Source organism: Python bivittatus, unplaced genomic scaffold (genome assembly GCF_059951505.1).
Source record: "Python bivittatus isolate LINGU-HERP-01145 unplaced genomic scaffold, Pbiv_v1 ctg000020_np1212, whole genome shotgun sequence".
Taxonomy (NCBI): Eukaryota; Metazoa; Chordata; class Lepidosauria; order Squamata; family Pythonidae; genus Python; species Python bivittatus.
In genome coordinates, this window is record NW_028277030.1 from 122,255,231 (window position 1) to 122,739,064 (window position 483,834).

General features: G+C 38.6%; 1 protein-coding gene and 2 long non-coding RNA genes across 7 annotated transcripts; 1 reads left to right on the forward strand and 2 right to left on the reverse strand.

Annotated features, from left to right (window-relative positions):
* Nucleotides 1-784: 784 nt before the first annotated feature.
* On the reverse strand, nucleotides 785-25,576 carry LOC148217171 (uncharacterized). 2 transcript variants are annotated; one of them, XR_015798039.1, is made up of 5 exons: nucleotides 25,436-25,576; nucleotides 21,419-21,541; nucleotides 5,670-5,792; nucleotides 2,753-2,842; nucleotides 785-2,170 (listed from the first exon to the last, which is right to left on the reverse strand). It is a non-coding gene; the product is annotated as an uncharacterized LOC148217171 (long non-coding RNA). The 2 variants fall into 2 exon arrangements; XR_015798038.1 differs by lacking the exons at nucleotides 21,419-21,541; nucleotides 25,436-25,576 and adding an exon at nucleotides 7,147-7,211.
* An 89,078-nt stretch (nucleotides 25,577-114,654) lies between these two features.
* Nucleotides 114,655-147,951, reverse strand: LOC148217172 (uncharacterized). 2 transcript variants are annotated; one of them, XR_015798041.1, is made up of 4 exons: nucleotides 147,867-147,951; nucleotides 144,579-144,673; nucleotides 134,380-134,493; nucleotides 114,655-114,803 (listed from the first exon to the last, which is right to left on the reverse strand). It is a non-coding gene; the product is annotated as an uncharacterized LOC148217172 (long non-coding RNA). The 2 variants fall into 2 exon arrangements; XR_015798042.1 differs by lacking the exon at nucleotides 114,655-114,803 and adding an exon at nucleotides 129,558-129,721.
* An 8,947-nt stretch (nucleotides 147,952-156,898) lies between these two features.
* On the forward strand, nucleotides 156,899-441,676 carry SLC8A1 (solute carrier family 8 member A1). 3 transcript variants are annotated; one of them, XM_088148621.1, is made up of 11 exons: nucleotides 156,899-157,038; nucleotides 218,231-220,061; nucleotides 399,788-399,894; nucleotides 404,408-404,428; nucleotides 406,649-406,666; nucleotides 408,199-408,213; nucleotides 410,303-410,371; nucleotides 415,147-415,277; nucleotides 417,849-417,948; nucleotides 430,315-430,590; nucleotides 437,567-441,676. In XM_088148621.1, the coding sequence occupies exons 2-11, from the start codon at nucleotides 218,269-218,271 to the stop codon at nucleotides 437,941-437,943; spliced, it is 2,907 nt and encodes a 968-aa protein (XP_088004747.1). In that variant the 5' UTR covers nucleotides 156,899-157,038; nucleotides 218,231-218,268; the 3' UTR covers nucleotides 437,944-441,676. The 3 variants fall into 3 exon arrangements, with proteins under 3 accessions (XP_088004747.1, XP_088004765.1, XP_088004758.1); XM_088148632.1 differs by lacking the exon at nucleotides 156,899-157,038 and adding an exon at nucleotides 164,565-164,587; XM_088148639.1 differs by lacking the exon at nucleotides 408,199-408,213.
* Nucleotides 441,677-483,834: the final 42,158 nt, after the last annotated feature.

Sequence of the window (483,834 nt, forward strand, 5' to 3'; positions counted from 1 at the left end):
AAGGGGAAATACAAATGATAAACCAAGAGAATGACCTGGAAAATGTTTTCTTATTGGATCTACAAAAGAGGCTTGTTAAACCCTTGAAGAAGTCTGTGCAATGGGATAAAGAAGAATTGAAGAGAAATCAAATCCTACTACAATATTTGAATGAAGTAAAGATTAAGACTGTTAGAAGTAAAAGGAAGGAATATAAAGTTGGTTTATTTGATCAAGATTAAAATAAGACATTTATTTGCAAAGTTCTCGCAACCCTTTATTGACTTTTTGCTGACACTAGGTTTGAAAAGTGAACGTTTTAGGGATTAGTTTATAGATAAGGGATGAGATATGGGATGAAGAGATATCTGTCTGTAACTTTACAGGGGGTGAAGAGTTACTAAATTTGTCTATACTTGTAATGAAGGTCAGAAGTCACTTCTTTATATATTTCTTTTCTTTTTCTTTATCATATTCTTTATTTTCTCTTTTTTCTTTTTTTCTTTTTTCTTGCACTTTTTATTCTTTCTTACTATTCTTTTTTCTTTAAGTTTAGTTTGTATTAGTTTTTATTATTGTAATTAAAATAAAAAATTATATATAAAAAAAAAAAGGAGATCTGCTGTAGATAGCACTGGGTGAAATGAACTGACAGTCTGGCCTAATGTAAGCAGCTCCCGATATTCCTTTCCCACCAATTTTATCATTTTTTTCTAGAGTGAATGCCATAACAGTGTGTGAGGGTTCTATGCTTTCCAAGGACTGGACATACCACAATGTAGCAAATCAGTACACAATGCTTTATTGCAGCTCACACCTTCCCCAACAATAGACTATTGCTCTCTACCCTCCTAGGTCTTGCAAGGAGATGTTGCCATGTAAATATGTTTTTAATACTCAGTCCTTGAATACTTAGTTCAAGCAAAAGTCTGTAAGTGGTATACAACCTTCATGTCCTTCCAAAAGTTCTTACACTGTTGGGTTGAGGTGCCGTCTCAGTGTGGTTGTTCCTCTTCTACAGTACTTGCTACTGAGCTCCAGGCAAAGCTCCAAGCAGGACTCCCACCAGGATATGCTGCTCACCATAGCTTGTGGTCCTGGCAGTTGACTGATAGTCCTCTTGCCTGCTTGTAATAGCTGCCAATCTCCAGATGTTGCCTCTGCTTCCCTGTCTGCATGCCATTTGCTTATCTCCTTTTCTCCTACACACTTACCCACTCTGTCTTATAATTTGTTTTTTTAAACTAAGGGCCTGGGTGGGGTGAGGCTGCCTCTGGATGTCAGCACATCCTTGAAAACCCTGGGCTGTGGCTCAATTATTACAGGCAGCTGGAACGCTGGCTTGACTGCTTGTGAGTAAAGTTGTGAATGAATGAATGAATGAATGAATGAATGAATGAATGAATGAATGAGGGAAATGGGGTGGGAAGTGTTTCTGCTTGGCTCCACCTACTTTTCCCAAGCGTGGACAGCAATCCCAAGTTCGATCCCTCACACAATGAGACCTTTTTTTCATTTCTCTGATCAGTGGACCAACTTAGCTATCAAACAATGTCACTGGGAACTCAACATTTGGTCCATATAATGATCTATAGCATTTCAAGTATTCTGTTGCCATATTGTACTTCTTTAATGTCCTTTGTTGCAAAGAAAGTGCAGTTGTGCAAACTGCCACTTAGCCCTGTGGAAATGTTTACAAATTAGGAGTAAGAATAAACTAGAAAGAACATGTGAGAAAAAAGAATCCTATCGAATTCCAAGGAACTACTAGGTGAGGAGGAGGCTTCTCAGCATAAGAGCTACAATGTGTGTAGAAAGAAGGGGGGGAACTTGCCTGTTTGGGGGCAATATTGGCAGCCCTGGGAGAATGCATTTTTCTGTGTGTGGAAGAAGCTTGGCTACATATTCCAGAGCACATTGAACTTGGATAGCCTGTATGTGGGCTGCTCTTTTCCTTTTCCTTCTAAATTGTTAACACAACTACTCCCTTGAGGGAGGTAACTGTGACACGATGCATGTTCTGATTCCTCATCAAGCCTCTTCAGAAATGGGCAGTAATAGAACAGCTGCCAACGGCATCATACTTGTAGCTAAACACACGGCGTTCTCTGCATTCAGTGCAAAATCTCACTGCACAGTGAACAGGCTCACCTCAGGCTTCAGCAGCCAATAAGCATGATCTGGCCGGCATCTGTAAAAGAAGGACCGCAAGTAGATTGGCACAGTGTTAACACAACTAGGATCTATGCCCAAGCCTGATTATTTTCCAGGTAACCCAGCCAAAAACAGGGAGCATCTTAATAAAAATGTAGGGTCCCCGAATATAGAATTAGAATTTTGAAGGGGTCGTAATCAAGGAAAGAGGCTTATCTCGGTGGAATTAGGCAGTGGCAAGGCAGCTAAATGTGAAAAGGTTTTAAGCTGAGTGCTTATGTTGGGCAGGCTTGGTTATAATTTGGAAAAGTGCACCTAGAGCCAGTAATGTAATTACAAATAAAGGAAAAGCTTGATTGTTTTTCCACACATGAAACATTAAGCAAATTAAGGCATTTCTCTCCAGTCGAAATATTGACTGTAATTATAGATAGCACGCAGCCTGAGCTGCTATAAAATATCGAAAGTGCCTTTTCGATTGCCACCAAGTAGAGTTTATTATTTAGGCCTTACACAAACCCCACAATTTAATGACGTACAGGTTTTACCAAACAATGGGGAAGTGGCCATTACTGCATTGTATTGTCACCTTTTCCATTAGTAGCATGAAACCACTCACCAGAACAATAGGAACAGGTTTAAATGTACTATATTATACTTTCCAAATGTTACATTGCCCCGAGCAGCTGCACGTCCATGTAATCACCCGCTGGAAAAGAAGGTGGGGGGCGGGGGGGGGGCGGGGAAGAAAGGTGTTAGAACTGCTGGATGAGAATTTTACTTTTCTGGCAAATGCCAACCTTTTGTCAGCTGGCAGCAGACTTTACTGGGCCTACAAATTAACTTTGGAGAGAAAATGTGCAGACTCTCCTGCAACAGTTTCCAAAGCATTTTTACTACTGGATTTTTCACAGAAGAAAACAAAACAATACCAGACCTGCTGTCTCACCAGATGATATTTTGAGCAATAGGGTAAAATCTCATCAAAATGTCCTACATAGCCACATTGAGCAGAAGCAAATTAGTTCCTTTATTTTATGAGAAAGGAGAAAACAACGTGGTTTGTGCTTGCTGCTTGAGAGAATAAAAATATAAATGGAGCGGTTGACGCTTAGTGAATTTGTCCTTGGTGATCACCTGCCAAGCATACAAGTTGATTGGCACAAGGCCATTTGCTTAAGAATTGTGCTCCCTTTCACCTACTACTTTTGTGAGCTCTTTTCTATAGTCCTTGTTTTTTTAAAAAATTGTATTAGTATTTTTAAAGTGGCTTTTTATGGCTATGTCCTCACAATGCTATACAATACAGACAAAAGCATGATCAGATTAATAGGCCATTGCTATAATAGGAAGGATTCAGATTACTTCTCATTGCACACAAGCCAATTACAAATTCACTGGAAGGCAGTTTTAAACAGAAAGGTCTATTGTTTGCTTAAATTCCTGGACCAAAGAAGCTAAGTAACACTTCATTGTAAGAGAATTCCACAGTGCCAGGATCTATTTTCTCAGTCATTATGAATGCCTTGTTCTAGGATGTTTTTGCAGGTCCTGCCTTTGTAGGACAAACAGAAGCTCAATCAGTAAATAGTTTAACTCCAGCACTTTAGTAGTGCACTACAGTTTAGATATTGCAACCAATCTGGAGCAAGTCCCATAAAGTGGCTTGTTGTTCCTATATTTCATTGTGATTTACAGTATTGAATTTTTCAGATGCATCCATCTGAAGGTTGCAATTGCCATGTGTTGACATCTGAATAGTCATGTATTATCTTTTTAAAGAGAAGTTTTAGTAAATAATTACAAATAACTGTAATAGTTCATTAGCTAATTTTCTAGATTTTTCTTTTAGAAATAATAGCAACAACAAAGCAGCAAATACAGCATGAAACTTCATGTACATACCTTAGATGTACCAACTATGTAAACATGACATTAACCCAGGATAGCATCCTTTTTTAAACAGGTTCATGCCTTCCTATAATGCAAAGAGAGAACTCTTTGGAGAGGACTCTTTGGAAAAGACCCTGATGTTGGGAAAGATTGAAGGCAAAAGGAGAAGAGGATGGCAGAGGATGAGATGGTTAGATAGCATCACTGAAGCAATGAGCATGACACTGAGCAAACTCAGGGAGGCAGTGAAGGACAGGAAGGCCTGGCGCGGAATGGTTCATGGGGTCACGAAGGGTCGGACACGACTTAACGACTGAACGACAAAATGCCTTCCTATGTAGATACAAAACTCCAGTTTGAAGAAGGGGGAAAAAGCAGAAATTGGTGGTATATTGGACTGGCATTTTGAGATTTTTAAATGGTCCTTTAGGGCTTAAGGATATCAGTTATGCCTGTCACAGGGAAAATTAAGAATAAACTGATGAGAAACTGGACCCAGCTATAAGATAATATAAAAGTGAACCCCAGGGGACAAGATACCTGAAACGTATCTTCATAGAGAAGTATTGCAGAAAATTTACACTTCCATACATCAGTAACTTTCCTTTAGATATTTTAGGAGGCAAAAATACCCTAATATGAAAAGTTTTTGCTCATGTGGGTGTGGGTATGGAAAGGGACAAATTAGACTGACAAAGTACATATTGTAAAAATTATTTTTTCTTTTTAGGTTGTAGTTGTCAGTCTAGAAAAGGCGTGTAAAAATAAAATGCATTAATACAATACACCAGCATTATATTGTTTAAATGTAACTACTATAAATAATGACTTCATTTTATTTCTTTTCAGTTCTTAGTTTTAAGTTCTTACTCTTTTTGGCAGAATATTTAGCAAGATGTATTTTAAGATGTGTGTTTATGTCCAGGTTTATATGTATGTGCATTTATTATAGAACATTTACAGTACATACATATATAGCAGATATGTAACATGAGATTATATAAAAATGAAAAGCAAAATGATCGATTGGTAATGGAGCCACATGTTTAGCTTGTAAAGCTACAAGTGATAGAAATGGAAATAGAAAATTTGTTAGATTTAGAAGGAAGAAGTGCAGAGTCAGGAAGTAGAGCAGATGAGAGGGACTAGCAGGTGAATTTTTTTCCCCATGAAATATTGGGAAAATAGATGAGTATTTCCTAATATTTTCTTTTAAAATGATACACAAAACAGTTGTGTGAAATTCATGTTGAAAGTGAGAAAATCAGGAGAGCCTTCAGTCAGCTTTAGTGGTCTGCCAGTTGTGCTTTTCCTGGACCATGAGCTGCTGAAGACTGTGACTTATGGCCTTGTCATTTGAAAATAAATAAATAAAATAAAATAATTTGCTTTATGTGGGGCTGCCCTTGAGGATGGTTTGGCGGCTGCACCTGGTAGAGAAGGCACCTGGCCTTAGTCAATTCAGCAGAAGAACACCTGCTATGTGGGGGCTGCAGTGGTTGCCAATAGGCTTCCAGGCTAAAGGAGCTGAAGAAAATCAGCAGCAGAGAAGAATGTATTCTTTTAAACACATTGAGAATCATCTAATCAAATAAATTTGATGATAAGCAGAGAAGCACCAGGTCTCTGCAGTATATGCTTACTTTTGCTGATACTGCTGAATAATTGGGATTTCTTCATACTGCAGATGGTCAAATCCAGTTTTCTTTAAAGTGGTGCTTCTATGATTTCCACTGGCTTATCTAACATCAAATCCCATACTGTGCCTGAAATGTAAAATGTAGTATAGGTAAGATGTTGCCCTAGATACCTTATGCTACATGCTATGTTTTATCTGTAATCTCCTCAGTTTTGTATTTAGTTTTGCAGATGCAGACACTTGGAGTTGCAGTGATGTTGTGGGCCCTGCATCTTCTTTAGAATGTCATCAAGGAGCTGTGAGAAACAGATCTGGGTTAATGGCAGCTGCAGGATTCACATACTTGTGTAGTTTGGGCTTTGGTGCCTGCCATAATCTGTAAGGAAATTAGTAAAACTATTGTTCCACTGATGAAGACAGTTTAATTCCTTTTAGAGAGGACAGGTTGTATGTGCCAACAGGATTCTGTACAAAACAGGATCACTCCAGAACAAGAATTTCAATATTTGTAGAAACATAATACAGAGAAAAAACAGTGCAATAAAACACAATACAACACATGCACACATACATATTTAAAAACTAACAAGGGGAAGAAAATAAAAGGTTCACTGAGAACTGCTCACTAGACATGAATGGAATGGAAGAAGGAAAAAATATAGAAAAGGGGAGAAGGCCTCTAGATGAGGGCCTGGCTGGCTCATGTATTTTATACAGACATTCCTATTACGATAAATTTCATACAGGTCCATGTGTATTAATGTAAGTGAAGGTAGCAATTTGCAGGCCAGTTGATTTACTCTAAGAAGTATTACTAATAGTGAAATCTGAAGATATTGTCAAATCTCCCTAACAAAAGGTTTTGTAGATGCATAGTTGAAAGTAACAATCATCAGCATTTGCTCAGCAATTACGCCTTGGAAGAGCTCCAGCCTCTTGTGCAACAAACTACTAAGGAGAAAACTCTCAGCCTCTTACCCCCTCCCTTTCCTGAACCTTTCTTTTCAAGCACATTTCCTTAGAAGGCTGCCCTTGCCTCTCATTACAGTGGAAATCAGCTTGTCCGATCTTGTTTGGCAGCTCGCATGCCACCCTCTGAGGTCACTGGACAAGGATGAATTACCTTAAAATGTTCCACATTTAGTTTGTTATCTATAGTTGCAGACTTATTGTATAATAAGCCAGGGGAAAGAACAACTAATAGGCTATTTGCATGAGACACTGTTTATTATGCAGTGAAATTCCTTGATGCCATTTTACTCCTATCCTTCAACCATAAACTCAAAATCTACCTTTTGCCCCGAAGGCAGTGGCTTGAGCTACCACCTCTGCTCTTGCTTGGATTCTGCCATGTCCATCCTTGCCCCATGCCTGTCCTCCTGCCTTGTCCTTTCTTCCACACCCCATCAAACTGCTCTTACGGTTAAGTGGCTTTTCCTAAGATTCATCTGAAACTTAAGGCCATTATTCTATTGCTTCACCTGTTGTTCTTCCTACATCTCTCAGTCAATGCTGGAAGGTTTTCCTCTTCATACTTGCCACAAAGGGAAACACATTTCTTAATGTGGATGCAGAGGTTGGTCACATGCTAGAGTAAACATGGGCTTCTGATAGATAAGATAGATGCCTGCGGTCTATTTATGGCATAGTTACAAGAAGAGGCACACTGACAATCCCCAGGATTCAGGATATGATTATTCTTCAGTATACTTGTTATATTTGCCAGCTCACTAGTTCTACACACTGACTACTGTAAACGACATGGGCTCACAGGAGCAGGCCAATAGCACAAATCCCTTTCTTTTAAAAAGCATGTTTGATCTGTTCCCAGGATAATAGGTATATTTATCAGCTGCAGAAAAAATAACAAACAGCCTGTATCATCTTATATATATAGTAGTAGAATTGGATTTATATCGTCCGGATGGTAGAGGGAGGGAGGGAGGGATGGAGGAAGGAAATTCCTATGAGATTTGGGGATCTCTCTCTCACCAGTGAAAGAGGAAGGAAAGAACAGGGCATCAAGTGACAAGGTCAACCTTTTTACTTTTGCAGAAAGCAGCTGCCAGTCAGAGCAGGTGATGTTAGTCTCAATGGTCTGACATATCAATCAAGAGCTGTGAGGTGCATCTCTGACATAGAGGCACAGTGGATCTGTAGATGTTGGAGGGACAGCGAACGTATGTGCTGGCCCTGGTAATTCATTCTGAAGGGAATCTACAGCCACCTGGCTGAAACCTAAACTCAGTGAATTGAAATTAGAACAATCTGCATGCTGGAAAAAGATGCACTGGGGTAGTTGTTGTGTGTGTTTGCTTATGTGTATGTGTTCTCTGGTGATTTTAAACTTGGTACATCAGTAGTCCGTGGAGGCCTAGGGGTAGTTTTCTGGAGCTTCTTTGAATTCATCAGGCAGAATCTGTTTGCTTTAGCCCTTTGCCACCTCCCCACCCCCACCCCACCGTCTGCCTGCCCCAACTTCCCATATTTGCTGCCAGTCAGCTGACCAGACAAGAGCCAAGGACTGTCCTTACTAGCACTCCAGAATGGACCAGTAGTTAAAAACATGTTCATTGAAGCCTACAAGCAGTAATGCAAGTAGCAACATTAGTTTTTAAATTCAGAAAACTGACAATAGTAAATAAGATATGACTGCAGTTACTGACTATGCATTCATATGTGATAAATGGAACTGGGATCTCCTGTGACCAGCAAATTTATGGTAACAGTTGTTGTTATGATATGGTATGGAATACATGAAATAATTCATATGGTAAATACATAAATAATTTTGCATCAATTTTTTGGTCCAAAGTTTAGTTTAAAAAGGCCTCTAAAAATAGAGGCAATGGGATGGCATACCCAAATGCAATTATAATTAGTGTCTTATTCACCCAAAAAATGTGAACTCACATGCTTTTAAAGATGATTGCAGTAAGTATGAGAAACATTGGTCTACTCTGGTGTTACAATGCCTTTGTAGCCATAAAGCTGTTTGCTTTGTTATTCAGGTTTATGCCCCCTCCCCAAAAGACAGTCTATTTGAGGTAGAAATATCTCTCTCCTTAACATGTAGAGAGGGCAGATGTATTAAGCCTGAGGGCCTCAGAATAAGTCAAGATAAAAATAACAGTAAGGAATAAAAGTAAGGTAAAAGTAAAGAATGCCCTCAAGGAGGGGGCCAGTCTGATCTCTTCTGGGAGACTGATCCAGAGGATTAGTGCTGCCACTGAAAAGCGGTACTTCCTGGCTTCAGTCCCCTTCACTTTCCAGAACTGGGGAATGAAGAACAATTTCTCCCTGGTCAACCTAACAGGCAACAACATGGAAATTATTGCCACAGTCTTCTTCCAGGATGTTTATTCACCTCCCAATCTGGTCTACCACTAGTCTCCTATGGAGATAGAAACCAAAATAGAACAGCAGTCCTATTTTCTGGTCATTTTGTTTCAATGATGAGCAATTTAATTCTGGAACTAACCAGGAATAAGCCAGGATCTCTTTTTCAAGAACATTGCCAAATGGTGAAATAAGCATGCCAAGTTTATTTTAAAGTATGATTTATGACTAATTAATAAATCATGTTTGCAATCAGGGATGTTTGGATATTCAACAGACCACAATGATGAAAGGCCAGTAACAGTGTAGTGCATACAGCAAATATCTTCCTCAGAGCTAACAATGAAGCTTTGATGGGGGTGAGGGTTCCTTTGCAACATCAGGATGCCACTATCTGTACTAGAAGGTTAACAAGCCCTCTTTCTGAATACAAACACAGGGCAACATCTGGAAAATGTTTTTCCCAGAGGGAGAAGACATTTATTTTGGAATTATCCATACTTAGTATGAACAAAGAGTTTGTCTTGAAGCTACAGTTTTAAGAGAAAAAACAGAAAACAGCCTCTTTTTATTCTGAAAAAAGGGTCTGTGATACACCATTGATTTCCTTTCTCTAGACTTCAGTTTTTGAAAGCATTTTAGCAGTTGGAAATGAAAGCTATAAAACCCCCTCAAGGGCATTAACTATTCTTAAATCAATCAATTCCCAGCAGAAAAGAAAAGATACATAATAATCCTTCCTCAAAAATAAGCTGAAAAATGTCTGAAGAACTAGCGCACAGAAATTTTTCGGAGCTCTATAATTCTCCTGTGAATAGCACTGATTCATTTTGAAATTGAAAAGGACAGCAGGCAACCCATTTTCATATTGGGCAAGATAATTATATTCCTACCAGACCTTAGAAACTAGATTATCAAGTAATGGTCATACTAGTAGTCCAGGGAAATTGCGGGGTGGGGGGGGTGGGGTGGGGGGGGGGACAAGAGCAGATCCAGGAAGCTTACAGCAGAGGTGAAGAAGGGCTGATATTGGAGCCACTGCTGTGATGTTCTCTCTCCAGTTCCCCCTTTCTGTGAAAGGCGCATCCAATCAAGGTAGATGCCATCTTTCACCTGCAGTGGTAGGGTTCAAATAGGGCATTCATTCCCCAAACATCAGCCCATGGTTTTTTGTAATGGCTACATTTCCAATTTCATGATTAATTGATTCAGGAAAAAGAAAAAGAAAAGTTTATTTCATGCTGTTAATGGACTTGTTCCTGGACTGTGATTGGGTCAGTCCATGACTGTGAATGTACTCATTTGAAAGAAACAAAAACTTAACAATGGATTACATAGGAGACATAACATGGGTGCTCACCCTTAGCACAACCTACAGAAGTTTTTATTATTTGTAATTAATCAAACTGAACTGTTATAATTAAAGATCCCCTTCCCTGCTCAGTTTTATATCTGTGCAAGTAGTTGGTTAAATGGATTGTGAGGTTCCTTAGTGCTTCCAGAGCTGGGCAAAAACACCCCGAAGTGAGACTGTGGATTCTTTCTCTACATGCATAGCATCTCTTTATACTCTTCCCTCATGTTCATGTTCCTGGAACTTTTCATCTTTGAAACTACTTTCTTGTGCATTCAGACTCCACAATTCACACGCAGACCAGGAGTGAAAACATTCCACATCTCTTAAAGCAGCCCCCATTAACTCAGGCCATTTTCTGCTCTTCCCTTTGAAATTCATTGAGCGACAGAGAGAACTTAGTGAATAACACTTGATAGCGGATGTTCAGTAATTATGTGGATACAGAAAAGTAAAAATAGTGCAGAAATGTGATTAGTCCACACTTGAAATAGAATTTATTTAGTTGCTCATTTTCAGCTTATACATAATCAGCTAAGGATGGGATAGGATCAGGATAACTCAGCTATCCTTCAGTATTATTATTTACATACCTTTACCAAAAGCACAATTGCTACAAAAATCACAACTTAATATCAGCTCAGGTAAATATTAAAACCAGAACAAATCAAACACATCAACCATGCATACTTAAAACAATGCCCTTGTAAAACTGCAGAGCACACATAAAATAAATAGCTGAAACATGCCTATGGTTGGAGAAATATGCACAGGATATATAAGAAATTGTCAATGAGTATAGGGATAGGACAAATCAAACCTGCAAATAGAAAAGAAAAAGAAACTGAAATTTGCAAAACTAAGAAATGGAGAGAAAACAAATTCAGAGTTGCTCATCAATACTTATGAGCTTCATCTACAACCTCCCACTACAATGGAGAGATTGAGGCCATCTGGATAGAGCAGCAGAGGGACCAGAAATTGTGACCGAATTGCTGGCGGAAAGAGGAGAGGACTCAAAAAACATATTCCTCTCCCAGGAACTCTCTTTCAGGGCTGATCTAAGACAGTTGTCTTCCTGAGGCATAGACATGGCTGGCAGTTGAATCGTTCATCAACACCAAATTTTTGATCATACTTGGGAAACAAGTTAGCCTGCGGTCTACACGGCATTGCTTGTTACATGTAGCTCTGTTTTCCAACAGAACAACAACTGTAGGGTTCATAAGAATCATCAGGAAGGGCTGCTGCTATGAACACCCCTCCAGCAGCTGTCACTTATTGCAACCACCTTACTCATGACTAGACTGACCCTGCTCCCTTTGCTGCCATTGCTAGGAGCACTGCCAGTAGCTGAGCATCAGCCGGCGTTTGTTTGACATCAGCAACAGCAGCTGGTGTTCTGGGCAAATTATTTTAAGAAGATGCACATCTGTTCAGGAATGTTTTCTAGGCAGCAAAATATCAATATTTAGAAAGTGTCATTATACCAAGAGACAGATTTGGTGGATTAAGAGGATAATATTAATAATATTAACAACAAAAACAACAATACCAGATAGCTTACTAAGCTCCAGCCTCCTGCCTTGATCCCTGATGCAAATGCCAGAATCCTTGATAGTTGATAATCCAAAAACCACAGGGAAATGTCCACTAGAAAAGGCACTGACCGTATGTTTTGATTGAGAGGATCTCTTTCAGCTACCCAGGCATCAAGCAGTGGCAAAAAAAATCAGTGACAGGGAAAAGGATGTAGTTCTGTGTACACACATTTCATTGACAGAGATGGAGGAAGATCTTCCATTCATTTTTTAAATATGTATCCAAAAAAGAAGAAAGCTATGTGGTAGGAAAATAAGGGCTTGGCAATAGGAATGAAGCTGGAAAATATCTGATTGAATTCTGCAAAACCAACCATCTGTTCATTTCAAACACCTTCTTCCAGCAACAAAAGCAGGGACTATATACATGGACTTTGCCCAATAAACTATAAAAATTAAATTGAACAAAAATTAAAAAATACATCTATGGAAGCCAATAATGGAAAAGCTCAATAACATCAATGGACAAAACCTGGAGCAGACTATGGTAGAGACGCCCAACTGCTAGAGTGCAAAATCAAGCTCAAGTTGAAAAAAGAGCAAGTCAGTCATAAATGTAGTAAAGTATGACCTTAAATATGCCAGCAGAATTTAAAGGCCACCTGCAAAATCAGTTCACTGCATCGGCCACTAACAGCAGGATACCAGAAGGGTTATGGGAAGATATCAAATTGTGCTAAATGAAAAGTGCTTGCACAGTGTGAAAAAGCAAAAACAGCCAAAATGGATAACAGAAGAAACTAAAAATTGCTCAGAAACATACAAAAGCAAAAACGAGAGGGGCAAAACAGCCTCCCCTGCAGAACTGTGCCCAAATTTCCAAGACAAGACAAAGAGAACTATCACAAGGATGCATGTGAGGAAGTAAAATTAGAAAATATTGAAGAAGAACAAGACCAGCATGAGAGTTAAAGAGAAAATTCCAGCCTCAAATTGGAATGCTAAAACCCACTCAAGAATCCACGCTGAATGATGCTGAGAAGATCAAGAAAAGATGGAAAGAATACACTGAATCATTATACTATAAAGATCAAGTGCGTCAACAGCCCTTTCAACCTGTACTTTATGATCAAGAACCACTGGTGAAGAAAGAAGTCAAAGAGCACTGAAAGCTTTATCAAAGAACAAAGCACAGGCATTGATAGCATTCCCTTTGAAATACTACAGCAATCAGATGCAGTTGTTGCAATTCTTAAAAGACTTTCCCAGGAAATTTGGAAGATAACATCATAGCCACCTGATGGGAGAAGATCAGCACGCATACCAATACCGAAGAAAGGTGATCGAACTGACTATGGAAAGTATTTGCCAGCCTTTGAGGTAGGCCAAGTCAGGAAACAGACTCCAGAAGTACCACTGGAACTCTGTTGCTGCAGGGTGTAATAGCAGACTCCTGAAAGCCTGACAGAACCAGCTCCATACTCTTCTACACTACTGCACAGTTGCCCTGATCCCACATGAACGCAATATTCTACTAAAGATCCTTCAGTGAAGACTAAAACCATACCTGGAGCAAGAACTGCTTGAAGTGCAAGCAGGATTCAGGAAAGGACAAGGTACAAGAGACATCACTGCAGGTGTGAGATGGATCCTTGAAAAGAGAAAAGAATACCAAAAAGATACATACATGTGTTTCATTGACTACAGTAAGGCTTTGGATTGCATAAAGTGCAGGCCACATTAAGAAGAATGGATATACTGGAATACCTGATAGGTCTCATGCACAATCTTTATGTCCATCAAGAAGCAACAGTCCAAACAAAACAAGAAGAAGCAGAATGATTTAAAATTGCCAGTGGGTATGACAAGGCTGCACATTTTCTCCTCACCTATTCAACTTATATGCAGAACAAACAATCAAAGAAGCAGGACTATATGAAGAAAACTGAGATGTGAAAATTGGAGGGAATTCATGAACAACCTTTGCTGTGCTGATGGTACCATATTACTGACTGAAAGTGAAAATGATCTCTGATTATCAAGATCAAGGAACACAGTCTCAGAATGGGCCTGCACCTTAATGTGAGGAAGACAAAGATTCTAACAGTTGAAAACATCAATAATTTCATATTTGACTCAAATGACAAGACTAAGACTTTTGGATGCATCATGCAAAGAGAAAGATCATTAGAGAAAGATACCATGCTTGGCAAGATTGAGGAAAACTCAAAAGAGGAAAAGCAGTAATGCAATAGACTGAACAGCCATGGATGTCATTCTATCAACGATTAGCTACCTGGATGAAGAGTAAACACAGTTGAGGACAACTAACCTCAGGGTCGCCATGAGTTGACAACAGTTTGATGGCAACTAACAACAGCAACATCAAAATTCACACAATTCTTTATTAAAAATATGGAAAAATTCAGATTTAAAAAAACTGGAAGAAAATAAATTCAGCAAATTTATGCACCACTCTTCCTGACCTCTCAACAGCTTTGAATACCATCCACCATGGTATCCTTTTGAGTTGACTTAGGGAGTTGGGAGTGGGTGGCACAGTTTTATGCTGGTTCTCTTCCTTCTTCCAAGTCAATCCCAATCAGTGTTGATTGGGAGCAAGAGGTCCAGCCTGTGGCCCCTCCTCTGTGGGATGCCGCAGGGTTCGTTACTCTTTCTTCTCCTTTTTAACATCTACATGAAGCCACTGGGTGAGATCATCTGCCACCATGGGATGAAGTATCATCAATATGCAGGTGATACCCAGTAATATATCTCCATCCCAGGTGAGGTGAGTGATGCCGTGACCACCCTTTCACAGTGCCTGGAGGCTGTGGGGGTCTGGATAGGGTGCAACAGGCTTCAGCTGAACCCTGGTAAGACAGAGTAGCTCTGGATTGGAGACCCCTCTGTATCTGAGGATTTACCATCTTTGGTTTTGGATGGGGTCACACTGCCCTCGACAGACTCAGTGCATAATCTGGGGGTCCTCCTGGACTCATGACTCCTGCTCAAGGAGCAGGTGGCAGTCGTGGCCAGGAGGGCCTTTGCCCAACTTTGTGTGGTACACCAGTTACACCCTTTCCTGGATCAGGAGGCTCTCCAGTCAGTCACCCACGCCCTGGTCATCTCTTGATTAGACTATTACAATGTGCTCTATACTCCTTGAAGAGTATCTGGAAGCTACAGCTGGTTCAAAATGCAGCCACATGGACAATCTTGGGTGCCCTAAGAATGGCACATATAACGCCTTTATTGTGGGAGCTGCACTGGGTCCCAGTTTGCTTCCAGGTCCAATTCAAAGTGTTGGTTATTACCTTTAAAGCCCTACATGGTATGGGTCCAGGTTACCTGAGGGACCATCTCACCCCCATCACATCAACCCATCCCACTAGGTCAGGCAGAGAGGGCATGTTATGCACCCTGTCAGTGAGAGAATGTTGGCTGGTGGGGCCCAGGAGAAGAGCTTCTCTACCATTGCCCCTGCCCTTTCGAATATTCTCCCCCCAGAGGTATGGCAGGCCCCTACCCTCCTGGCTTTCTGGAAAGAATTAAAGACCTGGCTCTGCCAGCATGCATGGGGTGACAAGAATCTTACCCAACCCTGGGGGTGGCTGGCGTCTTGATGATGCTCCCCAAGTTACTGCCGATTTAACATCTATCCTTGGATTATATTTATTTTCTATTTATTTAGGATTATTTTATATTATAATTTTAATTGATTTTAACTGCTTTGTAAACTGCCCAGAGTTGTTTTTTAACAAGATGGGTGGTGACAAATTTGATATATAAACTAAAATAAAATATAAATAAGAAGACTTTAAGAACTTGAACCCTTAATAGTGTAGTTTGAATCCTATCTAACCAAGAAGCACAAGGATGGATGTACCACATCCATCACGGCTCTGCCACAGGTCCTACAGGTGCAACTCAGGCTCTCTTTATACTGAATCTCAGCCTGAAAACTGACTGACATGGGTCTAGATAATCTGCTTCCTCCAGGGCTCTCATCAACTCTATTTGGCAGCATCAACTCTGTTTGGCACCAGTTCTCCAGACACAGAAGATCTTTCCTATTGCCTGATTCAAATTCTCATACATCACAGGTTGTCAACAGAGTGCTTGTGGGGACCAGGAAATCTATGATCACACTGAAATAGTACCTATGGCCCTCAAAATTAAATTAAAATTAAAGCAATTTTAAATAACATCCAAAATTTCACACGAACCTTTAAATTGCATAAGATAAATGCCAGTATACCAAAGTGTCCTGAGAGACCTAATACGATTTTATCTTGGCACCTGAAAAAGTTGCCTAGTGCTGTTGTGGTTGGTGAAGCCAGTGCACTGAATCTGTGAACATCTTGTGAATATCTTGTGCCTATAGAGTTAAGTTTCTTTGAGTTGCGTTGGCCAAAGATCTTCCTGTGCACATGGATATGATCTCTGAAACTAATCTTTTGTTTTATTGGTTCGTGGACAGCTCCAGGCATTTTGAATCCACATGCTTGTAAATGAGTTCACTCACATCATGAGTCAGTGCAGCCCAACTAAACAGATGTTTCCACGAAAAGCACTGGGATCCTTTGCAAGCCTACAGGCAATTGGAGTAGTCTTACAAAGATTTATTTAACAAGTGCTTAACTACCTTGGAAATGTTTGCTAAATGAACCTCCACATGGCTCATTAGATCTTGGAATACACAGGTCATATTCTAGATATGCTCAAATTTTAAAGCCATATGTGGCCATCTTGACACATAACACATAGAAGATGAAATTAACAAGTTTGTTGAAAAGATCAGGTTGCAGTGAAAGTTAAAGGCTGAGTTTTGAACTTCCATTTCATCTTTCCAACATATTATCAAAGTGCTGTGTGAATAGAGGTGGATTTTTCACAAGATTAATCCATAGGTTGGTACTGTCTTTATGGTATTGGAAGGAATGTTATCCCTAGACTGACAGTGGCAAAATGTGTATGCATTGGTGAAGAAATTAAGGTAATGAGTATGCTATTTACATTTGGGAAGAAATTAAAGTAATGAGAATACTATTTTCATTTGGGAAGAAATTTGGGGAAGAAATTAAGATAATGAGAATGCTGTTGTGCAGCCATGCAATATACTGCTAGACCAACTTCGTTTTAGCCACTATGTTTAATTTGTGGACATGATTAGTTAGAACCTGCTTGCTCCAGACTTTGACATCTGGTAGCTACTATTTGATGTCTGGTGGCTTTTGCCGTCTGGTGGCCTTTGATGTCTGGTGGCTATTATTTACAGTGCATCCTTCTATCTTGAATATATTATTGCCTTTATATCTGCGCAAGAGTATATCTCCAATAGAAGAGAATATCTGTAGCTCAGGGTTGAACTCTGGAGTTCTTGCCATGCACTGATGATGTTATCCTATTGGGTAATGAAATGTCTGCAAGCAAACGACCAAGCTCAGGGAGCACCAAGGATTCCCAGAGGATATCTCTTCTTTCCTCCTCCTTTTATCCTGACAACCCTGAGAGAGAGAACAGCTGGCCTAAGCTTATTCAGCAACATGGGCCAAGCTTGGGGAACAAGAATGCCATCAGAGAAATGGGTCCGCTTTGTTCTGCTGCTCCCCATGTAGACATACAAGGTTTGAAAGGGCCTTTTGGGTCATGAAGTCTAACCTCTTGCTCAGTGCAGAAGTCCAAACTGTAGCACCATCAGCATGCAGGTTGGCTTTGCCGCTGGAGCCCAAACCTCACGGCTGCTCAGTGGGAAAGAAAAGGTAAGCAAAGGCTGCTCATCTCATTGCTCGTTCTGCTTCTTTGCTCATCAGTGCAGACACAACAGGGTTAATGGCAACGAGGCTGGTTTTTTAATTAATCTCTTCAATTTATATAGCCACCTATCTCACAAAAGCAACTCTGGGTGGCAATACAACAATATAAAATAAAACATAAACAATAGCCAAGGATCCAAACCAATCATGGCAGATAATAACCATATCACAGCCTGTAACTAACACTCCAACTCCCATGCCGGGGAACATACCCTCATCTGAAGACCCTTCCAAAAAGCTGGAAGCGTAAGGGCTAATCTAATGGCAGGGGGCTGGGGAGGCAGGAAATGGTGTCCCAAAAGACAAGCACAGCAACAGAAAAGGCTCCTTCCTGTCTTTTGTCTGACAGGACCCACAGCAGTAATCCATTTGGGAGGTGACTAAGGCATGACTGACCACAAACAGAGTGTAGAGAGTAAGGAAGATGACCTTGTGGAAATACATGAGCTCCATTACCAAAGCAATGAGGGGAAAACCATAATTTAACTCCACCACAGTCAGATAGTGTTTGTGAGCATCTCAGACCGACACCTCCCTAATTCACAAGAGTATAAGAAGGGGAAGGAAGTACTGCACAATCCATCTTGCAAAACTGATGCTAGCCCGACTAAGTAAACCAGATAAAGAAATCAGCTCCACAGGAAATCTAAAACTATTTTTATTGAGATTGGTGATAATGACAGAATCTTGAAGAGAAACTGATTGGTTTTATTGGTTTCTTTGTTATTTTTACTCAATGTTTTATTTTGATATTTTAATTTTATGTTGACTACATTATAAAGTGCTGTTTTTTTTCTTATTTTAAATTTTGTTGTTATATATTATTACATTTGTAGCCTTACGTTTGTATTTTGCTTGCAGCCTCACTCTGGTAATTAATGATGTAGCTAAAATTCAGAACCAGAGCTCTGTCGTTCTCTTTCACCTCTTTTGAAAATATACATACGTCAGGAACTTCATCTCGGCCCAACTTCTATATAAATGCTGTGTGTGTGTTTTCTTTAAATTAAATTTTCTCTCTTCAATTTCAGAACATTTAGATGGTTAAAATTCAATTAAACCTATTGTACTTAATTTAACATGATATTCACTAATCATATATAAGACAACAGGAGCATTCTTGCCTTGGCTATTTATAGTTCCCACCCTCTGAATGACAAATTAAAGATAAGCAGTAATCTCATACTGTGTATCTGAGAGGGAAAATCAACAAAAAACAGAAGCTGCAAGTCAAGCGTTTTTTAAAAAAAGAAGAAAATTGAGAATTTGATGTTAATATCTATATTACAATGAAAAATAAGGTAAGAAGGATCATTGATTGGCTAGAACAAGAATAGATATCTTCTGCTTCCTATCTTGACAAGAAAGATCTAAACTGAAGATATAGCTATGTTTTGATCAAATGTAGTTAGTCCCTCATTAAAGGCTTTTCCCATCAACAGAAAAGGGAGGGGGAGGAAGAAAAGGTAAGACAGAGAGTCTTCATTCTTTTCATGATGCCTGAAGAGAGCTACACCAATGCCTGCCATGTGATAAAGACATTAAATGAAGTCAAAACTGACGGCCTGAACCAAAGGACAATGGTGACAATGGTAAGGAGTGGGGCCTCCCAGGGAGGAAAACCTAGGAAAGGACATCTTGCCTAATGAACTTTCCCCTCAAATAAACTAGAGCCATCACTGTAATAAATCATCCATGACCCAGAATTTCACTGCATGACAAGATGTGTCCATAGTAATCTGCTATCAGATAGATAGATAGATATTATCCAATCATTTGATACAGATTCATTCCATTTCTTGAACTTTCTATAGAGACATATTGGATCCAATCAGTGTTCCAGGCCACAGGTGATATTTATGGTTGGTTGATTCTGTATTTACCACCAGACTAAAAAATTACTCCTAGCAGTTTACAAAAAAAGGGATTTATAAAAAGAGCTAGACCTATTTCCAAATGTAATACATTATAGCAATTCCTGTGACTGCACTTGTCCATTTCATCTTCCCCATAAGAACACTTATGCTATCCCTCATTCTTTAGCAGGGCCACAAAAGAGTATTGGCTCACTATTGGTTTCTGCCATGGATTGAAGAACATAAGAAGAGCCATGATGAATCAGACTAGAGGCCTATCTGCTCCCAAAGTGGTGAACCAGATGCCCCTGAGAAGCCAAGACAGGATAAGAACCTGATATTCTCTTGTCCTTGAGTCTAATGCCTTTGGGCTTCTTAGAAGCATCCATAGCAAGAAGCTTGGAATATTTGGTTGAACATTCTGGAGTTATCTGGGTCACTTTTCTGAAAAAAAGCTAGTGCATACTGTTATGCAGTTCATGGTGCCTTAAATTGTGAAGGTTAATCTCTAAGATTATGGAGAAAATCTATGTGGTTGCTAAGAGTCAACAATAACTTGATGGCACATAATCAAATAAATCAATCTCTAAGAAAGGTAAACCTCTTGAGTGAAATGTGGGGAGGCTGTTAGAGACAATACTTACCTGCCCAACAATCTAATTAGTCTGGAAAAAAAAATAGATCAAGCAGGTGAGGCAAAACACTTCTGACAGTTCTCTTTAACTTGGAAGAATTAGGGCATGCAAATGAAGAACTTTCTTGAATCTACTATGGAAATGAAAATGATCCTGCTGTGGGATTTCTCCCCAAGACTCAGAGCCTTGGAACAACAACAACAATAACAACAAGAAAAATTGCCAACCTTGGATTCAAGCCCTAAAGAGGTGCACAATGGCTGAATAGGGGTTGGATACCAGAGCTGTACATCACTGCTAGTCCAGCTTTCCCTAGCCAGATGCCCTTCTGCAATTTGCAGAATTCTCAGCAACGTACTAATGGAATCACATGAATTGTAGTTCTAATATAGCTAGGACTCATCAAGTTGGGGGAGATTGCTCTATTAAACAGGCAGTCCAGATTTATACAAATCCAACTTTATGAAAAGGGCACAAGAATGGTGGCCACTGTTTTGCACATGTACAAATGTGCAATCTGAGGTCCACAAAAATCAGCTAACATGAAGTTTTCCCAAATGGAACCCTTAGAACCACCTGTAGATAGATCTATCAATACCTTCATTCTGCCTAGTTTTCTCTTGGAAAAGAGACACAATGAACCCAAATGACAAGCAGGAAAAATAAGCCTATAATTTTCAGAGCAAGGATTTATTGGGACATAGAAAGCTGTTTTTATTCATTTTTGTCTTGCATTTCTAACCCTCATCGCTCTACCACTCCAAGCAAGGTTAAACTTCTACTTGGTGTCCTCTCTGTCCCCTCCCTGCATACTTCTGTTTGAATAGTCTGACATCACAGCATCATGCAAATACTGTATGTGCATTATCAGAGTACATGGTAACCCATAGGGGCTCTTACTGGAGCTCATTTGCCACTTGTTCTCCAAGTAAGCGTCCAGGTGCCTGACATTTCAAAGAATTTCTCTACCTGAAAGAAGTTTCCCAACTTTTGCAGCCTACAAATGGAGCCACAAAACTTTGGGAGCAGCTTCGTGCTCATTATAATTCTTTGGCCTTTTGGTAGCAACCAATTAATTTGCATTTGCAACTTATTTGCATTGTATTACAAAGCACAGTAGCTCCTCATTAGAATATTATGCATTGCTCCCTGTGTCAGCCATTCCAAATGTCAGTTTTGAAAAAGGTCCATGCTAAGGTGTTTACTTACCTGCAGCCTTTGTTTTGCTTTGCTAGGCCTGAAATATTTGCATATGCAAAAATGTGTTGGAAGATATAGTCACATGCAACCTCCAATTATTCAGATATATTTCTTGATGAATAAGGTGACAATCTAAATTAAAGGGAAAATATATTAGGGGGGAGGGTATGTTATAAGATATAGACACATGCAACCTCCAATTATTCAGATATGCTACTTGATGAATAAGGTGTCAATCTAAACCAGTGTTTCTCAACCTTGGCAGCTTTAAGCTGTGTGGACTTCAACTCCTAGAATTCCCCAGCTAGCAAACTTGCTGAGGAAGTCTGGGAATTGAAGTCCATACAGCTTAAAGCTGCCAAGGTTGAGAAACACTGATCTAAACTGAAGGGAAAATACATACTCATTCTAATTATCAGCTGTCAGCTAGCTTTAGCCAAAGTAAAGTTTCTAGCAGAACAGTCTGTCCACCTCTTTGCAGTATGTGTTACTAGGTATCATTCATTAATAATCTGGATGCCAAATTCAAATTGAAAAACATTCTCAGGCTGCTTCTTCAACCCTCTCCACACCTATGGAACTCCATCCTTGTCAAAATTCCACAGTTCAAGTCTGGATTGGCTTGCACAAGCCAGGATTCAGTCAGTGCTTCTCAAACACATAACAATTATGATATATATATAACTATGTATAGCCAAAATAAGGTAACTGAGAAATACAAGGATATCTGCATGCTCTGGGAAACCCCAAGGTATGAATAAGTAGGAAAAAACTAAGAGGAGACACGCCCCTCAAATAATCCAATGCCCACCACTCAGAACTGTCTACCCTGTGTGGGGCTGGACAAAATAATGGGTAGAAAGGAATTTGGAGTAGGTGAAGAAGGGCATGACTTCCTAGGATATCAACTCCACACACTGCAATGTTTTCTTGCAAATTTCACTTATCAGACTAAATGTTATTCCCCTTCAATTCAATGTTTTACTAAATAAATCGAACCTGTTCCAATAATCAATGTTACATTTTTAGTTATTTGATGTCTAGGAATGACAGGAGTCCACTATGTTGGGGGAAAAAATGGTAGGTGTCAGCATCTAGCTGAACTTGGCTGATCTCAGATTCCAAGTCTAAGTAGGATTAGACTTGATTAATTCTTGGATGGGAGATCACCAGGAAATCCAAGGATTGTAGATGTAATGGTATGTGGGAATGACCTTCGGAGACAGAGCAAAAAGATGCAGCTAAGGGAATGGTCAGATAAACAGCAACATAGCCTGCAGCAGGGATGTGGGAAGAGCAAGAGGCTCAGAAGAGCCTATAAAGGGAATGGGAGGAGAGATATACTTTCAGAGTTGCATGATTCTGTTAATGTGACCTTACAATAAAGTAGAATTAGCTCATCTGACCAGGCTTCTTGCCTGGTCTATCTTGCAAGGCTGACAGTAGATGAGACTTGGAAGTTGAACAAACATTCGAGAAGATGGCTATGCTAAATACTTTCATTCTGTTGTGAGGAAAAACAACCATGGATATACCCATGCAATCACTAGGAATTTAATCTTTTACTTATGTTGGAGAAGACTACTCTAACACAAGTCAGTTAGGAAATAAGATTATAGTGGAGTCCTTGGGGTTCTCTGAGCTTGGTTCTTTTCTTGCAAACATTTGACTGCCCGGCTAGGTAACATCTTCAGTGCTAAAATGGGATGGGGTTTGCTCTCTATTTATATGCTGTGGCCTGCCTTGCCAGTGCTGGTGGGGGTTTGTTTTGCTCCTCTGGTAGTTCCTTGATTAGCATCTGTTTACTGCTTGATTGTGTGCCTGGTGGTGACCTTTGCTTATCTGGGTGATGATTGCTGGTGAGGTGATCTTCTGGTCTTTTCTCTTTTGAATAGTGTGTAGATGCTGTTTATCTCTATGTGTCTGTTAATTGCTGCCTTGTCTGAATACCAGGCTTTCAAGAATTCTCTTGCATATTTGGATTTAGCTTGGTCTAAAATGCTGACAGTTTATTATAAGATTATAACCTCCTGCACAGATACAACTAAGGCAAACGTATTTACTGTCTCCTTCCATTTATTTGATTAACCAACAGAAATTTCTACCATTTACTTCGTGCTTGTTGTTTCTCTTATAGGTTGCCCTCAATAGTTGCCCATCAGGCTCCCTGGCCTGAAATCAGCAGAGGCTACCCAAGCACACAACACTGCAGTTAGGTAGGAAGCTTTATTTGACAGCAGACTGAAGCCACTTAAAAGACTTGATTGTCCTCTATCAGCATGAAGGAGAAGTCCTTTTTTCCCACCTTCTGTAGTACAAATCTGACACTTTTCCCCCTGCCCCCTCATGGCTTAACAGATGCCTTACCTTGGGTTGCTTGCTCAGGCTTGGTGCTAGGTGTGGCAGCTAACACCAGCATTCCTGACTACAAAACTCAGGCTCCCAAAAGATCTCCTGCACTGCCCATTCATTCAATTTTAGAATTATGAAGTTGAGAAATAATATAGTTTAATCCCCTGCTCATTATAAAATCATCAGTGCAAACTTTGTGTTAGCCTTTGCTTAACTTTGTCCAATGAAGGAGAGATTCCCCCCCCCCACACACACACACACATACACACTTTTTTCCTGATGTTTAGCCCCAACCTGCTCCCCTGTAATATTGGGGCATTTTGCAGAGAAGCTAACAAGTCTAAAACATTTGAATTATAGAGGTGCTTTTAAGTCATAATTCAACTCAGTTGTGAACTTGGAATGTCCTACACAAAATCTAACTGGTGAAATTGGAAAATGTGACAGGATTTGTAATGTGAAAATGCTCCTATAATGTTAGCCTGTCAGGCCCACCTGAGATAAATAACAGAACATGAATGATCGTAGCAAAATTGCTGATATCAGGGTCATGGGGCACAACATTAACACACTGTACAAGATGTCAGGTTTTAGAAAACGAATGCACAAGTGAATTATTTTTTATACTGGAAAAAGATATTCAGCATAAGTCACTGAGGATTCATCCTTTCAGAAATACACTTGGAAGGAAAAATATTCCTTAACATACACAATAGCTTCTTGTACAATAGAGCTTCAGGTGTTTTAATTCTTATGAAAGACTGAAAGGTCATTGGTGCATAAGGACCAAGGAATCTCAAAATCCATTTCTGTTCCTGCAAAATCGAAATACACGTTGCAATCTTCTCCCTGAAATTGCTCCTTTGTGTACTGTGAGTGCATATATCTGAATGTGCATTCAAAATAATGCAGCTAACACTGGATGCAGGGAGTGGGGAAAATGAGGTATTGTTAATCATCAGCATAACTGAGATATTATGAATATGTGATTTGCTGGACATTTTCTTAAGCGACTCTCCCCTTTAATTGATCCTCATCATAAGGCTATAGAGTGAGAATGGCTCTCAGGGCATGTTTATGCCATAGATAAGTGCAAATGGGAAAAAGCTTTATAGATGTTTGTGTATTCTCCCCTTCTTCCTGACTACAGATCATACCTTCAGTGATCTTGGGCTCTTTTGTAGGAAGAGTTCAGAAAGAAACATGGGAATTCAGGCAAATAACCATGCTGATTGTCTTTTCTGTTTAAACTATAAATGCTGTTATTATCAGCATCTAAAATCAGTCGGGTCAGTATAACCTTAAAATTAGGAGTTCCTTCTCTGCAAGTTCATCAGTTAAAAAGATGTGAGACCAAAGAAGATGCAAGTCCAGGGAAAAAGGAAAAACTGCAATATCATGGAGGCACTTAGGTTGCCATTCCCAGGGCTCCTGCTTTGGAAGAGATGGCAATTAAACATGATCTATACATTGTGTGATGAATGATTGTGTGATGGGCTTTTGATGAGAAATGTACTTTTCTACAATTTTGCACATGGTCAAAGCCAAAAAATTCCATACCTTAGCAAAACATGGCTGGAAAGTAAAACTGCCTATACATGCCCAAATACACATACAGTAATGAATTGAAGTATAATTCTCAAGTGATGGAACCATGATTTACCATATACTTACCTAATCCCAGTTTGGCAAAGTACAGTAATCTGTTTCCCTTCAACAGTGCAAGTGTGATTACTGGTTTAATTCAAATTCTTTTGCATTTCTGATATCACCATCAAGTATGCAGTGGGGCAGAATACCTCTACAAAGTCCTTCAGTTCTCCATATTTAGGGCCAGCCTGTAAAGGGAAGAGGGAATTGCCTTGAGGGACAGGAGGAAGGGCTGCTACCAAGACAACAGTCAAATAAAAGAGGCTCGAGTCCAAGGCAGGAATGTAACATAAGCCAATGTCTCAGGCAAGACCCTCCCTAGTTCTCACAAAGATAAAAGGAGTGAGGGAGGAAGTACATTCAGATTTGCAAGATTCTGTTACTAGAGCTTTACAATAAAAGTGGTACTGACCTACAGTACATGACATTGGATTCCTAATCTGATCTACATTAAAGGGCTGACACAGCCCTGTGATCCTCTTGTCTTGCTTGGCCTGGTGAAAGTGTTGAGAGAAATGACAAATGGCAGGCACAGAGTTGCAGTTACGGACCTACATGAATAACCATCCAGGATGAAGAAGGCTGATAATATTAAATCTCAGGCACTGCTAATAGTCAAAAACTCATTTCCATTGCGTATTACTTCTGAAAGGCTGTGGGATAAAATTATCATTGCATGTAACTTAACAAACCCTGTCAATTTTTAATGCAATTTTATGGCAATTATTAAATACAATATATCAGTGGCTTTAAATCTAATTCTGGGAAGTGCTGACTGCTTTGGAAACTCACCCGAGAGTCATCTATGAGAAAGTCAGAAATAGGAGGCAAGTCTCCATGAAAGCCAATTTGGTATAACTGCTGAAGTTGCTCTGCCAAATGCAGCCACAGGAGAATATTGCTGTTAATAGGGTGTTTAGTCATAACTTTCGTTCATAAACAGTACTATTGAAAGCCACCCATACCGAATATGCTCCAGAGTCCTATGCAATGAGAAAAAATGTGAGGATGGACAGACAAGTCAATAAAATGCTTCCTGATGCAAGAAACCTGTCGGGCTACTGAAAAATATCCCATTGCATATTAACTATCAAGTTTGTCAAAGACTAAATGCCATTGCATGTAAAATCTGTCAGATAACTACTGTGCCTGAAACCAAACACTGAAATCCAAAATCACTGACTGTTAAATGCAACCAATTAAATACTCAGTGAATATTTTAAGTACCAAGAGAATGCTTGAGAATCTCAACATCTTGCAAGGAGACTATTAAGAATAAATCTGGAAAACAAATTCCATGGAAACCAATGTGCAGAAGCATGTGAAGCTGATTCCATGCAGTCTACCATTTTGAAATAAGATCTCCCAGTTTTGTTCTTGCCTGTTTTGTTTCTTCTGACATTTCCTAAGCAACACTGTTGGCACCGAAGCCCTTAGCTAGATCAAAGCTAAACACTTTGCAAGAATGCTGATCAGCTCCTTTGCGAGCAAAGACTTCCAGGGCCTGAATGATTAGGTGAAGCCTTCACATGCCTTATAAATTATAGCTAAACAGTTGCTGGATGGCTCTGAGCAAAATCTGGCATGCAAACATGTGTGCCTTTGCCAACAAACTATGCAGAACATACCCATATTGGAAATTCAATTGACAGCAATGAGTAATAAACTCTTTAATATACTGCTCAGCCTTAAAGTTCTGCAAAATGAAGCACCATGCATACTATCACACTTTTGTTTTAATTAGGATAGCTTTAGGAAAAAATCAGTCAATTAAAGGAAAATCTCAATAATAACTCTCCGATTCGTTTTGTTTCATTTTTACTTCAATTTATTTCTGAGACAAATTGCAGATGCTGTTGTGGAGATGGAGATTTTTAGCAAATGGGATGAAGCATAAGGCTGCAATTTGAAATACTCAAAGCATTGCAGAAAGCATTACTGGAATTGTATGGCACATACTGTACAACCACACACATGATACATGGAGAACTGAAGGTTAATATGGCATTATATCTCCCTTTCCTCACAATACCTAGGTCAGCCTTTCGCATCGTCAGAGTTTCCAAATGTTTTGGACTACAATTCCCATCATTCTCAGACATAATACAGCACATCTGGAGGGCACAGGAAAGACTGATCCCGGTAAATTCTCGTAACTCCTCTTAGCCTTGAGGCTACAATGGTGCACAGTAATTTCTTTTCCTACAGTTCAGTAGGTCAATCATTATTAACATATCTTTTTAAACTCATGGATATTTACAGCTTCTTGACCCTTCTTACTCATTTTCAGATGTCTGTTGATGTTGCTATAATTTTAATTAAGCTAAGTTTTTTCCTAGTCATGCCCAGATTCCCTATATTTAAATGCAAGGGAATTCTTGGAAGCTTGGTATTCAGACAAGGCAGCAATCAACAGACACATAACGATAAACAGCATCTACACACTATTCAAAAGAAACAATAGAAAAGAAAACAAAAGACCAGAACATCTCCTCACCAGCAATCATCACCAGATAAACAGAGGTTACCACCAGGCACACAATCAAGCAGTGAACAATACCCTAATCAAGGAACTACCAGACGAACAAAGCAAAACCCCCACCCCCACCAACACTGGCAGGGCATGCCACAGCACATAAATAGAGAGCAAACCCCAGCCCATTCTAGCACTGAAGATGTTACCTAACTGAGTAACGAAACATTTGGAAGAAAAGAACCAAGCTCAGAGAACCCCAAGGACTCCACAGTTCAACCCTGAGCTACACATATTCCCCTCTTTCTTATCCAATCTCCTATTTCTATCTTGGTTCATCATCTTTTTTTGAATTTTGCAAATTTAATCAGTTGTGTTATTGATTTACTTTGCCCTACCAACTGTATCCCCAATTTGGCTCAATGTTTGTGCAACCTTAATACTATAGCCAAGCCAACCGACCCAAAAATGCTGATTTCAGGGGACAGTTTCCTTCTATTATAAAATCAATACTCTTGCCATCTTCCCTACTGTTCTGCTCCCTTCTTTCTTTATTTGTTAATATATTTATTTATTGCAAGAGTGTCAATGGACCTCACATTATGACTAATACAACAAAAAATAATATTTAGAATTTATTGGACTCCAATAGAAAAGGATGGTCAAAAACAGCATTTTGTGGAGATGTAATAAGGACAGGGCTTCTTTAACTTATGTTTTTACAATGTCCTATACTTACCAAGTTTTGGGAGAAAGTAATGGGCTATATAAATATGATTGTGCAACAAAAGCTAAAATTTTCAGAGGATAATATTGTTTTGAACTATATACCTAGTTCATGGAGCTTGACAACTGGACAACATAAATGGATTCTCCGTGCACTTCCTGTGGCCAAAAGACTGATATTGCAGCATTGGAAAGATAACTATATGGCCCCATTTAGTCAATGGACTGAAGACCTGATCACACTTGCTACTTACAAGTGGATTGCCTATAGACGTAGACTTTGTATGGACAATATAATGAAATATGGGACTTATTTATACACAATACAGTAGGTTAAAAAATATAAATCATATAAATTATTAGAAATATATATGTACTTGAATAATGTTTGCATTAGATAAGTATGTATAGAATTGTAACTGTTTACTGTTATAATGACATATTAACATGTTTTTTTTGTCTTAGCTGTATTTCTTTCACTTTTTGTTAAGGTACTTTGTGTGTGTGTGTGTGTGTGTTTCCCTTCTTCTTCTCAATATTAAAAAAGAAATAAATAAAAATGTACATCTTGCCTTTTTTTCCTGAGAGTTTAAGATGGCATATACAGGGAGCGAGAAATGGCAAACATGATCTGGTGCTTCAAATATAATGTGAGATGAGTCATCAAGCTATATCGAACATGTAGTTTTTGAAGAGAAGTAAACCTTTCTATAATTCTGCATGTGGTGAAAGCCAAAAAATTCCATAGCTTAGCAAAGCATGGCTGGAAAGTAAAACTGCCTATATTTGTCCAAGGATACACAAAATAATGGATTAAAGTAAAAATTCCAGGTGGTGAAACCATTATGACTCTGTTAGAAAACATGACTGTGGATAAAATCCTAGCTGGGCGGTGAGGGGCATCACATTCAGATGACATAGAGGGCAATCCCATCTTTTTTTCAGAAAAAAAAATCTATTAATAGAAAAAGATTCTGATTACTGAATGGCATTAAAAACAACATTGTTCTTTAAAAGGCCTTCCCAGGATGAAAATCAATGGGCAGAACTGCAGAGAAGCAACTTGGGGAGAACTTCCTAACAGTGAGAGCTTTTTTAACAATAAAGGAAGTGTTGTGAATAATTTGGGATTCTCCTTTGTGAAAGCTATTTAAGCAGAGGCTGGATAGGTCTATCTCAGGTATGTTTTATTGCTCTGAAATATTGCAATGCAGATCTTGCTGGTTGACATCTAAACTCCCTTCCAACTTTAACATTTTAAAAGCTATGTATTTCATAGTTTAAAATATTTGGGAAGCATCAGCTTGAGCGATGGGTCTTTGGACAAAGAAATTGACTCCAGGATCAACAAGGCCAGCCAGGCACTGGGCAGCTGTGCACTAGAGTGCTCAATCAACACAACATCCATGTCTCCACAAAGCTGAAGGTCTACAGAGCCCTTCGCTGCTATACTGATGTGAGTCTTGGGCTCTGTACTGAAGGCACATCAAACAACTGGGGAAATTTCACATGCGCACTCTCCGCTCTGTTCTTGGCAGTTGTTGGTAAGACCATGTCACCAACCTGGAGGTCTTAGATCGCATAGAGTCCACCAGCATTGAGTCCCTGATTATCAGAGTGCAGATGTGGTGGGTGGGAAATATCGTCAAAATGGATGACCACTGTATGCCTCGCCGGTTGCTCTATAGTGTACTGGAGTCTGGGAAGAGACCTCAAGGTCGATCACACAAGCACTACAAAATCACTATGAAAGAAACCTTACATCACTGTGACATCTAGCTAAGGGAACTAGAAGCTGTGGCTGCTGACGGAACCCCCTGGCGAGCCCTGTGCTATGAAGCCTCCATCAGCTTTAAAGACAGGTGCCACCAAAAACTGAGGGAAAACTGTGAGTGGCATCACAGAATAACACCCACAGTTACCACAACAATGGACTTCCAGTGCCCGCATTGTGCTAGACTCCGCACTTCCAGACTGGGACTGCAGAACCACCTCCCTGTCCACAAATGAACTGCACAACAGTGTGTCTTTGAGCCTGAAGGACTACCATATTTCATAGTGGAAAATCTAAGTAGCAGCCGTAAAGAGGCCAGATTAGGGTTGGGATTATAACATATATATATACCTTTCCCCCCATTCTGAGTTCCTAATAAAAATCCACCCCTTTGAAACAGTTACTCATTTCAAAGAGTATCATTCCAAGGAACCTTCCAGGACCTTGCAGGGCAAACTGGAAATAAAAAATGGGAGGGCCTTGGGCACCAGTTAAGTTTAAAAACATACACGTTAAATAAAACAATTCTTTTACTTTCTGTTCTTATGGATTTTGAATATACCCCAAACAAAACCTTTGAGCCCCCATCCCCAGCTAAAATCTTCCCAGCCCCTTCAGAGCCCTTGTTATAAGTGAGGTTTTCCTATTTATAGCTAACTTTCGTCAGTGTTGTTTGAGGAGAAATCTTCATTCCCTGGAATACACCAATTTACTTTTCTGTCACGTCCCAATTTAGTCACACATTGATGGGCTGCAGTGTGTAGTTCTGTTCACCTTGAGCTTGTACATCAATTCCTTTTATACTGGCAGGTCTGGGAACTCTGTTCATCATGAAATTAAAAACATTTGTCACCAATGCAAGGCTACTGCATTTTTCTTTTTTTACTGTCCTGCATTTTTCCTAGATGGCAAGATCCTTTACTCACCATAACAAAAAAAGGAAGCATGGAAGAAAGGAAAACCTTTTTTCATAACTTTCTGGTGTTGCTCCTAGTTCATAGTTGTTCTCATGGCGATCCATATTGTGAATTGCAACAACAGACAGGGCAAACTCCAAGAAGGGAAACTCTTCCTCTTATGAAGGCTGGCTCTTCTGTGATTGACTTTTAGACAGATGATACACGCACATACACACACCCTCACATACTCGTGGGTAATACCACTCTGCTTTTAGAGGGCTCCCCTACTTTTTAGAACGTCTTTTCCTTTAGTTTTATTTTCAGTACTGTATGTCATTATATCTGGAGAAAATCTATGTGGTTGTAAAGAGAACACTGACTTGATGGTGCTTAATCAAACAAAGAAAGTAACTGTTTCTATTGTTTTCTTTTTAATCACCTCCAGCCTGACTGCTAAAACTATTCTGGGGCAATCATATGAATATTTGAATCATCTCTGTCTTCTCTCTCTTTCTGTCTGTCTTTGTTCTCTGTCATTTGGGTTCTACCCTGCTCCAGAAATTCGAAGTAATTAACATTCAGGTATTAAAAATGTAACAATAACAATAACATTAATGGAATTATAAGAAGAAGAAGGTAAAAATAGTAGAACTAAAATAAGGGTTAAAATCAGCCCCAAGGATTGTCTTTCATCTCCAAATGGTCTCTTGAAGAGCCAGGTCTTTGTTGCTCTACAGAAAGTTGGACCAAATGGAATGGGTATATTCTCCTTGGAGCAGACCAGGGTTTCTCAACCTTTGCAACTTGAAGATATGTGGACTTCAACTCCCAGAATTCCATACATCTTCAAGTTGCCAAGGTTGAGAAACACTGGAGTAGACAGTAGTACTTAGTTCAGTAGGACAAACTGAAAACGGTGGCTGCCCATCATTCATACAGGCTACATAGCCATAAAGGAGCTGCCGCATACAATTAAGAAACCACCTGGGACAGGTATAAGGAGGCAAGCAAGTACGTTTTCACTTTTGAGCTTTAGCATGCTGTACTGACATGTCAGTAGTTCTTCTCTTGAAATGTGGGAGGTCGTTTTAGTGAACAATTATTGCATAAAGCATGACTTTTGGCCCAGAGAGGGAGAGAGGGAGGGAGAGAGAGAGATTATGTGCTATCAAGCCAGTATTGACTCTTTGCAGCCACGTAGATACAGTACATATTCTACAGGATGATCTGTCCCTAGTTTGGCCTTTCAGGTTTCCCAATGGTGCATCTATCACTGCTGTAATCAACTCCATCCCCTTGTTATTGGTTATCCCCTTCTTTCCTTCCACCTTTCCCAGCATTATGGACTTCTTAAGCTGGGTCCTTGCATAATGTATTCAAAATATGATTATTTGAATCTGGTCATTTGTGCCTTAAGGGAGAACTCTAGATTGATTTGCTCTGTGATCCATTTCTTTGTTTTCTTGGATATCCATAGAATTCTCTAGAGTCTTCTCTGACTAAAGTTCAAAGAGCCAATACTCCTTTTGTCCTGCTTCTTCAAAATCCAACTTTTGCTTCCACAGAGTGTCACAGGGAAATCCATTGCCTGCACAATTGTGATCTTTGTAAGTACAGACACATTTGGCATCTGAAAACCTTTTCCGAGGCCTTCACTGCTACCTTACCAAATGCTAGGTGTATTTCTTGACTGCTAGTTCCTTCACTTTGGATAGTAAATTCCATAAGGCAGAAACTATCCATGAAGTCACTGTCATTTTCAACCCTAAGACTGGTTGCTGTAATCTGTTGTCATTAGGTTGGTTTTCTTTACATTTAATCTTAATCCCATTTTTTTCACTGTGCTCTTTGAGTTTCATTATCAGAGCTTCCAGATCATTGATATGTTCAGCTATCATGGTACTGTGACCAGAGTAGCACAGGTTATTGACATTACTTCCTCCAGCCTTAAAACAAGCTCATATGCTTTCAGTCCAGTTTCCCTCAATATGTACTCTACTCAGCATAGAGTTTGAATAAGCAAGAAACAGTGTATAGCCGTGTCTGACTAGTTTGCCAACCTGGAGGCGGTCTGTTTCACCATCCACCATCTGGACCATGGCTTCCTGTCCTGCATTTAGATGTTGCACTATATATATTCTCACATTTGTTATTAAGGAGCCCCAAATAAGTGAATTACTTATAGTACTAAAATGGGATTCATAAATAGCTTTATTCAGCACAGTGGAGTTTGGCATGCTGGTCTGAGGCTTGAATGAGACAAAATTCAGAATGCTGCTTTTTTGTGTGCTTGTAAATTCCCGTGCTAAGTCTAATTAAATGATTTCATTTTGCATAAGCCACTGATTGGCTCTTGGATCCCCAGCAAGCAGTGGCCTCCCCAAATATCTATGAAATGTCATGGATGGCCTCTTGCACTGAGACATACCATGAATAAAAGTATCTGGTTGATAGAATACTAGCTTTATTCCTTGTGTATTACATGTACTAACTTTTCTTCCTAATGCATGTTTAGTTCTGAAAAATATTTAGGGATACCTGACATTAAGATGGCATTTCCCCCCTGCTGAACTGGACTCACAGCTCTGTAGATGGAGGAAAAACATTTGGCATTGCTACTCTCATTTGAAGGAAATTATATCTTGGGTGAACTTGCCATTATTCTAATATGAGTCCAAGCAGCAAGACAAGTTCCTTCTGCAAAAACAAGGCCAAATGTTGTAGAAATCTGAATACTTTTTATGGTGCTCTAGGCTGGCAGGCTCCCCACCCCAGCCCCCATTTGCTCTGCTGCCAGCAGCACACATAGTTATTATGCATGAGTGCCTGCTTGCAAGTATGACATAAATGAAAAATGCTTGGTTTTATGGGTGGAAGTAAAATACTCCAGATGTGCCAAGAGCCGCTCAGCAAAGCAGTAGGATTAGGTGCCAGTCAGAAACCCTCCTTTTCCTTCATAGATAGACAGAGATATGACAATACAGGATAGGGAGAAAGGAATAAATTAAAAAGTATCAATCTTCGTTCTCTTTTTTAGCTTTCCCAGGAAGATAGATGAAAGGAGAGGCTGGAGAAAAAAGGAAGGAATTAAAGAGATTGAAGCTCTCTATGACTGGCAATTTCTTATAAAAGAATGGTTGTGACATCATGTGAGCATAAACTTCCAAGTGTGCCCAAAGGGGCATGGGTACTGTGGCATCCTTGTGCAAATAATGTAATTGTGTCATCTGCGGGATGATGTCCAATGTTGTCATTATGGCTTGCACTGGACACCTAGGAATGTGAGCCACCGTGGTCTGAATGTTTTTTTTTACTGTTCAGGGCATATCCATGATTTAATCTTATGCATTATTTTTCAAAAGCTTTTTTGCTGCCCTGGCTGGTTGCTTGTCCATCCTTCCTCAAAACACAGCTAGGGGTAAATAGATGTTCAGTCCCCCCCCCCCCCCCGCCCCATCCAGTATTCCTCTTGTGCAGGACCAGCTATAGGTCTGGATTCTGAAATACTTCCTCACATAACATTGCCTGAGTATGAACTATTGTCCATGTGTTGAAAAGTATAGGAAAGGTCACCAATCTGGAATACTTTCCCTAATGAGAAAAAGCAACATCATCTCTTGCCTAAAGAATGGCAACCCACCAAATGGAGTATGGACAAAGGGGATATCCTGATCTCTTCCTTCAAGGAATTGGACAAGGAAGGTTTTATTGTTTCAGTACAAAGAAACCCAAGCTGCTTTAAATGCAGGATCAAGCACAATAATACTTCAGATCTGTCCATGTTCAAGACTGGAAATGAGTTAAAAGACCCAAATATACACAGTAGTGCTGAGGTCTGCAGCTTCTATGTTCTTAATTCTGAGTTTTGATTTCGATTTCTCCCACAGCTTGGAGCTCTGTGCCCCATTCTCACATGATGCTGAACAATTTGCCAGTTTGGAAAGCCCTGGCCTCATAAAAAGGGTATGATCTACCACATTTAACGAGTTGCCTTTTAACTGTGGACTGTGTGCTTGAAGCTGTAACCTTTCCCTGTGGAGTTGTTTTAGTTTATACACATTCATTTCATGCCAGCAAGCTACCATTCACCACATTTTCCAGATATAGGATAGGTTTCTTGAATGACAATAGAACATGTATGTCTAGAAAAGCACCCTGCACATCAGGCATGAGAATATATTTTCTGATTTAGAAATATATACATTTTCAGTGTTGCTTCTTTTATGAAATATTGATCCCTAGACGTCAGTAGTAATACATTTGTTAAGTTGTTTGAAAGCCTGAAAATTCTTCCATTCCTTTCAGAAATTAACTACTCATTCCTGTTCTGTATGACTAAAGATTGTAAATCTTTATTGGGCCAGCTTATTTTGCTAAATGCTAGCTCTTGTTTTACTGCTGGTTTCATCCGTGACCATCACTTTTGTTCTATCTTTCTTGGACTGTGTTCTAAATTGATGTCATTAAATGATTTTGATGTGACAGACTTTTGGCCCAGGCTTGGTAAAAATGTGTTGACCCAGAAAAAATGCCAACTTCAAAAATTACTTCCATGCACACATGCAAATACCTTACATAGCCAGGAAAAGTGTCCAAATAGATCTTGGATATTTCTAGATCTGTGTCAATACATCAATCCATCAGTGGGTATTTTCATGTTGGTTGAATACAAGAAGAATTGTATTAATTCTTTATTTATATTAGTTGATATATTAATTGATCAATTGTGTGCCATCAAGTTGTTTTCAACTCCTAGCAACCACATAGATTTTCTCCATGACAATCTGTCCCTAACCTGCTCTTTCAGGTCTCCCAGTGGTGCACTCATTGCCTCTATAACTGTGATGGAATGGAATTATGAAGGCCAAGCTCAGGGAGATAAACATTTTTTTAGCTCACCAGAACCGCATGGGAGGAACAAGAGGATGAGACTGGCACCTCCCTGAGGAATTCACACTGTTGTGGCTGGAGGACTTTGGGAACTGGGGTTTTAGTCTGGGAAGATTCTTGCTAGAGGTTGTAGCTAATAAACATAGCTGGACTGAATTGGCATTGTCTCTTGGAGTTCCTTGGGCTAGGCCTGGCATCAATCTTCCCAGACTGAAACTCCAGCTCCCAAGTCAGCCGGCCACAACAGTGTGAATTCCTCAGGGAGGTGCCAGTCTTATCCTCTTGTTCCTCCCACGCGGTTCTGGCGAGCTAAGAAAATGTTTATCTCCCTGAGCTTGGCCTTCATAATTCCATTCCATCACAATAACTGAATCTATCCACCTTGCTGCTGGTTGTCTTCTTCTTCTCTTTCCTTTCACCTTTCCCATCATTAGAGCCTTTTCCAGAGAGCAAGGTCTTCGCATAATTGTCTGAAATAGGATAATTTAAGCCTGGTCATTTGTGCCTTGAGTTGATTTGTTTGATGGTCCATTTGTTTGATTTCTTGGCTGCCCATGGTATTCTCAGGAGTCTTCTCCAACACAAAAGTTCAAAGGTGTCAATACTCTTCTTACCTTGTTTCTTCAAAGTCCAACTTTTGTTTCCATGGAGTGTCACAGGGAATACCATAGCTTGTACATTTCTGATCTTTGTAGGTATAGACACATCACAACATTTGAATATCTTTTCCAAGGCCTTCATAGCTGTTATACCAAGCGCTAGTCTGTAGCCTATTTCTTGACTGCTTGTTCCTTTACTGTTGATGGTTGACCCTAAAAGGCAGAAGCTATCTACCATTTCAAAACATTCATTGCTAATTCTAAGACTGATTGTTCTACTTGTGTCATTAGTTTGATCTTCTTTATATTTAATTTTAGTCCCATTTTTTCACTGTGCTCTTTGACTTTTAGTACTGGGGCTTGCAGACCTTTTGTATTTTTGGCTATCAGGATAGAGGTGATATATACATGTCATTACTAAATGGGTGGGCAACCTTTTTTTTTTTTTTTTAGTTTTTGTCCTTTATTTGTCTGAACAAGATTTATAGAAATAAATAGGGAAAATGCAGAATGAATATAGACAGCGGTAGTGATAGATGTAGCAGTGCCAAGTGACAGCAACATCAGGAAGAAGGAGCATGAGAAGCTGGAGAAGTACCAGGGCCTGAAGGAGGAAATAGAGAGGATGTGGAAAGGAAAGGCCAAAGTGGTCCCAGTGGTGGTAGGAGCACTCAGAGCTGTGTCTCCTAAGCTGGGAGAATGGCTCCAAGAGATCCCAGGAGCAACATCCGAGCTCTCTGTCCAGAAGAGTGCAGTGCTAGGAACAGCTAAGATACTGTGCAGAACCCTCAAACTCCCAGGCCTCTGGTAGAGGACCTGAGATTGAGGAAGACACGTACCACCCATAAGGGTGAGAGGGGATTTTTGTGTGTGTGTATGTGTGTGAAAAGAAAGTATGAAAACTTACAAAAAATAAAACTACCCATCTTTTAGAAAAAGATTTAGGTCTCTGAGGACTCCAAAAGGAGAGCTGAAGAGCTGAATACAGCCTACAGTCGTTTTCTCAGTAATGCTTTTTCATAGGACATGGTTTGTGGAACCTGCTGGTACAACAGATATCACATTTTAAAGTTCTGCCTACCTATCAGTGCAGTTCCAAGCACAAAGCATTTGCACAGCAATACAGCATGCTAAACATGTATGAATCAGCACATGAGCCTTTGAAACACTAGGCTGCAGCACTTAGCAAGTGATTTGGTGATTGCTTCTTCATAATCATCACTACATTTAAATCAGCTCACTGGGTGACTTTGAACCAGTGACTCTCTTGCCACTTTCATCAGGACAAGAGCAACACTGCAGTGTCACACCACAAGATCTGCCCCTTTGGGTTGTGTGTGACAACGTCATCTATGTTGAAAAGAGGCAAAGCTTGTATTATAATTCTATGATGTTGCTTTCAATCAGTCTATTGATGCTGTTGCTCACAAATTTATTTTTGTGGGAATAAAATGTTCTAATTTTACTCCGTTTGTAGCTATACTGTTAAATAAGTAAGTTTCTATGCACTTCTGTCATAGAAACTCTTTATGTCATCTGAAATTGCTATTTTATAAGAAATATTAGTTGCTATATTGATAGAATGGAGAATCATTACAGGGAGGGGCCTGTATGAGACAGGATGTATGAGAAGAAGAAGGTGCCCACAAATACGTTATTCTAGTTTCCTTTCAAATCAGATTACTGCTTTTTTTCATCCATCTTCATTTTCCTAATCTTTCACTTCAGCTCTCATAACAGCCAGTCACTGTTGCCAGTGGACTGTGGATGAGCTTTTAAAAATCTTCTGGTAATTAACTGCATTGCAGTATGGAAGATCCCATTAAGATGCTTTTTCAACCAGTCCCCCAGCCTGGACTAATTTTGTTCATTTTCCATAGGATAAGCTAATGCTATGCTTAAAATAGAACTACCATGTGTTGATCAGATAAGAAAAGGAAAAGAAATGGCTCCACAAATATACAAATCATCCATTCAAAAAATCATTTGTTATCTTTGCCATTATCATTATATTAAAAATAGACTTTCAAGTGGAAATGTACAGGACACAGACCTATTCAGAATTCTAGACATTCAGCAGCAATCCTGAATGCAGAACAACATAAGAATATATTGTTGCCTTGGGCAAGGATCTGTGCACAAGTATCTACCGACCAATTGGTTGCTTCTTGGTCAGGTAGGTTGCTGTCCTGAACTGGTAGAATATATAAACAAAAAACTTCATGGCAATTTGAAAGAAGGAATAAAAATTATATGGCAAAGAAAAGTTCCCAATATTAACTATATCAACAAGGTCCAGTTACATAGTGACTTTTTTTATTCCACATGAATTAAAAATAGGACAAAAAAGAAAAAGTGGGGTAGGATTACAATAAATTATGTGCATTCCTGTTTTTAGCACCCTGTTGAATGCCACCTTAAGGTTAGCACTCTATGTGGTACTTCTAAATCAGCAACACAGCCTAAGTAACACTGAACTCTGCTGGTAAACATATTTAACCTCAATGCTGGATCCAACATGGCTGTTAGCACATCACAGGATACTTAGCTCTGAACTGAGTACTGCCCTTTGAAAAACAGCCACTCAAACCACAATTTACTCATTTCCTCCTTTTTTTATCAAATCGTGATGAATAAAACAATAGAAAAATCTGGTTTTTATTTTTTTAAAAAACCCTCAACAACTCAACGTTCAGTGTTTCTGGAGGCCTGCGTACATGCAGCAGATAGTTACACACATGCTCAAAAGCTAGTAAAGCATCTTCCAATAAAATACATACAATAGCTGGCCCTTTATTAGGTTTCTCTGGTGAAAATGCCATTCCAGATCTACCTGGAAATAGTGTGAAGATGAAGCTTGTTTACTTTTACCTGAATGTGGATGAGATGATTATGAATGTTTATATCATAAGAAGTTCTTTTGCAACCAATAGTCCCCAAAGACCAGCAGTGCCAATTTCCTAAACTAGCATCTTTTCACCAGGGCTGAGTCTTTGTGCAGAATGGTCATGTACCCTTTCTGATGCTTCTCTGCACTATGAATCAAGAAAAGGTATAAGTAAATCTAGCTAGCTACAGGGTTGCTTTTTAGGAACAGTTTTGCGGGACTAGTTTCAGATACTGTTTGTAGGATATTCATATAATTGAATAGGAACTTGCTCAATTTTTGCCCAGCTGCTGCCTCAACAACAGAATGCCAACCATAGGATATTCCATTGACGTCATACCATTTCTGGACAGGTCCATCCAACATTCTGCCCAATGTTGGATGGGGGGTGGGAAACAGGTTTTTAGGGTCACATGAAAGCCAACAGGGTCAGAGCCATCCAAGTCTTGGGAGGGAATGCTTTTCCACAGGGCGGGTGCAATGACAGAAAAGGCATAGTTCCTAAATCCCTCTAGGTGACACGGTTTCATAGAAGGGACCTTTATTTTCTATAGGATGGAGGCTATGTCAATCAATATGATACACTACTGATTCTTGAAGAAACTGACACTTAAATAATTTCACTTCCACCCCATAAGTTTCAGTCTAGTTAGCATAATGTCTAGCAGTGCTCACTAAAAGAAGCATAAATCAAAATATCATTCAGGAACCAGACAACACAATCTAAGCTTTGCAATATTTGATCTATTTCATGTTGAAAAATTGTAGAATCTGTTGAACCCCTCCCCCCTCAAAGGAAGTCTTCAGTATTGATACAGACTTTTCTGAGACTTGATAGTGAGGTGCTGCCCTGAGGCTGAGTCTAACTCCAAGTGTTAAGAGGCACATAATAAGTCAATCAAGTAGTTTTCTTGAATCAGTGCAGCAAACAGATCCTCTGTGTCTGGTAATGGGTATGATTCTGGTTCATGGTCATTTTATAATCTCCACACAGTGTGGTAGATTGATCCTTTTTTTGGAACAACTACAATCAAAACTTCTCAGTTGCTTGGCTTGACACATGACATTATGCCATGCTGGTCTATTCCTTCCAGTTCCTTTTCTATAGATTCCCTGAGGGAGTAAGGCAGTGTTTCTCAACCTCAACAACTTTAAGAAGTGTGGACTTCAACTCCCAGAATTCCCCAGCCAGCATGAAGTCCACACATCTTAAAATTGCTGAGGTCGAGAAACACTGGAGTAAGGCAAAGGGTGTAGTTTGTGAAAAATGGCCCTGGCATCAAGATGTACTTTAACAATAGTTTTGAGTCCTTTTATGGTCATATAACATTGTTTAAAAAGAACCCAATGTTTATCAAGAAGATGTTCCAATATCTGAGAGAAAAAACAATGGCAACTTGCTTGACTGTAAATAACGTAGGCCTTTTTAATTTGCTCCAATGAATCCAATTTCTTCCTAAAAGGGTGGACTTGTCATCCTGCATAACCTGGCTCTAATGTTGCTATTCTGGGAAGACGCTGTTACTTTACGCACATCGGCCTGTGTGTTATTTTTAGGTTTCTTTAATTGCTGAGAATCCTGTCCGGTCAGTTCCATAGCTAAAGCAATGTAGGCTGAAAAGTCACAGATTTTTTAAAAATTCAATAACTTATGCAGATAATACTCCCAATGAAGGCCACAAATAAATTTACTTTGCAAAATATGATCTGAGAAATGCCCAAATGCACAAAAGACAGATAATCTTTTAAAATCAGTACAAGAGTTTGCAAGCTTTTCCCACTTTGTGATTTCTGCCACAAAAGCTAATGCATTTATCAATAGTAACAGACTGGGGTTTGTAGTGTTGTGACAGGCCTACTGTAAGTCTCTGATATGTGATCTCTATGGGCTTCACAGGAGCAATGAGTTCTCAGGAGACTATGTGACTCTACAAGTAAAGTCACTACAAATGTGTTTCCTCTCTATTCCAGAGGTATGGCATTTTCAGCAAACTTTCAAAATAACCTTTCAAAATAAGAATCAGATTCCTCAGCTATGTTAGAAGATTCTGTCCAGCAGTAGCCATTGTGTTCATTATTGGGCAGCAAAAATGCTTCAGAGAAAGCGTCCTACAAGTTTCTACTGAAACTCCGAATTACAGCAAGCCGATGAGATGACCAGAAATTGCCAGTGAATAACTTGAGTGCAGTCCTGTTTTTCGGATGCTGTGATTTGTTGCCCTAAGGTTAGTATTTCAGTAAGCAGACCTCTTGATGGGAATAACCTAAATAACAGTGAATGCTGGCTCTGAAATGGTTGTCAGGAAAACCTGAATGGGATGCTGCCCTTTACAAAAATGGCTGCCCAAGTTATAATTTACTATGGGGAAGGGAAGGGAAGGGAAGGGAAGGGAAGGGAAGGGAAGGGAAGGGAAGGGAAGGGAAGGGAAGGGAAGGGAAGGGAAGGGAAGGGAATGTTATTTCATGTGCTTTCTAGTAATCTTCCTTTAAAAAAAAAAAGACGGAAAAAAATCTGGTTCACATTGCAACTATGCACCAGAGCCTCCCTTCCATCTTCTATTATTACTTTCTTCTGAAATAGTCAAGTATGATGCAACCATCCCTGTCCATGGAACATTGCATTTTTATAATCTCATGTGACAATTTCAGAAGATTCTGGAAGAAGATGATGAACAGGAAAGGGATCATTTGGCCCAACCCTACTAATAATCCACTTAATCTAGGAGTTAACGGTGTTGCAGGTGGATTATTTTGAAGAGATATGGTTTCAGAATTTTTAAGTACTTCGACAAATATGCATCTAGTTGAAGGGCATTATTTTGATACACAATTTTATATTCTATATATACACAATTTTATATTTTATATATATACAGTATATATATATGCTTCACATAATGTTTAACCATACCTGTAACAGTGCACTCTATTTTATTTCTAAAGGGTTAACTTGCTTTTGCTTTGTAAAGAGCACTGGCTTCTTCTTCTCTCCCCCCCCCCCTTTATCTCTTTGCTGAATGCCCAATTGTCTTCGAATAAGCAATTAGCGAGTACAAGCTCAATGTTGTATCAAACTTTCGCAACAGTTGTGAGGCCCTGCATTCCAGAGAAAAGATAAGAAAAATCTTTTATGCCATTCTCTTGGTAACCAGAAGAAAAAGTTACATTTATGTTTACCTTCCTAAGAACCACCTTTCACTTGCTCAGACCGTCCCAAAAATCCCTTGTATGGGTGTGAGGGGATGTACTATCTGATTACAGATTTACATGTCTATAAAGTCTCTGATGTTTGTGTTGTGAGGTGTGATTTCATCAACATCTCTTCTGAATGTGTTGATTGGGGTCACCCAGCTGTGTCTTGATCAAAATACATCTGTTATCTTAAAGAAGCCTCGTCTCAAGTCTTTTTATTTGGCTTTATTGAGACTTGGGAAATAAAAGGTGCCATACATTTTTGGCGAGCCAGCCAGGAGTCCCGAAGGCAGGGATTCCTTGGGGAGGCTGTTTTAAGCCCCCCTCATTGCCTTCACAACAGCGGACGGGGAAAATTGACGGAGACCATCCATCAATGTCAAGCGCGCGCCTGGGAAGTTTTCCAGTGACCTTGTGCTGATCGCCGTCGGCAGACTCCGCTCCTGCTGGGCCTGAATGCTCCAAAATTGAGGCTTCTCCCTTCCGTTGTATAAAGACGGATTGGGAAGGGTGAGTATGCTTTTATTAGGTGGGGAGTGGTGCCTTGTGAGTGCGTGAATGAGACATGGGAAACTTCTGTTAGAGATCTGCCCATGAAGTGAGTGTGTGAGGATCTTAGTGCGTTTCCTCTGATTACCCATGTGAGGCGATAGAGGCCACGACGATCCGCGTGGTTGATTTGTGTGTGTGTTGGAATATATTGTCCTAGAGGAGGATTCCAAGGTAGGAGGGTGCACTATTACATGGAAAAGGATTTCACATTAGGGAGGGTACTCTGGCCAGACCCCGAGCTGATTGAAGGAAAAATCAGCCCGAGAAATTCCTAGAAATCCCGAGCTGAGGCCCTGCGTCGAGGGAAAGACGAACAGGGAGCAGGCAGCCCGAGAAATTTTCCTGTGCCTCTCAAAGAATCCCGAGTTGACAGAAAGACCCGAGAAATCCTCTAGGCAGCACGCACCATAACTCACAGCAATAGAAGGCTTAAAAAGAAAAAAGAAAAAGAAAAAGAAAAAAGAAAAAAAAAGAGGAAAAAGGAAAAAGAAAAGAAAAAGAAGAAAATCCACTAGGTGGCACTATGGGGAACAGCAACAGCCGCCTGAGTGAAACAGCAAGGAAGGAAACCGCGGCAGAAAGCTTTATGCCGGCAAAAAGCCCTACGCCGCTGCAGTGTGTTATTAAGCACTGGGACATTTTAAAACCCAGAGTTGCAATGAAATTGAGTTTTAAAAAGAATAAACTAAAAACTTTTTGTGAACTCGTTTGGCCACATTATTATATTGGCCCAAATGTAGGATTTTGGCCACCAGAAGGTACTGTTGATGGAGAGTTCGTAAATATTTTTGCCAGCTTTTTGGCTTCAAGTGGCAGAATTGAGGAAGAGATATATGCTAAATTTTTCTTTAACCTCTTCCTTCGCCCAGACATTCAAGTTCTATGTGGGCTGAAAACCAACCCTGTAAAACTTTTTTCCCTGCAGCCGAGAGCTGAGCAGGACACAGAAACAAAGCTAAAGCACAAAACGGAGGAGGAGGAGGAGGAATTTCCCCCCCCCCCCTTATTGTACTCCAACGGCCCCTCCTCCGCCTCCTGCATCAGCTCCTCAGGCATCTCCATTGCCAGCCCCCACGGGCTCTGCTGTTGCAGCAACCCCCGCAGCTGGGATTGCCCCCCCACTGCCTTTAACCTCTGTAGCTGCTTTTCAGCCAGCTTCTCAAGAATTTTTAGTGGCAGCTTCACAGTCACCAGTGGCTGTGAGTAGCCCTTCACATACCAGGACAGGACTTGTTTACAACACGGACTCTCCTGATATTTTTGTTGCTCCACTACGGGGGCAGGACCCTAATCTCCTTGCCCCTCTTAGACAAGTACCAATGGGCAACCAATTGGCTTTTATTCACACTCCTTTCACTACCAGTGATTTATTTAACTGGAGAGAAGGATTGCTTCCTTATTGTGAGTCTCCACAGCAATATGTGGATCTTGTTCAACGCATCATTTGTACTCACAAACCTACCATCCCAGATCTTTTTACTTTGATGTCAGCCTTTTTATCACCAGAAGAGAAGCGTCAAGTACTTAAAGCAGCCACTGAAGCATACACAGCTGCAAGAAATCTGGATGTGCAGGCTGGCCGCCCGCTTGGAGCTTGGCCAGCTGCTGAAGATGTTCTGGTGCCAAGTTATGAGGCTAATCCCAATACTCCAGATGGGGCACTAGTTTTGGAAAGGGTTAGAACTGCTTTCCTTCAGGGACTGCGACTGGGTGTGCCAAAGACAGTGAATTTTCACCGTGTCCACCAAATTGTTCAGGAACCCAAAGAATCCCCTATGGAATTCCTGACACGCCTTAAAGATGGCTACCGCCGCTTCACTGATCTTGACCCAGAAGCCCCTGCCAATGAAGTTATGATTAAAGCTGCTTTCGTTGGCCAAAGTGCTCCAGATATTAGGAAAAAACTCCAAAAGTTACCTGCCCCATCCACCCAAAATTTTGAAACCCTTATCCAGATGGCTTTCACTGTTTATTCTCAGAGAGAGTTAGAGGATGAAAAGAAAGAAGACAAGAAGATGCGTAAGCAAGCATCTCTTCTTGCACTGGCCATTCGCCCCCAAAGCAAAGGGAGGCAAGACTCTTTTTCCAGGCCAGATTCTTTCCTTCCCTCCCAGAGACGCATAGAGAGAGATCAATGTGCAAAATGTGGACAAATTGGCCACTGGAAAAATGAATTCATGGAATGCCAAGCCTGATGCCCAACCTTCAAGGGCTTACAGAGGCCAAAGAGGACCAACACAGAGAGGCCAACCGCTCTTTAAAGACTCAGCTTGCAAAGCTCTGTCAAGAAACCCAGCTCCCCTGGCCAAAGATGCTGCCCCTTGCTTTAACACGTATTAGGGCCATGCCCAGAGGGCCACTGATGCTGTCACCTTTTGAAATGCTTTATGGGAGACCGTTTGTATCTCATGAAGTGCTAACTGCATGGACAGGTGAAAAGAACATTTCTCAATATCTACAGAAACTGGCGCAGGTTTTATGTTCTATTTCACTACAGGTCCGAGACGCCTTGCCAGTTGCTCCTGATGTACCACCCATCGCCCAGCCAGGCCAGTGGGTCAGAGTGAAGGAGCTGTTCCCATCTTGCACTGATCCAAAGTGGTCCGAGCCGAAGCAAGTACTCCTGAGCACGCCCACTGCTGTAAAAGTTGAAGGCATCAAAGCTTGGGTGCACGGATCCAGGATCAAGCAGGTGAAGGAACCCCCAGATACCTGGCAAGTTTCCTCAGTTGATGGACTTAAACTAAAATTGCAGCGCTCTCTAGCTTCACTAGCAGATCTTTTCAAGGACTAATTAGGTCCACCGGTAGAGGCCTAATTCAGGAACAGAAGATTTGAAACCATAGACTTTACCAGCCACACAAACCCCTAGATGTGCTGGCTTGGTCACAACCCAAGTTGTGAAACTGACTACATAAGAAGCATCTTATGTTCAAAAGCAAAGGGAGGAAATGAAGGGCATTATTTTGATACACAATTTTATATTCTATATATACACAATTTTATATTTTATATATATACAGTATATATATATGCTTCACATAATGTTTAACCATACCTGTAACAGCGCACTCTATTTTATTTCTAAAGGGTTAACTTGCTTTTGCTTTGTAAAGAGCACTGGCTTCTTCTTCTCCCCCCCCCCTTTATCTCTTTGCTGAATGCCCAATTGTCTTCGAATAAGCAATTAGCGAGTACAAGCTCAATGTTGTATCAAACTTTCGCAACAGTTGTGAGGCCCTGCATTCCAGAGAAAAGATAAGAAAAATCTTTTATGCCATTCTCTTGGTAACCAGAAGAAAAAGTTACATTTATGTTTACCTTCCTAAGAACCACCTTTCACTTGCTCAGACCGTCCCAAAAATCCCTTGTATGGGTGTGAGGGGATGTACTATCTGATTACAGATTTACATGTCTATAAAGTCTCTGATGTTTGTGTTGTGAGGTGTGATTTCATCAACATCTCTTCTGAATGTGTTGATTGGGGTCACCCAGCTGTGTCTTGATCAAAATACATCTGTTATCTTAAAGAAGCCTCGTCTCAAGTCTTTTTATTTGGCTTTATTGAGACTTGGGAAATAAAAGGTGCCATACATAGTAAAAAAAAAAAAAAACACTTTTGGGAGAGAAATCATGTTCGTAAAAAGAGAGAATACAATGAGCTGCCCTGGCTATACATACAATGCAATCAGTTCCCACTCTAGGTTATAGTCATGAAACATGAAAAATTGCAGAGTGATCCAAGAGAATTAGCAGAATCAAATTTAACATCTAAATGAAGCTGCTAGGTGAGGTGATCTGGCAGTTTGGGGTGAGGTGATGATACTCAGCTTTATATCTCCACCCCAGGCCATCTGAGTGATGCCATGGAAGATCTGTCTCAGTGCCTGGAGGGTACCGGGGCCTGGAAGCAGCTCAGCCCAAGCACGACTGAATGTCTTTGGGTTTTTGTACCTCCTAGCTCCAGGACCTTCCATTTTTGGTTCTGAATAGGATGGCACTGCCTCAGGCCACTGGTGCACAATCTGAGGTTCCTCCTGGACTCATGGTTCCTGCTTGAAGAGAACCGTGGCTAGGAGAGCCTTTGCACAACTTCATGTCGTTGCACCCATTCCTGGACCGGGAGGCCCTGCTCACAGTCACTGATGCCCTTGTGACCTCCCAATTTGACTACTGCAACACACTCTACATAGGGCTGCCCTTGAAAAGTCTTCAGAAGTGTCAGCTGGTACAAAATGAGGTAGCGCGGGCAGTTAAAGGCACCAGTTACATGGTGCCCGTGAAACCACTGCCATGTATGATCCCTGCAGAGATTAGGTTGGCCTCAACCCTGCTGGCCTTCCGCAGGGCCTCGAAGACCTGTTTCTGTGCCCAAGCCTGGGGCCCTGAGTGTTTTATGGAGCCTGTTTCCAGGCTATGCTGAGGGCTTTTGATGATTCTTCGGCTGTGCGTGTTTTATTTCTTGCTTTATTTTTATATCTGTATGTATTTTTGGTTTTGTTTTGTTTTAATGTTGTGAGCCACTCAGATTCATGGACTGAGATGGGTGGCTACATAAATTCATTAAATCAAGAAAGAAATTCTTCCATCCTTATCACAGTCCAGATTATCCAGCGACATAGTCAAGATTGCTTTTATACTAAATGAAAGCTAAAATTCAAATTGAAAGGAATACTACTATTACTACTACTACTACTACTACTAATAATAATAATTGGTGCTACCAATATCTCAAGATACATGATAACTATCTGTTATTTTTGTTATCTGTTTGTCTTATAAGTAAATGATATAACATTGAAAGGGTCTCCAAAGTATCAAGAGATCTTCTTTCAGATGTTATCCTTGCTGTCTCCTTCCAAAATAGCAGGGACCAATTCTCTGGAGACAAGACATTAGTCACCTTCTTGACCCATCTGGTTATCCTCCTCCTGCAAGATGTTATAAATTAGAGTTACGTTTATACTGAAATTGCCATCACTGATGAAGCAAACATGGAACGAATATGCTGGAATAAGGTAGGTGTCACTTTTATTTTTGCCAAAGATTTGTCACAATTAATTTGCTTCTTGGAACATGGGATAAAGCACAGCTTTATTCTGTCACTTCTTGAATAGTACGAGAGTAATGGTGGGAGCTGGTGTTTGGTGTGTTTTCAGAAGCTGGTATTGAAAATGTTACGGGAGGTGGATGGCTAATTATGTTGTCAGCAGGTAAATAGGTGCCATATGGTGGCGGCAGCAGACTGAATTTGATAAAGACTGTTTGAGGCATTTCATTAATACAACATTTTGAACAAACTGAGAGGAAAAACAGGTGAAAGGAACACTCAATTGGTGTCTAGAAACTGGAAGCTGATTGCAGTGTCTGCAAAGGCAGTTTTTGAACCCAAACTTCCAATAGCCCACAATAATGGTTGGAGGCTGCAAAGCATAGCATTACAAACTCAGTGGAAGTCCAGTGTGTGCAGCCGTTTGCATCAAGAAGAAAAAGACAAGGCTGGTGAGAGCTACAGAAAATGGCCTTCAAGTATGCAAAGTGCTTTTGCAAATGGAATGAGCCCCAGCAAAGAATGCTTTGTTTGCTTTGGGTCCATTATAAAAATCTCTGCACTTAATGACACAGCCAGGTTGCTGGGAGTAGTTGGGAGGCTGGCTCCTGATGCTTTTTTATCAGCCATTCTTAGCTGTTTGGCACCAGTTGTCAAACCTTGGTCCTACTTAGCAGCAAACTGCCAGAGTATAAATTCTGCAATGCAACCCGATGGTTGGGATGGAGTTGGAAAGCAATTAATGAGGTTAAAATCTGGTTGCAAAGGGTCTGCATCTGTAACAAGAAGTTAAAAGTTTGTGGTTGTTATGGAGATTGAGGGAAGACATAAGATGCCATTTTAGACATACTGGAGTCAGTGAAGAGACCAGAGCACAAAACTCCAAAGAGTGAAGAGACTGAAGCAAAGCTCAGGAGCCAGGGAAATGCAGATGAGCTGTGTGGGCACAAAAAGAGGCATGGGGTGGGAAGAGAAGTCTAATCATTTTTGCTATGGCAAAAAGGAAGGAAGCAAGCAAGCTAGCTTGCTAGCTTAAGAAGCAGGCTAAAGAGAAAAGGAGAGGATGGAAGGAAAGATTAGTTCAGAGTAAGCAAAGAGATAGGAGGGAGAAGGGGAAAACTTTTCTCCCTGCAGTGTTCTATTTAGCACAGAGTTATCAAATATCTGGACAGGCAAAGGAGGCCAGTGACAATTGGAATGGAGGACAAATAGGGCAAAAGGAGGACACACTAACTGTTTAATTTTCTTGGCATCCACCACAAAAATTACAGTGAAAAACTGCAAAACAAAATGTACTTAGGCCTACATGTATATGAAATTACTTTTTCCAGCATCAGAAAGACTGTTTTTTCAATCCCAGGAAAGTGCTAGAGCTGGTTAGGAGGTAAAAGCCTTCAGCATGTAACTGTTTAAGGTCTTGTCAATTTCAGGCAGCAGCAGCTGGAGGGTAGTAATCCACTAATTAAGGTAACAGAGGGAGCTTGTTAACTTGTGGTTAGCACTTTTCAGCCCTCCCTCACAGCACTTATTAGGGAAGCACTGCCCTGGGAGAAAAGCTGCTCAGGAAGAGATACTCAAAAAGCTGGACAATATTTGGTTTTAAGGCCATGCCTGCTGATGGAGGACATGAGGACAAAAAGAAGGACATGTCCTCCTTTTGCCAGTACTCTGGTAACCCTAGTTTAGCAAAGACTGTTCTGTGCAGTGAAGAGGAAGGAGAGGAGACTGGATGTGCAGAGAAACAAAAGATTTGGTTGGCAACATAGGAACTGGAAGCAGCTGGCAGAGGAAAAGGGCCCAGTCCACTGGGGCCGGAGAGAGTCAGTGACTGGAGGTGGTGTGGAGAGATGCAAAGAGTTTGGAGTGGCTCAGAGGCCAGCTGCTTTTAAGGTACTGGCTCCAGCCTGGTTCTTCAGGTCTTCCAACAGTGCAACCCTTGTCACCATAATCATGTGATACATGGTTAAACAGTATCATGAGGCATAAGAGTAATTTCAAACAGCACTACTGATTACAACAGGGATGAATTTCCCCTTTGTCCTATAGAGGAGTTCATGCTGAGAACTTACAGGGTGCCCTCTCATACTCACTCACAGACACACACGTTTCATGTTGCTCCCTTCCTGGAATTGCCTTCATGGCTCTCATATGATTACTGCGACAATGGGTGCCCTGTTGGAAGACCTAAAGGACCAGGTTGGTGACAGATCCTCCTGGAAAAGATGGTTCCATGTGGTTGCTAAGAGTTGACACTGACCTGATAGCATATAATCAATCACACCTGTATGACTGTTATTATTGTGGAAGTAAAGCTGTTTACTGCTCACAACTGGGGCTTTTATTTTTTATTTTTACAGTGTTATCCTGAAATGGGCCAGAAGATACACTCATCTAATCTAGAAAATGCTTTACAGGACCTAGCGCTGATGTTAGCTGTAAGAAATTAATCCTACATCCTCAGACCTGCAGCACCGCAACCTAGAGGAGGTGTTTGCCCTGTGGAACAGAGACATGCAAGCTTTTTGCCTCCGTGAACATAGCTGGAAGTTTCAGACCATGCTATGAGACCATTCACAAAATGGCAGCCATTGTGCACAAAAAAACTATTTGCCAGAAGAAGTGAGATTGGTGTCCTCCCCTCCACCCCCCCAAAGCTGGCTCTCTCCAGTACTACCACAGCTTACCTTTGGTTTTATTTTTATGTACAAGTGGGCACACTTCCAAAGAAAGCCCTAGTCTCCTGCTGCTAATTATTTTTATTTTCTAAAACTGCCTATGAGGCGCAGAATTGCCCACAGGCATTCAGGGAAATAAAGATCATGCTAGAGCCTCGTGCTTCACTTTGCAGCTTGCCAGCTTCCCATGTATCTGTAGCTTTTTACGAAATTGAAGGAATCCAAAAATTAAATAACAGTAAGGCAGGGAGCCTAATTGGCAACAAGGGCCTACTGGCATCCACTGGCAGCAGGATACCTATCCCTGCTGTAGAGCCTGCCTGAAATTTCAAAACATGGTTGATGCAGGGGAAAAGGTGTGAAACAGTTGGCCAGCTTGAACTCGGATATCCTCCCTCACAGCATATCACTAGCATCACCACTACTGAGGGGGAGGGAGAGGGCACAGATTTTGCTTATTATGAACAAAAATGAGACAGAGAAAGAGAAACCCAAATTTCATCAGTTTAGTCTCTGAAAGTGAATCCCCTGCTTCTTCAGTTGGCACTTCATGTTTTTTTCTCCCCACTCCATTTTCTCCTTTCAACATTGGTGACTTTTTTCCAAGCCTTTCTTATTCAGGCTTCAGGGCTGTGGAAGAAGCCTTCAGACTGTGCCCTTTAGCACTTTGGGCCAACCTTCCTATAAAGAAGAAGTTTCCATCTCTTTTTTCAGCAGGACTATCCAGCTGCTCCAACTTCAGTCACCAATTCTAGAACACCTGAAGCTCTCTTTGATTATGCTGATGAATTCCAGTGGCCAGGAAGGGAACACAACTAGATCCAGAATGTAGCCACATCCACTAGGCACCACGACCTACCCACTATATCCTTCAATACCCTCAGTAATACTAAGTGCAGTTCCAGGCCATCAAAATGTTATTTTGTCCACTCTTCTTCAGATGATACTCAAAATTCCTTCTTTCTGTGGCAGTGGCAATAAGGTAGGTATGCACCATGACACATATGATTCCCTTAGGTGTCATCTGTTGGATCCTTAATTTAGTAACAAATTGCATTGTAAGAATTGAAGGATGTTTATATTTTAATTTATTTAATTAAATTTTGGTGCCTAAATCAGCTTGAAATGTGAAGCTAGATGAATTCATTTTCAAATGCCAACTAGGTACATTTTAAAGCCCACCTCTAGCTGATATGGCTAAGGGCCTCATAGATGGAGGCAGACAGAAGTCCTACCAGACTTGTAGAATTTCAGTAGAAATGAAATTTGCTCTAAGATTCTATCAGTGTTCATAGGTGTCTGTAAAGGACATGGGGTACAACATGCAACATGGGGTACACCCCATATGTACTTGTGGACAATGTGCAAGGCAGATACAAAAAAGCAAAGTCTGTCTCATGATATCATAACATGCATTTTACCATGTTGGCATCACTCTGTTTAGGAAGGGACATGTTTATATGAACTGCATTTAGACTCTCTCTTGAAAGATAATCCAGCCTCCATCCCTTCTCTTTCTCTCTCTTCTCCCCTACTCCTTCTCTCCCTCTCTGTTATTATGCCTCCTTGAATTCCTCATCAGAAGAACAGGAAGAATGGCAGGATCAAATCCAGAAAGCATGTGTAGGCTTGCAAATTTCAGGAAGATGAACCAAATAGCGGAGTGGAAAAACAGTGCAGCATCTGAATGGGAACTTGAAGAGCCTCCCCCGATCCTGAGGAGACAAGGTATTTAAAAGTGAAATGCAGCTTCAGCAGAGATTCTGAAGAATTAGAGGCTTTCCTGCAGTCTTGTAATTAACAGTTAGTTGTTTCTGCCTGGCAGCATGTCTCAAGAATGAATATTTATTTATTTTGAATGCTACAGCACTGCAAACAGCTGGCGTCTACATCCCCATTGCCCAGCTCATGCTTCATCATGACTCAGAAATTGGTGCTCTTAGACCTTCCTAGCCCTTGATTCGCCAGACTGTCTTCTGATGCTCTGTGCTTCATTACGGTTTGGCTTGGCAAATTGGACTATATTGTTTCCTTAGTTTCAGCAATTCTGAATTTCCTACCACCTTGCAATTTTGCCAGCTTAGGCCATAATCACAACAGCGGTGGAAGTCTGTCTAGCGGTTTCCAAATTAGTTTCTTCCTCAACCATTTTATCAACACACCCAGCTTACTCAGCTGTCTGTTCTTCCATTAATGAACTTCCATTACTTATTTTGTTTCCAAAGAAATGGATTGTCTGCCAGTTTAATTCATGGCAATGACTCTGAATTTAGGACAGCTCATGCATTTTAGACTGAACGATTGTGCTTTGGAAAAGTTATACAGAGGTAAATGATTTGCAATTCGACATTTATTACCCCTTTTCCTATACCAACACTTTCCCACTGCCCTATCCAGAATTGCATTTGTTGGGGGGGGGGGAGGACAGATGGAAGTGGGGAGAACATAAGAGAAGAACCCTATTTGATCAGACTGAAGGCCACTCCACCAAAGCATCCTACTTCATTTAGTACTCCAAGTGCAATCATTCTATGACTTTGTAAAAAAAGACCCTACAGTATTGGCAGTTTGAGCTTGCATTCTGTTCCTAATTACTGTTAACATAAGATATGCCTTTTTCTTAGTCTTGTACCCTGGGTCAAGTTTTTCAGTGAGCAATCCAGCATGACCCCAACTGATATTTCTGATCAGTTATCATTAACTCAGGTTGTCTTAGCACGTATATGAGGTTAGGAAGGATTTTTTACCTGAGGTACATCATTTTAGGCTTATTGATACTGAACTGTGCCTGAATTATCATGGCCATTCACTTGCTCTGGAGGGATCTTTTGGGTGCTGCTTTCTATTCCCCCCCCCCACACACACACTGGTTTTAGCACACTGAATAATATGGTACCATAAAAATCTTAGCCAGCTCTCTGCTTACCCCTAATTCAGGATAATGTATGACTGCGAACAAATTGCATTTGTGCTTGTGGCAATTTCTCTCTTTTGAAATAGCATTTTCAGTCTTATGTTTCAATCTTCTGCCCCCCACCCTCCAGCTGCTCCCATTCACAGTTTTTAAAGATTACAAACAAAGAACACACATAAAGTATTTTATGTTTTGTGTAGTTTTGGCTTTGAAATACTGAATCACTCAGGCTTGGGAGAATTTCTAAGCATGGCAAAGCATCATGATTATAATATTGCCATTCCTAAAGACGATGGCCAAATCAGCCACATGGCATTGCTGCCAATCCATGCTGCTGCACTGCTGAGTTGGCTCTACCATTTGACAGGTAGCAGCAAAGTGCTGGGTGAAAGATTGGCGTGACATGGAGAATGGTCTCCCATCACTAGATCTGACTGCTGATCCAGTCATCTTTAGGGAATGGAAGGGGGCACCTCTTTGTCTCTTGCTCCAGGCAGCAAAATATTTTGAATTAGTCTTGCTGTATCACTGGGCATTGCATTATTATGAGGCACGCAGGAATCATTATATCATCTCCCACATACTGATTTGCTAGCATGACGCCTCACACAATCAGCCTATGCAGTTAAAACTAATGGCCCAATCTATCTCAAATGGCTACAAAGTGCTGCAACTAAAAGCAAGTTCAACTCATGAGTGTGCTCTTAATAAATAGACCATTTGAACACTATTGTTAACCCTGAGTGATTTCTCTCAAGGGTGCTCAGAATTACACATGGGAGGGAATGAGGCCTTGGGATGAAAACATTACCTACCTTGCCTATTAGATAATACACATTTGACCATACCACTGCCATCGCCATCATCTTCTCATATCCATACACATGGCACTCTGCAGAGTATACTACATAAAGCATACAATCTAGGAATAGCCACAAGAGAAGCAATAGAATTTGGGAGAGAAATGGATACAGTATACTGCCAGTTATTGCAGTATGAGCCAGAAAGATTGTCTTTGGACCTGGTAACAGGACCTGTTATTAAGGGAGAGAGGGAAGGGACCTCAGACATTGTTTAAGGAAAAGCTACCCCAATTCTGAAAATCCACACAATTTTCCCATTCCTGCAAAGCATCAAAATCTCCCTTTTATAGGAGAAAAATAATTCTGTTAAACTATGGTAGTTAGTTTATCTTAGGAAATTTCTATGAGTAAAACTGAAAGGACGAAAGGGTGCAATTCTTTGAGGGGCAAAAGACAACAGTTTTGCATACTCAGAATCCCATACTTTAAAGTAATAGATGCTGGAGAATCTTGATGGGATAATCAAGATGGATCTATAGGTGTCCACAGCTAACCATGATAATGCCAAAATGATGAAATATATTGTGATACCACAACACAAGCATTGACCCTTTGTACTTGTGTGGTGATGCTTCTCACAAATACATAAGAGATAGTGTTTGTGTCACAATGTTGTAATGCATGTTTTGTTACTTGCCCCCCTTTGCCCCTTGTGGGCACCCAGGGATGGGTCATAAAGGAGAGAGAGGAATCCAAAAGCACCAGAGAATGAACTTCTTGTACTAAGTCTGTTGTATCTTTTCTACTGATCAAACAAAAGACACTAGAATCAGGAGTATGTTTTTCTGGCTTCTGGGTGAGGATCTACAGCAGATTAGATGAGGGGCAAGGACGGCACTGCAACAGAGATCAGTGGCCAGACATTGAATTCTGTCTGGCGCAGTATTTCTGGATAAAGAAGAGATCATGAGATTGCCCACTTACTCTCCAGACATCTGCTCCTCATGAGCAGATACAGGAACAGAGCTTTTTGTGGCTGACTCATGAGTTGAGTGGCTGGGAGTCAAGGGATTTCAATCAAGCTTACAGCCGTAATGTAGCCTATATGGACACAAGGTTCGCACAAGCCTCACTTTCATAAACACTTTCAGACGTAATTAATTTAAAGCTAGATTTTCTGACTGGCAGGATAAGAGGATTCCACTTGGTGAGTCAACATTCTTTCTGGATTAAAAAGGAACAAAAAAGGGGGGAGGGGTTCAAGGATTTTAAAACTTTTGGCAAAAAGCTCAACAAGAAGTGGATGTAAGAAAGTTTAAAAAGCATAAAGGGGATAGTTATTTTGAAAGATTATTTTTTGGTGAAAGTGCTTTTGAATAAATTGGAATTAAAATAGCCTGGCGCAATATGGTTCATGGGGTCACAAAGAGTCGGACACGACTTAACGACTAAACAACAACAAAATAGACAAACGAACTGGACCCTCATGGGAATGTTTTTTGTTTACTATTAAAGAGTGCAGACAATTGGTGGATTTTACAAAACAAAAGATAAAGGTAATATGAGGCAGACTGTGATGCTGAGTGTAACTACAGAGTGCCATTTGAAATGAAAGTATTAAGGGCACAGGAAGACAAAATAGAAAAAAAGGGGGGAAAGCTTGCCTTATACTCTTTCCCTTGCAACTGAGATACTTTCACTTTTGGACAAGTAGTCCCTGAGCTAAGACCGCCTGGGTTATAGATGACCCATAGTTAAGAAAGAACCTAGTGTAGCAAAATTTGCGTTAAAATATACAATGATTCAAGTTAAATACACAGTGGTTTGAGTTAATTCCACAATGCTTCTTATATGTATTATACAATAATACTGTTCTGGCTTACATACAAATTCAACTTAAGAATGGACTTTGGGAATGGAACTCGTTCTTAAACTGGGGACTACCTGTACAATATTACAATGGCAACCATCAGAAAAGTGGCAAAAATAGCAGAGAGGAGGAGAGGATTGCTAGAGCAACCTGCAGAGAGAGAAACAACACAAGATTTACTTCAGAAAATGTTTGAGTAATTGGATAATATGTTAGCTGAGTTGCTGGATACTAAACTGACAGCTTTTGAAAAAAGAATGGATGAAAGATTTGTAAAGATGAAAGAGGAGATGAAAGAAGAAGTTAACAATATGGAAAGCTCTGTAAAAGCTTGTCTGGAGATGTAAAACAAATTAATGACAAAGTGGAAATTCTGGAGAGCAAGACAGAAGTTATAGAGAAAGAGCTGGAAAGAGAGTTAGATAATTTGGCACTACTGGAACTGAGAGAGAAGGAATTTTGTTTGAGATTTAGAGCAATTTCAGGGGATTCTGGTGAAGATATTAGAAAAAAGGTTATTAAAGTTTTAACAATATTTTTGGATTGGGATGAGGAGGCTAGATGCAGAAATTGATAACGTGTATAGAATAAATACAAGATTTGCAGGAATTAGAAATATTCCAAGGGATGTCTTGGTGTACTTTGTCAGGAAGAAGACAAGTTTTGCAGCAGTATTTTAATACAAGACTGAAGATTGATAATACAGATGTAATTGTTCTTAAAGAAATTCATATTAGAATCTTATGTAAGAGAAAAGAGTATTCTTTTTTGATTGATAGAGTAAAACAGAAAAAGATTCCATTTCAATGGGACAAATTGGAAGGTGTGATTTTACTTTTAAACAGCAACGTTTTCAACTGAATTCTGTCCAGAAGGCAAGGGAATTTCTAGAAAAAATGAAAGAGGAATTGGAGGAGATTCAAACAGAAGTGTCAGATGAGACTACACAAAGACTTCAATAGGTGCAACAGGAAACTGAAAGGGATGATACTGAGCTAGGCACTACAGGTATTAACTTTTCTAAATTTTTGGCTTGATTGTGGATTACAAATGCATAATGTGGAATATAAATTGAGCAAATGCTCCTCAAAAGAGAAAAAAATTCATTATTTGAAAAAATTAAAACAAGATATAATTTGCCTACAAGAGACACATATAAGAAAAAAGAACATAAAATATTTGATTTATAAAAATGTGGGTGAAGAATTTCTTTCAGTAGGGGGCTGAAAAAAGAAATGGAACTGTTCTGTATATAAACCCCCAACTAAAACCAGAACTTGTATTGACTGATGAGCATGGTAGATTTGCTGGGATGGAAGTTAATTTGCATGGGACTAAGACTCTGATATTGGGAATGAATGCCCCAAATAAGGATAAAGTACTATTCTATAAAGGACTTATGGAGAGACTAATAGGTTTCTCTTACAAAACTTAGTGTTTGATGAGGGATTGGAATGGAGTGATCTCCCCTCAACTGGATAGAACGTCTGAGAAAAATATTAAAATCAAGCAAATTACCAAAAGTTTTCTTTGATTTGATGGACAATTTAGGGCTTGTGGATATATGGAGACAGCAAAATGGCAATTCAAGAGAGTACACCTACTTTTCTGAAAGACATAGATCCTTTTCAAGAATAGATATGATTTGGATTTCAAAGAATTTGGCTACTAAGGTTTCTAAAGTAGAGATACTACCAAGGACTTTTTAAGATCATAATCCTGTGAGTTTGGTTTATAAAAGGAAATCCAGTTCTTTCAGATGGAGATTAAATGAAATGTTGCTACAGAAAGAAGCAAAAGTGGAGAATTGTAAAAAGAAATTAAAAGTATTTTTTGAAAATAATTTAGATAAAGGTACTGATTCAAGAATGCTTTGGGACACAAGTAAAGCTTTTATCGGAGCTTATTTTATACAACATAATAGTGAACTCAAAAAGAAGAGGCAAGAGAAAACATAAGCTATTTTGGATGAGTTAAAAAGAAAAGAAGAATTACATAAATTTTCAGAGAAGATAAGTATTTCTCAACAAATTAAGCTTTTACAACAATTATCTATGTTAACTGTTAGAGAAATAGAAATAAAATGAACTATGTAAAGAAAAAAAAATGCTGAGTTTGCAAACAAACCAGGGAAATGGTTGGCATATAAATTATGAAAAGAAAAAGAAAAGAAAATGTTATTGAAATTACAAGAGGGAGATACTGTATTAATGGATAGCGTGGCCATGCAAAAAGCATTCATCAACATTATTCCAGCTTGTATAAAGCAGGTGACATCTCTCTGGAGAAAATAGATTAATACCTAAAGAAATAAAATTTACTGAGGATTACAGAGGAACAGAAACAGATTATGAATGAGCCTATAACAATAAGGGAAGTCTGTGAAGCTATAAAAAAAGATTAAACCAGGAAAGTTGCATGGACCAGATAGATTATGAAGTTCTTATTATAAATGTTTTGAGGATGAACTTTTACAACCTTTACAAAATACAATGAACTCTATCTTACAGGGAGGAAAGATGCCAGATAGTTGGAAAGAGGCCAATATATCTAAAGAAGGACAAGATTTGACTTTAACAAGAAACTGTAGGCCAATATCATTACTGAATAATGACTACAAGTTGTTTATAATAGTTTGTCAAGGGGAATACAAAATAAAATCAAGAGAAGAACAGGTGGCAAAGGGATATAGTTGTCAGTGGTTCTCTTATTTACAATTATTAAAAAAGATTTAAAATAGATAAAAGAATTTATGGTTTTGAACATTGGAAGACAGTTTGAAATAGAATTGTGTACAAATGATGAACATGTAATTGCTAAAATGTATAAACTTTTACTGAAATTTGAAACAGAATAAGAACAAGTGTAAAGTATAAAGTGGGCTAAAATTTTGGTTACAATATACTGATGGAACAATGGGAAAATATATGGTTGAAAGGATTGAAATTTACACTATGTTATAATCTTAAAGAGAATGTTTATAAAATGATGTATTGTTGGTATATGTCACCAGAGAAATTGTCTAGAATGCATAAAGGCACTTCAAATTTATGTTGGAAATGTGAACAACAAGAAAGGACACTTTATCAAGCTTGGTGGACGTGTAAAAAGGCTAGAAAATTCTGGATTCAAATACATACATTGATTCAGAGGGTTTTAAAGATTAATATGCAATTGAGACCAGAGGTTTTTGTTTTGGAATTGATGGACAAACAGTTGGAAAAAAGTCATGGAACTTTGTCTTTGTACATGATAACTGCAGTGAGATTATTGCATGCATAAAGATGGCAAAATTGACTTACTTGATTAGAGAAAAGGCAATATCTACGTTTATTGCTGACTGGATATCTCTTATGGACTTTTCGCATGACACAGAAAAAAATGAACTTACGATTTATGGTTTTGATGATTAGACAGGATAGATTATAGAAAGAGTCGTGTTGTAACTTTAGAGAAAGAGGTAAATTAATAATTGTACTTATAACTGCTGTAAAGAAGATTGGAAGCCTCTTCTTTGTATCTTTTCTCTTTCTTCTCTCTTTTTCTTTTATTTATTTTTCCTTGCACCTTTAGCTTTCTCTTTGATTTCTTTCTTTTTCATTTTTCTTCCTTACTTTATATTAGTTTGTATTAGTTTTTGTCCTCCTTTTAAAAACTTTTAATAAAATTATTAAAAAGGTGTATTTTTTTTGCTGCTTGCTTTGCTGAAACTTCCAGAAGAACTAACTCCAGTGAGTCTGCAAGAATTACAGCAGCTATAGGTGGATCAGGGTAGTAAGTAATAGAGCACGCTTAAACAGTAATGACAATAATCCAGTATACTAAACTCCCTCCCTGCCAAGATACAGACCCTGTTACATTTATAAATCTAGGCAGTATGGTGACTTCTATATGCAAATAGAATCTGTCTCTACAAACAGGGGGATAATCTATTTCTCTGTGAGTTCTGACAACTGAAGAACAACGACTGCTTCTGAATCTACGTTGGTGGTAGATGTTACTGGGGGTAACACAGGAATTACACTTGAGTCTTCAACTACATCAGGCACAATTTTTTCTTTCTGTACCTTTCCTCTCTTCAGCTGGTCAATGTGTTGTCTCCAAATGACATCAGGAGCAAACTGTACAGTATAATAAGGGGTCACGTTCCCATTGTCCACTTACATTCTCCTGTATAGCTTCTCCTACATAGTGTTATGTTTCAGGATGAGAAAATTGCTCAACCTGTTTCACCTATTTGTCCTGGATGCTTCTTCTCAAATTAGACTGAGTGTGAACCTAACAACAATATCACTGGTATTTGATTTGTTTTGTGTGCTGCATGTAAAATACTTGCAAATTTAAAAATTGCCAGCTTTTTGTTCAGTAGGATGTTTTCTCCAGACATGGCCCACAAAGTGTTATTGAAAATTTGAACAGATGCTATCAGCCAAACCCTTTGTAACTGGGTGATATGGCATTGGTATATGTATGAGTCCATTCTTTTCCAACTGAATTTGTTCAGCTACAAATTGTGGTCCCTTGTTACTCAATAGCTGTTCTTGCCAAGAATTCTCACAATACGTTTTGGGTATAAGTGGCTGTTATTGAAGCCACTGGAAACACCCCTGCCATTTTCAGCACGCATCCACCACAACTAAACAAAATTGTGCTCATAAATGTTCCTACTAAGTCTGTATGAATTCTTTGCTATGGCAAGGCAGACAATTTCCAGGGGTGAAGTGGGACTGTTTTTGCCATCTTTGGATCATGTTGGCAACCTAGATAACTCAATAAAAGGTGTTCTGTTTCACCAAACAAAACTACAAGCTAGTGCCTTCATTTTTACTACTCCAAGAGTCCAACACGTAGCTTCTCCAACACTCAAGCTCTCAGCTTTACTGCTATGGTGGCTGTCACTGCCCTCCTAATACAACCATTGTCATGTGTAAGTTCATTATAGGACTGATAAAACTCCATAACATCCCTTCGCCATTATTTTCCTTTTCTGTTTTAGTTCTGTTTTTAAAGTTTTAATGTTTTTAATAACTACTATATAGTGGCTTTATATAATGATCATTTACATATTTATTGTTTTATTGGGATTGTTGTATGCTGCCCAGTCACTTTTTGTGAGATAGGCAGCCATATAAATTTGATAAATAAATACACAAACAAACATTAGCATATCTGAAATGCTGCTCACATTCATGCTGTGATAGAAATAATACAACAGAACCAGCATCCCATTGCATTAATCAGATTTTGCCATTCACTTCTGGTGTGGGCCATGTTGCTGATCTCATTCCACCTTTTATGCCATATTTATCTATCTATAAACAGCTTAGCTTTCTCTGTTTCTATCAAATTCTTCATCTATGATGTTTATAATTGATTTAACTAATGGCATGGGTGTTTACATTTAGTGCATAAATTACTTTTTCCTGATTGACAGTCTGTATATGTCCCACTTTATTGCATTTTCAGCAGGTTTCTCCTTTAAATCTGCATTGCACTGGTGTATGTGAACCTCTGCCACAACAGTAGTACAATTCATTTTGACCCGGGACCCTCTGCTCTTGCAAGCTTATTCACATTTGCTTTTTCTCATGACTTCAGCTCTCTAACATCTCTAGCAGCAGTTTCCATGGAAATAGCAATTTCAAATGCTCTCTTAAATGTTAAATCTGCCTTTATTATGGGTCTTTCTTTAATGCCTTTTTCAGAATTCCACAGAGCAGCCAATCTTTCAATGCATTGTTTAGGCCTTCACCAAATTTGCAGGGTCCAGACAGCTTTTTAAGGTCATCTCTGTGTACTGCAATGGACTCTCCCTGTTTTGGTTTTGTGCTTATGAAATCTGAAATCAGTAATGGTTTTTGGCACCAAATGTTCCTGCATTGTTTTTACCAGTGCTGTAAGAATGAATTGTGATGGTTTTTGTGGAGCAAAAAAACTTTTCAATAAGTTGTATGCTTCCCCTCCCCCTTAACACAAGGTAAAAAGATTCCTTTTTTTCAGCAACTATCTCATTTGTCTCAAAAAATTGTTCCAGGTCTCTCTGTATTTAATGCCCATGGCCCCGTCAAACACATTAACCTTCCCAATAATGTTAGCCATCCTACCGTGCTCTTTTTCCCTTTCTCTTTACTATCTGTAACCAATTCAGTGTTATTTTTTCTCTTGCTTTGCTTTTTGCTCTTTTTTCCCCACCCTTCCGTTCTGAAGAGAAGGTGAAGTTTAACAGGTGTTTTTTGTTCTGTTTTTTAAATGATCTGCTGGATTTACTGAAACTTGCAAAACTAACTCACATGTACCTGGAAGAATTACAGCATACATAGGGGGGCCAAGGTAATCCATTACTAGATCACCAACTGCTTAATCAATCTATAATAACAATAACCCAGTACAATATAGAATCTGTATGAACTACAGGATAGATATGGGCGTGAGAAACATGTAGTTTGTGCTAGTATCATGGTCTTGTATCTCTCTTTTGCCACGTGGATGGATACTACATCCAAAATCTATTTCACCAACAGTGAGTGAAACAAGAGCAATGTATATGCATGCCATAGAAATAATGCTTCTCTCAGTTAACTTTCTAGCATCTTAAAAGTTACTCCATTACAATCATAAAATATTATCTTCTAATTGCAGGTTTATGTACAACGCATTCAATTATGTAATCCTACTGGGTCTTTGCAAGAGAGGACAAATGTGTACCTGTGCAGTATTAGATAGATAATAGATAGATAGATAGATAGATAGATAGATAGATAGATAGATAGATAGATAGATAGATAGATATGCATGCACACAAACATGGACATTGAAAAGGTTAAAGATAAATGTTTTATTATACCTGTAGCTCTATTATTCTACCCTCAAGTCTGCCTTCTGTAATTTCCCAGTGGCCCACATGGTTTCACACACATCCCTACAAAGCTTTATATGAACACCTCACAGTCTACATCAGCACTGAGCAAACTTTAAGGTTCTGGGATCTATCTTGTAAACTGTATGATATCTTTTATATGCCTTTAATATAAATAATATCAGCCCATGATAAGTGGTTATGCCTGAATATCATACACAGTAAGTAGCTCCTTTCTTCATACGCAGCAGTGCCAATATTGTACACAGGGAGTTAGAGAATGCTTAGCCTGAAATGTTTTGAACGGACCATATATCCATCCACCAAAAAGGAAAAACCAATCACCCCTGGATAGCTTATCCACCTTTGTTGCTGCTTTTATTAAATAATTGAGGGTCAGAAATCTTTGTTGCTTTTGGTTGATCCTTGTTGAAAGGATCCCCCAGAGATCCACCTGTGGAGAGGGATCATGGATTACACTGTGAATATGCACAGGCCTTTTTCCTTCTTCTGCCAAGGGAAAGCTGTATGGTTGCACCCATCCAAAAGACAAAACTCCTCTCATGTAGGCCTTTGGAAGCAGAGCTAGTGGCTCCACGTGAGTCAGCTCTGAAGATTGAACTCCCTGACTCAAGAGGGTAGGTCATCTTTTATCTGTGATTTTGTTGCTGTTTATTTGTCTTTAGCTCTGTCGTTTGTGGCCCCTAGTTTTCTTAAATGCTGTTTTTAGTTACGGATTATTTGGGATAATTATTTTAATGATTGCATTATTGATTTTTTCCCCTTCCTTCTCATTTGTTTTCCTGTTCATCTGCAGCTTCTAGAGTTTTCTTTGGTTGGAAAACAGGATATAGTTTTGTATTAATAAAACAAATATTGATGGCACGATCACTATTGCAACCTTATTCCTGTTTTCTCCGAAGGAAGGCCTGCTGAGCTCAGTGGGCTTTCTTTGGGGAAAGTGCATAGGACTGCAGCTGTAATGAGATTCATGGGGCTGCAGTTTGTTATGGGTACAGCCTCACTCAAGCTGAACTGAACTGAAAGGAGTTCTGTTTGATTGAGGACTGCAAGAAGACAGCAAACAAATTAGTAACATTATTGTGATGTGAATCAATTCTTTAACAGAACAGTTTGGAGACGAGCAACTTCTGTTGTCTTCTGTTTCTAGACTGATGAAAAGTGGCAGATCTGCAGAGAAGAGGCATCTGGACTGTCTACGGTAAATGCATAAAAATTCCTTTTTATGTGTGCTATGCTGAAAGAAATCCAGAGCTCATTTGGGTTAAATTAAACATGAAACATACCAAAAGTATCAAAGGGGAGTGGGGGGAGAGGCAGGATGCACACTACATATTGAGATACAAAGATATGTCTGGTGTTTACTTCGGTAAGTAACAGATTGGAAAGGTGAAAATAAACTCTTGCTTATTTAAATTATTTAAAACTGTTGAATTTAAGAAGGCAGAAGTGTTTCCCTGTCCCAGTTTTTGCTTCCTATTCATGCAAAGTGTCTCAGTTTCTTCCTGGATGAAGTACTGGTTAGAAAACAGAATTTAGGGCTAGAATGCATTTGTGAGGATATTTGGTAGAGATGATCAGGACAAGGTGAAAGCCACTTTTCTTCTTATAACATGCACAGTTATAATGAAAACATAAAAACAGACCAGCTGAAAGTATCAATAAAACAGAATTCATAATGCATTATCTATTATGGCTTAGTTGCAGATACCTCCTCCAAGTAGAATCTACCTGGACCATGAAGGCATGTATGGTGGGAAGGCTTAGAGCAGTGTTTCTCAACCTTGGCAACTTGAAGATGTATGGACTTCAACTCCCAGAATTCCCCAGCCAGTCTGGGAATTGAAGCCCACATATCTTCAAGTTGCCAAGGTTGAGAAACACTGGTCTACTCCAAGGAGAACATACCCATTTCTTCTGGTCCGTCTTTCTGTGTGGACCTCACCTCCCAGAATTCCCCAGCCAGCATGATCTCAGAACAGGGGGACCTGGGTCCAAAGACAGTCTGCCTCCAGAGTGTTCCATGTACTTTAGAATCCCCTGCCTCCATGGTGATATTTCACAAGACAGTGAAGACCATATTGGGTAAGCAGGTGTTTGTGGATGTCTTTTATGGTTTTTCCTGACTTATCATGGATGAGTTGTCATGCCTCTGTTATTATATGACATAATGAATTAAAATGAAATTAAATTAAAAATGGGGGGGAAATGGAGGAGGAAGAGGAGGAGATCCCAATTTGTCAAGGGTTTCAATTTAAAATACTGTCATTAACCTGAAAAGCCTCTTGGGTTGACAGTATCTGATGAATACTATTTATCCCTCTAAAGTCACTTTTTGTTCTGAGGACTGTCTATTCTGAATGATTATCCAGGAGTGATTAGCATGTACATTTTTTAAATGAAGAAATAATATTTCAGATGGAAGAGGAAATGCCAAAGGAAGGATGGCAGCTTGCCTAAGGCTATCAAATGGATACTTGGCTGAGCAGAGCTCAGCTGTGAGCCATTGTATCAGTTATAAGATGTGAATTCTCCCCCTCTCCTTTAAAAAAGAAATATTGAACAATAGATTAGAAAGTAGTGCCTAAACAGACCTCCATAAGCAGCTTAATAATTATTGGTGAATCACAGTGGAAGGGGGTGATCTGTTCTTTGATAGACGAAGCTATTGGAAACAAAAGAATAGCATGAAGAGAACATGGCATAATTGTCTTAAGCTGCAGGAAGGGAGATCCTAAATGAACATTAGAAAAACTGCCTAAAAGAAGAGGAGCTTGGCAGTAGACCTTGTGACCCAGCTGGTTCCTTTCATTGGATATATTCAAGCACAGGCTAGCCCAGTGTTCCTCAACCTTGGCAACTTTAAGATATGTGGACTTCAACTCCCAGAATTCCCCAGCCAGCATCTGGGAGTTGAAGTCCACATATCTTAAAGTTGCCAAGGTTGAGGAACACTGGGCTGGACAATCATCTGTTAGGAAGACTCCTTACTTCGGATTCCTGCCTAGAGCAGGGAGTTGGATTTGATGGTCTAATGACCCTTTCTTATTCTTTGATTCCCAATGCATGTGGCTGTAGACATTGCTGCAAACAGTGGAAGCCTTTGAAAATAAGCCTGAAGATTAGCTGCTGCTTGAGAGAGGCTGTTCACCTCGTAAATTTAAACCTCTTTGTAATGCTCAGCCAGTGTTTCTCTCTTTTCTTTCTTGTCTTCTCACCCTCATCTTCTCATCATCCTATTCCTTCCCCTTCTGTTTCTTTTCTTCGCAGTGCAAATATCCCTTCCCCTCACTGTATCTCCATCTGTCATTTTTTTTTTTTTTTACCATTTCTGCTGGAAGGAGGAAGAAGTGTGTGTGTGTGGTTGTAAGCTCCTGAGTGCAAGTGTGATTTATGAGAAAGAAAGGTAGTGGTTGGTATAAGCAGTTAGCTAAATGGGTAGATTACAAGAAACAGGCCATTCTGCCCTGTAGCTTAAGCTCCTTGTCTCTTATGTCATTCTTGTCTGTTTCTTAAGTCAATGTCAGAAATTCCAGTCCAGATTGCAGTGGGTTAGCAATTGGGCCAGGGTTTCTGATTTGCCCATTTTTTGGAGCTGATTCCTGGTTGGTCCTGTTTTGGGGCAGGATCATGGTGTGACACAGGGGAGGTAACTAGGCTTTGTTAATCTTCAGACTTCCTTCTGTCTTGAATCAGAAACTTGCCTGGACAAGGACCCAATTAGGACTCAGCTGCTCAGACTAACCAAGCAGAACCCAGCACAAATAAAGAACCAATCAGGAATCAGCACTCCAAAAATGACCAATCAGAAACAGGCATGAACAAAGGACCAGTCAGGAACCAAAACCACCAAAATGACCAATCAGGATTGGGCACAAACAAAGACCCAATCAGAGATCAGCCCTTACCAACCTGCACCAATTGGAAACCAACTTGGCTAAAGGCCAATCAGAAGTCAGGACATCTGGCTATAAAGACAGGAGCCCAGTCAGTGTCTGCTCAGTTGTCTGTGGTCTGTGTAGCAAGCTACTTTGCCTCTGAAGATGCTAGCCATAGTTGCTGATAGAATGTCAGGAAATCTGTTCTCTAGACCATGGTCACTAAATTCTGAAGCCCAACAGGTGCCTGCTGTGAATGTCTATAACAGAAGACAAAGCTTCACAAAAACAAAGTAGAAATGTTCCTTTACTGCAATTTAAAGATATTTTAAAAAAAATAAAATGAAAGGAAGCTTTGTAAAATTTTGAGCAGAGGGTGGGAAAGGAAGGGGAGTAAGGTTCATCCAGCCTGGATAGAAACTGAAAGGATACCCAGTGGGAGATGTATGGTTTAAATGGGGCATGAGCTTCTAGGGTTGATGATAGTTCATTGATTTAATAGATGTCATTAGATCTATTGCAAGATTATTTAAAAAGCAGCAACTGCCAACCAGCAGAAAACAGATATCTGGCAACCCAGGCCAAAATGGTTGCACAGGGCAATGATTGGTTGGTGGTGGAGAGGAGGTGTGCCATTTATTGCAACTAATCAGAACTGGGGCTGCTACTACAATGGAATGAAGTACTGGAGACTATCTTCTCTTAAGTACTTAAGATGGCTTGGGTCAAACAGTGGTTTTGAATTAAAACTGGAAAACACAGGTTCTGTACTCAGAAAGTGGTGAATGGCCCATACTGGCCACGAGCCAAGCAAAAAGTATGAGTCTGCCCTGAGTTGGATAGATAGGTAAACCAAGATATGGATTTGGGGAAAAGATAGGAAGATTTTTTTGTGAGATGCTGATAGTTTAACTAGTCCCAGCACTAAAGATCAGGCAATGGAAGGGGGATAGAATGATCTAATATCTAGTTTGGAAGTCGGCAAAGAGAGCGGTACCCCAGAAATATATATACTACTGCAACTTTGGATAGAGAAAAAAAAAAGGAAAGATGGGTGCAATGGGAGGAAAGGAGAGAGAAAAAGAAGAATGGAAGAGTATTTGGAAGTAGCATCCCCTCTGTTGGAAGAAAGACTACACAGGAGCAAGAGGTGAAGGAGGGAAGGCATGAGGCATTGTGCAAGGAATGCAAACTGACAAGTGAGGCAATGTGATGTGAAGAACTGGAAGTTCATCTGTAAGAAAGAGCAGTTTGAAGATCTGACCCAGGTGGAGAAAAGTGAACTGAGGATATACAACCAATGGGAGACATTGGCAGAGACAGGTAGCATGAGCCTCTTGTGGAAGGGTGAGAGAGGAGAATTGTTTAGTTACTGGATTGCTCATTGAATAGTTTAGTATAAATGTCCTATTGTATTGATGTATATGCTGTTCACATACATGTAATATTGTTTTTTAATCATAGAAGTAAAAGCTGGAAAAAGTTCACAATTAGAGATGGGATATTTTTTTCTCTGATTGGATGGGCCAGGAGTCAGTCATTGACCCTGTTGGTGAATGGGGTTGGCGTCGGCGTCAGGCTTGATGAAAATAAATTCTACAGAGCTGGAAGAGATTCTGCTGGGCAAACCTTTGTGGGGGATTCAGCTTGCAAACCCAGGGTTAGCACCAGTGTTAGTTATGGCTACACACGCACACTAATTAGAGAAAGAAAATCTCCAGGACTGATTTCAGTCAGATGGAGTTGACAGTTTTAGGTAGACAAGCTGGAGAAGCTGAGTGTTGCCCAAGAATGTTTGTCTTCTTATAATTACTTTTTCTGTCCATTCTTCTGGAGAGGGGAAGATGTCTGAAATTCAAGGTGGATTTCCTTTGGGGTTTGTAGGGTATGCTAGTTTATGGATTTTTGTCCCATTTTTGCCGACGAGAATAATTCTGAAATCTCTGACTTAAGCAGTTTAGAGCCTGGTCTTACAGTTGTTTGCTAATCTGTTCCAGAAAATGATGCTGCTCTCTCCAAGAATATAATAGTTCAGAAATGCTGAAAGTCTTAAAGAGATGGTGTGTCTGAAAAATAATTGATCCTTATGAAGTATCTAGGTTCAGGTAATGAGAATTTTGTCAATTGTTAGCAGACAGAGCTCAGAAAAATAGCCACGCTACACTTCAAAAAAAAAAAGGGGGGGGGGACAAAGAATTTAATGCCTCTTAAAAAATAGATTTCACAGAAGTACCCCCTTCATCAAGTACTTGGTCTACGGCAGTGTTTTTCAAACTTGGCAATTTTAATATGTGTAGACTTCAATTCCCATGCTGGCTGGGGAATTCTGGGGGTTGAAGTCCACACATCTTAAAGTTGTCAAGTTTGGAAAATACTGGTCTAGGCCTGGTATTATTATTATGGTTGGTCGCACAGTCAGCCTGATGTTTAGACTGGATTTGGCATTTTTATTCACCTGTTGAGTCCTTCCTGAGGACCTGGGATAGGTAGATGTTGTTGTTTGATATTATTATTACTATTATTATTTAGATTTGTATGGCTACCATCTTATCTAAGTGACTCTGGTGGCTCACAACAAGTAAAAAACAATCTAATGAAAACAAGTTAAAAACCAATATACAAACATACAGAAAACAGCCATAATCAATTTAAAACAAAAAATCATGCAGAATCTATCCCTACATCAGCCCAACACAGCCATTGTAAAAGCTCCTCACCATTGCTAGACCCCCAGGCATGGAGGTGGAGCCAGGTCTTCAGGGCCTTCCTAAAGGCTGGGAGGATCAGGGCCAATCTAAGGTCTGGGGGGAATGATGTTCCACAGGGCCCACCAGGTGACAGTCTTTTGTAGACAGGATCCTTAATGTGCTGGTCCTGGTGGGACAGGGAGATGTAACTGGAGAGAGAGGTGGTCCCTGAAATAACCCAGTCCCATGTCATATAAGGCTTGATAGATCATAACCAGCACCTTGAATTGAACCCAGAATCTTATCTGGGCTACAGAAATACATTTAAAAAGCCCCTTTTACTTGTCTGGAAATTGGCAGCCAAGATATGATAACCTAGTAGAGAAAGACGAAATGGTCAACTGGACATACAGGTAGGTGGATATTTAGTGGAGGAATAGTCAGGTCTATGGGGATGGCCAGTAATTATCTCCACTGCACCCATTTAACTGACAGTGTTCTCCCACACAGATTGCAGGATATGATCAAAACTGCCATGTAAAGAAACTAAGACATTTGTTTTAACTAAAATCACTTTGTTCCTCAAATTTCTCAGTATTCTTCTTTGTGAGTACATCTTCCTTTGGTTCACAGATATTTAACACTGAGAGAAAAAGTTTTAATAGAAAAAAAAAAGAACACAATAGCAAAAGCTTTGAAGAACTCTCTGAAAATGATTTTATTTACATTTGGTATCCATTTTTTAAGTTATATTGACAAAGTAACTCCTAACAGATTCCCTACTTTTATACACCTATGCATATAAAAGACTCCGAAGGTGTAATGTCTCAATTTCACTCTCATAGCTCATGACGGTCAGCAGTCTTTCAAGAAGGTGTTTTTTTCAGTATCGCTAATCATGGCTAAATGCAAGTGTCAGCGGTATCTACAGCATGTGTGTGATAACATCATCACGGACATGAAGTCATTTGCTCCCCATTGCCCACCTCCTCCCCTTACAGATGCCTGGGGTAATTTTATGGGCTGGTGTGGAGGAGAGGGGACGGTAAGTTCTAAACAGAAGCCAGCTCCACAAATTCAACCTTCAAATGCAGGCAGTTTTAACTGTTTGCAGATCCTTGCAATGCTTCCTGCCTGCCCAGCAGCTCAGGCCAAGTGAGCTGGAGTAAAACTGACACATGTCAGGCTGATTGGCTTTTGTTTTTACATAGCTAGCTGGAACAGAATGGCTGGCTTAAAGCTGGGAGCCAGGAAATGGGGAGAGGCAAAAATATGTGCACAGCAGGCAAGACAAAAAGATATAGCCACTGCTGACCATGTGGAGAAGGGGTGGAGCATGGATCACAGTGCAACTTCTGCCATGTTGTCTGAGGACAATTTTGACCCCTCCCCATTGATGTCACAGCAGCAGTGAACTTCTCCAAAACATTTGCCTTAGTGATGTTACCTAGCAGAGTAATGAATGTCTGCTACTCAAGACCCAAGCTTGGAGAACTCCAACACCCCAACTAGTCCAGTATTAGAATTTGTTCCATTTCATGAAGTGAATTATTTTGCCACATTAGGTAAGTGAGCCAGTTTTGAGCATTGCAAATTGTAAATGAACTAGATGCACATTTAGAATCAAGAATAGCAGTTACTACTAAGTCTGAACTTGTCTCTGCAACCCATCAATTCAAAAAGCCCCACATAATCTTTGATTCAAGCTAAACTGACCTCAGTGGCAATAGCAGCCTCATATGTCCAAGAAGGACCTTGTTGTCAGAATTTAAGCAGAGAGAGGGCTTCTGGTGAGGACATGGTGAGCTAGGCATCCCTGAAGGAGCAGGGACCACATTACAGTGGAAATCAGTGGCTATAGTGTGGATCCAGACTGGCAAAATCTCTCCGGAGAAAGGAGAGATCATGAGATCACTCACATGTACTCTGGAGAGCTGCTCCTCATGAGTAAACTGCAGGAACTGAGGTTTTTGCTGTCAACTGGGGAATGAGCAGCTGGAAGTTGAGGGTTTCCAACCAAGCTCACAGTCGTAATGTAGCCTTTATGGACAAAAAGCTCAGCTGAGCCTCATTTCTTAATCACTTTTGGAATTACTTTTTTGCTGCTTTTCAAATATTAAGAACCTTCAGAATGGTGAGTTTTATGACATTCACTGCGTGAGTTTTCTTCAATCCTTAGTGAAAGAAGTTTTAAGTACAAGTTTAAGGACTTAGAAAAAATCTTTTTTTGAGGGGAATAAATAGCAAAACAGTTATTAGAGTGTTATTTTTAGAAAGTTATAAATGGCCTGAGGGTCCAGATGGATTTGAAATAAGATTTTGAAATTAATTATAAGATTCCTTCCCATGGGAAATGGCTGTTGTTTTGAATTCTGGAAAGAAAATGATAGGATGGGACTTTGAAAGTTGGAGACTAGAGAGAACCAGAAGGAATTAAAGACTACAATTAAAGGAGAAGTACACTTAAATTCAACCTGCTAACACAGGATGGAGCAAGATATTTTAACACTGGATGTTTTGAAGGATATTTGCAAACAATGGACTCAGAAGTTAATTTTAAGAATGTCTGTCATTATAGATAGACTGTATATAAATGATGTTCTGGAAGATGAATAAGTCCTACCAGACAAGACTGAAATTGATTTGAACATGGATTTAAAAATTACAGGCTTCAAGAATGATCTAGAAAAATATAATACTGGATATACAAATGAAACTGGCTGATGTGTTAGTAATTAAAAGGGACATACAGGTAGACCTCAACTTACGACCATTCGTTCAGTGACTATTTGAAGTTGCAACAGCACTTAATTAATGGTGGTTATGACCCCCACAGTCACGTGATCGCAGTCTGGGCACTTGGCAATGGATAATATGTATATATATCTTTACTGTGTTCTTATTTTTTCTTTCTTTTCTATTTTTCTTTCTATTCTTCTTTTCTTTCCTGCACTTTCTAATTTTTCCTTTTACTCTTTTATTTTTTTTAGTTTGTATTAGCTTTTATCTTTTTAATTGTAATGTTTAATAAAATTATTGTTAAAAAAAAAGAATTTGAGCAGGGAAAATTACACAGGTAGAAAGTACAATATAGATTTAGAAGATAAAAACTCAACCAAAAAAGAAATCTTAAATACTTGCCTATTGATATAATCTCATTATACATTCATGGCTTTGTTGATAGAGTTTTTCATATTTTAAGAGAAAAGTTCACCTCAAGAACTATTGATCAGAAAGGGAACTTGTTTGGTGGCAAAAGAGCATTATTCCTCCAGCCAAATTCATGGCAAATGAATATATTACAACTTGAGGCAATTTCTTGAACAACCACATATGAAATAGAAATTGTGTTTCCAATTTTATTTTTGCTCAGTATTACAGATGATCAAATCTATCCCATGAAAATGTATGCAAAACCTGATCATCTCAGGATGTTTTAATGACTTCAACAGGATTTGTTGCAATTAATTCTGTCCATTTTACTCTACCACCATGCAATTGTAGCATTGTTCTTGCTCAGTATTATTTTCTTAGCATGTACAGAATAGTGATCAAATTTGATAGACATTTGTTTCTTAGCTATGACCTGACCTGATAATATGAACTTTCTGGAATTTGGCTGAGCTGGACAGAGGGTGCATTTCACATGCATATTCAGTAATAGTGAAATGTAAGAAATAGCATGAATTATAACTTATAGCAGAAGAAGAAATCTGATGATCTCCAGATGTCTGCACTACCTTTTTTGCAATCCATGGCTAGCTGCAGCTAAAGGGAATTGAAGTCCAAAAATATGGAGGAACTAAATTACTTATCCAGCTTTGGACTGAGGACAGTTGGTGGTTCAACTGGCCACCTCCAAGGGACATTCTCCTCATTCACAAATGCCTTCTTTATGCTAAGTGACATCAAAGTAGATAGTGTCATTATATTATCTTACTGACAGTATTAGTCCTGTTGGCTGACAGTCCTACAGGCAGAGAGGACAAGTGAGAAAGTCAGGAATAGTGTGAGTTGAGAGGGGCTCGATATGTTTTAGCTAGATTTGCTGATCCATGTTACTGACAATAACAAAGCACAGTTGCAATTGTGGTACATGTATGGGATCAAATTAGACCTATGTAATTAAGTGAATCAAGCTAAATTATTAAACTGCTCTTTTCAGAGCCCCCAATAAAGCTTTTAGCTTATCACCAAATCTCACTGTTGCTTTCTAAATCCTCTGAAAACACAGGGCCCTCATTCTGTTTAAATAAACTGAATGTTTTTCCACGCAGCATCAGTTTCATTCTCTAACCCCTCCAAAGCAGCTTGAAATGGATCTGACAATCATCTCCCTACCTGCTAACCTTGAAACGCTGTCAACATGCTGAGAACACTATGAGCCAATCAGTGTACTCACTCCAGATGACAAATAGGAGCCTTCCAAAACCAAACAAATTAATCATCCCTTTGACTCTCAACCGAAGCTAAAAGGTCTCCTCACCTCCTCTTTATGCAAAAGGAGAAAGAAATAAATTGCTGGTATGTTTGGTCATTTGTAAAAAATAAAAGAAAGAAAAATGTGTTTTTAGTACCTCTTTGCTGTCATCTTGTGGTTGCCTGGATTTTTACAGCCCAGACAATTCGGTCAGTCTGAGTTTTGCATGTCTGTTGGTCCCCAGCAAGGGAAAAGGGGAAAGCTGATAGAACACTTGCCAATTGAATCCCTGCTGGGTGAAGCCAGCATTTCCCTTAAAAAATCTGCTAAGGCAGCTGTAGCACAAGCACCGGAAGGCAACAGCGATGCGGATGGGTCAGGAGCTCTGCGGAACTTTCCTGCTGCATTAAAAATGTTTGCTTCTTTTGAAATTTGGATGTTATCACAGCTGAGTCAGAAATAATGGATCTGCTGCCAACCTCAACTGACATGGTGGGATCCCAAAGCATTTGGAGCAGAAGTGGTGTGGAGTCTTCTGTGGATTCTTCCCTTAGGCAAACACTGCAGAAGTCCCTTCTTCTACTCCTTTTGGGGGGAACTCAAAACCGTTCTTATGGGAGAAAGATTAATTTTGTCTTGTTTATTCTGCTTTGTAAGAGCAATTGCTCCTAGAGAAACAGTTATTAAGTTGTTTTGGAGTGGGGAAGAAAAAATATTTTTGAATTCACCCCAGCAGTTCCTTGCTCACCATTAAAAACACTGCCCATGTTTGCATTGAAAGAAAAGAAACCTTGTGTATAACTACGGACTGGCAGATTGCATTTTAGATGATGGACAGTGCCCACCTGCTATTAAAAAAAATTGACAACCATGTATTAATTTTGTCACTATTTTGCCCCTCTACAATAGCTAAGTGATGTCTGTGTAGAATAAAGGCAAAGAAAGAATGAAAATGCCTTACTCTCATAGAGAATCTCGCCCACAGCTTTTCCTCCCCCAGATCCCCCCATTCACCACAAGCTTTCGTGTTATTTATAACAGCAGAAGAGATAAGACACATTTAGTCACGTGCGTCATATCGCCATTCTTTTTCATCTACATTTCATACTACCTAGCTAAAAGATGCTGTTGCCCTCTTATTGGTACTAATATAAATATTAGTAAAAGTGTGCATAGTATACTTTTCATTTGGTAGACATTTTCTCTCTCTTGCCAATTGTAAATTTGCTGTTGTTATTATCATCATCATTATTATTATTATGCCTAAGCATTTGAAGTTGGAGGGAAGCTGTTCTCCCCTTGGCCTTCTTGGATGTCCTCAGAGTCAAAACTTCTTGAATGAGCACAGAGTAAATCTGCAATGTGCAGAGGACCTTTCCACTCAATCTTAAAATGCCATAACCCATCTTGGCACCATCTGAAATGGAGTGGGGGAAGATATTAAAGAGTACAAACATCCAATAGAAGAAAATATATGTAGCTCAGGATTGAATTGTGGCAGAACACATCCATGAACACCAACTAGCAGTCAGAAGACATGATGAAAACTCCTTAATCTCACAACACATGGACAGATTCAACCATCATTTCAACTGGGAAACTCTGAGCATCCTACACCAAGCTAAATCCAAAAATGCTAGGGAATTCCTGGAAACTTGGCATTCAGACAAATCAGCCATCAACAGACACAAAGAGATAAACCACATTTACGCACCATTCAAAAGAAACAATGAAAAAGTTAAGGAGGAAACAAAAAGACCAGAACATATCCAGCAGCCTACACCCAGATTAGCACCAGACAAATAATCAAGCAGAAAACAATACCCTGATCAAGAAACTACCAAAGAGAAAATTACACCCCCACTAACACTGGCAGGGCAAACTATTGTATATAAACAGGGAGCAAACCCCACACTCACTAGCACTGATGATGTTACCTAGTCGGGTAATGAAATGTCTGCAAGCAAACAACCAAGCTCAGAGAGTACCAAGGACTCCAGAGTACAAACATGTCAGCACTTATTTCTTATATTGGCACTTAATGTACAAAACATACAGAATTTCTTTGTGCCAGAGAGATGCAGGTGCCCACTCCTGAGCAATGTTCTTTTGGTGGGAGCTTTCTAGATTCTTGACGTGGTTACTTTAGGCCAGAAGGTTCAAGTCAGATATGGGCATGCTTCAAGGATCTCACTGAAGCTATCTGAGACCAGGTTTGAGGAAGAGTATCCAAAAGGAAACATCTATCTCTTAGCTAGCATGAGAATGAGAGTCTGAATAAAATCTCATTCTGGAAAATGAAAAAAGAGTATGCAGTGTCTGGCTCTCATCTGGAGGGTGAAAGTTGACTTCAAACTCTGCCCCAGTTAAATTCCAGCAAAGAATGGGAAAAGTATAGTTAGAGGTTACCCAGTGATCATTAGACATACATTTCTAAGCCAGCGTTCCCTAGTATCTTTCCTTCCAGCTCCAAATGTGTTAGTGTGATGGAATGGCTTGATGAAGGCCGTGCTCGGGGAGATAAGCATTTCCTTAGCCCCCAACAGGAGCGTGGGAAGGTTAAGAAGATGAAACTGGCACCACCCTAAGGAATTCACGGTGATTTGGCTTGCTGGCTTGGGAAGTTTAGATTCAGTCTGGAGAGATTCTGTCTTTGAGGTGGAAGCTAATAAACGCAACAGAACTGTATCTGTACTGTCTTGTGGAGTTCTTTGGGCTGAACCTGACAGTTAGACTTAATCCACTTCCAACTATGAAGTGGAGTTTGGAACTTGAGCAGGCTTGTGATCCTTTTTATAGGTCTATCATCTTAGGCTGCAAAACTCTGGCCATTAGGTGGCAGCAAAGAGACAGAGACACCACTAACCCACTGTTGCCATCTATTGGCTATCCAGAGATTTACAGTTCAGAACTGGTAGCCCTAGTTGTTTAGGAATTCAAATATACCGCCATTGGTGTATCACTATCTGTCTTCCATGGGAATATCAGGTTTGAAAGAGATAAAAGAAGCTGCTCTACAGTATACGGGCACTTCAGATTTATGCTGGGAATGTGAACAACAAGAAGGGACATTTTAACATGTTTGGTGGACGTGTAAAAAAAGCTAGAAAATTCTGGATTCAAGTACATACACTGATTTAGAGGATCTTAAAGTTAATATACAATTGAAACCAGAGATTACTCTTTGGGGACTGATGGACAAACAGTTGGAAAAAAAGTCATGAAACATTGTTTTTGTACATTATAACTGTAGCACAATTATTGTATGCATGAAGATGGAAAGATTCGGCACTACCCACAATGGAGGAATGGTTGGTGAAAGTAGTAGAACTTCCTGAGATGGCTAAATTGACTTCTTTGATCAGATAAAAGACAATACAGTATCTACATTTATTGCTGACTGGAAACCCCTTATAGATTTTTTGCATGAAACAAACAAACAAAAAAAATGAACATATGATTTATGGTTTTGATGATGAAACAGAATAAATTACTGTATACAAAGAAGAGAGGTATGTTGTAACCACAGAATAAGAGGTAAACTCATAATTGTACTTATAACTGCTGTAAAGAAAATCAGAAGCTACTTCTTATATCTTTTTTCTTTTCTATTTTTTTCTTTACCCCCCTCGCCTCCCTTTCTTGCACTTTTCCTTGGTTTCTTTTTCTTTCTTTTCTTTTTCTTACTTTATATTAGTTTGTGTTGGTTTTTATATTCTTTTAAAAAATCTTCAATAAAATTTTATATGTAGGGATTTAGATGATACAGGCTACAAGTCTATTTTATTGAGTATCATCAACATGAATACTTCAAAAAAATTACCTTAGGCAGTTGGTTGCCTCTGTCAACACCAGAGTGCAATCTCCTCTTGTACTGATCACTGTTTAAATCTGAGACTGCTTTTTTTTTTTTTTCACTTTCCCCATGGCTTAATGGATATCTGGCTTTGTGCTTCTCTGATGTGGTGCTTGGTACAAGTGGATTGTTGACATAATCCACATTCCTTCTTTGGGAAACACCAGCTTTCGGTATAACCCCCACATAAGATATTTTGTGCTGTTGAGTTTAATCCTAATTTAAATCATCTCCCCAGGAGATTAGACTCTGACATGATATATTTTGATTAAAGAAGGGGGGAAATGGAAATGGCCTTTTTCAGGTGAGTGTTTCATAACTATCACCTCATTTGAAAAAGAGATTTGCTACCTGTTCTAGCAATCGTACAAAGAGGAGAGTCATGTGTGGTCTTAGGAAAACAAAATTGACTGATGTACTGTTCAAACGTCTTTCTTAAGAACCCATTTAATATTCTTTGAAGCTCCTGTCATTTCTGCATCTTTCTCTAGAAAAAGTCCTTGATCACTGATTGTCAAAATGTTCTCTTTAGCATCAGGGGGAGGAAAATGCATTCAGTCTGTCTGCACAAGTTATGGTTCAACATATAAAGCAGTGCCTCTTTGAATTGTATGCCATTATGCATTTTGAACCCCCTTTTTTCCTTCTCTGTTTTACAGAAGTCATCCAGTATAACTACATAATGGGAGACAACCAATCTGAATGCCTTCAAAAGGATTAAGTATACATTTGAAAGGTAGTGCTATCCATGACAGTTTAAAAGTTCTGATGGCTCTTGTGTGTTATATCATAATTATTTAGGGCCAGTTTTTGAGGAACAGGAATAGGAAGAAACTGTGCCTTCATGTCCTACCTCTGAACTTCCCATAGGCATCTCCTTGACCACTATGGGAACAAAGTGGTAGCCTAAATAAGATTTTGGGTCTGATAAGATCATAAGAAAAGATGATCCAGCCCAGCATTCTGATCAGTCAGTAGCCAGCTGGATGTAGCCATGAAACATAAAGTAGGATATGCACATGGTTGCTTTCTACTGATGTTGCTCCCTAGTTACTGACATTTAAGGCAAGTTACTGATGATTCAGGATGTGGTATGTAGATACTGAGCCTAAAATTCATTGATAGTTATTTCTTCTATAAATGTTGTCCCCTTTTAAGTTCATCTAAATTGCTGGCCATCACCATATCTGATGACTGCAAGTTCCATAATTAAAGTATATGAATATATACTTTATTTATTTATATTCTTTGTAAAGTAGGACATATGGCTACCCTACTGGGCTTTCTGTTCTTTTTGTTTCATTGTCCTTTTTTTAAATTTTATTTTATCAGGTTTGTTTTACAAAGGATACTTCTCCACTGGAGTAGCTGCCTAGATCAAGGTCAGTTGAAATATAAAAGTTCTACAAAGGAAAATCAGGAATTTTGAACCTACCAATGAAGAACTAGAATTTGAACAGCAGACCAAGCATGCACATAGATCTCCATCCAAATCTTCACCCTTCTGTTCTTCCTCCTATCCCATAGCAGAGAAGCTGTTTTTCCTTCTTTTTCCAAGAAACAGACCCATTCTTCACAGACAAATCAGTGTGATACATTCTGCCTCCCTACCTGCAGGCACCATTACAATGTTTGAAAAACTGGTAACATAAGGAGCTTTACCTGCTACTTCTGCACTCTTCCTGGCCTATGACCATATTTTTCATTATTATTATTATTATTATTATTATTATTATTATTATTATTATTATTATTTGCCTTTGAGTCAGTCTTGACTCCTGGCAATTGCCTGGACAAGTCCCTGCAGTTTTCTTGGTAAGGTTTTTTGGAAGTGGTTTGCCATTGCCTGCATCCTAGGGCAGAGAGATAGGGACTGGCCCAAGGTCACCAACTGGCCTCATGCCTAAGGCAGGACTAAAACTCATGGTCTCCCGGTTTCTACCCCAGTGCCTTAACCACAATGCCAAACTGGCTCTCAATGTTATTAATAGTGACTCTGAAATAAATTGTCTTGTTAATATATGAAAAACTGTTCTTTAAATAACAATCAAACAGTGCACACTAGCCTGAAATCACTTTCTGAATGGACACACACATGCACAGATTTCACAACTTATTGTTGAATGTCACACAGCCTTGAAGTTTAATTTTGTTACTATGAATACTGGAATGGCATTCGGGAATTGTAACAAGTGTTGCTTTTCGTTATAATTATACAAAAGGAGACATACTGATGTTTTTGTAGAACAGGGTCCATAAATCACAATTTCTTGGGATTTCAGTTCATTGTATAAAGATAGTCTTGAGCTGTGAATATTCATGCGCTGAGCCCTGTCACTGCTGTGCATTATAATAAGGGAAGGAAAAAGAACAGCGTTGCTAGCGGCGGTACTGGATAGAAACATTCTCTTGATTTTTTTCCTACCAATTCTCATTTTATTGAATGAAAGAGAATTTGCTTTAGAAATTCCTTCCAAGAAAAAGATGGAGTGTGGTATTCTTGCATTAACTTGCTTTCTTGGTAGCCAAGAGATCTCTGTGAATATTCAGTCTTCCATTGTAAAATCATCCCCCCAGTGTCCTGAGGTCTCCCTGACTTCCCAAACATCGACTCAATCTCAAGGGAAGATGCTATGAAGGAAGTGCTCCCACAGGGCTTTTCCAATGGAACTTCTACTCTCATGTTTGAGGAACTGTCCTGTCCTTGAAAAACGGTTAGAGAATTTCTTGGGGTTTCAATCACACATTATGGAAGCTTATCACTAACAAGTGCAATAACACTCTTTGTTGTTTTCATTTCAGTATACTGTAATTCATTCTATTTGGGGTTTTCAAAAGTATGCCTTTTTTTCAGTTATAAAGCTGCTGAAAACTTGAGCTAACCAGTCAGCTGCCCTGCTAGGCTGGGTTTATGGAATGTTCCCCATTGCTGAGTTGAGATGCTGTACGTCCCTTCTAAGGTCGGCAGAAAACTATACCAGGTAAAATATACTGTCCTCATTGGCAGCCCATATCCTGCCTCTATTGCCTCTGTTCCCTGTCACTACCAGTCATCTGATTTCCCCCCAGAGTAATGGGAAACAGAGCCTACCAGAATTTATTCACCTTGAAGCTGATCTTCAATGACATCAGAATAAGGAGAAATATTTGTCACTAAGGAGATCTTCCGGTTGTCTCACTGATAGGCTGGGGGTGAAACAAAGGCCACATCATGGGGGGACATGGCAAAAAATTAAGGTTGCCATGCCAAGTTAGTGTCATGATTTAGGTGCTCGTGCAGATGCTATGTCTGCTTTGAATCAACAAGAGTTCCGTAAAACATCCAGCAAGTATCACTGAATCAGGTCCGTTGAGTGCATGAAACGATGAATAAGTAACAGGGAAAGAGAACAAAAGAGAAAAATAGAGAGGCAAGTTTCTCTGGAATTTCCAGTTAGCTGTTTTTTTTATTTGTTTTTTCTTGATTGGACTGGCTGATAACATGCAAAGGAGCTAGAATTTTAAGACCCTCTATCTGCTTTTCAGTAAACCCAAAGGCTTCGACAGGGAGTCAAAAAAGTTAAGATGGCAGGCACAACTATTCAGTTGAAGCCCCATCTTTATCCCAACAGATACTTGCCATATACATTAAAAAGGGACAGAGTTTAGAGTAACTTATTCCTTGCTGGGGAAAGATAGCTGCCTGCAGGGCCATTGTGAGGAATATTCTAGACATCTTGCAGCTAAACTTGCTTGGATTCATTGGGCAAGTTGGACTTCTACTGGGCAAGTCCTTTTGAAGGGCCAGAAGGACTTGCAGTTAGCTGGGACAAGTTTGAACCTATAACTCTTGGAGAAGGGGGGGGGCAGAATCCTCAAGTCATCTAACCCAACCACTTGTTTATTAGATCAGCACCCCTCCTGGTTGTGAAGATCACCTGGGAGGTGACATGTAATTGGGCCCATGCAAAAGTATTGTGTTGCTGAGGGGAGGGGGGGATGCTCCCCCTCTATAACTTCAGGTAGGGCTGCAATTTCAAAGGGCCCTGGAGGAAACAGATTATCTTCCAGTCAGGTTTCAGGGCAGGACATAGTACTGAGATAGCATTTATCACATTTGTTGATGGCATCCAATGGAAGCAAGACCAGGGTAGTGCAACCATTCTGGTCCTCCTTGATCTCTCAGTGGCTTTTGATATCATTGATCTTGATATCCTTCTGGATTGGGGTTGGCAGTGGGGGAGAGATTGAGCCTAAATTCCCTGATGTATGGCGTGCCCCAGGGCTTAATTCTCTGACTCTTTCTGTTTAGCATCTATATGAAGTCATTGGGCGAAGTCATCCATTGGTTTGCTATCAGACACCATCAGTATGCTGATGATACTCAGCTGTGCATTTCAACCCTCAGGCCAACTAGTGATTGTTGTGAGAAATCTACCCACTTAAAATAGTGTGATGGAATGTGAGGGTAGCCTTGGAAGATGGGGGAAAGAGATGCTGCCTAGGGAACGATCAGATAAAAGAGAAAGGAGTCCGCAACAGGGTAATAGTCAGAGAAAGAAACTTAGGAAAGACCCACCCTACCTACTCAGGCAGGAAATAGGGAAGATGGGAGATTTATGCTTTCAAACTTGCAAAATTCTGTTAGTGTAGCCTTACAATAAAGAAGAATGCGTTCCTTCCAGTCTTGTTTCCTGTCTGGTTTACCTGGGAGGGCTGACAAATAGAGGCCAAAGGGATTGGAGATATATGGAACAAAGTACAGTTTCATTGGAATTCGCTACACTGATCACTGGGCTCCTCACCAACAGACAGCAGGAGAGAGAGAGAGAGCCCCGAGTGAAGCATCTCCACCGATTATATACATTTGGTTAGTTTCATTAGAACAGAAAGATTGAAGTAGCAATACAGTTACAATATGACCCTTAAGCTGGAATGCTTTGATAAGCTATTGGAATGACCTCCCTGCTATATTTCACACTAGTAGAATCCTTCCTGATATTATCAAAAAGTGCACTACTGCGTTTATATTGCAGTATCCTTTTACACCATTCCATTCACACTCTGAAGGAAGGACAGTTGTCTGGTTTCTGATAGCTGTCTCCATTCCAGAGCCTTACTACGCAAGGTATACTAATAACCATACGGATTAAACCTCCACACTGTCAAGATTTTGTCCCAATGTCTAGGGGCTGTGAGGGCTTGGACGAAGAGGAAGAGACTCAAGCTGAACTTTGACAAGACCATGTGGGTGGGGATATTTGGATCCCTTGGGATCGGAGCGGTACTATCTTTACTCCTGAATGGGGCTGCACTTTCCCCTTCAGAACGGGTGCACAATTTGGGGGTCTTGGACTCACAGCTCTGTTCAAGGAGCAGGTAATAGCTGTGACCAGGAAGGACTACACAAAAACATTTTGTGCACCAATTGCAACTTTATCTGGACTGGGGGGGGGGCTTCAGACAGTCATTAATGTTTTAATTACCTCTGGAGCAAATTAGTTTATTAATAATAAGCTATTTTCACCTTGTCCTGTTTGATCAGGCAGAGTTAGGCATGTTCCAGATCCCATCTTTAAATAGCATAACTTGATGGGACCTAGGAAGAGAGCCTTCTCTGTCATAGCGTTGGCCCTTCCTGCCTGCCTGCCTGCCTGCCTGCCTGCCTGCCTCTGAATTTACAAGGCTTTTCGTTATGATTTTATTTCCATGTTGAATTGTGACAACAGATTATGGGAAGTAAAATCTGTATCTTGGGGACGCTGGTGAAAAACTCTGCTGTGTTACGATGCAGATAATAGTGTATGCTTGGCTCCACAATGGCTAGTAATTTGCTGCTTTCTGGATTTTATTATCATAAGGACTTTTCCATCTCATCACACAGAATGGTTTGCAAGGTACCAAAGTAAAGAGGACTGGCTGGATTTTGATCCTATGAAAAAATGCTTCCTTGCCTGCATTAAACCTTACATGCCCTGTTATAACATTTTTCAGAATTATGGGTCTTGTGTTTCTATAATATTTCTCTTTTGCTCTCTTGTGCAGTCCAAATATTTAAAAAACAGGTATACAAATTTAGGGAAAACAGCAGTCTTGTCATTCCTTAAAGACTAACACAACCTTTATAATGGGATATAGAGTAATAATTAGAGGGTTGGACTGGGACGAGAGAGATTCAGGTTCAACTTCCTGCTGGATGAATCTGAGCCAGTCACTTTATCTCAGCCCAGCCTACCCACAAGATATAGCATTTATTTATTAGTAAAATTGATACCACACCTTTCTTCAGGAGCTTGTTGGTGTACATAGCACTTGAACCTCCATTTTTTTCCCACAACAACAGGCCTGCGAGGAAGGTTTGGCTGCAGGAAGTCACCCACAAAGCTTCCATGGCTGAAGTGCAAGTTCAGATCTCCTTGGTCCTAGTTCAATGATCCATATACCACACTGGCTTGTCACTGGGAGGCTTAAGCAAGGGGAAGTCCCATGTACATATTATTTAGTCATGCTTCTTTGCCCCCATCTGGGGAGGAGGACTGAGTCAGTTTCTTACTGTGGTGCCCATTTTATCAAGCTTGGTGCCTTGGTTTAATAATGCTTTTGCCAGCCATCCAGTGTCAGGTCAGATAAGGAGAATATTATCTTTCTATTAGCAGATTTGTCCAGAGACTTTCTGCTCAATTGCTGTTGTGTTTTAGCAGATCAGAGCTAAACCACAGCTGCTATTGTGGTTTAGTTCTGATCTGTTAATTTGGAAGATATACTTGGCAATGGGTCCTTATAGCGAAGCACATAGGTTGATCGGCTTGTTATGTAAAGTGTATTTTAGGCAACTGATCTCTGAACTTAAAGCAGTTGCTGCTGCTGCTGCTGCTGCTGCTGCTGCTGCTGCTGCTGCTGCTGCTGCTGCTGCTGTTCTCTTGAGATAAATATAGTCAAGACCTATTTGTAAGTCTCCCAGGCAGGTCTTGCTATGTTATGCTGGTTTATGATCAAAAATAAAGAATTTCTTTATTATGCAGCCTTGCCTTAGCATCAGGCAAATGAGAGAGATCCCAGAGACCATTGTTACTGATGTAAGTTTTATTTGGTGCCTTCTTTCCAGTCATTCCTCTGAAGAGAACACCCCTATCGTAACTTTCCCAGAATGTTTCCATGCTCTTTCACAGGACTGATAGGCACCGGGTGAAAATTAAGATTGCAGTTGCTGGATCCACAGGATGGCACCTGCCAGGATGTTCCCACGATGTGACCCAAACTACCAAATGAATAAACTTTAAGATATTTCTTTCTTGACTCCTCTTCATGGAATTTTTGATTAACATAAGTTTAATTGTACTGATCCTGATCATCTTTATCTCACTGCATCAATCAGGGTAAGAGAGGTTTTGAAATCATTGAACAGTATTTAGAGACACATAGGACCTTTGATATACCTCTTTTTCTAAAAATTACATACTCACCTTGATTCAGTTAAGCAACCTTTTGTTTACAAATTTGCAACCCCCTTGCTATCCCTGACCTTGACAAGTTAGAGATAGTTGAGCCTCTGTTCAATGATATACAGATCTGTTCTCCAGAAATCAATGAATCCCACTTGAAAAATCATCAGTAACAATCCCTTTAAATTGTTCTGCCAATGAGAGATGGAGAGAGAGAGGAGGAGAGAGAAAGAGACAAGCTCTGGTTTGACAATTGAAATAGATTTGTCAGACGAAGTTCCATTTGTCATTTGACTCCTACTAGGGGAAGACATGAAAGACCAGCTATCATTTCTATAGATGAAAGAGAGTACATTCAGAAAAATACTCCTCCGCTACCAATGAAAAATAGCCATAGTTGTCAGTGTGTGGGAAGAAGTCCCTAGGCTTTAAGTTTTTCTGTGTCTGTCAAAGCACAGCTATTGCCTTCTCATAGATTCTTTGATTTATTCTTTCATCTGTTATAAAGAGACTGTCTCTAGACTCCATAGTCATGTTAAATACCTCACCCAAATATGACCACTAAGCAACAGCCAGAGATCTTCAGCCATAGCCCAATAATACCAGAAAGTTTTTACTCAGAGAAAGTCTCAGACTCATACAAATATTTGACAAATCTGAAATGGAGCCTAGCACAGATCAATATATTGCTCTCCCTGTCTATTCCTGCCCTTTTCAAAATTTTGAGCACAGAGATTGCAGAAAGAGATTGCAGCAAGGGGATCCCATTGTGTCCATCCTTACTTTGCAGTGGGTAGGCACTACTGTGCATGTTCTTGGCCATACAGGAATGTATAAGGTTTTCAGCAAAAGGCTGTATTTTACCTTTGACTTGACAAGCAAGCAACATACTCTAAAAAGCAAACAGAACAAGGACAAGGAAGCGGATGAGGCCAAGAGGAAAAACAATGTTATATTTAATTTAAAAACAATTATAATTATGAACAATTCATTTATACATTATTTCATTAAATAGAGTTGATATAATTAGTTCTTGTGGGTATAATAATGCTTCTTCTTCTTCATTAAAATTTACAAAGAAATGCTTCTCTTCTACTTAAATGATTGTGTATAGTGGTCCTGAGAACTCTGCCCCAAACTTAAGGTTCCTGTTTGCTGATTATAGCCCATAGCAGCTTAATTATACAGTGCTTTATATTATAAACACAAATTCTTTCATTTATACAATCACATCTTCAAGGACAAAACTGCATCTCCTTAGGCAGAATAAGCAATTTGTCAATTTTGTTTTGCTGAATTTCTCATCTTATTGACCCCTAGTTCAGTTTGACCTAGTGTGTAAGAATTCAGCAGAGAAGTTGTAGAAGTTGATTTCTCTATGAATAAAGTCATGTATGTCTAGGATTTTTATTTTAGGAAAATGTAACACTAGAGCTATATTTCTTGATAGAGATGCCTCCAGAGTAAAGGCAGCACTTGGCTATATGTTCCCTAATAAAATACTGGTCTAGACGTAGAGCTACTGAGCTGAAAAATCAGTTTTATAGACCTTCAATAAAACTGGAAAAGAAAATCATAGAAAAAGTTATTTGGATAAGAGGGAGAAAAAGAAATAAACCACAAGTTCTAATCAATTAACAAGACTCATGACATTTTTACCTGTTGCTGAATCAGAGCAATTGCATACATGCCTGAAGACGGGAAAAAGCCTGGGGTTCTTCAGCTTGGTTTTGATATTAATATTGATATTGATAAGACTACGTACTTTTATCCCTTACTGTTGGCCATGCCAATTGGGACTAAGGGAGGTTGAAGTTATAGTCTAGCAATATCTGGAAGGCCACAGGTTTTCCATTCCTGGAATATTTTGTTCACCAGTTGTTGTCTCTTCAATAGTTTATTAAACCTAAAGGTTTAGATATTGAGTTGACTTTGAGGGCATGGGGGGAATGGCCATCATCTCAGGGATGCACAGAGATGACAACAATTTCAACAGTTTCACCATTTACATATTCTAGAATTCAAATACGTTGTCAAAAGAACCAACAGTGATAGTAAGTGGAACTCTCCAGACTGTCGAGAAACTATTGCCTAACTCCAACCAAGCAAAGATTTATCCATAACCAAAGGCATTAAATTATACTGTACCTCCCCAATACAAAATATTAAAACCCAATTTAAATACATGGAAACAGAGATGGCTGTTTTAGAACAAAGGTCCTGAAATCCATCTGCAAAAGGATGCAGCTTGAATGTTAAACTCCCCCAGTAATTATTAGCATCAGCCCCAAGGCAGTTAGGTAGCAACATGAGTAATAATTCAGTAGAACCTTGATTCTGTCTGGGGACTCTTTGCTCAGGTACATACATTTCAAATGAGAGCACTGCTGGAGATTTTATCTGAAAGTGTACCAAGAAGTTCCACTGCCAGCCTAACTTCCCATCCAGTGAATTAGATAACAGAATAATGAAGAGAATTCCATTCTTTGCTAACCCTTCCCATTTTTCTCCTTATTTAGATTGTACAACTAATACTTTATACAGATAGGGATTTATAGAGATTCCTGTTGATTTAGTTAGTCTCACATTCTCCTACTTTGAAGCAATTAACAACACTGTGTAGGCTAATGCATATGTTTACAGCATGACCTAGTGTCATACCCAATAGATCAGCTGTGATGCCCAAAGTCAAATCCTCACTGTGTGCTATTAAAATGCAGAGATTTATGTCCAATAGTTATTTTTCCTGTTTTCCTTCCTTTCTCCCTTAGTTACATCACAGTGCACAGAATAAAGTTGACATAGCTGAAACATGACATGGATTTATGGACTTAATAGAATCAGTATGTTTTCATAAAAAATACTGTATCTGTGTGTCATACTGGCGTGTTTTCTCTATTGCCTGTTTTTTGACCACAGTGACTGATTTTTAGTTGTTCATTTTGATATACTATATATAGCCACCCATCTCAGATACAGTATGTACTTGACTCTGGGCAGCTTACAGTAAAATAGATAAAAACAAATTAAATGCATAATATGAAATAAAAATTTTAGCAACTGAATATCATAAAATAATCATCAATAAAGCCAAGATATGGGCTCTATCACACTTCCAGGGCCCCAGGCCCAGTCACAAAATCAGATTTTTAGGGCCTTGCTAAAGGCCAGCAGGGTTGGGGCTAACCTAATCTCAGGTGGAATGATGTTCCACAGGGCAGGCACCACAACAGAAAAGGCCCTCCTCCTGGGCCCTCCCAACCAAGACTCTTTAGCCGATGGCATCCAGAGCATGCCCCTCCAACTAGGCCAGGTGGAATGGGTAGAAATAATTGAGACAGCCCCATAAGTAGCCCAGGCCCAAGCCATGAGGCTTTAAAGGTAACTACCAGCACCTTGAATTGCACCCAGAAGCACAATGGAAGCCAGTGCAACTCATTGGTGTCACATGCACTACAAAACCAACACCATTAACTGCCCACACCGCCACATTCTGCACCAGCTGGAGCTTCCAAATGCTCTTTAAGAGCCCCCCAGTTCAGGAATGAGCCCCATTGATGTACAACCCAAAGCTGTGCAAAGGTCCTCCTCAAGCAGGAATTATGAGTTCAGGAGGACCCTCAAATTGTGCACTGGATCTGTTTGAGGCAGTGCCATCCCATTTAGAATGAAAGATGGAAGGTCTCCCAAACTAAGTGTCAGGATCTACGCAAACCAGAATCTTCAATTGTTTTAATGTGCTTTTATTACTAACCATACTTTTGCTTTTATTGCTAACCATAGATCAATAGTGAAATGTTGGGAATGTTATTCTAACCGTTTGCTTGACCTGCCATAAAAAGGGGGGGAAAGAGGAGGCCAGGTGCCATTATCTCTATCTTGAACCAGACATCCAAGGCCAGGAGGTGTGAGAACTGGAGCAAGGCACGAAGAGCTGCAAGCGGGAATAGAAACCTAGAAGGGGGGGAAGTTGGGCTTAAAAAGACAAGGCTTTGCTATGTTGAGTCAGACTCAACAAACTGTGATGCTGTGTGCTTCTCCTAAATAAAGAAATCTCTGATGGAACTTTTTGTCTCCAGAGGATTTACTGAACTTTGGGATTGAGTGTGCAGACTCTGACACTAAGAGGTTCAAAAACCCAGAGCACCTGGTCTTGCTTGTGTTTTGCTGAAGCCTGTTGCACCCCATCCAGGCCCCCACAGCCTCTAGTCACTGAGGCAGAACCTCCATAGCATCATTCAGGCAGCCTGGGGTACAGCTGTAAAGCTGAGTATCATCAGCATACTAATGATATTTCACCTCAAACTGCTGGATGACCTCATCCAGCAGCTTCATGTAATGTTAAACAGGAGGGGAGAAAGTACACCACCATGTGGCACCCCACAAAGGTGGGGGCATGGGCTGGATCTCTTCCCATCTATCAACATTGACTGCAACCAACCCCAGAGGAAGGAGAAGAGCCAGCACAACACTATGCCACCCACCCCCAACTCCTGGAGCCAGTCAAGATGGATAACATGATTGATGGTATCAAAAGCTGTTTAGAGGTCAAGAATGAATACACCACCCCCATTTCACTCCCACCAAAGGTCAATGCCTCCTCAGTTCCATACCCAGGCCTGAACTCTGACTGGAAGGAATCCAGATAATCCACTTCTTCCAGGGTCCTCTGAAGCTTCAGCGTAACCATCTTCTCTACAATCTTCCCTAAAAAGGGAAGGTTGGAAACTGGACAGAAATTGTCTAGGATGGTGGGGTCTAGCGATGGCCTTTTGAGGAAGGGGTGAACCACACCTCCTTAAGAGATGGCGGGACCACCCCCTCTCTCAAAGAAGAATTTAGTGAGTGAGTTATCCTGATCAATTGCCCCACAAGTCATTACACTGGTTAGTATTTACAGTGAAATGGTTGAATAAGTTCAGTCAGAACAGCCCCTGCAAGAAAAAGTTAAGTTTCCTGGAAAGAGATGGAGCTACACTGAATCTCTGTTCCACATAGGCTTGGCTCACACAGTGGACCATCTGTCAACTCAGGGTCAGTTTGCTATAGTGGTTAAATTGGGAGACTCTGAGTTCTATTCTCCCTTAGGCACAGAAGCTGGCTGGGTGACTTTGGACCTATCACGCTTTCTCAGCCCAACCCATCTCACAGGGCTGTTGTGGAGAAAATATGAGGAAGAAGCACTAGCTATGCCACCTGGAGTTGTATAAAAAAAAAAAAAAGGTGGGATATCAATCAATCAGTCAAATAAATAAATACATGTAATTATTCAAGAGTAGGCCTTTGGCTAAATGCAAATTCAGCTTACAGATGGCCACACAGCAAAAGGCCATTTGTAAGCTGAATTTGCATTTGGCACATTTGACAGCAGAGGCTGATGTAGTTGGACCCTGCAGAGGCCATCCTGCAGTGGGGGTGGTGGGAATTGCCAATCACTGTTGCTTCTGATTCATTTGCACACCCTTGAGAGTGTAAAAAAACTGCAGAACCTAAGGCCCAGAAAATGCTGGAATGGTCCTCAGAAGTTTTCCAAATGTTGCTGCCAAATTTTAATGCTTAATATTTGGGGAAATGAAATACTTGAAAACTAAATAAGGTAAAGGTAATATCTCCTTTGGGTCAAACTCAGCTTCTGGTGAGCTCCTATTTGCAGCCATTGTACTTTTCTTAGCAACAGTACAGAAGTGGTTTGCTCTTGCCTTTGTCTGGGGTATACTTTCTATTTCTAAGCCTACCCTACACTTCCAATTTTTCCTGGTGGTCTACCATCCAAATACTTACCAGTTCCAACCCCTTAGCTTTTTTGAGATCACTCAAAAATCTAGGTTGGCTAGATGCTTATTTATTATTATTAAATTATTATATGCCTATGGAATAATCACAAGTATTTAATTTAAGTCAACTTTCTTTATCATTCAGGCCCTATCCTTTAAGTTGTCTTACTCCCAACTATTTCTGAGAGTTCAACCCTAACATAGCATCCAAAGTGTAGCCCTCAGTGAAAAGGAGCTATAAAAAAAGTGAAAATACAATTTTTAATTTTTTCTGTAGCCATACAAAGATAAATTGGCAAATTTTGGCAAGCACCCAAACATCTTGGTTAGCATACATGGGCATTTTTGAAATGTTAAAGACATCTCTAAAAAGTTGCCATGGGGGGTTGAAGGTTGCATAGTGATAAATGGCTGCCATGATAGGAGTGGCAATTACATCACTCAATAACCAAATGGTAAGCTTGTAAGATTACTCCCACCATTCTTGCTAGGACCCAATTCTCTTCCTATCACCTTAGCTTAACATTGTTTTTTGGAAAGGCAGATAGAAATATTTTGGAACAATGAACTACAATCAACCATTATTTATTGATTAAAAATGCTGGAATCTACTTTGGTTAGGAAGGGCAGGGAATCTGATATTGATATCCATGGGTACCATGTGGGTGCAGATCAGTGATTCACCATTTTGATACACTAATAGATAGCATCCATCCATATTGTATTCAACAGAATAGGTGTATACAAAATAGTATTATCACTGTAACAGACTTATACTGCAAATTTGTACATATTTACTCATTTGATTAGAATAGTGGGCTAGATCAGAATCTCATTTAAGAGTAGTTTATATATACTATTATATCTTTTATTCCAGCAATCCTTAAACTTGTTTTTCAAGGATCACAGAAAAAATATTTAATAATCTTGGCAGATTAATTAAAATTGTTTGTTTATTTAAGTATCATTAAATAAACCAGGGGGGACGGGGTGGCGCAGCGGCTTAATGACGCTGAAAGTTGCCGGCCAGAAATGGCTGACGCTTCGGCGGTTCGAGTCCAGCCTTCGCGCTAAACAGAGTGAGCTCCTGTTTCCTCCCCAGTTCCTGTCAACCCAACAGGTCGAAAACTCATGTGAGTAGATAAATGGGTACTCTCACTCCGGTGGGAGGAAAAATGCTGGTGGCACCTTGCACGGGAGTCGGGAGCAGTTGCCAGTAAGTGTGAAAACGCGCTCGCCCGAAAAGGGCGCAAAGCAACGGAAACCCCACCTCCTGCGCTCACCAGCTGGGCTCTGCTCTAGGAAGGAGGCTCTGGCAAACCACTTACGAAATAATTGCCTTGAAAACTGCAAGGACTCGTCCAAGCAGTCACTGCAGGGTCAGTAATGACTGAGTGCAGACAAAAAATAAAAATAAAAAAAATAAACCAGCCCAATTTATATGGTTCTGGGCAGTATATTTGAGCAAACCAATACAAAATGAATCCCTCCGTTCCTTAAAAGCAATCAAAATTATACTTAAAAAAAGGACAACTTGGAAAAATAAAAAAAAATTAAAAAGCCAAAATAAGTGGGCACCAGTAACTCTCCACACTCAAAGGCTTCCTGAAATCAAATCATTTAAGAGTCTTTGTGAACACAAGAAAGGGAGCAACCAAGGGGCAGAGTATTCTGTAAAGGAGAGGCCGCCACCACCACAAAGACCAGCCTCTTGGTCCAAGCCCCCTTAACTTCCTGTGAGAGAGGAGTGTGGAGCAGGTTCTCTTTCATGGCTTGAAGTAGAGGGGCAGAATCATGTGTGACAAGGCATTGCCTAATGTATCCAGATGCCCCACCTTATAGGTCTTTATAGGTGATAACAGCACTTTCGATTGGTCCCTTTGGTCCCATGGCAACCCCCATAGCAACTGCAATTGGTGTTCTCCCACAGTAGCATCGAGGCCATTCTCTTTTGCGGTGTTGCAGCTTCTGGGTCATCTTTAAAGGCAGCCCCATGCAGAACACTTTGTAGCAGACCAGCAGGATGTGAGCCACTATTGCCAGGACATCTTGGTTTGTTTCCTATTTCAAAGCTGATAAAGAACGCATATTTAACATTCCTCATCTTGCCATTCTAAAATGTTGGAATTGCGTTTTTATCAGTCAAGTTTGCTAAAGCTGAGTATAATATTTTTCAACTTTATGTACATACATATGGAAAAATACATTAATATCACCTTTGCCAAATTGCCTATACACACACACACACACACACACACACACGTATAGTTATTCTTGATTGCTCACCAACCTTTCTACAAACCATCTGAATAAAGCTTTAGAACCATAAATATTGGGTTCTAAATAAACCATGGGAATATTTGCTTTACAGAAATGTGTAAGAGCCACACTGATAATTTCATAAGAGGGAACTATGCAATTGCTTCCAAAAGAAGAGAAACAGCTGCCAGCAACAACCCAACCAAAATAAAAAAGAGGCTAAGATATCAATTAAAATGACAGCCAAAATTAGGCAGATTATTTTGATTTAAAATACAGCTGTCATAATACCTATGCCATTATTGTTAATGTGAAAGAGAGAGAATGAACTGATCTTCACTGTTTACCCTCAGGTCAGGTGACCTTTGAACCTTTGCAACAATACATGTGACCTTATGGGATCCAGGGAGGAAATGTAAAGGCAAACAAGCAATTACTGGGTATCCATCAAAAGAACAAACAAAAGTAGATTTTGTTTAAAAAAATAACCCCCTGATGTTGCAAATACAAAGCCAGATTTGATTAGGTTTTGTTATTATCAAATGACCTTTGAATATACAACAGCGTGACTTTTCCAAGCCATTTATTGTTCCAATAAAATGAAAGGAGCCAAAATGAATGATCAGCAATGCAGAGATTGATTTTTGCTGTAAATAAACCTAAGTGGTTGAACAAAGCAGCAAAATGAAAAGGAAAATGGATTTTTGGGAACTCTGACAGGAACAAGACCATGCCAAAAAAATGAATGAAATGTAATGAGATCTTTTTCTTCAGATGCCACACCAAGCATGTTTTATCAGGCTTGGCACAAGCCTAGGAGATAAAGGGGAGCAGGCAGTTGTCCATTTTAAATTAGACTTTTATGAGTTCCTTCAAGAGATACATGGCAGGGAAGTCATTATTCTCCCACTTGTAAATATCATGTTTTGAATTAAACCTCAGAGAACATGGAGGGAGGCATTCTCATGAAATGGGCATTTTCCTAGGTTAAGCATACTTTTCCTGTGTTATAATTTGTACAGTACTGTCTACCACTTTCATGTCATCTTCTGGCCTGGTATAAATTAGGCCATCTTCATCCCACAATGCAATCATCCAATGGAGGATGGTGCATAGATAAAACTCTTGTGTTACGTACAGAAGACCTCAGATTTGGTCCCCAGCCTCTCCAGTTTCAAAGGATGAAGGTGACTGAGTTTAGAAAAACATCATGTCTGAGTTCTTGGAGAGTCGCTGTCAGTCAGGGCAGGCAATATTTGGTTTTATGAATTAGAACAGCCTGGTGTAAGTAGATTTTTATGAGCTTCATACAGCTGCACATTGCTATGTATTCCTGAATGAAGAAGAGGGATATTAGCCATGTTTGAAAACTGTGCGATGAAAGCATTGAAAAAAAGTGGGATGGCCAATTCACAGGGTCCTCCTGCATTCAACACCTACTGATTTTTTAATTGCTCTTTGCTCAATTTATAATTAAATACTGAGAATGGATTTTTCCACTCTCCTGCTGTAGAGTGTAAAAAATTCTCAATCTTCAAGGCCACTGCCTACATAGGATCCCTGCTCATTCAATGAATATTCTTTCTTAATTCTATACATGGTGCAGGATGGTGCCCATTTTTGGAGGAAATATTTAATATGATCTATAGGATTCTACTTCCCTACAATGGTACCCTCCTGCTAACATTAAACAAATGAAATACTTCTGATCTCAATCTCAGAAATGTCCTATGCAGTACCTATGCAGGAGGAAGTTATTGAAAATTATGGAATGTGCAGAGATGAGTTAAATTGATATTTGAAATTAGAGTAAGAAGATAAGCAATTTTATATGACACGGGATTTGTTTTATTAATGATTGGATGAGAAAATATAGTAATGTAATGGATTAGGAAATTTTATAATAGAAATTTGATATTAATCATTATATATATACACATATAATCGATGGATAAAAATGTATTACTAATCCTATTGAAAGCTAAAATTTCTTGTAATAAATGATTCTGTAGACTAGCTATGAATGATTAATAATTGATAATTGATAAGTATACAAGTATATTTTGAATAGATGATATGAGAATTTAAGATTATGAAAGGGGCACCAACGAGTTGGTAAATGGTTGACACACGGGATAAAATGGAAGATGTTTTTTTTATGCCTTTGTATGTTTTTGTTTGTTTATGTATGTTTTGTGTTTGTTGTAAAGAATAAAAAATTTTATTAAAAAAAAAAAAAGAAATGTCAAGCAAATGATTACATTTCCTGGGAGGTGGAGGAATCACTTAATTCCAACAAGAGCAAAGATGAGAAAGGGGAGCTTATCTTGGCGGCCACAGCAACTACAGAAGCCAATGGAGGAAGCACTTCCTCATGATACCATTACAGAAGACAAAATCCAAGATCTTCAATTGTGAACTACCTCTTAGAGATCCTGAACCACCACTGGCAAGCTCACAGCAAGATCCCAGCAGAATTTCAACTGGGTAGGGCTTAAGAAGTTCACACCTAAGACTCCCAGACACATGAAACTAGAATATCTAATTAAGAATCTTTATTGAATACAGCAGGAACCCACCATTTATTTATTTATTTATTTGTATTTATAAATCATATTGATAGACCACCCAACTCAGAACAACTCTGGCTGGAAAACAATTAAAAACAAATCCAGCACAATATAAAAACAAAAAGAAGCCCATAACCAGGGACTAAAATAATCCATACCACATAAAACTTCCATGGAGGCACTTACTCCTAACCAAGTGCCTGCAGAAAGAGCCATGTCCTTAAGCTCCATTTGAAAGATGACAGGGGCAAGGCAGCTTGATCCTCAGGGGGGGAATACTGTTGCAGATGGTCAGTGTCACAAGAGAGCAGACTCCAGACAGGCAGAAACAGGGGAAGGGAGGCAGCCCCTCAGATAGCCTGGCCCTATGCCTTGAAGGGTGCATCTTGAATTGCACCCGGGAACGTACTGGTAGCCAGTGTGGCTCACATAGCAAAGAAGTTGCATGGGCATACCGAGGTGCACACATAACTGCCCACACTGCTTTTACTTAATTCTCTTCCATAAATATGTTCAACCCATTACACATTTCAGATCCTGAACCCAAAGGACAACTAGGGTTTCGGCCAAGTCCCAAAGAATGGGGCTAGAATTAGTGGCTCAGGCCTCGTAGGGTAATACGGGAAAGAGACTCCACTTACCCAACGCACTGAATCACAAACTATCCATGGAGAATTGCATAAACCCAGACTATGTGGCTAACTGGTGGCACATTGTGTCATGCTAATTAAGCATCCTGAATTAATTTACTAAAACATGATTCAGTTAACTGTACATGATGCACATATAGCCAGTGAACCCAAAACAAGCCAGTGGATGCGTCATAAAGCCAGCTGAAATACTGAACAAGGGAAACAGTAGCGTAATCATGGATGACCCCTGCAGTTGTGCCATGAAATGTCTAGTTTGTCCCCTTAACATTTGCCCCACCTTAAAATCTTCCTGTTTATAATTTAACATAAGGCACAAAGGGGACCTTGTCTCATTCAGCAGAATAAAAATCTGAGAGGCATTTTTTTTTCATTTCATTTCTGGCCTTCATGTTCTGTTGCTAACAGAAAATAGGTAGGCCAAATCCAGAAAATGATAGAAGGCAGGACAGAAGTATTTGAAACAGATTAACTACAAAAACAAACAACTTCCCAAACAGATGAAAGTGTATCTACAGCTGCAGTAAATTGGGGGAGAGGATTTGTTAGCATTAAAAAAAAACAAAAAAAACACACCTGTGAATAAGGAATCAAAACCTGGGCAGAAAAACGGAATGAAAACAAACCCTTGTTCTAAAAACTATTTTCCATTGGAGACTATGAACTGGCCTTTTGCATACATTCATTGCCTGCTAATATACTAAATAACCTAATGTAACCACAAAATATATTGAGTAAAATTGTAATCCATTGTAAAGATAAAGATCTGCTCCATAGCTGGATTCCAGCTTGGTCTCCCCTTTTGTTGGCCCTGGATCATGCTCTGCTTCCTTCCCTTTGCAGAACCCAGAGACATCTAGTGGTCCACATTTGCAGTGCAAAAAAACCTCAGTCTATACAGTAATACCAAAAAAAAAAAAAGCCTCAGATACACATATTTATGTCAGGACGCATTCTGCTTCATATTCTACCCACATACAAAAACATACATGCAATCAGAGCAAGCTCAGTGAATAGAATTGAGGGTTATGGGACAGACCTTGCAGAAACCAATTTTTTTTGGCAGATTCTTGGCAGACGTTCTTCCAAACTGATGAAGGGATCCACTACAGCCTTTTCATGGGATAACCATTAACTGCATTCTACATGGACTCATTCACATGGCAGGGGAAAGATGTAGAGCCACTCCTAATGCAGGTGAACATTCTGTGTGATACATATTTGCATTCCAAGACAAACTGAAGCAGGAACAATGTTTGTCTGTAATTTCAGCCTTTATGCAGAAAAACAACTTTAAGCCACTGCCAGACAAATGTAAATATTATGATTTCCAGAAGAGTAGCCATGCAACAAAGAATAACAAAAATCCTTGTGATGCCTTTAAGACATCTTTCATGGAGTAGTATCCATATCATCAGCTGCAGGAAGTATTGTCCTGAGTTATTTGCACATATATACACTTCTTCCTGAATGAGTTTTTAATCAATGAAGTTCTAAGGAAATGAAATGCAAAAAGTAAATGATAATTGACTTACTGATAATGGTAATTTACAAAACAACAGTTGGGTGAAAATATAAAAAACTTGCACGTTACAAAGTATCGCTGAATTTTAAGGTGACCACTGCAATCAACCTAAGATAGATTTAAATTAACATACTGAAATATAATGTCCATTTCTTTTGAATATGCTATCATTTGTTGCTGAAACACTTAACAATCTTGGTCTTTCTATTGTCCATTACCGAGAATCCTCTGAGAGTGGATTCCCCAATAGCCTTGAACATTATGGACTGTGGGATAGAGGAGAAACATATTCATCCCAATGAACACAATCTAGAACATGCTCATACATCAAAAGCCAAACTAAACTTTTGGAGATTTTACCATCTGGTTAGCAGCTAAATAAAACAGCTCAAAATGCACATTATATATTCATGTTGTGTTATGTTATGTTGTTATGTCATATCATATCATATCATGTCATGTCATAATGTGTTATGTTTCACTGTGTTATGTTACGTTACATGACATTACAGAACATTGCTCATAAGAAAGTATCAAAACTGATGAGTGCTCCAAAGCAAACTGATGGTCAGAAAAGTAAGACATCAGATTGTCCTAGTATTGACAGGGTTGTCAGTTCTTAGCACTCAGGCAATATACAGTCCTGAATTTCGTTGTTCATACACTATTGTAAAAATAGGAACATTTGTACAGGAACATTTGTATTTGATTAGACTAAATTTCACCTAATACAGTATTCTTAACCAAAGCTGTAAGCTTAACAAAAGCTGTAAGCTAAATCCTTGAAACTCCTTTTTGAACATACTATAGTTGCACTAGGACCAATCCACTAGGTCCAGGAAGGACCTGACTGCCCAGACAGGCCAGATAAAAAGAAAGCATTTTGCTGCCCAGTTGGTTGACCCTATAAATACATACATATTCCATGTTCATTTTCAAGTATATACATTTCAGCAGCCTTGCAGAAACCAGAATCAGTCAAGCACTATTTGGGATATGTATATCCAATGAGAGCACTGGAGCAATGAGGAGGCAGACTGCTTACCAGACCAGTGCCCTCACTGGCTAAATACCCTCAGAGTATCAGCGGATTGGTTCAGTTTATTGCTATGCTTGAGAAATATTGTCTAGTAGTTTAAAATAGCATGTACTGCATATGAATCTGGTTTCCACCAGCTGTCCAGCATCGTGCATTTTATGTGCTGGTTGATAAAACAGGCAGGTGACAAAGAAGAGGAAGAGGGAAGGCAAGAGATTTTATGAAGTGGGTAGGAAGTGAGAAGGAAGGCAGAAGAGAAGGAAAGCAGTGGAATGGTAGAATGGCAGGCTGCCAAGCACACAGTCAGGAGAGAAGCAGCCATTGCTCGCTACACATGAATTATTATTTTTACATTTCTTTGTTTGACTAATAATACTACCAAGAGGAAATACTGAAAAAAACAGAAAAACAAAAAGAACATAGAAAAGAGATTTACAAGCTGTATAAAATTAAACTGAAATTTCAAGGTAACATAGATCAGTGCTGCACATTAAAGTTTCTTGTATTAATTTGAGATTTCAGAACAATTATTAAAATCAAGTCAATATTCAATAATTAACTAAGGTGGCCAGTAAAATATGAATCATACATTCAGAATGAACTATTAACAAAAGTTTTTCTAAGTCAAAAAATTCTATCCATATTTAATGTACCAAGTAGAAGCTAATATATTAAATCCTCATGTTAAGAGAGACATGGTGATCAATACATTCCAGATGTTCCCTTGCCTAGAACCCTTGAGTCTAAGGAACATCTTGGAATGCATGAAGATGATAGCTAAGGATCCTACTGGTTTCCAGAAAAAAAGATGAATAAATATAGATTTTAAGGGGGAAAAAAACCAATTTCAGTCACAAAAACATACAGGAGAACCAAAAACACAGATGCATGCTGAAATTTGCAATTTTCATAATTGTACAGCTCAGGTCATCCCTCAAGAAGTTCACTCAACAGTACGTCTCCTAGGTAAGCATAAGCACAAAAATATTTATTTTAGAGAAAATTATACAGAAAAAAAAACATTTTTCCCATGGAAAAAATACATTAGAAATATATAGGAATGTTCAATATCAAAAGAAGTCGATCAGAAAATGTGTACAAATATTTGTGTGACTTTTTTTCCTGAATTTATAAACAGTGGGGTTGATGGGAACTTCCAGTGAACAATATTAAAAAAAAAAAAAGACTTGCAAAAATAAAGTTGACAGAATTGCCCATTGCTACAACAGACCTCTATTCATTATAAATATATCAGCTTATGCTCACCTGAGTTGGGCCAAATCCAGGGCAAGATCCAGCATACAGGAGCCTACTAAAAAGTTATGCTCCTCAGCCATTTGGTTAGGAAGCCTGTATTCCCCACATTCTTCCCTAGGGAGTTCAAAACAACGGTGTACACTGTGCAGTCATTATCTTATTCAGTCTACCAGCATGTCCCCAGCAAGCCAAAAATAATCCATTACAGATGGAGCCACTGAGTTCTAGATAGATTCTGTGACCTCGAAGTCATTTGGGAAATGGACAGGAGGGATAGAAATAGAACCAAGGTCATGGAATGAAAGATCTGTGTTTCAGATAAATGTGTTAATTACAAGTTTTTCTTGGGGAAGTAACATGACCTTGGAAGGTATAGAATGACATTTTTCTGGTGTTTCCATTTGTCATAAGTACCAGAAAGTGGAAAGTACTCAACTAGTGTACTAGTGGAAAGTACTATGGAAACATCAACTTTAGGTTGTTAGATCATAACAAACTGATTTTTTTTCCAACACATTTTTGGATAAACAAAAACCTTGGAGAAGTGACATTATTCTTTTATTTGTTTCTGCAGCATTTCATTTTCTTAAGTTAGCATTTATTGTCCACTGGAAGACAAGTCCAATTAAGTATATAATTGTGTGGACAACTTAATCAGATAGCTGTTGGTATCTTTTTGTAAAGCTTTGTCTCGGAGGGAGAGATCAAATTCTTTCAGTGACTCAGGCAATTTTTTCTCCAATAGTAATTCCAGTACTGAAATTAATACATATTTATTGTCACTGAGGCCCCCAAACATTCTTTTGCACTCTTATTAACCAGTTTTCATTGAATCTGATAAATTAGAGCTTATTTTCTCCTCTTCTCAAAGGAGATCAGAAGTTTGGAGAAATCCTCCTGAGTAGGAAGGGGCATTCTTTGACATTTCACTATGAGTGATCAATGGCTGTGTGTGAATGTCCTGTCCTCAGTTACATAATCTCTCTAGAGACTGGCGACCCCCTGGCTTCCTATGTCTGTGTCTCCCATGGGAAGACACCGTATAGGAATTCTTTCAACTCGGACTTTTCAGACTAGGAGACATGAGTAATCAAAGGTCTTCAGAGTAGCATGTGTAACAGCAAACAGTTACAGCAGCAATAGCACTTTCTACTATCTCCAATAATAAAGCAAGCTTAAAAAAAAAAAAAAAAGAGGATCAAGAAAGAAATGCTCTAGCACCCATAGACTATGCAAACCTTTTTCCCAGGGGAATAAAACTTTTGCAAAATTGCAAGGCAGATTTCAGCATAGTATTATTAATTATTACGAGCAGCAGCATACGTCAAGAATCTGTGCCTTCTGGAAACTTTTCATAAGGTATAATTAAGTTATATAACAGGCATGCACCATGATTTTCATGCCAAGGATCACATGGCTTTTGAGTAGTGTACTGGGACTAAACTCCAAGACAAAAACTGCATTTGGTTTAATTAAATTTATACTTCATCAGCATACAGTTAAACATATTAAATATGTTTAATATTTTCTTCTGTCACATAAAAAATACAGTTTGGGTAGCTACATCTTTCATGGACTGCATTCAGCCTTGGGTATGTGCCCTCTTGCTGTCCAAGATGCTTGTTGGTTGCTCCTACAACCTATGACAGACCACCCCATTGTCACCTACAAACAAACACTCCAGTAATGTCCAGGAACTGAATTACTTTGGAAAAGGACATGGGAACAAGATAGAGGCATCAGGCCGCCCCAACACTGAGGCACTGAGGATGAGAATGGGTTAGTTTTCTGCTGAAGATTCTAAGAGCTGTACTTGTAGTCCTAACAAGTCTGGGGAGTCTGCCCTTTTGAGCACGGTACTCTGCCTTGTCCCAAGATTACTGACATTACATTATTGACCTGGGAGTTGGGAAATGGGGACACAGTTTGAAGAACTGGGATATAAACAATCTGAGAAGGACTCTTGTTTTGGCAAATATCCCTGTTTGAGATGCTGTACCATCTCAAACCCTCCCTTCCTTTTCAGTTCTTATATTTGGGCAATCAATATTTGCTTGTTCTCTTTGCCTCTGGAAGGCTTTGCTCAAAGAGACCTCCCTGGGAAGCCAGATGAAAGCAGCGACAAGTACCTTTTTACCTGCCTGAAATGGTGACCTTGTAGGAGCCTGCAGGGCGAATAGAAAAACTCCTTCGGTAACGAAAGAAGCCACCTGCTAGCATCTGATTCCTCTTGGACAATGGAGAGCGATCACTCCCACAAGCCAACCTGATGCTACCTTCATTGGGACCACCCACCTGAGCGATGGCTCTCAGTGGGGAGAAACAAACTCATTGTCTCAACCTGAGATGGGAGTTACCCTTTCTACTCCCTGTAACACCTGCATCTACCCCAGGCTGTTACAGTAAAATATTCTTTTACCTGAAAAAGAGAAGGATCGCATCTTGTAGCAAAATATAAAGCTCCCCCTTCCCCCAGTCTCTCAAGGGATAGATGCAGCTAGCATGGGCGGGTGGCCTCTTTTACTGATGTGCCTCTATGAGATCCATAAGGCCACCTTTCCTTCATAAAGAGAAGTCAACGAAGCACCAGTTTGTATTTTATCTTTCCTACAAGAATGTGCTTCAAGTTCCAAATTGTGTTTGGGGGCAAAACACAAAGAAAAAATGAATTTCTCTGGGAAAGACTTTGGTAAGTGGGGAGAAAAACATGAACTGGGAGGTGGGGCACTCAGTCTCTCTAATGAGAAAATGAACAAACTGGAATAGGAGTTTCTTTTACCACTGAAGGTGTTACCCCCCCCCCCACCTTGAGTGGTGAGGAACTAGAGTTTATAGGAATCTGCAGTGTTCCAGCATTGGTATGTACAGTAGCAAAGGTAGGAAAAGTCCCTGTGGAGTAGGGTTCATTACACCTGTGCATAACTTGAATGCTGGCACTAAGCTTTGCTCACATTGCATGATATATCCATGGGTGTAGGTACTCCCTCAAAGGAGCTGTGACCAGGTCCTGTACTGTTATGGACAAAGGACATATGGCTGCTTACCTTGTCACCAACAGCAGCCCACAGTAGAAAGATTTAATTAGCTCCTTAAGAATGAAAGGCAGTAATAACTTCAGAGAAAATTACACGGAATTTGCCATTCCTTTAAAATATAAATCAAGACATTTTTTCCCTTTGAAAATTCAGTATCTGTAAGGAAGAGGCAGAACTGACCATCCCTTGACTATGCTTCAGATTACAGCCCATTTATTTTCTCTTGCAGAACTTAGTTGAGGAGTCCATCCTGCTTCTATCTGTGCATTCCCATCCTAGAACTTGTTAGATATAGTAGAGAATTTCTCCATCTTGATGGTCTTGAGTTGTGTTGGGACTGAAGCTCCCAACCAACTGGTAATCAGTATGGTCTGCTCAGTGCCATGCTGGGGGAAACTATGCTAAGCAAGGGTGGGCAACATATAGTCCAGAGCCAGACATAGTCTTCACTATTTTGCTTGTGGCTGTTAGTATTCTGTTGGTGCTCATCTGACAAATTCTGATGGTATGATTACTAAAAATTGGTCTTGAGATTTATAAAACAATTTTCAGCCTTCAGGCTGTGCCTGCGCGCGCGCACACACACACACACACAAACCAGAAATAAAATGCCCAAGTGCACCTTCAAAAAAAGGAAACTTCTAGCCCCACATATCTGTGACCCACACAACACAATCACGTCACTGACTGAAGCTCTTGCATCAAACCAATTTGCTGCATGAGATAGAGCAGCAAATTTTACTTTCTCCCAAGTGAAATAATTCTGGCAACTGAAGCAGAAAATGCCCTAAGCATCTTCTTCATTGCTCCCCATGACTACAAATATAATAATAATACATAAAGTAACTAACAATTCCCTGCTCTTCCATGCTATCTAACAACTCCCTTAGGCAGCAGCCTCATGCTACTTAATGGTAGGGCTGACTGATAAAAGCAAAAATTGCCTCCATACATGGGGTTGAAGCCAAATGTGATTGTAGCCTTAGTTGACCTGTGTTTGGTGAATCTGTAGCTAAAATGAGAATTTAACTTGAGTTTTTCTGATTAAAATTTCACATTCATGTCTCAATCTTGGTAACTTTAAGATGTGTGGACTTCAACATGGCTGGCTGGGGAATTCTGGGAGTTGAAGTCCACACATCTTAAAGTTGCCAAGGCTGAGAAACACTGCCCTAGATCCTGTGCTGAGGATATATGACTAGCAACAATTACCTATAGCATACTAATGGAGTGAGGAAGATCCAGAAATCAACCCATATGAGACACTGATGTCCCACACTGAATTCTGGATTCGCAGCACCTGTAAGGGTGACTATCGGCCTGTCAAATCTGCTTCAAAGTAGAATTACTAGACCTGTGGTGCAAACATCCAGATGGCCACTAGATGGCAGCAGATAGTTTCCTGCCCCTCTGGTGGTTTTCTGTATTTTTGCAGCACAGATCTGGAAGCCAAACAAAGAAATTGTGCATTTGGAAATTGTACATCTAGGTAATGACTTAAAACCAGGTTCAAATCACACTTCAATGGCTCAGGAAAACAAGAGCAACAATAAGTCTACAATTTAGGAGCAGCCTAATCTATGTTTTTAGTTTTCAACATGTTATAATATAATTGAAAGAATAAAATAAAATCCAACAACGTGCATGGTTAGAAACAGAAAGAGCTGCCTTAAAATAAGTAGGACCGTTTGATCGCTAGTCAACCCTGAGCAAGGGTGTGAGCCCTGCCTGGAAGTGACCCAGGGACTGATATTGGAAATTTTTTCCCCAGCCCTGCCATAGAGATGCTTGAACCTTTTGCGTGCCAGGCATGTTCAGTATACCACTGAGATAAAAGCTCTCCCCATGGTTTAGTGGCTTGGGTGATTTTTGGGCATAATATACTTGTTGGCCAATGGCCTTGGAATTCCAAAACAAAAGCTTCCGTGTTTGGGTAGAACCACAAGGGAAAGGCAAAAAAATAAAAAGCAGAAAGGTGAGGCTGGGAAAGGCAAGAATATCCCAGGTTTTTAGAAAATTCAGCCAGATTTATCTTGGCTGGAGAACAAGGATAAAAGGATGCAACCTTGTTTATTGATCATGTGATTGCCTAGGAAAGTGCCTTTCCTTTTTTTGTTAAAAACCAAAAACATGATAGTCATATAAATGTATTAGAAATATATATGTACTAGAATATGTCCATTAGATAAGTATATATAGAATTGTAATTGTTTACTGTTATAATGACGTATTAACATGGTTTTTTTGTTGTATTTTTTCACTTTTTTGTTCAAGCACTTTCTGTGTGTTTTTTCCCCCTTTCTCAATAAAATAAATAAATAAATAGCCAAGATATAAAACAATATAATTAATGGGATCTGTCCAGGTTACATTTGTTGTAGGAGGAAGGAATAATTAATTACTAATTACTTAGCATGCATACTTAATATTCATTCCTTATTAATTATTCACTTATTTACTCCCCCACTTATTGGATTACTTTTGCTCATTGTTTTTTCTTCTACCTAAGTAGACTGTTCCCAACAGGTTTTGTAATAGCAGATATACACACCGATGGTGACTGTCTCCTCCTGGGTCTCCTACTGCTGGCACCTTAGAAACCAGAGAATGGTTGTGCCCATACAATATAGAAAAACCACAAATTACCCAACCACATTTTAGCCTGGCTTGGTTATGCACATGAGGATTGTGCAAGGCAGCCACCAAATCAAGGCCCTTCATTACCTTGTGCCCCCCATCAGCACTCAAATAGCCAGAGTAGACTTCTGTCCATGTGTTGCACATGTACAGAAATCTCTTCCAGCTATTGGAGCACCAATCAAGACTGCAGAGGAGGCCTCAGAAGTCAGAGGCACTGAAGCAACATAGCTGCTTTGCTGAGTTTTTAGAAGCCAGCGAGATGCATTGATTTGTGAAATATTGCCTGAAAATGAATCACACCAATACAGCTTTGCGCAGGCCTAAAAAGTAGTCATAAAATCTGTGTAAAGTAATATGAAAGCTCCAAGGATGACAATGCTTTTCCTCTGTAATAAACTCAACTTAACCTCTGAGATAGATAAGGGAATTTACTTGACCATTGAAGCAACGTCATATATAAAAGTTAATTATCTCCTCAGGTCAAGCTTGGTGGCAAGTGACTAGATGGAGATGTCCGCGTAGTTTTCCTAGTAGCAATCTGTTTGCAATTACCTTCTTCTATACCGTTTTTCAACTTCCCAGTCTTAATAGTCCTTGAAGGAATCCCATAAAAGTTTAACCACACTAATCCTACTTAGCTCATAAGCCCAAGCAAAAGTTACACAATATATCTTTGCAGTAACCTGGATCCAAAGAATAAAATATGATTTGGGCAATCTGCATGGTTTGAAAAATAGCATATGTTTTTTCCTGTATTCTCCATAGGTGCAACTGGCCTATCCATTACACTCCAAATCACACTTGTGCTTTGAATCCAGATTACTGCACACCCATAATATACAATAGCAAAGATTAGTAGAGACAGTAGTGAGATTTTTGTTGTTGTTGTTACTGTTGTTAGTATCATTGCCATGACTATAACATACATTTATTTTTAGTTGATATACCTTCTATTCTTCAGCTATGGGGGAAGGGAACGAGAAAGGGGAGAGAAGGACAAAAAGCATATTTGCTGACATACTTGGGCAAGATACAGTTCGTATGGTGACTGGTTGTAGTAAATGCCTAATTCCTTTTATTATTTTCAATTCACCTTAGGGGTTGAGTTAGCCTAGCAATGTTAATTCACATCAGGTTGACCTTGTAATAAACTTCCCAACAGTACAAATCTAGCCTGCAGAAGTAGTCTATGGTTCTGTGAGTTCTGTGAAAAAGAGTTTCCCCTAAAATAATTTCCAGTGGATTGGAGGAAAACATCTCCCATGCTTATACTGAGAAGAATAGAAGACTCTGTTGAAAGCAAACAAAGGGAGGCAAGAGGCAACGGATGGTGAACCTGCTGTTAGAAAAGTGTGGATGCCTTTGAAGATTAGCTGCATGCCTGCTGGAGTTTAATCTTTCTTGTAATACCTCAACAAGAGTTCTCTCTCCTTTCTTCCTGTCCACTTCCCTCTCTCCATTTTTCTTCTCATTCTTTTTCTTTTCCTTCCCAGTGCTCCTGCCCTGTTTCCTTATTATTTTTTTTGCTCTTTCTGCTTCAAGGAAGGATGGGGAAACATGGCTGTTTCCATGAGACAGTGGTTTGCATATGAGAGAGAAAATAGTTGGCATATGCAGATGAGTACCCATTATTTTCATAAATGGAATACTTTGTTTTACAAATAATTAATTTTAACCAGCATTGATTAATTCATTTTTTTGGCCCCTGTCTTGCCCATTTTTGGAGTGTTACTTCTGATGGGTGAACACACACCCACATACACACTTATGTATGCACACACAAGTGTGTTACATGTCCACATTTCTTGGGGAGGAAGACATCTCTAGAGATGGATTGGCTTCAGCTAGAGCTGGCAAATCTAGGTTGACAAAACAGAATAGCTGGAATTTTCTCTCCTCTCTGTATATGTGTATGTATGTATGTATGTATGTATGTATGTACTGTATGTATCCTACAAATATAACAGAATTTATATCTATTCTTCTATGGGCACAGGAAACATCTTAAACTTTATTTATCATTTTGGATAAATAAGATAACAGAGATAATTTTGGAATCTGGGCAAAATCCAACATATTTTCTATTGCACTACACACGAGCACTCTAATATTTCTGCAATTTTACAAAGGGTCTGTACACATGATACTAATAGCCCAACTACCCCATCTGCCAATCACCTCTTTTCTGAAAAATGTCATACACCACACATATCTCTGTCCCTTTTTTCTTTATCTCTTTGTCTAGGGGTGGGGATGAAAACAAACACAGAGCCAGAGTGCCTAGACAACTCCCAAAGTTGTGGAGCCTCTCTAGGATTTTATTTTGATCATGAATGCCAGAATGTATGGTTATTCCTCTAGTAAATAGGAATAACTGCTTATTATACAACTTAGGGGTAGTTAGTTGACCAAGGAGCAGTTAATTTAGCACTAAGTAAAACCAGATATATCTGGGGCTAGATCTATCTCAACCAAGGTTAATTGGCAGGGACAATTGTGGAATTTGCATATAAACACTTAGCCACCTCCATGACCTAATTAACTCCTCCATGGTCCAATTAAGCATGTCATGTGAATAGGTCCAAAGAGACTGAAGGGTAAGAACAAGAAGAAGGAGTTGAGAGCTTGTTTTCTTTTAGCTGTACCCCATAATGTGAGGAAGGCAGGAGAAAGAGAAGAGTTGGATGCAAAAGAGCAAGACCTTTTGCATATGACATATGGGACATGCTAAAGGAGTTGGTGTTTCATCTGCCCTTTATTTCTCTGTTCTTTGATGCACATAAATTAAAGTTTCATATCATCCCCAATCAAGGAAGAAAGAACTGGTTTCTTTCCTTTTTATTTTTCATCCAGTTCTTGCCAAGGAGACAGCTGGTCTACTATCCTATGCCTTCCAAAAGAAGTGGGAAGAGATGACTTCATCTTCTTCCAAAGCAAAATGAGTATAATGTGTTTTTTTCCTGTTGTTGCTATCATTCCCATGCCAAGGAAGAAATCTGGCTGCTTATCCTCAGGAACTTGTTTATGGATTAACTAAATTTGAGCCTGAGCTACAGCACAATCACACAAGCAAGCCAGTTAAACAGGGAAGCAAAAGGCCTCTTCATGCATTCCTTCAAGCATACAAGGGTGAATATGTGTAGGAGATCTGGGCTGCACGTGCGGCACCCACTTCCTATCCATATATCTATTTCTCTCTCATTCTCAGCTGATCTCACGCTGAGCAAGGATGTCTCAAGGAGAACTGAACAGGAATTCACAGCTGCTCTTCAAACCTCCTTTGCTGAATGAAAGTAAAGAATTAAGGAGTAACTGCATGTGGGACCAGCAAGCATAACTATAGTACTCTGTGTTTTTTCTGCTCAGTTGCTAAAAAAAAAAAAGTGTGAATTGTCAGAATTTGTCAGGGTGGGATCATCTACAAGCTCAATATCAAATGCCGTCGGATAGTTCAGGTGCCAACATCTCATGCAGATTTTGGATTCTGGCAGGACACAGCAAACGTTTCAGCGTCTATAATGATGTGCTGAAGATTAGAGTCTGCCAATTCTTACAAAATAAAAATGGAAGATGCCTGCAGTTCAGTTCTTTGCTTGGTAGCATACCACCTGTCCAAGATAAGTCAAAGGTCAATTTGGGATTGGTAGGGATTGTCTGGAGTGAAAGTTAGAGTGGACAGCTGGAACACTGCCCCCCGTTGGCCTTCTGGAAAATGGGTATTGGCAAGCACTGAGTGACTGAATAGACCTCCCCCCATAGCAGCCATTTTATGAGGTGCCCACAACATAGAGGACAAAAGGAAAATCCAGGAAGCATTAAGTCCACTGGCTGGAGAAGATGGCAAGAGACAAGAGGAAAAAGGCTGACCTACTTAATTCTTATTTTGCATCTGTCTTTTTGCAAAAGGAAAAAGTGGTCCAACCTGTCAAAAAGTGCCCCATGTGGGGCACAGGAGAAATGCAGGTCAAAATAGGCAAGGCAGTGGTGAGAGAATACCTAGCTGCTTTGAATGAATTCAAGTTACCAGAGCCAGATGAAATATATCCCAGGGTGGCAGATGTGACCTCACAACCACTAACTGTAATTTTTGTGAACTCCTGAAGTACAGGGGAAGTGCCAGAAGGTTGGAGAAGAGCCAACATTGTTCCAAAAGCGGACCCAGGAAATTACAGATCAATCAGCTTGCCATCAATACCTAGGAAAATCCTAGAAAAGATAATCAAGGAGTGGGTTTGTAAGCATTTAGAAAGGAACAAGGTGATTTGTAGAAGCCAGCATGGCTTTGTTAAAAATAGGTCGTGTCAGACTAATCTTGTTGCTTTTTTGACAAAATGAGTAGATAAGTGGGTATAGAGAGCAAGGAAGATGACCTTGATGGAAATACACAGGAACCATTACGTAGGCAAAGGGAGCTGAAACACTTTTTAAGCTCCAGGAAACAAGATTATATTCGGAAGCAGCAGATGTCTCTCTGATTCCCATGGGTATAAGAAGAGGGGAGAATACTGCACAATCAGATTTGCAAGATTTGGTTATTATAGCCAATCTCAATAAAGGTAGTTTTAATCTTTCTGTGGAGTTGATTTCCTGGTCTGGTCTTCCAAGTGGGGCTGACAGTGACCAAGGGAATGCTGTGGAGGTAGTGGACCAAGCCTTCAGTAAGGCATTTGATAACCAACTGCAGTTGGTTGAACAACCATACCCAGCATGAGGTCCTTCATGGATCTATGTCTACATGGAGACAGATATGCAGAGAGGTACCTCAGGGTTCTGTCCTGGGCCTAGTGCTCTTCATTTTTGTAAATGACTCAGATGACAGGATAAAAGGGATGCTCAGCAAAATTGCAGATGACATAAAGCTGGGTGGATTGCTGTGGAAATGACCTTGGGACACAGGAGGAAGAACCACAGCCTAGACAATGGTCTGATAAACAAAATCTGAGCCTGAACGAGGGGAGAGGTACTTTCAGACTTGCAAAATTCTGTTACTGTAACCTTATAATAAAGATGGTGTTAGTACTCATGGTTAGTGCTTCTTGTGTAGACTACCTCAAAGGGCTGACAATTGCTAACACCTCAGAAGACAGGCTCAAGGTTCAAAAGGATTTTGATAGACTTGAACATTTCAACAAAATGCAGTTTAGTGACAAGAAATGTAGAGTTCTACATTTAGATTGGAAAAATCAGTACAAGATAGATGGTGCCTGGCTTAGGAGTAGTACTTGTGACAAGGATTTCAATGTCCTGGTAGGCCACATATTAAGCATGAGCCAGCAGGGTGCTGCAGCTGCCAAAAGAGCCCATGCAATCTTGGGCTGCATCAACAAAGGTATAATGTCAAAATCACCAGAAGTGATAGTTCCATTCTACCCTGCACTGGTCAGACTGTGACTAAAATACCATGTACAAGTTTTGTCGCCACAATACAAGTAGGATGTTGAGGAACTGAAAAGAGTGCAAAGAGCAACAAAAATGGTGATAGGTTTGGAGGCTAAATCCCATGAAGGGGAGTTAAAAGATTTATTCTCTGTAGTGCCTGAGGGTAGGACAAGAACCCGTGGGCAGAAGCTTTATGTCAGCCCTTCAAGGAAGGCCAGGTCAGGAAACAGATACCAAAAGTAATACTAGAACTCTCTACTGATATAGCTTGACATATTGATATAGCCTACAGTATAATAACAGAATCTCGAAAGCTTGACAGTTTCTCTTTTCCTCCCTCTTATACCTAAGACACTCAAGGCAGGCCAGTCTTGAGTTTCTTCCTCACCCCTTCCTGTCTTCCTGGGCTTATCTGACTTTTTGTAATGGCTGCCACATATTTTCTTCAAGAATACAGAGAGAGAAATCCAGATTCAAAATAAGGGACAATTTCCTGACTGCTCTTAAGCAGTGGAATAGTCACCTGGAATCCTGGGTGTACCATTACTGGAGGCTTTCAAAGAAAGTATGGACAACCTTTTGCTGAGATGGTCTGAGGATTCATGTGATGGGCAGGGAACTTCTAAAGTCCCTCCCAACCCTAAGATTCTCTGGTCCTATATTGTTAAAATTGCCTGGGAATGCTTATACTAGTATTTCTCAGCCTCAAGGACTTTAAGATGTGTGGGCTTCAACTCCCAGGATTCCCCAGCCAGCATTCTGGGAGTTGAAGTCCATACATCTTAAAGTCCCTGAGGTTGAGAAACACTGGTTTAGACTGATTACTTGCGGAAAGTGCTTAAGATCAACTTGTGGCCTATTGTGGTCCAAGAAGCGCAGGTTGCTGTCCACTGGGTTAAACTTTTTAGATGATTTAGATCTACTCAGATATTGCAAAAATCAGGTAAGATAGGCCTAAGCACTTGTTTTTTTGTTTTTTTTTTTGCACATTCTTAACTAAGGCTATTGGGAGGGAAACTAACTGTAACAAGGTACAGTCCTGTGGCTTTAGGGTTGGAAACAATTTTCCTCTAACCATTGCCTTATCTAGGCAATTTTCCAGCACAAACATGATGGGGTATTATATTCTCAAGGAATGAGGAAAGACCTCTTTTTATCAGATCAAGGCACAAAAAGAACACTTGTACTTTTAAAACGGACATTAATTTCAAGCATGTTCAGAAAAAAATGTTTCTGTCATTTGTGTCCTTCATGTGGGAAAAAAAGGCTACAAACCATGGCATTTCTTTAATTACCCAGCAGGGTTTCTGCTTGGCTGCAGCCTATTTTAAGAAAACTAACTGCTCCCTAGCAGAAGAACATAATTAAATAATGTTTTGGTTTGAACATTAGGACCCCACAACCTTCTATGGTTCATTGTTCATGTAAAGTGCTATTCAGTATTCCTGACTATAAAAAGTGAGGATTGATTGATTGATTCAATTTATATCACTCCCCAACTCACAAATGCAACTCTGGGTGGCAAACATTAGATTAAAACAGTAAACAGGTTATCAAACAAACAAAAAAACCTAATGTACATCACACCAGAGGACTAATCATGCTCTGGCCCAGTGCCTAGTGCCCCAGGGAATCACTGGGCTGGAAAAACCATGAGTCAGAACCATGGAGATTACAAGATTAACCAAATAATTGGGCATGGAGGGAGATCTGTGCATATATATTTTTCATTCTGAAATGCTTAGGGCACAGGACAGGATCTCAGAGTTGAAAGAACAAAGATGGAAGAAGAGGAAGAGATGCAAACGAACATTAATACTGTTCAACATATCAGTCTGGTGAATAGAGAATTGGATTTGAACAAAATGGCTGGGTCCATACAGCACATTAAATCCTAAACCCAGTTAACAAAATATAATTGTTATGTTCATATAACATGCCTTATTTGGCTAAACACAATAGCCTTGTTCATATAACAAGGCTGAGTTCATGCAAAATGCATTACACATTATCCAATACCATCATATACCTGAAGTAGCTTGTTGTACAAAACCAGCCACTCTATGCCAGGAATAGGCATTGTTGAGCATCTACTGAGGCTCACATTCCTGTAATATACTCACTGCCACTGCCCCAAACCTACTTGGCTGGCTGCTGCTTGTTCACATGCCCTTCTTGCTATCACCATCCTTAATCTGCCTTTTATGAGTTGCAAAGTAAGGAGATAGAGCAGTTGCCTTTAACTGCCTTGCTTTCTTCTGAATGGGCCTTGAGACTTAGAGAGAAAGGAGAGATACCAGGGGAAATGGTGGGGAGGAAGTAAAGGCCCACTGGACATTGGCCCCAAAGTTTTGCTTTAGTCTAGAAGAAATCCAAATTCCAATCTCAACCTACAAAATTTATAGGACATACCTTAAGCAAACTTCACTGTTCTGAGAAAATTAGACAACTCCATATTGTTTCACAGGACAGAGCTTCTTTTAAAAGTAAAGAGCCAAGTAAAAAGAAATTTTACTTACTTGCATTAAACATTACCTATTGTTGACCATCAGATTGTGGTGGTGATACTTTCTCTTATTTGAATCATGAATCAAAACATCCTAAAACCAAGAACAGAAAGTTTTCTTTTCTGATCTTTTTATTATTATTTTGAGCTTCTAAATAATGCCAGTAGTGTTTTGATATAGAAGTTAAAAATGGTGACAGCAAAATAGTAAACTTTACATGCATAATCCAGGGAGGACTCTTAAATTCACTTCCATGTTGCATGTGCTGGTGTGATCAAGAGTCTGTCTTCATTGTCAACATTCTCTGGCAGCCCCTGCATGAAAGACAAATGTCTCAAAGAGGAAAACACTCAGTTTCTGTTCAGAAAGTCACTGTGAGAGGAAAATTCATGGTGCCCATTAGTTCTGTTTGATACAGCATAAATTCAAACAATTTTCCTGTGAAACCAAGGATATAAGAGCATGCTTGCCAAGGATAACTAAAGAACATTCTTGGAAAGAAAGAAAAGAAGTTTGGATGTTGTAACTGGGGTAGTCCTGATGCTAGAGTAGTTAGATCATATTTTATAGACCTAACCCAAAAAGGTAGCTTTTCAAAAAGAGTGTCAAATAAATGGCACCTTTTATTGGATCACATTCTAGAGATTTTCAGTATAAGTACATAAAAAATAAAGTTATTCACTGTATTATAATTGTGTTAGTCAAACAGAGAAATTCAGCTTTTTTTTTTTTTTTTAAGTGAATGGTTGGGTAAGATATTGGAAATTGCTACTATTGGGCTAGCCAAGATGGTATAAAATAGGAATAATATCTTGTAGAGATGTATGGATTATTGAAAATCCAGTGGGTTTTTTTTCCTTTCTAATTTCTCAGCAAGTCATTAATCCTTTTAAACCTAATTCACACTTTTTTGTGCAACTACCATTTACGTACATTATCTTCTGTATAATTTTCCTAAATATACACTAAACTTACAAAAATTTGCTGCCTTTCCTAGTTGAGGATGAAAGACAATAGCAGATACTGTCCATGTTACCATACATGAGACTTTGGTGGATTACAGTATTTCATCTTCAAAGACAAACAGGGTTAAAAGCATCTTGATCTAAGCCCAAACCAAGAAAAACATCCACATAATGAGTAAGAACTAATTGCTCTTCTAAGTACCAGACATTTTTCAGTAACATTTGCAATATTTTCAATATCGGCATGGTTTACAGGGGAAATATCTAAAAAGTGACCTCAAATAGAACCGTTAACATCTTCAAAGATTAAAAGTCCTGGGAAGAGCTTGTTATCTGTGCCTCATGTTTTTGGATTTAGTTTGGTCTAAGATGCTGACAGTTTCCCAGCTGAAACTATGGTTCAGTCTGTCCATGTGTTGTGACCAAATCCAAAAACACAAGGGAATTCCTGGAAGGTTGGTATTCAGACAAGTCAGCCATCAACAGGCACACAGAGATAAACAACATCTACACACCATTCAAAAGAGACAATAAAAAGCTAAAAAGGAAACAAAAAGACCAGAACACATTCTCTCCAGCAGCCTACATCCAGATAAACAGGGATTAACACCAGGATTAACACCAGACAAATAATTAAGCAGTAAACAATATTCTAATCAAGGAACTCCCAACTCAGACAAACAATCAAGCAGTAAACAACAGCTTAATCAAGGAACTACCAAGGAGAAAACAATGCCCCCACCAACACCGACAGGGCAAGCTACTATATAAAACAAAAAGCAAACCCCACTCCCTTCTAGCACTGAAGATGTTACCTAGCTGGGTAACGAGACGTCTGCAAGAAAACAACCAAGCTCAGAGAACACCAAGAACTCCACTCTATAAATTCTTTAGAAAATCCACATTTAGCTAAGGTTATATAACTATATTGTATGTAAATGTTATCAAAGTCTTTCTCCGCATCTAGCAATAGAATTGCAGCTTTATCCTTTTATTCAGTCAAAATCTACTATCTGCTGAATATTATTTGATCCATGTCTAGTTCTGATAAACTTGATCATTCCTAATCACTAAAGAGATTGCTTGTTGAAATCTATTCACATTTGAGAGCAGTTACATTTTTAATACCTACATTAATCAATGCAATAGGTCGATAATTAGTACATAGCACATGATCTTTACCAGGTTTACCATTAAATGAAATGAAGAAGATAAAATTTCATTCTCAAAATCCTGTCATATGTAGGCTATAAAAGAGAGCCAGCATGGTGTAATGGTTAAAGTGCTAAGGAGTGGGAAGAGCCAGGTTTGTATCCTCCTTAGGCACAGAAGCTAGTTGGGGGACTTTGGGTGGTCACTTCTCAGCCCTATTCAGCATCAGAGGTTGTGACAAGCCAGCTGAAAAACAAAGCCCTTGTTTCATCATGCATTGATGAACTTTGCTTTGAGAACTAGACAAGTACAGGCATACTCTGCAACTAAGTTGGAGAAATGCTAAGAACCACAACTTATACACTGCAAACAATTGGATGATCAGGAGATAGAAGAGAAGAGTTAGAGATCTCAGGGTCTTCTGGATTTTGCAGCCTAGACACAGCAGTGATTTTATGATCACTAATGCTTTCAGGATTTTTCTTTTTTGTGGGGTGGGTTAGTTTATTGGTTTGTTTTTTGGTAGGGTTGTTGGGTGCTTTTTGTCCTTTAAAATCTGAAAGAGAGAGAAATACCCCTATTTCAGAGGTTTTAAAGGATTGAGATGGGCCTACAAGATCTCCATATGCAAAAAAACCAAATTGGACTGGAATATGCAGTTCTGCAATGTGAATTGCCTATCCCTGCTTTAAACCTCCAGAGCTTCTTCACCCAAAGGAAACTACTGCTACTTTTCAAAGGAAACTACTAGAACTTTCTAACGTGGGAAAATAGAGAGAGAGTTCCAGTGGTGACGAATTAAATGGCAAGGCACTGTTAATAAATTTTGGAATATGACAATTAGTTTTACATTTAAAAAGTCTTGGCATTCTTCTCATCAGGCAGCCCATTGCCAGAAGTTCAAAATCATTAATACTCATTGTAATTGCATCCTGGAGGAGGTAACTGACAAGGTGTTGACATCACACTGCCAAGAAATAAAGTCTTTGATTTTCTGAGAATTTTTTTTAAAAATCTCCAGTTACTGCTCAAAGGTTAGTAAGGCTGTCAATGGCCCATATGCTTTTATACATACATATGTGCATATGAAAACGTAGTTAATGTTGTTTGAAGAGCTGGATTTTCATGTATTAATAAAATGGGGATGCAAGAGACTGAAAGAGAAACACAGACTTTATCAGTGAACAAGTAAATGAATTGGGGGACCACACTGGTGGCAATTCATGTCTATTTCAAGTACATAAATACGAGCTGTTTCACATAAAATGTGCTTTAAAAGCCATTGGAACTGTAAAAGAAGGTGTTTAGGAAAATTGACTGAATATCAATTAAAATCTTTTTTTAAAAAACAGATGTATGAACAAATGACAAGTAAAACACCTTAAGAAATAGGATATACTTTAAAGGAAAATTAAGTTATTTATTCTGACAGAATCTATTAATCATCCATTTATGATTTTAAACTCAATTATATCAGCTAAGGAATCCTGTAATGAAACAGCAATGGATTGGTGGATTGATCATATACCATCAAGCCAGTGTCAACTCTAAAGTGACCACATAGATGCAGTAGACCTTCTCCAGGATGATCTATCCCCAACCTGGGCTTTCAGGTCTGCCAGTGGTGCACCCATTGCCACTGTAATTCAGTCCATCCACCTTGCTGCTGGTCATCCTCTTCTTCTCTTTCCTTCCATATTGCCCAGCATTAGAGCCTTCTCCAGAAAGCTAGATATTTGCATAATGTGTCTAGACTATAATAATTTGACCCTGGTCATATGTACCTTCAATGAGAACTCTATGGTCATTTGTTTGTTTTCTTAGCTATCCATGGCATTCTCAAAAGACTTCTTCAACACCAAATATCACAGTAATATTAAAGTCTGTGAAAGATTCCACAAGATGTGCACGTTATAGATAGACCAATATCTTTGTTTAATGTGGATACTAAAATATTAACTGCAACACTAGCCAGGAGACTACAGAAAGTAATACCATCTATAATTCATCCATCTCAAGCTGGATTTATAAAAAATACACAAGCATCTGACAATATTTGCCTGGTGATTGATACTATGGCTATCACAGCAAATAAATTGGAATCAGCTGTTTTAATTTTGCTGGATCCTGAAAAGGCCTTTGATATGGTTCAGACTGAATTGATGAAGATGATATGGGTTTCCATCATCTTTTTTCATTACTTCTTAAAACTAAGGTCTGCTAATTGTGAAGATGGTATTCTATTTTCAATTCAGAGGCTACCTGCCTCTAAGTATCAGATGCTGGGGAACCTGAATGGGCTGCCGCTTGAAACACTGGGTTGTCATGGGGGAGGATGATGTAGATAGGCCCTGTGGTATAATCTAGCAGGGCTCTCCTACATTGTTATGCAGGACTCATTTAGGTGGGTCACTTCAGACTACAGATCAGTGAAAAATCTACCATACAAGGCAGAATATCAGCAAATCAATGAAGGTGCATTAGAGACCTCATCCCTAACATCTAGTTTTAGTGGTAAGACAGCTTATCTGGGAGGGAAAATCTTAATGGTAAAGAGCTGTTCAACATTGGAACAGACTGCCTTGAAAGGTGGTGGAGTTTCCTTTGCTGAAGGTGTTTAAACAGGCAGGCTGGCCATCTGTCAAGGAGACTGTAGTAGTGGACTCCTGCACTGGACAAGGGACTGGACTAGATTACTTCCAAGGTGCCTTCCAACACTTATATTTGATGGTTCTGTGTATCAAGCTTCATTCAGTTACATATGGTAGAGGCTGGCTGCAGGAAGAAAAAGCTGTCCATTTTCAGTGAGAATCAGGTGAAAAGGAAAGCCTCAAGCCTAGGAGTGGAGTGTGGAAGCTGCTCTGATGGGAGGGACAACTCATCTGAGCCTTTACAGAGCAGGTCATCTGCTAACAGGGCAGACTTGATCCTGCAGCCTGGGCTTAAAGCTTTTGATTTGTCCTCTCTTCCACCTTAACCTCAGGCGACTATCAAGATATCCCCGGGGACTTTGGCTGATGGCAGTGCTGAGGGAAAGAATGTGCCTGCTGTTACAGAATCATTCTTTTCTTTCTAAACTGCATTAACAGCATTTACAAATCTTCTAGAGTACAAAATATTGATGGCTTCACTTGTAGAACTTCCTTTCTTTGCTGGCACAGTGTCTGTACTTTGAAAACCACAAACTAGCAATTAATGGAATGTTTTCATTAGCAAAAAATGGAATGGAATAGCCTATTGTAAATATGACTTCAGTTTGCCCAAGGAAGGAAATATATTTCTTCTCACAAGGCTGGTCTCTTAAGTTGTGATATAAGCAGGGAACAGTGATTATGGCAGTGTTTCTCAACCTTGGCAAGTTTAAGATGTGAGGACTTTTTTTTTTTATAAAAACTTTATTAAGTTATAAAAAGCGTAAAGATAAAAGCAAGCAAGAACTAACAGTCAAAGAGAGAAGTGGAGAACAAGAGAGTAAGAAAGAAAGAAAGAACACAAAAGTGATGGAAAGTAAAAAAAAAGGAAAAATTACAAATTACAAATTATCTTTTTGTAAAGATGTGTGGACTTCAACTCCCAGAATTCCCCAGCCATGGCAGTTCTGGGAGTTGAAGTCCACACATCTTAAAATTGCCAAGGTTGAGAAACGCTAGATTATAATGTCACCATTTCGAGTGTGAGTATTCCTGATTATTTGTGATGTCTATAATTAATACCAGATAGAACCAAGATTTGGAGATCTAGTATAACACTAAGGGCTCTAGAACCAGGAAGAACTGAATTTGCAAAAAAGACACATGAATCATTATCTTTTACTTTGTTTTTTCTCTATTTATTACAGAGAACAAAATTGTTATACACAACAGGCATATAACCCCAGATTTCAAAGTGTCCCACTAGACAATAAACCTCTCATCTGACTCTTCTTTCCTGTCTTGTTTGTTTTTTTACCTACAAGACAGTTTTGACTCCTGGAGACTGCCTGAATTCATTCTTGACGTTTTCTTGGCAAGATTTCAGAAGTGGTTTACCATTGCCTACTTCCTAAAGCTGAGAGAGAGTGACTGGCCCAGGGTCACCCAACTGGCTTTGTACCTGGGGTGGGACTAGAACTCATAGTATTCTTTCCTGACAGTAACAAAAATCTTCTCTTCTTTGATGAACCACATAGGATTCTTTGCTGTTCCACTGGTAGATCATTTCTGTCAAGGAGCTTCCATTTCAGCAGCACCTTTCAGCAGCAAGTTGTTAAGGACTTACAAAATAATGGTTCTTCCACATCTATAATATAAGACCTTCTCCCATTAAACAAAAATCTCTGTTCTTCTCCCTTGGCCAAGATTGCTCTATTGAGCCACAACCACAGATTAAGCCATCCAACTATAATTTGAGAAGGTTACACTAGTGACACCAAAATACCTATATATGGATCAGTTAACATCCAGTCCATGTCCATTCTGCCATATCCACCAATTTTTAAAAGGAAAATGCAAAAACATTTATTTTTAAATGGATCTTTCCTTTACCTGTGTACCTATATATGCATATTTCTCTTAGAAATTCACTTTTGTATACAATTTTTGAGTCAATGATTTTGTATTGCAAAACAGATTGCCCCCATGTACTCCAGACAGCTGCTTCTCATGAGTAGACTGAAGGAACCTAAGCTTTTGCAGTTGGCTTATGAGTCAAGTGGCTGGCAGTCAAGGGGTTCCATCTAAACTCACAGTTGTAATGTAGCCTTTATGGACATAAAGCTCGACTGAGCCTCATTTCTTAATCACTTTGGAATTATTATTTTTTTTTACTGCTTTTCAAATATTAAGAACCTTCAGAATGGCAAGTTTTTATCACATTCACTGGGTGAGTCTCCTTCTAGTTAGGAAAAGAAATTTTAAGCATGAGTTTAAGGACTTGGAAAAAAATTACTTTTTGGAATAAACAGCAAATGGTATTTAGAGTGTTGATTTTGGAAAGTTAAAAATGGACTAAGGGTCTAGATGTACTTGAAATAAGACTTTGAAATGAAATGTAAGAATCCTTCCTGTGGGAAACTGCTGTTGTTTGGATTCCTTCAGGGGGAAAAAACACAGGACTTTGAAGGTTGGACACTAGAGGGAACTAGAAGAAACTAAAGATTACAATTAAAGGAGTAAACTTAAAGTAAACTAGTTAACCCAGAATGGAGCAAAATACTTTAACATTGGATGTTTTGAAGGATATTTATGAACAATGGACTCAGAAGTTAATTTTAAGAATGTCTCTCATCATAGATAGATGGTGTGTAAATGATGTTACAGAAGAAGAATAAGCTCTACAGGACAAGACTGAAATTGATTTGAATGTGGATTTAAAAATGATAAGCTACAAGAATGATATGGAAAAAGATGATATACTGGATATACAAATGAAACTGGTTGATATTTTAATAATTAAAAGGGATATACAAATAACAAACCAGAAGAGTAATTTGGATAGCCTTCTACACTGGATTTACAAAAGAGACCTGTTAAAGTGTTGAAGGATTTCCTGAGAAGGGACAATGAAAAGAAATAAAATTCTAGGACATTATTTGAAGGCATTAAAAACCAGGATTGTTAAAAGTACAGGAAAAGGATATAAAGTTGGTTTATTTGATCAAGGTTAAAATAGATATGTAATTATCTCTGGTAATCCTTAGTGGACTTTTGCTGACCAGCAATGAATGACAGGGTTTTAATATTTTGTTTATGGTTAAGAGATGAGATATGGGAAGAAGTCAGAATTTGTTGTATTTTAAGAGAAGGTGATAAGTTACTAAAAGTGTTTATACTTGTTGTGATGAAGGGGGAAGTTACTTCTTTATATATTTCTTTTTTGTTTAATTTTTCTTTCTTTTCTATTTTTCTCTCTATTCTTTTTTATTTTATTTTCTTTTTTGCACTTTATAATTTTTCTTTTTACTCTTACATATTTTTTAGTTTGTATTAGTTTTTATCTTTTCAATTGTAGTATTTAATAACATTATAAAAGAAAAGAAATGCAAAGGATAACAATTCTATAATGCACTATGGTTTCAAGGCTTAAAGTCACATTATAAGATCTGAAAAGCATGTGTCATCTATTGAGAAGACACGCATACATAAATATTATATATTTGATCAAATGCATACCATACCAGTCCTGCAGCTGAGTCAGCAATCATCATTATGTACTGTCTGAACAAATAGTTGCTATCCAGGATTTACTGCCAATCAGTTTCATCTGGTGACCCCAATTTCTAACTTTAAAGGATTTGACTTTTCCACATCATACATCTTAACAGCTGACAGCTCTACATTGGCAATAAATAAAATTCTGGCATGCCTAAATCTCGCTGAGATCAAAGGGTTTAAAAGCTTAATCATATATGCTTGAATTCTGGCTTTAGTGTATCTGACTTATTTTGTACAATTGAGCTAACTGACTTTGGTAAATAGCTTTGGATTATTCATTTTCAGCTTCAGCATAAAGTTAATTTGAAAAGATCCCGTCAGGAATTACAAACTGCCATTGCATTCTGTTGATTATAATTCATTGCAAGGGTTCCTTTTCAAGTTTAATGTAAAATATAAAACTCACAAACATTTCTAATTAATTCTCCAACTCACATGGTAGGTCTATCACATAAATCAAACCAAAACGCTATTTCTAAAGAAATTTATTTTGGATGCATTTGCTACCTGATGGACCATAGCAAAAATAAGAGACACAGCTGAATATATAGAGAGAACAACAGATTAGATTGTACATGACTGGATTTATTATTCCATTTATTTAAAAATATTTATTAGCTGGGCTATAGTTTACTCCCTTGCTATGATGTATTGTGATGACATGTCTTGCATTCATCTTAGATTTTTATTCACCCTCAGGGATTTGCAGGCATAAATATTACCAGCCTTACCAAAGTAGAGAACACCTTTCCCTGCTCTTTACTAGAGGATGTTAAACAGGACTTCCTAAAAGTAAAAGAGCAGGTTCCATAGAAAGCAAAAGAGCACATCAGTTTGGTCATCCATTTACTTGGATTGACTTTAGTGTAACGGATAGGTTATATTGATGTGTAAAACCATACAAAATGTATAAAAGTCACCCACCCATCTCAGTTTTATCTGGTGGTAAACATTTGCAAGCTAACTACCCTCCTAATTTTTTCATAATATGGCATCACTTAGTATTCTGCAAGAAGACTAAAATAGCAGACCAGCTGCTTCCTGGGCACTTGCTGCAGAAGGCCATAGGAATTGCTACCAGTACTGCCCATTGCTTGTAAGCCCTCCAAGGCGGAGAGGAAATGGGTGCTTGTCAGACTTACTGCAAACCACAGCCAGGATTGGTTATTAAAGATTAAAGCTGAGCCTCCTGTACCTGTGGGCCGCAAGGCAGCTGCCATCACTGCCCTTGCTGTATTTATGCCACTGGTTCTATTTTCAAGAGAAGGGAAAAGGGCACACCTCTAGCAGATAAAGAAGGGTCTGGTGGATCCAGAGGTGTCTGTGTCCATGAAATTTCTGGGTCAAGTCTGTCAGCAAAAGTCATCTCAAGGGTAAGAGACCTGACTTGATTTTTGTTGCTGCTGCTGTTGTTGGTAGTGGATCCTGAAGCAGTGGACTAGTTTTTTCTTCAAGATCAGATAAGGATAAAAGTGAACCAAAGAAATCAAGTGGAAATCACCCTTCTTTGAGAACACATAGATCAGTGCTGTCCAAACTTGGCCACTTTAAGATGAGTGGACTTCAAGTCCCAGAATTCCCCAGCCAGCATGGCTGGCTGGGGAATTCTGGGAATTGAAGTCCACTCATCTTAAAGTGGCCAAGTTTGGACAACACTGACATAGATATTTGTGCTCAGAAAGAGCAGCCGATCAAGCTAATCCCTTGTAAGCAATATTCTAAGGCTTTCCAGAAGATTATTTGGAAACTACTGGCACTCAGCAACAAGAAAATGCTTGTTCAGTGAGAATTTGCATGAGCTTCAGGTAAAAATTCAAGTCAGTGAATTCAGTAACTCATTCTCTTTCCTCCAATACTGTGTGAAGAGTGTTAAAAGAGTGGAAATATTCTCATTCTGGGGAAGGACATACCCATCAGTGTCATTTTCTATTTAAAAAAATATTGAGTTCTGTCTATACCATTTATTAAGATACGTTTTATTAATTGTTACCTCACCCCCCCCCCTCAAATTATTCCCATCAATAACCAAATGTGGAAAGTATACTTATCCCCATGGAAAAAGCCTACCATGTAACTAAGTAGAGTGGAGAGAGGTTGCAACCTTGCTGGAAAATGGTAGCAGGGAAATCATACCAAAGAACCTTAAACTGCAGGGTGCACAACTAATTAGATTGCCCAGCCTCTGGAAAAATCAAAGTAAGATTCACCTGTCATGATCCAATTTGCTCTATGGTTTTACCAAGGAGCTTTGAAGAGTTACTTCCATTGCCTTGACTCTGTTCAACTTGCTCAACTTCTGAACCAATGTATCTGAACAACCTGGATTCAATTCAGGCACAGCTAACAGATCATCAAAATGGGGATTCCAATTTAGGCTAACAGCAATTTCACTGGGAAGGACAAAGGTCAAGCAGTTTGGCTTTTTTTCACATTTCAAACATTTTAGTCTTCAATTCCTTCACCTGTTTCTAACTACATTTGTGATAGTTGTACTTATTTAAAAAAAAGCATGGATGAAATTTTCACCCAACCATGTTCCACAGTTTGAACAGAAAGCATGACTAACAGAAAGGACAATGACTAACCAAATATAGCCTATAATAGTCTTTAGTTTTTACAATTTTTTCCTTTAAAAAAAACAGATAAATTGTTTTAAAATTATAGGAACATAATTGAACTGAAACGCTAAATTCCAGCTAATCTTTTACAGAAGGATGTCAAAACAAAGAGAGTTTCATTTTTCTAGAGCAAGGTTCATATGTTAAGCCACCGCCCCCCCCTTTTTTTTTAGAAGAAAGGATGGATTTTCACAAGCGGCCATAATTATGAATGACTGGAATAAGAACTTTCAGAAGCTACAATATCATTTTGAAGAATGTTAATGGGCTATAAAATCTTCCAGAAGAGAACTAGTCATTAAACACTGATAAAAATTAAACTTAATTGACTTGCACCAAAATGTATTTTTCATCATCAGACATTCTTAGATATTAAAGTCTGAATGCATCTAAAACTTCACAAGTATTAGGAAGCTATTTTCAGTTCCATTTACTAAAGTTTAAGCCACAGATCTGACTTAGTCAAACTTCAGCTTCTTCTATGCATACTGGCTTTTTTGCAATCTTATAGACTCCAGGTGTGTTCTGTAGATTACAGTTAGAATCATATGGCAACATCAGTTATGTCATGTTCAGTATCCGTAAAGCAAGTTAAATAAAAGAAGCTGAAGCTTTGTTGTGAGTCCCTGCAGTTTTCTTGGCAAGATTTCAGAAGTGGTTTGCCATTGCCTGCTTCCTAGAGCTGAGAGACAGTGACTTGCCCAAGGTCACCCAGCTGGCTTCATGCCTTTGGCAGGACTAGAATTCACAATCTCCTGGTTTCTACCTTTGTGCCTTAACCACTACACCAAACTGGCTCTTTAATTATCAGGACCATTCTATCAAACACATGTTGAACACCATTGTCCATCCATTGCTAACCAGCTTCAAGCGTCCACGGTTGCATCTCCATTCTATCTGGACCAAGTTTCAGTTGACTGGTTTTCATCCAGCCCATCATATATATATATATATATATATAATCAAATCTATATACACTTTATTAAATCTATCATATTAAAAATATTTTTTCTCAACAACCAAATATTATTTAATGGTGGGACACATAACAGGAAAAAAAAAAAGAGGGCAGATACTGAAAACTAAAAAAAAAAAACCCAGGGTAATAATATCTCAAATGCCAATAAAAAATATTTTATTGTAGGAAGCAGAATGCATTTCAGAAATCAGGACATTCAATATTTACCATTGACTTGATCCTTAGAGATTATATTTTTCCTACTCTACCCCTTGTTTTTCCAAAACATTTACCAAGGATATTTCCTCTTTGACAATTAAAAAAAAAATACATTCATCCCCTTTCCCCAATCTTATTATTTTGTCCAGTTATACATAGCAAGTCCACAAAAGAATATTTTTATAGACTAAGAAAACTCATTAATGTTAGAACAGCCGCTCTTTCTCCAAGTACATTTGCTGATGTCATATAATCAAAAGTTTTAGCTAGCGAACACAGCTAAAGACCAATATATTCTTTAAAACTCTTTCCTTTTGTAGTTTGATCCTTTCTTCTCATGTATTGAAAACATTTTTAAGAGCAGCACTGTTAATAATCAGAAACATTTGTATTTATAGAGACCTCTTAGAGATGTTGCAGGTCTATTGTGTCTTATATAAGAACATAAAACAAATTAAAAATAACTAAAGGTGAGCCAACAATATAATTTTAAACATGAGTTTAAATCAGTGAAGTCTCCTTGAAAAGTGCAGGCCTTTCATTCTCTTAAATGGTTCCTCTTTTGATAACTCCAGGGCATTTTATATAGAGAGTTTTCTTAGCTTTTCCTACTGGTTTGATTTCAGTATTAAAGAAAAATAAATAGTTTAAAATGTGTTTCTTCTGTTTTAAGTTCCAAAAAATATATAGTATGTTTAATGTTGACCTTTATCTTACATATTAATGTTTTTAAAACTGATAACATTGTAGTTGTTTATGTTTTTTGGTTTGTTGTGCCCTTGACAAAGGAACACATACCAGGGCTTAAAAGAGAATGAGTGAGCAAACACAATAGTTTAGACATTAGATTAAAACCAGGGAGACCCAGGTTCAAGTCCACACTCCCATGGAGGCTCTCTGAGGGACCTGGAGCCAGTTTGTCTCACTCTGACTCTTAGCCCCACCTTGCTGTTGTGGGGGAAAATGGAAAGACAGATTGCTATGTAAACTACCATGACTTCTCGAAGGAAAGGTGGGATATAAGTCTGGTGAATGAATGATGAAGATGCAGTTATTCAACTATCCTGGTCCTGAGCTGACCACATCCATTTCAGAAAAAGGCAAGCATAATTACTGGGCAGATTCCAGGAAAGAAGGATCACACAAACCTGATACAAAATGTAACAGTATAACCATACAGTGTCACTGAGCATCTGCCAATGGCCGTGCATCAAAAGACGTCCCATGTTATCTTCAGAGCTTCTTGGCCCTATTCCTTTATTTCCTTGCTACTGAAGGTGTCTATTCACCTTCACTTTTTAAGAGTGCAATCAGTGACAAGAGCAAAACATGTCAACAGAAAATGAAGTCAGAGTTACAGATCAGGCTGATTCCTTTTTTTATCTGAGTAGGATTTTCAAGAGAAAAGGCATTGCTATCTAATCTGAGAGCAACTGAAGAGCATTCCAGCTGACTAGAGGAGATGGGAGCTGAAACAACTCTTACCCCAAGAGCAGAGGTGCACATTGATCTCCAGAGACCAAGTCTCCAAATCTAATTCAGAGGGAAAAGGAAGAAATGAGTTGAATAATGTGAAATTATTCAAATTAGGACAAGCAGAAAATGAGAAGAGGTATCACTAAATAGAAATATAACTCATTTAGACTCAGTCAGATGTTGGAATCAACCATTATAGTTCTGTTCTTACTATTATGTACTCGTTGTTTCCCTTGATCCTGGATTTCCAGACTGATCTTCAGCTAGAACTGTTTGTGAGAACCTCTGCCTATTTACACACTACTCACATGTATCTGCAGGCAGCAAAGGGGGCAAATAGTGCCATGCGTGTCATTTATTTATTTATTTATTTATTTATTTATTTATTTATTAAATTTCTCACCCGCCCATCTCCCCCCGATGCCATGGTGCAAATGATACAACAAACATATTTGCATCAGAAATAGACAGGTACCATGCTGCATCCTTTGTATGATGACGGTCCTGAAGCACATCCGGTTGTTTTGTTGTTTATGTTTTATTTTATTTAATATCTCAATTTATATGGCTGCCAATCTCAAGTTCATGACTCTGCATGGCTAACAATAATTAAAGCAGCATAAAAGACATAAACAATAAATGAGCAGCAACACACACACAATCCACACCTGAGGTAAAAACAACCTCACTAATAGAAACCAACACAACCATTGCCCAGGTGTCATCAAGGCTTGTTAATGCCCCTGTGACTACTGTATGCCAGTTCTACTTCTGACTGACTGCACATTTCAGCAAAGACACCCAGTCTTTGGTAGAACCACCCATGAAAGGAAATCAGTCCACTTTCTGGATGATGGAGTCTGCCAAGGGTATTTTGCCCTACCAACTCTCAAAGCCTGGAGCTGATGATTAATGTAGTCATGAAAATGCACTTCATTGATTATAATGTGAAATCTATTTTCTGGCACAAAACAAGATGTAATTTTCTTATCTAAAAAGTCCTAATCAGTTTGGGGCCAGGATATATAAAGCATTACTTCTCAAGCTTGAGCCATCTACAGTTTAAAACTGCTATGAAAGCTCTTTTCATGTCTTTCCACAAGAAAGGCTAGGTCAACAGGGGCCCAGAGCAGGGCTTTCTCTGTTGGGGGAGTCAAATGGAGGCACGTTTTGTCTAAATGGATTAGACTGGCAACATTTTGTTTAGTTTTAGGTGCATTCATAAAACTCTTCATTCTGCATGACTTTTATTTTAAATGTATTCTCTGTGCTTTTTCCCCCAATCCTCTATTTTGCATTTAAATTTTAAAAAAAATTTTTTTAAGTTTGTAGTGGTCACTTTGGGGGGCATTTTTAGGCCAGAAAGACTCAGAAATAGTTCTATAAAGAAAACAATGGGATATTAAAAACCAAATATCAACATTTCCTTATTTTTCTAAAAGGGATTCTTGACCTTCAGTTTTGCTTTGTACTTTAAAGGGTACTGGTTTATTGGTTCAGCAATTGCTGTATCCGGCCAATGCCTTTCCCTTTAGCAGTAGTTTGCACAGGTTGTATATTCAAATCAATACACAGCAAAGTTACTATGTCAAATGGATTTAGATGTCATAATAACTTTTTAACAGCCTCATTTCAGTGTGGAATCCTGATGGCCTGGAAAAAAAAAATAAAAGAGCACATAAACAAATATTTGTCATACACCTTTCCCAAGAGGAAAAAGAGCAATAAGGGGTATTATAACAATACCATTTAAGAAGCAGAAAGATCTGGCAATTAAAGGGGAAATGCATATAACATGGCTTGGCCAGAAAATCAAACACTGCAGTCTCCCTTTTTTATTGATTGTTCCATCTGTAATTGTACTAACAAGAGATGGGGGTTGGGTTGTGAAAACAAATAGATTACTCCTTAGCCAAGTTACAGCTGCCTTTACTTCTGGAAGTACTTAAAATGTTTTCTATAAACTGCCATGGCTTACCCAAGACCATAACTAGGAATAAATCTAGTGAAAATCATATTTAGCTTTGAGCCTCAACAGGTAAGTTTGAATTAAAGCTGAAATAATAGTAATTGATGAGTCAGTGCACTAGCAAACTGACATTTAGGAAGGAAGTATTATGACTGCTTCATCACCAGTACTGATCTTCAGTTACTCACTGTTGTCCACAAATATTTCTGCAGCATTGCTAAGCAGTAAATTGCTCTTTCAAAGGAGGTAATATGACTACCAGATACTGCTGACCCAACATATGGGGCTCTTCTGAAGGGCAGCACTAAAGTGCTGTTATACAGTGCAGAAGCCAGCTTAAAATAAACCAGCTTTAAAATGTGCTGTCTATACAGTACTTCCAGCCTCCATTCTGTCTTGGAAATGAAGTAGAATAGAGGTTCTGCCACACAAGAAGCGGAAGGAGGAGAGATCAGGGTAGAGACCATCTCCTTTTATGCCAGTGAGTGCCAGCATGGGTCTTCTTCTATCAGTTCTGCATCCCATGGAATGACCACTCCATGGGATCAAAAAACTGGCATCAAATGAGCTATTTTCCTCCTTTCGCCCCTCCTTTTGCCATTGCAAGAGAGGCAGGGGCAGAGAAGATAACTAATTCCCTCTGCTCTCTCCCTTTCTCCCACTACCCATGGCAAGATTCCCCAGGTTTCACAGAATCATAGAATCATAGGTTTGGAAGGGACCTTGGAGGTCTTCTAGTCCAACCCCCTGCTCAAGGCAGGAGTCCTCATACCATCTCAGACAAATGGTTGTCCAATCTTTTCTTGAAAACCTCTAGTGATGGAGCACCTACAACTCCGGGAAACAAGCTGTTCCACTGCTTAATAGTTCTCACTGTCAAACCTAAGTGTAAGGAAGAGCTGTAAAGCTGTCTACCAGTCTTTTGTTTAAAAAAAAAAAAACCCATCCCAAAATAGCCTAGCTAACAGGTTGGTGGGATGGAGGAGGGCTGTGAAGTGAAGCCCCCAGCCATCCTCCAGCCCACTGACCACTCTTACAGAAGACTTGTAAACAGTTTTATCAGAAGTCCCATCAATTTCATCCCAACTCCCAAAAATTCCAGATCAGTTACAAGAGAATGCTGGCAGCAAATAGCTACAGTACCTAAAAGTATCCCATGGAGAACACAAAATGGCGTTAGAGTAGGCAAAATGGCACTACCTTACTGCATTTATGTGGAATACTCCCCTTTATGACAACAGAGACAAGCAGATGAAAGCAACCAGCACATTACCAGCTCATATGAACTGAAATTCTTCAGCAGTACATTAGTTTCTCACCTGTGCCCAAAACCAGTGTTTTCAGATATATAAGGAGCCCTCATAAGGCCCAAGATATGCTTTACAATGTGAAGTATGATCAGACTTTATGTGAGAAAGTTCCTCCTGAAGGGGCTGACAGCCCTGAAGCCCAAGACAAAATGGCCATCGAGAGCAGCTACCAATCACCAGAGGGAGAGGGTCATGGCTGTCAATTGAACATATTGCACTGCATACAGTGAAATGAAGTTCTACAGACAGACTGCACATCCTTGCTTGTGCTGTCAGAAGTCAGAAAATACTGCTCTTGACATGGAATCCAAAGGACAGGTGGAGGCTGCCATTGCAGTGGGCCAGGGAGCTAGTTGAATTTGTGTTGTGCATTCATGACCTCAACAAACAGTTAATGGGGCCTCTTAGCTCCAGGGAAGGAAGGAAGGAAGGAAGGAAGGAAGGAAGGAAGGAAGGAAGGAAGGAAGGAAGGAAGGAAGGAAGGAAGGGAGGGAGGGAGGGAGGGAGGGAGGAAGGAAGGAAGGAAGGAAGGAAGGAAGGAAGGAAGGAAGGAAGGAAGGAAGGAAGGAAGGAAGGAAGGAAGGAAGGAAGGGGAGCCCATAGTCACAAACAGAAAAGGGGAATGATAGTCCATTCCTCCAAATTTCACCCTTGGTATACCTCCTCATTTTAAAAAAAAATCTTCCTTCCTTCCTTCCTTCCTTCCTTCCTTCCTTCCTTCCTTCCATCCATCCATCCAACATACTTATACATATCATTCTCATTCCAGGTCTATAAAATAGGTTCTTGTTAAGGAAGTATCTGAACCTATTCATCTCAATATAATTTATCATGTTTAGTAGCTTCCCATTACTGCTATAGCTCACAAGCTTAGTTGCATTTTAAGTAATTAAAAAAAAAGGATGACACAATCACAAACAGAAGCTGTCCTTAATCATTAAAATAGCAGCTGTAACAAAATTGCGGAAGTAAGCACAATTAAGCTCAGATCTATGCAAAAAGACATCTGCAAAAACATTGAGACCAGTCACCTGAAATCAAACATTTAGCAGGTTTCTTTTGCATGTGCGAACAAATCTAAGAGCACCAGTTTGGTGTAGTGGTTAAAGATGCTGAACTGGAAACCAAGAGATTTTTAGGTCTAGTCCTGCCTTAGGCATGAAGCCAGCTGGGTGACTTTGGGCCAGTCACTCTCCCTCAGCCCTAAGAAGAAGGAAACTGCATGGACTTGTCCATTCAGTCACCAGAAGTCAAGATTGACTGGAATCTGCAAACACACCCCTCCCCCAAACAGAATCAAGAAGTTCTCTGCAGGCAAGAGAAGACTCTACAAAAAAACCCCAATTTCACTCCATATTGGAGAAATTGAAGTAAGGATGAAATAAATAGCTGGAGTCAGCAAAATGGAGCCAATCCAGCTGGAACAGCCAATGTTTTGAGGAGTAGCAACCTGTTACGAGGCATATATAAAGTACAGTTAGTGCTTGGTTAACAACGGTAATTGGAACCAGACTTTCCATCACTAAGCAATGCGATTGTAAAGTGTGATGTCACCACATCACTTAGTGATGGCAATCCCAGCAATCCACATTGCTGTCATTAACTGAATCCCACCAGGTCATTAGGTGACGACCCTCCCAGCCCCAAGCCTCAATAAGGTAAGGGACTGCCTCCTCTTCAACTGCCCCCACCTGCCTATCTCCCCCCCGCCATCTCTGCCCTTTTGACCACCCTGCACTCCACTTCCTCTGCCAGCCCTGGCCTCCACTGGCCCTCCTGCCCTGCCTCTTTGAGCTTTGCTCGCCCTGCTGCCTGGGTTTTGCTTGCCTGCCACCTGGGGCCCTGCTCACCTGCTGCCCTGGGTTCCACTGGCCCTGCTGCCCTCCTTTAAACCCTTCCAAAGCCTCACAAGAAAGCCACATGCAGTTTGGACAAGGCCATACATGGCCTTGAGAAGAAGGCCTGGCACAGCCAGCAGCTGCCTCGTGAAGGGCCAGGCTCAGTGCACCTTGTCAGCAGCAGGAGGAAGAAGAAGATGGTGAAAGTCAGCTGGGAGTGGCAGGGTCGGCAGGGCAAGCGAAGCCCAGGGCGGCAGGGCCAGTGGAGCCCAGGGCAGCAGGGCCACCAGAGGTGGCTGAATGCAGGGCAGCCAAAAAGACAGAGATGTGGGGGGAGATAGATAGGTGGAGGGAGTTGAAGCACCCCTGTGTTCATAAGTGGGGGCAGGCTGCCAAGCACCCAAATTTTGATCACATGACCACAGGGGCACTGCAACACCCTTAAGTTCAGGGACCAAGTGTAACTATCATTCATTCAGCACTGCCATAACTTTAAACGGCCACTGAACGAATGATTGTTAAATGCGGACTACCTGTATAGTATCAGTCTGATATTCCCAATCTTGTGAAGAGAAGATGTCTCCCTTAATTTGGCAATTGATTAATGAGATGAAATACAAATCCCATTATCCTCAGCCAGCATGGCAAATGAAGTGCAACAGGTTACATATAAGAAGATCACAAACTAGAGTATGTTGTGATGTTGGTGTGCACCAGCACTATTTTCTGAGGGACTCTGTGATTTTATTTACTTCTATCTTGCCTTGAGATGACTTGCAACCTTATAAAAATGCAGCATAGGTATCAAAACATAAATCCATACATTAAAAAGAAACAAGCAAAGCCAACTGTACACCTATAAATCCATCGTGGCTACCCTAGCTTTTGTCAGTTTGGTCTTTGAACTATATTTGGTCTTAATTTCCTTTCAAAGAATTCAAAGGGATAGAGAAACGTACTGCATCTTTTTAGCAAAATAATCCTACAGCATTAAGTGTGGAAAAAAATAGCAATTCCGACTTACATCAGAAATGTTCTAATTATTCTCAAGGTGGGACTTCTCAGGTTAAGACTGACCAGGTTAATCAGTGTGTGGGTCGCATATGAGGAAAAAAAGTTAATTGAAATATTCAGGATGGTTTTAAAGGGTTTTAAAGACTAAAAACTTTGCTTTAATTTAGTTAAAAGCCTCACCTCAAGATGTTCTGATGCTGAATATGCTCCTGGTCTCCATACACATGCACAGGGAAGGTCTGTTGTGTTTTGCTGCATCTCAGAAAAAGTTTCCTCCCCACCCATGAGGTGTAACTGCATGGAGAAAGAAAGATGGGGGAATGAGAAAAAGGAATAGAGAAAAAGCATGAGAGAGAAAGAGAGGTGAACGTCTGTACTGTCCTCCTAAAATAACGCCTCAGCAGGTCACAGCATCTGTCTAGGCTCAGAAGCTAAGCAGAGTCAGGCAAAATTAGTACCTGGGAAATCTTCAGGGAATACCAGAGCTGTAGGCTAGACTAGGAAGTCAAAAGAAAATCCTGGAAGATGGCAATGGCAACCAACTGTCATACTGTGCCCAAAAGCACTACATTCATGAAGACATCAGAGATTAAATATGGTCTTATGTGTATGTTGAGTCGCTTCTCAGCCTTGTATGCAGAATTCCCTCCTCCTCCTCCTCATTTTAATGTATTATGCATTGCTTTACCTTGTGGCGCATGGAAAGACAGTGGTATAATGTAAAAGACAATTATTATTAATGAATGGAAGTAATTAACAAAAGGGAAAATAATTAATTTTAGAATACAATCTGAGTAGGGATTGGGACATTAATTTGAGATGACCCCTTGATTCCCCTTTAAGCTACTGCAGAATTAATTATCTTTCAAGTGTTTCATATTCAGTTTATGCAAAATTTCCTATTTCTTACTGGGTGGAGTAGAAGGACTGGAAAAATATAATAGCTAGTCTTTCTGTGTGTGCACATGGACAGTTTTTCCACATTGATTCATAGCCATTGTAAATTAATTATCGTTGAAAAGGTACTACTTATTTGGGATGATCTAAGATTAGAGGGAAAATAAATTGAATTATGTGCTTTATTTAGTTTGGTCTGAAGGAAAATTGTCTGGATTTTTCTTCTGTGGCATTTAACTAAATTCTAGAAATTACTTTTACATTTCAATATAGAATAGATTTTCATGTGCATATTTTATTCAGATTTATGTGCTCTTCAGGTCTGTGCCCAAAACATGTTTCATGTTGAGCAAAGCTTGCTCAGCCAAACTAGCTTCACATTCCCTATCCATAGAATGAGCACAGTCATCTGAAGAATCCCCCGCACCTATGGCTGCTGACAGCTATAGCCTTCACAAGTTCCAGATGCATATGAACTTGAGGGCCCCATCACATGGAATCTCTCTGGGTTACATTTAGAGGCTTCTTTACAATGCATAGACTTTCAGGGAGCAAGGTACACCTGCACAGATTATAAAATATCAATCCATACTCAGTAGTGGCTTGAACAAGACTACAGAAGGTGAGGCAACAAGCTGGAGCAGAATCAGAGCACAGCTGATTCAGTACCATGGCCAGGACTGCTGATACCAGCCTAAGAGTTTGGGGTGGATTTCAGGACCATGGAGAGCACCCCGCATGCCAGCACTGCTATAAAGATGTTTTGAACCGATCCATTGAAATATTTTTGGAAATTCCACCCAACTCAAGTTCGATAGTATTTTTGCATCTACTGGGTTTTTTCCTGAGAATTGGAGTATTGTATTGGAGAAGTAAGGAGTTGGTCAGAGAATGCTCCTCAGCATCTCCATGCTCAGTAAGGGAGTCTAGAGACCGCTCCTCAAAATCAGGGGGTGTTGGACAGGATGCAAAATCCAAGATGGAGGACCCCAATTCAGAAGAATCCAGCATTGGTTCTGAAGTTGTTTTCATTGTTTTGTTTTGTTTTGTTTTTCATTTTGTTTGGGTTTGGTTGTAAAACCAAAACCAAACAAAATGAAACAAAAACAATGCAACCCCTCCGATTGAATAATCACAATTTTAGAAATATATAAACTATCAACCATTCTTCCAAATCTTTACAGCCACATTGATTGAGGATGATAGACGTCATACAACTGAATTGTATACATCATACACCATGGGTATTTGGTTAGAGAATGCATCAGGGAATGCAATCATTGTTGAATAAATAAGCGAATAGACTCATTTTTAAAAAAACAAAGAACAAAAATAGTCTCGTTGTCCTTCACAAGTGGGACTAGCATTATATGTGAGCCCTAAATAGTGGATGGAAAAATGTGCCCCACATGGTTTCTGAGTTGGATATAACTGGAGTTACTTATCTTATTATGCCCTTGTTACATCAACTACACTGGATCCCCACCTGTTTCTAGCACCGTTTCAGCTAAGAGCCAGTTTGGTATAGTGGTTATGATGCTGGCCTAGAAACTGGGAGACTGTGAGCTCCAGGCCTTCTTTAGGCATGAAAGCCACCTGGGGGACTTTGGGCCAGTCACACTCTCTCAGCCCAACCCACCTCACCTCACAAGGTTGTTGTTGTAGGGAAAATAGGAGGTAGGAGTATTAGGTATGTTCACTGTCTTATATATATATAAAAAGGCAGGATAAAATAATAATAATAATAATAATAACAACAACAACAACAACAACAACAACCACCATTTGCCTGCAAGCAAGACCACAAAACAAAGTAATAGAAAACGAAGAAGCTAAAGTGCTCTGGAACTTTAGAATTCAAACAGACAAGCACCTGCCACACAACACCCCAGATGTAACAATTGTTGATAAAAAAGACAAAAAAGTCTGGACAATGGACATTACAATACCTGGAAACAGCAGAATAGAAGAGAAAAAACTGGAGAAAATTACAAAATACAAATACCTGCAGATAGAAATAGAACGATTATGGCAAAAGAAAGCAAATAGTAACAGACACCTTGGGTGTAATCCTATTACATCTGGAGCACCACTTGAACACCACTGGCATTGACAAAATCACCATCAGTCAATTGCAAAAGGCAGCTTTACTTGGAATAGCTTACATCCTACGATGATACTTGTAACACCATAAACAACATCTGCCTATCCCAGGTCCTTGGGAAGGACTCAATTGTTGTTGTTCAGTCGTTAAGTCGTATCTGACTCTTTGTGACCCCATGAACCATATGGCGCCAGGCCTTCCTGTCCTTCACTGCCTCCCTGAGTTTGCTCAGTTTCATGCTCATTGCTTCATCCTTTGCCATCCTCTTCTCCTTTTGCCTTCAATCTTTCCCAGCATCAGGGTCTTTTCCAAGGAGTCCACTCTTCACATTAGGTGACCAAAGTATCTGAGCTTGAGCTTCATTATCGATCCTTCCAATGAGCAATCAGGGTTGATTTCCTTTAAGATTGACTGGTTTGACCTCCTAGCAGTCCAGGGGACTCTCAAGAGTCTTTTCCAGCACCACAGTTCAAAGGCGTCAATTCTTTGGCGCTCAGCCTTCTTTATGGTCCAGCTCTCACAGCCATACATTACTACTGGAAAAACCATAGCTTTGACTATGCAGATCTTTGTCAGCAAGGTGACGTCTCTGCTTTTTAATATGCTATCTAGGTTTGCCATAGCTTTCCTCCCACGGAGCAAGCGTCTTTTAATTTCATGGCTGCAGTCTCCATCTGCGGTGATCTTGGAGCCCAAATAAATGAAGTCTGTCACTGCTTCCATTTCTACCCCTTCTATTTGCCATTGATGGGTCTAGATGCCATGATCTTAGTTTTTTTAATGTTGAGTTTCAAGCCAGCTTTTGTACCCTCCTCTTTCACCCTCATCAAGAAGCTCTTTAGTTCTTCTTCACTTTCTGCCATTAGGGTGGTATCATCTGCATATCTGAGGTTGTTGATGTTTCTCCCTGCAATCTTAATTCTGGCTTGTGATTCTTCCAGCCTGGCATTTCTCATGATGTACTCTGCATATAGGTTAAATAAGCAGGGTGACAGTATACAGCCTTGTTGTACACCTTTCCCTATTTTGAACCAATCGGTTGTTCCGTGACCGGTTCTAACTGTTGCTTCTTGGCCCGCATGCAGATTTCTCAGGAGACAGGTAAGATGGTCTGGTACCCCCATCTCTTTAAGAATTTGCCACAGTTTGTTGTGATCCACACAATCAAAGGCTTTTGCATAGTCAATGAAGCAGAAGTAGATGTTTTTCTGGAACTCTCGTGTTTTCTCCATGATCCAGCGAATGTTGGCAATTTGATCTCTAGTTCCTCTGCCTCTTCAAAACCCAGCTTGTACATCCGGTAGTTCTCAGTTCACGTACTGCTGAAGCCGAGCTTGTAGGATTTTCAGCATAACCTTGCTAGCATGTGAAATGAGTGCAATTGTGCAATAGTTTGAGCATTCTTTGGCATTGCCCTTCTTTGGAATTGGAACGTAAATTGATCTTTTCCAATCCTGTGGCCACTGTTGTGTTTTCCAAACTTGCTGGCATATTGAGTGCAGCACTTTAACAGCATCATCTTTTAGTATTTTAAATAACTCAGCTGGAATACTGTCATCTCCACTAGCTTTGTTGTTAGTAATGCTTCCTAAGGGCCACTTGACTTCACTCTCTAGGATGTCTGGCTCAAGGTCAGTGACCACACCAGCATGGACATCAGGTACATTAAGATCTTTCTTGTATAGTTCTTCTATGTATTCTTGCCACCTCTTCTTAATCTCTTCTGCTTCTGTTAGGTCCCTGCCTTTTTTGTCCTTTATCATGCCCATCTTTGCACTAAACGTTCCTTTCATATCTCCAATTTTCTTGAAGAGATCTCTAGTCTTCCCCATTCTATTGTTTTCCTTGATTTCTTTGCATTGTTCATTTAAGAAGGCCTTCTTATCTCTCCTTGCTATTCTCTGAAAATCTGCATTCAGTTGCTTATATCTTTCCCTTTCACCCTTGCTTTCTGCATTCCTTCTTTCCACAGCTATTTGTAATGCCTCATCAGACAGCCATTTTGCTTTCTTGCATTTCTTTTTCTTTGGGATGGCTTTAGTTGCTGCCTCCTGTACAATGTTACGGACCTCCATCCATAGTTCTTCAGGCACTCTGTCTACCAAATCTAACCCCTAAATCTATTCATCACCTTCACTGTGTACTCACAAGGAATATGATCTAAGTCATACCTGAGTGGTCTAGTGGTTTTCCCTACGTTCTTCAATTTAAGCCTAATTTTGCAGTAAGAAGCTCATGATCTGAGCCACAGTCAGCTCCTGGTCTTGTTTTTGCTGTCTGTATAGAGCTTCTCCATCTTTGGCTGGAAAGTATATAATCAATCTGATTTCGGTATTGACCATCTGGTGATGTCCATGTGTAGAGTTGTCTCTTGTGTTGTTGGAAAAGAGTGTTTGGTATGACTAGCTTGTTCTCTTGACAGAACTCTATTAGCCTTTGCCCTGCTTCATTTTGTACTCCAAGGCCAAACTTGCCTGTTATTCCAATTACTCCTTGACTTCCTACTTTAGCATTCCAATCTCCTATGATGAAAAGGACATCATTTTTTGGTGCTAGTTCTAGAAGGTGTTGTAGGTCTTCATAGAACTGGTCAGCTTCAGCTTCTTTGGCATCAGTGGTTGGGGCATAGACTTGGATTACTGTGATGTTGAATGGTTTGCCTTGGATCCGCACTGAGATCATTCTGTCATTTTTGAGGTTGTACCCCATTACTGCCTTTCCCACTCTCTTATTGACTATGAGTGCTACTCCATTTCTTCTAAGGGTTTCTTGCCCACAGTAGTAGATATAATGGTCACCTGAATTAAATTCACCCATTCCCGTCCATTTCAATTCGCTGATTCCCAAGATGTCGATGTTCAATCTTGTCATCTCATGTTTGACCACATCCAGCTTGCCTTGGTTCATAGATCTTACCTATACAATATTGTCCTTTACAGCATCGGACCTTCTTTTCGCTTCCAGGTACATCCACAGCTGAACATCCTTTTGGCTTTGGCCCAGCCGCTTCACTCTTTCTGGAGCTACTTGGAAATGCCCTCCGCTCTTCCCCAGTAGCATGTTGGACACCTTCCGAGCTGAGGGGCTCATCTTCCGGCGTCATATCTTTTAGCCTTTTAACATTATCCATGGGGTTTTCTTGGCAAGGATACTGGAGTGGGTTGCCATTTCCTTCTCCAGTGGACCACATTTTGTCAGAACTCTCTGTCATGACCTGTCCGTCTTGGGTGGCCCTGCACGGTATAGCTCATGGCTTCACTGAGTTACACAAGCCCCTTTGCCACAACAAGGCAGTGATCCATGAAGGGGAAGAACTCAATAGATGGATAAAAATGCCAAATCCAGTCTAAACATCTGGCTGACTGTGCAACCAACAAAGATATACTGGCTTTAAAACTCATTAAGCTTTGGGACAACTGGTGAATCACAGGCCACTGGTGTACTCCTGGTTCCATTTTTGTCACAACAGGAGTCTGCCAAGTTCACATTGCTGGATTATGGTGGTACACTTTTTCTACTTTCTGTTGATAAAATAAGCAATAAAGTACTTCAATTGAACTTTCTGTAAAACCCTTACCCCACACAATATGATAAAAGCCGGCTTAACATTTCAATTATATCATCTCCAATGGTATCACCAGGTTTTCATAAAACCTCTGAAGCACTTTGCGCAGGAGTGCTCAACTTTTCCTTGGCTGAGATGCTGCTTAGCTCTTGAGTGTCATGTCAAGGGGCACTCTCTAAAAAACAGAAGATGTGGCCAATCCATATCTAAACTTCATTAAAATTAAATATATTTAATAGAACTACTCTCAGTCATGTATTTAAGCATTTTTCTCCTGTCACCTTACCAAATTACAACCTTTTGGAGGTTATTCTTGAAATTTTTGTGGGATGCATGCTGTCCTGGGGCCTCAGGCAATATATCTCTGATTTACAGCTGAAACAGTTTTTAAAAAATTACACCCTTCAGCCACTGAAATATTATCCATTCTAGTTTAGGATCAGTACATTTAAAGGACATCTTATATTCATTTGCATCTACCTGTACATTCTGTTCTTCAGTGGAAATATTTATTTTGCTTCTTTTATTTGTTCCTGCCATTAGAATTTAGGCGGGCACCTGCAGAGAAAGCATTTTTTCCTCCCCCCCGCCTTTTTTTATTATATTGGTATAAATCTTGATACATTGTATTGTTTCAATACAGTGGTGTTTATATGATATGATTAGAGATTATTAACATTCTATTATTTAGATAGCTTAGAATACTAAAAATAGCGAAAGGAGGAAAAAAATTGTATCAATATTAATTACCACTTAGGATGTCAATGTTACAAGCATAAAATTATTTGGCTTTTTCATCCAAAGAACCACTGCAACTCACATCAAAGTATTGGTTATATGATAATGGGTTTGATCTTAAGCTAATTACTTATTAAAATCTCCATTGTATTGTCTGTCTGTCTGTCTGTCTCTCTCTCTCTATATATATATAGATAAATAAAAGTGGGGGGAAAAGATAGATGAAGCCAAGAAAGCATCTTTTTCCTATGGATACCCCATTTGTACAAAACTTTCCCAGAGAACCATCCTTTTGTTCTCCCAAGAAATATTAATGTTGATTATGCCTTCACACTGTTTTTATTATTCGGTGGCTTTTACCTTATTTTATGTATACTTATCTTTTGCTTGTCATATTGTTTATAGAAATTTCCATGGCAATATGATTGAAAAGCACCATGCCAATGCTTATTATAAATAATATATTGATCCATACACTTCACTGCCAGTTGGATGGGGTAGTTCTGTGTCTCTTCCATATTGCAGAGGGGATGGCAATGCTACAAAGTTCAACAATATTGCAAATTAATTCATCTTAGAACAGAACAAATTTTGAAAGTCTTTTTTCCATTTCAACCTGAGATATTTTAATTAAAATTCTCTAAACCATACATTTCTTCAAAATACACTGGACTGAATTGGCATTGCGTATGTTAACAGCTGCAAGGATGTGATACATTTTTATTGGAAAAAATCTCTGATCCCCTCTATGGAAGAATGGTTAACCAAACTGTGGGAATCTGCTTCAATGTCTAGAATACCTTCATTTTAAAAAAGTAAATCTGATGTACAAATCAATCTTATTTGGAAGCCATTTCTGGACTACAATCCTATGCATGAAATTCTATGATATCCCAATGTGGGTTATTGAATTTTTATTTTTATTCTGCATATAGTTTACACATTGTTTATTATTTATAGCTTTGCTTCTTCCTCTTATTGATTTCACTAGTGTTAATGAAATATTTTTACAGTTCAGTAGAGATGTTTTGACTAGAGATTGGGTATGTAATATCTTATAGTACTCTACGTGTTTAATGTATTAGAAAATATTAGCCGTATGATATTTTATGTTGGTAATCTGAGACTTTTTTTTTTACTATATTTCTATATTCTTTTAAATGTGTATTTGCATCAGCATTGTTTCTTTTCTCTTTTTCTCTGAAAATAATAGCAACAGTAACATAAATACATGGAAAAACATAATGCAGAATGCATCCTGAAACTTGCAGAATGATTTCTTTTCAAAAGCATCTTGATATTTGATCAGCACATACCGAATTTGTTGATGCAGAAAAATCAGCTGGTCTCTTCTTACATTCAGTATTAGCAGCTGACATTTTTATACCATTTTATGCAGTCTTCATGAGGATTATTTTAATTCATATATTAGCAAGACAGGAAAGCATTTTCTCACAAAGACTTAAATTTGATTTAAGTATTATTATTAAGAACTTGTTAATAAATAATAATATGTTATCTGTTCTGTCCCATGAGAATCAAGGCATTATATATGCTGAAGAGGTTCATGAGCAAAAACATCTGCTTTTGTTTTCTCATTTGTGTGGAAAGGCTATTCTTTATAATACCCAGCACTGTGGTTTGAAATCACTATACTTCAGAGAACAAAATACAGAAGATGGGCACTTATTTTTTAAAACTATGAATCTTACATAATATTAATAGCTGCATTTATCTATCTCAATCTCTCAATCATCTATCCATCTATCTTAGATGTGAATCAACTAAGTCAGTTGTTTGATCCCTCCAGACACATATACCCATATGAAGTTTTGCTTCTCTTGCCGGCTTTGAAGACCCAAAGCTTCCAGATTAGATCCAGATTTCACATGAGCAGAATTTAGGGATATTTTCATTAGAGCGAGGAGGAAATTAAATGTTCACAGATTCTTCCTTCCCCTTGCAGTTCTGGAGGGTCTTTGTTTTCTTGCTTGTTTTTTTAAACATTATATACTACTAACTAACTATTGAGATTAGAGGAATCTCATCCAGAATTGGTTGGTTTCCAATTAACCCCTCCTGTTCTGGAACAGTTTTAATCAGCAGAACAGTAACATGGCAGTTAGAGGGAAGTCTCTCTGAAAACATTCTCAGGAGAAAAATATTCTCAGAAATTGTCTTCTGAAAAATATTGGCCCTAATAAATACTGAAAGAAGCTATAGTACTAGTTTAAACAGATTTTTAAAAGACATGATTTGCGAGTGAAAATTATAGCAGGGACATTTTGCTGACTATCATCCAGGCTGAAATTCTGCAACAGTACAGGAGGAGCCTCCAAAAACTAAAATCCTCAAGAAAATATCTAGAAAATTACTTACTGAGAAATGTCATTCTAATGCTACATCAGAATGAAAGCAGCATGTCACTGGGAGCAAGCAGAATACCTTTAATGTCTCAAGCTGGCTGCTCTCAAATTCATTCTTGGCCTACTTCATTATATATTTAATATTTAATGTGTCAAAAATATAGGCTACCTCTGTTTTTCTCATCTCGATTATGTTTTGCAGGTTTTAAATATTCATTTTTCCACCTTCTTTAACATTGCTATATAGCTCTTTTTTCAGTGTTTTCTTTCGTTGTTAAAAATATATTATATTAAACTAATCAAGAAAAGAAAACACAACAGCATTAAAGAAACGATACAAGATACTTTGTTGGATGTCTTTTTCCTGACCCTTCCCTCCCATCATTTAAGAAAATTGGTTTTGGTTTATTTACACACCATGTGTTTTCTTTTTCAGTCTCAGAGATAGATGGCAAAAATGTACTATGATTTCCTTTACATGTATCCTTAATTAAAAATAAATGATTGTTAAAATTTAAAAATGAAACAGGTATTATTCCCGCTAGTGATGTATAATTTCCCTTTTATGAGATATAATTTGTCAGTTTTGAAGGTTTCTCGGAGCTGCTACCAAGGATGTCAGAAATGCACACAGTTCTGAGGATTCGGGCTGTGCATATTTGTTCCAAGACACAAACAATGCTTCAGTCCAGAGGACAGAATTCCCCACCTGATGGGTTGGGCTTCAATGTATGTGCTGGTTGCAAACTTATGGGAGATGAAGACCAACATATTTGAAGGGCATTCAGTTGGAGAAGGCTTAACCTAGAAAAAAACGATAGAAACATTAAGACAATTGGATTTTAATTCCAAATTCACTCTCCATCCATATTTTGCTGAATTTTAGCCTCTCTGAAGAACAGTACTGGTATCCCATTCTAAAATTCATGTGGATGAAAGAAACAACATAGTCCAATAGTACATATAAATCCTTGGGAAAGGAATTGTTGTATCTGTGCTTTGTTAAATACCCTGAATGTAGAGACAGACGCAATTATTATATGGAGCAGTTTTAATCTTATCACTACATGGTTATGTGACGTTTATCCTCATTCATTCAAAAGATGATTGATGTAACCTCTTATTCTTGTGTTTCTTTGCTTAGATGAAACTTTTTAATTTCCATTAGCATTTGGTACTGACTTTTAGTACCAATAGCACAAGTTCTATTATCTGCAGTAATATAGCTTTAACCTAATTATTTCATAGCATCAAATAAATAAATACATCATCTCACTTAGAACCATTTTAGTAATACCATAAGGCTAGTCAGTATTATTAAGCTATTATTTATATTTCCTGTTGTAAATCAGTAGGGAATAGGGATGAAAGGAAGAAAACATTTCATTTATCCAATCTATCATAAGATTTATTTCATGGTAGGGTTTTTTTGTTTGTTTTGCATTTTAATGCTACTCTATCATGTTAGTATAATTTATACCAAGTAGCATACTGTCCCTTTGGTGATAACCATTCCACAATTTATTTTAATATGGTGGTGTTGGTCAGGATGATACATTTCAATATTGCCAACTAAATTATTTTATTAAAAAATGAAAACATGGGATGTACATTTTATGAGTAAATAAAGTAACAATAAATAAATGGTCATCCATACATTTAAAAACATGTCATTGATGTGTTTCATTTTTAGGAGAATTAAAATTCTCTGTAGCAGTTGTTACCTTTACTATATTGATTACAAATGTGTGGGTTTTCCTATTTCCACACACTATTATTCCTTCATAGTTTTGTGCTTTGAATAGTACTAGGATGTCGTAGTAGGGAGCAGGGAAGAGGATTACATACAACCCAGATCCTACCAAGTTTTCTACAAGTAGACTATCCAAGAGATTCTGAGAAACATACAATAATTACAAAGACCAGATTGGGTGAAGTCAGGTCATACTTTCTTGTGTTCTGGGAACTTTATTTCTTGATCATAGAACTACCAACATCAAATGCTATCAATATTCTTGGCAAAGTTCAATATACCTCTTTAAGAAGGGAGGAAGGACATGTTAAGGTTTTCCAGAAGGTAACAAAAACCACATCCTATCAAGCATCATTTTGAGAAAGCTTATTTTATTTTTATAACTATGTATTTATTTGCTTTTAAAAATTGTATGCCACCTCTCAAAACCAGATTGTGAGACAGTGAGCCTTGCATCTCAGCTGACACAGATGTCAAGGACTAGTTTAAAATATTTGTATATGTAGCATGACAGATTTTTTGATGACATTAATAATGACTTCAACAATGAGCTGTTACATAGCAATCTGGCTAAGTACATTTTGGCAGGTGGCCAGATACCCTTCACTACTAGCTACTCCACAAAATAATTCTAGTTCCCTTTCTTTCCCCAGGATTATGGCATGGCAATCTTTAGGAATGATTCAAAATGAGAAATCTGTCAGAGTTTTTTTAAAGCTTTAAAGAAAATTGATTTAGTGCTCTCAAATCCTACAAAAGGTGACATCTTTCAGGTGGCAGTAACAAACACGTTACTTCGCTTCATTGATCTTACAGTTGCTAACAGTGACTCAAGGAGAAAACCAATTGACTCTGGGTAATGATGAGCCTCTTTGGATGAAGTAGTTCCAGTGTAGTAACCTGCATAGATGTTCCTATACTCAGTAAAAGAGCACATACTTTGCATGTAAAAGGTCCCATACCAAGTACTGTATCTTTAGAAGCTAAGCCTTAGTTGTAGGGTTTGCCCTTTCAGCAGCCCCACCCAACAGGCCCAGTAGTGAGAATGCTGGGAGTTGTAGTTCAGCAACTTATTAACTGTGGATGTTCAGATGTCTCCATATACTTCCATTGTAAAATAGAATTTAGAACCTTGGGGCCATAAACCCAGTTTCTGTCTGGCTTCCCTCTTCCTGAGCATTTCACATGAAATTTGATATTCTTCTCAGAGTGCATATGAGGAAAGTAGCCATGCTTTCCATCTCTTTTTCCATGTAATGCAGACCAGAAGGGGAAAAACTGAAGCCAAGAAGAGAGAAAACTACCTTTTACAGATCATTGCTCCATTTGTCTCAGGATTGTCCACAGACAAAAGCAGTGGCTTTCCAGCATTTCAGAGCTCTTTCCCAGATCCACTGGAGATATCAGAATTGGGTTCAAAACATTTTGCATGGAAACCTGGAGGTGTATCATGAGCTATGTCTCTTTCCCCTACTTGTTAAACCATCCCATTCAATGTCATTCCCCTTCTTAATTATAATGGCTCTTTCCAAGATTCCAGATCTCTTATTTTTGCAATCACTGATCTTGAAGCCCAGCTACAAAACTGTGACACAATGATGAACAGCCTTAGATTCACTTTCCACTTTTTATTATCAATTGTCTAGTCCTGATGGTGTTTTATAACAGACAAGCAGCAGGAGTGATCTTTCAGTGCACATTGTAGGTGGGTTGGTGAATTCTGCCTTTATTTTCTGGTGGATACTGCCTGTCAACTTTAACACTTCTAATTTGTCTATAGCAGAATTTAGGGTACTAGTAGCTAGGTATGAATATTTTTAAGAACTCTTAATTGAAGATAATTCTCATTCAGGAAGCATACTTTGCCATACTTTCTATTTCTTAATTATATAGCATCCTCCTCGTGACTGATGTAAGGAGGGGATGTAAAAGCAGCTGGAAGACATTTGGTAAATTAAGTATGAAATTTTTATCCTAACTTTCATATATCATTGTATGATTAAGTCAAGAGATTCTAGTGATTGTTTGATCCATTCAGTGATGAACAAACTTCAACAAAATTTCTAAACAGGCACCTTAGAAAGCTTCCATATGACCTATTTAATATGTGAGCAGGATGTTTCATATACTCACATGAGGCAGAAGCCATCCCAGAGCTAACCCAATGTCTCCCTTCCTTCACATATTCCATATTAAAGAAAACACCCTTTCAATCCGAAATGATATTGGCATCACAAACCTTACCAACACTGCTGCATTCCAGGATGGCTCTTCAATTTCTTGTCATGCTACCACTCTTGGTCCTGTGTGCAACTTCTGCTTTTAATGCATGTCTGAAATCAGTGCAGAAATAGCAACTGCAATCATTCTCTCTCCCCACTCCCCCTGATTAGAGGGTTCGCATCCTGTTTGTGAACTGCCAAATCTTGGTCTTTATATATGCATTTTTTAAAACAGCTTCTGTGTGCAGGCTGAACCATCATGCTACCACAGCCAAAGCCACTCAGAAAGGCTTTTGAATGCAGGTTTACTTTTCTATCACTGTGGAGTTGCTAACTGAACTGTCCACACCTCTGCATTGAACCTCTGTCCACACCAGAGCATTGAACCTCTGTGTTTGCAACCACCAGCCAAATACATTAAGACAAACGCTTAGATTACTGGGGGCCCTCACAAGTTGTAATTATTATGATAATTATTTGATGGAAAACAGAGAAACATTTGATTTATGCAACAGGGGACATGACCTACAGATGCACAAAAGACACTCAGGTATTGACTAGCTTGAGGTAGCAAGGACAAACACTGGTTGATATTCTCAGCAAACTTTAAACATGCAAATCTAGAAATGCCCATCATTATAGAGCAAAAACCTGAAATAAGGAAAAAGAATCTAGAATGATTCTTATTATTTTTAATACATATTGTAAAGGCCTGAGAAGCCAATGTGTTGGTGATCTGGAAAGTGTCTTTAAAAATATTTCTTATTTTTGAAGAAGTTCTCCAGGAAGTCTACTTTATAGTCTGTTTAGAGAGAATGCTTTACCCCCATCAATAGTTTTAGTTTATACACACAGATTAAACTTGCAGAAGATATGATGTAGCCCAAATGAAACCCAGTAGTTTCATGGTTCGTTTTTAAATTATTAAGGAGGGTGGCACATTTGAGAACCTGGGACAAGGTTCGGGGCAAAAATGGACCAAAATTCTAGGTTCATTTTACACTTACTAAAACTCTAGGCCCATGGAAAATCACAAGCAAAGAGGCATCAGTTCTATAATGTTTTTGAATCAAAGTTACATCCCTGCCCTCTTTCCAGTCACAGGATTATTCACACTGAGTGAATTTTGCTACATTACAAATTGTTTACAAAAAACAAAAAAAAATTAAACAGTGACAGAGTTTCTTAAATTAGAGTTCCACATTGTTTAAATATTGAGCAGCATCAAATATTCATGCAGACCAGTCCCAGCAAATTCTTGGCTTGAATTGCCACAATGTTCCAAGCAGCTTCTAAATGCTATGACAAGCCCAGGAAACAAAGGATGTGGAAAATTGCCTATTGGAGAAGGATAGGTATGAGTGACTGAGGCATGAGGGTTACAGAACATTATAGCTTATATCAGTGTTTCTCAATCTTGGCAACTTTTAAGATGGCTGGACTTCAACTCCCAGAATTCCCCAGCCAGTAAGCTGGGAGTTGAAGTCCATGCATCTTAAAGTTGTTAAAATTGAGAAACACTGGCTTATATTAAGATACTACTGATTTCAGCTGAACCACTTGCTAACTAGTTGTGATTTCAACTACAGTGTGACTTTCCTGACTAGCCTGTTGTGTTGGTACAACTGCTAAACTCACTAGCTAACATGGTTGAAGGCTAAATATATCTTGGGAGGATGGGTACAAATTGGGGAAAGCTATTGTAGACCACAACTTGTTTCTTTTTTATTTAATAAAACATTTCTTCTGGAATAGACTTTACCACAGTAGATAACTTGATGCCACCAGCAGAATGTACTGTAGTCCCAGCAATTGCATTCCCCTCTGAAATTGTGGAAAATGCATTTACCGATCACAATAAACTACCATTTCTGAACTCTTCTTCCATAGTTTATCTAATCTAAAATCTACTGGCCATTATCAGTCTTGAGGGAATGAGTTCCATAAATAATTTTCCTGCTATGTGAAGAAGTACCTCATTTTTTCTCATTCTTGAATTTCCTGCCAACCAATTTCATTCAATTATTACAATTTTTAATATTATAAATGCTCAAATTCTCCAGGTTGTGTTGATTTTCAACATTATAATTCTCAATCATGTTTTCCTCATCTCTTAAATTAGCAGTCTCTCTAATGTTCAGGAAAAAACTATCTTCCATGATACTAGGGTATCAGTGGCAGTCACCTGGTTTTGTTTAAATATAAGAAAAACCTTTTGGTTTGTTAGAGGTGCATAAGAGTAGAACAGTATCTCTCTGCTGGTTTTTAAGAAGAATCTGGACAGCCAGCTCTCAAGGATGGTTTAATTGGTTTTCCTATACATTGCAGAGCATAGGGCTTTGATGATCCTTGTGGTCCCTTCCAGCCCTATAATTCAAAAAAAAAATTTTTTTTAACGGGGGAATAGAAAAGTATTGGGATAATGCAAACAAAGCCGGAGTATCTGTATGGCCTCTATCACAATACTGGCTGTTTTCTCTGTGATTCCTTCATTAATAACCTCTGGCATGGAATTAGCCTTTTTCATAGTGGCTGCAGTTAAGCTGACCTCACCCTCAGACCTGGGCCTCACTGCCCATTCAGACTTGATTGTTGTATTAGCAGCGATAACAGTGTGGGATTAGTGGTAGTAACAACAGTATCAGTAGTAAAAGCAGCAGCAGCAGCAGCAGCAAAAATTTAGTAAGAAAGAAGGGAACTAGAAAAGGAAAATCACATTACAGTAGCCACTTGTTTTTCCTGACTGATGAATGATCCAGGTTGGTCTCCCCTTTGAGGTGAATGTTTCCTGGGTAGAGGAGGGTGCTGCCTCCCAGTGGTTCATGGTGAACCTTAGGCTGTAACCTACAGCTGCGCTAATTTTTTATATTTTTAAAGATTAATTAAATTAAAAATACATATGTTGTTCACATGTATACACTCTACATAACGTCCTTGGAATACATGGGATAAAGCTATATCATCTGTCTGCATTCAAATTGGTTCACATCCTGAATTATCCTCAGATTATAGGAAAGTGATCCAACAGAGGTCACTCAGTGTCACACATGCACCTAGATGGGTTTTTAATGACAAATGTTTACAAAAAGAAAAGGGATTTGGAGTTTCTTCAATCACATCTAGGCAATGTGTAGTGCCAAAAACAGATTAAGCCTCTTAAAAAAAAAAAAAAAGCAAAAGCATTTAGGACATAGCTTTTGAGTCTCTCTGCAGGGAGAAATCTGTTTGACAAAGTTTTATGTTTCAATGAAAATCAGAGGAATTAACATTCCAACCCTTTGGTGTGTCTCTTTTTTATTATGTTCAAGTCCAACCCAAACCAACGTTTGTGGTCAGCATAATTGGATACTTGCTGAGATGAAAAGGGAGTAATGTGTTAAGCCAACATTGCCATTATTCTGAGAGTACCCAGGAAATTTGAACATAAAGCTGATAGAACTATATTTCTCTAAATTCTTTATGTACACTGACATAAACATAATGAATAATTATGTTTGTTTTTTCCCACTTGCCTACCTTGTCTGCCTTTTCTGATTCAGGAGGCCACCAGTGAATCCACCAACCTATGAGCTTTTGAAACCCAAAAAAACCAAATTCCCTGATTTTGCTTCAAGAATGCCTTACCTTGTTTGTCTGCTTCAGATCCCTCTCTATGAATCCTGATCTAAAAAAAAAAAAGTACCTTGGCTGAGTTCAAAGTGAAAAGATCAACAAGCATTAGTATTAATTTAATGAAAGGCCAGTTGGGTGCTTTACTGCATTTCATCTGATGAAAACGCGAAATCCAACTGTTTTTCTTTTCATGTATTAGCCTGGAAAAGGAAAATATTTTTGTACCTTCTTTGGAGTGGAAATAAAATTGAGGGGCCTCCTAAGAAGTAGAGTTTAATTTGAATTTTGCAGATGTCCCAACAACACAATCCTTAGTATATATAATATGGATTTATAATGCCATTTATTCATATTTTTGACAGCAGGAAATTCACATAGAACCTATTAACATGATGCTGTTCCTGTCACCTATTACTAATCTAACTCTGTTTGAATTATGGACGACGATACATTGGGAAGTGTATAAGTTTATGAAATAAATCAACAACTTTTAACAATTTCCCAGTCCCTGTCAAGTATTTGGAATCAATATGAATCATAGTTCTTCCCTCTTCACATTGCCAATCCAAAAAGATTCAAACATGAAGATCACCAGCTCTGAAAACATGAGGTCCTTTTGTTTTAAATTAATTCTGTTTACTGTTCAGGAGTAGTTCCTCTGTCCTTTGTATCTGCTTGGTCGCAGCACAGTCCCAAATTTATCCTGATTATTGTGACCCTTTTAAATACGAAGTAGTAATATTCTTTTCTCACTGATGAGGATGTTCACATGGATCACTTTAAATGTATTATTTTTTTCATAACACCCAGTATGACTTATAGTAATATAGCTACAGGTTTTCCATTTTTCCATTGCATGTTTATGAGTGATGGAGAAATTTTAACTCTGTTAATTATTGTAAGGATGGGACTAGGATGACACTTATTCCACCTTATACAAGAATATGATCTAGAGAATTTTCATATTTGTTAAATCCTGGCTTGAATCACTCACATTCATCTAGTTTATTACAGTGTGGCATTCAGCCATCATTGTATCTCTCTAAATAAACATATTCAGTCCTCAACATAAATTATCGCTGATTTTTAAGATTTGCCTTAGGTAAATGTTTGACAAGCTACTCTGAATGACAGTTTTAATATTATGTCTTATAGTTTGACTCTTCTGAATTAATATTTTCTTCTTGTCACAATGACTTAGGGTTACCACCTAAAATATGATTTTAAAAAAAGAGAAGACAGTTTTGCTTATGTGAATATTTTTGCACCTAAATATCTATATGAATATGTAGAAACGATACTTGAAATAAACATGCAACACAGCCCACCAAAGTGGGGAAAACTATGTTCAGCATACTGTCAATATGCTAAGGGTTGATAGAAAAATCTGCGGCCCTGTCCTTCCTGATATTTAAGGTTCTTTCAATCAGATTTGGATTGGACATTTCTTTAAATGGAGGACTGTCCTGTATGATACAAGCCTCATGTCCACCCTATTCACCCTTCTTGGCACAAACACTGCATTTCTCTCTACCTCTATGCATATCTTGGAAGGCAAGATTGCTGTGGAGTCCTTGGGGTTCTCTGAGCTTGGTTCTTTTCTTGAAAATGTTTCATTACCCGGCTAGGTAACATCTTCAAGATGTTACCTAGCCGGGTAATGAAACATTGGCAAGAAAAGAACCAAGCTCAGAGAACCCCAAGGACTCCACAGTTCAACCCTGAGCTACACATATTCACCTCTATTGGCAGGATTGCTGTCAGGAAAAATATCATAATTTAGGGTACTGCCCAAAAACCAGACTTCCTATTCCCCGAACTATCTGATTTCACAGTGAAAATAAAGTAGGGCTTCAGTGAGCTTTTCTGATTAGTTATGGTTACCATAGTGCTTCTGGAATGGGCACCTTTACTTCTTTGTGAGTCTGCAGCCCTCACAAAGAACCAACAACCAATCAGCTATGGGCTCATGGAAGTGACAGCTCACCCCCTTGGTTCTGCCCTAAAACAGAAATTCCTTTCCTCTCTGTGAAAAAATAAAAAGTAAAAAGACAGGCTTTGCAGTACTCATCAGAGTGGCAAACTGACAAACTCTATCAGGAAGAGCTCTTAATTAGGCAACTCTTTTTTTCCCCTGGGTAACTAAGGATACAAAGAGAGAAAATATCAGAAGCTGAGAGAAAAATGTAGTTGGGTGCCCAGTGCTCCATAATCACACCCACCCCATAAAATGAAATGCAAGTCTGTTTTTCCATTCGTACGTCACTCTGTAAAGATACACCTTTGCTGAGAGAGTAATAAATGTAAGACTGATAACAGCTTGTAAAAATTACGGTCCAGAAGGTTAAACTACAGGCACAGGGGTGAGAAAGGCTGAATCTATCCCACAGTGACTTCATGCTTCCCATAAGCTCTTCCATCTCTTCTCTCTACCCGAATGTTTTTTTGTTTTTTGTTTTTTTTCCCCAATGAAACACATGAAGCTCAGGTTGGCTTGGGTTGGGATAACAATGAGAAAGAGAATGCAGGGAGCTAATCTATAGATGGAGGAGGAATTACATTTGCTATAGATCATTTACCTCTTTACTCTAAAAGCAGCGAACGTATTTCCTTCACGAATGAGTAGAGAGAACCAAGTTTGAAAAAGAACCAATTTGCCATACATCTGGGTATCAAAGATTTTTTTAAAAAAGTCCCCCACACCATTTCTCTAACATGAAGCAAGAGACGGCAAGGAATTGTGGGATTGCTTAAAGTGTGCTTGTTTTCCTGCAGAAAACAATCACGGGGCAGATACTGTAATAAATGATTGGCACTTGGTTACTTCTCACTGAGTCAGCAGTGTGAACATGAAGAAAGTAAGGAACTTAGCTGCAGAAATTATTGCTGAAGTCAACTGCTGTTGTTTTGAGAAGACAGGTGGGAAGAGCCTTAGGTAACAAAGGGTACCAGGCAGAACTGCAGTTTTAGGACTCCAGGAAATGAATAACATCTGGGCTGAGGAAACCATAAGCAGCTGTAAGAGTGTATAACAATATCTGTTCATAAAGCTGTCGTATACTGAGTCAAATCCTTGGGCTACTTAGCCTCTGCATCCTGAGTTCATTGTTCGTCAACATCGTATGTCCTCACACACCTCCCATGTCATATGTGCTCTCAGTCTCTCCTCATTTTTTTTTTTCATTTTAAAGCTTAATTAAGTTCTTCTAAACTAGCCAGCTGTATGCAGGATAGTGAAGCATCAATATTCGAAGCCATCTTCATTTCAAGAAAACCTCTGGGCTCCAGATGGGCCTCAATACATTCTGTGAAGAGAAAAATGGTAGATATTTACACTCCTGAATTTGTTCCAAATTTTGTCACTCAGAAAAATTGTTCCATTGGGGGGGAAAAAGGATATATTGGTAATGCTATGAAGTATCATGCAAGCCAACAGCAGGTAATAAAGGAGTATCTAGGGGAAGGGGGAGTCTATCTTTTCTCTTTCTGTATTTTATCAGTGTATTGGGGGAAATGCATTTCTGTTTTTGTTTGCTACCATTTTTAAAATTTTCAAGCATGTTTTGCCTGAACTTTGTGAGCAAGTATTTCTCTGCCTATCATCAATTTCCTTTCTTTTGAAACTGATATACTGTTGAACCATATTATAGTGTGTCTTACAACTTGGGGCTCAGTCATGCTTTTCCTTTTCTGTGATCCTCATCAATTTCTTTTTCATGAAGTATGGCCAGAGCAGAAAATGGTGTGACAAAAAGCAAAACTTTTGTGATTTGGAGTCAGACCCTATTCTGCTTTGTACTTTTTCTTTTAATCTCCCCAGTTTGTCTGCAGGAAAATAAATGTTTTTGATGGTATGATCCCTAACATGGCTACCATTTGGTGAACGGGCAAAGAATTATTTTCCCTTAGCAGCTATTTTGTGAAAGCCCCCACCACTGCTTTCTCAAATTTCAGATGGTCCCATTATTAAAAACAAGAGGCAATCCTGCTCTGCTCTAGCATCTAAAAACAGACAGTATCTGGAGGCTCAGAAAGATTCCCCCCCCCCATTATTATGTCTGATCCTGGAGATTGGGATTAGTCAAGAGACTTAATCTAGCATTAATGAGCTAGGGTCTTTCCCATAGAGACAGTGCTTAAACTCGGAAAGAAGTATAGGCAGGTAGAGGGCTGGACTCTCAGACATTGTAGCACTTCTTAGATTCACAGGCGAACCAGGCATTCAGAGCCTAAAACCTAGACTTGTCTGGAAAAAAATGGATGTATCAATAATTTAGATTTATCAATTAACAAGTACAATACTGTAGGAAGAAAGCCATGTTAGTCTATGCTAGCAAAAAATCAGGAGGTTGGTAGTACCTTTCCTCACTAACCAATTTTTTTTTAAAAGGCACAAGCTTTCTTGGTCAAGGAAAAAAAAGAAATTAGTCAGAATAGATACTACCAAAATCCTTCTGATGTTCATGTACAACACGTATGCAGATTCCTGTCTTTGTCTTCATGAGTGCGTAGCTACTATATCAGAGTTGGCTCCAAAATATCTACCTCAGAATTCCACTCTCTTTTTTCATGTTGTCTTTTGACATTTCCTTTGCCTTACTGTATTATACTTTACTGCATTACACTTTTTGGTATTTGCATCATGACATAACTGTGATGTCAGGGTTTTAGGGAACCCCAAAGGGAGGACTTGGAACACATATTTTGTCCATGATAATACCAGCCCTGTAGCAAAAATAATAGCAGCAGCATTTAATAAGCCATTTTGTTACTAATTTGGGAGATGTCTTCTTAGAGAAATGTGGGAGCTGCCACACTTCTGTTGTGCTTCTTCCCCTCTCCACAAAAATGTGACTCTTAACCTTTCATCATTTACAGACCAGATGAATATTGTCTTGAAACCCTTCCAAATCACTTCACAAACAAACCCTTGACCTCTAAAGAAAGTAGAAAGGTATTCTTAGAAATAAACTGCTGGGAACCTTGTGGAGGGGTGGTAGTGGTTGCAAATCTGTCTTTTCCACATATATTTAGTGGGTCTTGATGATTACTGTGCAAATATTTTGAAAAGAATCAGCCAAACAACTAAGAGATACACAAGAGGCTGAAGCCATTTTAAGTTCCCTGTAAGACCAAGCATCAATTTTTCATGGTTGCATATACTAGTCTCAAAGGATTTGTTTCAGCAAGCCATGAAAAGAAATATATTGCTTTCCAGCTGATCTGAAAAAAAAGAAAAGAAAAAGAAGAGGCTTTGTGACATAGACCAAAGGGTGTAAAAGCAGCCAGAGAGAAAGTGTAGAGCCTTTTCTCTTTTTTTAAATCATTTACGTGTCGGATGAAGCTGAAAGCTGCCAGATAGCTTCTTTTCAACAGCTTAGAGTTACTGTTGGGAACAGATCCATGTATGGAAGCAAAAGCAGAAAAGCAGAGATAAGCTGCTATCCAGCTATGCAAACCATGTTTCGAGACACTTAAAGGACAAGCATGCAAACTCCTTTCTTCCTGGTAAATTTAGAGAAGTGATCATATGAGGCTTTTGTTCTATTGAACCTACGCAGAACTGCTGAGTCTTGACAGTGGTAAGTGAGGAGAGAAAAACTCATTTACGTTACTTTCTGTGAATGTGTAGGTTTTAGTAATACAGTATCCCCAGAAGCAGCATTTACATTTGAGGCTTTCTGATGTTTCATAAGAGAGAGCTTTTGGCTGAGACCCTAAAGGAATGACAGGAGAGGGGCAGAGAAAGTTTCTTGGGGTTAGTCTCTGTTGAAATTTCTGAATTAGCTATTTCTAATCCCATTGTATGGGAAATAAGGCAGAAATCTACTGTTGTGTTATCTTTTTATGTGTCAGCACAAATGTAAGAATCTCAGAAGTGCAGAGCATCTTTGCTTTCATTTTAAATCTCTATCTAGTTGAACACTGAGTATGTTGAACAAAAGAGTTGTAGAATGAGCTTTTCATTTTCATCAGCAACCATGTATCTTCTGGCAGTCAAGGCCCCCTTTCTGATGCCAATCAGAGCATTACATCCTGTTTAGAAACACTGTCAGACTGCTCTCATCAGCATTGTGGTGTTGTGAACAAGCGAACTGCTGCACGCATCTTGCCATGCTCCTCTCTATGGGAAGATCTCAGGAGTGCCAGTACTTCTGCAGGGATATTTCTCCATAACATGCTATATTTTATATTCTATATAAGCATATAATAATTTTTTTAAGTTTCTATATCACAATGCTAAGACAGACTATCAGTTCTAGTATCATGTGATCATTATTCCACAAAAAACCTTTTAAAACTGTATGTAAGGAGCTTCTCTTTGTGTGTGTGTGTGTGTGTGTGTGAGAGAGAGAGAGAGAGAGAGAGAGAGAGAGAACTTGAAAGTCGTCTTTTAATTTTCAAAAATCTTAAGTTAGGCAGTTCTGGTTCTTTATGATTTTAGATGTGGGTGCATGAAACACTGATGGAGATTAGAAAAGCTGTTCTCATTTGTTTTTTTTTTTATATTATAAGAAGGTGAGGAGGCGGTCAGAGCTGTGGAAAAGAGGGAGTTTCCTCTTTATCCTTTTTACAAAAATAAGGTATTATCCAGATATGCTCACCAAGTTTCTGTTTCCATTTTGAATTCTTTGTTGTACAAATTTTAGTGCATTGAATTCAGACTTAATCATACTTTGAGCTGCCCTATATAACAATTAGCCTTACATTAATCATGATTAAGTAACTTCACTGATTTCAGCAGATGTTCTCAAATTATGACTGTCTAGATCCAATCCTATAGCTCAAATGTTTACATTTTCTGTGTCCTAAATTTCTTACTTTATTCTGCCAATATTTAAAATATATTTATGCAAGGGAAAAATGTATTTTATAAAGCTTTACAATCTTCTGTCTTAATAAGGCACACACATTTCTAGAGCCAAATGTTACTGGTCACATTGGCTGGATTTACTGAACAAAATATAGGATTACACAGCCCATTAAGCCATAAATCATGGTTTGCAAAACTTAATGGTTGACTTCAGATAACATGCTAAGCCAAACACAAATAAATCTCATTATGGCTTTATGTCTATGAAATTCATGGACGAAGAGAAAAATGTAAGTTAATGTAAGGTATTGTCTCACAGATGAATCTTAACCACATTTATTCAGCAAAATGTATTTATTTAATTGACTTCCAGGAAACTCTCTTTAAGATTATGATTTCAGACCTGAGAAAGTAATATTTTAAATGTCTGTATCCTAAACTTGCTAGACAGTCCCCTTAATGCATTTTTAGTCCCTCTCATTCAACTTTCCAGCTTCCCTGAGAGATAGATCGTTTGTAATCTGTAGATCTGGATTAACTAAGATTTAAAAGTATAAGATTATGACTTCTGCAAATGAAAGCTGAAAAGTCCTTGGGGTTCTCTCAGCTTCATTGTTTTCTTGCAAACGTTTCATTACCCGGCTAGGTAACATCTTCAGTGCTAGAATGGAATGGGGTTTGCTCTCTGTTTATATTCAGTGGCTTGCCAGTGTTGGTGGAGGTGGGTTTTTTGTTTTTTTTTCCTGGTAATTCTTTGATTAAGGTATTGTTTACTGCTTGATTGTATGTCTGATGATAATCTTGGTGTTAATCTCTGCTTATCTAGGTGATGACTGCTGGTGAGATGTTCTGGTCTTTTGTTTCCTTTTTATTGTCTCTTGAATAGTGTGTAGATGCTGTTTATCTCTATGTGTCTGTTGATGGCTTCCTGGTCTGAATACCAGGCTTTCAGGAATTCCCTCACATTTTTGGATTTAGCTTGGTCTAAGATGCTGAGAGTTTCCCAGTTGAACCTATGGTTAAGTCTGTCCATGTGTTGTGAGATTAAAGAGTTTTCATCATGTCTTCTGACTGCTAGTTGGTGTTCATGGATGCGCTCTGCTAGCCTTCTGCCTGCCTGTCCTACAAAGTGGCTGTTACACTGTATGTTGTATCTGATTCCTGTTTTTTCTTCTTGGGCTCCTGGGTCTTTTGGTTTACTTAAGATGTTTTGGAGGGATTTAGTTGGTTTGTGTGGTTACACTGCATAAGAGCAGCACTCATGGTGCACTCTAAAGTGTAGAGTCAGGAAGCCCAGATCCACATACTGTAAGCCCACCAAAGCTTTCCAGAGTCCTTCCAAAAGTTGCCATACAATTGTCCTGTTTAAGGTGACAGAAAGGGAACGTTCTCTAATTTATAGACATTTTTCATATTGACTGAAATGTGGGGTTTGTCTTCTTCCTACCCATGTTTGGGGAGGTTTTCAGCATTTCACTCAGAGGCCAAATGTGTTCTTCCCAAAGATCATGTATCCATGTGTCCTAGAGAAAATTATCTCATATTTTGAATGTATCTCATAGTGTGTTTGTAAAAAGTGCTAATATTGTACTCACACATATGAGGAAGCAGTATAATCCTGAAAGAGAATTACATTGCTTCTTAATTCAACACATTGGAATTAACTCATGGACCCATGTACCTGTTGCTTTTTAAAGATGTATTACTTGCATATTCTAAAATGTATTTTCTTTGAATTGCTTACACGAGTTTTGTGTAACATATTTTCCTTAATGTTTAATATAGTCAGATTACAGCTGAGAAGTATTTCTGAAGCTCTGGTAGATAATTTTGCAATATGTCTTCTAAATGACAAAATAATCTTGAAAGAATCTGGTGGAATAGATGATTTCAAGTTTCCATCTAGATTTAGGAAAGTTCACAAAAGTAACTTTAAGCAAAAAAAATAATTTTAATTCCTCTATCTATTTTGAATTGATATAATTTATTTCATAAATAAAAAGAAAACCTGGATATAAACTAAAAATTCCCTAAGAGCAACTACTGCTTCGTATGGGAACGGTATGAATATATGATTTTCAATTATCCACATTAGCAACTTATAGTCATCATTGTGGTGATATTTCATAATGCAAATAAACTTTGTATTGGCTCAGCAGTGATTAGACAATGCTATAAAAAAGTAGTGTGGACAGCCCCTCTTGTTAACTTTTTCTGAATGAGTCCATATCCAATTATTGTATGCATTTATTGGTCCCAATCTGACACCATCCAGATTTTTTTTTTTTTTTTTACTTCAGCCCCTGGAATTCCACACTCAGGATAGCAATTAGCCACAGTAGTTGAACATTCTGGAAAATTTGGCCCCAACACAATGGAGAGCAACAGGCAGAGGAACATCTGGTTTGTTTTAAGTGGCATCTGCAGGCTCTCGAAGGGTTTTGTTTGCTATCTCCCTTTACTTAATTAGAATAATCTACCCACCTATCTCAAAGTTTCCCTAAATGCCTCCCTACCATTCCAAATTTGCAGCAGAAACGGTGATTAAAGTCTGGCAATAGATATATAATAAAATGGCTTTCTTTACAAAATCATTCTTGAAAGCACAATATGTTGACAGAAGGAACTATGGAGATTTTGCAACTTTTTTAAATTGAAAAGGTAGCACTTTCCGAAAGAAAAAGTAAGGGAAAACATGTAGAAATTCAGGCTTGATTGACTTCTACTAATGACTAGAATTCTTTCATACAATAGTTGATTTATTTATGAGGCTAATACATTAAACTCTAATGAGGATGTCCAAAAGGTGGCAATATTTCTAAACATTGCAAGCAATGAAATTCTCTCATTAACAGTTTTGTCAGATCAGGGGGAAAAAAGAAAGATTGATTACACACCATCAAGTTGTTGTCAACTCTTAGCGACCACGTAGATAGATTTCCTCTATGATGATCCATTCCCAACCTGGTCCTTTAGCAATTTCAATGGTACACTCACAGCTACTGTAACTGAGTCTGTTCACCCTGCTGCTGGTCATCCTCTTCTTCTCTTTCCTTCCACCTTTCTCAGCATTACAGCCTTCTCCAGAGAGTAGGTCTTTGCATAATGTGTTCAAAGTAGGATCATTTGAGCCTGGTCATTTCTGCCTCAAGTGAGAACTCTGGGTTGATTTGTTCAATGATCCATTTGTTTATTTTCTTGGCTGACCAGGGTATTCTCTTCTCCAACAACAAAGTTCAAAAGCATCAATACTCTTCCTATCTTGCTTCTTCAAAGTCCAACTTTCACTTCTATAGAGTGTCACAGGGAATACCATGGCTTGCACCATGGCTTGCATACCATGGCTTGCACAACTGTAGGTATAGTCACATCACAACATTTGAATATCTTTTCCAAGGCCTTCATGGCTGTTCTACCGAGTGCTAGTCTGCAGCATATTTCTTGACTGCTTGTTCCTTTATCGCTGATGGTTGATTCTAAAGGGCAATAGCTATCCACCACTTTGATATCTTCATTGTCAATTCTAAGGCTGGTTGTTCTACCTGTTATTAGTTTAGTAATCTTTATATTTAATTTTAGTCCCATTTTTTCACTGTGCTACTTGACTTTTATTACTAGGGCTTGCAGATCCTTTGCATTTTCAGCTATCAGGGCAATGTCATTAGCATAGTCCAGGTTACTGATGTTTCTTCCTCCAGTTTTAAAACCATGCTTGTCTTTTTCCAGTCCAGATTCCCTTAACATATATTCATCATATAGTTGAATAAATAAGGGGAGAGTATCCAGCCTTGTCACAATCCTTTGCCAACCCAGAGCCAATCTGTTTTGCCATGTTCTATCTATACAGTGGCTTTCTAATCTGTATATAAGTTTCTCATATGGATGATGAGCTGTTCTGGGATTCCCATTTTCTGAGCACTTTCCACAGCTTGACATGATCAACACAATCAAAGGCCTTTCTATAATGAATGAAGCAAAAATATATATATAACCAAATAGTGGAAAGGTTTCACAACTACTATGTTTATCAAAGAAAAGAGCTTTCTGAAAGGTATGGTATTCATACAGGATTTTAAAAACTAGGTGAAACATTTTCTATGTATTTAACAGCCTTTGAAGTGATGTTAGGTCAAATATCTCTTTCATTTTCACACATCAATTTTTTCTCTACATAGCTGGGAAGAATATTCTAGCTTTCAGGAGGAGGTGACTTCATAAAGTGATTATTTATCTTAAATATATAAGCTGTCTGGGATCTGCCTGCCTGCCTACCTGAAAACACTCTGTTGACACTTCAAATGGCATGCAAGTTCTTCAACAACTTTCCTGCAGTAGGACCAAATGCACTTTGGAACGACAGTATATATCTTGATGTTGTGCAGGATGAGGAGCCTGTAGATTCTATATGTTTTTAGATTACAGTAATCTTCTCCCCATAGTCTACTTTGCCTATAATGGGACATTTCAAGTTCCACAGGAAGCCTCCAAGTATAGACTCTGGCCCAGTTGATAGAGTTTGCTTGTCCCATTGCAAAATATACATATATTTTCCTGTTTTTTAATAAAGGGAAAGTACTTTAAGTACTTAGGATATTTAATATTGCTTCTCCATGCAGCCATTACATGCCTGATGTAGTTTACAATTTATCTTGAATATGCTCAAAAGCCCTGCTTGATTCCTTCCAGCAACTCTGATATGGCTTATCAACAGCTGCCGCTATTTATTGAAAGACCTTTCTGTGTAGCTTGCTTAAGTCTTATCGTGTCATTGGCCTGTGACTTCCCCTTCCTAATAAGAAGACGAACCAACCTCATGACATGCTGATAGATAACATACAACATTTTAAACAAGTCAGTGCCAGATGTTTGCAAAATTTGCAGGGCTGTTGAGAGGAGCCAGTGAATTTGGAGCACGTTCATGACAAGTGTTAAATCAAGGTGGGCATACAGTGTGAACATGACAATGAGTTCATGATTCCTCTATGATGTAGCTATACACCAGAATCCAGCATCATCTCTTAGTGAAGCATTGAGCCAGTTGCATTCCTCTGTGGGGTCATGCCAGAGTGATGCAACCTGCTGCTTTGGTCTGCTTTTTAAAAAGATATGTATATGTTTGGGCCAAGGGCAGCCTGCCACAGATCACAAGAGGACACTGCTGTTTATGAATGTGCTTTGCTGTAGGACCTCTTAAAGATAATTTTTGCCAGCTGATATGTAGGTCTAAGAAGTTCCGCTGTACTTTTTCTCCCCTTAAATGAATCAAATCTGTATGTTCTAAATTCAAAAAAGAAAATTTAAAATGATTTCCTTCCTTTAAAGAATGTATAGCTTTGGAAGGATTGTATAATACATTGAAGAATGATATTTTCCCATTCCTAAATAATATAGTATTTGGAGGAAGAAATTCGGTGTGCGTGAGTGCTTGTTAATAATATTATTTCATTTTCTTCTAATGCTATTATTTTTGCAAAAGAAAGAACAGAAACTAAAAGTTAATAACAAGAGTTCAAAAAAGTAATCTGAAATAAAGAATAAAGAATTCCAAAGGAACTATAAATGTGTGATCTTCAGCAGAAATAAAAACATTTTTAAACATCCAAATTCAATATTTATATCTGAAACAACATTTGCACAAATAAGAGTAATCTACTAGGAAAAACATTATCATTAATCCTTTTGTCAATTTGTTAACCATGCTGACAACTGTGTGGGGGTTATGCTGGGCTGGGAGAATGACTGCCCCAAAGTCACCCAGTGAGTTTCCACAATGAGGGATATATTTCAATGTGTCCAAGTCCAACACCTTCACCATTATCTCACACTGGCTTTTCATTATCTTCATTATCCATTATTGAGGACTTGCTGAAATAAATTTTAAAACATTTTTTTTTAAGTTTACAAAGAATTTTATTGAGAATGAGATTTCTCAAATTCAGAACTCCAGTTGTCTTCCCAAAGAGTTTTGAGACTTTCAAGAGAAATTGTCATGGTTGATATAGAAGATTGATATAGTGTTGATGAAATGATCTTGCCATTAAATAAAGTAGATATACACTATTCAGATATACACCATTCTTCAAATGTTATTAACAATTTTGACTGATGCTTGATAAGAGCACTAATAGAAATCAGAAATTGTACTGTAACTCTTTCTCCTTCCTCACCCTCTGCTACCTCCCTACATTTGACAAGTTGTCTGCTTCGGCTAAAGTGGAGCAGAGCTGTAAAACAGAGGGCTGAAACTCCTTAATTAAAGCCTGCTTGCCAGCTAACATTCCAAAAAGGACAACATGTGAACAAGGCTAAGATCTGCAGTGAGTAAATGCATATTTAAAGGATATACTTGGTGGTCCAGAATAAATACATTGTATATAGCACTGTGTCTGATGTTTTGTTTTCTGTTTTGCATCCCACTGAGCAATATTTTCAGACAGGTTCTTGGCAGAACAAACTCTTCATTTTGTTAGCTTTCCTAAGATATAGTGAAAGCTTGGGAAGTAAGGTTAGTTATCTGATTCTTAATGTATTTATCTATTGCAGTGTATAATCTACAGTATCTTATGTTGAAGTGGACAGAAATCTTTATGATTTCTGTGTATGTGCCCGTGAGCAGGCATATATGTGTGCATGCATGCCAAAGAACATGAGATGGAAATTATATTTTCAATATTAATTATGCTTTGGAGTAAAATTATGCTATGGCTACTAGTCAGTCATGATTATAATTATCTATTACCTCCAAACTAACAGGCAATGGGTTTCTGAATCACAGCTGCTGAGAAACATGGATTGTACAGCTAAGTTTGTGGGATTCCTTAAGTCAGGGTTCCTCAACCTCAGCAACTTTAAGATGGGTGGATTTCAACTCCCAGAATTCCCCAGCCAGCATGGCTGGCTGGGGAATTCTAGGAGTAGAAATCCACCCATCTTAAAGTTGCTGAGGTTGAGGAACCCTGCCTTAGATCATGTTTGTTGATTTCCAGAAGCATCTGATGGGCCACTGTAGGTACAGAGTGATAAACTCTTACGAGTTTTCAGTCTGATCCAACAGGGCTATTAAACTGTTAGAGGTTGATGCAAAACTTTAATTTTTACAAAAAATGTTAATCTCTGTTGTACCAGATTATATCTGCAGCTTTTTACTTCCTTTCTTTCTAGAATATAACAGTGAATTTGTCGTGACTTTCACTCCCAAAGCACTTCCCAATCAGCTCAGCTCCCAGCTAGAAAGAGCAGTGAGATCTTGTCAGAAGAGTGTACTAAAGGGAGGAAATCTTTGATTTAAAGAGAGAAAACTGTGAACGTGTGTTTGCTTAACTGTACCTAAATATGCAATCTGGAAAGAACAAGATTCAAAATTGGGGTCTCACAGCCCCCTTTTCCTGAGAAACACAGTGTGCCACACCCCTGAAACTTCCTCAGTCTTCAAAGGGAGAAAATGAGTCACATCCTCTGCTGTGAAGAAAACTCAGCCCCAGACAGAGCAAAGGACTGAAGCAGACAGTGCAGAAGCCGAGGCTGCTATTCCTGTTTTGTTCATAGGCACCGGACAGTGACAGGGGCAGAACAGGAGAAAGAAAGTTGATACAAATTGCTACCAGACTTTATAGCTGAGGCATCACTAGGGGAGCTTGGTCAGTCCTGTGTCTCCCAAAGGGTGTCAGTGAGATCCCACACGACTGCTGCAGCTTTTCCTCCAACCAGAGGCTATAAGGTACATGTCTGTCTTGTGAAGAAAAAAGACGTGGAGGAAGTTTCTCTCTGGGCGGTAACCTCTTGCTCTTCCATAACCTGGCACTCAGAAGCAGCCTTGACTACTCCTATATCTACCTGACTTTGTCCTCGTTCTATGTAAAAAATATCCTGGGATTTTCTGAAACAGGGTTTTCTGATGGGATGATTCCTCCAAAGCTGTAATTGTCCTGGACAGTCTGCATATATGATTAAATTCCTACACGCATTCATCTACAAGCCTTACTTAACCTCAGGATGAGTATTCAGTTCTGTGGTTACTTCACACCTAATAGGCTTAACATGTTTAAATCTCAGCTGTTGACAACTTCTTACAGACTTTGTTGGAGAGAAGGGCTTGGAAGCTAAGCAGGGAGAGAATATGAATTGGAAACTAAGAGCAAGTTTGGTGTAGGGGTTAAGGCACCAGGCTAGAAACCTGGAGACCATGAGTTCTAGTCCCACCTTAGGCACGAGGCCAGCTGGGTAACCTTGGGGCAGTCCCTCTCTCTTGGCCCTAGGAAGGAGGCAATGACAAACCACTTCAGAAATCTTGCCAAAAAACCTGCAGAGACTAGTCCAGGCAGTTGCCAGGATTCAACACTGACTCAAAGGCGCACACACCCATAAGCTAGACTGGAAAATCAAAATGTACCCTCAAAAAAGCAATGGCAAGCCACTTCTGTATCACTTTCAAGAAAATCCTGTGACTAGAAGATTTTATCTTTACCACCACCACTCAAAAAAAACACACAACTGATTGCAGCAAATGCAGCTGTGAGAATGACAAGGAGAGATAAGCCTTAGATTCCTCTGACCTCAAGTGAGCAAAATCGCCCCAACTCTGTGCCTTTTGTTCTTCCTGTGCTTGAGGCTCTTAAATTCGCACCACTGGTGTGCTATCCACACTTACTTTAAAACACATAAGCCTTTATTTTATCATTGTGTCTACAGAATCACACGAATGAATCAAATGGACTCCAGCTCCCACAGCTACCCTAGAACTTTTAAAAAGTTTTGCTTAAATCAAATGCATGATTAATTTGATTTAAAAATGGCTGTCTCTAATCTTCTAGTTGATATTAATAAGACATCCCCAAGGCTCTGAAAAACAGAGAGAGAAACTCAGAGTTGCTTTTTAATGTGAAGTGTGAGAATGCTTTTTACTGTAAACCTCGGGCTGCTTTCATCTCATTCCACAGCTAAAGCACATCACATTGCATGTATTTCTCACTAAGGCAAATAGTACGTAGCTAAGAGAATAACAAGTATCAGCTGGTGCCTGATGAAACTAGTATCAGAGAGCAGTTATCGCAAATCATTTTCTCTTATCACAGCAAGCATTTGCACAACACTGCTTGTTGTGAGTGGGTGGGTGGTAAGGCAATAAGCCTTATAATGTTATTTAAGCTGTTCTGAAAAACTAAGCTTAATTCCTTCCCAACTCAGTACACATCCTCACTGTTTTTATGAATTATAAGATAGCAGCTGTTGCAAAGATAAGGGTTTGGGGGTTCATCACTGTGGAAAGTGGTCTGGTGAGCACATGTGGCATTTCCTGTATGCATATATTATTACATGTTTTGCACATTCTTGAGTGGTGAGATTGTCTAAGGACAATGTTACCAGGATTTTGCTTCCTTTGAAAAAGAGCGCATAGGAGATTTGCAGCACTTCTATAATATTTGGCTTATTTACAAATATTGAGAGAATGTAGGTGGGAACAAGCAGCATAGAGACAACAGGCCGAGCTAGAACAGAGGTTCTAGGAGGGCTGGCCCTGAATTATAGAAGTTTATCACCACATTCTCAACTTCTATAATTCTCAGTCCCCAACTACTAATTTCCTTATAACCCTATATCAATCTGCTTTTCTTTGTTTATAGTGCTGGAAATTTATTTATTTGTTTTACAAATTTACATAACCACTCATCTTATGTACCATAATCCTAGGTGACTCACAGAACAATGAACCCATGAAAAACATAACAGAAACTCCTGGCACCCCAAAGGCAACACTTCCCTATACATCCACATTTAACTGTACTAGGCTCCAGCCTCACTCTACCTCAACACTAGGAGGGCAGGGGCCTGTTATATCTCAGGGAAGGGTGTTCCACAGGGCAGGGCTGTCATGGGGAAGGTGCACTTCCTAAGTCCCCTAAGATGAAAGCATTGAAGGGATCCGGAGAATGCTCACCCTATCAAACCCAGTGGAATGGGCAGATACCCTCAGGGAGAGATGGTCCTGGAAATAATTTGGTCTAATGCCATTCAGGGCTTTAAAGGTGATAACCAGCACCTTGAATTGCACCAGGAAAGCAACTGAAAGCTAGTGCAACTTGCACAGCAGTGGTGTAATTTAGGAGAACCACGAAACACTCAGAACTGCACGTACTGTTGCATTCTGAACCAGTTGTAATTCACTGGGGATATTTAGGCAGAGGCTGACAGTCATCTACTGTGAATGTTTATTCCATTTGCATTAAATACTCATAGGATGCTCATAGATCTCCTTCTAGTTAAATGGACATTTCATTTACACCTAGTTCATACCTTGCATACATTTAAGATTCCTTCCATGTGATGTTACTTTGCCTTATTGAGAACTCTCCCTGTCCTTATGAAATAAGTAATCTCTGGAAGTTAGACAATTGATCAACAGTGACATCACTTTACACCATTCTGGCTCTTTGAGGAAATCATGGTTTCTTGCTTGGGAAATACGTGTTAAAATGTGGATGTGCTGATTCCCCCCCCCCCCCGCCCCCAGTAATGTACACCAAACTCTGATTTGGATAAAAGCCCTAAAGCCATTATAAAAGAGCAGTGTTCTCCATATGGGAAAAAAATCTGGGAAATCTGTTAATTTTTCTCAACCTTCTCTTCAGATGCTCCCACTGAATTATTTTCAGGAAGGAGGGACTGCCTGCACAGCTCCTTTTTCTTATAGTATAGCCACATCTTCAGACCTGATATCCAAGTTGGCTAGATAAAACAAATACAGTTGAACTGGGGCTGGTTGCCTCTATCACACTTTTAATAGGGTGATGAATTTTAGCTGACTATCTGCCTGTCTTTTAACTGATTAATGGATATTAATTTACAATAAACACTCCATCATCCCCACCCCGAATATTTTAGGGAACATTAGACATGGAAAACATGGAAACTCAGAACAAAAGATGCTATTCATTGCTAAAAGGAAAGGGATCTGATATTTCTTTTGCACTCTGTGTTATAGTGGTATGCTAGAAACAAAATAATTTCCATAAATAAATATCTCATTGACTGTAAAAACTAAATGGATTTGTCCATTACCTGGATAGAAGACCACTTGGAAATGTTACGTATTATATTTTGAGATCCATCATGGAAAAAAAGTGAGCTGTCTTTGCCAACTATCAGGCTCATTAATTTATGATTTAGCCCCTCAATAATCAATCAAAGTTTCAGTTGACTAAATTGTGTATAATTCTGAAATTCAAGATGGCCCCTATGCTATATAGTCACCTGGACAGAGCCAACATTTCTCCTTGAAAATGTTTACTAACAAGATACATAATAGTACACTTCAAGGGCAGAAATACAAAACTGTAGCCAATCATATTCAAAGGCACCCAATGAGATTTCCTTTCCTTTGATTTCCAGAACAATCCCATTTGCCACTTCTGCCGATGCCATCTCTAATCTTTTTCAGATGAAACCCACATGCTATACTCAAATCCTCTTGCAAGACAAAATCTAAGTAAACTTAGATTTTATTTCTAGCATTTACCTTCCCAGTGTATATTTTCCCATGCCAATGTAAAGCCAGAGAATGCCTTATCAAAATCCCCAGTGGATCTTTGAACATGCACCTGGAGACTGAAGTAGAGATCTGCCTGGCAGTACATTAATTTATTGAACAATCCAAGTAATACAGTGGGCCAAGGAGTGGAATGTAGGGGCCACATATTGTCCATAGTGCAATTTTTGGCACTATGGCAATTTTAGTCCCCCAGGTGCAATTTTTGGCAATTCCAGTTCAGGCTGCAAATGGCATCATGTCTGAAACCATGGAGAATTGCTGCTCATTCATGTATAGAGTACTAAATTAGATTGAACAGTTGTGTAAAACAGCTTTCTATGTTCTAAAGAGTATAAAGGAGGAATATTAGGACTAGTTTAGAAGAGGGATATGAAGATAAGTAGAAATGCAATCCCTATTATTGTCTCTGTTAGTAAGACTGTATTGTGATATGGTGGGTTTTTAAGAAATTAAAGAAAACTAGAAAATTTCATAAACATTTCTAACATACTAAACCTTTGTACCCATTTTATCCTAACATATATTTGTCTGAAAACTAGGTTTTTTAACACAATTTTTTGTTCTTTGTTACATAGATTTCACAATAAATGTTGATATATTTTTCTGATATAAACTCTTTTTTATGGAACTATTACTGTCACCAACACTCAGTAGCATACCTCCTTTTTAGGGAAAGGCAAATCATAGCTTGACTTCATGTGACAGTAATAGTGGGAAGTCTTGATGGGAAACCATAGCTAAATTCTTTTATACGTCTACTTCACACAATTAAACTTAGAGAGGGAACCTGCATGTTTTAATACAGGGTTTTTTCTATTCTATATTACCTGTTTTGGGTTTCATGTCCTAAAGAACTGGGGCTACAAATTGCTCTACACTGGGCTCAATCGGACAGGTTGCCATTCTTATTTTTTCCTATTTGGTGCACACATGTCATAATGCACCAAGCCATGAATGAAGCAAAGATATTCTACAACTTTGATAATCCCATCATATCCACTGTATGTTACTTAACCTTGACAATGGAGAAAGAATATTGCCTTAATATAGAAAAAGAAGAATGTAAGTTGGGATCTACAAGTCAGCCAGTTGTGTCCTTTAGGGCATGCTGGTGGAGAGCTAGGGAGGAAGACAGATAAGCCACTTTGGCTACTGACACTTTTCTGGTGCTACTACAGAGAAGAGGCAGAAGGACATTGTGTAGTTCTGTCACTTTATTTTTCAGGCAGGGCTGGATTTGACTTTTCTACTTTGCTGCAAAGGGTAGGATGTCAAGAGCTGTGGCTGCAACTTTTTAATCTTTGGTGATTTATGGTATGCCAGTGAAGGTTACTGACTCTGGATACCAGAATGCTAACAAATATAATTAAACATTTTTTTAAAGTGTGTCTACCGTGACTGGCCTTATGCTAATTGCCTAGACTCAATGTTCTTCATTTATAAAATATTAATATTACTAGCGTGCCTTTGATAGTTTTTTGTCCACTGTGAGAGAGTTTTGAAGGTGGTAACCACTGTGCTGACCATTAATTTGCACCAGCCCTTATTAGTGGACCTCAGGGTTCAAACCAGGAGCCCACAGCTTGTCTGTTCCTATGATTGATTCCTTTGCTGATCTCTCTATGTGCCAATGGTGGCATATCTTAATAATGTTGGTACTAAAATTTGTCTAGGTGTTGTTATTTTTAGATATATTCTGTTTCCTAATGAAAATAAATTATTAATTATAACTAGAATTCTCTGAATTTGCTGAAAACAATGTTAGCTTCTGACAAATGTACAGACTGAGCAATATTTTTTAAAATGTAAAAATAGCAAAATCCTACAAAGATCCTTTGGAATTAAAACTCATATACAGTTGGATATAATAAATGCGTGAGTGAAGAGCAGTTTCCACATGTCTTCTTCCCATTCCCATTCCCCTCCCTCTTAATGCATCCTTATATCCTCCTTCGATCCCAAAAATAAGTTCCAGAGATTAAAGAGGCCCTCTTGGAACACCATGATTGAATTGTTCTAAATTCCTGTGGGAGGAATAATCACCCAAAATTGGGCAGAAGAATCTTGAATCACTATAAAAGGTCTTTGGCATGATTTTAGGTTGCTCCAGTTCCATGCAGTAACATTCAAACTGCTCGAGCTCCACTGAGGAATGTGGTCTGTGGGGTGAGTGGGCAGAGGATGAGGTATCAAGGACCGCAGGAAGGGAAAAGCAAAGGAAATGAAGAGAAATATTAGTTGTATAAATTATCTTCCATTATCAAATGTCTTGGGTTGCATCCCAAGGTAGACTAGTTTTTCCTAGAGGGAGTCCCTTCTAAAGGGATGTAAGAGCCATTTTATTGATTTTTCTGTCCTTTGCAGTTCCCTACATCCCCTGAAAATCAGGTCTAGAATGTTGTAAGATACTTTGGAATGGGGTGCTACCAAGAACAGAAGTAATGAGTGAAAAATTCCCTTTTCCCAACAACTTTTTTATTTTTATTTGGTCACTTCACTCATTCTGTTTACAAGCTTATCAGTTACTCCAACTGAAAATGACTCCTCTGTTACTTACAGTTCCTAGTTCCCTCTACCTGATTTACAGGGAGTACAAAGTATGAAGGTAGAAATCATGAAGGATGATTTTCATAATCTCATAACATTGCTTGACCTGCATCTTGCATTCTCCTTAGGAAAGGGATAATGGGATGTCAGCAAAGCCAGCAGAAACTAATTCTATTAATGCTCCTCAGAAGTGCTGGAAGGACTGTCTGATTTACCTGCAACCTACCTTTTCCTCTCAAAAGGGAAGAAGGGATATGAGTGAAGCAAACCAAGACTTCAGTGCAAAAGGTGAAACAGGCAGAAGCCAGTGCTGCTAGACTTCCTGATCCTGGGAGAGGTTTCCATGTTTCTTATAATAGTGATACCAGAATGAAAATGATGACTGTATCACAGTGCATCTCTACTGGCATCCCTTTCAAACAGCCAGTCTCTTGAAATTGTTTTCTCTGCTCTACTCTTGTTTTCTCTGCTCTAAAAACTAAGCTCCCTCATGTGAGGCAGGGAGTACAGTTGTAGGATATGAGGCATTGGTCCATTGATTCACATCTATATAATGCAAATAACAAAATTTAATTAGGTGGAATTCTTGAAGACTTGCTAATGTTTTATAATACTCTACCTTAACAATGTAAGATGGACTCTTAACCAAGAGTGAGGATAGCTCTACCTCCATCCTTACATAGATGGAGATGCCTAGATATTTGCAGAAGGAACATTGCTTTATTTGTTGGACGTTAACTGACCACCTATGTTTGATGTTACTTCTACCTGCTTTGTTTTGTCATGGTTTATCCTCAGGTTTCCCTTTCACAATAATCAACCAATCTGATCAGCATTCTTCTAAGGCTAATCTTAGTATAGGAGATAAAAGCCATCTCAGTATACATTAGACCTGAGGGCAAGAAAAAGCTTTGTGATTCCACGGCCACTACAATATCTTCCATGAAAAAAAAAATTGAAAGGGAGTGAATAAACAGCTGTGTTTATTACCTCTCTCCAATGTTATAAGATCTGTTAAAAACCCTTGTTGGCCCACTCTCACCCTAACCATGATATCAGTGTGCAATCCAATTATTAGTCTGAGTAAACAACCTATCTATATCCATACTTTTGAATTTCTCCCACAGTCAGGACTTGTTAATCAAAAGTATCAATAAGTGTGACATAAAGTTGTTTTTTTAATGGCCATTAGTATATTTTTAAATTAGGACTTTCAGGGTGACACAGAGACACAGGTCTCTGTACTATACTGTGTCCTTTATGAAATCTTGTCTGTTCTGGATGAAATAGTTTTGTTGCTTCCTCCCAATCCTCCAACTTATTCAAAAGCTTAGAGGAAATGTCTAAAAGACTGACTAGTAGCTGACGGCTCCTGTCTTTGGCCCTTTTTGAAGATTGGGTATATAATACTTTTTTCCAGTTATAAGGTTTAGCATGTTTTGTCTAAAGCTATGTTCTACTCTAGTTTCAAGACAGCTGACCACTCTGGTAATGTGTTCTTCTGTATGAGTTATTGTCAATTCATTATGAGGGCCACTGTACGTAGCACCAAAAAAATAAAAATAAAAATTGAATTCAGATTCTGTATTGAGGTGTATGCCTCCAGCATTGTACTACACATATAAGTGTCCTTAATCATCAGTTTCCAGGTTCCTGACGTTAATCATTATAATACAAGAGCTTCTTAGATTTTAATAGTTGCTTATACAGAGATCAAATCTGGATCAATAGATGAAAAAAGGAGTCCAAGCTATCCTTTCTGGCACTAGGCTAGAAACTGGGAGACCATGAGTTCCAGTCCTGTCTTAAGCACAAAGTCAGCTACATAACCTTGGGCCAATCACTCTCTCTTGGCTTTAGGAAGAAGGCAATGGCAAGCCACTTCCAAAACTGTTGCCAATAAAACTCAGGGGCTAGTCCAGGCAGTCACCAGGACTTGTCAACACTGACTTGAAGGCACAATAGGTAGGTAGGTAGGTAGGTAGGTAGGTAGGTAGGTAGATAGATAGATAGATAGATAGATAGATAGATAGATAGATAGATAGATAGATAGATAGGATCCTTACTTGTAAAAATGTTGATACTATTGACCATGGTATCTTATTGGACTACATACAGGTTTTGGGAATTAGAGGCATTGTTTTGCAATGATTCCATTCCTTCCTCAATGGGTGATTTCAATCTGTGACAGTGGGGAAGAAGAGATTGGCCTGGTAGCCACAGGAATTGGTTCTCTCCCCCTGCTCTGTAACACCTATATGAAGCTACTGGGTGAGGTCATCTCACAGTTTGGAGTACAGTATCACCAGTGTGCTAATGATACGCAAATGTACATCTCTATGCCAGACAGTAAAAGAGATGCTGTCAACATTCTTTCCTTCTTTACAGCCTGTAGGCTGGAAGAGTCTAGAATGGAGGAAAAGGCTGAAGATGAGCACTAGTAAGTTGTTGTTTAATATCAGGGTTCTCTGTTGCCATCAGTGTCATTTCTTGATAGGTAGGCAGTACCCATAAGGAGCAAGTCTGTGATTTAGAGCTCCTTCTGGACTCACAACTCCTGCTTGAACAGTAGGTGAAAGTGGTAGCCAGGAGGCCTAAGCCCAGTTTCAGCTGGTATGTCCATTGCAGCCTTAGCTGGGGCAAGAGGACCTAGGTATAATATTTCCTGCCCTCATTATCACCTGTCTAGACTATTGGAGTGTGATTTACATGGGGCTGCCCTTAAAAGCTACTCAAAAACTGCAACTGGTTCAGAATGCAGCAGCCTACGTGCTTACTGATTCTCACTACTGGGAACATATAAAACTGATAATTGGCTACCAATTGGTTTCCAGGTACAATTTAAGATGCTGGCTTTATGGCTCAGCATCTGGGTATCTACAGGACTATGTGCTCCAACTAGTGTTGGCCCAACTTCTCACAACATCCAGGGAGAAACTACTTAGTCCCACATTTTTGACAGGTTTAGGATTGTGAAGCTAGAAGGCACTACTTTTGTATGCTTTGAAACAAACTCCTGACAGAGATCAGACTGCCTACCCCCACCTTTTTGCTGGCTTTTCGGAAAATATTAAAAACTTAATTATTTCAGAAGGCCTTTTCTTAAGTTTATACTTAATGCCATCCTGATTTTTGTGGGGTTTTTTTCTTCCTTTATGTTTATATCTTGTTTTTTATGGTTTTTCTGTTGCAGCTTTTACGTTGTGCTGTTAATGTGAACATTTTAGCCCGACAGTGAATGTTGTAATTCTTGGTTATATATACTGTACTCTGCTTAGAGTTAATTCGAACACAGTAGAATAGAAATTTGTTCAATAAATAAATAGCCTTTACATTTCATACTATAACAATCTATAACTCCATGATGCATGCATGATCTATGGGATAATGTGAATTAGATAACCTGAAATTAATGATGCATTAATTTACATATTTATGGTCTAGTGAAAGAATAAAAGAAGCCTAGAACAAGCCAAATATATATCCCATAAGTATATATATATATATCACCACTACCATTACAAATCTACATATCCCATTCTATGATGTCCTTCTAACCCCAAGAACAACAGAATAGTTACTGATTTCAACAACAAATCTACTGATGGCGAGACCTAATCTAAACTGGAAATCCTGCTACCCTAACAAAGGAAATTACCAAAACAGAGCCAATATAATTTAAATTAAAGATAACTTTGCAAAGACATAATCAGTGATAAGTGAGGATATCTTCTTCAACAGAGCACCCATCTTATAATGGAAAATTGTTCATGAAAGTGATGAGTTGGGCAATAAAAAAACAAGCATCCTACTGGTAGGATTTCCATCTAGCAATTTCTATTACTGCTGGGCATTCAGAGAAAGCTACTCGTTGTTAGTAATACTTGGGCATCTGGCCAAAGCTAACAGGAAGCAGCCCATTTGGCTAGCCTCATAATTTAAGGAAATTATTCAAATCACTCATCATCAAGTTGGGTGGTCACGTAGCCATTAAGGACAAAGATGCTGGTCCACAAAAAGCCCAACACTGCTGTAACTTAAAGATAGAAGACACTTTCCAGTCACTTTGTATATATTAGAAAATAAATATATTTTCTGTCCCCCCTTGCCCACCCCCCAGAAGGGGAAATACAAGCCTGGCTTTAGTCCTATTACCATTCATCCTACCATGGATCCATTGATTCCTGAATTCACTCCAGCAGGATCTGTCACAGAACTCTTTTAATCCCTATTCTTAGGTGAGCATATAAAACTGTAGTCCAGAAAACCTGTTGTTCATGTGATAGTGCAACAATTTTGCTAAGTCACAGGATTTCTAATACTTAAAAAATTCTACTCTCCAATATATGCATATACATCTACAAGAATTCTTCTGCTGAAGGAAAAAGATCTACAAGTGTACTTGTTTGTGCACATGTAAATATGCTGTCTCCACTGGAAAAAATAGTGTTATGAGACAATAGCTTGGTGGATACATTTGAGTACAGGTAGTCCTTGCTTACTGACCACTCATTCAGTGACCATTTGAAGTTATGTTAGCTCTGAAATAGATTTATGATCGGTCCTCAAAGTTGTGGCCATCACAATGTCCCCGTGGTCATGTGATTGCGATTTGGGAACTTGGCAACTGGTGCACATTTACAATGGTTTCAGTGTCCCACAATCACATGATCACCATTTGCGACCTTCACAGCCAGCTTCTGGCAAGCAAAGTCAACGAGGAAGCTGGCAGGAATTCTCAAGTCACAGTCATGTGACATCACCCTTAACAACTGCAGGTGATTCACTTAACAACTTCCGTCTGAACTAGTGATGTTTCACTTCACAACTGCATCACTTAGTGATGGAGTTGCCAGTCCCAATTGTGGTTGGTAAATGAGGACTATCTGTATATTATTCTTTTTAATCAATTACATTCTAGAGTGGAGGAAAGGAGCGTATTGTCTTGATTTGTAAAACTTTCAAGTAAAGAAAAGCACCTGAGATTTCAGTATCATGAGACACACATACGGCTTAAAAATCTAATACCATATTGTTTTTGTTGTTGTTGTTTTGTTGTTACAGATCATTCTGACTGGATTTGGTACTTTTGATTATCAAATCCTTCCCAAGGATCTAAGATAGTTAAAGATATCCTTGTAATATATGTGCTATTCCAAGTAATGCAATTTTTTGTAATTAACAAGCTGAGATGCTGTCCATTCCTATTGTGTCCAATGCTTTACCAGATCTTTTGGTGTGGCACCACTGCTACTTTTTTTTCCATATTTGCTCAATCTCTGTTTGAAGGTCTTTGTATTTCCCATTTTTTCTAGCTTTTTATCCTTGACCCTTCTATCTCCAGCTATTGCAATGTCAACTATTAATAAGTTTTTTAACACCATCATCATCATCATCATCATCATCATCATCATCATCATCATCATCATCCCTGAAATAAAATGCTGCAACATAGAGTCTGTCCTGTTTCGGGTACTAGCCATACCTTCCTCTATGATATTTATTTTCCCCTGTCCCCATATTTCCACCCCCCCACACACAAACACATGATGCCATGCAATATGCTCAACACTCCTCACTGGAATCTTTTGGGATATTCTTCCACTTAATGACTTATTTTTTACAAACTTTTCAATTTGTTCCCAGACTTCACTGCTTTTTGTGCTTAAGTGGTAATGCTTTGGCTTCTGAAGGATTGATACTGTTTCTTCCGCTTGGATGTTCAGTATTACGGCAACATAAAGATCCCAAATATTAGTTCATAATAATAGTAAGTTTTATTTTAAGATCTTTATAAATTACTTTTCTATATAGTATATGTATTCAGATTATTCTAAAGTCAGTGGATTTCAATAGTTAACTTTGTGCTTGACTGGGTTCCTTATTTTCCTTTTCATGTCAAATTCTTTGACTGCCAAAAGTATAGCATTTGTGATACATATTGTATGAATTTCCTTTTTAAAGGGTGAAGATACTTACTCAGTCCTGGATAACCAATTTTATGTCCTCTGCTGAAGACATAATATTTGCAATTAAGTTCCATGAACACATGATGAACCAACGAAAGGTTTATCACATGCTCACAGAACTTAAGGAAAGAAACTTAAGGAAAGGAAAATAGGATGTATCCAAAGTGGCTGGCTGTGGGAAAGAAAATATTCTTTCAAGGTGAGTTGATAAAACCAAGAAGGAAAGACAGATCAATCTACTTCGAATTCATGTCAAGTTTCACCCATACTGTATTGTTCCTTAATTATATTCCATACCATTTCTTCATTAATGTCCCATTTAAAAAAAAAATGGAGATTAAAAAAAGTAGGAGAAACTTATATTTGAATATCATGTAAGTATACATTTGAACACACAAAAACACATTTCACATATTTCTTTCCAATTATGTATTATATTAACACTACAGTGGTTTCAATCCTAACTATATTACTACCAGAGAGTGCCGCGGGAAGATTCTTTTTGATTTCATAGTCTTCTATTACAGGATCAATATAAGTTCTCTTCTTTCCCTCTGCTATTCAGTATCTATATGAAGTCTCTTGGGTAATATCCAGAGATGCGGAATGCAGTGAGATCAGCGTTCCCCACCTGAATCAGGAGAAGTTGTGCAGGTGCCTGACAATTGCCTGAAGGCAGTGATAAATTTGATAAAAGCCCCAAAACTGAAGCTGAATCCTGATAAAATGAGGTGCTGTGGATAGATGAGTCTCAGGTCTGGGGATTAGGAAGGTGGACTATTCTATCTGAGGTAGCATTCCTCATCCATTGCTCATACATACTTCCGGGCTCTCCTCAGTCCCATGCCATCATAAATCCAGCTTGACTAAGTCTACCCTCAGTGATCCATATCCTAATAACCTCAGGATTAGATTACTGCAATGTGTTCTATATGAGGCTATTCTTGAAACAAATTGGAAGATGCAGCTAGTACCCCATGCAGCTGCTAAATTGCAAACTCAGGGGATTATATATAAATAGGTCTTGTTATCTGCTTTGCCTGCTAGTTTGTGTGTGTGTGTGTGTGTGTACTGTGTACATGTAATACTTTGCCTTGCCATGTCTCTTTTTTATTCTTCCGATGCCCTTTTTCCTTCTTTAACTTGATTGGGCATCTTGATTCTTTCAGTTTTCACAATTTTTCCCCTGTTAATGGTAAGGGTAGCACATAGCCCCCACTCTATGGAATACTCTCCCCCCAGAGGTGAGGCAGGCCCCAACTCTGTTATCCTTCTGGAAAGCAGTCAAGACCTGGCTCTGCCAACTGACATGGGGAGAACAAAGGGGCAACCAACCCTGGGGGTGGCTAGCACCTTGAAGATGCTCCCAGATGTTAACCTCTTACTGATCATCAACATCCTGGAAGATATTTGCGTATGTGTTTGGTTTTTATTCTATTCTATTTTATTGTATTTTATATTATTTTTATTGTATTTTAATTAATATTTATTGCTGTTTTATTGTGAACCACCCAGAGTCACTTTTTTGTGAGATGGGCAGTATCTAAATTTGAAATATAAATAAATAAATAAATAAATAAATAAATAAATAAAATTTGTCCAGTCCGAACTCCATTGCAATACCTTGGCTGTATATTCAGACAGTGTTGAGCAGCAATTCCATTTCAGATGGTAAAATAGGGAAAACTGAGGGAATCAAGATGCCCAGTGGAAATAACATCAAGAGTCTGGATGAAGAAGATCACTACAAATATCTGGGCATCCTTCAGGCTGACCATATCAAGCACACTGAAGTCAAGAAGAAGGTTAGGAGTGAATACATCAGAAGAGTGAAGAAGATCTTAAAATCCAAACTAAATGGCAGAAATACCATCAAGGCAATTAACACCTGGGCAGTTCCAGTCATTAGATATACAGCTGGAATAGTGGACTGGACTCAAGCTGAACTAAAATCCCTGGATAGGAAGACCAGAAGAATAATGACAATGGATCAGGCCCTTCATCCACGCAAAAGATGGTAAAGATTTTGATCTTTGCAGGTAGGGACTCATCACAGTATCTGAATATCTTTTCCAAGGCCTTCATGGCTGATCTACCAAGTACTAGTCTGTGGCATATTTCTTGACTGCTTGTTCATTAATTCTTGATGGTTGAAAGTTATCTACCACTTCAATATCTTCATTGTCAGTTCTAAGTCTTGCTATTGTACCCAATGTCATTCTTCTTTATATTTAATTTTAGTTCCATTTTTTTCATAAAAAACTCCTTTTCTTTTATGTCTTTTATTACTAAAGCTTGTAGATCTTTTGCATTATCAGAGCAAAACTATAGAATACAAAATTTCAATTAAAACATAAAACAAACTTGAAAAGTACATCAAGAAAAATTAAATAAAGAGCACTCCTCAATTAAAGGTTATTTCAGCCAGCAGCTTTTAAAAGTCAAATGCCTACATTCCTTCACAGTGTTCAAATATTTTGTTTGGTGCATATTTCAGGGTGTAGAAACCCAGTACACTAGTAGTGTGTGAATCATTTAAGATTGGTGCAATCATTGATTCCTTATTCAACCAGTCAAATTGGTTCAATCTGAATCACTGAGCCAATTTTTTAAAAGGTGAATATTAAAAAAAAAAACCATTGTATTGTCAAATCAATTTGGAAGCACTTGGCTCAGTTAGATACATTAAATCAATTTGGCATTTTTGCAATTTTATTTGAAAGTCAAGTCACTTTCACTTGGCTTTTTCAATCAAATATTTGCATAGCCCTCTGATCTGTACTCACTGAGTAGAGAAATATACAAAACAGAGTTTCCTTTATACTTCCTTACATTCAGAGATGCAATCTTCAGCTCAAAAACATCAAAATGTATCTTAAAACACATTTAGAAATGTGTATTTTATAAGAAACAGCATTATTAAAATAGCATTTAAATGTGCATCTTTGGAAACACAGATTAATACAGAATAAAGGCAGAATATATTTACAATGAACACATGGAAAATTGATATGGCCTGAAAATTGATCATTTCAAGAGTCATTAATCCTGCCTTTATTTCCGGATGACGGAGTTGAAATGGCAACTTCTCTATGATCTGGTGACATTTATTCTGAAAAAGTCCTTTAGTATTTTATTATCATGGTTTATTTTATCCCTTTAAAATCAATATTAGGTACAAAGTAACAAAACCTTGGTTTCCAAATAAATTCCTATCTCAGCATAGCTTTACCCACCACGATTTATTGTGGACTTGTTGAGCTAAAGTCCAGCCTGATTTTGTATCAGTTTATTGATCAGGCCCCAAGCCATGCATAGCTTTTAATTCCTCATCATAGAAATAGCCTTACACTAAAATCACAATAAAAATCCTATTGTACTTATTTCTTAAAGTTAGTAGTTTTGTACTTAGGCAGAAAACCATTCGCTTGCTGGATTACATTAGCTTGGTATGCAGCAGTTTCTCCAGCCATCTTCAGAAAAGAAAAGAAAATATTTAGTAACTATATTAATGGCTGGAAAAAAATTAGTCGAAATAGAAGGCTTTACCATAGGTCTGAAAGTATTAAGATTTCACTGTTTCCCAAGGCTTCATCGTGATACCTAATTCATATTACTTTGCCTAATTTTGCCATATATCTCTATTTCTGCCCTATTTTTCATGGCACAGTGTCTCCATGAAATGGTTTAGTAGTTTAGAAGTTACAAATATGAGAAAGCAAAATACATATAGCAAATCATAATTAAAATAATTAATTAAAATAATCTACAGTTAAAACTCTCGGCACAGCACGTCTGAGCTGAGATTAAAAGTTTTTAAAAGCCAGAAATGATAAGAACAACCCAACCTGTCTGAAGAATGACAAATGTCTGCATCCGTCACTGGAATTTCCCTATTAATTCATTTTGGCAGACATTTGGAAGGAAAAACAAAATGTTTTCAGATCCCAAGAGAATCTTGCAGGGGACTTGCCTGGGAATTTAAAACCAGGTCTAAGAGTCTGGCTCCAGAATCCCTTTGCTATGCTGAAGAGAGGAAATGAACACTTGGATTTAACCTTCCATCTTTAAATTAAATTCCAGAAAAGTATATTTGAGGAATCTCTGTGATGGATATTTATTCTGTGCCCTTCATAATAAGCAGAACAGCTTGATATTCTTCCTTTCCATTTTTAAACAAAGGGCTTTGTGTCACTATAGTAGCACGAATACTTAGACAGAGTCCTCCCCAAATAGGCTCTGAGTTCTCAGGACCTCTAGCCCTAAAGCTTACTCCCCACCCAAACAGACAGATATATTTTAACATTTTCACTGTAATACAAGGGTAAGGTGGGAGGTTTATAGCTTATAGCTTTGCTGCCAGATAAACTCATGGCTGAGATCCATTGGCATAGGAGAGGACCCCTGGGAGGACACTTGGCTAAAACATCTTTGAAAGTTAGGCCTGTCTGGAATATTAGTCCATATAGATTTTTTTTCTTCAATAGCTTTCAATAAGAAGAATCCTGTATCACATGGGCCTTTCTCCTGAAGACACTTGGTCTTACCGTGCAGTACCAGCAACAATCAGGACTGCAGAAATAATATTGGAGGATAGAAGTGGTCTGTCTGGAATGCTCACTGGTTGAGCGTCCTCATATAATAGGACCTTAACAGGGCTAGCTGCTTAGAGCAATTTATAAATCCAGTCAGTGTGAACAAAGAGATTTTGAAATTAGGTTGCCTGGCCAGCTGATCACAAGTCACCTTTCCCCTTGGAGAAAGCAAGAGGTAGTTCCAGCTTTTTGGGCTGGGATGAAGAGAACATAAGTGTGTTTTAAAAACAACAACATGGCAGTAGTAATTAAACACAATAATTATAAATCTCCCAAATAATTCCTGAGGGGTGTACATAGGTGTGTGTGTGTGTGTGTATCAAATCAGGATATTGGTTGTGACCACCCAATCCTGTGATTGAATCTTTGATCCTTTTTACATGCATTGTAGAGTGAAGTTCTGACTGCACAGTTGGGGATGTCTTCTTGACTTTTTTACTTTCCCTGCGGACACCCCGTCCCCCTTAATTGTGGATATACATCAGTTTTATTTACTAGTTTGTATGCTTTCATTGATACTCTTTATGATTTCTGGCCATTTCCCCATTAGTCACTTACGTTGTCTTCTAGCATCACCTGTAGAGGAGTAGAGAGACAGCTCTGGAAAAATTATGCAGCAGCTGTTTGGAAAACACACACTTATCCCAGAAAGACAGGAAGGGGTAAGGAAGAAACTCAAGACTGCCCCATCTTGACTGTTTGACATTAGAAGGAGGTAAAAAGGCTTTCAATATTCTGTTATTTTACCCTATAACAATAAAGTAGAGTTCCAGTAATTTATGGAGTGTCTATTTCCAAACCTGGCCTATCTCCAAAGGTTTCTGCCTGCCCAGTACATTCCAGCAGAGTGGGTGCGCTCCAGGTCCCCTCCATTAAACATTGCCATCTTGTGGGACCTCGGAAGTGTGCCTTCTCTGTTGCGGCCCCCACCCCCTGGAACAGCATCACCCCAGACATAAGGATGGTGCCGTGTCTCCTGGGGTCTAAAAGGCTTTGAAAATCTGGCTTTGGTCCCATGCCTGGAGTTGATGTTTATGATTTGTTCAATGGCCCCTGCTTTGTGTTATTGTTTATGCTGTCTACTAAAATATTTTAGTCTGGGCTGTCTGTTTGATTCAATGTTTTTACTGTTTTTATGTTTTCCCTAGTTTTGTACACCGCTCAGAGTCCACTAGAGTTGGGTGGCTGATAAATTTAAATATAATAATAACAACAACAACAACAACAACATTACCATCAGTCAATTGCAAAAGGCAGCTTTACTTGGAACAGCTTCTATCCTGCGACAATACCTCTAACACCATGAGACAACATCATCTGCCTATCCCAGATCTTTGGGAAGGACTCAATAGGTGGATAAAAATGCCAAATCCAGTCTAAACATCTGGTTGACTGTGCAACCAACCATAATACTGTAATCTCAAAGGGCTGATATCATCCAACCATCAGCAAGGCAATAAAAAGTTCAACACAAGGATTGGATAACTCTGGAAGATGTTATAAGTAATTTGAGAGGGAATGGACTCTTGCAGCTTGAAGAGGCATATGCTGGGGTGGGGGTGGGGGGTCCTTCTCATTTTATGCTCAGAAGAACAGCCCTGTGAATAAATTGGGCAGAATGATACTGACCAACCATTTCACCAGTGAGAAAAGTGCTTAAACCTGAGTCTCCCTAGACTAATGCTTTAACAGCTATAGCAGTGATCGCCACCCAGAAATAATACTCAATTGCCAACCTTCAGTATCTTCACTCTAGCTGTCAAGCCTATAGCCAGCAAATTATGCAGAAAGGAGACAGGAGATCCATGCAAAATAGCAAGAAAGTTCTGTTTAAATCTATACCTTGAAATTATGAAGTTGGGTTACTTCTTTGAGAATAACTGAGCAGGAGTGGTACTTGCAGTCATAGGCATGGTGGGGGTGGGGGGGGTGGGACAAAAGGGAGGCAAGTGATGAAATGTTCATTGCAATCTTGTGGTACAAATTCTAGCCCTTATGTCAAAATGGCACAAGCACCCAGTTACACAGTGCATATTTTGGCATTATTGTGGCTAGCTTCAGATTCCTGTGCTTGCAGTAATACATAGAAATGTGTCTCCATGCTGTAAGAAGAGCACACCTAGGCCCCAGCTTGTGCAGTGTGGGGCAGTTTAGGCTTAGGGGTAGTGGGAAAGGGGGATAAATTTAGGACTAGAAAAGGGATAAAGGGCCATACCTTTCTTTTTCTCTCTTACCTCTCCTCTTGCCATCTGTCACCAAACGGTGCTGAATTTCTCTTTATGGTCCTACCAAAAGATGGACCCTCCTTTCTGTCCTTGCTCTATTTACCTGCCTTCTCTTTGATCTTCTACTTATCTGACAAAAAATAAAACAAGCAAGCAAATAAACAAATAAATTCAAAGAAAATAATAAAAATAGGAATGTTATTTTTAAAAAAATTATACCCATACATTTGTAGGATAACAATTTTTTTTTTTCTAAATGGCCATTTCAGACAAGACAGTATAAGGGCCAGTACTTAATTCCCCATGTCTGGCAGAGTAGCCATTTAGCTACACTATTTATCAATCAAGCAGCTGGGTTCTGAACCAGTTCCAGCTTTTGTACCATCTCCAAAGATAGTCCTATGTATAGCACATGACTGTAATCAATCATGAATTTACCAGCACATGAATCATACATATATGTCAGTGGGAGCTTCTCTCCCATGCCAACTAGCAGCTTCATGCAAGGTGGTTTTTCTGTGCACAGTAACACAGGAAGAAAGGAATAAATTAAATTAAAGCCACTCCAAGCTCCATGCTTACTGTTGTGTTAAGTTTCACTCTAAACTGGATGTAGACAACCTTTTTCAGCCTGGGCCCATGCTTTGCTATTGTTCTGTTCTTGGTGCCATAGGGAGCATATTTGATGACCTGGGCAGTTATGAGAATGGGTGCCCAAAAATGGCCACTTAGCCCTTGAAGTTTGATGGCAACTTCAGTGACTTAGGATGTGGAGGGTGGCGTGTTGTTTTATGCAGCTGTTCATATACATGTATTTATATACTACCATAACCAATTTACTGGCCCAGAAAGTAGGAATATATTTTTGAAGGAGAGAAAACAACCTCATAGACCTTTCTTTTGCATTAATTTGCTATAAAACCAGGATAGCCACCATTAGAAAATTTAAATACTAACCTCTCACTTTTGTGTTGGGTCATCTTGGTTGTTTTCCTGGAACAGAAAGGGGTGCCCTTGTTTGAGCAGGTTTCCTTCTTGTGGGCATGGCAACCTGGTAATAACTTACAGCTAGGAAACTATGAGGCAGCTGCCAAATTTCCCATCTAGCATTGTTCTATAACCCACTTTGTTTGACCCACCCACACTATAAACAAAGCAGAAGAGCTATTTCCCCCCCACACACACACAATCGGGATGAAGCCTGATTAGACCAGCTGATGGGCTATTAAATCTTACTGAGTTAGATTACTACTGCTGAGGCTTGTGGAAAATCATTTGCTGTGAACAGGGGAGTGGAACTAGAGGGTTTACTTGAAGAAAATGGTTTAAGGGGAAAAAACAAGCACAAATTAGAGAATGACACGGCTGGAAATAAAGCAGAAATCCAGTGTGGTAAGCAATGCTTCAATCATTGGATGACCTTTAATCAGTCACTCTCTCACTTCTCTTTCTCTCTCAGTGTAACAACATTCTTCATGGGTTTATTGTGAAAAGAAATATGTAGATATTCTGGAATAGTATCCTTAGGGAAAAAAAAATACAGGGTCAAGAAAACTGGATGAAATGCATTTCGCAGAGGTACTGTGAATTGTGGGCTCCTCTCTCCCATCTTTATTTTTACTAAGAATGAGAATAATTTCAATATAGGTCATGTAGCATAGAATTTCCTTTTCAGTGTCATTATTTCTTTCATCAACATTATTTTTACTTCTAAAATAATACGTTGCATGGTGAAATGTGAAACGATTTCACGCTAGGTATACCTCATAGACATAGTTTATAAATTTTGACTTCCTAAAGAAGTTCACTGATAACTATACACAGATATTCATCACAACACTCTGCATACTCTAGATTATATCTGCCCTATGTTCTTCATGTTCATGCCTTCCAGAGCTATTAGTATCTGGTAGCAATATTATTTTTTAGGAATTTGAGAAATTGTTCCAATATATCTAAAGGGCATCAGTTGGAAAGACTGAATATATGGCAGATATAATCTAGCATGAGACCCTGTTTCATAGGAAATAGTACAAAATTTGGAGGATACTGCAGAAGAGGGTGATGATACACTTGGGATACATGTCTTATTGACAGATATATTAGTAAAATAATATAGGTATGCCAGAAAAGCAGTTCTAAAAGAAGGAAAAAGTGTATCACTTGGAAATCCTTCCCAAACGTGGTAACTATTAATTTCTACACACAATTATAGCAGTTGAGAAACTACGGGGATAACAGCTGTCTCATTCTGAGGATATGGGTGACTAAAAGTAAGAGAGATAATGATATTCCAAAAATATGGCACATGAATTCCTGATGTTGCCATAAGAGGGAAACACTGAACCAAAGAGTCAGGGCTATAATCAAGCAAATAAGAGAAGGCCAGAGCTGGACAGATGCCAAAAACATTGTTAGCCAGTTACAGGGAGGGCAACTTGCATTTTTTTATAGGTGCATAAATCCATCCCCAGAACCTTTTAAATTCACAATCCAAACATATTTCCTTGGAAATTGTGCCTCGCTCACTGCACAGCAACTTTCTTTCAGGTAAGTCCACTTGGTTTTGCAGCCTACAGCTGCTGTTCTTGTTTTCTGTTGGATTCCATGCTTGTGCCCTACCCAAGCACAATGAACTCTAACTTATGCTGCAACCTTTCAGTGTAATAACAATAATAATGATGATCTGTGTTTCTTCTCTCATCTGCCCTGCTTGAGACTGGTCCTCCCTTGCTGGGAGCAACTTGCACCCATGTTGGGAAGTGAGTGAAATTTGAACTGCCTCATCCTGTCTTCTCTGTGGTTTCTGGTGTTTAAAAATCAGCAAAAGCAAATACTGGCACGTCTTTGAACCTTCACACCCTCTGGAACTGGCCAGACTGGAGCCCCCAGGTGTTTGCAGAAAGGGCAGAAAAATAATGGGCTGTTCATTGTAAAAACATAGCAGCCCATTTAATTTTGGTCAATAATAGGTTTTTTTTTATTATTATTCTTTTTTGGGCACAGTGAATTTTGTTTTGCTGTGATTTTATCCTTTTCTTTTGCCTTCTGTACTTTCTCCCCAACATCTCAGCATTCTTTGCTGTTCTCCTTTCACTCTCCATGTTCTCTACCAAATTCATATTTAACCCCTTCACTTCTCCATTGCCCTCTAACTATATGATAGACTTTACAGCTTTGCTAAGTAGAGCAGATGCATTAGAATTCATTTGTTAATTAGACGCCACTGAGACAGGTTTGACTTGAAGTGACTGCATGGACAAAGCCTTTTTCTTTTCTTTTGTGGAAGCTAAAGTTTTAATATGATGCAGAAATAAAAAGGATATGTGATTCTCTTATAGAAACTGTTTATCCATTTGGGGTTGCTGTTCTTATTTAATATGCAAGGTTGGATATGCAAGCAAACATTGTCTCTGTTTGAACTAAGAATTACATTCCTTTTTACACTCCATCCCAGCTAGCCTGCACTGCCTATCCCTGTTAATTATGTGCTCAGCCCAGCCTTCTTCTGGTAGAAGAAGGTTTTACCCTACAAAAGTCTCCTCACAGATGCAAACACATTTAAGTTGTCCAAGACAACTTAAAGTAACCACATCCCCTCCCCTCAAATGCTGCTAAGTTATTGTTTCAATTTTAGTTGTGCACTTAGAGAAAAGCATCATACAGTAAGCTTTTTAAAAAATGATCTAAAAAATAGCAATCCTCAGTGTATCAAAAAGAGCTCTGCTGGGTCAAGCCAACAGCCAACAAGTCATCTAATCCAGCATTCTGTGCCACACACAGCTTGATTCTCACTGCTTAGGACTGTTGCTGTCACAGAGACAGGAAGTTCTTGGTGAACAAGCAGGTTTTTCAATTCCCCAAGGCAGGAGGAGAAACTAGGTAGAGTCATGTAATTGCACTTGTTTTTGTATAAGAATTACCTGATGTTCCTGCTAAGTTATCAGGTTGGCCCATGCCTCCTGATCTATTTTCTTCTGTAAATACAGTAAGTACCATCTTACAAGGATTCAATTTCTTCATTGGAGGTTAATGTTAGAAAGTAATGTTGAGGGACATGTTCAGCCCCCAAACATTGGCATATGGTGTTTCTCAGGGTTCAGTCTTGTCTCCACATTATTTAACATCTATGTGAAAACCTGGAGAAAAATTAACAGGAGACTTGGAAGTCACTCCCAACAATATGTGGGTGACATGTATCTTCTATTTTTTCACCTACTACCTGCTATTATTTAGAATGCTGTTGATGCTCTGGATCAAAGTCTAATGGCAGTAATGGCTGAATGAGACTGACAATCTGACACTTACTTTAGATAAGATAGAGCTGCTCCAGGTGAGGATTTGGACATGGGATTTCATCCAATTCTGCTGGAAGTAGTACTCATTCTGTAGAACTTCCCTTCTGGGGATGCTTCTGGATTCAGGTTTGCTCTTAGAGGCCTAGCTAGTAGCTGCAACTAGGAGTCTTCACCCAGCTTAAACCTATTTGCCAATAGCATCTGTCTGTAATGAGTCAGGCATAAACTATGGTAGTACATGCCTTAGCTACAACTAGAGTGGATTATTGCAATTACGGCACACTTTACTTGGGGGCTACCTTTGTGGAATCTCAGGAAAGTGCCGTTTGTCCAAAATAAAACAATGAGGATGTTGCATTTGTTTCCAGGCAGAATTCAAAGTGCTGATGGTGACTTTTAAAGCCATAAAGGATCCAGAGTCTCTTAGGGACCACCACTTCCCTATCTTTTAAATGAAATGTTGAACTTGTTTTATTCATTGTAAGCTGCCCTGAGTGGTGGCTGGGGAATTCTCGAAGTTGAAGTCCACACATCTTGAAGTTGCCAGGTTTGAAAAACACTGCTGCAGAAGGACAGAACATAAAGATATATCAAATAAGACCAAGGACAAATGTCTAACTTTTCCTGTAATAAGATAATATTTAAAAAAGAAAAACAACCAATAGCAATTCAATGCAAAGAACATTTAAACATTTGGGGTCCTTCCAAAATGAGATACCTTTTTGTCCACCTGTGGTATATTGCCTGTATCCTCTGAAAGAGTCTAAGTTGGTGCCCTCTAGATGAGTTTGATCACAGTTCCCATCAGCCCTTGACAATACAGTTGGCTGCTAGACAAATGGCTGGCTCTGTCATAGGCAGGGTGAATTAGGAATGTAGCTCAAGTGAACATGTTCTGCCACTGGTATTCTACTGGAGTACACCAAGGTAATCCACACAGATGGATTTCTTATTACTTAGAATATAACTGGCAGGACAAAGGATTTCAGTAACATGTATATATGCAGTGCTCATCTATTTTCAGAAAATGCTGCGTAGAGGACTCCCACACAAGGAAACAAAGTTTTGCAAGCTATCTTAGTGTTTCTTAAACTTAAGGCCACGGAACACAAACCATTTTTAATGACTATTTCTTAAAAAATTAAAGGGAATATAATACCCTTTATTTTCCCATATATTATGTGAAATGTGATGGAATATTTCATCAATGTCTAGAGTGGGATTTGTCAAAGGAAGTCTTAGATTTGCTGTGACATTCAGCCTATTGATATTAGGTCTAGGTTGTAGTAAGTGCTGAAAACCCATATTCAAAAAAATAGGTTGAAAGAAAGGCTATAGGACCTTCAGTGTCTTTTCATTTAAAAGCTCATATTTCCTGGGAACTTTTATCCAAACATCTTCTAGTGCTATTTTTTTGTTGTTGTTCAATTGTTTCATTGAAATGTCTGAGAATGAAAATTTACCAATTCCTATTCCCTCATTTCTTTTTTATTTTTTAAAGCTTCTTAGGGCTGCAGGGGAGTGGCCAAGAAGCAGTGACATCATCAGAGATGGTGTCATTTTTTTTTTCCAGGTTAGGGTTTAAAAGTAGAAAATAAGACTAAAAATTATGCTACTGGAATTAGGGTCAGTCTAGAAGCTGCAAAATGGAGTCCGAAGACCACATATGGTTCTCAGATTGCTTATCCCTGCTTTAGGTAATTTTTTCCACTGGGAAACTCTTATTATTGAATTCTCTTAATGTTTAACCAAAATCTGTTGCCTGTACTTACATCACTACAATCCTGTCCCCAAAGGACAGCAGTGAAAGTCTTTGACCTTTTATTAGTGACAAATCTTCATGTTCCCCTCCCCTTCTATTTTTCCTCCAGTCAGCATACTCAGTTCCTACAACCTTTGCACATGAGACTTTTTCCATACTGCTGACCATCTTCAGGCAATGGTTATGCAACATGTGTCTGTGTGGTGTATGAAATGCTGACTTGTGTAATCCAAATACATCGAGTCTATGGCCATTTTGGTGCACAAAGATCAATAAGGTACTGCAGGTAAAAGTCACCTCGATCCAGGTGACACTACACTACACAGGAACGAAGACTGCCCCCGCCACTTTACAAAGCCATGAGCGACTCAGAAAAAAATATGCTTAGTCTGAAACTGCATTCATTCATTCACATGGTCCAACTAAACAGCTCTTTGGGGGTCACTTGTGAAAACTCGGCTGCAGTAAGGAGGACGCGTGCAACAATTCTGAGGAGCGGGTGGGAGGGCCTCGCATGCTAACGGCGGAGGGGGGTGGCTTTCCGTCGCCTTGTATTTCAAAGCTTCCAGCGAACAAGCCGCTGCTCCTTGCGCTATAATAGTGGCAGGAAATATTCTCTGCAGCGCCGACAGGAGACCCGCCCACCCAGCCACCCACCCACTCCCCGCAAAAAAAAAAAAAAAAAAAAACCCGGGCAGGGAAAGCCGAGAGAGAAAGTAGCCGAGCCGCAGAGCCGGAACCGCCACGGTTATACGCGCGAAAAACTCGCTGTAGACTTCAGCTCAATTTGTAGACACGTGGAAAGGGCGGGCGACGGTCCTCCGCCCGCTGCCTGTCCCGTCCACGGGCCAGGGCAACACGAGGGAGCAGGGACGCCGTGGCTAAAGCCCGCTTCGGGAAGGAGGGAAGGGACGCACCGCCTCCGGAGGCGCGGGGAAGGAGGAAGGAGCTCGCGAGTCTGCGGCGCTCTGAGGGGAACGCCGCGGCCGCCGCGCCTCCTTTAAGCGCGTGTCTGCGCCCGCCTGCGACTCCTTCCTTCCAAGGGGGGCGCTTCTTGCTCTTGTCGCCGCGCTTGCATGGGGCGCCAGCGCCTGGCGCTTTCCAGATATGGTCTCGGTGGCGGCGGACGGCTCTCTCTGATCACCGGCATCCGCGGGAGGAGGAAGAAACAATCGAGGTAGAAGAAAGCGACGCGGGGAGCGCTCGAGGAGAATCAGCCAGCCGGGTTGCTGCGGGCGACTCGGTCTGCAGGTAGGTAGGGGGGACGGGAGGATGAGAGCGGGGAGAGCCTTTTGTGTCCGGGCCACAGCGCTGCCTGATAGCTGGGAGGAACCTGGCGGGTGCATCCGTCGGCCCCTGGGATGGATGGCCCTCCTTCGCCCGGTCCTTCTGCCTCTGGGAGTAGCCGGCGCGTTGCAATACAGCCTGGAGCGAAAAATGCGGACGCTTCGCGTCGAATGAATGGAAACGCTCGCTGGGGGGCTAACGGTGGCTAGCCCGGTTGACTGGGCAGCCATCACACAGCAGCCCTCTCCCCCTTCCGTGCTGCCGAGAGCCCACCCATTGCAGCTGTGTGTGTGCTTCTGTGCGTGTGCAAGAGGAGCTTCCGCGTGGCCTTCTCTTGCTCCTCCAGAAGTGCTGAACTGCGAAGCCCATCGCCCTCAGCCAGCAGGCTTTGTGCTCGCTCGCTGCGGATGATGGGGATTGTAGTCAAGATCATTGACCCCCGAGGGAAAAGAAGCACTTCACCTAAAGACCCAAGGATGTAATAATATGTAATAATATTTAGAGGATGGGATGATAGCACCGTTTATGGGATTGAACGGTGTTATGATAAGATGCTCCGTGGAGGTACTGGTTGTGAGAGACCCCCTTTCTTGGAAGTTCTCAGTTAAGCAAGACAGAACCGGGATAGAAAATCGGAGCTAGGCAAGCATCGGGCATGGATGCTAAGTGCCAGACTGGTCCTGTTTAGAAGGTCCACTGGTTCCTTTTCAAGTCTGCCCACTTTTTTTTCCCTTTGCACACATCTCTTTGTAAACACACCCACTTCCCCTCCCATCTTCCCTCCCCTTTCCTCCTCTCCCTTTACTACCTGTGTAGCTGTCCAGGGTAGGAACTTTCAGGGGATTTGTGCTGCTTCTGGGATTCTCCCTTGCATCCTAGGGACCTGTTGCTGCAGAGAAGGTAAAATAAATCCAGCTGGCTGTGGGAATTCCATGTGTGTCTTTTGGAAGAGGGGACCATGTTCAGTCTAGGATTCCTCTGGCAGCCTCTTTGGGCATGTTTTCTCTGTGACAGTGCTGCAGCAAGGCTGATGAATGGTTTGGAGCAGAGATTTGTATTTCCCTCTGCCGTGGCAGGGAGGGAAAGGAGCAAGTGTGTGTGTGTCTCTGTGTGTTTTAAAGGATAGCGGTGGCGGCATAATGATAATAAGAAACTCCTTAGAGAAAATGCGTGGACGCGCGCACACACACTGCAACAAATTAGAGAGGGTAGTGCAGACTTTGCCATGATTGGAGGGTCTTCCTATGCAGATAACATTGCAAAGAGGGTTTTTTAAGTGCAGTTTTTAAGCAAACTCTCTAGAGAATCATCATTTTCCTACTCTTACCAGCTGATTTGATTTGATCGTCTGCGGAAGGGGGAGGAAAAGCATGGGATCTGCAAAGGGAGGCTGTGGGTGTGCTTCCTATTCTGGGGAAGAAGGGGAACAGCAAAGAAGAAATGGTAATCTTAGCATATTACAGTACAGCATCTCGCTGATAAAGACAAAGGGAAGGATAGGTTGATTTCTACCCAAAAAAGCACTGCTGTGAAAAAACAGTGAGCAAGCATGGATCCAGGTAGCCCTTTCCAGGGTGTCTGCAGAACACACCCACCGAAAGGAATCCCCCTTCCTGTGCTCCTCCCTCCTCATCCTACAGTCTCTAAATGGAAGAGTGGTTGAATAGCGCTGCTGCATTGTGGAACTGCTAAGGGGCTGGGGAGGGGGCATGGCTGGGCTCCCTTCGGCTGGGCGATGTGAATGCAGTGCTTCTCCCAGACCTAGGAGGAGGACTGTAGGAGAAGGGCCAGGATACAAAGGGAAAGTGTTTCACATTCTTCCAATCTGTCAGGAAAAAAATCCCCATAGCTGCCTTTTCTCAATTGTGGTCCGACTTCAGTGTGATAAAGCATTAAATTAGCACTGAGTCCACAAAGGTAGATTTGCATAGATGTAAACCTGCAACCAAGCCAAGTGCTGTAACATCACCATGCTTTCACCAAATTGTAGTATCCATGACTGACACTTGAGGGTGGTTTTCAGCCCTGCCCCAACCATGCTGAAGCTCACGGATGACAATGTGCACAATATTCCTCTCATATAAAAGTATATGTTAAATATGTCTGTTTCTAGTGCAATGCTTGAAGTGACATCATCCAAAGTGTCTGCAGGTACTTCTTTAAGCAAATAACCAGCAATTGCCATGTCAGTTGTATGCTTGCATGCATGAATACAGTAAAGAAAACGAATCTGTACCCAAACATGCAGTTTTAGTAAAGTCCGCTTCTGAGATAATGTTTGCTATACAATTAGGTACAGAATGCAGGAGAGAAAAAGAAACAAGAAGATACAGTACAAAAATCCAAAGAAAATGCAGAACTTAAAGAGAATGTCAGTTTTTTACTATAGTATGAGATCAAGTTGAGGATTAACTAAGAAATGTTATCATGTTGCCATGGCTTACTCCAGTTTTCTTCATTTTTCCACAACAGTTACTCAGCCTTACAAGCAAAAGCAAACTGCTGTCTAAATCTTGTTAATTTTGCTTGAATTAGCACATTGGACATTTTTTTCCCTGTGCAGTAAACTCACTAGCTTTCTCTCCATATCCCTTTTTCCCTTTAAGGTATTTGTTTAAAATTTTTCTTAAAGTAAATAATTAGAATCACCTGCAGCCTTGAGTTTGTGAAATTGGTGTTATTTGGATTCTATTATTATATATTATTGTCAAGGAAAACATTGCATAGGTGGCAGCATCTTATTAATAATTTTAGTTTTATTCTGTAATAGCCTGGTTAATTTTTTTATCTTGGCTCTATGAGACACTTGGACCATCTGAGGTGGCTGTAGGTGGTGACAGAAGACTGACAAACTTCTGTAAATTGATAAGAAACAAGCTATTAAAAAGGAGTGATAACTCCATGGATATGTTTAATGTTGCTGTTTTCTTCATTCTAACTTTATAGATAGTCTGCTCAAATACATTCATGTATACACAATCAATCTCTTTATGTTTGTCTTCTCTCCTTTAATCAGCTAGGTAGATGGCTGATCTTTTCCTCCCACTTTCCATCTGTTTGATCTATCTGTAATCTATGCCAATTTCACATTTGTCCAATGTATTCTGAAAATAAGAGTCTCTTATAATATACCAAAAACTAATACCCAGCAATGGATGGTGCCAGACCTCCCACACTTTTCTGTGTGATTGTATAGTTCTCATTCCTACCTTGGGGAAAAATGTAGAGTGCCATGTTGGCATCCTGTAAAGAAGTTCCCAGGCTATCATTACTTTACTGTGCATTTATGTGGTCATGAAATACCAGGATTTTGTTCTATGGTTTACCTAACACAATTCTGATAATGGCCAGTCAGCTGCCTCAAGGACAAATGCTGGAAAGATTCAGAGGTATGGATTTTTAAAAAAAAATTAGCTGTTGTAGCTCCTGAAAGATGAAACATTAATATTTGAAATATCCTGGGCATCTAAACATTTGATTTCAGTTTGTAAGAATACTTTTGCTTATTCTATTTAGGGAAGATCATAAACAGGGAACATAATCCACCCACTGCCATTTTTGCCCAATAGCTGGTACTTAGATATATGCTGCCTTGAAAAAGGGACATTACGACTTTTGCTTTTATGTGGCCTTTGACAGCTGTTTGGAACTCTGATGTGCTCCAAAATAGCTTGAGAAGGCAACTTTGGTAGTGGTGATAATTCCTTTCTTGAGCTTGAATGGTGCTGCTGCTTATTATAACAATGAGCAATTATATACTATAGTACAAGTATCTGTAATGTTTCACATGTCCTATTTCAAAAATATTTAGGGATGAAAGGAGCACAATGGGAGTGGAGTATAAAACTTATAGGCAGTAACCAATGCTCTAGGCAGCAGCTGGCTTTTTTAAGCCTGGGGAACTGCCTAAAACAGTGTTTCTCAACCCCAGCAAGATGTGTGGACTTCAATTCCCAGAATTCTTAAATCATCTTAAGGTGGCTGAGGCTGAGAAACACTGGCCTAAAATATGCTTTCCCTAATGTGGTAACTTCAGTATTTTGGGGCTGGAACTCCAGAATTCCAATTCTTAAAGTTGGAAAGCTGCGTTATGTGGTGACATAACACTTCTTTGGCACGGTATTAACCTCAGTCACAAAACATTGGCCTTGATGGCTTCTGTGTAAAGAAAATGGCAGGTGCTTACTAGAAGTTACTGACAGGAACACCACAAGTTTTATTTTATTCTTCTCTTCTTCTGACAAACCTTGGGCCAAAATTGGCAGTTTATTTTATATATGGCTTTTCCTCCTAAAGTTACTTGGAGACATGTATAAAATTGTATGGAATAAAAACAGTATAACAAGAAAATGTATTTAGTTGTATGATGACAGTTAAAAACATTAACAAAAATACAAATATATAGAAAATGTTTTTTGCGTAGAATATGCTTTTCTTCAGTCCATTTCTTCAGCAAAGGGACTGAATTAGCTTTGTCCAAATTAGCTGGTTCATTTGACACAGATGGATCATGGCATGCTTCAGCTGAATGTTCATGTGTTCTTCAGTACCTCCAGATCTGTGCTTTCTTGGTTCAGGTTGAGATTACATTTGAAAGATTTCTTCATGAAAGTAGTACCTTTACTAATATGGTACAGTCTTAGACACAGGTTGCCTTATTCTGATTACAACTATTGGCATGCTCTTGAAAATGCAGCTATTATTTGCTCGGTTTGTGTGTTGTGCCAAACCATGGTTTATTTAACCATGTTAAGTTAATAAACCATAACCATGTGGATTCATATCACATACTAGGCCATAAGCCATGGGATAGAATCCAGAATAACAGGGTTCATACAGCACACAAGCCAAAAACCAAGCAATCCACATTATGGCTTAATGCAGTGTGCAAATCTGGCCATGCAGTTACTGGAACAGATAGATGCTGTGGAGTGGAGAGGTGATGGTAGTATCATTTTTTTTTCCTGGCAGTAAACAATTAGAGAGTAACTAGCCTCATCTTATAACTGACGTAGTTCTCTAGAAGTAGAACAGGTATATTAAACGATACTTATGTTGCTCTGCCATATGGATGAGGAAAAATGAGAAAAAGGGCCAGCAGAAGTTCCAAGTCCAGTGGAATTACATCAGTTGTGCTGAAAAAGTATAGAATAGCACCAACCTGTCCTTATATATTTGAGGTTCTTAGATCATGCTTCTTGGAATGGAGAGATGGACCCTCTAATTTTTGCTTCTAAAATTTTTAGCCATTACAAACTCCTTTCTGGCTTGTAATATAGTCAGAACAGTTGTGTATTTTGCGAACAGTTCAGCATCTGTTCAGAAAAACATGGCATTTGGTGCAAAATTCAACTTCCTTTCAGCCATGATTTAAAACCATAAGCAAGCTTCTAGCCATAAAACTGGAAAAGATTATTCAAGAACCAGGCTGGTGACTGAATAAAACTTCGGTGCTCAAAGATTATTGCTGGTTCTTTGTGCTGCTTTTTTTCTACTTCTGCTGCTAGCCAAATAAATTATGCTGAATAAGGTAATAGGAATTTAAATACTGATACATGTGATTTATACATGGATTTTCATTCCTTGGCACAGAGTTTGATTTGTCAAAACATATACTGTCTTGGACATAGTCTTCTGCAAAATAGCATCGTGTTAATAATCAGTATTCTGTGAATATAAAATGCATCTCTTCTAATTTAGTTTTATTATGATACAGTTTCATAGTAGACAGAAATGTAACAAATATTAACATTACCAGAATTACAGCACTTTTTTTTCATAACAGTTGAAAGCAATTTTTAAAATGAATTCTTAGCAAGAAAAAGTCTGCAAATATATGGAAATGGATAAATTTACTTAACTGCATTCTGGAAGCACACGTGACCTTATTTGGATTTGCTTTCTTGCATAATGTGCTGCAGGGGTGATGGGATGTTAGTTTAAATACACAACAGTAACAGTAACAACAATAGAAATTAATTATCAATATCAGGTCCACAGCCTAGTCAGTTTGACTGTGGTTCCAGTAAAGACGATGGTCTAAATTTTTAATTTTGCATGCTATATCCATAGTGGGGCATATTTAGGCAACTAAATATACCTAACTATATCCATAGTGGGGCATATTTAGGTAACTAAGGAAGAAAGAGAGAGAGAGAGAGAGAGAGAGAGAGATGTAAGAAATAAAGAAAGTAAGAAAGAAAGAAAGAAAGAAAGAAAGAAAGAAAGAAAGAAAGACAGGCAGACCTGTAATGGTTTGATAATTGCTCTAACATAAAATATCCAATACAGGAAAAAAAAAGATTGTCCAGAGATGTTTTGCACTTAAATTATCTTCATTGAACTCTGAACCTTTGTCCATTTTTGGAAAAAGCTTGGGTGGTTATTTTTATATAAGTCTTTGCTTAATTTTGGTATCATCGAACTCATACAGAAGATAAGATTACAAATGTTAACTGTACCATTTCTGCGAGACCTAAGACTGCTGTCTTACCAGTTGAGGAATAAAGGTTATTGGCAGTGGGGTGAGTGGGTGAATAATGCTTTTTCCGTGGAAAGTTGAAAGTTAGAATGTTCCAGTCATGGTATATATTCAGCAGAAATCATCAAATTGCATTATTACAGTATTATTTCAGGCATATCCTCTAATAAATTATTTTTCCCAATCATTTTTCTTGGGTGAAGTCTCTAATCGGCATCTATTACAAACGGGGTTCAAGCTCATTTTGCAGCAGAAACAGCCTTGCCTTGACTGCCTTTATAGATGACCATCAAGACATACATAGGAGATTGCCTCTCTGTTAGTTCTTCAGCAGCATTTAACATAATCAACTATGATTGCCTCCTGAGACATTTGGCTGATTTTTATTTATTTAATTGCTGGATGTATTTCTATATAATACTGCTTTTCATCTTGAAGTTGTTTACATCAGTTTTAAAAAAAAAAAAACAGTAAAAAGTTAAAACAGTTAAAACAGTGTAAAAACATAGCACCTAAAACGGTCTGAGAGAAAGGAAGAACTAAGTAACCATTCATTCAACATTCATACAGGGAAGCATGTACGTAGATATCTTTATAACCAGAAGGAGAGCTTTCCAGAGCATGTAACTGGAAAGAGGTCTTACACACAAACAGTCACAGGATGACCTTCTGCTGTTCTTAGTACACACATGAAAAGTACATATCACTGAAGGTGGTTACAGCTAATTCAGTTCAGCCGAATGTGCATAGCCAGATGCCCTACTCAGTAATGTGGTGGTCACCAACTGCACCAGTCGTTACTGCCAGATTAAAGGGAAGGGTAACACCATATATAGCAAATTATAATAGTCCAATCTGAATTTACCAGTGTGTAACCAACTATAGTTAGATTATCCCATTCCAAGGAAGTCTATATAGTTGGATAACAAGTGAAGCTGGCAGTAGTTGCTCTTGGCCATAGAAGTCACTTGAGTCTCCAGTAACAGTGAATATAAGAGAACCCCCAAATTACATGTCTGTTTTTTTCTGAGGGATGCAAACCTGTTTGGAACAGGTAATTTCCATTCCTTTTTTAATAGTAATTGTATTAAAAATTACAATTAAAAAGATAAAAAACTAATACAAACTAAAAAAGAATTAAAAAGTGCAGAAAAGAAAAAAGAAAAGAAAAATAGAAAAGAAAGAAAAAAATAAGAATATAGTAAAGAAAAAGAATATAAAGAAATGACTTTCCCTTTCATCACAACAATTATAAACAATTTAGTAAAAAATTTATCACCTTCTCTTGAAATACAACAAACGATCTCTTCTTCCTATATCCCATCCCTTATCTATAAACAAATCCTTAAAACCTCATTGTTCAGTCCTGATCAGCAAAAGTTCATTAAGGGTTATCAGAGATAACAACATATCTATTTTAACCTTCATCAAGTAAACCAATTTTATATTCCTTCCTTTTACTTCTAACAATCTTGATCTTTAGTTCCTTCAAATAATGTCTTAGAACTTGATTTCTTTTCTTTTCTTTTCTTTTGGTCCCTTCTCACAAAATTCTTCAAAGCTTTGACTCTTTTGTAAATCCAATATAGGAAAGTTATCCAGGTCACTCTTTTGGTTTGTTATTTGTATACCCCTTTTAATTATTAAGACATCAGTCAGTTTCATTTGTATGTCCAGTGTAGAATCTTTTTCCATATTCTTGTAGCCTGTCATTTTTAAATCCACTTTCAGATCAGTCTCAGTCTTGTCTGGTAAAACTTATTCCTCTTCCATAACATCTTTTAAACACAGTCTATCTATAGAGGCAGACACTTTTAAAATTAACTTCTGGGTCCATTGTTCAAGAATACCCTTCAACATGTCCAACTTTAAAATATTTTGCTTCATTCTGTATTAGTAAGTCAAATTCAAGTATTCTCCTCCTTTAACTGTAATCTTTAGGTCCTTCTGGTTCCCTCTGGTGTCCCACCTTCAAACTCTCATCCTATATATATATATTTTTTTGAGAATTCAAAACAAAAGTATTTTCCAACAGGAAGGATTCTTATAATTAATTCCAAAATCTTATTTCAAATCCATCTGGCCACTTAGTTTGTTTGTAACTTTCCAAAATCAAAGCTATTTTCATTTTGCTGTTTATTTTTACCCTTTTGCTGTTTATTCCAGAAGAAAAAAAAGTTTAAGTCCTTAAACTTGTATTTAAAACTTCTTTTGCTAAGGATTGAAGGAAACTCACCCAGTGCTGTAAAAGTTGTTGATCCAAATGTTTGTAATAGCTGAAAAGTAGTTAACAAGCAATTTCTGAAAGTGATTAGGAAAGGAAGTATGTCAACCCAGTGTCCTTTTGAAGGTGCCAACTGTGGCTTGAGCAAAAAGGTGGCTATTTTGTCTCCCAGAGCTCTAAACCTGCTGGAGACTGCTGTCTTGTGGTCTCCTCACAAGGAGCAACTGTCTGGAGCACTTGTGGGCAATCTCAAGTCCTCTCCTTGTCCAGAGAGGAATTACGAAGAGCCGGTCTACTCACCGGCTCTTCATTCCACCACAATTATTGGCTCTGCTTTTAGCGGAGCTGTCTTCAGTTCACCATTTCTTCTCCAGAAGTCTCTAGAACAGGTAATTTTTATTCCTGAAACTATCACCCCACAAGGTCTCTCTCTCTTGTCAAGATTCAGTCTCCTGTTATTGGCCCTCACTCACCTCATCATTGTGTCTGAGTATTGCTCCCAAACATGTGCAACTTCTTCTGATTTAGTTGTATTAAGAAGTAGAACTGAATATCATCTGCATGATGATGATATCTACTCAAGAAACTCCTGAAGACTGCCTCCCACAATTGCATTGGGGATAAAATAGCTGCCGGAATGCAGAGAAAACTCACATGCTACATCTCTCTGAGGCTATTTTTATAAGTAGAGGTGGAACTATTATAATCCAGCACCTTCAGGTCCAGAGACAGCCCAGGAGAATTCTGTAGTTAATGATATCAAAAGCTGCTAAAAATGAAGCAGGATCAATAGAATCCCTCTCCCTTTGTCTCTCTCCCACATGAGATCACCTTTTAGGCAACTAGGTATGGGCTACTGTATTCTTTAAAGTCTAATGGCACTATTAATTATGTAAAGGTATATTTAGTAATCTTGGATCCACTCAGTCAGTCCAGTTTACTAACTCAAATATGGCAAGATGGGCAGAGGTGAAGACAAGATGTGGTAAACTGGACAGGTACAAGCATCTTTGTTCACATTCTCAGACCTCAAAATCTGAAAATATTCCCATAGAATTAGATCTGATGGTGCACTAGATACCTCAATGTGTTCTGTAACAGAAGCAGCATTCAGGTCAGCATGAAAAGTGATTCTGTCCTCACACTGCCTTGCAAATCTGTCACAACAAATACTTAAGGCCTCCAATAATGTTTTCACTATAAACTCTGTCTCCCCTCTGTGCAAAAGCCCTGCTGTACAGCTCCTTGAAGATGCAACGGAGGCCACAAAATAAGCCTTCCTTGTGGCCTTCCCTGCCACACAGTAGACAGGACTGTGCGCACTCACAGTTTTCTGGTATTTTCCACAATCAATCTTTTACCATTTGTACTTTAGCATCTCTTTGCATGTTTTATTGCCCAGAGCAACAAAGAATGTCAAAGGCTACCAGGCTTCATGGTGCCAAATAATGTGCAGGTATGTCAGTGACCCATTTTGTTTCCTAGTTCCATAGTAAAGATCACAATGAGATCATCAGCTCTGGTTTCTGGAAATTCCCCCAGAGTATTCAACAATCCATCAGATTCCATAAATTCCCAGGGGCAGACCATCTTACTAGGTTACTGAATCCTTCAGGACAGAAATAATGCAGTGAGACTAAACTTCACCAAATGGCATTGTGGCCATGATAACATGGTAACTAACTTCCCCTATGCACAGGCTATCTCCAGTACTCTGTCATGGTAAAAACTAAATTGAGGATATGCCCAGCCTTATCTCTTGGTTCAGTGACAGTTAAAAACAAAGTCATGGTTGCCATCCCAGGTTGACCAGTGTAAGGCACCTTAAACTAACTAACTAACTAACTAACTAACTTACTTACTTACTTACTTACTTAGTGAGGTGGATAGCAATTTATATGGCTATCCACCTCACTACTGTGACTCCAGTACATTTGGGGGGTACTTAAAATAGAAGGAAATGCTTCTATTTAACCATTTTTTAAATTGAGTGCATGAAATATGTGATTTCTCTACAATTAAAATGCCACCTTGAAGAAATCTGTGTAGAAGGAATATAACAGAGGTGTAAAAATAAATATGATTGTGTGGTCTGGTCCTGTGATAATGCTGCTAGAGAAACTGTGACATCATTAGAATTAGCAGAAGCATTTTACTGGGGAAACCCCATGCAGCTAATTTCTCAGTAGAACCAGAAACACGAGTGAACAGGTAGTCTGACCATGTTCTGAATACAGCCCTTTTAAGCAGTTCCATATTTCCTATACATATGTGAATTGAACTCCTGACTTTACACAGGAGCCAACACAGTGTGCCTAGTTCATGCATGTTTTAAGTAGACACTTTTGAAAAGTGTATATTATGATTTCCATTTATTTCTATATGTGAATCAATGTAAAGGATCTCTAAGTAAATATTCTTTTTCCAGATCTTGCAATGCAGCTGAAGTACACCTGTGAACTGTCCCCTGGGAAATGGCTTCCCAAGGGAAACTTGCCTGGCACCTGCCTTGTTATTCTTCTGGAGCCAGACACATGCTTAAAAAACAACTCAGACTTTTAAACCCTTTTAAGTTTGATTTGATTTCATTGATTAGGCTTGTGTTTTTTTTATTATTTAATGTGCTATTGTACTGTTGTTAGATTGATTTTTCTCTTTTGAATATTATATTTTGTTCTGAGATTGGCATTCCCAAAGTGACTTACAATGTTACACTGAAGAGTGTGGCATACCTAAGTTGAAGATGAATAAAAATATGCTGGACATTAATATCTATAATTTTTACAGTAGAAAGCTACTGTAATGTTTGTTAAAAAGAAGGGAATGCTTGAAGGTATTGATGTTTATGAGCTACATAATAGAAGTGTTTCTGTATGTTTGTTGTGAATCTGTGTTGCCTTGGATTTTACTTTTCTCTAAATGCAGACACTGTGACATTTAAATAAGTTTTAGATATCAGCTTCCCATCTATGAAGTTTATTTATCTTGCAGATTCACCAAACACAGCTTGAACATAACCATATGATATATTCTCATATTTCTGCACTCAGTTTCTGACCAAGAAATGCTACTGGCTTGGTGAACAAATGCAGACAGCCCAGTGATTTACTATTTTGTTCCAAAAGTGCTTTTACTAAAGTTACAATTTAGCCATGCAATATTCCCTATTTCCCCAAACTTTGCCAACCCAATGAGAAAATGATTATGCCTTCTGCTGCTTTATGAAGACACCAATTTGCTGGTAGTTGAGTACTCCTGACTAAGTGGAGGGAATATTGATTTATAATTCGCATACTTTATATGAACGCTTATGTTTAGTTTTAAGCTGGGTTCATCATTTTTTTTGTTGTTGTTTATTCATTTATTCAATTTATATGGCTGCCCATTTGCCAGGTGACCCTGGGCAGCTAATAAGGGTTAAAAACATGAAATAAAAGGAACATAGAAGAAAACAATAAAATATAAAAAACATACTGCTCTGGGGACCAGACAAAGAACGTAGATAGTTATAACAGGCTCATCTTGGCCCAAGCCTGGGAGAAGAACCCAGGTCTTCAAGGGTTTTGTAAAGGCTGACAGGGTCAGGGCCAACCAAATTTCAGGGGTGGACTGTTCCATAGGGCAGGTGCTGCAACAGAGAAGGCATGTCTCCTGGGTCCCATAAGGTGGTACTGTTTAATTGACAGGATCTGGAGCATGCCAAATCTGTTGGATGTTAAAGCATAGAGATAAGTGGAGACAGTCCCACAAATATCCAGGGCCCTGTGCCATGAAGTCATACTATGTCATAGCATATTTAAGCATAGTGTGTTAAATAAACCACAGTTGTATGGGTTCATACAACATCCTAGACCAAACACAAACAATCACATTGTAATTTACCATGATGCATATACCTAGTCACAATAATCTTAAAAATAAGGAACTATCTGTAAATTCATGCTTGGCAGTTCAAGACAGGTTAAACAATTGTTTTATTATTTTATTGCATTTTGGCTTTGTAGCATACTGCTGTGGGAGAAATTTAACTTATAAAGAGTCATTTATAAAATGAACCAATGTATTAAAGAATATTAGCATCTCATTTTTAGTTTCAGCCTTATTTGAGTCCTATCAGATTCTGCCAGACAGTAATAAAAGTAAAAGCAGTGTCTTCATCGTGACTGCCTCAGTCTGTTGTATCATATAGATTTTGTATAGGTGGCATGCACACATGATACAATGCATACAAAAGCCAGAGTTTCCTTGGATTATCAAGATTAATCCATATACTTAAGGACAGAGCTGAAAAACAAATAAATAGCAGTGAGCATCAGCCCTGCAGAGGAATGGGAAGTAGGTCAAAATTCTTAGGTACCCAAGCCAAATTTGTAGGCAGCTGTTGACCAGCTGCTTAGAATTTTTGTAGCATTGCCTAAGAGATTGATTCCCTCTCTGTTTGCTATTATATTGTTTCCTATTTAGTGCGACCAATTCCAACTTACAATAATAAATCACAGTAACAAGACAGTGGCTACCCCAAATAGTGAAACTTCTGCTCGTGAAGTCTTCAGGTAGCACCAGTCTCTTGACTGTCTTTCAGAAGTCTGTAAAGAATTTGTGCTCTAGGACTATAATATTTTGGCTATTTTTAAGTTGTGCATACATTGTTTAAGATACATATTTTAGTTTAGCATTGTCCATCTTCAGTTTGCAGAATTAGTTTGGTTTTCAACATTTAGATGTGTTTTAAAAAAGGAAGTTTTGTGAACTATAGCTTGTTTTGTTTTTGAATCTGACAAATTGTGGTTAGTCTTGAGTGTAGATTACTTTAAATAAGTCAATTTCAAATGATGGGCCATGAAGATGAATTGTTTCAAGAAAACATAATTCAGTTTAATCATGATTTAGGGATCAGATATAATGGTTAACTGTGGTTAACTTCAAGAGCCAGTTTGGTGTAGTGGTTAATGCACCAGTCTAGAAACCAAGAGAATGTGAGTTTTAGTCCTGCCTTAGGCACAAAGCCAGTTTGGTGACCTTGGTCCAGTCACTCTCAGCCCTAGGAAGCAGGCAAGGGCAAACCACTTCTGAAAACTTGCCAAGAAAACTGCAGGGACTTGTCCAGGCAGTCGCCAGGAGTCAAAGCTGACCTCAAAGGCACAAAAGAAGAAGAAGTTAATTTAAATTGGAAGAGATAGCTACTGATCTCTTTGCAGCCATGCCAGAGGACAAGAGGGGTGCACGTGAGCCAGAGAATTGCATTGGCTCATTCTTGTCATGATAAATCTTAGATTATTACACTGTCTGAATGCAGCTGTAGTGTGAATTGCAGTTATATGGTTTTCCAGGCATTCCACACCAGTAAGAAACTGGAGGTTGGATGTAGAAATCAGCAAGCTGGAAAATTCACTTATTTAGCTTTTCATTTCATATTTGGTTTTACATAAAATGCTAGTATGTAAAAATTGTAACTGCAAAGACAGCTTTGATTCGGAAGCAGTCTGAGGTTACTGTTTCATCTGGTATATGAATCAGGAACCATCTGCATGCAAAGCATGTGCTGAGTCATTGAGCTATGGCTCTTTCCACAGCATACGATTTCACAGGAAACCATTAGTATAATGCATACCGCCCTGACTATTCCTCCTGCCCCCCCCATCCCAGTTAGAAAGAGAATTGCAAATTTAACCAATTTGCTAGATTGATCAGATGTATCCAAGATGCAAAATTCTGCATTATTTGGAGCATAAATATCTGGGCCGAGCACGCTGAGACCCAGAGTTCACACACTACTTTTTTCCTCATTTACTTTAACATCTTTCCTTCTCTTCCTCCTCCTCCAACCTGTCAAATGGGATAACAAAAAGACAGCTAAGAAGATACAATCTCTTTTATAACTTCTGTCAGTTAAAATTTGATTCAGAAAGTTCTGGCATTAAAGTGACTCATATAAATGAAGCTCCAAACAAAAGTTGGGGTGATTTATTCATCAACTCTGGCACAGCAATTTTGGCCAAATCTTTTAAAGGTTATGGAGTTGGTCTAAATTGTGTTATGATTCTACTCATTTTATATCACCTTACATACTGACCCTAAGTGCAATAATTCATTTTGGAACTTCTTTCCATTCTTGCCACAGGTATTTCACATTAACACCACCTTTGCTTCTTCAGAGTTTTGCATAATTTTAGGATATACAAAGAGGATCTGAGCAAACGTATCAGATGAATCATTTTAAAGAAAACTTACGGTGTTATAGTCAAAGATAATTGTACATGATGGTCAAATGTATTATTATTACTGAAGATAAATTATTTAAATAATTTCCTGTATTAAATTGTTCTCTCTTTCCTTTCTCTTTCTCTTTTTCTGCCACTCACTCACAATCACTCACAGACACACAGAGTTACCAGTTAGAGCTGATTCATTATTTATGATGCAACTGAACACCCAAGCTTGTAAAAATAACTTGAGATCTGTTATTATATTGCTGCTATCATGTTAGTTCAGCTACTGAAATGAAACGTAACCAAAAGTATCTATACCTGCATATAAAATAGCCTCCTAGGATAGATAGTGGGACAAAATATTCTATTCATTATTTCTTTTCAACTACAAAATTAAAGCATGGAGTTATTCTCTTACTCTAGATGAGAAAATGATTGCTACTCCAAACATCATTTTGATAGCTTTCAAGGTAGCAGTCACCTTCCATTTTCTTTTCCCAATACAGTATCTGAATTTGGATACCATGAATTTTAGAAGGATCAGCTTGGAGAAATGACCTCACATGAGGGGAATGAGTTTCCCCTGTATAGAATTGGACTGTTAGACATCATAACTCTGAATGCTTATTCACATCATAAGAGGTTTCCTTATACTCAGTCTAGTTATGTTCTGCCTATCTGTGAGCCTTAACACTGTGTGGTAATTCCTCAGTGTACTTCAAAAGCCCTCTGTTAAGCTATAATTTCAGAGTCTGACCAAAAGAAGTATTTCTTGCTTGCAAAGAGAAAAAAGGAAATAGAAGGAAGTAGCAAAAAAGAGAAAAGCGTATTCTGTCTACTTTTATCTTTGGCTAAGGTCACTGCTTGCTTTAGGCCTTCCTGCTATTGGCATATGGCCTCCAGCAGATTTACCCCGAGGCTGGACCTCCACAGAAAATAAATATTCCCCAGTTCTGGTAGAAGGGACTTGTAAGAGTTTTTGGTGGTTTCTGACTGGTGACTTTATCTACTGGGGTAACTCTGGGGTGAAGCCTGGAACCTTCTCCTTGGGCAGTGTCTATCCTATCACTGAGCATCATAATCCCGAGGTTGAATTCCACATCTCTCCCTGTTTCTGAATCCCATCAGTGTATATGTTGTTTCTTCCTATCTTTTTTCAGATGTTACTTGAAGATTGTTTTATTTTGGAGATATTTGGGATCTATAGGGTTATAGGTATTAATACTTGCTGCTTCTGTTGAATATCTTTGCTTTTACTACTTTTTAAAAATTGTGTTACTGATTGATACTGACATTATTTTGCTTTATTCTTTTAAAAAGTTCTTTTGGGCTCATTTGAATGGAAAAAAGTGGAAAAAGTCTTACATAAATGAACACCTTTTTTGCTGCTTAATATCATTGCCATAGCAGAGAAAACGGCAGCAAAAATAGTTTGCTAGCAAAACTCAGACTATTACTGAAGGATCTCAGGTGATAAAGGGCAAGATAGTAGAGCCAGAATGGAGATGGAGCATCTGGCCTTAGAAGTTATTGGGTAGAAGCCAAGGAGAAAGATGGTTATAGAAATTTGTCCTGCTTATCACTGGAACCTTTATCAAAAATTCCTATTTTCCAAGTCTTTGGCAAGCTCTGTGTGCATATTTTCAGGGGTGTCAACGATACAGCTATAGCTGGTGTGCCAGTTATAATCCTACCTGGACTAGGAAGCTCTCATGGCAATAATTTGCCCTGCTCACACACAAGTGGATTACATGAATGCATGTTATGCAGGGGTGCCCTTGAAGGCATCCTGGAAGCTTCAGCTCTTGCAGAATGCTGTGGGCAGGCTGTTAGCTGGGGAAACCCACAACAGTATAATTATACCCATCCTGAGCTTGCTACAGTGGCTGCCAGTAAGCTTTCAAGCCAGTTCAAGGCACTAGTTGTTACCTATAAAGTTCTATATGTCATAGCACTGTGATACATTGGGGAATGCCTTGTCAATATCTAGGGACTGCTTCTGGAGAGCCCCGTTCCCACATGAGGTACTAAGCATTAGGCCTTGTTGGTGATAGTCCCCTACTCTGGAAGGCTCTTCTCAAGAGATGTGTCTAACACTGGTTCCCCTTGCATTCCTAAGCCCTGAAGATGATTTTATTTCAACAGGCCAGTGGCCCTTAACATGATCATACATGATCTTGGAGTCAGTTTCTGTGTTTTTTTATATTTATTGTTTTTTCTGCCGCGCACTGCTCACAATCTTGTAAGAGTGAAGGATTTTACAAAATGATTCATGATGTAAATAAGTGAATGGATAAAGAAACATGCAAACTTGCTTTTTATTTTAAAAACAAGCCAAGACCTTAGATAAGTTAGCTCCATATCAATTCCATGATGGGATGAACATGTTAATGCATCTGATACCAATATGCAGTATACGGGGTCCCGTAGACAATTTATTACATGAATTATGTTAAATGTTCAAATGGGTTGCCATTTGCTTCTAAACACTTCCTTTCTCATTTGGCATACGACCTTTGAACATTCCTAAGTATAGTAACATTTTCTTTGAAAAATATTTATAAATTAATACAATATATTGTGATTAGCCTATAGGGCCTGACTTTTGGAACACCCCGTATATTATAAAGCCATAATGCTGTTAATTTCAACATTATTTAATATATCTATTCAAAAGTAACTGCAGCTGATCAACAGTGCAGCACTGTAAACTATTATTTATATATGTATGCAGTTAGAGTATTATTATCAGAAAATGAGAATTCTATAATTTGTCTAAGGCTTCAAGCCTACCTGTAGAGGTAGCCATGTAACTATAAATAACATCAATCTTCTTACCAAACTACAGAGTCAAGCTGTGTGCACCAACTTTTTTTTTTTTTTTTTTTGGTGCCTTCAAGTCATCTTGACTTCTGGCAACTTTCTGGACTAGTCCCTGCAGTTTTCTTGGCAAGACTTTGGAAGTGGTTTGCCATTGCCTGCTTCCTAGGGCAGAGAGAGAGGGACTGGCCCAAGGACACCCAGCTGGCCTCATGTCTAAGGTGGAACTAGAACTCATGGTCTCCAGGTTTCTAGCCTGGTGCCTTAACCCCTACTCTCATGCACCAACATTACTAAATTGGAAAAAAAATAGTAGCTATTCACCTTAAACTGCTTCCACTGTTGAGTATATATAGTGAAAGCAAAAGAGATTATGCAGTACTCTAGAATTTTCCTGGAAAAAGCTATATAGTGACAGACTTTGAATGCAGTATCTGTCATAATTCTTAAATACATACTACAGGAAATAGACTTTTTCAGTCTATGGACACAGAGCCAGCTTTAGGCTAAGTCCAAGTACTTAGCCCAGGCACTGGGCTAGGATGCCAAAGTTTAGGTGGCGCCAATACTGCTCCTCCTTCTGAAAACAGAGGCCACAAGAAGAATTGTTTACATTTCATCTACCTTTAAAGATCAGGTTTTCATGTTGTTAATATAGGATTTTAAGTATTTTTGCATTGAGGCTTAGCAATTTTCAATTGACAATAGTTGGCAACTCTGCTCTGGTGCACTGGGAGACCAAGCTGTAGTTGCCAAGGTCACATCACGCAGAGCAGATGTTAAATTAATCATTCTAAAAATGCAAGTCTTTTCATCAGTGGGAGGTGGCACCATCAGTCAATGTGGCCTAGGGGTGCCATATACCCTTGAGCTGGTACTGAATGGACATGAATTTGATTAAGTGCTAGACTGACCATGCTTTACACATCATTCTCTTACAATACTGAAAGGACAGTGTGAATTGAAGTATTATCTCTGTACTCTATGAGACAGAGATCTCAAATCAGTATTTCAGTTATTATATTTGGATTCTGGCTTTCTTCTATTTAAAACAAGGTGATATTTCCTTGTATTTTATAATGGCAGAGACCATTATAAAACTTAACTGCCATCCAACAGACTCCATAAGTTTTGTTTTCCTCTCTTCTGAAGTATTAGGGGTAGTGTACATGAAGCAACTGGCATTCATATTGACATAGTGGTAGTAGAAATCTATTATGGCTGTGGTTCTGCAAAGCAACAGATAGATAAAGGTTGAAATAAGGAGAAATTTCCTGATTGTGAGAGCTATTAAGCGATGGAACAGCCTGCCTCCTGAAGTCATGGGTGCCCCATCATTGGAGGTTTTCAAGAAAAGATTGGACAGCCATTTGTCCAGGATGGTATGAGGATTCCTGCAAAGGGCAGTGGGTTGGACTAGAAAATCTGGAAGGTCCTTTCCAACTCTATGAGTCTGTGATTCTATGACTGCACACAAGTCTTCTGCAAGTTATTTTCACTAGACCGCAGCTGCTATGCTTTCCTGTGGCCCAGAAAATTTGAGAATTCAGCAGTAAAGGATTATGTAATATTTGATGTGTTGTATGAAAGTCATGATATAAGAATGATAGCATACTATAATTAAGTATGCTGCTATTGTTATATTATGACAATATTCATCAAGCCTTATAGTAACAGAGAATCCCAACTTGTGTTTTCCTAATTTAATGTAAACTACAGTAGAATGTTGGAGATTTTATTTTATTTATTTATTTATTTATTTATTTATTTATTTATTTATTTATTATTAAATTTATATGGAGGGTGACTTTGGGCAGCTTACAATATATCATCAGCAAATAAAAGAAGAGTCCTTACGTTTTCCCAGGTTTTTTCCCAGTAGATATAGGATTTAGTTTTGATTTCAGAGCCCCATCTAGGTAGAAATTGCTGAGGGAGAAGTTTTAGGATGGAAAGAACAGGCTTAGGAAAAGAAGGCATAAAGTCAATGCCGCAGTTTAACATTCCTCCCCCCACATACAAACACATATTGATATTTTATATTAAACTCTGGCTTTAATGGACTGGCCTATTGCCATCTGTTGTACATTTGTTTTCCTAGCTATGCCAGTCACAATCTATCGCAGGTTAAGTTTGCAGACCATACTAATTACCACTTTTCAGTTCTTTTCCATTTGCAACCACTTTCCAGGTTTATTTTCTGCCATGTATGTTTGTATTTAACTTCATAAATGGTGTTGGGAACTCTTTAGCATGTAGTACTACTATAAAGGATTAACAAAGGTCTGTACAAAAAACACATCTTATTAAAAAAAATAATTTTGAATGAAATTGAATAAGGAATAGAATTGACATATTTCTTATAGGGTACATAAGTGATTCCCAACTTGAGTTACAAAAGGTAATTGGAATAGAAGTCCTTAGTTGGAAAGGATGTATAGCTCTGTGAAATGAAAAAAGCAGAATGTTTAAAGAGGCTTCATAGGCATCGATTAAATTAATAATGGATAATTAAAACAAATTGTCAGTAAAGTAAGATACCCTATTTACATAATAAATTAATCTCCATATGCTACCAGCCATTCTTTTTTCACACAGAGACCACTGTCACATACAAACATACAAATACACACACTTACATACAAACTGACCTCTCTTCCTCCAACAGAAGGGAGAGGGGGTAAAAGAAGGAATATGCCCTGGAAAGGGAAGGCAAGCAAAAGGAAGGATGGAATAAGACTGGAGAGAAGTGAGGTGAGGGAGGGGAAGAGGGAAACTGGAAAAGGAAGGAAAGAAAGAGAAATAAGCTCTGTTTAGTCCTTTCAAAACAGATTAAGTTCACCAGACAAACAGCCCCTCTCCTCCTCATTATTCAATTTTATTTAAAGTTGTTTTTTTTAATAAGCTGTGTTTTGTGTACACCAAGCAAGTAGTAGATCATCTTCCAGCTAATGGTCAAAGGCATCCACCAATTTGCAACACCATGTGTGCAACTATTTACACTTCTTGCACATTCCTTACTTTCAACAGCTTCTTCTATTTGTATCATTGAATGTAAGAAGAACCCTCTTCCTAGATTCACAAGTAATTGCTGGGGGGAGGAAAAAAAATCTTCCTTTTACTATTCAGTGATAAGCTGGATTTTTGCCCTCCTTGGCCAAGATCCATCCCAGCAATATGCACAATTAACTCTGGGTCTCCAATATGCTTTGGCCCAAGCATTTTGAACAATATCGTGCGCAAGACAGTAGCAAACAATTTTCAAAACTGGGAGAACTTTCAAAATCAAATTAGATGGGGTGTGTATGTGTGTGTGTGCTGGAGTTTTCTTCCCCCCGCCCCATTTATTTACAAAATCCATTAGGATTGACTGAATCTGTAGTCCCACTCAGAGTAACTCCTTGGGTCAGAGCCTTCGCCACAACTTTACCTTTGTATATTTCTCTTGTTGTGCTGCCTCATGAGCCTATGTTAACTAAGTGCTGTAGGTTAGAATGACCTCTTTGTAAGCAGAAAGCAAATGCTCTGCTCATCTGTGACTTCAGGTCTCTCAGCAGCCTGCTTTTTATAAGCCAGATTTTCTACTACAATTTGTGTAACTAATGGAGTGCCAAAGATAGCATCTATTAACACCTCCTGCTTCACCCCTTCTATAGTTCTCTTATGTGACTCTCTGCATTGTCCCCTGAGCCTAAGTTAACATTGTTCTTCAGATGGGAAGAGCCTTTTTGTCAGCAAAAATCAGCTTCTCTGGTCATCTGTGTATTTCGAGCCTGTCAGGAAAGCTCCTTTCCCAAGCCACCTTTAATGCCACAATTTGCATAAATAATAGATGGCATCTATTAATGCCTCCTGCTCACACCAAGAGAAGGAAGTAAGCAACTTCTTTTTGGTCAGCAAATTTTCCTAATGCTACCTGCAATATGAACAAGAGGAGCTATCAAACACATTAAAAATAAGCACAGAAATAGGTAGATACTTGCTTTCACAGAATTGACAGGAAGGTAAAACCAACTGCTTTATTACTTAAGAGACAAGTGTTGTTTATACAGTGGTGCTTAAAAGTTTGTGAAACCTTTTGAATTTTCAATATTTCTGAATAAATATGATCTAAAACGTGATCTCTTCTCCACCCAAGTCCTAAAACTAGATAAAGAGAATTCAGTTAAACAAATGAGTCAAAAATGTTATACTTGTTCATTTATTTATTGAGGAAGATGATCCAAAGCTACATATGTGTGGCAAAAGTATGTGAATCTTTGCTTTCAGTAACTGGTGTGCCCCCTTGGGAGCAAAAACTGCAACTAACATTTTCAGTAGTTGTTGGACAGTCCTGCACATTGTTTGGAGGAATTTTAGCCCATTCCTCCTTACAGAACATCTTGAACTCTGGTATGTTGGTGGGCTTCCTCACATGAACTGCCCGCTTTAAGTCCTTCTACCACATTTCTCTAGGATTAAGGTCAGGACCTTGACTTGGCCATTCCAAAACATTAACTTTCTTTTGCTTTAACCATTCTTTGGTCGTATGTACTGGTATGTGGGAATGATCTTGGGAGACAAGAGGAAGAACTGCAGCCTAGAAAACTGTCATGCAAAAGGTATCTCAGCCCACAGAAGGAAAAGGAGTGTGGGAAATGTTTCAGAAGGGACCATCCCTTGTTTTCTGAAAAGTAAATGTAAAGGAGGGGAGAAGTGCTTTCAGACTTGTAAGAATCTGTTATTGTAACCTTACAATAAAGGTAGTGTTAATACTCATGGTTTGTGCTTCTTGTCTGCACTACCTCGAAGGGCTGACATCGTACAACTTGTATGTTTTGGGTCATTGTCTTGCCGCATGACTGACTTTCTCTGGAGCTTCAGTTCATGGACAGATACCCTGACATTTTCCTGTAGAATTTGCTGGTACAGTTCAGAATTCATAGTTCCATCAATCACGGCAAGCCATCCTAGTCCAGAGGCAGCAAAGCAGGCCCAATCCATGATACTGCCACCACTACGTTTCACAGATGGCATAAGGTTCTAATGCTGGAATGCAGCATTTGCCTTTCACCAAACATAACACTTTTTATTCAAGCTAAAAAGTTCTGTTTGGTCTCATTGGTTCCACAGAACATTTTCCCGATAGCTTTCTGGCTTATCCATGTTCTTTCTCAAACTGTAGATGGGCAGCAATGTTCTTTTTGGAGAGTAGTGGCTTTCTCCTTGCATCCCTACCATGGACACCATTGTTGTTCAGTGTTCTTTTGATGATGGTCTCATGAACACTGTCATTCACCAGTGCAAGAGAGATCTCTAGTTCCTTATATATTACCCTGGGGTTCTTTGAAACCTCCCAGAGTATTATATGCCTTGCTTTTGGTGTGATCTTGGTTGTTCAGACATTCTAGGGAGGATAACAATGGTGCTGAATTTGTACACGATCTGCCTGACTGGTGGAGTCCAAACTCTTTGGAAATACTTTTGTAAACCTTTCCAGCCCAGTGAGCATCAACAACTGTTTTTCGGAGTTCCTCAGAAATTTCCTTTGTTCAAACCATGACACACTTCCACACACCTGCATTATGAAGATCAGACTTAGATAGTGAATGCCTAGAATTCTGTTCTTTAAATATGGCAGGACCACCCATATTCACACCTGATTATCATCCCATTGAGTGAAACACCTGACTCTAATTTCCCCTTCAAATGAATTGATAATCCTAGAAGTTTACATACTTTTGTTGCACACAAATATGTAACTTTCAATTATTTTCCTCAATAAATAAATGAACAAGTATAATGTTTTTGACTCATTTGTTTAATTGGGTTCTCTTTATCTAATTTCAGGACTTGTGTGGAGAAGAGATCACGTTTTAGGTCATATTTATGCAGAAATATTGAAAATTCAAAAGGTTTCACAAACTTTTAAGCAGCGCTGTATTTTCCATGGTTTTTACTAGATGATCATTAATTTTTATTTTTGTTGCTAAGAAACTGTGTGCAGCTCAGTGGAGAGTAACTTAAAATGGTATATTAAGACTAAGGTAGCCTCCAGAGTGCTTGGTTTGTGAGTCCCAGAGTTCCTATCCAGAATGAGCAAGATCTTTGAGCAATTGCTTGCTGATCAGCAACGGGCACACTTCAATGAAACTGAAGTAGTAGATCCTGTGTACTTGGGTTTCAGGCCTAATCTGTAGTAGAAACTGCCTTGGTTGCCCTGTTAGATGACCTATTCTGGGAGAGGGACAGGAGGAGTACAACCTATTTCAGTGTCTTAGACATCTCTTCAATAGCATTGACCATAGTATCTTTTGGGACAGAAGAACCATTTGGGACAGAACTGTTCTAGTTCTGCTTTTGCTTGAATGGCCAGTTTTAGAAGATGGTGCTGAAGGATTACTGCTTTGCACTGTGACTATGATTGGGACTGTGATTATGCTTAGGACTGTATTTTTAACATCTACATGAAACCTGTGTAGGAGGTTATCAGGGATGGGGTGGAGTGTCACTAAGTATGCAGGTGACAGCCAGCTTTAGTTTTCCTTTTCATCTAATATAGATGAGACAATAGATGTTCTGAATCAGTGCCTGGGCAGGATAATGAGGGCTTATCAACTGAGATTCAATCCAAAGAAGATGGAAATAATCCTTTTTGTGAGTGGCTTGCCCGCCCAAGTAAGTGATGTTTATCCTGTTCCAGAAGTAGTTGTGCACCACTTAAAGGAACGGATGTTGCCTCAGTAGCTCAGAGTGCCCTTTATCAGCTTAAGCCAATATACCAACTGTGCCCCTAACTAGGCTAATACAGTTTTATAATAGTTGTTCTGATATAAAGGACTACCATGCTAGAGCAGGGACTAGAGGTATTTGTGATAGGAAAATGTGGCAATTTCTCCAGTCTTGTTTTCCTTTTTTTTAAATCAGGCCCAGTGAGTCCTTCAGGGGCCTAGATTTGCTCAACAATGCTGAGAATTGATGCAGTCCCTATTGTTCTCCGAGAAGCTTACCTGAAGGTTTCAGTGAGGTCTTTCTGACATAAGAACTCTTAAAAATATGTTTTTAATCTTTGCCTTGAGATGTGTCTTTACATTTTCATGGAATTTTATTTTTATCTAGGATTTTGTACTTTCTATTTTTATCTTTTGTATTTCTTTGCTACTTATCCTGAGAAAGCTCAAGGCAGGATATAAATATCCTAAATAAATAAGTCAGTTAATTTCCCTTCATGTCTGAATTGTATAAAGGCATATCATACCTACAAAGGGGCTGTGGCACTGTGCTGCTGGCTTGAACCCCAAGTATGCCTAGCTGTTTGATCCTGTCTTCAATGTCACCATGGATGTTTATGCATGTGTAGGTTTTACATAAGATTAACAGTTTTCAAAAATTTTTAATTAACTTTTTCCCCAAATATTCCTAAGCAAACATTAGTGGTCATGATATAAAAGAAGAATGCTTGTTATGGATCAGTTAGTAGATAAAAGACATAATGCACACAATAGAAATAAATAGTTCTGGGAATGATTGTAGAAGGGGGTTTTGCACTCATGCTCTGCTTTGGGGATTTCCATACATAACTGGACACTGTAGAAAACAGTTAAAGCTTTGTCTCATCTAGCTGGACTGTTCTATATGATATGTGTTACTGACTGTTGCATTGTATTTTATTTATTTGTTTATTTATTTATTTATAAAATAGAGAAAATGCAATTTCAGCAAAGACATACTTATGCCTTCAACACATGTCTGAATTGTATAAAGGCATATCTGTGGTTAACACCATTCTTTCAATGATTTTAATTTGAATACAAGTTGAATAGAAAACTATTATTTGAGAGCAAATAATTGAGAGCACTTAACCAATTGAAAATGGCTTTGTGGACCTCAGTTGTATAAATTCAGCTTATTTATAGAAGGTAAAAGATTCTGTAAATCAGTGAGCCTTACAGAAAAATAAAAGCTGTAACTTTTTTCAGTTGAATGTTGATAATGTTTTTACACTTTTGTATTCTGCAGGTTAGAAAAGATTTGGAAATTGGTCTGACAGAACAATCATGATGGGATTAAAGAATCCAACTGCCTTGCCTGGTGGTCTTCTTCTTTTAAGTGTTGTTGTACTTTTGCTATGCCATGTGGACAAAGTACACACAGAACATCAACCTGAAGAAACCAATCATTCTGAAGAGTGTACTGGTTCCTATATCTGTAAGAAAGGTGTGATATTGCCAATCTGGGAACCTCAAGACCCTTCCTTTGGTGATAAAATAGCAAGAGCTACTGTATACTTTGTGGCCATGGTCTATATGTTTCTAGGAGTGTCTATTATAGCGGACCGCTTCATGTCATCCATAGAAGTTATTACATCCCAAGAGAGAGAGATAACGATCAAGAAACCCAACGGTGAGACCAGCAAGACAACAGTAAGAGTTTGGAATGAGACTGTTTCCAACTTAACATTGATGGCTTTGGGCTCTTCTGCACCTGAGATCCTCCTATCTGTCATTGAAGTGTGTGGCCATGGCTTCAAGGCAGGGGACCTTGGGCCAAGCACTATTGTAGGAAGTGCTGCCTTTAATATGTTTGTCATTATAGCCATTTGTGTTTATGTTGTCCCTGATGGGGAAATCAGGAAGATTAAGCATCTTCGTGTGTTTTTTGTCACTGCAGCTTGGAGCATTTTTGCCTATACTTGGCTTTATCTAATTTTGTCAGTTCTGTCACCTGGGATAGTAGAAGTCTGGGAAGGTTTACTCACTTTCTTCTTTTTTCCTATCTGTGTGGTGTTTGCATGGGTTGCTGATCGAAGGCTTTTATTCTACAAGTATGTCTACAAGAAGTACAGAGCTGGCAAGCAGAGGGGCATGATAATTGAACATGAGGGTGAAGGGCCACCATCCAAAGCTGACATTGAAATGGATGGAAAGATAGTTAATTCCCATGTTGAAAGTTTCTTGGATGGCACTCTGGTTTTAGAGGTGGATGAGAAGGATCAAGATGATGAGGAAGCAAGGAGAGAAATGGCTAGAATCCTTAAGGAATTGAAACAGAAGCATCCAGACAAAGAGATTGAACAGCTGATAGAACTAGCTAACTACCAGGTTCTGAGTCAGCAACAAAAGAGTCGCGCCTTCTATCGTATTCAGGCTACTCGGCTAATGACTGGAGCTGGCAACATATTGAAGCGACATGCAGCTGACCAAGCACGAAAAGCAGTCAGCATGCATGAAGTCAACTGTGAAGTGGCAGACAATGACCCTGTCAGTAAGGTCTATTTTGAGCAGAGCACCTACCAGTGCCTTGAGAACTGTGGCACAGTAGCTCTAACAATTGCCCGTCGAGGTGGAGATTTAACCAAAACAGTCTTGGTTGACTTTAGAACGGAAGATGGTACAGCCAATGCAGGGTCTGATTATGAGTTCACTGAAGGGACAGTGGTATTTAAGCCAGGTGAGACACAAAAAGAAATAAGAGTTGGCATAATTGATGATGATATATTTGAGGAAGATGAGAATTTCCTTGTTCACCTCAGTAATGTGAAAGTGTCAGAACAATCTGAAGAAGGTATTCTAGAGGGCAACCATGTTGCAGCTGTGGCTTGCCTGGGATCACCTGCTACAGCTACAGTTACAATCTTTGACGATGACCACGCTGGCATATTTACTTTTGAGGAACCAGTCACTCATGTAAGTGAGAGTGTGGGGACTATGGAAGTGAAAGTGCTACGGACATCGGGAGCTCGAGGAAATGTTATTGTGCCATACAAAACAATTGAAGGCACAGCCAGAGGAGGCGGAGAGGACTTCGAGGACACTTGTGGAGAGCTTGAATTTCAGAATGATGAGATTGTGTAAGTATTACCTAAACTTTTGTAGCTTATCAGTAGTGTGAATTTGTTTGCTCACGTATCTGGTAAAGTTCAAAGCCTTTTATAATTAATGCTGAATCAAAAGCTGAAGACTCTAATGAGTGACATTACCTTAAAATGTAGCTCAAAAATGCTATGTTTGACTGTGTCCTGAAGATTTCATGTGTCATGAAGTGGTATGTATGTGAAAGAGTGCTATCAAAAGGAGTGCATTCCAGAAGTGTAAATATGAACAAAAGCACATGTTGCATTGAAACTACACATCATCCTTTCACCCTTTCAGATATTCCAGTCATTATTAATTGAGATTAATATAAAGTAGTGCAGAAACTGGTGATATCCTTTTGTAAGCACAGATACATCTTGGACTCATCTTGTAATCGGGAAGGCCTGTATTTAGAACTAGTTTAGGATGGGTCTGCTATTTACTTTACAAAAAAACAGCCTATGACTGATAAATGCAATTAGGTTACAAGTTCAGAGAGGATTGTCATTAGCCTTTGTGACATCATGAAATATTTATGGTCTGCACTTTGGAGTGAATGTTACCACGTGGGGGAAAGTCCAATTAGGCAAGGCAGCCAGGTTTGACAGTTTACAGATGAGAAAGCAGTTAGAAAGGAAGCATTGCTGATAAGCATTTCCTGGCTGCTAAGACTAATTTTTCCCCTCTTGCTATATATATATAGCAAGAGGGGAACATACATACATACATACATACATACATACATACATATGGAATCCATACACACGAACATACACATACATCTTTTTATTATTATTATTATTATTATTATTTTGCTTCTACTTTTGCCTGTGTTCTCATAATGAAGAAAAATATGCTAATGTGTAGTCATTTAGATATTGGCTCAGGCTATGAAGGCCGCAGTTCAAGCCTCCATTTGACTATGAAGCTGACTGGGTAACTTTGGGCCAGCCCAAACTAACTTACAGTATGACTGATAACAGATAATGTTGTTAGAATAAAGAAGGCCAAAACCCTATAGCCATTTCTTTATTATGAGCAGTAGGGAAGAATATATATCTCATCCCAAGGCTCATTTAATTTCAACAAAATAGCCAGACCATTTAAATGGATTCTACTTGCTTGAAGTCTAACATGTGTGGCTCATAATCTTAACACATAGTCTTAACACATAATATGAAACATATGCGCTGTGCTGACTTCAAGAAAGTTCTGTATAATCCTGTGCAACAAGTGAGCCATATTAAGCTGTGAGTGCATGGGACCTGAGTGTACATATAAAGGCCACACAGCAAACAAACTGAGCCTCTGATTTTCTTCCTGAATGCGTAATAGGTCAGTGAAATCAAGATGAATAAGGACAGTTGCAGTAGGAAATTATGCAATATTTTAAAACATTACCTTTCCTGTATTCTTAAACTTGAATTGTGTGGAAAGAAATAAAAAGAAAAACAATGCTTTGTATTCAAGAAAATACAAAAGAAAAACAATACCAGGATATAAAACTATTAAATTATAAACAAATTAAGATACATGATTCTGCTGATGTATTAAGTAGAGTGCATATCAAATGCAATCCGAGTATTATCACTGCGGAGTATTAGAAAGGCAGAACATCTTTGTGAGCACCAAACTTTGATCTCAGGACTTGTCAGCTGACTCAGTGAATCTGTGCTTCATTTTGTATTAAAGATGCATGATCTTTTATCAGATGTAAGTTTAAAAAACCTCCAGTCCTTTTGAAAAGAAAAAGAAACAAAGGAAATAATGAAACTAATAGTAATACCTTCCATAATTTTATGGAAGATTTGCTGCTGGCTATAAAAGAATGCAGATTACATCCATTATAGCTATCACTGTGCTTGTAGCAGGGAAAGTAGGAAAGAAAATGACATCCAACAGAGTGAGGCATTGTAAGAGATCTTTGCTAGCCAACAAACTTTATTTTTCAGAATAAACAAAAATTGTCAGTCTGTAATCTTTCACTGGGCCATTCCCTTTGCTATGATTTCACACTGTCATGGATAATTTTAGCACTATAAAGAACAGCTCTCTGCAATTTTCTAGTTGGGAATTCTGGGAACTTAAGTCTGAATACACATTGTGAACACCAGATTGGAAAGACTGAAATAGAATGTGATCACTACAACGTAGTTTCTAGAGATCTAATTGCAACTTTTCCCAATTCAAAATATATACCTACATGTGGATATAAGAAATAGAGGTTTCTGATGATGCTGTAGCTGTGATACTCTTTTATTGATTGCCGTAAGATTTTACTTGTGATAAGAAACCAATTCTAAATGATAAGCATCTGTGCAACAAGATCTCTCTCAGACAGGTCAGTGAATAGAACTCTTTTAAAAAGGGAGGCGAATAAAAAGGACAGCATTCTAACATTACAGCTTGTGCTGAGTAAGCTATAAGTCAAGAACTCTTGGTTAAAAATCGATAGAATGTATGGGGCCCAGCTCTGATGAATATTATTTCCCTTAGTCGCTAACATTCATTTCACTGGGGCCCAATTACATAAAGCAAAGTTGCCTCATCCTGTCTATGGATCCTTCCCATCCATCACAATATATTTTGTGTTCATTTCTTCCTCACAGTGTATCATACAGCATCAGAGTAAATTTAAAGTTATTGCTTATGGTGGAGAAAAATCTGTAAGAGGGAACTTCTGAATTTATTTTCAGTCCAATTTTGACTTAACACTTTCTTCTCCCTTCACTGTCTCCAAGTCAGTGGTGAGGTTTGTTGGTCTACAACAATGACACACAGCGCTTCAGTCTCCAAACTGTATTACGGATTTGCAAAACCAGGTCAAGCACCCATGGATGTGTTCAGTAACGTTCTACGGGCAAGACCCCAATACACAGGAAACAGAGTGTATTTATTATCAAACAACAAGGAACTACAAATGTGTAAAAACATGATGGGATGCAAAGAAGTCCAACGACAAAAATACACACCTTGCTGTACCTGTCAAATGCAAAACCACAACCTTCAGCTAGCTCTGTTTGACCAATTTCTTCTTGAAGCACAACCACTAATACAGAGTTGAAACTATGCTGTGTGCTTGCTAATTAATGGCTGTTATACTTAAAACTCTCGCTATGCTCAGGAACCCTATCCTAAAACATGAATGAATATTAATATTCCAATTGCTTAAAACCTTCCACAGGTGCACCACACATTTTGAGTGGAACAGGCTTCTAATATCTGTTGTCTTGCCAACTCCAACTTCCTTTAAATGGCTGAGTTCTACCCATAATAGGGAGGGTACCGTAGGGGCTGCTGTGGATGGGAAAAGCTACTGTAATGCATTCTTCCTGATGTGTGTTTTGCAGGTTTTGTTTCTCTCCAAATCTGTATTATGCTTATTTTGTATCATACACCTCTTCTGTGGGTATACGTGTGTGTATCCAACTTCAAAATAGTGGGAAACTATTCATCAGTGTTCAGTAATCATGGTAGCCTGTTGCCTTCTTTCATTTTTAAAAATTCCACCTGAATGTGAGAAGTTTCTTGGCGATGTAGTAGGTTCCAGTAAATCACCTCTGTGCTGAGGATGCTTCTCTGAAATTGTTCGTCAAGAATTTGACATGAGGAAGGATAATAGGTTTGAATCTTAAATGTTAATACTGCTCCAAAAGTATGAAGGAAATCTAATTTCTTGAACGACCACTAATGAAAGGTGAGAAACAGATTTCACCAATTTCCCCTCCTATCTTAATGAAGATTCTCAGTCCTCCAGGTGGAATCATCTGGAGGTTGAGTCATGGCAACTGGACTTCTTTTCTTTTGGTTAGATACATTTCGCTGCTTGTCCGAGACAAACATCAAACCAAAGGAAAGGAAGTCCAGTTGCCATGATTCAACCTCCAGATGATTCCCCTTCTGTCCACTCTTGGCTTCCGTAAGCTGGAGAGTCTTTCAAAACAGCATGGGACGTGGCGTCAAAGAATATTTGACAACAATTCTGTCCTTCTCTTTTAAGTAGAAACCTTCTTTGTATTTTCAGTCCCTCTGTGGTTTGATGGAGCCCTTCTGCTTATAGGAAAGCTACCCTGGATCCAAAGCACTACCTCCGTATCACTTCTGAGTGATGGTGGTAACAATAATGATACACAGATATTTGTGTACCACTTTTAAAGAATGCTCTAAAGGCATAATGTGTGTTGGTTTGTATTGCAGGCCACTATTACTGCTTCAAAATTGTAGCTATAATGGTCCTTAACTGTTTTTAAGAGTAAGCTGTTGACGAAAACTACTGATTACATTTCCATTTATATGGTAGAAATAGTGATCAACCAAGCAACTAGATTATGGTGTTATCAGATGGGATAAGATTCCTTTAGACTTCCTCTGATACCATATAATTTAGTTTATGCATATAGCCATAGCACTTTCTCTTACTTCCGTGACAGTGTGTCACCTCAGACTTTTATTTCCCTGGTTTTAAAAAAGGATTAATTTCAGTTTTCTGAAGTAATTTTTAACTGATATTTCTCAAAATTCCTTTATCTGGCCTTTTCTATGTCCCAGTCCTCAACCGTCATTTTCATTGTGGGCACTGTTTCATTACTGCTAGCTTAACTCATGTCTGAAAGCATGGAGAAGCTTCCAGGAGATACTCGGGGGAGAATTATTTCTCAGAATTTTGCCATTTCTCCTGCCAGGCTCCACAATTGCATTGTGTATATGTGTGTAAGATCCAGAATTTAGGTACAGTTCTTGATATAACACAGACAAGTATACAGTGTGTCATGCTTAACAGCTTCTTATGTTATCATAGTGTCAGCTTCATAACTTCATTCAGAACAATGAAAAATAACATTTCTCATTTGGATATATTAAATTATTATTACAATGTTCAGTGAAAAGATTTCAATTATTCAACCTGTCTTTTCTCTTTTGTCCTTATATGGCTGAGAACTGTACTTGGTTTTTCCGCGGCCTGTCAGGCATGGTAACAGAAATGGGCTAGAAAAATAAGTGGGTGAGGCCAAGGAGAAAACTAAATTTGATTAGGTTTAGATTTAAATTATGTTGGGTTAAATTAATTTGATACAGGGAATAAGATTACCACCCTCTGTATCAGAATTTTTATTTTCTAGTGTATTAAAAATTGTAGCAGCTTTGGAGGGGCTCTGGGCCCACCTCTGGGGCTGTTGGGGGATGCCTGCAGAATCTTCAGTTGGGGATCTCTCTCTTGGTTAACTTGACCATTGCAACCAAGTCCCTATTCTGTCAAGCCAAGCTTTCTGAGAATGTAGATTTGAATTAAAGCGATTCCTCAGCATAGTTTAAGAGAAAGAATATTGAGTCAGGTGGCCACTTATATATTGCCAAAACAAGAAAAGAAAAAGAAAGAAAATGCATTGCTGGAGAACAAAAGTATATATATTTGCAATAGAAAAAAAATATGCTAGTTCCTATAGTGCAGATTTCAAAAGACTTACAAAGAGTTAATGATGTCATATATTTTTACTCCTTAGCAGGGAAGATCTGTGCTATGTCAGTTTGTGGCTTGTGTCCATCCATTTTCTACCTTCCATTAAAAAAAGAGTTCACTCTCTCTTCAACCCCCCGCCCCCCCGGTACTAGAACTAGCAAGTGTTTCTAACTTTACTCTTTTTTTCTTTGTGGAGAGATTTGGCGGGGAGGGGAGGGGAATATGAACAGTTGAAGAACTGGAGCAAATTTTCTTTTGACTGAGTAAAGAATTCCTGAAATCCTTCACATGTTTATATTTTGAATAGTATAATTGCGTGCATTCATTCTAATTCCAAATTAGTAATATGTAAATCAAATTCCTAGCTATTAATTCAAGCTATAGTGATTCATCCAACTACTATACCGAATGACTAACTTTATTTTTTGACAGGTTAGGGGAATATATCCATACAAACCTAAGGCCTCGTAGATCTAGCTCAGCCTTTTGGCTTAATATATGTTTTTTGTCTTTGCCCTTTTTTTGACCACATTATATAGCTAAATAATGGGCACTGTTTTTTGGATTATGAAGATAAAAAAAATAGGGACCCTTTGCTGCTGCATTTTCCCACAACACCCGTAATTTGTACACCTCTCCCCCCAAAACCTGTGCCAAACATGGCTTTAATCAAATACTGTAGGAGACTATGGCATGCAGGGACAGGAGGAGTTGAGATGGCATCAGCACCTATACAGTCAAAGCCTAACCCTAACCCTAACCCTAACCCTAACCCGTTCCTTTGATTGTGTGGTTGTGGCTGCCATTTCAACTTCTTTGCCCCCCCTCCATGGACACCCCTAATGGGATGGCTTGCTTTATTTAATAATACTGTTTTATTGGTAGCATTTATCATAGGGTTTGTCTGTGTTACAATTAACTAAGAAAAAGGTCTGTTTTTTTTTCTTTTTTTTTCTTAAATTCTATGTTTTTCCAAATGCTTCTTCTCCCCCCCGCCCATCCCTGATGTTCATTCCCTAATGATTCAGAAACAGCTGTGCAGTGTAACCCTGTGCAAGATTATCCAAAACATCAAAGAACTAAGTCCTAATGTGTTCAGGAAGACTTACTTTTAGGGAGGTACGTATAGACATTTAGTCTTAACATTTCAACATATTCTTGACTAATGGTTTTCCACTATAGCAGTTCACTTTAATGTAATAGTTGAAATTAAGGTAGTGCTTCTAAAATGCTAAGCGGATATTTTATTTCATTGTCATTTGTTTCTCACTTTTTAAATCAGAGGGCAGAATTTTAATTTTAAAATATTTATATGGTGGCTTTACTCCAGGCAATTCAAGTTGGGTAACAACCGAAATCATATATTTTACAGTTAAAAACATCCTTGCAGGCATTAAACAAAAAGCAGCAGATGATAAAGACTACAACTGCAGCCAATTATTTAGAATATTCAAATGTGAGACACCAGTTAGATAACATGTTAAAAATTGCACATTAAAAGGGAAGGTCTTCACTGGTTTCCAGAAGATCACCTGCTTTTCACATTTGTGAAAATGTAAATAGATTTATATATCATTAAAATATTACTTTATTTTTGAGACATTGAAGACAATACAAGAAAACTCTCTGTCACTCTCTTTTTGACTCTCTCTCTCTCTCTGGATGTGTGTATATATATACACACAAAAATATATATACCATCCAGATTGCTTCAATTAGGAATGATCTTCATGAATAGTTTTCTTTTTTTCCTTTTTATCAGGTTAACTCATTAAACCTAAAATACCTTAGAAATAGTTTTCAGACTTGCTAATTGAAATTTGCCCTCATCCATTACTCATTTCATTATTCTTCTGACTAAAGCCATTAAATCTTCCAAATCTAATACATACCATTAAAAAAAAAACAGTAGTGCAAGGTGTATTGCAAAGCACTTTTCAAGATTTCTACTTTCCTTGCACAATTTTTGTTTGTAAGCATTTTAAAAGAAAGATTAGTTTTATATCACAAGGAAGGGAAAGTGCCACCCACAGCTAAAATAAGATGGCTCCAGATAAACTTACTTGTGACTTCTACTTAGAGGATCCCAGGCTGTCCTCCAATGAATTAAGATACAAATTTTTAAAATACTGCTTTTGACAGCTGCAACTCTACTTTATTCAATCTGGAACTGATAAGAGAATCATTACAGAAAACCTGGAGGACTGTGAATCAAATGGAATTTATCTCCATTTTTAGTTTTATATACAGGAAGTGATTCTGTAGGAAGGGTTAAATTGAAACTATATGTGGAGCTCTGATGGAAGCTGCAGGGCTTGGCTGTAAGAAATTAATTTTGTGGATGAACCAAAATCCAGAGGCAGAGGGGCGGATGGTAGCCTAAACTCCTGCCATGCACCTAAAACTGAAGTACCAAATGTGTGCTCTCTCTCTTATTTTACTGCTCCTCTAAACTCCTTCTGTTTCAACTGGCAGTTTATCACCAAATGCATAACACTGCTATAGGGGCTAATCATATACATACCTTCTGCATAGTTGGAACCCTGCTCCAGGTGCTGATTAGGTGGCAATGGCCACCTGATGGCCACCTGACCATATTAATCACACTTGCGTTCTCAACAATGTTGACATAGCATGTAGAAGTGACTTATTCTGTATCATTGGTTTAGTATCTGAAACGAGTTATTGTTTCTCTTTAGCATTATATCTGCCAAGTAAGTAGGAACGTTGGCATAGTCCTGAGATGGTATTGATCGCACTTGTGATTGACCAAGTGATGCTGCCAAAGTTCTTTCTCAGTTTCCAGAGGCTGTTAGGGTCTGGATGGGAAGGAATAAGCTCAGGCTCAGCTCTAGTAACACTGAGTGACTGTGGGTTTTAGGGTCTCCCAGTACCAAGGATCCTCCATCTTTAATTCCGGCATTCCCCCAGGCAGACCTGATGTGCAATTTGAGAGTTGTTCTGGACTCTCAGCTCCTGCTTGAGGAGCAGGTGACAGACAGGGTCAGTTGAGGTTGAGGTCCATCTATTCCTTGGATCAGGAGGTTCTGCTCATGGTCACTCATTCATTAGTCTCCTCCCATTTGGATTACTGCAATGCATTCTACGTGGAGCTGTCTTTGATGACGACTTGGAAGCTGCAACACGTCCAGAATGTGGTAGCACAAGTAGTTATGATTGTGCCATGATACACCACTACTCCACAAGCTGCACTGGCTTCCGGCAGGCTTCCAGGTACAATTCAAGGTGCTGGTTGTCATCTAGAAAGCCCTTCAAAACACAGGACTGGATTATTTGTGAGACTGTCTGTCACTTTTTAATTCTGTAGACCCCACCAGATCCAACAGAGTTGGTATGCTCCAGGTCTCTTTTATCAATAAATGCCAACTGATGAAAAGCATGCCTTCTCTGTTGTGGCCCCTGCCCTGAGGAACAGCTTATCCCCCCAAATTTGTACACCCCTGACCCTTTTGAAAGGCACTGAAGACCTAGCTTTTCTCACAGGCAGTGGGCTAAAGCACTGAATCAGTCCAACTCTGAGAAATATTTTTAAGGGCTTTTATGTACTTAAGAGATTGTGCTTGGTTCCTAGCTTTTTTGTTTTTAAGGTTTTTATCTGGTTTAAAATTTGTTGTAAGCCCTCCCAAAGTCATTTTGAATTGGATAGCTACATACATTGAAGAATACATAGATAGATACAGGTAGTCCTCACTTAATGATCACAGTTAGGCCTGGCAACTCTGTTGCTAAGTGACATGGTTGTTAAGCAAGACATCACATGACTGCAGCTTGCGATTTTACTGCCAGCTTCTCCACTGACTCTGCATGTCAGAAACCAGCTGTGAAGCATACAAATACAGAGCACATAACCACTGGATGCTGTGATGGTCATAAACACCTACCAGTTGCAAGGCACCTGGCTGTTGATCGCATGACTGTGGTGACGCTGCGATGGTCGCAAATGTGAGGACTGATCATAAAGTTACTTTTTCAGTGCCATCATAACTTCAAATGGTTGCTAAACAGGGCAGTGATTAAGTGGGGTCTACCTGTACATGAAGCTGTTGCATAGCAGCAGACATGTATGCCATGTTGTTTCAGGATGTACAGAAGTAGTGGGCTAATTGGAAAACAGCTGTAACCTCTTGTTGCTGTGATCACTGTAATAAAGGAAGATGTTAATGAAGTGTGTTAATAGCAAAGATGTGCAAGTGATGAAAGCAAAACAGAATAAAAAGGGGGAGAAAGAAGTTCGTTATTCCAGCCTACAATGGGAGGATGACAAGAGGATATCCAGGTAGCTGACTGAATAGGACCAGTTTAATATGCCTAAACATACTTAACCTGCTGAGTATAAGAGCCACTGTCTTCAGTGGGGCTTACTACAGAGTAAGTAAAAATGTTTGCTGAGCCAGATTTCTGCAGCCTTTCTCTGTATGAGTATGTATGTATTTCTATAAATATGTCCATAAGAGGGTAGCTTAATTTTAATCAATAGTGAAGTGCAAGTGGATGGTAGATGGATAGAAGATTGACAGACATTCACATTCATTTTGCTCTCATTCATTCTTGGCCATATTTCTTCTTGTTTTATCACACGCATTTTAAATACTCCATCCTGACTGCATTCAACTTACTTTTATGTTTCTCCCGGCATACATAACTCTCCCTTTGTATAATAAAGTAGGCAGAAGCATGCTCTTATACAGCACCATTTTTACTTCTTTCAAAAGCTTTCATTCCTAGCAGCAAACCACATTCTATGTTTTCCTTTCAGGGAAATATAGTAAGTTAAGGGGAGGGAAACTGACAGATGTTATGCAATGTAGCAACTTTGGCAGTCTCATTCAGGCCTAGGTTTCATCATTTATGATGCTCTGTGGGATACATACATACATACATACCCTAAGGATAGCTTCTTAAATCCACTGTAGAACTACATTCTCTGTTCATAGCACTACAGATCTGAAGAACTGTGGCAGGCACAACTTTTCTTGTCCAGAGTGTTCATCTTATAGGGTAGGGTTAGGCAGCTGTTGAAGCCCTGTGGGACAAGACTCTAACTCCCAAATTTCTGAAGGATTGAGGAAGCCACTTGGTAATGTGACAACATTGCAAAAAAGATCATTACTGAATATTTTTTGGCCTGTTTCTTGCTTTTTTTTTAAGTTTTTTTTTTTTTTTAGGGTGGAAGTAAGTATGGGAGGCTTCCAAGAGGATATGACTATGCTTCCCATACCCAACCTTAGCATCCCACCTTCAAATAAAATTTGAAATTGACCCCCATAGCAGCAATTTTTCCTAATTTTTAAAAATATTTTATATGGATTTAAGATAGGACTGGGATTGGAAGACTCTAGGAGACAACTGCTTCCATGTTGAGCCTTAATTCCATCATGCCCTGCCCAAATTACTCCAAATTGCCATTTTTTACAGGCTGATCGTAGACTGTTTTTTGAGAAGTTGGGAGCGTTAACCTTGGAAACATTCTGGCTCCCATTCCCATTCTTAATTTTGAACAAAAGCAACAAAAATGTGATATCAAAACTTGGCCATTTTGTTCAGCCATGCAATCTTGGACCCTGGGAGTAGTCTGCTAGCTACAGATTGCCTGTCCCTCTTATAGAAGAAGAAAGTTGTCCAACAAAGAAGTATGATGAAGATCTGAAAGACATAATATTTGTGTAAAGGAGATGCATGTTTTCAAGAAAGGAAGACTCATTATAAAGGGGAGAGCATGAACAAATTCCAAGACCTGTATATTTTTATGCATTTGATTATACTGGCTTACTTTACAATGCCCCATTCTCCTGATTCTGAGGGATCCTTCTTAAAAATATGCAGAACAAAATTTCCAGAGGTTCTTTCCTTAAAAAAATATATATATAAAACAAGGAATTTCCAAGTGTAACCTTATCAATTTTCATTTGGCCTATTATCTAAGATTTCCCAAATCTTATTCTTGTGTATTTGTGTATTCAAGATAAATGAAACTATACTGTATTACCACAGCGGAAAAAATATTATAATCATCATGTTACACAAACCTTGTAAAATATATATTCTACTTTAAAATAGCCTGTATCTGTTGCCATAGAAGTATAAAAGAATCAGAATTTCTATACTTTGTGTTTTCTCAAAATAACCCTTCCCCCCTTATCCTACCAGACTATTGCCTCATACAGTCTGGTTTCACATTTCCATTAGGGTTTGACCTGACATTTGCCCTTGAGAAACCAATGTTTTCTTATGTGTAAATGACGTTGGCAGTTTCATACTTGATTAAGAAAGCTTGAATGGTGGTTGTCTAACAATTGGGAGAACCAAGTAAAAGCCATGTATTAACTTCATTGTGGCTATGTACACATCTGTGATGATCCTTTATGGGATATAAAGGCCAGAGATGTAAACATAATGTAGAACACTACAAGATAAAGAATCTGAATGAGAAAAAAAAATGAGCAATTCAAAATTTCATAATCTTACTCTGTTTTAGCTAAACTATTAGTTTACTACCTCTCTGGCATTTGTACTGAAGTGCCAAAACTTCCTTAGGAAACATATCTCCAGCCAACTTAGATGCACAATATTTATTGATTAAGAGTGCATTTCTCACTTTTTACTAAAAAAAAAAAGTCTACTGCAGACAACAAAGGCTAAAATAGTATTAAAAGTTTACAAAGGTAGATCAGCAGCACTTCAAATAGCATTCATATAATCAAAACAATAGTATATTACTGCATCCAGACATGTGAAAATATGTACAGTCTATCAAGACACAAGCAAAAGTTTAGTTGAACAGATGGCAATATCTAACAAACCTTGGATGCTTGGCTACTTTCTGAAAAGCTAAGCAAGATCTGAAATTATTATTATTATGTTGGGAGCAAATCCCAGAATTGTAGACTAGCTTGGGAGATTGGAAAAACATCTGAGGAAAATAATGGCCAACTACTTCCATACTTCTGTGAAGAAAATAATGTGCATGTGTCCATGTAGTCACCAAGAATGTAGTCATCAAGATCAACTCAAGGTAAATTTTACCTTTTACTTTTAGATAGTGTAAGTGGCTTCTGCTTAAATTCCCTTTTACATTTTACTAATATAATTATTTAATAATTAGTGTCTCATGTTTCATAAACAAGGACAAATAACTTATGATAACTTAATCATCTTTCCCTAGTCAAATATTCTTGAGATATATAGTATATGTCTGTGTATATATGTGTATATGTGTATATGTGTATATGTGTGTGTGTGTGTGTGTGTGTATATATATATATATATATATATATATATGTAAAATTGTACTCCAAAAATCTGAGATCAACTGTGCATTGCTTCCTATCTAAATTTTTACTACCTTCTGTCATTTTTTCTAGTGTTCTATTTAAGAAACATACAATAAATGAGCAACTTTGATACCCTCCATTTTTGGTACTTCTGGTTTCACTGACAGTGTACCATTATATTCCAGACAAAATCATGTAGGATGCTTTTGTTTATGTTCATTGTCATTATCTGTACATTATCTTTCCTGCATTCCTTGTGGCCGACATTCCACTTGGAAGACCTATAGTACTCACTCCACTGCCTATCATGGCTTTGGTAAAAAGAGGCTTCCACTAACACTTTTTAGGAAGACTGAGATGGTATAGGGTAGATTACCGTATTGTACCCATGATTTCAACTTGGAATGTAAATGGTGAAAAACAAGAATTAACAAATTAACAAAGAAAGAAAAATAGATATGTAGAGTGTCTGTGAATTCAAGAGAAAGGAGAAGGACATAATAGACCTGAATGAAAATAGTCTAATCTTGTGGAGTAGAGTTGATGAATACATGTAATTAAGTTAAGGTGTAAGTTAAAATGTATCTCAAAAAATATGAATGTTGTCATCTAGGTTGTGTATGCATATGAAAGTAGAATCCATAAATTGGAGATAGCAGGATGGAAGAAGAAGAGATGAGTTTGGGGAAAATTGTGCAACATTCTAAATGAATGTGATCCAGGGGAAAAATTGTTCTGTTAGGTAACGTAACTGGATGACTGGGAATGAATTTAAAAGTGACTTCATATGTCTAAATGATAATAAAATTGTATATATTTCACCTAAATGTCAGGTTTCTTCACTGCTTCGAATTTTCCAGAAATTTAAGTGTTTAGTCAGTAGTGCTTACTTCTATCTTTCCTTCTTCCTGAACTCTTATTGTTGAAGAGAGAAATTAATATAGAAGAAAACAGTAACAAACTGCAATCAATGGAGTTCTCTTAATGCTGAAATCTGCTTTTTGATAGGAAAAGATTAGCGTAAGAGTACAACACATGCTTGGAAAGGATGAATAGGAATGATTTGGAGTGCTTCAAAGGACATTACAAGGAACAGCTGAAATGTTACAGTGTTAGGGAATGTTTATTGGCAATGAAGTCTCTCAGAGAGAAATAACTTCCCTAGGGAAGCAGTGGAAACTCTGTTGTTGAAGGCATTAAAAAAAATTAGAAAGGCATGAAGAATTTGTAAAAGGCGGGCTATCATGAACTGTTGATTAGTGTGTATCTTTGTGAGGAAGACAGGAGGGCAACATGATCCGGATCTAGATCCAGGAATTCTTTCTTCATTCTGCATGAGAACTGTTGTGAGTTTATGTGCCGTGATCTCATTTTACTCTCAGGTGACAGCTATGAACACTGTCTTACTGTGTATACAGCTATTATTAGATAATTCTGTCCAGTGATTTTAATTTGTTCTTCCAGTCTCCTTACGGAATCAGCAGCAAGTTCTTAACCCAGAAAATGAAGTTAAGAAAATGTCTTGATAACAATGAACTTCAGGTTGTTTCCTCAAAGTTCAGAGCAAGTAATAAGGTTGTTATGTGGAAACAAACACAGGACTCCCATTGGCACTTACATATATATACTGGAAACCTCCTTTTTATTCTTTTGAGTCCAATAGAATGTTGGAAAGAAATTATGCAAATAGAGTCAGAATTCTTTCTGTCATCAGGATCATTTTCAGAAAGCAGAGCAAGACCAAATTTGGTCTTGGGGGAGGAGGCAACAAAAGAAAGATCAAGCATAAAATGGGCTATATTTGGCCAGAGCTGTGGAGAAAAAAGTCAAGAAAAATTTCCCCAGGGCATACCTATGGGAGAAGCAGTTGGGTAACTGCTCCGAATGGCGGCAAATGTTCTGTTCTAAGCCCCCTTTCCTCCCGATCATTTGACCTCTTTGTCTTCCATCAGTAGGATAGCTCTTCAAAAAAACAGCAGATTACAACCAAATAATATGGCAGGAGAAGCTGCTATAAGAAAGATCAAGAACAAAAATGGGCTGGATCTGTTGGGGGCTCTGGAGAAAAAAAAAATCCAAAACAAAATCCCCATTGCACCCTTTTGGGAGAGGCAGTTAGACAGTTGTGTTTTGAAAATTGATGACTATTCCATACTAAGCCTTTTTGCTTCCCAGTGCACATACACAAACAAAAACACACAGATGCAACATGAGGGGAGAGGAGAAACACATAAGCACAGATAGATGCAATGCATTGCTTTGTTAGAAGAAAATATTAAACAGCTGTTGAAACAACTGGAAAGAATTCTAGAATTCTGTCCTTCATGCTTTCCCTGTCTTACAGCCTATGTTAGGTAACATGCATAGCCCATTCAGGTCCTGCAATCCTCCCTTTCATTAATTTCTTGACTCTTTTTTTAGTCTTGAAGGCAAACTACTTTTCTCCTTTATCTATAATTAGATAACTATCCTATTTTCTTTTTAATGATATATGGGACAGGAGCAACAACTATCCCTGCCAGTTCAGCCCTTTATAAAATGTACAATATAAGAAGGAAGAAAGGAATCCTTTAGGGAATGTATAATTTAGGAACATCTTACAGATGACATCAGCTAGTTTTCCAGTTGGTTGTTGGACTCATGTATTTTTATTCCAATTATATAAGAGGGATGCAGTATAAATCTATGCAAACGAAATAGGTCAAAGGGTGCACTCACCTTGCTCTCCACTATAGGGCAGAATTTGGAATGCTCTTCAGCAGTCAGAGATCCTGAAAAAATAATCCTAGGCCAGATGTTTCAACTTTTGCTATTATTTGCTGCCCTCCACAATTGACCAGGACATTACTGTACTGTGTGGGGGGAAAAATATCTGTCTTTCTGGACCCATCCTATTCACTTTCTGGATGTGCATATTTCAGCAGGTATCATTTGGATGGGCCCTTGGAATTCATTAATTCATTTCAATGCTTCAACACCTTAGTTTTGCATAATAGGTCCCTGTGTCTTTTCTGTTAACTTACATTTGGTACAAAGCAAATGGGCGAGCTAGCACAGCCCCTTCTTCAGCAATAATTAGATATGGTCCAATTTTCCCTCCAGGAAGTCATGATCCCTATGGCGAAAACAGGTCTGCAGAAAGACTTAGGACAGCTAATTAAAGGGGGTGGGGGGAGCCTGGAGCTAGAAACATGACAAAGAGGTTTTAGTCTACATAAGGCAAACTGTATTTAATTATATACAATTAAAACATTATATTTCAAACCCCTGAGGAACTGCAAGCTTCAGGAGACCACTTACTGTGATTGAAAAGGTGCTAATGAACTCTGGAGATTCGAAAGACATCAAAACTACATAGAGAACTTATTACAGTTGAACAGGAAGACAAATCTAATTACTTCAGTAAGTGGAAGGAGGGGAAAAAAAAAAAACTTCAGATAAGGAAATTCCCTAAGTTTTTATTAGAGCAGTTTGAAATATCATGTAGGTAGGAGGAAAAAAGTCTTTGAAAATGCTTAAAAAAAAGAAAAACTTTTCCAGAAGGTATGTTGCAACATCTGTTGCTAAATGTGAAAAAAGTGTGGAAAGCAACACTAGGTAATAATTATACTTATGTTTATAATAACATAATTTAGCTTGCAGACACAAACATTCACCAGTCGATGGTTACACATGAAAATAATACTGTTTTCTTAAACTTAATTGAGAATGTCATTTAAACTCCTTGAAAATGAGGTTGACATTTTAGCTTTCATTTCATGTGACTGATATTGAAGAAGACAATATTTTTGCAATCGAAAGAACTTGATCTTTCGTAGCAAAGGTAAATGTAACAAAGCTAATATTCCCATTCCTTTTATCACTAACTCCCACCTTACCTCCACCCCCCAGATTGTTCTTTCTTCTTTTTTGTTTTGTAAAGCTGAAGTGTTAATTGCTTCATGGGAGAAGAACATCAAACATAATTTGGTTTGATACTGTTTTAGAGACAAGTTAGCTTAAAAGGACTGAACGTGTATTGCTGTGAGCCAGTATATATACAAAAATAAGCTTCATAGCATCCTAATATCCCAAATATTCTAAATTTCTAGCGGTAGTTCAGGATTTTTGGCATCAAAATAAAAGTTAGAAGACAGACAGACAGACAGACAGACAGACAGACAGACAGACAGACAGACATATAAAATAGCCAGCATGAGCCCTATTTGTATATGGGAGGATATCAGAGAATAAATATGGCAACATCATGGATACGTTTCATCTTTAGGAGAAGTGAAATACATGACATTTTTAATGTGGATCATTTTTTTAAAAAATGCAATAACTAATCACCATCTAGTTATTATCTTTTCCAGAGAAGAAGGCCAGTAGGACCATTATTGTTGCTCATGTAATTGCCAATAATCCACTCAGCTGCATTTGCAGGACCTTTCCCTGGATTAGGGAATATTCTGTTTTATCCTGTTTACTTCCTTTATTCATTTCCTGCCTGTTATTTTATCTTTTTTTGTCATGTTTATGGGACCATAAGTGCTTACCCTCCATTGCTGAATGTTATATTTAAACTGCCTTGGCGGTTAGATTTATTTTGATTTTTATTATTTTTCAGCTTTATTATTTTTATTATTTTTCAGCTTGGGAAGCTGAAAAACCACCCCATAACTGCCATATTGTTGGAAAGAAAATTGCATGGATATATCCATGAAGTCACCAGGAGCTGAGCTCAACTGGGAAATATTATTATTGTTGTTTTGTTAGATCTGTAGAAGCTCTATACATGACTTAAAGTCTCTTAATTTAGTTTAAAGCACTATTATGAGCTGCCCAGTTCTTTGGGAAATGGTGGAAGAGAATTTGAAATACATCTTTAATGGTTATACATACTGAAAAGTCTTGTTTTTGGATTGTGACTGCAGTTTTGCCCAACTCCGATTGGGCAAATCCTATTATAGAGTTCCCATCTAGAAATTCGGGTATTATAATCCCAACATATCTAGAAATTAAAAGAATTTTTTGAAAATAATTTAAATAAAGGTACTGATTTGAGAATGGTTTGGGATGCAAGTAAAGTCTTTATTAGAGGTTACTTAATACAACATAATTCTGAACATAAGAGGAAGAAGCAAGAGAAAACACAAAGTATTTTGGATGAGATAAAAAGAAAGAAAAAGAATTAAAGAATATCCTGGGAAATTTTGTATTTCTCTACAAATTAAGATTTTACAGCAATAGCTATCCATGCTAATGATAAGAGAAATGGAAATAAAATTCAATTATATGAAACAAAGAAATTTTGAATTTGCTAATAAACCGGGGAAATGGTTGGCTTATAAATTACGAAGAAAAAGAAAAAAGAAAATGATATTGAATCTACGAGAGGGAGATATGTATTAATGGATAATGTGGCTATACAAAACCCATTTTATCAATATTATTCTAATTTGAATAGAGGATATGATATTTCAGTGGAGAAAATAGATGAATATCTCAGAAAATAAAATCTATTGAGGATTACAGAAGAACAAAGACAAATTATGAATGGACCTATTACAATAAGAGAAGTTTCAGAAGCTATTAAAAAGAGTAAATTAGGAAAGGTGCCTGGACCAGATGGGTTATTGAGTTTGTGTTATAAATGTTTTGGGGATGAACTTTTCCAACCTCTACAAAGCATGATGCACTCTATTTTACAGGTAGAAAAGATGTCAGAGACTTGGAAAGACACTAATATAACATTAATGCTTAAAGAGGGACAATATTTAACTTTAGCAAGAAACTACAGGCCAATTTTAGCTGAAAGACAAAATAAATCTGCAAGAATTTGTTCATGATGATCAATGTGGTTTTTACCTAAAAGACAGCTAAAGGACAATGTTAGAATTGTGCTGGATATTTTGGAATATTTGGAACACATAATGAAAAATAAGCTGCATTGATCCTTTTAGGTGCAGACAAGGCTTTTGACAATTTGAACTGGACTTTCTTGTTTAAAGTTCTGGAAGATATGAATTTTGGAGAGAATTTTACAAAATGGGTGAAATCAATTTATACTTCACAGACAGCACAAATAATTGTTAATGGAGATTTAACCAAACCATGTGAGATATAAAAAGGAACAAGATAAGTTTGCCCACTGTCCCCCCTTTTGTTTATTTTAGTTCTTGAAATTGAATAGAGACATTAGACAAGATGAGAGGATTGTGGGCGTAAAGATTAAAGAAGAGCCATATAAGTTAAGAGCTTTTGCGGATGACTTGGTTTTGGCTTTGGCAGACCTTTAAAGGGAATTGGACTTTTAATGAATAAATTAAAAGAATTTGGGGCATTAGCAAGTTTCAGAATTAACAAACAGAAGGCAAAGATGTTAACAAAAAACATGAAGATACAAGATCAAACAACTGATGAATGAAACCAATTTTAAAATTGAGAAGGTAAAATACTTAGGTATTACTATGACAAATATGAATTGTATGTTATTTCAAAACAATTATGTTAAGACATGGAATGAAGTTAAAAAAATACGTTAAGAAAAATACGTTAAGATGGGATAAAGTACCATTGTCACTGTTGGGGGAATTTATGTGATTAAGATGAGTTCTTCACATAGAAGGATATCTTTGTTTCAGATAATACTGTTTTGATAACTGATGTACCATTTAAACAATGGCAGAAGGATATATCTAAATTTGTATGGCGGGGAAAAGTCCCTGAGTTAAATATAAGGTATTACAAGTTGCAAAGAAAAGAGGAGGATTGGGTCTATCAGATTTGAAATTATACTTTGCTGCCTGCTGTTTAATTTGGATGAAAGAATGGGTGTTGCTAAGAAATAGAAGGTTATTGGAACTAGAAGGACATGATTTGAGATTTGGGTGGCATGGATATCTGTGGTATGACAAAGTTGAGGTTAATGTAGATTTCAAAAATCATTATATCAGGCGGGCCATTCTTAGAGTACAGAATAAATATAAATCTAGGTTGTGCCCGAAAGCAGCTTTGTGGCTCTCAGCACAAGAAACATTCTATAGACAAGAAATGATAAATAAACATAAATGGTTAACTTATCGTGATGTACTAGAATTTTCTCAAGGGGATTGTGAAATAAAATTAAGAGAAGATTTAATAACAGAACAATATACTTGTCAATGGTTTTTTAATGTACAATTATCAGAAACTTATTAAAGTGGATAAAAGTTTTTATGGTTTTGAACAATGCAAGATTGAGTTTGAAATAGAATTATGTACAAATGATGAACTAAATGTCATTGCTAAAATGTATAAACTTTTGTTGAAATACGAGACAGAAGAATAACAAGTGAAAGAATGTATGATAAAATGGGCTAAAATTTTTGACTACAGTTTACAAATGGATCAGTGGGAAAATATGTGGTTGAAAGGATTGAAATTTACATTATGTTCTAGCCTTAAAGAAAATTTTTATAAAATGATGTATCATTGGTATTTGTCACCAGAGAAATTGTCTAGAATGTATAAAGGTACTTTGAATCTTTGCTGGAAATGTGAAGAACATGAAGGGACATTTTATCATATATGCTGGATGTGTAAAAAAGCCAAAAAATTTGGATACAAAAAAATACATTAATTAAGAAGATTTTGAAGACTAATGTACAATTAAAACCAGAGACTTTTCTTTTGGGATTAATGGGCAGACAGCTAGAAAAAAGCCATGGAAACTGCAGCGAGATTACTATACGCTCAAAAGTGGAAAAGTTCAACACTACCCACAATAGAGGAATGGTTGGTGAAGATGATAGCACTTGCAGAGATGGCTAAATTGACTTCCTTGATTAGAGATAAAACAATATCTACATTTATGGCTGACTGGAAACCCCTTACAGACTTTTTGCATGAAACATTAAAAAATGCACTTATGACTTGCGGTTTTGATGATTACAAAAAAAATTAGATACAGGTTGTCCGCGACTTACGACCATTTGTTCAGTGACCGTTCAAAGTTATGATGGCACTGAATGAAGGGACTTTCAACCAGTGCCCAAAGTTACAGCCATTGCAGTGCTCCCACGGTCATGTGATCAAAATTTGGCACTTGGCAGCCCACCCACACTTATGACCGCTGGGGCACTTCAGCTCCCCTCCCCCACCTATCTCCCTCCATCTATGCTCTTTTGGCCCCCTGCACTCCATGGCCCCTGCCGCCCTAGCTGGCCTTTGCCGTCTTCTTGCTCCCACTGCTGACCAAGCATGCCTGGCCTGGCCCTTCCTGAGGCAACTGCTGGCTGCACAAGGCTTTTTTCCCAAGATCGTGCATGGCAGATTCTCTGTGAGACCTGGGGAAGATGGCTGCCTCACAAAGGGCCAGGGCAGGCATGCCTGACAGCGAAGGTCAACTGGGGTGGTGGAGTGCAGGGCGGCAGGAGGCTCAGAGTGCAGGGTGGCTGGGACCGGCCGGAGCGGCTGGGGCTTCCCAAAGGGCTTCCAGGATGTGCAAAAAACTGCAGAGCCACAGGGTTCCAGGAAGCCCTTCTGTGCTGCACGAAGCCCAGCCTCAGCCCAGCTCATAGCTCTGGGGCTGCAAAAAGCCCCAGAGCTGTGGTGCACCAGGAGGCCCCTGAGCTGCAGCACATTCTTTCCCTGGCCTTCCTAAGCTCACCCTACACTGCAGTAACCCCTCCCCCAACTCGTGCGTGGCCTGCGCCAGCCCTCTCAGCCCTCCCCAACCCCCCTGCAGCACTCTGTGGTCCTTACCTCCCACCTCTTCCCACTTAACGATCCACATGTCTTGGGGTTACAATGGCAACTGGGAGTGCCCAGATTGCTATCGCTAAGTGATGCGATCATGTGATGTTGCACTTTATGCATCACTTAGTGACAGAAATTCCAATCGCAATTGTCGTAAGTCAAGGACTACCTGTAATAGAAAAAAGTGAGCTTTTGTTGGTAATCGTAGAGTAAGAAATAACTTTGTAATCATACTTATCTTTGCTGGAAAGGAAATCAGAAGGTTTTCTTTCTATTTCTTTTTGTCTTTCTGCACTTTTGTCTTTTTTCCCCCTTTTTCTCTCTTTGCTTTATTCTGTATTAGTTTGTGTTAGTTTTTATGTTCCTTTTAAAACTTTAAATAAACAAACAAACAAACAAACAAACATACATTATATAAATAAAAATAATGTCAACATATCTGGAGGCATAAAGTTAGGGAAGCCTGCGGTGGAATGTAGAGGCACATGGCATTACAGTGAATCCTTGTTTTTAATGCAAGATCCCCATGACTTGCAAATGACTTTGGTTTTGACACTTATAGAGAGTAGCAAAAAAGATCCTCATAAACAACGTATCTCTTAGAGGAAAAATCTATGAAAAGCAATTCTGGACATTGCTCAGCATTAAGGGTCCTGTTTATGCCACAAAATCCAATAGATGGCAGATGGGGGAAAGGTTTAATCAAAAGATGATGAATGCCCACTTTTCTATCAGATTGCAATATTGCAGTCATATTTTTATGCACTGACAAGGGGTAGAGCAGATAAGAGATTTGTGAAAGTACTGTATGCTGCACACAATCCATCAAGTACAGCTGAGGGGATTGCAGAAATTGTGTTGATTATGCACTGTTTGCAACACCTACTGAACTCTGTGTCACTTTAGCTGTTCCAGTAGTACTTAAGCTGTTAACTGAGGACTATTATTTTAGAAGGTTGAGTCTTAAAGGTGATTTTTACAAACATTTTTGTCATCACCAAAAGATGCCTCTTTTCACTATTTTTCTGTGGTAGTGTGAAAAATAAACAGGGATGTTTGACCTCCATGAATGTGTTGTAGTTGATCTCCCAAGGAATTAATGGGAGGACACATGAAAATGACTATTTGGGGGTGAAGGATTTCTTTACTACTTAGATGAGGTGGTGAAGTCTTCATTTTTAAATTCTTTTTTACACTTTAACACAAGCAGCTTTGGTTTGGGAAAGCATTCAACAGCAGGGCTGGCTGATGGTATGACAGGGAAGATATATAATGAGGTGGATCTTCCCTGATGGATGGATGGGGAAAAGGATGTCTGTTCCAATAGGCTTCTGGTTCCTGGAATTATCTTAGAATACATTGTCATCTGCTTTCTGTACGATCCATAATTGATTAGTATCTTTCTTGTGATTCCTCCTTCAAGTATTGCGTTCTTCACATTTGGTTTTGCCCATTGTAATAACAGAACGTAGCCCAAGTCCATTTGCATTGCATTATCAGAACAGAATTACATTCCCAATATGGTACCTGATTGGATGGGAGTGCTGTAAAAAAAAGAAGAAAGGGGAGAAATGATGCCACAATAGATAAGGAAAATAAATGGCAGCAAAGAGGATTTTAAAACCATGAAGATTTGCAGTGTATTCTGACCAGTCATTGTGCAGTGGAAGAAGGCAATAACACCCTTTGGTGCATCTGTGAAGAATGGGAGATGATGGCAAATGGCACATTGGGAATATTTATTTATTTATTTATATTTCAAATTTGTCACCACCCATCTCACTGCAGAGTGACTCTGGGTGGTTTACAGTATGTAAATAAATCAATGTAAAAAATATAATTGGTACAAGGAGGAAAATTCCAGAAAAGGGTTTCCACTAATGCAGTGTTTCTCATCCTTGGGAATTTTAAGGTGTGTGGACTTCAACTCCCAGAACTCCCCAGCCAGCAGGCTGGCTGGGGAATTCTGGGAGTTGACGTGCACACACCTTAAAGTTCCCAAGATTGAGAAACACTGCACTAATGAGAAACAGCTGCCCTACAGCTCCAGAGGGAAGACTGCAAAACTGTCTTCTCAGCATTTCTTCGGGAGCAAATGTCAAGCCTCATAGAAACTCCACAGAATCATAGGGACACAGGGCAGCACTGGTTTAGATTAGTTCAGATCCTTCATATGTAAAGGGCCCACTGTCCAGTGTAGGCATATTTGGGGAGAACTATACATACAGGGCCAGGGATTTCTTTGAGCTCTACGTAAGGCTGTGTTGTTCTGTAAGGGTCTTGGAAATATTCAGTATTAAATTACAATAAAAACAGAATACATATTATATAGAAATATAGTCTCTTGGATTTTATTCTTCATAACTTTCAGAAACTGCCAACACAGTCAAAGTCTAGTTTTATGCTGTTGTTCAGCAAAGGAATTGGTGTGTTTAGCATGCATGCTTAGTGCATAGACTTAGTGCATGTAGTTTCTTAAAAATATAGTTAGTATATATGTAAAAATTCATTAAGTATATTATACAATGGGATGTGACAGAGTGCCTTTACAAAGGTGTCTCTTCTCTAGAGGTAGCTTAATATATCAAGGATAGGTAACTTTGAATTATAACTGTTGGTAAATTACAACTTCCAGCATACCTCATCACTGCCTATACTTCTTAGGGTTGACGGGGAATTGTACTTCAACAACATCTGGAGCACTACTGGTTGCCTTTCTATATCAGCAAGTTTTGATTCAGTTAATAATTAGAATATTTAGATTGTCAGTACATTCTTTTTTATTTTTTCTTCAATTTAGAAACACTGTAATGGACTGTCTTCCCTAACTTTAAGAGACTCCTGTTATTAAAATGTGTAACATTGGCATGCTTCTTTCTATTGCTTTAGAAATGAAGAAGCAATTAGACCTAAGACATAACTGATATGTTTATTTTGCCTGTTTTAAATTACTTCTCTGTTTCTGTGTGTGCATGCTTGCATACACGCGTGGATAAGTGTGATGAAGCAATTCTACAGACTTCTTATTCTGCTTGTTTCAGTGCCTAGCCAATAAAATTTTTCCTAAAGTGAATGCTAAGTGAATTGGGGATTTCTTTTTAGGCAAAGCATATGGGGAAAGTTCTGGGAAAATAACAATAGTTTGAAAAGCTTTCTTACTGAGTTTTGAAAAAACAAGAACTTGGCAGGTTTGCTGATTTTTACTTCATCTCAGATAGTTTATTTGTTAAAACTTTAAAGCTTTAAAAGTAATAAAAACGTTGCCATTCCAATGAGCTTTTTATTAGTAGTACTACATAATCGTTATCTTAACACAGGGCATATTGAACATCCTTTGTCTTTATTCTGACGATGATTATTAGACACTTCACGTGCATTGTCTAGTTATAATCCTTATCCCTAATCCTTTAACATAATCAACATTATTATTCCTTATATTACAAACTGGGGGAGACTGAAACTGAGAGAATGTGAATTGCTTAAAGCATGATTTGCTATTTGCTGATACAAGATACAGCAAAAGCATCTGTTTGCTGAAGTATATAGCACAGCAATTAAGCTCATAGATAGACCCATTATTTCAGATTTATACACCCATAAATGTAGGTCTAAAAGACTTTGGTGATGATGAAATCAGATCATATCATGTTCAAAACAATCTTCTCTGCAAAAGAAAAAAATGGGAGTTTCCATGAACTTAACTTTTGCCCTTCCTAATGATAAAATGTCTCCAACCCAGATCAGTTAGAACTGGACAAATCTGATTTCTGTCAGGCAAAAAGCATTGTTATTAATATTGCATAAGAATAATAATAATGCATGGAAATTATTCTGATTTCCCCAATTATTCAAGTGGAGAAAGCATTGTAAGTCAGAGTAGGCATATTTCTTGTATGAGGTAAAAGCATGACAATGTACATATATATAAAACATAAGAGTTGCTTCAGGTTTTGTTTTGAAATGTCAAACCAAAATAGCACTCCACTTATATGCTATATTAATCTGATACAGGAAGAGTTCTTTGGCCCTTTAAAGGCAAAGGCAAAGACTGTTACCATTATGAAAATTCAGTCTTTGCTATATTATTCAAAAGTATACTCACATCTTTAAACTGTGCTGATCTTTTTAACTGGGTATTACTTATGAAACCAAAATAGGACACTAGATGACAAGCCCATATTACTATGAGCTAGTGTCCCCCATTTTATTCTTCCAAAACAATGAGGTTGAGAACATCCTCTGTCCAAATGCGGTAGTAGAGAAGAAAGCTTTTGTAGCCCCCATTTTCATCTATACCCTGTATTACATATGGGTTGCACATCAGATGCTTCATGTTCAGATACATCTTACAGTGCAGATGCTCACAGAGTAACCACATCTGGGAGTTGCTTTCCAGATGTTAATTTTCCATCCCAGATTGGACTAACTATAAAAGTGGCTACATAAGTATGTGCTGAACAAAATAAAACATTAAAATTAAAGTGCAAAGACAGGTCAAACAGGATTGCATTAAAAAAAAAAAGATGCAGATGTGTCTCTTTTGTCTCATAATCTCCCATTCTGAGAATCTGCAGCTGCCCAGACTCAGCAACCAATCTCTGGGTGATCTGAAAGAAAGGGACTGGTGGAAGAGTGCTGCCAACTGATGAGCAGAGTTGCAGAAAATTTGAGGCAGCGCCTGTAGGTTCAACATTTCCCCCTTTCCTTCTGCATGTAAATATATTTAGGCTGGGGGGGGGGGAGTCTGTGAATCTGCAGTTACTGACACATGCAACACAAGAAAGTCAGACTTGTGTCAGTCCACTCTGTATGGCAGATCTTGTTGAGGTTTTTGTGCAATTTGCATGAATCCCTCTGATGCGGTGACATCAACTATTCTGAACAGATATCTTTCTTCCCATTCTATAATGAGCAGAAGTGTGTTTAAATAGCTGACTGAGCTGAATAGAGCCAAAGGAACTGCCTGATTAAATTGTGCTCAAAAATGAGGTTTGTAATCTCAGAATGGCCCTCAGACAGAATTTCTCCCTAATCCTCCACAGTTTTACTTACAGCAGGATCAGAGTTTGGATGGCTGGATATTATAGGTCAGCAGGAGACTGTACTGGTACTCTAACTAGAGAAGGGAGAATTTAAATTAACTACTGGATTGGCTCTTTGCTCCCCCTCCCATTTGAATTTCCATTAGCACAAATGTGTTAGAACAGGGAGCACATGAGAGCCAGGAAATGGTAACAGCAAAAGTTGCACATATTACAGAAACATAGATATCCTGCTTGGACTGTCAACCTGGACTTTTCAGGTTTGAAAAAAAGCCGAGAAAGATGAGCAAGAACTCTTACTGTAACAATCCATCACTAATGTTCAAAGGTGTGAATGTATTTTTTGCCTAATTTTTTCTGTTTCTCTCAGTTGTATATAAAATGTCTATTTTTATTGTTTACATGGAATTCACATTTCAGTAGGCATGGGCAAAAGTTTCTTCTGATGCTTTTAGGCAACCACTAGAAGCCTTTTCTGGCTACCAGAAGTGCCAAGGCAAAGTTTCAAGGAGACACAAAGCACTTCTTCAAAGCAAATTGTGTCACCTTGTCTCCTTGGGGTGAATTACATCAAATCCATGGTGTGAAACATTTCATCAAGGCAAATCCAGGCCACATCACACAGACCTATTATACACTGTCAGTTTTATCTTTTCTCATCCTTATGATATCTTTGAAAAGTAGCTTGTGGGGCACATATGATCTGTGTCCATCTCATATAAACAAGTAATAGGCCACTATATGCATAGTATGTCACCATAATTGATAATACAAATCCAATATGCTTAAATTCTTTTGACACATCGCTTAATGCTGCAGAGATAACATGCCTCCAGTGGCTGCCATTGGCTTCATTACTCTGGTATCATCAACCTACATGCTCTGGGGGCTATGCATCTTAGTGAAGAAGTAGAATGTTAAGTAGGATTAAGAAAGCTTAATCTTTAAAAAAATCATTAAATTTGGGCTATAATTTATTTATAATTGTATGGGAATAAGCCCTATTCAAGTTAATGTGTTTTCTGTTTAGGTTAGTCTACACATTTCATAAGCCTTCAGCAACCAAGTGTAGATGGGTTTGTTGGGAATTACGGAAGCTCAGCTTATTTGGAGGATGTGGGGTTGTGAAGGATATATAAACACATTCAAAAGACATTAAATGGTGGGTATTTCTGACTCCATCAATTAATATTTACATAAATAAGGAGCTGACAATCTAATTACTGCCTATGAATATGGAAATAGCAGGTGAGCAAATATTCTGTATTAATTAAACAGATTAAAGACTGTTTTCTGTGTGTGCTGTCAGAGTTTGTATAATCCTATGAATCCAGAAGAAAATTACTTGTTAATTAATAAAGATTGGAAAAATGCTACCCCAAGCACTATTGAAAGAGTGGGGATAGGGAGTGGTGGAGAATTCTACTCACGTTTGCATACAAGGTTAAAATAGGCTATTCATTTATTTATGGTACAAAATCCACAGAAGGCTCAACAGTTCTCAGAGATTTCATTTTCCCAGCCCCTGAATATCAACAATTTAGATTGTGGTTCTGCAACAGTGAAGAGAATACAAATGTTAACATTCTTAGACCTTAACTTCTCATTTTCAGAGTGTTAGCTAACTAAGCCTTGACGTTTTACCAATGTTTGCCTCTGCTTTTCACTCCTAGCATTAAAAACAAAAGGGCAGCAAAAATGTTGCTGATCTTGAAAGAAACTCTGGAAAATTGAATATTCCCAATCCTTATAAAAATGCAACTGCCATTGAAGAAATAGAAAACAAACCAAGATTGATTCAGAAAGAGTATCCCTCCCCATTTCTTAATTCTAGAACATGGGGAAAAATAAATCTGCATACATCCATATAAAATATATTAAGTACATGAGGATGGTTGGATATGCCCCGTATTCCTTCTGTTCAGGACATATGGCTAGGCTAAACTGACTTTTAAGCCTTAAAGAGAAGAACTGCACTACAGTAATCAAATGTGTGGACTTCCTTTGGAGTTACAAGCACCTGAATTATCCATTCATCATGTGCTCCAGAGAAATGAAGCAGCTAAAGGGTGACATACTGCAGAACACACGCTCTGCTTATAATCTAGACTCCTCTATTTATGAATTCATATCTGCCCTTCTTTCATGGTTTACCTCAAGTGCTCTGGTTGTACTTTTTCCATAACAAAACAGAGGTATTGCTATTTAGAGGTGATCTCAGGGTACATGTGAACTAACATTAGTGTACTGGTGGGCCATGTCAAGCTGTCACAAAAAATTGAATTAAACAGAACTTTTTATTAACTTATTTTTTGTTGTCAGCTACTTTGTCTCTGCTCTATTAATAACAGATGAGGTATTTAATGAAGCCATTACTTTTTGCTAGCTCCTTGCCTTTTCAATTTCTGCATAGCTGCTTTTTATTTCCTGATTGTTGTTATTATCTTGTCATTTTACTTTGTAGGAAAGTAACTTGGTGTGAAATAAGGATACAAAATATTTTATTTCAAACCATTGAAATTTTCAGCATGTATCTTTGAGAAACTTTGCAAAACCCATTTTCTATTGGGAAACTGCTGGCTTGAGTGTGAAACAGGTGGTTTTGAGCATTTTAGAAATGTTTTGAGCTGAGAAAAGGCTTATTCCAACCTCAAACCGTTTCCAGCAAACTTGAAACAGCCCATTTCACACTTGAAAGTGGATGTGTGTTGCAAGATTTCTCACTAGAATGGTTTTAAATGAAGCATTTTGCACTTCCTATTGGTTTGTGTGAATATGCAAAGATCTACATATTGCTTAATTATTACTGTGGCGATAGAGGTTCCCCATTTTTTGTCATAATAGTTTTACAGGCTGCTGCAAAGTGGGGTATTCATTTAAGAAGCCAATATCCAACCTGCTTTCAAACTGAAGGGTAAATTATTGCAGCCTTATTCTTGGCCCTGAATTTGCCAGGGTTCCTTACAAAATGTTAGTTTAAAATCATAAAGATCATCATATTCTATGTACAAAAATTGTGTACATTTCTTTTAAAAACTGTGATCATGGAAACTGGCTGTAAAATTGACAGAAAAAATATTTTAATAAAAAAAAAAAAGCCCTGCTGCTTTTATTTTTATTAGTTCACTTAAATGTTAGAAGTGCACCTTGTCTTTTCCTAATTAATTTCAAATGAGGATATTTCTTATATCAGTTACCAGTGTAACTACATGTGTGAAAATGTATCTAGGGTATATCAAAAGTCAGGCCCCATAGACAATCCAGGCCTCATAGACAATTGATTATATAAATTACATTAATTGGTTCTAAACACTTCTTACTCATTTGATGCATGACCGTTGAACATTCCTAAGTACAGTAACATTTTCTCTGGAAAAAAAATGATAAAACCTATTGTTATTGGTCTGTGGGGCCTGACTTTTGGTCAAGTATTCTTCAGCTTGCTATGCCCTTGAAGAAGGTCAGAGAGGAAAAGACAGGAGACTGAACATTCAGCAGCTCAATCTGGTTGCTCCCTGTCACTAGATTTGCCTACACAACTCTTATGTCTTTCCTGCAGGCCTGCAGATGTGACTTCTTCCAACCAATTCCCCTATAATACTCCTCTATTTCAGCTTTCCCTCTGTGGATGGCAGGTGCCATCTTAGAAGAGGAATTCCTCCTTCTGTCTCACACAGGATGCCGCTTCCAAGATGGTGTCTGCTGTGACACACATTTACATCACCTAAGCCCCCAAGAAAGCAGCCTTCATCCTTAGGAGATATCACTGCTACTTACATATTTATTTATGTAAATATATACTAAAACCCCTATGTTTAATTGGATGACAGCCTTGCTGGAAAGAAAACAGATTAGATGGCTACAGTTTAGATGTACAGTTGTGTGGAAAAGAAAGTACACCCTCTGTGAGTTCTATGGTTTTACATATCAGGCCATAATAAAAATCATCTGGTCCTTAGCAGTTCTCAAAAGTAGGTAAATACAACCTCAGATGAACAACAACACATGACATATTGCACCATGTCATCATTTATTTTACAAAAAGAAAGCCAAAATGGAGAAGCCATGTGTGAAAAACTAAGTACACCCTTACTGCTTCCATAGGTATGAAGAGGCTAAGTAGCAGCCAGGTGCTGCTAATCAAATGCTCTTGATCAATTTATCATCAGCAAGTGTGACTACCTCTATAAAAGCCAAAGTTTTAGGAGTTTGCTGGTCTTGAGCATTGAGGTGTGTGTTAACACAATGCTAAAGAGTAAAGATATCAGCAATGATCTTAGAGAAGCAATTGTTGCTGCCCATCAATCTGGGAAGAGTTATAAGGCCATTTCCAAACAATTTAGAGTCCATCATTCTACAGTGAGGAAGATTATTCACAAGTGGAAAACATTCCAGACAGTTGCCAATCTTCCCAGGAGTGGATGTCCCAGCAAATTCACCCCAAGGTCAGACCGTGCAATGCTCAGAGAAATTGCAAAAAATCCAAGAGTTACATCCCAGATTCTACAGGCCTCAGCATGTTAAATGTTAAAGTTTATGACAGTACAATTAGAAAAAGACTGAACAAGTATGGTTTATTTGTAAGGGTTGCCAGGAGAAAGCCTCTTCTCTCTTAAAAGAACATGGCAGCATGGCTTAGATTTGCAAAGTTACATCTGAACAAATCACAAGACTTCTGGAACACTATCCTTTGGACAGACGAGACCAAAGTGGACATGTTTGGCCATGATGCACAGCACCACGTTTGGTGAAAATCAAACACAGCATATCAGCACAAACATCTCATACCAACTGTTAAGCACGGTGGTGGAGGGGTGATGATTTGGGCTTGTTTTGCAGCCACAGGACCTGGGCACCTTGCAGTCATTGAGTCAACCATGAACTCCTCTATACCAAAGTATTCTAGAGTCAAAGGTGAGGCCATCTGTCTGACAGCTAAAGTTTAGCCGGCATTGTGTCATGCAACAGGACAATGATCCCAAGCACACCAGCAAATCTACAACAGAATGGCTGAAAAAGAAAAGAACCAAGGTGTTGCAATGGCCCAGTCAAAGTCCAGACCTCAACCCGATTGAAATGCTGTGGCGGGACCTCAAGAGAGCTGTGCGTAAACAAATGCCGGGAAACCTCAATGAACTGAAGCAATGTTGTAAAGAAGAGTGGGCCAAAATTCCTCCACAACGATGTGAGAGACTGATAAAGTTGTACAGAAAACGATTACTTCAAGTTATTACTGCTAAAAGTGGTTCTACAAGCTATTGAATCATAAGGTGTACTTAGTTTTTCACACATGGCTTCTCCATTTTGGCTTTCTTTTTGTAAAATAAATGATGACATGGTGTAATATGTCATGTGTTGTTGTTCATCTGAGGTTGTATTTTGAGAACTGCTAAGGACCAGATGATTTTTATTATGTCCTGATATGTAAAACCATAGAACTCAAAGAGGGTGTACTTCCTTTTTCACATGACTGTATACTACAGAATCATAATTCAGACCTTTGATAGTCTTTTTTCCCAGAAGCATCAATGATTCTTCCATAATGACTTCCCTGATTTACATGCATATGAGCGTCATTTAAGTTCTGTTCTTTACGTGTGATAGATAAATGATACCTGGCTTGCATGAGCCAATACTTGATAGGGCTCATAACAAATCATGAACATTCCTATAGTAGCCTATCCTGAAAGATCCAATTTGGGAAGTGTTACTGGAAAGCAAGTAAAGCTGCAAATGTTAGGCGTTCATATAGGACAGACCATCTCTTATGGAGTTTGGAGAAAGGAATTATATCTTAGTAGTAAAACTACTACTCAGTTTTGATCCCTGACATTTCCAGTTAAAAATAGGGTTGTAGGAAAGATCTGTTTCTGAGATACCAGCAAGACTAAGCAAGATAAGTCAATAGCTTATTTGGTATCAGGTTACGTTCTGTTTTTTTATTAGAGATCTCTAGTCTGAGATGAATTTTTTTTCTAAAAGTTCCCTGTCTGGTTGCTTGGAGGAGATTTTTACTCACCACAGGTGGCCAAATTTGGAATTTGTGCATAGGAAACAAATATTTCTGCAACCAAATCTATTGGCTCTGGTCTGGCCTAAATATGCAGCAGGACAGGAAATTAAGATGTATCAGGCTATTTTATGCTACAGAGAGGGAGATAACATTGTAAATATTTTTTTATTTTAAAAAAATCTCTGAAAATAAATAAATGAAGATTTCGGGATAAAGGTAATAGCTTAGCCTGTGTTTGCTTAGACTAATTTTCTTTTTTCTTTTTTTTTTCTTTTATTTTTGACATAATGTTAAAATGTAAAATCTTCCCCACCAACTGCAATCTGGACTGTTAACATTAATTCTATTGCTTCAGGATTCTGTTTCCACCTCTTTTCTTCCTCTGCTTGGAATCTAAAATAGCACAATCCACTTAAAAATTTAAAGATCTTATCTTCCTGCCTGAATGTGAACCAGTATGTTTTATAAATATGTGACTAGCAGCTACCTCCCTTTTCTGTTTCATTTAAGAATTAGTTTGGAGTGGTACCTAATATGGAAGGATAGGAAGGGAGCTCAGATCGCATCCCAGCCCCCTGCTGTTTCAACGCAGTGTGCAGCTGTATGTTGGCTAATGGCTGCAGCTATCAAGAATTATTTACCAGGGCTGATTTCCAGTTGTTCACTAAGTGATGAGGAAAAAATATTTATGTCTAAATTGTAGAATCTTGGGTTACTGTTGAAGAATTGTATTGAATGGACTACTATCAAAAAATTGATGATGAGGAGAGATGTGTTGCTGTAACTGTTCACGTGTACTTTAGAAATTCTTCCCCTGTCTGACATTTTGTATAGCAGAGCAACAATCACAGCAATCCCTGTAAGGGAATGGTTGGTGTTTGATTTTTAGCATATATTTTTGCCAAGGAAAAAATGGCAAGAGAAACATTTGAAACTAGACTGGAAGAAGTAAAGAAATAAAATCATGCTGTAGAGTGACCAGTGTCACTTTCGTTTTTAACTTACGAAGAAATGAATTTGCAGCATAAACAGTCCGGCATTGTAGAAACTTGATCTTTTCTGAAATGGAATCATCCAGAAATATTTAAATTTCCTTGTATGTCACAAGAACCTCCAGCATTCTTCCTAGCTATTGTTATCATTTTAAATTTTCAAATGAACTGTCTTCCTACAGTAGTGTGGTTTCATAGATTTTACAGATCTGGGTTAGATGGTAAATTATCATAGGCTGTATTTATAAACACCATGGATGTTAATGAGATTCTGGGATAGCCATTCAAGGATTTTCAGTACAGCAGACATTCTAAATTGCAGAAAAGTAATCTTTATTTATTTTATTTATTTTTAATAATATTTATATATGTACCTTCAAGATGGTTTCACACCTTATGCTAAGCCATAATGTATTTTAGATTTGGCTTAGTGTACTGTGTGAAAAATGTGGTTTGTAAACCGTGGTTTCTGGCTTAGAATGATTTGTAAATCCAAACCATTGTAGCCTTCAGGAAGCCTTGATGAAGTAAACCCAGACTTTGTGTGATGTGTGAATCATTTTTATTTATTTATTAATGTTATTAATCAAATTTATATGCTGCCCATCTCACTTTATAAGTGACTCTAGCAGCTTACATCATAGATTTCCCTCTGTAGTCTATAATATAATGAACCTGTCCTAAGATTCATGATAATGAATCTTATAGATGAACCTGTCCTATAATGAATCTTATAGATGAACCCTTCATAGGAACCTGCGTTATGAACCTGTCCTAAGATTCATGATAATTAATCTTAGGACAGGTTCTCAGCATCAGTGTACAGATTTAATCAGATTCATATTTAATCATAATCATATTGATTATTCATTGCTAACATTATATTCTACTTTTCTTAGGTAAGACACGGCCTAACTTATTTAGACTACAAAGAATCTGGATGATCACTGTATGGGAGCAAAGACTAGGATTTCCTACATTTCTTTGCTATGATTGTCCAGATTTTTTATAGCTGAGATATGGTAGGCTTAAAGGTATTCAAAGCTGCTTAAACCACAGAATTATAACATACGAAAACTGATAAATGCAACAGAATCAATAATGTTTCAATAATACCTAAAAGGCATCAGGCCATGTGGGTCCTGCTGGGATGTATAGGGTTTTGTGGGTGGGTTGGAATAACAGTAATTCTAGTTTAACTAGATATATTTACTTTTCTTTTTCTTATGCTTCTAACTTCTTTGGGATATCATTTCTTACTCTATTTTAGTGCTTTGAATATCACTGCTTACCTTGAAAGGGAATACCATGATAAGTGTATAAATATGTACATATCACATGAAGGTGTGATATTATGAATGTGCCTATTACTTATGGACACATTGTCTTTATTGAAGGAGTTGACTGCAAAGCTGAAATAATATGAATGGGATTTTTTCTGGCATCTCTCTAGAAAGTAAAATATTTGTCAGTACTTAGCTCTCTGGGGGTTCAAGAATCTCTAACTCAAAATAGAACACCCTGATGTGAGAGTATTTGAAATATTTCTCATCATCGGTGAACTTGCTTATTCTCTTGTAAAAGTCATTCTGCATCCTTGTAAAGAAGGGGTGCCTTACCTAAGACTCCAGAATTGTCTGTGGCCCCCAAAAGTCTTTGGTAGGGTCAAAAGAGATCTTTGAACATTATCATCAAACATTCAAATTTCATTGAGGAGGGAGTTATTAAATACATAGTTGAAAAGCAATCACATTAATTATATTTAATTTTAATTAAATGTAAATAAAATTAGATGAAATTTGGTTTTTTGGAGAGCAGCATTGGTATTCTACTCAAAGCCTAAGTGTGGAAAAACTTTGCTTCCTTCCTGTAAAGGTTCAAAGAATAGATACCAGAAAAGGAAACATGAATGACCCTTTAGTTTTGTTTTCAAAGACCTGACTTTTTCCTCTCTTCCAGTATCTTCAGTTGGCATTAAAGAAATGTGCAGTTATTTTGGAGTGCTAGAACAATTCCCACAGGCTGAGTTGCAGTCATAGAGCATGGAGCATGAAGCATCACTCCTGTATCATGTGAAAGAATATTATTATCTCTGCTATAACATGACAGCTGTTTTGTTTAACCTGATTTGTTGGGAGTGATGTAGAAGAGTCAGATCTTGGAATTCTGAGATGATGCCCAGATTAAATCAGTGCCTCTGCTGCATTAAAGCAGTTCAGACTGACTGCATCTTGCAGGTCTGTGTCAACCAAATGTAGTTATATGCAGCTCACAGATTGCATTGGTTGTTGCATATATTTTTATTTCCAGATTCTGGAAAGTTGATTTTTCAGTTCTAAAATTCAGATCATTCATCTCTTTGAAAACTTGACTGCACAGTTGTAGGAAGTTGGAAATGAGAATGTGATTTAAAAATAAAGCCTATGTTAAAATAACTTTTTAAGCTTCACATTTTCTAAAGATGCTTCAAATGAGGTCTATTATTCCTTTGGAGGATTTTAGGATGGGAGCAGGTATTCCTTTGTATGTCTTCATTGTGTCCTCCTTTTGTCAGCTTGTCATATTCTTCACTACTTCTTCAGTCTTTTTGCTTACCAGAGAAAACCTTTAAAGGAGGAAGGATGGAACAGTTGCATGGTATTTTGTCCATCTTAAAGACACACACACACACACACATTAAATTGCAATAATTTTGACAGTGTGCTTCCTCTGGTGTCTCAGCAGCACTGTACCAACCACTATAGGGTATGGGAAAAGAGGAATCCTTACTTCTCAGATTATCCATGTGAATTATGAGGTGTTTCCTTTGGGCATTGCCATTGGGCATGTGGAGTGACAGTAGGAAATAACAGAAAAGTTTGTAATTTTGCTTTTGGAGGGCATTTTTGGAAGGGACTGACCTCAGGACTGAGCTCTAGGCAATTATCAGAGGTGAACTAGGAAACAGCAAATAGGAAGGCTACTAGTTACAGAGGTAATCACCTGAGAGTCAAGAAGCTAATTGTTGATGAGGCAAAGCTCCAAACCAGACAGAAATCTCTTTTTAGTTCTTCATATTTCAGGTGGCCAGTGATTAACCCTGGGTAGGCAGGACCAGGTTGGAGTTGAGAACTCTTCATTTCCCACCTGTGAAGATGTTCCAAACCATAGTGCTAGGATTCACCACTGTTATACCACTGGTAACCACAAAGATATGCTAGAAATCACAGAGATGTTCACATTGGGGGCAAAGCAGCCAAAATGGTAGGCATAACTACAGTTCAAAGCCCTGCCCTTTTCTAAGTGTGTCAACATTGTACATGCACACACAGTTGTGCCCAGCATTTTGCCTCCCTGCTGTTGCAGACACCTCTGAGTCAGCTGTAGCAAGTCCTGACACACCTAGGCTCAGCTGCTTAAATATGCTTTCTGCTATGGTCAACCGAATAGTAATATGGCAGGATCTCACTAAAACCATGAAATATTGATACACACATTTATGCATGCATCATTAATAGTAAAAACCCTTAGACCAGTTCTGAAGCCCTTAGTCAGTCACTTTGTCTAAATACTGTGGTACTGAATTTAAGTTTGCATTTCAACAGGCCTGAAAGGCAGCATATTGGAGAGAGTCTTATAGTTTTTCACAAGTTCTCAGTGTTTGCTTTTGTTTTGAAACAAGCCATGTGAGATCGAGAATTGTTTGCACTGTTATTAACATTTTAAAATCAAAGCCTCATCACATTATGACAATATTGTAAAAATGAAATTAATTGAATTACTGACATTAATACAAAGAGAACATTATTTAAAATATGTTAATAGTATTAAATGTGTGTAAGAAGATTATTGCCAAGAGCTTGAAAGTTATTAATTGCATTTTAAAAGTGTGTTTTTTGATTTGTAAATTGTAGCTTTTTAAACAACCCTGAATAGAGCTACACCATCTTTCCAGAACTCTAGGATGGAGAGTTGATGGATTATTCAAAAACCTTGGTATAAGGCATAGAAGGATATTTGGGATCACTTTTCTGTAACCTCCATAGCATGTACAGTCCAGACTCCAGACCGTATCTGGCCAAATAAGTTTTAACTTTAAATTGAAATATTGAGCCTATTATTACTAAGTCAGGAATGAGCAATTTGTTTGGTGCTGTGAACAACCTCAGAAGTATGCATCAAAGAGCTATTTGTGTCTTCATATTGTATGCCAAAACCATTTGAGATTCAAATACATGACAGCTAACAGACTTGGAGCTCTTTCTAAATTATTCTTATTTTTAAATTCTGAAATATAGAAATGTTAGAATTCTCAGTTTCAGTGTTTAATTAGGCTATTCTTACCTCATAGCAAAACAAAATGGGAAAATGTGTATACAGACATCAGTGTTGAAACACAATGAATGAATTAGGCATTATTGTGTAGCCCTATATTGTATTTTTTCATTATTTCTTTTGTGGAACTTTGCCATCAGGTTTTAAAGTTAAATTTGCTTTAGAATAGCCTCACCCAACTTAGTGCTTTCTAGATGTGTTGGAACACTAACTTTCATTATTCCCAGACAGCTTAGCCAATGACAACCTTGGCTGGGAATTTATGGAATTATACTCCAAACCATCTGGAAGACACCATATTGGGAAAGAATGCCTTACGATCCTATTCAAGCAAAATATTACTTACCATTGCACTGCATTATTTGTCTTCAGAGAAACAAGATACAATATCATTTCAGCTAACTTACTACACATAAACAGGATTTAATCTGGTGACTGAAATTGTCTGGAGTAGATATAGAATGTAGTGTGCATTGCAGTCTCAGATTTTATACCTAAATTAGAGAATATTTGGATATAAAATCCTCTGCATGTTTAGTTTTATTGAGTAGTGCGGTATGAATAATAATAATAATAATAATAATAATAATAATAATAATAATAGCCAGAAACACAGAAAAATTATTTAAAAACTTACGATTTATCCTGTGAGTCTTTGCACACTGTTAGTTTGCCTAGTCCTGCATCAAAATTTGGCATATTCTAATGTATCTGGATTTATGTTATTTTACATTTTATTCAAATTACAGTGATTTGTATATTTGTATATTTTTGAATGATTCATGTTATTGGTTCTGTTAATGAGAAGGATAAGATTCTTTGAAATTACTGAAACATCACTGATAGAAATTGTAGATGGACTCTTGGGATCACAAGGTTTAGAAAGTTGATCTATTTTTAAATTAAGACTAATTTGGTGCTTAATTTTGCCCTGTTGAAATTATGTGTTGTATCGATCCTGAAGCCTCATAGAGAGTTACTAGAGTTTTCTGTAGCTTTTTGTTAAAATCTTATGGAAGCTGGATTCTAGCATAGGTTTTCAGAATGTTTTCCATGATCTCTTAGATGTGAATTCTTATGCACCAAGGCTTTAAAATTGACAGTTTCCAGCTGTTAATTCTGTCTCCTTGAGTCTGTTTCTAGACTGTTGTTTATGTGTGATATATTTCACTTTTTGTAGCTTGTCATATATAACACTGAGGGGAAAAGCCATTATCTCTAGTGCTGCTGTTGCTGTTTGAAGGAGAGTTAAACTGACCCCTCTAGGTAAAACAGAAATGGCTGATGTGTGTTTGGAAAAGTCTCGACAAACAAAGAAAAATTAAAAATATATTTGAGGGAGGTGGAATTCACCCATGATGCAAAACATCCTCCAGCTAGCTTAGCTGGAAACATTTGCTCCCAAAATAAACTTGGCATGGAAACTAAGGCATCCTTATTTTGTTCAGTTTAACTTTACAGAGGATTGCAGTATAAATGCCTTGTAGTTATGGATGTTTTTGTAATCCTTTATTATAACACACAGCCTGGACTATAGGAGAACACTTGCTCATTTTGCTTTCTGTTTTACACAATGTTGGTATATTCCAGCACTTTTGAGCTTAGTCACATAACTTTTCACTTTGTGATTGCCGATCAGGATGAGCTTCACTTACTAACTTAGAAAGATATGCCAAATACATTTGTGTGAGTGCCACTGGAGTATTACTAAAGTTAAAAGAGTTTCTTACTGCTACTTTGGAATAGCTCACTTATTTCTGGGCGTGACAGTAGTCACACTTTCCCTTTCAAGGAAAGGGCTATAGTTCGGTGGCAGTTCACATCTTCTGCATAAAAAAAATGTCCCAGGTTCAATCACTGCATCTGTAGTCAAGGCTGATAAAGACTTCTTGGAAGACTGTTGTTTGATATTCATTGCTGAGCTACACAAACCAACTGTCTAATTTACCATATTTATCTGAAAGAAGAAGAATCCTCAGTTTAAGATGATGTCCTATAAAAGGAAGAGTAGAGAGAAGAAGAATCAGCAACACAAACAAAAATCCTGTGTAATGCCCAGCTTGACCATCTTCCCAAACTAGGGAAGTCAGTTCCACTTGAAAACAATCCTGGAGATTTCCCCCTCTCCACAAGTAAATGAAAATAGAGAAGGAGGAAGGGGTAGCCACACTGGGAAGGGAGGAGAAAGGGGAGAACAAATCTGTGTGGAGTTGAGGAAATAGGAAGACCCAGCTTGACAAGGATGGTTTTAAAAAGAGAGAGAAGTAGTATTTGCACCTTGCACAAAGAATTAAGTTTGGCAGGCAAACAGCTCCTTCTTCCAGGCTAATCTTCAGGCTCGTTTGCAGCGGGAACCATTCTTTGCAGCCACATCTCATGACAATTCCTTGTATTTTCAACAGTTTCTTCATATTAGAGGGTATAAGAGGATACCTCCACCCACTGACATAAAATTCACAGGCTTTTATGCTGGGAAGAAATGTCATCTTCCAGTAAATACGGAATACAGGAAATCTCCCAATACTTTCCCAATGTGTGTTACTGCTGTGGATGACCTCTCCCAAAAATTGTTGTTGTTTAGTCGTTAAGTCGTGTCCGACTCTTCGTGACCCCATGAACCATATTGCGCCAGGCCTTCCTGTCCTTCACTGTCTCCCTGAGTTTGCTCAGTTTCATGCTCATTGCTTCAGTGATGCTATCTAACCATCTCATCCTCTGCCGTCCTCTTCTCCTTTTGCCTTCACATATACACTATTTCCATCAAATATTCTTTGTAGACATCTCAGTGTTCCCATTGTTCTTTCTTGATAAAAATACATAGATCTCTTAACAAAATCAGAAAGTAGTGATGGGTGCAGGTGCAACCTAGTTTAGGAAATAAGTTCAACATGGATATAATTAAGCACTAATTATATGTCAGTGATTTAAATAATTGTTTTGAGTGATGAAATAGCTCTAGAAGCTGGTTCAGCAGGGCTCTGTAATTCTAATCAATTTTTCTTTCTGTACATGAATAGAGACCAGTGTCTTTGATATAAATAACTCACATTTTTATGAAAGGTCTTTACTAGTGCTCCTGGCAAGCATGAGCTGCTGGTAATCCTCTTCTGCAATGCAAATAAGTTATGTATGAGCTTGCACTCTCTTTTCTAATTAAGATATGCTTTAATTACACTGAAGGTTCTTGAATCATTTAGCAATCAGTTAATATTGCTGTGTAACTGTAGCCATAGATTTGCAGTTGGAGTTGGTTTTGGAAAGCAGCATATCCTCTCAGTGAAATCCTAACATAAAATGTAATTCAAAGGACCATGATGTATCTTCCTTTTAAGGAGCTGCAGACAAGTGCTATATTTTCACCTCCGCACACTCCAAAGGACCTTGTTGCTTTAAGATCTAAAATGCTACACAGCCATACTACTGAGCATTATGACTTTGCAAAGATTTCAATTTGGATCTCTCACAAAGGTGCCAAACTCTCAATGCCTGTGAATTTTGAAGTGTGAGCTGAAGATGACTGGCTGGTTATGGACACACACCACCTCAATAATATGCTCTTTGAAGAATCACCATTACAGGAATAGACCAGTGATTATAGATCTCTGGGATTTGTGGGGGGGAAAATCAGACTTATCAGTGAGAAGGCCAATAACAGCAAAAAGCTTTATCTGAAAGGCAACTTTTTAACTTTATAACCTCTAGAAGTTATAGCTGAAGAGGAGTTGTGGGGGCAGGCCAGGACATAGTCCATTTCACTATGAGTATTGGTGTGGTTTAACAAGCAAAGCAGCATTCCAGAAGTCCATGTGAGCTCTATGGAACATACCCTGGGGTTCATTCATTCATTTCCTTTGAAACATGTAGAGGGTTTATGTGGTAAATGACTTAATTGGGAAAGAGTTTCCAATATGTAAAAATCATGAAAAACACTGCCAACAAATATGCTAATAAACAAGTAGACGTTTCCATCAGCAGAAGCAAGTTGTAGATAGCAAAGTGTAGTGAATTTAATACAGAGTTCAGCAACTTCCTTAAGGTACAGCTAAATGTTATCTCACCAAATACACTTCCTAAACCTGTTTTTTCCAAAATGATCCTGGATAGGAGGTTAAAGGGGAGAACACCCTGGAGGGAGGGCCATTTGAACCTACCATACCTGCATGTTATTCCCCCAGAGGTACTCTGGCTATTTCTCTCTCTCTCAAGATTTCTGAGAGCTAGCGTGATATTAAAAGAAGCAGAGGGAAGCCTTTTCATGAGAGAAATAAGGAAAGTGTAAATCTTTATTTTTTCCCCAGTGGTTCTTTCTTATGAATAGTGTCACCACATAAATTTTATAAATGCAACATGGGCTTGAAAAAAAAACTGATATTTTTAAATGCACACACATACACTCTTCACACCTATTCTTCAACTGTATTTAGCCAATATAGCTATTTACAGATCTAAATATGATTTTCATTGTTGTTTATAGGAGGTTCTGCCGAAGGAACAATTCATATTAATATTTCTTCTGTCTAATAACAAAATTACTTCAATCCTTTTGAAAGTATTTGCTCAGATTTTACCCTGAGGTAAATGAATGTATGGACAGAGGCTGCTAAATTAACTGCCTCAGAAATGAGGGCTGAGATAGGAAAAGGCACAAATTGCATGTATAAAATTTGAAAATAAGATCATATCTGTAAACAAAGATGAATCTAAAATCACACTCTCTATCTTCATTGAAATATAATGGTGCCTGAACTGTTGCAAACAGTCCATCTTGTACTCTTCTGTTGCTTTGCTGTGGGGCTGCTGCTAAGGCAACAGATAAACATACAATGTCAGAGTTGAAGAACCTTAACAATCCAAGAGAAGCATCTTCAAGTAGCATCAGAAATGCATCGTAAAAGCACAAAAGATCACATATTTACCCTGTCCTCTCAGAATAACTATAAATCTGTAAAGTCAGAGGCAGATTTGTATGCAGAGATGTTAGAATAAGGCTCTTACTGAAATAACAAACAAATTAATAGAGTAATGAAATTAAACAATAATAATCCCCCAAATGATGTAAAATAAAATAAAAATGGGAGTAAATGTAGACCATAATTAATAGAGTCTATAATTTGAAGCCTTTGTGAACTATAAGAACTCTAGATTCATTATATTGAACTCCTCTAGCCATTCATTTGATTGATAATAAATTTATAGAATGATCCATTAAAAAAAAAATAAGCAAGGTAAGTACTAGCAAGCAATTCAAGTGGTATATGTAATGGAAATAAATGGGAGTGGTTACCCAGAGGGTATTACAAATGGATATATCATGCCCAAATTTTGAAGGATCTTTGTAGAATGAAATAGTCTGATTGAGAAACAAGATAAAATCATAATTCACAATGGTAAGTGGTAGTGGATTTCAAAAAGTCAAAAACAAGGCCAGTGAGACAAGGAAGAGAAAGAGAAGAAAGTAACACAATTCCAAGATGTAGGAACTGCAAAGTTTACATAAAGTCATTGACCATCAAATTGGAGAGAAGAAAGCAAAGGTACTTGAATCATATGAACTGTTTAAGGATTGGGATCCCTGTCGATTTCCTGGCAGGCCAGCAAGCCTTTTAGCATGGTTTGAGTTTTCTCAGAGTTGATCACTTTGAAAAATGCTGATAAGTTGAAGGGACCATGTTCCATTTATTTCCCAACAGTTCTTAAAATTTCAACAACGCTAAAAGAATTTACATAACTACCAAGAAATGAGGCTTAGTAGTTATGCAAACAGGAAATCATTGATTACATTGATATCATTTTCTTTTTTAAATCCTCCATTTTGCATCATTTTTGCACTAAACTCCAACTGTTTTTGAACTTTGGGATGTAGTATGAGCAATGTTGAAGTCTGGAACAAATGCAGTGTACTCGAGACACTTTGAATTTCATCCCACTTGTTATTTCAAAACTCTTTGGGAAAGTAGAGGTTGTTTTACCATAGATCACTTTCTTCCCTTAATATTTTTTTCCCATTTTAAAAACTGCCCTCCACTTGCTTCAGGCATCCACAGCTGTTTACACTGACAAAATAAAATCTTTTGAAGCCTAGATCACTTGGAATTCTCCTACAGGTCATTTTTTTTACTGATGGACAATCTGGGCAGCCACAAACATTTCCATACACAGAGTTCCTTTATAGAAAGAGTAAAATCTTTTTTAGACCAAAAAACCCAAATATTTACATGTTTTAGTATTCATTAACATCAAGCTTTTCTGATAAAGACAACATTAGTATATATTATAAATGAAGGTGACCAGCATGACATGCCTGTACTTGGATTCCTAGCAATAATAACTTAATCTTATTGTTGCTATTAAAAACAAGCTAGCGAAAACAGAAGCTACTCTAAAATATTATTATATTGTTTATATTATATTCTTTTGTCAAACATATTATACCCATAAAGGCCCATAAAGGTTTGTGAGCTGAACTAGCCAAACAAAACTAGCAAACAAAAAAGGAAGATATGGGTAGTCCTCGACTTTTGACCACCATTGGGACTGGAATTTCCATTGCTAAGTGATGCGGTTGTAAAGCAAGATGTCACATGACCACATCGCTTAGCAACAGCAATCCTGGCACTCCCTGTTGCCTTCATTAAGTGAGTTCACCAGTCGTTAGCCAAGGACCCACCCCAATCCAAGACACTCCAGGCTTGGTTCCTCCCAGCACCAAGCCTTAGTAAGATAAGGGACTGCCTCCAACTCCCCCTACCTGCCTATCTTCCTCTCCCTCTCCCTCTGCCCTTTTGGTCACCCTGCATCCTGCCTTGCACAGCAGCAAGTAGCCCCAGAACCATGCAGCTCTGGGGGTGCTTGTTTTGCTGTGGTTCAGGGGCTTCTTGGCATGCTGCAGCTCTAGGGCTGCAAAAAGCCCCTGAGCCACAGTGTAGCACGAAGCTGCAGCCATCCCTGGAAGCTTCAGCTGCCCCAGCAAGTGCCAGCAAGCATTCATTTGCCCGGCTGCCTTCTCTCCCAGTTTCCCGCACTGACCTTTCACCTTTTGTGCCCAGCCACTGTGACAAAAGCAGAAGCGCCTCGCTGCCTTTGCTGTCTTGTTTTTGGACCTGCAGCGGCCATGCTGTCCTGGGTGAACACATCGTACACATCGTTCCCCAGTCCAGCCCAGCAGGGCAGCCCAAATAATGCCAGCCAATGGGGAAGGCCAAAAGCTGTTTCGCCCAATGGGAAAGCACTGGGGTTTCCCCAGTGGGAAAGTGCTGAAGCTGAGCCAACCCCTGGCGCTTTTTGCAGCCCCAGAGCTGTGGTGTGCCAAGAAGCCCCTGAGCTGCAGCATGGCAAGCAGCCCCAGGGCTGCACGGTTCTGGAACTGTGTGCCGCAGGATGGCGAAAAGGGCAAAAATGGGGGGGGGGAGATAAGTGGGGGGGAGTTGAAGCACCCCTGCAGTCGTAAGTGCAGGCAGGCTGCCAGTTGCCCAAATTTTGATCACGTGACCACAGGGGCACTGCAATGGCTGTAACTTCAGAGACCAGTCATAAATCCATTTTTTCAGCACTGTAGTAACTTCAAACAGTCGCTGAATGAGTGGTCGTAAGTTGAGGACTACTGTAACAATAAAGACTGTATGCTGGTTATTTCGTCTTCCTAGTTATGCTTTCTTTTCTCAGCAATTTCATTGTATTTTGTTTTGGTTTGTTTTTTAATAGCAAGGTTGGTAACCTAACCTGTATCTTTTCTATATTATTCAAAAGCATTATGTGAATGCCTCAATTGACCAAAGCCACAATGGGCAGAGATGTCAACATCTTTGGGCACAATCTGATGATGACCATAACATATAGAAGATTGAGACTTGGAATATAATAGGAGTAAATGGTAAAAAGCATGAATCAGCAAATGAAATGAAAGAAAGAAAATAGATATACTTTTTCTGTGAAACTAAGAGAAAGAGTAAGAATGTAATATATCTGAATGAAGGTGGTATGATTTCATACAGTAGAGTTAATGAATACATGCAGGGTAGTGAAAATGTAGGTTTCATCATGAATGCAAGGCTGAAATCTATGTCAGAAAAGAGAATGTTGTTATGGCAGTATATGAAAAGAACAACGCATAGATCGGTGATAGTTACATCTTATGCTCCAGTGAGTGGTTCTAATTGAAAAACCAGAGATGAGTTTGGGGAAAAACTCTACATGGTTCTGAATCTTTGCTTGATAGGAATCAACTTCCCTTTCATTCAGCTGTTCAGGGAATAACATATAGGAAGCTTTACTAGGAAAGTATTTTAAAAAGAGGTGACATTTTGTTACTGAGTTGGGTTTAATTTTCAACCCCAAACAACTTCAAGGAAATTAACTCTCAACCTTTTCTTCTGAACACTGCAGTTGGCAAAATCATGAATCTGGCTCTTGATAACTCAGAGATCTGCTTTTCTTTCTTTAAACATTACATTTAGGCTGCAGAGATGTGCATTACCCCACTGAGCATAACAAAACTAATTCCTAAACTTGAATACAGTCAACAGGCTTTTTAGTGCCTAATACTATTTGTGAATATATTAATGTTAAAATGGGACAGGGTGTGGAAAAGAATAATTTTAAAATCAAAGGTACATTGTTTACTAAGGTAGAAATTTTAAGTATTGAAGCACAAAATGCATATAACCTGATCCCATTCAGAAGTATTGAACTACAATTTCTGTAATCTAGCCAATATGTTATATAATGCTACATTGCAGTTTGGCATGTTTCCATTTAAATTTACTGAATTCCTTTTGCTTCTGAATTCCTCTGTTTCCTGATTTACTATATGGTTTAATATTTTAGTCTGCATTCCATCTGAACAAATACAGTAAAAGGTAGAGGGTGCAATTTCTTAATTTGATTAATAAATGATCACGATTCTTGGACTTCACACATTCATCTTTTTTATATTACTTAACAATTTCTGCAACTTCATAGTTCTATCATATTTTCTTATTTTTCGATTGTAATGTTTTTGTGATATAAAGATTTTAATGTTTCAGTGTAGCCTACTTACTAGCTTTATATTTTAGAGAGATTTTTAGGGGGTGGAGTGGAAGGTAGCAGTGTGGTGGAGAAAGGGATATATCCTTTCTCCATTCTTTTTTTTTTCTAGAAATTATGCCATATTCCAATCTGCTTTATTAAAGCAAGTTTGTATATATTTTCTTCAAGATGTATTTCAGTAGAAATTCTGGAATTGGATTATATTAGTACCAAATTGGCATTTTCAGTGAGAACATGGACATATGTTCCATCAAAAACATATGTTCAGTACAGTTTTATAAGTCTGGCAATATCCTGTATTTTTCCTTTGTGAAGCCAGAAAACTTAAATTAATTTTATAACTAGATGTTTTCTTCAACCACAGTTGCATCATTAACTTTCCTGATTTTGTCAATATATTCCTAGAAAGTAAAACTTTCTCCATGTGCCCCTTCTTCTCAATCTATTCACTCTTCTGTCATGTATTAGTTTTATGATTTAATTCTCATTCATTCTCTTTATATAACTAAAACATTCACTTTTTTATTCAATCCATATTCCTTCAGCACCCATTCGTTCTTCACCCTATCTTTCCTTGATTTAGCACAGAGACTTCTTCCGTAACCCATTCCTGCGGCATTCAACTGATTTTCATGTTTCTCCTGACATACACAACTCTCACTTCCATCAAATAAAGTAGGTAGAAGTATGGTCTCATACATAGCTATTTTCACTTATTTTACTAAACATTTATTCCTCACAACAGGCCATATATTGCCCACTACCTTTCTATCAGCATTTGTAAATCTTAAAATTTCTTCATCCTTTTCCATATCTTCTGTAAACAATGTGCTAAGATACACTAATTTATCTACTTGCCTTATCATGCTCTAGTATTTATATATAACTTGCAATCATTCACTTCATTTTCCCATCAAACAAACAACTTTTCTCTTTGATACATTGATTTTCAGATGCATGTTGGACCATATGGTCTAGCATTCACTTCAAATCTTTCAGATTCTCAGCTAATGACATATCATCTGCATACAAAAGTACATACATGTTTATATCACTGCCTAATACATCTCAAACATCATCATATACATTCTTTTGTCAGAGCATCCTGGCATGGCTTGACTCACAATTCTTCAAAGACTTCTCCCCCTCCCCACCCCCAACCCCCAGTAACTAGCTGACAGTAGAATCTTCAAGGACTCATTTTCATCAAACTAAGGCTGTGCTGGAGACCAAAATTAGTCATTATATACTAAAAAGATCACCAAGAGAATATAGGAATTCATTCTCTCTCTCTCTCTCCCTCCCCCCCCTTTTTCAGACTGGAATATGGTCTGAAATGAAATATCCTAGTACATGTTATTGTAGATTTTTTTGAATTCATTTTTTTTTAAAGGTAATTGTCATGATGCCTTTCATATACAAAGAGTCTTCATACAGGAGAAAAATTATTTTGAAGAAGGATTATTTTATCTCAGAATAATTTTTAAAAATATGTGAAAAAGGAGACAGAATTAACTGAAAATAGAACTACGTAAGTGCATCATTCAGAGGAGCCTTCCTCCAAGTGCTACCTCCCAAATAAGAATATAAACACAAGTAAATAAGAAAAGCCCATCTATTCCAATATAGTATATCATAGTGTTATTCAACAAGACCACAAACTGGGACAGGCAGGCAGTAGCCTTCTTCCACCGTTCCTCCTTAGCAGCTGGTATTTAAAATATTCTGCCGGTGATTCCGCTGGTAGTAAACAGCCATTGTTAGCTCAATCTTCCATGCATTATTTCCAGATTTAGGAAGAGCTACTGTCACTTCAGTTCTCAGATAATGACATTTCATAGGATTACTTGGCTTTTTGAAGGAAACGTAAACATGCTTTTAGTTAATTAAGATGGAGAATAAGAGAAAGGGGTGAAATGAAATTGTGATTCCATTTTTCAAAACCTCTAAAACTATGGTTGCAGAAACACCAGTGGAAGGGCTAATTAATAAAATGAATGGAAATTAAGAAAAGGTCTACAGAGTAAATAATTTTTATTTTTCTCTCATTCCTAATGAATTAGTATTTCAGGAAGGATTTGGTCCAGTCCCAAATAAGTAACAGGAATCTCACTTGTATGACAGCGAGTTATCATTATTATTATAAAGGAGCGAAGAGCTTCTTTCCCTTATTCTAGTCCTGTTACTTGTCTGGGGAAGAGTGAGTGATTAAAGCAGCACCTGTTCTGCATTACGGATAGCTTTCATGCTGGCAGTGCAGTACATGGCACATCCTCTCTTCTTGCCTGCTTCCATATGTCACATGCACCTTCAGAAAAGAACCTCAGACGGTTCTTTCCTTCTCAGCAGATGGCACTGGCATGGCAAACAGAGCCGTGCATGATGGATTCTTTCCTAACCGTTACCTCCAGACGTACAGGCTAGAGTACCAAATCATCTGGTGTCAATAATACACTTCAAAAGTTGGTTACGTTATCACTTGAGATTTTTGGGATTTTGGAATGGGAAAAAATGCTACCTTTAGCTCTCTGTCTTCTTCAGTTTCCTCCATTGCTGCCACAGTCAGTGCCACATCTGAGCCTTTTCAAAGTAGCACAATTATAATAATTTCTGGGTTTTTGTTCTTAAATGCAGAAGTAGCTTAATCTTAACGTTGGTGATCTTTCATCAAAAGTGAAAGAATGGCTGAGTCTGTCAGTTTCAGACCGGGTCCTTCACCAGTGCATTAACCATTCATCCATGCTACAGTGGAAGAAGAGAGAGTCTGGCACTGATATTGTATCATATTACATCTTTGGTGTCCAAAGAATTTAGCTGAGTTGGTTTGTTAGCTTTCCATCATGAGAAAAGATAACACCATAGTTATAAAACATAAACTCACAGTTACATATTATATAATAAAAACATCTACAAGGCCATTAGGAACTTTTCCAGACAATTAAAATGTAGATTTTCCACTTAGCTCACCACTTGCATTTATTCCATTCCAGCATTAGCAATGTATTGCTCTGTTTCCATGAAATTACTGAGGAGTGCTAATAAGATAGTCGCACTTGTACTCAGTTCAAAGTTCTTTTTTAATTAGGGAAGGTATGCGTTAAAGCATTGTTGAGGAAAAATCAAAGAACTAGACTTGCTTAATCAGAAGCCAGAAAAAAAAGTCAGGCTGCTTTAATGAACAGAAAAGAAGTGCTCTGCTCTGCTCTGCTCTGCTCTGCTCTGCTCTGCTCTGCTCTGCTCTGCTCTGCTCTGCTCTGCTTGCAGTTGGGCAAGATTCAAAGCAGTTCTTAAATACTCAAAATATGTACAGCCCTAGTATTATGTGCTGTTATAAATAGAACACCTTTATACAATTTGAAAACCAGGGTAGGATCACTTTTATATAATTTGGAGTGTGGGTAGGGAAGTGTCATAGAAAAAAAGGAAGTAAATCAGGAGTTTAGACCTGGAAGAACTTCCAAGTAGCTACTTTATGTTAAAAAAAAAATGCTATACCAGGTGATACAATTATTTACAGCCTGCCAAGATTTGCATTAAAATACTATATTTTTAAGAAAATGAATTAACAAATGAAAATCTTGACTCTGTGGAATTGTATAGGGCAGTACCATTATTTTCAGGTGTGTCTTCCTAGAATCACAGAGTTGAAAGGAACCATTCAGACTATGGCTGTGTAACCTCTGCTTGAACATGCCTACCAGATGGGAGTCTACCATCTCTCTAGGAAATTGGTTCCACTCTTGAACTACTCTTACAATTAGGAGGCATTTTGCTAACAGTCAGCAATCTGCCTTCCTGTAACTTAAATCTGCACCATGGAATGAGAGAAAACAGGTTCTGATCTTCTGTCTGACATTCTTTCAGGTATTGCCCCCCCCATCTTTTCTCAAGGTTAAGCATAGATGCTGCCCACTGTATTGCCTTCAATAAGAGCTAATGACATTTATGCAGTCTTTTATACACAGAATATTAATACAGTTGACACCACAAAGTATTGTTGTTTCATTACTGGAAAAATGCAGTTCTTCAATTGGATCTAGATTTTGAGCAGTTACCTGGAAGTCTTGGATAGCAGTTCTTACATGCACCAAATAGCATTACTGAGAATACTTAGAATGCAATTGCCATTAGATAGCCAAGTTCCCATGAGACACTAAATAGGGTAAAGGCTTCCTGACTTTTTCATTTAATATTAATATCATTAATAAGGAGGGGAAATGTAGCATCCATTTCTCTGCCAAATCTCAATGTAGCAATTAAAATTTCAAAGCCAAGAATAACAGTGCATTTAATTCTGCCAAAATTAGATGCATACATGTGGTATCTAAATAAGTATACCTAGGGCACAATTCACCAATTTATTTAAATGACTGAGAGCTATATAAACACTTTGTTCTGGACTGGGGCCAAGTATAATTAGGAATAGGCAAACCAGTCTGCTCTGTTCTCTCATATGTTAACCAATAGTGGAAATAAAAAGCACAAAATATGATCTCCTTGAAAACTAAAGATTCTCCATCAGTGGTTCAACTTCAGGTTTATTCACAGATAGGAATGTGTATTGACATTATTTTCTTCTAAAACTGAGCAACAGAGGTGTCATTTTTTAAAAATTTAACTCCAAATATTTATGCATAAAATGTTCATCCAACATTTTTAATTTATATTTCACTGTTTGGTATTTTCTTAAAAAAAAAAAAGGAATTAACTATATATTCTCAAAGAATTGTCAGAGACTGTAAGAAAAGTTGTGAAGTGAGTCACTTCACATATATTGTTAATGAATACTTGGGGTTTATTATCAATAACATTAACAACAAAAAACAAAGTGCTTTGCTTCTTGAAATCTAACAAAGATCTTCTATTTTCTCTTCTGGAATGTAACCAAGAAACTAGTATTGCGCCCACATCTGTACTCTGGTTCCCTGAAAGTGTTCTCTTACGAAAAAGACTTCTTTTTTTGCCCTCATTTCTTAGAGTGTTTTAGAATGTATTTAATATTTCTTGGCAGTATTTCTGAGTTTACTTACAAAGGGCAATGTGGATTTTTTTGGCACACGAATGTTACACATTTCTCCATCACTCTGTTCCCTGTCTGTCAATTTCTCTTAAATTGTTGGGGGGGGGGAGTGGGGAGTTTCATGATGGGTCCTCTTGGGACTTAATGAAAATGAAAGAAACCAAGGCAGCCAACTGGAGAGATAACTTTTAATAAAAGATAACTTGCATACTTTTAAGCTATGAACATGAAATTTCTATCTCATTTCATTCAAAATTTCTTCTCCTTACAAAAAAGAAAAAAAAAACTTTTTCCAGGAGAAAATTTAGATCTGTCTTTGACCTAGTCTAAATTGGCTCACAAGTTACAGTGCATCATGGGCTTTGTACCTTATAATTGCACAAATGTCAGACCAGTTTTATGAACATAACTAAGGCTTAGTTTGAGGTACAGCACACAGGGTTTTGTTTCCAAACATAACTGTAGGATGTGCCTAAACAATAAGTAAATGAACATTAAAGAGGAATGAACAGAAAGCAAATGATAACATACAAAGTGCCATCTAATCACAGTCAGTTATATAATTAAATTAATCCTTGGGGACAAGGATTTCCAGGTCACATTGAGTCTTTTTTTCTTTTTAGATCTTTTATCCCGCCTTTCTTATTTTTAGAGATAACTCAAGGTGGTGAACTCCTTCCTCCTCCTACTTTCCCAACAACAACCCTGTGGGCAGAGAGAGAGTGACTGGCCCAAAGTCACCCAGCCAACTTTCATGCCCAAGGTGGGACTGGAACTCACAGTCTCCTGCTTTCTAGCCTGGTGCCGTGGGCTTTTCTTTACTGCTGCATCAAGTGCTTTTCTCTGGTCCTTGTGTCTGGAAGGAAGTATATTGTCACAAATTGTGCTGCCCCCACAGCCTAGTTTTACCATCCCTGGCTACAAGGCCATGCAGTGTTGCTGTCTTCAAGCAATCTAAAGCAGGGTAGTTTCAGGGCAGGGACTGGTGGATTCCCTGCTATCCTTTCTTCTTCCATCCAGCATCACCTATCAGCAGGAAAACCAGGCACCTGTCACTGTCCTGCATGTGTGGCAGGAGAGGGTTGGGGATTTAACCGTTAATTTATATTATTTATTGCATGCATCTTCAGAGAATATCAATATACTTAGGTCAAACACCCCACAAACAAATTCAGTTACTCATACAACAGTCTGCCTGAATGATCAGAAGAGCTGATTTGAATAAAGCAGAGAAGCCTGAACCAAAGAGCTCTCAGTGTGATTGTGTCTCTGGATCTTTCTTTCCATTCTTCCTTCTGTAACTAGTTTGCCCCACAAATAGATTTTCATCAGGCAGACTGCCTCTTCTCTCTTCTACCCCCCTTCCATAATTATGCATATGCCTGTGTTTCTCATGTGTTTCCCCTGTTTTATGATCTCACCAACACCCATATTCCCTCACCCATCATATCCGTAAACACCAAACAACAGGATTTCTGATTGATAGATCTCTCGATCTCCAGAGAGTTTGCTATTCCAGTCAGGGGGCATTTCTGCAGTGGGCTTGCTGGGCCAATTGGAGCTGAGCAGATTACTGCTATCTCTGGCTATGTCATCCCCAGGCTCATTCTCAGGGTTCCTTGATTGTCTGCAAAAGATGTTTCATGACAAAAGAAGAAGGAAAACACCACTTCCAAAGTAGGACAACTAAACAGCAGGTTGGAGATGAGACGGAGGCAACATTATGAGCACACGTCTCTTAAAGAACAGTAAAGCACTGTTGTGCCACAGCAAGCAGGATGTAAGGATGAATCCTGGATGAAGTTGTGGCATCTCTGTTCTGAATATTCACTTTGAGCATGCTTAATGCAATCAAACATGGTATAGCTAATCTATGATACTGTTATTCTGGAACTGCTGGTTACAAATGGTAAATAAACTTTCTAAAAATAATGATCATTTGGTGATATTGTGAATTTAGGGTAGAAACTAGTTTGTTTATGCCTTCCATGTATTTCTTATCTAGTAGTTCCAGTCTTCTTCTGGAGGAATTATTAGAACTCTGAAACTTGTGTGATAATTAGAATATCCATCTATAGATTCTTGAAGATGAAATAAAAACAGTTGTGACATTCTCTAACTTCCAGACATGTTCTTCCAACCAGTCCCTTATCTCCTAGTTTCAATGGAGGCAGAACTATAATGAGCTATAGCGAAACTGAAATCACCACTGCCATTATAGAGATAGCCAAGTATGAACCAAAATATATCAGCTCAGTGGTTCCCAAAATGTGGTCTGTGGCCCACTACCGGTCCTTGTAAAATAAAAATAATGGTTCTTAGAAAATGTGCAAATAATTGCTCTCGTTCTCCTCCAGCTAGAATGCTGCAGTTGCCACCTTGTAACCTCTCTTGTTGGAGGGGAAAAGGGGAGATCTTTCACCTGAAGCGTTTAGCCACTGTGCTGGCAATCAGGCAACCAAAGCATTTAAAGGCTTACGTTGGGCACACACGAAGTAACAGAGAGAGATACATACACAAAAAAGCCAACAAAAAAAAAATATGGACAAAAATAGTCCCTAGCCATATAAAGTTTGGGAAACCTTGAAGTAGGCCAGTGCTTTTATTTGTGTGTAGTCTGGAAAAATGGTCTATTTTGGTTATCAGTCTGGAATAATCATTTTTATCTAGCTGTCTCAGAGACAAAGAAATGAGTGGACAAATCGAGAATTTGTTTCTTGTTAAAATGTGAATCTTATAGTTAAAATGTGAACTTCAACTATGTCAAATAAACAGTGAGAAATATTTCCATTTTAATGCTAATCAAAGATGAATCATGCATTTTATTTTTTATTTTTTTACTTAGGAGTAAACCCCCAGAATGGTTACCACTGCTGAGTAAGCGGTTTGGAGTTTATTTTCCCACTGCAGTCTACTTTAGGGACTAAAAAAAGGCATGTGAGAAATAGCACTGGTTGATTTTTCCATTCCTTAAACTTGCTCCACATCAGCTGATTACTCTAGGGATTCCAAGGCAGATTTAAACAATGTTGGTTTTGTATGTATGAATTTGTGAAGTGTTACTGCATTTTGCATTTGATTACGAAGCTGGAAGGTTGAAAGTTTGGAATTTGAAAGATTCCTCTGATTTGTTCAGTATGTTCTGGTTTGTTCAGTATGTTCAGTTCTTAAGTTGTTAAACCACAGAATGCATTTGATTTATGCATTTGAAATTCTCAATGCACTTTAGACAGGTGAATTATCTTACATATATGCTTTGACATGTACTGTGCAACTAGAAAAATCTCTCTTCGGTATAATATTGTATTAGGACTATCCAGTTCAGAGTGTAATCTGCCTCTTAAGCTTGGTATGAAGTGAAATGCAGGAAACAGCAAAGGAAGAAAACTGACACCTTCCATTAGTGAGAGGTTCATACCTCTTCATTTATCAGATATCTTGGGTAACATCCAGAAATATTTGCATAATCAGGAGCTGACATAAACTGGACTGGTATACATAGTGTTACACCGAAACAAGACAAGGTGATAGAAAAGTGAAACAGAATTCAAATAAGTACTGCCATCTGACTGAGGATGTGTGACTGACATTCTGGAGTGGAAAGGAATTTGATTAGAGGCGTCACATTTGAAGAAGTGATAGGGAAAATGCTGTTCTGGCTCCTGAGACATTTGGAAAGACATTATTTTGGACTCTGTTATTGTATCTTAACCAGTCAGGGCTGGTACTGTCTTGTTTGGGCTGGTGGCTTCAACTCATAGTCAGCTAGTATTGCAGCTGTTTTTCCAGACCTGAATTTTGTAGCCTTACCACCCCAAAGCAGACCGAGTTATCTTCTGGAGAATAAAGATATTAATGGCTGTTAGTCTTGAAGACTACATGTTATAAACAGTAATGGAGGCAGTAGTATTCTAGTTATGTGCTGCTGGAAAACATGAGCAGGAGGATGTTATTGTACTTGTGCACAAAGGGAGTGTTTAGCTGCCACTGAGAACAGAATGGTGGACTATGTATTATTTTTTATTTAAATTATTTGTAGACTGAATTTAAAGGCCAGAGGCCACCCTCTCTATAATAAACTAAATAAATAATAATAATAAAGTCCCTGATCCATACAAATTGTAACACAGGAATAGTAAGTCGCAGAGAGAAGCCAAATAACGTGTCTTCAGGGATTTCTAGAAAGCTTGTAATAATGGAATTTGATGAACCCTAGGTAACAACCCATTCCAAAGGCTTAGGCCACAGCAAAAAAGGCTCTTCTTCTTATATACAACAAAAGGTGGGTTTAAGATAACAATTTCTGTTATTTATCATAAATTGTGAGCAAGTTGATACTAGGGAAAAAAGTAGAAACCTTGGGGAAAACCTATGCCTCTTGCCCTAGCTGAAGATCAGTGCAACATTTTTCACATTGAAAGCTGTACCTGTCCTTTAGATGGCATACTCTGGGGAAGAGCAAGGAAAAAAGTGGCTAGGCCAGGGTGAAAAGAGCTACAAATAAATTAACACAATTAATATGTATTCCTAATTAATTCCATAACTTGGCCCATTAAAAGCTGATACATTATTGGATAACAGCTTTCAAAAGGAGCCTAGGAGCCACATTTGAGGTTTTCAGGTGGATGTTAGGTTATGTATTTAATATATATCATTAATTTTAATCAGTATATTTAACTTTTTATCAATTTAACCAGCTCGAGTGCTGAGTAGCAGCACTACTAGCAGAACAACCTGCTCCTTCACACCTTCTTGCTCTGCCAAACTCCAAAACTGTGCATACTTTGTTGGGATTGTCCCATAGTGAATAAAGTGAAAGGTTTAACCAGATTGGAAAATAAGTAATGTGAATATTGAATACTGTTCCTCTTTTGGAATACTTCTGCAATTTTGTGTGTGTTCTCTTTTTGCTCATTTGGAAGAGGACTTGAAGATATTGAAAAATTCCAGGAAACTGATTGCATAATTTTTCTGAAACAAAGCACATGTGGGGGATTTAACCAGTTTTTATGAAATTGGCCATCTGCACTTCTTTGCTAATCAACAGGGAAGTGAGATAAGAGACCATTTGATTACTGATGAAGCACTTAACGGTGAGTGGTGGCATCTTGAGACTAAGCCAGGGTATGTGGCAGTGGCAGCCTGCCATTCCTAAGAGATGTTAACAGTCTCCATCCATAAAGGCAGGAGGATTTCCAAGCTGGCTTTCTTCAGCAGCTTTCAAAAAAGTATATATGACTCATAGGAGGACATTTCTTGAGAGAACTCAATTGCTGGAACATTGAAAACATTTTGTGAACATTCATATGATGCTAAAAGAAAGCTGCTCTTCAGCCTGGCTTCCAGTCTATGCCCATTTTCATTTCCCAAATATAAAATGTTTAGATTTTTAACAGGTGAACAATTTCCAGAGCCAGTTATCTGCTGTTGGGCCCCCAGGGTTGGCATGAATTTTAGGCACTCTTGAGATGCTTGACCTCTGTAGCTGCCATAAATGCTTGTGGTACCTTCTCTTCTCTTCTCATCTGTTCTTTGTTTTTATATGAATAAGCCTTTAAAAAAATCTGTTCCATTCCTCTGTTAATCAGACGATAACAATCAGAGTGAAAGCAACCATTTCGGTTTGTTTGTTTAATACTCTGGGCTATTTTATTCATTGTGCACTGATAGCAAGGACATTATCATCCCAACAGGGAGGAATTCCCTGGAATTAGAATGATTATTTTCTCCTTTGATACAGCATCCTCTCAGAATGAGCTCAAATACATTTATCTCCCTATGGTCTGTGAAGTTCAGCAAGCACAATCTTTGAGGAAGAGTACCAGTTTGGCCCAGCAGATTTTGACTAAGAGCCATCCCAGGTACAGCTCCTCCAAGCCATGGAGTGAGGTATGCTGATGATACCCCATTGTATATCTCTGCCCCTGGTTAGCTAAGTGATGCTGTTGATGTCCCTTCTTGGTGCCTGAAGGCTCTGGGGGTTTGGATGGGGAACAACAGGCTTCAGCTGAACCCTGGCAAGACTGAGTGGATGGGGCTGCACTGCCCCAAACATACCCAGTGCACTGGGGGTTCTTCTGGACTCTGGACTCCTGCTCAAAGAGCAGGTGGCTATCATGGCCAGGAGGCCTTTGCGCAGCTTCATGTTGTGTGCCTGTTGCACCCATTCCTAGATTGGGATGCTCTACTCTCAGTCACTCATGCCCTAATCACCTCTCAATGGATTACTGTAATGTTATTTTACATGGGGCTGCCCTTGAAGAGTATCCAGAAGTTTCAGCTGGTGCAAAATGCAGCAGTATTTGCAGTTATGTGTGCTCCAAGATCTGCACATGCTGCACCTCTGCTGCACATGCTGCATTGGTTGCCAGTTTGCTTCCAGGTCCAATTCAGGGTGCTGGTTATAACCTTTAAAGCCCTACATGGCATGGGGGGATATTTGAGGGACCGTCTCTCCCCGGTTACATCTCCCCGTCCCATCAGGTCTGGCAGGAGAGGCATATTGAAGGTCCTGTCAGCCAGGGAGTTTCATCGGGCGGGACCTAGGAGGAAAGCCTTTTGCGCTGTGGCCCCCATCCTGTGGAACATCATTCCCCCAAGGTGAGGCTGGCCCCAACCTTGTTGGCCTTCTGGAAGGCCCTTAAAACGTGGTTCTGTCAACTAGCTTGGGGATCCCATGACAGAGTGGAGGCTGCAAGATGGTTGTATGGAATGTACTCTTTGCATGTTGTGCTGCCATTCTGTTTTTTTACTTGTTTTTATCTTGTTTTTATTTTTTAATTTCAACTGGTTGTTTTAATGGTTTTTATGTATTTTGTTTTATTACGTATGCCACCCAGAGTCACTATGTGAGATGGGCAGCTATACAAATGTGATTAAATAAATAAATAAATAAATGTTCAAGCTCTGCCCCAGTAAATTTGTTTAGTATGTCTCAATTCCTGAAAAGCTTTCTAGTTCAACTTTGAAATTGTACAGAAAGATTTCTACCCAAAAGATTACTCTTCCCTGCATATAGCAAAAGCCTGTTTCAGAGAACGGAAGGACCCAGTAGAACAATTTCCAGGTTACAGAGAAAGATGTGAAGCGGAACTCTGTTTAAGCATATGGCCATATGTACATTCAAATACATGGAAAAAACAATTTTGTCCAAGATATGCTTTCAACATTCCCAATGTGCCCATCAGTCTAGAAAGATTGCCTATCTCAGTCCTTGAAGTTTGAGATTTCCCCTAAGCCAACCATCCAATTTCCTGCCACTGCTGTATTTGCAGCTAGTTTTCCTGCTTTACTCCTGAATTTACTTTTCCACCTCTTAATATCATATATTCATTTAAACATACAAAGAAGAAGAATAATCTATATCCAAAATATTTTTAATAAAGGGAAAATCAAAATGACTTAAAGTGCCTGCATCTTTTTCCAAATTCCTGTGGCTGCTTTGGGGAGGCTTATTAAAGCATGAAAAGTCTTTAAAAAAAAACAAACAAATAAATGTAGCAACATAAAAAAGCAGCAACTTCACCCTCCCATCTAATTAAAAGTATTACAATTGCTTCCCTTTCTATACATAGGAAGAGAAAGCTCTTGTTAGATTTTCGTGGGCAGCGGTTTCCAAAGCTATTAAGAAGACTTTGTTGTTGGCTTTTGCTAGTTTATTATCTGCTAATGGAGCAGAGATAAGAACTCATGCCTAAGAGTTTAGGCTCAAAAATTCAACCCTAAACAGGTTCATACAGCTGAAGGCCAGAATAATCTGGTTGTAGGTGATATGGGATTTTAAGAACATTTGTACCAGATATTGACCCTCAAAATGTAATCAGCACATTACTTCCTTGACACTGTTCTCTAGCAGTTAAGTTGTGTATATGCAACTGCCTTTTATTTATCCTGAGTCTCCACCAGTCAATGGTGATTGGTTTTATTGAATGATCCTGTTGTGAGATCTGAAGAATGTAACTTTTCTATTAACCTCTCCACAGTTTTTATAATTCTATAGATCTCTGTCATGAGATCTTCAGAAAGCTCTGAAATCTAACAAGAGCTTTCTCTTCCTATGTATAGAAAGGGAAGCAATTGTAATTCTTTTAATTAGATGGGAATAAATGTGGGTAATTTGATGTGAGATAAAAGTAAGGTGAAGACCTTACTTCTATCTCACATCAAATTACCCACTTTTATTCCTTGGTGAACTTTGTATGTGAACAATACAGACGTATTTTTATGAGTAAAAGGGCAAGCGGTGTATGATTAACATTTACTATTTCATGGCTTGGGAAAGTTGAGACAAGATTATCTCTCAAGGGCAAGTATGTGTGGTCTCACAACTTTGTTTTCTTTTGGTTATCTCAGTTTAATGTAGATTATCATCAAAGTTCCAAGAAATTATGTAGATGGAAAGTTCCAGTGCCCTGAAGTGTTTGTGGAGACTGGCATAATTGCACAGTTGATCTTGTCATTCTTTTCCATGTTTTCAGTTCTGGGAGCTCTGAATAACACACAAGGCAATTCCTGTTCTTTTGACCAGATACTTTCTAGCTGTAACAGTTAAGCAGCTAGAATGCTTGAAAATTGTTTTGTGCTTTAGGAACTGAGACGCATCTGTCTGATTTTAAGTATGGCAACTGAATAGATTTATAATTTAAAACTTGATGGCTTCTAAGTTATACAGTAATGTAGAGGTAATTTTTTTCTCCTTAGCTGCTGTTCTCATTCAAGAATTACGTAGAGTTAATCATTCTTTTCTAACTTAAGTTTCACATGTTCTTTTTTCTTTCAAATATTATTGTAGTTTTCAATGTGTTGAGCTTTTTCCTTCAGTAAGTCATAAATTTCTGTCAGGGAAAACCAGGTTCATGAGAGCCAAAGACAGGGAAAGCAAATGTTTAGATCTTACCTTTTCAAGAGTCTGTGTAGATAAAAAAGTCACTTGGTAACCTTTCTCCCTACCCACCCATTTTCTTACAGATCTTCTGGGATCAACTCTGTGCTTACCTTATATTTTCTTTGGTTATACAGAAGTTTTTCAGGTGGTTCAAAATTTAGAAGGTTTTTTTTTTCAGTGACTTACTAATATATCTATTGTTGTGTAATTTTAAATATTCATTCAAGTGACTGGCAGAATAGCTTCTTCTTTTTCTTCTCTTTTCATACTATACATAACAGGGATAGGAATTTGATGAAAGCAGTACAATGCATATGTCTCCTAGTTGGCAGAATGTGAGCAACAGTATGTTGGATTGCAAGGTAGTTTTTAATGTGAGCATGCATGTGGTAAAGCTAGGTTTGGTTGTGCTTGTCACATACTAACCGAAATGTGCCAAAATTTTACCATACAAAATGTTACCATTTTTACGAGTAGCAGAGAATACAGTTTCTGGCATGGGTGTAATTAAGGCTGGTAATCTAGTGTAATCTTTCTTTATCTTAATGAAAAATGTTTTGTGAAAGTTTTGGCTGACCAAAGCCATGAAAGGCAATAAAAGTCAGTATTCATGGGCCCATTTGTGGACAACCATAATGCATGAAAAATTGAAATTGAAATTAGAAAAAATATGCGGTAAAAAAGATGAATTAATAAATGAAATGAAGCTAGATAGATAGATACACAGACAGACATTTTGTGAAATGGATTTAATGAATACATGCAGGGAAGACAAACTATAGGGTTAATTATAAATGAAGGGGCTAAACTGTATTTCAGAATGGTTGAATTGGAGTCATTGAGATTGCTGTGGGTACATATAAAAATAGCAATTCATAGGTTGGTGATAATTGCATGCCATGCTCCAGTGAATGATACTAATGAAAGAACCAGGAAATAATTTTGAGAAAAATTGTGCAACATTCTGAATGAATGCAAATTAGGGAAAAATTAGTCTGTTATGTGACATGAATGGACGGGTGAATGGGAATGAATCAAGAGAATACAGAAAAGTGATAGGGCCATTTGGAGACCCAAGAATAAAAGAATGGTGAGTGTTTGATTAAACTCTACTTAGAAAAATATCTGTTTGTTTTGAATATATTGTTTAAGTATATTATAAGTATTTTCATCCATACACATGGCAAAGGAATAAATCTGAAAGCATTTGATTGTGATTAAAGATTGAGAGTTAATGAAAGATGCATGAGTCATGAGAACTTCTGAATGTGGGAGAGACCATTATTTGGTATTTTAATATTGAATCATAGAGGAAAAAATGTACATGGAAAAAAGGAAAGAAGTGAAAGTAATTTGAGGGAAAGTGCAACTAAGAAAAGAGAGTATAAATCCTGTATGAAAAAAATATAATCACCCAACAGAATGTACAGAAAGTAGATGTAAAGAAGATACAGTATGGACAGAGCAAAAATATTTATTATCTATCAGCATTTATATACTATCCCAATTAATACAGACTCTGAGTGGTGTGCAACACCAACAAAATTTTAACCTCCATAAGGCACAATAAAATAAGAACAATAACCAGACAGTTATCTGCAACTTCTCTCTTACCAGGGCAAAGACCTGTGGAAAAAGAATGGTTTTGAGGCCCTTCCAATATGAGAAAAGGGTAGGGGGCAAGTATATCTTCAGAAGAAGCATATTTCACAGTTTGGGGGGCTATGATGGAAAAGACCTGCCTTCTGCCCCAACCCCACTTTTCATGGGGATGAGACCTTCAGCAGATCTTCTCTAGATGTTCAGGCAGGATAGACAGAATTATGCTTGGTAAGGTAGTCCCTAATTACGTTACAAAAAGCTATAGAAGTGTGTGAAATTATTCTGATGGGAAGTCTGGAAAAGGATGTTTGATGGTATGATGGAGTAAAAGAGGTTCTGGATGTAAAAAAAATGTACAAGAGAATTATTACTGAAACAACGTCAGTAAAAAATACTGTGTTGTGTGTATGTGTGTGTGTGTGTGTGTGTGTGTGTAAAAAGGTAGTTACAAAAATGATGCCAAAGAGAGTAAGGAATAGTTAAGGCTGAAAGAGGCATAGAAGATGCAAAGCAAGTTTGATGGAAATAAAGAACTTTGGAAGTGGATGAAAAGGCTAAATAAGAAGCATCCACTAAAGTGAACAGATTTAAGAGTAAAAGTATTGATATGATTTGGAATAAAATTGAAGAGAGGAAAGGAGCATTTTAAAGATTAATTTTGGAATGACACTTCTGTACTGAAGAATGGAACTGAAAAGTGTAATGTACATTTATGTGGATATAAGTCTTATTGAAGTTAATGTGATGCACACTTGAATACATGTATCAAGCGTGCTTATTTATTTATAAGCACTACTGTCATGGATAAATAATTTACCAAGAAATGCCAAAAACTGGCGAGAATTCACAAGATTGTTTTATTAATCCAAAGCTAGCAAGTTACACAGAGTCATTGGTCTCTTACATTCAGGCAAGATAAATGCAAGAACCACAAGTTTACACAGATCTTATATAGGATGTTGAACAGACAGATTGAGCAGGTATATACACTAGCAGAAGATCCCAAATACAGAAATAATTGCTTTAAGGAATTGTTTTAAGAAAACAAGTTAACCATAAAGGGAGACACATCTCCATGGTATGAAAATATTGGAGACACGTTCCTAAAAAGGAAAGGTGGCAGTTTCAATATATAAAGTAGGTCAAGGCTCTCACTGTTACTCTAAAAGCAGTCCCTGTACTTTACTGCGGAAGGAAGAGAAATAAGGAAATGCCTTCTGTCTACTGCCTTCTTCCAAGCTGTGAACTCTGTAATTAGTAGGCATAGATTTGGCACAAAAATAAAATTCCACTCTTAGGGATATACAGCCAAGAACATATAAAGAAACATATGCACATATATGTAAGTGTGTGCATATAAATAAAAACTACATAATATAAATAACATAAGCATGACGATACAGTTGATGAATGAGTTCTTATTTCAGCTTACCACTCTATATATTGCAATATTTCCATTAATAAATTAAAATATGCAACTCGGAGTATAAAAAAACCAAAATTAAAATCACCAAAGTAAGGGCTTCAGAACCCCCATGTTTAAGAAGATATTCAGAAGGACATGATTTTAATTGCTTAGATTCCTGTCATATTTAAAAGGATTTTGAAAAAAGGAAAGGGAAAGGAAACGAGCATCAGGGAAGCCTCTCCAGAAAGGATACTGCACTGTCAGGAGGCCACAGCTGAAAGAGTCCTCTCTTCAGGCGTCATTCACTCCAGCCTCATTAGGGTGGTATCATTATGCATTTGTTTCAACAAAAGTAAAGTGTTCCAGTAGTGATATCAGATTTCGTTTCAGATTATACATTTCAAAGAAAACAGATTCAAATCAGGGTTATTGTTCAATCTTCATGAGAATTTTCTTTAGTCTCAGTCACATTCCTTCCTAGAGTCTTCTGGTTTCATTTTTTTATTCACTGATTTGGTCTGGTTAATTCCTGGGTCAGCATAAATCGCCATAAAAAAGCTTTCAGTTTATCTGAACCTGGCAGTCTGACCTGACTTGTCTCCCAGGAAGTTCCAGTGGAAAATGGTTTTATTTGCAAAATTCCATGTTACCTTATTGCAACGTAAAGGCTTAAGATATTTATTGTGGCATGAGATTTTGTGGCCAAGGACCAGCCAATCAAATAGGTGAAGTGATAGATATTATTATCATAATGAGCATTGTATTTATTTACCCAGATGCTCTTCCTGTGTCTATTCATTATTTTCAGCAGCTAATGAGGGCAAGGTCTTGGCCATAACAACTGGACTTTTCATTAATTTAATCAGAATATGTATTCATTTGTTCTCTGCAAAGGATTACGATGCACCCTTGCATTTCTTGAACTTGGGCTTCATTTTCTATATTTTCCCCCTCCTACTTCTCTCTGCTTACCAGGCTTTGGTGACCATGCCCCAGGAAGCTTTCCTTACACCATTACACCCTGCAATATTGTTACTGCACTGACAACTATCCTGAATATGACATTACTCACATACTTAACTAAAATTTTAGAGGGGGAAAAAAACAGCTGAAAGAGACCTCAGCCCTAAATATGTTTGCTGTCTGTACTGGGGCTGCACTGATTTTTTTCTGAAAGGCACCTCTGTATTACTTTTTGTGCCCCCACCTTATCCCACATCCTCTTGACAAGCCTGACCTCCTCAATTACTCTTAGTGTATGGATTGGATGATACTGAAGAAAGCAAACTTTCAAGTACTTGGGACCTGAACCACATATAGTTTTACAGATTAACATAATGCCTTAAATTAGCAGCTCAAAAGCAAACAGTGCAGTGCTTTCGGGGTCAATGTTATGTGGTCCCATTTTGCTGCTAAAGTTAAAAAATTAGGCAGGTCTGTTCTTTACCAGTTTTAGTTTCCGAAACATCTTCAAGGATAATCATACATAGATTGCATTGGTGTAATTCAATTAAAAGGTCATTAGGCACAGTTCACTGAGGCTAAGCTGGGTCAGGTAGAGTAGTAGCTGGCACATCAACCAAATTTGCTCTCCTGGACACTGATGTACTTCTAGTGACAGACTAGTGACCCGTTGGGTGATGTCAGAGAGATTTCCTTACTTAAACAGAGAAACAGAATCACCAAGGGCAAAAAATCAGTGGGGGAGCAACTTATGACTTGCTCCCGGCTTCCCCATTGACTTTGCTTGTGGGAAGCTGGCAGGAAGCATTAGAAATCAATCTTCCTTCCTTCCTTCCTTCCTTCCTTCCTTCCTTCCTTCCTTCCTTCCTTCCTTCCTTCCTTCCTTCCTTCCTTCCTTCCCACATATAATATTGTGCCATTTGCCCTCCCTTCACAACCCTCAGGAGAGCCCTGGTGAAGCTGCCGCCGCCGCCTCCTCCTCCTCCTCCTCCTCTTCCTCCTCCTTAGCTGACCCACCATTCTGTGGTAGCAGTTTTGTTAGAAATCAAATCACCATAACATAGTGCCTCCAATTTCTAACCCATTGAACCATTCCAGCAATATGCCATTATCAATTCTATCTAAAGCCACTGAGAGATCCAGGAGAATCCCCATGACTTTCTCCCAGTAGAAATCACTAAGCAGGGCAACTACGATTGTTTCAGTGTTGTATCCTAGACTGAAGCCAGAATAAAATGGATCAAGATAACTGGCTTCTAAATATGCTTGTAGCAGAACAGCCATCTCTCCAGCATCTTGCCTAGGAAAGGGATATTTGCAACTGGGGGACCTCAGGTTTCAAGGGGAGACTCTTCCAGAAAGTTGCACTTTTGCCTCTTTCCAGGCAACTGACTTTTTCATGTAAAACTTTTTCATGTAAAATGGCATTGAGCATTCCCTGAATCCTCCTGATAAATTTGAACAGTCACAGTGGACAAGGCTCTAAAGCACAGATAGTTTGGCTAATTATCACAAGGACCTTTGCCACTTCCTGAGGCTGCAGTAACTGAAACTGGTCCCATAAACTGACCAGGCAAAACTCCCATAAACTCAACAGGATCTGTAAACACTGCAACATCTAATTCAGAGCGGATTTGAGTGGCATACTGTCAAACTGTATTGCAAACCTACTTTGACATTGGATGCTCATGTGATTTTATTAATGCAATTATGGATGCATTTTCTAAATATTTTGAAAATGGAGATAAATGATGTGATTGCTTGCTGGTTTCCTAGCATCCATAGTTTTGATTTTGCAATATTCTTACTGCCAAGAATATACCACTGGATGAATGAACAATTTTAATGGCAATCAGAAACTGAATTGTCCTTTATAAGTTTGGAAAAATAGAAGCTTTTAAGCAAGTCTCACAGTCCTACAATATTTTCGTGCATAAAATGCTATCTTCTCCAAACTTTTCTTCCCCTCTTCTCATTTTGTCTCATAGTACTCTTATATTTTACAACTTTTAAACTTTTTCTTTAAAGAGGAATATTCCAAGAGAAAATTATAACAATATTTTAGGTACATTTGTATGTCCAAGAATATTATTACCTTCAAAAAGGTATAAAAACATTAAGAAAATTAATTCCATTAGGATTAGAACCTGATCTCCAGATGTTTCTGTTTTAGGATATAACTATACCAGATTTTTTTTCTTGAGGTATTTTTTTTAATTATTATTATTATTTCTGTTTGTCTTTTTGTATCTCTGTGTACAAATTCTTTCTGGAAGATACATTTTTCTCCTGATATTAGGCTTCAGATTTAGGGATGGAAAGGAAAACAAAAGTGGAAGTGAGAACCTCTTCATTTATGTCATTTTCCAGGCAAAGTAAAGTTGTCTTCCCACTGAAATTAATAGGACAAAAAGTGCTTATGTTTTAGACTGGATTCTGTTCCAAAATTTCAGAAAACTTTCCACAAATAATCTAGATGCTCCCATAGACCCCAATTACTTCTTTTTAAATTAAACTGAATTTAGTGCTAATCTAGAGATGAAGTGTTGGCTCCAAGAATTATCCCACATACATACCCAACTCTTATGATATTAATAGCCTGAAGTAACTGGCCTCAGACTGCTGGTCTAGATACATCTGTGAATATTATTTAGAATCTAAAAGAAACCATTTTTGTACAGCTTCTCATTCATTTGGAGGTGACCATTGCTCATCACAGGTGACCAACCAAATAGTGTTTTATACTGTAAGCCTGTTTCATTCCAGAGTAAAATGTAATGGCAAAAGTAAAGCTGCTGCCAAGAACAAGCTCTGTGTTATGTCCTTCCTCTCTCTCCCTAATAATGTTTGATAAAACAAACATGCAACATGAAATCATTTTCTTACTTTGCTACCATGGAAGCAACATCAAATGAAGAATTTAGGGGAGTGGAAACTTGAAATCACAACGATGACATGTAATAGGCATGGGTGGTAGAACACATGCTTAGGTCCCTGAGTGAATCCCCAGCATTTCCAGGTAGAGCAAGGAAAGGTCTCTGTTGATACAAATGTCTCAGTTGTGGAGTTCTCCCCCTTCTCAGTTGTTATTGGCATCAATCCATTTAAGCTTCTAACAAGAGCTTTACATGTATCCATATACCCAAACATTCAGTTACACTAGTGCGTTTACTTACTTACTTACTTACTTACTTACTTATTTATTTATTTCTACACTTATATGCCTCTCCAGTCATAACTGACTCTGAGCAGCTTAAGACCTATAACCTGTAGGGTTAAGACAATATTCAAAAAACCTTCATAATGATAACAACAAAATCCTCAATACTGAGGACTATTCCAAACAGATAAATATTCAGCCCCTCAGAAGGGAACAAGACCATCCTTCAGAGGTTCACTGAAAGAGCCAGATCTTAACAGTTTTGCAAAATACCAGGAGAGTTATAACCTGTGTTATGTCAGAGAATGCTATTCCAGAAAAGGGGAGCAGTGAGAAAGTCTAATGCTGAAATTCCTGCAGATTGCATTCCTTAAGGGATGAGATCTGGAGAGACTCCTCTCTTCCAGCTCATCATGGATGAGTGGAAACTGCTGAGAGTAGGTGGTCCCATAGATACTGAGATCCTGAACTATGAAGAGCTTTAAAAAGAACAAGAGACTGAATTTTACCCAGAACTACATTAGTAACCAGTGTAGCTCTTAATGCACAGGTGTTACATGGGCAAATCAACTTGTGACTGTAGAGTTCCTGCATTATGAGTGGTCTTCAAAGGCAGCCCCATGTAGAGCACACTGCAGGAATCCAAAATGAGATAACCAAGGCGTAATTAACAATGAGCAATATCTCCTGTTCCGGAAAAAGCCATAACTGGCATACGAGATAGAGTTGTGCTAAAGATTTCCATGTCACAATTTCCATCTCTTTGAGCAGGAGCTGTGACTCAAGGAGGGCTCCCTGATTATTGGACAGCTCTGCATTGTCAAAGATGGAATATGTTTTGAGTCAAAAGGGCCTTCACATCCAAAGATATGATTGTTGGGATTAAGTTGGAGCCTGTTCCTCTCCATCCATACCTAAATAGACTCCAGGCACAGTGACAGAATTGCAACCACATTTCCTGTTCTGATCAGAGTTGAGATGCATAATTGACTATCATCACCATACTGACAATTCCTGACTCCAGTGGCGTCTTGTAGATGTTAAATGGGAGGAGTGAGAATGAGAATGTCAACCTCTGATGCTACCCACAGTGAAGAGCTCTAGCTTTAATACTGTGTCCCACTGACATCTTGTCTCACTAACACAGACTGGGATATGCCTACTCAAGAAGGAGGAGAACCATTGCAACACAGTGTCCCCCCTCACTATTTTGTAGGTGATCCAGAAAGATACCATAATTGATATTATAAAAAGCTGCTGAGAGATCAAGCAGGATCAGAAGGGCTACATGTCCCCTATCCCTGTCCCACTATAGGTCATCCACAAGAGCAGTCAGTGTGGATTTAGGCCCCTACCTGGGCCTGAATCCTGACTGGAAAGGATCCATACAATCTGTTTCCTCCAGAGCATTCCCCAAATGCAGCCCCACTTCTCATCAACTTTCCTCAAAAAGGGGAGGTTGGACTTACCTGAGAGGATCCCCTTTTACCTTCCTCCCCTCTTCCATTAGTCTTATCCAACTCTTGTAAATTTTTATTTAACCAATCTTCCCATATGTTCTATTTATATCATCAGGGGGTGCACTTGACAAGTCATTCAGCCATCCCACTGGCTAATCTTCCATCAGCTTCCATCTCCACAACTCCATTCCACCATACATCCCAGCCCCACAACTCCCTCACATCCTGGCCGTCACCTATCACTAGGAGGGATTTCACTCCAGAAGCCTCTTACTACTTCCTCTTTGCCTCTCACGTAAAGAGGGAGATCCTTTCTCTCCCCCCCCCTACTACATGCCACATACCTCCTCCTCTTCTTCCTCCACACTTAATCTTCTCTCTTTCCTCCTTTTTCTCAACTACCACCAATCAGATTCTGTGCCAGATCTTTACTGACAGTTACTTTTCCTCATACAGCAATTCACAGGACTAGGAACAGTGACATTTCTTCAGTGTTCCCTGCAACAGAGAGTGGTGGCCGGCAGATAATAGCTCTGGAAGATATACCTGCTGCAGTAGCCAGTGCGCTTGAGTAAACAAATTCAACTCAGCTCTCACTGCCTACCATGTTGAGTATGACACCCTATGGAACATGAGCAGCCTCTCACCCTTTAGTGGACTGCTAATCCTAATTCTTACCTTCTGAGGATAACTCTTGTCAAATTGTTTCCTCAGCTATGGTATCTAGATTCTATCATTGGCAGTAATTGCTTCTCTGAGCAGAGGTTCTCTGTCCTCCATCCTTCTTCCGCTCAGGTCTACTCCAGAATTTCATTGACTTTTCAAATGCCTAACATCCTAATATCACCTTCAGGAACAATTCCTTCTAATAATTTTTACCACTTTCACTATCTCTCCTCATTTTCACTTCCATCCTGTTTAGATCATTGCTTCCTCCTGCAATGCCTTCTGATCTAGTTTACATACAAGCATACAAATCTAATATTCAGATTCAGGTGTAAATTGCTTTTTGAGATTTATTGAACACTTTTTCTGCTAGCATTTAAGGATGTTCCAGATAAAAGCAAAAAGCAAAATAAAAGTTATAGACAAGCAATAAATAATAAATTTCTAACACTGCGAAAAAATTTGGTAGATTTGACCTTTGATCTCCAGAAGTAATGGGCTCTGGTTAAAAAAGGAAATACATCCAGCCAGTCTCTAGATTGTGGCAAGGTAAAATGGTAAAAATAAATAAATAAAATGTAGTGTAATGAAGGTGCCTAATTTCAGGTCAGAGTTGATGCGTCATTGAGCTAAATCTCATATTACTTGAGCAGATTTCTTGGCACACAAGAAGAGCTTTCTTTTCCTCTTCCACAGGAATCCCTCAGTGTGATTCCAAAATCTGCTCAGGAAGATCTCCCTCTTCTGAGTCCAATAAAAACAGAAGATTGCTTGTTCTTGTTTTCAGAATTCAAATAATGTGAAACACATTTCTTTTACAGATCAGGAAAAGGACATCCCTGCAGTATATTTCCCTCTGCTTGGACTTTCTGCTTCCTTCCCCCTCCCGCCTCCCCTTCTTTCTCTTTCACTTTGCTTTTTGTGCCCGATCTGATAGAAAGGCATTCAGCTGGAGCACACAGGAAATATAGTCCTTAGGGGCACACTGATACTACAAACTTATGTTCAGTTTATATCAACTTATTTCCCTTGAGTTCTTCCCAAAATTATGGAAAATGTAGTTTGGTAAAAGTGTTCAGAATTCTGATGTTCTGGAAACAAATTCTAAAGACTGCCCTGAAGAAAATAAATTATTTCTATAGATTGTTTACTTACGTATCTTAACCCAATTTTCAGTATACATTTCCAGAACATTATAGGATATAAAACTGTAACAACAAACTCACAAAATATAATTAACAAAATGACAAAAACTTATTTCCCCTTTGCTCCCATTTCCAGGAAGTTGTTTTATATGGTTCATGTACTGCTAAGCCACAGTTTGTTTAAATAGTTTATGGAATAAACCACAATTATATGGATTTTATGTTTCTTTCCGCACATTGCATAGGATTGGATTAGATTATCCTTGTGGTCTCCTATACAACATGCTAATCAAAAGTAAACAAATCCTATTATGATTTAAATCAATATGGGAACCCTACCACTATCTTCCCAATGTGTGGATACATAATATTCTGTAAAGCAGGATGGTTTCTCAGATTGTTTTAATTTTGTGTACATTTTTAAGAAAAAAAAATGTGTTCTTAATGGGATTTCTTGTATTTTTTCCCAATTTCATTTAACTTCATTATATGAAGCCATCTTTGAGGGCAGCAATGAGGAAATGGAATTATTTCTCTCATTCCCTGGTCAGAAATGATTTTTACTCAAAAAGAAAACATCATATTCCACCCAGGATTTTCTATTTCTTAGTCTTATATTAAGATGAACATCATTTTATTTTTATTTTTTAATCTAAATAAAATTTGGACTTGACCATATTTTTAAAATGCTATGTTCTGACTACCCTCTCTATTCTCAGTTGCCTGGCATATGAAGAGTATAAAGGTTCAGCAAAACTGGCATTAATTTTCCTATTTATAGTTAATATTATACAATTCATATATAATACTGGGTACTTTGAGATTAGTTTTTTTGAGTGGAAAAATTAAAACACTTCAACCAATCCAACAAGACTTTGATTTAAAGTATATAGCTCAAAAATTAAGAGAATTGGGGGGGTGGGGGATGTCCCTACAGCAGGGACATGTTACTGATTTCATTGACCTATTATCCTTTGCAGAAGTCGTTAGAACAATTTCCCTGAAATTAAATCAAGTTTCATGGGCACTTCAATAAAATTCCATAGCTTCAAGCTTGTATCAGTTTGGCATGCGTGGCAGCAATGCGCATCACAAACTGGAAAGATTTCTATAGAGGAAAAGCAGATAGGCCAACATTGTGGCACCTGTATGTCACACTTGCATAGTGCAGGCCAAACCAAGAGGAAATTAATTCAGATAATGATGTGGGTATGTTAAAGAGTAGTAGTTCCTTTTGCTGAAATCTAATATCTGAAATTCTTTGTATTGGGATGCAAAATAAGAAGCCAGGATTGTTCCACAGGATTCCTTATACAGGTACTCTGCAGTTTAAGAATGAGTTCCGTTCCAAGGTCTGTCCTTAAGTCAGATTTGTATGTAAGCCAGAACAGTGTTATTGTATAATACTAATTACAGTGGTACCTTGGGATACGAACGCCTCTACTAACGAACTTTTCGGGTTACGACCGGCTCCGGCCGCAAAAATTTACCTCAATGTGCAAACTCCGCCTCGGGGTACGGTCATTTTTCCGCCCTGACACGTGGTCCGTGGCCATTTTTCCGCCCCTGACACGTGGTCCACGGCTGTTTTCCCGCTGCGCCGCGCGGCGCCTGGCCATTCTCCCGCCGTGCCACACCGCACCCGGCCATTCTCCCGCCGCGCTGCACCGCGCCCGGCCGTTCTCCCGCCGGTTTACATTGAACCTTATGGGAAAATTTGCTTCGGGGTGCGACCAAATTCGGAGGGCAGAACAGATTAACCGGATTTACATTGAACCCTATGGGGAAATTTGTGTCGGGTTACTACCAACTCGGGATACGCCCAGAGTCACGGAACGGATTAAGTTCGTATCCCGAGGTACTACTGTATACTAATAATACTATTGTATAATACTAATTATACTAAATACTAATAATAGTATTGCATATTTAACTCAAACCATTGTGCTACTAGGATCATTGTGTATTTAACTCGAATTTTGCTACAATAGGCTCTGTTCTTAACTATGGGACATCCATGAACCAGGCGTTCCTAACCCAGGAACTACCTGTAGTTCGTATTAATCTTTCACAGCAGAAGGAAATACAAAAAGATGATGCTTTCCATTTGTATCAAGAGATGCATTGAGCCAGACTCAGATCATTAGGCAAGTTACAGAAAGTACTTAACAACATCAACAAGGCTCCTCATGTGCATAAGCAGGATCAAAAAATATCTGTTGATTTCAGGCCTACAGTGATCTTTTTCTTTTCCACCTTCAACTCAGGCTTCTCCTGGCAACTACATGAACATGCAGTTATCTAGGCAGTATTTTTAGAAATGGTTTGCCATTGTCTTCTTCCTATGGCTGAGAGAGAGTAACTAGCCAAAAGACACCCAGATGGCTTTCAGTACATAAGTCAGGACTAGAACTCAGGTTTCCCCACTCCTAGTCCAGTAACCTAACCGCTAGACCAAAGTGGCTCTTGGTTATCAACACCTCTGTGGAGCTCCAGTTCCACCATACTCTAAAGCACAGTGAGAACAACTTGTATACAGGTACATTATAGCTTCACATTTCATTTTATTGTGCAAGAAAATGTTCTGTGGCTCTTTCTACTAGCTGCCCTGAGCCCACACACTGTAAAACCATGAATGCTTTATCTGATCACTACCCTTATCCGAGTCCAACAAGGCAGAGTCATAATTTTATCTTAAGAATGTGTTCCATAAAGAAAGATTTAAGTATAAGAGTATACACACATTACAGACGATACAGCTGTTTCTAGGTACATAGGATTCAATCAGTTTTGAGACGTAGGATGGATGAATGGAGTTGATCCACCCAGTCCAAAAGCAGTTACGTACGTAGATACCTAAAATATTCTGCCACTCTGAACTATGCCTTGTGTTACATTAAAACCTTATTTGGATTATTACAGGATAGATAAGAAGCTTTTACTTCTCTTTTTTTGTTAGGAATGATATTGGGAAAAGATCATACATTTAGCTACCATCCTGAAACATGACATAAAGAGGGAGTAACATGGGCATGAAGTTTACCTAAAAAAAAAAGAAGCCCATACCTTTCCCAGGTCAGAAGATTATTCAACTTGCTGTGTTTCCATCCCATTTTAAAGGGGCTTAAGGCTCTGCTCTCTGTCAGTCAGCCAGCAGGATAACTATCCAAAAACTCAAAAGAACAGGACCAAATTTAAGGGGGTGGGGGGTGGGCGGACCAGCAAATTCAAAAATGAACCAGATCCAACCAGAGGCTACAGAAGAAAACAAAAACAGAGGGGAAAAAAAGTCCTCTGATGTACCCCTGCAGGGAAAGCAGTTGGGCAATAGTTTGGTAGTGCTGTCAACCACTTCATTTTACCTCCCTCCCTCTGCCTTTTCTGGTCACAATACCCAGAGTAGAGTGTATGCAGATCACCCTAGGCTTCCCATACATACCAATGGATGCCACATGAGGGGAAAACAGAAACTCAGAGAGAAATGTTACACAGAGGAACTTGGAAACTGTAACCCAATATCTTCTTACACAAAATGAAAATACAGAGGCCTCCTATGGTTCTTGCTGGTAGCCTTAGGAGGCTTCTGTGTCGTGTTATCTCAGTGGCTACTGGTACTGGCACTCCGCTACTGTCTCATACTTAACACACTATGCTCTGCCTATTTTCCCTATCTAGTAGTCTACAGTAACTTAATTATTCAGACATTATGCTATGCAAGATATATGAAGCTTGAGCTTATTCTTTTTATTCATAGATGCTTAAAATATTTCTCTTTTAGCTGTAGGTTTGTTATGCCAAAAGGTTTGTGTATTCTTAGGGAAGGTAGCCAGATCCGGCATTTGGTACAGAACTGATCTTCTCTCCCTCCTTCCTTCCTTCCTTCCTTCCTTCCTTCCTTCCTTCCTTCCTTCCTTCCTTCCTTCCTTCCTTCCTTCCTTCCTTCCTTCCTTCCTTCCTTCCTATCATGGCTCTAAAGTGGCCTCTACTTTTTTGGCCTTAACACAGAGTTCTGCTCTGAGTCTTTTTATAACAACCACATCATAGAGCTCATGACTCTGAATCATTGTATTTTAAGAAAATGAAAAGAAAAATATGAATCGAAACCTACTTTTCCATTACAGCTATGCAGTGTGGCTTGTTTATTTTGCTGTTCGATTTCTTTGATTTATATTTCATCTTTCCTCAAGGAGCTCAAGACTGCATGTATAGCACTCCCTCCCTCAGATTTTCATACAGCCCTGTGAGATTTGCTGGGCTGAGAGAGACTGGCCCAAACAGGGATATCCACAGTGCCACTGGCTTCAAAAGAGAGAGCATGACTGGGTGATCAAAGCCTCACCCCTTTTTAAAATGCATTGTGCATACAAAAAAAGGGGCAGGGCTTCAATCTACTGGCCACACCTATCATTTTGAAGCCACTGACCACGTGGGCTTTGGTGGCTGAGATTGAACTTGAACTAGTACAACCCCTTAACCACTGCACCAAATTGCCTTACCTGATTAGAAGTTTTCATGCTTATAAAACCGCTTTTATAGCATCCTCACTGGAGACAGATTATTCTTACATTCCCACAACTAGAAAAACCAATTAAATTTCATCACTACTGCACAGAATAATTATATCAAGAAAGTTAAAAAGGAACAACAGACTGCAAAATGTATTGAAAGGAATAGTGTTCCAAAAAAATTGGTAAGAAAATTGAACACCTATTACAAAAGGGTCAGCATTGCCCATTTCTATTTTGTTAGAGAATCTGTTATTCAAAACATGCAATTCCTTTCAACGCATCTTGAATTGAAATCTCACTATCCTGATTGCCTTGATTACATCACTTACCTATCTATCTATAGTTCTGATTCAGATTGAGAGCTTTTACCTGGCTTAGAGCCTCGTAGTAGGACTACCAGAAATTCTAGTGAGTGAACCTGTTGCCACCATTTCTTTTGCATGCTGGGAACAAACTTTGTCTACCGGATTTTTCTTTAAATGCTCATATTTAAATACCCTGGAGCCTTGCCTGAAAAAAAAAGCAATCCAAGTTTAAACCTATAGAATTTGATTTGCCAGATTCTAACAGATCACTCATCTTTTCCCTTTCTTTTCATGTGTCTCTTCTTTAAAATGTCTGTGGTTCAAAGAGATGTCTTCTGAGATCTGTTTCTTTAATGCACTTCATATGAAACTTCATTTATTTCTTTCAACACCCACTACTTACTGTTCTCTTTTTTGACCCCTCTACAAGCTTTGTCACGTGGAATGGGAGATGACAGGAGCAGAAGGATGGTACTTAATTGTATTTTGTGTTTTTGCCTTGTATACAGTACTAACCAAGAAGAACATGTTGCTGAAGTATGATTGCTGGTTAAGTGAAGTGTGGAATGCCTTTGTTATTTGTATGAATGAATAAATTTATGACTGCATGTAAACATCAGGGAAATTGATTTTCTAAGGATGGCCTAGGTGCACCTGTTCTATATAACCTTCTCCAATGGGGCAGCCTCAAGTTCAGAGTGAGCCACAACTTCTGGAATTCCCAGCCAGTGAGATTGGCAGCTGTTATATGGGAGTTACAATTGAAACAGATCTGGAGGGCACTAGGTTGAGGAAGGCTGCACTAAGTCATGCATTAATTCAGTGTTAAGAATCTCAAGCAATTTTTAGCCTCCATAAGATTTAAACTGTACATCTGTAGAATTTTAAATTAACCATGGTTAATTTAAAGATTGTTTAAAGTTGGAAGATAATTTTTGTTAATTAGATAGTGTTAATTCCAGCTAGGTTTGTTTGTTTGTTTTTGAATATCATAACAATGTAACTAAATAAAAGCAAAAGTTGAAGTTTATAAACACCCTCTTTCCACATAGGAGGAGAGGTGAGGTATGCACTAATCCTGTGGAGCACTGTAGTTTGCTCAAATTGCATTAAACCAGGATGCAAACTGGGGGGGACAAATATTTGATGGTACAGTGTTTGCAGTTACATTTTATGCATCTGATGATGATATATTTTCATCCAGTGATGAATATTTACTGAAACACTTTATGCATCTAGTCATGACAATTCTTTCAGCTATGGAATAAACTCACTAGGGAATGGTGAAAACCCCAGCAATGGAGTAATTTATAACCTTTGCTTTAAGAACCACAGGGGACCAATTCTGCACTGGTGTGTGGAGATGATGTAATTTTTTTCCTCGTCACTGAGATTCAATAAACAATCTTCATAATCCTGTTATTCAGTAATTCCAGGTAAATAAGTGAAAGGCCAGCCAATACTCAACACAGCAAGTATTTGTCTTTTCAACTAGATTATTTAATTTGCACGTGCCCTAACTTGTTGGTAAATAATTACTAATTCCTATGCGACTTAATTTTCTTTTTAATAATTCCTAGACTGTTATATTTTAGATGATAGTTGTATTTGCCATCAGTGACTATTGTGAGAAGTTTGAAGGGATATACATGATTCTAGCAACCTGGAGAAATATGCTGGAAACTCAGTGCAAGCACAGTGGGTTTCTTTATGCACATTTCTTACATTAAGCTTTAGGGCAGGGTTGGGGAACCTACAGATCAACGGGGAAATTCATGCAACTCTTACTATAATTTGCTTTTCTAGATCCTGATATCCTACTCTTGTTCTCTGGTTTGCAGCTTCTGTTTCATTTGTGTATGAGTGTGTCCATATGTAAGAAACAGAAAATGCATGAGTTAGCATACAAAGACAATGAACTATGCAGTCTTAAGGCTCCTACTGTTTGGACTTCCAACTCCATCTAGTACTAAATTTGGCTCCAAGTTGAGTTTTCCCAGGAGTCAACAGTTCTTCAAAGGGAAAAAAAAGTGCTCGCATTTATTTCAGAGTATTGTGCAATTCCACAGCATGTATCTCATTCTTCATGAACACCTTGCTTGAACTGTCCCACAACTGTGTGGGATTTGTTCTGACATTGGCTACATCACACCAGACACTACACTCCTATTACACAGAGACCTGCATTTAATTGGCAAACTATAGTTGCTTCATCATATGATTCTAAACATTTGCATTTTGCCTTTAAATTAGAATTTAATCATATAATCACAATGCATGTGGGGTATCTCTTCAGACACTCAACTACAGTGGAAACACAGGAACAACTGCTTTTGTACACAGGTATCTCTGCTGAAACAATGATGCTGCCTAATAACAGCAGTAATGATCACGATGGAAGTGTTTGCTTTCATGGAAAACAAAAGAAAATGAACTCATTGAGTTTCCATGTTTCAAAAAGACCATCAATAGAAAATGCATTTGTTTTTATATGATGAGATATTCGTACAAGGAAACATTAAAGTACACAACATATAAGAGATTACTGAGGGACTGTGGAAGAAAAGTATCATTGCACCACAGATGTGCAGCAAGTTATGCTAAAGAAAAGAGAGTCCATTTTGATTAATTTTGATCCTTCTCTCTATTGCAGAAAGATGTATCACAGAAATAGGACTTTAAGGCAACTTGGTTTTTGACCTTGTACATAGATTTCTCTCTGGATCATTTTGTTTGTGCAGAAAGGAAAAGACTAACACGGCTACAAGAAATATGTAGGTCCCTGGAAATAATCCCCCAAACACTCACAAGGTATTAAATTATTGTTTATTATTGATGCATTTAATATTTCAGTAGCTACAGATGTGTTGCGTGGTGCCATAATCACTGGAGGCCATGGCTGAATACTGGCTGCAATCCAGAATTATACTTGAGCTCCCTTTCTACCTTAAACTTGTCTTTTAAACTTAGCATATAAAAAGCATTCTGGAAGCTGCCCTGAATAGTTGAGCTCACTCAAACCTAGCTAACCATCTACACTGTTGCCCTCCTTTCTCCATTTTCTTATTGTAAAGATAGGTGAACTCATAGGGCTTACTGTTTTGTGGAGAACATTATTTTCCCAAGTCTGAAAGATTAAATTTTAAAGAATCTTTCAGGTAAAGGGAGGACTTCTCAATTGAGATGGTATAACATTTTAAAGTTTTTCAAGACAGTATGTAGTTACAGGGAAACTTTTAAAAAGAAATGGGTAGGTTGATAGTGACCTCTGAATTGCTTGCAATGTTAGGAAAAGGAGACAGGTGGAGTTTTGCTTATGTAGTCTTGCAAGGGAAAAAACTCACCAAGCTTTTTTCCGTAATGTCAGCAAGCAGTAATCATGAAAATATTGTTTTCATGATTCTAGAATAGGCTTACCTAGTATGTTATCCTTCAGAAATGTTGGGAGTAAAATGTGGCCAAAAAAATGGGTAGGAAAGCATTCATGCCAAGATGTAGTGTCAGTGGCCTGTCAGGATATGTTGATCTGTTTCCAGTCTGGCATGCATTCAGTCATAAACTTTACCAAAATGTCTACTGCAGTGCTAGAAAATTGCACCATCCTGCAGGGCAAATAATAAATCTGACGTTGTTACCTGCCTATTCCACCTCTTTTCAGTATATCAATTACAGTTATAATATGATTATTATAGAAGTGGAACCTGCAGCAAAGTGTTGCTCCACTTTTCAGTATATCAATTACAGTTATAATATGATTATTATGGAAGTGGAACCTGCAGCAAAGTGAATCCTTCACTTCTGTCTTTTACTTTCCTTCCCACACTTGCCATGCAATATCAGACTCTATTTTCTACCATAGCAATATAAAAAAGAAGTCTATAATTCTTCACAAGATGTAGAGGATAACAATAATTCCTCTTAATCTATTTTTAAATTTGGCTCTCAAACATATGGTACAATTTCTTTCCCCAGCATGCATTTTTGTAGTAAAGTCTGAATTAAATCGCATAGTACAGGAAGGATTCTCTCAGAAATAGGGATGTTTCATTTATCAGACATAGTTATTCTTTATAAAAATAATAATTGGCAAATATCTGCAGGGTTTTTACTAACTTTTTAAAATTATTAATAACAGATTTTTTTCTTTGCTTAACATTATTTCTCTTGTTTTGAAAAAGAAATTCAAAGCATTTTGATAAATGGATGGGAAAATTGGTCTCGCTTTAGAATTGTTACTCTACATCTGTGTCCTTGGCTGAAATATCACTATCATTATTAATACTTTTCACTTTCTCCAATATTCACTTATTTCACTGAAGGAATTTTTTCCGTGATTCATGTAGGCCTAGCATACTGAAAAGTGTCCTGCTTACATTCTTGAGACTTTGATATGGCTTATAGCTGACATGTTCTCTGAGTGTTGTGTAACAAGCATGTTAAGCATCGTTACATGTACTTTAAATATGAGTTTTCAGTAGTCATGAAAACAAAATTAATTACCTCAAACTGCAAATTTGGTAAATGTCTTCTGTTAATTTTGCAGCTCATACTATAGATGTTGTACACTTATCCCCCAAGTTAGAATTTCAAAGAAAATATCATCACAAATGTTTTCACCCTGGAGGTGGCCATGGGGGTGGGGAACATATGATGAAACAATCTTCATGCTGTTGAAACACAAGCGCTGAGCCTTTTGGGCATGCATTATGGCATCACATACACATACATAAGAGTCAGAGCTTGCATCTCATCATCACAACACTTCATCATTCTGACAAAACAAGGATTCTGTGGACACGTCTGTTCCATACTACCTGTTTTTTTCTGAACTACATTACGCTGACTCAGTTGTTCCAAAGAATCCAAGCAGTGTTGCTCCCAAACCATTATATTCATTTGTTTTCCCTGTTCTCCCTCCATTATTCTGCCTTCTGGGTTGTTGCACAGTCTCCCCATACTTGAACTGGCATAGTGCCATTGCTTCACCTTCTTCATCCAAGCATTATCTGATGTGAGCAATTGCCTGATTGTTGGCTGTGCCTTTATCATATACTTTCTCCTGGCATCTTGGTTTAATTCCCTGCATGCCTCTGCTATTTCTTGCCTGCAGGGAAGCTCCTCCTGTCATCACTGCTTGCATCACTATTGTTAATGTGTGTGCATATTTGCAAAATGTTATGCTTCAACCCAAGTTTAATTTTAATAAACATTTAGATTGCATTTGTACATGCACTGGATTAACCTAGTGATGTGCCATCCAGTTATAGATTTTGGGCTCTTGATGTAGTGCAGGAACATAGGTATTTATTTATTTACAATTAGTGACCACAAACCATTCCTCACCTTTGAATCTTAAAATAATGAAATTAAAACTTTGTACAGTAATATCCAAGTTATGGATGCAGCAAAAGAATACAATCCCACATCAAACTCTAGGAGTGATTGAGAAAAAAACTGCACTCTCCTATAAATCTGATTTAGTAGCTAAAAGGAAAAAGTTAATGTCTTCTGAATTCTTATGGCCATTGGTTAATAGAGGCATAATTAAGTCCTTAATTTGGTCAATGAAGCAAGACAGGAACAATTCATTCAACTTCTACCAGTGGAGGAGGGCAGAGGCATTCTTTCAGAGGATACCATTAAATCGTCCTTCTGATAATGATGAAGCCAGCATATGAAAAAAAGGGAAAGCTGTCCTGTGTGTTGGACAAAGGATGTTGGCAACATAGGAGGCTGCTGAAAAGGGTCTTCCAAATAAACCTGAACTGCAAAATGTTGGGTTAGGTCTTAGCTCTTTCTGTAGATCTAGGTCAAAAGTCTACTGTTTCAGCTTTATCAGGATTCTCTGGGAACAAATCAAACCCGGATACTGAATGGAAAGTTCAACTCTGATTTTATCCTAATTACCTATGCAGATGTAAAATTATCTTGGAGGGTCAGAGAGGGCAGACGGCTGCATATTGGCCTCCATTGAAATCAGGCCACATTCTAGTCTTAATAAGGAGTTGGATATCCAGTGGGGCACACAGAAAATCCCATAAGAATTTTGATTGAACAGCTTCAAAGGAAGCCACATTGTGATATTTACAATCCCTTGGGCCATAGGTTAAATAGCTCAAGGCCTTCAAACTATAGATTGTAATGGCTGCCTATATCTGCTTACTATCTTTGTGGGCAGCAAAATACAAAATAGTATTTCTAACACTTTAAGCTCACGCAGAGACAATGCTTATCTGTTCATTCCTAGTTTCAAAGCATAGAAAGGAATTCTCAGACATTTGTTTGATTAATGTTAATGCTGTCAGTTTTCCAGGCATGACAATATATGACAGTGTTTCTGGAGAGTGAACTTCTTTGGTGTTAAATATGATTGATGACAAGGCCATTCTCTTTGCAGTGAAGAACTAAGGCTAGAGATGTAAAAAGAATGGCCATGTCATCTGCATACAAGAGAATCAGGACAGGAACTCTGATCTTGACAAACTTGCACCAGAAAATTTATATAGAAATTAAAAGGAATAAGTGGAAGAATACATCCCTATTTTACTTATTTTTAGAAAAGACATAGAAGGGGAAAGTAGAGGATGCATTTGACAGCCACATCAGACCTGCAATGTATTGTTCTCATGAAATTTCTTCTTCTTCTTCTTCTTCTTCTTCTTCTTCTTCTTCTTCTTCTTCTTCTTCTTCTTCTTCTTCTTCTTCTTCATCATCATCATCATCATCATCATCATCATCATTATTATTATTATTATTATTATTATTATTATTATTATTATTATTATTATTATAGCCACCCACTCCAGTTAATTTAAATGAGGAGATACCAGTCAGTGGAGGAAGCAGTCAATTTCTTCCAAAGCCTGTTTCTGGGAATTAAATCAATTGCTGCCTTCAAATGTATGAAGGCAAGGTTATACTTTTCAGCTAAAGGCTGAAGAACTAAGCAATGGAATAGAGTTGTCCTACTGTTCCTAAAGCTGTCTTGTTCCTCAAGCAACATTCCACTCCTATAAAGGTGTCAGGCATACAACCTATTTACAAGGATAGTAGTTTGAAATAAGATTTTTTTTCCTTTTTTAAAGTATAGGACATAGATGGATTTACTCCAGTCTGCTTGCATCTGGAATAAGCAATCTATATGCATAAATAGATTTGCTGGTATTGGTGCCTTGTCAACATTTGCCTTCAATAGTTCTGCTGGAATGAAATAGCTCTCAGTGCCTTTGCCTTTTTTAAAACTGAGAAATAAGTTTAGTGGTTTTGGAAAGAGACACGGAGCCCAATTTGTAGCATCTTCAGGAGATAGTAGGAAGAATAATAACCATGTGGATTCATAGTTACAAATTCAGTTCCATTTAATTTTGGAAGTCTTTGACTGGAGTCCATTATGTTTTTATGTGGAAAAAGATCTATATAAACATTCTAATTCATGTATTTTCAGAAATAAGTCTTGTGAGTTACGCATGTTGGAATACAGCCTTAATGGCCTCCTTCAAGAACTGCTTGTAAAATATTTGTTTTTAATTTGTATTTCTTCATAACAAAAGTATTCTTTTAAATTAAACTACTCAGGGACTGTCTAGCCTCGGAATAGCTCCTCTGAATTTATTTTCTGTTGCAGACTATGTGCATTTTCTAATCCTATCAAAAGCAAATCTGTCTCCCATATTTCATTCCTGTAACGCTTTTTAAGAGAGAGAATTAAAAGTAAACCTATGCTATAATATTGTTGAAGAACACACGAATATGGCTGTCACGAGAACCAAATATGTACGCTTTTAATACCGGAGAGAAAGAAAGCATGTGTTTAGGGAAAAGGATCACAAGATCTTAATTTGTTCTCAGCATCGTAAAAGTCAAAGTAGTAAAGATCAAAAGACAGTTCTGCTTTTTAAAAAAGACATACAATTCCCAAGTGTATCTCTCCTTGATTCTGAGCTATGTTTCTAAGTTAAAGAGGGAAGTAAACCATCTTTTTAGCTCACTCCCTCTAGAATACTTTTTCCAGGATTATTGACCTGATTGACCAGAAAGTATGTTACTGGGTGTGCACCCTGGGAAGCTACTACAAACTTCTAACCAGGTTTGGACAGTACTTTCCCATAGGAAACCGTGAATGTATGTGACCTTTTGGATTTTACTCAGAAACTGCAAGCTTACCCTTTGTGCAGCTTGAGAATAATTGCATTTCCAAATGAACCAGTGACTTATTCTTTTCTAGTGCAGTGATGTAATTATACAATAAGTGGGTTAAACTAGAGCCAAAAGAGAGAAATGTTTCTCCTGGTAGGGTGGTGAATGCCAAATGCATCAATCTTTTGTGTTCCATACCTAGCCTACAGATGGAACTTAATAAAAAAATTATGTTTATTTATTAACAATATTTCTAAACAGATTATTTACTAAACTACCCCAAAGTTTGTACAAAATACACAGCACATAGAAACATAAACTGAAATCCCTTTGGCAATAAGGTTGATCTGGAAAACAGACCTTCCATAGAGAATGTGTCATCTCCATCTGTGAAGAGCTTATAAACCAACTTTTTGTTTACTTGCTTTAACTACTGGAGTAAATCAAAGGAAAAGGCATGCAAAGTCTCTGAGTTTCTTCTTTATGAGCCAAAATTGAAGATCCATATACATCTGTGAGGAAAAATCTTCTAATATTCCCCTCATTTTTTAAGAAAAGTTGAACTTCCTCTTCATCGTTCATTCCTTCAAACCTCTATTCGTTAAGAAGTCTGTAACAAAAATGTCCAAAGTGAATTTGGGCCTATTTAAGGTTAAAAAAAACTCCTTTTTTTGTGATCCATATTTGACTGTTTCTTTAAGATACGTGTGCCTTGTTCATTTTAGCCCCTAGATTTTGCTTTTCAGAATTGGCATTCAAAATTAAATGCAGTAGCATGAGAATAGAAAAAGGGGCATAATGGAGTTTGTCATAATTCTGAATGAATTTGTTTATGTAGAATCTTTCATGCTTTGGGGTTCACAATAATCTATCTGCATATCTGCACAGTTCTTTAAGTGTTGCAAGACAAGGGAAAAAACATTTCAGTAAGTGCCTACCGTTAGACAATTTGGTTCCATCCTTGGCTTGCTAAGAAATCTCCAGTTTCCTTTTTTATTATTTTTAAAGCATTCAGGTATCTCTTATCAACATGGTATTGTTTTCAGGAGTCTAATTTTGAAGGTTTCATAGTTCAGAATGTAGTCTTTTAATTAAGCAATTTTGGCCGCTACTATATTTCAGTTATAACAATATTTAAGTGTCCTTAAGTGAAATAAAAGATATATATATATATATATGTCAGTTCATATACATATGCAGTATACACATGGTACATATTTTATCTATCTCTTATGTAGTTTTTTAATGGTACGATTTATTTATTTATTTATTTGTTCATTAGATTTATATCCTGTATTTTTATTCATTCATTCAATTATTCTTTAGATTTATATCCTGCATTTTTATTCAGGAGTTCAAAGCAGAATATACTGTATAGCTCTCTCACTTCCCCTTTTTCCCCACCACAACCTTGTGAGGTAGGTTGGGCTGAGAGAGAACAACTGGCCCAGTCATCCAATGAGCTGCTCTGGGCAAGGGTGGACTAGAATCTGGGTCTCCTTCGTGGTAATCCAACACTTCAGGCAGTAGATGCTTTTTACTTGTCTTGCCTCCTTTTTCTCTGTGATCATTTTCTATGTAATATAGGTCCTCACATCTGCACATCTGCACATTTCTCAATCCATTTTCCCATCTTTAGTAAGTAATGTACCAAGGAACAAATATTCATCGACTTGTTAAAGTATTTCACTATTTATTTATAACTTGCATTCATTCATTCTATTTTTCCAACCAAACCCAAGTACCATGGACTTTGATGCGTTAATTTTCAGGTCTGTGTTTCTCATTGCATCTACCATCTATCTAACATTTGCTGAAAATCATTTGGGTTCTTAGCCAATGACACAGCATTGTGTGCATATAAAAATACATAGAAGTTCACATCTCCAAACAAGATGCCTCTAACATCACAAGTATTCCTTATACATTTATTCATAACTACCATTTAACTAACTGCAGCATGTTTTTGCTTATTTGAGGCTTTCACATAACAATTTTGAATAAGATAGAGAATATATAAAGTGGGTTAATGATTTTGTAGTACCCATTCCTAGCTGGTTAGTTTTACACCTACTGGCCACTATGCCACAAGTGCAACCTAAGCCCACTTTTACCTGAAGCATGTTCTCCCTATGCTCTGCAAGCTGAAATCTCTAATCTAGATACTAAGTTGTAAGCCAATAAACTGTTGCCCATAAACAAAAAATCTACTCTTGGTTACCCCATGTTTTCTTCATTTTCTTCACTTCAGTAGTTTCTTTACATTTGGGGAAAAAGATCATTTTGTTACTACTATTATTAAGCAGGCGCCTTGCAAAAAGGAGTTGGGAGCAGTTGCCGGGTAGTGCAACCGCGCTCGCCCGAAAAGGGCGCTAAGCAACGGAAACCCCGCCTCCTGCGCCCGCCAGCTGGGCTCTGCCCTAGGAAGGAGGCTCTGGCAAACCACTTCCGAAAACAATTGCCTTGAAAACTGCAAGGATTCGTCCAAGCAGTCACTGCAGGGTCAGCAATGACTGAGTGCAGACAAAAAAAAAAAAAAAAATTATTAAGCAACTGCAAGCCAGAAATCCTTCCTGATTTACTGTCGAATCACTTAGAGACCTTCCACTAGATTCAGATCTATATTCTGTCCACTCTGTTTTTTTACATCCCTTATGATTACCATTCCTATTTGACAGGCAGAGAACTGAGGATCAAGGATGCTAATTTGAAATATTACTCATTCAGTTTGGTTATAACTAAGCTTCTCAAATTCAGTGGACCAGTGCTGAGTCTTGGTTCTTTCTGTTGAGGAGTATTCACAAGTTTACATTCTTTTGGTGACAGGTTTGATGTCAGACTGAGTTTTCAGAGACAAGCTTTTCAGCCTTTTTACCTGCAGTTGACTTAGGGGCTGCGATCAAAGATAAACTGGGCAGTGTGAGCATTAAACAGCAGAATACTAGAAGGACTAGGAAGATAATAGAATTCAAGCAACAAGAAGATAACTTTTGAAAAATTAAACTAGAGAAATAATGGCTCTCTGCAGTGATTTTTTGATAGTACAAAAAATGTATGGATAGGTTATTTGTTGATTGTTTAGATAAGAATAAAAGTCTAAGAGAATTGGGCCCTGAATGCCCCAGGAAAATGTTGATTGCTTTGCCTCTGTTTGAGCATATCTTTGCAGATTTTAAAAAATCTTGAAGTTCATATAAGTCAAGATTGGATTGGAAAGCTTGGGCTGTTTTATCTCATCACAATGTGCTGCCCAAGTGATCTTTTTTCATATTACTAGATGCAGTGGGACATTTGAAAGGCACAATGTGTGGCTGAGCTGCAGATTTGCTGGGTTTAATATGGAATGGCAGTCAAATGGCTAGTGAATGACATATGTGCAACCCTAACTTTGTTGCTATACTGCAAAAAAATGAATAAGGTCTACCCATTTACTAATTCTGGAAAGTGGTGTTGAATGGTGTTAACTTAATGAGAATGCAAGGCCAAAGTTGCAATAATAAATCAGCCTGATTACAAAGTGACACACAATACAAGTGTATACTGTAGGGCTTTTGGGGGGGGGGGGTTGAAATCTACAGGAGTCAGAAAGAGAGGAGTAAACATCTCTGATACCAGCTGCTGAAGTGGCAGTGGAGGAACTGTACCAATGTATTCAAGGGTGCAGAAACTAGTAACGTTAGCTTGGTTGCCAAGTTTGTGCCCTTTGTCATGGTTTAAATTGGGGACAAATAAATCAAAGAAATATTAGGCTGAATCAAATTCTGGCTTTGTAGTGAATAGCATTTGCAGGTTTCTTCCCCTCTTCCTGACAGAAGAGGTCATTTTATGTACAGTATTTATCTTTTTAAAACCACTTGGAAGTCAGCCTCCAGCTTACAAGTAGGCAGCTGTCCAAAACACACAACTGCCTTACCAGCTGTGATCAGGTGCTGTTAGCTGCACTTTTATTGGAGTTGAAAAGATTCTCTTCAGAATAAGAGGAACTTATACACAGTCTTCCACTGACATATTACTACGACTAAAAGCAGGCCCTTGCAGTCTGTAGCATAATGTTCCAAGCTCAAAGAAGAGATAGGAAAAAGGAGAATAATGTTTGGGCTTGTGGTTTAGAATGTGATTTGCTAATGTCATACAGTATTAGCAAATCAGGAAAGTTGTTATTTATTCCTGTTGCCATGTTAGAGTTTCCTAGAAGCTTTCTGGCTACAGGCCGGGGATGTTGGTTGCAGTTCACTGTAATGGGCCTCAACATTCTTCACATGGGAAGATCAGCTAGCTCTCCCCCTTCCCCCACTTATGCAATCTGTATTCTTGGATTGACTGATGGAGGTAATAAATGTATCCTGGGTGAGGAAAGGAAGGGCATCTCATAATTATTTGATTTGTAAACTGAAATAGCTGTAAACATGAATGCTGTAATTATACAACTCAAAGAAGTCGATACTATCTGTCTTGGCTTCTATGTGAGCAAAGCACATGTACCTAACAGAAAGGTAACACAGCCAGAGGAGAAGCAGTCTTTCTAAACTAGGCTATATAATAATGTGCCAATAATTAGTATAGAAATTGTAACAGTGCATGCAATCAGGAGTCTGGTAGCACCTTTTCCAACTAACAAATTGTTATTAAAATTGTTATCAGCTCACTTCCTCAGATACATAGAGTTTGTTAATTGGAAAAGGTATTACTGTATCATCTGTTGTAGACATTGTAGGAAGACAGTTACATTAATCTACGGTGGCTGTAATGTCATTATTGATCAAGTATCCCTTGCAGGTGAATTGAAAATATTGAATAATCCAATTTTAAAAGAACTAGCTTGGTTTGAGTTGACAAGTATCTGAGTATAGGAATATAGTCTAAATGGAGAAGAGACCATTTACTTTTTAAGCATGATGACATTTCATAATTTTCATCCCTCTCTTGTAAAACTCAGCAGGAGATATAATAAATTCCAAACTGTATTTTCCTTTGAAGCCGCTATTATTAAGTGCATTATTATTTTAAAGATATTTCCTCTAAGGAGCCTAGAACTTCCATTCCATTAGCATTAAAGCATTCATGGATGAGAATAAAAATATTTTGCTGCAGGTCTGATGTGTGGCTTTATATTATTCATAGCACAATCCTATATATACTGTATACATGCAGAAGCATATCACACTGAGTTTAAGGCACACCCCAGCCTCAGTCCAGTAATAGTACAGTTAGGACAGAAAAAGAGATGGGTTGCTGTCATTGTATTATGTAGGCTTTTGCTGCATTCCAGATTCAGTCTCCAAAAGGTGCAGGATTTCAGAGTGGGTGGAACACAAACATAGTACCTGTCAGTAATGTCTTAAGGCAGTGTTGTCCAAACTTGGCCACTTTAAGATGAGTGGACTTCAACTCCCAGAATTCCCCAGCCAGCCATGTTGATGTCCACTCATCTTAAAGTGGCCAAGTTTGGACAACGCTGTCTTAAGGAGTTACTTCTTTTTCACAGGTTCACATGGCTGTGCTCTGTGGTTTCTGCACAATCTTGTGAAAAGGCACAGCTACTTTAAGGTGTTGCAGAAAAGTATTGCGTCTGCACTTGTGCCTGCTCTGAAACATCTTTTGGGGATTGGATCCAAAATACTGCACAGTCCTATTAATAGTATTAATAATACACCAGGAACATGTAGCCTTAAGAAAATGACAATATGAAGTAAACTATAGCAATAATAATCAAATGACCAGTAATAGGTTAACAGAAGGACACAATACAACTCAGGTTAACAGCTACAAAATTTATCAACTGAAAAAATCCAGAGTAGTATTAAAAATTGTTGCTGCCCACTCATTATTTTTACAGATAAATCTGTTAACAGAGTTCTGTCTGTAATAAATGGGGAAGTTATTATGGATGGAGTTTACTCATTTTTGTCTCGGTAAAGAACAATGTGGTTAAAGAAGAACCAGTACATCTTTCAGATATCTATCTATCTCCATCATTCCATCCATCCATCCAGATGGGAGATTCCAAGAAGGTCATGGAGAATAACAGGGCTAAGATCCTGTGGGACTTCCAGATCCAGGTACTGGCCAATCAACCAGACATTGTGGTAGTAGACAAGGACCAGAAGACAGGGGTGGTAATAGATGTAGCAGTGCCAAGTGACAGCAACATCAGGAAGAAGGAATATGAGAAACTGGAGAAGTACCAGGCCCTGAAAAAAGAACTAGAGAGGATGTGGAAAGGAAAGGCCAAAGTGGTTCCAGTGGTGGTAGGAGCATTCAGGGCTGTGACTCCTAAGCTGGGAGAGTGGCTCCAACAGATCCCAGGAACAACATCCGAGCTCTCTGTCCAGAAGAGTGCAGTACTAGGAATAGCTAAGATACTGTACAGAACCCTAGAACTCCCAGGCCTCTGGTAGAGGACCTGAGATTGAGGAAGACACGTACCACCCATAGGGGAGGGGAATGAATATATATGTATATGTATATAAAAATTGTAAACAGGACTTATGGATTCGTCAGGGTCACAGCAGGATTTTTTTTACAAAAAGAATAGAAAATCAATCAATCAATTATGTTGGATTTTTGGAAATATCCAAATTATTTTCTTTTTCTTTTTTTCCACTGGAATGTCTCTTACACTAGAATGTCTCTTTAGGGTAATAGTGAGCTATGACAATCATGTTTCACTATATATCCATTATTACACTTACTCTGAGTAAATTCCTTCATATCATGCTCCTTTTGCATTATAGACAGAAAATGCATAACTTTCTGTAATAAAAGTCTGCAACACTAGTGAGCATATTTGGAAACTTGAAAGCATGTTCTAAATGCTGTGACTGCCACTTAGGATGCAGACGGCCATTCACAAAACACAAACGTTAGGTAAAGCAATGAGCCTGATAAGTTGAAAAAAATCTGTAGGCACACCATATTAAGCTCTAGATCTATAACCTGCCTGGTGTAAAAGGGAGCCTTTTTTGTGAGGAGCCACCAAGGGGGAGAGATTCTTTCAACTGTAAGGCACTCTATGCTACCCAAGTTTCAGAGAGCCAAATAAAAACTTGAGACTTCTGTAAAAAGTTACAGATATTTATTGATCAATATGCATCTGGTTGGCTCAATCAACATCGTGGCAAGAAATGTTGAAAGAAACCACACCTTGCAAAGCAAACATCAGAGGTTTTATAGAAAGGTACAGGTGTAAAATGAGCATGAAACTGAGAAAACTCAGGGAGGCAGTGAAGGACAGGAAGGCCTGGTGCAATATGGTTCATGGGGTCACGAAGAGTCGGACACGACTTAACGACTGAACAACAACAACAACAGGTGTAAAAAAATTCAAATCAGATAGTGCATCCTCTCATGCCCATACAAGGGATTTTTGGGATGGTCCAGGGGAGGGGTAAAGGTGGGTCCTAAAGAGGTGAATCTAAGTTTAACTTTTTTCTTCTGGTTACCAAGGAAACACCCCATGTCGGTTGAAATTCAGGGTCTCTCTCTTGGCAACTTCTCTACCTGGTGCCAAGCTAATTTACAGCTTGTTTATTCAAAGACAGTCAGGCATCTAATGGCTGGCTGCCTCAGGGTAAAGGAAAATGGGGTGGGGGAATGCTATGCTCTTTAAAAACCAAAAAGCAAGTTGCAAGTTAAATTTTTAAACATAATGTGAGATAGAGTGCACTATAGCATCACTGAAGCAATGAGCATGAAACTGAGCAAACTCAGGGAGGCAGTGAAGGACAGGAAGGCCTGGTGAGATATGGTTCATGGGGTCACGAAGAGTCGGACATGACTTAACGACTAAACAACAACAACAACAATACATTATGTGAAACACACACACACAGTACAAAACCATGTACTAAAACAATGCCCTTCACAACCATTGTAGTTTTGGAGTGTGGTAGTGCTGCTGAGTACCTGCTCCTTTTAGTAGGTGACTTCCTTTAAAAAAGCAGGTTGTAAACAATCATTCTCCACCTCATGATGTATGCCAGCTCCCGTAATCCCTACCCAGCATCATCATCATAATGGGCTTGAGAACATGAAGATGCCTGAAAAGGCTTTTAAGACATTATGTGTTTCTTAATTTACATGGCAAAAAATATGCTGATGAAAATTCATGCTGGAAAGTACTCTGGAAATAATATTACCTCTACCTGAAAAATCTGTTTTATGGGGTTATATTCCACTGTACCCAATATAGTGCCTAAACTGGTATTTTGTTTGCTTTTACAAAACAAGCTTTTGAAGGTCACATATCTTCTCGACCACAAAACCGCCTATGTATGACCATTCCGTTTTGCGAAGAAATGCACAACTTGGGGTCATGAATGTTTTTGGTCTTAACTCAGTTACGTCTGGTGTTCCCTTGCAACTACTGCTTTCTTTCTTTGTAGGGCCGCGTGGTTCAGAATATCACTCTCTGGTTGCTGATTTTCAGCTCCTGCCCTAGTGCACCTTAGGGAAAATCTGGTAATAGACTTCATGGAAAAATTTATCTTCTTTCTTTCCTTTCTGCCACTTTGTCTTCTGAATTAAATCCCAAACAAATGTTGAAGCTCAGCTAAACCAGAACTTCATAGCCACAGCAAACATTACACATGCATTCCTTGTAAACTTTTAAAACAAAAGCTTTTGTCTGCAAATTAGAGCTGTGGAGAATTTTCAGTGCATGCATGTGTGCACACACAGTGCAATGCAGTATTTACGTTCTTAAGAAAATTTGTTTATATATCCTTAATGATATTTGCATGGCGATTCCTCTCCCCTCATAGGGAGAAGAGATAAGATCAACACACACATACACTCACAGTTTATAATAGAAGTTTTCATTAAAGGTTTCATTACTGTATCATGAGGCTAATCATGTATCAGTTCTTCATGACTTTTTCTACTGAGGAAACAAATTTAAAATATTTTAGGAGAGAATTCTATGAATAATTCCTATTTTTTAATTTTTAAAAAATCATATTGATCAGTTAATGGATGGATTGACTAGGTCAAGAAGAATAACAAGCCTCTGTATTCAAAGGAAACTATGACTATGTCATAGGTGGAATTATAACTCCCATTTCATTTCATAGTCCAGAATACCATCCAAAGATAATAGTATTAAACATTGGATTTAATTTTCATTTCTGTGTTGTCTGAGGCTTCTATTATCTGTCTCAACATTGAGTTATTACTGTATCAGTTTGCACGATTGCTATTACTGTTTTCAGAGACCTCCTATGGGCACCCTGCATCTTCTCCAGGTAAAATGTCTTGCTGTGATTAAGGCAGGTTGCTATATTCTAGTTCAGATCAAAGCTTCCTAAATCCCTATGTGTTTTAAATTTCAAAGACTGTTATAAAGATACTAGAGGGAGACAATCCTCTGCCTACATAATCCATGTAATTCCCTACCCCCAACTTCCCCGGTTTTCAGCTCCAGAGTTGCCCCAGATTACACTGAAAACTCAGCAAACATGTTGGTACTTAAAAGTTCATTGATTGATCGATTGCCAGAATAAGGGGGAAATACATGGAATTCTAGGTAATTCCACTTAAAAAAAAGGAAACATTGCCACAATAGCAAAGGCTGTGTTGTAGCAAAGCAGCCTTTTGCTACTTCAAAGTAGCAAAAAAAATGTATCGTCGAAGGCTTTCACAGCCGGAATACGATGGCTGATGTGGGTCTTCCGGGCTGTGTGGCCGTGGTCTTGAAGTTTTGTTTCCTAACGTTTCGCCAGCACCTGTGACCGGCATCTTCAGAGGGCAGGAGCACAGACAGGAGCAGTTCTCTCTGTGCCCTGTCTGCTCCTATCTGTGCTCCTGCACTCTGAAGATGCCGGTCACAGGTGCTGGCGAAACGTTAGGAAACAAAACTTCAAGACCACGGCCACACAGCCCGGAAGACCCACACCAGCCATAGCAAAAAAAAATTCAGCAAGGCTGGGAGCAATGGATACCTTGTACATCTCAAAATCTTCATGGATTAAGTTTAAAGAAAAGGCCTTGGACAAATTCTTAGAGAACTCTACTGTCTGTTTATTATCAAGACTTATTTGGGGTGGAAGTTACTTATTTCACTTTTGAGTGTACTTCTTAACATGGGCATTACCAGTTGCATTCCCTACTGAATGTGCCCCTCTGGAAGCAGCTGTTAGCAACCTGCACATACATCTATTCCTAAGAAAAGACGCAGGTGGAAGACCAGCTTGTTCTTAATACATTACAAAAGGAGACTTTATTATTGACTTTCTCAGATGGCATGCTTTATTCAAGTATTGCTATGACAATAAGATCCAGCTAGTATTATATGCTGCTTGAGAGAATGCAAGTTTTTGAATAAAAGGTGTCTCTAATAGCAACTATGCTGATGCAGAATGGTTTCAGTCTTAATAGAATTCCAGTTAGATTTGTAATTCACAGGTTGAAAATTACGAGTATTCACAACCAGTATAACTGTACTTACATATGTAGCCTATACATGTAATCTGGCTCTTAACGAGACATAAGAAAGCTAATGATCCTATTAGGATAAAATACTAAGCTATTCTTTGTTTTAAATATGGTATGTTGGACAAGCTAGGATGAATCTTTGCAGTGAAGGAACTGCAACGTCTGATTTGTTTCTATGCCAGAGTTTGGTTGGTATCCCAAATGTTTATTTTCTGCCGCCCCAAGGGAAGTATTTTCTACCATTGCAGAGGAAATACATCTTATTCTTCTTCTCTACTATCCCAAGGATCCCAATGATCCCATCATTTTTCCTGTAAGCTTTCTTGCAGCCAGTGGGTACTGCAAGAAATCTATTGAGTCTCCTTCAGGTCAGTCAGCTCCTTGTAACTTCATGGATACATCCAGGTAGTTTTCTTTGAAGCCATAGGGAAGTGGTTTGCCATTGCATTCTTCCAGGATTTTTTTGTTTTTTTTACTTCCCAGCCTAAGGGTAACCCTGGGATTCTTTGGAGGTTTCTATTACAGCTTGCAGTAATTGATCACTTTGAAATAGTATGTAAATACTTATCAGTTTGACAGCTAACCACCCACAATTGAATCCAAGTGAAATGCTTTTATAGTGTTAATGATTTTTGTTCAGTAAGGTCATAACTATCTTGCAATTATCAATATTTCTAGCAAGGAAAGGAGTTAGTTCTAAGAATCTAGACTGTAAGGTTTGAAAGGTTAATAACGTAATAATATTCTCTTTGAGAGGGATTTGTTTTAACCCTATCATAATCAAGATAGTCACTTTAAGCATTAAATTGTGCTTCTAAGCTAGATGTATACAAATCCTGCAATCAATGTTGGTAAAGTGGCAGTAGTCCTTTTCATTTTTTTTTTCCTCCTTTGCAAAGTGGAAGCAAAGCTAAGAAACCAATAAAGAGTTTGTCATAACGGAAAGGAAGCTGATGACAGACAAAATGAGGAGGAGCCTACTTTAGGAAAAGCACAAGGAACAGCTATTTCACTTTGGGAGTGGTTTCTATTTGTTTTTGTCTCATGCTTCTGCCTCTTGATGAAGAGCTAGGAGGGAGTGCTGAAATGTACCATGGGAAAGCCAGGATCTTAAGGTTGAATATGACAATAAGCTATGGTTAAAAAAAAAACTAGAACATGTAAGCCAATAACAAAAAAATTATTTTAAATTGTGATGTATTTCTGAGGTAGGTGTAGACCAATGGTAGACTTCCTTTTTGGGATATGGGCACATTTTAAACTTTTAAGAGAATATTGTGGGTAAACCTAAAACATGGGAATATTAAGTGTTTAAGTTATCACTCAATCACGCCCAGAATAATGCTCTCTTCCCTACATGACAGGAAAAAAAATAATTTCTTTTGCTATACAAATATAAGAATATTCTGATATAATTGATATATACTTTAAGGTCATTTAGATTCATGAATTTAAAAATGTCTTATATTGTGGTAGGTGCATGCCAGTCTATTTTGAATTCAGGAAGAGGGGGCCAGAAAGAATGAGCCCATTTGAAGACATTTTGCCCAAAGAGTCCTCAAATCTAACTATGAGTCCTTTTGCTATGGTACCACGTCTGTGGTTCCTTTGTGCCTCCTTCTAGCCTTAAAGTTTTTCTCAAGCTAGGAAAGAAAAATCATTATATGTCCTTCTATCCTTACACATATGGAGTAATGGATTGCATGATATTGGAGTAAGCATCATGTCAGCCACATCTCTTGCATTTCAAAGGTTGCCTGAATCAAGCCTTGTAAATTGACATTCATCTGTGGCATCTGGCAGGACTCATAGCTATCTTCCTTTATTACAGAGCTATTTAATTATGCTAAAAGTGTTTTTTTTTCAAATTATATAAAATAATACAAGTTGAATACAAGAAAGCTCCCAAGTTATAAGTAATGCTGAGAGGGTTTTGTTGCTGTTCAAACTAGACAAAAGGAACTGCTGTAAAATATTGTAGCTTCAATGACCCATTAAACTGACAATGAGAACTCAGGCAATACGTTTCTCACATTTTTACACATGGGAGTATTTGCATAGTTTTTGCATGAATCTACTATGAGAACCCTAGATTCACGGTTTTGTGATGTAACTAAATGTCTCTTGGTTTCCATAGTTTTCCATATATAATAATGAACTAGATTTCTCCTGGAAGAAAAACTGAATCTGCAGAATCATGAATCATACTGGCAGAAGGTTAAGAAAGGTGAAGTCCAACACATACAATAACACTTGGGTCTGAAGTAGGGCAGTATTATCCTGGGTGTGTATATTCATTCTGCTATCCCCTTTCATATATAGAGAAAAATCCTCACCCTGGAAGTGCATTATCTAGCAACAATGATCAAGTAAATCCAGCTGGGTTGGGCATCTCCTTGTTTTAGAGCTAGATTATCTGTAGTTCTAATTATGTTCCAGTAGAAGGCAGGTGGCCATGCAAGGGGCTTGCCTAAATTTCTAAAAAGTAGTTAAAGAATATGACACATACCCAGTGTTTCTCTCTTCCCCATACCCCACAAAACTTTGGGTTTTTTTACACTGGGGTAAAAAAAAACCTGCATCCAAATAAGTTTCTATTTGATTGTGACTTTTAGTGTTAGACTGAATAAGTGATGGGACACAAATTATTTGGGGCATGGATAAATGTTTGCACAGCAGAGATGTTTGTATCAGCTGTAGGTTCTGGTATTCAGACTGGTGAATTCTTTTTATTTTACAGCTGAACAGTAAAATAATGTCAATTCACTATATTTTAAAAACTGGTCAATTTTAATACTGTAAAGTATAATCACAAAGAGATTCAGTAGCCATCTGAGCAGTAGCACAGTGAATGAGAGAAATTGTTGTACAGTTTTGTTATATTATTTTGGGTTGAAAATTTAAAAATAGATTCAGGAATAGATAAATCAAAAGAAGGTAGAATTGTTCTTGTGAAGTGATTAATAAAAAAAAGAGGTATGAATAGGAAAACACCTGATAAAAGCTCATCCATGAACTTTACTTCATACTCACCTCATTTACATCTCACTTTTAAAAAATCCATTTAACAGAACAGAAAGTAATATATATACAATTCAAAAGAGCTGCATAGTGATTTGAATTCAAAGCGAAATAGATGACTTGGAGCTCAGAGGGTGCACGCATTGCATCTATTGGCAACTCCTTAGGGAGTTACTTGACTTCAGAAAGTTCCAAAAGCGATGATGTGCCTGCCCATGTACACTGCAAATCACCTCTTTCCCTTGAAATCCAAATCACTGCACCACTCTATAGCTCAATATACTAACAGTGCACTAATTCTGAGGCATGGATTAAGCACCATTCAAGCATTCAAAGGAGATACTGACAAATTCAGTAGATACTGAATTGGACCACAGAGGATTGAACAAAAATCAACAGGCAAACTTTTGAGGGCAAAAATACCCTGAGACCTGACATGGACATAGCAAAGAATGCTTCCATATCCTAACTAAACATATATCTGATATTTCTTGGACACTCAAGAGAGCCTAGTTTGATTTCCTTTATGTGCAGTTTGGCTTAAATGGGAGAAGGTGTTTGTTTAAATATAATCAGACTTTAAAAATTGAGCCCATTTCTATATAAAAGTGCAGTAGTTAAAGATAAATTTCTTGCTGGTGTTGCTATTTTTCCTCTTTCCTTTCTTCCAAATAAGCAATTATAATGAACAAAGAGTTTTGAAAAATAAATGACAGGTGAATAAAGTTGGCATTAACTATATTGAAGGAATGAATTATCTCACAAATTTGATATATAACTTCATACATAGAACATTGAAGAGGCTTTTTCAGACCACATTCAAGACTAGGGAGATTACAGTGTGCCGCTACATGTACTTTATTATTGTATTGTATAAATAGAAAGAGTGTCTGCTCCTAACATTAACAGTAAAAAGGTACTGTGCAGCTCTTTCATCTTTCCATTGTTATTAGATTTTCTGTAGTAAGATAAATAATGGAAGAATCCGTAAAAAAATACTGAAGGATTGCAGTTGAGCAATGATGATATCTACACTGCCCCCCCCCCAAGGTTTCATGCTTGAGACAGGTTGATGGCACAATAAAAATATTGTTTAGAAGCACTCCCAGCTACAATTTTGGATGTGAGTCCATTGGTGAGTCTTATTACTGAGCTAAAGCTGAAAGATAAATTGAAATTCAGAATGTAAAATTTGGAGTATTGATTAGGACTTTACAAAGATGGAGAAAACATTGCTATAATACTATTTTTTAAGAAAGTAATATTTCAAAGTTCCAGTACATTATTTATCTGAAAGGAAAACAAGATGTTTTCTTTTTGTTTTTTTCAAATCATTTACTTTTAAAATAGAGTTATAGCACTTGGCCAAATTTGTCTGGATTCAGAAATTAAGCAGGGTTGGATTTGGTTAATATTTGGGAGACCTCCAGGGAGTCCCAGGATTGTAGACTCACCTAGGAAGTTTTTTTAAAAAATCCAGGAAGGTGGCAACAGCAACCCCCTACCATACCTTTCCCTACCTTATCTTTATCTTAGATTTGCTTAGCATACAGTAATACACGCAGGTGAGTTTTTCAGTCTAATTTTCCTTTGTAAGACAGTTGTCTTAAATTCAGGGTTGTTTTTCTTTTGAAACATTGCTATCTCAATATTTCAAGTACACTTTTTAATAATAATGTGAAAGACAATACAAAGCATATAGGAGCTTAACCACTTCTGAAACGCTTGTGTTGAATTTGAAACCCCCATTTTTAATCTATGTTTTATTAATTCAGAAAGACTTAGTGGAGTAGATGGGGGAGAGGAATTAATAGCTGAAAGACATTTTGTGAATGAGATTAAATACTCTATTTCCACTGCTGCAAGAGAAAATCAATACAATATAGGGTTCTACATACAGTAAGTGGTATTTTAGTCCAGTTAAGTTGGGAACCAAACATGTTGCCAGCACAAATGAAATGTTGACAGCGTGGTATGTGATGAATAAAATCTGTTGCCAAGAGATAGCAGAAACTCTTAGGGATGTATTTTCATACATAGTCTCCCATAATGTAGTAATTTAACCTTACTACTAGTAAGATTTATATATTACTTGGCAATGGAAAGGATCGATATAAATGGAATCTGTCACAATACTTACTTACTACAATAACTGTAGTAAGAACTCCAAGCTGTTTCCATTGCTGCCTGTTCTAACAGTGGAGTGGAAATCTGTGTGACTTCCAAATTGGTTCTGGAAGTTTGGAGGCTTCAGGGCTGAATGCAGAGGTGCAGTCTGATTGTATAGCCTTGGCGGTAGCTTTATTTCCCCTTGTAAACTGAAAAACACCAAAAATTCGCAATGAATATGCTGAAATAGATTATCCTTGATCAAACTCATATATCTTGTATGACTTAATAAAGCACAGGGAATGCTAATTACTTTATTATGATTTATGCTTATAAAATAGATTGTGCAATCAGCATTTAACCTTGAATTATTACTATTCTGACTGGCTCAGGGAAACATTTTCTTGACAGATGTTATGTTATCTAGCAAATTACTTAATGCCTTTAAGTTAATAATTAACTGTATGCGTCCATTGTATAGAGGATGCTATCTACTACAAAAATACCAATGTTCGGATTTATTAATTGCAGCAATTTATTATGATAATGATTTATACACTACAAAGGTAACCCCTATGGAAAAAGAACATTTGTGTAAAATTGCTTCTGCATAGTTAGTCTTATCCTCTGTGGTTAAAGTCTCAGGTGCTGACATAGCAAAAAAAAAAAAAAAAATTCATAAGAAAGACCTTAATATTGATTTTTAAAATTTCTTTTATTTTATCAAAAGTTGATGTTCCTCATGATTAACCTATATTATGCATGTTCAAGGTTAAACTCCCTAGGATTTTTACTCTATAATAATGTAAAGTCCACTACCCTTGACCAGCAGCAATATACCAAATGATCCATTTCTCTCCAGGTGGCAGGATTGTAGCCAATAGGCCATGCCCAGCCTTTCTTCAGGATAAAACATACGATAATTTAAATGTAATCATTATATTTCCAAGCACTATTATTAACAGATTAATATCTCACCTTTTTATCCAGGAAATGAGCAAGATAGCTTACAATGTTAAAAACCAAGAATATAAAAGAAGCTACATAAATCTATTTAAAATATACACATATACTAAATTCATGCTAAGCGCCGTTCAAACCATCCCAAGATTTGAAGGCTTGTCTGAAGAGATGTGTCTTAATTCTCCTTCTAAGGTTAAGGAGAGTGGGTGCCAAATGTAGTCCCCAAGAGGTTGTACTCCATAGCTAGGGAGAAATGCAGAACAAGGAAGTCAAGTCTGAATGTAGGGTTTTGTGATTTAAGCATCCAGAACACACTCACAAGAAAGGGGGAAGAATGTTTACTTTGTCTCATCAAAATCCCTGTATCTGAAAAGCTGCCCTTCTTCTGCATCTGCCTCATCAGAACTATCATAGAGATGGTCCTTGAAATAATACATGGAGAAATTTAGATGGATTGGCTGAAGGGACTGCGTGTGAGGAAGTGCAAGTGCCAGATTTGATTAAAAGAACATGTTCTCCAAGGCATGGGTGAAAACAGTACACTGTATTTCTCTTGGGTGTTGAAGTCTACATTCTGTGCAGAACTGGCACCCATTTCAATTGGCTCATCACTATGTATTTCTGTGAAATTTATTATTGCCACCATCATAATGGTATATACCCTGGTTGCAAGCTGTATATTTTCTGATAGTATTTACAGTTAGGTAATTTTGAGTTCAGCTAAGCTGAATGAGTGACTCCATGGACACACATTTACCACCAGGGTAAATGTTCTGGCTTCTCCAGGCTAACTACTCAAATATAATTATAGCAAAAGGTAAATGCATTTAAGTGAAGTCAGAAACACTGGAAGAAGCAGGAGTTATGACATCCTTTTTCATTTACAGGTAGTCCTCGCTTAACGACCACAATTGGGGGTGGAATTTAGGTCACTAAGCGATGTGGTCATTAAGCAAATCATCAGGTGACTGGACCCAATTTTATGACCTTTTTTGCAGCAGTTGTTAACTGAGTCACGTGGTTCCCCATTGATTTTGCTTGCCGGAAGCCAGCTGGGAAGGTTGTAAATTGAGATCACATGACCCCAGGACACTGCAACCATCGTAAGTGCGAGCTGGTTGCCAAGCACCTGGATTGCAATCACGTGACTACAGGGGCTCTGCGACAGTCATAACTTTGGGCATCAGTCATAAGTCACTTTTTTTAGTGCCATCATAATTTCAAATGGTCGCTAAATGGACAATCATTAAGCAAGGACTGTACCTAGTTATCACTGAGGTGCTATGCACATCTATTTGAACTGTACTCTTCATATTGATGGGGGGGATCAATTGATTAATTGGTATTATGTACAAAATAACATAAAACATTAGTATCTCAGGAAGAATGCAAGATTAAAATTCCTTTCTTCTGTGTGTTTAGGGGATCTGTACTTTTATTTGTAGCAGCACTTAGCTATGACAGCCGTCACCTACAACTTGAAGGGCTACAGCTAGACACAAATTTACTGCCTCGGTGACAAGTAATCCCAGGCATCTGTCAACCTCTCCTTGTGTACCGAGGAATTGCTGTCCTGTTCCAAAACTGCCTGCAACTCATACTTCTGAACACAGAAATTTTGTTCTTTAGTTAGCTGTTATAGGAATTGCAGAACTGCGTAAGTTCAGTTCTGGGAAGAATTAGGTTTGGGGAATTGGTTTGGCTGTTTCTCAGCATCTGACTAATTCCAGCATTTGTAGTTGCAGAAGGATTTTCCTCTGGGTTCTGCTGGCTTGAGACTGAAAGATTTTCTTTTGTAGCATATGGCTTGCTCCTTACTTGCTTAAGTCTTTTAGAGAATCCTTTTGTGGAAATATTTCTGCAGCTATGCACCTGCTCTCTTCTTGTGACACATTGAGGACTAGACCCAGTTTCAGCAGCGTGATTTCAAGAGGAAGGTGGGAGATAAGGGAGGAAATAAAAGCAGTTTGCCTCCTAGAAGCCTTCCACTGTCATTCCTTACCCCAAAATCCCCCCCAAATGGCCCCACTCTTCCAGTGATGTCATCACATAAGCAGAAGGCATCTTGCAATCGTCCAGCTACTCAGCAGAGCAAATAATATCCTGCACCAATAAAAAATTGCCTATTTTGGCTAAATCCTAATACCAGGACATGACCAGAATTACCCAAAGTGGAAAAGATGTCCTAGCTGTCTGTATGAGTTGGGTTCCTTGAAGATAAATATTACACACCCTAAAATATACTATTTTCAGACGTAAGGATGTTTGCCTCCCATTTGCATTTTTTTGGCTCAGCAGCTGGAAAATTTAGAAATGTTGCCCTAAAATGTGATTTAAAAAAACAGAGCCTATGTGGGGTAGCAGGATTATACTATTCTTAGTTCCTATACGGTTGTACAAGTAACATTTAGTTTTTTTTAGGTCCTATATGGTTATGTAAGTAACATTTGGCTTTTTTCCCCCTCTCATTCTCTGTATGGTTGTACATTTTTATTCTTGTAACTGAGACAATTTGTAGAACTTGCAAGATTTAAGCAAATTTCCTGGTTACTGAATACTATATATTAATGTGGGGTAGGAAAAGAACTGGAAATGTCATTTCACAGAAAGTATGATGACCCTTCTTACCGTGTGTTTCTAATTACATCTTTTACAATTTTGAGTTGGGAGGAAAGTTAGCCAGAAATGGGATGTGATTGCCAGGCATTATTTTAATGAGCCTCAGAATGCTTAACTTTCCTCCTTCCTTTTTTAAAAAAAGTGAATGAAATGAAATATAAGTACAATTGTCCCTTGCCAGATTATGTAATTATTGGATCTGATTAAAGATTAAATCTATTATTAATCAAATGATAGTAGATGCAAATGTAAGTTTCCATAAGCTACTACTGTGTATGGATTGTCTCATGTCTCTAAAAGGACTCCTTGTCTGAAAATCCTAACTTGCCTGAAACCCTATGATATTTGTTTCTATAAGACTATTATTTTTTACTCTTCTTCTGTTGACCTAGCCCCACAGACTTTACCAAAGTCATTAACTATTTGAGGTCAAAACCAATAGTGGTCCTTACAGTGAAATCAATCAGCAAGGTCTTGGTCCCAGTCCATCTGAGATTCAGGATAAGTAAAGCTCTAAGATTCAGTGAACAGAGTATAAAACATTATCAGGCGTAAGGAAAGGGTTAAGACAAATATGGTTTAGAGTCAAGATACAGAAGAACCCAGTGTCAGGTCATCATGTATGTTGTTCCATAATAGACTAATGGCCAAGATTTCAGATCAGGAGTCAGTCTACAGCGGGCCATGTGTGAGGAAGTGAAGTTGGGATTGCTGTCTGTACTTGGAAAAGCAGCTGGAGCCAGGCAGAAATGCTTCCCGCCCCCACTTTCCCAAGGCTCAGTTCATGCCTTTTCCCAAAGGACTGTAAAAGTTTACAGCCCCAGAAATTTGAGAGATAGGCTCATTCACCCACTCACAGTTTACTCACAAGTATCCACAGTGTTGTTCCAGCTGTCTGGCTAATTGAATCACACACTGGTGTTTTCAAGAATGTGCTGATATCTATAGGCAGCCTCACCCCACCCAGGCCCTTACCTAAAAAAGTGAACTAAAACAGTATGTGTGGGTATGTAGGAGAAAAGGAGATAAGAAAACAACAAGCAGACGAGGAAGTGGGAGGCGATGTCTGGAAATTTACAACTATTACAAGAGGCAAGAGGGCTATCAGTCAATTGCCAGGACTACAAGCTATGTTAAGCAGCATATCCTGGTGGGACTCTTGCTGAGAACTTGGCTTGGGAGCTCAGCTGGAGTGCTCAGAAGCAACACAGCTTAAGAGCAGAGCTTGGAGCTTGGCCTGGAGCTCAGCAGCAACCAGAAAAGGAGCAACCACACTGAGGCAGCACCTAATTCCAACAAGTGCAAGTCCTTTGAAGGGAGGCAAAGCTTGTATGCTGCTCTACAGAGTTTGAGACTTTTGTTCATTTTAAGGAATGAGTGTTAAAGATGATTTATGTGGCTACATCAACTTGCAAGGCCTGGGAGGGTGGAGTTAACCCAGAGCAACAGCCTGTTTTTGGGGAAGGTGTGTGCCACAATAAAGCATTGTGTACAATTATCTGTTATGCTGTGGTGTGTCCTTGAAAAACAAAGAATCCTCATACCATGATATGCCCTTATTCAAAGATATGTATCTGAATCCTTGTTTTGCTTCTCCCCTTCCTCCTCCAATGAAGATTAATATGCCAGGGGCAAGATACCTGTACAGATTTACCCACAAATAAGTTCCATTCAATTCAAAATGATTGATTCCCAGAACGTTTTTATAGGATTGCAACTGTAGATATCATTCTGTCTTTCAGCTGAGGAAGTATCTAGCCATTTTTAAAATATCTCTTCTTAGTTAGCTCTACCACTCCCATTTTACACATTGCTGCTCTCTCTCTAGCTGGACAGAGAACGCCATCTCTCAAGCTATGTGGTTTGCAAGCAGATATTTAATAAAATTAAATATAATGGCTGGTGTGGGTCTTCCGGGCTGTGTGGCCGTGTTTTCGTTCTGAGAAAGGCTGGGATGGTCCCAGTGTCTCTGCATCGTAGTAGGAAGGTTAAGGAGCATAGTAGGTGTGCTTTTCTGTTCCGGAGTGTTCCTAGTCTCCGTGTCTGTCGGAACGTTTCCTCCCCGTAGAGGCGTTCAATGTATTGTCGAAGGCTTTCATGGCCGGAGTACGATGGCTGGTGTGGGTCTTCCGGGCTGTGTGGCCCGGCCACAGCCACACAGCCCGGAAGACCCACACCAGCCATCGTATTCCGGCCATGAAAGCCTTCGACAATACAAAATTAAATATACTTTACTTCTTAGATGGCTTGTGGACTTCCATACTGACAGTAAACCAGATTCATGCTTATTTAGCCTCAGCAGAGTTGGTCCAGACCATTTACATGGGTCTTCTTGAGGTTCCAGTGGTAATAGCCGAGTGAGATTCCTTCCCTTCTTTGTCTCTCCTTTACACACACATATACTACCAGCCCAGCAAAGATCAGTTATTCATATAATTTGAATCAACATTTGCCAATGAGATTTAAAAGCTTCCATTCTACCAAAAACCTCTTTTGATCTTTTTGTTCACACTATCTACAGTAAATAATCAATTGAAAGATGCTGATTGACTTTTTTGTGCCTTTGAAGAGGGAGAAGATGCCTTCTTAGTGAAACATAATGAATCCTCTGATACACCAAGCATCCTTGGCACATTAGGCTATTTTTAGCTCTTTGATTATGGGTTCTGTTTGCTATATACAGCAGACTTTTCTTTTCTTCTTCTTAATCAGCAACTCAAATACATGTTTGCTGGATCACCACCTTATTAAATGACTGGCATATGCTCCAACTTTATTTTATGGAGGCAAGCACTACTTTTTTTTACCTGTTCCTAGTCGACTGCTCTCTCCTTTTTGTCCTTATTTTGCCTTTTGCAATGGTTCTGGGAATGCTTTTCGTGTACATGGGCATTCCTGAAGTGTTAGCATTCCTTGAAACTCTAAAGCACTCTTCCCTCATTGGGGTTATTCAGATGTGTTGGATGAGGGGAGCTGCAGTCCAGTATTTCTTGAGTACCAGATTGGAGAAAGTTGGTTTAGTCAATATTATTCTACTATTCCATATACATTTGACCAACCGTGAAATCTAAAATTAGTTTAAAAGCACAGCTTTAATAGTATACTGACATAAGCTTCTTTTTTGGAATAATAAGTAGAATCTCTCCTACTTTCCCTATGGATGGGTGAGCAGTGCTTGATTAGGACCAAAGAATAGGCTTTGCCTATACCTGTACTTTGGCTCTAGAATTCCAGACCTAAGAAATTTTGCCTTGTTACTTCTGTAATATAAGTCAAGGGAAAGTGGAATATTCTGAATCTGCAAATCTGCTTTATTAAGTGTTACCCACTTTGTGTCATTGCTGTGCCTTACTGTGACCATCCCCCCCTCCCCAAACTTAAATGCAAAACCTGGCCAACAAAGGTTACACACTTATGCTCTGCATAAACTTCCATTGAGTTGTGAAAATTTTTCTTTTCAGAAAAATATTTTCTCTGTTGTTGCCAAGAAAATCAAAAGTCTAGTCCAACTTCAGGGAAACTTTACCTTAGATTATTTTAGCCCTTTTTTACTTTGAGGAATCTTTGTATCAGACACAATAGACAGACAGACAGACAGACAGACAGACAGATAAATAGATAGCTGGCAATCTGGATGTTACCCAGTGACCTTTAAAAAGCTTCATTTCTTATGAAATTTGAGCCATTTTAATTTTTTTATTCTGATTTTTTAATTAAGTCATTTATGTAACATTATGCAAAGTCATGCAGTAGTGCGTGCTTCCTAAAATGTTGACTCATGTTTTAATCTTTTTTTTCTGATAAATTATAGTGATACTTTAAATTGGATTTAATATTGTTAGAAACTCTAAGACTGACAGATCAAAACACAGTTATCCTTTAATATCCACACTTCTTTGCTTGAGAGATTTACCCAAATCCCATACAACAATGTATACAAAATGCATATTTGATGAAAAATACATTTTAAAATAGTGCTGCTTAATGGAAAAACAGGATAGAATGGCTTTATGGCTGAACATATCAAAACTAAAAGATGAGATTGACTCATCCAGCCATTTGTATTTTAAAATGTTCTTTGGAAAGGTATAAATATGTCAAATAAAAAGTGACAGCAAGGGGTGTGGCAGGAATTATTCTTGTATAATGTCAAACAGGTCATGAGGTTTTTGGTAAGATAGAATGAGAGTGTTTTGGACCATTTTGTGGTTTTAAAGCAATGTGATTGAAATCTTTCTAATAATACTAATATTAATACTAATAATCGAAAGTGGGAGACTGTGAGTTCTAGTCCCGCCTTAGGCATGAAAGCCAGCTGGATGACTGTGGGCCAGTCACTCTCTCTCAGCCCAACTCACCTCACAGGGTTGTTGTTGTGGGGAAAATAGGAGGAGGAAGGAGTATTAGGTATGTTCACAGCCTTGAGTTATTTATAAAAATAATAAAGGTGGGATTAAAAAAAAGTACTAAAGTACTAAAGTTCAAGTTGTCATCTGAATCACCTAAGAGAAGTTCTAGCAACATGTTAGATATTTCATATCCTTATTTTTTAAATGATTTCTTTCCTCAGTTTTGTCAATAATATTTTTTTTTTAAAAAAGAAGCTCTTCATGAAAAGATGAAACAGATTTCAGAAGATTTGAAATTTCTTCTGAAATTTGAAAGAAGATTTATCTGAGCTCCATAAAGCAGCTGTATTTGAGTTTTGCCAATAAACTAGGGAACATTATTGCTGGCTAGGGAATTCTGGGAGTTGAAGTCCACACCTCTTAAAGTTGCTGAGGTTGAGAAATAATGTTATAGACAGAGTGTGCCCTTCAGCTACCCACGGCATGAAATTTTGAATACTTTGAATAGTTTGACCTGATCTAGTTCACCACATTCATCTTCCAGTTACAGGCTTTAGAGTACTTTGCAAATGTGAGTGTTTAGGTCTTATTGCAGAACATGATTAATTATTTTTATTTATTTATTTATTATTAAATTTGTATGCCGCCCATCTCCCCCCAATGGGTGACTCTGCAGAACATTAAGGGAGTATAATGCTTGTTTCAAACCCACTAAATTCTATGACCATATAACCACGCCATAAGCATAAAGTAAAAAGAAATAGACTAAAATTAATCAATTGGGCCCATTTAGTATCTAAAAATCTAAAATATCCAAGAAGTATAGTCTTTAAATGTGTACGTACAAGCACAATATCATTTCTATAACTCTTATATAGGTGTTGTTAATTAGGATAAGCACATTGGTGGTTTAAATCAGGTTAACTCAGCATGTTTGTAATAGGATCAAGAAGAAAACTGCATTTACATTTATTCTTTCATTTGTGTTAAAGAGGCACAAAGTCCTATTTCTTTTTATTTCTTCTTCCCCAGTAGTTATTTTGAAAGGAACACTTCCCCGTTTAAGATGCTATAAAACAGATTTTTTTAGGAAAGTGACACTGAGGCTTGAACCAGGAATTATTGAGATTTTTCAATTTTCAGCTAGAGAAAATTGGGCAAATATAAAAGTGAGCAGGCCAAGGGAGTAAACTGTGGGTAACTGACCAAAGTCCCCTTTACAACCTGGCATTGACACTCGGCTCTGGATTAAAGAGTAAGATTTCTATATGAAAAGACAGGTGTAATAGAAGAATATGACTCAGCTCCAAACATGGCAACATGTTTTTGGGGGCACCTGCTTCTTGACTTCTAGCAGCCTGGGTGCTACTCACCAGCTTAGCTTTTAAAGTGTACCTGGCAAGGGAACATCATGAATATCATTAAATGGAAGCCAAGATACTAGTTTAATGAATTTTAAAAAATGCATCCAGTGTTTCACAATTAGTTAAAAAAAAAATTAGAACAAGATGAGTATTCCAGTTTTATGTCTAAACTACATATAATCTTTTGGAGGTTGCAACTTTCTTACCAAAAGAGAGGACCAGTGTTTTTGACCTAGAACAAATATCTTAAACATGGAATGCAGCCAGTCTAATTACTTACCTTGGTTCTTTGCCCAGAGTTTATTCCATGATACATCTGAGAGACAAATGTTTTTGTTTCAAGAAACTTTCTAGTATTTTTTTTTCCATTCCTTGATGCAATATAAACACATCCCAGAGATTGCACAGAACCCAGGTGTAACCCTCATCCATTCAGAGCAAAGCTGGAAAATGTCTCAGCAAGGTATTAAGTACTACTGCCTTGAGAAATAATTTGTGTAAATGAACCCAGTGATTTAACCTTCAGACTGTGACAAAATAGGTAGAAGACTTTTTTCCCTGCATCCAAAAGATGCACAGATTTATGATAAATGTCCAGGGAAACTAAATTTCAGAGTTGAAGAGCAGCCATCTGGAACTCCTCTGTGACTTTGGCTGCAATTATAAATGGTGGTTGTAGTATTTATTATTTCCTGCCTTTCTGCTCTAAGGCAGAACAGTTTGGTATGTCTCAGGGTGCAACTGGATGGGACAATAGCAAGACACTGGAAAGAAAGGAGGAAGTTAGTCCTTTCTCCATACGAGTTTGCTAGTCAGAAGGCCTTTCTGCATTGAAAGACATTCATGCAGAGAGTCTCATGCCTCTTCCTTTCCCATTAGATTCAGTAAAAGAAAACTTGTGCTGCAGAGTCATTGCAGTGAGAATTGTTCTGTTCTTCGCTGTCTGCTACAAAGTAGAATGAGGGAACCTCCTCAGCCATTAGATTTGGAGTAACATAAAAGAAAGGCAAACGGTTAAATATAGGTTCAGTTTCATCCTTGGACCAAACAGTTTTAGATAACTATCATCCTGTCTGCACTCCTCCTTTTTAGGGAAGGTGGCTGAGAAGGTGGTTGGTTTGTAGTTGATGAGAGTCCTGGAGGAAGTGGATTATCTAGGCCCATTTCAGTCAGGTTTCAGGCCAGGATTTAGTATGGAGACAGCCTTGGTCACACTTATAGATGGCCCATGACAGAGCAGAAGGAAGGTGGTGCATCCTTCATGATGCTCCTTGATCTCTCACCAGCTTTTGGTATTGTGAACCATAATAATGTTCCAGGCTGGCTCCAGGGTTGGGAATAGAGGGCATCGCTTTACAATAATTCTCTTCCTTCCTGGTTTCAGTCAGCGTTGTTGGGGTGGAGAGGTTGCTTCCTAGGTCCATCCTTTGTGAGGTGCCACAGAGTTTGAGTCCCTCTCCCCTCTTGTGCAACATTTACATGAAACCTCTGGGTGAGGTCGTTCACTGATTTGGAATTCGGTATCATCAGTATGCGGATGATACACAGTCACGTATATCTTTCCACTCTAGGCAGGCCAGGTGAGGCTGCTGAGATTCTGTCCCAGTGCCTGGAGGCTGTACAGGTTTGGACGATGAGCCATCTACAACTCAATCCTAGCAGGACTGAGTGGCTGTGGATGTTAGGGCAACCTAGATCTGGGGATATTCCATTTTTAACCTTGGATTGGGTAGCATTTCCACATTCAAGAGCATCAGGGGCCCTTCCAGAACTCACAGCTCCTGCTTGATGAGGAGGTGGCAGCTGTGGCCAGGAAGGTGCAGCAGTTGTACCCTTTCCTAGATCCAGAGGCCCCCTCAGACAGTAACTCATGCCCTAGTCACCTCATGGCTCAATTACTGCAATGCACTCTACATGGGGCTGCCCTTGAAGACCACCCAGAATCTTCAACTGATCCAGAATGCCTCAGTGCAGGAGGGATGGGTATGCCTCAGTATCCCCATGTGATACCCTGGTTCAGGAGCTGCACTAGTTGCCGGTTTGCTTCAAGGTGATGGTTATGACCTATAAAGCCCTACATGGCATAGGGCCTGGTTACTTGAGGATCGCCCATCTCCTGTAGTGTTGGCCTGGCCTGTTTGATCCAAAAGTATTGGCGTGTTCCAGTTCCTTCAATCAAGTAGTGTTGTCTATCGGAACCCTGGAAGTGTATCTTCTGTCATGGCACCTGCTTTTTGAAATGAGGTTCCTCTGAGATTTGGGTGGCTCCCACCGTGATGGCATTCTGGAGGGCCTTAAAAACCTGGCTGTTCTCCCAGGCTTTAGGCTAGAGTAGATGGAGCCCCTTGCTGAGTGTACAAAATGCACTGTTGACTGGATGCACCATTTTGTTTATTGTTCTCTCTTTGGATTATATATTTGTACTGTTGTTTTATGCTATGAGCCGCCCAGAGCCAATTGGAGTCAGGGGGCATCTAAGTTGAATAAAATGAATAAATAAATCCCCACCCAGTGGGTGACCGGGAGCAGATCCTTTTCTCTCATTCATACAATTTCACAGGGTTGCTGTGGGGAAAAAAAGTAGAGTTCCTGCCTTGAGTTCCTGAAACAAGAATGGAGTATAAGTGAAGTTAATAAGTACGCTATGTCCTTTGCTGTTGTTATATTTTTACAGCCAGGGATGGGAAGTGGCATTTGTGGAATCTTCTGCCACCTGTACCCAAATAATCTGCTTGGTTTGGGGTACTCTGCCTCTTAATTCTGGCGATTAAAGGCTGCCATTTGATAATATACCTCAGAATGCCTTGGCCCAATCACTTAATGCATCCTGTCCTCATATGCTTTGGCTAAGTGGTATCATGGATAAGATTAAGAGATGGAAAGCTTTTTCTTTGGGTACCATTTACATCAGCATTTGTTTATTTACACTTTGAAGGCAAAATTGCAATCAGAGAACTAATTACCATTTCATGTTTTCTACCTCTGTGGTCAAGAAAAGTCCCCAGGCAAGCTATCACCAAATGAAGTAAAAATACGTTTGAAAAAGTGAAATTGTCACTATGCTGAGTGAAATCAATGACATAGCCAGACTTCTCCACATCTTCTTCTCCGTCCTTCAGCTGTACAGTGTTTTGGATAAAATTCTGGTGTGCTAGAAGTCCTCTTTTTACAATGTCATTTTGACACACAGAAAACATTTTCACTCTATCATTTCATCTGACAACTGCCTGTGGGCTAACTTTCTTTTTTCATTCAAGATTTCAAATCCACTCCCTGAGGGAAATAATATATTCCCAATGAAAGGCAGCTTGCTAAATTGTCTACATGGTGATTGCATCAGCACATATTATTCATGCTGTGTGCACACACACACTTAAGCACACATGGAACAGGACTGCAGCATCTGTTGCTAGCCTACCTTTCTGGGCTCATATGCCTTTGAAGGAGGGAGTCAGGGAAACAAGTTGAACCTGTTAAGTCAACAAGGCTGAGAGCTCACATCATGCTGGAAATGTTGGCAGGCATAAATGTACTTACCATAATACATTTCTAATGAGGCAGACAAAAGCTATAGTTTATCGTTCTTTTTTACCCGTTTTGAAATGGCATTGACTGAACATATTTTCATAAGAGCTGCCATAACACTTCTAAGAAATGTCTTAGAAATTTCAGCCTATTCTTCTCTAAGCTTCAGTCCCTCCTTGTCTGCAGTCAGGATCCAAGTTACTTCATGGCTAAAGTGCCGTTCCATAACCTTGACATTGTCCCCATATTCTCCAGAAAGCTAATTCTGGGTATCTTACTGGTGTCCAGGTTAGGGAAACATGAATTCAAAATTCAAAATCTCAGTCAGCCACGAAACTCGCTTGGTTACTTTTAGCCAGTTCTTGGTTCTGATAGCATTGTTGTGAGTACAGAATACGGAGTGCACTGTCTTTGATGGAGAGGTTAAAAATGCCATAGATTATTATGTGCATTTCCATTCACAAATCACCTAATTCCTTCAGTATTTGTGTTCCAGGATGCCCTAATTTCTGTTTCCTGACTCCCATATCTGAGTGATCCAACCTTCTTTTCTTGCAAGCAGTAGCAACATCCCAGTCACTTTCACAATCTTAGTTATTATTAGAGTTTTTTTTATTCTTCTTCCCCCGTACTGGATATGTATCCTCACAAAGTGCTTTTCAGTACACCTAAAATGTTAAATTATTGACAATAAAGTATAAACAAGACAACTGGAGAAAAAGTAGCTATAGATAAAAGAATGTTTAAAGCACAGTGTTATAAAATGTATTCAAATACATACATACCGAAAAGTCTTTAAAGTCTTCTAATTAACCAACAAAGAAATGGGTATTGCATTTGTGTGTGGGTGTGGGTGTGTTTATTTTATTAAATCACTATATAGCCACCCAATCGACATGTGAGTCAAGGTGATATAATAGAAACAACTCATAATAATTAGAAAAACAGTAAAATATAATAAAACCAAAGGTAACTTCATCCATTCAAAACAGTAAAAAAAAAAAAAAAACAGTCAAGATGGATGAAAAACCACTCAACCCAATGCTGGGGGGAAAACGGATTTTTAGGGCCTTCCAAAGGGCAGGTAGAATCAAGGTCCATGGTGTGCTGGAGCTGGCTTCCTTTTTCTAACTAGAGTTAATAATTATCATCTTTTCAAAGATTTAATTGATCTTTGTTAATTTTTTTCATATTAAATTTTCCTATATGAAGAAAATAAACTACTTATCCATCTGCAGCCAAAGTAAAGTATAACTGGAATTGAATGTTTTAGGATTCTGAATCAACATTTGTCTGATGGAACATCTCATTTTGCTTTTATGTTAATATGTGCTGAACCTTATGACTCCTGAGGTGTTCAACAACTTGCTTCAGGAGTAGACCAAATGGGAAAGCACCCCATATATTTGCTTTGGATGTCATATTTCAAATGGGAATGAATGTTCACTTGCCCTTCTGTGAAACATGGCCAAGGGACCTAGATTTAGTACATAATATGTGAGCACTATTCCTAGATCTCTTATGACATTGCCAAAAAATGTAACTGGCATAACGTTTGGTTTCTGACTATGAGCCACAAATGAAAGAGCCACAATCTGAAACGTGTGCATTTAAGATACTCTGGGGACAAAAGATTGGTGTATCCAGTTAAGAACAAAGATTACAATCTTAAAAGTGCACCCAAAATACCTTATACAGGAGCAGAAAATGTACTGTCAGCTGATGTGCAGCAGGGCCACTAAAAGAGTGTGCATCCTGATACAGTTGCTTCCACAAACTGAGACTCGTGTGGTCCAAGATCTCATGTGATGCCAGGATGCACAATGTCTTAAATGGATCGTGCCTGACTTGGTACAGCATACTGAAAAATATAGACCAGTGCCTGCAAAATATTCTCTCTCTGAACTATGATTTTTTTCCTATTAGTCCTGGCCTCTTCAAATTTTACCATTAGCCATCTCCCCCATAAAGAATAGTTGCTCTTTCCCATAACATAAAATAAACGCATGAACATTATCTGCTAAATGTCGATGCCTTGCTATTTGCTATATTTGGACATAATTAGCAAGGAGATTAGTTGCTGCCCTTGGCACCGTTACAATAGGCCTGCAAGGGGTGTGCAATTTGTAAAATAGTTTTTCTGCAGATAACAAGAACTCTTGAATAGGTTGCCAGGATGTATGGGCTTGAGAGAACTATATTAGGCCCATAAAGCAACAGTCTCCATGCCAAAAACAATATGCAATAGCAAATGACCCTCTGCCAGTTTTAGGATAAGTAGAAACCTCCTGTTTCAGTATGTAGGAAGTTATGTGTGAATAGACCCTTTTATGCAACTGGGAGGAACAAAACCCATTTTATTACTTCCCAAAGAAGTGCTAAGTGTTATATGTTCTTAAATAAAAAAAATACCATTAAGGAAAGAAAAATCTTCCCTCCTCCTTTCTTTTTGTACTTAAGATTGATAGCTTGCACAATTATCTTTAAGACTTCGAGAAAAGGCATCACATGTGACAAGGCCATAATATTCATCATAGGTCCTTAAACGTTTATTCTGCAACTGAAAAATTTGAGGCACAGTTCACTCTGTTTCCCACGTCTCTGTTTCTATTACTCTTAGGTTCACATCTAAACATTCTTGCTGTAAAATTGGTGTGAGTGCAAAAATGGGCAAAAAGTTAGGTGCCAAATGAATTTCTAGGAGATACGTAGCTGGATGGAAAGAGAAAAGGAGAAAGAAAGTGTTACTCTACTGAAATGCTGTCCCCACTCTAATCTTTCTTCTCCTGTATTACTTGTCTTCCATTCACTAAAAAAAAAAAGAATCATAAAAAAGTGAGTGAAACTAACAGCACCCAGACGTTTGGGGGAATCACTGCTGTATGGCCTTTGTAGTACAATCTTATACTTGAATCAAATCTTAATTTGAATGTCAGTGGTCATAATAAACTAGGAATCCTGGTTCACATTAGCCTGTTTGCTGACACAATTTGATAAAATCATAATGTTCAAATTCAAGTTCTGGTTTGTTGCTGCAAACATTTATAAGCTAATCTTGATTGTGGTCTTACTGTAGAATAACAACTAGAATCATCACAATAAGCTATTGCTTATTTAGTGATGCAGGATTTAGTGGCCTTTATGTCCCCTGTACCAGAGTGCTGCTTAAGTCATTGTAAATGAGAATATGCCAGGAATCCCATTTTGTTGTAAGGTGTGGAAAGCCAAAGACACCAAATTCTTAAACCGGCCTTTTCTCTATGATTGGCATAATGACATCAGTCTTGTACTCATTCCATAATGGATAGGTTTGGACCGTCTTAAAACAGAGTATGATAAGCAAATGGATGAATTCATACTGATTTAAGACAACCCCACTCCCCATCAACAGGTATATCTGTAGTTAAATTGTTCCTCCTATTTTATATTTATATATTGAATAAGGTGAAAGAAGATACATGCAGCAGATAAAAACTATCTCAGATGTGTACCAAAAAAAAAAGAATAAAGGAGAATTAGGCAAATATCTCCTGTTGCCTATTTTTTGAGGTGGGGGGTCTTCAAGTCCATATTGACTCCTGGCAATTGCCTGAACATGTCCCTGCAGTTTTCTTGGCAAGGTTTTTCAGAAGTGGTTTGCCCTTGCCTGTTTCCTAGGGCTGAGAGAGAGTGACTGGCCCAAAGTTACCCAGCTGGATTTATGTTGAAGGCAGGACTAGAACTCACGGTCTCTGGTTTCTGGCCTGATGCCTTAACCAAATTGTCTCTGTAAATTTAAATATTACTACTTGCTTTATATTAAACCAGGCAGTCGTTACTGAATCCTGTGGCCTAGTCTCATGATACTTGCAGAGATGGATAAAGTAGTAACTTTTCTTTTAAATAAATATGAGGCAAAGAACCTTTCCTATAATAAGGTTATAAGGATTATGTTAGATAGATGTTTGTTGCTGCCTGGTTTCACTGCCATCTTTGCTACTTCTTTTATTGTCCAACTGTTTTTATTGTTTCATAATTCTTATGTTTTTCTTGTGAACTGCCCAGAGTTGTTGGGACTCGGGCGGTGTACAAATTGATTAAAATAAACAAACAAACTTCTAGAAAATAAGCATTTTCCAAGGCACAGTAATGTATTATTCACTGGGTTGCAAGATATCTGTATACATATGAATGGCTGAGGGCATCATATTATGGGATTCATCTTCTTAAATGTAATTTGGATGAATAAGATCTGGTAGTGTCTGCTTAGTAGTACATGCTCCTTTAAATTCATTTAAATTTAATTAAATTCAGAGGCCTTTCCAATGTACTGAAAAACCATAAAGTAGGTGACAGCCTATTGGGAAGAAAATTCCATAGTTGGAATGCCACCACCAAAAAGATTCTCTCCCCACTAGTTCCTCATCATATCATCTGGTACCATGGCTCAGGTCCTAGGTTAGCTCAATCATGCTGAATTCATGACCACAGGCTAGCTGACAAGAGACAGCCTTTTATAAGGCTGAGGCATCAGCAGTGAGAGAAAAAACACTGAAATCAGCAAAATCAGAATATATTGTGACAAATTCTAAAAAGAGATAATAGGCTAAAAGCTGAAAGCCATCTGGCTTTTAAAATAATAAGGACAAAACAGCAGTTGACTTTCTAAAGGAGAATAAAAGGAATAAAATATAGATCCAATACCTCCTCTACCACAGGTCTTTATTGATTTCCAGAAATATCTATGTACATGGAAAGAGTGATAAATTAATTGCAAATCCTGCATGATATAAGAAAGCGCAAACAATACATTGACAGATTTTCTACACTTTCATTAAAAGTTCCTTTGAGTCAGATTCAACTCCTGGTGATTAGATTGCCATGTTGTTTTCTTGACAATAATATAGAAGTGGTTTGTCATTGCCTTCTTCTATGGTATTTTTTCAACTTCCCAGTCTAGCCTACAACCTTGGGATATCCTGGTGGTCTCCCATCTAAGAATTAATCATATCTGACCCTGCATAGCTTCTTGGGATCAGGAAAACCAAGAATTTTGTGTGACAACATCTCCCTCAAGTATACCTCAGCTTCTGGTGAACACATCCATGGTGTTTTCTTGGCAACAGTACAGAAATCCTATGTCTAGTTACAGTTCTCCATTTGTTAAAAATGTATTACAAAGAAATACATTGTATAAATATTTTATTTATTTGAAGCTGCACTTAATACAGTGAGAAATGATGTCTACATTGTTTATTATCAAAGAAAGTACAATGTCCATTAATACATCATGAACAATAATAAGAAAAGGAAAAAGTCCCTAAGAACATAGGGATCTTCAAGCTTTGGTTATCTTGTGGAATTTGGGACTTTTTAATTTATTTTTTAAGTATGTGTAAGTTAGTGGACTGGGTGCCATTTAGTAATGTGTGTCATGTATTTTGTAGGTACCACTCTGTTTGCTAAGACAGTTTATGGCCTGATTTGTAGCCTATTCTGCTAGCCACAATGCTTCTTCAACCTGTGAGGAAAACCCTCTGCTTTTTGCTCACAATTTTGCTTATTTTAAAGAAATATAGATAACAGATTAGTAGCATTTTTCCAGTGTTTGAACATTAGCAAAGACACTGATGTTTGCCTAAAAATTTGTCCAAACCCCCGCTACAAATTAAGTCTAGAATTCAACCATTTTATTTCATGGATGTTTTATAAATCATAGAATATTGACAAAGAAACCAAGTGCTAAATATATATGTGTGACTTGTTAGTAAATGTGTTCTTTCTATTTGTCTTTATCTGCATTTCCTACTTTCAGCCTTCCATATTTATGGATTTAGATGCATTTTCCTTTTTCATAATGGTGCTAAAGTCTCTGTAAATATTCTTTTCCTCAAATGCTAGTAGGGCAACTTCATCACAGCTGTGAACTAAGCAGGTTTCTTGTTGGTTGGTTACGTTGGTTGATTAATTACCTTTTTAAACACTGATTATCTTCCAGTTTCTCTTAGACCTTATTGTGATTTCTGGCAGCAAAAGGTTTCTGTAGAAATAAGTAAAAAGATGGCAGCTCCTATTTTGCAGATAGAAAAATTAAAGCTGCTTGTTAAAGTGGCCTTAGGAATACAGACCTGTTTTATAAGAGCTGTCAAAAGGTTATCCTTTGTCTGAGGCACGTTTTGGATTAAAGTTGAAACGTAAAAGACTAAGAAGGCAGAATGAAGGATCCATCAGCAATTAGCATTTCGGCAGCTGATTGAGCCATTACATAGGTCCTGTGGTCAATTTTGATATTTCCATTTAAATGACAGTACTTTTTTCAACATTTGCATCTTTACATTTAAATGAGCATGTACAAAATTAACATAGCACCTCTGCCTTCAGTTGGAAATATCAGGAAACTTGATATGTTTGAATTGGCAATCCTAAATTATGACTCTGTAAAACTCTTCCTTTGGCAATGATGTTACTTGGTAGAGTTCTGGGTAATCCAACCCTGCTAATAAATATCCAGGAGGTTTCACAGAAAAAGCTGTACAGGTATATGATAGCCTACAAAGCCACTGAAGCTGCCGTAATTTTAATAGGCAAAAGAAGCAGTTTCTGTAAGCAAACAGATTTCTAATGGTATGCCTTCTGTATGGTTGAAAACTTGCCTTGGAATATTTATTGTACCAGGATAACGGAAATCATAGAATTGCAAGAGCCCGCTTATGTCAGAGTTTCACCCATGACATGGCAATGAACCCCTTTGAAAACTTAACTAGCACTCAGGAGCTAGCAGCTGATTAGTCAAAGCAGGGTTCAAAACAGGTTGTTTTTCTTGCAGATACAAGAACCCCCAATAATAAAGGAAATCAATTACTACACTATTTAGCAATCCAGCTCTCTCTCTATAAAACCCATGGGTTTAAATCGTACATCTCTTTATACCAGACACATATAGTAACAGATTTCTTGCTACTCATTTCTCAGCCTTGGATGTGGAAGGTATTTGCACTGTGCTCTGGTAGCTTCAGTGCTCACACCTATAGGTGCTCGAGTTGTTTTTTTAATCAGTCCTTCCAGTCCAGGGCCATTGAACCAGAAGAGAACACATGATCCTGGAAGTCAACCACTGCCTACGTAGCTGATGAAGGGTTTGGATTCTATAATGGCTGTGCTACATTTCCAAAGGACACCTGGAAAGAGAGGAACTACGTCTTGCAAAGGTTGGGAAAGAAATGTTTGGCAAGTACATCATAGGTCCAGTCAGGGAGGCATTAAACTAGAACAAAAGGAAGAAGATGCAAAGGCCTATGCAGCCAAGAACTAGGACCAAGAAAGCAGAAAACAAAGGGAAAAGCAGGAAGCCAAGGTGGGGACTCAGAGTTTCACAGGAAACTACAGAGAACCCAGTAGGCGGCACCACTCAAAATCTCACATACTGATACTCCAAGGCACAGAATATGGAAAATAAACAGAGAGAATTAGAGAACCTAAATCAGGAAGGCAAATATGACGCCATAGCCATGATTAACACAGAACACTGGAAGGCTACATTTTATTCTAAAGGAACAGACCCAACAAAAAAGTGGAGTTGTTAAAAAACTTTATATGGACTTTTTGCTGAAATAAGAAAGAAAAATTGATGATTTATGGATTTGAAGATTAAGAAAGAAGCAGACTAAATGAGGAGGTGAGGGGATTTGTAAAATATTTAAGGGGGAGGAGGGACAATAAGATTGTAATTATCTGTTGAAAGAAGGTCTGAAGTCATTTATATATTTCTTAACTTTCATTTTCTTTTTTTCTTTTACTTTCTTTTTCTTTTTTTCTTTTGATTTGTCTTTTGTTATATGAAAATTCTTAACAAATATAAATTAAAAAGTGGAGGTGTTGCAATATATGTAAAGAAAAATATACTTGTACAGAAATTCAGGAACTGGAAAATTGAAATTCTGTTGAAAGTATTTGAGTAAGAATAAAAGAAGAGAAACAAAAGTTATAATGGTTGCAGGAGTTTATTATAGACCACCTTGGTAGACAGAAGATGCAAATGAAGGGGCCTTTCTGTTTCAAAGAGGTATGCAGTGGTAATAATGGAGGGTTTCAGTTGTCATTTGCTGAGAATTTAAGTCTGTCAGGAGCAGAGGTCCAAGAAATTATTGTCTTCAATCTACTTTTGACATAGGATCACTATTAAATTTATTTACTTGGATTGACATCTTGATTTGGCTTCAGAACTAACACTGTAGAAGAAGAGCATTCACTTTTCTAACACCTAGTTGTAGCACATTTTGAAAATCCATTTCTCTGACCTGTCAATCTGTCGATATAGTTTTGAATTCTCTTTCTGTCTTCTAGAGTTGGTTATCCTACCTAATTTTGTGTCATCTGCAATTTCATAAATGTTGCTTGTTGCTTCCATCTCTACAAATTAATACCAAGGGGGCCTGATGGGGGCTTATATCGCTGGAACTGGCTGGTGGGATGATTGATACTGCTTTCCCCGTCTTCTTGAATTGTATTTTTCTTTTTTAAATCTGCGCTCAGTCGTTACCGACACTGCAGTGACTGCCTGGACGAGTCCCTGCAGTTTTCAAGGCAATTGTTTCGGAAGTGGTTTGCCAGTGCCTCCTTCCTAGGGCAGAGCCCCGCTGGCGAGCGCGGGAGGCGGGGTTTCCGTTGCTTCTCGCCCTTTTCGGGTGAGCGTGGTTTTTCGCGCTTATCAGCAACTGCTCCCGACTCCTTTTTGCAAGGCGCCGCCAGCATTTTTCCTCCCACTGGAGTGAGAGTACCCATTTATCTACTCACGTGAGTTTTTGAACTGTTGGGTTTACAGGAACTGGGGAGGAAACAGGAGCTCACCTTGCGAAGGCTGGACTTGAACCGCTGAAGCGTCGATCATTTCTGGCCAGCAACTTTCAGCGTTTGTTACTTGTGATTTTAATTGGGGGTATTTACAGTACTGTGCAAAAGTTTTAGGCAGGTATGAAAAAATGCTGTAAAGTAAGAATGCTTTCAAAAATATATATTGTAATTGTTTATGTTTATCAATTTACAAAATGCAAAGTGAGCGAACAAAAGAACCCAAATCAAATCAGTATTTGGTGTGATACCCTTTGCCTTCAAAACAGCATCAATTCTTCTAGGTACACTTGCACACAGATTTTGAAGGAACTCGGCAGGTAGGTTGCTGCAAACATCTTGGAGAACTAACCACAAATCTCCTGTGGATGTAGGCTGCCTCAGATCCTTCGGTCTCTTCATGGAATCCCAGACAGACTCGATGATGTTGAGATCAGGGCTCTGTGCGGGTGAAACCATCAGTTCCAGGACTCCTTGTTCTTCTTTACGCTGAAGATAGTTCTTAATGACATTGGCTGTATGTTTGGGGTCATTGTCCTGTTGCAGAATAAATTTGGGACCAATCACACGCCTCCCTGATGATATGGCATGATGGATAAGTATCTGCCTGTATTTCTCAGCATTGAGGACACCATTGATCCTGTCCAAATCTCCAACTCCATTTGCAAAAATGCAGCCCCAAACTTGCAAGGAACTTCCACCAAGCTTCACTGTTGCCTGCAGACACTCATTCTTGTACCGCTCTCCAGCCCTTTGGCAAACAGACTGCCTCCTGTTACAGCCAAATATTTCAAATTTTGACTCACCAGTCCAGAGCACCTGCTGCCATTTTTATGCACCCCAGTTCCTGTTTTCATGCATAGCTGAGTCGCTCAGCCTCCACGTCGGAGGTATGGCTTTTTGGCTGCAATTCTTCCATGAAGACCACTTCTGGCTAGACTTCTCTGGACAGCAGATGGGTGTACCTGGGTCCCACTGGTTTCCGCCAGTTCTGTGCTGATGGCACTGCTGGACATCTTCTGATGTCTAAGGGAAGTAAGCATGATGTGTCTTTGATCTGCTGCATTAAGTTTCCTTGGCTGACCACTGCGTCTACAGTCCTCAACATTGCCTGTTTCTTTGTGCTTCTTCAAAAGAGTTTGAACAGCACATCTTGAAGCCCCAGTCTGCTTTGAAATTTTTGCCTGGGAGAGACCTTGCTGATGCAGTATTGCATCAAGTACCTTGTGTCTTGTTGCTGTGCTCAGTCTTGCCACGGTGTATGACCTGTGACATGAAACTGTCTTCCACAACCTCACCTTAGTAACAGAGTTTGGCTGTTCTTCACCCAGTTTTAAGCCTCCTACAGAGCTGTTTCTGTTTCAGTTAATGACTGTGTTTCAACCTACATATGAAATTGATGATCATTAGCACTTGCTTGGTATAATTGGTTAATCATACACCTGATTCTAATCTTACAAGATCCCTGACTTTGTCCAAGTGTACAAAGTATGCAAATGCAAGAATTGATGCTGGTTTGAAGCCAAAGGGTAGTCACATCAAATATTGATTTGACTTAGATTTTTCTTCTGTTTGCTCACTTTGCATTTTGTAAATTGATAAACAATTACAATATATATTTTTGAAAGCATTCTTACTTTACATCATTTTTTCACACCTGCCTAAAACCTTTGCACAGTACTGTATATTTTTATTTTTTTTATTATCTTGGTTTTTAATTGTAAACCACCCAGAGTCACCCTCTGAGGGAGATGGGCACCATATAAATTTAATAATAAATAAATAAATAAATAAAATACTGAAGAATAGAAGGTTGAACCTTGTGGTCCCCAACATGTTATCTCTCTTTATTTTAATAAGAAACCATTGATGAATACCCTTGGACTATGATTTTCAGGCCAGCTATATATCCACTTAATAGTTATGTCATCCAGGCCACAATTAATTAGCTCATTAAACAGAATGGTATTGGGGTACTTTATCACATGCCTTGCTAAAATCAAGATATATGTAAGCTTAGCTTGTAGTTATTTCTCAAAACTGCCCTATGCATATAGGAAACACAATGAGAACTGGCAGAAGGGCAGTTTGTTTTTGTCTCTCTTGCTATTTGAAATGTTAATGTGATACTTCACTGCAGTAATTGTGACTCCTGCTAATAAAACAAAAACTGTGAGATTCTGAACTTTGCAGTGAGAAGTAACATGTAGAAGATGTTCCTTTTAGCAGCCTTTAAACAGTTGTCATAGAATTTGTCTTCCGTCATTCTCAAGAATTGTATTAATGACTTTTCTTTGAACTATCCTGCCTTTCATTTCAGATGAAGATAGTAATAAGAATCCTCCCATTTTTTGTCTTTATCCCAAGAGTAAATGCTTACAATCTGGGCCTTCCCCCCAACCCTTTAAAAAAAAACAAAAACAATTCTATAAATGCTTGTGTGTCCAAAAAGCTCCTCATTTCTAGGGCTACCTTATCTGGACTGCAGTAACCAGATGCCACTAGATGACAGCAAATATATACAGAACACTCTGTTGGTTGCATGGGGTTTACAGCCCAGCTCTGGTGGGCTTTATGGTGCTAGGGGCCACACACTACCCAGCCCCACCTAGCTGACAAACCAAAGAAGCAGAAACCACGTAAATGTTAGAAAGGCACTTTTAATATTAATCTGGGGTAAAAACACAATCTTGAAACTGTAAGAGTAAATTCCCAGCCAGACTCATAGTGGATTAATTCAGGCTAAGTCTCTTTGAAACACTTGCTTCCCATGGCTCTCACATCTAGGCTGTGTTGCCTCTCCCCCCCTAAACTGCACTCCTACACTGCTTCCTTGCCACACATTCATTCCATCAGGATTTTCACAAGCCAGTGGAACTAATGGAGTGGAGCAGCCATTAATGGGGCAGGACATGTTCACTCCCCTCCACAAACGAATACATTTTTGTGCAGATAGTATCCACTTTTATAGATAAACACACAGAGCTGATTTTGTTGTTCACTGATGACTGATTGCAGGCACTGGGTGAATTCCTCCTGCTGGTTCTGCCCGGTGTTCAGTGGATTCTATCTGCCTGTATCGTCACTCTACCCAGCAGGGTTCTAGGTGTGCAAATCTTTCTCAAGGCAACTTGAAAGCAATCTTCAACCACATGTTTGCAGGCTCAAAAGACACAAGGGTGAAGCAGCTGTTTGTTTATTTTACACATTTATATTGCTACCTCTCTATCCAAGGAACTGGATAACAGAAGTAAGCTACCATACAGATCCATTAAAAAGAAACTGGGTCAAGGCCCACAGTATTTCAGGGGAGCGGCTGTTCTACAAGACAGGCACCATAGCAGAGAAAGCACACTTCTTGGGGCCCACCAGGAGAACTGCTTCACTGATGTGACCTGGAGCATGCCTGCTCTGCCAGATGTAGTGGGATGGGCAGAAACCATCAGGGATAAATGGTCCCACAAGTAACCTGGCCCTATGCCATATCGGGCTTTAAAGGTGACTACCAGCACCTTGAATTGCACCCATAAGCCCTAAGGGAGCCAGTGCAGCTCACGTGTCCACAGTGTTACATGAGCATATTGTTGTATGCCACTGCATTTTGGCCCACCTGAAGCTTCCAGATGCTCTTTGGGGGCAGCCCCATGTAGAGCAGATTGCAATAGTCCAATAGAAAGGAGAGGTACTGTCGAAGGCTTTCATGGCCGGAATACGATGGCTGGTGTGGGTCTTCCGGGCTGTGTGGCCGTGTTCTGGAAGTTTTGTTTCCTAACGCTTCGCCAGCACCTGTGACCGGCATCTTCAGAGGGCAGGAGCACAGACAGGAGCAGTTCTCTCTGTGCCCAGGGTGATGTGACCCTTCTGTGGGTATTTATAGATATTTTTTTCTATGCATTACATAGGCTTATTTCAAAGCAAATAAAAACTCTGCCTAACCCCCAGGAAGATACACACATATTCTGACACCAAAACAAGCAGCCACTCGTTAACCCAAACCCCACCCCACCCCCCCTTCAGGCACCCTCGCTGATCTCTATAAATACCCACAACAGGGTCACATCATCCTGGGCACAGAGAGAACTGCTCCTGTCGGTGCTCCTGCCCTCTGAAGTTGCCGGTCACAGATGCTGGAGAAACGTTAGGAAACAAAACTTCCAGAACACGGCCACACAGCCCGGAAGACCCACACCAGCCATAGAAAGGAGAGGATTAAAATATGTGGATCTATTCTAGGTCTTTCAATATTAGTTGGGCCAAATGAAAAATTACAGATAATAGCTTGTTCACAAAATTCTGGATATTATTGAATAATATGGTTTGGGGAAAAAATACATGGTTGTAATAAATTTAAAAAATTCTATCCTATCAAGTTTCTGTGAACAACTGGAAGTTTTATCATTACTAGTTATCACATCAAAAGTTTAATTTATATTCACTGTGGTTATGAATTTAAGATTTTAGTATAGTCATACACCTAAATCTCCAGACATTGTACAAATTCCATTCAAAGTTGGAAAAAAATTCTGAAACTTGATAGAGAGAAAATAGCCTTGATAAGACAAGCTCATCGTAATCTATATTTAGAAATAGAGTTTTTGAGTCAACACAAATTAAGCTGGTGTAATTACAGTGCTTCACTGTGGAAAAAGGAAGTTCTTTCTTCAAGACAAGAGTTTTCTTTGGGGTCAATCTTTAAATATAGGAAGTACACTGAGAAACAGAATATCTAATGATCACTTCTCACAGCTGCTATTTTTGTTTGATGTTACACCTGCAGGAGGAGCTGTTTTCAATAAGGATGTTCTGCACAGTCTCTTATGTTCGCTGTTTGCTTTGAAATAAGCCTATTTAATGCAGCCAAATGAGTTATAAAAATATATTATTTACCGAGATAGACAACTCTCCTCTCGGTTCTGTGTCCTTTCTTCTTTGTCCTCACTATCTTTACCATACATTTGATCAATCGAGAGATTCCATTGTTGGGATTAGGAGCAGAAAAATGAGCAAAATAGGATACTCTGGCTGTACTTGTCAATCACAGGATATGCTTCTGTCAGAGGAACTAAAACAGATGCATATAATTGGATGGACTATCTGCTGTAGCTATTAGAAAAATCTTTAGATTGGAACTAGGAAAAATTTCTTCTCCTGGCATTAGATGTTATAAATCCATTGATTTAGTTACCCATAATAGAATTGTAATTTTAGTAGTGAAAGTTTGATAAATGTACACTTGCCAGCTTTAAATGATCTTCCTTCCCTTCATAAGCTATGGTCGATGATGCTGAAAAGTATCAGGGCCAAGTATTCCTCTTCCCCCTCCCCTCTCTGAAATCTCATTACATCTTGTTACCCTAGTTTATAAGGCAGTAGGATGTAAACCAGGAGTAAAAGGCAAAATCCAGTACACAATGGAATGAGGAAGGAATAAAAGGTGTGTGTTCTTCTGACATTCATTCCCAACTTTTTAAACCTTGTTTAAATTATCCAGATTCCCACAATGTGTTTTTATATTTTAAAATGAATATATGAATTGACATTGTTTCAGTTACACACATCAGTGTATCTTTATTTTTAAAAATAAAAAAAAACTTTCACTTCCTGTTGACTTTGTCACTGTTTGATTTTCTCAATCCATTATAGATATGTCCATGAACCAAAATTTAATTTAAAAGGGAAAGGAAAGGTTCCTGTAAATTTATCTAAATCTGTGGTTTGCTAATTGCTTAAAGATTGCTAAAGTAAGTATTCTTTCAAGTGACAACTGTTTGTATTGCAGTTGTGGTTAACACTGAATTTTCTCTTTCCAAAATTGGGTCCCTAATTGAAATAAAGTGCTAGCTGGCATTATTGAACTTGGTGTCCATCATATCTAAATGGCATGAGGTTGGCATTACAGCCTGGCTCACAAAATCAGTTAATTTATTTATTCGACTTGAATGGATAAATTGCCAGCAGTTCTGCAGTAAATTCTGTTCTCTATATGACTTTTCCATGAGGTCTACCTCATAAAAACATTTAAAAGAAGCTCCTAAGTTATGGGCCTACCTTGCACACTTTCTGGTTGTTTGCTAATGGAAAAGTTAGAAGGAAAAATGTTGATAGTACATTTCTGACACAGCAAATTTCTAATCAAAACCACCCTCTCCATTTTGCCTGAGAACCAGAGTGCTGTTTGGTGTGTAGTCTGCCTGAACTATATCAAGCATAGGTATACTTCACAAGGCCCTGAAAGCAAGCTATAAAAAAAACCAATTTCTTCCTTCTTTCTCCATAATCAACAAGAACTTCTGGCATTTGACAATAACATAATTACATACATGTTAATTAAAATTTCTACAGTAAACAGTAATAAACATTACATTAATAATGTAAATTAAAGTTTAAAATGGAGCAACAATAAAACAAAAAACATAGACGGCATCACCCATAATGGATAAGAAGTTCATAAACCCTTAGAGTTTATGACCAAAAAAAAAAAAAAAACTCCTTTCAGCAGTTTTTAGAATGAGAAGGTAGTTTTTCTAGTCCTCTTGATCATCTATACCATACTATACAAAAGGAACTATGCTCATATGCACAGACAGTAAGCCATGATTAGCAATACCAAGATAACATTAGCAAAGAAATAGGAAAATGGCAAAAGATTAAATTAAAGTTGAACCACAATGATTCATAGCAGCTGAGATCCTGTCCTATACTTTCCCCAACACCTTACCTTTGACTTTTTTTTTTTTTAAGATGCAATTGTATGATGTGGAAATCTAATAGTAGAAACTATTCAACTAATAACCATGCCTCTGATTTGATTCATCTGCTTGGAACTGCTATAGCAGAAACAACTAGCAGAGTCATATTCTGATAAGAAAGAGCTGCAGCTGGAGGTAGATTTCCACCATGATAGGGATGCTGGTCAATTCATCAAATATTCCAAATTAACAAACAAAAAATATTTAACGCAATAGCATGTCCTTGGTGCTCTCTGAGCTTGGTTGTTTGTTTGCAGACTTTTATTACCCGACTAGGTAAGATATCAGTGCTGGTGAGTTTGGGATTTGCTCCCTGTTTATATACAGTAGCTTGCCCTGCCAGTGTTGTGTGTGGTTGTATGTGGGGGGGTGTGGTTTTTCTCCTTGGTAGTTCCTTGATTAGGGTATTGCTTGTCTGCTTGATTGTTTGTCTGGTGTTAATCCCTGCTTATCTGGTAAAGGCTGCTGGAGAGGATGTGTTCTGGTCTCTTTGTTTCCTTCTTAGCTTTTTTTATTGTCTCTCTTGTTTGGTGTGTAAATGTGGCTTATCTCTATGTGTCTATTGATGGCTGATTTGTCTGAATGCCAAACTTTCAGTGATTCCCTAGCATTTTTGGATTTAGCTTGGTCTAGGATGCTCACAGTTTCCCAGTTGAAATTGGTTGAGTCTGTCCGTGTGTTGTGAGATTAAGGAGTTTTCATCATGTCTTCTGACTGCTAGCTGCTGTTCATAGATGTGCTCAATAAGAGAAAACTCACTAATGTGCTCAATAGGGGAAAACTCACTGAAGTAGCCACTCAACCCTTCTGGAAGCCATGGCTGTTTTAATGCTCAGGACAAAACATTTTGCTTTGCTTTAGAGATTTGAAAACATTTTAAAATGTTTTATAGCATTTAAGCAGGCGGTTGTTCAATTATTTTTCACTACTCCATTGAACTTTGAACTTCATTAATAGCACTGGACATTTGACATTGGACTTTGAATCCTCAATATTGTTATGAAGAAGTAATAGTTGTCTGCACTAGTAAGCATAAATATTGCCAAAATCAATATTTGATTTCACTGGATCTTAATGTGATGTAAATAAAAATATAAATCTCATAGTGAACATTTTCCAGGAAACTCAACCTTTCATGATTTGGGGGGGGGGGTGCCTTCAAGTCAACAGTGATTCCTGGTGACTGCCTGGACTAGTCCCTGCAGTTTTCTTGGCAAGATTTTAGAAGTGGTTTGCCATTGCTTGCTTCCTAGGGCTGAGAGAGAGTGACTGGCCCACCCAGCTAACTTTGTGCCTAAGATAGGACTAAAACTCCTCACATTCTCCCAGTTTCTAACCTGGTGCCTTAACCACTGCACCAAACTGGCTCTCTTCCTGATATATAAGTACCACATATATTTTCTTGCCATACTTCTTTGAAGTAGCTTCTTCTGTATTCTTTATTTGCAGATTGCTAAATTTTAATTTCCCTTTTAACATCTGTATGACTGATTCACTGTCTTCTACATGTCATGAAGTGAAACATTTAGGATTACTATTTTTGTTTTGCACATATGCTTAAGTGAGCAGTAAGCCTGATTGATTTGTTATGTGCCATCAAATCAATGTTGACCTTTAGTGACCACACAGATAGATTTTCTCCGTGACAATCTGTTCCTAACCTGGCCTTTGAGGTCTTCCAATGGTGCACCTGTCACTACTATAACTGAGTCTATCCACCTTGCTGCTGGTCATTCTCTTCTCTTTCCTTCCACCTTGCCCAGAATTAGAGCCTTTTCTAAAGAGCTAGGTCTTTGCATAATGTGTCCAAGTAGGATAATTTGGGCCTGGTCATTTGGGCCTCTAGTGAGAACTCTGGATTAATTTGTCTGGTGATCCATTTGTTTTCCTGGCTGTCCATGTATTCTCAGGAGTCTTGTCCAACATCATACTTCAAAAGTGACAATAAATAGAACAAAATATAAAATTAAACATATATTTAAAAAGTAAAAAATAATCCCCCACCAAAAAGAATCATAAAAAAATAAGAGAAATATCTAGTAAGAACTATGAATGGTCAGAAGCTGGAGATAGTGTCTTCTAATGTTTATGTTGCTTATGGAGAGAATGCTTTGCTAAAATATAAAAGTAATGACCATTCAATGAAATTCCAGCCAATTGGGAAGCAATGTGGCCTCTCAAAAAAGGAAGCTTTGGAGATTAGGTGTGACCACTTAGAAAGCTTTCCCTTGTCCCAATCAGACATGCTTCTAGTATGGTTGAAATATAGAGAAGAGCCTCTCCATTGGATCTTACATGTGGGGAGGCACATGCATAAAATATATTTTTTAAGAATTCGAGTTAGGTCAGTCATACTCTTTCTCACTCAATCATGGTTGATCTCAAATGGGTCTATCTGGACATGAGGCTCCATATGGCTTTCCTCATGGTAACTGGCCTCCTTCTTTGGAGTAACTTGACTGGAGATGGAGAGAGCTGTCCTGTCAAACCACATGGCTTACACTGGCTTCTCAAGTCTATGTGGCTCTTACAGGATCTCAGTGGAGGGGCCTCTCAATCATAGATGCTAGTGTTGTCTGCATAGCTGGTTTTGATGACTGTGTGATGGCTGTGGCTGAAGTAGTTCTCTTTCCTGTGAAGCTTCTGTCAACAGCACTAATACAGGTAGCCCCCAGGTTAAGAACATCTGGTTTAATGGATGACCCATAGTTAAGAACAGAACCTATTGTAGCAAAATTCCAGTTAAATACACAACGTTTTGAGTTAATTACACAGTATACTGGCTTACATACAAATTTGACTTAAGGGCAGACCTTGGGAATGGAACACATTCTTAAACTGGGGACTACCTGCAATCACTGCAAGCAAGAAGAGAACGATAATTGTCAGTGCTGTGGTCAGAGGCTTCAGAGGAAAGAGTCTACCCAAACCACAAGTACCACATGGTCATCAGATCCAGCCATAAGCAGTTTTCAGGCTACACTGGCATAAAATAATGCAATCAAGAGGTCTCTTTAGCAACATTTGAAAGGGCTGTATGGAATGGAAAAGCAAGCAAGAGCCATATGGCTCAAACGGGATAATTCCCTCTATCACCAGCCAAGGATGTTGTTCTGAATAAGAAGGCCAGCAGTTGCAAGGAAGCCATATAGAGTCTCACAACAACACTGTCCCAGTGATATCTGCCATTGCCATATGAAGGGAAGCAGGAACAAATGCTTTGCACAAATCATTCCTTTGAGAAAAAGAATGGGGGAGTGGTTCTCCAAGTCCCATAGACTCACAGTGCAATTATTCAGTTTCATTATCCAAAGTTTTATACTAATTAAGAGGGCTACTTGTATCAGAGACTGAATACAGTTTCTCCAGCACAATTCTCTTAAACCAACCTCTGACCACTATAAAAACAACCAAGTACATTCCTACCAGGAGTCCAGAAGGATACCTTGTTTGATGGAAATGCCATTGAGAGATTCAGTAGAACCAACAGGGGCAAATTCCATCTATCTATTGGTCAATGACCAACGCTGCACTTGTCTGGAACTCAGGACTGAAGCCAAAATGTACAGATAGTTTGTTCAATCCACACACCACCGCCCATCATCCAGTGCTAATGTACAAAGGTCATACATACATTAGAGTAATTCTCAACTGGGCTCCTACCCAGACATATTAACTAAATCCTCTGTATTTATTTTTTCCCTGTTCAGAATATGAATAGGACTGTAATAAAGCAGAGATACTATTTTACACTACAAACTGTTTCATGTTGAAAACTCAAATCTTTAATCATTTTAGGCATAACCCAAGATAAGTATACATTTGAAAACATAGCTGTAAGCAAGGATTGAGAACAAAGTAACATTTTTCAAATATTCTTTTTATGAAAATGTTGGATGAGGCATCTTGCAGAATGTACTTTTAGTAGGTTTTCAACAGCCTAGATCATGCAAAAAGGCTCTCTATCTCATGGGAACTTTGCTCTAGGTAATGTCCGAATGGACTCTCAGTTGAGCTTGATAAAGAAGTGAAGAACCATTTTATTTTCCTAGAGATTTACTAACTGGGCAGTCTTTCTCTGCTTCCATCTAGATGAAATGCACACCTGCCATCTGAAGAAAGTTTTTCATATCGAATTTATCCCATGAGCCCAGTAATTTCAGTTCTGCCAACACAAACTATGCCGTATATTTACGTATAGTGGGAGGAAGTGGCTGAAATCACTTGAAATCACAAGTTGAGTTGCTTCTTATAAAGGGTTCTTTCTTCTATCACCTGATGCCTATATAATGGGATAATAAAATAAACAGATCCTTCAGTAATAATATGTTGTAATGGTCATACACAAAACTGTATTTGACTTGCAAAACTATATTCTATTAGAGCAATTAAATAAGAACTACCAACATATGTTTACTGTAGAAATAGCCCCATAAAGCCAGAAAATGTTAGATTTTTTTAATTCATCTGTAACCAGCTGAGCACTAGTGAATCAAACTTATTTGCAGATAAACTGAAGTTACATTTCCATCTGCACAAATATAATCCAAAATAAAAGCTCTCCATACACAAACTATTCCCTCTGAAAAAACATCTGGCACTTGGGTATTTTTATTCCCCACTCCAAGCAGTACCTAGAAAAAAAGATAATGCTTTTTCAGCATGTATATTTGAAATACAGAACATCAAGGAAAGTTTTATGGTTAGAAATGCCATCTTTTAAATTTTCCACTGAACACTTTTACATAGCAAAGTGTGGCTTTTGTGCTTCAGCAATGTTCATGTATTTTTTTAAACAAACTGTGCATATGGCCATGTTTTAGAATCTAATTTCAATAAATCAGCAAATTTCTTTTTACATTTCTATCCTACTTTATCTATGCTCCCACATAGGTGCAGCCATAATTTGCTGACAGTGTTATTGTCTGTTTTATTGAGCAGATTAAAAACATACATCATCCCTCATTTTAACCAAATCTTTTTGCTATTGTATATCCATTATTTGCTGCAGCTGCTCACAATTTTATTATAGCCCATTTACACCATTAAAATTTTAATCAAATCTTTAGGGGTGTTTGGAAGACTCTTCTAAAGCATTTATGCTGTAGTAGGTAATCTTTAGTGCTGGACAGCGTGCCTTAATCCTCTGCTTGTTATGTTCCTCCTTTTTCTTCACGTTCCCCTTTGTGCAGTGCATTGCAAAGCAATTTCCAAGCCAGTTTTTAAATTAATCCCACATAGTGAGATACTTCGTGATCTACCACGTAAATAATCTTTCTTCTTACTGGTTATTCTTCATGACCTACTTTAATATGTTGTACCACCTGAAGTATGGAAACTTTCTATATGTGTAATGATAACTCTTAAAGCATTGGTTTTTCTACAATTATTGGGCCTTTCCAGAGTCCTGACCATTACCTATTGAGGGCTGCCCTTGACTTGACCAACCTGACAATGTGCATTCATCCTGATAATGCCCACTTGCAAGCCTAAAATCTTAACAATAAACTTTCATAATTAGATAAGATTATTTTTGAGACAGATGTTTAATATGTATCACCAGTTGGCCTGTACCTATTAAACAGCCTTCTTCTTTTGGGTAACTGAGTGACCCATGGCTGCCCACAAGGCATATTTTATTGTTTTCTATATGTTGTATTCTGAAGATACTTTCTAGTTCCGGAAATTTGCTGGTGTTTCTAGGGCTTCTTACTCCAGGATAGTTAACTACATATGCTGAAAGCTCATTTTTCTGTGCTGAAGCTAACTTTATGTTGTTTATAGATCCTGGAATGATAAGGAAGGAAAACAAATATCCTGCCTCTTTCCCAGAATAAAATGTGCAGACTCTATAAGAACAGTATCCATTTAGCATTAACTGTGTGTGGTTTTAGCATTAAAAGTTCTGCAGCAATAATGGGCAATATATTAATCCATTGTTTCTAAAATGTAACAGTGACCTAGGGAAGGTGGCAAGGCTACAATGTTTGATTCTTTTTCCATTTTGGAGTTTTGGGGGGATTTTCAGTAAAATAGTTGGATTAAACCTAATGAAAGATAATGCATGAATGTTACATGTTGTGGAACTCTTTACTCCCTTCCCTGCTGGCATTCTGGAAAGCAGTCCAAGGATTTTTTTCCCACTGGGTTTTCAGTCTGAGTTTATTGCTTTGTGGGGAAGGTGATTCTTTTTTTATGATGGTTTCAGTTTTTGTTTTGTTTTTCTATATATTAGTATTATTATTACTCTGCTGTATACCACGCAGAATCTATGGATTGGGATGGGCTACAAAAACTATTAATTAATTGGAAAAAGATTGTGCTGTTGAATTTCAGTGTTTTCATGATAAAATTTGGTGGTATATTCTGGAGGAGTTCCAGCTACCACAAAGAGAAGCCTGTAAGGCTGTGTATGGATATGGTAAATGCATGTTAGCTGCTTGATTTATCATTTTATTTTCAGCTGGAAAGGCAAGGATATTTCCCAAAGTTTGGACTAAACCCAGCTTGCAAATTGTGTTCTTGATATCCTTCCTCAAGTTGGGGGGAGGCTGTTCTCTGTTCTATGCTACCTGTAAATGGTGATGCCAAAATCTCTGTGGCGTTTTGTTTAAAAATGGCAGACATAGCACATGGCTCAAATATAGCATAAGGAGTTCACTTCCAATTTTTATGTGCTCAGGACTGATTTGATATCAGATGGGGAAGCTAGATTTCCAAAAAAGGAAGGATAGACCTCGAAAAGACAGATTCCAACAAAACTAGAAAGGTTGAGGAGAGGCATGTGCTTACTGTTAGTTCCTCTGTAACAATGTTTTTTACATTTTCCCACCCTTCCTCCAAGGAGATCAGAATAATATTAACAAGAAGTTGAGAGGTAATTTAGACTGAGAAGACAGTGATTTCCCAGTGTCATTCAGTAGACCTGTTTCTGGATTGTCTATTGATTTCTGAACTAGTTGCCCCATATTGAGCTAATGGGAAATTGATGGTTGTTACACTGAATACTCACTGAGTAGAAAAGCTTGGTATATATAGAATAAGTGGAGAATAGCATTTCATCTGTAAATAAGCTGGCTGGTAATGCTGTTGTCAAGACAACTTCTACAAAAAATCCTTGGTTCTAATCCAAGAGGATCAAGTTCTGCTGCCACGTCTGTTTTAATCAAAAGATGCATTCCTTCTGAATATTTGGACCTCGTCCATACATTTTGGTGATGAGAAGTAGAAAACAAAGAAAATTCATGGCAGGCGGCAATGTTATATGAGTTTTTACAATTTTAATTATGTAGATAATGACAGATGGTGCAACATTTACATTTCACACATTCATTCTCAGCATGTAATTTTATTTTTTTATTTAAAAAAACCCTGCAATAAAGCCATCTGAAAATGTGCAACTGTATGCAACAACTATGCACATCATTTCTCTTAGAATGCCAGGTTGAATGGATGAAGGTGTGCGCTTCCCCTCCTTCAGCCTATGGTTAGAGTATGTTTCCTGACAGTATCCTCTATGCCAGTGTTGTCCAAACTTGGCCACTTTAAGATGAGTGGACTTCAACTCCCAGAATTCCCCAGCCAGCATGGCTGGCTGGGGAATTCTGGGAGTTGAAGTCCACTCATCTTAAAGTGGCCAAGTTTGGACAACACTGCTCTGTGCAATGAGATTTAATAGTAGGGACATATATAGACCTTCTGAAGGCACACATTATGCAGCATATAGACTATTCCTAAACCCTATATTTATTTTTTAATGCTAATGCAAAGCTTGAGATGTGCAGGGGAGAACTGGCAGTAGGATTAATAGGAAGGCTGTCCCCCACTGCTCGGCTGTTTGAGACTGGAAATCAACTCAACCTGAAGAAGAGGTCGTGGAGTACTCCTGCCCAGAGAAAGGTTAAGCATGCTTCAGTTACTAACACAGGAAATGCCTTGCATTACCATTATTTGGAAAAGATGCTTGCCCAAGGTAACTTATAGTATAATTTCAGCAGCTTATCTCTACCTTGGCATTCCCTTTAATAAAATGCTTAACTTTTTATTGTAATTACATAGCTTTAAAAATGAGACATATGTTCACTGTACATGCCATTGTCATGTCATTGTACATGCCATTGCCATGTCATTCATATAGTGCCTTCACTGTGTTTTTAAAGAGATTCAGATATGTTAGGTCAGTGGATCTTATCCAGAAAGCTACCTACTGGTTTCTGATATGTACGCTTGCATACACGTCCAAAAATGTTTGCGGCATGCTAGGGTGATGGCTTATTCTGCAAGGCAGCAGTCACATGGCTGGCATCATAAAAATTGCAGATAACTCTCAGTAATATGTTACCTCTACCAAGGAAATATACTATGTACTGAGCTACATTTTATCATAAATGAGAAGAAACTTCCTTATGTAATAGTGTATACTCATTTTTAATATTATTCATTCTCAGCTTCAAAGGGCATGCCAAAATCCAGAAATAATTTTATTTGTGTCAAATTTGAATTGGTGTGAATTGAGCTAAGTGAAATTTAACATTTGCATTAAATTGGAGAGGAACCTAAACCACCTTAGGACAGTTTGCTAACAACTGTGCTGCATTCATGGTCCTTACATTAGCATTAAAAAGATCTGTTAGTCTTTTCATTGTGGTTGCCTTTTCCTGATTAATGCCCTGGGACATATTTTGGGCTGTAACTAGATTAATGAGAGGTGTGTTCCAATGCATCTGGAGGGCACCAAACAAACTTCAAATTAACTATTGCTATTTGGAAATAGGAAATGAGCCTGATAGAAACATTTGGCACTTTTCAATAGCTGCTCCAGCCACCTGAGTTTCTGACCAAACTGTTGTCATCTTTAAATTCCAAGTTTACATTGTTTATATTGCATTAAAGACAATGCATAAAAATATCCCCAAATAGCAGATACCTGGAAATGGAACAGATTTTGTGTGTTTTTGCAGGCAGGATATGTGCTATTTCTTACATGCACTGGTGCATAACTTGACATATAAAGATGAATGGGAAAGGATAAGCAATTTCAGATAGCATTCATCCAAGTTAAGGGATAGTTCTTATCAGAGAATATTGAGTCTTTGGGAGGTTTGTAGTTTTGGTATTCAAAATAAATGAATTACTGTTATAAAGAAGATGGAGAGCTTACTTACTTTCTTCAAGCAGCTGAACTAGGCTTTCATATGCTCTTCCTGTTCAGTTCATGTAAGATTCGTGAAAGATAGCAATTATTTATTTATCTATTGCAGAAAGGAGCATTCAATTAGTGCTGATTTATAAGATTTATGGAGAGTCCTTGGGCAAGATACTCTCAATGATTCCCCTCCTTAAAAGGAGGGCTCCCTTTACCACCTTGATGCCCTCCAAATCATCTCTAGCCAGCATGTCAAATGTCTCCACATTTGGAGGAGAAGGCTGGTTTAACTTACAATGGATCCCTCTTAAGAAAGTGTATCTCTTAAAAATCAGTGAAGGAATCTTTCATTTCTATTATCAGTACAGTAATCTGGTTGGTTAGAGAATGAAATAAAAGAACTAGTCTAATCACCCAAACCTTTTAAAAGGTCTTGAAATATCTCTTCTACAGTGAATAATTTTCAAAAACTTACTGGGTTTTTTTTCCCTTCAGAATAAAGGCTGCTTTTGCACTCTTCTGCTGATTTGACAATTTTCTCAATGGAATTAGGTTGATATAGATCAAACTATTGAAAATAAAATCTTGAGAGAAATACTTTTCTCATCTTTCTTAAAGTCCTGGGTTGAAACACTCCAGTGAATACTGATTATGCCTAGCAGACTGAAATTGGAAGTGGGGGAGAGAAGTTCCAGGAAGAAGAGGCAAGGTATCCATCTATGGTAGGAGTCCCCAGCTGCAGATTTTCCATTGTGATGATATTCTACCTTCAGGCTTTCAGTGGGCATCTAAATGGAGCAAGAATGATTGCTTTACCACCAGGATGCTTTCCCTTGTGCTAACAGCACCTGTTCTTCAGCAGACATTCAGATACATATAAGTTTACTGAAAATGAGGATTTTTTCCCCTCTTATTAGGTTGATCAGGGGAAAAGAGGTTTTTTTAAAAAAAATTCCAGGACTCACGTTACCTCAGGGACAGTGCACTGACTGAATAGTGTTTTCTATGTTCTCCTGTTGGTCAGCTGGAGGACACCAGTTGATGACCTCAGCATGTTCCCTTTGTTTCAAGGCCAGCAGCACTAAAAGACATAGTGGATCCCTTTCTACTTCTGAGGGATTGGAGAGTAAGAACAGATAGTTTGGAAGTACCCAGTAACTTCAACCCTGCAGTTGAATAAGTGCTGTTCAACCTTCATGGCTTTTTTATCAGGCAGTATGTAGCCCAGTGGCTATCTCCTCTGTTCATATAGGGAGCTTTGTGTCTTTGGTCCTGAACAATTAAAGACTTGCAAATGCAGTGTTTGTAACTGTTGACTAAGCAGGATGCATTATGTAGTACTTGACAACTCTGACACCAAAGAACATTGTTTGTTTCTTCTTTGCCTCCCTACATTTCAGTCAGCAGATTGCAAGCCTACCAAGGCAAAGATTGCAAAGTCCTTTCTACCTGCTGCTTAAGCAAATGTTTTGTCCCAACCATTTATTTTGTTGGAGGGAGAGAGAGGAGCTCACCATTTCCTGCCACAGATAAGATTAAAGTTGCTTTATATTAATACCACATTCCTAGCCTTCCTAGCTCACTATTTATACTCCCCAGAAGAAATCCTGCTGGGTTTCAGGCAGGAGTCACTTGTAGTTCTATCTCTAGGCCTTTTGCATGCAAAGCATGAGATCTCCCACTGAGTCATGACCCCTCCTATCACCTCGGGTGACTGCCTTGCTAAGTTCAAAGCAAAATCACAGAAACAGCCCATCAGTGAAGTTGTCAGTATTACCATCACTCAGACTTTCAGCACGTAATTTCCCTGCAGGTCACTTTTTAAAGAAGAAAGGGAAAGATTTCTTTTCACAGAATATCAGTGCCTTTTCTCTCTTCTGAGACCCTCTTAGCAGCACAGTTGCCTTTTCACATCTGTCAACACAGGATGACTCCTGATCTCCAGTCATCTGCCATTAGGCCAGCAGTTCCAGTCCTTGAATCTGTTTGGTGAAGTGGACTTCTCAAACTCCCACCTAAGCCCCCCTTAAACTAGACAGAACACTGCTTAAATCAAAAGGCAAACCAATTTATGCTAATGAAGCCTGCACAGAAAGGCAAGTTAATGCCATCCCGAATAGCCTCCAAAGCCCTTTTGTATCCGTTGCTCAAAAGGTATAGCCATCTTCCAGTGTTTAATGAATGAGCTTCAATAGTTACTCCAAAAGCTGCCCCCTGCCTCTCAGTTCCTGCATATAGTATGTCAACACCAGATGCTTGTGCTTCCTCTCCAGTGCGACGGTTACACAACTCACTCATTCATCTGCTGCATGCAATACAACTGTGATAAATTCTGAAAGAAGACATCAGCACCTCCCAGCAGGGAACCAAATGTGCTGCTGCCCCATTGGCCATTTGAGAAGACAGATGAACTCATCAAGTAAGAATACTGAGAAGAGGAAAGAGTTGAGAAGCATTTTCTGTGATGCAGGAATTTTCTTATGTTTTAAAATATCCAAGGTGACATATATGACTGCACTAGGCCTGCAGTCAAGCAGCTGCCTTCTAAGTTATAGGTCAAGCCACAATGGCTTGGAATTGTGGGAGGTGGTCCCAAAACAGCTAGAGAGTACCAGTTTGGAAAAGGCTGATTTATGGCATCAAAAGTCACGAGCTACTTAGGCCTTAGCTACTTCTTTTGATTATCCTGAAACCAAATAAACAGTGTGTTACTAAGACACAAAGGCACAGCATTTCTGTGAGCTAGATAGATCCTTAAAACTGCAGCAGTAATTTTCTTTGTGCTGCTGGCAATTGACCACCTTCATTTTTAGGCTTTTTTTTTTCTTTCCTCCCAGCTAAAACTAATGACAAGCAATTTAACTGGTTGACCTTAAGACAAAGAAAGAGGAAAACTTAACACCTATATAATAATTTTGTTCATAATTTTATATTTCTATTTTATTCATCAAAGTATTTGAGACATATAGACTTTCCCCGCTTATGAATATAAATGTACTGATGAATAAAATTATTCTGAAAGACTGATAATAATACTTAGTCCTAACATTATTTTAGAAAATGCATAACAATATACTTAATAAGACTTGTGAGGCAACATTGGCAAGCTATATCCATTAAGGATGGGGCACAGCCTGTGTACATTTCAGTGATTTGACACCATGTATACATTTGATGAAGTAGACTCTACTCCAGGAAAGTGTATGTTCTAATAAAAGCAATCACAAAACTAGCAAATTTTCCCATTCACAGACATGTACTTTACATTAAAGAAAAACAAAATGTTTGCAAAACTGGTAGACTAAATCTCACATTGTTGGATTCCCCAATCCACATTTGTATCTTCTTCTCAATAACAGTTCCATTTTTTAACACATACATCTGTGTGCATGTGTATATGTACACACGCACACTGATGCTATCAGTCATGCCTCCTGCTTCGGGCTGCTTGAAATCAGTTGCTTTATAATTCTGTATCAAGCTCAGCTCCTTGAAGTTACCCACCCACAGACATATGGGTTAATGATTCAGCATTTATTAATTAAAAGATTGACTTAAACTTATAATGAACTTCTGGGAGGAGGATGCAAGCATGAAAGAAAATGAGATGTGATTATTTCCAGATTAGAAAGAGACAAGAAAATGATTACAGTGTAATTTATTGTGGTTATTATATGTTATTTCAGTTCAAGACTGCTTTTTTAAAGAACATTTGTTTTTATAATGAGGGCAATCTTGATCCGAGATGGTTTGCTGTAACTGCTCTCCATTTGCCAAAGTTCAGTGCTCGGGTTCTCCTCCAATGAAAGCAGTGAATTCAGATGTTCAAAAACCAAACTGTATGTTTTATACGCATCTGACTCCACAGTACAGTGCGTACTGCATCCCCCTCTAGTGGCCCTACATACTTCATGAAGAACTGCAGCCTGTTGAGTTGACTCCTCTTCTAAATTAAAATTAAACTCATAACTGCCATCTTAATTGCAGCTGTGGAAATGCTCAAAATAGCAGACATGGATTTGCTTAGACGGATTCAGTAAAAATGATGTGTCACAATTGCATACAGAATTTTGATGCAGGAGGGGGGATTTGCCTTTCATACCCCTCCCGCTCTGATCCTTGGCCAGATTTCCATAGAATATCAGTACCTTGTGACATTCCCAACCATTATATACAGTGAAAAGACTATGAGTGTCCATTTTGGTATCCAGTAGTCCAAATTACCACAAGGTCTTAGACTGTTAATAGGATAGAAAGGGAGATCTGACTCAGGCAACTTCTCTATGCCTATGCTAGAAAATTTTAATTAAATAAACTATGGTTACCACCATGGGTAAATATGTCATGCAAGTATAACCAACAGGAAGATTTAAAGGAATAAAGCAGATCTCTGGGTTGCAACCTGATAATCCTAGACCAAATTAAAAATGATGTACAAGAAACTGCCACAACAGGATAGAGAACATAACAAGAGCAATATACAATTGTCTATTGCTACACTCCAGGATAAATAGCATTCAGCAGCAGCCATAGAATAAATTGAAGAATGAGTTCAAAATTCAGCTCTGGAAGAGTTGAAGCAGGGTTTGTGGTGTATACTAATGATCCTTTAGTTATTGGCTTTGTAGGATGCTACAGAGTCTCTTTTCTGACTCTGCAGATTGCAGTAGCTTTGTGTTTAAGAAGCTCATTTTGCCTTTCCTCATACCCAGCTTTTGTCTTTCTCCCTTGATTCCTTAGAACTTTCACAAGGGATTTTCTGAGCTGTCTTTGGTTGTGGGCACAGCATGGAAATGAATGCCTTCAACTTTTTTTTTTAATTGTTCTTTTCAATTATGTATCAAAAGAATATTTCTTGGAATTGTGATGTGAATATAAATGTCCCTTAAGGGTTTTTTTTCCCCCAGACCCAAATCTCCTGTTTATGGGCCCAGCCATAAAATATTGCAAAGTAGAGGGCTCCTGACCAGGATTCAAGACAGCCAGTTGCACTCTCCCATGATACTTTGTTTTGTTTCCCATCGGTTCTTATTTTTCCCCTCTCAATAGCTTGTTAGCATTTTATGATCAAAATACACATTCATTCATTTGTTTGGAATGGGGGAGAGATTTCCTCTTAGGTTTTTCTGAAAATTCTTCAAACTTTGATATTCATCTTTACATTTTCCTCCTCCTCCTATAAAACTAGTCAACATGAATTGTGTAAGGTTTGCCCCGTTCGACAGAGAAACTCCCGTGACACGTGTGGTTCACAAAAGAGGTTTACTCATGCGTAACGTAGCAGTCACAAGCAAAGCCAGGACTGGCTTGGTACAATTGCATCACTCGTTATATTCCCCCCTTCCCGCGCTTTTTTCTGCCCCGCGATCGCGTTACCGCTGCGGATTATCGGCCCCCCAATAATCCCTCTTGATTGTCCATGATGGCAGGTTCGGTCAGGGTCCATTGTCCTTGATTGGCAGTCCCCTCCGGCTTGGGTTGGTCCCTCCCCGTTACGTGCAAGCCCGAGGGTTCTGTGCTGCACGGCGATCTTGTTTCGCTGCCTGCGGCCCCGTTCATTGTTGGCTTGCGCCGTTATCAGTGTATAGTTAAAGCTTCCGCTGCGGTTTTCCTGTTTGGCTGGGCGCAGGTGGCCCATTAATTAGCGGCGCTTTCAGTTCCTCTTTTCCTCGCTAGCTACCGCCAGTGGAGTTCGCGTGGTCTGGCTGCGAGCTTCCCCAAAGCCCCGTGCTGACCGAACCTGACATACCGCCCCCCTGAAGACAACTCCCCCCCCAACTTTATTTCGGTTTCCCGGGGTATTTATTGTAAAAGTCCCGCACTAGGTCCGGCGCTCTTATGTGGGTTTTGCTTACCCATTCGCTGTGGGACTTGGGAAAATGTTTCCATTGCACCAGGAGCTGGACCTGCCCCTTGTGCCTCCTGGCATCCAGTATCTGGTTGATCTCGAAATGCTGCTCCCCACCGACCATGATGGGTGGTGGCACCCCCTCTGCCTTGTGCCAGGCGTTCCCCGGCTGGTGCAGCTTTAGCAGGCTGCAATGGAACACCGGGTGGATCTTCCCGAGGCTTTTTGGGAGCGTCAGCCTGACGGTTACTGGATTGATGACCTCTGCAATGGGGAATGGCCCCACAAACCTCGGGCTGAGTTTTTTCGATGTCTGGTGCGTCTTTAGGTTTTTGGTTGACAAATACACCTGGTCCCCCACTTTCCACTGCCCCTCGGGGAGTCTCTTGCGGTCCGCGTGTTTTTTGTAATCGGCTTTGGCTCTTTGCAATGCCGCGTGCGCCGCTCGCCGGGTGGCGTCGATTTGGGCGAACCAGGCATCCAGGGAGTTGATTTGGGATTCCGGCTGAGGCAACTCCGGCATGGGGACGAAGTCTCTCCCGGTGGCTACTTTGAATGGAGAAAAGCCGGTACTCTTGTGGACGGCGTTATTGTATGCTACTTCCGCGAATGGCAGTAGCTCCGCCCAATCGTCCTGTTGGTGCCCCACGTAGCAGCGCAGGTACTGTTTGAGCCCCCCGTTCAGGCGTTCCGTGGCTCCGTCCGTCTGCGGATGCGCCGCGGAGGAAAGGGCTTGCTTCGTCCCCACCCGCTTCAGGAACTCCCTCCAGAACCGCGCGATGAAGTTGCCACCCCGATCGCTGATGACCCGTCGGGGCGTGCCGTGCAGCTGGTAAATATGTTGCACGAACAGCCTCGCCAACCTCTCTGCCGTGGGGACTCGCCGGCACGCTACAAAGTGCGCTTGTTTGGAGAATAAGTCCGTAACCACTCAAATGGCGGTCTTCCCCTTACTCTCCGGGAGCTCTACTATGAAGTCCATGGCGATCTCTTGCCATGGGCCGTCGGGCTCCGCTACCGACTGGAGTAACCCCCTAGGCTTGCCTTTGGCCCCTTTCGCCGTCGCGCACACCGGGCAACCTCCCGAGTATGCCTCCACGTCCTTCCGGAGCGTTGGCCACCAGAACTGCCGCCGAATTAAGTGGAGCGTCTTCACGAAGCCGTAATGCCCCGCGTTCCGGCTGTCGTGGGCTCTTTCCATGACCTCCTGTCGGCACCCCTCGGGCACGTGCAACTTCCCTTCGTGCCACCACAAACCCTCTTGGTTGGTTAGCGCTTCTCGGTTTTGCTTGAGCCAAGCGTCCCACTCCGCCGCCTCCGCGAACCCTTGCTTTACCTCAGGCGCCGCGTCCCGTCGCTCCCCCTTGGTCTGGCTCCGGGTCACCGCCTTTGCAGCCAGCCTGCTGGCAGGGATGATGGAGTCCACGATCTCCTCTCGTAGGCTGGTGTGCTGGGGCATGCGAGACAACCCGTCTGCTAGGAAGTTGCGCTTCCCGGGGATGTGTTTTAGGGTGAACCTGAACCTCCCGAAGTATTGGGACCACCGCGCCTGTTTGGGGGATAGCTTACGCGGGGCCTTCAGGGCCTCGAGGTTCTTGTGGTCCGTCCACACCTCGAATGGTTCAGCTGCCCCCTCCAATAGATGCCTCCACGTGGCTAGCGCCCACTTGATGGCGTACGCCTCTTTCTCCCACACCATCCACCTTCTCTCTGTCTCTGTGAATTTGCGGGAGGCATAGGCGCATGGGTGGATGGCCCCCTCCGGACTGGGCTGGAGCAGGACCGCCCCCGTTGCCACGTCTGACGCATCTACTTGGATGATAAACCGCCGATCTGGGTCGGGATGGCGCAGGATCGGCTCCGCTGTGAACCGCCGTTTTAGCTCCTCAAATGCCCCCTGGCATTCTGCAGTCCATGCAAGTGTCATGCTGGGCTTGGGGGGTTTTCCAGTGCCCTTGGTTTTTAGCAAGTCTGTTAGGGGAAGGGCGATTTGGGCGAAGTTCGGGATAAACTGTCTATAGAAGTTCGCAAACCCCAAGAAGCTTTGAAGTTGCCTCCGGGTTCGCGGCGCTTCCTAGCCCAGAACATCCTTTACTTTCGCCGGGTCCATCTCAATTCCCCGACTGGATATCCGGTAGCCGAGGTAGTCCAGCTGCTCCCGATGAAACTCGCATTTTGATAGCTTCGCGTACAGCTGCGCCTTCAGCAGTCTCTGGAGCACCGTGCGCACCAGGCTCACGTGCTCCGCCAGGGTTTCGGTGTAGATGAGGATGTCGTCCAGGTAGACCAGGACGCCCCGGTAGAGTAGGTCGTGCAGCACCTCATTTATTAGCTGCATAAACACCCCCGGGGCCCCTTTTAATCCGAACGGCATCACGGAAAACTGGTAGCTTCCGAGCGGCGTGTTAAACGCCGTTTTCCACTCATCTTTAGCGCGGATCCTGACCCTAAAGTAAGCTTCGCGCAAGTCCAGTTTTGTGAACACCCTCCCCTTAGATAGGTGCGACATTAAGTCCTTCATCAGGGGGAGGGGGTATTTGTACTCGGTGCTGATTGCGTTCAGCCCCCGGTAGTCCACGCACATCCGGAGCGAGCCATCCTTCTTCTCCCGGAATAGTACCGGGGCCGCTAATGGTGACTTCGCGGGTTGGATGAATCCCCGCGCTAGGTTCTTGTCTATGAACTCCCGCAGAGCCCCCATCTCCCTCATTGACAGGGAGTACATTTTCGGTTTGGGCAGCGTTGCCCCTGGCTCTAACTCGATGGCGCAATCACTGGGTCGGTGTGGAGGGAGCTGGTCGGACTCCTTTTCCCCGAACGCCGTCGCCAGGTCTCGATATTGCCTCGGGATTCCGCCGCTCGTCGTGGGTTCCCCGGACTCTGTCTCTCGTTTTGCAGTTGTTCCGCCAGTCGCCGCTGCCTCATAAAACTAAAATTGTCACAAGCAAGATCTTGGTCTCACATTGTTCCATAAATTCTTATCAGGGAGGTGCGAACTGGTTTAATTCCCCCATTCAATCACTTTTAGATCTGCAGGTTTTAGTTCCGTTTTAGAATTTCAAGCTTGTGGCATAAGAAAGTAACGAGACCTAATCCTTTACATCTGGTTGCTCTCATTTCAAAGTTATTTGAGCTAAACTGTTAGATTTGCTGCAGTTTCTTTGTTTTACATTTTTGCAGTGCTATATAAACTGAATATGCCTTAGGTATATTAATCTTTTAAAATTTTACTTTTTACGCTGAACTATTAGTTTTAAAATATTTTAAAAATGCATACTACTGATGTATTATTACAATTTATTAATAGCCTAGCCACAAATTACCCTTGCCTCCCAGACCTTTTTCAGAGATCAATCAGAAAAAGAAGGCATACTTCAAATATTAAGAAACATTATTCAAATCCCTCATGAAAATGTTACTGTACAGTCTTTTATTACCCCCATTTCATAAACAAGAGTGACCCAGTTTAAACATGATATTCCCAGGCCAATGAAGTGTGATAGAAGAAACTACATGGTTTAGTAAATCAACATCTTTTGATATCACAAATGAGAAAATGGATTTAAACCTTCTCTGTAAAACATAGCGGCAAAATATAGTTTGCATTGTTTAATCAAACTTAGAGCTACTGAATCTGGGCTGCAAAAATCCAGACAATTAGGTCACAGCAAAGTTTTTCAGTATTTCTTTGCTGACATCTAGTGGTTGTATGGATTTTTGCCAGCCATATCTGATAGTTCTAATCAAGCCTGTATATGTCTGAGATTCTGAATTTTTTAATTTATTTATTAAGCATATTTAGAGCCACCCAGAGTCACCCGTTGGGGGAGATGGGCAGCATACAAATTTAATAATGAATGAATGAATGAATGAATGAATGAATGAATGAATGAATGAATGAATGAAATATTTATATAGCCGCCCATCTCACAAACACATGAAATTAATGATGGCAAAAGTGTATCTAATCAAAGGGTAATTGTATTCCTAGTGAAACCAAGTTTCTGACCCTTCATTCATCTCTGTGTCTTAACACAGCTATGGTTTTCATCCAAAAGCTATAACTAAAAGCTGTAATACAGGAAGATCAACACTGTATGAACACAGCAGCATGTCTTTGTTGTCAGACTGGGTACTAATGCCAGACATAGAGGACTTCGTAGTAGTACATCTGAAAGTAGACCCAGTAAGCTGATCTTAAAGCCCTGATGGGTTAATATGGTTGAAACCAAGCAATCTTTGATATAACTTAATCCCAAACCATTCAAGATATATGTAGGTAATTGCCCTAGAAATGAATCAGATCTGATGTGATAAACCCTAGCCCACACAAACATTCTGGCCACTGAATTTTGCATTAGCTGAGGTTCCTGGACTATCTTTTAAAAACATTACAAAAGTCTAACTTGGAAATAATTATTGTGTGTATAACTGAGGCCAGGTCCACATTCTTCAACACGATTTGCAGTAGGCATCCTAAGCTAATAATTTAGGGGGGAAAAACCTCTTGTAGTCTGTGCCTTCACAAAAAACATACAAGATCCAACACTACTTTCAAACTTCATATATGATTCTTCAGGTAATACAATAGATGGTACCACTTCAAGATTAGGACATAGCTGGTATTTTCTTTGTCTTCATTTTTGTTTTAGGTGGAGAGGGAGTTTTCAGTTTGTTAACTCTCTCCAACTGAAATCAATATTGTATTTACAGGCCAGATATATAATGCTACCAATCTGTGCACGTTTATCATTCAGACCAATTAAAATTGCTGGATGTTAATATTGGTTCCTAATGGATTTTGACCCAGAATTCAACTCACTTTGAAAACTTTTCTGTTCTCATATTGGACAGACAGCTATTGACAAGTAGCAAAGCTTTGTGGACTTGGGGTGCTTATAAAAAATAGCCTGAACAAACTAGTACTTATTTCTCTCAGTGGAAGTGACATACCAGATGGCTCATATTGAGTTTTTTCCTCCAATATAGCCACTCAGAGTCTTTTAAAGTGCTTAAATATAAAGCTAAAAGTAGGGTATAAATTGTTCCAAATAAATAAAAACTACATTTTCCCCAAGTGCTTAATTCTCACTCATTTCAGTGGATGATTAACATATATTTATGTAAGTCCTAATAATTTAATGGGATTTACCTGAGAGTAAATTCTATTGAACCATTAATACTAACATTGGAATGATAAAAACTGAATTGAAATTGATAGATTCTAAAAGTATTCAAGGTTTGTTGGGCATTGATACCAATAGGGAATTTCCTAGCAGAATGATATATTGTATGGAACCTTAAATTTCTTCTCCATGCCTATATTGATTACCTTATTTATCAATCCATGCCCATTCATATGAAATGCAAAGTTGCATTTAATATCACTTGTAGTTTAGCTCATAGTAACTAGATTCAGTATGTTTGCTGTTTATAATGGTAGTTTTGGGTTCTTGTTGTTTTAAGTAATCTAAATACTGTGTCACATCTAAAGTATAATATTGGGAAGAAACAGAAGAGTAGCACTGTCACAAAAATTTTGATTCTCTGTACCCAAGGCACAATGAACAAAAGAGACTTATAAGTCATCATCTGTGTTTCTGGTAAATTTGACAAATAGTCCTTCTATCTCATATATGGGAGCAAGTAGAAAGCAATACTAGGCTAGGGTTTGAGGGTGCTGGAAAATATTTCTTACAGCCATTCATTAATGATGTACAAATAACATGAATTAATGAGAAACAATGTCACTATCACTTTAATGAGCCTGTCGATCTCATGGCAACAATTTGAAATCCATCTGTGTGCAGAGATTAATAACCTGGGGAGCTATGTGATGTTAAATAGAGCTGTTGTTTATGTTCTTCACCTATTTATTTATTTATTTATTTATTTATTTATTTATTTATTTATTTATGATGGCATCATTCTTTATGAAAGCATCCACTATCACTATTTCTTGGAAAAAATGTTATCTTCTTTAAGTTAGGAAATATCTGAAGGAAAGAATGTGTCACTGGATAAAATATGAATTGCCTGCTTTATTGTTTTGATTGGTGTAATTTGGAATAATATTTAATACTATTTTTAGTTTATTATTTTATTTATAGGCTACCCAACTCCCAAACGACTCAGGCCAGCTTACAACTAAAAACCAGCTTATTAAAAGGAAATACAGCCGACCAGAAAAGCAAAGTACAAAGGCAAAAAGTAAACAAAGCAAAACTAAATAAAATAAAATTTTAAAAAATGGAGCATTCCACAATCACCTGGTCCCCAAGGCCTGGGAGAATAACTGGGTCTTCACAATTTCATGAATGATATAAGGGTGGGAACCCCACAAATCTCTGGGAGGAGATCATTGGAGCAGGCAGGAATTGCAGCATAGTAGGCATGCTTCCTGGGTCTTGCAAAATGATGTTCTGTAATTGACAGGACCCGGAGTGCACCCACCCTGCTGGACTGAAATGGCTGGGCAGAGACAACTAGAAATAAGCAATCAGATAGCCAGGCCCCATGCTATGAAGGGTTTTAAAGGTGATAACCAGTACCTTGAACTGCACCGAGAATCTAACTGGCAACCAGTTCAGGTCATGAAACAGCGAGGTCACATAACATGGTGCCCCATCACTGCTCACACCACTGCATTCTGGACCACCTATAGCTTCTGGATGGTCTTCAAGGGCAGCCCCATATAGAGGGCATTACAGTAATCAAATTATGAGGTGGCTAGAGTATGAGTGACTCTTAGCAGAACCTTCCAGTCCAGGAAACCACAACTGGTACACAAGATGTACCTGTGCAGAAGCTTTCTTGACCACAGTTTCCATCTGCTCTATGAGCAGGAGCTGAGAGTCCAAAAAGACCCCCAAATTGTGTACAAGTCTTGAATGGGGAAGTGCAACCCCATTGAGAATCAGCAATGAAATACCTCCAGATTCAGGAGGGCCAAACAGGCAAAGCCACTCAGTCTTCTCAGGATTAAGCCCGAATCTGTCCCTCCCCATCCAGGCCCACACAGCCTCCAGGCACTGAGTCGGCAACTTCAACCACATCACTCAGCTGCCATATTGATACCTGACTCTCCAAACTGGCAGATGACCTCACCAAGCAGTTTCACGTAGATGTTAAATAGAGGGGAAGAGAGCGTCAAACCCTGAAGCACTCTACAATTGAGGGGCCATGGGTATGAGCTCTCCTCACCTATAAACACCGATCGAAACCAGGCACAGAGGAAGGAGGAGAATATTATAAAATAGTGCCTTGCACACACACCCCCCACCCTTGAAGCCAGTCCAAAAGGATATCATGGTCAACAGTATTGAAAGCCACTGAGAGAACAAGGAGCCTTAAGGATGGACGCACTACCCCATCCCAGTTTTGCTACAGATCATCAACAAGTACAACCAATGTCATTTCCATACTAAACCCTGGCTAGAAACCCAACCCATTTCTTTATTTGTTGCTTAAATTGGTGTCCTTTTAGACAATATGCATGGCTAGAAATTTCTTTGAATAAACTGCCAAGTGCCATTTTAGGATTTAGTTTTATTTCCTTCCCATATTATACAGCAGAAACCACCAACTTACATATTCTTGTGAATCATTCTTTTCTCCAGATAGATGATTAGGGAACAGAAGTGTACTTTGCCCACACAAGCGGACCTGTAAAGTGATCTGGATCTTTGTAACATAGGCGTAATCTACCAGAATGTGAGCTTTACAGATTTTAAAGAATATTTTAAGGCAGCACATGTTGATTTCTATATTTCCAAGGGGAAGGCCATAACAGTGGTGGTGATATCTGCTTTGTTTGCAGAAGATCCCATACTGGGAAAGACCTCTCTCAGAAACCCCGGAGCACTTCAACCTTCCTAGGTTCCTCTATTGCCCATAAGGTGTAAAAAGAAAATAGAACTGGATATTTCATCTTGGATACTTTCACTAAAGTACAAATGTTTCAAATAAACTAGTGGTTGCCATATTTCCATTTCTTATAACTTGAAATACAGGTATTTATTTTGAGTGAAACTCTGGGTATTAACTTCTAAAAGTCTGATGCTAGGGGAAAAGTCTGACGTCCATTTGGCTTTCTCTTGGATAACATCACTGTTATATTGTTATACTGTTAATTTAATATTAAATTGGGTGTTGCTGCAGAACTAGTGAAATTTAGTTTGCTGTTTGTAATGTGCATTCTTTTACCTTTATCAATGAAAGTAGGACATTAGAAGATTATCTTTGTTATAACAAATTATCTATATCATACTTAGAACAACTGGATTCTTTCCATATATTTTCCTTCATTTTTCATGGATAGAGAATTAATAATATGTAACCATCATTCAGATTTGCTTCCTCAGACACCATGATGTTTTGCCAAATCAATAGTTTTAAAACAGTTCAAGAGACACAAAATTTCCCATGGCATACCCACACATTGCTTTCGTTTAAATTCAGGGAAAATTGTAAGGCAGTTACAGCAGGTAGAGTAATTGGATGCAAGGTACAATTATGGCTCTGGGTTGCTTCCAATTTGTATCAGCATAAATGTTCATGTAAGCATAAAATCCATAGTATTACATACTATGTGAATTTTCCAAACACACAATATGCAAACCAGTTATACTTAAACTCTTGGGGGAGGAGATTGTTCTGGATTTTTTAAAATAAAAGTTTTAAATGTATGTTCAGTGTCTCATAGAGTTTGTACTGCAGGGATAGAAGCATTTACCATTTAGAGGCAACATGTAGCATATCCTTTCCCAGTTTCGTACTGCCTGAACTAATTCTTTAGAGTTTTATTTGAACTGTTCATTAGTTTATCAGAGCTAAAATATATTATTTAGTTGTTTGCCTGGAGAGTTTCGTAAAGGAGAATTTATGATGGTATCCGTGATTGGATTTGCCTTCAATCTAATAAAAGGTTACTTTTTCTTTTTCTTTTTCTTTTAATAAGTGTTTAAGCAGTGTTTTTAAACCTAGAGGGGAAAACAGTTCTCCGTGGAATTCATTTCTTCTCCTTTAAGTATCTCTGTTTTATTTCAGGTATTGTGGGAGCTTTATGGTATAGTGGGAGCTTTATGGTACATTGGCCTAGAGCATGCTGGGAATTCAGGGAGTTGAAATCCACACATCTTAAAGATGCCAAGTTTGAAAAACACTGGCCTAAAGCTAAAATAATAAGAGTCTGAATGGAATCTTTCCTCTTCAGTTTTTTGCTTAGCAAACTGAAACATGTCACAAAATTCAGTTTTCCACATTAATATTTCTGGAATATCTGTTTAAAGAGTCACCTTGGAAACTGAAAGTAGAAGCTCTATGACCACACACATGCGCATGCACGCACACACACACAACTATTTGATTGCAGTCTATTAACAATACATCCTCAGGTACCTCCACACTGAGATCTAATTTAATCCCTGCTGAATAGCATTAGTATTAGTGTTGGTATTAGTATATTCAACCAAGTTCTGTGTCAGTCTTAATTAACCAAATTAATTAATGGGGATTCAGACTCCATAATATAAATGTATTCTTTTTTTGTATTAGGTGTATAACCACTCATATTAAGTGGGTTTCTCTGGGTGTCACTTTTTAATTATGTTTGTCAGAAGACCTGTTTTCCCTAACTTTTATGTGGGTTCAGGCTATCTAGCTTCTGCAGGACTGCCTTGTGTTGTGTCCTCAGTGTCTCTTCTCATTGTCTTGTCAGAAGGCCTAGGGTGTGTCCCACTGGTCCTTTTAATAGCACAATATTTCTTCTTTATTTTCTTTATAGGTTGGGCTGATCAGTATGGTGGAGGTATTGACCAAGTTCATGTGTCATGTTAAGCCATGGTTTGATTAAATATAGTTTGTTGAATAAGCCACGGTTGGTTGAGTTCACATTGCACAAAGGCATAAACCATGGTTAGTAACTTCCCATTGGAATGGTGACAAACAGAATTTATTACCTTGGTCCTCACATGCTCCTCATTGTTTGGCAGCTTTATTGCTTAATTGGTAAATGGAAAACTCCTTTTGTCTTTTTCATTTAAATTCCTGCTTTGTGGTGATAAACTATGTGTCCAACGTTTAGAAGACAGGGAAAAGCAAGAATTGCATTGCCTCTTCCTTTGAGGGAGAGCAATTTCCTGAGTGAACTGAAGAACAGCAAAAAGCTTTAGCTGAATTTATTCCTGATCCATAAGAGAAGATAACACAGAAAATTAGAAGAAAAGTTACATGGAGTTGCTTGATATTTTGCTCTGCCACACAATTTACAGTCTCTTCGAATAACTAAATTTGTGCAAAATATAAATGAGTATGATGTGAAAATAAATTTTTGAACACAAAGCAGATTTGGTACTCGGAGGAAGGATAATGGCAAAGTCAAAAACCTGGGGGACTGATTTGTTTGAAGCAAAGATTTAATTTCCAATAATCTGCCACATAAATAGAAACTGTGTTGAAAGTAAGTAAAGATGTTCAGGATAAAGTGATCCATGTGCAGGATCCATTTCATAGAAATAATTTATGATGTTTAACCATGCCTGCAGTGTTGAGCAAGATCAATCCATAGCAGTCTAGATGGAGTCATTTATAGATTAGATTCTTTTTTTTCTTTTTCTTTTTTTTTACTGCAACCAAACTGCAAGCTTGAAATCAAAATAGCTCACCAGGTGGACTTTTATTCACATGCAGTACAGAAACCCAGTCCTGTTATTGTGACCTTTTTAAGATTTACATTATAAGATTATATCCTGTGTTTACCTCAGCAAGCGGGCCTTTGGAATGGAATATAATGATTCCATTATAATGGATAATAATTTTTCCAGATCTGCCTCCACAAGTGGTTCAGAAGTGAAAAGTTATTCAATATAGCTTATTTATCAGCAAAACAAAAAGGGCTTTTATTTTTTATTTTTTTATTTTTATGTTTATCCCTGGATTCTGGTATGAAGTTTTTTGATCCAGAGTCTGCAGAGAACAATTTAATATTTCTCTTCTTTAACATTTTTTTTAAAGAGGGAAATGGACTGCTTTGGCTCAGTGGGGAGTGTTGTTTTGTGTTTTCAGTATGTCTCATTCACAAGGACCCTTAGGTGTGAAAGCTGGTTGGGTGACTTTGGGCCAGTCTCTCTCTCTCAGTCCATGAAGTGAGACTCGGGCAACAAGCTGGTCAGTCAATCCTGTTTATGTTTTGTTTTTAGTTTTGCTTTTGGGGTCCTTTTTTTTTTCTTTTTAATTTTTTTTCATTTTCTGGGTGTGATTTATTTTTTAAAGCTCATTAAAAGTTTATCTCAGTTAAATTAACATTATTTTTTTCTGATCTATGGAAATATTAGACTTTTTATGTGTAATTTTGTCACCTTTAATTATTTCCCAGAAGGTAAATGGCCTTAGATGTCCTCCTGAGAATAATTAACAGAACTGGGCAAAAACTGAAGGTTGTATTTCCCCCCTCCCAGGAAATATTATGAGAAAGAATTTTTATATAGAAGATGGATTGGTGGATTATATTATAAGTAGAAATTCAAAATCTGCTAGAGGTGTAGTAACTCTGATTAACAAGTCTTCAGCATTTATAGTTTATAGTTATATGTTTATATAACAAAGAAATAAGTGATCCAGAAATATATTTTTAATATTGGTGATTAAATGTTCAATAACCGCATTACATGTATTAATTACTATGGCATTTATTAAATATGATGCTTTTATTAAATAATTAATAAAGGATGCATTTTAATACAATAGATGGAATAAGATTCTGAAGATTTTTTAAAAAATAAATGGTTTTTTTGTGTAAATAATTGATTGAAATGCTTTTAAGACATGTTTTAATAACTTAATGTTTCTTGGGGGGGGAAAGAATGAAAACTTTCAAAAGAAAATTTGGAAAACAAATTTAATTTTTGAGTACCCATGCAAGGCAACCTACATCAGAACTAAATCAAGTTTTTCTGTCTTTTAAACTTCTGTATTAAGTACAAAAATCTTTCTTTTTGTCCTTGATACAGAACATTTGTTGGACTGTAAAAAAAACAAAGAGACTGTGAACAAGAGGAAAGGCCCAGTAAATTATTGACCTCTCCAATGAAACATCAACACCAACATAATATCATTTCTATTAAGAATGCCATGAATAAAATAATCAGATCTAATATGTGATAGATAGATAGATAGATAGATAGATAGATAGATAGATAGATAGATAGATAGATAGATAGATAGATAGCCAAAGTGGTTCCAGTGGTGGTAGGAGCACTCGGGGCTGTGACTCCTAATCTGGGAGAGTGGCTCCAACAGATCCCAGGAACAACATCCGAGCTCTCTGTCCAGAAGAGTGCAGTGCTAGGAACAGCTAAGATACTGTGCAGAACCCTCAAACTCCCAGACCTCTGGTAGAGGACCTGAGATTGAGGAAGACATGTACTACCCATAGGAGTGAGAGGGGAATTTTTTATATATATTTTAAATTAAAAATATTTATATATTTTATATATATTTTATATATATTTAATTTATTTCAGGTTATTGTCCCGAGTCAAAGATTACTGAGGAAGAGATTAATCATTTTTAAATAGTTTTACCAAAGATTACACATAATCAAGCTGCTTTTCTAGTTGTATTTTTGACTCTTCAGGGAAAAATATATACTTTTAAATCTGTGAAAATAAGAAAAGCTCCTGATCCTGCTGTGTACAAGATATATATTAATTTTTTTGCTACTGCAGTGTTTGAGGTTTATGGTTTTCTGAATAAAGTTTTTCCAATTTCCATTAATGAGACTTATATAGCTGTGATTTTGAAGGCTAGTAAAAATTATGCTGATTGTTATTAAGTTATCTAGAGAGTTTTTGTGGGAAAAAAGAAACCTAGATGTTCTTTATCCAAATTAAATGATCATATGATGATGGGGGTTTTAGCTTTCCTGGCTTTCAGCTTTAGCAATAGAGCTTTTTACTTAATTTTCTCCATAGCATCGAAGAGATCAAGTTCAAAAGCTTCTGGGATACCAAGTAATTATATAATCCCTTTGATACCTTGGTAGGGGCTTGGTTCTTTTTTTAGTCCAAAATCAGTGTTATTTTCAGCATTAAAGGTGGCAAGACATATGTGGAATATGTTGAAATCAAAGTATAATTTTGATCCTTATTCACAAGATAAATTTACACTTAATCCCAGTTTGGAAATTGCAAGTAGAAGTATCTGGATTATCTAAGCACAAGTCAGCACAGCCTCCTTACTCCAGCACGAGGATGGTCCACTAACTTTTCCAGGGACATCTCTACCACCACCTGTATCTCATTGTCCATCTGCACCTGAACCAGTCTAAGGACTGCCCATCCTGGAAATGGTATTTTCCCCTAATCCCACCTTTCAATACGGATCATGTCAATGTACATGAGGATAATGACCCCAAATTGTGTTCCATGTTAGCAAACGTATGGCTCCTGTTGGTTCTGTTTCTTTGGGGCTACCCCTTTCCACCCAACCCCTGATATGTTCTCAGACCCCTCAATCCTCTTTTGGTTGTGGGAGTGATCATAATCTTAATTTTTGTAGCTACTTTTTTTTTCCTTTTTCCTTTTTAAATGAGTTGGCCAATTGGTCAGTCTTGCAAAGCCCTGAAATTGACTAGCTAGCCCCTCCAATGTAATTGGAAGCATATCTGAAAGAATTCTTGTACTTCTGTAGCATGTTTGGCAGGGAACTTTGTGGCCACTACTCCCAGAAGCCCCAGTTTAGAGAGTAAGGGAAATGACCTTGATCAAAATATGCAAGAACTGTTACACAAGCAAAGAAGGCTGAAACATTCTTTAAATCCTGGGAAGCAAAATAGAATTTGGATGTGACTCAGGCAAGCTCCCCCCTGATTCACTGGAGTATTAGAAGGAGGGGAGGTAAAGCACAATCAGGCATGTACGACTGATGTCAAACTCACCAGGTAGAGCAGACCAATCAATTCCATGGGAAGACTAGCACTATATTTTATTGAGATAGGCTTTAATAACAGAATCTTTGCATGCACATACAAAAGGAGTGGAGTTTGCATCATTTTGGCACAATGCTGTTTTCATTATTTTGATGATGGCATCAGACTCTGTGAACACCTTGCCTCCAGGTCTAGACTTATTTTATGCTGTCCACAGCCTCATATTGTCCTTCATGTTATGTTGTTTCTGAACATATAGCCTTGCCCCATAAATAGCATCATTTTATAGGCTAATCCTATTTTCATACATGCCAATCAGCTTCAAATTTTCATTATTCCTTTCTTTCAGTGAGTTATACAAGAAAAAGAAAATTTAGATTAATTACTGACTTCTTGTCTGTCCAGCTGCTTCTTACTTGACTGAATTTTGCAGCTGTAGTCATCCAGCAGAATAATTCACTTTCAGAAGGACTAGTTGCTATTCAAGATTAAACTTAATGTTGAGTCAAGGTAGTAAAATATGGGTTTAGTGCTGAATAAAAACTGTCTGATTGGCAAATTAAATATTACAGTCGTCATATTTTTATGCCTTCATTTCCCAAATTTGCAGGTGTCAGATAATTTTCAGTTATGACAGTGCAATAAACTAAATGTCCCAGAAAGACTTTTTGAACCAATGAGCTGTGGAAAATAAATTGTCACAGTTGATTATGGTGCTCAGAAATGACAGGCTCTGAAAGTCAAGGCACACCAGGCTAGAATGTCAGCGATCATCACTGGAGGCTTGTATCTGCGAGGACCAGAAAGCCTGGTCACAGAGCTATAATAAAGAGGAAGGAAACATATTAGAGCTGCAATGAACACTGTCTAGTTTCCAGTTTCAGACTACAAATGCCAATTGCTCTGGTAGGTGCATAGGCTTTTTCTGAACTTTTAATTACATTGTTTTCCTTACATCATTTCATTGCTACTTCTTGAATTATTCATGTAGTGAGGATCCAGGATCATGTAGTGAAGATCCAATCAGCAAGGAGGGCAAGATAATACATATTGGATTTTTTGGGTAGTTCAAAATAATATATGGAGCAAAACTAGAGCATATCAACTTCCAAAACTTATTTTCTAAACCTGCAATCTCTTACCCAGTTGTGTGGTTCACCTCATGCTCTTTTCAAGCAGCTCATACCAACTTGTGAAAGCCAATTGTTAAATTTTCTGGAATAGTGCAAGCTAGATGAGAGCAGAGCTGAGCTGCAATGCCTAACATGCTGATCAGCTGTTTGGTGGCTAGTGGCAGAGCATGGAGTCAATAGAGTCAGTTGTTACACATTTATCAGTGTACCACTGCATCTACCTATGGCTTAGCTGGTCTTGGGGCGGGGGGGGAGGAGTTAGGTAAGAGTCTGACCTAGTTAGAAGAAATCCCAGGTCTATCAGTAAAATCATCATCACCATCATTATTCTGGTTACGATGGCAGAGAGAGTGGGAACTACTGAGTTGCTGTCCTTGTGATTTTACGTATGTGCTATGCTGTGTCTGGTTGGAGGGATGTGTCTGGACTGCCACTCATTTGAATGGAAGCTGGACTGCTTGGGCCAATTTGGACTGTTTTGGCTGGAGGACTGTGTTGGAGGATGGCACCATTTGCTGTCTTGTGGCACTGCCCACCCCTACTACCCCGACTGTGTTTGCCACCCTGGCTGTGTTTCCTGCATTTGCAAACTTGGTGGCTTTTTTTAATTTGGCGGTGGCGTTTTGGACTGGCTTGGCATTTTCTGGTCTGGCTTGGCTGCTTTTGAGAAGTCTGCTGCTGGAAGGACCTGTTCAGGCTGCTCTGGAGGACCACTTGGGCTATTTCTATCTGTTTGCCTGCCATATTAATCGTGTTTTCAGAGCTCAGCAGTGTTGGGGAGACAGCCCTCTTTCTTACCATCTTTTTACCATATGCCTTGCTCCTGGGCGCTGGGGATTTGGAGGTGTGGGCAGTGACTGGGCGGGGTGAGGTGGGGATTGCAGTAATGTGGCAGACTATTGTGGACCCCCCTTCCTGCAGAAGCCTTTCTGCCTTCTCTCCTGTAGCCCCAAGAGGAAAACACGGTGCAGCTCCTATTTAATAGTGAAGTGCCTGAGGAATGTGGGTTTCCCACTGAACTGTGTGCTGCACCACAGGTCACTGGATGTGAGACCCTGTTCATTAAGTTGGGCTCTAGGGATCAGTTGGGATTGCTGCTGTTGTACCAGCCTCCCTGCTGCACACCAACTTCCCTGCCTGAGCTCTTGTCCTGATCCTGCTCCACACGCACACACACGGAGGAGTTTGCTCGCTTTTGTACTTTTAAGCAACACTTATGCACGATACAGACAAAGTTCCCAACAAGTCCCAAAGTCTATGAAGCTTGCCTTGAAATGGATTTAACAAACAGCAAAACAGGAGGAGAGTCGGCAAATGCAGTCCGAGGTCAAAACAGGAATAGTTGGTCATCAGCCGGTCCGGGTCTAGGTGTCACAGGAGATAGGTTCTAAGCCACAAGATATGGAGCAGGGTAACAAGACAGTTGTTGTTACCAGAGAGGTACTAGCTTGCCAAGCCTCTTTTAAGGTAGCCACCCCAGTGTTGCTTATTTCTGAGGGCGAGGCTCCCTTCTCGTCAGTAATCTGAGTGTTGTTGTTGAGCTCTTTTTTCCGCACGCCTATTCTGGCTTGGGGGTGGGGGCATAGCCTCTCTGCCTCATTATTGGAGAGTGGGACCGGCTGTCTCTGCCCTGCCCCACCTCCTCCAGCTGCTCAGCCAGCTGTCCATCTGGTGCCTCTGACTGCACCAGCTCTTCTTCTGTTTATACCTCTGGAAGTGCCAGCTCCTCAGACTCTGGCTCTGAGTCTGAGTCGGAGCTCCCCATGACAGCTCCATTTCTGGGCTGGCAGTGGGGCTCCCCAGACTTCTGCTTTTGGGGGACTTTAATCTGCCTTCTCTAGGAGTGGTGTCTGAGGTGGCTCAGGAGTTCTTGGCCACCATGATGGCCATGGGCCTATCCCAGATCATCCAGAGCCCAAAATGGAACAGTGGCCATACACTGGATCTGGTGTTCCTGTTGGAGCACTGGCTATGTGATCTGAAATTGGGGGAAATTTCAGTGTCCCCCATGACATGGTCAGATCATACCCTGATTATCATGGGATTCTCCAGCACCACTATTCACTACTGTCCCCGGTGTCTAATGGACCCGGTTGGTTTCAGAGGGAGCTGGGGGTTGTTCCTGCTGGTCGTCTGCATAGTCTATCCTGGTTGCTGCTTGGAATAAGGGGGCAGCTGAGGCCTTGGATCAGATCGTGCCCATGCGACCTCTCCCCTCTCAGGGATCCTGGCACTCCCCATGAGGGAGATGAAGTGAGAGGAGAGATGTCTAGAGCATTGCTGGCATTGGACAAGGGACAAACTCAACCAAACACAGGTCAGAGCTGCTATTAAGGCCTAGCTAGTGGCGGTAAGGGTGGTGAAGTGTCATTACTCCTCCAGTCTCAGTGTGTCCGCAGATAGCCACTCTGCGGCCCTGTTTCCGGTGATTTGAAAGGGGGGCTCAGAAAATTTCTTGCAGGGGCGTGCAGAGGAATTTGCTCAGCATCTGTTGGATAAAATTGCTCGGATTTGTTTGCAGTTGGATGCTGGATTTGCTGTGGAGATGCCTAGGGAGGAGTCTTGCCCTGTTATCTGGGAACAGTTTGAACCTGTTGCACCTGAGGAAATGGACAGAGTCCTTAGGGCTGTGAGTTCAGCCACCTGCTCTTTAGATCCATGCTGGTTAAAGTGCTTGGGGGGTGTCGTGTGAGTGGGTTCTAGTAATGGTTAATGCTTCCTTGAGTGAGGCGGTTGTTCCTTCCCCTCTTAAGGAGGCTTTGGTTCGCCCCCTCCTCAAGAAGCTATCACTGGACCCTACTGGACAATTTTCATCCAATATCTAACCTCCCCTTTTGGGGGAAGGTGATTGAGAAGGTGGTTGCGCAGCAGCTTCAGAGGACCTTGACTGAAGCAGATAATCTTGATCCCTTTCAGTCAGGATTCATGTCTGGGTATGGGACTGAAACAGAATTGGTCACACTTTTGGATGATCTCTGGTGAGAGCGGGATAGGGGCTGTGCATCCATCCTTGCCCTACTTGACCTCTCAGCAGCTTTCGATACCATTGACCAAGGTATCCTTCTGGATTGTCTCAGAGGATTGGGGGTAGGCAGCACAGTATTCTGCTGGTTCACCTCCTTGCTCCAGGACCAATTTCAGTTGATAATTGGGGAGGAGAGAACCCGCCCTTGGCCCCTACTACGTATTGTGCCACAGGGTTTCTCACTCTCTCCTCTCCTATTTAACATCTACATGAGGCCGCTGGGTGAGCTCATCCATCACCATGGGGTGACTTATCATTAGTACACTGATGATACCCAATTATACATCTCTGCCCTGACGAATAAGCAATGCTGTGAACGTCTTATCCCAGTGCCTGGAGGCTGTGAGGGTCTGGATGGGGAACAACAGGTTTCAGATGAACCCTGGCAAGACTGAGGGGCTTTGGGTTTTGGGACCTTCCGGTTCTAGGATTATGCCATCTTTGGTGCTGGATGGTGTGGCACTGCCCTAGACAAACTCTGTGTGCAATCTGGGGGTCCTCCTGGACTCACAACTCCTGCTTGAAGAGCAGGTGGCAGTCATGTCTAGGAGGGCCTTTGCACAGTTTTGTGTTGTGTGCCAGTTGCTCCTATTCCTGGATCGAGGGCTCTGCTCACTGTCACTCATGCCCTAGTCACCTCCTGTTTGGACTTCTGTAATGTGCTCTACATGGGACTGCCCTTGAAGATTATCTGGAAGCTTCAACTGGGGCAAACGGCCCGGGCAGTTATGTGTACCCCTAGGGAGGTACATGTGACACCTCTGCTTTGTGAGCTGCATTGGTTACCAGTTTGCTTCCAGGTCCAATTCAAGGTGCTGGTTTTGACCTTTAAAGCCCTTCATGGCATGAGGCCAGGTTATTTGAGGGACTGCCTCTCCCCGATTACATCTGCTTGTCCCATCAGGTCTGGCAGAGAAGGCATGCTGAGGGTCCCACCTGTCAGGGAATTATATTTGGTGGGTCCCAAAGAGGCACCTGGCAGAGGTTACTTATGCTGTTAGTTATGGATGTTTGTTTTGGAATGCCGTTGTTAGAATGATGGAGGATAGATAATTATGGAACTGATATGTTTATGGATTTAGCAGTAGGGTTTGCAGACCCTAGAGTGCAATTATTTGGGCTGATGGCACTTGATGGACTATTGTGGAGTACAGGAACAAAGAAGAGGAAATAGAAGTACTGAACAATGGAGGGTTACAGTCTTGGAGATATATTGGTCCTGGAGAAGTTTTGCTTTCAGCTGAAACGGAATGCAATGGTGGTGTTGGAGAAACAGTTCCCAAGTGGACATGGAAGTTGCACCATTGTGTGTAGCTGAGCTGCATGGGACTACTCAGATAATGTGGGAGCCACTACCATCATTGGAGCAGCTAGCTGTGACTAAAGATGGAGGCTGTTCCAAAGCAGAGATCTGCAAAGGTTTGGCCCTTGAATGAGGATTTCTGCTGAGTCTTTGCAAGCTCCATGTTCTGACTTGTTCTGGAAAAAGAAAAGGATTATTATACCCTTAGGACTATGTCATTATTGCCTGGGTGGAAGTGTGTGTGGGGGGGGGGGATGCAGAACAAATTTGTTCCCCTGGGCCCAGTGGAGACTAAGGGCAGAACATGGGGCAGAGGCAGCTACCACCTTCTTAGCCTGGGTGATCCGTGGAGAAGCAGTGACAGGCACTGCCTTGTATCAGCTGGGACACCTTGTAAAGAGGAATCTTATTGTCAGGCTGGGGTGCCCAGTGCTTGATAGGTGATAGTCTCAGAGGCGTAATGTTAGAATGTCCCTAGCCACTACAGGTTAGGCTGCAGAGACCTGGTGATATAAGTGACTCCAATTTTAGGGTAGCTACACTGCCATATCAGTGAGGAGCTATTACTCATTTGTGCCAATTGAAGTACTAGTTATGGCCAGACTCCCTTAGTCTGAGATGACATGACTGGGAGGTACTGCAATCAAAGATTGTTATGAGATTCTCATCCTTTGGGGTGGGAGAGTAGCCAGTTGCCATAGAGATAACCCTGTTACCAGGTGGGGTGAAATACAAGGGGAAAGGAATGGTGTATCAGTTTGAGTGGTGTTGCCAGATAGCTCAAATAATTGGGTGATGGGGTGACCTGTTTGTGGAGGTGGGAACAATTTGATCTCAATTGTGGCAGGTCAAGGAAGATATTGGAGGGAGGTGCCACATTTTCTGTTTCAGGAGAAGGGAGATCAACAGTTCAGTGGCAATTTCCACTTCCAGGCTGAAAGCCTCAATCCTGAATCCTAGTGGCTAGATCACTGGTGAATTTAGCCTCAAGTACCTGAGGATAAACACCAAGTTCTTTTGCAGTTGGTGTTTGTGTTGGAGTCCCTGTGTCTTTTGGCACTGGGTGACTTTAGTCTCCATACCCTAAGGGTCCAGTCTAGAAAGGCTCAGGAGTTCATAGCCTCTATCGCAACCATGGGCTTGCCCCAGGTAACCTCTGGCCTGACACTCAAGGGGTCATACAGTTCAGCTTGATTTTGCTGTGGAGCTACTGTGTTGTGATCTTGATATGGAGGGTTTTAAACTATTCCCCATTGTCAGATCATTTCATGGCCCTTATTTGTTTGTTTGCTGGGTTTAGAAAGCTGCCCAACTCCATGAGATTCATGAGATTGGTTGCCCCAGAAATCTGACAAATCCAAAAGGATTCTGGTGGACACTTGAGAAGTTTCCCATTGATTTGGCAGGCAGTTCCATTGAATGTCCAGTCAGCTTTTGATATCGAAAGGTGACTTGGGCTCTTGAAGCGATTGCTGCTGAGCAGCCTCTCTCTGTTGGCCAATCCCAGACAACCCAAGGGATCTGGTATATGAAGTGGCTCAGACTTGAACTCCTACTTGTGCTCAGCCAGGTTCACTTTTTGTCTTCCTCCACTGGTGATGAACTCCAGAAGCTGTGCTCTACATACGTTCTCAAACAGGTCTGACACATCTGGAGAGAGCCGCATTAGAAAACATTTTCTAAGTTGTCTTGGTTCATCCTCAGATTTTATTCCTCAAATAATCCTCAGAAGGAACAAAAATTAAAAAAAGAAAATACTGGAATAAATGCAGGGCATTTGTTACCATATCAGCGTTGAACTGTATTACTTTGGAGGACCTTCTTTTCCAGATGTTAATAACACTGGCTAGGCTCACACATTACAAAAAGCCACAGATACACAACTTTTTCCAGGAGTACTGCAGTTTGTGTCTGAGTGTTCTGTTGGAGATTTCGTTCCAAAATGTAGGGGGTAACGTAAGAAAAAAGCCTGCATTTTACAGAATTTAATTTGTAAATTTAATTAAAAAGAAATATAATAGGGTTGCCCTCTAGTCATGTATTTAATAATTTGTCTATATCACCTATGTTCCCTCTAAGGTGTATGCGTGTGTGCACAGACACTACTCGTCAAACCTGCACACGTGGAAAAAAATCAAGTGCACCCAAAATTGTTACCCCATAACAATAATAATAATAATAAATAATATTGTTTATTATTATTACCCCATGACAATAATAATAAATTTAGGCACCATAAAATTCCAGGCTCACAACTTGCAAGATGTCCTGCACAATCTGGCTGCCTCAGTTTAACTGCAGCCGTGAAGGTTGCTTGGTAGCACTGCTGGGGGAGTCACCTTTTGCCCAGGACAGCAGCCAGGCAGTCCTTTCCCAAACTTGCAGTTTCCCCCAGCCTGCTCCAGACTAGGCCTCACAAGTCCACGATCATTATTAACTTTACAATATTTTGATTTTTAAATTGATAATAATTAACATTTAAATAAGTTCAGAATGCATCCAGGGAGGGAGGGAGGAGGGAAGGAAGGAAGGAAGTTAGTTTACACATTATGGAATGTGTAAACTCAAACATTTGGTTTGTAAGCCATGGTTTATGGTTAGTATTACATGTGAATTCTGGCTTATTCAACGCACCATATTTCAGTGAAGTCTATATGCTGCTTAATTTTTAAATTAAAACAATTATTTGTACAGTTTAATTGCATAGTATCAGGGCTCATGCAGGTATCAGACGCTGCAGTGACTTAAGGATTTTCCTCAGATTGTCTCATATATATTAGCTTGATAGATGGTATCAAGTACAGTTTGATTAGGAAAAGAAGACAGGTAACAGCCAGTTTAAGGAAGCAAAGCCATTTTTTTCCTACCCTAACAAAAGTAATGTCCCTTTTTTATTCTGGCACTTTCTCTCAGAAAAAGAGCAAAAAAGTAAACCACCGACTTCAAAAATTCTGTCTCCTACTGAGATTGGAAAAGCTTCTTGTAAAGAAAATCCAAATAAGCAAATGTATTTTCTCTTTGCTCCCTTCTCTTTTAATAGTGAATTCTGTACTTTGTGTGTTAGATCTTGACAGCCCGATTTATTGCTCAGGATATCTGTCAGCTGTTTATTTATACTCAAAAGTATATACTGAGATCCAAAATTACTCCGCACAGGCTTTTTTGTTTGTAAATGGTGCTACCATTCCATTTTCCACTGACTTTCTGCTGCAGCAACTCTTTGGCTCACATCCAACAATTTCAAAAGTGGGAGGGCAGTGGGCTGCCTCGGAAAACAGTGTGCTTTCACTTGCAAAAACAACTGAATTCTCTGCCCCAAGCTTTAAATACATTTTGTAAACACGAACCTCCTCTTGTATGTGATTTTGCATAGCACCTTTTCTCATTGCACTTTATAGGTTAATGGCAGCAAACGCTTAGACACACTGCCGTTTACTGTTGTTGAACTAGTATGTAACTGTTGAGAAAAAGTTATGCAAGGATAACCTCACCTATGTGACTCTTGGTTGGAATGAAACTTACAATATTAAGACTGCAAAATTATTTTAGTTAGCTGTTTAGTATCTAAACAACTGAGGTTACCATAAAGTTAAACGCAGACGTGGTTTCAGTGAACCCAAACAGTGCAAACCAAAGTCTTTCTTTGTCCAAATGGAGATCTTGTTTTCAGTTTTATAGTCAGATAAACTAAATGTTTCATAGGTTGATAAAAGTGCAAACAATTCAGATCCAGAATGTATGGTTGGTATTAGCAACAGGCAGTGTACAGTTTTTATCTTGAAATTATACCTCTGCAAGTAACCTTTTAATAAAACCAACATCAGTAATATAAATATAGAATGCCCATCCCCTTTCAATATAGCTGTGTACATCTACCTGTTCAATTTATTTTGTTCAATATTTTGTTCAATACTATGTACACCCATAGTATAACGCTATTAAGTATTAAACAATATCCATAAGTATTATGCAACTTTTAACAATCAACTTCCCAGCAAACGTACACCAACCTTTTCCCCTCCCTTTCTTTCCAAGCTTCTCCATGAATTCTTGAATAGTTATTCCATCCTTCCCGAGCTAAGCCAAACAGCACACAATCACACTAGAAAAATTATTCTGTACTAATCCCTGCATTGCAAAAGTAATATTGTGGAGTTCATAAAATACCAAAAAGGATGACCCAAACATGTTCTCCAGTGAGAAAGAATTACAATACATGGAGCTTTTGAGCAGGAGCACGGTATGGGGAAAGGAGAGATGAAAATCAATGCTTAAAACCATATTGTAGAAAACATGAATAGGGAGAAGTTAATACCAAAACCTAGAGTCATTCCGTGAAGTTGAATGGTGGGAGATTTAGGATTGATATATACCTAATCAGTAAAAACAATGAGGAATCTTTATATTGCAATCAATTTCATCAGATGCGCTGAATGTAACTCTGAGAGATAAGTACTGTATTGCATATATTCCTTTTTTTAATTGAAGAATTTTACAATACTAAAAGATAATAAAAGTTTGAAATAAAAAAAATAGAAAAGATAAGAAATACAAAATGCAAAGAAAAAAATTAAAAGAACAGAACAGAAAAAACAGAAGGGATAGAAAAAAGAATATTTAAAGAAGCGACTCCTGATCTTCCTTCCAATAAGTACAAGCAAATTAATATTTTCCCTTACCCCCCCACGTGATTAGATACATAATTCACTTCTTCCCATAGCATGTCCCCCATCACAAATCCAAAAATTGTTGTCATTTCTATCCAGGTATCAGCAGAAAGTCCATAGTTTCCAGAATTTTATGAAGATAGTTCTTATTTTAACCCTGATCAAATAGATTGACTTTATATTCCTTCCTTTTGCCTCTAGCAGTTTTAATCTTTAATTCATCAAGTTGCTGTTGTAGGGTTGAATCTCCATTCAGACTTTCTTTGTCACATCTCAATGATTTCTTCAAGGCTCTAGAAACCTTTGGTAAATGAAACAATAAGTCCTTATCCAGGTCATTTTCCATCTCTTGATTTGTCATTTGTATTTCCACTCTAACAATCATCTCTGTCTTATTATTGGTGGAAAGTTCAAAATAAAGGAACTGCATTGCATATATTCCAATGGTTGGAAAGAGGGATACGAAAAGTAACATTGGGGGAAATTAGATAGGCAAAGATAATTGCCTATTGATAATAGCCATTCACAAAACAGTTAGTGGATGTGACACAGATACTCTTATGTTATATTTCTTTATTAAGAAATGCAGAATAATATGAATACTATTAATATTAATTAACACTTGAGAAATGGTGTTAAGACTAATAAACTCCACGTAAGCTGTTTCTTTATTAAATCAGTTTTGGCTTTACTGATGAATAGCCATCTTGTGGTCAATGACAATATTTCCAGAGAGCGGAAGTATTTCCCAACTAGCTTAGTTATATTGCCATGGCAAGCAGCATATATTTCCTTCCCCTGATATATGAAAAAAGACTCTTCTCAGTGGGCTGCCAGCAACAGACATATTATTGCTTAATCTGCAATTCCACTCTATTCCTTGTAGAATAATATTGTTGTTCTACCTTCCTAGTTTCACTGAATACTCCCACATAAGGACCTAATCTAATTAATTAACTGGTTTTGGTAGTAGCAGGTGTATTTTAAAAATCAATTCAACTGCTTTAGCAGGGATCTAAAAACGTATATAAGAACCAATAGTCTCAATCTTATACTGGTGTTTTTTCCCCTCCAATGTCATTTGAAGGACACATACTTTTAGTTATTTGCTTGCAGCTCTTTCTTTAACTTTTTCAGTTGTTTGCAAAGAAAATGCAGATTGTTACCATTTTGTGACAAAATTTCTGTTTATATATTAGCATTATTTTATGTCTGTATCATCTAATAATCCATCAGGGCTTAAATTGGATGGATGGATGGATGGATGGATGGATTTTCTGCACACCAGTGCCTTCATAGATTTAATATACCTGAGCTCCTTTGGGAGGGATTTCTGAGTTTAGGTGTTGCCACAGAATGATTCCTGTTTTATCAACTTAGCTTTTTTTGGAGATAAGAACATACAAGAAGGCCTTCAGCAAAAAAAGTAGATTACGGGAAGTTTCGTACAAAACAGCTATTTAAATTGGACTCAGAAACCAATTGAATGACAGAGAAGTTAGTTCAAGACTGGTGATATATATTCTCTATTCTGCATGCCAAACAATACTCTCTGAGTGCAGAAATTTCAAAGTATTTTTAAGGAGTTCTTGACTTAAAGCCTATTTCAGTTGTCTAAACAACAGGCAACTAAGACATGGATCACAGTGGTTAGATCTACCCTCCCCAGGAAGAACAACCAGCACAAATTCAAGGTTGAACTATAGTTCTCCTGGCTACAGTAGTCACCTGATCTTTCAGAAGCAGTGTGGACTCCAAGAGCACCCACATACTGTGAAGCAGCTTCCCAAAAGGAATTTAAAAGAAGTTAACTATAGGCTGTACTCCTAATCCCAGTTTGGCATATCTATTAATCAGGCAGTCTTTCATTTTGGCTGGATTAAAACTCAGTTTCCACACATCCAGTCACTTCCTATGACCAGATGATGGTTCAGGACTTCCAGAGTTTCTTAGCATTAATTGAAAAATAAAAATAAATCAGGTGACATTAGCATGCCTGAGTTGAGAGAAGCACCTAGCCAAATTGTCTCTAACATCTGAAGCTAGGGAGAGTCTGCCCTAGTTAGTACTTGGGAAGTACTCAGAATTCCAGGGCTATAGTCTAGTCTGAAGAGTCAGAAAAGGACCTTGGAAGAAGTCAGTGGCAAATCATCACCATAACATTGCAAGAAATTGCATGAATGAAGTCACCAGAAGTTAAGGTCACCCTTGAGGGCAGTGTCACTTTTAAACATTGGCATATGATAAAACGTGACCCCCAAACCTGGATAACCTTTCCTACTTGCTTCCCCCTACTACAAGAACCAGGAGTATAGAATTCTGAGAGCCTCCATAAGGCAATGGCCACAAGGTCAAACATAAATGTTGTAATATAGGCAGCATTTCAAACAGAAATGTTATAATATAGGCAGCATGCTTTGTCATATGCACATTTGGGCTAGATGCCATATTTAAAAAATAATAATAAAGAAGAGAGTTGTGGAAAATCCATTGTGAGAATCGCAAGGAAATTTCTGAAATGTAGAAAATGTAATTCAAGAATTAAATCTTTATGCATTCTTTCATGGTTCAGGATGGATGGATGGAATGAGATTGTGGGATAAATATGAAAATGATACAGTAATGCCCAAGAATTAGTTTGTAGTATCTACATGGCCATGTCATTCATGGAATTGTACATATGGATGCAAGTATCTCTAGAGACACTTGTTGCCACCCAGTCTCTCAGTGGTTCAGGGTAGCCTGCAACATACCTCAATGTAATCTGCACAGTGACATGAATGATAAGATCAGTGTAATGTATTTAACTTTAAAAAATAATCTTATATAACTTGTCCATAAAGAAAACACATTAAAAATATTTCAAAATCATGGCTAGTTTTATTAAGCTCAATCAGATTAAAAACAAAAGTTGTGCAAAGTTTCACATTTTTCAGAACTTTCCTTTTGGATGTAAATAAAAAGAACACTGAGCAAGGAGGATGGAAGAAATAGTGGTTAAAGCCGTGAAGTTAACAGTTCCAAATCAGTCTTGAGATGAAAGCAGTGGATTGAACACAGTTGCTTTAAGTGTTGTTGGTCTAGTTGTAATTTTCATGTGAGGGGCAAAGGAAATGTTAGCTCTGCATAGCTCTGGAAACATAAAAAGCAAATAGTCCCCATTTTTTATGAGCTCCTTGGCTTCGCAGAACAGAAACATGGAAATGTCACAGTTCTTATAAAAATAACACTGGGAAGTAGTTTTGATTGGCTATGCTGAAGTCAGTTAAGCTGAATTATACTGAGCAATTGGAGCAGATTAGTTGTCTCAAAACATGCAGTCCTTCCTTAGACTATAGGATCAAGACACAATTTAGATTTCAGCTTCAGAAAATTGAGTAGCAAAAGGGTTTATTGGTGTAGAATTCTTTCATTTGTGGTCCCTTCTCTGTGGTAAAAAATTTGTGGGGAGGGGAGATTTGCCTGAAATGAGTGAAAGTGTGAGGAAAAAGTGTTTATTTTCTTAAAAAGACCTATTTCAACTCCTTGAAGCATTCAAGACCATTGCAAATAGAAACTCAAACTCATGGGAAGAAGGAAGAATTAGAGGGAAGGGACTTTGGGAAAAAGGGAGCAGTGGGAGAAGGTGGTATATTGTCTTTATTACCTCCCCCATTCTCTCTCCCCCAAATCTGCTTTGCAATATGGAAGAGTTTGTTAGGGCATGGCTGCCATGTAACATGTAGCCTTCGCATTTTAAGTGATAGAACAATTGAATTAACTCCAACCAAATTATAACTCCATTTTTGCAGATTGGTAACATTCAAAATTATTTCCTATAAGTAATCAGACTTAACCATATCTGAAAGAGATTCCAGTGTAGTTTGAACAGATGGAAGACTCCTCCCTAGTGAATATACAATGCCTTTTTGGGTAGCAAAAACAATTCATCAAATATGTTCTGTGAATTATGCATGAATAATCAATTACTCTCGGTCTTTTGTTTTCCAGTTCTGTTTTAAAGGAGATAGTTTCTTTTGTGGCATATCCAGTATGTTGAGATAAAATTTACATTGGTCATTCCAGGTTCCTTACTGTAGGAAAAGGGCTAAAAAGAGAAAGGTGATTTTTTACATGTATGGGATGAGTGCATGGAAAAATAGGCCCTGATAGAAACAGAGTGGATGATCATTATTATTTACATTCAACATCTGGGATGCAAAACATTTTCCTAAGTCATCCTTCTCCATGTTGGTGCCCTCTTGTAATCTCTAGACAGTGTGTTATCTTATCATAAACAGCCTGTATTTTTTTAAACCCCTTTGTAGAGATTTCACTTGCATGTTGAAATAAGGGTTCTGCCAGGGGATTATCACACTATTATATGTTGGGTAAAATTGGATGTAAACTAGATCTGTAGATGAAATACCATTTATGCAGGGAATTATATAAATGAAAATTATCCACATCTTCCTTAGAGGCTGAATTAGTTGCTCTTCCAGACACAATTTCCATCTGCACTACCTGAAACATTTCATTGGAGGGAACATCTGTAGAGCTAAAATAAAAGTAAGCATCCACTTACTCCTGGGAGCATTTGATTGGAAATACAGTTTTAACTAGTTCCATATCTGTGTTATCTCTGAGGAGCCAGACTTATAGACCCCTTGATTCCTTGTGGTTTTTATAAATCATCGATCAGTGTGTTGTGTTTTGAGCAACCTGGTGGAAACAAAAGCATGGAGAGGTGTTGCATATTCACGTTCAGGTACTAAATGCCTCTATTCCTTATAATCTCCTGTAGTCCAGAATCCTTTACTTCCCTCAGCACTATCAGATGTTATCACTTGTTAAAAAGTGGGATGGGGGAAAGAAGAGCCCTTCCTAAAAGGTGAGCAGTGCAATGAAAGCCAGCAGTGCCAGAGATCTGTTTGGTGATGAAACATTGGAAGATATGTGACCGGGTTGCTGTTAGGTTACAAGTATTTCTGAACCAGAGGCAGTATTGTTCAAGGGTAAGTTGTATATGCTAACACTGTATCATCTCCATGTCACCAAAGCTGCAGAAACAAGGACTGAGAAGAGCTGTACCAGTCAAGTGCTAATAATGAATCTATCACCATGTTATTTAAAAACTTAATTACATTACAATTTAATGGCAGAATCTGTGTAAACCCTCATCACCCATGCTTTTGCCAACATGTGCTGTGGAAGCTCATCATAATTCCATATATGTGACATAGAAATGATAATCTCAGAATAGCTGGTAGAGCAAGGAGGTACATTGTTTTATTGCCTTTGAACAAAAACTGCAAATGAAGTAAATTCTCTAGCATTAACTGCTTCCTGTCACATCCAGTTCATCTCATGCTCTGGTTCAGCCTCCAATTATTAGATGCTAACAGCTGCCTAACAGCTTGTTAGAATTTAAACAGTGGATAAATATACTGACAGCCTCTTCCACATCTGGTTGCATTGATCAGATTGTCCTCACTTGAGAAGCTACTCCACTCCCAGGGGAAAAAGAGAAAGTAGAAAATAATTCCCTTAATATTTGTTTTAGAAGGTTACATTGACTCACCAATTGTGTTTGTCCAGCATGCTAATCTTTGTGGACTGGCTTATATGACATGCAAATATGAAGATATAGTCTATCCAGAAACCAAAGATAGATAGAGGAACAGCCACAAAGGAGACCCTTTCATCAGTGGTTCTTGCTGTTCCATGTGGTTGTGAACTCATCTCTTAATGCACAGGGTATTAATTTAAAATTATAGGAATTGGCGAAAAGGATTGGCTTTCACCTACTCTGTACAAGGTAGCAGTGATCGTGATGGAATCACTCTTCTGTGGGTAAAGGATAAGAGAAAAATGACCAGAAGCATCATGATCTTGCATTATTTCCATTCTCAGCAAAGCTAGCTGTGATATGTGAACTCAGAAAACAGAAGAAGATTAGCACATATGCTGGAGGCTGCATGGATAAATTGAATAAATAAATGAATAAGTACATTTCTGTTCATGGTTAGACAAGTTTATGGCTTAGCATGTTGTAGGAATGTGCTCACTGAATTGAATTCCAGGCCAGGTGGATATTTAATAACATCATATAGTGGAGTACAGAAACAAGTATTTTGTTCATGGAATTCTACAGAGAAGCAATGTGATGTAAGGATGTATTTAAAATATGCATACATTGTTTTTCTGTTCCCTAGAACTTTGGCATGGTATGCTTAAACACAAATAAAGCTATGAAGCTTCTAAGAAATGCAGAAGCAAAATATTGCTTAAAATAAACCCAAACACTATTGAAATTCATCAAAGGCCATCCAAATCCTGACAGAACAAACAAGTTTTCCCCCTTAACTAAAACTCAACAGGAATGAATCAATCTGGCCTTCCTCAGCTGTAACTTCCATAGTCAAAATGTTGATATAAAAAAGTTCTTCATTTCTTTCTCATCAATCTAACTTCTTTGAGGAAATGTAACTGGGCCTCTAAGGAGGTTATAACAGAGGGAGGTTCATATGTTCATCTCAGTAAAAAAGAATTAAGCATCTATTACGACTTCCCTTTTTTATTGGAAGAAGAAAGTGGGCAATAATGATTAAAAAAGCACTGCACAGCTATAAACAGAACTATAAGCCTTTCACTCACTATCAGCTCTATTTTAATTTGGAAACAGAACAATGATTTTGGATGGCATAGAGGTAAAGATAACTACATCTGACTGATGGGCTGTTTTCATATGGACACTATGCCATGTGAAGCAGCAGCATCTAAAACCTCTGCTGTCATTACACGAACTGTCAAATGGAAAAGTTGATAGATGGGCAAGTCTAATTTCCCATGATGTATTGCACAGTTCTGTTTGCTTTCGGTCAGATGAGTTTTTGAAGCAACACCAACATCTACAAGAACTGTTGAGTCAAAAGGGGGATGTGCAAATATTTCACAAGGAGTGAACCAAATCACTTTCTGTTATCTGAAAAATAATTCTCTCTCTCTCTCTCTCCAGTATTTTTTGTTATGGCAGCAAATCATCTGGGGAGTGAACTACTACATAAGATTTGGCTTCTTCAACTTGGTGCTCTCTAGATATATTGGGTGATCATTTCCAGCCGCTATGGCCATATTGTTTGATATATGATGGGAGTTGTTGTCCACCAGATCTGGAAAGCAATGGGTTAAGAAAGATTGCACAAGACCATCTCAAATAATGATACTATAAAATTATGGGGGAATATTATGTTGGTTTTGAAAGCAAGCCATTATCACATATATTTTGTACTGAGGTTCCGTTGGCAGCTTCACAATGATACATAAAGATATGGAAGAAGAAAATTACACATACTTTCCCCTAAAACATCATGTTACGGTCTTGAAAAAGTGTAAGACAATGGTAGTTTGGTTTTCTCCTTTCTTTCCTAATTAACAATATGCAGTTGCCTGGAAACACAAGTCAGTGCCATGTGTTTGTGTAAGCCATGTAGATAAGAGGATGTTCTGCCTCTAGTACTTCTATTCCTCTGAATATAGCTGCATTTGTCATTTCTTTCAAGAACATACGTCATCTTTGATTGTGCATCAGTGTGTGTGCATGTTGTGTGCTTCTCCGTTTTTTAATAAAATAATACTATGCACCAACTGTAGAATTCCTGCACACCTGTTTATGATGTCAAAAGTAACATAAATTAGCAAATTACATAATAAAATCTTCACAGACAGGATCTGTGATACTTTCTTCTGTTTTATAGAATATTTCACTGGCTAGCTGTAATGAGGTGATGAAAGCACATTTATTTTTCTCTTATTAATTTTACTTTCCTAAATTAACACACTAGGGATTTTTTCCCCCAGTCTAAGATTAGGGTTATCTGATTGTCCCATTTAAAAAGAAAAAGAAAAGCTTAGAGTGCAATGCTGCTGAATGTCAGTCTGACACCCCCTTCCCCTCCTGTGAATACTGCTGATTCAGATTATAACCAAAAAAAAAACCAGCAAATCAAGCAAAACTTGTAAGCTCTCCCCTAGAATTTCCAGCCTGACTTGGAGTTGTCAGGCATCGAACCTGATATAGAACTTCCAAAGCATCTGATTTACCACAAACCTACAGCCTTTTCCATACTCACATACCAGAAAAACTAACAAAAAACATAGTTATAGACTTGCCATCAAATATCACCTAAAATCTCTTCCCTGCAAAAAACTCTTCGGAGGCAAAGATGGTGTTTGTGGCTAAGGCAAAATGGTTTAGGAAAGGTTCATATATTTGTGCCTGGGATTTAAAGAGAATATTAAGGCAAGTGGTGTTGTATGTGTGGCTCTGACCAATATTTATCATTCAGTTCTGACCAGCTCTCAATATTCCTTTGCAGAATTCCATTGTGGAGACACAAATATCAGAATGTGTACCTAATTAAGACAGACAAGTTAAACAGGCACCCTATGGATTCATCTTTGTCTTTAATAACCCACATATGTCCCTGCCACCTCTTCAGAGTGTACCTCCCCATTTCTACTTGTCACTCCATGAACTACTTTTCTCCAGTAATCAGGATAAAACCCTCTTCCTTCTTTGCATTTTAGTCTCTCTTGATAAACAACTTTTTGTTAGAAACTTGCCAGTAATAATTAAATGTAATGACCAGATATCAAAGGTGAAATGGTATACATCAGCCCCACAGTGATAAAAATTGTAACAGAAATGAAAGCTCTCTAATAATGTAAGAGGAAGAACAGGATAGGGTAAAATATCCAGGCAATGTTTGCAATATTTTGCTTCTTATGTTAAAAAAGAGGTCTTTGCAATGGAAGAAGATTTTTAATGTATTTTTATATTTATGTAAATTATTCTACATAAGATGGGAGAGACTAGTTGATGCTTTTTCTCTTCTGTTAGCAATGAATTAGTAGTCTGGGCAACAAACTCTATAGTTCTTGGATGAATTTACTGCAATGAAGCTTTTTGTATGTTTGTTTATTAAAATGAAAAAAAATGATGGTTCAAGATAAGAAATCAAAGGAATTAGATCAAACATCTCCATTAAATCATTAGATTTAATGATAATTGAAATCTTCCCTGGATGAAAAAGAACAAAATTAATTACTGCTTATGAAAGGGGGAAAAAACTGTTTTTCTGCAAACTTTCTTTCTTGCCATTTTCCTGTTACCAGGAAAGGAAAAATCCGTCCTTTGGCATTTCCAAGTGTGAAAAGTCTGACTGTGAATACACAGCATTCTATGGATGCTTGTCGAAAAGCATTATCTTTTTATAGACAATACTTTTTATAGAGAATACTGAATGCCCAAATTTCATGGATAGATGTGATAACATCCATCTGTTCTTTTGTGCTGTTTTACTTAATTTTATGGGTACCCTACTTAAACACATCCTAGGCTAATTTCAGGAGTCTAGAAACAGCAGCTTTTATTTACTTCGACTTCCAGATGTCTTTTGTAGTTTGATGAGTTTATCAAGCAAGGTCACTAACATCTATCATTTCCAATAACCCTCAGGCTTGGCTAAGCTTTTCCACTGTGTGTGTTAGAACAATATGGAAATCAGTGCAAAGTATATTTCTAAAAAAAAATAGCTGAGCCCTAGCATTCCTTGTCAAAGGGTTGAATAGTTCAATCACAAACTATTCCAAAATATTAACAAGACAAACATGGAAAGCTGCCTTACACCAAATCAATCCACTCACTTGCGTAACCCACTGCTATTTATACTGTTTATCAACACTTTTAGATGGTCTCAAGCTAAGATATTTCCAAACTGTGATAAGACTTTCTGTATAAAAAATAGGTGTTACATCACTGAGCTATGCCTCCCTCCCCCGTACAGGTAGGAAGGAGGAACCTAAAAGAGAAAAGAGAAAATAACTATAAATTTCTCTAGGTTGCCCAATCTGAATTATAAGTTTTTAAATGCCATTGTGTTGAAATCCTCATACATACAGTATATCAGCAGTTCTCTTCTTTTTGGTTAATCACAGAAGTTGCTGGGGATTGTTTCATATCAAAAGACATGAACTCTTTTCACAGTGTATTTATAAGCTTTCATCTGGCTTCACACACACATGCAAGCATATTCATATTCACACAATTGAGAAGTTAGTAGCCTAGGATGGTAGCCAAAGGCTAAAACTGGAGGGGTGAGATGCCATGTTATATTGCTTTGAAAGAATCTAGTAGTATACATGCCATGGAATGTCACAAGATAACTACATGGCACAGACTACAGAAAGAGCAGAATCAGCTGGCAGACGGGGAAAAAACTCTGCTGTATATTGAGCCCAGGGATATGTGTAAGTGACAGAGAGATTGACGAATGAACAGACTGATTGATTGAATTTGAGCAATGAAATACCCACCATGTGTGTGTGTGTGTGTGTTGAAATGAATGTCTTGTATTCCACTCTATTTTATTGTAAAGATATCTGGTTTTCTAACTTATTAATGATATTGCCATTTTTGTTGTGTTATTCTTTGTTTTCCCTTAAAATAAATTTAATGACTTGGTTAATAATTTATGCTAAGCCCTTGCAATTGAAAAATCACAGTTGACTGGGTTTGCACAAGTCAGAACCAAACCAACCATACTATGACTTAACATGATGTACAAACCCAGCCAATAGGTCTGTTTTTCTCAAGGAAAATAGAAGGAAGATAAACTTCCATCTGTGGCATATTTGTTCTATGGACCAGATGGGTCCCACTTTTTCCAATCTTAGCAAATGCATTAAAAATTGAAGAGCCATTCAGAATAATTTCTATTCAGCCCTGCACAGTGTATATATTTTAATTTACTTTGGGATATACTGTACGTTATCATCCAAAGGTAGTAACGGCCAAAACATGCCAGATTCATATACAAAGTTTCCTGTTTCTTCGAACTTTTCAAATGGATGTTAAATATAAAGGAGAGATATTGCTGTGCATAATTAAATCTGCAAGTGGTAGCAGCCTTAATATGGGGCATATACTAACGTGTCCGCATGTACAATATTTGAATGTGAGGTGTCAGAATTGATTTGTTTGGACTGAAAGAATCACATATACACATGTAGACTCCAAGAATAATAACATATAAACCAGTAAATAAAGGCAAATAAAACAGAACTAATAGTACTACATACTGTATAGTCACAGAAATAAAAATATAACTCAGAGAAAACAAATACAAAGGATATTTCTTAGCTACAAGATGCTAATTCCAGTCAGGAAAGCTGTAAGAAGAGGAATGGAACCAAATGGGTGTTGGGGGAAGAGGAGATAAGGCTTTTGGAAAAAGTTGGTATCTTGTTAAGACAGCTTTGGATCTCTGGTGGTCTGGTGCTATTCTACTGCTCTGCTGGTGTTGCTGAGAGGAACTAATGTTTGAAGACTCCCATTCTTCTGTATGACTCCAGACACTGAAGATCCTTAACTATTTTGGCCATAAGGATAATAGAACTCAGCTCCCTTTTTAACACTACTCTGCTGGTTTTCCTGCATAGGAACAGATATGTGCATGTTCAAGTATAACTCTGTATTTACCAGAATCATGTGTCTGTTTACCTGGGAGTAAATTCCATTCAAAATTGGAGGATTTACTTCTAAGAAAAAATGCACCACATTTTGGAGCAGGTGTACACTCTTATGAGCACTTACGTGTTTGTGAGGCCTGTTGAAATCAGAATCTAACCTCTAAGTAGACTTGTTTAGGAATGCAGGCAGTTGGTTTGCTTCCAGCAAATGGGTTGTAGAGCTATCAGTCAAAACCCAACTATTCCATTCTTTCCCAACATAACACATTTTAATCTACAAAGAAAAATAACAGAAGTAATGGATTCCCAGTAAAATGCTCTGTGAGATAAGACATTTGCACAATAAACCCTATCTGGAAGCATCTTTGGTTGTAGCAAGAATCTCATGTTATATAAAATGCTTTTAGAACAGCATTTTGAGCATTGGTTGCTCTCCCTTTTAAATACAAAAGCTAGCAATTAACTTGACACAATTCTAGCATTAATCAGAATGTATGAGACATTTCTATAACTAAAAAGTTCTAAAAGTTTATATCACAGAGTTTATATCACAGGATGTTATTTTATTTTATTTGTTGCTAATACAGTAACACAGATTCAGTTTGCAGTTCCTGCCTCACAGTTCAGATATCACTAAGAGGATGTAGGCTAGCAATGGCCAACAGGATCAGATTACTTTAAATAGTATAATAGTCATTCTCTCTTCTTGAGACAGCAAGGAATCTCTAATACAGTTCCAAGATTCGCATCAGTGTACAGTTCCCAAACCAAACCAGTTAAACTGGGCTTTGACCAACTTATTGTGACCAGCTTATTGTGTTAGTACGTCCTAGGATGAGAGTACAAGTAATATGCCTGCATGAACTTGAATAAATTTTTCATGCAAATGTGGCTTTCACAAATGATCTTATGACAGTTTTATATAAATTATCATAGAAAGAGTTTATCTTAGGTTCACAACATGGTAAAATATCCTTTAATTTCTTTAATTTTTTCTTTCCTCTTACAGCTTGGTCCTTTCTTTACATTTGCTGTCTTCCCATTTTCTTCTTCCTCCCTTATTCTCGAATCTCTATTCTTCTCTGTTGCAGCAAAACGATATCTATCAAAGTAATTGATGATGAGGAGTATGAGAAAAACAAGACCTTCTACATTGAAATTGGGGAGCCCCGTCTGGTGGAGATGAGTGAAAAGAAAGGTGGGGGATCGGCTATATGGGGCTGAGCCCTACCTGTATGCACCTGTCTTGATCACTCATGGATGCCTGGCACATCCCAGCTCATAGAATGTCAAAACACACATTCCCATTATCTATGTAAAAGGGCAGAGAGCTGAGTCACTGACCAGAAGTGTCATTGCTAGGATATCCTAAATTCCATTTGCTGTCAAATTAAGGCATAGCTTTAGCCAGAGAAGAATCTAATTAAGTTGTCATACTATCTGAATTCTCTGGGACCATCATTATCTAATCTATCTTGTATACTGCTGGAGGTACAACCTGAACAAAACTATTTGCTTTTGACTCAGTGCAGTACAGTGGGAAGAACACTTTGTGAGAGACTCAGATTCAAATCTCTCTTCTGCAGAGTAACCTTTGGCAAGTAACACTAGATCCCTCTTTATGTCTTCATTCAAAGGAGTCCAAACATACATTGAGTGTGGGAGAGACAGGCATGCCTTCAGGTGCTGTAATGAATTCAAATATACCACAGGCAAAGTCTGCCCCTCAGTTTGCTGCACGCAATCACCACATGTATTCATTCTTCACAAAATGAATGCCTGAAAAAAGAGTGTGTGTCTCATGTTAAGTTACTTCATAAGATTGTTGTAATAAAATACATTCATTAGCTCTTGAGGTACAAAGAATAACACTGTAGTAATAGTCAAAAGCAAATCCATTGTCTTTCAGAACAAATCAACAATACCACTCTTGTTTTTCATGCCCATCAAGGCCTAGCAATACAGTTCCAGTGCTAAATGTTTTAGGGTGTTCTTAACCATATTGATCAACCAAGAAAGTTTCCAGAACAGAGGTTTTCTGCTCTCTTACATACATAAAAGACAGGGATGTGTGGGTCAGAGTTTCCCCCATTATCATCACCATCAACCGCCACCTCAACTGGGTCAAATTTAAAGCATGTGTGTGCGTGTGTGTAACGCCAACCATTTGTTTTGCCTTTGTCTTGTGTTCCCACAGGAAATTCATTACCCTTAGAATACTTGACCGTGAGGAATATGAGAAAGAGTGCAGTTTCTTCCTTGTGCTTGAGGAACCAATATGGATACGAAGAAGAATGAAAGGTGTGAGAGTAAACCCAGGCACCTCACAAGAAACTGGGACCATTCCCTGTGTGTGTCTCCCTCCTCTCACAACTTTCTTACTCAGCTTCCACTTAACGTGTCATGACCTCTGTCAAGCTTAGCAGTTTTAATTTTGCATCTCTCTCTTTCTCTCTTTTTAAAAATAATTCTCGATGGTTATTATGACCTGCTTAAACATACCATGTAAATTATTTCTGTAATACATCCTGTGATGTGGATAATGTAAAATCCAAATATTATGACCACTGCAGTTATCTTTCTCAAAGGTCAGATTCTTTAGCCTTCTTTTAACTATTCCCCCAAATTACATCTCATTTGCAAACAGTAGGCTAAAATATCCAGGCATAATGAAAGTTGTACCATTAGCTATATTCACTACAAACTCGTACCTTTATTTCAGGATTGTGCACACCTATACATCTATAAGTCTGTTCCAGTCTCCTCTCAAGGATATTTCTTCACTGAATATTTAGGTTTTGTTCTTTAAAAAATATAAATCTCTCCAAATTTTACTTTTGGAGATACAGAGAATTCAGTTCAATTAAAAATAATACAATTAAATGAATTGCACAACAATTAATTAAGATGTTGCTTTTATTTATTTATTTGAAGCACTCCTAGTCTACATTTCAGCCAGAAAGTCTCCCAGTGAATTTTACAGATCAATAAAAGAGAAATCAGACTAACTGGTTTCATATTGAATATATTTGACTGATTCCAAGGCCCTCCCCACTATATTTTCTGCATAAGTCCTTGAGGTGAATGAATTCTTACCCAAAGAATTTTTGTTGCAGCTCAGTGTTAACAGCCCTGCCAGGATGAGATACAGAACCCAGCTCAAAACAAATTTTGATAGGGAGCCTAGATACAGTTGTGCAGTTTAACAGAAGTTGCATGATAGCCCTTTCAGAACAGGCCATGGTGGAGAGGAGAGTAATGACTGATGTACCAATACATGTATTGATCTTTAGCTTATAATGTCAGATGAATATTGTGTTTTAAATATTTTCTTTGCTTACTGTCTATTCCTTGAGGACTGCAACACACTATAGATTTGATGCACATATCCTGTAAACACTTCACTTAATGTAAATATCTGTAACATATAAGGCAGATGTATGAATTTATTTTCACTCTTTGCCCACATAACTAAGAACAGAAGCCAACTGAGTTGCCTGCTACTTTAGCTTGAGGATGGATGGATAGATAAATAAATAAATAAATCATTCTATTTGTTGTATTACAACAAAGGCTATGCCACAAGCACACTCCAGTGTATATGCTGATGTGCAACATAAATTGCTTGTCTAATGAAGTTCATTCAAAGAAACCTAAGTAACTGTAGCAGGATCTCTGTGTGGATATACTTCACATGAGTTGTGTGGAACGAAATACTCTGCAGCATAATAAGGTCTAGAGGTAAATAAGCAAAATGCAGTTTAAAAAACAGATAGGACTGATTCCTGAATCAACACGTAATGCTAACAACAAAAAAAGTGCTTACTGCTCCCAAAATACCCCTCAGACATATTTTACGAAACCAATGGCTTCCTTTAAAAAATCAGATTTTAAATGAATAAAAACAAAAGTGATCTTGTTTTGGTTAGAGAAAATAACTATCTGTATGTGATATTCATAATATATCCCAAAGAATTGGACTTGCAATTTCCAGATTAAAAGGAAGCACGAATGCTGAAAATTCAATAGGCTTGCTATACAAAATGGATCTTAAACTGTGGAGTGGATCTCCCTAAAATAGTTTGAAAAGCTGCCAGGAGATCTCTGGAGCAGAAGGAGTCGGCTCTGCCTTACTCACCAGGCAGCATGATATTTGAAAGAATTAAAGGCTAGAAGACCTAATCCATCTTTCTTCTTTAAAAGCTTCTTTACTTGTCACATTACAATTCCAAACAGAGTCACACTTGATTAAGAAAATACCTATGTTTTATAAATTGAGGATGCTCACACATATATGTTTCACCCTAGAAACTCCTCCTTTCTTCCAACTGCAAATACAGAATCATTGATATCAAACCTGGTTGGATGATTATTTTTCTTTCAAATAATTGCAATCATTTTGAAAGAGGAATCCATGCTTTGAATAAGTATATTCATCCAACTTTTGCCTCTGCTCAAATAGGTTCTACATATTAGTTCAAATATTTGCTAAATCTATTGACCAGAGGCAAAACTAAAATAAATGGTTATGTGTTAGTCTTTCCCCAGCTGGCCTCCAGATATGATGGGCTGCAACACTCTCATTCCCAACCTTCCAGGTATTTAACCATGGTGGTTGCAAATGATAGGTGCATTAGTACATCATATCTGGAGGGTAGTACATTGAGGCTGGTGTAACCATTGGAAAGAAATCCTCTGTCAAATTCATTTCAACTGCCTTAAAAGCTATAATTTGTCTCCAGTTGTAGAAATACATCACATTTTCATACACAAGTGAGTATATTTGAAAAACTGGAATGATTATAGGTGCTAAGAGTCAATAGTGCAGTTTATTTTGAAATGTTTGCCTCTCATCCAGAGATGGTTTCAGGCATATTAGGGAATATATTTTCAACTCTTTTCTCTAACCAAAGCACAAAACAAGAGCAAGCATTGTCAGTCAAAATGATTATGCTTGTTTTATTTCACATGCTCACTCCATTCCCAATGCATCCCTCCAACTGAGGCTGTGGTCTTAGGCAGAAGCCTCTACATTCTTTACTAGGGCTACCAGATCTGGGCTTTAAAAATCCAGAAGACCATTAAATGGCAGCAAATCAGTGTAGAGAAGCTCTCTGCTTTCACTTAATGGTTATCTGGATTTTTGCAACCCCCATATGGTAGCCCTGTTCATTACAACAGAAGTCTTCCCCTTGTTCAGATGCAAGATGCCCCCTTGTGCCTAGAAATGATAAAGGCACATATAGAGACATTCTTTTAGCATTATAATTCTAGGCATAGGAGTGACTTGATCAAGCTTTATTTTTTTTGTAAGGCAAACAATAAAGCAAATGCTCACAGATATCCATTGTGACATATTATTTCCTCAATCTCTGGCAGAGCTGTCAATGAAGCAAAATTAAGATCCTTGCATATATCCAAGAATATGACCTAAATGTTGGGAACATGGAATGAATTATAAAAGATTTGTCTATTATACCAAACGTAACAGCACATTTAATATTTTTCCACAATTTCACAGCTTATTCCCATGAAACGTGTCTCTTTTCCATTATTTCTCATGCTATTTTTCTTTGTAGTAATGGTATCCTGCAGCTTTGCAGATCTGCGCTTTCTGGCCTCCTGGATCTGAGGCTTTTCTGTGGATGTCCTCTTTACTTTCATTGCTCATTGTTTTCTTCTGTGTTTGTCCTTCTGTGTCTTCTCCACAGCCCTGTTGTTGAATGAGCTTGGTAAGCACTGCATTTCTTGCATTTCTTTTCCATATGGGGGAGTCAATGTATTTTATATAAATTATTTTTTTCAATTTCTTTCATGCTTTGTTTTTCTCAAAGATTCAAGGAGGCTCTCCCCTTAAAGATTATTAAAAACCATTTATGTCAGTTATTGATATCAATTTTTTACTTAAATTCATTCTCAATATTTATGGCTTGAAAATGGTCCTTTGGATTCAGTGTACCTTTGACTGAAATCAAGGTAGGAAAGATCTGATAAAAAAGTATAAGATATTACATGATAATTGATCACAAGTTCTTATTCAAAGAGCTTGTTGGCAGAAGCATAGATTAATCAGGCCAAGATTCACATTGTATTCAATCTTTCTTTTGGTACATCAATTAACAGCAGATATCTCTTTTTATTTATCTTCTGTTTTGCAGCATGACATAATAGGTCCCGTTTTAAGCATACCCTTTAAATTGGCTATCGCCAATTGGCTAGTGTCAAAAAATATTTTGGACTACAATTCCCATGATTCTGAACCAGCTATCCTTGTTTATCCTTGGCTGAGTTGCATTCCTTGATGGCACTAGAGGGCTGCTTTAAGTGATAAGAGCCATCTATTTTCCCATGTCTTTTGAAAGAAAAGACATTTCTGCATGTCTTTGGGACCTGCTACAGAAATAGCTCAAATGGAAATTACTTTTTTATGATCAGACATTTATTTGTTTTGGTAAATGAAAATGTGAGAAATTCTAATCTCTTTGGGAAAATATACTTGCGACTGGGCCTGAAGCAGTTTCCCTTTCTAAATTCTACTTTTCTGAAACAATTTGGTCTCTCTGAGACAATCTCATACACACATTTATCATGAAGTGTAATGTGTTCCTATATTCAGCCAAAATAAATAGAAATTGACAAGAGCAGCTCTCATCCATCCCAGTGACATTCACATAGGATGGATTTCCATGCAACTCTGCCCTTCTTTATAAATAAGCTTTCAGCACATTGAGACAAAGGATAAACCAAAATTTCATTTGGAAACCTAAGCTCATTCAATAAGTACAACTTCCTTATACCAGCCTTTTCCAAGCTGCCAACCTTCAGTTATATCAAATCAATATCCATAAATCTATTTTGGCTGGACTTTAACAGGAGTTAAGTCCAATACAAATGGACAGGTACGGTTGGGAAAGGCAGTCTTACAACCCTAGCATAGTTGGGATATTTCCCTGAGTTTATGTATCACTGGCCCGTTCTTTTACTGTATTAGAACCAGATCACGTATTCATTCTCTTGAGAGAGAACAACAGAAGTAGGCCTCAAACATACATATCCCTCCCAGAAGGAGCTGTTTCATACAGTTGAATGGACATCATGACAACAGAATGTGAAGGAATCTAGAAAGTTTGGCATAATGCTTTAGGGAAAATGGAATATGTAACAGATGGTATATTATCCACTAAATGCCTTTGTCTATTTATGCATACATAAAGAAAGTAAAGGCTGAAATAGGCATATTTTGATTGAGACAGTTTTTATAAAATAAATGTTGACATCAGATCATGCGGCAGCTTTTAGGCATATTGTATTTTTTAGCCCTGCTGTTTGAGGTCCTTTTTATTCTGAGATCTCAGTACAGGTTTCTGCACCCAACATCCTCTAGGTGTACTGGATTGTAGCCATCACCTCCAGACAGAACACTGGCTGCAGGAGATGTGTACTGATATCCAGCACATTCAGAGGGTACCAGAGTGATCTAGGAATTGAATCTGGGGTCTTTTGCATGGAAAAATATGTATTTCCTGCTTATACAATGCTTACTCCATGAACTTTTAAAACAACCAAAAAGTTTTTAAAAAGAAACATTTTCCAAATACGATATATTTTTGTTTCAAATTTGATTATTATAGTCTTAACACATTTGAAGAGAAACAAGTTAGAGAAGATTATTCTCTAATTTCTAATCTTGCCTTTAACTAAATGTTTCAGCCAACTGTGGTTGGCAGGGGTGTGATTTTCTACTTTTTACTTGATGTTTGTATTTGGGAAATATAGATAATCTTTTTTTAATTTGACAAGCCATACATATACACACAAATACACTCTGACCATATTCCTATTAGGAAATATATAATTCATATTTAGAGCAAAGCTTCAATGATGTAAGTAATGCACAGTGCAACAAAACATTAATTCCCTTTCTTTTTCTCTCTGTTTTGGCATTCCTTTAGGTGGCTTCACAATTACAGGTATGGATTTTCAATTATCTTTCTGCTCAAATATACAATTCCAGTTTTATATATCTGATTTTTTTTTTTACTACTGCATCTAGCTATCAGTTATTTGCTAGCAATATGTATTGCCCCCAAGTGTGATGGTCAAGATGTTGGGCTTCAACCAAAGAGACCTAAATTTAAGCCCACTTTCAACTATGAAAGCTCACAGGGTGACTTTGTGCTAGCCCTAACTTCCTCACAGTATTGCTGGGGGGTGGGGGGAAAGGTTGAGGGAATACTATGTATAGGTAGTCCTTGCTTACCGACTGCCTCATGCAGCAACCATTCGAAGTTACGACAGTGCTCAAAAAATAACTTCGTGATCAATCCTTGCATTTACAACCATCGCAGCATCCCGCAGTCATGTGATCGTCATTCGTGTACTTCGCAACTGGCATGCATTTTTGCTTTCAACAAGCAGAGTTAATATGGAAGGCAGAAGTAAAATCGTAAGTCGCGGTCACATTTTTCACTTAGCGACCGTGTCACTTCACTTAACAACTGAAGGGAAAGTAAGATCATGAGTCCACTTGTGGTCACATGATTTTCTGGTTAGCAGTTAGTTATCAAAGATGAGAGAAGTCTGTTGCCCCAGTGCCTTATCTGTAGGCTTTGGATGGGCTTCTGGTTGGCCACTGTGTATAAAAAACAGGATGGTGAACAAGATGGCCTTTTAGTCTGATCCAGCTGGAACTCTGTTTTGATATTAAGAAAGCTAGTTTTATCTCAAGCCTTTCAAAGTTTAATATATAGCGAGACTTCCAAAAGTGTTGCAGTTCATCTCCTTGAGGGCCAAGTGCAAAGTTTCACAGTTAATCAAAGATTTATTCCACCATCACCCCTCACAAAAAGTTAAAAGATATACTTTGTAACATCAGACAGACTTATCTACAACATAGGAAGGAAACTGAGCCAGCCCACCAAGTACTTCTCTTGCAAGAGTCCTATTAAAATGTATGAGGATTTGTCGTTTGTTTCCCTGGGGGAAATGATAAAGCAGTTTCCTTAATCATAAAGCAGTTCCCATAATCATTATTACTTTTTGTGTTTTGAACTAAAAATGTTATAATATTCTGCCTTTCAATCTATTTAGATTTAAAATATTTTGAGCTTTTATTTTGGATAGAGGGAAGAATGTATAGCTGACTGTAGGGTTGGAGTGGATCTTGAATACCTGACTTCAGAAGCATCACGTGTCCTTTCTCAAAACACCCAAGCTAATTTGACAACACAAATGACCCCATATATATTAGGGAAGGTAGTATTTTTAAGAATGTAAGGCACCTTGAGGTATGTTTCTTGAATTTGCAGAGTATCGTTACATGCCTTGGCATCTCAACCCTGGAAAAGAACCAAAGAGCCTTTATAGATCAGGAATATACCGCCATCATATTAAAGCAATAGTGAATGTAGATTGAACCAACAGATGTATTGGAAGAAGTTGGTACTGTACACTATGTTTGTTAACATCTTGGCTTGTTCTTGTCATTGCTTTTATAATGAAGGGAAATGTTTGAATGGTAAGACATCTTGATTTCTTTCATATCCACATTCTAAGTAACTAGCACTTTTTGATTATGAAGTTCATTCTCACAAACCTAACATCACATGTTTCATGCTAATAAGCTTATACTTTTTTTAAAACCCACAATTATTTTCTGAAAATTACTTGAAGGCATAACTTGAAAAACTAAATGTTGATGTGCTTTAAGATACTTCCAATCTGTTGACAACATGGCTGCAAGCATAATGACCAGCAAAATACGTTGATGACTGAAGTTGTTAAGATATCTTCAAGGAGCTTGATACCAAATTATCTTCAGCTGTATTTTTCACTGCATTCTGTTTTGAACAAAATTTATGCAACGTTAAAACATTTAGTCATCCAGATTTCTTTTCCCAATGTTTTAAGTAAATAAAATGAAAATACTACTATTCTGCTCCAACTTGTACCCATCACAGCTGTGAGAGAATTTAAATGCAAGACACGGAAAGGAACCATCTGGGACTTCCTATGTTCCAGTAGACAGAGAACACATACAGACCATTGAGTGGCCTTAGCTTGCAACCCCTTGCTTGTCCTACAAGGTTGTTGTGCAGATGAAGCAGGAAGAAAAAGCCTAGATAAACCTTGAAAAGGATGAGATAAAAATATGAATAGATATTTAAACAGCAATATCAGCTAATGCCTGGAATAAATTCTCATTCACCTTATATATGGACTGCTATTGATAAAGCACTTAATTCTAATTGGGGTAAATGATAACTCACTATTGAGATCTATAAGGAGTCATCTGCATGCATGCTCAGGGTCTCCATACTCAGCTAGACTGAGTTCTGAATTAATGATAAGTTTTCTATAGAAGTGTTGCTGATGCACCTAATTGCAATGCAGAGAAAATATGCAAATATAGCAGAAAAAATAATCAAATATCTTCTTTGTCTTTCAAAATCCTTCCCTTGGGACTGAGGAGAGGGGAAGAAAGTTTGCAATATCCAGTAACAGTTGTATTTGTCCCAAATATATTGTTAGTACAACTGTTGACATGAAACACACAAATGTTGTCATGCAAAATCTTTCTACCAAATGATAATCTAAAACAAATTCTTATCCATGCAGGGAAGAATGTCAGAAATATTAAGGCATACATATCTTGGTTTGGAAATATCAAACCTAATGTAAGTTGAACACATATCCTCTCAAAGTGTGATGCAACTCTTAAACCAGTTTGGCTTCTTGTTGAGCTTCTGTCACCAGCTTTCCCAGAATTTAATTCCCAGCACTACTCAAAGTGAAATTCTTCTGCTGATTCTGATTCTTCAGCAGAATTTTTACAAAGCAGTTTTTCCCTTATCATTTAAGGAGCCTTCCTTCCACATCATTGTAATTGTACCTTTGTTGGTCAGTAAGGGCACTTTTTTACAACTGCTGAAACACTTGCAAGACAGAAGGCTTCTTTGCATTCATACCAAGCCCTAAAAGTTTCTGCTTAGCAACACAGGCACTCATCCATGAGTGGGTGTAGTGAAAGAGCTATGTGTAAAGACAAGAATCAGGTTTTATCCATCTGAAGAACAAAGTATTTAATAAAGTAAAATCAAATCATGACTTTGTTCTCTGATTCCTCAAAAGAGAAAGAAGAAGCCAGAATGCCATGTTAATATGTTATACTAGATTTGGCTAACAAATCATGAATTGGAGTTGGAAACTGATTTTCATTGGGAGATTACTAATCAGAAGGTGACCATTGAAGCACTGAAAAAGACTAGTTCCTCATTCTCTTCGTTTGTGAAAATGTAAGAAGGCAAAAAAATGTGTAACCTGCAGTCTTCTGTATGGTGTGCAGTTCCAGTTCCCATTATCCCTGATCAGTGGCCATGCTGGTTGTCACAGATGGAAGTTTGAGTTCCATAGCATGAGTTATTTCACAGATTTTCCAGAAGGTCTGTAGTGGGCATTTATAGTAGTCATAAACCTGAGTGAAGTAGAAATTACAGTTCACTATCAGATTTCTCACTTCTAACCAACTCTAACTACACAAAGCATTAAATCCACTACTGAAACCCAGTTCAGCCCATTGACATTAACTGTTTTTGCCATTTTGTTAGGCAAGCCTGTCTTCAGGAAGGTTCATGCTAGAGACCATCCCCTTCCTTCTACTGTAATCAACATTCAAGGTATTCTGGTTTGCTAGGCTCCCATCCAACAGATAATGTGAAACCAATAACTCTGGAATTTATATTCATTGAAGTGGGATACAGGAAAGGTGGGATTTATTTTAATGTGTCTCAGTAAAATTGCTCAATGGTTCCCCACCAATTATATCCCATTTCAGAGGCAAAAATAGAGCCTCTTTCTCTCAGACTTTCTTTGCACATTGTTCTATCCTAGGTGATCTTCCAGTCTGGATACAAGGTGTGAAACATGAAATACTTCTTTCTTATACTAGTTATTATCAGGCCTTAGAGCAGCCTTATCCAAAGGATTTTGCTCCCTTGGTCAGTCTGCCCCTTTGCTCACCCATAGATGCTGCTACTCTGAAACTATCTAGCCAGGTGAACAGGTGGCCACCATCTAAATCTTCCATAATGCCCCAGTTTAATAGAATCAAGGATTCTCCTTCTATACCATCCTTCTCGGTTACCAGGGCTTCTTGCCCATTTTGAAATTATTCTTTACCTCCATGTAAGATTAAACTTAGCAATGGAGGGGTGTGCTTCTGTTCTCCTCAGTAGTTTATCATTGCTGATGATAGACACAAAACCTTTTGATATTCTACAGCTTCATCTATGTTGGGTCCCTCTGCCAAGCTCTGTCCTGTGCAAAAATCAGTCCTGACCATTCAGTCTCATGGAGCCTCTTTCTTATTGTCTCTCACTAGAACATCTGGTGCACTCACTTCCAGCAAAACAAAAATCAGATTGTTTCCACCCATCCTCCCCTCCACTGGCATTGTCTTGGATACATTCAAATTAACAAATTACTTCTCATTGTTTTTAAGCACCAATCAAGTAGCATTAGCACCTTCCAAATTTGCTTTTTATCACAAAACAAAAGGGAAATGAGAGGGGGGAGGAAAATAAAATTCAAGAGGTTCGTTTAAAAGAAAGAATTAAATTCCTTCCTAGCAAGAGGAACTGTGCATTCACAGATATGAATAGGGTTGCCAGATGTCCCTTTCTAAAAGTGTTGAAAGGAAGGGGGCTCCTTTATTAGAGTTCTTTATGCCAAATCATCAGAGAGCCAGAAATATAAGAGATGCTCCTTAGAGCCCTAATGTAGCATTATTTCCCAACCAAAGTAATAATAAAAATCTCTGCCTGTTGATACTTAGATATGGCAATAAGGGGCTTTCTTAAAACACAGGAGCCCCAAACATGTGTTATTATAATACTTTGTATATTAAATAAACTAGCCTTGAATAGGGTATATTAACCAAAGGGTGAAAACAGATTGCCAGTTACCAATGTTTTACTGATTGAAAATGCCCCACATTTCAGTTTAACTCTGTATGAAGTCAATCAGATGCTGACATTCAGCTGGCCACATGTATAGAACATATAGGCAATCAAATTCCACAGAAAATAGTAAAAGCAAATGTGATTTTATTGATCCCATCTTTATGTGATGGGATTCCCATTCCCTCAAAATAATCTTGACCACAGGGCTAACCTGCCCAAGGTCACGTCACGTTCCTATCCCTATTTATACCTGCCCATCTCTGATAAATCTATGACTGAGTTAATGGTTGTGTGATCTTTATGGTCATTGGATGGCTCTGTCTCATGTAACCCAATTCTACCCATATGCTGTCTTTGATCTGTTAAGTTGTGGAATCCTCAGGTGATCCTTTTAAGAGACAGACAGATATTATGTGCTTTCAACTTGCCAAAAAGGCAGGATGGAGTGGGGGGAGCACTAAGTAAAATTTATAAACTTTAATTGTGCTTCTTCCAATTATTAGCTCTGCTCAAGCATTAAACTTCAGTTATTACATGGAGGACTTCAAACTGGCTAAAGAATGGAGCCATGCATGTAACTTTGCCCCTTTCTCTCCCAGACCTTTGCATATTCAGTTGGATGCCTAACTGGAGGTATACTTCTCTGCATGATTAAAGACCCTATTAAAGCAAGATGCCAGATCATACAGAGAGTTGGACCAGCATTCAAGCAAACAAGAATATTGCTCCCCTTCAGACCTCCAACTGATTGGAGAGAAAAGGGGGTAGACTAGTGTGTATGCCCTGTTCAACATCCAGTCTGAGCCTTCTGCATGTTTGTTTAACAATATGTATATATCACCACAATCATAAATGTATTATGGATTCCCCACTTCTTTAAACAATGAAAAATTCCACTGGTTTCAACACTTCCTCGCATTTTTGTAGCAATTTCATTAATGTATAAATAAACAGGTTGAGCATATACTGTATGACGATTCACAGGATTAATGTCCCAACAGATACCACCATCACTGGTTTCTTAGGAGACACAACCCCATCTACTATTAAGGCAGAGAATAATTCAGATATCTGTATGTCTCTTTAAGTGATGGGTGGAAACCTGAAGCCCCAGGGCCACCTGCAACCCCTAGAACTTTAATACACCATTGATTTTTGTCAATACAATCACCAGAAATTAACAATATAGTTTGCTACCATTATGAAGTGAGAAATATAGGAAAACTGTACTGTAAAGTTAAAATAAGTTTTAACTGTTTTTTTTAAATCAAAGGAATAATGGAAACCATGGAAAATCTTGGTCCTGCTATGTATCATCATCTCATCCACTGTATTCTTCATCTCAGCCCTCCCGGAAATAATTAAATATTTACATGTGGCTTTTAGCCACCCAAAATTGGCCTGCTCCTTTTCTAAATGCTTCCCTAGAAACCACAAGCTTGTTTTCCAGTTTAAACACAGACAAGGTTCACTTCATCCTCTCACACTGCCTGGGGGATGGGGGATGGTGTTGGTTAGAATAACAATGAGCCCTCTCCACCTACTACTTAGACGTTCTTGCTGAAATATAATACCTGAATATAAGGAACTTTCAATCTTTCTGTCAGGTCTCAAGGCAATGCCTTAGGCCATGCACACTGATAGCTATACCCACAGAAATTTTTTAAAAAGGACAGAATTGAAACAGATCCTAGAAGGTCATCCAGCTTTAGTGGAAAGTGTAAATGTATGCCTGTGGTTTTAGTTACAAACATATGAAACATCTTTACATGACTGCAGTGTAAGGTGAGAGGTGGGGCCAGCCCAGGAGACACAATTTTATTTTACGAAGCCCTTCCTTCCTAGCCTTTTTCTTCCAGCCAAGATGTGTTAGGATAGCAGAGCCCAGTTGATGATAAAAATAACATGAAGAGGAATGGATTACAGAGAGGAAAGCCATGGGCAAAAAAGAAGGATGGGAGGCCTTCCCCATATGTCACAGCAACATGCTCATTAGGACACAGACATACCTACAATAATAGTTTGAGGTACAACTGAGACTGATTCAGGTTAACAGGAACACAGTATATGTTGTGTCCAGCCTGACCAGGAATATTAAACTCAAATGTGATGATGTTGTGTTGAGCCTAATATCCTCTGTGTCTGTCTTCACATAATCAAGGAAGCAAGCCTAAAGGTGTACTATAGATTGTCCTTTTTGTATACAAACCTAAATGTGTGTGTTTTAGGGAGAGGGCAGGGTTCCTTCCTATATTTGGGCAGAAATCTGGATGATCAGTAGATGGCAATAAAGACGTGCTAAAAACTGTAATTCTTTGCTGCCTTCTAGTAGTTATTTGGAGTTTTGCCATCCAGAACTGATAGCCCTAATGTGGTAATTTGTCCAGAAATTTACAAAGTTTTAGCCCTAACTTTTCTGGAGATTGAACAGCCTTTCATCAACAAGGAGTCTCCTGTTACTTTCTGTTTTTAAAAATAAGAAACACTTGTACTAAGAAACAACTAAGTTATTACTAAGAACTGTTCATCCAGGAATTGCTGCTAAATGATGGCAATTGTCAGTCAGTCTTAATAGGGGAAAAATGGCTCTGTGAACCTGGAATCACATAAATTGATATTGACCAAAGGTATTTCTTTATATTTCTCTTGTGGATGTGTTATATGCGTTTGCCTGAACATTGGACCATCAATCCATCAGTTTATTTTAGCTGTCTAAAGTTCTTTGCTCATAGAAATCACTTTGCAATTTCGAAGATGCCACTTAGCTATATAAAAGTTCCTAACTATTCTGTGGTGCCCAGAGAAACGGTATAGCTATTGCTGTCACTGCATTCATCACCATTCCCTTTTTCTGCTATTCTGTTCCTCTTGTTTCTTATTTTGTATATTTTGTTCAATTTTTTTAAAAAAAGGACTTGTTAGGGATGTGTGGTTGACTGCAGCACACAAACTGGGCTTACCACGGAATCTATACTCAATTGGAAGCCATAGTTCATTTCTTCACTCAGACAGATACTCATACAGCAGGCAAACTTGTTACCAGCATCTGTTACAATCATACATTTCATATTTAGACATACTCTAAAGTGTGTGTAGATCTATTTTAAAAAACCACATTGGGCAGTGTATGACATGGACCTGAGAATCCATAAATTGATGTTTCCTTTCTATTTCCTAATTGCAAAGACCCATCTGTTAAATTGTGGCTCCCTTAAAAAGCACAAGTGAGGAAAGGAAGTGCTTCTTTGAAATGCAGAGGAGGTCTGAGCCATGATATCATTTCCTGAAGCTTCCCGGTAAACGATCTGGAGGAACAAACGCCAATCCTTAAAATGCAGGAAGTTGCCCTAACCTGGCTGTGTTTTCCCTGTAACAGTTGTCTGCCTGCTTTTGCCACATTAATGGAGTATGTTTGAGGATAAAACATTTCTGGCTGCAGAAAAGGGCTTACCATCCCTCAACTGGTTCTTTTTTGTCTCCTCCACCCCCAGAAGAGAACGAAGAGAAGCAGCCTCTGACAAGCAAAGAGGAGGAAGAACGCCGCATTGCTGAAATGGGGCGCCCCATCCTGGGAGAGCACACAAAGCTAGAAGTTATTATTGAAGAGTCCTACGAGTTCAAGGTGTAGTATGTAGACATCTCAAGTCTATTACCATTAATTTAATTTAATTTATTGGATTCAGGCTCCGCCTGACTCCAAGCAACTATTAATATATTACAGCTCTACTCCACATCAGTCCTGTGTAAAATGTGGTAACCTAGGATTACGCTTTTTTAGAACCCTTTCTCATCCCCTTAAAATGAGAAATCTGTGCCTGTGTAATTAGAATTTTCTTCTTCTAAGAAAAGGCAGATTGTGCAATCTGTACAAATTATGGAGTTGACGTAATTTGGCTAATTTAATGTTTTTATTGTTTCCATCCTTTTTCAACTTCTGTTTTAAGGAAGGGCACCTTGTAGGAAATTTTAAGGAAGGGCATCTTGTAGGAAATTTAATTTCACTAAACCTTGCCAACTGACTTTTAAGAAGTAGATTTTTAAAACGTATTGTTATTTTAAAGCTGTCAAATATTCACAAGAAGCTGAACTGTGCAGTCACAGCCATATTCTTTTCTCTATTTCTTTTTTTCTCTCTCCTTCCCTCCTTCTCCTGGTGGGATTTCCAAAAGCATTAATAAATCTGCTTAGATACTTCAAGCACACATCTCGAGAGCATCCAGCTTTTTCCTGCCACCCTCAGACTGTAGAAATGAGTTCAGATAAGAAAATTATAAGCACCATATTATTTGCATCACTAACAATTATAGAATATTTACATTTAAATACAATTTTCTTTTTCATTTGGATCCCTTGAGGATAATTGTAAGTTAGATATTAAAACTTTACACCATTCTGTATTCAGTAGATAGAATTTCATTATACAGGAATCATTAAAACCATTGATACAGGCAATCCTTTTTAAGTTCTTTTTTTTTTCCCTGCAGCTTGCCCAAAATATTCTCTGCATCTCTTGTCAGCTCCCTTAGAAAATAATTTTGAATGGCTGCAGGCAGCCTGACTGAACTTTAATTGTGGTGCATCTCAAATCAATAATTTGTAAAGAAAATGAACTATGAATGATACTGTATGTATTCATATTAAATTTTCTAATATTAGGTGCATTTTATTATACATATAGAGGATCAATAAAAGTTGTAGACTGTCTAGTTTAGCTGTAGTAAAGCAAATACATCAGTAAAAAGCAGCTTTCTGAAGTATTGATACATTTTCAGAGATACATCAATCTATCAAAAGTTTCTACACAGCACCTTTGCAACTATTTTTATTAGTTGCTCTTTTTTGATCCCCAGTTGAATCACTGGCCTTACCAATTCAGGGAACCAAATAGGAGATGATCTGAAGGATCCTAGAGAATCTCTGCCAGTCAAGTAGTGAATCATACTGGGCTAGGTGAACCAATGCTCTGGCCTCATATAAAATGACCTTTTCTCCCTACGCGTAGTAAAATGATCTGAATGAGCTCCAGAGTTTTCAGTGCAAAAGAAACCTTTAAAAAAAACTAGGTAAGAAGTAATATAGTAGCACAGATTTGTATTTAACCATTTGTCCAGTCACCATAAACAACCAGGAACTCCAGGATGGCAGGTTCATGGAACATCATGCAGGCAAGTGGATATTCTCCTGTGGGAGGAATGGATCATTCAGCCTTTCTTGGCTAGCCTGTTTCTTCGCATGGTAGCCACAGCAAATTCAACTCTTCCTAAGAACCAGCCCTACAAATGTAGCAGATTGGCAGAGGGTGAATAGATCATTCTGCCTTTCCCACAGCAGTCTGTTTGCCAGAAGGTTGCTATTGTAATAGCAACTATTAAGAATGTCCAAAGAGGACTTCCTTTTCTCCACATCAAAAATAGATGGATTAATACTTTAATAAGCTATGAAAATGTGCAAACCAATCTTTTTTATAGGCCTAATTACAAGGCACCATTAAGTAATACTTTGCACAAGCATTTCAAGCCTTTTTAAAGCAAGATACGGTGGTACCTCAATTCACGAACTTAATTCGTTCCATGATTCTGGTCGCGAGCCAAATTGGTCACGAACCGAATCAAATTTCCCCATAAGGTTCAATGTAAATAAGGTTAATCCATTCTGACCCCTATGAACGTGGTCGCCAACTGAATTGGTTGCCAACCGAATCAAATTTTCCCATAAGGTTCAGTGTAAATAAGGTTAATCCGTTCTGAACCATATGTATTTTTTTTAAATCACAAAAATATGAAACAAAGTACAGTACAGTATGAAGAGAGAGAACACTAACCTTGCTTGAGGCGACACCAAAAAGCTTCACAGCAAGTGTCTGTCTGCGACTGCCATCTCGCCTAGAGGAAGCCACGACCACGTGTCAGAGCAGGGAAGATGGCCGCGGGTCGTGTTCGTCACCCGATGCAGAGTTCGCGAATGGAAGCAAAATTTTGCGAACGCTGCTATTCACGAACCGAATTGTTTGTAAACAGAAGTGTTCGTGAACCAAGGTATTAATGTAGTTTTGCCTTTTTGTTTAATTTCATCCACTTGATGTTGGTATCCATGCTCTGAAGCTAACCAGCATCCTTTACATTTCCATCTGTAAGCTATAACCTCTGACCTGACCGCATGCTTCACATTTTAACATTTGTCTATCCATCTGCAGAACACTGTGGACAAGCTTATTAAGAAGACAAATCTAGCTCTTGTGGTTGGAACAAACAGCTGGAGAGAGCAGTTCATTGAGGCTATCACTGTTAGTGCTGGTAAGTTTCTCTTTCTATAATGCCATAAATTACAATTAGTCATTCCCCTAGCATGAGGTTAACTTGACCCCAATATTGCTAGCTTGCACTTGTTTCAGGAGCTGGGACAAAGGAAGAAGCAGTCTCCCCTTTCTTAAAAAGTAGATAGCTTTAGCACTATAATTGCAGCATATTAGTCTTCAAATCTGCATTGCATGCATCTCTCTGATGGAGAAGGAGTTGTTTTGTTTTAGGCCATGGATGGGTAACCTACGTCTCCAAAGCCTGTTTCTGTGGTCCCCATGGCAGTTTGGCAATCTAGCTTCCAAAAATCAGTATTGCAGCTTCAGTCTGTTTCAAGCACAAAGCAAAAAAGAACCCCACGTTTTGTGAGCTGTGAAATAGGCTTAGCAGTTTAAAAATGCAGAGAAAAAATAAAATAAATTCCCAAACTCCCAGACCAACCCCTGGCAACTTCTAGCCCCAGGCAAATGCTTAGTCTGCATAATTTCCCTGCCTATAAAGACTCTTGTTTTCCCTCACCAAAACTATACCAAAAATGTGTCCACCCTTGTCTTGCCTACCCAGAAGCCCTGAAGTAGTGATCTTTAGGGCTTCTGTGTAAATGTAATTTTACTAATTAGAAAACCACGCTGTCCTTTTTACAGGGAGGGATGGGGTGTAACAGTTAAAAAGTGCAGCCATGTATTTCGGTTTATTTTAATGGGGTTCCATAAGGCTGTTAAAAGGCAAGTAAAGCAATAATAGAACATAGTCAGGTGTTCTTTGTAGTTCTGAATTCAGTTTACTCCAGGTCTGAGTTAGTACAGCAAATACGTTAACATTAAGCAGAATTTAATCTGAATAGTGACAGTTGGGAAATCCATGCAGCTCATGGAACCTTGAGTTCCTTCAAAGAAGAAAGGCAGACAGGACAAGGGATTGAACAATGTATAATATCTATGATTATAAAACATTTTTTAAAAGTATGTGCATGTTTGTGCACATGTACATGCACACATGTCCCCCAGTACAGTCTTGTTTATAACCTAATGTAATTATTTGATTTGCTGACTTCACACAACATTATCTCACTGTGGATACACGCTCAGTACAAGATATTATCTTCCAATTTGCAAATAAATTTCCATTTTTGACATCATATTGCTTTCTTTCTAAACTGTTTTGAGAGCCTTCATTACAACTGAAATGCATTTCCTTTTGTACTACTATATCTGGTCTTGCCAGAATGAGTGGACTGTCCTTGGATGAATCTTACAAAATCAACCTGCTAAAAAAAATTCCAGTGGGAATGAGGTACTTCTACAATATACTTAACAAGTGCCATCAAGGTATCTGAGTGTGGTAACTCCACTATATCGATGCGACTTAAACTAGATATAAATTAAGAACATAAGACTTACTTTTCTAAGCAAGACTAACATTCTAACAGAAGGCTTGAAGCAAAAATAAGAACAAGAGTATCTTATTTTATATAAGAAACATGGGGATCCTTGGGGGAGTCAAGATCTGTAAGATTGTGGGTGCAGAATCAAGATCAAAGCCCCACCCCTTTGTACATACACATGACTCACTGCATGCACACATGGGGTAGCATTTCAGTCATGACCCCACCATCTCACAGATTTTGACCCTCCCCACAGACATCACTGCCATGAATACAGAGAGACTACATTCATAAATTGTGCCATGTCGTAATGTCATTTGATTTTAGATTAGGGTATTGTATGAACTCAACCATTGTTTGTGACTTGTGGTATATTGGTTAGGATATGATACAAATCCAGCCAGTTATTATTTAAGTAAATCATAGTTAATAGAACTGTGGCTTAATATGATGTAGGAATCACTGACTACATTTCTTTCAGTTTAATTATATATAGGCAAATTATAGAACTGTAATTCAGGCAAATTATAGAACTGATAAGTGATACTTTAATTATACATACTGCTTCTGTGAGAAGGATTTTCTGATCATTGCTTCATAACTGAAGGCACACTTCCATTGTTAATATTCATGGCACGTTCACCTGCATGAATCACCAGTGCACCATACTATACCTTCTCCAAGGACAGGTAATTGTGCTGTTGTTTCTATGCATCAGAAATAATGATCTTACGACTTGCACCTCAGCATGATTATCTACTATCCTACTAATTGAAAAGATAATCAGAAGGAGGTCAGACTAGAGCAGCAGATCATATAGCAATAAAGCTGGTAACTTACTCCATAGGTGCTTCAGCCCTTAGGAAATGTTTATGTTTAAACGAAAAATCAGTCTTAACACCCTTGCATTTTTTATGATTCACAATTTTGAAAATAATTGTTTTCAGGAAGTAGTTCCCAACTTGCATTACCAGCTATTTTTCCATAATCTCCTATTTGTATGGACAGTGGTTAAGAGTGACTGGTAGTGGCATCCAACCTCATTCGGGAACCTAAGGTTGAGAACCAATGATCAGGAATTTCTGCCTCCATCAGCCTTTGCAGATAGAGAAATGCCTTTTCCCCCAGACTACATATGCTCCATTGCAGAATCCCCTACGTGCAATTTGCCTTGCTCTTACTGGCAGGGCTCCTGGCATTTCAGAAGTACCAGGCTAGAAAAGAATCTCTCACTTAACCATGAAGATAAGAAAGTGATAAATCATATGACAACATTTTATCTTGTCATTTTCCTATGTTTATTCCAAAATCAGCCAAGTGCAAAGACAAAGTGTGTATCAGAATCTTTCCTAGGCAAGTATCTAGGAGTACATAACAATCTCCTTTCTTATTAGCAGTATCTGCCCTCTACATTTAAGGCTGCGATTGTTTTCCCTTGCCTAAATTGAAACTGGTGAAACTGAGTGAAAGTGAAACAAGTTCATTTATTTTAACTAAGTTTAATTTGGAAGAATCTATTATATGATCTGAGTCAAGTAAAGAACAAAAATAACAAACAATCCTAGAGTACTTTTAAGCTGCAGGGTCCCTCTTATACATCTGGATTATGTGTCAGGTACTTCTCAAGTGTTTCCCTGCTCCTAATGCTATTGTGGTCTGCGTATATCCACAGGAGACTTTTCTGTTCCTAACGTGCAGTCCACAACATTCAAGTCTGCAGAGCTAGAGGCTTCCTCTGCAAGTGTCAGATGTTCTGTTAATTCCCAGGTGGCTTCCTTCTGTTCAATTCTAGAATTGCACCCATAAAAACACATGTTTCCAATGAACCTGGTGGAAGTTAATTTACTGTGGAGAAAACACAATTTAACAAACTGTCAAGACTGTTCCTTGTAGAATAATTTTTGAAGTGTCTGCCTGATCTTTATTCCATACTTCTACACTGTGAGATGCAAATGTGTCCAACAAGAACCATGTTCCTCCTTTCTTTCTTGATCAGGAAGACAGTTCAGAGGGGAACTGCTATAGTGCAATTGGAAGAAGGCATTCACGCCTTTCTTTGATATCATCATGTGCCTGCATTACAACTGCTCCCAGATTACCTTTCCACCAATAACAGTAATGTATAATTTAACTCCCGGTAACCTTATAGGTTGGGCAGCAGTAGACAACCCTTAAGACAGATTCAGTCCTGAAGCACATTCTTTGTACCCCCAGACCTGTGCCTGAAACAGTAAAAGTAAAAAAAACTGCACTCTAATTTAAAAAGAAACAGAAAGAAACCCTCACCTCATCCACTTGCATGAAATCAGCACAATGCAAAGAGAGGTCAAGGTTATTAACAAGGTGCCTGAAGTCAGAAAACAGCCAGTCACATGGTCTTGAATCAGAATTGGTAGCCAGGAGTCAGAATCCACAAAGAAGTCTATAATGCAAAGCAAGGTCCAGAAGCTGGAAGTAAAGGACAATGACATGCATTTCAAAAGCAGCGTTTTTCACAGCTTTTTGAACTCTCAAGTAGAGCAGTTGGCAAGGCAGGAGTGCAGCTACATACAGGGGTGATCTAGCTAACGGGTTGCTTCAGTGCAAGTAATGGCGACTAACTGCTTCTCAAGGGCAGGAACACAATATATTGTCCTCTACCCACCCACAGGCCACTGGCTTGTGCATCTTCTACCCATCTTTTCCTACAGTATGTCAGAATAGTATTTTCCAGTTTGCACTGGCACTAGCAATGCTGTTTGTTTTGCCTATCGCATGTCAAACTCCTCAGGTCCAGCTGACTGCTGCATGCTATGGCACGAACAGTCCCTCCCTTCCTGTCACCCTATATGTGCCTATTTTGTCCAGGACTGCTAGACCAGTAAAACAGCACACTTTTTTAAACCGTTCCCCTGGTGAAATTTTGGCTTTTTATTGTTTGTTTGTTTTTGTTTTTATTCATCCACTTTTCTTGCCCACCTATGGGTGGGAGGAGAAACAGGGAGAAAAGGGTGTGTCATTGAGTTAATTTAAATGTTCAAGGGATCTGACTGAAAAAAACAGGGTCTTACAGGTTTCTAAGAGTTTTGTTGTTATAGTAACAGAGACAGAAATAAACAAGTTTAGGCAAGCTTTATCAAAACAGTCAAACAACTTCACTTCTCTGGTTCATTGTTTTGCATTATTTTGCAAATAATTCTACCAATCTGAGCGCCGCATCCTGTTGTAAAAGTGTAGGAAACAAGTGTTTTTCTGCACTCTGAACTTCTAGCTCAAAGCCATTTTAAACATGAATCACTTAGCAAGTTAAAACAGTGATTTAAAATATGTGTATACCTAGCATATGCACCTCTATAAATTGCTAAATTCTAAAATTATTTCTATCCAGAGTTAAGAATAATCTTACAGAACCTATTGGCAATTCTTTATCTCTCACAGTCAGATGAACTGACAGTTGGCCTGGATCCAACTGGTGACCTTCTGACAGGTATTTTCTATCTTCTGGCACCCCATCATGCCATCTGTGTTGGTTATTAATTTGTCCCACAATGCTTTTTCTCTTAGGTGAGTCTTCTCCAGGTCTTACCTCTGAACACCTTGTAGATTTTCCTCCACTAGAACCTTTAGAAGACAAGTACAAAAAATTGCCCAATCCATGTTCAGATCACTTTTTCTGAATTAAGACTCATAGTCTGTCTAGACAACAGCAACCAGACCTGTCTGTTTCAGCCCTTTTAGTTGCCATCCATCTCCTCTATTTCCATCCTCCTCCTCTCCAAGTTTCTCCTTCCCAAAGCTTTTTTTGATGGTGTTTAACTCCACCTCTAATGCCTGACTCCAGACTTCCCTTTTTAGGGAAGATTGTTGAGAAGCTGGCCAGGTTATAGCTTCAAAGGGCACATGATGAAGTGGATTATCTGGATCCCTTCAAGTCAGATTTCAGACCTGGACAAAGTACAGAAACAGCATTGATCATGCTTGTTGATGACCTGTAGTTGTACCAGACTGGAGATGCTGTATGCATCCTGGCCCTCCTTGATCTTTCAGAGGTCTTTGATACCACCAGTCATGGTATTCTTCTGGACTAGCCCAGGAGGTTGGGAGTGGGGGGGGGGAGCATGATGGTTCTTCTCCTTTCTCCGGGGCTATTTCCAATTAGTGTTGATGGGGGGAAGATATCTAACCCAAGGCCCTTGCTTTGTGGGATGCCTGCCTTTTGAAAGGTATTAAAGACCTGATTCTTTCCCAAGACACTGGGTCAGGGAGTGGTATGATCCCACCAGGTGAACTTCTCCCAGCACTTTATGTCCTTATGTTTCTGTGTTTTGTTTTAATTGTTTACTGAATTGTTTTACATAGATTTATTACTGTTTATTGATGATGCATGTCACCCTGAGTCATGCCAAATGGGTGACTTTTTAAAAAAATGATGAATTGAATTTGGTGTAATGGTCTTAAGGTGATCAAAATATCTGGGCCGGTTCTTCTGGGCCTCTTGTTATCATTATTCCCCTTGTCATACTGGATCTTTAGATGAAATTAGGTGAATTTCAGAATTCTGATTCAAGGATATTTCTGTTTCTTCTTAATGGTCTTCCAAAACCATTACAATCTTAACAATCTTCCAAAGGCCAGAATTTTACATTGTTTGTGTACCATTTTTTACCCTTTAGTAGGTAGTTCTGTCTGCCACTATAGGAAAAGATGGAGAGGCTCCAGAATTTAGTGGTAGAGCACATAATCAGATACAGGGGCAAGGAAGAAAAAAGCCTACCCATAGAACATTTATTATTGGATAGATTAAAAACATTATAATTAAATAAACCCTGTGTGAAACTCTAGGCCATTCTTCCTCTCATTCTTTCTAGATGTTATAGAACGGCAACATCCAGCCGTATTTCAAGCCAGCATAACTGAAGTCTAGGAATTCCAGTCCTACATATCTGGAACATGTCAGATTGGAGAAGGCTGCTTAGAGAACTTTAGAATACAAGCTTGAATAAGTGTAAGGCAGCTGAATATCCAAAAGATGGTGAGGATTTTAAACCATCCTCCTGATTCTTGCTCCCTGCGTCTTTGATTTCAGTCATGCTCCACTTCAAACCTACTTTAGCAATTAGATTAAGGTATGGAGAATTGGTCCTTTTAGGTATGATGATCTGTTAATCAATTTTTTATTTTATTTTTTATAAAACAAATTAATTATAAAGTCATGTTTAGAAGCATCATGTCATTGATTCCTAGTTACCGAGTACCACCAAGGTGCTACTAAATACCATCAGGGCTTGCTCCTCAGGTTCCCAAAGGCATTTTGATAGCTATTCCAGGAAACAGGATGCTGGCTCTGATGGACCTTCGGTCTGACCCAGTAGAATTTTTCATACATTCTTAGCTTATGTAAAGTCAATATAGCTGGTTCAGATTTCAAAACATAACTCAGTGCCAGGTTAAAATAGATACCTATGTTAATATTGCCCTTTATCAAGCTAAACTGAAGAATGCACCCCATTATCTTACTGCAATGCTTATTAGTCACTATTTCTAGATGTTTCCAAGCCATGTGGGTGGTCCTGAAAGATTAAGCCATGTGTCACTAGGACTCGGTGAAAGAGAAATAGAAGAGACGCCTTTGAAAAGGAAATGGGATTTTCTAATCTTGCAGAAGTTAGTTACTGGGCCATTTCTCATCCCTGACTGGAGCCCTGGAGAAATGACTATATCTCATTTTCTTTGTACCAAAAGGATAGTTGAAATTTCTGTTCTAATAGCATTTCTTTTTTTTCCCAAGCAATATGTGTCAGAAAGACAATTATTTAATTTGCCTTTTATCTGGTCTTTTGTTAAATATGATTGTAATAATTTGGATAATGTTTACCATTTACTTCTCTTAAAATAGAAAGCTGGCCTTTCTATTCCCAAATCTTACATATCCAAGATATTATTCAAATAAAATCTTCCCCGATGCTCTGAGAAAAAAGGTGACTTAAGATAGAGACTGGCTGGGGATTCTGGGAATTGAATTCCCACCCCACCTGAAGGTTGAAGAAAGAAACACTTGAAGAAAGCCATTCTACCCAAAGGAGGACAGGATTCTTATTCCATAAGACCCACACAGCATCTCCCCAAATGAGGTTCAGGAATGGCACTGCTTTCTAATGGCTTGCGTGGCTACCTGGCTGGAAAGCTCTTTTTTATTAACACAGTTTGGATTTCCTACTTAGTTCAGCAGCAAGAAACTTCATCAGTAACTGTTACTCAAACAGTTTGTAAGGAGTATAACATTGGGATTTTTTTTAATATCGTTGTTAAAAAGTATAACAGTTAAGCATAAGGAAGTAGGAAGGTATCCACACACCTTATAATAACAGTTTTGCTAAGTACGTAAACAATATGCATTTAGTCCCCACGAGTGCATTATGCCAGTCAGCTGCTGAACTCAGTGGTGGTATTTGATCAACTTCTAATTTTTGATGTGAGATTCTTATTTAACTCATCGTTTAACACCCTAAATCATAAAATAACTAATCAGAGTTAACACAGTGAAGCTTGGTAGTAACCAAAAACACTGTTTATAACAATGAGACAAATAATGCAATATCAGTGGGCTTCTAGTAACTGTTATGTAACAATGCCCAGCCATTTCTCCAAGGAGCAGAGGGCCTGCTGGCCAGGTAATTCTTGGAGGTAAGTCCACAGATCTTAACGTTGATGCGGTTGAGGATACTGGGCTAGATTATAGATCCAAACCATTTACACCAAGCTTTAATTTCTAAATATCAAGGGAGCCATCATACTGAGATCTTTTAATATTTACCAATACCCTAAATTACTCATAATAGCATCATGTTTGATTCTCCTAATGGACATTTTATTGTGGTGCATCTCTTCCCATAAAGTGCTCTGAGAGAATTTAACATCAAAAAGCTTTGTTCATGCATGTTCTTTTTTAAAATTACATGAAATCATAGTGATTAGTGATTTAAAACTATTTAAAGCACTTTCAGTAATCTCTTTCTAGCTACACCTGCAGTGCGCTTTCTGATTTTAGGACAATTTAAATAAATTTGACAGTACAAAACAACTCAAGAATTTAAATTGGCTCTAACCCAATCAGCACAAATTTAGCTGGGTACACAGTTGGCAGTTCCCACGGTCAGACAGGATGAAAACCTTAGGGTCATAATACTTTGATTTAAACATTTAAATCAAACAAATGAACAGAATACCTGCTGGATCTGGATTTTCTTACACAAGAACAAGACAAGTCAGGACTACCTTCCGAAAACAGGATCAGCGATGCTCAGTGGACAGATTGTAAGAGCAGCGAGGATCCTCAGCCTTGTCAGTTTCTCAGTGGCAAGGTCCTGGTCTGATTGCATTGCCACACTGAAGAATTCCATGGCTGGCTGGCATAGATGCTCCCCTCTCCGACCTACTTCAGTGGAAGGAGATTCAGACAGTGAAGACCTTATACCAATTTGTTGGTTTAGCAATAAAGAAAAAAGCAAATTGGGGCCTGAGGAGAAAACAAAGGTGGTCTAGCAAAATTCTTTAGAGGTTTGTGCACATATCCACCAGGAAAAGGCAGTAAGTTCAGTTATAGGGCCATGGTAAACCTACAATTCACATCCAGAGCAGTTGTGTCCATGCAGGGCATGGCTAGGATCCCCACAGCAGTCCCACCTGCTGTCAGGCCTAGCCCAAGGAACTCCAAGAGACCATGTAAATTCAGTCCAGCAATGTTTATTAGCTACAACCTCTAGCAAGAATCTTCCCAGACTGAAACCCCAGTTCCCAAGTAATGCCAGCCACAACATTGTGAATTCCTCAGGGAGGTGCCAGTCTCATCCTCTTATCTCTCCCTCGCACCTCAGGAGATGAAAGAAAATGTTTTTCTCCCTGAGTCTGGCCTTCATAATTCCATTCCATCACACCTGCTGATCAAGAGAGTTGAAAAGGGAATGTCTTGATGTGCAGTTCTCTAAATAATGTATTGGCAATATTACTCCATTTGCTGAATCAAATCCTGCTATCTCTCAAATCCTTGTTTCTGGGTGTTCTTTTGGTTGTTTGTTTGTTTGTTTTGGTCTTCCCTGACCTGATTCCTCTCAGGTCTGCTGGACTGCAACTTTTATATCTCATAGCCATGATCACTGTGGTTGATAAAGATTCTAGTCTAAAACATCTGGAGGACAGGGTAGGGAAGGTACTTTATAATATAATTTTCTTGAACAAGATGTTTGGGTATCTAAATATCATAATCTATCATAATTTAATGCATTTAATAAATATTTAATAAATATTATTATGACTACGTTTTTGCTATTAAATCAATAAATTAAATATCTTTAGCTTATATTTGTCAGGGTTAAACTATACATGGCAGTGGCATTATTTATACTTAATTGCAAGTTCTGCTTTATATTATCTACCCCTTCCCTTGCAATCATTGTTTTTCCCAAAATACTTTTTCCCAAGCTAAGCTTATTTCCAGAACTGAAATCATCTTGCAGGGAGTGGGGAAAAAGAAGAATTGCTAGGCAAGTGATGAGTTAAGCATACACATCCAAACCATAGATTGGCATTTGAGCAGGGGATGGCAGACACACGAAAACTGTGTTCGTTGGTATTTGTGGGTGGATTCCATTTTGATAGACCCCTATAGAATCTGTGTTTAATTTCTCTTACATCCATACGCTAATCCACAACGTTTCCGGCTGTTCCAAGCTAGCTGATAAAGTTTGTTTTTCTATGACGGAGTCACGAAAGCCAGCTGCTGGAGAACAGTTGTTCTTGTGTAGGCAAACAGAAGGAAGACATTTGGGTTTCTCTCCCTAATGCAAACTTTCTTGCATTTAAGATAGCACACCCTGGCATTTTTCTTTACTTCTCAATAAAAAGGATCATTGCTTTGCTGAGAAAATGTAGCAATTTCACAGCAAGGATACCTAAAGGCTTCAGACTTCAGCAGCTGTTTGGGACTCTACTGCTGCATGCCTTTTATGAGATTATTATACAGTGTACATCAAGAACAAGTAGTACAACAGGTGGGGTGCAAACCAGAAAATCAAAATGTTCTGCAACAAGCATCTGGTTACATAATTGTATTGCTAATGGAGAAGTAATCAGAAGTCTTGTAGATCATTCACTGTGATTTGAGAAATGGTCATTTGTGGAGGAAAAAATGGCCTGCCTGGTGAGTCACATTTCCAGCAGCTTTCAGGATCAAGCAAAACAGATAGCACTGTCTTGGCCAATATTTCTCAACCATGGGAACCTTAAGATGTGTGGACTTCAACTCCCAGAATTCCCCAGCCAGCCAGCTGGCTGAGGAATTCTGGGAGTTGAAGTCCACGCATCTTAAGGTTCCCAAGGTTGAGGAACACTCGTCTAGGCATTGGGAGGTACCCTCCAGTATTCTCAGATAACACTTTGGATCTTTCAACCGGGGCCTCTCCTGAATGTTTTACAATTCACCTGGCCATAAAGATGGAGGTGCGTGTAATGTTTTTAACATTGGGACTGCCTTGGAATCATCTTTATGTATTCAGTACAACATATCTTTCCTGGGTCAAGCTCTGAAAAATAAATGGTTCTGCCAATTTAAATCAGACATCAGTAATCATAGCCCTGGTGTCCTCAGAGTAGAGGGAAACCTTTTCTTACCCCACTCACACATTCCCGGTTCAGGAATATTATTCACATGGCATTTAAAAACAAAACAGCTCTGCTGGAACCAGTCTAGTTTAGACTAAACAGCAGTAAATGAAACAATGCTAAGAAAGGCAAAGATTTCTAGATTTTTTAGGAGATTGAACAGCTGGGTTTTACCCACTGCCTCATTGAAGAATCATCAAAGAAAAATGCATAATGTGGGTGTATTCTAATTTTGTTCCATTTCCTCTTTTTTCACCTTCTTATTCTTATTTTCTTCTGTTTTAGGCTTTTAGGGAGACTTGCTGTATGATTCTAGCCATTTCTGACTAAAGAGATATGGGCCTAGTTTGGAAGAGGATGTTGATTTATGTTTTCCTCACATGGAAGCATACTTGATGAATCCTCTGATATAACAATAGACACAGTTAATAAGAAAAATTAAACTCAGACAAATGTGGTAGAGGTGCAAAAGGTATAGAAGAGGGAAAACAACTTGATCAGGAAACTGAAGCAAACTGCCTGTGACACTTTTTTTTAATCTCTTCAGTTTAGAAAAATGCAAGTAAGAGAGAACTCAATATAAAGTTATAACAGATATATTTATAAAATGATGAAATGATGTATGACATGGAGAATGCTTTTTTCCTCTCTCATAAAGAATGAAAAATGCAATGCCCTTTCCCTCTAAAGTGATACATTATATTTATTAAGATGTTATCTTATATTCCCTTTCACTTTTCAAAAAGGCAACTGTATGGTAATTATGCTTGTGTTTAACCAGTTAATCAGTAAATTTGTAAAAAATATGAGTTATAGTAACTCACAGCCCATTTTAAAAATGACTTTGTGTGTGTGCCTTTTCTGTCTTTTTAAATGCAATTATTGGCCTTATAGTGTATTACTCTTTAATACTGGTTTGTTTACCTTGCACTTCATGTCTACTGCTTTATTATTTTAAGAGTGAATTTATCATTTTAACTTCATCCTTTGAATCATTACAAGAGCCTGTGAATTTGGGCTCTCCAACGGCTGGGCATGCCTTGTGTCTGTGAGGTGGCATACCGTTTGACCCTGTAGCCCAGTTGCCACATATTCTGAGCTGGTTTTGGAAGCTGCCATGAATACAAATAATAAAGCCTGTGAACACATGTACAGTAGTCATTATGGAGTCAGGCGTTAGCCCATCAGAGTCAGTTCTGTTTGCCTCCCATTGATATGAGTGATCTTCTTCCCAGCCTTACCGTTTGGGAACCATCCATCATGAATGGGATGGCTGTGTGTACATGGCTCTGAAGCGATTCCATTCTCTCTTTCTCTCTCTCTGTCTGATGTTTCTCTTCCAGGAGAGGATGATGATGACGATGAATGTGGTGAAGAAAAGCTACCATCCTGCTTTGATTATGTGATGCACTTTCTGACCGTCTTCTGGAAAGTCCTTTTTGCCTTTGTCCCCCCAACAGACTACTGGAATGGTTGGGCTTGTTTTGTAGTGTCCATCCTCATGATTGGCCTTCTCACAGCTTTCATTGGGGATTTGGCATCCCATTTTGGCTGCACAATTGGCCTGAAGGATTCTGTAACTGCAGTCGTATTCGTTGCATTGGGAACTTCAGTGCCAGGTAAGGAAAAAAAATCAAAAATAGCAAAAGTAATTTCACTTCCTGCTGTTGTTTTTCATGTCATCCCCCTTTGCTGAAAAATGAGGATTCCCATAAGCCTGGAACAATCCAGTATTTGGCAGCAATTACTTCAAAACAATTCCACTGGAATCTCATGGATTATTTCAGGGTAAACGAGCATCTGTTGATTGCAGCCTTAGACTATGTTCTGTTATCTGCTACTCCCTATTAACCTTTCCTAAACTAGAAAATTTATTCTTGAATCATTTGTGGCTGAAAAGCCACTCCATCTTGATTATATCTTGATCCTGTGAACTAACTTTTATTTAAAGTGCTGTTTCTTACTACATTAGTTATTCAGAAGTGATACATTCTAACAAAGCCTGCCAAATTTATGGTAACCTTAAAAAGACACCTACAGAGTAAAAGTAAACAAAAAAGTAGCCAAAAAAACTACCAAAAGTAGGTTTTGGTGTCTAAACAATACAGAGAGGTACCGTATCAGCTTTGTATTGCTTTAGAAAGCAAACAACCATGATCATGATCATGATCATGGAGCCCAATCACAGTAGAGTCCATATAAGGTATGGAAAAGGGGTTTAATATACAGTGGAACCTCGGTTTACGAACTTAATTCGTTCCGTGACTCTGGTCGCACCCCGAATTGGTCGCAACTCGAAGGAAATTTCCCCATAAGGTTCAATGTAATTACCGTTAATCCGTTCTGGCATAGAGGACAGGGAGGCGGCTATTGCTTGGAGGGAGAATCCCCCTCCCTACGACCACGTGTCGGGGTGGAAAATGGCCACGGACCATGTGTCAGGGGCGGAAAAATGTCCACGGACCACATGTCAGGGGCGGAAAAATGTCTGCGGACCACGTGTCAGGCGGAAAATGTCCGCGGACCACGTGTCCGGTGGAAAAATGGCCGCGGACCACGTGTCGGGTGGAAAAATGGCTGCGGACCACGTGTCGAGTGGAAAAATGGCTGCGGACCACGTGTCGGGTGGAAAAATGGCCACGGACCGTGTCACGGGAGGGAAAATGGCCGCGTATCCTGTTCGTACCCCAAGGCGGAGTTCGCAAACTGAGGTAAATTTTTGTGGCCGGAGCTGGTCGTAACCCGAAAAGTTCATTAACAGAGGCGTTCATAACCCGAGGTACCACTGTATTCCTCCCTTTCATGGTCCCAGTGATGCATCAAGGCAATAGTTGCTTTTCTCCTGCTATAAAGATCACTTTGGGAACTGACTACAGAACTACAATAGTCTGTCTTCTATGAATTGGGCAGACTAGAGTCTGCTATTTGCATTTTAATATAACTCTGTGGAAGATAAATTTTTAGTGCCACTTATGTTTTGTCTGTATATAGAGAAGTAGAGGGGAAAAAGAATTCAGGCAAGGCGTAGTCAATTTTACTTAAAGGCACAAGAAAACTCACTGGGACAAGACCAAGAACAGTAGTTCCAGGAACAGTATAATCTAAGGACTACCTGATGCGTTTTTAAGTTGTCCCCAGCAATGGAGTTACAGATCATATTTCTCTGCATATAAACTAGGCAATCCATTTTCCAGGATCACTGTCTTACATCTAAAATATTAAGTTATATTTCTTTAAAATAACTTAATAAAGAAAGTGGCATAATAGAAAACATCCAATATATATATTGGAGATGGAAAATATTAATCATGGAATTTCTGGTTGTGCTCTGTCATTTAGCAATGGGCCTTCTCCACTATGGGAATGTCAGGGAAATTTGCTTGCTGCCACTCTGTCCATACAGTTTTCCATATCAATGTGTCAAATACACATTTGTATCATATATATGAAGAACATGTTCAGCAATTTAATGCAGAAGATTTTCAGATTTCTTCTACTATATTGACTATAATGTTGCAAAAATATTTTGGCCTGCAAAGATAAAGCAAAGCAGAATAATGGTTCTTAGCACAGAGATCTTAAGAATTAACTTTCCTAGTTTTTCCAGACTGGCTAGGATGAAAAGGCTTGCATAAGAGTTAATTGTAATGATTATGCTCAGTTCTTCCTTGTTTCATATTAGTAGCATTTAATTTTGAACATATCATTTTAATCTCATGTAATCGGTACTTTGTCTTTCCCATCCCTGAATCTTATTAGGCAGTTTTTCCTTTTACTAGTTTTACTTTTAGAGAGAATTAAATAAGATGAAAGTGAAAAAAATACTCATCATGATAATAATTAAACATAGTATTAATACTTATTGGTATTTGAAATCCTTTTGTTCCCTAGTCTATTTCAAGATGGCCAACAGAAAGTGTAATAAAATCTTTATATATTGCTCAGTAGAATCCATTAATGAGGAAGATCTCAATATATCCACGTCCAGTAGCAGGGAAGACAACCAAGGCCTAAGCAGAGGAAGTGAGCAAGTGGGGAAGTCACAGCTAAAGTTGCCAGATGAAAGGGCCAGTTCTGTTATTTAGCATTGTGAGGCAGTCACCTCAGATGACCAATGCTGGGAGGTAGCAGCGAGAAGTTGGAGAACAGAACTATGCGTCACACAGTCCTTCAAACACCCTCTAAGCTGGCCTCCTGCAAGCTGTGACTCCCTGCTAGCAGTGAATCTCGTGTAATTCCCTGCCTTTATAGGCTGTAACTCAGTGATAGAGCACATACGATGTATGCAGATGATCCTAGGAACATTCCCAAGTGGTCACATTGCCAGTGTAGAAGAAAATCCAACTGCCTGTCCAGTCAGATGTTGTACATTCCCCAATTCATTGGCAGCAATTTGCTTTAGGCTGCAGGGAAGACAACCAAGGCCTAAGCAGAGGAAGTGAGCAAGTGGGGAAGTCATAGCTAAAGTTGCCAGATGAAAGGGCAAAGAGGGAGCAGGAAGGCTGGCAGACTTTCATGTTTTCAGTTATGTAACAGTTATGCAGGAATCAACAGCTTTTCATGATCTGGAGATAAGGTTATCACCTGCAGTGTCTCCATATCAAACGGCAGTTACAGGACACAAATCAGTAAAAATATTTTTTAAAAAATAAAAGTTGCCACTCCTAGCTGAGGATCCTGCAGTGGAGGGCCCAAACCCAAGGTCCTAGGCCAGAAGAGAGAGCAGTTGAAAATGAAGAGCAAGTCAAAAAACAAGCAACAGGCACAAGAGAAAAATAAGTAATGGGGAGTTTAGTAATAGACCAGCAAGGAGCAGCCCATTGACTTCACTCAGCACTAAACTGTTTGGACGGGGCACAGGATCTTTTGGACAGGGCAGGTTCTTATTAATCTCATCGCCTAATTCTCAAGATCATGAATTTACTTCTGAGTAACATGTACAGAATTATATTGTAAGTCACTTTCAATTTTAAGCAAACACAGAATAGATGTGACATTGGATTGCCGTTTTCAAAATAAATTACAGTCATCTCGTCACTGGTAGGATTGCTAGGGGTAAGAGTATTTGAATGAAATCATTGCTAGATGAAGTAATTGATTTATCCAAATGAGTCATCCAAGTGCAACTTAGATGCTATTAAGTTTCCTTTTTAAGAAATGGGATTCCTTACTGGACTGTAGTGTATCTCATGCACATAATTCAGGCCCATTGGCCCCACTGAATAATGAGGTGATAGTTAAATTATGTTTAGAGAATGTTTATTCCATTAACAAGAAGATGGTGTAATATATATTGAATGTCTGTGAAAAATGTGAAGCATAGCAACGACTGGGGAAAGAACAGTATTCCATACTTGGTAAAAAAACAACAGCAACAACAATAGCGAAGCCTTAATTTGAAGACAAAAGATAGCTTGAAGGGGAAGTTGTCATGCAATCAAATTGATGGAAGAAATGTCCTTTGTCACTGACGTAAGCTTCCTGTGAAGTTGCTAAAACAAGAATGCATGACCTGAGGTCCCAGGATCATACACCAGCCCCCAAGTCTTAGATATGGCAAGCAGAAGCCTTCCAAAAGTTGCTACTAAATTCCAGTCAAAATGAAATAAAAGAGGGAGAGCTTTAAATAAGGGCAGACCTACCATATTTGGGTGGCAAAACCCCAAAGAACCAACAAAATATGTTCTATATTTCTTTACTGCCATCTACCGATCATCCAGATTTTTGCACTGCAGTTATGAAAGGCCTAAGTAAGGTAGAAGACACAGTTATTTAAAATAAGTAAATCAAATTCATGTGCACACATACATGAACCCTCACACAGATACGCAGATCTCGCCCCTCTCCAGCCCAGCCATTCACTAGCTTCCTACTGCCATTACTAGTCAAGCAACCAGTGCTCAGCTCCCGGTTAGTCAGATGGTCACCTGGCAGGCAGATCTCTGAACAACCGAAAATCTGAGCAGGGATTTTCATGATTCTGAGAGCCTTGGTTTGTTCTGTTTTGTTTTGTGTTTGTAGTCATTGGCCATTGTAGAGGTTGCATGTGTATACAACGGGTATGAAATAGCACTATAGTTTTGCCCTTTGTTATGGTACAGCCCCAATTCACTCTCCTGTGAACAAATTCCCACAGTAAAGGCATTCTCCCTGCCCATTCTCAAGCCGCCTGTGGGCGACACACGTACTTGCCAAACTCTGGGATCTCTAGAGCTGTGGGCAGGTATTGTCCCAGGCCCAGGTGTGGCCGAGCCCGTATACTGGTGGTGCTGATTTGTTACTGTATGGATGAGTGTGTTTCTTTACCCCGGCTTGAGTTTTCTAGGTGCGTTGCCTTTCTGTTTTTGATGTTTTCATGCTGCTGTTAGTATCATTAGTCACCCAGAGTCCAGAATTTGAGATGGGTTGCCATGTAAATTGAAATTATTAATAAATAAACCAGCCGACAGGTTTCATAAAAACCATCCTGTGAATGAAGAGCATTTTGCGAGTAACCTTGCAATGCGCTGCCAATCACTCTGCTCGCTGTTGCAGAAGGACCTAGTATGAGCTTTCTCATTCTGACACCAGTTTGCAATCTAATTATTAAGTTGCTGTGGAGCAGCCGAGGCAGAACTCGGAAGAAATTGCCTTTTTTTTTTTTTTTACAGCAGTTATAGAAACGTCCACAGTGCTATTTTTATGCGTGAAAGCGGCTTTTGAACTTCAGTATAAATTAACATTCTTGCTCTACCTATTTGGCCTTGCCTTTGCATAGGGATGAAGAGCTAGCTGCCGGCTGAGGCTTTACAGTTTTGCATCCAAGACTCTGTAGGAAAAAGTTGTTTTTAAATTCCTGCACAAGTATGGCATCTTAAAGAAGTGCCTCTGTATGCTGGGCTATCTTTTCTCTCTTTTTATCCAAGGTGACATGAGGCTGCTGTACTGAAAACATTCATTCGGTTAAAGCAGCTTGTAGTCTTTACCTTTGATTTTTTTTTCTTTTTTTACAAAATACATCCAGTTGTATACTTGGGATGGATTTTAAGTAACAATAAATTCTCCTTTAATGGTAGTGAAATACTTGTGCTTGGAGCATCATAAGATTAGCAACTGCTCCAGGAAAATAGTATAGTGGGGGGGCGGGGGGTAGATATCCAACTATGCTTTGAAATTCAAAAAGAGAGACAACTAATTAATGCACAACTTGGGCTTCCTTCTAATTTGATTTTGTAGAATGGCAGCCAAGCTGATCTTTTCAAAGTAATGCCTGCCTCTTTTTTACTTTAGGTTACAGTTAAGTTGGTATATTGAAGCTGTTAAAATAATCACTTCTCCTCCAACAATTGCAGGTGCAGTTACAGGCAGAAAAGGTCTGAAATGAAGAGATATGCTATGATTCCCTTTTTGTTGTTGCTACTTCGATTCCTTTTGTGACTGAGCCACTGGGCTTAGGTGGATTTAGTTAATATTTATCACTGCCTTATAGCCAGAAAACACACTATACTTCAAATATTTTTTTATTTCATACTGTAATTCAAATATTCAAATATTTCAAATATTCAAATATTCAAATAATTCAGTATATAGGATATATACTGAAACACATACATCTAAAATCTATATATATAAATAAAAAGTAAGCATAAAATACAATAAAATAGTATAATGATGATGATGATCACTCAGATTAATGCTATTCTGCAGTTATCAGTGAGATGAATAGAACAAATAGAGGCACTGAATCAAGCATCAGAGTCTTGGTCAGACAGAAGAAGCCCCAAATAAGCTTTGTATTCTCTGCCAGGTATTTCTTCAGAATGGGATCCAAGATTCCATGTAAACTGTACAGTGTAAAGAGAGCAAAAGAGGAGCATGTGTCTCAGAGCTATCCCCACAGGGCGCACGTGCTGATGTAGAGGGATATTTTTACAATACCTTCACAGAACTGCAGAGGGGAGTGCATCCAGCCTGGCCAAGGTGAAGACGTGGAGAAATTTCAGAACTCCTTCAGAAGAAGGAAAGATAGGATGATAGCACATATCCATTTGGGAAAAAAATCCACAGACCATAGGAATAAATACTAGGCTTAGATTAGCTTGAAAATCAATATTCCAGATACACTGCTTAAGATCTGGCATTTTCAAACCCTAATGGACAGAGGGTTTCCAAAGAGAGACCTAAAGACTGCAGTTTGCTATTAACTCTTTTTAGCCAAGTTGATTTAAAATGGTCTCTAATTTCCAATGGGGCCAGAACCACAGGGGGGAAAAAACCACTGGGCTAAGGTTGGTAGAACATCAGTTCTAGACTCTGCAAGTCTGAATTCTGTGCTTTGGGCTAGATTGTTTAGATAGATCCTGCTATTGCTGGAAAACCATTTGCCAAATAAGACTGCAAAACAGAGTTGCTTGAAGACTGCAGGAACAGTGACCAAGAGCAGGAACAAAACTTTAATGCTGGTCCAGCATTTGACTTCTGTATATGTACACATGTAAAGCAAGACTTCTGCTAAGAATCCATCTCCCTTTCCCCTATAAAAGTTAAAACACTGAGCTCCTTGGAAGTAGGAGCAACAGTACAAGAAAAATAATAGTGTTTCTTTTCACTCTGCAGATACATTTGCCAGCAAAGTAGCAGCAACACAAGATCAATATGCAGATGCTTCCATAGGTAACGTCACCGGTAGCAATGCTGTGAATGTTTTCCTGGGAATCGGCGTAGCCTGGTCCATTGCTGCAATCTACCATGCAGCCAATGGGGAGTCATTTGCAGTCCAGCCAGGCACCCTGGCTTTCTCTGTCACCCTCTTCACTATATTTGCTTTTATCAGTGTTGGCGTGCTCCTCTACCGGCGAAGACCAGAGATTGGAGGTGAGCTAGGCGGGCCACGGACTGCCAAGATTCTGACCTCATGCCTCTTTGTGCTGCTCTGGCTCTTGTACATATTTTTCTCATCTCTGGAAGCCTACTGCCACATAAAGGGCTTCTAAAGAAACTATTGAAGATAGTATCTATATGTATCTATATATAGAAAGAGAGATATATAGATATAGATCTAATATTATTGAACAGAGGAAGAAAAGACATTTGCCATGTTCACTTACCTGTTGATGGAATGTAGCTTTGTGGTAGGAGTTTGAAATCTGCAGGAGTCTTCACCAGGAGCAGCAGCATTGCAATGGAGACATGGATGCAGGGCCATCTTTGCAACTCAGCCTACAAGGTCATGATGGAGTTTCTTTGTATTTCCCTTTCCCCTCCCTCTCTAAGGAGCAGTTGGATTTCAAAGGGGGTTGTTTGGAAAGACCAACGGCCAACTTTAAGTTATATCATATTGGGCGAATGACTTAAATGGGAGTTCTTGACTTTCTTACCAATATCTTTGTTGCCTTCTTCATTAACTCAAGAACAAGCTGAATCACCACCCTCAATGACACATGTGAGTCTAGAGTGACCAACACAATCCAAGGGGGTTCTAACCCCATGCTGTTTGTTGGGGAGGGTAGTTGTGTTTGGTTTTTTTGTTTTTGCTTTTGCTTTGATCCCTCCTTTAGTGCCTGGTTGTTCAGATGTTATGATACCACAGAAATCCCTTTCCCATTTTTTTCAGAACTCTATTTGTGACCAGCACCCTCTTAAAAGAAAAGTAGCCACCTAAACCATATTTAACCAGTTCTCCATTTGCTCCAAACTGTGGATTATAGACTCATGCCCAAAGCCCTAGTATCCACCTCTAGCGTTATTTTTTCCTGTATTTCTGACATATTTTGTCAGATTAATTTCAGTTTCCTCCCATGCCCTTCCCATCTGCCAATATTTGCTGCTATGCTCCTTCTCATACTCCAGTTTGGGAATGCTTTCATTGTACTTGTTGTAACACTTTGCATGAATGAAGCAAACCATAATCTGTAATATAGCATTGAATAGTGATAGTGAAGCTGACTGACCACTGAAGATGCAAGCGTGTTTTTTTCCACGTCTTTTCTTTTCAATGAACAGGGTGAGTCCAGAAATGGCTGGTATTTATTCTGTTGCTCTACATAAGGTTCCTAAGAAGCAATAACCAAGAGCTGGAGAGAGACCTGTTTTAAAGGGAAGTATCTGTGCAAGTTTCATCACGTAGAAAGGGATCCGTTTGCCAGCCAAGCATAGGACAGACAGAAAGTTGTTTATACTGAGTCAAGCCAGTGACCTATCTAGCCCAGGACTCTCATTGAGAGTGGTTCTCTGAGGTCTCAGGGAGAAGCTTATCCAGCCCTGTAACTATTTTAACTGGTGATTCCATGAATTGAACTAGAGACTGTTGACATACTAGCATGTGCTCTACCACTGAGTTATGGATGAATTAAGCCTGTTTGTGATTAGACTGTTGGAACTAATTGGGACTAAGCGTTGTTCATTTTAAGTATGAATAGCTGTGCTGAAACCTAAATCACCAGAACATCCTTGAGCTTTTTTTCAGTCACCCATTTTACCCAGAGTATTTATGCTGCATGTGCTCCAGATGCCAATTCTTTGGTCTCTTGCGTTGCTTATTCTCTCTGCTCCTGCTCTTGCTCTGTGGAAACCTCTAGACCTTCGTAAAGGGCAACCCACCATCAGAATACTGTAATTCAAATTTACTCTTTTGTGCTGGAGTTAAAAAGTTCTACCACCCATTGGCCTTCAGAACAACAACGGGTCCTAGCACGAAAAGTGGCACTATCTGCATTGTCTGGCAGTGAATTAGCATTTATCTTCATGAATTAGAAATGTCAGTATTGTTATTATTTGATCATTGTCAACAATGTACTCAGCAATGTTCAGAGTACATTAAGGTACCAAAACAAAGCTTTACTTGGGAAATACCATCCAGGGACAGTGCAACTGAACAGTCCAGTGATATTTATTTTGTAGTTGGTTTGTCTATTGATTTTTTTCATGCTTGCTCCTTCTAAACTTTTTCATTTATCAGAGTTCCCTCACCACCAGTCCTGAAATATCTAAAGCAGGCAATTCAAAAAGGGGATTAGGGAGAACGAAACTATTGAAATAATTTATTTTTCTTTCTTAACTAAAGACAGGATCTATTTCAGGGTGCCAGAGAAGTAAAAATGTGCATGACTTCACTACTTCCCTGGTCACATGGAAGCAGGGTGGATGGTCATGTACGCTACAGGGTTTATACCTTAGAAATTATCATATAAACACTTCCTTATTGCAGTGGTAAGCACACAATAGGCCTGTTTTTGAAAAACAAAACTGACAGATAATTAGGGGAAGAAGAAAGCCATTCACTGTTTCCATTCCATAAAAATGTAGTCATGCTTACAGTGATTAAGGAGCTGTTCTCTGGTGTAGCAATGGAGAATCTATGGTCCTTTGGATATTATTGGACTCCGGTTTCTGCCAGTATGGCCAGTAGTTCAGAATCATGGGAGCAATATTTAATAATATTTGAAGAATGTCTTAGGTTTATCCACTTCCGGTTGTGAAAATGCAAAGGTATATGTGTAAAATATATTTCGCATTGTCACTTTAGCAGTGCTGCTGGATGTCAACGTTGACAAAAATCTATAGACATATTTCCAAGTATTTCTCCCAAATATAGAAAGGTGATATTCTGGCACATCTTTTGGAGTTCATAATTTCCCCTTTATTCAGTTGGCTGATACAATTTTTCTATTACCACGATCCATTTTCACATGGACAATGACATACGCATCCAGTGGGAGCAAAGCAGCTGTATGAATTCACATCCATAAAGCCCTAGAATCCTAAAATCATACAATCATAGAGTTAGAAATGACCGTCCAGGGCACTGAGTCCAGCTACCTGCTCAGTGCATAAATTAAATGGAAAGGCCAGAACATCAATGCTGTAGAAAAAAATCACTCTATAAAACCTCAAAAACATGAGACATATTTGATGCAGTGGGGAAACTAATTGTATTACCATATAATGACTGAGTAAATAAAGCAAACTATAGGGACAGAATTTTTTATGCACATAGAATTTCATACTAGATTTCTGTCTGTATATGCAGCCATTGAAATCAATGGTAATTTTGCCAGAGTAATGAATCAGAACTGCCAGGAATGTCTCAGGTGTTTAGGGATTCCTAATGGGTACTTCATTCAATACAGTGGCTACAATTTTCCCATTCATTTCAGTGCAAAGGCCACTGTGCAGTTGCAAGTTCATTTGTGCACACAGAAAGCTTTAAAAGGCCTAGTCTGCATCACCAGTGAATGTAGACATTAACTACAGCTATCTCAGATCCTTAATAGCCTCTTTTGGTCTAGCTAGCAAGTCAAAAATGTAATTGTTCTCACATCACATGGTTAAAAGGATGGCAGTTAGACTAAGCTTTCAATCATTTTGAACAATCTGTGGAATGCTTGAATTCTGAGTTTTTTTTTTTAATTTCTTTTCCTGTAAATTGTTTTTCACTTTTGAAGGCTTTTTGTTCTCTGTTTAATTTCATTTGATTTGTCTACTGCGGACTGGGGGAAAATAATATTTGGGTTGTTCAGGGATTATTATTATTAATAATAATAATGATGATATGATTATTGTTTGTGTAAAATTATTTCATTTCATCTGTTTTCTTTCATTTTTATTGATGTGTGTAATGCACAGTAACAGAGAGGCAGTGTGTACACTAATTGTGATCAACAGTACACTGAGACACAGATAATAAAATGTATAATTAGTTCTGATTTAAAGATCAGTACTGCTACATTTTCCCTCTATGCTGTCTCATTATTTTTTTGATTAATTCATCTCATTCAGTTCATTTCATTGTTGTTGCGTTGATATATTATTTCCTTAGACTAGAAACATAATAGATTCTGCAAAATCTGGGAATTGCATTTAACAATCAGAAATTTTCTGATGCCTCAACTCCAGCTAGAAAATGCAGTCAGAGAAACAACTATGTTATTTGTAAATTCCCTACAACACACACTTATTATATTTAAAACACTACCACAAAAACATACTAATTCAAAATACATAATTTTACATTTAAAATTATATTAATAGGCTTTCATCCTTCAAAAAGTAATGTTTTTCCTTTTCATTAAACACATAATCAAATCAAGGAATTTACCCCAAATTTCACCTAATTACACACATAATGATATTTCAACAGGCAAAATTTGAAATTAACAATCGTATTAATTTTCATATAATCACGTTTCATTTCAGTACTGAACGTTAAGCTGTTTTTAAAGTTCCATTTCATATATTTCCTCATCTTCAATTGCCACTGCCCTACAGTCAAATACTAACATCTCAACTGAAAAAAAATTGCATGCCAAAAAAAAAGATTCCCAGAGTTGCAATGAATGCAGGTGTGTCAGACTTGTAATCCAAAGAGACCAGAGGCAGTGTGTGGCCCCGTTAGGAAACAAGATCAAGGATCAGGGGCTCAGAAGTAGGCATGTACTCAAAACAGGAAGAAGTCATTATTCAAGCTAGGGAAAGAACAAGGGAAGGTAGCCATTTGGGGCCAAGACATGTTGAATTTTGATAGGGTTGTAGGTGTTCTCACAAAATGGCTGCCACATGGAATAAAACTCCGTAACAGCTGACAGGGTGCTATCTGCCACTACAATTTCCTTTGTCTTTTCCTCTGGGTAGATCTGCACACTGCAAACGAATTAGTCACAGCTACCCATCATTTCGTCTTCTAAGAATGAATTAAGAAATGTTAGAGGCCTTCTGGTAAATGAAGATTATGTTTTGTGCCAGTTGTAGAGTATCAAAAGGGGAGAAGCCACTATATACTCCAGAAAGATACAAGCTCCAAAGTAGTAATCAAGTAAAAGGAACAGATACTTAGGTAGCCTTCTCATACCAGAAACAAATTGTTCAGACTGGGGAGTATGGCCTGAAGATACTTAAGGTTTTATAAGGCCTGGCAGATCAAGATTGGGCCTTGAGAGATGGTTGCCACTAAGATGATGTTCTCAGCTGAGTTTGCTAGGTGGCAATAGAATCAGAATGCAGAGAAAGTAGGCTGAGGAAGGAACATGCTGGTGTATTGACTCAGGATCACCATCAGTCTGGCACGTTAAGGAATGTTTACTCCATCCATCCTCATTATAATGCCAGCCTAAGTCCCACTCCAGTGCTCATGTTACATATAGTTAATCTCATACACATACAAGTAATGCATTGAAAATCTTACCTTACAATCTCACCTTCAACCATGCTCTCCATCACAGCTCTGTGGGACAGAGGGAATCAAAGTTTGACTTATTATTTTGTTAAGGGGCTGCAAAATTCAGACAACCACTATGGCAGCGAATGTGATATCATTTCTTTGCTACTATCTAGTGGTCTTCCAGATGTTTACTGCTCAAATCTGGTAACCCTCATTTTTGTAGCTCTCATAATGTACAAGAACATTTATATAATTATGGAGATTGTTCTGTTTGTGGCTCCAGAACCAGAAAGCTGTTTGTTGTTAATGTTAAAAAATGTGTGTAATTATGTAATCCTGCTGGTGCTGTCCATCACACACAGGCACACACAGACTTCTTTCTCCCCGTAAAGTAATTGCACTTCTCAGGTTAAAAGAGGTCTATTTTTTTTTTTTTTTTGGTATGATAGCCTTTTCAAAGCATGCAGAAAAGATTCTCAATAGAAAGAAGGTTCATATCTCATTAACCATTCCATTAATACAAAATCTTCTGCTAAGAAAGCTTTATTAGAACCCAGGATCCCTCTAAGAATTACAAATGGTATCTTTGCCTGTTAAAATGAACAGAAGTTTAGCATTACCACCCAAAGTTGTGGGGTAGGTGAGGTGGGGAATGGTCACAGAAGACTGCAATCTTCAGCACACATGCACTACAGTAGTAGAGAATGCTTTGTCTGTGAATAGATATTCAACGGTCCAGTTTCATGATAGGCAGATTTGCAGTCCTGTGCAATCCCCATGGTTCACTATAATCTTTTCTTCAGCTAGGTAGCTAGAAGAAAAATCACACAAAGATACATTAGAGTCTTTCTCTGTGTTAGGTTGGAGCCAAGTCATGATTCAGTTGCCAAAAAGAAAAAAAGGCAACCACCACTTTGGAATCTATCTGTTCTCCTTGTTCAGTGCCAGCAGGAAAAACCACTTTTAATTCAGTGTCAGCAGGAAAGCTAGTTATGATTTGGAAACAACTGCTTCTCCTATTTTATCATTTATGCAGCATTTTAATTTGAAGAGTGCTTTGCAGTCTTCATTTGTTCACTTTTGCAATATCCATCACAAGCCTGCCCCAACACAGCTGAAACCAAGGCCAAAAGAAGTCTAGGCAGCATCCATCAGTAAAAAGTTAATAAATAGCTGGCAATATAACAGCACTCCAAAATCTTACGTTGGAATCACATCACCCTGTCTTAACACAGCTAATTATAACATCATGAAATCACTGCTGTTCCTGTTTTACAAAAGAAAACTGAGAAGGACAAAGACCTGATTCAGATGTTAATCTATGATATATGGATGGAAGATTAGAGCTGGTTAAGCACTATCACTGAGTTCCTATCCATTCCCATGTAAAACTAGCACAGTAAGGCTCCTTCAAAGGATTTCAGAGTAAAATGCATTTTGAGAATAATCTGGAAAGCCAATGGATATCAGTAAGGAGGGTTGGAGCCTTTGTTATTGGGAAGTTCAAGTCAATAAATGGCACTGCAATCAGCAGAAATGTAAAGAAAATAATTAACAAATGGACAAATGAATTCAAGTGCACTGAATGCTAAATCAACATTAAGCAAATTCCTTACAGGTTCTAGGTGAGAAGTGCCCTTTCCACCATGCTTTCTCATTCAAAACAAAGCAGCCAACTGAAAAACTCGACACTGTTCAGAAATTTCTGATAGTTTGGTACAAATACAATCCAAGGCAACAGCAGAACAAGATTTTTGAATCACAGGATGTGACCACAGAAAGGAAACAGGGCTAAGCACTAGATCTGTTGCTCTTTAAGGAGGGCAGAGTATGGCTCCCCACTAAAGATAAACATGTTAAGATGGATCAGAAACTCTAAACGTTGCCAAACCACTTCCAATTCCTTTACATGAACCATTGTAGTAATGCAGTGGGCTTCCATCTGAAAAAGAAAAGCCAAGGGAAATTCAGCAAGAATCAGACATCACGATAATATACGGCTCTTGATGGTAGTGTGAATCTGGAGGCACCTGGTTGGTAGGCACATGTTTTTAATAAAATGCGTTAGTCTAAAAAGGTGCTACCAAATTCCTGATTTTGGGCTAGCAGGAACTACAATGGCAGGGTGAAAAAATCACTTCTCTGCTGTCCCTTGTGCCCAAGAGGAAGGGCAAATTTCTCCTCCTTATTTAGATGAAATTCTGAAAACTAGAAGTCTAAATCAAACCTGTTGTTTAACCAACAATTTAAACACTTGTCCAGTCAAAATGGTACTACAGAATGTTCCTTCCAGCAACTTTTCTATTTTCCAGGATAGCTGCATAATTCCTATTTAAATTAATGTCAGTGTACGTCTAGCACAGGTTCTGTTAACATCCGTAGTGCTTGTACAAGACACTTCTCAATATATTCTGTGTTTAATAAGTCAACAACAGGGTATTTTAAGAGAAGGCAGTCTGCAGCCTTCCCCAGCTTTACAATTTTCTTGATAGATTATAAATGGACCATGAGAAAATTAAACACTGGATGAGTCATCAGTCTCCCCCCCCCCCAGCCCCTTCTTTAGGCAAGCTATTTGCCATTAAAAGGAGTAAAGTAAAAGGAAATCTGCGCAGTATGTGCATTTACACAGTTAGATGAGCAGCTTCTTATTTAAAAGAAACCCAGAAAAGCATTTAAAACAGTATTGTTTAAGCGTAAGTTGTAGTTTGCCAGTTGATTGCCTCCAACTGGTCTCCTCCACTGTGCTGAAAAAAATTTTCTCTCTCAAAGCTGAATTTTGGAGGAAAGAAAAGGATACTTGATCATGGAAAGAAGACTGCCAAATCAAACCTGTACTTCACAAAGCACATAGCTAACTTAATGCTTAAACTTACCATTTCTAAAATTCAGGAACCAGTTGTAAAAAATCAAACTATACAGTACTGGAGCTCTGTTTTTTCCCAGAGTCAAGAAAGCAACACTGCAGAATAATTATCTGATACTTACATATCTGACAATATTATCTGGAGAAGTTATTCTGCCTTTGAGAATGAATTGCTGTTTCACTGGGATATGGAATAAAGCTCTCCTGCCCTTTTAGCTAAACAGGCCTGGCAGACCAAGATTGCTGTGTGGTTATATTTGTGTGGTTAGAGTGGCGTGGTGTATGTGTGTGGGCCAAGACAAAATGTTTATTTCAGGCAACATAAAGAGTTCTAGATTTCCCTATTTGCTTGTTCAGACCTGATAAATTCTCTTTCTGCTGAAGATTTAGTGTTTGCTACTGTAGCCACAGTTACATAACGTAGCACAAGAAATTTTGTGTCAGTTTAAAACAGACGCATTGATGTTTTTAACAGAGACTGCCCTTTCACATTTTGTTTCTCCTAAGTATAATCGCTGCAGATCTGATATAAACCTCATGCCATTTAATAAGAAAAGAAAGATCTCCATTACAAGTACTCCATTGATCCAATGCAGAAAAATATATAAGGCATATCTACACTATACCATCAATGTAAATTAATCTAACAGTCTTTTTCTCTTTGGGGATATAAATATACAGTACACACACACACACACACAACTGGGTAAAAAACATTGGCTAATTAGAGACGCCATCTGAGACAGATTAAATCTTATTCCAATGTCAAAGGGAATTTTGGCTAAAAGGAATTAATATCAAAGCTGAGAGCCTTCCACATTACACAAGTGTTCCACCAGAGTTTGTTACAGAAATCACAAAACATGGAATAGTTTTCTCTGTCGCCCCCAAGGGTAGGACAACATCAAATGGGTTTAATAGATAGACAGGTAGCCTTTGGCTCATGTTAGGAGAACACTCAATGGTAAAAGAAATTCAGTAATGGAAGTAATGCTCCAGTACTCCAAAGGTGTTTAGATAGTAACTGGATGATTGTGATGATGGTGCCATCAAGTTGTTTTTGATTCCTAGCAGCACATAGATTTTCCCCATGATGATCTATCCCTAATCTGTTATTTCAAGTCTCCCAATGGTGCACTCATCACTACTGTAACTGAGTCCATCCACCTTGCTGCTGGTCATCCTCTTCTTCTCTTTTCTTCCACCTTTCTCAGCATTAGTGCCTTCTCCAGAGAGCTGGGTCTTCATATAGCAGACACTGGATAGCCACCTATTAAAGTGTTCTCAGTTTAAAATCAGAAGGGGGAAGATAGGAAGGGATACGTCTAGGGAACTTGTCCCAGAAGTAGGGCAGATCAGCAGTATTGTATACGTGCCACATTTAAAAGAGAGATTTTTCATCTACACAGTACCAATTCTGCATCTGACATACTTGGGATCCCCAACTTCTTGGGATCAATGGACACATTTCACATTCTAAGAATATGTTCTGGACACTCTAAGAAAATGGCTGCCATTGTAGGCTTTCTGATTCACAAAATGATTGTCAGTGTGGATGTAGCTATTCACAATACATAGTTGTAAAGCCTTAAGGAAATTGATGAAATTGTTCTCTTTTTTTTAATTGATTTTTCTGAGATCTACAAAGATACAAAGAACAACAGATATAAATTCTATTTTACACATTGGAATAAATACCAACATATTTTGTTGTTCAGGACTCTGAGTTTAGTCTTTACTGTCAAAATACATCCATATTAATTGCAAGTCAAATCTCTCCAAAAGTGGCATGCTGACAGTCTGTAAGATTGGTCCTTCTTCACCCATATAAGAAAAGGTAGGCAAGAGTCAATAAATGTGCCCTCAGTTACTTCTTACCTGTCTACTTTGTTCAGGCTGTTATTCAGGAAAGGCTGACAGTGGACCAGTTCTACAACCAACTTTGAGTAGACATCCCTACTTTGTTTTTTTCATCTTTAGCAATTTCTCATCTTGTGGCTTAAAATATGAAGAAAAAAATAATTACTCCTGACACCTACTCTGTATTCCATGGATACTCACTGCAAACCCTGTTTTTGTGGGGGCAGGTATTCACATCTGTAAACAAAGCACTTGGCTATAGTTTCTCATCATTAAAAAAAAAAAATTCCAAGGATGTGTGGAGGTTTATATGTGAGCCAGAAAGATTCTTGGAAAATAAAGATAATTCTGGAGGGTGATGCTTTGCTAAACCCTTTCTAATTTTTTTTAAAGCCAAAATAAATATTAACAGTTTTTGAAAGGCAGTAAGGGAGCTGTCTATACTACCTTGATCTCAGTACTTGATGTGCTTCATTTATTTTGCAAAATTAATCCTAATCTGTTTATTATTTTGCATAAGTCATTCTGTTTTCTCTAATTATAGCATAGCTGTCCCAACTGCTAGAAATATTATTCAGCCACTCCATTGGTTTGCATTGCCCAGATACTTATCTTCATATCCAGAAGAAATAAAAACATGCTGTTTTTAAAAGAGGAGAGGAGAGGGATTTGGGAAATTAATTTTAGCAGCTGGTGCCATTTGTGACTCTTTCCTCTGCACTGAAAGCCTTCCATGATGTAAAGGTGGACTATTGCTGAAATACAGGGCTTGTAAAATATCAGCTAAAAATGCCACTGATTTAATGAGACATGTTGAAAGTGGTTTCTGGAAGGTGATAATAGTAGTGTTTGCAAGAACAGCCAAAAATGAACAATTAAGAATACCAGTCTGTCGCTGCTGTCACCTACTGCGCTGACAGTCTAAGGTCGTTTGAGAATTTGGTAGAATGTTGATACTAATTTTACAACTATTGACCTGGAGCCAAGCATACTTTGTGCAAGTGAAAATGTATTTTGTCTTGTGTAAATGCCCCCTTTTCTATGAACTCCCTTGTCTCTGCAGTCCCTTCCCCCCGGTACAACCCAGACTATTCCAGGTGGGGTCTCTGGCCTTAGAGCTGTTGGGTAGGGCACCAAAGGCAGCAGCATTGGAAAAAGGGGTTAAGGAAGCTTCCCTTATTTAAAGAAGCAGCTATTATCTCTAGCTTCTTTAAATTTTATTAAATTTATTAAACCAATTTATGTGGCTGCCCAACTCACACATGGTGACTCTGGGCAGCTTACAGAAATAAAACCCCAAATACAAAACCCACTACACCCCCCCCCCCGGGGACAATATTTTCAAACAAACCACTTGATGGGCTCCGTATCAGCCTCTGATGAGCCTCCGAATCCCAGGCTCATGTGAAGAGCTCTGCCCCCAACCAAAGAAGAGACTCAACAAAAGTGCTTTAGAAAGGCAGAACTGTAAGCCTGGGACTTGTGCCACAGAGCAATTTAATAAGCCCACAAGGTCCATCGACACAAAAAAATGCACCTGAGTGGATTCATATTTTGCGAGGAGAGAAATTTAGGGTTGAAAAAGCCTATGGTACCCTTAACGGGACAGCTTTCTGCAATACTATTCTCCAAGTTAGGATGTACTGAAGTTAGGATCACATGATACATCCATCCTTCGGACAAAATGGTTAAGACACAGTTTAATGTTTTAATTAATTAGAACCCAGATCCATATACAAGAAATATGAAGTTAAAAGTGATCAAATATAAGAATTATTCTTACAGTTTTTCCAACCCGAGTTCATGGGTAACAGAGCATGTGTTCTGGATCCTCATGAACATCTAAACCAAACCTTTTCTCAAAAATCAGATTTCCCAGTAACTCCCAAAAGAGGTCCTCCCAGAGGCTTCCCAAATTCCTTCCTCTAGGACGGACACCACCATTTATACTGTGTAGTTCAGTTTTCTGGCTTTCTGTGCTTTAACCTCTCACCTGGTTGTTTTAGCTATTAAACCACATTCATACCTGTTGACCCTTATTGAGACTATGCAGGTGTGAATGGCACCCAGTTTTCAGTACATTCCCTGTAGTGGGATAATGTCTAGTATAGGTTCTTTATTTTCTGGAGCTATAGGATTGTTTTTTTTATCCTATATTGCTTAATGTTCTTGATATCAGCATGGGTCCAGGAGTAGGTTAGAACAAGTGACCATTTTACTCTTTTTTTGCTAACGAGCAGCTTTTCTACTTTGTCTTGCATTTCTGCAAAAGCCTAGCAAAGATGTGTCAGCCAGCATGACAGGCAAGGCTGTAAACTTGCCTATACTGCTGATCTATCGAGCATATTTAGTTGAGTCATATAACCGGATACGAAGAAAGAAACAGATAAGTTTCCTATACACATGTAAGTATTAGCATGACTGGTCATTATGCTCTCTTGTGAAGATGAGAATGCTAGTGTCTTAGGCCTTCTACATAAACAAGTTTGTATTGGTACCACTTTGTCTTATCATGTTCTCTTTCTTCTGGCCATTATTTTGCACATTATCGTCTTCCATCTTCCCCTATTTTCTTTTATGGGTAACCCTTGAGGATAGAAAGATTTCTAGTCAGTGGAATTCTTTCCTTGCTGCGTTCCCATAGTATTCTTATTTCTTTTGGGATTTCATTAGGTACATGTCTTGGCTATAAATGCTTCCTATAAACAAATTAGACTGTTTCAATTAGGCTGGAAGAAAAAGAACGGAAAAAAAATGCCTGCTTGTGTTATTGTTACTTCTATTTTTAAATACTGAGGTGGCGCCTTCTGTAATACGGATGCTTCATATTCACATTTTCCATACCTCTGATAATACCGTAAAGTCTTATCATGAACATAGGCCTGCTTCTTTTCTTAAAATAAACCTGACTACAAACTCCCAACAGCTTCAGCTTCTCCACCTACAGTTTCTTACTGTATCATACCACACTTCCTTAAAAATTTCCTTAGTATACTGAGGGCACATTATGTCTCCTGAGCTGAAGCATCTCTCTAAGGCAGTGTTTTTCAACCTTGGCAGCTTGAAGATGTGTGGACTTCAACTCCCACAATTCCCCAGCCAGCAAGGTTGGCTGGGGAATTCTGGGAGTTGAAGTCCACACATCTTCAAGTTGCCAAGGTTGAGAAATACTGCTCTAAGGTCTTAGGTGGAGGTGATCCCCATCTCCATTCCTCGTGGTCCATATAAGAAACCAGGAGAAAGTTTCACTAGATCATCTCTCTGAGTATCCAGTTTTTTGCTACTGCAATTTCAGTAATTCTAGATTGGAAGGCAATGGCCAAACAACAGCAAAAATATGGCAATCTACCAGTTTTTTCATTTAATGCAGGGATTCTTATATAAGCTTTCAAAATGACTGATGGTGTCATTATGTACATAGGTGTAAACTCAGTACATAGCAAGGTTAAAAAAGTTAGTTTGGAGGGATGTTTGCTTTGCCAGAGAAATTGCCAATCCATAAACCAGACCCCTCACTCTTGACCGAAATGAAAGGGGAGCATTAGTTGTGTGTGTGTGTGCGCGCGCGCATGTGTTGGCCAGGCAGTGCAGATCCTGAGAGAATAGAGGGTTTTTTAGGATAAAATGGGAGCGATTTGCTTCCCAGAAGCTTCCTGCTCTCATTTTCTGTCCTAAAACACACATACACAGACATGGAAAACACCAACAATTTGTAGAAAAAGAAACATTTCTACCAGCCCTTCAGCTGACTGGGAGGAACCTTTGCAAGTTATAGTCCCTTCCTAGGCTACCCTCCACTTCACAGAAATGTAGCACTACTTCACAGTAAATAAATGAAAAGTGGTTGTGATCTAGATTCTTCTGAACAAGTTAAAAGAATACAGGGTTATTTTTTAAGCTCTCATCCTAGGTATTACTTTGTTTTAATGGAGGCTTATAACTAGAAGGGTGAGTAGTTTGTCATCAGTTTCCGTGAAATCTGGCATTGCCAAGTGAGGAAAACGCTAGTAATTCCAATGCCATTCCCTTCTTTGCTTTACTTAGGAATGCCAGCAGAGCTAATGCTATTACTCAGCTTTGCAATTTGTAATTACAAAGATAATTTAGTTCAATGTTCCATGTGAATGCAGAAGCCTGACTATTTAAAGAAGGGAGGAAATGTAGACAAATATCTCCTAGTTTTCTTTTTATGCATTATGATCTTATTAAGAAAAAATGAGGGGAGAGGGAAATAACGTCCTTTAACAGGAGAAAAAAGGTTGAACACTATGATGCTGATACAACAATATTTATTTTATTTATTTATTTATTTGGCTTGTATGTCACCCATCTCCCCCACGGGTGACTCTGGGCGACTCACAATGAAGAAGAAGAAGAAGAAGAAGAAGAAGAAGAAGAAGAAGAAGAAGAAGAAGAAGAAGAAGAAGAAGAAGAAGAAGAAGAAGAAGAAGAAGAAGAAGAAGATCCCATTCTAAATGCAAATTATGCTGGAGATTTTGCCAATCCATAAACCAGACCCTTCACTCTTGACCGAAATGAAAGGGGAGCATTAGTTGTGTGTGAGCATCTAGTTGTGTGTGCGTGTGTGTGTGTGTGTGTGTGTGCATGTGTTGGCCAGGCAGTGCAGATCCTGAGAGAATAGAGGGTTTTTTAGGATAAAATGGGAGCTTTTCAAGATATTGAAAAATATCATAGTTCAACACTTTTAGGTGTGAGCCTAAAATTAATTATCAGTGTGGATAAGTACATTAGCCTGAATGCCAGCTAGTAACCAGACCCCTTCCTGCCAAAACTGTGAGTCTCTGAATATTACAATAGATGAAGGTTTTCAGTTTGATCAACTACCCCTAAATGAAGATTAACACTGCCAGCTTCCCTGTCCTTAATGCAAAGAAATGCGCTCAGGCCTAATGAAATCAAGCAAAGTACTTACTTTTGGCTCACTTTAAACGTATTGATTTCAACAGGATGCAAACTTGAGTAACTTTATTAGTTTAGTTCATGATCTCTCTGTCTCTACAGCAATAGCCTAGGCCAGTGTTTCTCAACCTTGGCAACTTTATGATGTGTGGACCAACTCCCAGCTTGCTGGCTGGGGAGTTCTGGGAGTTGAAGTCCACATCATAAAGTTGCCAAGGTTGAGAAACACTGGCCTAGGCCTTTAAGAAGAAATAAGACTATATATATAGAGATAGATCTAGTTCCCTCCACTAAAATTAACAGAGGAGATTTAGGAATGAGGAGGAATGCAGCATGCCTGTAGGCATTTTATTCCATTAGGAAATGACTGGGTTGGAAATGCTGCATTTGACCAAAGTTTCTTTGTACCACACAGAATCTTTTCTCTCACATTCAGAGTGTACATAGATGTCTTGTACCAATGTCACATCCAATATCTGTGGAGTGATCTTGGGGTAAATCTTAACAAGAGCATGTTGAGCTTTTGCTCTTATTCCTGACCTTTCATGGGAATTTACACACTTTATATCAAAGTAAGATTTAAGTGCAAACATAGAGAGATGGCTTGGATCCATCTTCACAACAGGTGTTATCAGGAGCAGAGTCAATCAGATCAATCAACAGGCAATGCCATCTTGGTTATCTCTTTCTTTGTAGAGCTAGACAAAAGGATGCTCACAACTGGCCAAGTTCTTTGTTCCTGGGTTCTTCTTAAGTCACCACATTTGTTGGTTTGGATATAGATGGAAAATACATTTTAGAAGCTATCTTTGCTCCATTCCAAGCTTATAAAACTTCTACATGTCATTTCTTAATAGACTGGCCACTTAGGAAACAACTTCACAAAGATAAAACTATGTGGTGCTGGTTGATTTGAAGCACAGAATGGTGTTTGTGTTTTTCCACTGTGACATGGCAGATTCCATTCCCTTTCAACAGCTAATATGATAGGATTTGTCTTAGTGTGTTCTCTCAAAAAGCTGACTCCAAGTTCTACACTCGAGCACTCCCTTCACTAGGACAACTCAAGTTTACAGAATAGTATGCATGCTTTTGGGTTCTCATATCTCTTCATCAAAACAAGAATGAGGAGAACATAGAGGAAAGGTGTATATATATAGCATTTTATGTATAGGATTTCTGTGGAGGGGTCTGATTTGGGGATCTTTTTTTGTAAAGCATTTGACAAAGTACCTAATGTATATACTAGCCCCAAAGTTTGGAGGTACTGTACTGACAGATGCTAACTATCCTTTGCTTTTTAAGTTGCCGCTTGTTAATGATCAGAAATGAATACCTGCTATAGTATGTCTTCAATACCCAGAGAAGACAAGTTTGTTCTAGAATTAACAAACCTTAAACACTGTGGGACTCTTCTTCCCACTCCCATCATGCCTCAAATATAGGGAAAAAATAACAATTTCAAGCACTTTAAATTTGGAGATCAGAGATTAAGGTGGACCTCGAAAAAAGAAAGGTTGTCAACAGTTAGAATATCTACTTGCTTCTAATGTGCCTGTGTAAAAAAAAAAAAAAAAGCAACCATTACTAAAAGAAAGAAAAAACATCCTGTCCCATGGCTTTCTCATTGCTCAAAGAAAGAGGAAGCATGTCACTACCTTCATAACATGTTTCTAAAGGAGAATAAAATCAGAAGAACATTATGACAGATGAAGGATAGAAAATAGCTGGCTTTCCCAAACTGTTCCCCTTCACATGGGTTGGACCACTACTCCCAGTTGCCACAGTCATCATGGCTGATGGAACTCATGGTCTAACACATCTGGAATACTCTAGGCTGGAAAAGGCTGCTTTATTCTAGATTGCTCCATCTTGGAGTACTGATAATAGATCACAAGACTGAAGGCCATCTAGGTTATTTAAAAAATAAAAATACTGCCTAGCACAAGGATAACTAGGTTAAAAACAATTCAGGCCCATTTGTAGGAGTTTTCTAAAAGGTTTTATCAGTTTTGCTTTTGTATAGAAGAACACTGAAATAAGTGAATGTGCACTGTAGATGTAACAGGTCAGGACAGCTGAACCCCATTATATTTCTGATCATGGAACTCCAATTTCACTTCATATCATGAAATGCAAATGTGAATAGGTCTTTAGAGGGAAAATTCTCCTGCCTTGTATGAGCGCACTGACTATAAAATACCAGTCCTCTGTTAAATCATATGCCATTAATTAAAGCCTAGTAAGTATAATTATACTTAGAGCCTTTATTAGATCTGTGCACATGTTTAGCTTTATTTTTAAGCTAAACTTAGGTCTGATTTGCTGGCCTGTACTGGTCTATTTAACACTGCTACATAATGAAGTGCCTTGGTAATCCTAAGCCGTCCTGTCAGTGCCCTCCCTCAGTCCTTGTCCATTGATCCTTTATAAAATTTCACTCATTCACAGATCACAGGATTCCCCAATGTATTTGCCTTGTATTTAATTGTGAATTCCTGAATTAGATTCATAGAACTGAAACAAACTATTTAGGCCATCAAATGTAACACTACTCAGTGCAGGAAACCAAATTAAAATATCCATAACAGACGGTTGTCTAAACTCTGCTTGAACATATCCAAAAAACAGGAGCCCACCATCTCTTTAAATGGTTTCTTGTTACACTATTCACACTACCAGGAAGTTTTCCTTGACATTCAGCCTGAATCTATCATTCTCTGCCCTTCTGTTTGGGATGATGGAGGACAGGTCTTGACACATCTTCATGTGACATTTCTATCATTTCTCCCTTTAATCTAATCTTCTCTAAATACAGCAAGCATCTTCAATCTGTCTTCATAGGGGTTTTGTTTCTGGACATCTGATCATCCTCACTGCCCTTTTCTGAACCTATCTTATTTTCCAAGTCTCCCTTAAAGTGTGTCTTACAGAACTGAACACAATATTTGAGGTACATTTTCACCAGCATAGAATAAAGTTGCACTATTACTTCCCATAATTTGGAAACTACCTTCAGTAGATGCAGCCTCAAATTGCATTTGCCTGTTTTGCAGCTGCCAAAAACTACTCATAATCAACAACTATTCCAAGATTTGTTCATAAATACTATTACCAAAGCAGGTATCCCCAACCTATTATCTGTGGTTTTGATTTTTTAAAATCTATATAGATAAAAGAAGATCACATTTGTTAAGTTCACATACCAGGATCATTTTGAATTTTATTTCTGCATTCTAGGGAATTAATTATCCAACAATCTTGTATTACCTGCAGATTTGATAAGCATTCCCATCTCTTCATCCAAATCATTAATAAAAATATAGTGAGTCCAGGACTGAAACTTGAGAATGCCCATTCAATATTTCTCTCCAGTCTGATGAATAATCACTGATGAGCAATTTTTGAATACAATTTTAGACTCATCTATGTTTCAGTTCAACTGTCAGGCCACCCAGCCTATATTTAACTTGCAGATCAGAATATCATGAGGTACTTTGTCAAATGCTTTACAGATAGTCCTTGTTTAGTGACCAGCAATTCAGTAGTTAAGCGAAGTGGTCGCTAAGTGAAACCATGATGATGCTTATGATCTTACTTCAGTTTTCCTTTGCTTTGTAGACCTGTGAAGGTTGTAAATGCAAGGATTGGTCATAAAGTTACTTTTTCATCACCATCATAATTGTGAATGATCACTAAATGAGACAGTTGCTAAACAAGGACTACCTGTACTAAAATCAAGATATATTGCATTAGAGCATTTCCACCATCTATTAAGGAAATTAGCCAGTAAAAAAAAAGATAAAATTCATCTCGCAAGTCTCCTAATTACTGCATCAAAGGTGCTTACAGATTATTATTTTAGCAGATGGCAGTCCTTGGTTGACCACCAGGGAATTCCAGGGCTATAGACCAAACTGCAAAGTCAAAAAAAAAAAAAATTGGAAGAAGCTAATGGAAAATCACTGAATGGATGTGAAATTGAACTTGACTTGAATAGTGCTTTACCTTTACTGATCAATTATCTTATGATCTGCTCTAGAATCTTCCTAGGCAGGCTGACTGATTTGTAGTTCATGGACCATTCTGTTTCACTTCCTGAAAGTAGGGACAACATTTACTCTCTTCCAATCATTTTGTACTTGAGATCTTCAGCATTGCTCAAAGATAATGGACAGAAGAGAGCCAGTGTGGTTCATGGTTAATATGTTGGACTAGGACTAGAGAAACTGTGGTTCAATGCCATCATCAGTTATGGAAGTTCACTGGTGACTTTGGACCACTCACTCACTCTCTCTCAGGCTAACCTATATCATACACCCCCTTGAGCTCCTGGAGATAGGATATGAATCTAACAAACGAGCAAGCAAGCGTCCATCAGCTAGTTCTTTAAAACCTGTAGTATCTTAGGATGCAACATCTGGTCTGGAGATTTAATTTATTCAAAGTAAATAGTATTCCCTGACCATTTCGCTATCAATTTCAAGCTTCATTCTGCTCTTCACAAATGGCTGATGAAAAACATTGCTTTTTGCTAATGAAAGCTGAGCCAAAATAGGGCTCTTTTTCTTTTGTTACCTGATTGCATAGCTGATCTCCTGATTCAGTTCTCTTTCTTTGAACATCTTTAACACCTTTTCTTTGTTCTCGGCATCCTTCACCAACCTCAGCTTGCCTGTAAATAGCAGAGGAAGGTCAAGCAAGTATTTATGGAATTCTTTAGGATAACCATAGATATTATCTCTAGTTTCTTTATTGTTTTATCAGTTGTCTTTCTGATTTTCCAAATGATTGTACAGATGCACACCCAGTTCTTAATAACAAAAAGCCTTTTGACAATTCAAGAATGAAAAACAAAGTTAAGTACTTATTTCAATGGGATGAACATATAGTTAGCTCTAATCAATTGATATAAGGCTGACTCATTTCTTATGCAGACTAAAGATGTAAATGATTAATTAGACTTTAGTCTGGTCCTCTACTAACATTGATGGAGAAGTTTTCAACTATTTATTATATCTGTTCCTTTAGGCCTTTTAAAAGGGGATTAATATAGCAAACCACAAAATATATTGAATGTATACTTCATGAAACATTTGTGTCAATACTAAATAAACATCCAAAGCAGCCTTCCTCAATCTGATGTCTAGATGTCTTGCGACAGAATCCTTTGCCAGCCCGTTGTAGTCCTGTAGACCTAAAGGCACCAACTGGAAAAGGCACATCTAAAACCATGGATGGACAAGTGTGATGTTTCAGCCCACGCACACAATCCTCAAGAAGCACTTCAGCATAAATACCACAAGGAAAAATAACAATTGAGAATTTCCCCAAGGACAGATGAACTAGCATAAAATGTGCCAGTTACTAGGAATATAACAATATGATCATTAGAAAGCTTTTTAATTGGTTAATAAACATATTTATTAACTTACTATAGTATGTGTTAATCTATTGAATCTTCTTCACAGGCAGCTCTTTTTCTTTGTTAGCTCAGCCTCGGATATGAAAACTAAGCACAGGGGAAGCAAGGAAATTGTACCAGGGATTGTTGGTGGAAAGGGGGTTGTGTAAGATAGGAATAAATCCTGCGGTCCCCACTATTTATCCACTCCTCATCCCTTCCCCCATGACTTTACCCCCCATCCATCATCTGACTATATGAAACCCAGTCAGTGACAACATACAAAGAGGGGAGAGGACTATCAGGGAAATGGCACAGGGGAAAAGATTAAACCAATCAACTAACTTCTCTATTGCCAAAAATGCCATCTGACAGTGGCATTCATTCATTATTGCTTCTAGACATACATAAAGGCAACAGGAATTTCTAATATGGGCCTCTTCTGCTCATGTTTTGTTAGCCCAGATTTTTTTGTGAGAATCTGACCAGTAAACCCAGGATTAGAATCAGTTAATGTACAGTGGGTTTAATTCTGCGTGGCAGAGAAGGACAGATAGTTTGATGTGCTCTCTAAAGCCTGTTTTTTTTTAATTTGAAGGGGAAACAGATTGATTCTGCTTCTGAAGATTGATACTATCAAAGCAAAAATAGTAAGTTCCAAAGACAGCAATAGCAAGTATTTCCCCAGAGCTTATCCAAAAATGGCTCTGTTTCCACTCCCAAACCTGTATTCTCACAAATACCGGCAAACAAGTGAGGTTAATTATAAGGTGGCCAGGCAAGATTAAGGAAGGTTTCTTCTGCAACAAACCAACATCAAAATGGCAAATCAAAGACAAATAGTGAGGTCATCTTCAAAGTACTTATAGAACGTGTTGTATTTCAGATCTCGTCCTTTTCAATTTTACTCATTTTGCACAGAGAGAAGTGGGACAGTTTTTCAGGGGTCAAGAACACTTCTCAGGCACTTTGAGAATCACCATCCCAGCTGTCCTTGAGAATACCTAAATGACTAAAGGAAGAAATAATATTTTTTTGAATTTTTTGAAAAACTAAAGAAAAAAACTATCTTGCTCAATTTCTACTATTTACTATCCCAGCTAAAATGATTTTCTTTCTGATCTTTTTCAACAGTATCTCTAAGACAGAATATACTTCTGACCCATCTTTTGTTCCAGAAAATGTTATTTATAGATGTGTCTGTCAACCTGATTTTAGGGGACTGCAGGGTGGAGGGGGAATTGTGATATTTCTTGTTTTGCTTCTAGAAGAAATTCCATCTGTGGAAGAAAAATGTCATTTAATTTCACTGCATAAGATTTATATTTCTCTTAAAACACACACACACACACACACACAAACCCTCAGGCTGCCTTTGCAGTACAAACAGAACATAAAAGTTAAAACACAGTATTATTAAAAATGAGTCAAAGCTATATATAGAAATAGAATCAACCAATTTCAGGAGTGAAAGTATTTAAAAAGTTTGGGCAATGGAAAAACAGCACATTATACATGGGCGAAACTCCTTGGAAGAGGCAGTTAAAACACTGTTCAAAAGCCTCTTATTTATTTATTTATTTATTTATTTATTTATAAATCAAATTTATACGCCTCCCATCTCACTATATAAGTGACTCTAGGCGGCTTAGGCTTAATCTCTTAGCTTGCAGCCTTTAGTTCTGCAAAAAACTTCAGCAAAGGAGCTTACAGGATACAAGACTGTTGTACCAATCAACAACTCAGACACAATGTTAGCAATTGCTATAAAACAGCATAAGAACAAAAAAGAGGTCTGCTGGATCAAACCACAAGCTCTTCAAATCCAGCATCTTGTTCTCCACAATAATTAACCAGATATTCCTGGGAATCCCACATATAAGAAGTGATCACAGTAGCAATTTTGTTCCCCTTTTTAAGTATCTAAGATCCAAACCAGATGCTTCATTTAATTGCTAAATTCATGGTGTGATTTTTGTTACTAAATGGAGGACACTGACCACAGAACACGTATGAAACCTATCTGCCTCTCCTACTGTATGTTCCTTCTCTATCCCCTGCTCTGTGAAGACTTTTTCCAAATGGCCAGCCTCAACCGTAAGTTTGTTTTTTTTTTAAATCTTCATTTTCAACTGCCTTCTACTATCAGCTTAGGCTGCCTATTGCAAGTGCTGGTCTACTTTTCTAGGACAGCTGGAAGAGTGAGGTATTGTCCCATTCAGACTAAAAGCAATCAGCAGGAGCTGGAAGCATTATGGACATCAGTAAAGTTCTCGCTGATCCACCTGCTGGGGCTGTTCTCCCACTGTACTTTCATGTAGCAAATAATTTCCACCAGCCTTTTTTTTCTTCCTAGCATTTTTCCCACAAGTGCAGGATTTGCATTTTTCAGATCAACTGAACGTTGATCCGTTGGTTGCAACAGGAATTGACCGATCAGCTTGTCACCCGGGCCTGACATTGGGGGCTGAGAGAGTGACTGGCCCAAAGTCACCCAGCCGGCTTTCATGCCTGAGGCAAGACTAGAATTCACAGTCGTCCGGTTTCTAGCCTGGAGCCTTAACCACTAGACCAAACTCTTCCACAAGCCTATATGGAAGCCCAAATTTATTGTCCTAATCCTTGGAATAGGACAGAATGAACAAACATCTGGAGAACTGTTTCTAAAGTGTAGCCATCAAATCATTATAAAGCATTTGAGGCACTTCTATTATCACAAGATCTGGGGTCCCATCAGGAAGCTACTCTGAGCATCCCTACAATAAGAAATGCATAGCTGCATTGGGTACCCAACTCAGAACGTCACACACCTCACAAAATATCTAATAACTAAGTAGTCATTTGTAAAAGAGATCCCTTTTCTGTACAAAAATGCTCTTGTTTCTTCTACATCTTTCCATTCCATCTTAAAAGCATATTTAAAACACCTCTTATAGCATGTTATCACAATTAGTTAAAACAATTTTTGAGTGGCTAATAAAAATGAAAGCAATCAAAGTTTTAATATACTCAATTCTTTAACATATCAACCAACCCATCACCCATTTGCTAATATTTTTATGTTTCCATATATGTGTGTGTGGGTATGTGGGGGTATGAGACATCTTATATACAGTTCCTATGTTCTGTTACACTGTTCCTGCAATCTTATAATCAGTTGGTACAGACAAGGGGCATTCATATATTTTCCCAATTAAAAGAAAAGATGCAGCCACAGAAAAGCAAGACCAGGCAAGTATCTGAGGATTTATGGAAATCTCTAATGCTGGAAGAAGCATATTTTCACATCTGTTTGCTTTTAAATGTGTTTTTATGGCTTGCCATAAGGCAAAATAGGGCAAGGGGAGGAGAAGGCAGACTCTTTTTTATAGGACAAGCCTATATATTTTAAAGTTGCCTTTCTTTTCACTTTCCAGTTATTCAACTTTGCCAATGTCTTTGGTGATCATTATACTAAATTCAGTGGCACAATGCAACTATACTATCAAGAAAGCCATATTATTTGTTGGTAAAGATTATTCAGAGAAGGAATGGGAAATTTCCCAGATACCAATTATAAATATTTCTTGATTAAAAGGTCACATATTTCATGTACTGGTAAATAACTGTCATGCTGTATATTCTGTACAATCATGTATAAAGTTCTCCACATTTGATGTAATTAGTGGTATATGCTGAATAGAAAATAATGGGAGGTAAATTTACTGTGAACAGTATGTATGTATGTATGTATGTATGTATATATATACACACACACACACACACACACACACACACACACTTCCCCAAATTATAGATTTGCACTTTGCTTCTTGGAAAGGAAAATTATTTTGGAAGTAAACATTTCCTGGGAAATCACTGTTAAACTACACAACATTTTGTCAGTTTTATCACAATGGAGCTGGACCAAGTTCATGAATTTCTTACAGGAAAGAGTTGTGTTTCCTGGTGGCCACAAATGGTATAAAATAGCTGTATATTCTAGTGGCAATGCATACAAGGGATTGGGCGACAAAAGGACCTGGTGAAACCATTGACCAAAGGCTATTCTCTTGGCAAAGATAGCAGTTGCGAACTTGAACCAGAAAACCAAAATTGCTTTCAGCTTTTCCTTATCCCTGACAAAAATTCTTATGCCCGTCACCTGCTACCATCTTGGAAACATGAGAGTCAATGAAAAATGCTGTTCCTGTAGACTCAAAATAGAATTTACAGCAAACTGCAATAAGCCATTGTAAATACCTTGCTCACGCTGCCTTCTTCAGTGCTAATCCCAAGCTACGGGCACATTCACACTTACATTCCAGAACAGCAGTGATTAACTCAAGAGAGAGCTCTTCAGTTGTAAGGCTACTTTTGTGCTGTCCACACTGCCAAATCAGCAGTAAACTGCTGCTACCTATTGTGCATTCACACTTACCGAGTTTAAGTATTTTTATGCTGAAAATACTGCTACTCAAGTGTAAGTGTGAAGCAGGAGTGTCTGCAGGGAAGGTCAAAAAAGTCAAAATGGCAGCCACCACCATGCAGAGTCACACCCCTTTTTACATGCAAATCACATAAAAAGAATGGGCTTTGACTGAGTAACTGCAGCTATCATCTTCGCTTTCTTGACCCCCTTGCAGATGCCCGTGGTATCAATGCATCCACAGAGGCAGCAAATTCTGAGTAAGTTATGATTTAAAAAGCAATTCTTATAATCTTCGCAAGTGGTCCCACTGTTTAAGACAAATTGATTTCTATGTACATGGTGTTAATCTGCAAATTACAAAAACACTGAGCAAATTCTGTTCTCAGAAGAAAATGTGTTAACTGATATATTTTTATATTTGTGGTGTGTGCCTATAATACACAAGTAAATAAGTATCCATGTAGCTTACTCAGAAGAATATATTGTTCATAACCAATGTGATGCAGGGAACCATTAGTTGTAATGTTAACAGTTCTGATGATTTATTGAAAATAGTCTGCCAAAGATCATTATCTGAGGATTTCTAATTCTCTCTTTTGCTATGTGGAATGGCATTGTGGAAGAATGGCAGCTCTCCTATCAGTTGCTGCCTTGTTGGAAATTCATTCTTTTGTACTTTGAAGAATGAAGATCATTCCTACACATTCATGTAGAGGGAAGGTCAAAGGTCAGGCATTTAATTTTATGGCAGAGGGTGGTTAACAATAATATCGTTTAGTGGGTAGATGCCTTGCCCTGCGCCAATGAAGCAGGAACAAATAAACTAATGTTGCACAATTGCACACTCTAGCCCTGAAGCAGCAACTGTCAAGCAGGAGAATAAAATCCACCCAATTCAGCAACCCAGTTTTCATATGCCAATAATTCTGATTAAGAGACCAATAAGCACAATGGTGGGTTACATGCCCAATGCTCTGTGGAATTAAGCCTAGCTTTGCTGTTGCCCACTGAAGAAATAAAACCAGCCCAGATACCCTTTCCTCCTAAGTGGAGTAGAGATAAGTGAAGATCTGTAAGGGTTACTACCCTCTTGCACCAAGGGATTGGAGGAGTTGGCTGCAACCCAAATCGGGACTTTTCATTTACACTTTTGCTGCAGCAGATCCCAGGGCTGAAGAGGCTAGCAGTTGCTCGGGTGAAGAAGTGGTGTGCCCTTCTCTTTAACTATTAAGCACTTGAAGCAAAAGCATCAAAGGAATATCTAACAATGTGCAAGGTTCTTGATGATGCTAACATGATTCCTTTTCACTGTGGCCAGTTTATTTTTCAGTTTAATTCTTAACCGACAAGGCTCTCTGCCAACATCTTAAATGGTCAAGGAGACAGCATTTTCATAGAGACCAGTTGTGATTTTGATCATATAGACACCTGCATATTTAACATACATATTTATGTAACAGTATGGTTTATATTAAATGGTTTTCAATACAGACTTCAATTTTATTTTTAATGCCTTCAAGTCAATCTTGACTCCTAGCGATTTCATAGACAGGCCCATCCCAAGGGCTAGGACAGAGTAACTGGCCCAAAGTTGTCCAGCCAGCTTCCAGGCTTGAAGGAGGACTAGAAGCTAGGTCTCCCTGCTCCTGGTGCAGCACCTTAAACTATTATACCCCACCAGCCCTCTGGATTTCAATCTATTCTTATTTAAATAATAATTAAATAAATACATTTCTGTTCAATTAAACTACCCATTTTAAAAAAAGCCAGAACTATAAGTCAAAGCTGATTAAAAAACATATATTTTTGTGGTATTACCTCCACATTATTAATTACATCCATTGCAACGCTAATTGTTGTGGCCCTATATTAACCTCAAGAACTGGGATTCTCTGTTGGGACTAGCAGCCAATAATGAAATACTAGCAACTGATAGTGAAGTATTGGAGGAGCTAGCAAACTCTACACAAAAGGATTGACAATTTCCAGAATGCTGTCTAGGAAGCCATGACAGTCATCCTATTTTTTAGTTAATTAGAGTTTCTGATGCAAATACATTCAAATCTTGTTGGAGTTAAGCTACAAGAGAATGACATGTCCTTGTATTGGATCAGCCAGAGAAAATGCTTGTCTATCCATTCCTGAAATTTGAACATAGTACATGGAGAAATTTACTTTAAATAATTAGTTAACTCCTTAAATCAGAAGAGGAGAATCTCCAGCCCACCCCATTTAGCCAACCAGGATCCAAGCAGAAATCTCTTTTCTTCCAGAAACCTACCCTAATATGTAATGGTCAACTTTTTTCAAATGGGGGTGCAATTGATTTTTTCTTTTTGGTCTCTGAAGGCTGCAAGGGGCAAGTCTAGTAACATGATGACATAATTGGAGGGGCAGGGCTGAAAAGTTAAGCCCACCGTTTTATTTGTTTTGAGGGGATAGGAGAGGGTTTAATAGTTCAAAATAGGTACATAACACTGCACAGGCTTTAAAAAAACCTTTTTGATCCTTTTTCTAGCACCCCATCCCAAAACATGCGCTCCAAATTTATTTGTGCTGGGAAATTTCAGTAGTGTATCTGGGGATTCACTGGGAGCCAAAGCCTAGGTGCTGAATAGCTGCTTGAGTCCTAGGGTTGTCCACCACTGTCCTAGTATATAGGTGAGCAACTTCTAGCCTTTCACCTGATTTTAAAAAATTGTCTGAAAAGCATCAATTTAGAGTTCTAGCAAGAGAAATATATTCCAGTCTGGGTGGGAAGAAAGAGCATGAGAGAAAAAATAGAAAACAAGAAGAGAGAACAAGGAGAAAATAGAGTGAAAGGAAAAAAAGGGGGAGATTATCCTACCTACTTTTAGCTTTGACCCTCTTCCGTACTGGCCTCTGGCAGTTTACCCACAACAGAATATGACCTTCACCTGAAAAAAAAAAAATCTCCACTACTGGTTAAAGAGAAGATAGGCTAGAGCAGAATTTCTCAACCTCGGCAACTTTAAGAAGTGTTGGCTTGCTGTCTGGCTGGGGAATCCTGGGAGTTGAAGTCCACACACCTTAAAGTTGCTAAGGCTGAGAAACTCAGGGCTAGAGGAATGACACAAAGGAAACCACTAAGAGTCTTTATGCCCCCACTTCAGGGGTAATTATTTAGACCGAGAACCTCTAAAGTTGGGGATTTTCTTTATGGCAGCCATGAAGTTCCCCAGCACCACCATTTTCCATCTGCAGATCAGCAGTTTCTGTCATACTAAATTGCAATCCCCTTCATCATTGGGGAGGTGATGAAGATAAGCTAATGCTTAAGAACAGTGAACTGAGTGGCACTACATGCTAGAAGGATGAGTGAGCAAAGATATGCACATATTAGTTTATTACAGTTACAAAGTAGGAAAAATGGGAGCCTGGAGTTAAACTACACCTTATTGGCTTTGCAAAGTCAGGGCAACATAGAGAATTTGTTCACAGTATTAATTTCATTTTCTCATCTGTTGTGGGGTTGTTTTTTGTTTTGGTTTTAGACTTCTTTCCTTGAGTAAAGTAAACTCTGATGTAATCTGTTCAAAATGGGAATGTGCAACATTTTGGGCTCAGGTATTTTATTTCTGAGCAGAGCCATAATTTCTTATTTAAAATATAATAAAAGGAACTTTATAAGAATTCATTGCTAGTAAAGGTGTTAGAGAACCTAATCCACCAAAGCATTATACTGTGTGCTTTGTTTTAAATTGGATTAAGGGACTACTAAATACTATAATGTATAAAGTGTATTTTCTAAGTTTTAATGTTTGTGTTTTGTGACTAAAAATGCCCAAGCTGGTTAGTCTTTAAAAATAAAAGTAAATCTATCATAATAATACTGTATATGTCAAGAAACTGGACATTAAATGAACATGATGTTTGCATAGCATTGTTGTTATATCATGTGATTTTAAAATGGTTAGCAATTTTTGTAGCCATGGGAACTACATGAAGATGAATTCCTAGTACTATGTACGATCATCTCTGTGTGTCCACTAGAACCCAACTGCAGTGTGACAGATCAGTGAAAAAAAAATGAAAGTTGGCTTAATGAAAAAGGAAAAAATGGGTTTATAATCACTGTGCATTTTGTTAACAAGTGAATTCAAATAATTTTATTTTTACCAAAACTGATAATCTTTATTCCAGTGTAAATGCAATTATTGATTTAAACAGAAACAAATCATATGTATATTATTTAGATGGTTTATATCATCTTTGTCTAATACATTATAATGAAACATGTTGCAAGGTGTGTCATACCAATGTGCAAAAATAAATGACTTTTTCCTGCATGCTTGCCTGAAGTATGTTGTGATTTGAATTGCCTTTTGCAAAACAAGCAGACCAACAAAAAGGTTGTATGTTACTACATAACCCAGAAATGCTTGGACATTGTTTCATCACATTACATGTGTATTTGATGCTGTGTTATGTCAAGATTCAGACTAGTTGTCTGTCATTTTGTGTATGTTGTTGGAGACCTTTTATCTTGTTAAGCTGTATTATGTAAACTTCTCATTGCTTGAAACAGTCAGAGCTGTATAATTCAGTGTCTCCAACTTGTTTCCTAATCTTAACACCTTTCCTAACACTAAAATATAGATATCTGTAAATTCTTCATTCATTCTGTCTCCTCTTATATGTTTCAAAAGACATTTATACCACAAAGAAAGGGAGAAACTTCCATTGCATTCAATGAGTTCCTAAAACATTGTTGCGTCCTCACAATATGTGTCAGCCTGACCTCCATTCACAAAGTGTGCACAGAATTACAAAAATGTTCGCCTTGCTGCTATAGTCAACATGCTTTTGTACAATATCGGTATTTCATTCCCAGACTCTCTCATTTCTCACCATAAGCTTATTAAGGAACTAAACAATAATAGTTACCAAAGAATAATATAAAATCATCTATTCTGGCATCATTCATCAGAAAAGCTTGCCAGTATTTCCAGACTATAGCTCCATCTATTTTAGTTCCACCACAAAAGGCAAAACATGGTCTTCAGAGCTTCACCTGGGAATAATATGTCAGCCTGCTAAGCGCAATCTTCCATGTGGCCCCTCCATCTTTTCCCCTGAGTTTTAAAATCATAACTACTCTGCATGAAAACAAGTTAATGGCTATCAACTCGGATTCAGATTCAGCACTCTTAATTGAATATACTAATGGTGCAGGTTGGACCAAGACATTTTTCCAAGTGTCACAGAACAGCATTGGCATACCCTATCCTCCCTTGTCAAGCTGCTGCATTATACCTGTAACAAAGCAAGTTATTTTGGCCCCTAGGCAGAGAATTCCACAGGCATCTGTTAAAAAAGTAACACAAGAACACATTAACCTAGCAGTCTGTTGGTGAGTTTGAAGCCAAAGGCCTTGATAGCTGCTAGCCTGACATGGAGGAAATGTCTGTGTCTCTCACCATCCTTTGGCTCTCTCTCTCCCCCCCCCCCCTGAAAATAATAGGAAGAACATTATTTAGATCAGCCATGTTCCTAATCTAAATGTTTCAAGACCACAGAAATGAGCCAAGGACTTAGGCTTCTTCAGATCTTGAGCTCTTCTCAAGATCTGAAGGACCCCCTACCAACCCCTTGCAAGCCCACTTTCTGTAGTCAGAATTCCCCAAGCACAGGAGGTACCAGCCACAGAAGCTGGCAGAAAGGTGGACAAGAAGGATCCCTTGCCCTGATTCTGACCTCAGAGTTGGAAACTGGCAAAATATGTATGGCCTCTGGCTCTTTATTTTTAAAGAAAACTTAGACTGAACAGCTCTTGAATGATAGAAAACCTTCAAACAACTCTGGACTCTGTCTTAGAAATATAAAGGCATGAGGGAAAAAAAGAACTAGAGAAAGAAGAGTAAATCTCTCCCCCCACACACACACTTTTACCAAGGCCTTTGGGGGGATTTTTTCTGAAAATAAAAACTGGAAAAAATATTTCCTATTTTTTTCTTTTTAAATTATTTATAAAAAATTATTATCTAAAATTTGACCTCAGTGCAAGATATCACATAAGCAGTGTCCTGATGGATTAGACCCCTGGCCCATCTAGTCCAGCAGTCTGTTCTCCCAAAAAATCCATACGGCCAAAGAGACCCAGGGGACAACTTGCAATCATTTGTGTACGCATGTGTTTGTGAAATCTGGTCAAAAAGCTGCTCATAGATGGGGCTGGTTCATACAGTCAGGTCCAGAAATATTGGGACATCGACACAGTTCTAACATCTTTGGCTCTATACACCACCACAATGGATTTGGGATGAAACAAACATAATGTGCGTTAACTGCAGACTATCAGCTTTAATTTGAGGGTATGTACATCCAACTCAGGTGAACGGTGTAGGAATTACAATGGAAAATTACAGTTTGCATATGTGCCTCCCACTTGTTAAGGGACCAAAAGTAATGGGACAGAATAATAATCATACATCACACTTTCCCTTTTTAATACTTGGTTGTAAATCCATTGCAGTCAATCACAGCCTGAAGTCTGGAATGCATAGACATCACCAGATGCTGGGTTTCATCCCTGGTGATGCTCTGCCAGGCCTCTACTGCAACTGTCTTCAGTTCCTGCTTGTTCTTGGGGCATTTTCCCTTCAAGTGAAATGCATGCTCAATGGGATTCAGGTCAGGTGACTGACTTGGCCATTGCATAACATTCCACTTCTGTCCCTTCAAAAACTCTTTGGTTGCTTTTGCAGTATGCTTTGGGTCATTGTCCATCTGTACTGTGAAGCGCCGTCCAATGAGTTCTGTAGCATTTGGCTGAATGTGAGCAGATAATATTGCCCGAAACACTGCAGAATTCATCCTGCTACTTTTGTCAGCAGTCACATCATCAATAAATACAAGAGAACCAGTTCCATTAGCAGCCATACATGCCCACGCCATGACACTACCACCACCATGCTTCACTGATGAGATGGTATGCTTAGGATCATGAGCCGTTCCTTTCCTTCTCCATACTCTTCTCTTCCCATCACTCTGGTACAAGTTGATCTTGGTCTCATCTGTCCATAGGATGTTGTTCCAGAACTGTGAAGGCGTTTTTAGATGTCGTTTGGCAAACTCTAATCTGGCCTTCCTGTTTTTGAGGCTCACCAATGGTTTACATCTTGTGGTGAACCCTCTGTATTCACTCTGGTGAAGTCTTCTTTTGATTGTTGACTTTGACACACATACACCTATCTCCTGGAGAGTGTTCTTGATCTGGCCAACTGTTGTGAAGGGTGTTTTCTTCACCAGGGAAAGGATTCTTCGGTCATCCACCACAGTTGTTGTCCGTTGTCTCCCGGGTCTTTTGGTGTTGCTGAGCTCACCGGTGCGTTCCTTCTTTTTGAGAATGTTCCAAACAGTTGTTTTGGCCACACCTAATGTTCTTGCTATCTCTTTGATGGGTTTGTTTTGTTTCTTCAGCCTAATGATGGCTTGCTTCACTGATAGTGACAGCTCTTTGGATCTCATCTTGAGAGTTGACAGCAACAGATTCCACATGCAAATAGCACACTTGAAATGAACTCTGGGCCTTTTATCTGCACATTGTAATTGGGGTACTGAGGGGATATCACACACCTGGCCATGGAACAGCTGAGAAGCCAATTGTCCCATTACTTTTGGTCCCTTACCAAGTGGGAGGCACATATGCAAACTGTTATAATTCCTACACCATTCACCTGAGTTGGATGTACATACCCTCAAATTAAAGCTGACAGTCTGCAGTTAACGCACATTGTGTTTGTTTCATTCCAAATCCATTGTGGTGGTGTATAGAGCTGTTAGAATTGGTGGTGTATAGAGCTGTTAGAATGTTAGAATTGTGTCGATGTCCCAATATTTCTGGACCTGACTGTAAATAGTTACATTCCTCTGGTTTTGGGTACATGAGAAAAAGTGAGCATGAACTAGGCTTATACTCAGTAAACTTCCAGCTGCCTTGGCAATCATGGCTACAATTTCTCTGTCATCAGGGTAATGACAAAAAGGTGATGGGGCCATCACTGGATCAAATCAATTGTGACCCTTGATACACAATCATTTGGAAGGGCTCCACAGTGAAGGCTGACCCTTAGGTGAATACTGTGAGGAGGGTCATTTCATCTGCAGCCAGTCAAGTGTTATCACAGATTCAGTCCTATTATACAAATTTAGGGTTATTAACTTTAGTCCCATGGTACAATACACATAGTATAAATGTTTCAGCAGCAAAATAATCCCCATATCATAGAGGTTAAAATATATGCCTTTATCTCTTTTTCCTCATTAGTTTAGTGACTGCCACTCCATTGGCTCTGTGGGATAAAAACGGTGACATTTTGTTGTAACCATGGAAACTGCTACACCGAAAAGCAAATTCCTTAGGAAATTATATGTATAGTTAACTAAAATGTAACCCCCTTCATAGATCTATTCTAGATGCTGGAAATTCTTCTCATTAAAAAAGGCTTGTGCTTAAGGATTTTAATGAGGGAATTGTAGAGGCCCTTTCAAATCAAAACTTTAGTATGCTCTTAGACCAGAATAACTTATGTTTCTTCAAATAAATTAGTAAAGTCATTCAGGATTACTATAGATCAAAAGCCTCATTGATCTACCACTCACCAGCACTATATGGCTTCTGATTATATTGCTGGCGAACCCCACCTGTGCAAGCATACACACGCATACACTCACTGAAAGCACTTATCCTCTCTCTCTCTCTCTCTCTCACACACACACACACACAGAGCACTCCCTACATATTTACAATATTTTCCCAACATGCTTACCAAATCAAGTAAAGTCTTAACAGCTCATGAGCACCATATGTGAAGCTTGACAAATCTGAGTGTTTTTGGTCTTAACATTTTGTGCCCACTTGGTTCGTTTATGGTACAGCATATTATGTGAACCTAGAAAATGAGTTAATTCAGTAACCAACTAAACCATGTTATGCAAAAGTAAGCCCTCACGCGTAATATGATGACCTGGGTCAATAGTGCAATACGTTTACCATGTGACCCTCTCCACAGTGGTGGACATGAGCAGCCCTGCAGTTGCCACTGTCCTCTGCTCAGCTGTCTTCTGCAAACGCCATTGCGCACTCAGAGATGGAGCATTTCTGAAGCATGCTTAATCAAAAATTGAAGAAAAATAATTCAGAATGGAAGATAATAAAAAAAAAGGGGAGGGGAGTTTTGTTACAGAATTCACGAGCAGAGTCCTGACAGCCACAGAGCAAGGCCAAAGAGAATCACAGAGCATCTCCTAGGGCTAAGAAACTGCTTGGGGGTGCCGGCTTCTGTGCTAGGGGATTTACATGTCCTTCCTGTGTGCAGGCAGTGGTCCCTCATGCTCTCATTCTGCAAGGGAAATGCAGTGAGGCTTTGGAGTGGGAAGAGACCTATATGAACCCCAATGTTGAAGAATTGTGATGTAATAAAAAAAAAGAAATGGATTTCCTTCTTACAGTTTGTGAAATGTGTGTGTGTACACATATGTGCACAGAGAAGCAAAGAGAGGCTGACTATGCCTAAGCAAGTTTCAGTGTTTTTCAGGCAATTGCTTTAAATTTTTGTCCTTCCTGGGATGTGAATTTCTTATGCTCTCTGTTCTATAGCACAAAGATAAAACTGTCACACCTATTGTCAAAGATCTTACAGAAGGCTGACCTTGCGGAATGCAGAGTGACTTGAAGGAAAATAGCCTGCCAAAGCAGGTAAGGAGGGGAAGCCAATTTGGAAGCAACTACCCAAAAGCCTTGTCTGCCTGGAATGATTTAGAACTTTTCTTCAGCATGCTCTAATGCAGTGTTTCTCAACCTCAGCAACTTTAAGAAGTGTGGACTTGCTGTCTGGCTGGGGAATTCTGGGAGTTGGAGTCCCTGTACCTTAAAGTTGCTGAGATAGAGAAACACTGCTCTAATGAACAATCTAGAGAACGGTAACAGAAGAAAAAGTGTAGGCTATAAATTATAATTAAAGAAAAATATTCATGCTTTCTACTGTGCAGTGATGACACTTTTTTACAAGCTTAAGTTGGAACAGCTAAAATAATAAAAGGCACTAATAATTATGCAAAAAAATTACACTTTTAAATGCCAGGTTGGTTTATAATAAATCTGCTCTCATCCGCAACCTGATCATGGATGAAGCAACTAACCTGAAGTGTATAACTGAAATATGCCCGCCCAGGTTAGATACCAGTCAAGATTCTAAGAGGGGATGGCGGCTATTGTCATCTGCAAGTCATTGCAGGCTTTCAGAGGCTCTGTCCCACAGATAACCGGATATGAAACTCTTTGGTTGAAGTTAAGTCTTGGGGGAACATATGGGATTGTTGCTCTCTGCTGCACAGTGATAGTCCTGCCCTGCTGGATTCCGTTGCCAGGCTGGATTTGGAGACCTCGAAGTTGCTTGTCTTTGGGGACTTCAATGTATTGCCAGGTGATGTTGAGTCCAGAGCATCTTGTGAGTCCATAGCCTCCCTGGAAACCATGGACCTGTCCTAAGTTACTGAAGGCCTGATGCATACACCAGCAACAATCACACTTTAGATCTGTTTTTTAGGACAGTTAAGACATGATCTGATTATAGGGAACATTACTGTAAGTCCATTGCCATGGTCAAATCACTCTCTGATTACTTTTTTGGTTTGCTGGGGCCACCCTCCAGTGCAGGGTATAAGACCTGTTAAATTGGCCCACCCTTTTTTCTATTTTGGTTACTTTTCCGAGAGTCATTGGGAATCAGGGGGTCTCTTAATTGGATGGATGGATGATAGATTGATTTAATGGTCAACTTAGCCTACCCAACACCACCATGAGAAAGCCATGTTCTGAGAGCCCACAACATTATATCAAAAAGTCAAATCTGCCCATCAGCCAAGAAAGTTGAAATTCACCCTACAATTATAGCAATTTTATTTCTATCTGTTGCTTCAATATACTCACTGCAAATTCTTTGGCAGGAACCTCTAAATCTCTGGAAGTTCCTTAGGTGATTTCCAGTCCTGATATATTGCATTGGTGAATACATGAGTTGAGGGGTCCATAAGGGTGTGTGTGTCAAAAATATGAGGATAGTGGCCATAACCATGCAGCTTTGAATTTAATGTTTTACCTTTGTTTTTTGTTGTTTGGTCCAAAGGCAAACATGATAACAGATGTATTGAGTCATATCTTGTATTTTCTTATTTAAATGATTACAAAAGACATTTCAGTTAAAGAAACCATGTGAGTCATTTTAACAAGATTCTGGATTGGCTCTAAAAGTTAGGAGTCCTGTTGATGTGCAGATATTAGCTACATATAATAGGCCCAGAGACAAGCAAGGATACATTCCAATTCTTATTCAATGAAAGAAAAGCTCTTTCTTTGGTCTTTTCATCCCCATGGGGTGCACTCATCCGGGATCAACATCATATCCTCATGATGCCCTGTTTAAAGTTGGGGACGTCTTCAGCACCTGGACCTTGCAACTCATCTGTATTTCTTCAGCATCTCCTTTGGAACTGTGAGGCAGGCAGTTTCAGACTGATGGCTCCTCAGGCCTCTTCCTTCCCACCTGAAGGCAATGTATTTGCAGCCATTCCTCTGCTATGCCTTGTGGACTGGGTTGGAGGCACTGCCCCTCCAAAGAACACTTCCCCTTTTTTCTTCACTAAATAGCAAAATAGCAATGCAACTGGAGCCCTTCTTGGCCAGCAGAAAGGAGCATCAGTCAGTTTTTTAATAGCAGCAACGAGGGCATTTGCTGGGCAGCACAGATTCAACTCAGGGTTGGGGACAGGCAAAAATGCTGGCTAGGTAAAAGTGTCTTTCTTATCTCCCATGCAGTGCTGTTTGGATTGTATGGGCATACATCATGTGATGTGCCTTTAAATGCCACTGCTTTCCTAATTTCTTGGGCAAACCTGCCCTGATGGGAAGTAATATTCCATATTTTTCCTTTGATTATACTCACATTTATTTGGAGGGGTGGGAATAGAATACCCTTTCTGGGAAAGTGATTTATTTAAAATAAATGCCTGTACAGTTTATCTTCCTTTTTCTAGCAAAATTTGTCTAAGCTTGGCCAAGTGTTTCTGATCTCTAGTCACTCTGCCTTCTCAGAAGAAAAAGCAGGAAAGCGTATATTGCTCAACCCTTTTCGAAATTCCATGAGGCAGCTACATAGTAATGGAGACAAGCAACATTTCATAGCTCAGAGAAAATAAAGACATATGGCACAAACATTTTCCTTGATATTGTTTATTTATTGATGTTGTATTTACTCCAATCATTCTATTATATTATAGTGACCTGTGAGAGAATAAGTTTAATAGCACTCAGCAGATTCCATGTATTCTGAAATTCCAGAAGGATTTTGTTTAAACAAGGAAAAGAGGGAACTGAGATTGGCAGCAACTATTTGTAAGGAAACCCACCTTAACTGACAAGTAATGCACTACCCAATCTTTCAAATGCTGATTGAAAAGAAGCAAGGAAAGAGAACCAATGAGTATCCAAGGCAAGCGCAAAACTCTTGATTTCATCTTTTTTTTCCTTTAGTACTATCCAGTCAAATTCTTCTTTCCTATTTACCAGTGGAACCAGCTCCATTCTTTGTATTTGCAGAAAATATACATCCAGATATATAATATAATGTCTAGTTTCATCATAGAGTAGAGTAACCAAAAATCACCAACTAGATCTCATGATATGTAATAGTGCTTATCACATAATTTACTCTGGTTCATAAGCACCAGGCAGAGAGGGCAGATTCAAATTTCATCACTCTCCACTTTTGTAATTAGGCAGGAAGCAAATTCCAAAATGCAAGAACATCCAGTGAGTCTATGTAATTCTGTCTGGACATGAATTGTTAAAAATCTCATCTCATCTGATACATTTTGTTGATTTGTGTCAAAAGAATTCTTATAGGTAATGATGCTAGATTATTCTAAGCAGGAGCCAAGATTCCGATAAAGAATTATTGAGCGTTTTGTTCATTATCAAACTATCAGCAGAAGGCATGAACATGGAAATCCAATGCCAACACCACCCTCTAGTGGTTATACAACTACAAAATTATGTATTACTGTAGCTTTTCATTTTCAAATCGCAATTCTTAGTCCACTAGTTCATATGTCAACACAATTGCATAGTCTCCCATATTGGAAAGGCTTCCTCATTCATTTCAGAAGTGTGGCCAATAGTTGCCTTCATTCCTTGGCTTGTATGGCTAGGTCTGCATAAAATAGGACACAAATATAAACAAACTCATGACCATGGGCACACACAGGCTCAAATCCATGCATCAATGCAAAGCAAGTAGTCCTTATTTTAATTTATTTATGTGGAAGATTAATAGTTTTTTTTAGAAACAGATAAAGCAGCATGCCACATAACCTTAAAACCATGAAATATAACATCAAAATAACAATCAAATAACCCCATATTCACAGAGATGTCCAGTAGAAGACTAATTCAGATATAATGCAATATAAATAGGAAAGCCCTTACTGCCTGCAAGAAGGACTCTAATGAGGAAATCTGGGAACGTTTGTAAAAATATATATCACAAGCTGGAGTAGGGAGATGCTCTACTGAGAAGGCCGGTAATCTGGTACCTACACACATACAGTACATACCTGTCATACTATTCCATTTTGAAGTAAGCAACCATGTCGTGCAAAATACAGAAAAGAAGAATGAAACAGGAATCCAAAGGAATTAAAACATAAGGCAAGAAAAAGAGAAGGAACTCCTGCTAAACGTAATTTACACCAAGTCATTCACTATATCTCTCTAGGTCTTTTTATTTATTTTTATTTATATATCAAATTTGTCACTGCCTACCTCGTTAAAAAGCAGCTCTTATCCTTGCAAACCATGTTTGCTTCTACCATTTCCACAGATTCACAAATTTCATTTCGTTCCTTAAATTTCTTACCTTTTTGAGGTTCTCATTCTAACCATAATTTTCTTAGTCTTCCCCTTCCTCTCAGTTGTGATACAATCTGCATTCATTGTCTTCATATGACCAAGCCATTTCAAAATACTTCTTTCAAACTGACCATTCAGTTTTGTATTCAACCCAGATTCATTCAACATCCATTCTTGACTCTATCTCTTCTTGTTTTATTACACACACTACTTAAGTATCCTATTTCCACTGCATTCAATATACTTTTATGTTTTTCTGATATAACTGTCACTTCTATATAACAAAGTGGGCAGAAGATCTTATACACAGGCATCTTTCAAACAAGCATTTGTTTCTCACAATAGACCATACACTACCCACTATCTAACAATATTTACATATTGTTTTATATGATTTCATGACTCCTCTCAGTCTTTTCTCCCAAACTGAACATATCAAATTCCTTTGGCCTATCCTCATAGGACATGTCTTCAAGTCCCTGTGTCATTGTCAGCCTTGCAAGGTAGTCCAGACAAGGAAGCATGCCCAGATGACTAATTCTACTTTATTGTAAAATTACATTAACAGAATCTTGCAAGTGTGAAAGTACATTTCTCCCCCATTGCCTTTACAGCCCAAGAAATTAGGGAAAGTCCCTTCTGAGACATTTGCCATGCACACATTACTTCTGAGGGCTAAGCTGCCTCTTACCCAACTGTTCCCCTGGCTGTGGCTTTTCCCCCGCCTCCCAAGGTCATTCCCACATACCATTACAGTAATCTTTTTCATCCTCCTCTAAACCTGTTCAAACCTCTCAATTATGTGCCATCAAGCTAATGTTAACTCTTAGTGACCACACAGATTTTCTCCATGATGATCTGCCCCTAACCTGGTCCTTCATCTTCCAATGATGTACCCATCACCACTGTAACTAAATCCATCTACCTTGCTGCTGGTCACTCTCTTCTCTTTCCTTCCACCTTTTCCAACATTAGACTGCTCTCCAGAGAGCTAGGTCTTTGCATAATGTGTCCAAAGTAGGATAAGTTGTGCCTCGTCATTTGTACCTTGAGTGAGAATTCTGAGTTGATTTGTTTGACTACCCATTTGTTTACTTTCTTGGCTGTCCGTGGTATTTGGAGGAGTCTTCTCAAATACCAAAGTTCAAAAGTATCAATACTCTCTCTATCCTGCTTCTTCAAAGTCCAACTTTTGCTTCCATGCAGTGTCACCAGCAATACCATTGTTTGCACTATGCTGATCTTTGTAGTTATAGGCACATCATGGCACCTGAATATCTTCTCCAAGGACTTCATGGCTGCTCTACCAAGTATTAGTCTATGGCATATTTCTTGACAGCTTGTTCTTTTACTGTTGATGGTTGATCCTAAAAGGGAGAATCTATCTACCACTACAATATTTTCATTGTCAGTTCTAAGGCTGATTGTTGTACTTGTTGTCATTAGTTTGGTCATCTTTATATTTAATTTTAGTCCCATTTTCTCACTGTGCTCCTTGATCTTTATTACTGGAGCTTGCAGATCCCTTGCATTTTCAGCTATCAGAGTAGCATCATGAGCAGAGTGTGGATTATTGATGTTTCTTCCTCCAGTTTTAAAATCACATTCATCTTTTTCCAATCCAGCTTTTCTTAATATATTTAAGAAATATATTAATTTTCCACTTCAGCATATAAGTAGAATAAATAAGGGGATATTATATAGCCTTGTTACACTTCTTTGCCAACCTTGAGCCACTCTGTTTTGCCACGATCTGTCCATACTGTGGGTTCCTGACTGTATATAGGTTTCACATGAAGACAATCAGATATTTTGGGATTCCCATTTTTCTAAGCACATTCCACTGCTTGACATGATCAATGCAATCAAAGGCCTTTCTCTAATCAATGAAGCACATAGTGACTACTTTTTGATATTCTTGGCTTTCTCAATGATCCAGTATGCATCAGCAAACATGTCTCATGTTCCTTTGCCTTTTCTACGCCTGTTTGAACATTTGCCACCTCTTTTTCCATGTAGGCTCTAATCTTTATTGAATGATCCTAAGCATCATTTTGCTAATGTGAAATTAAGGATATTGTATGGTAGTTTGCAGAGTCTGTTAAGTCTCCCTATTTTGGTATCAAACCTGTCAATATTCTTTTTCAAATGTGGTGTCCAAGATCATACATAGCATTCCATATGTGGTCTTATGAGTGAAGAACAGAGAAAAATAAAAATTTCACACATCTTTATTTCTTCTAATTCAGCCCAGAACTGTATTAGCCCTTCTAGAAACTGTCTCAAACTTCTGGCTTGTGTTCAGCTCGTTGTCAGAGACCACATCCAAATCCTCATCTAATATCATGCTTCCAAGGCACAAATCCCCCATCTTATCTGTATATCCTATATGTTTCTCCCTAAATGTAATACCTTATATTTCTCCCTGTTGAAGGACATCTTGTTTCTCTCATTCTGGTTTTCCAACTCGTCCAGATTAGATGGTAATCTTGCTCTGTCATCGTGGATCTTGGCCCATCAATCCACGCTATTAATAAAAATGTTGAGTAACACTGATCTTAAGACAGATCCTTGCAGAACTGCATTGCTTACTGCTTTCCTACTTCACATAAAGACCTTAATACTGATTCTTTGAGTACAGCTAGACCATCATTTGCAGATACACCTTTCTGTAGTGCCATCCAAAGCACACTTTGACAGCTTCCAGTGAGAATGTCACATGGAACCTTGTCAAAAGATTTGCTGAAACTGAGGTAAACTATATCCATATTTCCTGCAGTTACCTTGTCAAAGAGACAAGATTTGTCTCACATGACCTATTTTTGACACAGCTGTACTGACTCATAACAATCTCAGCATTGTATCTGAGGCTTAGAAACGTTATTTTGTTATCTGCTGTAACATCTTTCCAAGTACTAATGGTAGACTCACTCTTCAATAATTACTGGGATCTTCTTCTTTTTCTTTCTTAAAAATGGGGATCACATTTGCTCTTTTCCACTTCTCTGGCATTTTCCCAGTCCTTTAGGATTCCTCAAAGATAATTGACAGAGGTCCCAATAGCTCTTCAACCAGTTCGTTCAGTGTTTTAGGGTATATTACATCAGAGCTTGAGGACTTGAAGGCATTCATATTAGCTAGAATATTTAGCGCATCCTTATCAAACAGCACCCTCCATCATTGTATTCATTTCAGGCTAAACTCACTATTGCTTTTGGATAGGGGCTAATTAGAGTTGAGTTCCTCTGCTTTCTCTTCTTTCTTATTTGTTACGATTTCCCCTATTTGCAGTAAGCAGTAAGTTCACCACCTCTTTTGTCTTCCTCTTGTTGAAAAAATCCTCCTTACTGAGTTTTGCCTCTCTTGCTAGCCTTAGTTCATTTTACACCCTTGCCTTCCTGACTTTATTCGTACATTTCTGAGCTGAAGTCTGTGTAGAAAGAATACACTTCAGCCCACTTTGATATAGGGAAGCAAGAGCTGTGTTTATTAGGGAAAACAGAATAAGTTGAATGCTTTAGGAATGAGTGTAGCAAAACAAATAGAGATAGAGCCAAAAATGAATGGGTGATAAATAAATTTAGACTGAATATTCAGCAGTTGACCAATATGAAAATAGTACATTGAAGCGATTTGGTCATATAGAGAAAATTAACAAGTTTGAATTGCCAAACAAATGAATGGAAATCGAGTGAGCTGAGAGAAAGAACACTAAGAATACTGAGGTTAGATGTATTTGATGGGATCCTCAAAGAGAAATAAGTTTAAAGAACAAAGAGCAATGTACAAATCAGACTAGAAACATGGTGGAGCAAGGATGGTTTGCAAAAGCAGAAAGGTATGAAAAGATATAATGAATTGTTTTGACATAAACTGGATTACAGCCAGTTTGGTGTAGTGGTTAAGGCATTGGGCTAGAAACCAGGAGACCATGAGTTCTAGTCCCATCTTTGACATGAAGGTGACTTGGGCCAGCCAGTCTCTCTCAGCCCTAGGAAGGAGGCAATGGCAAAGCACTTCTGAAAACTTGCCAAGAAAACTGCAAGGACTTGTCCAGGCAGTCACCAGGAGCCAATGCTGACTCAAAGGCACCCCCCCCCAAAAAAAGGCTTTAGTAACTTCACATACTAAAGGACATTTACATATCTCATGGGTCACTGCAAATAAGCCCAAAATGAGACCAAGAAAAGGTTGGATAGAGCTTCCCCTTTCCAAAGTACAACTCTCTGCATCACTAGAGTTCTGCTTCTTAACAATGGGACAAGAGTCCACCTGGCTGTAATCTTCTATGAGATCTAATGCTATCACTTGCCCTATGAAAATGTTCTCAAAAAGGCTGTTTGTTGTGAGGGTGATGGCTGTGTTCCACCAAATGCTTGTACATTGTGTTTTCCATATCTGTAGCCAGTTTCACTGATGAACTTACCTAGTTGGGTAATGTAACATTTGCAAGCAAACAACCAAGCTCAGAGAGCACCAAGAACTCCATATTGTGTTTTGTGTAACTACATGCATTGACAATGTTTTTTGTAGTCACAGGAGGATGGATGTGACAGGGGTGACTGTTTGAGTGCTGTGAAGGCAATGTCAACTGTTAGCAGCCACCAAGAGGAACTTTCTCTAAGACAATCTGTTTTCAGCCTGATTTTCTAGGTCTCTCAGTGATGTATTTACTCCCATTGTTGTGTGAGCGGGAAATTCCTTCTCCCAGTTTCTGGAGGCTCAGGAGCAAGCCCCATGTGTATTGTTAAATAAAGTAAACCCTTCTTTTATTTATTGTTCAACTTTTTCTTTCATATTCAGAAGGCGGAGGCAGCCAGGGGTGTCTTGCATTGTCTATTTAAATCTTACCTACAGCATCACAGAGATACATGGACCTCTCATTGTTGCTCTTTAAGATTCATTTAATTAAAAGTTAAAGGGAAATTGGCATACTACAAAGCCAAGCCTATAGCTTACCACCATCTTTATTTGCAAGAATGCTCTAGGCATAACATAGGCATTTTTTAAAAAATTAACACATGGGGGACTCCCTGCAGCCCAATGTGTTGCTTGGACTTTTGCTCATCTGCCCAGAAAAAAGAAAGTAAGTTAGGAAGATCGAGAGTATCTGAAATGGTTAGAAGAAACACAGGGAGCAACCTGGCAAATCTGCCTTCCAGTAAGTGGGTGCTTATTTATTACATTTGTATGCATAGATCCTCAAACACAAGTCCCCAATGGACACCAGTCAGCCCCAAATAGCTGACTAGCAGGGTGACCTGGAGGAGGTGACAGAGGGGGAACAAGTGCTGGCAGATGATGCATTAAATCACTAAATCTCAGGAGGAGCCAGGACAACTTACAGGGATGTGAGTCAGGGAGGTGGGAAATTGTGAAGGATATTAAGACAGGTTGTGACATTTCAGGCCAAAGAAAATAGGAAATTATAAGCCCATAGCTTCTCCTAACTCTAGCAATGGAGGCTAATATGTGTAGCTCAGGGTTGAACTGTGGAGTCCTTGGGGTTCTCTGAGCTTGGTTCTTTTCTTGCAAACGTTTCATTACCCACGATGTTACCTAGCCGGGTAATGAATCGTTTGCAAGAAAAGAACCAAGCTCAGAGAACCCCAAGGACTCCACTCTCCTAACTCTGCCTTGTCCCATGGGCCTGATTACCAGATTATTCAAGTCCTGACCACAAATTGTTACTCTCCTTTGTAAAATGCACTCATAGTTATGACCACAACCTGAAACTCCAACACCCAAATAAAGTACAAGTATTCTCCCATGCAGCAACCAAAACCAAAAACAACAGCACAAACATCTACCAACACACAAACTAAAGCCACACAGAGAAAACACGCCCTTACTCAAACTTAACAATAACTTGCCCCTCGCCTTCTAAAACCTTTCCCAAAAACTCCCTTCCTCCTCATATTCTGGTAAGAAACGTACATTTCCCTCGGATATCTGTTCGCAGGTCAAGCGACTATGTTAGAAAACATGGTGGTTCACGGCCAAGAAAATATGCATTCCATTTCTAAGCAGAAAGACTGAAGAAATATGAGAGTTCTATCTTTGCAAAGCTTCCAAAACTGAAACTATCGCTCTGCAACCTTACCCTGGACTTACTTTGTGTTCATTCGCGGTGCATCATGGGATATGCAGATTAACTTTCGTGACGCGATATTTGCCTCTTCCTCCCGCTCGTTTACCCGGAACTAAATTGTGCCGCATTTGGAAAACTTTTCAAAATAAATGTTATTGCTACCGGCGCGATTTTGGTCTCTCCAAAAAATATTTTCTCCGGAGACTTAAAACAATTATTACTCTTGTTAATGTAGACGCCTTTTCGGTGCAGATTTTCATAGAAATGAGCTCATGGATATGATTTATTAAGTAAACTGTGGGCACGAAGACGTTAGCATTAGTTCATATGTCAGGAGGAGCCAGGTAGCCCCCTTTCCGCCTAACAACATCTATTAAAAAGCATAAGCTTTCGCGAGCTTCAGCTCACTTCATCAGATGCATGAGATGGCTCAACTGTTGTAGGATTTAAGTTGGAATGAGATGGGGCGGGAAAGGAGAGGAAGACAAGCTGGTTATGCGGATGCAGAGCTCATGTGAAACGTGTTAAAAAGCCGTTGTGTTTGCACTGTAAGCACCGCAGAGTTCGAGGATAATGTGCTATTCATGTGGAAATCTTTTGCACAACTGGAATCATTGTAAGTACATACTTACATGAAGAGGCAGATCAGTGTACTAAATTCAAATGCCAATATTTTGTTTTAAAGTGACTAAAGATCAAGTAAAAAGGAAGCTAATAATGAAATCTGCTGTTATAAGCCTAAGAACTTCTTAAATCTTTCCAACTGATCAACCACACACTTTGTTATCCAATACTATATAGGATGTTGCAGGGAAGTACCTACAGTACATAGTCAGTGATTCACTGCATATGGAAAATCTGTTTCCTTGCAAGGGTTAAATTCTGGACATTTCTAAAGAGCAAGCTAAAAACCGTATTTTTCATGGTCCAAGCTTACTGCTTAATTTGCTGAAGTAAAATGTAGTAAGACACAAAGGGCATAAGTCTCAAAGCACTATCATCTCCATTGAAGTGTATGTTTTGTGTTTGTGTTGTCTCAGAAGCAAATGCCCATTTTCAACATCCATCAGCAGGCCACCTGCAGCTTCAGTACAACACTGAATTATGTGTTTTGCTGGGCTAATGACATTTAACTTTTGGTGCTACTTGGGTTTATTGAGCAAAAGGAGAACAAAGCTTTCTTACCTCCAAAATAATTCAGTTCTGTATATGTCTTGCTGCTTTCAGCAGGTTTAGGGATTAGGCTG

What these genes read in the sequence shown, in the direction of transcription:
- SLC8A1 (XM_088148621.1), top strand. Translation starts at nt 218,269, where the DNA reads ATGATGGGATTAAAGAATCCAACTGCCTTGCCTGGTGGTCTTCTTCTT. An exon ending in TTTCAGAATGATGAGATTGT is followed by an intron (nt 220,062 to 399,787) that starts GTAAGTATTACC and finishes TCTCTGTTGCAG; the next exon opens with CAAAACGATATCTATCAAAG. An exon ending in AAGAGTCCTACGAGTTCAAG is followed by an intron (nt 415,278 to 417,848) that starts GTGTAGTATGTA and finishes ATCCATCTGCAG; the next exon opens with AACACTGTGGACAAGCTTAT.